Below are 569,428 nucleotides of genomic sequence, written 5' to 3'. Positions count from 1 at the left end.
GCTGAAGAATTGATGCTTTTGAACTGTGGTGTTGGAGAAGACTCTTGAGAGTCCCTTGGACTGCAAGGAGATCCAACCAGTCAGCTCTGAAGGAGATCAGCTCTGGGATTTTTTTGGAGGGAATGATGCTAAAGCTGAAACTCCAGTAATCTGGCCACCTCATGCGAAGAGTTGACTCATTGGAAAAGACCCTGATGCTGGGAGGGATTGGGGGCAGGAGGAGAAGGGGACGACAGAGGATGAGATGGCTGGATGGCATCACTGACTCGATGGACATGAATCTGGGTGAACTCCGGGAGTTGGTGATGGACAGGGAGGCCTGGCATGCTGTGATTCATGGGGTTGCAAAGAGTCGAACACGACTGAGCAACTGAAGTGAACTGAACTGAAGCAGCTCTTATATTTTTGTATCAAGTGTTCTGATTTTCAGAACACTAAAACCCGTTATGCTAAAACTTCTTTACTGCTCTGCTTTCTTTGTATTTCCTTTTCAGTTGCTAATTTTTTAAGCTTCATTATTGTTTGTTTCCTTGTGACAGGCTTATACTAGGTATTAAGTAATAAATGGTATGGATTTTCTTTTCTCTATTCTGTTTTGCTTTTATTTTGGTTATGCTGGGTCTTTGATGTGGTAGGTGAGCTTCTCTGCTTGTGGTGCTCAGGTCTCCTGCATTGCAGGCAGATGCTTTACCATCTGAGCCACCAGGGAAGCCCTTTAGTTAATTGGCTGTGCTGGGTCTTCACTGTGGCCAGCGGGCTTCCCTACTTGTGGTGCGCAGGCTTAGTTTTCCTGCAGCCTGTGGAATCTTAGTTCCCCAACCACAAATGGAACCTGCACCCCCTGCATTGGAAGGCAAATTCTTAACCACCAGGGGAGCCCTTGAATTTTCTTCACTGAATCAATGTCTATTCTACATATCGTTAGTGTATCCGTTGTTAGTATTTTTAAAGTACTGTGCAATATTGTTTATTTTAAGATTCTAAAACATTATTTAGTAGAGTTCTGACATTTCCAAGCAGTTGTTTTCTTTGCTTTACACTTTGTTTTTAATTATCCTGAAGTGGAATTATAGGAAATGATCTTCATTATGCTGTTTAACTTTTTTCAAGTTGAGGATCTTTTATAGTCCAACATGGTGAATTTTTATTAATGTTATATGTGCTCAGTCATGTCTGACTCTTTGCAGCCCCATGGACTGTAGCCCACCAGACTCCTCTGCCCATGGGATTCTCCAGGCAAGAATCCTGGAGTGTGGTGTCATTTCTTAATCCAGAGGATCTTCCTGACCCTTGATCAAACCCTACTTGATCAAAGCATCTTCCACTTTGGCAGGTGGATACTTTACCACTAGTGCCACCTCAGATGCCCCGTCTTACATGGTCATCTGTTATTAGCATTTGTTCGAGATTTTTAATTACATCACTCTCCATTCTATGTCGACCAGTTTTAACTGCCTGAGGAGTCAGCAGAACATGATGTATGAATCTCCAGAGTTGGCATAGGATGGCTGTCTCCTCCTTCCATTCATTCAAATGCTTATTCATGTATTTCTCTCACAAACATGCCCAGAGCTCTGGGCTCTTCATCCTGGTCAGGCCCTGCCCTGGGCACTGAACACACGGGCAGGTGAACACAGTTGTTAAAGGAAGGGTGTGACCCCACACTGGCAACGGGAGGAGGATCTTCCCAGGCTGAGAGTACAGCAGGCCCAGAGGGTTGGATGGACCTGCTGGGGCTGCAGAGGGAACAGTCTAAGTCAAGGAAAGGAAACGCCAGAGGTGGGGTGGAAGGCGTGTGCATTTTCTTTATTGCTGTGATGCTGCTCATCAGCCCTCTGTAGGCATGGTCCGAGCCAGTTACCTGTCCTAGGAGTGACACTGGGCAGAAACCAGCTCAGTTATCCCCACAGTGTGCAGTGGTCCAGCAGGCCATGGGAGCAGCTGTAGGGGCCTCTGCTTCAGGAGCCACCCTAGAGGAACCACATCCTGGCAGGGGGTTGTAATTGTAGCAACTGTGGCAAATGCTAAAGAGTTTTCTGGCAGAACCCACCAACAGTGAGACACACAGTCTTGCTGTACCTGGATGTCACTGGGAGATGATGGAGTGCGCCATGACAGCTCAGGTGTTCACAGCTCACTTCATTTTAGGCAGAATTTTCCAGGCGGTCAAAGATTGACTTTCTCTACACAGAGACAAGGAATCTGCCAGTAGCCCTTCAGCATGAGCGATTGTAGCAAAATGTTTGATGTTTCCCTTCTGTGAGGGAAGAGGATGTGAGTGCAGAAGTACCTTGGGACCTGGATACCTTTAACTCTACGATAAGGAACATCATATGCATTGTAGTAAAACACGGGCAGAGGGGGAAAATCCTCAATATTCAGACCGAGAACAGTTGATTCTGTTCCTGCAACTACAACAAAAGATCCAGCCTCTGGGAGATGGAACCAATAACATCATACAAAGTGGAAGAGGCTAAACCACAATTAAAACTACTGTTGGCAACTGGGTCAGAGTCACCACTGTGAGCTCTCGGGCCTGAGTGTAGAGTCCAGGCATGTCCCTGCAGGATGCTGACTCAGGATCAAAATCCTGACCACTTCCCTGGAGGAAGTGGATGTAAGTGATAACCTGGAGACAGAGGATGGAGAGGATGTTGCTCACCTGGAAGGATCCAGGTTGACACAGCAGGATGCTCCAAAGTCACATGTATATTCAGATATTCAAAATAGCAGGAATAATTCATCCTACACCCACACGGCTGAAAAAGAGATGAAAATGCCCACCTGACAGATCAACATGAAACTGTCCAGACTGAAATATCCTCAATCAAATGGGCTGATCAACATCCTACGGAGGGAGGAAATGAAGTGACTGAGCTTTGTCAACAGAAACAAGAAGAGCATCTCAGACTGACCTGTTGTAGAAGATGGTCTTTAGTGGCAACAAGTGGGGAGTTCTGAAGGAGATGACCTGATAAAGGGTGAGAATAATGAGCTAAGGGCCTATAGAAGGGCTTTCCTGGTGGCTCAGTGGTGAAGAATCCACCTGCCAATGCAGGAGACACTAGTTTGATCCCTGATCCAGGAAGATCCCACGTTCAGAGGAGCAACTAAGCCTGTGCACCACAACTGAGCCTGTTCTCTAGAGCCCGGGAGCAACAGCTACTGAGGCCACGTGCCCTAGAGCCTGTGCCCCACAACAAGAGAAGCCCCTACAATGAGAAGCCTGGGCACCAAAGCTAGAGAGTGGCCCCTGCTCACCACAACTAAAGAGAAGCCCGTTCAGCGGCAAAGACCCAGCACAGCCAAAATCAATAAATAATTTTTTTAAGACCTACGGAAAACAAATGTCTCAAAAAACAAAACAAAACAAAACGCTGGCAGGAACCATTTCTTCTTCACACAGAACTCTGTCTGTGGAACCAAAACCTCATGAGAATTTGAGAGGGAGCTGGATGAGACTTCATCATCTACAGAGAAGAGATTGAAGACATAAGACAAAGAAAAGCCCTGTGATGAAACTTGAACTTCTAGAAGTGGTTCCTCAGACGTCTGTTGAGCCCTAAGGAAATTTGGAAAGGACTACTTGCTTCCCAACCCCCGTGCAAGGGTGCTGCCTCCTTCTCCTCAGACCCCCGCCTCGCCATGTGCCAGGCTGACGTCGCCCGGGAGCTCCATTCCCCAACCCATGTTTCCTGTGAGTCTAGCAGGGAGCTCCTGGCAAGAGGATGTTCATGACCAGTCCAGGAAGCCTACATATACCCCTGTGAACCAGACCCCATCAAGGGGGCTTTGTCCACCTTTTTGTCCATCAAGTCCTGGCGTTTTTCCCTGGACAACTCCATTCTGAAATTTGAAGTGTATTACCTGTGGCTTCCATCATGACACTTGTCGTAAAAATCCTAATGTACCAGTAAAACTTCTGTGTCGGTGAGTTTCCTATTTTCCTCAAACTATTGTGGAACTATGTGTGTATTTATTTTTAAAATACGTAACTCATTTTCGGCAAGTGGTTTTGCTTTCTTTCATCTTGATATTAATGTTTCAGGATTGATTCAATATAAGATATTACATTGCATTATACATTACATTACTTCATACATCTAGAGACAACAAGCAGGAGATATCTCTTTGTTTAAACAGTACAGTTCAATCCACAAAGACATTCGAAATTTTAAAATAATGCTCTTCTCTGTTAATGTTTCTATCCACCAGTGTTACAAGAAAGAACTAAAAATTACTTTGTGGTCTCAGTGGATTACTGTTGAATCTTTAAATGGCTAGTGTGTGGTGATCAGGGAGGGAGGGCAACAGGGCTCCCTGTGGAGTGGAAGTCCAATAGGACTGGACCCTTCTGTGTCCAGTGCCCTTTGGCTGTGTGGCACTCTGGAAGATGCTGCACTGACTGTAGACATTCAGTGAAGAGGGAGGTAGCCTCAGGCGGTCACTCCTGGCCTATGCCCTAATCCTAGTGAGTCCTGGTGGCCACTGGGAGCCTCAGGCTCTTCATGGGAAAGATGGACTTATCCCAGTATAACTCCCTCTTCAAAACAGTGTCTTCAGACTTCACTTACTGCTTTCTAGATGACGCTAGTGGTAAAAACCTGCCTGCTCATGCAGGAGACAAGAGGCATGGGAAGATCCCCTGGAGGAGCACATGGCAACCCACTCCAGTATTCCAGCCTAGAGAGTCCCATGGACAGAGGAGCCTGGCAGGCTAAGGGTTGCACAGAGTCAGACATGACTAAAGCAACTTAGTACATGTGCACACACACACGCATATACTCTCTCACACACACACACACACTCTTTCACACACACAGTCTCACACACACACACTCTCACAATGATGTCCTGATGTCCTCAGTGGGATATTGCCCCCAGAGCTGGTCTGGGGGGCCTTGGTGCTGGTGGACGAGGTTTTGGAGGCAGCTCTGCCCAGCAGTGGGGGCTGACGCAGGCTCAGCTGTGTCCCCAGGGCTGGCATGTGGAAGGGTGTGTGCCGGAAGCCAGTGTGAGGAATCCCGCCCGTGACAAGGTCATGAGGAAGGAAGCTGACATACGCAAGGCGTGCTCAGACTTCAGGGGCCCCTCTGGAAATTCCTAAGCATGTACCCCAACAAAAATCTGCCGGTTTTTGTGCTCTGCTTTTCCACTCTTCTGACATTCTCTGGAAAAAGTCAATTCAGGGCTTTAGTCTTCTGCATTTGAAAGAGTGTTTCAATCCAAAAACCCCTCTGACGGCTTTCTAGCCTGCCTGCAGGACTCGTACAGCTGCCCGTGTGATTGTTTGAGGCCTCCTGACCGCAGGAGGCACAGGAAGCTTAGAACATCCTAGGAATGTAGGGGCTTCCCAGGAGTCAAAATCTTTAGAATAGGACTGATTAAAAGTTTCATTTGTTGAGTCAATGCTTGCTGCCAAATTTTCATATCCTTTGTTTTTAGATATAGTTGGTATATAGAAAAACAGGTAGTAGACCTGGTATTAGCAACATTAGATCTTTGAGTTAAGTACCTTCTTTGTTATAACCCACTGCACCTTTGTTCTATAGAGATGTAACTTTAATGCTTTAAGGAGATGCAGATTAAAGAAAAACACTTCAGGGGAAATGAAATTAACATTCATTAAGAAAGAGAGCCAAAAAGTGTTAACAAGCCTCTTGGCCAGAAGATAATGTAAATCACCTGAGACCTTTTGTATACAAAATGATATACAGAAAGAGTCTGGGATGCGAACGCTACATAATTTTGTGTTACCCATTGATCTCCATGTTTTATCAAAAGTATAAAAGGCCTTCTGAACAATAAAGGATTGGACCAGTTTCTCGGACTAGTCTCTCGGCCTGGTTTCATGGGAATCTGGCTCTCCCCGTGTCTCTCTCTCTCCTTTTCCCTCCCTCTGCTCTTTACTCTAATTTCAGGCTGAATTTCCACATGGGGCACGGAGGCCCGCCAAGTCTACTTACTTGCCCTGGCTGTTCAGACCTGCGCGAAAGGGAGCCTAAGGCGAGGCACCCTTAGATATTCAAGCGAGCGCCGGTGGCCCAACGTAGATGGTGCAAATTCCTTGTCTGGAATTTTATTGGTCTTCCGTGTAATCCAAGCTATTCAGCCCTCTTCCTCCACTTAATTCTCCTACTACACTGTTGTTTCTTAATCTAATCTTATATTAATAAATAAACAAGTCTTTTCACGCCAACACCGTCCACCTTTCGAATTCCCTGGATCCACTGGGGCTGGACCCCGGCAGGTGTGGAAGCAGAGAGCACAACCACAGGCTCGAGTGTTTAGGCAGAGTGTCTTGAGTCTCATGCTCAGGCTAGTCCCGCACTGCAAACAATAGCAGGCTGCACCGATCCTCAGTCTGGTCCAGAAGTGCAGACACTCAAGGCAGAGCAGCTGTCGGTGTCTTCAGGGGAGCTGTGTCACAGATCCTTGGTGTCAGCCAGGTCACGGGGCTGGAGAACTGCACACTATCCGACCACCACCAAGTCTCAAGTTCCCATCAGTACCTGAGTCCAACACTGGAAACTGCCTACATGATCCTGGGCAGCTTCCAACATGAGTAGAGCCTTTGAATAGGGATCAGCCTGCTGCCCAAATTTGTTCCCATTACTCGTGGGAACAGCAGTGGTGGTGCTGTTGAGCAAGAGGGGCCCTTTTATGTCCATTCAGTGATGCGATGGGAGAACTGCACTCTTTTGTAAAGGTGAACTAGCTAATCCATCTTACCTTCTCGTGGATAACAATGATTCAGGCTGGGCGGTTTTTTCATAAGAAAACAGTTTCAGAATGCATTTAGAGAGACACCTAGATCAAAGAGACCCTAGAAGGGAGTGCTTGAGAATATGGAACTCTTCATCTGAGGACAGGCCCCAGTATGCCTGGAGTATCAAACTTCACACACATGACACGGGATCAAATAGAAAAATCAAAAAAGTCACATTGGTCAGAGAAATTGATTTTATAATCAAAACTAACCCCACGAAGTTAGTTTTGAGTTCAGTTGGCTTCTTCATGAATTCTATCAAATTGAAGATGAAGGAAGAAAATTTCCTGATGTCTTGTGGAAACCGATTATTATCCTGGCACCAAACCCAGCAAAGACATCACTCAGAAATATAATCACACACCAATCACTGTCGTGCTCATGTTGTCTTAAATATATTGATTCAGCAACAAGCATAATGACCAAGAGGCGTTTATCAACAGGAATGCAAGTTCACCTTAAAAAATACAAAATTTAAGTTCACTTTTGTTAACTAAGTAAAAAAAGACAAAACAAAAAATTCATCTCAATAGGTTTGGGGAAATTTGGAAGAAAATAATTTCCCATTCATTATGGAAAAACCCTGCGGAAAAACTGGAATAGAGGGAAAGTTCCTCTGTTGATAAAGTACCTCAACAGAGTCTTTGAGTTAGCACTATCGCTGTGGGTGAAACATGGAAACATTTTGCCGCTCTATGAACAACAAGGCTTCTTATCTTCTCATCTCATTGCTTCTTATCTTCTTATCTTCTTATTGCTTCTTATCTCATTGCTTCTATTCAACATTAAGTAGTGCTGAGTGAGATATGAAGGGAAAAAAAATACAGAAAACAGACAAGAATACTGAAAATGAAGACATTAAAATGTCCATGTTCACCAAAGGGATGAATTTATATGTAGAAAATCTGAATTTTTTTGTAAAAAATACTTATGTTAAAATACATCTGGGATTTGTTTTAATCAGGTATGGTAATACACACAGACAGGCTTCCTTTCTTCATGAAGGAAGAAATTGTTGCTCACAGCTGAAACAAGGCAAGGGAAAGAATGGGCAAAAGCCTTTATCCTGGTTTTCATGGGAAGGAATGGGTGAGGCAGAATAGATAGGATTAGTAAATTTAAGATTAACTGTTTGAATAATTTCAGAAGGCTCCAGGGTATAGGTATACTGCCCCTGGTCACCTGGTACCTGATCCTGAGATAATCAGGGCAGAGGAACATTGCCTCCTAGTGAGTAAGAGCCTGATGCAGGGCAGGCAGAACTCTGGTATCACTCTTCTCCATAGCAGAAATTATGGGAACTGCTGCTGTGAAGTTGGCAAATTATGTTATTTCATGTATACAAATTTCAGGGAAGGGAAAAATTGTAGTTACAGAAATCAGAAAAGTATTTTCTTAGGACAATTATGGGCCTTGATTGACTGTATCGGACATAATGGGACATATGGGATAATGATAATATTCTGTATTTTGATCAGATGGTTGATACATAGGTGTTAGCACTGATCAAAACTCATCACATTGTATAGTTTTAATATATGTACAATTTCCCGTTGCTAAATTTCACCTCAGTAAAAAAAGAAATTATGTTTCTATATTTTTAAGCATAATTGACATACAACATATTAGTTTCCTGTGTATAATATAATGATTTAATATTTGTATATATTGCAGAATGCTCACCACAGTAAGTCTAGTTGACATCCATCTTTATATATAGTTACAGAATTTCTTTCCTCATGATGAAAACTTTTAAGACTTACTCTCAGCAGCTTTCAGATATGCAGTACAGTATTACTAAGTATAGTCAACATGCTGTACAATAAGTACATCTCCATGACATTTTTTTTTTAACTTGAAGTTTATACCATTTGACTCCTCACATTTTGCTCTCTCTAAACCCCCACCTCTGATAACCATCCATCTGTTCTCTGTATCTAGGGTCTTAGTTTTTGGGGGTTGTTGGGTTTTTTTTAATTCCACATGTAAATGACATTATATAGTATTTGTCTTTCTCTGACTTTTTTCACTTAGCATCATACCCTCAAGTTTCATCCGTATTGTTGCTAATGCCAAGATTTCAATCTTTATTATGGCCAAATAGTAATCCATTGCATGCATAGACTACATTTCTTTATCCAATCATCCTTCAATGGACACTTAGGTTTTTTCTGTATCTTGGCCGTTATAATTCATGCTGCAGCAAACATGGGCATGCATCTGTTTTTGCAAGTCAGTGAATTCATTTTCTGAAGATAAATACCCAGAAGTGTAATTGCTGGATTATGAGGTAGTTCTGTTTTTAAATTTTTGAGGAGCCTCCAAACTGTTTTCCTTAATGGCTGCACCAATTTACATTCCCACCAGTAATGCACCAGGGTTCCCTTTTCTCCACGTCCTCATCAGTGCCTGTTACTGTTGACTTTCTGATCATAGCCCTTCTAACAGGTGTGTGAAGTGATACCTCATGGTTTTGATTTGCATTTTCCTGATGATTAGTGATATAGAACATCTTTCCATGTGTCTGTTGGTCATCTGTATGTCTTCTTTGGCAAAATGTTTCTTCAGATCCCCTGCCCACTTTTAATTGCACTGTTTGGGTTTTTCCTATTGAGTTGTATGATAGCAACATACATATTTGCTATTTATATATTAAATTAAATATTAATATATATAATAATATAACATAAATTAAATATTTATATATTTTTAATATTAACCACTAGAAGGCAGAGGAACCAGAGATCAAATTGCCAACATCTGCTGGATCATCGAAAAAGCAAGAGTTCCAGAAAAAATATCTATTTCTTCCTTATTGACTATGCCAAAACCTTTGACTGTGTGGATCACAAGAAACTGTGGAAAATTTTTCAAGAGATGGGAATACCAGACCACCTGACCTGCCTCTTGAGAAATCTGTATGCAGGTCAGGAAGCAACAGTTAGAACTGGACATGGAACAACAGACTGGTTCCAAATAGGAAAAGGAGTACATCAAGGCTGTATATTGTCACCCTGCTTATTTAACTTATATGCAGAGTACATCATGAGAAATGCTGGGCTGGAAGAAGCACAAGCTGGAATCAAGATTGCCAGGAGAAATATCAACAACCTCAGATATGCAGATGACACCACCCTTATGGCAGAACATGAAGAGGAACTAAAAAGCCTCTTTGATGAAAGTGAAAGTGGAGAGTGAAAAAGTAGGCTTAAAGCTCAACATTCAGAAAACGAAGATCATGGCATCTTGTCCCATCACTTCATGGGAAATAAATGGGGAAACAGTGGAAACAGTGTCAGACTTTATTTTTGGGGGCTCCAAAATCACTGCAGATGGTGACTGCAGCCATGAAATTAAAAGACACTTACTCCTTGGAAGGAAAGTTATGACCAACCTAGTTCAGTTCAGTCGCTCAGTCATGCCCGACTCTTTGCAACTCCATGAATCACATCGCGCCAGGCCTCCCTGTCCATCACCATCTCCCAGAGTTCACCCAGACTCATGTCCATCAAGTCCGTGATGCCATCCAGCCACCTCATCCTGGGTCGTCCCCTTCTCCTCCTGCCCCCAATCTCTCCCAGCATCAGAGTCTTTTCCAATGAGTCAACTCTTCTCATGAGGTGTCCAAAGTACTGGAGCTTCAGCTTTAGCATCATTCCTTCCAAAGAAATCCCAGGGTTGAGCTCCTTCAGAATGGACTGGTTGGATCTCCTTGCAGTCCAAGGGACCCTCAAGAGTCTTCTCCAACACCGCAGTTCAAACGCATTAATTCTTCAGCGCTCAGCCTTCTTCACAGTCCAACTCTTACCTCCATACATGACCACAGGAAAAACCATAGGCTTGACTAGACGGACCTTAGTCGGCAAAGTAATGTCTCTGCTTTTGATTATATTATCTAGGTTGGTCATAACTTTTCATCCAAGGAGTAAGCGTCTTTTAATTTCATGCCTGCAGTCACCATCTGCAGTGATTTTGGAGCCCCCCAAAATAAAGTCTGACACTGTTTCTACTGTTTCCCCATCTATTTCCCATGAAGTGATGGGACTGGATGCCATGATCTTCATTTTCTGAATGCTGAGCTTTAAGCCAACATTTTCACTCTCTTCTTTCACTTTCATCAAGAAACTTTTTAGCTCCTCTTCACTTTCTGCCATAAGGGTGGTGTCATCTGCATATCTGAAGTTATTGATATTTCTCCCGGCAATCTTGATTCCAGCTTGTGTTTCTTCCAGTCCAGCGTTTCTCATGATGTACTCTGCATAGAAGTTAAATAAGCAGGGTGACAATATACAGCCTTGACATACTCCTTTTCCTATTTGGAACCAGTCTGTTGTTCCATGTCCAGTTCTAACTGTTGCTTCCTGACCTGCATACAGATTTCTCAAGAGGCAGGTCAGGTGGTCTGGTATTCCCATCTCTTTCAGAATTTTCCACAGTTTCTTGTGATCCACACAGTCAAAGGCTTTGGCATAGTCAATAAAGCAGAAATAGATGTTTTTCTGGAACTCTCTTGCTTTTATCATGATCCAGCAGATGTTGGCAATTTGATCTCTGGTTCCTCTGTCTTTTCTAAAACCAGCTTGAACATCAGGGAGTTCACATTCACATATAGCAGAAGCCTGGCTTGGAGAACTTTGAGCATTACTTTACTAGCATGTGAGATGAGTGCAATTGTGCGGTAGTTTGAGCATTCTTTGGCATTGCCTTTCTTTGGGATTGGAATGAAAACTGACCTTTTCCAGTCCTGTGGCCACTGCTGACTTTTCCAAACTTGCTGGCGTATTGAGTGCAGCACTTTCACAGCCTCATCTTTCAGGATTTGAAATAGCTCAACTGGAATTCCATCACCTCCACTAGCTTTGTTCATAGTGATGCTTTCTAAGGCCCACTTGACTTCACATTCCCAGATGTCTGGCTCTAGATTAGTGATCACATCATCATGATTATCTGGGTCATGAAGATCTTTTTTGTACAGTTCTTCTGTGTATTCTTGCCACCTCTTCTTAATATCTTCTGCTTCTGTTAAGTCCATACCATTTCTGTCCTTTATCGAGCCCATCTTTGCATGAAATGTTCCCTTGGTATCTCTAATTTTCTTGAAGAGATCTCTAGTCTTTCCCATTCTGTTCTTTTCTTCTATTTCTTTGCATTGATTGCTGAAGAAGGCTTTCTTATCGCTTCTTGCTATTCTTTGGAACTCTGCATTCAGATGCTTATATCTTTCCTTTGCTCCTTTGCTTTTCACTTCTCTTCTTTTCACAGCTATTTGTAAGGCCTCCCCAGACAGCCATTTTGCTTTTTTGCATTTCTTTTCCATGGGGATGGTCTTGATCCAACCTAGACAGCATATTCAAAAGCAGAGACGTTACTTTGCCAACAAAAGTCCATCTAGTCAAGGCTATGGTTTTTCCAGTGGTCATGTATGGATGTGAAATTTGGACTGTGAAGAAGGCTGAGCGCCGAAGAATTGATGCTTTTGAACTGTGGTGCTGGAGAAGACTCTTGAGAGTCCCTTGGACTGCAGGGAGATCCAACCAATCCATTCTGAAGGAGATCAGTCCCGGGTGTTCTTTGGAAGGAATGATGCTAAAGCTGAAACTCCGGTACTTTGGCCACCTCATGCGAAGAGTTGACTCATTGGAAAAGACTCTGATGCTGGGAGGGATTGGGGGCAGGAGGAGAAGGGGACGACCAAGGATGAGATGGCTGGATGGCATCACTGACTTGATGGATGTGAGTCTGGGTGAACTCCGTGAGTTGGTGATGGACAGGGAGGCCTGGCATGCTGTGATTCATGGGGTCACAAAGAGTTGGACACGACTGAGTGACTGAACTGAACTGAACTGAATATTAACCACTTACCAGATATATAATTTGCAGATATTTTCTCCCACTTAGTAGGCTGCCCTTTTGTTTTGTTGAGTCTGGCTTCTGCCCTCATCTTTGGGAAACTTGCTTTCCTCTGTGGCCCTAGTTTCCTTATCAATAAAATGAAACTGGGAGACTTCTTGCTCTCTAGGCTCCCTGAACAGAGGAACAGTGTGTAACAGAGCTCTGGTAGCAGTTTTGGTGCTCAGTATCCACTTGTTTGGGATTTAAAACACTTTTTTCCCTATCACTTTCAGTAAGAAACACATTGACATGACAAGAAAATGCACACACACACTACAGTATTATTGCCTGGAGAATTCCATGGACAAAGGAACCTGGAGGCTACAGTCCATGGGATTGAAAGACTGAGTGACAACACTGAGCGACTAACACACACACACACACACACACACACACACTCTCAACCATACATGAATTAAATTAATAGATAAAAAATGAATGAATAAGTGAATACATATGCACCCTACTTAATAAAAGTAGGTAAGTGCTATTTTAGTTTTGTGGTGGTATAGATATAGATATATAGGTGTATACACAAATCATTCCTAGACTATATGCATTAAAAAACTTACAAATATTTACAACTGGAGATTTAACAAAATTAATTGAATAAATTAATACACACACACACCCCTACACACACAGTGCTAGATAATGGATTGCTGTTTAATTAAGTCCTGTCTAACTCTTTTGCAGCCCTAAGGATTAAGTAAGGACTGTAACCCGCCAGGCTCCTCTCTGTCCATGGGATTTTCCAGGCAAGAATACTGGAGTGGATTGCCATTTCCTTCTCTAGGGGATCTTCCCAACCTAGAGATCAAACCCACATCTCTGGCATCTTTTGCATTGGTAAGCGGATTCTTTACCACTGCACCATTGGAAAAGACCAGGTAAATAGGTAAAAACAAGCTAATCATTCCTAGACAATATTTATCAAAAGCCTAGAAAATGTTCACACTTTCAGACCTATAGAAATGTATCCTAAGAAGCAAATCAGAGATTTACAAGCACCTATACAGGAAACATCCTTACATATCCAACATTTATCCAATAAGAAACAATTTCTTTAGAATAATAATGATCCATGTATACTGTAAAATAATTTAGTATGTACTCAATAATGTTCTTGGGAAATATTTACAGATATAAATTGTGTATCATATTCTTACCAGAGAAAGCAATTTACTAGGTTTTATATCAGAGAAGGCAATGGCACCCAACTCCAGTACTCTTGCCTGGAAAATCCCATGGACGGAGAAGCCTGGTGGGCTGCAGTCCATGGGGTCGCTAAGAGTCGGACATGACTGAGCGACTTCCCTTTCACTTTTCACTTTCATGCATTGGAGAAGGAAATGGCAACCCACTCCAGTATTCTTGCCTGGAGAATCCCAGGGATGGGGGAGCCTGGCAGACTGCCGTCTATGGGGTCGCACAGAATCGGACACGGCTGAAGCGACTTAGCAGCAGCAGCAGGTTTTATATACAAATTATCCTGAGACATAAATATGTGTACTTCTATGTTTTCCAAATTTTCTGAAATTGCTATTTTATAAAAAGAAAAATAGTAGATTTTGCTTTAAAATATGATTAAAAAACTTGGAAATTTCCCTTGCTGTTACAGATACAGGAGTTACCGAATTGTTGCTCTTTCTGTTTTTCAACTGGCAAAATAAAATAAATAAAATTGACATCTCACCCGGTAAAGTAGAAAAACGGAAGTATTTAGTATTAGAACTGAAGTCAGTTTTAATCTGGGAAATGATGCCACCTTGTGGTCTTTTTGCATACTGCAATGTCTAACCATTTTTAGTATTAATACAAATTTCAGGATTAAATTCTGAGATTGTCTTCCAGCTTGCACTTTGAGGGGTTCTCTTTCTATTTCATGGTACTTACTTGCAGCAAAGAAGAGTTTGTTTAGGAAATAAGATAAAATAAAAAACAAGTTTTAATTAACTCAGCACTACTATCAATAACAGGAAATCCTTGAGTTAACTGACTCCTAATTGAAGTTCCTTCTCAATTGAAACATGATAATACTAAGTCTGTGGCAGAATGTTTATATTCTTTGGAGGGAAAGGGTCACTAAGAAATAATTTTCCCGTTCATTGTCAAGTGAAAAAAAAAAAAAAGGGCTGAGGGACACTTTAGGAGCCGCACTGCCCAGTGGAGCTATTCAGGGGCTCTTCTCCATCAGGGAAGTCTTGTCCAAGCCTAGCCTAGGCCAAATGAGATCCTTCCAGGCACAGTAATCCCAGGCAGGGTTATAGACTGGGAGGGGGCAGTGGGTCCAGAGAGTCACCTGAGCTGGAGGCCTGAACACAGAGTTAACAGGTTATGCAAGTTTCATGGCAGTTTACTTTTATTTTTTATTGGAAAATAATTGCTTTACAGTGTTGTGTTAATTTCTGCTGTACAACAATATGAATCGCCATATATACATGTATCCCCTCCCTCTAAAGCCTCCCTCCCTTTCAACCTCCCTCCGCCAACCCCACACCTTTAGGTCATCACAGAGCACCGAACTTGGCTCCCTGTGCTGCGCAGCGGCTTACCGCTAGCTATCTGCTTTAACAATGGTAGTACGTATATGTCAGCGCTCTTCTCCCGACTCGTTCCACCCTCTCCTTCCTCTATAGGCATCTATTTTAAAGCAAGAAGAGCTAAGGACAGATTTACAGAGAACCAAGTAGACAAAAAACCCAGGAAGTAGTTGATAACAGTAGACCTCTGGCAGAAGATGGCACAACCTATATTATCTTTCCCTAAAATACATAAGAATAAAAGCAGCTGTTAGAGAATAGTTCTGCTGTTATTTGAAAAGCTTTATTTTATTTTATTAATTTTTTTTTTTTTGAGAAGCTTTCATTTTTAAAAGAAAAAAGGTATACTGGATTGACAGGGAGTTATCCCTAACAAATGGCCTTGAACAATTTATACTGAAAGGTTTAATGTAGGTAAAGTTCTTGAAACAGTGCGTGGTACTCGGTAGCACTATAGACACATAGTAGCTAACATTATTATTGCATTGCAGGTGGATGCTTTACCATCTGAGCCACCAGGGAAGCGCAGCATTATCATTAGATGTCACTATAGCATTTTTTTTTTTTTTTTTGGTCTACAAGCTGGCTTGTGACAAAAAATTTTTCTGAAGTAAGATAACAATTGCTGATTAAAACAAACAAACATCACCCTTTGGATGACCATCAGAGCACGTGATTCATATCTCCCTGACGAAGGGTATAAGTGTTTCACAGTTGGTTACAAACTCACTGTGGGCAAGTGGATCCCCCCTAGGCATGTGCTCCTTTTTTCTTCCTGTGGTCAATGCAGCCAGGATTCCGAGAAAGAAAGTCCACTTTTTCCTCCTCCAACAATCAGAACCAGGGGTGCCCATCCCGGGAGGCACAGATCCCTCTACAGAGGCAGACGTCACACGGGGAGGCGGAGCGATGGAGAGATGCCTAAAGTCCTGTGTCTCTTGTCCCTTCCCAGCAGTCCTCAGTCTGCCTTCACTCCTTTTCCTACACAGTCGCTCAGTCGGGAACCGTCTTGGCTGCAAAATGTTCAGTATGTATAAAAGTCATGTTGAAAAAAGCATACAGAGAACTTCCATTTTAAAGAAAACATGTATACGTTCACAAAAAAATATGTGGAAATGAATTGTCTCCCCCAATTTTTATCCAGGTGGTGAAATGATAAGTGATTTTTCTTTTCTTTCTTTTTTAAAAGGATCTGATATTTTGACACTGTCGACACAGAGCATGTATTAGCTTAGAAGGAAGCAGGAGAAAAGTTATTTGGAAAGAATGGTTTGATTTTTTAAAGACTGAAGAGTTTCTGCACATGTATTTACCAGTCTTAAATATTTTATTTGTCATCAGAAATCATCTTTATCAAGATTAAATATTGTAGTCATAATGCAAAGCAGAAAGCCCAGCTATGTGTTGAAAGGGCACGTATAAAGACACAGCGGGCATGAATCAGAGTGGGTCTAAGAAAAGGCTGATTTTCAGGTTCTTGAAATGCCTATCCTTTCGAAAATGGTCCCTTTAATATCTTGCCATTTGTGGACACTGGGGCCCTTCTGATATAGAGCTGAGTGTGGTCAGTTTTGATAAACACCAGCACCTGAGCAACCACACACTATCAAGATACAGGATAATTCCATTCCCCTGAAAATTTCCCTCACCCCCTTTCCAGGTAATGCCTATCCTCGGAAGAAACCACTGCTCTGATTCCTAGCTCTATCCATTAGTTTTAGCTCTTCTAGAACTTCATAGAAGTAGACATTTTTGAATGATGAAATTGACTTTTTGCAAACAATAAGCTTTAAAAGATTTTAAGATTATCTTTACAGACAATTGAAAACCCTTCATTTCAGAAATCTACCTAGTTTACTGTGAGATTAGCTTCATAATTCAAATATCATATATGTTTATAGACAATATCATATTATACCTCTTTAGGAGAAATAAATTGTCACTGGGAAGTCTGGGTGTGACTTGCGTCTGTTTCTCTTTAAGGAAACACTTCAAATAAGATCAATTTTAAATTAATATTACTGGAAATTGAGCATTTTCTTTAAGAAATAAAAAGTAAAAGAAAAGTAAGAATAAAAAATAATAATAAATACAACATACAAGAATGTCTTACAGGATTTAAGGGATTTTCTTAGGTCCAAAAACCCTCTCTGAAGTTTTACTTAAACTTCCTTCCATTTGCTCATTCTTCTGTTTATTCAGTAAATATGTATTGGAAAATTACTGCATATACCAAGGTCTGAACTAGGAATTAAGGAATTTTTTCAGAAAAAAAAAAAAAAAAAGGCCATCAGGACATTTCTCTAGTCAAGAATAAAATGCATACTCTCAGAGAGTTGTAAGAGACAAATAATGAGTGTCCCAAAAAAGGTAGAAGGATCTGTAGAAATCTCAAAGGGATAAAAATACCCTGCTGTGAGAATCAAAAAAAATTAATGGAAAAGCTGACATTTGAACTAAGCTTTGAAGACTGGGCAGAGCCAACTAAATATCACAAGGCTTCCAAAAACAATTTCAACTATCTCCGACTGGTCGTGCATTTGAGAGTATGAAACAATTCTCAATGGTAGTTTTCTTAAACACCTCAGCTGTCCCTGTTCCCACTCCTTTGCCATGTAACTTTACAGTGCCCCCCCCCACCCCCCGCCCCGTGATTCTGGGCTTGCCCCAGTGGTTTTCTTTGGCTGATGGGAAATTAGATGTGATGCAAGTAGAATGGGGGTAGTTAGGCAGAATTTATAGACACAGTCAACCTCCTCATTAAAGAATGGAGCAGCAAAGCCAGCCTTGAAAGCATTTGATGTAGTTGACCTCACATCAGCTCCAGGACAAAGCTGAGAGTAGAACTCTCAAAAATTAACCACTTACTAGGTCACAAAGGATATGTTAATCGAACACCAAAAGCAAAATTGTTATTCAGGCAACATCCACTGATCACAATGCAATGAAGTCAGAATTCATTTTTTTAAGTCTAACCAAAAAAATTTTTAAATCCACCCACCAGTTGACAGTACTGTTCAAAGTATTTTAAAATACTTTCTAAATAATTATATGTGTGAAAAGATTCTAAAACTAAAATCCCAACTATTTGCAAATGAATCTCAATAAATGCCCGATATTTATCAGTATATAAATTGTTTAGTTTTGCATGTAATCACTGGATTATAAGCAAGAAAAGAAATGAACTCCCTAACCAACTTCAGGGCTTCCCTGGTAGCTCAGATGGTGAAGAATCTGCCTGCATTGTAGGAGACCAGGTTCAATCCCTGTGTTGGGAAGATCCCCTGGAGACAGGAATGGCAACCCACTCCAGTATTCTTGCCTGGAGAATTCCATGAACAGAGGAGCCTAGCGGATATAGTCCATGGGGCTGCAAAGAGTCGGACACAACTGAGTGACTGACAACCAACTTCAACAATCAGAAAATAACAATGTCAAGATAAACCCAAAGAAATATGGTAGACAGAGCTAATGTGAATATCTACCCATCAAGTGTAATATAAACACATATACATACTGCATAAAATATTACAAAAATACTTTTATACAAACTCGAAGGAAAGATAGACAAACATGCAGGTTCCAGAATCCAAAAGATGAAGAGTGGAATACAGAATTGGCCCATAAGCCCAAGGACAGGGCAGAATTATAGCCTCAAAATGGGGCATTAAGTTTTGAAACAACTACATAAAACCTAGGTGTCTACAAGACTGCTTCATTCTATTAATAAAGGATTAAAAGAGGTCCATCCACCAATGTAGAGAAGTCAAGACATTCACTGTCAGTCCAGGGCCTTGGGCAGGGAGAAGGACCACAGATCTACATCATACAAGGGGTGAAGGCTATGTTTTCTTTTCCTTGTTGGTTATTTATTTTAAATATAGCAGTGTGTACAGCTACTTTTTTAATTTTTTATAAGCATATAGTTGATTTACAGTGTTGTTAATTTCTACAATACAGCAAAGTGATTCAGTTATATATATGTGTGTGTGTGTGTACATACATATATATATACATACTGTTCTTTTTATATACTTTTCCATTATGGTTTAATCATAGGATACTGAATATAGTTCTCTGTGCTATACAGTAGGACCCTGATGCTTTATCCATTCCATGCATATTAACTTCCATCTGCTCACCCCGACCTCCCAGTCTGTCCCTCTTCCAATCCCTTCCCCCTTGGCAACCACAAGTCTGTCCTCTATGTCCTTGAGTCTGTTTCACTGATAGATTCATTTGTCTTTTCTTTTTCAGCTGCACCACACAGCTTGCAGGACCTTTGTTCCCCAACCAGGGATTGAACCCATCTCCCCTGCAGTGGAAGTGCAGAGTTCTCACCACTGGACTGCCAGTGAATTCCCTGTGTCATATGTTAGATTTTTCTACATATAAGTGATATTATATGATATTTGTTTCTCTTTCTGATTTATTTCACTTAATATGATAATCTGTAGGTCCATCCACATCGCTACAAATGGCATTATGTCGTCCTTTTTCATGGCTGAGCAGTAGTCCATTGTCTGTGTACCACATCTTCTTCATCCATTCATCTGTTGATGGACTTTTAGGTTGTTTCCATGTCTTGGCTATTGTGAATAGTGCTGCTGTGAATGCAGAGATGTATATATCTTTTGGAGGGATGAGTTTTTTTCTGGGTATATCATGTCCAGGGTTGCTGGATGATATGCTAATTCTATTTTTAGTTTTCTGAGGAACCTCCATGCTGCTAAGTCGCTTCAGTCGTGTCTGACTCTGTGCGACCCCGTAGACGGCAGCTCACCAGGCTCCCCCATCCCTGGGATTCTCCAGGCAAGAACACTGGAGTGGGTTGCCATTTCCTTCTCCAGTGCATGAAGGTGAAAAGAGAAAGTGAAGTCGCTCAGTGGTGTCTGACTCTTAGCAACCCCATGGACTGCAGCCTACCAGGCTCCTCCGTCCATGGGATTTTCCAGGCAAGAGCCTGGTGGAGTGGGGTGCCATTGCCTTCTCTGGAGGAACCTCCATACTGTTTTCCAAAGTGGCTGCCCCAACTTATATTCCTACCAGTAGTGTAAGAGGGTTCCCTTTTCTCCATACCCTCTCCAGCATTCGTTATTTGTAGACTTTCTAATGATGGTCATTCTGACTGGTGTGAGGTGGTACCTCATTGTACTTTTGCATTTCTCCAATAATTGGCATCTTTTCATTTGAAAGGCTATGTTTTTGTACCACGTGTTTTGGGAAGACTGCCCCGGCTTCCGTGATTCACTAGAAAGAACAGAAAGGATACAGCATATCCAAGAGCTAAGATTTGTTATAGTGAAAATATGCTCTGCATTGAGAAGTTAAAAACTGATGGGATTTCCCCTTTCAAGTAAGATATAATAAGTTGCAGCAGCCCAGTGTTCCTGTTGCAATAACTAGAAAAAGCCAGATAAAGAACCTGTCGTTTGTTTTTTGTTTGTTTGTTTTAAGACACCAGAAAACAGTGGGTAAATGAGAACTACATGAATTTTAACTCCAGAGAAGTCTTGAACAGCATTGGCCATTGTTGTTTTAATTTCTGCAATACAGCAAAGTGATTTAGACTGGGAACATTTGCTAATTTGGGGTTGTGACAAGATTAAGCTTGGCCCACACAGAGAGATCTTACAATGGGAAAGAAGAAACCAGGAAGGCTTTCAGGAGCTGCTAAGATGGCCGTGACAGATTGGAAGCCTGACAAACCCCAAAGATGCAAAGGCAAAGGTTAGAGGGGGTCTAGAGGCCTGTAAAAGGCAGACTGAAATTTCCAAGTCTCATTTGTGTTTAGAAAACAAGGTCCCTCTGAAACAGGAGGTCTCCAGCAAACACACACGGTTGTGGTGGTTGTTGTTGTGCGGTCGCTAAGTCAGGTCCCATGCTTTGTGCCCCCATGGACTGCAGCGTGCCAGGCTTCTCTGTCCTTCACTATTTCCTGGAGTTTGCTTAAACTCATGTCCATTGAGACGATAATGTCCTTCAACCATCGCATCCTCTGTTGACCCCTTCTCCTCCTCTCAATCTTTCCTAGCACAGTCATTTCCAATGAATTGGCTCTTCACATCTGGTGGCCAAAGTACTGGAGCTTCAGCATCCATCCTTTCAATGAATATTCAGGGTTGACTTCCTTTGTGATTGACTGATTTGATCTCTTTGCTGTCCAAGGGACTCTCAGCATCACAATTTGAAAGCATCAATTTTTCAGTGCTCAGTCAGACACAACTGAGCAACTTCACTTTCACTTTTCACTTTCATGCACTGGAGAAGGAAATGGCAACCCACTCGTGTTCTTGCCTGGAGAATCCCAGGGACCGAGGAGCCTAGCGGGCTGCCGTCTATGGGGTCACACGGAGTCGGACACGACTGAAGTGACTTAGCAGCAGCAGCAGCAGCAGCAGCAGCAGCAGTCTTCTTTATGGTCCAACTCTCACATCCGTACACGACTACTGGAAACACCAGAGTTTTGACTATGTGGACCTTTGTCAGGAAAGTGATGTCTCTGCTTTTTAATGTCATGGCTTTTCTTCCAAGGAGCAAGCGTCTTTCGATTTCATGGCTGCAGTCACTATCCACAGTGATTATGGAGCCAAAGAAAATAAAATCTGTCACGGTTTCCACTTTTTCCCCATCTATTTCTATCGCAATAAATCTCCCTCTAAATTAAGGTTGAACTCTGCAATACATATTTTGACATAGTATGTTTTTAAAATTGTTATATTTATTCATTTCTTAATAATCTGCATACTGCTGCTGCTGCTAAGCTGCTTCAGTCGTGTCCGACTCTGTGCAACCCTAGAGACGGCAGGCCACCAGGCTCCGCCGTCCCTGGGATTCTCCAGGCAAGAACACTGGAGTGGGTTGCCATTTCCTTCTCCAATCTGCATACTAGCAAAGCATATTTTTTAAATTTCATTAAATCTTTTGTTATTAGCTTCTAACTTTATTTCATTATGGCCCAAAAACAGTCTTTATGCAACTGATCCTTTGTAATTTATCAAGGCTTTCCTTTTGGCCTTTTACATTTTGTCAATGTCCTATACAGACTTGGAGAGAAAATGTTTCCTCTAATAGATTTAGACAGGTTGCCTTATCCAGGGTGTACCTGGACAGAGCAGTGACTGAAATCCTGGTCTTCTCATTTCAAATCTGTTATTTTCTGATATACTAAACCCAAAAGACTGTTTTATCTTCCCTGCCCCCCAATTTCCATATCAATTGTCAAAATTAACAAGATCTACTCATTGTGGACTAAGAGAATTGCTCTCCTTAAACTTCTCTGTGGGTTCTGCAGTTCAGAAATGCAGAAGATGCTTCAGAATTGCAGCTACATATTCATAGTAGAAATGAAAGGAGTGTAACTTGGGCAGAAAGAGAATCCTTTTCTCCTTCAGAGAAACAATCAGATAGTGTCTTTCTCCAAGGAATGGAGATTTTGTTTTAGTATTTTGCAAGACATAATACTACAGCTGAAAGATTCTGACTATGGTTTGGATTTTGACTCTTCCACTTCAGCACCATGTCATTGGAAAAGACCCTGATGCTGGGAAAGATTGAGGGCAGGAGGAGAAGGGGACGACAGAGGATGAGATGGTTGGGTGGCATCATTGACTCGATGGACATGGGTTTGGGTGGACTCCAGGAGCTGGTGATGGACCAGGAGGCCTGGCATGCTGCAGTTCATGGGGTTGCAAACAGTCGGACATGACTGAGCGACTGAACTGAACTGAACTTTGGTATCATTATTGAAATTGTTATTAATAAAAATAAAATGTACTACTGATGGTGATAATGGAACCTGTCATTTATTGAACATTAACTAACAGACACTGCATGAAATGCATTATGTACACAGTATCCTTTGCCCATAACATCTTCTTTATCCATTCATCTGTTCATGGACATTTAGGTCTTGGCTATAGTAAATAGTCCTGAACATAGAGAGTGCATGTATCTTTTCAAGTTTTTTTTTTTTTTTTTTTTTTTCTGGAGAGGTACCCAGGAGTGGGATGGCAGGATCATATGGTAGCTCTATTTTTAATGTTTTTAGCTCTATTTTTAATGTTTTGGGGAACCTCCTTACCATCCTCTATTCTGTACCAATTCCCACCAAGTCTATAGGCGGGTTCCTTTATATCCACACTCTCTTCAGCATTTATTATTTGTAGACATTTGATGATTCTGACTGAAGGTGATACCTCATTGCAGTTTTGATTTGCATTTCTTTAATTGATGACGGTTAGTATTTTTTCATGTGCCTTTTGGCCATCTATATGTCTTCTTTGGAGAAATGGTCTATTTAGATCTTCTGCCCACTTTTTTGATTGGGTTGTTCATGTTTTTGATAAATCAACTGTACCTCAATAAAAATAATTTTTTTTAATGGCCTACATTTTGAACTACTGAATTAGGGTGATCCTCAGTGAGGTATAGCTTCCCTTGTGGCTCAGCTGCTAAAGAAATCTGCCTGCACTGCGGGAGATCTGGGTTCAGTCCCTGGGTTGGGAAGATCCCCTGGAGAAGGGAAAGGCTACCCACTCCAGTACTCTGGTCTGGAGAATTCCATAGACTATCACAAAGAGTCAGACACGACTGAGTGACTTTCACTTCGCTTCAGTGAGGTACTAAAGAGCCATGTCAGGGACTTCCAGGTGGTCCAGTGGTTAAGCTTGCATGCTTACACTGCAGTGGGCATAGGTTCTATTGCTGGTATGGGAACCAAGATCCCAGATGCTATGCAGCATGATTAAAAAAAAAAAAAAAGAACCATGTCAGAAATGTGGACTCTCCATTAGGCTGTTGCACAGCGTTGGGCCAGTCACCCTGTATCTTTTTGCATAGCAAAACTTGTATAACTTGAAGGATCTTCACCACTGTTCCTTCATATTTAAATAGATGTGATTCTTGGTTGGGTTTTTTTTTCTTCAGCACATTGAAATTTTTAGTCTTACTGTTAAAATAACACATCTGCTGTCTACCTGATCTTTGTTTCTTTGTGGGTGATCTGGTTTTGGAAGTCTCTTTGCCTTTGATGTTAATGAATCTGAGTAGTTTTTCTTATCTGTTCTGTTTGCTATGTTACTGTACTTAGTCTTCAGTCATGTCCAATTCTTTGCAACCCCCATGGACTATATAGCCCACCAGGCTCCTCTGTCCATAGGGATTATCCAGGTAAGAACACTGGAGTGGGCTGCCATGCCCTTCTCCAGGGAATCTTCCTAACCCAGGGATTGAACCCAGGTCTCGAACCCAGGTCTCCTGCATTGCAGGCAGATTCTTTACCAGCCGAGCTACCAGGGAAGCCCTCTATTCTGTTTAGCACTAAATAAGCCAGTTCAATATGAGGTTTTTCATTTTTATTTAATTATAGGAAACTAGAATTAAATATAAATGTATTTCTTTATCCAGTGTGTTCAGTGGATTCTTCTAACTTTATTCCTGCTGCATGTTTCTGACACGCTCTCTTATACAATCAAGAAACAGATTAAGTAACCAATCTTGAGATGATGAGAGGCTGAAGATTGGCAAGAGTGTGGCTCTTTGTGGGCTGGAAAACAGGGGCGATTAGGAACATTCTTAAGTGAAATGTAAGCCTGACAGCTGCAAGGAGTCAACCACTCACACATCTGAGTGAGGAATGTGACTGAACAAGTCCAAACAGTAACAAGTTGATCAATTATTAATTTTGATTCCCTCTGTCACTGCTGGTACATGTCTTCAGGTCCACTCAGAACGTGAAATTCCATTCTCTCCCACAAAAAGATTAAACCTGTCTTGTACCAAACAGTACCATATTCCAGTATCTCTCGTCATGCACCCTAGTACTGTATAAAGATAATTCGTTGGAAGATGGAAAAAAATAGGAACATAGCAGATAGAACCTTGGTGATGAGATAAATAGGGTAAAGTTAAAAAAGACTCCTGGACCCCACACTCTCAAATGAGTCTGTGCCTGGTTCCCCAGTACAGGTAGTTATGTCAGCAATCTCATTTGATGAAAATTAAGATGAGATTCATATCTTTCAGGTATCCAGAGAAATACTTAGTATTGGTAATGACAGCAGCAACTAAAATCCTTACTCAAAAATGCAGTAGCAAAGTTACAGAGTAAGAGGAAAGGTCAAGAAACCTGTGTAATTGCTCTTCTCACCAAAGGTTTTCATGGGTACTGAGAAATGTTAACATTTCCCAAACCTGATTAATTTGTATACCTGTCATAGATTTTGCTATGTAGAACTAGTCTATGGTGATGAAAACTAGAAGAGTGGTTATCTTGGGGTAGGGGAGGGCAAACAGCCTTCTGAAAAGAAACACTCCATCTTAATCTGGACGGTACCTACACAGTGGATACACCTAACTGAGCATATTTCTTTATTGAGATGTTATATCTCAATAAAAAGTAAAAATGAAACTTGGCATGCTTCTGTAATAACTGCTATTTTATATTTAAGTTAACTTTTTAAAGCTAAGAAATGAAATCTTCATCTGAGCATGTTAATTGTGTAGGTGTCGATGCCAAGTACTGAAAACAAAGAAGCAGGCATATATTAGTATTTTGTAAACATCCTGAAATACTGCAGAGAAGAGTGAAAGCTGACATGATCACCCCCACTATCAAAGACCTTCAGATGGTGACTTTTAAGCAAATATTGCAATGACAGAGGAATCTAAAATAGTTAACAGTTCAGTCGCTCAGTCGTGTCCAACTCTTTGTGACCCCATGAATTGCAGCACGCCAGGCCTCCCTGTCCATCATCAACTCCCTCACCCAAACTCATTTCCATTGAGTCGGTGATGCCATCCAGCCATCTCATCCTGTTGTCCCCTTCTCTTCCTGCCCCCAATCCCTCCCAGCATCAGGGTCTTTTCCAATGAGTCAACTCTTTGCATCAGGTGGCCAAAGTATTGGAGTTTCAGCTTCAGCATTAGTCCTTCCAATGAACACCCAGGACTGATCTCACAGGAAGAGATTAAAAAACAAAAAGACCCACAGATATGTCTTGGGGGCAGATCTGTAGATTGACCTTACTGAAGAAAAATTATGGACAAATTGATTTAGTCTCTATGGCTGCATCTCCCCATTGGAACGTGTGGACATAGCTCAGGAATTTGAGTTTTTCAATGTGTATTCACTTCAATCAGATCTAAACAAAGTGTCTAACAAGCACATTCCAGATCATATGAATCACCAACTACCATACCATCAAGTACAGATACCTGTAAGTATCAACACTTTCAAATTATATTGGGACCAAATAACACCTAGAAAGTCAGCATTTCTCTTGCATCTGGCTGTCATTTGCTTGGCATTGTTGTCAAACTCATGTCTCAGGTATGTACCACAGGACTAATTACAATGTGTGGTATTTTAAGCTTAGTTCGCCACTTCTAAGTCAAAAATAAAATTCAGAGAAAAAGTAAAAATTTGTTTTTATAATTCACTTTTAAAATTTATCTTTTAATCAAATCCACTTAGAATTAAAATCATTACCTAAACTAGGGATGTAAAATGTAATAGATAAGTTTCTCTAGATTTTGTTACCTCTTCTCTGAATGTAGCAGTTATAAACCAGTGATAACAGTGATTCCAAAGAAAGAAAGACCAAAAAGATATCTTCAACTTCACTCATAAATAGGATTCCTTGGGTTTGATTTTTGTAACCACAACTGACGGTAAAGTATTAATATATAGTAGGCTATTTGTGAAGATGTACGAATACAGCAAATAGAATCATAAAAACTTAAGTAGCATTGTTAAAAAGCTCAAAACCAAAACTAAGTTTTGAAATAGAGTATAGAATTTAAAGCTAGAAGCACTTATTTAATGTTTTAAATATAAATATTATTGCATTTCAGGCTTTTCATAATGTATTACTTCAAAGTCCTAAGACTAAACAAATCAATTGCTAAGACATTACTGAAAAATTCCATCAAACATGTTTGCCTGGAAATGTTCAAGTACCACTTTCACTATACCTCCCAGTACATTCAGGATCTGCCTCATAATACAGAATGACTCACTGAATAATAAAGCTAATCAACTGTTTTTCATGGCAGTTTGACCAAGTGATGGAAGACAAGTCCTGATTTGAGAATACCTTTTCATACAGATGAAGCAGGGAACATGTTTCAATATCATGGAATGAATACATCTGTTCCCCTTGCTTCCTAAACTAACATCTGGAAACTAAAGTAACAGTAAAATGATTAGTCATTAAAATCTCAAAATAGAGAACACAAGAGGTAACACAGGGTTTCAGAAGCTGAAAAAAACCAACATGAATGGTAATATTTTTAAGAGGCTGGATAACAAGTTCATTAAGTTCAGATTGGGATAGTTTATCAGGCAACCAAGTAAAAATGTGAAGTAGGCAGTTGGAAGCGAGTTCAGAAGATTCTGGCTGGAGATATAATCGGAGTCACCACTACAAAGCTGCCATTTAACACATGTGCTGTGCTTAGTCACTCAGTCGTGTCCAACTCTTTATGACCTCATGGCCTGTAGCCCACCAGGCTCCTGTATACGGTGATGCTCCAGGCAAGAATACTGGAGTGGGTTGCCATGTCCTGCTCCAGGGGATATTCTCAACCCAGGGATTGAAACCAGGTCTCCCACATTGCAGGCCCACCAGGGAAACCCATTTAATATATAGTTGGTATTTAAAGCAACAAGCCATCAAGGGAGTCCCAGGCTCTCTTGGGAGATTCTAATGAGTCAAATAAATAGCAAAGGAGACTGAGAAAGAGCCAGAGAAGTAGAAAGAACCAGACAAATGTGTCTGCTAAAAACTTGGAACTACAGAAACTGGTTAGTGGAAATTAAACATCTATATGAAATACTTCTGAAAGATCAAGTAAATGATCTTTGAGGTCAGACTCAAAAGACTCAGAGGTCACTGGAGACTTCAAAAATCTGAATGGAATGGATTCAGGAAAAAAAATGGAAGTGAAACAAGTCAACAGTGAATATACTTTTCTTTTTTTTTTTGAATATAGACTTTTCAAGGAGTTTGCTGTAAAACAAGAAATGGGGCGTTTCTGTTGGCTCTAGCTAGGGCAGACTACATCCATAAAAGGAAAGGATATATGGGCGCAAGTGCTGGGAGGTTTACAGATGCAACGGTGGCAACTTTTAGAAGTTCTTTTCTGATTGTTTTTATTTTCTGTGAAGACGAGCAAGACCAGAGGGAGGAAGTATCAGAAATACGAGGACAGAGATAAACTCAAATGAAATAATCATTTGAGACGAATGTAAGAGAATGGAGTAAGCAACCAAGGTTATGATGATAGTTCGTCAGAGACTGGTAAACATTTCCACTTTAAAAGAAAATCCACTCTGTTGTCTGTTCTTTACTTTGGCTGAATATTCTCTCAAAATAGTCTTTCTTCTGAGTCCTACCTAGCTTCCATTGCCCTAAAGCAAAGAGAATCTGATCTACATTGGAATATGCATGGCACTAAGAGTAACAACCTACACAGGAATGTGTGCTTCAGGCAGCATTCAGTATTTCTCTTCATCAGTTTCGTATACACATAGGGCCTAAATGATTCCCACCTTGGCCTCTATGCTCCTCTGTTATGGATCCTGTGTTACTTATATTCCTAAGTCTTATTTTAACCCCTTCCTGCTATAATTTTCAGGGTCTCTTCTCTCTTTTTCTGTTCCTGTTTTGCCTGGTACCCTGCCACTTCCAATTTCTAGAACCAATTTCTTTTGTCAAGAACCTGTAATTTCTGCCAAAGCCTTCTCTGCATTGACCCAGTGTCCAGTTGAAATCTTTATATATATGACATATGTGTAAAGTACTGATAAATCGAAATAGCAGTCAAGACTTTTGGCGTTATTTCACCTGAGCCATTATTTATCTGAAAAAATAATCTGATGAGATCATCTTATAACAAATATTTATTTGGCAAACCATTTTATAGAAATAGACCCTAAAAATCAAACTGTTTCTTATTTAAACAATGCACAGTATCATCCCAGTCTTTCCCCCATCCAAAGTCTACTCCATAACTGAAGTACCAAAAACCCATGACCTGTACTGCTAAAAAGGTGGGTGGGGGAAAAACATTAAACTTCCACAGGAAGACTGTATAAATCTGGCAGTGGTTAAGCACACATCAGCCTGTACCCAAGAGTACTACCGAACCTGAAAAATTAACTGAAAATCTAAATTTACTCTTAATATATGTATTTGCTCTTAATAAGGTTCAAAAATTATGCAATGGTACAGTTATATTATATAAACTGATATAATCAAAGTAGAGTGAAAAATGTGGATTTTAACACCAATACAGATCAGTAGATGTGAACAAGAACTTTTTGAAGACATTCTTTTAGCTCCAATTTAAAACAAACATTCAGAACTAGAATCTTCAGAATTTTCTAGTATCTTGAAAATCCCCATCTTCTCTTTAACTGGTCCTGAGGCATTCATTTGATCTAAGAGAAAAATAAATAAACAGGTATTCAAAAAAAAAAGTGTAAGAACTTAAAATCTCTTATTAAAACGAGAACTGGCCTCCAGGGAACAAACGGAAACACCAGTTTGCTAATCAAAATCACTTCTGCTGAATTTAAGATATACCTAGCAATAAACAACACCAATGTGAATTATATTCTCAGATATATATATATATATACATGTATTTTTTTAAAGCCCAATTATGGTTAGTTTAAAAGCAGGAACACAAAACACCATGAAAATATATCTTTATACTCCCATAGCTAATTTGTAATCTTTTATGTTTTTGTCAACATGATAGCTACTGAAATGAAATTACTTCTGGTTTTAATCTGCATTCTCGGATTTCCAGGGAGACTGAAGCATCTTTTTATGTTCAATGGTTGTTTCTTTCATTCCTGGTAATTGTTTGCTCTTAAGTTGTTCAGTTTTCTTGTTGATAGTTCTTTATGTATGATAACCATTTCCTGTTTGCTATGTACTGTAGATATTTGTGGTCTGTCATTTACCTGTTTATGGTATTGTTTTTGCAGAAGCCTTTAATAAAATCTATTAATCTGTTCATTTAGTTTGAGTTCTGTATCCTATCCTAAAACCCTACAGAAATTTCCCTATTTTTTAAGTTAAATGTTTTGCTTTTAAAGTTTTGATGACTTAATTTATCTAGAATTTATTCTTGAATGATGAGATTTACCATTGTTGATACAAACTGGCAACCATGTTTTACTGATTACATTTACAAACTGAAGGTTTGTTGCAACCCTATGTTGAGCAAGCATCGGAACCATTTTTTGCTCACTTCATGTCTGTCTTCAATTTTGGTTAATTCTCACAGTATTTTAAACCCTTCACCAAAAAGATTATACTTGCTGAAGGCTCAGATAATGGTTAGCATTTTTTAGCAAAAAGTATTTTTAAAGTATGTATATTGTTTTTTTTAGACAAAGTTATTTCACATTTACTTCACACAGACTACTTTACAGTGTAAACGTAACTTTTATAAGACTGAAAAAAACTTTTTAAAATGTGTGATTTGCTTATTTCCGTGCTCTGGGACCCAGCCTGCAGTATCTGCAAGGAATAATAGGAATTTCCCCTCTCTGGTTTGAAATGACACTTATCATTTATTGATTTTTCCATGGAAGTTTGGATGACTTTCTGGATTTGCCACATCAGCAGTAAATTTACCTTGTGTGCTAATTCAACAGCCTTAATTATGATGATTTTTAAATTGAATCTTAGTACCTGATTTATTCTGTTGTTCTTCAAAATTGTCTTGGCTCTTGGTCCTTTACCATTCCATATTAGTTTTAAGAACAGCCTGTCAAAGCTCTTTAAAAAGCCATAATATTATGGATTTTAACTAGAAGATTAATGTAAGGAATACAAGTTAATCGTATCCATAAAAACAGTTAAATTTGTTATGTATTCAGTCCTCTTATTGTCCTTGGATGTTTCATAGATTCTCTATAAAGGTCTTAAAGAAATTATTATATTTAATTCTAGGTATGTTAGTTTAGTAGCTGTTGTAAATATCTAATTTTCTAAATAATTACTGCTAATACACATACTATTAATTTATAGCAAACTTTTTGAATTCTAACTTTTAGATTCCCTCAGATTTTCTATGGAGATAATTACACCACCTGCAAAAGTAGTATAATGAAACCAATTATTCCTATTTTTATTATCTTACAGCATTAGTTAAGACTTTCTTGTACCTTGCATTATGTTTTATAATCTACAGTGGGAGTGACAGCTGTTAACACTCAACTGTTCTTGATTTTCATAGTAATTTACTAAATGAATGCATTTTTTCAGATTAAGAACATTTTCTTTGTCATATTTCAGAATTATGAGGTTGATTATGATGGCATGTCAAGTGGCTTTTCAGAATCTAGTTCTTTTTTATTCAGTTAATGTCAATTAATATTTTCAGATGTTACCCTATCCTTGTATGCCTTCTATGCTGCTGCTGTTTATTTGATAATATATTTAAGCTTTGGCCATAATGGTTTATCTTTATCTCATTTTTTCCTGTACTATATGAAAATTAAAATTCACATAAACATGCAAAGAACTCAGAACAGCTAAAACCAACTTGAAAATAAAGAACAAAACTGGAAGATTCACTCTTCACAATTTCAAAACTCACCATAAAACAATAATCAAGACAGTGTGGTACTGGCACAGGATTAACAAACAGATTAACAGGAATAGGAGAGAACTGAGAGTATAGAAAAAACCCTTCACATTTATGATCAACAAATTTCCAACAAAGGTGCCATGGCAATTCAAAAGGGAAATAATAATCTTCAATAAATTGGGCTGAGACAATTGGACAATGTGCAAAAAAATGAATTAAGACCCTTGCCTTATACCCTACACAAAAATTAACTCAAATATGAGACTATAAAACTCTTAAAACATCAGACTTCCTTAGTGATCCAGTGGTTAAGACTCCACGCTACCAGTGCAAGGGGGGTGGGTCAGTCCCCAGTCAGGAAACTAGATCCCACATGCCATGTGGTGTGGCCAAAAAATTTTTTTTAGTTAAAAAGAAGGAAAAAAAAAAATCACAACTTTACTAGGCAAAGATTAGACACAACATCAAAATTGCGAGTAATAACAACAAAAAGATAAATGTAACTTCATCAAAAATTTTCCTTCTGCTCTTTAAGAGACACAAAGGAAGTATAAAGATAAACTACAGACTGGGAGAAAATATTTGCAAAACATGTATCTGATAAAGGATTTGTGTCCAGAATATATAAAGAATTCTCTCAACTTGAAAATATCATGATGCTATACCCTGTGGTGTACTGGTGTTTAACAACAGACTCCCTATTCCCCAAAAAGGGCTGTAGTTTATCTTTTTCCTGTTTCTATGCCTGATCACCAATAGCAAGCTATTAATGTAACACTGCTGAACACAATTAGGAAAAGATACCATTATTTATTTCCACTGTGGAGATATAATATACATAAATAATCAAGAGCATAGATACTCATGTTACAGAATGAGTAGGAAAGGATGAGTTTAATATTTATTTGTATTCAAAATAACTTATGATCACCATTTGTAGGCATCGACTCATTATTCTTACAATTTATACATAAAAGAAGCAATTTATCTTGCAGCCCCAGGGACTGCAGCCCGCCAGGATCCCCCATAGGATTTTCCAGGCAAGATTACTAGAGTGGGTTGCTATTTCCTTCTCCAGGGGATCTTCCTGACCCAGGGATCAAACCCGGGTCTCCTGCACTACAGGCAGATTCTTTACCAACTGACTTACCAGGGAAGCCCTATCTTGCTTATATAGATTGTATCTCAGGGTAACCAGATAATTTATATGGGAAAGTTATAATAGACTAATTCCAGCTAATAAAGGAATGAAAGAATTAGAAAATCAGCATTTTAATGCTCAAAAAAATAATGGTTCTAAACCATAATAAATAAATGCAAAAAAAAATCAGGCTAAATAGAAGAACAGAATACTACATGAAGATCAGCCTGAATCAGCTGATTAATCTTAATCTTAGCTAACTAAAAATAAGAAACCCAGACCTGATGCATCTCTTTATATGATTTAAAATGAGAATAAAGCACTGGTATTCCTAAAATACGGAACTTGGATCTTATTAAGCCAGTAGAGCTATTTTCACAGCTATTTACCACTTCACAGAAAATAAGCAGATTGAGGAACAAGTCAAAGAACAATGAGAGGGAGAAGTTGGCCAATTCTGGAATGCAGAATTGCAGAATGTCGTTTCACTGGACAAATAACCCAGTTTCTCCAACAAATCGACAGCATGGAATAACAAAAGTGAGGAGGAAAGTGATAGAGAAGAAAAAAGATAGCAAGAACAATGGAATTTGGATCGTGATTCAAACTGTAAAAAGATTGGCACAAGTGGAGAAATTTGGATATGAACTGGGTATTAGCTGCTATTAAAATTTTAGGGCCAACTCTCTCAAATGTAAGAATGACATAGTGACGATATTTAAAAACATGTTCTTCTCAATAAAAGACGCCTAAAAGTGGCTATGGCATGAATTTAACATTCTGATCAAAGAAAATGGCAATGAAACAAAATTGGCCAAATGTTGTAAACTATTAGGGCAGAATGAGTTATACACAGGGGTATATTATACTTCTCTCTACTTATGTATATGTTTCAAAGTTTCCATAAAAATAGTAAGTAAAACCATAAGAGATACTTACCAAGAAGATCACTTCGATCTAACAGCAACTCCAGATCTTTATCACTAATGACTTTCTCTCTTGATCCTTTTACTTCCCTATAAGAAAACAAAATATTCAGGTCTATAGGATAAATCAAAACTATCAATTACATTTTTCGAAAGTAAAAACAACCTCACCTTTCATAATCTCTTGATTTTAATAATTCCATTAATTCCTTGGGGTCTAAAAAGTTCTTAGATTGATTTAATCCAGACTGACCACCTTTGAAATGATCTGAAAAAAAGTTACAAAAAATTAAAAACACTCAAAATTGCTTTTAAAACCAAAATATAATACATTACAAACCATCAGAATACCCTACATTAAATAAAAAGGACAGACAAACCCAGTGTTGGTAAAAAAAGAAAAGCAACTGCAGTTCTCATTCTTTGCAGGTGGGAGTAAAGTGGTATGTCCACTTGGGTAAAGTCTGGTAGTTTTCTATAGGTAAACCTATACCCACCCTAAGACAAAGCACAAATAAACACACATGTTCATTAATACTTGTAACAAGAGGACCTTATTCGTAAGAACTAAAATCTGTAAATCAAACATCAATCAACAAAAGAATGGATGAATTACTTTACAATTTAAAAAAATCACAAACTTCTGACTTAACAACAGAGATTAATCTCAAAATACGTCATATATAAGTAGCTTAGGCAAAAGAAGAATATGTATGTACAGATGAATCCAGGTGTGAAGTTAAAGGAAAAACTAACCCATGTGACAAAAACTGCAATAGTGACTGCCTTCTAGTAAGGAGCAAGAGTCTGGGAAATACTGGAAAGGGAAACTTTCTTAGAAAACAGAAATGTTACCTTGATATGGATGACAATTATTTGAGTATAACTTGTTAGAGACATCAAGCCATACACTTAGCTTGGAATTTTACTGTGTATGTATTACACCTCAATAAAATATTGCCAGCATTTAAAAAATTATTTTCAACTTGTTCTCAAGAATTAATCTCTAAAATTACTAAAAATGAAACTTGGGAAAATAAAACTATAAACTGTACCTAATTTAAAATCCCCTGGTAGCTCAGCTGGTAAAGAATCCGCCTGCAATGCAGGAGACCCCGGTTTGATTCCTGGGTTGGGAAGTTCCCCTAGAGAAGGGATAGACTACCCACCCCAGTATTCTTGAGTTTCCCTGGCGGCTCAGCTGGTAAAGAATTCACCTGTAATGAGGGAGACCTGTGTTTGATCCCTCGGTTGGGAAGGTCCCCTGGAGGAGGACATGGGAACCCATCCAGTATTCCTGCCTGGAGAACCCCCATGAACAGAGGAACCTAGCCTGTATGGTCCATGGGGTCACAAAAAATCAGACACAACTGAGTAACTAAGCACACAGCACACACAATTTAAACCAAATACAATAAACAAAATACAATTTATTTCATCATTCAAATCTCTAAAAGCAGCATAGGTGAAAAAACTTTAATCTGCACAAAATCTTACTTGGACCAAGCACCTTTTTCCTTCAACGGAAATTCTAACTACAATCTGAATGCTCCATCAAGTCAAATTAAAGATGTCTAAAACCTAATCCATTATTTCTCTCAAAATCAAATACACTGGAGAAAGTTTTTGTGAGTAGAAAAGCAGCATAAATTGTCAGTGATTTTCAACATTATTATGATTTCTCTATGCTTCAAAATGTACATAAGATGATTTTCAATTTTTTGTAAGGCAGCCAGCAAGTCATTTGCCCAAACAGAATTTTATATTGAATAAACAAAAGCAGGACTGCAAGGACTCTCAGGGAATAGAACATAAAATGCCAGTGCCTCACCCACATCACTTTCCCTATTTCTCAAAATCTTTTCTAGATAAAAAAATTGCTGTGTTTTTAATATTCTATTATTGAAACTATGAAAAGGGTAGGTATACTGGAATCAAATATTTTTTAAATAGTGGGGGCTCAGCAAAGTAAGTAATTTTATTGTAGCACTACTTTAATATACCTTTAATCTTTTTTTAAACTGGAGTATAGTCTCAGCGGTTAAAGCATCTGCCTCCAATGCGGGAGACCCAGGTTCAATCCCTGGGTCGGTAAGATCCCCTGGAGAAGGAAATGGTAACCCACTCCAGTATTCTTGCCTGGAGAATCACATGGACGGAGAAGCCTGGTAGACTCCAGTCCACAGGGTCGCAAAGAGTCGGACACGACTGAGTGACTTAGTTATCAATTATTAATTATAATAGTTGCTTTACAATGTTGTGTTAAGCTTTTGCTGTAGAGCAAGGTCAATCAGCTGTATATATACATAGGTCCCCTCTTTTTTGGATTTCCTTCCCATTTAGGGCACCACATAGCACTAAGTTAGATAGTCATTTCTCATTAGTTACCTAGATATATAATAGTGTATATATGTCAGTCCCAATCTTTTAATCCATCCCACCCTGTAAGATAGTTACAAAAAACCAGAATGAACTCTTTGGCCATCTCAATACCATATGATCCAGCAATTCTATTCCTGGGTATGTATCTGAAGAAAACAAAAATACTAATTTGAAAAGATACATGCATCCCAATGTTCATAGAAGGATTATTTATGATAGCCAAGTATGGAAGCAACCCAAGTGTTCAACTGATGAATGAATAAGGAAGAATACAAAATGGAATATTAGTTATCATAAAAAAAAAGAAATTCTGCCATTCGAAACATGGATGAACCTAGAGGGTATTACGATTAGTGAAAAAGGACAGAAAGACAAATGCTGCATGCTAAAACTTATATGTGGAATCCAAAAAATCAAACAAGAAAACAGACGCACAAATATGGAGAACCAGTGGTTAGTGGGGAGAAGGGAAGGGGCAGTCAAGTCATTATTTTTCAATAACTTTAAATGGAGTAAAATATATAAAAATTGTTAATTACTATGCTGTATACCTGAAACATATTAGAAATCAACTATACTTCAATAAAACTTCTTTTAAAGAGAATCAGTAACATCATGTCAAAGTGCCATGACAGACTTCAGACTTTAAGATAAGATACTTTAAAAGTACATACAGCTTCCAATTCCCCACTGCCTATTTAAATCCTGCACTGATTTCTCTTATAAAGAAAGTAACAACAACAAAACTCACAACACACAATAGACAACTGAAGCAAAAAAGTACGACAAAATATTATTTACTTTTGTGGATGATCAATTTTTCCAGTTTTCTTTTAGCAGCTGCTCTTTCCACAATTTTCTGATCAATAGTATTTGCTGTAACAAGACGATATACAACAACTGGCCTTGTCTGACCAATTCTATGACATCTATCCTGGGCCTGAAGATCAGACTGGGGGTTCTTTAAAAGTTAAAAAGAAAAACATTTAACAGTTTAAGGTTAAAATTAGTTAAACTCATACTATGTGGGCAGAGTCAACAAGGATGACCCAGCCAGAATCTTTTAAACAGTGCCTTAACTCAACTTGGGCTCCCCTTGTGGCTCAGACGGTAAAGCATCTGCCTACAATGCGGGAGACCCGGGTTCGATCCCTGGGTCAGGAAGTTCCCCTAGAGAAGGAAATGGCAACCCACTCCAGTATTCTTGCCTGGAAAATCCCATGGATGGAGGAGTCCGGTAGGCTACAGTCCATGAGGTCACAAAGAGTCAGACACAACTGAGCGACTTCACTTCTTCACTTTAACTGAATTTAGGCTTCTAAGCATTACTTCAGTGATAAAATACGTTTAAGTCTTTACAGACAGAACACTTGACAAAGCAATGATTCTCATCTTATAGTGGATATGTTTTCAAAATAAGTAAATGAAATTGCAAAATATACAATGAAAGATTAGAATGGAAATACAATCTGTCTATTGCTACACTTCCAACTTACCCAATCACTATCATAAATGATAACAGTATCTGCTGCAGTCAAATTAATGCCCAGGCCACCAGCTCGGGTACTCACTAAAAAGATAAACACATCTGGATCTGTGTTGAAGCTGTGTATCTAAAAGAAAAAGGGATGTAAACATAAGGAATTAAGAAAGAAACTGCTCCTTCCTGGAATGTGGATAAAAAACTGACTAGTAAGTAGCTATCTTATCACCATCTGTTTATCAGCAAAGGAGGGGGAAAGCAGTGGTGTGCCATGGGATATAAGCCAGCATTCTTCAAGCTGAGTATAGTTCTCAAGCATCTACAGGACTTCTGATGTGGGATAATTAAATACTGACAGCCCCTGAAGCGACTTAGCAGCAGCACAGCAGCAGAAGCCATGAAGCTGAAAAGGCCAATTTGGTGCAAAAGAGATAAAACTATCAGATTCATCTCCCATGAAACAAAATAATCATGCCTATTGCCCAGGTTGTGGCAATAAGCCAGAGGCCCTAGGATGTAAGTCTTTCTATTTTTATTTTTTGGTTGTGCCACAGGGCATGTGGGATCCCATTTGCTTAGCCAGAGACCCAACCTTGTGCTCTCTGCAGTGGAAGCACAGTCTTAACCACTGGACCACCAGGAAGTCCCTAGGTCTATTGAACATTACTTCAGCAATCAAGAAAGGAGTTACAAAGAATTAAGTATGTATGACATAAGCAGTCTTACATTTTTTTCTCTCTCTGAATATGACATGGATCCATCAAGCCTGCTAAAGTTGAAACTTCTAAAGTGACAGTAATCCATCAAAATGTCCAACATTCTTGTCATTTGTGAAAAAAGCAGCACCTAAAATTTAAATATACCTTAGTATCTATACTTACTAACAAAAAATAATTATATAGCCAAAAACCCAATCAAAAGTACCACACCTTGTGACCTCTGGTTTTTAGTTCTGGCAGCATTCGATCCAAAATTAAGAATTTGCCAGAATTTGTTACCAGCTCTTCATCAATCTTGAGCAAAGAAAGGAAAAAAAAAACAGAAAAAGTAGTCACAACAAGTAATAATCTGTTTTTGTCAAAATAAAAACCGTGTTTACAGGTTTAAGTTTTCAATGACAAATAATTACCTTTTAAACTAACTTTGTTATTTGACCTTTTTTATCAGGAGATAGTTCTCAAGGAAAGATATACTCCAGAATTTAAAATCAATGATTTCACAAGATACAAACTATAGTTTAAGTGAAATATCAATACCCTCCAGAGATTATCTTCTTCCTTGTTCAATGAAAAGCTTTAAAGCAGTCGTTCTTAATTGGGGCAAATTTGCCCTCCACCCTCAGGGTATACTGGGCAGTGCCTGAAATATACTTTAGGTTGACACAGCTGGGAAAGGGGAATTACTGTGCCATCTGGTGGCTAAAGGCTACGGATGCTGGACAACTGGCCTAGCCCACAAGACGGTATCTCCTTAACAAAGAATTATCTGGCCCCAAATATCAATATGCTAAGGATGAGGAACCTACTCTAAAATACGGTTATTTAGAGTTACTGAGAACGGATGTCACTTAATATATGCTGTCTTCCCATCAACCACCCAAGAGACCAATTTCATTCATTTAATCTGGGAGTCTGCAACTCAGCATCAACTTTTTGTTCTCTTCTGTGGCTATTTGTTGAAATTTAAGCAATGAGCCGTCAGACTGACTTTGACAAGCTGAATGCTAACTAAAGGAATACTGAAAAGGTGACAACAACCTCTAAAATAGACAGTAAGTAAAACATGGAGTAGAAGCCAACTGATTACTAAAAAAACTTGTATTTCTAATGTCACTCTAAATTTAGGAGGATTCTTAGCTATTTATATAAAACATATAAACAAAATGTTAGCTTACATATAGAAAACAACCTTTATCTGGGGGGAGAAGACTATCATCTCTACTTACTAAGAGGATTACAATCTTCATGACAAACAGCAAAGTATTTACTGCAAATAATAACAAAATGACACTTTTACATGACATAAAAAAGTCACAGAAATCAAAATAGTATATTATTAAATAGTATTTACCTTAAACTCTTGTGTAACTGGATCTATAGGGTACTCAATCAAATATGGATGGTTACAGCATTTTCGAAGTAGCATCATTATGTTCTGCAACTTCAGATTAACTTCAGATTCTATAGGGACACTTGTTTCCACAATAGTTCTGCCCAAAATGTATAATCCATGAATACAAGAAATTTTAAAAAAAAACAATACAGTTTAAAGAATACTTTTTAAAAATCTGTTTTTAAACTCACACCTTTCTCGGTCTACCTCTGGCTGTATCTGGCTGATCAGTTTTTCTAATTCATTAGGGAAATCATCTATTTTGCTGTAATCTACTGACTTTCTAGTTCGGCGTTTTGGTCGTCCAGTGGGACTCAGCTCAACTGTTTCTTTCTGTAATAGAACAAGTTAAAGAAATATGTTTAAAAAGCATACCCTTAAATTCTATATATACAAAGTAGGGCATAATATTTTTATGCACGAAGTGTTTTAAGATATTAAAAAAAAAGTCTGTGTTTCATCGAGTTTCATAATTTTCAAACGTGCAAAACCAAAGATCCATAAACTATAGCCAAATGTAAATGTTTTCCTGTAAGACTTCATTATTTTAACACTGATGCCCATATCTAGTTTCAGAGTTAATGCATTCATATCACAATGGAAAAAAATGATAGATAAAACTTCTGAATTTATATAAAGGAATTTAATAGGTTTGGGCTGAAATAAAACCCCGTGTATCATTACAGAGGGTATTTCTTTGGATTGGTATAATATAGCAATGAAATTCCTCCCAATAGACAACTAGTTTAATTTTCTAACAGCTAAAAAGCCAGAGAGTCCTTTGATTCCTTTAATTAAAATAAAAGTGGCCTAATGACTGTACAAAACAAAGATGCATAACCCTAAGTGCTTTAAAAAGAAACAAGCAGGTCCCTGGCAAACAGTCAAAAATCTGGATGTCTTAAAATTTAAGGGTCTCCTGATCTCCAGTTGTAAGATAATCACATTCCAATTCAACTTCTTATAATATGACGGGTGACTAAAAGAGATCTTTCTTCCAGATAGAGGATTTTATTTCAGTTTTTGGCTACCAACAATCTCCTGTAAAGGGATTATATATTTGAGGCGACTGGTCTAGTTGGCAAGCCTTAGTATACTGTGTGCTTGTTCAAATTTATTTTCAAGTTCATTCCCACACAGTATTTCAGATGACTATAAAGCAGTTATTGTAGAAACCAACACTTGAACTTTAGACAATTTTTGCTATTGGCCTGATGCCTTATACTCCAATTAGAAATTCACCCTCAACAAGTCATGAAAACAGGTAATGAGCCTTATTGTAAAAAGTCATGAAAATGCGATGAGCCTTATATTAAGACCATGAAATATAAGCCTTATATTAAGAACCATGAAAATTGTCATTTACAGGTTATTTCAAGTCCACACTACCTCACTGGATCCAAACATGTTTGCAATTGTACGGTTCACAATGGCTGTGTAAAAGATCTCTTGTTTCTTTGAAAGTGGTGCATAAACAACTACTTCTCGTTTAGGAGGAACTTCAAGGGCAACATCAGATTTTAGTCTTCTCAGTAAGAAAGGTGTTAAAATCTAAAATTTAAACATGAATAAATATATGTAAATATCAAACATTTCTGTATTTTCAAGGAATACTCTCCCAAATACCATTTTATCCTTTCTTCTTATATGAAACTATCGCATCTCAAAAAGTGATATAAAATATCTCCATGAAATTTTCTGGACCAGACCACCACATGATAAACTCACAGTGTTTATCTGTTACAGTTCACAACTTATTAATTTTACAAAAACTCTAGTATAACTTGAATATTTTAAAAAGCAAAAATAAGATGGTATCTATACTTCTTGAAGTTATAGGCCATATTTTGTAAAAGTGAGGTTTGAATTAGTAAAAAACCAAAACAACTGACCCAGTAGACTTGAAAAGTTTCCTTCTGTAACTTTTAAAACTTCAGACTTAAAATTATTCTTTTATCAGCTGTGATGACAAGAGATTTCCACATTTTAAAAACAAAAGAGAAGCAATAATTACACCATTATTAAACTGTTTAGGTGTTTAAAAGAAAACCTTTATATATCATTCACAGCCTTATCTTAAAATTTACATATAGAAAGTTCATTTTTAGGGCTCTGTACTTAAGTACTTCACAGGTATAGAGCCAAGAACAGGGAGACTTTAATTTAGCCAGAGTCAGAGAGACCATTACCAGTAGGTTAAGAAAAAAGTATCTGTAGGCAGCAGTTCAGAAACAAATACACCTACATGCAATTATCAGAAAAAAAAATTCGTGATTTGGGATATTATTCTTAGTTTTGATTTCTGTACTGTCTCACTTCAAAGTCAAAAAACTTGAAAGTCAAAAAAACTTTTTCAGAAAGATTTTGAATAAAATTGTCAAAGCACAACTGACAAGAAATTCAGGCCCACATAAGAAACTACGAGACTTTTGAAAGACTGTATTTGTTTAAAGACAGATAGGATAGATAGACTCTGTATGAAATGGCAGAATGGATCACACAGTTTGTAAGTAAATTATGCAACTATTATTGGCAAACACTGCATAAAAATCACTTATTTTTATTTTTGGCTGAAAAACAGTATGTAACCATTAGGGATAAAAGGAGTACACATGAAAACGACAGAAGTCTGAAAAAGCCCCTTAGCTCTGCTATCATACCATGAGACCTCTGGGGGAGGGGAAAGGACAGGAGAGAAAGTTAAATTGGGGTGCAGGAAGCTCATTTTTCAAAATCTACAACAGGCTGTATACGTAATTCCGAAGGTGTCTTTTTTATTCTGTGAGTCTACAGTAAGCAGAATAAGAAAATCAAAAAACCTGATGCAGCATATGCAATACATTCTGTTCTCTCTCTTTAGCAATAATATCTTCAGCAGTTTCAGAAAGACTAGTGATATCAAACCAAGATTCAAAGCTGTAAAAGAAAAAAGTTAACCTATCAATATTAATCAATTATATTAACACATTTTTACATTTTAAACTTTATATTAACCTGTATATTATGAAGCAGCATTTTTCCAAAGGGAACATTTTTTTCTGATTTATAAATATATTACCTTACAATAGTATAAACACCAAACAAACATTAAGGTACATTTTTCTCCCTCTTTCTTTAAAGGCAGACTTCATTTGGATATGTCTGGAATCCTGGAAGCTTGCCTACCCCATGTTCTCCTACAAATGGACCTTGAGACAGGTCCACCTCTATTGCGAAACATCCTCTTCCACCAAATATGCAGCTTCAGGAAGAATGCACATATCTCATGGGAGGAAAGGGACACTGGCCTCAATTGTCAAATCAACCCTAGCCATCAGTGGGATGACAGATGTCACAGCCACATCATCCTCAAATCCTAAGATGTACATTTTATGAAACATTTTAATAAAGTTATAGAAATAAAAACTGTCTCTGAAAATCAAGGGCATGACTCTCTTTCGGTAAAAATGTGACCCACTGTAATGTTTTAGGATTCAACATATATGTATGCCAATAATGATTTCTACTAATATCCTTAAGTTCTTCACAATGTAAAACAAAACAAAACCCTATTAACATGAACTATTAAATATAAGCATGTCTGCACTAATACTGTCAGTAAATACAATTAGGGAAAATGGTAATAACAGTAGTTAAACCAGATATTCCCAAAATTTCATCACCTGAGGCACATTTTATGAATACAGATTCCCAGCTCCTACCTCAGTGTTCTAACTAAGCAGAAATGCACAGGACCTGGAAATCTCTTTCAATAAATGTTCCCTAAGACAGCCTGGCCTTGGGCTAACATCCTGTTACCCAAGGAGGAACACATTCCCCAAAACATTAAAAGTTACTTTCCCATATAAAATTAATGTTCTTACTTCATTGATGACAAAGTATAAATCAATTACTTTGCCTATTTTTAATGTCTGATAAGATTATTTACTTTTCTATCCTGAGCATACTGATTTTCTGAAAACTATGTTTATATTTTGTTCTTTATGCTATGCTTCAAATACAGCTTCTAGAATAAAAAACATGAGGGTGAAACTGAGAGACCTTGGTTATATTTTTGAGTCTGGCATTAACTAGTTATATTTTTAGTAATTTGACACTTGGGTTTTCTTATGTGTGAGGGGATGTATTCAACCTCTCTACCCCTTGTTTGTAAGAATATAATGAGAAAAATCCATATGAAAGTGAAAGTTAAGACAATAAGGAATTTTATAAAAATATTTTAAGTCCAGTGGTTAAGATATTGGGAGCGTTCACTGCCATGGATGCAGGTTCAATCCCTGGTTGGGGTGTTAAGATCCCACAAATCATGAGCCATAGTCAAAAAAAATAAAAACTAAGCAGTATAAAAGTTTTCCTTTAATCAATACAATAAAAACTTTAAAATTAACTGTTTAATTTATCTCTTCTCATAATTTGTGTCAAAAGTAGAACTTACTAGGGGAGGGGATTTGGAGGAAGATGGTTAAAAAGTACAAACTTCTAGTTATAAAATAAATACTAGGGATATGATGTACAACATGACAACCATAGCTAATATGGCTTTATGATATACAGTAAAGTCGTTAAGAGAATAGATCTTAAGAGTTCTCATCACAAGGAGGAAAACTTTTTCTTTTTATTGTATCTATTTGAGATGATGGATGTTAATTAAACCTACTGTGGTAATCACTTCACAATATATGTAAATCAAACCATCAATTTATACAGTAATGTATATCAATTCTTTGTCAATAAAACTAGAAAAAAATAGAGAACATATATACTACAAAGAACTAGCCAAAAGCTATTATTAAAGTCCAGCTACCTAGAAGAAATAAATTAATCTAAGAACACAGATTTTGAGACTTTTAGAAAAACATAGGCAATAATTAAACAACTGGCTTACCTACCTTTTCAAGTCATCAAATACATCTGGCAGCAAAAAGTTTAGCAATGACCAAAGCTCTGATAAATTGTTCTGCAAAGGAGTACCAGTCAAAAGAAGTTTGTTATCCGCATTGAATCGTTTTAACTCCCTAATTAGGCGGCACTTCATGTTCTTAATTCTGTGTCCTTCATCTACTATTAAGTATTTCCAATAGCAATTCTAGAAAAGGAATTCAGGGGAAACATTTTATATGATGGTCTCACAATTTCTCCTAAAAGCAATTCTAAAAACAAAACCACTTTATTAGGAATGAATGTCCAATTTTATTGAATGGTATTTCTGTATCTATTGAGATAATCATGTTTTCCTCTGATCTACTAAGAGAGTAAGTTAGATTTTCTGAAACTGATATATACTTGTATTCCTAAAACAGCCCTCACTTGGTCTTGAACTAATAAAGTCCACCTGCTGTTATGTATTTAAGAATTCTCCATTCACATTTTTTAGGCAAAGTAGTCTGTAGTTTTCCTTTCTAATGCTTTGTCAAGTTTTAATTAGTGTTATCCTGGAGTCCTAAAAAAGGAACTGAAAGACTTTGTTAGTTCTATATGCTCTGAAACATTAATAGCATTAGAATTTTCATCATAGCCAAAAAAATAAAATTTAAAAAAAAAAGGAAAAGAGATAAAAATTATTTTAAATGGTGTGTGGCTACCAAGATTTAAGTGCCAAAGGCTTTAATTTTCCTTAGAGACTACCATCTTCATCTCCATCTTTTGGTTAATATAAACCTCTAGGTTCTAAAGGAATATACCCAATGCAATCTATTGTATCAAAAAAAAAAAATTAAACCAAGGCTACTGGAAGGTGATATCAATTTTCAGAAATGTGATTTATGGATTACAAAGACTCCAGTAAGACCATTCGTACCTGCAATGTACTTCGGTCTCTCATGGCTATCTCAAATGAAGTGATCACCACAGGATGGATCTGTAGTGTCCCTTTCCGTTCATGAATATGCTTTACCAATATTCGACGCTCTTGCTGGGTCCCATGATATAACATAGTAGGAATCTAAAAGATGTTATTAGATTGATTGTTAACAAACTTTAGAACAAAATATAAATAACAAAAATTTGGAAAATATGAAGTTAAACATTTCTGAGAGAAAAAACATAATTTAACTTTAGTTCTATCTTTCTATAATAATAGAGTCAATCAATTTTAATTGCTGGGCTTCAGTGGGAGGATAAAAAGGGCCACAAAATCAAATCAAGTGTAAGGTGAGAGAAATGGCAAAGTTATTTCTGGAATGTGTACTTCTCCTAAGGCAAGGATGTGGCTATAACACATATGGAAGGAAAACATAATAAGGATGAACAGAATTAAAAAATAAATACCAAGGTCTGTCTCAGGTGGGTCAAAGTACTCAATGCACTAAAAATCACCCAGGGATATTTCAGGCAAGATTTCTGAGATTACTAATACATAGTCTATATAAACTTACAGAAGGTATTGCTGATATTGAAAGATAAGTTAAATAAGATGTAGACACAGAAATCAACAAAATTATAGTAAGATCTATAACTTAATTCAGGCAACAAAATAATAAAATATTTGCAATGATAATATATTTAACAAAAGGAAGCATGTCTTACTTCTGGTGTAAATCTTTTGAATTCAGCCATCCAGTTAGGAAGTGTAGACAAAGGGCCACAGACGAGAAAAGGTCCAGGCACACCTCTCTGGATCATCAATGCAATTGTAGCAATGCACTGAACTGTCTTCCCCAATCCCATTTCATCTGCTAAAATACCGTTAATTCCGTTTTCCCAAAGCATCTGGACAAAAATAATATACACTCTATTTGAATGCTGATATAAACATCTATTGAATCAGCAGTTTATTTCTTCCTTTAATCCAACAGGGATAATTATGATGAGACTGACATATTCATATTTTAAGTTATAAGAACACTGTGTGAACTCAGTTTCCAAAGCCATAAAAATGTTGGTAGCCTTGAATAAGATAAATTTCCACTTTCAAAAACTTATTCTGGGTAAATAAATTAGAAAATAAGTATTTACACAGAAATACATGTCTTATATATAACAGTAAAACACAGAAGGAACAGCTCAAGTTGTGTTATATCATATTAATAGGTTATTATATAGAAATGAAGCAATATCTTGAATCAAAATTGAGGATGTATTACCCTAAGCCATTCCATGCCTTCCACTTGGTACCACCGCATCACTCCTCCTGTGAAGTGTTTTGGTTGCTGAAAGGGTACTGGCTGTCCATTACATTTCCGAACGGGGTCAAAAAAGAATTTCGTGTTTTGCCTAACCGTTTGAGATAATCTATCTTTAATTTTACTATTTGAATCTTTATTTTTCTGAAGATCTTCTACACACATATTAGAAGAGGAGCTCTCATCCTGTAAAGAAAAAAGTTCAGATAAAAGTTTAATACATAATTATGCTGCTACCCTCCATTAATCAGAAAATGTAACTACTATAATCAAAATTGCAGTTACATAATGAACTGTGCTGTTGTAGAAGACTCTTGAGAGTCCCTGGGACTGCAAGGAGATCCAACCAGTTCATCCTAAAGGACATCAGTCCTCGGTGTTCATTGGAAGGACTGATGCTAAAGCTGAAACTCCAATACTTTGGCCACCTCATGTGAAGAGTTGACTCATTGGAAAAGACCCTGATGCTAGGAAGGATTGGGGGCAGGAGGAGAAGGGGACGACCCAGGATGAGATGGCTGGATGGCATCACTGACTCAATGGACATGAGTTTGGGTGAACTCCGGGAACTGGTGATGGACAGGGAGGTGTAGCGTGCTGCGATTCATGGGGTCGCAAAGAGTCAGACACGACTAAGCTGAACTGAATCACTGTGAACATCATTTCACATGTTGAATAAAAATCTATAGTTAGTTTCGTTCAAGAATATAAAAATTATTTACTTTCTATAAGTAATTACCTTCACTACAGGGAAAGGGACAAAGTAAAAATAGTTTAAAACTGTATCAAACTTAAACAGCGCCAACTTATGACCAAAGGTAGACTTCATTGGTTAGCTAGGTCCAAACTCCATTATAAGAATATGAAAACAAGGATTAAGTCAGTTCAAATGAAGTCCTATAAATGATGCCAACAACTGAATATTCAACTGGAAATATAGGGAACTTGAGTTTCACCACTCCATACATAAAATTTGTGATGAAATGATATACCTAAACATCAAACCAAGAACCATAAAGCTTTCAGAAGAAAACAGAGAATAACCTTGTGATAAATTTTCACAAGGTTATCACAAACCTTGATAACCTTGTGATAGACAAATACTTCTTATACAAGACAAAAAAGTACTAACCATCAAAAGAAAAAAAAGTAATGATTTGGACTATTACAAAATTTAAAATTTTCTGCTTATTAAAAGATACCACTAAAAAAAGGTATCATTAAGAAATTGAGTAAGCAAGCCAGGAACAGAAAGAAAATACAGTATATATATATATCTGACAACAATCAGAACTCAGGTATCAACAAAAATACAAATAACCCAATAACTGGGCAACAGATATAAACAGAAACTTTACAAAAGAAAACACATTAACAGCCATTATAAACACAAAAATTAACTCTACATTAGTAATTAAAATACAAAATAAAACTACATGAAATTCACTCCACGGCTAAGGTTAAAAAGACTAATGACACGAAATGCTGGCAATGATATGAATTCAAACTTTTATACACTACTAATGGAGAGTCAGGAAGCAACAGTTAGAACTGGATATGGAACAACAGACTGGTTCCAAATAGGAAAAGGAGTATGTCAAGGCTGTATACTGTAGCCCTGATTATTTAACTTATATGCAGAGTACATCATGAGAAACGCTGGGCTGGAGGAAGCACAAGCTTGGAATCAAGACTGCTGGGAGAAATACCAATAACCCTCAGATATGCAGATGACACCACCCTTATGGCAGAAAGTGAAGAACTAAAGAGCCTTTTGATGAAAATGAAAGAGGAGAGTGAAAAAGTTGGCTTAAAGCTCAACATTCAGAAAACGAAGATCATGGCACCTGGTCCCATCACTTCATGGCAAATAGATGGGTAAGCAGTGGCTGACTTTTTTGGGGGGGCTTCAAAATCACTGCAGATGGTGACTGCAGCCATGAAATTAAAAGATGCTTACTCCTTGGAAGGAAACTTAAGACCAACCTAGACAGCATATTAAAAAGTAAAGACATTACTTTGCCAGCAAAGGTCCATCTAGTCAAAGCTATGGTTTTTCCAGTAGTCATGTACAGATGTTAGAGTTGGACCATAGAAAAACCCTGAGTGCCAAAGAATTGATGCTTTTGAACTGTGGTGTTGGAGAAGACTCTTGAGAGTCCCTTGAACTATAAGGAGATCCAACCAGTCCATCCTAAAGGAGATCAATCCTGAATATTTGTTGGAAGGACTGATGTTGAAGCTGAAACTCCAATACTTTGGCCACCTGATGCAAAGAGCTGACTCATTTGAAAAGACCCTGATGCTGGCAAAGATTGAGGGCAGGAGGTGAAGGGGATGACAGAGGACGAGATGGCTGGATGGCATCACCAACTCAATGGACATGGGTATGGTGAACTCCGGGAGTTGGTGATAGGCAGGGAGGCCTGGCGTGCTGTAGTTTCTGTGGTCGCAAGAGTCAGACACGACCGAGTGACTGAACTGAACTGAGTGAGAGTAAAATGGTGGGTTCACTTTCAGAAAAGAGCTCTACTTTCTTATAAAGTTGAACTTCATTTACCATATGATCCAGCAATTCCATTCCTAGGTATATATCAAAAAAATATGAAAACATGTCCACACAAAGATCTTTACAGAAGTTATTATAGCAGCCTCATTCAGAACAGTTACAAAGTGGAAACAACCCAAATGCTCATGAAGAGAATGGATAAAGACATTGTAATATTTGACAGAATACTAGTCAGCAATAAAAAACCTGATGGAGGAGCCTGGTAGGCTACAGCCCATGGGGTCGCGAAGAGTCAGACACAACTGAGCGACTACACTTTCACTTTTCACTTTCCTGCATTGGAGAAGGAAATGGCAACCCGCTCCAGTGTTCTTGCCTGGAGAATCCCAGGGATGGGGGAGCCTGGTGGGCTGCCGTCTATGGGGTTGCACAGAGTCGGACACGACTGAAGCGACTTAGCAGCAGCAGCAGCAGCAGCAGCAGTAACAAAACAACATCAATCATTATCAGCCACAGTATAGGGGTGGGCAAGACTGGCAAGGATACCAGAGATCCTTCTACCATAATGAAAGGGTGCTAAAATTTTCATTTGGATGATGGATACACAGATACATACACAGATATATACACTTAACAAAACTTATCAGAATGAACATAAGATCAGTATGTTATTTATTATATATTACAAAGTGTAGTCAATTCCACAAATTGTGATAGAAGATTAGATTGGACTTTATCTTTTAAAATACATCTAAGATTTATTTTTAAAAATGCTTAATTTTATTTACATTTAACATAGTTGGTTGTAACTGCATCATAAACCAAACCTTATACTGAAGAAAGAAAAAAATCCTGTAAGTGTAGAGCCGTGATAGTAAATACCAAGGTCACAAGGCATCTCTCTACATAAAATGAGGGTTTAGGGGTGGGGATAGAAACAAGCCTTCTCAAACAAAACCAAAGAAAATGTTGGAAGGCCAGAAACAAGACTGAAGTATCCTGAGGGACTTCCACAAGCTGTGGAATATATACATGTGGAATGTACATAGGCATATAGTTACAGTTACCTGCATCTTTGCCAAACTCTCAAAGACTCAAAAATTAATATTTACACATTAAAGAACATATAATAGATTATACTTAAAGTTGATAGACAAGAAATAAGCATGTTATAGGATAACTAGTGAGAAAAAATGTACACTGGTGATTAAGAGAAAAAAAACCTAATGATCAGGGACACAAATATGACCCCTAAATTTAATAAATCTCTCTTATAAATCTCTTACCTCATTCTCCTTTTTATTTTTCTTGGCCACAGACAAAATTTCCTAAAACAATGAGAAAACAGAAACAAAATAACAATGATTATGGTCCATTCATTTATTTATTCAACAAACATTTACTCTTGTTCTGATTTTATGCCAGGAAATGGGGATAAGGCTCGCAAAGTAACTAAAATACAGAGGAATCAAACATGAGACAAAATTAGGCCCATGGCATCTTATAAAATCCTGAATTCGTGAGCAGCACTTAAAAATTGGAATATTTACTCCCAAATTTTCCAGTTTGTTTTTTTTCTTAGTTGAAGTTTTTCTTAAGTCCAAATTCACACAGTCCTCTAGTAAAAAGGCAAACTACAACCCATGGACCAACTCTAGCCAGCAACCTGTTTTTATAAATGTCTAAAGTTTAATTAGAAAAAAAGCCAGGCTCATTGGTTTACAATTTGTCTGTGACTATTTTCTGGATACAACGGCAAAGTTCAGGGTGAGTTACTCACAAAACTATTCAAAGTCATAAAATGTTTATTATCTAGCCCTTGACAGAAAAAGTTTTCAAAACTCTGCTCTAGAGTCAAGTTGTGGTTACCACCATTACTCAAGGATTCACTTCCAAATGTATTAAAATCCCAACTCCAGGCCACTTTAGGCCTCTCTCTGGATCAGAGACCTGAATATGCAATCCTGAGCAAGAGGAAAAGACAAATACATTAAAAATAAAGAATGAAAGTGTTCTGATTTTGAAGTACCTACTAGATGCTAAGGGTATAGAGACAATGAAACTAGTGACTTAAGAGAACAATATATCAAATTTTCTGAAAAAATTATCAGGGCATAATAATTAAAGACAGAATTAAATTCTAGGATAGCATGTGCAGAGGCTAAAGTGGATAAAACAGTATGATACATTCAAGAAATTTTAAGCATATCTCAAATTTGAGAGACACAGGAGATTAAAAGGACACATAAGTGGCTGATAGCACACACATACACACGTGTATGTTTCGTGTGTATGTAAAGTATCTTATAAATATAGATATTCATATTCTAAGGCTAAAGAAATTTTATATAGAGAACAGATAGAAGAGTTGTCTTTTAAAATGGCTAGCTGAGACGAACCTTTTTGGAGAACAATTTGCAAATGAATCAAAACAATAGCAACTATGAAGTATTCTTGTTAGAAATTAAACTTCCTAAACTCCTAATGCCGCTTACCTCTAGAGCTTCATCCTATACCACTCTTCTGTTGATAAACTAGAGCCAAACATAATTTCTTTTGAAATGTTTTGAAATTTCCAGGAACTCTTCTGCCTCTGGACATTTGTTAAAGATTATCATCTCTTCCTATAACACATCCCCAGCATCTTCCCTATATCTTATTATTCCTATTAACCTGCCCCCACCACCTTTACATGACTTAATTTTTATCCCTCAAGTCTCAACTTCCTAGACGAAACCTTTATGAAACTCAGGCTTGAGTTAAGCGCCCCTCTATATGCTCAACAGCATTTTCCAATTATCCAATTATATTTGACTACTTCCTTCCAAATATTTCTCACTGGATAAATGCTAAGGCAAAGACAGTGATTACATTACTGAGTCTAAGTTCATACTGCTTGCTGCAAAACAGGCCAATAATTGAGAGAAGAGCTGTTGGGGCAAGGAATAACTTTATTCATAAGGCCAACGAACCAGGACGATGGTGGGCTCCTGCCCCAAAAGAACCATCTTGCCTGAGTTAGAATTCAGGCTCCTTTTATACTAAAAGAGGAGGGAGTGAAGTCAAACATTTCCTGGTTCACATCAATGTTGCTGTTTAGTAACTAAGTTGTGTCTGACTCTTTGGCAACCCCGTCAACTGTAGCCCGCCAGGCTCCTCTGTCCGTGGGACTTTTCCTGGCAAGAATACTGGAATGGGTTGCCATTTCCTTTTCCAGGGGGATCTTCCCAACCAAGATCGAACCTGCATCTTCTGCACTGGCAGGCGGATTCCTCACCACTGAGCCACAAGGGAAGCCCAGTTCACATTAATGGATGTGTTAATCTCATTAACAGTGTTTTCACTATTATTAATTAATAAGTGTTTTTCACTGCAGTCTCAGTGTGTTCCACAACAAATCAAGTGGGTCCTGTATATTATTTTTAAATGGGGCAAGAACGGAAAATAAAGTGTATATCCTGAAAGTAAAGACAAGTATTATGGGGCTTCCCTGTGGCTCAGTGGTAAAGAATCTGCCTGCCAATGCAGGAGACACAGGTTCAATCCCTGGTCCAGGAAGATGCCACATGCTGCAGAGCAATTGCCACGACTACTGAGTCTGTGCTCTAGAGCCTGGGAACTGCAACTACTGAAGCCTGCACACCTCAGAGCTGGTGTCCCACAAGAGAAGCCACTGCAATGAGAAGCCCACACACAGAAACCGGAGAAAAGCCTGCACGACAACAAACACCCAACACAGCCAAAATAAATAAATTAACTTTTTAAAAAAGATAAGTATTATGTTAAACTTTATGCTTTATGAAGATGTGAAGAGTTATAATTTCAGATAAAAGAAAAGTAGAGCAGATAATAAACTTAGAATTTTTGTTAATATTAAGAATGTGATATATTAAATGATGCTTAAGGGATATTTAGGGTTTGTTGTAATTAAAGATATTCTTTAATTAATTTTTATTTAATGAGGTACTAAGTGAGAAGGTGAAAACAGAAATGGCTTTAGAAATTAGTCTATGGTTTTTGCTCCCTAACAATCTTTCTTAAGATACAGTTTTGAGGTTGTAAGAAGTTATAATAATTTCTCACTAGGCCAAGCTCATGCTCCTTTAACAGACAGGAAGATGGTACCATCTTCTTCCCTAAAACACTTAAATGGCTGAAAAGATAGGTAAATATCAGTAATCAGTACACCTTTAAGTATAATAGTTATCAATATCACATAGGTTATACACAACATAAAATCTTATGTGTCCTTCCCCCTTTATTTTTACCTCTTTTGACATGACCTCTGAAATATTGTATGATTCATCTTCTCTTCCTCTCTTCTTTTTCATGACTATAAAAACAATACCATTTTAGTTTTTATAGTAATTAAAGCAAAAAATATAAACACATATTCTTCAAAACTTTAACAAAGAAATTTACCTGCATTCTCCTCACGTGCATCAATGGAATTTTTATCCTACAAAACAAGGATTTAGACTATTATTTTCCCAAAACTTCTATGGTATTACAAGTTTTAAGGCACCGATTAAGTAAACTTTCCTTGCAGTTGAACCAAATCCAGAACTCATCACTATTATGCTTACTAAAAGGTAACCTTTTTCTATATTTCCCTACTATAACTTGTTTGTAACTCTACTTTTTCCCAAAGCTCTACTTTTCTCCATTTTCTTCCATGTAAGACAAATTTCAAAATTAAACAGAGGCATTTTTATTTTGCAATTACCATGTACATCTCTTCTCTAACTATGTTTATGCTGAAGATACTCAATGGGTATGGTATGGAAGGAGTACTCATTTCAGTATAATTTGTAAGTTAAATACAACTGACAGTAGAGTATCAAAGAGAAAAACCAATGGAAAGGAGATAAAAGAAATGAAGAGACATTCAAAAAGTGTCTCAAAATGGGAGCTGGAAAAGAATAGGTAGAAAACTTGTATGAAAAATAAAAATGACAAAGAAGATAAATATAAAAATAAAGTAAAAAATTTAAAGGATTAAAAAGGAAAATACCAAGAGAATAGTAAATGGAATAGACAGAATATGATGGCTGACACCTTTAGAATAAAAGGGAAAAAAACCTAAAACCTGGTATAAAAAGTTAGCTGGGTGAAAGTAAAGACTTTTAAAGCAACAGGCTGAAGAATACAGTGTAAACAGTTGGTTAAGCCAGTAAAATTATAAGTACATTCTTCAAAAACCCAAAATAAGTCCCTGGAATTAGCAACTGAGTCAAGTAACCGTTTTCCACAATTGCTTTTGTTGTACAGTTACCTGCTATGTACCTTAACATCACTGCTAACTACACTAAGAATCAAGTAACTGGACTTAGATACCCTCCCTATTTTTCCTATTGGCATTTTGATATTTTCTAACAAAGGCAGTTTGGGGTAGAAATTAAGTGTGGAGTCTGAAATTAATCCTAGAATCAAATCCTAGCTTACTATTTATTAGCTATGTGATCTTCAAACTTAGTCAATTCTCATTCACAATAGCTGAGTTCTATAAAGTTACCATGAATACTGAATTAGTGAACACCGAATCAGTGCATCTAGAAGAAACCCAAGTTTAGGTTCCTGCAAGCACATCTTCATTAACTGATCAATAACCCTGTTTATGCATATAAACATACAGTACTGTTTAAAGACAGCTCATTTATAATATATGCTGATTAACACTGAACTCAAAGCCAAGAGCAATTTAACTCACACATGGAGGAAGCTTATCTAACAGATATATTTTCTCCATAAGGCACATTACAGTCTTCTTACATAAGAAACACTAGACAGCACTTCAGCACAATGTAGCTGACAGTCTTTTAAACAGCAAAATCACCAAAACCACAAAAATACAAAAATCATGACAATACATAGACACAAAAAGGAGACTTGTTTACACTGTGACAGCTTAAATAAGGTAGGTAGCTTTGACCTCAGCTGGGAATGTTACTTATAGAGAGACTCAAATTTTTTGCCATTCCCCACATGCGCATGTCTGTGAATGGCCACAAAAACATGGGCATTGATTTGGGGATAACAAATTATAGCAAGTAGGCTAACTGGAAAATATGTAAATCTATGAATAATGAGGATGGACTGTACTCTATCTCCTTGCATCAGCTTCTTTATACATAAAAGAAGGGTAATAGTATCTCTACCTAAAAGAGCTACTTTGAGAATTAAGACATGTAAAGTTTAGAACACCTGGCACATAGTAAGTACTCAACAGTTGTTACCCATATTATTTCTCTTTTCACTAGCACAAGTATTGTTTGTACAATTCCTATCAATATGGCATAAAAAGCCTCATGTTAAACAAAATTAAAGCATTCCTCCAAAAGATCACATCTGAAATTCAGGCTATCCCTAAACGGATGCTCTATCTGAAATGCTATTACCATTCATGCTATCTACTCCAGTTTTGGTTCCACTGCTACAGCTAGGTACAAGATACAAATTTAGATTATTGGTATGGTTCCAAGTTGACATAATGAGGTTCGAGGCATGAAGAAGAACAATCATTACAGGCTCCAAAAGAGCTGGCCACTTATAAAATGCCTTGAGGTATAAAATAGTTGTAGATTTTTCCTGAGATTATAAAGTGAAATTGTGCTGCAATGAAATACAGTCCACAAGATAAGAAACTAAAGGTCACAGTTTAGCTCTCCTTCCATATCTAAGATACTGAGAAACAGATTTTACACGTTTCTATGCAACCAACAAAGAAAGGCTATCAGATAAAGGTTTAAATTAAAAAGATAATCAAGAGTCAAAAAAATACAAGAGGATGTCTTCAATATCTAAGGTAATGTATATAAAATATTCAGGCTTACTATTTATTACCTTCGTAACTTTCAAAGATTCCTTTTTTCTCTCCAGTTTCTCTTTCTTCTTTTGCTCCTACAAGATAATTTTTTCTTAGTGTCAAATGCAAAGCATGAAACACAATAAAACTTAAACACAAATAACTTAAGCTCACAACGAAGAAACTGTACAAAAAGTAAAAAAAAACAAAAACTTGAGCTTCAAGCCTCTATGAAGTAATAGGGGACAGATTTCCTGCCTTAAGCAACTAAAATCCAGATAAAACATACCAATGGTTTTCAGCAACTTTTTATCATGCAGCAAAGAACAGTGAACACTGACAAAAGGGAAACAAACAAGGCGAATCTTCTACTAAGCTTACTGCCTAGAGGCAATGGCCAAGTGCAAATAATGGAGGGAGAACCCAAGGAGAGCTCAGCAGTCTGAGCTGAGAAGACAGAGGGCAAAACTCAGAGGAGCTGGCAAACCAGGGTCAAAGTACCAGAGGGGAGAAAGCAATATACAAAAGCAGCTCTGAAGATCTGCAGTGGCACGCTCAGGCTGAGTATTGATCAGTGTGTGAGTAGAGAAAATGAGGGCCAGAAAAAGAGCAACTAGAAAGCAGGCGGAACGATCTCTGTGCTCACAAGGGATCAGAAACAGTTCATATTCCTGTCAGCCAAAGCTGAAAGGCCTCTTAACACACAGAGCATCAAGAAAAACTTTCAGAAGACGGACTAAGTTATTCTTAGACTAGAAGCTGTTCCAAAGCCCCCTAACAAAGTTTTAAAAGCAGGACATAAAATGATTCAGATTATTTCCAAGAGGTGGTTAAGGGTATTTGCCTTAGGAGTCATTAAGCTTGGTATTTGTTTTTCTGTTTCATTTTATCATAGAGTTTTGAAAAGGGCTCCAACAAAGAAAAAAGAAAAGTTAGCAAATGTAGCAAAATCTTCCTTGATAATCATTAACTGTGAATGATGGGGACAAAAGGATTTATTGTAGTGTTGACATTAGCCCAAGTTTTAAAATCTTCATATATTATAGTAGACTTAGAAATAAATTATACAGTGTCTTAGATGATAAACGCAATGGGAAGAACAAAACAAGGTAAACGAGATGAGGGAAGAGGTGCCAGGTAACTTTATTTAAGGTTGTCAGGGCAGGTCTCGTTGGAAAATATTTAAGCCAAAGCTTGAAGATGATAATGAAGCCAGGCAGGAATCTATTGAGAAGAGGGTTCCAAGCAGGAAATACACCTGGAACAAGGTCTGAAAGGTAATGGGGTTGAGAGAGGCAACCAGACTGCTTGTGGTCTTCTGGCCATCATAAGGACTTGGGCTTTCTTAGAAACAGTGAAAGCATGAAAGCAGTGAAATATAATTAAAATACTGCATGGGGGTTGGGGGGTGGGGGAAGTACTAAAGAAAAACACATTCTTCATCCTGTAGAGAATCTTTTAAAACTGAAGGTAAATGAAGACTTTTTCAAACATAAAAGCTAAAAGAACCTGTTACCAACAGAAAATGAAGACAAACCTATAATTACAGAAAGCAGATCAGAAGACAGGAAATGAGGAAAGAGAGGAAGTGAGGGATGGCAAAGAATAAAAAAGGGGGCAGAATTCAGCCATAAAAAAAGAATCTAATCTTGCTATTTGTGACAATATGGATGGATCTGAGGGCCTTATACTAAGTAAAATTAAAGAGAAAGATAAATATTATATAATCTCACATGTGGAATCTTTAAAAAAAAAGCTCAGATACAGAGAACAGATTAGTGTTGGAAGGTCAAAAGTGGGTCAAAAGGTAGAAATTTCCAGTTAAAAAATAAACAAGTCATGGGGATGTACTACACAGCATGGTGACCACAGTGAATAATGTGTGTGCTGCGTGCTCGGTCGTGCCCGACTCTCTGTGACTCCATGGAATATAGCCCACCAGACAGACTCCCCTGTTCATGGAATTTTCCAGGCAAGAATATTGGAGTGGGCTGCCATTTCCTACCAGGGGATCTTCCCAACCCAGACGTAAACCTGCATCTCCTGCGTCTCTGCATTGGCAGGCAGATTCTCTACCAGTGTGCCACCATACTTATTGCATATTTTAAAGCTGCTAAGAGAGTCAATCTTAAAAGTGTGCATCATAAGGAAAAATATTTTTTTAACTAGGTATGGTGACATTAACTAGACTTACTATGGTGATCATTTTGAAATAAACAGTAATATTGAATCATTACACTGTACACCTGAAACTAAAATAATGCTCTATGTCAATTATATCTCATTAAAAAGGAGACAGAAAGAATTTTGGGGAATTAATCGTTATGTTCATTATCACGGTTGTGGTGGCTTCATGGGTATACATTTTAAATACGTACAGTTTTGTGTGTATCAATTACATTTCAATAAAGCATTAAAAAAAAGGACTGAGCAAAATAAAATACAAAATTTCTAGCATACAAAAAAAAATCACTGGACAGAATAAAAATCAGTCAAAAGGCAAATTAAAAAATCTTAGTATATTCATACAATGGAATGCTTCTTAGGAATAAAAATGATCTATTAAATAAATACATATAAGCGAATCTTAAAAATATGCTGAGCTTAAGAAGTGAGACACCAAAAGAATGTTTTTCCTATGATTCCATTTGTATAATATTCTAGAAAAATCAATACCAATTTATAATTACAGCAAACAAAAATCAGTGGTTGTCCAGGACCAGAAGGAGAGATCGCTGAGAGAACTTTTGTGGGTAATGGAAATGTTCTTTATCTTGACTGTACTGATGATTACACAGGTCAAAACTCACCTGTCAATTTTTAAATGTGTGCATTATATTTTACATAATTTATATCTCAATAAAGCTTTCTTTTAAAAAATCAAGCTGTTAACTATAATCAATCACACGTACATACCTCTAACTGCTGCTGTTCCATTTTAGTCAATAAAAATTTGGAGTAAATATTGCTTTTTTCAAGCAAATGTTGAAGTCTACGATATCGAATGTCCATGGACTCTCTATCCCAAGACATGCGAGCCTATTCAAAGAAAAAGTTTCCATAATTATTAAGTTTTCTGACATACATTGATCTTTCTGCATAATGTATAACAAAGATGACTGAACAACTGCACTTTAGGTTTAATACATTTCCTATAATAAAAATACTTTTATAATATTAAATTCACTTACTAAAAATGCCTATCTTCAAACAAAAAACTAGAATAACTAAAAAAAACATGATTCTGGGGTTCAACAGGCAATCTGGTAAAATATATTAATAGCTTGGCTACCAAAATATTGAAATTTCAGATACTGAAAACATGATTATTGGCATCTACAAAACTGAAGGCCCATTTTCAAAATATCTGAAATTACAATTAGAAAGCAAATATTTAATTCAAGTTGAAATTAAGTTTTTAAAAAAATAAATGATTTCAGAAAATATTTATATACCAGTTTTATTTGCAAGAGCACTGTTAGCAAAAGATAACCTCATTAGCTAGGGAGTAGAACATCTAGTTTTAGAATTTAAATACGATATTGTTAAAATACTTCAACAAGCTAAATCTACTGCTAATTTCTTATAAGGTTCTTTTCTCCTCAGTATTGTGTTACCCAAGATTTGCCCTTACCTTTTAGGTTCCTTTTACTCTCATACTCTTAGCTTTATCTTTGACCCCTATACAACTTCTATCTACAAAACTCTGCTTTTCATATTACTGTCACATACTATTTGTTCATTTATAAAAGTATGCAACATTCTAGTGGCTAAGGAGGATCTCTCAAGTCAAAATAAAAGTAAACAGAAGGCACAAGAGAGAAAAGAAAAGCAACAAATAAATAGTATAGTTCAATGGTCCACAAACTTTTTTTGGTAAAAGGGCAAATATTTAAATATTTGAGCATATGGTTTGTACTGCAAATACTTAAATCTGCCTTTGAACAGTTACAGACAATAAATACATAAACCAAAGTTGTGTTCCAATAAAACCTTATTTACATAAACAGGAAGAGGCCAAATCCAGTTTATAAGTGGCCAACTAAATACTGTAATCTAAACTCAAAAGCATTAAGTGGGCTGAAATCATGGGCAAACCTCACTAAATGAAATGAAATTACTTGACTTTTATAAAAATAACTATATTTAACTTTATTTTCATATTTTAGTTAAAATCCTTTGTGCTTAATTTATCTGCTCCTTTAAGTCTTATTCAGAATAAATTAGCATACACTTTAAAAGTAATTAAACCTTTAACATGCCATCATGGAACAATAATTTATAATATACTTAGACTATGCCAATGGTTAACCTTTAAACCCAGTCTTCCATATTTCAAAAATAATTTTGTAGTAAATCTTCTCATCTATCATTCCTCTTTCTTAATTTTGTTATCTGTCATACTAAAGTAAATCATGACTTCATCTGTGGAAAGTACTGAGTGCCTGGTGGTAAGTTTCTCTCGATGGGTAAAAGAGTATGCTAATGGATACCATGAGCATAAGTTCTTCACTGTCTATCCCATCGCCTCCCCAAGCCCAGAATTTTTTTTTTTCTTTTTGCAGAGGGGGTTCTATTTCAGTCTACACAATATGAGCTGTTTTCCTTTTACCTTTCCAAGAACCCTCACAACTCTTACCTTTCCCTGCCCCCCACTACACAGACATTAAGGCTACTCTAAAGACTTCTAGACTAACAATGACTTCTTTCAAAAGGAAATGCAGGTGTAAAGTCAAAGAAAATAACTGTAGCAAATGAATGTCAAAATCATTCTCCAGGCTCCTCACAAACCTTCCAATCTCCTAAACCAAAGCAAATGCTTCTCATTAAAAACTTAAGCTAGTTCTTCCTCTCTTAAGTACTTCTAAATATATGCCCATAAATACTGTATTCTCCTAAAAGGAATCATTACTTTTGTATGCTGAATTTTTTTTAGCTCCAAAGACCTATAAGAGACTTCTTGGAATTTTCTGGATAGTCACTGAGGCAAGAATAATTTATGTCAAGGACAAAAAGTAAAAAATTCTTTCAATACCTGTTAATAAAAAGACATGTAATAACAATGAACCACAGTCTTGCACCCTTGTACCAACGGGATTGAAAAGAGCTTTATTCATGGAAAATCTGAAAAATGAATTTTAAAATTGCTAGTTTAAGTTGTATGATGCATAACTGCTAAAGAAAAGCTAGTTGTACCATACCTATCCCTCAAGTGTTAACAATTCCAAAAAAATCTTAAAATGACAAAGTGTTCAAAAGCTTAAAAATTTCACTAAAAGGAGTAATTAACTCCCAGTTTAATCAGCAAATATTTATGGTTCTATAAATTTTGACAAATCTTTTTAAAACTGTTTTTTATTTTTTAAAAATTTTTGGCGGCACTGCAGCGCCTGTGGAAATTTAGTTCCCAATTTGGGATTGAACCCACACCCTCTACATTGAAAGTGTGAGTCTTAATCACTGGACCACCAGGTTAAGTCCCTATTAAAGCATTTTTGAAATGTATCCTTATTATACCTATCTTTCTTCGAATAGCATTTCCTTATCCAACAATCTTCATGGATTATAAAACTGAACTGCTGCTGTTACTGCTGCTAAGTCACTTCAGTCGTGCCCGACTCTGTGTGACCCCCATAGACGGCAGCCCACCAGGCTCCCCCGTCCCTGGGATTCTCCAGGCAAGGACACTGGAGTGGGTCGCCATTTCCTTCTCCAATGCATAAAAGTGAAAAGTGAAAGGGAAGTCGCTCAATCGTGTCCGACTCTTCGATACCCCATGGACAGCAGCCTACCAGGCTCCTCTGTCCATGGGATTTTCCAGGCAAGAGTACTCGAGTGGGGTGCCATCGCCTTCTCCATAAAACTGAACTACACTACTCAAAATTAAGGGTTTATCGTTCTTACCATCTCTGAAGTTGATTCTACTCTGGACTGTGCTCCAGGATTCATCCTTTACAATTCACCTTGTTACAATGGCCACAAAGTATATTTTATTTATATAGTCATATGTTATGTAATATATTATAAAATATTCTTTTACATTAGTTAGAAATTCAACATTTATTATCCTATTACCTGCCTACTATCTGCCAAGTGCAGAGTCTACCAAAAAAAAAAACCAATGTGATGTGCCCTCAAGAAACAAAGTGAGAAAGTAATGATAATACTGTGTAACAGAGTACTATGGGAATTCACAGAATGAGTAAAAGTGGTTTATGGTTGACCTCCCAATTCTATTAAAATTTATAAACTTATTACCTTAACCAATTATGGTCAACTACAGACGATCAGTAACAACGGAACTAGAATTTACTGGAGTGAAAGTATAGCAACATGGTTAAAAAGTGTGAATTCTGAAACCACAGGGCCTACATTACCATCTTTGCTCTGCCATTTACTAGCTGTGGGACCCCAGGCAACCTCTAGGTGCCTCAGTTTCCTCATCTAACACAGAATGAAAATAGAACCTACTTTATAGAATATTTTAATAAAATATACTAATAATTAAACTATTAAGTTTAATAATAGTAATAATAGTAATAATGAGTTAATAGTATCTACATGATAGAATGGTTGAGAATTCAATGAGTAAAATACATGTACAGCGTTTAGAACAGTAACTGACAGTAAATGATCATGAGGTGTTAACAAGGCTAACAAAAGAATCATTAGAAGTGATGTCGCTCAGTCGTGCCCAACTCTTTGCGACCCCGTGGACTGTAGTTTACAAGGCTCCTGGGTCCATGGAATTTTCCAGGCAAGAGTACTGGAGTGGGTTGCCATTTCCTTCTCCAGGGGATCTTCCCGACCCAGGGATCGAACCCAGGTCTCCCTCATTGCCGGCAGACGCTTTACCGTCTGAGCCACCCACTGACATAAAATAGGAGGGAATCAACTAATGTATTACTTGCCTTTGGAGTACATTACTCCCCAATTTAAGTAGTTTTATAATTACAGGGTTAATTAATTAATTAGTTAATTCAGTATTAACGTCCTTAGAGAGGACGCAGTCAAATTCGAGTTCATTAGTGTGTGACACGACCCCCAGTTGCCTCAGTTTCATCATATTTAACTGAAGATATTAAAAGCATCGATATAATCCTAATACTGGGAGGGCTAAATAAATTTTTACAAGAAATCACTTAGTAGGGAGCCATTAAGAGTTGGCAGGTAAGCAACGGGGTGGGACAGTACTGGAGTTAAATATATTTAAAAACTGAAGCTTTTCAAGAGGTTAAAAACTGCTTTTAGTAGTCTTCAAAATAAGAAAAGCTCAAGGGCAATGTCACTGAAAATGTACAATGGAAAAGAAAGTAAAAGCAAGTTGATAACCTAGGTGGAAAAAGAACACTGAAAAAATTCATTACCGATTTTGGAAGAATAATTATTATGGCTGAACAAGTAATTTGAAATGCTAACTTAAGAGAGATGAGGACACTTTCCAGAACAAGACTATAACTGATAGAAGCATCATTCCAAGCTCGTGCAAAGCTTTCCCAAAAGTAGCATCGGTAAAGGAAGCCCGTTTAAAAGTTGATTAAAAAAAAAAAAGACTAGTAAACTTATGCACACAAACCACACCCCCGAGGACGCATCAGGTTACTACTTAACAACGATGAACTTGATGCCTAAATTACCTTTTCTAGCATCTTCCGCTCTCTCTCTAGCCCAGCAGCCTCAAGCTGTTCTTCCTCCTCTAGCATGGCTGGGGTAATCACGGCAGTCTCCGGCTGTTCAACCACATCTGGAGCTAGGGGCCCTGGAAGGGAAGGCAGGGGGGGACAGGGCTTTTAAATTGCAGTTTTAAAAAAATGACCAATTACTCGACGTCCTTGTTAAACAACCCCTGTCGCCTTCCCAGATGCATCTGACGCAAAAGTTGAAGACCCGGGGGGACGCCAGCATCACCTCTCAGAGACCTCCTAGGTTTTCACTATGTCAACTAGTAGTAGCCCGGACCCCAGTTTACAACTGGGGATGTTCAGGAAAACGCAGGTCTCCCGTGTAAAACCTCCTGTACTATGCAAATACACGCAATTTCGGGGGTCCCCTACCCACTCTCCACAGAAAAGGGAAACCTCTTTTCCTCCTCAATCTCTGCCCGGGGTCGGCTCTCCCGGCAAAAGTTGGGCTGCAGTCTCCATGCCGCTCCCCCACCCCCGCCCCGGACGCCGCAGCCCGCATTGGGAGGCAAGTTCTCCTCACTCACCGCCGCTGTTCGCGGGGCGTTGCGCCGGCATGGCTGGACACACACTCCGGAACGGGGTGCTCTCCTCACAGTGCCCGCAACGCCGCACGCTAAATCCTCACTCGCCGATCCCCGGTCCCAGTCTCCCGGCCAAGCGCCCAGCCAGAGAAAAACGCGCGCTTCTCCTTCGCGGGAAAAGGCCGTCATCTCGCGATGCTTCGTGCTCCCCACCCCGCCCCCGAGTCCCAGAGGCGCGAGATTTGGCGGAGTTTGGTTTTCGTCAGAATCCACTTCGGCGACGGTAAGCGTTATATGGGGACCTCGGGCTTGGGGTGGATGGATTCTGCTGCAGAAGTCAGCCTTTAGCTCTGTGATGCTGGGCGAGTTTGCCTAGCGAATGGCCCTGTTTCCTTAAGTAACTAATCATAATGCGTCACTATGCAGGCTTAAGCAACACTCTGAACAGTTTGAAAGGCACCTTCACACACTGGCTGATGTGATTTAAACCCCGCCCGCGGAAGATCCTTTCGGTGGAAAGAGGTACCGAGTATCCAGCTGAAGATGTGAGAAATACATATTGCCAACTTTGGCCACTATCTGCAGTTAACATTTTGAATGAAAATTCCCCGAAGTGACCCGAAGAGGGCTCTTTTGTGGCTGGAATAGGAGAGATTGTATGGTGGTAGAGTTCTTTTTAAAACGTTCTTTCAGGATAAGGGAGATATTAATGCAGTGATAAACCTAGCGGAGTGGCCAGTAGAAAAGACATAACATTCAGGAATTCAGTAGAGGTTCAGTAATTAGAGAAAGTGCCTGAAGGGAGGAGCTGGGCTCTTCTGGCCCCTGGTTTTCACTTCAGTCTTCAGTCCCACACTTTCTTGCCTTTTAACAAGTTCTTGTGCCACCCCCGCCCCAGCCTCAGAATTTACGGTATACCTGCCATGTAACCCTCTGTTTCCTCCATTTCTGACTCCCACGCTATGCTGCTGCTGCTGCTGCTGCTGCTGCTGCTGCTGCTGCTGCTGCTGCTGCTGCTGCTGCTGCTGCTGCTGCTGCTGCTGAGCCGCTTCAGTCGTGTCCGACTCTGTGCGACCCCATAGACGGCAGACTCCCAACTGCTTTACTAATTGTAATTCTACAAAACTTAAGGGTCTACAATGCACTATAACCATCTTCAGCAACCTTTGTAACACTGAGATTAGCAGAGATTGTTTTTAATTCCTGCATTATAGGTGAGAAAACATGCTGACAGAGGATAAATTAACTTAGCCAGAAGCCTACAGTCATTTTGTGATCAAATAGTAGCCAAACCCAGGTCTTTTGAAAGCCAATTCAGATTGCATTAAGATAAATTATAACCTCCATTAATAATTACTCTTAAATCCTACCTCTTTCTAATCAAGGACAATAGCTATCAGTCAGTCTCACATTACTAAGATTTTTAACCTAAAATCAATTCCAGAATTTCTTTTCCTGACTTTTGAAACACTACTTTTTACAGGGTTTTCCCCTAATGTGCTGAGAATCCTTTCTTGTTCTCTCTTTTGAACTCAATTGTGGCCAACCTACCCAAAACTTTCCTTCATCTGTTACTCTTCCCTACTTTGTTCCTTGTAGTCTCTGCTCTGCAAGCTTCAATGATCAGCTCAAGGCCAATAACTTCCCTTCTAATTCCTCAGAGATCAAATGGGGACGATTTATCCAAATACAAATAGGATGGAATTCAAACAATTTCATCTGATTCTCAAAAGACAGAAATCTCATCTAATATCTGGTCCCACACTGTTTGCACTAGTATATCTCCTGACACATTTGTCACTGTGCTGCAAACTTCCAGATGTACAAGCTGGGTTTAGAAAAGGTAGAGGAAACAGAGATCAAATTGCCAGCATTCAGTGGATCATAGAGAAAGCAAGGGAATTCCAGAAAAACATCTTCTGCTTCATTGACTATGCTAAAGCCTTTGTGTGGATCACAAAACACTGTGGAAAATCCTTAAAGAGATGGAAATACCAGACCACCTTCAGTTCAGTTCAGTCGCTCAGTTGTGTCCGACTCTGCGACCCCATGAATCGCAGCACACCAGGCCTCCCTGTCGATCACCAACTCCCGGAGTTCACTCAGACTCGAGTCCATCGAGTCAGTGATGCCATCCAGCCATCTCATCCTCTGTCGTCCCCTTCTGCTCCTGCCCCCAATCCCTCCCAGCATCAGAGTCTTTTCCAATGAGTCAACTCTTCGCATGAGGTGGCCAAAGTACTGGAGTTTCAGCTTCAGCATCATTCCTTCCAAAGAAAACCCAGGGCTGATCTCCTTCAGAATGGACTGGTTGGATCTCCTTGCAGTCCAAGGGACTCTCAAGAGTCTTCTCAAACACCACAGTTCAAAAGCATCAATTCTTCGGCGCTCAGCCTTCTTCATAGTCCAACTCTCACATCCATACATGACCGCTGGGAAAACCATAGCCTTGATTAGATGGACCTTAGTCGGCAAAGTAATGTCTCTGCTTTTCAATATGCTATCTAGGTTGGTCATAACTTTTCTTCCAAGGAGTAAGCGTCTTCTAATTTCATGGCTGCAGTCACCATCTGCAGTGATTTTGGAGCCCGAAAAAAAAGTCTGACACTGTTTCTACTGTTTCCCCATCTATTTTCCATGAAGTGATGGGACCAGATGCCATGATCTTCATTTTCTTACCTGTCTCCTAAGAAACTTGCATGCAGGTCAAGAAGCAACAGTTAGAACCTTACATGGAACAATGGACTGGTTCAAAATTGGGAAAGGAGTACAACAAGGCTGTATATTGGCACACTGCTTATTTAACTTCTATGCAGAGTATATCATGCAAAATGCCCAGCTGGATGAATCACAAGCTGGAATTAAGATTGTTGGGAGAAATATCAACAACCTCAGGTGGTACCACTCTAATGGCAGAAAATGAAGAGGAACTAAAGAGCCTCTTGATGAAGGTGAAAGAGGAGAGTGAAAAATCAGGCTTAAAACTCAGCATTCAAAAAACTAAGATCATGGCATTCAGTCCCAACATTTCATGGGAAATAGATGGGGAAAAAGTGGAAGCAGTGACCGATTTTTTGGGGCTCCAAAATCACTGCAGACGGTGACTGCAGCCATGAAATTGTGTGGGTTTTCTATTTTATATGTAGTAGTGTTTATCTGTTAATCTCACTCCTCTTCCCCCTTTGGTAACCTTAAGTTTGCTTTCTATGTCTGATTCTGTTTTTTTTGTAAGTTCATTTGCATCACTTTTTAGATTCCACATAGAAGTGGTATCATGTATTTGTCTTCTGACCTACTTCACTTAGTAGGATAATCCTTCCATCTTCATGCTGTCAACTACAAATTGGCACTTTCCATGGGTGCTTGCCATCTACCTCTACAAAGGATGAAATCATGTGCTGCTGTAGCTGCTGACTTTCAACACCCATTGAAGGAGCTCAGAGTGGAGAACAGAAATGCACTCTGTACTCAGGGAAAAATTGGCAGGACAGGTCATCAGATAGATATTCTAAGAGCTGAGTTTACAAGCCCAATTCTCTTCATATCTAGAAAAAACATTAAAATCCTTCATGGTGATGACTGTTCCTTTTGAATAGGAAAGCCTTCATGAGATTGTAGAAAACTTCTGGAAAACCATGTGCTTGACTGCATATATTCTCTTCACCAAAAATCATATGTATACTGACCTTTCCCCTCCTGCCTCTTTGAAGCAGTTTCTCAGAGCTATCTGCTAAGGTGCTGTCTCGCAGGCTGCAGTCCTCATTTTGCCCCAAACAGAACTTAACTCACAATTCTCAAGTGGTGCATTTTTTTTAAGTCAACACTGCTAATAGCATTCATTCTTTTTCATAGCTGGTGTGTGTGTGTGTGCATGTGCATGCATAACACATTCTCTTTATCCATTCATCTTCATAGCTGGTGTGTGTGTGTGTGCATGCATAACACATTCTCTTTATCCATTCATCTGTTGATGGACACTTAGGTTGCTTCCATGTCTTGCCTAAACGGTGTTGCTATGAACACTGAAGTGCACATCTTTTCAAATTTGAGTTTTCATCATTTCTGAATATATGCCCAGGAGTGGGGTTGCTGGATCACATGGTAACTCTATTTTTAGTTTTTCAAGGGATCTCTATACTGTTCTCTGTAATGGCTATACTAGTTTACATTCTCACCAACAGTGTAAGAGGGTACCCTTTACCCATATCCTCTCCAGATTTATTATTTGTAGACTTTTTGATAATGGCCATTCATACCTCATTGCAGTTTTGATTTGCATTTCTAGCAAACAGTTTTTTTAAAGGGCAAGGCTTTCTTCTCTCTCTGAAGGGGCTAATTTCCCTGAAGTTAAAAAAAGAAAGCTTTTAATTGTTTAAAAACATGATATAATTTTCATCTTTGCATGTTGTGATAGCTTCCCTGATAGCTCAGTTGGTAAAGAATCCACCTGCAATGCAGGAGACCCCGGTTCAATTCCTCGGTTGGGAAGATCCACAGGAGAACGGATAGGCTACCCACTCCTGTATTCTGGGGCATCCCTGGTGGCTCAGCTGGTAAAGAATCTGCCTGCAATGCGAGAGACCTGGATTCGATCCCTGGGTTGGGGAGATCCCCTGGAGAAGGGAAAGGTACCCACTCCAGTATTCTGGCCTGGAGAATTCCATGGACTCTATAGTCCATGGGGACACAAAGAGTCGTATATGACTGGGCGACTTTCACATGCTGTGAAACAGTGAAGTCCAAATAAATGGTTTTACCACTGTGCCTGCATACATGTTCAGTAGGTTGTGTCTGACTTTGCTACCCTATGCACTGCAGCCTGCCAGGCTTCTCCAAGCAGGAATATTGAAGTGGGTTGCCATGCCCTCCTCCAGAGAATCTTCCTGACCCAGGGATCAAACCCACGTCTCCTGCGGCCCCTGCACCGCGGTGAATTCTTTTACAGCTGAGCCACCAGCACTGTAGGAAAGCAAAATTTGTCACCCCAAAATGTGTCTTTTTGGTGTGAAGGTTAAATTAGGCTAATTTATTTTTAAGAAACAGAAGACTCAGTAAGTTTTTCTTGTTACTGCCCCCTTATCTGCCAAAAAGAATTTTGATAGAGGGTCTATTCTGTAATAGAACTAAGAATATAGACTAGGTGAGGTGGGGAAAACTCTGCAGGGCCGAAAGAGATCAGAATCCACTCAGTATTCTGCAAGGCCCAGCAAACATGTTTACCAAACATTTGCTTTTCATCTCCATGTGAATTGCTTCCCCTTTGAAGTCTCAAACCATTCTCCTAACATCTTTGGTTTTCTGCTGAAGACAGTATTTAAGGTGAGGGTTTCAGTCATTTTGGTGAGTTAGTTTTCCTGGGTAGTGTCAGAGGGGAAGAAATTTTCCTCAATCCTTCTTAGTTCTTCAACAGAAAGCAAGAATATATATATAATTGAATTGAATCACTTTGTTGTACGCCAGAAACTAACACAACACTGTATATCAACTATACGTCAATTAAAGTATATGTATATACACACACACTGCTTATATGTGTGTGTGTGTGTGTGTGTGTGTGTGTATACTCAAATCAGTAACATTATATGAAGGTCATCACTGCAAAAGAAATCAGCAAAAACTATGTGTTCTGACTTTAGAAAGCTATGCTAGTTACTGGAGTCTTCCAGTAGCGTTTAAACAATACAGTGCAGACCAGGGCTAAAAGGACAATGAGTGAGAAATATTGATTAGACAGACAAAACATCATATTCAATTTCACATTATCTTGAGGTTTTTAGGAAAGTCATTTTTTTTTTAGTTTTATTTTTAATTGGAAGATGATTACTTTACAATATTGTGATGGGTTCTGCCATCATCAACATAAATCAGCCACAGGTATACATATGTCCCCTCCCTTTTAAACCTCCCTTCCACCTCTCTCCCAGGCAAATTATTTTTTAACTGAAAATATACTTTAGCCAAAAAACTGCCATACACTGACCATGTGTATAACGAGTAACTCTGTAATGCCTGTATAAGAGGTTTAAGGAAGATACAACTTTCTCACTACCAGTACTGTCAATCTCAAAAGCCAAAAGGCCCAGTCATCCTCAGGAAGAGAAATCTGGCAGAAGAGTTTATTCCCTTTTTATCTCCACATGTAGTTAAATATCCCCCAAATAATGAAGACTCATTTCAAGTAATTACTCTGCTTATAAGTTTTATTTACACAGTAATTGTTAATAGTGGATTTTAGTAAATTCCTTGTATTTACATTTTATATACACATTTATACTTGAAAGGTAAAGAAACTGTACAATAATAAAATGAGAAAAAGAAATACAGTAACGTAGGCCCAACTTAGGAAACAAATACACAAAAGTAAGATTAAATTTTGGCAGGTAGTACAACCTCAATGAGATTACTGCCAGGGGTTTCATTCCCTCTATCAGGGCCACTAATACCAAGGAAGTAGTTACCAGAGTTAATTTGTCATTCTAAAACCTATTAAGACCCTGAGTACTCCCTCAATATTTTATTACACTACTAGTTTCCACTAAGAAAGCTCCTACGACAGGAGTTAACTTCTGAGGGCTCCATTAGTGGTCCCTAGGCTAGAATGACCCATGGGGTAAAAATACATGGGTACTATCTGGTCCCATATTCCTAAAGAGGCAGTCACTACACTAACAAGGTTCCCAGACTTGTTAGTTTGAAGACTATATACCGCTAACAGAAATAGTGTGCTTAAGTGTTGTTTCAAACCAAAGTGCAACATAAAAGCACACTATAAGTCTAATTATTAACCAAATACCATGTTATATAGATACCAATAATAATAAAGTGATTTATTTTAAGCTCAAGAATCAAACATCATAATAAATTTAATGTCAGGTTACCAATAATTAATCATTCCTTTATCCACTATATCATCAAAGTTAAACTCATTAGAAAAAAATTAAATTTTATCTTTCTTTTACTCTCATTTCCATTGATTAGAAAATTATACACAGGGTTTTACAAGTTATGGACTTGGCTACATGTTGTTTCAAAATTCAAACTGGAATTAACAAATTTTGTTTCTACAGACAGTAAAAGAATTTTAACTAACAAAGTCTTGCCAAGTAGCATGCTATTTAAGAACTCTCAGAATTCATTACTTTTTACTCTTACCAGTGAAAAACCTCATTTATGTTTATGGACTTACTCCCTCCAAAAAGGCTTCAGTCCATTAAAGTGCAAAGGAATTTTCTTCTACCAGTTAGCTTTCTTAAATTACTAGATGAACAATTTCTTAGACTAGAAACAGAAAAGCTAAATTCCTCTGAGTGACAGAAATTCCTTGAGAAAAAGAAACAATTTCCTTTCATAAACAGACATGATACTGTGGAAAACACTTACATAAGTGCTAAACAATCTCCTACCAATATTTCCAGTTCCCATATAACCCAAATTTGCCCCGACCTGGGAGTGAATATAAACAACACCAGTGACATAAACACTTGACAATCAAAGTTGCTTATTATTGGTCTATAATATCTTCAAATGTTTGGAACTGGAGATAATATCTGTACTAAGGCGTTTACTTCAAATAGTATTTTAGAATTTAAAGCAGTATTTAGCCTGTTCTGACCTCCAAAGTGCCTTTATGCTAATAGTTAAAAAAAGAAAAGATGTAAAAATTTTGAACTATATCCAAAGCTATTAAAAAATTTATTGCATTAAACTATTCACTCCATATTATGGAGTATGAACTAGCCATTTCAATTTTCTCCTTTGTAAAATGGCTCTCCCTATAAAATACTTTTTAAATTAATACTGTCAATGGGTTACTCATTTACTTCAGCCTCATGGAATTCAAAATCAGTAGTTTTCCATGTCTTGATTCTTTTAGCTTTCTTCAGCATTTTCTACCATGCTTTTTTACATAGGAAACAAAAACTTTTATCAACAAACATTTGTTATATTGCAATTATTTTGTTAATTTTGAAGGTTAGCTTTTCAGAGCTGGACTATTATTCTTGTCTCCTTCTTTAATATCCTTCATCACAGATGCAAAGACCTGGAAATTATATAAAGTAAACATTAATGCTAAAAACAACAACCATGCAGATTAAAGAGATTTTAAAATCTATAGTTTATTAACATGAAAAAGCTTTAGCATACATAACTTTGCTCTCTGAAAGAGTGTCATTCTCAAATCCTCTTGTTTGTTTCAACCCAATTTTATGATATACAGTTAGATTCCAGTTTTCATCACTTGCCAATATTATAAAATTACTATTAGGTAACAAAACATTTCCTGGACCAATATTCGTTTTTTGGTGTTTTTTTTTTGCATTTTCCCAATATTTATTTTTTTAATTAATTTATTTAATTGGAGGCTAATTACTTTATAATATTGTAGTGGTTTTTGCCATACATTGACTGGACCAATATTCTTATATTTTCATTTTCATAAGCAATGAAAGTGTGAACTTATGCCTACTGTCCATCATTCATGAACCAAGTGTTAACACTATTTTTTATGTCATATAACTTTAGACTATCAATATATTTGCTTCCCTAACAAGATTAAGCATCTAGAAAGTCAGAATCATACATTACATTCTTTTTATTGCAAACCCTTAGTACACATTCAGGTATTTAATACAATTGTTGTCTATATGAACTACCAAGGTGCTTATATAATTACCCTGGCAAATACATGACTATTGTAGGCTGCACTTCACTAAACTCAAAATATTACTGGACTTACATAAAAAATAAAGCCATAGGTCTGGAGAGGTGAAAGAGAAGCAATATTTTTTTCAAAGTCAAAAATTATTTTTAAAGCTTTTTCTTAAACTTAAGCACTAACATTTGAGGAATACTTAACTTTTTTTTTAATTAAAAAAAAAAACTTTTAATACATCTGTTAGAAGTAGGAAAATGTCACTCTACCTGAGTCCATTTTTTGGTACTATTCTGCATCTGAATGGCTGCAATACAGCTGAACAGTTTTTCTGATGTGATATCTTCCGGCAGTTTAGTTAGAAACTGTGCTATGTGAATAAAGTCCATCTGTAGAAGAATATCTTCATATAATCGGAGGATTCCTAATCCAGTCCTAAATAAAAATTCCTCCCCATCTCTGCAAAATACATCCCATACTCGACAGGCCAGATCAAGTGGTAGTGATTTGCTATATAGTGTGAAGATCCTAAAATTAGGGGGGGAAAAGTCATTGAAATTTTTCATTCATTTATTCATTCACTCATTAAGCATCTCTATATAAAAAGAAGTGCTAAATTAGGGCTGAAAAGGCAAATAAGATATGGCTCCTTCCCTCAACTTGAGTAGTGGAAAATTAAGTAATAAATAACAGAAGTATGTGAATTTACAATCTTATGCAGTGATACAGCCTAATACAAACTACAATGGCAGAATAACCTCATGGTTAAGGGTATGGACTCTGAAACCAGCGTACTTGAGTCTGAATCTTAGATTTGCAATTTATTGATTATGTACCCTGAGTAAGATACTTAACCTTGCTGTGCCTCAGTCTGCTCATTAGTAAACAAAGATAATAAAATTACCTAAATGTAAAGTGTTTAGAATAGTGAATGGCACATAAGAAATGCTCTGTAAAAGTTACTTCTTATTACTGTATGAGGACAAGTACCTTATATTAACCTAAATACAAAACCATAAAGCCTGACTTCTCTCCTTTTTTTTTCTCTTCACAAACACCTACTGTTTTGTTTTCCGTTCACCAAACTTTACTTACTACTTCTTTTGGAACATGTGTACCCTCCAATAGAATCGCTAAAGGTTTTTCCCATCCTTTCTGATAATGTTTGATCATGTCTTTATTCAGTAGTACTCTGGAGTAGGACTGTGGTTGAGGAAGTAGGGAGAGAAGATGCTAGAGAACTTCTCTTGATGTTATCTTGGCAAAGAAGGTACACATTTTTTACACAGACTATCAGAGATACTGCTGATGAAACGTGAGCAAGGCAACTAAAGGCTCTCCCACCAAAAAATGAAATAAATCCTCATTAGCACTGCTACTTAACTTATTCCTCTTTTTTCTTGCACCATTGGTTCTGGGCTTTGTATGTTACAAGCTCAATGGAGTGAAACAAAAATCCATGTCTACTTCTTAAATTATAAACACATATTTAATTGCATAACAGAAAGCAGAGGGAATTCCCTGGCAGTCCAGTGGTTAGGAGTCTGGTTTCCACTGCAGAAGGTTTGGGTTCTACCCCTAGTCAGGGAACTAACATTCCAAAAGGTGTAAGGCCCAGCCAAAAGAAAAAAAAACGAAACCCTCCAGAAAACCTGAAGCATACTCTTGGTAGTACAGAGAATACTAACTCACTGTTCAAAATGTGAAAGGGTATTAGTAGTGCCGAGGCAGTTTCTAGTATACAGTACTCACTTGGTATTAATTTCATCCTGTTCCCTTTATCAGTTGTGATCCTGTTTTGCCTCATGTTCACAGTTCTTAAGACGGACAATTGAGCAGTTTTACCCACCTTCTCTACAGATTTAGTATTTGATCTTGGTCCTTCAGGTCCCGTAATATAAAACCCTTCTCCCCATGATCTTAGGTCCTACCCAAAGGAACTCTAATGTTCCTAATGGGAACAGGAGAATACACTGAAAAATAACTTAGTCTTTTTTTAAAAGTCTAAGTAGAAGAAACCTCAAACCACCATAAAGATAGTTGATCAATGCCATTGTCTATATTAAAACTTCTTATCACTTATATGAAACCCACTGATTTTTAATGATTAGGATTTAAGATTTAAATATTTCATATGTACTCTTAACAATCTATCTTAAGATCAACTGCTCTGTCTCTTGGGCAAAATTCACCCCCCTCTAAATAATCTACTGCTACTATTCAGCAGAGTCCTAGGCAAACCTTCCAAGTCAGGATAGAAGAGCTAGAATTGTAAAGTTAAAAAAAGGCATTAGCACCTAAATAAGGCATCAATATTTGGTCAGAAAACTGGATAAGGCCTTGGGAAAAAAAAAGCTCTCAGTAAAGAAAACCCATCATAACTATCATAAACCCTTGTATGTTAAGAATATTAAAGGAATAGCACCTAATTCTTTCTCAGAGCTTAGTATGTACCTGGCATTGAGTGAGATAATCCATGCAAAACACTCTCACTACAACTCAAGATAGAGATATTATTACTCCCATTTTATAGTTTGGAAATTGAAATACAAACAGGGATTCTGATTTCAACCCAGAGTTCACACTCTTAATCAAATGCCTCCCGACAAAAATGTGACGGTTTCTTTATACATAAGAGAAAAGTTTTTCTTATATGTATGATCCTGTGCATCAGATTTACTTTAGGCAAAAAGTTTTACTCTGTTTCCTTTTAATTACTATATTCTATAACTTACCAGTCTATCAAGTATATGTCTGGTGTAAGACTATAAGATTTGAAATGAAGAAATAGTTTGGAGAGATTTTCTTCAAAAAATACTTCAAACGTTGCAAAATATTTCAACATCTAAAGATAGAAATTTCAACAAAATTATTTAAGAGTATACTCAAGAAATTGAGAAATTAAATCCTTACTCATAAGTTAATAGAAAATCTTGCTTAGCACCTCTTTCTGAGTCTTTTCATCAAGCATTCATAAAACTGTAATTCAATGAAAGGCTTATTTTAGATCACCTTGGTCTTCTAATTACTGTATTTTACTCTGTAAGGGCAATCAGCCTATAGAAACTGACAAAGAAAAACACAATTCATTCTAAATGTCCATACCATGCTGTGATCCACACGAAAAAAGGCTAACTGGCATGGCTTATTCAGGAGATTTGCAAATGCAATGAAGGCATCTGCTTCTTCCAAGTTGAGAATGAGAACTGCTGCTATGAAGGACATCCCTTGGACCTTCAAAGGGAAGAGAAATTAATGCAGGAGATGCAAGACGCACAGGTTCAATCTCTGAGTCGGGAAGATACCCTGGAGTAGGAAATGGCAACTCACTCCAGAATGCCTGCCTGAAAAATTCCAGGGACAGAGGAGCCTGGCGGGCTATAGACCATGGGGTCACAAAGAGTCAGACATGACTGAGCAACTGAGCACATACAGTATTAAAATAAAAGTTTTATTTTAAAATGTCAATATTTAATAAGTGCTAAAAATTAAATCCTTTATGATGAAACTTACAATGAAAAAATTTAAATGAATGTCAACTTAAAAATATGAAGGGGTTATGTAATGTTTTTATGATTCTATTATAGAACACATGAGCAAAAGAGATTCTCTGCTTAAATTTTACTTTCTTCATAAGGACAGCTTTAATACTACAACCTACCCCATGACCAAACTTTACTTTCTCCCCAACCCATGTCATGCTTTTTCTATTACACTTATCACCTTTTAATATAACATGTCATTTACTTATTTGTTGTTGTTTATTGTCTGTCTCCGTCTAAATTATAAGAGACAAAAAGGAATCTTTATTTTGTTCACAGAGCTGAATAAAATGCCTAGAACAAAGCCTGGCATATAGCCATAAGCACACAGTAAATATTTGTTGAGTGAATGGATGAATAAACAAATGTAAAAATGAACATGCAACAAAATAGGGTAAGTTGTATCAGACAGCCACCGTATTGTGAAATCTCTAAAATTTTTCTATTTTAAGACAAAGGCAAGAAAATGAAGGTTTTATGATTTCCAGTAAAACATGACAAGTTGAACACACATTTTTCTTTGTCCCCTTCCCTTCCAAATCCAACTAAGATAGCAATAAATAAAAAGATAAGTATTAACCTAGAAGAACAAAAAAGAAAATGGAAAATAATAGAGACAGTAGATAAAAGATGTCAATAGTATTTTGGAAATGTTAACTATACAAGGAATATTGAGACTAAAATATGTGCTGAGGAGAAAGCCAGTCAGCAGCAAGCCAATTCAGCCACAAATTCTGGAAGGCTCAAGAACTGAAGTTATCAGGCACCTCTAAAACTGAAAGGAAGGACTAAAATTGGATTGGTTAAAAATTTGTAAAAGGAGCAAATCCCTTCCTCTACTCTGTATGTACAGGTACCTACCTTTTCCTCAACCCAGATGAACATAAGAGGTTTATCTCTAAAGAGACAGTCAGGAAAAGGAGAGTTAGGGAAAAGGGGAGAAGGCAACACAGGTTGGATAATAAATAAAAGTTTACAAACTGAATGGTCAAATCCCTAGCTGCTCTCCAAGAAAGCTGGCAATCAGTCTCACAAGCCTCTGGCAGGAAAGGGAAAATTCCTCTCAGAGTAAGCTGACAGGACCAAGAAAAAAACCACAGAGATACAGACATTTGAGAGCTAATACAACATAAGGTAGTATGAGATAAGACAGAGAGACTGTTTATATTCGAAAGACAGATTGAAACAAATACTTACATAACCAACATCTGGTCGGTAACATGTATATGCCCCTAATATACTATGTAAGACATCATGATATGGGCCACCCTTAGAGAAGAGAAAAATGAAATGTCAAACTCTACAAATAATTGTTTCTAAGTTAATTCTCAAAAAACACATTAACTATATTTCCTAAATGACTAGTTTTGGTCAGTATACCTAATCACTCTGCAAAGATATGTTCTAAAGTATGGATAAAAAATATTTAATTGTGGAAAACCAAAATAGTCAAATAAACTTACTTGATGGATGGATACAAACTATAGAGTTGTATGCAATTTTAAAGATATCTAAAGTTGGCACAATAAATTTATAATGAACACAGATTCTTTCATTTGATATAATACAATTTCAACAAAACAAAACCATGAAGATACAAAATTAAGTTTATTAATAATAACAAATTTTAATCTTAATGGTAAAACTTTCAATCTCACTTTGCCAATGTAGAGAATTCCATGAATAAAGACTTGTCATATATACATATAAAATGTAATCATTACTCTCCTCATAAAATGTAAGCAATTTCGTAATAATTTCTGCACCAAAAACAAACCTTCCTATTTCAATAATAATTCTGAAAAAAAATTAAGTTTTGGAGCAAATTTCCTTATAGTTTACCAATTTACTAGGCAAAAATGTTAAAATTCAGATATTTTACAGAATAGAAATTCACTTCAGGGAAGATTCATCAAGTACCTTTGTGTGCTATTCTAACTGCAACACATTCAATCAGTGGAATAAAATAACAGAAATGCCTTTACTATTTTCCTACTAGTTTTGCCTTTTTTATATAAAGGCCTCCAATTTTTATAGTCATGCTTTTAAAAAATAATAGCTATGCATTTAGAGAATTTGTTCCTTTGGATTAAAAAAAATAGTTGCTACAAGCTAGTTGAGATACCCTTACCTTCTGAAAGATGTAGAGCGATGGAAATGTACGGGATATGTCCAACTTAATTAATTCTAGACTGGCCTCTCGATCAGCAACAGATACACCTGCATTTGTCAGGTAGATACTTGTTATACCAAGTTCAGTCTCGTAAACACAGAATGATCACACACAGCATGAATGTTACTTAAGGAAAGTTAAAAGCTGAATAATCAATAATTTTAAAGAAACATCACAGCTTTCCTGGAACTTATAACCTTAAACCTGTATGCAGGTCAGGAAGCAACAGTTACAACTGGACATGGACCAACAGACTTGTTCCAGATAGGTAAAGGAGTACTTCAAGGCTGTATATTGTCACCCTACTGATTTAATATGCAGAGTACATCATGAGAAACACTGGGCTGGAAGAAGCACAAGCTGGAATCAAGACTGCCGGGAAAAATATCAATAACCTCAGATATGCAGATGACACCACCCTTATGGCAGAAAGTGAAGAAGAACTAAAGAGCCTCTTGATGAAAGTGAAAGAGGAGAGTGAAAAAGTTGGCTTAAAGCTCAACATTCAGAAAACAAAGATCATGGCATCCAGTCCCATCACTTCATGGGAAATAGATGGGGAAACAGGGGAAACAGTGTCAGACTTTATTTTTGGGGGCTCCAAAATCACTGCAGATGAAATTAAATTGCAGCCATGAAATTAAAAGACGCTTACTCCTTGGAAGGAAACTTATGACCAACCTAGACAGCATATTAAAAAGCAGAGACATTACTTTGCCAACAAAGGTCCGTCTAGTCAAGCCTATGGTTTTTTCCAGTGGTCATGTATGGATGTGAAAGTTGGACTGTGAAGAAAGCTGAGCACCAAAGAACTGATGCTTTTGAACTGTGTTGTTGGAGAAGACTCTTGAGAGTCCCTTGGACTGCAAGGAGATCCAACCAGTCCATCCTAAAGGAGATCAGTCCTGGGTGTTCATTGGAAGGACTGATGTTCAAGCTGAAACTCCAATAGTTTGGCCACCTGATGCGAAGAGCTGACTCATCTGAAAAGACCCTGATGCTGGGAGAGATTGAAGGCAGAAGGAGAAGGGGACGACAGAGGATGAGATGGTTGGATGGCATCACTGACTCAATGGACATGGGTTTGGGTGGACTCTGGGAAAGGTGATGGACAGGGAGGCCTGGCGTGCTGCGGTTCATGGGGTCACAGAGTCAGACATGACTGATCGACTGAACTGAACTGAATATAAAGAAAGAATCTATATGTTTATCACAAAGTTTTATGGTAAAAGATTTCTGTTTCTAGGTTTTATAAAATGTAGGGGAAAGACTACTCCTCCTGCAATAACAACTAGGAAAAAACAGATTTCGAATACCTTATGTTTTAAAAAAGGCATAAGAGGAAATTCCCTGGTGATCCAGTGGTTAGGATTCTGCCCTCTCATTGCTGAGGACCTGGGTTCTGTCCCTGTTCAAGGAACTAAAATCCCACAAGCCATGTGGTGTGGCCAGAAAAGAAAGGAAAAAAAAAGGCATAAGAGAATGGTGAGCACCGAGAGTTCTAAAGGGTTTAAATCTCAAAAAGACAGGAGCCTTGCCTTTCCTTTCCCAGGTAAGTGGATACCAGTGGCCACTTTATTCCTAGGGGCATCTGCCAAGTGTGGGAATGGGCTCAGGACTGAGCCTGCCGGAGACGAAGGTACTCTGCTTGAGGAAAGAATGCAGAAGAGCTTTTCATGGCCCAATGAGACTGATTTAGAGGAGCCTGAAAGTACATCTGGTTTTCCTCTGTGGGACTTTTGCTGGGTTCCAGTATAGTGCAGAAGGCCAGGCTGGAAAGACAATGAAATCCAAGGGCACATGGCCCTTGGGAGAATGTCTGATTAAAGCACCGAGCCTGTGGTTCCTTCCATCAACAAATTTGAAACCCAAGATGAACTAAGTCTGTCTAAAGCTGCAATCCTGCCCAACCTTGCTCAGTTACTGACTGAATTGAAGTGATAATCCAACAGTATAAGAGAGAAGAGCATGCTTCCTCTTCAGGGGAGGTCACAAGCAAGCTGTGAAGATCATCTATCTTTTAAGTAAGAGGTGGCCTAAAAATACTACACCCCATTACTTTTACTGTTGTGATTAAAAACTGGACTCTGGAGTCCAACAATCTGGGTTTACATCACAGCTTTGCTGTTCCAAGTTAACTATTCTGAGCCTCAGTTTCCTCTTATATCATTCAATATAATAACATCTATTTAAAGGGTTATTAACATTAAAGGAGATAATGTATGTAAAGAATTATTGCAGTTCCTGGCATATTGTAAAAAATCACACACATATCTCAGCACCTGGATTTTGAGAAATTTCTATTTACAACAACAAAAATAGCCCACCTTCTACATCATTCTCTGAACTTGTTTCACTGAAACTTTTCCACCGTTCCTTTGCTCTTGAGAGGAAGATTTCATAAAGTTCTGGGGAAAAACAAGAATAAAAATTCATAAATAATAAGGAAATTTATCCACATACTTCTATTTTTACTGAAAAATAAAGATAAAAATCTTACTATATCATCAGATTTCTCTTATGTGGTAGGTAACAAAAACATGGTAAACTGAAGTACTTGATTCTATCAAAACAATTCATTACACAACCAGAAAGGTAAAATACTGAAGAGTCGTGATCCAAATAGCTACAATATAGAATGAATGTTAACAGGCTGGAAAAGATGCTTCTGCTAAAGGAGTATCACTGTGGAATAGCAGAAACATGATTTTCTTAAAGTCAGTCACACCTAGATTCAAATTCCAGCTCTGCCACTTACTACCTGTGAGACTTCAAGAAAGGTACTTGATCACTCTGGAACTAGGCTGTCTTTGCGGGTAAACTGGAGGAAAGTAACACCTACTCATGGGGTTGTATGTGTGTGCTCCGACAATTCAGTTGTGTCTGACTCTTTCCGACCCCATGGACCACAGCCAGCGAGGCTCCTCTGTCCATGGGATTTTCCTGGCAAGACTACTACAGCGGGTTGCCATGCTCTCCTCCAGGGAATCTTCCCCACCCAGGGGTCAAATCTACATCTCCTGAGTCTCCTGCATTGCAGGTGGATTCTTTACCTGCTGAGCCATCCAGAAAGCCCATGATTAAATAAGGTAATTTACATTAAGCTCCTGACACCATATACATCCTTAACAAATACAAATGCTGGTTCTTGCTTTTCTTTTCTTAAAATTGTTTTTTCTATTATGATATTGCTGTGAAATGATATCTCTATTATTATATTATGATAAGGCTAACAAGCTATTCAAAGCTACCAAACTTCACAGATTTTGCCAAAGGCCTACATACAAAAATCTCAATCCCTACGTTTTTACTTCAACTGCCCAATCACTTTTTGAGACTATTACTCTGTGCTTTCATATACAAGATCTCATTAAAATTTCAAGAACAAAAGAAATTGAAAATTTTTTCATCTCTCAAATTTTAATTGTTTCTACTTGCTAACTAACCACCACAAATATGTTAAATTTTACATAAAAATAGTAAATTTCAATGCACAACAGCAGAAAGTATTTCTGGCCCAAATATCAAAATTTATATAATACTGCCCCAAATACCAAGAACATATTTTGCTTCAATTAATCTTTTTTTTTTTTAATGTATTTACTACTCATGGTTTGGAAAGAAGAAATTTTTTTTTCTTTTTTTAAAATATAAATGTATTTATTTTAATTGGAGGCTAATTACAATATTGTATTGGTCTTGCCATACATCGACATGAATCTGCCACGGGTGTGCATGAATTCCCTATCCTGAATACCCCTCCCACTTCCCTCCCCATCCCATCCCTCTGGGTCATCCCAGTGTACCAGCCCTGAGGTTCCTGTATCATGCATCGAACCTGGACTGGCAATTCGTTTCACATATGATAATATACGTTTCAATGCCATTCTCCCAAATCATCCCACCCTCGTCCTCTCCCACAGAGTCCAAAAGACTGTTCTATACATTTGTGTCTCTTTTGCTGTCTCACATACAGGGTTATCGTTACCATCTTTCTAAATTCCATATATATGCATTAGTATACTGTATTGGTGGGTTTTTTTTTTCTGACTTACTTCACTCGGTATAATAGGCTCCAGTTTCATCCACCTCATTAGAACTGATTCAAATGTATTCTTTTTAATGGCTGAGTAATACTCCACTGTGTATATGTACCACAGCTTTCTTATCCATTTGTCTGCTGATGGAACCTGGCTATTATAAACAGTGCTGCGATGAACACTGGGGTACACGTGTCTCTTTCAATTCTGGTTTCCTCGGTGTATATGCCCAGCAGTGGGATTTCTGGGTCATATGGCAGTTCTATTTCCAGTTTTTTAAGGAATCTCCACACCGTTCTCCATAGTGGCTATACTAGTTTGCATTCCCACCAACAGTGTAAGAGGGTTCCCTTTTCTCCACACCCTCTCCAGCATTTATTGCTTGTAGACTTTTGGATCGCAGCCATTTTGACTGGCGTGAAATGGTACCTCATTGTGGTTTGGATTTGCATTTCTCTGATAATAAGTGATGTTGAGCATCTTCTCATGTGTTTGTTAGCCACCTGTATGTCTTCTTTGGAGAAATGTCCGTTTAGTTCTCTGGCCTATTTTTTGATTTGGTCGTTTATTTTTCTGGAATTGAGCTGCAGGAGTTGCTTGTATATTTTTGAGATTAATTTTTTGTCCAGTTGCTTCATTTGCTATTATTTTCTCCCATTCTGAAGGCTGTCTTTTCACCCTGCTTATAGTTTCCTTTGTTGTGTGGAAGCTTTTAAATTTAATTAGGTCCCATTTGTTTATTTTTGCTTTTATTTCCAGTATTCTGGGAGGTGGGTCATAGAGGACCCTGCTGTGATTTATGTTGAAGAGTGTTTTGCCTATGTTCTCCTCTAGGAGTTTTATAGTTTCTGGTCTTACGTTTAGATCTTTAATCCATTTTGAGTTTATTTTTGTGTATGGTGTTAGAAAGTGTTCTAGTTTCATTTTTTTACAAGTGGTTGACCAGTTTTCCCAGCACCACTTGTTAAAGAGATTGTCTTTTCTCCATTGTATATTCTTACCTCCTTTGTCAAACATAAAGTGTCCATAGGTACATAGATTTATCTCTGGACTTTCTATTTTGTTCCATTCATCTATATTTCTGTCTTTGTGCCAGTACCATACTGTCTTGATGACTGTGGCTTTGTAGTAGAGCCTGAAGTCAGGCAGGTTGATTCCTCCAGTTCCATTCTTCTTTCTCAAGATTGCTTTGGCTATTCGAAGTTTTTTGTATTTCCATACAAATTGTGAAATTATTTGTTCTAGCTCTCTGAAAAATACCGTTGGTAGCTTGATAGGGATTGCATTGAATCTACAGATTGCTTTGGGTAGTATACTCATTTTCACTATATTGATTCTTCTGATCCATGAATACGGTATAGTTCTCCATCTATTAGTGTCCTCTTTGATTTCTTTCACCAGTGTTTTATAGTTTTCTATATATAGGTCTTTGGTTTCTTTAGGTAGATATATTCCTAAGCATTTTATTCTTTTTGTTGCAATAGTGAATGGAATTGTTTCCTTAATTTCTCTATTTTCTCATTATTAGTGTATAGGAATGCAAGAGATTTCTGTGTGTTGATTTTATATCCTGCAACTTTACTATATTCACTGATTAGCTCTAGTAATTTTCTGGTGGAGTCTTTAGGGTTTTCTATGTAGAGGATCATGGAATCTGCAAACAGTGAGAGTTTTACTTCTTCTTTTCCAATCTGGATTCCTTTTATTTCTTTTTCTGCTCTGATTTCTTTGGCCAAAACTTCCAAAACTATGTTGAATAGTAGTGGCGAGAGTGGGCACCCTGGTCTGGTATCCTGACTTTAGGGGAAATGCTTTCCATTTTTCATCATTGAGGATAATGTTTGCTGTGGGTTTGTCATATATAGCTTTTATTATGTTGAGGTATGTTCCTTCTATTTCTGCTTTCTGGAAGGTTTTCTTTTAAATCATAAATGGATGTTGAATTTTGTCAAAGGCTTTCTCTGCATCTATTGAGATAATCATATGGTTTTCATTTTTCAATTTGTTAATGTGGTGTATTACATTGATTTGCAGACATTGAAGAATCCTTGCATCCCTGGGATAAAGCCCACTTGGTCATGATGTATGATCTTTTAAATGTGTTGTTGGATTCTGTTTGCTAGAATTTTGTTAAGGATTTTTGCATCTATGTTGATTAGTGATATTGGCCTGTGTTTTCTTTTTTTGTGGCATCTTTGTCAGGTTTTGGTATTAGGGTGATGGTGGCCTCATAGAATGAGTTTGGAAGTTTACCTTCCTCTGCAGTTTTCTGGAAGAAGTTGAGTAGGATAGGTGTTAGTTCTTCTCGAAATTTTTGGTAGAATTCAGCTGTGAAGCCGTCTGGACCTGGGCTTTTGTTTGCTGGAAGATTTCTGATTACAGTTTAAATTTCCATGCTTGTGATGGGTCTGTTAAGATTTTCTATTTCTTCCTGGTTCAGTTTTGGAAAGTTGTACTTTTCTAAGAATGTGTCCATTTCTTCCAAGTTGTCCACTTTATTGGCATATAATTGCTGACAGTAGTCTCTTATGATCCTTTGCATTTCTGTGTTGTCTGTTGTGATCTCTCCGTTTTCATTTCTAATTTTACTGATTTTTCTCTCTTTGTTTCTTGATGAGTCTGGCTAATGGTTTGTCAATTTTATCTTTTTATTTATAGTTTTCTTTATCGTTTTCTCAGTAGTCATGTATGGATGTGAGAGTTAGACTAGAAAGAAAACTGAGTGCTGAAGAATTGATGCTTTTGAACTGTGGTGTTGGAGAAGACTCTTGAGAGTCCCTTGGAGTGCAAGGAGATCCAATCAGTCCATCCTAAAGGAAATCAGTCCTAAATATTCATTGGAAGGACTGATGCTGAAGTTGAAACTCCAATACTTTGGTCACCTGATGGGAAGAAATGACTCATTTGTAAAGACCCTGATCCTGGGAAAGATTGAAGGTGGGAGGAGAAGGGGACAACAGAGGATGAGATGGTTGGATGGCATCACCAACTCAAACGGACATGAGTTTAAATAAGTTCCAGGAGTTGGTGATGGACAGGGAAGCCTGATGTGCTGCAGTCCATGGGGTCGCAAATGGTCGGACACAACTGATTGAATGAACTGAACTGAACCTCATTCACTCCTGAATACATAACTGTTCAATTGAAAGAAGCTAAAATTACTTTGAAAATGAATGACCCAGTTACTTCACAAGCCTTATAAATTTTGAGCTTAAAAAAAACTTTTTGATTAGAGTATTGCAAAAGATTAATGCCAACTTAATATTTTAATGTCTAAGTTATATATACCTAATACTGTAAAGTTCTCAACAAAACTGCAAATAAAACTTGGCTACCAATACTTGATCACCTTACCTGTACACAAACTAATTCTTAAGACCTTAAACCAATACAATCCTTTTCTAAGCTTAATTTAATTCTCGATACTTCCCTTAAATTCTATTTTTTAATTGAAAAAAAATTCATTAAAATGACATGTTCATTATTTGTAAAAATCAATTTTATAAACCATATATGATCATGTTACTCAGTTGGCATCACTTTTTTTCTTTTTTTTTTTTTTTGCTATGTTTCCTTAGCCAGATTTATTTTAACACAATGGACTACATTTCTACAGTTATGATTCACTACTTGCCAAATTTTAAGAAATCAAATAAACACAATTCAGTTATGTATGGGTTTTTCAATATTTCCATAAAGGCAGAAGGGAGAAGCATGTAAATTAATTCGTTAAAGACAGATTTTGAAAAGCATATTTTACAATACATTATCTCATGAATTTATCAATTTCTCACGAGAAATTATGAAAAGCTTAACTGTTTAATTCCAGAGTTTACATATTTTCACAACTAATCAGTGCTTTTATTGTACAAAATATGTGTATTTTTTTGTAATCCTATTTACCAATCTACGCTATTATAGAATGATTTTATCCCATGCTATCATAAAGATGTTCTTCACTGTTTTTGGAAAAAAAAAAAAATGGGGGGCAGGGCATCACTTTTAAGACTGAAGATAGACATTTAGGTCTGTTATAAATTCTGCAAAACTCCTGAGAAGACTCTTAAAGGTCTTGGACTGTAAGGAGATTAAACCAATCAATTCTACAGAAAACCAACCCTGAATATTCATTGGAAGGACTGATGCTGAAGTTGAAGCTCCAATACTTTGGCCACCTGATGCGAAGAGCCAACTCACTGGAAAAGACCCTGATGCTGGGAAAGATTGAAGACAAAAGAAGGGAGTGGCAGAGGATGAGATGGTTACATAGTATACTGACTCAACGGACATGAATTTGAGCAACTCCAGAATAGTGGAGGGACAGAGGAGCCTGGTGTGCTACAGTCCATGAGGTGGCAAAGAATGAGACACGACTTCGAGACTAAACAACAACTATACATAATACTGACTGCTGTAATGAATATCCTTGTAGAAAAGCTTTTGTAATTATGTTTATTTACTTCAAGTGTTAGAACTAGAATAAATGGGTTAGAGGTTACATTTTTTGAAGCTTTTGGTAAATATTTCTAAATTATTTTCAGTCATACTCTCTGTGGGTAATATTCATTCATTTTACTCACTTTTGAGGAGTAAAAACAACAGCACCTTGATATTGTTTTGACACAAATGTCTCTGATTTAGCAATCACTAGGAAAATAGTTAAATAAATTATAGTACAGCCAAAATGTGGAATACAGTGCAGCTATAGTAAGTATAAATACACCTGTATGCACTGACATGGAGGGATGTTCAGATGGTTTGTGGAAAAAAAATAAAAGGAAGAAAACGAGAAAGCTTTAAAAGTATCATAAGTAGATGTACTCTTTTTTATGTGCATAGAAAGAAGATCTGGAAGAACATATACCAAATTGTTAACTAATACATAGTAGGATTAAGAGATGTTTGGGTGAAAGAGGGGGACAGACATGCAGTTTGTACTTTACTATTGAATTTTTTTCAATAATACATAAATAAAAAATTTTAAGTAACAATGTATTATTTATATTATTATACTAGAATCCCTAAAAGTCTTTTTGTGGTGCCTCTGTCTGGCATTATCATTATCATTCAGACCATTTTTAGTATTTTCAATTATTTTACTCTATGTGATACTATCCTTATTTTATCTAATTTTTAAAATTCATCAAAACTACACTACATTTTATTCCTATTTACATTTTACTCCTATGCTTCAAGGTTTTAAGAAACTTAAAAAAATAAAAACAATGAGAATCTTACTTCTGTTTTAAGTTTTTAAATAAAAACATTCAAAATGACTGGTTTGGGTAGAGAGACAAGAAAAGAAATTTTTATCCTTCCCATAATATTTATGTTTTTTGAATAAAGAAGAAACTTGTTCACAACTAGACTATTTTATTTTTCCTGGATATGAGAGTTGGACTGTAAAGAGAGCTGAGCGCCAAAGAATTGATGCTTTTGAACTGTGGTGTTGGAGAAGACTCTTGAGAGTCCCTTGGACTGCAAGGAGATCCAACCAGTCTATTCTAAAGGAGATTGCTCCTGGGTGTTCTTTGGAAGGAATGATGCTGAAGCTGAAACTCCAGTACTTTGGCCACCTCTTGCGAAGAGTCGACTCATTGGAAAAGAGTCTGATGCTGGGAGGGATTGGGGGCAGGAGAAGGGGACGACAGGATGAGATGGCTGGATGGCATCACTGACTCGATGGACATGAGTTTGAGTGAACTCCAGGAGTTGGTGATGGACAGGGAGGCCTGGAGTGGTGCAGTTCATGGGGTTGCAAAGAGTCGAGACACGACTGAGTGACTGAACTGAACTGAACTGATGCATATTCATCTACTGCTACCTAGACCCAGAAGTTTTTGAAGTTATTATCCACAGTTTAAGATATCTGAATGCCAAGATTATTACTGATGGTTGTAAACTAGAGGAAAACACACAAATTTTATATATATAATATGAAATACAGTAACATTAAATTGTATCAGGTTTTAGAGGGTGTGGGGAATGAAGTATGCTCTTAAAATGTAGTGCCTTTTTAAATAATGTGGGAGTAACTCAATATAGAATACAAACCAGGAGTGATATTTAGTTCATTTCCTACAGCTAGACTCCAAACTTTCCCACGAACACTAGGGGGCAATCCCTGCCACCACAATTCTCGAACTCTTCTCGTACTACGCCTAGAATTGAAGGGGAGAAAAAGGAGAAAGTTACTTTTTATATCAAAAATACTAGTTCCATGATGGTTTACCTAGTCTGTGGCCAAATGGCTGAATGATTTTTTAGAACATAGAGACTTAAGTATGTGATGCATTCTTTCCTTGGGTTCATGCATGTAGGCAAAAAATGCCTAAAAAATATACAGCAATTTAAAGGGAACTGTCTTCCATAATTGCCACTTACACTAAGGGTACAATGAGAGAATAAGAAATATAGGAAAATGATGAAAAAACATAATAAAAAGAATATAAAAATGCACTGTCAATTCAGTACCAAAAACAAAATCACGAAGTATTTACTATGGGTAAAGCTTTAGTCTTTGGGAGGCAGCATAATCTACTGAAAGAAATGTGGGCTTTAAAATCAGATAGACTTGAGTTCAAATCTGGTTAACCATTCATTAATTGTACAACCTTGGGCAAATCACTTAACCTCTCTGACTTTGAGAATCCCTATAAGATAAAAGGGAATAAAGGTTGTGAGAATCAAATGTGATTACTTGTGTAAAGAGCCTAATATAATATCTGTCATATTATGCCAATATTCAACACATTCCCAAAGCACATCCTATACTTGGCATTGCAGAAGTCATCTCCCACCAGTCTAGAGGAAAAATAATGAGTGTACAAAAATATTATCAAAAAATAAAAGGAAAAGTAATGCAAGAAGTGTATTAGTCTCAAAGTATAATAGGACATTACAGAAGGGAAAGATCATATATAACACATTATCTTGATTATGAGAAGCATATTAAAATCACTTTAATATTTACCATTTAATGCATATTACAATGAATGTGTATGTTTAATATTTTCTTTGCCAAAAATCCTGCTATTACATCAATAGTACATCTAGCAATATAGATAGTACGTTAGAATTAAGAAAATATGAACAGGAAATTAGAAATTTCATGGATCAACAAGTATTCAGATGCAATTCAAATGAAAGATAAAATTCTGATATGCATAGAGGGTGGTCAGTAAGGGAAGCAGGCATTAGAGATTGAGAGATTTACAAAAGTAAAGAACAGAGATAAGCATGAAAAATTTCAAACACTGGTTAACAGTATAATTTAGCCAAAATGTAAGATACATGCTAGAAGTTATATAAATATAAAATTGGAAACATGAGATCTTTGGAGACAGACTGAAATTCAGGAAAAGTCTGCTTACTTACATTACTTCCCAATTGGGTAGTATTTCATTGATCCAAATTACCATTGCACTTGCAATGCTTTCTTCCTGTTTAAACCGTTCTTTCATTATTTTTTTCCTTTTATGTGCTTCTTTAATTTCTGTTTTAAACAAGTAAAAATTATTTCAATATAAAACAGCCAGATCAAAATGCCCTTCTCTTTCTACCCAAGTCTACAAAAGAGACTTTCTCATAAAGAATATTCTGGTAAAAGGAAGGAAGAATGGAAATGAAGAAGGGAAGAAGGGGAAGAAAGGAAAAAGGAGAAAGAGGAAAGGAGAGAAAGAGGGAAAAAGAGAAAAAAATGAACTTGGTTAACATAATTTAAAAGTAACTTCTATTCTACAAAAATGGATGGAACAAAGCTCAGAAAAAATAATTTAAATAGGTTACTATATCACATAGTCTACTTATACTTAATCAATCAATGAAGTAAAATTTCTCCTGAATTAACTGTGTAAAAATAAACAACTGTGAGCAACTAACCAATACCATTTTTTTCATACAACGGGTTTATGAATTTCTTGACATAAAACCACATGACAGGGACTTCCCTGGTGGTCCAGTGGTTAAGACTCTGAGGTTCACTATGCACAAGGTGTGGGTTTGATCCCCAGTCGGGGAACTGAGATCTCACATGCCATGTGGCACAGAAAACAAAAACAAAAACCCACATGATATTGAAAGATGATATTGTCATGGCACTATTACAGTGACCTTTTCTTTTACTATGATGTTTCAGTTTACTAATTACCGGGAAATTTTAAAATCCTCCTAACACACACACATACACCTAACACCACTCTGACGATCAGGAGTCACAATTTTGGAATAAGAGATGCCCCCCAAATAGAGAAGTACATACACAGAGAATGAATGAATTTTAGAACCAGTGGAACCAGAGATTAGCTGGCTAAACTGTTTTCTAATTGTGTTTCACATATGAGTCACAAACCATCTTAAGAGGGCAAGTGAATAGCTCCACATTCTTTTATGTATTCAGATTTTAAGTGCTGACTGAAGGTCACGAAAAGCCCAGATGCAGTCAACTGCCCCCTCCTCTACCCTTCGTCCCCAACACACACAAACATTTCACAGATGAGGAAAATTAAGATTTATTTCGAGTATCACATCCAGGAAGCATAAAACAAGATTAAAGCTTTGACATTCTGACTTCACAATTCAATGTTACTTTTATCATATATTGTTAGGTTCACCTAATTTATCAATAATCACCTTAAATATTAATCAAATAGTAATGTCAATGTTAAGAGTCAATTAAAATTTGTTGGGTATGCTAGAAATATTTCAAATTGTATAGTAAAATAAACTTAACCAATGTTTACATAATTAGGCCTTCTAAAAAGATTGTGCCACAAAGCAAAAGTGTATATTATTATAATATTTGATTCACTAAGTCAAAGAAAAAAATATCAGTTGTTAATAAAGCTTATGCCAAAAAATATAGATAACTGTAATATTTTCTAAAAATGTACCCTGAACTAACAATACTTCAGTATTGCTAAGTCATCCTGATGTTTTATTTTTGGTTGGAAGAGAGACTGAATAAATTTGTGAATTTATACACATAAGAATATACACTTCTGTGCCTGTCAAAATGACACAACTGGGAAGTGAGAGAAACTTCATAAGTCATGAAATCAATTTTTACTTCCAAATCATATTCCCATAACCTATAGAAAGTTACTGCAAAATGTCAAAATTCTTAAAGTATAAAATATCAAAAGCCTAGTGAAAAAACAAATGAATCTCATGAATGGATTCATGAATAACATCTTCATTTATAAATTAAAGTACTAGTAGTCCTAGGTTTATGATGCAATTACAAGGTCTCTCATAGACAGTCTGTGGCCTTTCTCCTCATACTAGTTTTGTAAAAGTATTTAAAAAACTAAGATTCTTATATGACATTTTATTTCTCTTTAAGAACAAATTTAGTCAGCATCATCTTAAAGACAGACTTGGTCAATTTCACCATTTGCCATCCTGTTGAAATGAATTTAGTAGGAAATGAGTTTCCTACTACCATCAATAAATAAAATATATCACCAGGAGTTAAATTTTATACCTCGTTTTTTAGCCTCAGCCACCATCTCATCATATTCTTGTCGGTGACGTAAAGCCTCTTCCACAGATTTGGCAGGAAGATTTCTGAGGAAAAACAAAATTTAAGTCAATTTTTTAAAGACTAAGAAGTTTACTGACCTCCTTTCTTTTTATAGCCAGATACAAAAGAATTTCTAACTTAATTTTCACATTTCATACAATAAGAAAGTATAAGGTTGAAAAGAACTCTGCATTTTAGAAAAGAATCAAAATCCAGGTTGCTAGTATTTGTTATATATATCAAATATCATATATATTTGTTTATATGTCATATGAACATGTTTGATTTTAGCCAATAATTCTAGCTTATTTGTTAAACTCACTGTATAGTTTATTTTTTAGTCAACTTTTTGAGGTGTAATTTCACACAACAAAATGGACATACATATATTAAGAGTACTGTTTGATGAGTTTTGACAAATGTATATATCTGTGCAAAAAACGCATCAACCAAGATATAGAATGTTCCCATCAATCCAGTTAGTTTTTGACCCCTTTATGCTTAATACTTACCAAACTCCTACCTTAAGCAATCACATATCTGATTCTATCACTATAGATTAATTAGTCTCTAATAAAGAATTTTGTATAGATTCATTTGTGCCTGGCTTCTTTTGCTCAGCATAGTTTTGATATTCATCCACTTTGTCCTGTGTATTAGTAATGATTTCTTTTAATTGGTGAGTAATGTTCCATTTACCCATGTGGATGGACATTTTGACTGTTTGCAGTTAGGGGCTACTATGAATAAAAGCTGCTATAAATATTCAAGTGTGGCTATCTGCATTCATTTCTCTTGGTAAATAAGTAGGAGTTATTTATATGCTTTCTACTTTATTAGAGATTTAACATAACATTCTAAATAAAATTTTGATAATCAGTTACTTGCATATATTATATTTTCATTTATAAAATCAATGGCTTCACAGCGGCATGATTTAGATATATGACTATGCAAAATGAAATATATTTGAATATTACCACATATCCAAATATGTCATAATAATGTCCAGTTTTTAAAACCAGTTTTTTAAATGATTTTCAACAGGCTAGGTGGGAAAGGTATGTGACAGACTTTCAAATTATATATTCTACTTCTTGCCATCTCAGGTTAAGATTCCTTAGGTATGTTGTAGCAGGAAGGAGTAAGGGTTAGGATTTCTGCTTCAGGCCATAATGGAATAAGAGGGATCAGGTTTATCTTCTTGCCTTAATTAATTAGAAAAACAAATAAAATACATTAAACTACAGTTTAAGATGCTGGACCATAGGCAGCACAAGACCATGCTCCTTATGAAGAAGGAAACAAGGTAACCCTGCAGATGCCTGACCTTACTCCCTGGATTTCCAGGTCTCAGTGCTGGGAGGAAGTGCCAAAACAGGGCCCAACAGTCTTGCTGAGTGAGAAAACAAGTTTGAGATAGAATTTGAATAACTGTGTACCAGAGAGAAGGCAGCTGCAGAGGCTTTGGCTGAACAATGAACTATGTATGTGTGTGATTAAACTATAGTGGCCAGAGAAAGAAACACCAGAAAGAAACAGGTAGAACATTCCCAAAATCACACTGGACTGGGCCATCAAAGTAGAGAGATCTCCTAATAGGGTATTCAATAGAATCCTTAGGGCACTGCCTCAGTAGTAAGGATAAATTATAAATTAGCCCTACATTGACGGCTGTTCTGGAAGGTCTCTAATGATGATTAGATCAAAAGGATCAAAGCAATTCCATACCACCAAAACATATTTATTTAAAGGAATACAAAGAAGTCCAATACCCAACCATGTAAAAACACAGTATCTTGTATCCAATAAAAATTATTAGGGATGTAAAAAATCAGGAAAATAAAAGCCATAATGAGAAGAAAAATCAATCAGCAGAAATAGTGCAAAAATGTCAGATAACAAGATTAGAACCCAAGGACTATAAACCTGTTATACTCAAGAAGAAGAAAGGAACATGATAAGAGAAACCCAAGATCCAAATCCAATGTCTACAGATGAAAATTTCTAGAATGAGAAATTCAAAAGATAGGACTGACAGCAAATTATATACTACAGAAGAAAAAGTAAGTGAAATTTAAGATATAACAATATAAAACTGTGCAGAGAGAAGAAACCCCACCCCCTCAAAAAAAAAAAAAAGCAAACATAAATGAGCTATAGGACATGGAAAAATATCAAGTAACATGCTTAATGTACATCGTAGAAGAAAGGAGGGAGGACAGAACAAAAAGCTGTTGAAGAAATAAAGACTAAAATTTTACCAAAATCAACAGAAAACTATAAACGCAGAGATACATTAAGCTCAATGAACCCCAAACAGATAGAACATGAAGAAAACCACACCAAAGCATACCATAATCCAATTCATGAAAATCACACAGAACAAAGTCTTTTTTAAAAGCATTCAGAAGTAAACAAATTCACTGAAGGCTGAAAAAGTCAACATACTTGAAAGAAAGGAAAAAGCCTGATCCTTAAAGGATGAGGCAGGTGAGAAGTAGAAATAGGATAACTGCATTCCAAATGTGGGTAATAATGAGAAGACATGGCTTAAAAGAAAAGTTTAATTATAAAAGAATAAGGTGTAAAGAAATATTATCCCAAACACTGTTTAGAACAAAACTTTTTGCATTGTATTTTTATGAACTTCTCCTGGAAGGAAGTTACCATTCCTGGTTAAAAGCTTAATCTATTTTAGATGAATTTTTAAAAGTTTAAGAAAGGTCTGGGAATTTGGCTATTACCTACCCAGATGGTGGCTTAGAGGTTAAAGCGTCTCCCTGGAATACAGGAGACCCAGGTTCGATCCCTGGGTCGGGAATATCCCCTGGAGAAGGAAATGGCAACCCACTCCAGTACTCTTGGCTGAAGAATCCCATGGAGGGAGGAGCCTGGTAGGCTACAGTCCATGGGGTCACAAAGAGTTGGACACGACTGAGCAACTTCACTTTCACTTTACCCAGATGTCAGTCAGTCAAGAGTCTAAAGATCTTTAGTCAGTATTCTTTACCTAGCCAGGTATTCTTTCCTTGCTTATCTAAGCACTCTCTGAATTGGCCTTGTTCATTCACCTGGCAGCAAGACTGAAATATTAATAAAACTTTGACATGTTCTCATAACTAAAAACTTTTTTTTAATACTAATGAACAATGAATATAGACATATTTACCAAATCCTAGAAAAAAAAAGAGTACTGGGATCACAATTCTTTAGTATGAAGAAATGTAACAAGAATAAAAAAAATAATGTACTTGTGTTCAGCTTTTCTTCTCTCATAATATCTAAAAACATATTCAACCTCTACCTGTTTGGCTCCAGATCTTTTTATTACACTCATCAGGATAATGGGTGGAAAAAGCTGCAGACTAGGAATGTGACTTTAAATAAAGTTAGGAGTTTTTATACTGGAAGGAAAGAGAAATCTAGAAGAAGAAGAAAAAGTTTAGGTCCAGAGAGGCCAAGAAGGAAAAAAAGGAGTTAAGGACCAGGTAGTCTTGGTTTAGGGAAGATGTCCTTTGTCTGATAGCAGCTTTGTGGAAGGCTAACATGGGAAGGGCAAAAATGGAAATGGAAGAGTTCAAGATTTTTTCCTGGGTATTAAGGAGATATATATATTTTTTTTTTTTCTTTTTTCTTTTTGGTTGCACCATAGAGCATGTGGGATCTTAGCTTCTTGACCAGGGATCAAACCCACACCCTCTGCAGTGCAAGGGCAGTCTTAACTACTAGACCACTAAAGAAGTCTCAAAAATATACTCTTAATAACAGTAAACCAATTGGTTAATAGTAATTGCACAGCAAAAAAGACAAATATATCTTAAGTGCATATTAAATGTAAAGAAATGAAAACTGTTCTATCATGTGAAAGTAAGACAGAGGAGGGTGGGAGGGGGTGGGCAAAATAAGTGATGGGGATTACGAAGCACAAATCTTTGGAGAAGGAAATGGCAACCCACTCCAGTATTCTTGCCTGAAAAAGTCCATGGACAGAGAAGCCTGGAGGGCTATAGTCCATGGGGTTACATGACTCAGCACACATGCATGAGGGTGGAGGGAGATGGGTTGGTAGCAATAAACTGGTAGACCTTTAAAAAAAACAAAAACAGAAGTACAAATCTCTAATTAAATAATAAATAATTCACAGGGATATAAGATATAAGAAATATGTCAATAATACTGCAATAACTGTATCAGGATGGATGGATGGTTATTGTTATCCAGATCATTTCATAACAAATCATTATGCAGTACACCTGAAATATAACACTGTACATCAACTATATTTCAATTAAAAAAAGATAAGGCAGAGGAAGGCTGACACAGTAACAGATATATTCTGTTATATATATTTTATGTTTCATACACTGGCTCATAGAGACTTAAAGAAAATATGCATAAATCTTGGAGATCAACAATTCTTCCTTATTTATGTTAGGATTCATCCCTGGGATTAAAAAGAACTTTCTAAAACCAATTTCTTTAGTTTCTTGATATCTTTTAAGTGAAATACTAATAAGAAAAATTAAATTTAGGTTTAAAATACAGTGTGCCTGATGAGAAATACTTACGATGGTCGATCCTCAAGAATCAGGGCAGTGGTAGAAAGTGGCTCAAATTCAAAATTCTTTCGTCTTGAAGACTGAGGTGGTGGTTTACAGGCTCTCCCTGTCCGTGCTTCATATTCCTAGAGTAGATAAAAATATACTTATGCAGAGACTTTTCCAATTAAATCTGTATCATTTAAGATATTATGCTATAATAAGGAATACATACAATTCATACATTAATTTGGTAAAAATATCAGATAGGCAAAAAAGTCACTTTTTTGTCCTGAAGCAATCTAAACTATTAATTTATGTAATATATAAAGTATGAAAGTATGTTAAAAGAGGGGAAGGTACAAATGTACTAGATTAATTAGGCAAGGTTTAGGAAGATGTTCTTGTTTGCATTCTATGATACCAGTTTCCAGTTTCCAAGTCTATGATATCACATCCATTATTCAAAGTCCCGCTTTGAATAATCTACATCAGATAAGCCTACTTTCTAAACTTTCAGCCAGATCAATGATAAAAATATTGACACAAGAAACAGATAATACTGTTTTAATGCTCTGAAGATCTCAGCTGTGACACGGAACCTCATCATACTGGTTTTGGATTTCAACCTATTCTGAATCTAACTACTATAAATCTACCTACTTATTTTAAACTGAAATAATTCACCAACATATCTTATCCAGAAAAAGACCAAAGACTCAAATATTTCACTAAAATTTAAAAAACTGCTATGAATACTATGGTATTTTCTCATTCAACTGAATTGATAATTCTCTTAAAAGAAATGAAGTTGGTTTAACATGATATGTTTTTGTTGGACATATTTAAATTTCTACATTTGAGCATCTTTCCATAAATGTTCACAAGCTTCTGCTGAAATTTCTAGAAAGTTGCAGATCAATACCAAGATTGTGACTTATAATTTCCAGAATCCACATCATTCCCTTTCTAAAACAAAAAGAAATCAAGCTAGTATTTGATCATCTCCAGATAACAAATATATTTTTCACGTTATTCTCAATGATTATTCATGAGTACATCTTCAAGTTCACTGGCAGATAAAGACATTAACTCAAATGAAGAAAATTAAATGCACTTAAAGTGATCAAGCGTTTCTCTTATTAACTAGCTGTTTTCCTACCATGGCATATAATTCTTTTAAATTACTATTTTTTCTAACTCAAAGACTGATTCTCACTACTGAATCTGATGGTTGCAAAATACAAACGATAGTTCCATCCCTCTTAAAAATCTGATAATCTTGTTGAAGCTTCATCTTATTTGATATTACTTTAAAAAACAATTTATGATGTCAATCATTTTCTATAAGCTTCAAGCTTTACTTTTGGTTTCTGCCACTGTTTACAGTGGTTTGTACTATTCTTTTTTTTAACATTTTTTTTAATGTGCACTATTTTATTGAATTCATTACAACATTGTTTCTGTTTTATGTTTGGGTTTTTTGGCCACCAGGCACATGGTATCTTAACTCCCAGACCAGGGACTGAACCTGCACCCCCTGCCTTGTAAGGTGAAGTCTTAGCCACTGGACTGCCAGGGAAGTCCCTATACTATTCTTTTATAATTGTCTTTAGTTCTACTTCTCCTCTTCCTTCTACTAAATGTAAGCTTTTAGTCTGGCAGTTCCTTTGCATGACTGCATTGGATTTTTAGAGACTTATTTCTCAAATTATTTAGAAATTTGTATGTTCATTTTTACTAACTCCCATCTCAAAGAACTGTACAGCCTTTCAGTGTCAAAAACAGCAGAGTCACTCATTTTTTTGTTTTCAAAACTTTCTAATATCTAGTATATACATGTTATTATGATCAAAATTTCTTCAGTACAAACTCAAGTGTAATCCCCTTTTCTGCTAATATTTTTCTTATTAAAAACCATAGATGCTAAATACATATGAGGTTTGTTATCACTTACATGGCACTTTGTTTTCCTACAATGTGACCTGGACTCACTGCCAGACAGAATGCAATGAATACTACCCAATAAAGCATGTTCCACGCAAACAAATGCCAGTACACAGAGAGCAAAATAAAACTCCTAAGTCAACACATTTTTAACAACTAGCATTTACTGACACTGACAACGTACCACACAGTGTTTAAAACACTTAATATATTTAATTCTTGAAACAATCTTGTGAGACACCTAACTCATAGTAGAGGAAACTGAGGCACAAGTTGTTATTAGAAGACAGTCAATTAGCTATCTATAATAATTTAAAATGATGAAATAGATGATATCATTCATTTAGAGGCTAATAGGGAACTTTAAAATGGGAGGCTCAAGCTAACAATACCTCAGTCACCAATCCATCCACACATTATTTTAAAAGACCATCAGGCAGCATGCCTTTCCTGATGCCACGTGAAGTACATATCATCATTCTTGAAGTATTCTTGCCAAAAGAAAAATCAAACAAATATGATTTAGTCCCTAGAACTGCACTCTCCAATATGGTAGTCAAAAGACATAATAACCAAATAAGTCATATTATGGTCAAATATACATAGAAAAACATCAAGGAATTTGAACAATTAGGTTTCCCTCTGGAGGGTTGGACTAGAAGGGCACTTGCCTTACTTTACTCAGTGTTGTCTGACTTTTCTTACAAGAAACAAAGTAGCTTATTTATAAGACAAAAGTGAAAGTGAAGTAGCTCAGTCATGTTGGACTTTTCGCGACCCCATGGACTGTAGCCTACCAGGCTTCTCAGTCCATGGGATTTTCCAGGCAAGAGTACTGGAGTGGGTTGCCATTTCCTTCTCCAGGGGATCTTCCCGACCCAGGGATCAAACCCGGGTCTCCCACACTGTAGGCAGACGCTTTACCCTCTGAGCCACCAGGGAAGCCCATTTATAAGAGAGGCCATTTTATATAAAGTTACTGTGGATCACTGACAAAGATTTTACTTAAGAGCTGGGATCAGAACTAAGGCAAAATGATAGGCATTAATAAAATAGAAAGACTTGGAAAGAACAGGTGAGGGGGAATAAGCAAAAGTGTGGATTAGGGAAATATTAATCTCAATGAATATGAAAAAGGATGGGAAATAAAGTATAGACTAAATTATAGGGCCTTTCACTGGCAAAAATACTTGGAATTCATGCTGAGCAAAATGGAGAGCCACTAAAGAATGAACGAAAAGTGAAATCTTCATTAAAAATTAACTAAGTACATGTTTAACATACAAGGCAACACAAAAGCACGTTCACCAATATCATTTATGTATTCACCTTACAAATGAGCTTTATACAGAATTGTCACTCAAATATTTTTCACATGAGAAGAAGAAGGAATTCATATTCAAGTATTTCCTATCACAGATGTTTGGCATAAAAATGCCTTAAATTTCTAGAGGGTGATTTTTTTTTAAAAGCTTAAAACATGGTATCAATCCATCCTCATCTGAAAATAGGATAGATTTACACATCTTTAACGACTCAAATATTTGCCAAATAAAGATGCTCATCTAACATGATTAAAAGTACAAATTGTATCAGAAATAGTAAAATATCAAATATCAGTACTTTCAAAGTTAATCACAAAGTGATACATTCCTAAATACATTTAGGAAAATGCATCAGACCACAGGACTAATATTCCGTATATTTAGGTCTCTGTAACAACAACTCTCTATAACTTTGGTTTCTGTTTGACCAAGAGGCTCATAGCACCAGTCGGAGACTTCCCTTCTCCACCACTCTCTTAGCTATGCCTTCCTCCACGTGTGGGCTTCATCTTGAGGATGGCTTGTTGATCAGAGAAACGACTGTAGCAATGCCAACTGTCACATCCTCAGAGCACAACTTTCAAAGATCCTCTAACTATTCTTCTAATAATAACTTTCACAAAAGACAAACAAAGTACCCTTCCTGGAAGGTCCCAGTAAACACTTCATTCAACATGCAATCACAATGACCTGAGAAATAAGCTTATCAATGAGTTAAAGTTAATCAGGGCCTATTGCTGTAGCTGAGGAAAATCACATAATTCTTAAATCACTCAATTTGAGGACAAGAGAGAGAGATAATAGTGTTCAAGTTATTGATATGTAGTTGATATCCACAAGACACCATTTAAAAATACAACTGAATAGTACTTCATGGGGAGATTCCTGAAGCCATTTTCACTTTAAATCCATGTGTGTCATGTCATTAAAAATCCCCTGCATATTCCTTCCATAGAAGTTTAATAATGAACAAAAAATTGATAATTTTATAAGTCATAAAGAAATCTTACAATATTAAAAAACGACTGGAAATATCACAGTTCAAGGATATCAGTATATCATGCTAGCTATAGAACACTCACTGAAAATACCGCATCAATCTGCCTCATTTTCTAACAACAAAAGTTAATTTTTTTTTCTGCCACACTATGCAATTCACAGGATCTTAGTTCCCCAGGGACCAAGGATTGAACCAGCACCCCGAGCAGTGAAAACAGAGTCCTAACCACCAGACTGCCAGAGAATTCCCAAGGTCAGTTTTAACTGACTTATTCTGAGTTGTTGGAGCTACCTACCAAACGTTAAGATAAGAAGCATCTAGTTTTTCTCTTAACTTAGGGAATATATTTCTATGAAGTATTGCAACGAACCTTGTTTATTTTGTCAATTTAACTTATTTTTCATCTTTCACTCAACTATTGTTCTATGAAAGCTACTTAATTGGATAACTAGAATAGAAGATGAAAACAATGCTAGAGGCAGGCTGGCAATATCTGTAGGATAATTTATTCTAGCTATTGGTGGCTCAGATGGTAAAGCATCTGTCTGCAGTGTGGGAGACCTGGGTTTGATCTCTGGGTTGGGAATCCCCTGGAGAAGGAAAGGGCAGCTGACTCCAGTACTCTTGCCTGGAAAATCCATGGACGGAGGAACCTGGTAGGTTACAGTCCATGGGGTCTCAAAGAGTCAGACAATGACTGAGCAATTTCACTCACTTCTATTGTAAGAAAATTTGAGGCAAACAGGCAATTAATTCTAAGTCTGGTCAAAAGATGGTAAGCAACTGATATCATCTCCATGAGCACAGAGTAGAAAAAATTACTTATTATTCCAAGGCAAAGAAATACTAGATTCACATAAATGAAATAGATGTTTTTCCTCAAAATAATCTCTTAGAAAAGAGAAAGCATATTTGCTTAACATCTCTCATATTATGGGTACTTTCTCTATTAGTTTGAATGGCAAGGCACTATTTGGAGGAGGTGCGTCATCCTGAAATTATCTCAGTCAATACTGAATCTAGTTTGGAAGGTGATTTATTTTATTTATTTTTTGCTGTGGCATGTGGACCTTCTCTGACCAGGCATCAAATGCATGCCTACTACAGGAGAAGCATGGGGTCTTAAAGACCACAGGAAAATCTTAGAAGGTGATTTTTTGTTCAATTTTTTTGTTGTGGCTTTGTTTAATTGCAATAGGAAAGGAAGAAAATGGACATGAAGTAATGAAGGATTCCCAGTTCCTGGAGGTATAACCATTCAATTGCAAACACTCATGAAGAGTCTTTAAAACATTACTGTAAAAAGACTAGGTCATAGAGATCATAATTTTATACTTATAGAACAAATAAAAGAAAAAATATAATGCATCTGGAAGTTTGTGGCTTGAGACAAAATTTCTAGTAACAAGATAGTACACTTAAAAGGCACTGTACCTGCTACAAACTTGGAAAAAAGTGAAGATGCTCTGTTCTGGGGCTAAAGACCACAAAAATGCTCAATGATGCTAAATATATTGACATCAAAGATGTATGCAAACAGATCTGAATAAAGAGGTACCATTTCTTAATATACTATTATATATGCAAATTGAATATGTAATTAGAAACAAGTAAGTATTTTATTTTCATCTATTATACATTTCTAAAAGTTATATACACATCTTGGACAAAAAGAAATTCCTCAGAAAGATATGTAGATTCCCACTTGATGGGCAATGAAGGGGTAATTCATACTGTCTCTCTGTAAACAACCTCTGTGTTCCCAAAGGGGAAACAAACAAGGTGAGCCTATTGATCATCCTATTATTATGCATGCGGACAGTTCTGATACAACCCAGCAATCCCACTGCTGGGCATACACACCGAGGAAACCAGAATTGAAAGAGACACATGTACCCCAATGTTCATCACAGCACTGTTTACAATAGCCAGGACATGGAAGCAACCTAGATGTCCATCAACAGACGAATTGATAAGAAAGCTGCAGTACATATACTCAATGGAATATTACTCAGCTATTAAAAAGAATGCATTTGAATCAGTTCTAATGAGGTGGATGAAACTGGAGCCTATTATACCGAGTGAAGTCAGAAGGAAAAACACCAATACAGTATATTAACACACATAAATGGAATTTAGAAAGATGGTAACGATCCTATATGCAAGACAGCAAAAGAGACACAGATGTAAAGAACAGACTTTTGGACTCTGTGGGAGAAGGCAAGGGTGGGATGATTTGGGAGAATAGCATTGAAATATGTATATTATCATATGTGAAACAGATCGCCAGTCCAGGTTCGATGCATGAGACAGGATGCTCAAGGCTGGTGCACTGGGATGACCCTGAGGAATGGGATGGGGAGCGAGGTGGGAGAGGGTTCAGGATGTGGAATACATGTATATCCATGGCTGATTCATGTCAATGTATGACAAAAACCACTACAATACTGTAATTAGCCTCCAATTAAAATAATTAAAAAATAAAATAAAATGTTAATATCTATTAAAAAAATTATGCATGGGGGCAGTTCTGGACATGCAGTGCACAAGGGAGAACTGGAAGAACGTCCCAACTGTTAGCTGGAATGGTCAGGGGTGGTACGGGGCAGAATTTGTGGGCCAGAGCATCAGAAGAGGAGGCATTCTGATGAGAAAGAGCTCTAGGAATCTGCATAGAAGTCCTCTGGAGGTATTATTTAGCTGAATACCAAATGGATGTGTGGAGGGCAAACCATTATTAAGACTGGGCAGGAAAGAAAAAAAAAACCAACTTCTGGGGAAAGAACAATTACTATGGAGTGGCAAGTAAAACAGTTCCCACAGCTCACCAATGGCTGAGAAGTAATCACATTCCTACCAACCAGAGAGAAAAGTCATCACTGAATACACAGAATATTCAGAAGAGACCTGACTATTCAGACTCATCTGAAACTATGCAAGTCAGAAGACAATGGAAAAATCTTTAAATTGCTGAAAGAAAAAAAATAATTAAAAAACAGGAAACAAACTTGTTGACTTAGGATTCTACACACACAAACACATTTAAAAAATAAAAGCACAATAAGAATGTTTTCAGACAAACAAAACCTGAAAGAATCTGTTGTCAGTAGACCTGTTCTATATTTTAAAGGAGATTTTTCAGGCAGAGAGAAGGAATATATCACAAGAAAACACAAAGAAATAAAAGCACCAAAAATAGTAAATATGGAAAGACATTTCAGAAAAGATACAACTAAGAGACAAAAATATAAAAGTATATATTTTTTAAAAGGATATCTGACTAAATGCAAAAAAAATATCAGTGTATTGAGGGGGTTTACAGCACAAAATCAGAAGAGACAGAATGGCAGTATACTGTTGTAAAATTATTACATTGTACTCCAAGTGGTATGCTATTTGGAGATAGATTATGATACAGATATATATCATAACAGTGTCCCAGAGATGGTTTCATGAGGTCTGCAAAGTCAAAACTATAGTCCTAATAATGCTAATAGTTTGTCTTTGTCAATATGTTGACAATTTTGCTAAAGCAAAACAAGGAATAAAACTGTTAATCCCCTAGCACAATCAAAGCAATAACATGAAAAATGAAAGTGAAAGTCACTCAGTTGTGTCTGACTCTTTGCAACCCCAAGGACTACACACTCCATGAAATTCAACAGGCCAAAATACTGGAGTAGACAACCTTTCCCTTATCCAGAGTATCTTCCCAATCCAGGGATCAAACCCAGGTCTCCCACATTGCAGACAGATTCTTTACCAGCTGAGCAACCAGGGAAGCCCAAGAATACTGGAGTGGGTAGGCAATCCCTTCCCCAGTGGATCTTCCCAACCCAGGAATCGAACCTGGGTCTCCTGCATTGAAGGCAGATTCTTTACTATCTAAGCCAGAAAACATAACCCCAGTCCAGTCATGAGGAAATCATCAGACAAACCCAAATTGAGGATGTGATATAATAAGAAATATTTATTTGTCTGTGTCCCATTTCCTGCAACACAGCTCTTAAAACCTTTAAAATCTCTGACATGATGTGTCTTTATGTATGCTAATGAGATGACTGGTAGTTGAAGGTTCTTAGATATTCTCAGAGTGGAGGCTTGTCACCAGGGGTACCAACTATATACTTTCAGGATCGGAACTTTCAGCTCTACGCCTTGACCTCTGGAGAGAGAAGAGGTGCTGGAGACTGAATTAACCACTGATAAGGAATAGCAAGAAGAGATAAGAAAGCCTTCTTCAGCGATCAATGCAAAGAAATAGAGGAAAACAACAGAATGGGAAAGACTGAAGATCTCTTCAAGAAAATTACAGATACCAAGGGAACATTTCATGCAAAGATGGGCTCGATAAAGGACAGAAATGGTCTGGACCTAACAGAAGCAGAAGATATTAAGAAGAGATGGCAAGAATACACAGAAGAACCGTACAAAAAAGATCTTCATGACCCAGACAATCACGATGATGTGATCACTAATCTAGAGCCAGACATCTGGGAATGTGAAGTCAAGTGGGCCTTAGAAAGCATCACTATGAACAAAGCTAGTGGAGGTGATGGAATTCCAGTTGAGCTATTTCAAATACTAAAAGGTGATGCTGTGAAAGTGCTGCACTCAATATGCCAGCAAATTTGGAAAACTCAGCAGTGGCCACAGGACTGGAAAAGGTCAGTTTTCATTCCAATTCCAAAGAAAAGCAATGCCAAAGAATGCTCAAACTACCAAACAATTGCACTCATTTCACATGCTAGTAAAGTAATGCTCAAAATTCTCCAAGCCAGGCTTCAGCAATACGTGAACCGTGAACTCCCTGATGTTCAAGCTGGTTTTAGAAAAGGCAGAGGAACCAGAGATCAAATTGCCAACATCCGCTGGATCATGGAAAAAGCAAGAGAGTTCCAGAAAAACATCTATTTCTGCTTTATTGACTATGCCAAAGCCTTTGACTGTGTGGATCACAATAAACTGTGGAAAATTTTGAAAGAGATGGGAATACCACACCACCTAACCTGCCTCTTGAGAAATCTGTATGCAGGTCAGGAAGCAACAGTTAGAACTGGACATGGAACAACAGACCGGTTCCAAATAGGAAAAGGAGTATGTCAAGGTTGTATATTGTCACCCTGCTTATTTAACTTATATGCAGAGTACATCATGAGAAACGCTGGCCTGGAAGAAACACAAGCTGGAATGAAGACTGCTGGAAAAAATATCAATAACCTCAGATATGCAGATGATACCACCCTTATGGCAGAAAGTCAGAGGAACTCAAAAGCCTCTTGATGAAAGTGAAAGAGGAGAGCAAAAAAGTTGGCTTAAAGCTCAACATTCAGAAAACGAAGATCATGGCATCCAGTCCCATCACTTCATGGGAAATAGATGGGGAAACAGTAGAAACAGTGTCAGACTTTATTTTGGGGGGCTCCAAAATCACTGCAGATGGTGACTGCAGCCATGACATTAAAAGACGCTTACTCTTTGGAAGAAAAGTTATGCCCAACTTAGACAGTATATTCAAAAGCAGAGACATTACTTTGCCGACTAAGGTCCGTCTAGTCAAGGCTATGGTTTTTCCTGTGGTCATGTATGGATGTGAGAGTTGGACTGTGAAGAAGGCTGAGCGCGGAAGAATTGATGCTTTTGAACTGTGGTGTTGAAGAAGACTCTTGAGAGCCCCTTGGACTGCAAGGAGATCCAACCAGTCCATTCTGAAGGAGCTCAACCCTGGGATTTCTTTGGAAGGAATGATGCTAAAGCTGAAGCTCCAGTACTTTGGCCACCTCATGCGAAGAGTTGACTCATTGGAAAGACCCTGATGCTGGGAGGGATTGGGGGCAGGAGGAGAAGGGGATGACAGGATGAGATGGCTGGATGGCATCACGGACTCGATGGATGTGAGTCTGAGTGAACTCTGGGAGATGATGGACAGGGAGGCCTGGCATGCTGCGATTCATGGGGTCGCAAAGAGTAGGACACGACTGAGCAACTGAACTGAACTGAGGTGATGATTTAATCAATTGTGCCTATTTATTATAGTAAGGCCTTCATAAAAAATTCTACTTGAAGTAGTTCAGAGTACTTTTGGGTTGGTGAGCACTCTAAGGTGCTAAAAGGGTAATTAACCCACAGTGTGCTTGGAAGCTCTATGTTCCTTCCCTCATACCTTGCCCTATGTATCTCTTCCATCTGGCTGTTTATGTAATAAACTGGTAATCTAATAAATCAACAGTTTCCTGAGTTCTGTGAGTGGTTCCAGCAAAATTATCAGTCCCAAGAAGGGTGTCACAGGCATCTCCAATTTATGGCTGTTGATCAGAAGCACAAGAAGCCTGGGATTTCCCTGGCTTCCAACACAGGGGGTGCAGGTCTGATCCCTGGTCAGGGAACTAAGATCCCACATGCTGCACAGCATGAAAAACTAAAACAAACGTATATCTAACAAGTTAACAGTGGAGATAAAATGGAGTACTAAAAATACTGATTTAATCCAAAAGAGGGCAGGAAATGAGATAATAATTAACAAAGTACTAGAAGCCTCACTTGCATTAAGCACCTGAAATCAGAGGCAGTCTTGCAAGACTGAGATCTTAACCTGGGGGATCTGACAGTAACTCCAGATAAATAGTGTAAGAATTGAATCGAATTGTAGGACACCCAACAAAGTGACTTAGCAGAGGCAGCAACTGGGGTTGAAGAATTGGTCAATGTGAAAAAAAAAAAAACCCTACACAGCCTACACACTTGGTGTCAGAAGTATTGAGGACAGGAAAAAATTAGTAGTTTTTCTTTTAAGGACCATTTTGGAAAATATCTGACCAATATTCCTCCTTTGATTCCTTGTGTGTATCAAAAAGAATGCATGCATGCATACTAAGTCGCTTCAGTCATGTCCAACTCTGTGCGACCCCACAGACGGCAGCCCACCAGGTTCCTCTGTCCCTTGGATTCTCCAGGCAAGAATACTGGAGTGGGTTGCCATTTCCTTCTCCAATGCATGCATGCATGCTAAGTCACTTCAGTCATGTCCAACTCTTTGCTACCCCATGGACAGCAGCCCACCGGGCTCCTGCATCCACAGAATTCTCCAGGCAAGAGTACTGAGGTGGGTTGCCATTTCCTTCTCCATCAAAAAGAATACACACAGCTACATGAAAATGCTCTTTCCTTTACTATCTAGATATCAGTATAAGGCCATATTTTCTTTACATACTTAAACTAAAATAATAGACAAGCAGAAACTGAATGCTGGAGTAGAAATGATAATCCAATCTTTTTATAATATTAAGCCGGACATTAAGAGATGTGCACAAATGTAAAACAATGCTAGTCTTCCATCAGTTGGTTTTTTAAAAGTTTTTAAAATATGTATTATTTGTGTTAACATGTAATGACTTTATTATTGCTATTTTTAAGTGAATTAATAAATATTTCAACCTGTCAGTGTTAATTCTGGGTATAGCAGTAACTCATAGATAATTCCCATGAACAAAAACTCTTTGGAAAAAACAAAAAACTCTTTGAGATCCTTAATAGTCAAAATCCAAAGCAGCTGTAAATATAAAACATTTGAAAACTGCTGGCCAAGAGCAACAACTGAAAAACTAAAACAAACGTATATCTAATAAGTTAACAGTGGAGATAAAATGGAGTACTAAAAATACTGATTTAATCCAAAAGAGGGCAGGAAATGAGATTAAAATTAACAAAGACCAGATGGGACAATCTGAAAAGAAGTCACAAGATGGTAAATTTAAATTCAGTCATACCAATAAATGACAGTAAATGACACTCCATTTAAAAAGAAGAGGGTATTCAGACTGCCTACAAAGACCCAAATATATGCTATATACCAAAAAAAAAAAAAAAACCCACTTTAAATATGAAGATGGAAAAAAGCAAAGGAACAGAACAATTAACATGTAAACACTAATTGAAAGCAAGCTGTAGTGGATAAATTAGACAAAAACTTCATAATAAGAACCACTACCAGGGCAAAAAAGACATTATATTAATGGTAAAGAGGTCAACTCACCAAAAAGACATAAAAACAAAGCTTCAAAACACAAACAGAAGAAAAAAGAGGAAAAGGAGAAATAGTCAAGTAGATTATGGTGGATATTTCATTATTCCTCTCTCACTAATCCACAGAACAAAAAAATCAGGAAAATTATACAACACTTAAACAATACTATCATCTATGACCCAAATGACATTTATAAAATACTGACCTAACATCAGCAGAATACATACATTCTTTTCCAGTGCACAAGGAATATTCTCTAAAACATGCTACATCTGGGACATAAAACAACTTTCAAATATTGAAAAAGACTAAAATTGCATAATGTATATTGCATGAGCATAATGGAATAAAATTAGAAGTTATTTACAAAAACCTATCTGGGAAAATTCTAAAATATTTGAAAGTTAAAACAACACACTTCTAAATAATCATGAACAAAACATTTTCAGTTGAGTGAAAATGAAAATTCTGATACTTGTTAAACACAGTTAAAGCACAGTTGGGGGAAATGTACAGCTTAATACATATATTAAAAAGATAAAAGGTCTAGAATCAATGATCCACTTTAAAAAACTAGAAAAATCCAAAGCAAGAGGAAAGCAATAATACAGAGTAAAATAAATGAGATAGAAATAGAGAGAGAGGTAAAAATCAATGAAACAAAAGGGGTATATTTTTAAAAGGTCAATAAAACTGATAAACTTCTGGTAATATTGATCAATAAAAAAAGACACAAATTACTAATTTCAGGAATGTGTGAGAGATCATCTCTACGTTTATGACATAACAGGTAGATATTAAAAGGATAAGAGAATATTATTAACAATTTTATTCCAATAAATCCTAAAACAGAGATGAAACATACAAATCTCTTGAAAGATACAAGTTAACCAAAACTGACTCAAGAAAAAACAGCAAACAACATACATCATATCAATTAAAATTTAAATTTATAATTAAAAACTATTCAATAATACAGTAAGTCCCCTACACATGAACAACTTCTATTCTGAATGTGTTCGTAAGTCCAATTTATATGTCCAACAAAGTTAGCCTAGGTACCCAACTAACACAAACGGCTATATCTTACTGTACTGTAATAGGTTTATAATACTTTTCACACAAATAATACATAAAAACAAACAAATACAAAAAACACAACATTTTTAACCCTACAGTACAGTACCTTGAAAAGCACAGTATTACAGTACAGTAGTTGGCATACAGGGGCTGTCGCTGAGTGAACAGGCAAGAAGACTGAGGACAAACTGCAGTTTCACTCGTGCCTGATGCAGACAGAACACACTTTCACATTTTTGAAAGTGTGCAACTTAAAGGGTCACATGTAAGGTACTTACTGTAACAACAACAAAAATCCCAGTATACTTCGTTTATGTCAGTAATTCTCAGTTGGGGTTGACTCTGGCCCTAGGGTATGTCTGACAACATTAAGAGACATTTTTGGTTGCCACAACTGTGAGGGGATGCTGCTGGCGTCTCCTGGGCAGAAGCCAAAGACGCTGCTAATTCTTCACTGCACAGGGAGGGTCCCCAAGAACAAAAATGACAAGGCCTAAAATAGGCCTTGAGAAAACTTGCCTTAGATAATCTCACTGCCAAGTTCCACCAAACATTTAAGGAAGAAAAAATATTAATTCTACACAAATTCTTTTAGAATAGAGAGAGGGAAGAAACAGCTCTCCATTCATTCAATGATTCCCGCATTACCCCAATACCAAAATCAGACAAAAATAGTAAAAGAAAATTATAGACCAATATCTCAAATTAAAATAGAAGCAAAAATTCTTAACAAAATATTAGTATTTCAACTTTGTTTTTCTGCTCCAGCATGTAGAAGCTTAAAAGTTGCCTACCTATTCTAGTAAGTAAAAAGCTGAATAAATAAAAAAAATCAACAACTCTTCTTAAATTCCTCAGAGAAATGAGGTCACAGGGCAAACTGCTGCCACAGAATTAGAGAAATAGGTAGATAGATGTCGAGGATCACAATTTACCAGGGTAGAAACTCCTGAAGAAACCTCTGTGGGAACCAATGCCAGGGTAGGAAAACCTGAACTGTAACTGACAAATTGCTAGAGGCTCAATGCGGACATGTCTGAAAGCTAAGACTCCGAGAGATCCCAGCCCCACACACTTCAGCAAGTTTTACCTCCAGGAACTCTATCAGGTCCTCACAGTGAACATCAGAGAAAAAGACCCTTGTGCTTGTGGCAGTAGGAGGGGGAAAGGAGCTATTTTTAAATACATTAGAGCAATCTGTTCTTAACAAAGCTTGCTCTCAGGAAAAACTGTTTCACCAGAGCCTAACTTATTGCGGTCTTATCAGAGCCTAACCTATCTGGGGAAAGGAACATGTCCAACTCCAGCCCACCTCTCCCACCTAAGAGGGTAGAGGGACTGAGAAGCGCCTGTGCACTGGTGAAGTGCACAGTCTGAAGGCACAGGACCACCAAAAGACTGAGAACTAACCACAGGAGGATGCAACACTTTCCCTCCTCCCACACCTAACCACTACATCACTCGGGTCCATTTACTAAAGTTCCTTTTACTCAGCCCATCACATCCACTCTTCAACAAAAAATTATAAGACATACTAAAAAGCAAAAAACACAGTTCAAGGAGATTGAACACATCAGAACCACAGTCAATATGGTAACAATGTTGGACTTATAAACAAGGAATTTTTTAATACTATTAGTGTACTAAGAGCTTTAATGGGAAAAGTAGACAACATGTAAGAATTGATGAATAATGGAAGCAGAGAAATGGAAATTCTAAGTAAGAATGAAAAAGAAATGCTAAAAATTAAAAAAAAGAAAAAAACTAATTAAAAGAAAAACAGAGAACGCCTCTGATGGAGTAGAGGCAAACAGTTGGGGAAAGAAACCTTGAACTAGAGGATCCCTCATTGGAAACCTCCAAAACTGAAAAAGAGAACAAAGACCGAGAAGCAGAGAACAGAATATCCAAGTACTGTCGGACAACTACAAAAATGTAATATACGTGCAATGGAACTACCAAAAGAAGAGAGAGAAAATGGAACAGAAGCAACATTTGAAGGAACGATAACCAGGAATTTCTATAAATTAATGTCAACAGCAAACTACAGATCAGAAAGCTCAGAACCCAAAGTGGTATAGATGCCCAAATAACTACCCCTAGGCAAATCATACTTAACTTGCAGAAAGTGTGTTAGTGTGACAATCGCTCAGTCGCGTCTGACTCTATGTGAGCCCAGGGACTCCTCTGTCCATTGGATTTCCCAGACAAGAATACTGGAGTAGATGGCCAACTGCGGAAAATCAAAGATTTTAATAAATCTTGAAAGAAGCCAGAGGTGAAAAAACCTCGCTACACAAAAGCAAAGATAACAATTTACAGAGAAGTTCTGCACCCTATGAAATTAGCCTTCAAAAAAAAAGAAGAAAAAGACTTTCCCAAGCTAACAAAAGTTGAGAGAATTTGTTGCCAACAGATATCTGCCTTGCAAGAAATGTTGAGAGAAGCTCTTCAGAGAGAGGGAAAGGGACACCTCAGAAATTTTTATCTACATAAAAGAAACAGAAAGAAATACATGAAAGTAAAATAAAAATTCTATTTTTACTAGCCTTAACTGGTCCAACAGATAACAGCTTGCTCAAAATAATAATGATATATTCAGTTACATATGGTTGTGTGTATGTGTATGTGAGCATGCTCATATGTAAATGAAATGAATGACAGCAAACATACAAAGGATGGAAGGAAGCAGTTAGGAATATTTTGATGTTATGAAGTACTTGCAGCACTGTGAAGTGGTAAACATTATTTTTAAATGGGTTTATATTAGTTGTAAATGCATATTGCAAGCTCTAGGATAAAGGGAGGAAGGAAGGGAGAGAGGGAGAGAGAAAGCAGATACAAACTACAAATATCATAAATGAAAGAGGGGGATCACTACAGATTTGATGTATGTTAAAGAAAGCTGAGCGCCGAAGAATTGATGCTTTTGAACTGTGGTGTTGGAGAAGACTCTTGAGAGTCCCTTGGACTGCAAGGAGATCCAACCAGTCCACTCTAAAGGAGATCAGTCCTGGGTGTCCTTTGGAAGGAATGATGCTAAAGCTGAAACTCCAGTACTTTGGCCACCTCATGCGAAGAGCTGACTCACTGGAAAAGACTCTGATGCTGGGAGGGATTGGGAGCAGAAGAAGGGGACGACAGAGGATGAGATCACTGGATGGCATCACCGACTCAATGGACGTGAGTTTGAGTGAACTCCGGGAGTTGGTGATGGACAGGGAGGCCTGGCGTGCTGCAATTCATGGGGTCGCAAAGAGTCGGACACGACGGAGCGACTGAACTGAACTGAAAGAAATATTATGAACAATCATATGCCCCAAAATTTGATAACTTAGATGAAATGGATAAATTCCTTAAAGACATAATCTGTTAAAACTCACAGGAGAAAGAGATGACCTGAACAGTCCTGCTATCTATTTTAAAAATTCAATCAGCAATTATATCCTCAAAAAAGCTGTGAAAAATGAAAAGAAAAGTAAGGCAGAAAGGGAGGGAGTGAAGGAGGGAAAGAAGGACAAAGAGAACTGCATTGACAATCACTTTCCAAAAGAGACAGCTCCTGGCTCAGATGAGTTCATGGGCAGATTTTAAGAAACATTTAAGGAACAAATTATACCAATTCCCTATGATCTCTTCCAAAATATAGAAGCAAAGAGAATACTTACTAATTTAATCAATGAGGCCAGCATTACCCTAATATTAAAACAGGCAAAGACATTAAAAGAAAACCCTGATCAATATATCTCAGAAACACAGATGCAAACATCCTCAATGAAATATTAGCAAATCAAATCAAATAATGTATAAAAAGGATTATATGCCAAGATCAAGTAGGAAAAGTCAACTCATTCATAACAAAAATTCTCATTAAAGTAGGAATAAAACGGTCATTCCTTTCTTGATAAAGAACATTTACAAAACAACCCAAAGCTAATACTATATCTAATGGTGAGAAACTTGAAAGTTTTCCCACTAAGAACAAAGCAAGGGATGTCCCCTCCCACTACTTCTTGTCAACATTGTGAAAAGTCTTAGCTAATGCAACAAGACAAGGAAATACAAGGTATACTGATTGGAAAAGAAAACAATAAAACTGCTTTTGCTTGCAGATGCCATCTATATACAAAATCTGAAAGAACAGTTAAAAAAAAAAAAGTTTCTATGTAGAGGCAAAAGACCCAGAATACCAAACTCAGTATCGAAGAAGAAGAAAGTTGGAGGACAAACATTACCTGACTTCAGGACTTAATATGAAACTACAGTAATCAATATAATGCAGCATTGACAAAGGACTAGACAGTGGAACAGAACAGACAGTCGAAAACAATTCCACATACACACAGTCAACCAATCTTTGACAAAGCAGCAATAGACGGATTATAGACCTTAACATAAAACAAGAAACTATAAAACTACCAGAAGATAAGACAGGAGAAAACCGAGATTACTTTTGATATGGTGATGACTTTATTTAGATATAACACCAAAGGCATAATCCATGAAAAAAAATTGAGAAGCCGGACTTGATAAAAATTAAAAACCACTGCCCTGTGAAAGACACTGTCAAGAGAATGAGAAAACATAGACTGGGAGGAAATACTTGTAAAAGATACATCTGATGAAGGACTGCTATACGAAATACATAAAGAACTCTTAAAATTCTACTGAGTTCTGTTTTTATTATTATAAGAAAATGAACAATCCAATCAAAAATGATCAGAAAAGACACCTCACTAAAGAAGATATGCAGATGATAAGTAATATGTTCTATTCATATGTCAATTGTGAATTAAAATAACAATCAGATACTACTACATACCTATTAGAATGGTCAAAATTCAGAAAAATGATAACCACCAAATACTGGTGAGGATGTGGAACAAAAGAAATGCTCATTCACTGCTTGGTAGGAATGCAAAATGGTACAGTTACTTTGGAAGACAGCTTGGCTGTTTCTTATAAAACTAAAATACCATATGATTCAGCAACCAGGCTCCTTGGTATTTACCCTAAAGAAATGAAAACTTACACCCACAAAAATACTTAACACATAGATGTTTATAGCAACTTTATTCACTATTGCTAAAACTTGGAAGCAAACAAGATGTACTTCAAATTGCTTTCTACATATAATATTTCAAATATTACATCCAGCACCCAAGCAAAGGTAACAAAGCACACACAGAAATAAAATAGCATCCACTAACAAAAACTAGCAGAATCAATATTCAATATAAACAGACCTATAGAATTTCCAGACATTGAAATTATCAGACACAGGCTATGAAAAACTATACTTACTATGTTTAAGGAGATAAAGGCCAAGCTTGAAATTTCAGCAGGGAACTGTAAACTGCAAAAAGTGATATAGCAGATTTGAAAAAGAAACAACTAGAAACATAAGAATTGAAAAACACAAAATTGACATTAAGAACTCAAAGTATGGGGTTGAGGAAACTGTATTTTTAACTCATTCCCTAGGTAATCCACTGTGTTTGAGAACAAGAATCATAGACTACTACAACAAATCTCAAAGTCCTTTGCAATCTCACTCTTTGCTAGTTTCTATAAAGCCTCCAGAATTTTTCTAACATATGAATTTGATGTCTCAGCACTGAAAGTATTTTGGTTAAGACCAACTTTCTAACCTGTGGCTAATGACCTTCACCTCTTCCCTGCTCAGTCGCTCAGTGTTGTCCAACTCTTTGCAACCACATGGACTGTAGCACACCAGGCTTCTCTTTTCATAGGATTTTCCAGGCAAGAATACTGGAGTGGGTTGCCATTTCCTTCTCCAGGGGATCTTCCCCACCCAGGGATTGAACCTGGGTCTCCTGCACTGAAGGCAGATTCTTTCTGACCTAATACTGAGTGCATTCCTGCTTGCTCATTCAGTTTTCTCTATCTGGAATGGCTTTCCCCATCTTGTCTACCTAGTGAACTCCTACGAGTACATTTCAGAACACAAACTGCATGTAATCCTGAGTAGAATTAATCACTCTTTCATCTCTACTCCCATACTTTGTTCACAACTACAGCACTCACTATACTATATGAGAACCATATATGAATCTTTCCCCTCCTTCCCACAGTTATACTAGAATAACAGAAAAGCTAGGACTCATATTAATAATCTATTTCTCAAGAACCTAAACCATGCCTATTTCATCGTACAGTCAATGTCTGTTGAATAAATTACACATTCTTTAAAATGAAAGCCGGACAAACTTAGAGAAGAATCTAGGATCAATTAAAGAATTTTGTCCTTCAAATTCTACCAGAGAAAAGGTTTAGAGCTTGCTAATATGAAGTCACACAGTAAGCTGGTCACAGAATGGTATCCTACAACATTTTGATGTCTTAGGCTCTATATCTAAAGGACTCACCAGAAGAAGAATGTACCAGGAGAGGGATATGAGAAAAGATAAGTCTAGGGTTCAAAGGGAGGGTGGCAGGAGTCTTTGACCACCTTCTTAAAGTAAAATATGAGGTCTGGGGAAAAGGAAGAATAAAATAGGAGCTTCTCATTTTTAGACAATGGGAAAGCCAAAATAAGCTTGATGCATATACACTGACTTGACTTTTGAGTTTCAGCATACAGTGAGAACACTACTCCTAAAGGGGTTAGTGTTAAATCTGTGTCAGTAAGTAAACCCTCATGATTCTATCTTATGGCAGCCATTTATAGACAGCCAGAATAATGTTTCAGAAATGGAAGAAACTCCCCATGTGGACATCTCTATCACCTTAAGAACATGTCTACCCAAGATAAAGACAATTTTACACAATTTGATCCAAAAGCCAGGGAAATCATCATGCTTGTAGTAGAGGGGATAGCCAATTAGGATACCTTTAGTGGTTGATTCTAGGATCTGTGAATTAGAAGAAATAAAATGCATCCCATAACTCAAGTTTAACTGAAACCTAGGGCAAAGCATTTCATCATCCTCTGGCATACAGCAGTGTCTTAACAAACTTCATTTTGGTAAAGCTATTAACACAATTTTGTTTGTTTAGTGTAATCTGAAGCCTAACATAATTATAAGTCTGACATCATGACAGAAGGAATATAACTTCTACTTTGATGCTTGAATTATATGTTTGGAATCAAATAACAAGTAAGAGTATTTTCAAATTGCAACTCTTCCAAGTCTCTGTCTTTAACAATAAAAAAAAAAAAAAAAAAAAACACCTGAAATTCTGCCCTGTTCAATTTATGAGAACTTATTATTATTATTCTTTTCATTTCTTTAACTAATTTAACCCTCTTTCTTAAGGTTCAAACTTCTCCCCTCTCCCAGGAGCACAGGCCCAGAGCTGGTACAAAGTCCTCTCTCAATCTTCAGGCCACAGAAATCAACATTTATGAAATCAGAACTTATTGATACATAGGAGAGACACAGCAATTTATCATTAACTATAAATAAGGAACACGTGTGTGGCTAGAAAGGTAATTATTCACTTCCTTTTCAAGGTGACAATACATTAGGTAAATAAAGATGAAGGAACATGCAAGTGTGTAACACTTTTAAGGACTTATCAAAAACAAATTCTGTACACAGTTCAGACCCTTCACAATTTAGCAACAATGAAGCAGTTCATTTATTGCAGTGCTCACTCAAATTTTATACTGAAGGTATCTATATTTAAGCATAACTAAAATCAACAAACTTTTCAAGTATCCTAACTACATAAACCAATAATGTTAGTAACCAGAAAACTATGCTCTACCCTTACAAAGTGTAACATAATTAGTGCTCACAAAGTATGTGTATTCTAGTCCTTTCCACAACGCTACTTACTGTTCCTAAAGTCAAAGGCTTAATTGAGGAGAGTGACCTATTCTCCTTTATTTTTTCTTCTATTTTTTGGTCCCGCTGCACGGCATGTGGGATCTTAGTTCCCCGACCAGGGGACAAACATGCGCTACTTGCAATGGAAGTGAGGCGTCTTAACCACTGGACTGCTAGGTAAGTCCATGACCTATTCTATTTTAGACAATTTGAAATGCTCAGATTAAGAAACGGAGTCTTAAAACTTTTTTCCTTGCCTGTCAAAAGATAGTGTTTTAAAGTGATTCAAACACTCAACTAAAACACCACTCAGAAAAAGACATGAGTGATGAAAAACATGAAGCATCATCTAAGTACTATAATCTCACCTATCCATAATGAAAAAGACGCCAATACAAAAATAGTGCCAAGCAAAAAGTTACTTTCTACTGAAAGACTGAGTTTGACATAGACTATATTCGATCTAGTATGCAATCATGTTACAATTACACATAACATGGCACATTTGAAATAATTCTCACTTGCAGTTTGGGGGTCATAAGACAAACTCTGTAGCTGTATTCCAACTTCAGCCTATTAATTTAGAAAAACCAAAAACTTAGGTCAATTGAACTACAATATAACTGAAATACTATTTATAATTAATAGATGCGATTTTTAACATGGCTCACCAACTGGTTCAGATGGCCACAAGCAGGAATTTCACACCTGCAAGAGAACACATGTGATAATCCTCATAAAATAATATTACGAATATTCGTATGATTTGGGGACTGACTGTCAAGTTAAATGCCAAACCTGAGTCAGTCTGATTTTGCTATAATCCTAAAATGATTTTTATACTTCTTTATTATTAACGTGGAAGGTCCTAAAATTGATCAAACCTTTAATAACTTTAAAAAATATTTAACCTACAAGTATCCTTCACTTTTGAACTTCATGTATCTCTGAAAAACTATAGATACAAAACACTTAAAAGAAGGCAAAAAGTTTTATATACCATAACATTTTGTTCTTAGGGAAAAAAAATATAATATAAAAATATATACACATGAAAATAACTATGTTTTCTACACAAAAATTGCATTTTAAAAGGCTTAAAACTGTGAAGGGAAAAGTAAAATGAGATATACCTTCCTATAATGTTTTATATTTTATAGAGAATATAATCATGTGCCATTTGTGCAATTAACAATTAATAGATAAAAAGGTTGTAATTCAAAGTAGTTTAGTTAAGTTTATAATCTTATAAGTGTCTTTCCATTAGAAAAAAATTCTAGTCCCCAAACATATACTCATCCTTAAGAATACGGCAACGCCTTTCTGGATATCTGCTTAATGAAATAATTATCCTATAAAATACTACTACCACTCTAATATTCTAACAAGTTTTACAGTTTTGCCCTTCCTGAAGCAAGTGATGCATCTTAAGAAAGATCAGAGGAATCTATTTTTTCCTTAGTACTTCTAGCACTGCCTCACTTTTTCAGGCAGTTTTACAGTGGAATACTAGCTACCGTCATTTTCTACAGCCGTAACAGCTTAAAACCTTATCCTAAAACATGACAGATGTGTCTGAACACTCTTCATGGTTTTACTCTTACATTATTTTAAATTCTGATTCTAAACACAAAACACATTTTACATGTGAACATAGTCAAAGATCTCAAATGTAGTTTTATGCTGATAATGTTTTACAGAGTTTAGAAATTAGGACTGTAAAACAAACTGTTTTCAAGTGGGAACAGAAAGTTGTAGCTTTATCATTACTAATAAAAGAAAATTATGCCTACTTTTAAAATGACAATTGCAGGAAAGAGAATAACAAAATGAGACAAATGGGGGATGGGGTATAGGACACAAACTGTAGTAAAAGAGAAAGCAGAAACATATTTCATCACATGGTGAAACAGACACATTTTAGAGGGTGGAAAACAGTCAGAGGAACAATGACTTTGCTGTCCATCATGGCTCCCAGAAAACAAACAGAAGCATGAACAAGGCACCAAAATACACACCAGTCCCTACACACACCAGAACACTCAAAAATTAAAAGCAGCAGCTGGGAGAAATCAACATGTAACCAATAATCAATATGTAACCGTGTAATCAATAAACGGCCAGAAAGGGACTGTAGAAGATGCATTTCAATTCCACTCTTTCTTCCCATATAAAAATAAGACTTGTTCTTTTCCTGACCACTCATCAAATTTTCAAACAACTTATGTATAAAAAGGAAAGAAAACGTGAGGCCTTGGCACTCCAAAATGAAAACAGCAGATTAAAGGCAATGGCACATCAGTAAACAGATAATTATCCACTAGTAATTAGAGACCTACAGTAAGAAAATATCACAGAATGTTAGTTTACATAAAGATATTAAAATACTATATGCACATGCATATTTCAGGTAAACTACCATAAAGTCAAGAATACAAACCTTCAATAGCAAGACCACTGTTTTTGCCTCTAGAGGGCGAACTTGGTCTTCTGAAAAACTCTAGACAAGAGAGGTTACTTTTAGACTTTACAAAAAAAAAAAAGAGTTAAAATTTAAGATGTCCAGAAAGCAAAGATTCCCAAACTTTATTGGATTAACAGCAAACTTAGTGCCTCAGTAGTTATTATTGGCACCCCTTAAACCAACAGAAATACCCAATTATTGTTTAATGAGTAGTTATGTCCCAGTACTTAGTAGCCATTTGAAAAAAATACACATAAATTAAAAGAAAGCTTTATTGCATTCTTAAATAACCACAATTAATCACTAATTGGGGCATGTGTGCCTTTTGTGCAGCGTACAATTTCACAAATCTTGAAATAAGACTGGACACCATCACCTTCATTTCCTGTTCCACACTGATTTTTGCAGAGTATCTGATTTTTACCACAGCAAACTCAGAGAAACCAGATTCACAAAGACACAATGTCACAGAAAGTAATATATTTCCATTTTATGTTAAAACTGTGTACTACCTCAAGCTATCAGGCAGCACCGTATCCAACAAATGGTGGAAGAGTATTACTGAGTTTGCCATGGTTCCCATCAGCATTAGCTGCTGTAGCACATGGGGTGACCTCGGCACACAGCTTTGGAATCATAGCACTTTAGTGTTAAGTCTGAGCAGCATATAAACTAGTCAATATTTTAATTACTTGAAAATGAAATTAACTATAACAAATGCTATTAAAGATATAAAAATTATGTTATTTACTTGAGAAATCAGTTTTTCTTTTCAGCAATAAAAAGAACACTATTAAATCCTTAAAGGAAAATATTTTTCCAATTTAGATGACGATTATTGTTTTCATGGTGATTATTTTTATAAATGCTGGATGTGCTAAATTTGATAAACTACAATTGGAAGGAGATAAATAAGAAATTTATCATTTTATCTCCTTCTGAGGAGTAACTTCTCTGAACTTAAAAATGCCACAAACTGATAAAAGAGTCTCACTGTTGTCCAGTCTCACTGATCTCCTATTACTGAGAAGCACAAGCTAAGAAGTCAAGTAAGACATGAAATTCTTAAGAACTCAAGAATATGGGTATTAAGAGAGGTAACAGAAGAACTGGCTCCTAAATTACTAGAAACAGAATATATACCCACCCACCTCACAAAGTCCTTGGTAGAAAACCAGAAAATGACCAAGGAAATTTTCAACCTCAAAATCTACTCAGTTTTCACTTTATACTGCTTCATCGTTCACAACTACCCATCATATATAAAATCTGTGCCATTGCAAATGCTACCATGTTCAATTAGAAGTCACAGTATGTGGTGAGAATGGTTTACTGAGAAAATTTTTTAAAAGAAAGAAAAAAGAAGATACTATCCAAGGAATAACTAGGAAAGAAAATCAGTGTTCTGCTACTATAAATAATTTTTACAACCATAAACTATAATTGAAAATATATGTCATGCTTTAAAAAAAACTTAAATTTACTACAAATATCTATAGTCACAAAATTTTGTATGTTAAAAAAAATGAATGAAAGTAGAATATGGTTGATAATCTAGAAGAGAATATTTGGAAAGCAAGACAAACCACATGGCTATATTAGTACTTACCTGCTGAATGATTTTGGAAGTTTTCTGAAGATTCTCTCTGGGAGGGACTTTACCAAATAATTTCCAGCCAGGAGCACTATGTACAACTGATTTGAGTTCTTTTGTCCTTTTTGGGAAAAGGTTTCTGAAATACAGAAAAGTTACATGAATTGTGCTTCTGGTAACCAGGGAACTACTTGAAAAATGGCAGATGTAAACAAAATGTAAATATTTGCTTTGAACTAGCTACAAAGTGTACTAGAATTGACTATATATGTATTATACTTGACAGGAAAAGCCAAAAATCTGAGAACAAAAAAGTTACAGAGAACTTGTATAAAACAGGTAAAGGATTAAGCCATACAATTTTTGTGGGAAAATACTACTTAATTATTCTCTGTAACAACTTGTTAGTGCTTGAAATAAACGAGTATCTATTGAGCCTATTCCCATAATATATGTATATTCAAACTGTTTTTCCTAGGCACAAGAAAAGCTCACTGTAAAAGGGCCAACATATAACCTAGTAAGAAAGTTATTTCTCATTGACAGTCTAAACAAAAATCTGCATAAGGAACAAGGATTTTACCTATAGTCACCATGCCCTTACCAACCAAATTAAGTATATATTGTACATGTAAGCAGGAATGATATTCAAAATATGTATACATCAATATGGCATGCCAGGGTACCACAGACTAATCAGAAAGGTACAGTGAATCCAACTGAATATAAACACTTCATATAAGCTGTGATATAAATATTCACTAAGAAAATTTAAAATGTTTATATACAAACAGTCACAAAGTATTTGAAAGCTCAAATAGCTTGGTCTATCTATACTCAAAATACATTAAAAGTACATTATTAAAAATACTTAAAAGTACATTATTGTGATAAGAATGGGATAAATTTTTAATGCATAATGTTAAGGCTATTTTTCAAGTTTAGAAAGATATCAATGGACTCCTACAAAATATGGGTTAATCAATACTAAAGAAATACTCTCATTTTCCTGGGTGTGCAGTGGAAGTGAATTGATAATTTTTGATGACAATTTACACTAATTTCTACTTAGGATACTCTAGAAGTTTCATCTGAGACCATATATAGTTACTCAGTTTTCTATTTCATAAAATATCTAAGTTTTCAATAATGATTACATGAAGGTATATGGTATATTTACAATAAAGTTTCATGCCTCAAAGGATGGCCTATTAATTTAAATACTATTTTATACCTTGTGTGCTGCTCATCAATTTATTGCCTCGTAGCTCCATTATGAACCCTGCAGTATATGCTCTGTGACAACACGGAATTCCTTTGAGCATTTCTCCTTTTAAAATGAACATTTCTCCTTTTAAAATAAACTTTCTCAGTAGAGAGCACTGAAGGGACACTGCAGGAGAAAGGGGCTTTGGTCTCCTCTGGTTTCCAGCTGAAGCAGAGTGGGTCAGTGGTTTGGTGTGAGGATATCCAGTAGAATTCTGCTCAGTCATGTGCCCAAGTCCGTCAGCAAACTTGCAGCCTCAGCAACTCAACTGGCAGATGGCTTTCCTGTAGTCCTCTTAACATGTAAACTGGCACCCCAAAGGCTTCCTGCCAGCACTGATGCACTAATTCTCTCTGTAAGCCCCACACAGCTCACTTGTACTCCCCAGAAAGTTCTCACCAAGCTATGCTCCCCCTACAAGCCTCCATGTGGCCTGCCTATACACCTTCCAACCAAGGTTTCCCATCCAACATGTTAAACACAGGGAAAGGACCTTTGACACCAAGGTTTATACAAAGAATTCTTGCATGAGACATCAAAAGCATGATCTATAAAAGAAAAACTGATGAACCAAGCTTAAATTGAAACACTTGCACTTCAAAAGATATCACTGATACAAAATGAAGAAGTAGAAGGATCTAAAAGTCAGTCCCTCCACCAAAGTAAAACTTGAGCCAGAAAGAGCAATTGGAATCAATCATTTCAGACCTACAGAACCTTTTCAGAAATTTATAACCAGCAAGGGAGTGCATGAAAGGAGAGGCTGCTGATCTTCCCTAAGTGAAGAGCATGGGTGAACCAACTACCATCAACTGTTCCTGAGCCCCTCCCTCCTATAGCCGTGGAGATAGCAGCCTGCTGGCTCCAGGAGGAATAGTTTCTAGAACAGGCAGCAGCAGCAGCTTCCATTGGTGGTATCTATCAGAACATTAAAAAAGGGTACTTTTTTTGACGCAGATATTTAAGGAAATCTTAGTCAGGCCACCAGCTAACTGCAGGAAATAACAGAACAGAAACTTGTGACCACACACAAAAAGGATTACACACTTTGCAAAAACAGTTTGGAAATAACACAGATGGCTCTAGTCTTCAATGAACAAAAATCTGCAGTCATTGAGAACTGAGAAAACAGATTTACACAGATTCAACATAATAATACTCAGAGTGTCCAGGTCTCAACAAGAAAAGAATTATAATACATATAAAGACACAGCAAAGTATAGACCAATCACAGGAGAAAGAATTTGGCAAAAACAATTCCTAAGGAAGTTGAGACAATGAGATTACTAGTCAAACATGTTACATTAACTGTCATAAATATACCCAATGAGCTAACCAAAACTATGAACAAAGAATTAAAGGAAATCAAGCAGGGAACAAAGTGAGAATATCATTAGAGACAATTATATATAGGAACCAAACAAATTCTGGAACTGAAAAGTAGAATAAAATTAAAAATTCATTAAAATAGTTCAACATCAGATTACAGCAAGCAGAAGGAAATATCAGCATGTAACATGACGATAAGACAATTGAACTTATTCAGTCTCAAGAGCACAAAGAAAAAAGAATGAATAAAAATGAGCAGAGCCTGATAAATTTGTACAACACTATGGTGTATAATAGCATATGTGCTATAAGAGTTCCAGAAGCAGAAGAGGAAAAAAAGGGGGGGTGGCAGAAACAATTTTTGAAGAATGGCTAAAAATTTTTCAAATATGATGGAAGACACAAACCTACACATCCAAGAAGCTCAACAAACTCCAAACAAAATAAATTCAAGGAGATATACAAGAAGATACATTATAGTCAAACTGTCAAAAGACAAAGAGAGAATTTTGCAAGCATCAAGAGAGAAGCAACTATCACAAACAATCTTTCTTCAATAAGATCAACACCTGATTTCTCATATGACATCTTGTGGGCCAAAAGTGTCAGGCTGACATAATTTAAAGTTCTGGGGGAAAAAAAAAAACTATCAGCTGAGAATTCTATATGCAGCAAAAATCTATCCAACAATAAAGGATAAATGAAGCTATTTCTAGACAAACAAGTTAAGTATGCTCATTCCTAACAGATCTGCCCTACAAGAAGTATCAAGAATTTTTCAGAATGAAGTGAAAAGTAGCTCAAAACCATGAGAAAACACTGGTAAAATTATTTACACAGGTAAATGTCAAAGTCAGTATTATTGTACTCTTCTATTTATAACTCCACATTTTTCCTATGTGATTTAAAAGGTAAATGCATAAAGTAATATTTACAAATTTATGTTACTGGGCATACAACATACAAACATGTAATCTCTGGCAGTAACAATATGAATGAGGAGGTACAGGGATGTATACAGTTAGCACAGTATTAGTGCACTAATGGAACTGGTTTATATGCTAATGAAATTAATTTGGTATAATTCAAACCAGGTTGCTTTAAGTTTATGATGTCAATTGTAATCCCCAAAGTTACCACTAGAAAATAACTTTAAAATATACATAAGAGAATCAAAATGGTACACTAAAAATTCAACTAAATACAAAAAGTGGTAAGGAGGAACTGAGGAACAAAAAAATATATAAGACATACAGAAAATAAACAGCTAAATGACAGAAATCCTTACTCATCAACAATGAATTTAAATATAAGTTGATTAAGTGAAAGTGAAGTCACTCAGTCGTGTCTGACTCTTTGCAATCAGTGGACTGTAGCCCACCAAGCTCCTCCATCCATGGGATTCTCCAGGCAAGAATACTGGAGTGTGTTGCCATTTCCTTCTCCAGGGAAGTTGATTAAACTCTTTTATTAAAAGGAGAGTGACTGGCAGACTGGATTAAAAACACTGTATGTTGTCTACCTGGGTGGCACAGTGGTGAAGAACCTGCCTGCCAATGCAGGAGACAGAAGAGACGAGGGTTTGATCCCTGGGTTGGGAAGATCCGCAGGAGGAGGGCATGGCATGGCAACCCACTCCAGTATTCTTTTTTTTTTTTTTTTTTTTTTTTTTGAGTATTCCATGGACAGAGAAGCCTGGTAGGCTACAGTTCATTCAGTCACAGACAGTCAGACACAACTGAAGTGACTTAACAGCAGGCACATGCTGTCTATAAAATATTCACTTTAGATAAAAAGATACAAAGAGGTTAAAAGTAAAAAGATGGAAAATTTTATTGAAAGCAAATAGTAATCAAAGAGAACAGCAGTGATTATATTATTGTCACATAAAATAGATGTTAAGTCAAAAAGGTTACAAGAAGCAGAAGAGAACATCATGTGTTGTGGAAAAACGTTTAATCCAGCAAGAAGATATAACTACTATAAACATTTTTGTTGTTGTTAAGTAGCTAAGTTGTGCCCAACCCTTTGGCGACCCCACAGACTGTAACCCACCAGGCTCCTCTGTCCATGAGATTTCCCAGGCAAGAATTGAGTGGATTGCCATTTCCTTCTCTAGGGGATCTTCACAGGAATTAAACCCGCATCTCTTGCATTAGCAGGTGGATTCTTTTACCACTGAGTCACCAGGGCAGCCCAATTATAAACATACACACACCTAACAACAGAAGAAAAATACATGAAGAAAAATTGACAATACTGAAGGAATAGGCAGTTCTACAATAACTGGATCCAAAATCACTGCAGATGGTGACTGCAGCCATGACATTAAAAGACGCTTACTCCTTGGAAGAAAAGTTATGACCAACCTAGAGAGCATACTGAAAAGCAGAGACATTACTTTGCCAACAAAGGTCAAGGCTATGGTTTTTCCAGTCATAGTCATAGTCAAGGCTATGGTTTTTCCAGTGGTCATGTACGGATGTGAGAGTTGGACTGTGAAGAAAGCTGAGTGCCGAAGAATTGATGCGTCTGAACTGTGGTGTTGGAGAAGACTCTTGAGAGTCCCTTGGACTGCAAGGAGATCCAACCAGTCCATTCTACAGGAGATCAACCCTGGGATTTCTTTGGAAGGAATGATGCTGAAGCTGAAACTCCAGTACTTTGGCCACCTCATGCGAAGAGTTGACTCATTGGAAAAGACTCTGATGCTGGGAGGGACTGGGGGCAGGAGGAGAAGGGGACGACAGAGGATGAGATGGCTGGATGGCATCACTGACTTGATGGACATGAGTCTGAGTGAACTGCAGGAGTTGGTGATGGACAGGGAGGCCTGGCGTGCTGCGATTCATGAGGTCACAAAGAGTAGGACACGACTGAGCGACTGAACTGAAATGAACTGAACTGAACAATAACTGGAGACTTCAGTACCACAGTTTTAATAAAAAAAAAAAAATCAGACAGGTCAAAAAGGAAATCGAAGACTTAAACATTAAGTAAGTTAGATCTGCCTCTTGAGAAACCTATATGCAGGTCAGGAAGCAACAGTTAGAACTAGACATGGAACAACAGACTGGTTCCAAATAGGAAAAGGAGTACGTCAAGGCTGTATATTGTCACCCTGCTTATTTAACTTGTATGCAGAGTACATCATGAGAAACGCTGGGCTGGAAGAAGCACAGCTGGAATCAAGATTGAGAAATATCAATAACCTCAGATATGCAGATGACACCACCTTTATGACAGAAAGTGAAGAGGAACTAAAAAGCCTCTTGATGAAAGTAAAAGAGACGAGTGAAAAAGTTGGCTTAAAGCTCAACATTCAGAAAACTAAGATCATGGCATCTGGTCCCATCACTTCATGGCAAATAGAAGAGGAAACAGTGTAAAGTGTCAGACTTTATTTTTTGGGGCTCCAAAATTACTGCAGATGGTGACTGCAGCCATGACATTAAAAGACGCTTACTCCTTGGAAGAAAAGTTATGACCAACCTAGACAGCATATTGAAAAGCAGAGACATTAGTTTGCCAACAAAGGTCTGTCTAGTCAAGGCTATGGTTTTTCCAGTGGTCATGTACGGATGTGAGAGTTGGACTGTGAAGAAGGCTGAGTGCCGAAGAATTGATGCTTTTGAACTGTGGTGTTGGAGAAGACTCTTGAGAGTCCCTTGGACTGCAAGGAGATCCAACCAGTCCATTCTGAAGATCAGCCCTGGGATTTCTTTAGAGGGAATGATGCTGAAGCTGAAACTCCAGTATTCTGGCCACCTCATGCGAAGAGTTGACTCATTGGAAAAGACTGATGCTGAGAGCGATTGGGGGCAAGAGGTGAAGAGGACGACAGAGGATGAGACGGCTGGATGGCACCACTGACTCGATGGAAGTGAGTCTGAGTGAACTCCGGGAGTTGGTGATGGACAGAGAGGCCTGGCGTGCTGTGATTCATGGAGTTGCAAAGAGTCGGACACGACTGAGCGACTGAACTGAACTGAACTGAAGTTAGACCTAACAGGCATATACGGAGCATCCCACTCAACAACGGTAAGATACACATTCTTAAGGGTACATGAACTATTTTCCAGAATGAACAATATGTTAATGCATAAATGCTTTAATAAGTTTTAAAAGATTAGAAACACACAAAGTATCTTTTCCAACCAGAATAAAATGAAGTTATAAATCAGTAACAGCAAGAGGAACTTCTCTACTGTTACAGTGGTTAAGAATCCATCTTGCAACGCAGGGGACACAGGTTCAGTCCCCGGTTGGGAAACTAAGATCCCGCATGCCATGGAGCAGCTGATCCTGAGCACCACACACCTGAGCCCTCGTGCCCCAGAGCCACTGTGCCACAGCTAGAGCCTGTGCACCCCAGTGAGAGATCCCACACGGCGCAACGGAGACCCTGTGTGCCACAGTGAGACCCAGCGCCCACCAAATAAATATATAAACAAGTGTGTCAAGGAAATAGATATATAGATAAAACAACAGGAAGAAAAGTGGATAATTCACAAATATAGGGAAACTAAACAACACAGTCTTAAATAACCAATAAGTGAATAAATTAGTCAAGAAATTATAAATTAGAAAACACCTAAGATGAACTGAAACAGATATACAGCATATCAAAACTTATGGTATACAGCAAAGGCAATGCTAAGAGGAAAGTTTATAGTTGTAAACACCTATATTTAAAAAGAACCATACCTCATATCAATAATATAACTGCACACCTGAAAAAAAAACTAGAAAAAAAAGAGCAAACGAAACCCAAAGCTACCAGAAGGAAGGAAATAATAAAGATTAGAGTGGATAAAATGAAAAAGAGAATTGAAAAACAATAGAAAAAAATTTTAAGCAAGTTCTGTGGAAAGATCAACAAAGTTGACAATTTCCTAGCTAGACTAAGAAAAAGGAGAAGATTAAAATTACGAAAAGCAGAAATGAAAGGGGGATATTACTACCAATAAGGGGTATAGATGAATACTATGAACAATGGTTCACAAACAAATCAACTAACTTAAATGAAATGGAAAAATTCCTAGAAATACACACACTACCAAAACGGGCTCAAGAAACAGAAAATCTGTTGAGGCAATTGACTCAATAGTCAAAAATCTAACAAAGAAGAGCTGAACAAGAGATGACTTCACTGGTGAAAAATCTAACAAATATTTAAAGAAGAATACCAATCTTTCTCAAATTCTTCTAAAAAAGTGAAGAGGCCCGGAGTTACTCAGTTTTCCTAGGTCTTTCAGACGGTTTACCCTCTGAGCCACCAGGGAAGCCCTTCCCATGTATACATATTATTAAATTTTTGCTTGATTTTCTGGAATCTAAAACTAGAATAATATTTTATATTGGACTGGCAAAAACTAAGAAATATGATGGTATCAAATGTAGAAGGAAAGGAACACTGTGAGGAATTTATGTTGGTGCAATCACATTTGTTCCAGTTACATACACTACACTACCGTTAGTGTAGTATAAAAGTAGAAGGCATTGTACTTCTAGCTACATACTCCAGAGAATGCTATGGACATGTGCACTAGAAGACATATAAAGAGCATTCAAGGCAACACGTTCAAGAGAGCAAAAATCTTTCAACAATTCAAAGATCCACTGACAGAAGAACAGAAAACTTGTTATGCTAATTAGTAAACGGAATATTATTCCACCATGAGAATGAGCCAAAGATACATTGATCAACATGGATGAATCTTAAAAACAATGTTGAGTTTAAAAAGAAAGGCAAGGGGTGGGGCAAGATGCAGAGTTCACACAGTGTATCATTTTTATAAAGCTCAAAAATGATAAAAATAATTTAAAAATGGGGCAAAAATAATTCCTTAAAACATCAAGGAAATTCAGGATAGTTGCTACCTCTTAGGGGTGAGCAGGATAAAAAGACACTCACAAGGTAGGATATTTTCAATAGTAGTGTTGGTAATGTTCTATTTCTGAGATTGGACAAAGGGTTTACCAATGTATACCAGGCATAATTCACATATCTGTTACATATGCATTTTTTTTGTATGTGTCAAAAAAAAACCTAGTTTTTATTAAGCTATATAAACCTAATGTACCAACTGGAACTCCCTTGTAACTAGAGAGCACTAACTAAACCAATTAAAAGATTTCAAATTCTTTATCACTAAGGAGCTATAAAGTTCGCCTTTGCCTGTAGCTTTAGGCGTCCACTTTTGTCACAAGCTTAGACATACTTCTTGGGGCCAAAGTTGATAAACATTTTGGACTGTAAGCATTCCTCTTAGAGTCAATTTACATCCATATATAAATGTGTCTTCATCACATTGAGGTAGTTATTTAGTCAGAAGCCTTCACACTAACAATTAGCTCTTGCAGGTATGGGGATGGGGGAGGAGGGAGGCAGGGCGGGGGGTGGGGCAGGTGCGGGGAGGGTGGAATCTACAATGAACAAGCAGTTTTGTTTGTTTTTCACAGCTATTGATACCATCAACTCCAATCACTGACAAGAACGAAATCTTTAACTACAACTTTAACAGTTTCAGATCTAAAAATCTATAAATTGCTTTTCTCCTCACAACAATGCACGAACAAGGTAGTACCTGTAAAGTGAAAAAAATAGCTTTTCATTCTCTAGAATTGCAGGGTTACATATATAATTAATTAAAGCACCATAAAGTAAAAGAACATAACCATTATTTTTTCAAACTCAGTAAAGCATAGCGTCAAAGAATGTCACCTGGCTGAGAATACAGACAGAGCAAAAGAATGAGAAGGCCACATTGCATGGTAAGATGCAATTATACCAGAGAACAGTGATAATGACAGATCAGAAAACTCATGCGCAGAGTTTTACAAGGAGTTTTTGGGAGTGGTTGTCTCTATAACCTTTACCTACAATTAGATACTGTAATTACAACCAAACACATTCTCATGTGAAATATATATCAACACTGTACATTAGATCTCTGTAAGTTACCGAACAGAACCCTTTACAAATAACAGACAAAATGCCAAATATACACAAAGTTTTGAATAAATATTGTTAGAAATTATTCTGAATCATTAAAAAATGTTATGCATGTATATATATTATATGTTTATGTGAAAAAAACAACAGTTGGTCTTTCAATGGATATAATTTCGGAAGAATCTTCCTATTACTGGCAGGTACACAAAGGGTAAAAAAAGCAAACAACAAATAGATAACTCTGACAATAAAAAGTCTGCTTATAATATGTATTATAGTACAATATTATAATAAGACCAGAATGAAGTTTAAATTCTCATTAAATCATAAAAACAAACCAAAGTCAAATATCTTATATTTACATATCCTGTAAAATTTGGTTACTCTGAGATTGTCATAAAATAAATATGAGCCCACAGGTATCCAACTGCAAAGAAAGACATCAGATAATGTTTCACAATAATTTCTATGCCACTAACAAGTTTTGGATTGGGTTTTCAGGTTATCCCTTGCCATGAAAAAACTATTAACGTAGCTAAATGGCATACATCTTCAATGAAAAATAATTTTAAAATATTGTTACAAATATATAGAATGATATTAAAATGACATTACAGACTAAATGGGCTTCTACTTGCTAGCCTAGGAAGAAAAATACCAGTTTATCAAATCTTAAGGGGAAAACACAATGAAAAGTTACAAAAATAGACTACAAAATGTCCCATACTCTGTTGTTCTTCTCATACGCATTCCTTTGCCCCCCACCTGCCCCAATCCACCATCAGGAGACCGAGAAAGTGGAGGTCCCAGTGCACATAAACATGTGGGCATAAGTTCCTCCTCACTAGCTTTTCAAACCAAAGACAAACTGTCTTTGTCTGTCTTTTCCCCTCGCCATTTTCCCATCTCCCAAGACAAAGTTCTTAACTTTAAAGCAATACTAAAGGTTTCTTAGCAGAACAAAACTGCTAAATGTGTTCAAGCACCCATAGTTAAAAAGGGACAATTCGTTCATTCTGAATTGGAGGTAAAGCCTGATTGTATGAAAGCTATTTACACATCGGTGTTGGCAAACAGAAGTCATTCATTTTGACTGCTTCATGTTTCAGGAGAGTGGCAGGGCAGAGGGACATTCCTTGCATCTCTTTTCTCCCTTAATACATCTCCAACTGAGGAGATAAAATTTTGCTGACAGACAGCAAATTTGCTGTTACCAAACAGCAGAGAAGATACTGTTTGCTCTACTTTTCTAATATGCAGGCTATTTTCTCTGCACCCCTCTACCCCCATCTCTACAGGAAAGGCCTGCTGTGCTAGCCTTTCACAGTCACTGAACCGACTCAGTTCAATTCAGTCGTTCAGTTGTATCCGACTCTGCAACCCCATGAATCGCAGGACGCCAGGCCTCCCTGTCCATCACCAACTCCCGGAGTTCACCCAAACTCATGTCCATCGAGTCGGTGATGCCATCCAGCCATCTCATCCTCTGTCGCCCCTTCTTCTCCTGCCCCCAATCCCTCCCAGCATCAGGGTCTTTTATAATGAGTCAACTCTTCGCATGAGGTGGCCAAAGTATTGGCGTTTCAGCTTTAGCGTCAGTCCCTCCAATGAACACCCAGGACTGATCTCCTTTAGAATGGACTGGTTGGATCTCCGTGCAGTCCAAAGGACTCTCAAGAGTCTTCTCCAACACCACAGTTCAAAAGCATCAATTCTTTGGCGCTCAGCTTTCTTCACAGTCCAACTCTCACAATCCATACATGACCACTGGAAAAACCATAGCCTTGACTAGACGGACCTTTGTTGGCAAATTAATGTCTCTGCTTTTCAATATGCTCTCTAGGTTGGTCATCGCTTTCCTTCCAAGGAGTAAGCATCTTTTAATTTGATGGCTGCAATCACCATCTGCAGTGATTTTGGAGCCCCAAAAAATAAACTCTGCCACTGTTTCCACTGTTTCCCCTTCTATTTGCCATGAAGTGATGGGACCAGATACCATGATCTTAGTTTTCTGAATGTTGAGCTTTAAGCCAACTTTTTTGCTCTCCTCTTTCACTTTCATCAAGAGTCTCTTTAGTTCCTCTCACTTTCTGCCATAAGGGTGGTGGCATCTGCATATCTGAGGTTATTGATATTTCTCCCAGCAATCTTGATTCCAGCTTGTGCTTCTTCCAGCCCAGCGTTTCTCATGATGTACTCTGCATAGAAGTTAAATAAGCAGGGTTACAATATACAGCCTTGACGTACTCCTTTTCCTATTTGGAACCAGTCTGTTGTTCCATGTCCAGTTCTACCTGCTGCTTCCTGACCTGCACATAGGTTTCTCAAAAGGCAGGTCAGGTGGCCTGGTATTCCCATCTCTTTCAGGATTTTCCACAGTTTATTGTGATCCATACAGTCAAAGGCTTTGGCATAGTCAATAAAGCAGAAATAGATCTTTTTCTGGAACTCTCTTGCTTTTTCCATGATCCAGCGGATGTTGGCAATTTGATCTCTGGCTCCTCTGCCTTTCCTAAACCAGCTTGAACATCTGGAAGTTCACGGTTCACGTATTGCTGAAGCCTGGCTTGGAGAATTTTGAGCATTACTTTACTAGCATGTGAGATGAGTGCAATTGTGCGGTAGTTTGAGCACTCTTTGGCATTGCCTTTCTTTGGGATTGGAATGAAAACTGACCTTTTCCAGTCCTGTGGCCACTGCTGAGTTTTCCAAATTTGCTGGCATATTGACTGCAGCACTTTTACAGCACCATCTTTCAGGATTTGAAATAGCTCAAGTGGAATTCCATCACCTCCACTAGCTTTGTTCATAGTGATGCTTTCTAAGGCCCACCTGACTTCACATTCCAGGATGTCTGGCTCTGGGTGAGTGATCACACCATCGTGATTATCTTGGTCTTGAAGATCCTTTTTCTACAGTTCTTCCGTGTATTCTTGCCACCTCTTCTTAATATCTTCTGCTTCTGTTAGGTCCATATCATTTCTGTCCTTTACCAAGCCCATCTTTGCATGAAATGTTCCCTTGGTATCTCTAATTTTCTTGAAGAGATCTCTAGTCTTTCCCATTCTGTTGTTTTCCTATATTTCTTTGCATTGATTGCTGAGGAAGGCTTTCTTATCTCTTCTTGCTATTCTTTGGAACTCTGCATTCAGATGCTTTTATCTTTCCTCTTCTCCTTTGCTTTTCACTTCCCTTCTTTTCACAGCTATTTGTAAGGCCTCCTCAGACAGCCATTTTGCTTTTTGCATTTCTTTTTCTTGGGGATGGTCTTGATCCCTGTCTCCTGTACAATGTCATGAACCTCTGTCCATAGTTCATCAGGCACTCTATCTATCAGATCTAGACCCTTAAATCTATTTCTCACTTCCACTGTATAATCATAAGGGATTTGATTTAGGTCATACCTGAATGGTCTAGTAGTTTTCCCTACTTTCTTCAATATAAGTCTGAATTTTGCAATAAGGAATTCATGATCTGAGCCACAGTCAGCTTCTGGTCTTATTTTTCCTGACCATATAGAGCTTCTCCATCTTTGGCTAGCTGAATACATTTAGAGTTAGGAGGTACAAAGGCGTATCTTTCAACCCAGATATTATGAGTATTAAAGCTGATGTTGTGAGGTCCTATTTGTCTGTGTCCATGTCTTTCTCTCTTCTAGTAACAAACCCAGATGGGCTGATAAACAGCTGTCTTTACAGGTTGGCTATCTTATTGCTTCAGATACACTGGAAACATTAAAACGATGTTTCCTAGTTTGGGCTTTTTTGTGTTTGCTTTTCATTCTATGACACATTTTGTCAGTGTATATAGCAAACAAGGAATGGCAGTAGTAATTCATCTTTCCATTAAAATCACTCTCCACTCCCATCAACACTATGTTCACGTACACAACAATCTACACACCAGAGATACAAACACACCATCTTCTATTCTCTGCACTACTTATATCCACTCTTCATAACAAAAAGAAACTGAGAAAATCTGTAGAAACAGTAAAGAAACAGCACCAACTGAAGAAATACCAGATCAATGTTTCTATATCGCTGAAAATGTAAAGAAAAAGAAAAGAGACACACCACCACCAACAACAAAATAACAGATGTGGGGATAAGAAGAGGAATAAAATTTTAAAAGGCCAAGTTTTTTCTTTTAAGTGGTTTTTATAATAAAGGTTGATAAATGGCTCTTATTTGTTAATACCTGCTTCACATATCTGTTTCATTTTTCTAAGATTTCTTCACTTCTTTTACCACACTAAAAGAGTTAAAGATGATATGAAAGAGATCATTTGCCTACTACTCCTTATTAAAGGATATAGCTAACCAAAAAGGGCCACAACTTGTTCATACCATGTAAGTTCTCTGCTCATGATTTCTAAAGTAGAATCTGGATCTACTTGGGTCTTTAAGAATTGGCAAACCCACTTATATATCTGAGCAAAAACCATATAAATTCCATATTTTCTCAGACTATGGAATCCGACAGTTACAGGAAAACTGTGACTACATAATCCTGAACCTTCTTACCACCAAAAATATCATCAGCTCTAGTAAAACAACACTGTTTTTGCCTACTATGACTTTTTAAAACTTTTTAGATTCATTAAATAAATTCTAACCATCATTTAAATGTAGTTGTACATTAAAAAGGGGCTAGAATACTTTTCAAAACAGGAAAAAATTCAACTTTAATCAAGAGAGAAAGATCAGTTAAAAAACTGAAAATCATGACCTGATCTTCAAATTCTGTCTCAGCAGAAGTTGGACTTCTGAACACACAGCAACTTCCTGGACTTTGTACTTAAGTTTCCCTAAAGTATAATAGAAGGCCAAAAAGAAAACATTATCTAGTGAGCATGGAATGCTACAGTTGACTACATAATTAATTTAAAGACGTATAAGTACTGTCTCTTTAAAACACAGTTCTTTGGCTACCCTTGAGTATTTTGGATTAAAGATCTGGCATGAAGATTACTTACATTCTTTCCAAACCTCAATCATTTTTCACTTGAAAAAGACTTTCAGCTGACTAGATGCAAAAAAAAAAGGTTTTTTGTGTTTTGTGGGGTTTTTTTTTTGCAAAATAACTTAGGCTTTTTTGAATTCCAAGAATTTTCTTTTTCAGCCCGTTCCTGGATCTTGTCTTGGTCATTATTACAAATCCTAAAAATCAAAAAATAATAGAGAATTTTACTTAATACACACTGTTTAACTAATCTAAATATTGTCACAGATCAGGACTATCAGAAAAGTACAGAATTAAGTATCATTTATTCTTTGTAAAAGAAACAAAAACAGAATTTCAATGCTGAAAGTAAAGGTTGTAATTTTTTTTTTAACGTATTTCAGAGCTGTTAGGGACCTCAGCCAGAAACCAGGTCAAAGGTTCTTGATCAAGAATCAGTGCACCTACATGAACAGACTAGAGGAGGTCTATGAGCCTCCTCAAACTGTACGTACAATTTAAAGTAAATGATGTATTCATAAACATTTTTCTTGGGCAGCTATCTATAGCTTTCATCAAATGTTCCAAGTATTCAATGTGTCACCCTACCACCCCAAAAAAGGTTCATGAGCCACTTCCCAAGGTCACATAAATAGAGCCAGGTCTCTCACACAATTCCTCTTTTTTCTAATCACACTCATCTTGTTCACATCCTCCATAGAACAATCACAACATAAGAGCTTCCAACTATGCCTATTCGCTTTCATCCTACACATTGCCAAAATGCTTCCTGATACTCATTTAAGCAATACAAACACATAAATTATTTTCTTCTTTCTCTTGTTTTCATGTCAGCAAGTCATCTTATGGTATGTGTTATTTCTTTTAGTAAATAAGTTTCAGGCAATATCTTACTGATGGAAATAATTTTATTCTTTTACTTCCCTGAGAGCTCAGTTGGTAAACAATCCTCCTGCAATGCAGGAGACCCCATTTAGATTCCTTGGTTGGGAAGATCCCCTGGAAAAGGGATAGGCTACCCACTCCAGTATTCTGGCCTGGAGAATTCCATGGACTGTATAGCCCATGGGGTCGCAAAGAGTCGAACACGGCTGAGCAGCTTTCACTTTGCAGGGAGAAAACACAATTGAATACAACTAAGGGAGGGGAAAAGAATTATAAAAATATCCTTGTTTTTGTGCTACATACTAATTACATCATGTATCAAAGTTAGAAATTGTTGCGTTAAGCCTAGTTTAGTACCTAAGACATTCAGAGAAAAAACAGAAACCACTAGGAGAAAAGAGGAAGGATACAGGAAAGAACTTTTAGGAGAAGAACATGAGCAGTAACAAGGAACATTAGTAAAATATGAGCAAAAACATTTCAGTCATCAGGAGGTAAGATATCTTTTAACCTCGAAGAGAAATTGGGGGGTACTTCCCTGGTGGTCCACTGGTTAGGATTCAGCACTCTCACTGTCAGGGCCCTGGATTCAATCTCTGCTGGAAGAATAAAATCCCACAAGTCACGCAGCTTAGCCAAAGGAAAAAAAGAGAAAGTTGGGAGAGAAAGGCAAGATAAAGACTGATAATGATGAATAAAACTAACCACATGTGAATACTTATCCATTAATGTCTCTTACATAAATAAAACTAGGCTAGTGTTGTTTACCATGAAAGTAAAATATCTTTTCATGTACTAATATTTAATCTTCATGATCAATACACAGCTATGGTGATTACAGTACAACTGTGAACTGAGTAAATATCACTGAGCTGAGTACACTTTGAATGGATGAGTTGTATGGCATGTGAATTATATCTCAATTAAACTATTATATTTTCAAAAAAAAAAAATCAAAAGTGACAACAGGTAAAAAGAAAAGACCAAGTAGGATGTATTCCAAGAATGCAACACTCATTCAGTAGTCAATAGTCAATCAATGTAATTCACCACCTTAACAATCTAAGAAGAAAAAACATGATCCATATCAATTTATGCATTTGAAAATATCCTGAATCTAGTCTTGATTTTAAAAAATAAACATAAAACTATGAATAAAACGGAAGTTACCTAGCATGGTTAAGAGCATCTGTAAAAATAACCTATAGCTAACATCAAACTCCTCATCATGGATCACAGGCTTGTCTTGGAGAAGGGGCTTTATAACGCAATGAAGCTATAAGCCATATCATGCAGGGCGACCCAAAATGGACAGGTCACAGAGGAGAGTTCTGACAAAACATGGTCCATTGGAGAAGGATACGGCAAACCACTCCAGTATTCTTGCTCTAAGAACCCTATGAGCAGTATGAAAAGGCAAAAAGATATGACACCAGAAGATGAGCCCCCAGGTTGGAAGGTGTCCAATATGATACTGTGGAAGAGCAGAGGGCAATTACTAACAGCTCCAGAAAGAATCAACCTGCTGAGCCAAAGTGGAAACAACGCTCAGCTGTGGATGTGTTTGGTGATAAAAGTAAAGGCTGATGATGTAAAGAACTATATTGTATAGGAACCTGGAATGTCAGGTCCATGAATCAAGATAAATAAGACATGGTCAATCTGGAGATAGCAAGAGTAAACATCTACATCTTGGGAATCAGTGAATTATAATGAACAGGAATGGGCAAATTTAATTCAGATGACCATTATATCTACTGCTGTGGGCAAGAATCCCTTAGAAGAAACGGTGTAGCCTCACAGTTAACAAAACAGTCCAAAATGCAGTACTTGGGTACAATCTCAAAAATGACAAAATGATCTCGGTTCATTTCCAAGGTAAACCATTCAACATCACAATAATCCAAGTCTATGTCCTAATTTCTGATGCCGAAGAAACTGAAGTCGACCAGTTCTATGAAGACCTACAAGACTTTCTAGAACTAACACCAAAAAAGACATACTTTTCATCACAGGGGACTGAAATGCAAAAGTAGGAAGTCAAGAGATACCTAGAGTAACAGACAAGTTTGGCCTTGGAGTACAAAATAAAGCAGGGCACAGGCTAATAGAGTTTTGTCAAGAAAACACATTGGTCCAAGGAAACATCCTTTCCCAACAACACAAGAGATGACTCTACAGATGGGTGGGCATCACCAAATGGTCAATACCAAAATCAGACTGATTATATTCTTTGCAGCTGAAGATGGAAAAGCTCTATATAGTCAGCAAAAACAAGACCTGGAACTGACTGTGGCTCAGATCATCAGCTCCTTATAGTAAAATTCAGGCTTAAATTGAAAAAAGTAGGGAAAACCACTAGGCGATTCGGGTATGACCTAAATCAAATTCCTTATGATTATACAGTGGAGGTAATAAATAGATTTAAGGGATGATATCTGATAGACAGTGTCTGAAGAACTGTGGGTGGAGGTTCCCAACACTGTACTGGAGGCAGTGACCAAAACCATCTCAGAAAAAAAAAAAAGAAATACAAGATGGTAAACCTTTTGGTTTACCTCCTCCTGGTCTGAGGAGGCTTTACAAATAGCCGAGGAAAGAAGAGAAGTGAAAGACAAGGGAGAAAGGGAAAGATATACCCAACTGAATGCAGGGTTCCAGAGAATAGCCAGGAGATATAAGAAGGCCTTCTTCAATGAACAATGCAAAGATGTAGAGGAAAACAACAGAATGGGAAAGATTAGGGATCTATTCAAGAAAACTGGAGATAGCACGGGAACATTTCATGCAAGAACAGACACAATAAAGGACAGATACAGTAAGGACCTAACAGAGGCAGAAGAGATTAAGGAGAGGTGGCAGAAATACACAGAAGAACTATACGAAAAAGGTCTTAGTGATCAGGGTAACCAGAATGGTGTGGTCACTCACCTGGAGCCAGACATCCTGGAATGTGAAGTCAAGTACTTTGGAAGCATTGCTACGAACAAAGCTAGCGGAGCTGATGCAATTCCAGTTGAACTATTTAGAATCCTAAAAGATGATGCTGTTAAAAGTGCTTCACTCAATGTCAGCAAATTTGGAAAACTCAGCAGTGGCCACAGATTGGAACAGGTCAGTTTTCATTCCAGATCCAAAGAAGGGCAATGCCAAAGAATGTTCAAACCACCACAGAATTGCACTCATTTCACATGCTAGTAAAGTTATTCTCAAAATCCTTCAGACTAGGCTTTAGTGGTATCTGAACTGAGAACTTTCAGATGTACAAGCTGGATTTAGAAAAGGCAGAGGAACCAGAGATCAAATTGCCAACATTCACTGGATCACAGAAAGCAAGAGAATTCCAGAAAAACATCTATTTCTGCTTCACTGACTACAAGAAAACCTTGACTGTGGATCATAACAAACTGGAAAATTTTTGAAGAGATGGGAATAACAAATCACCCTACGTGTCTCCTGAGAAACCTGTATGCAGGTCAAGAAGCAACAGTTAGAACCAGACACAGAACAACTGACAGGTTTGAAATTGGGAAAGGTGTATGAAAAGGCTATACCCTGCTTATTTAACTTATATGCAGAGTACATCATGCAAAATGACAGGCTGGATGAATCACCAGCTGGAATCAAGATTGCCAGGAGAAACATCAACAACCTCATATATGCAGATGATACCACTCTAATGACAGAAAGTGAAGAGGAACTAAAGAGCCTCTTGAGGGTGAAGCAAGAGAGTGGAGAGCTGGCCTGAAACTCAACATTAAAAAACTAAGATCATGGCATCTCGTCCCATCACTCATGGCAAATAGATGGGGAAAAAGTAGAATCAGTGACAGATTTTATGTTCTTGGGCTCCAAAATCACTGCAGATGGTGATTGCAGACATGAGATTAAAAGAAGTTTGCTTCTTATAAGGAAAACTATGACAAACCTATACAATGTATTAAAAAGCAAAGACATCACTTTGCTGACAAAGGTCTGTATAGTCAAAGCAATGATTTTTACATAGTCATGTACAGATGTGAGAGTTGGACAATTAAAGAAGGCTGAGTGCCCCAGAACTGATGCTTTCCAACTGTGGTGCTAGAGAAGACTTTTGAGAGTTCCTTGGACTGCAAGGAGATGAAACCATCAATCCTAATGGAAATCAACCCTAAATACTCATTGGAAGGATTGACACTGACAGAAGATCCAATACTCTGGGCACGGGATGGCAAGAGCCAACTCGTTGGAAAAGACCCTGATGCTAGGAAAGACTGAAGGCAAAAGGAGAAGAGGATGGCAGAGGACGAGATGGCTGGCATCACCAACTCAGGGGGCATGTGCTGTGCCGTGCTTGGTCTCTCCAGTCATGTCCAACTCTTTGCACTCTATGCACTGCCAGGCTCCTCTGTCCATGGGATTCTCCAGGGAAGAATACTAGAGTGGGTTGCTATGCCCTCCTCCAAGGAATCTTGCCAACTCAGGGATTGAACCCACAACTCCAGCATGTCCTGTGTTGCAGGCAGATGAATTTGAGCAAACTCAGGGAGAAAGTGAAGGACAGGGAACCCTAGCAGGCTGCAGTCCATGGGGTTGCAGAGTTAGACATGACATAGCAACTGAACAACAACATCATCCTTCAATGTAAAAGACCAAATGTTCTGGAGACTGGTAACAAGGTAAGCTTATCTACTCCCATGACTCCCCTCAAAAAAAATGTAAAATCCTCACCAGGACACTAAGGCAAGAAAATAAGTGTCCCAGAAAAGCTTCTAGAGCTAATAAGTTTACCAGGATTATAGGATAGAAAGCAAACGAAAATTAATCATATTTCTATATAATATAGCAGTGAATATTTAGGAACTGAAATGTTAAAAATATATAATCTATAATAGTTCAAGTCCATGAGGTTGTAAAGAATGGGACACGACTGAGCAACTGAACTGAACTGATAATAGCTCAAAAATATTAAATATTTGACAAAAATCTAAGAAAAGATAGTGGAGGTGATGGAATTCTAGCTGAGCTATTTCAAGTCCTAAAAGATGATGCTGTTGAAGTGCTTCACTCAATATGCCAGCAAATTTGAGAAACTTAGCAGTGGCCACAGGGCTGGAAAAGGTCAGTTTTCATTACAATCCCAAAGAAAGGCAATGCTAAAGCATATTCAAACTACTACACAATTGTACTCATCTCACACGCTAGCAAAGTAATGCTCAAAATTCTCCAAGCCAAGCTTCAACAGTACGTGAACTGAGGACTTCCAGATGTTCAAGCTGGATTTAGAAAAGGCAGAGGAACCAGAGATCAAATTGTCAACATCTGTTAGATCATCGAAAAAGCAAGACAGTTCCAGAAAAACATCTACTTCTGCTTTATTGACTACACCAAAGCCTTAGACTATGTGATCACAAAAAACTGTTGAAAATTCTTAAAGAGATGGGAACACCAGACCACCTGACCTGCCTCCTGAGAAATCTGTATGCAGATCAAGAAGCAGCAGTTAGAACTGGACATGGAACAATGGACTAGTTTCAAATTGGGAAAGGAGTGTGTCAAGGCGGTATATTGTCACTCTGCTTAGTTAACTGATAAGCAGAGTACATCATGCAAAATGCCAGATTGGATGAAGCACAAGCTGGAATTAAGACTGCCGGGAAACATATCAATAACCTCAGATTTGCAGATGACTCCACTCTTACGGCAGAAAGTGAAGAGAAACTGAAGAGCCTCTTGATGAAAGTGAAAGAGGAGAGTGAAAAAGCTGGTTTAAAACTCAACACTGAAAAAACTAAGATCATGGCATCTGGTCCCATCACTTCATGGCAAATAGATGGGGAAAAATGGAAACAGTGGCTGACTTTATTTTGGGGGGCTCCAAAATCACTGCAGATGGTGACTCCAGCCATGAAATTAAAAGACGCTTGCTTCTTCGAAGAAAAGTTATGACCAACCTAGATAGCAGAGACATTACTTTACCAACAAAGGTCCGTCTAGTCAAAGCTATGGCTTTTCCAGTAGTCATGTGTGGATGTGAGAGTTGAACCTTAAAGAAAGCTGAGCACTGAAGAAGTGATGCTTTTGAACTGTGGTGTTGGAGAAGACTCTTGAGAGTCCCGTGGACTGCAAGGAGATCAAATCAGTCAATCTTAAAGGAAATCAGTCCTGAATATTCATTGGAAGGACTGATGCTGAAGCTCCAATACTGTGGCCACCTGATATGAAGAACTGACCCTGATGCTGGGAAAGATTGAAGGCAGGAGGAAAAGGAAACAATAAAGGAAGAGATGGTTGGATGGCATCAGCGACTTGTTGGACATGAGTTTGAGTAAGCTCTGAGAGTTAGTGATGGACAGGAAAGCCTGGCATGCTGCAGTACCATGGGGTCACAAAGGGTTGGACACGACTGAGTGACTGAACTGAAGAAAACATAAGCAGAATGTGTATGCTGAAAGCTACAAAACTCTGATTAAAAAGTTCATAAAACCAAAATTATAAACAAAGAAATATACTGTGTTCTAGGAATGGAAAATTCAACATAGTAAAGATGTTAATTCTCCCCACATTAATTAACAAAGATTATCTGTAAATATAGAAAAACTGATTCTAAAATTGATGTGGAAAGGCAAAGGAAGCAGAACAGGCAAAATGATTTTGAAAATTTAATTAGTTGTCACTTTCTGCATTAGAATGTGAGCTTTATGGATGTTGCCACCTCATTAGACTGTGAGTTCCATGCCGACCATTGTACCCTAATGCTGTGCTCGCACACATAAATCAGTCTGCTAACTGAAGGCTGCAGATAAAAAAATAACTGCTATCCTCAAATTAGCTGTCTTATCCATTCACAGTTGCTACAACAACAACAACAAAAACAAAGACTTGGTGGGTTATAAACAAAAGACACTTCCTCCCTCCAGTTATGGAGGCTGGGGAAACTTAAGATCAAGGCACTGGCAGATTCAGTGTCTGATGAGAGTCGGCTTCATGGTTCACAGACCGCAGTCTTTTCACTGTGTCCTCACAAGCCAGAGGCACAAGAGAGCTCTCCGGGCCTCTTTCGTAAGGGCACTAATCCCATTCATGAGGGCTCCATACTCATGATCTAGAAAGTCAAAGTGAAGTCGCTCAGTCGTGTCCGACTCTTTGCGACCCCACGGACTGTAGCCTGTCAGGCTCCTCCGTCCATGGGATTTTCCAAGCAAGAGTGCTGGAGTGGATTGCCACTTCCTTCTCCAGGGGACCTTCCCGACCCAGGAATCGAACCCGAGTCTCCCGCCTTGCAGGCAGAAGCTTTACCATGGGAGCCATCAGGGAAGCCCACTCATGATCTAACCATGCGCCAAAGGCCCCACCAGCAAACAATATCACAATGGGCATTAGGCTTCAACATACGAATTTTAGAAGGCACACATTCAGTCTATAACACTAGTCTAACGGAGGAGTCCAGTCTGGGGAGCTATTACTTCTATGAAACTTTCTCCCCATGAGCCATTTCTTCTATAAATCAGTCCCTCCTTATTTTACTTTCTATCTTATATAATAATCTGAATGCTACTTTTAAACTCTAAATGCATTGAGAAGTAGACTTGTGCTATTTCCACAATAACCTGCACATAAGGTATTTAAACACTCAGGAAATTTTCATTTTTAAAACTAACACAGAACAAAAATTGACTGACTTTCTTTTGGCATACAGTTCTACAAGTTTTACCACATGTAAAGATTCGTTCGCCAGGTGGCTTCGTGGTAAAGAATCCACCTGCCAGTGCAGGAGATCCAGGTTTGATTCCTGGCTGGGGAAGATCCCCTGAAGAAAATAGCAATGAGTGGGTTGTCTGGGAAGTCTCGCGGACAGAGGAGTTTGGTGGGCTACAGTTCATGAGGTCACAGAGAGTCAGTCAAAACTGCTCAGTAGCGACTGAGCGCACACACACGTAGGTTTGCGTCACTACCACCTCAGCAGAGGTTGACAAACATTTGCATCCTCCCCAAAAAACTCAATCATGTCACCTCTTTGTAGCCACCCCTCCCAGTCCCTGTAAAGCACTGACATGAGCACAAAGATGGCCTTAAAAGACAGATTCAGTGCTAGAGGACTAGTACTGCTTCCCGCATCTCACGCTCCCCGGCACCATCAACGTCATGAGCAGCTCAGTTCACGCTGGCAATGTGACCGCCACTGGCTCTACCAGGAAGGCTTTATTCTACTGCTCCTTCTCCTGCTATGCAGTCTGCACTCGATATGTCTGCTAAATTAACGACGGAGGATTCAGACAAACAGACCTTAAAGGGAGAGAATAACATATTAATTCACTGTGGCTAGAATAAACTTCAAAGTACAAGCAGAAAAGAATAGAGAATTTCATTTATTGCCCCAAATCCTCAACCCTCTCTACTGTCTATGAAAAAGTTTTAATTTTTTTTAACCGAGCATTAAAGACTCTTTACAAACTTGGACTCAAATTATTTTTCCAGTATTATTTCCTACTGCCCTTTTTACAACTAGGAGAAATATATGTGACTTTAGAATACCTGCAACCTACTCCCACTTCTTTGACAGTATCTTTGTCCCAACTCTGACTGAAGCAGTAGCCCAAAATGGCTATATTTGTGTTTCATGGTCTTGCCCCTCCGTCAGCACTGATTAAGTTGGACTGCTGATAAAACATGGATAAATTCATATGCAAGCTGAGATATCCAGGATTTTTAAATAAAAGACTTAGAAATTGAGTCAAATGACAATAAATGCTTGAACTGATAAATGAGGTACAGTTGAAACAGCTTCTGCAGGTAAAAACCATGCACTCAACAACCAAGAGGCAGAAAAGAGAAGAGAAAAGCCAAGCATCCTGTGGAGAACAAAAACCACTATTCCAGGTACCTTATAGCCCAAGTATATTTTATTTTCTATCTTCAGAATATGCACAAGATTCCTATTACAAGCCTACAATAAACTCTCCTGCATTTAAGTAGCTTAAGTTGGCTTATATTCCTTAAAACTAAATAACTCTAACTGTACTTTTTTCACACATGCTCCAATTTCTTGCCTCTGTACTGTGGACAGCTACATAAACAGCTTACCTTTTACAGTACAAAATAAGTTGGTTACACATACTTAGAACTGTAATATATCAAATTTAAAACATTTCTACTTTTGCACATCAAATGAAACTATCAAGAAAGGATAAAGGCAAACCATATAACAGGAGAAAATATGTAATTTGTTTTGCTAATTAGAAAAGTGAAAGAAAATATTTACCTCACAAGTAGAAAAGTATAAAGGATACTTCAAAACCAGCAACAGCATAAAGGCAATACTTATAAAGTTCAGTATTTCTTTTACATTATAACAGTGTCAGTTACAGATGCTGTATTATGGATTTTACCAAACACCCTGTTAACAGAAGTCGTAGGCTTCACCAAAATTAAACTGATACAGCTCCAACCATCCAAAGATGACCAAATTCAAGGGTGGCAAACCGCCAAGTCACTGAATTTATTTAACCCTTCAGAAGAGTACCGGAGGGGAGTGGAAGAAGAGTACCAGAGGTAAAATCATTTATCCTTGTTTATATAAATCTCAACCATTTACATCTTATTATGTGTCTCACTATTTGCCTGGGGATGAATCTATTATATCTAGAATATTAGAATAATTACTATAGTTAATATGTAACTGAACTCGCTTAGTTGGCTTCCTAATGTATTTCAACTATAACTCTCCTCCACGTTCAGTTCTTCAGTCTTATCTTACATGGGCCCAACTGATTTCTCTCCTACAGAAACATCTCCCAGAGAAAGAAATCAAACATACTTTGAGAAATGATACTATTACTCCCAGAGTAACTATTCCAAAAGTTCCAATCATTTAACTATTGAGCTCTGGTACTTTTAAAAAAGTTATTAATCCAATAAATCTTTGTGTTCATATATACATGGCTCTATGTCTCTTTACAAAGACAAAAAAGACATGTTTCATATCTGCAGGGAGTTTTCATTTTAGTGGAAGAGAAACATACACCTACAAGTAATGATGAAAGTCTTAATACTTTGTCTTTACCTCATTCAATCCTCAAAAACAGGTGATGGGTACATGTCCACCATCCATTTTTATGAAGCAATATACAGACCTTGTGCATTGGATATAAAGACATGATTTTACTACTTTATTCTCACAGGATTTCCTCTGAAATTGTTTCCCTTCTGTTCCACAACAATTACAAACTACTAGGTATAAAATAAATAAGGTACAAGGATGTCATGTATAGTACAGGGAATATAGCTAATACTTTACAATAATTTTATTTTTTTAATTTATTTTTAATTATTTTTTATTTGGCTACAGCAGGTCTTGGTTGTGGCATGCAGAATCCAGCTCCCTGACCAGGGATTGAATCTGGGCCCACTGCATTGGGAGCATGGCGTCTTAGCCACTAGACCACCAGGGACATCCCTGTAATAACTTTAAATGGAGTATAACCTATAAAATATCAGATCACTAGATTATATACCTGTAATTAGCATAATATTGTAAATCAACTGTAGTTGAATTTAGAGGGGAAAAAACTGGCCTAATAACTATCCTGGCTCTTTGCCCCTCCTCATCAAATTCCTTATAAAACATGGCAGACATAATTTTTCACATGACTCTCCAATTTCATATCATCCCACTTCCCTCAAAACAAAAATCAAAGTGTACCTTCATTAAAGCTTCACAAAATGGCTACTGTGTAGGCACGTGTGTGTGTTAGTTGCTCAGTTGCGTCCCAACTCTTTGCAACCCCAGGCTGCCAGGCTTCTCTGTCTATGGGATTCTCCAGGCAACAATACTAGAGTGGATTGCCATTTCTTCCTCCAGGGCATGTTCTGGACCCAGGGATCAAACCTGGGTCTCTCACATTCCAGGCAGATTCTTTACCATCTGAGCCACCAGGGAAGCCCAAGGGAAGCATGTATCACTGAATTTGTTAGCTAACTCTTCTGATAGAAGAGGTGGGCTTCCCTGGTGGCTCAGAGGATAAAGCTCTGCCTCCCATGCAGGAGACCTGGGTTCGATCCCTGGGTTGGGAAGATCCCCTGGAGAAGGAAATGGTAACCCACTCCAGTATTCTTGCCTGGAGAATCCCATGGACGGAGGAGCCTGGTAAGCTACAGTCCACGGGGTCGTAAAGAGTCGGACACAACTGAGTGACTTCACCTTCACCTTCTTCTGATAGAGAGTGAATTTACATCAATGACTTGGATATCACACTTTAATAAAGAGACTGACAAGTATAGATAAACTACCACAAATGTATCCAAGCCCCAGTGTCTCAAGTCCCAAATCATCTGCTACACTGCTACCAGAGTCACTGTTCTAAAACAGTCTTAAGCAGGTTGCCCTAGTTTTGAAAACCCATCAAAGGTCTGGTATGCTGCCACCCCTCATGGAATCAATTAAAACTGTGTAGTTCGGTCACACAAACTCATTGATAATTTAGCCCCAACCTTTCTGTCTCCATTGTTGACACTTTACCTCACTTGCCCAAAGGTGTTGTTCTATTGTTGCTATTGTTTAGTTCCTAAGTCACATCTGACTCTTTTGTGACCATGTGGAGTGTAGCCTGCCAGGCTCCTCTGTCCACGAAATTGGATTTCCCAGGCAAGAATACTGGAGTGGGTTGCCATTTCCTTCTCCAAGGGAACATCACAACCCACGGACTGAACCTGCATCTCCTGCACTGGCAGGCGGAGTTTTTATTAACACTGAGCCACCAAAGTAGCCCTGGGTCCTAAAGTGAGGTCATACTAATAAGTCTCTACAGTTCCAAAAGTGCTATGCTATTTCATGTATAATTCTGCATATGCTGTTGTGTGCCTGTACTGGCTTCAGCCTCATTCCAATCCAAACCCTCCTCATTAGTAAAAACAAAACAAAACAGAAAAATTATGCGTTCATGTGTCATCTACTGTGAAAAGTTCCCTAACGTCTCATAACCAAAGTTAATCACTCCTTCTTCAGTGCCACTGATGCACCCTTGTATTTTCTTTTATAACACTACTCAAGTTTGTATTGTAAGTACTGATTTATATGATTCTCTCATCTTAAGTTTGTTAATAGAATATTTTTTCTCTTATTTCCGTAGTACGTCATATATATAATAGGGCTCAATAGCATTTGCTGAATGAATAAACGGTAAGAAAATCTCAAGCTAATTCACAAGAATTGTATATGCTTAGCTAGGAGGGTCAAAAACAGATTCAGTAGCAATCTTTAAATTTCTGAACAGCAATTATGTAAAAGAACTCACTTGTTCTTTGTGGCTCTAAAGGGTAAATGAGGACCAGGAACATTACAAAGAGATACACTGTGCTTTGACATAAAGAACCTTCTAACAATTAATACCCTCAATGGGCTGCATTGAGGAAATAGAGTTGCTTGTTAGTGAAAGAATTCAAGCAGAGGCCAAACCACATCTATCAGGTGCCTAAACTCTCCCACCATAGAGAGGCGGACACTTAGCTCTGGGGGGTTGTTTAGTTGACACTTGGCTCCTCTGACCTAGAAGCACTTTCTGAATTGAACCTGTCTTCCAGCAGTATAACTGAAATATCTCTCCTGACCAAGGCAATTGTCTTTTATTCCACTTGATGTTATGACATTTCCATCAAAATCAAAAGATTTTGGTGGTCTCACACAATAGCAAAACAATCTTATCTCTTCATTACAACATGTAGCTAGCTATTATTTTAATCAAGAACATTTTATAGTGGTTAGCTACTAATTTTTTTTTCTTCATGCAATATAATTCTCACTTATGTTAATAGTATAACCTATTTTGAAAGGTAATCACTGTCCCAGTATGGTATTCTTGTGCTTCTGGAAGTCTATCACAAAGATGGACATCACTCTCTGGTTATACATTCAATTACTGTGCTGGTTACCTCATATCATTTTTATCAAAAGCTATATTTTTTAGTCTTTAGATAACAAATTTTGTGTATTCAACACCCAATTATGAATTACAACAAATCTTTTGTTTTCCAAACAACACCCAAGCTCTTTAACTCTTGATAAAGTTAAAAAGTCAGTTCAACATGGGTGAGGTAAGGAGTGTAAAGAGCTATGTAACCAAAAAAGCAACTCAAATTTTCACTCTTCACAACACAGAAACTTAGTCAATTAAGACTTTTAATGATTTAAAACTTCAATAACTTACTTCAAAACTTAAATTTATACACAATATATCTTCCTGATAATGAATAACTTTCTTATGGGTAACAGATTAAAATTGTTTGCGAATTTTACCATGGTCCTTGTAGGAGAAACTTACCTTTTAGCAGTGGAGCTCAAGAATACATTGTGTAAAACTGTATATTGCATTTATCTTATACTTTGATATATGTAATTTTTAATATATGAATCTGTCATACTAACAACCTAAACTTTTAAAATCTAAATTAAACCTTATATATAAGGTTTTCAAAAAGGCAGAGGAACCAGAGATTAAATTGCCAACATCTGTTGGATCATTGAAAAAGCAAGAAAGTTTCAAAAAAAATCTATTTCTGCTTTATTGACTATGCCAAAGCCTTTGACTGTGTGCATCACAATAAACTGTGGAAAATTCTGAGAGAGATGGGAATACCAGACCACCTGACCTGCCTCCTGAGAAACCTGTATGCAGGTCAGGAAGCAACAGTTAGAACTGGACATGGAACAACAGACTGGTTCCAAATAGGAAAAGGAGTCCGTCAAGGCTGTATATTGTCACCCCTGCTTATTTAACTTATATGCAGAGTACATCATGAGAAACCCTGGGCTGGAAGAAGCACAAGCTGGAATCAAGATTGCCGGGAGAAATATCAATAACCTCAGATATGCAGATGCAACCACCCTTATGGCAGAAAGTGAGAGGAACTAAACAGCCTCTTGACGAAACTGAAAGAGGGGAGTGAAAAAGTTGGCTTAAAGCTCAACATTCAGAAAACTAAGATCACGGCATCTGGTCCCAACACTTCATGGCAAATAGAAGGGGAAACAGTGGAAACAGTGGCAGACTTTATTTTGTGGGGCTCCAAAATCACTGTAGATGGTGATTGCAGCCATGAAATTAAAAGATGCTAAAATAAATAAATAAATCAATAAAATAAAAGACGCTTACTCCTTGGAAGAAAAGTTATGACCAACCTAGATAGCATATTGAAAAGCAGAGACATTACTTTACCAACAAAGGTCTGCCTAGTCAAGGCTATGCTTTTTCCAGTAGTCATGTATGGATGTGAGAGTTGGACTAGAAAGAAAGCTGAACGCCAAAGAATTAGTGCTTTTGAACTGTGGTGTTGGAGAAGACTCTTGAGAGTCCCTTGGACTACAAGGAGATCCAACCAGTCCATCCTAAATGAAATCATTCCTGAATATTCATTGGAAGGACTGATGCTGAAGCTGAAACGCCAACACTTTGGCCACCTCATGCAAAGAGCTTACTCATTTGAAAAGACCCTGATGCTGGGAAAGATGGAAGACGGGAGGAGAAGGGGACGACAGAGGATGAGAAGGTTGGATGGCATCACTGACTCAATGGATATGAGTTTGAGTGAACTCCAGGAGTTGGTGATGGACTGGGAGATCTGGCGTGCTGCAGTCCATGGGGTTGCAAAGAGTTGGACACGACTGAGCGACTGAACTGAACTGAACTGAACTGATAAAATCTGTCATTAAAAAATATTTCTTTTGCAAGACATAACCTGTTAAGAAGCCATGAAGGTTCTTAGTTGTTCAGTTGTGTCTGACTGTGACCCTATGGATTGTAACCCACCAGGCTCCTCTGTTGATGGAATTTTAGGCAAGAACACTGGAGTGAATTGCATTTTCCTCTGGTGGCCAATGCAGGGTCTGAACCTGCATTTCCTGTGGCTCCTGCATCGGCAGGTGGATTCCTTACCACTGAGCCACCTGGGAAGCCCCAGGATGGGGATATTAGGGAAGTTAAGAGGAAGAGGCACAGCAACTATCTTTAAGAAGTTGTCAGAAGCATCCAGGGGCATTGATATAAGCAGAATAGAAAAATAAATATGTAAATAACCTGTGGTAATACTCTGAAGCCCACAGACCAAAGAACAGAGCTAACTTCCAGCTAATACTTATTCTCTTCAGCAACTTTTTCTGCACAAACCTCTTCAAATTCATTCTCTAACAGTTTCTCTTGTCTCTAATGAAACCCCCACACCTTCCCAATGTTGTCTCCTTTCTTACTACCTGAAGTGGAATGTGTAGAAACAAAGGATTTATCTTTAGCGTATTCTGTACTCCCTGTGCTGTTTTTAGAAAGGAGGTAAATGAGTATTTTATGTTTTTCTAACAACAACAACAAAAACCAATACAGTGTTGTGGTCTTTGAAGAACTTTTTCCTGGGACAGCAAAAGAAAAGCATTTTGCCTGCTTGACTAGAAAATGACTACAAACAGTCTAGATGAAAACCACATTTGGAAACTCAAATTATGTAGTTGTATATTACAGTATTGGGGAAAATATGAGAACACAGCACAGAATTTGATTTCAAAACTATCATGTTCATTTCCAAACTTAAAATGTTTTCATCTGTGTGAGGTTAGAGAGACGGAAGTACTTTTTTTAACCAAGAAATGAAACCCAAAACAAATTTAAATTAAAAAGAAACTGAAAAGCAAATTCAAAGGTAAATTAAAAATTAAACACATTACCAAGTTAACTCTTAAACTAGCCCTAAGTAGGAATGTAGCTTGTGGCTTGATTTCCTAGGTAAACTTCTCTTAATCGCAGGAAAGAGCCTGCTGAAAAGCCAGACAGTCACATGGGTTTCCCTCTCTTTCTTGTTTTGGCTACAGAAATAAGAAGTGCAAGAAAGGCTGAAGCAGCAAATTCTGGAGGGGAATAAGCCACGTGCAATATGCAGAATTTTTTCTTAAAGGCATGGAAAAGAATTACAACTACTCAGCAGAAGGAAAGGAAATTAATGCCCTTTTTGATAAACTATAAATAAGAAGTAAAGTTCTGACTCCATGTTAAAGAGACCTGATTAAAGTTTTTGAGTTAAAGTGTTTCATAGAACATTTAAGTATGGCTATCTAAAACCACACAAAATGAAAGTAAAAGAACTTTCCCACTAATAAAAAGGAAAACAGGATTTTAATTATGCAGAGATAGCTTCTCAATCTAGTGAAAGTTAGTAAAATACTTCTATATTTGTACTTATATCTGTTCTCTCCTATATCTCTATTTATACTCATCAATTACATAATACCTCAATATGACCCAATTTTAAGTCAATAAAGCAATCTAAGCTTTAAAGGTATGTTGTACTTTCTTTTAGTTACTACCTAGAGAGCTCTGCCTATCAATAATTTCAGCTGACACCTGAACAACTCGAGGACTAGGGGGACCTAACATAGTCAAAAATCCCAGTATAATCTCACAGTCCACCCTTCTTATCTGTAGTTCAGTTCAGTTTAGTCGCTCAGTCATGTCGGACTCTTTGCGGCCCCATGGACTGCAGCACGCCAGGCTTCCCTGTCTATCACCAACTCCCGAAGCTTGCTTAAACGCACGTCCATCAAGTCAGTGATGCCATCCAACCATCTCATCCTCTGTCATCCCCTTCTCCTCTGCACCCAGGAATTCAATCAACAGAGGATGGTGTAGGACTGTAGTATTTATTATTGAAAAAAATCCACATGTAAGTGGACCTGGGTAGTTCAAACTCCTGTTTGAAAACAGTCAACTGTATTTCACGAATTACAATGTGGTAACCACTTTCATCACAATCACTTGAAAAATTCTGTTAAACATTTGGATTCCTACTGGACCCCACCCAAGATCTACAGAATCAAAAAGAGTGCTCAAGGAATTTGCATTCTTCACATCCCACCCCATCCCCCACCACAGGTAGTTTTAAACACTGCTGCTGCTGCTACTGTTAAGTCACTTCAGTTGCGTCCAACTCTGTGACCCTATAGACAACAGCCCACCAGACCTCTCTGTCCATGGGATTCTCCAGGCAAGAATACTGGCGTGGATTGCCATGCCTCCTCTAGGGGATCTTCCTGATCAAGGGATCAAACCTGGGTATCTGATGTCTCCTGCACTGGCAGGCAGGTTCTTTACCACTGGAGACACCTGGAAAGCCCAGTTTAATAACTAGTGTAGTAGGGTCTAAGTAACAAGCAGTCAGAACTCCCTGGGTATAACTTTTAATGTAGTCAATAGGGTTCCTAGGAATAGGAATAAGCCACCTCAAAAAGGTTTGGCTTTCCCTTTCTGAATAATACATTTGGAGATGGGTAACAAATGTATCACTTCAAAATCTGCCAATGTTTCCACATTTCCCCATAACTTTCCTACCACAACATACTAAGTATAAAATATATGAATAAGCCAAGTTAAATGGCTCATGAATTTAAACTTAAAAAGTGTCTTTCCCTGTCTATATAAGGTCCTTAAAACAACAAAAGATACAAATATTTTAATCTTTCTCAAAATTCTCTCCTTCAGTTCCTTCTCAGACTTGCTTTTTAGCCAAAGCTTCGAGACTTCTAGAAATGCTGTATCATTACACCAGAGCCCATTTTAACACCCATCCAATCCCAAATACAAACTGTTTTAAAATCTACTACACATGGAGATTCCTTCAAAAACTGGAAATAGAACTGCCATATGACCCAGCAATCCCACTGCTGGGCATACACACCGAAGAAACCAGAATTGAAAGAGACACGTGTACCCCAATGTTCATCACAGCACTGTTTATAATAGCCAGGACATGGAAGCAACCTAGATGTCCATCAGCAGACAAATGGATAAGAAAGCTGAGGTACATATACACAATGGGAATATTATTCAGCCATTAAAAAGAATACATTTAAATCAGTTCTAATGAGGTGGATGAAACTGGAGCCTATTATACAGAGTGAAGTAAGCCAGAAAGAAAAACACCAATATAGTATACTAACGCATATATATGGAATTGAGAAAGATGGTAACAATAACCCTACATGTGAGACAGAAAAAAGAGACACAGATGTACAGAATAGTCTTTTGGACTCTGTGGGAGAAGGCGAGGGTGGGAAGATCTCAGAGAACAGCACTGAAACATGTATATTATCTATCATATATGAAACAGATCGCCAGTCCAGGTTCGATGCATGAGACAGAGTGCTCAGGGCTGGTGCACGGGGATGACCCAGAGGGATGGGATGGGGAGGGAGGTGGGAAAGGGGTTCAGGATGGGGAACACATGTAAACCCATGGCTGATTCATATCAATGTATGGCAAAAACCACTACGATATTGTAAAGTAATTAGCCTCCAACTAAAATAAATTAATTAAAAAAATAAAATCCACTACACAAATTGTACAATGCTTCTTTAGTGAGTACACAAAAAATTCATCCCGGGCTCTCCCTTTTTTTAAACCAGTGATTTCAGTGGGAAAGGGATTGTGGCATTCTCCTGTAGTCTGAATAATAAGATGTGGGTCATCACTATACATCACATAATAAATACAAGGCATTTTCCATATTATCTCATTTAACGCTCATGACAATCCCATGAGATAGCTATCGTTATGACCCACATTTTACAGATGAGTTGTCTAAGGTCCAGAGAGGTCAAGTTACCTATCTGTAAGTACACAGCTAGTAAGCTAATTTTCATTCCAATCCCAAAGAAGGCCAGTGCCAAAGATGTTCAGACTATCATACAATTGAGCTCATTTTACATGCTAGCACGGTTATGCTCAAAGGTCTTCAAGCTAGGTTTCAGCAGTACGTGAACAACTTTCAAATATAAAAACTCTGTTTAGAAGAGGCAGGAACCAGAGATCAAACTACCAACATGGAGAAAGCAAGGGAATTCAGAAAAACATTTAGTTGTTTCATTGACTACAAGAAAACCTTTGCCTGTGTGGATCACAACAAACTGTGGAAAATTCTTAAAGAGATGAGAATACCAGATCACCTTACCTGTCTCCTGAGAAACTGGTATGTGGGTCAAGAAGAAACAGTTACAACCAGATGCAGAACAACTCACTGGTTCAAAATTGAGAAAGGAGTATGACAAGGCTGTATATTTTCACCCAGCTTACTTAACTTACATGCAGAGTACATCATACAAAATGCCGGGCTGAATAAATCACCAGCTGGAATCACGATTGCCAGAAGAAATATCAACAACTTCATAAATGCAGATGATACCACTCTAATGGCAGAAAGTGAAGAGGAAATAAAGAGCCTCTGGATAAAGGTGAAATAGGATAGTGAAAAACCTGGCTTGAAACTCGACATTAAAAAAACAGATCATGGCATCTGGTCCCATCACTTCCTGGCAAACATTTGGGGAAAAAGTTGAATCAGTGACAGATTTTATGTTCTTGGGCTCCAAAAATCACTGCAGATGGTGACTACAGCCATGAAATTAAAAAACACTTGTTTCTTATAAGGAAAACTATGACAAACCTATACAGTATATTAAAAAGCAAAGACATCACTTTGCTGACAAAGGTCTGTATAGTCAAAGCAATGGTGTTTCCAGCAGTCATGTACAGATGTGAGAGTTGGACCATAAAGAAGGCTGAGTGCCCAAGAATTGATACTTTTGAACTGCGGTGCTAGAGAAGACTCCCGAGAGTTCCTTGGACTGCAAGGAGATCAAACCAGTCAATCCTAAAGGAAATCAACCATAAATACTCATTGGAAGGACTGCTGCTGAAGCTGAAGCTCTAATAGTTTGGCCACCTGATGGGAAGCGCCAACTCGTTGGAAAAGACCCTGATGCTAGGAAAGACTGAAGGCAAAAGGAGAAGAGGGAGGCAGAGGGTGAGATGGTTAGACAGCACCACTGACTCAACGGGCATGTGCTGTGCCTGTGCTCAGTCACTTCAGTCATGTCAGACTCTGCGACCCCATGGACTGTAGCCTGCCAGGCTCCTCTGTCCACGGGATTCTCCAGGCAAGAACACTGGAGTAGGCTGTCATGAGACGGTTAGATAGCATCATCGAATAAATGGACATGAATTTGAACAAACTCTGGGAGATGGTGGAGGACAAAGGAGCCTGGTGTGCTGCAATGCATGGGGTCACAAAGAGTCGGACAAAATGTAGTGACTATAAAACAACAACAAGCTAATTCAAACCCAAGCAGCCTAACTCCACAATCAGCATCTTTAAGCAGTACACTATAACCATCCAGGGCTTCTCTTGTGGCTCAGCTGGTAAAGAAACCATCTGCCATGCGGGAGACCTAAGTTCAATCTCCAGGTTGGGAAGATCCCTTGGAGAAGGGAAAGGTTACCCTCTCCAGTATTCTGGCCTGGAGAATTCCATGGACTGTATAGTCCATCGGGTCGCAAAGAGTCAGACACGACTGAGCAACTTTCGCTTTACTTTACTTCACTTCTATATCCATCCTATTGCTTAAAAGATTCCACCTGCCAAGGGCAAGTCCCCTGAATCCACCTAAAGGTTGTGGATTATGAAGCATCTAATTTTTTTAATGTGCTTTTAGGTTAATTTGCAGTATAACAAGGCTAGGGACTATTGTACTAAGCTATCAGTTCCCCAAAGTGGCACACTGACAAACTTTGAGAAAAAAATCATGGTCTGGAAGTTAAAGTATCAAACTCCAATTCACTGATTAATTAGAATTTACTTATTATCTTACTCTCTCTCTTTCCTACCCCAAAGAAATCATAAAGAAAAAAAAATCTAGAATTGATAAAGAAAAAAAAAAAGAGCTGATGGTCTGTTTATGAGACTGCTTATGAGACACTAAACAAAGATCACTGACATTTAGACTGATGTTTAGCATGATTACTCTCAGGCAGAGTTAGGCCTTTATCAAAAAAATGTTCAAGGTAGAATTTAGAGTTGAAGGGGTATTTCTATCCCTGGCAACTTTTTCATTTTACAGATGAAATAACATGCTGTTTTTTAAAAAGCATTCTCTTTAATTCAATTCAATTCACATTTGTAGTATTTAGCCAACAAATAGTTGAGGTTTACACAGTGAGTGCAAGTGAATCACACAACATGACAGTGTATTCGAGCTGAAAGGTACTCTGAATCGCTAAATTTCATAGAGGAGGAAAGTGAAGTGAAGAAACTTAGTGATATGCCCAAGATCACATAAACTGTTTAATGATACAAGAAAAGAAACTACCCAGGACAAAAGTCAAGTTTCTTATTTCTCAATATAATAGGATTTTCACTACATCAAAAGCTATGTTTTCATTCATAAACTTCTTATAATTCACAGAAATCAATGTATTAGCTTCAAACCCCAGGAATCATACCTATGCCTAGTTCTGATTTTTTTTTAAATTAACTCTCTGTCTCTGGGCAAATAGCTATAAAATAAAAATAAACCTTACCTTTCTTAGGTCACAGGAATAATTCAGGATTCAAAAAAATTATAAAGGAAAGACATATTAAAATAATTTTGTAAAAATATCAAATTATGTAAAATTAAAATATACTTGACATTTTTTTCCAGAGGCAAATGGGTACTGGTTGTCAAATCCAAATAATCTGAACTGAAAAGCTTTAAAAAACATTGCTTTAGATCACTTAAACTCATTACCATGTCTAGTTCATTTCCAATACTAAATTAATACCATCTTACTAAGTGATGGCTAGCAAATAGAAGCTAACCTTGATTTTCCAGAGTATTAAAGAATGAATAAAGTGATTCATAAAATTCCTTCTATTTTAAACAGCTCTGATTTTACAGTAAAACACAATAGTTTCCCAAATAAAAGTCTTACAGCCAACAATAAAGGTGTGGTGCATGCGTGCTCAGTTGTGCCCGACTCTCTGTGACCACACGGACTGTAGGCAGTCAGGCTCCTCTGTCCATGGAATCTTCCAAGCAAGAATACTGGAGCGGGTTGCTACTTCCTTCTCCAGTGGATCTTCCCAACCCAGGGATTGAACCCGAGTCTCCTGTGTCTCCTGCACTGGCAGGCAGATTCTTTACCACTGAACCACCTGGGAAGGCTCTTTTAGTCAATAATTCTATGCCAAACAAAACGTGAAGTTTAACTGTAATAATGTACAAATGATGGATTCTTAGTTGTGACAAATGTACCACAGTTATGTAATGATGTCAACAGGAGAACTAGACGAGGGATATACCAGAACTTTCTATAATATCTTTGCAACTTTCCTATAAACATAAACCTATTCTTAAAAAAGTATCTTAAAAAATAAAAAGTAAATCTCAAAAAATAAAATAAAATAAAAAGTAAATCTCTGTCTTACCATGGAAGCCTGGATTCTTAACCAATGGACCACCAGGGAAGTCCCAATTCCAAGTTAATATTAGAGTCTGCTTTGTTAACTGGGGCTTAGTGTTAAAATGTTAGTTTAGTTTAGCACTTCGAAATAATGTTTGAGTGATTAAAATTAACTAAGTCCCACAAAAATTAGTTTCCCAATACTTTCTACTGAATTTATATTCAGATGATTACATCTCTAACTATGAACTCCTTGAATCACTGTTGGATTTCTAATGGTTTGGTATAGATAACTAGTGTTTTGCAGTTGGTTGCTTTTTTTAAGAAATTATTGGATCTGAGCAGGGGAAAGGGCTAGACATAAGAAAAGGAAACAAAGACTCTTCAGCCATTAGCTCCCCAATCTAATATTATAATGGGTAGCTTCACAACACTCTAAAATCTTAAAAGACTTATTTTTATTCTAGAACAACTAATTATACATTCTTTTCAGTTTTTCTAAAATTTTACACATTTTAATTATATTAATATAAAAGTAATGTCCAATGAAATTTCCTTAGTGGCACACTGATGAATATTTTTATAGTATTGTAATAACAAAAAATTAATGTTTAGAGCAAGGTATTTCTTAACTCTCCTTTTAGATAATCATACCACACCTGTAATAAAGAACTGTTTGCTTTGGGGAGCTATAAAAATCTTTTAAAACTTATCAGAGGTTTGATATTTTACCTTTTCTTAACTGAAACGTTAAAGAAGGGATTTTTTTGTTTGTTTGTTTTTGAGAAAGTGGTCCTGAAACAGTGGCTTTTATTTTAGTTGACTGGGAAGAATATACACTGTGGGACAAATAAGGGAGCCCTATCTGACGAAGGTCAGTGATGGCTCAGTCAGGTGAATAATGATTTATTTCATCAACTAGTGTACAGCACGGAGAAGGCAATGGCACCCCACTCCAGTACTCTCGCCTGGAAAATCCCATGGACGGAGGAGCCCTGGTAGGCTGCAGTCCATGGGGTCGCTAAGAGTCGGACACGACTGAGCGACTTCACTTTTACTTTTCACTTTCATGCACTGGAGAAGGAAATGGCAACCCACTCCAGTGTTCTTGCCTGGAGAATCCCAGAGACGGCGGAGCTTGGTGGGCTGCTGTCTATGGGGTCGCACAGAGTCAGACACGACTAATGTGACTTAGCAGCAGCAGCAGCAGTGTACATCAACTAAATTTTGAGTAGTAGTGAAAATATGGTTGATTTTGTTGTTTCTGAGAATCTTAAATTAAGAAAAATTATAACAAATTTTTAAAATTCTCAATGTCATAACAAAAAGAATATATATTCTCAACAATTTTCATAGTGGGGAGATTGGAGACTGCTTATATATGAAAGTGAAAGTCGCTCAGTCGTGTCTGACTCTGCAACCCCATGGTCTATATAGTCCATGGAATTCTCCAGGCCAGAATACTGGAGTAGGTAGCCTTTCCCTTCTCCAGCGGATCTTCCCAGGTCAGGGATAGAACCCAGGTCTCCCACATTGCAGGCGGGTTCTTTACCAGCTGAGCCACAAGGGACGCCCAACATGTGAAAAGAAACCACTAAATGAGCCTACCATTGCTAGTCTTCCCTATCTAGCTACCCATAATAAAAAGAGAGCCACAAAAATTATTTTGTGCAATGTTCAGGAAGTTTCAGAGTTGGTAACTACAGGGTAAGCTACATGAATCTCTATGTTCCAGAACCTATAAAATCAATCTATAAAGATGTATATAAATTCCAGAATCTATAAAGTTTATCTTTCAGATAGAAGGAAAAAAATCTTTAGTATTTTTTCCCTACCTTAGTCATGCCCTTTTAAGTTACTAAATTCTTGTGATTTATCATGCAGATTAAAAATATATATATATTAACACTATCAGGAGACACAGATACATACTTGTATGCTTCTAAACAACAGTGACTTTGCCAGTGCAATCAGAACAAAAGTATTCGAGTATTAATACTCAAAAGTATTAAATGGCTTTTAAAATACAACTATTAAGAGCATACACAAAAAACAAACAAAAAGGAGTGTATAACTTAAAAAACAAACCAGTCTAGTTTGAAAACAAGACTTGGATTAGCTTAAAGGACCCATAAAAATGGTTTAAAGTTACTTCACTTTCAGAACAGAATAATAAACATACCCTTGAGAAACAAAGGCTAGCCTACAAACACCAGAGATTTGTCTTTCAGCTTTCACCTTCTCACTGCTAAGTTGGTAAGAGTGGCAGCAGTGGTATGCACCTCGCACTTCAAAGCTGTGAGAGACAGGAGAAGGCCGACGACCGCAGGGAATGGCACTTCTGCTGCTGCTGCTGCTAAGTTGCTTCAGTCATGGCCAGTTCTGTGGGACCCCATAGATGGCAGCCCACCAGGCTCCCCATCCCTGGGATTCTCCAGGCAAGACTACTGGAGTGGGTTGCCATTTCCTTCTCTAATGCATGCTGCTGCTGCTGCTGCTGCTAAGTCACTTCAGTCTTGTCTGACTCCGTGCGACCCCATGGATAGCAGCCCACCAGGCTTCCCTGTCCACAGGATTCTCCAGGCAAGAATACTGGAGTGGGTTGCCATTTCCTTCTCCTGAATGTTGCTTCTAGGGCTCCCGTAATCAAGTCACTATAAACACAGATGCCCAAGTGCCGCTGAAGCAAGCTCCCAACAGTCTGAAATAGAACTCACTTCATCTAGAAGGGAGGGGAAGCAGGAAAGATAATGAGAACTGTTTTGGACCAAATTCTTTTTTCTCCTACATGATTTCTACCCTACTCAGTGAGGCTTCTGTAAATGATGTGCCTTGATTGAACAAATTTTTGTAATAACAGATAAACAGAGCCATAAAATGGTCCACTCTCTTTACTTGTAAAAGGTTAAAACAAATATGAAACTAGTCTTTTAAAGTATTTCTTCTTATAGATTTTTTGATCCAGTTAAGAGAAAGAGAGGAAATGGAAAGAAGGGAAAGATTTAGATAATCAGGTGGGAAAAAAAAGAGTCACAGGTAAACAGAAGTTATGATTGAATTCCTGGAATCAAAATCAGGAACCCTGGTTTCTAACCTGGCTCTGCCATTAGCTGACAACTGTTTATGGGAAGAAAAACACTCCTAGGTTGTAGGGAGAAGAGAAATTTCTGATTATTCTTTTTGGGAAATAGAAGATTTGTTCAAAATTACACTACCTAGAGAACAGTAAAAGAGGGAGAGTCCATGAAAGTTGTCACTTCAACACAATCTGAATGGGATTCTTCTTATAACAGTAGATATTTTAGACTCAGAAATGAAGGTCATAGTTTTTGCCTTGAAGGTGTTCAGCATCTAGTTAAGGTTTTGACTAAAACGCTAACAGAAAAATAGTCCTAATGTCTGATTCTGTCCTTTTCCAAGAATGTTATATGAAGGAAGCAATGATGCTTAGAATCATGACATCCATCTCAAAAATGAAGCTTAGAGAAATTAACTTCAGGGGACTTAAGTTTACTGACTTTACACTCAGTGCTCTGATACACATGAAAAGTATATCATACGAACATCAACTAAGCCATATGAATGTCAACTAGCTATGCTCTCCAAAGCCCTGTTCAAGTCTAAAACTGTCTGATACCTGACATCAAAACATGACCAATAAATACCCACAAGTTCCACACAAAATAAGGAAATACCTACAGACTTCACACACCTTAAGAGCTTTAAAAATATTGCCATTACTAGCTTTAAGTATGTCTCTTTGCACAGATCTTTGCATAATTTGAGGCACAAATGCACATTTCACTACTATATATGTTGTCCTATGAGTAAAACAGGGCTTCTCTGGTAGCTCAGCTGGTAAACACTCTGCCTGCAATGCAGGAGACCTGGGTTTGATTCCTGCATTGGGAAGATCCCCTGGAGGAGGGCACTGGCAACCCAATCCAGTATTCTTGCCTGGAGAATCCCCATGGACAAAGGAGCCTGGTGGGCTACAGTCTGTGGTCACAAAGAGTTGGACACCACTGAGCAACTAAGCAAGCACACACATGACTGAAACATAATTAGGATTTCCCCAATCTTGATTTAAACAACAGTTAATGTTGTAGAAAAGGGAATAAGAAACACTAATTTCAATCAGAAAACTGTGTGAGTCTACAAATATGCACACTAATTGTATAATCCTCTCAAATCTGAGACTCATTACTTGTTTCTTTATTTCTGTTTTTTGTCATGATCCCTGAAAAGGGAACAAAAACACAGAAGAAAGGAGAAAGAACTTTGAAAGGGAGGGTTTTCCAAGAGGGAATATTTTCCTATTTGTCTAGAGACTTTAAAAAAAAAAAAAAAAAGCGTGTCAAAATCTGACTCACAGGAAACTGCTTTGTTACTAAGGTGCATTAAGATGAGTATTTTCTAACGATATATTTATCCCTATCAACGTCCCACTGAGAAACCTGCAATGTCCAGCACCACAATTTAACTTCAAGACTAGCAGGTCAAATCACATATACGACACCACAAAAAATTAACAGAAGTTGCCGGAAAAAAGTATAGGTCTATCTAGCAAAAGTGAGGAAAAGGGATTTTTCTAGATAAAGCGCCACAGTAATTTGGTTTTAAAGGCTGGATCAAATTTTAAACACTAAACTGACGGTATTTTAATAAAGGCCACTGAAACAGGCTGTTAAACGCTATGAAACTCAACCACCTCTAATTTCAATAATTCCCAAACTACTTGAATGGGTTTAGACTTCACGCAGAGACAGCTCTGAAAATGACTTCCCTTTCTCTTTCACAACCGCGCCTGTACACACACACCCGGCACCGCCACCCGCCCCTAAATCCTAACAGTATAGTACACACGGACGAAGAAGGCTATTTCTCCGGTAGAGGCAAAACTGTAGATATGGCACTAGCACGCTGGCCTAAATTCACAGAAACCAGATGTGAATGGCAGGTACAGCGTCCAGCGCAGGGAAACGCCAAGATTGGCTCCCCGCGCTCACAACTTCTCCGATCCAGACGCACAACACAATGCAGACCTAGTTCCTGCCCCCTCCTGTGACAAATCACAGCTCAGTCCTAACGCCAGCGAGAGCCACGCTGAGGCTGCCCTCACGTAGCTCTCCGGCCGCTCCCGGCCCCAAGCCCGCTCCGATCCCCGGCGTAGCCTGCGCTGTACCTGGCGAAGAAGTCGGCGAAGCCGCCGCTCCGTCGAGCCCGAGCCGAGGTCCCGGCAGGGCCCTGCTCCGCGGCCGGCAAGGACACCGGCGCTCCCGCCGGCGGCAGGTGGTCGCGGGCGCTTTGGCAGCGGCTCACCTCGAACGTATTCCGAGAGTTCAAGCGAACGTCGGAGAAGCCGACGCGCGGCTCGGCGCCGGCGCCCCCACTAGTCCTCTCCGCCGAGGTGATGGGCGACGCGCCCTCCTCGGAACCCCCGGCTCCGGCTCCCAGCCGCTCCAAGTCCTCGCTGCCGCTGCCGTCACTGGCCGAACTGTCCCTCGCGCCGCTGCCCGCGCCCTCGGGCTCCTCGGCGTCCGCCGCCTCCAGGCAGCAGCTCCGCAGTGGGTGCTCGAGCGGCGCGGCCCAGTCAGACAGGATGCCCGCGCCGTCCGCGCCCTCGTCGCCAGGCCCGTCCGGACGGAGGCGGCGGTGGCGCGGCTCCCGGCTGCCGGCGCGGGCCAGGTCGCGACAGTCCTGGCCCAGCAGAAAGCCCGAGTCCCCGTTGGTCATGCCTCCGTGTCGCGCCGAGCCAGCGTCCGCCGCCTCCGCGTCGCGGTGCTTGGAGCCGGCGTCCGGCTGGCAGGCGTCCGAGCGCCGGGCTGCCGAGGGCGGCGGAGCACAGGAGTGGCCGGCGGGGAGCGGACAGTAGCACAGCCCGGGCTCCAGCTGTCCCCCGGCCGCCGCGAGGTAACGCCGAAGGAGCTGCTGAGGCGGCGGCGTCTCCTCCTCCTCCTCCTCCTCCTCCTCTTCTTCGGGAGGCTCCACGGCGCCGACACCTCCGCCAAAGCCTCCTGTGGCCCGAATCATTTTCCCGTCCAGGCCCGCGGAATCGGGCGCCGGCAAAGGGAGCAACTTGGGGTTTCTTGCCGAGCAGCCTCCGGCATCCTCCGGACCCACCATCTGGGGCCGGGTGAGCGCCGCCGGAGGAGGCAACGGAAGCTCCCCAGCGCAGGCTTGGCCAGGGAAGAGCCCTGAGTGCTGGGGCCGCGGCGGCCACCGCCGCAACGTTCCCAGACCCACCCCTCCCTCCCGAGAATTCGGGCAGTTGCAGGAGGGCGGGCACGCGCCTGGGCTCGCGCACGCGCAAAAGCCAGACCGGTCAAGCTCCGACCTGGAGATTCCGCGAACCATAGAGACGGTAGCTAGAGAGACCCGCTCCGTGACACAGCGACTGGCAATCTGGGATCAGCCCTCTGGACAGTGGAGGCGGGTTGGCCCACTCCGAAGAGGACGGCCATTAGGGAAGCACGGGTATGGGTCCCTTAGCAAAAATTCACTTGATATACTTATATCGGGTTTCCCTGGTGGCTCAGATGGTAAAGAATCCTCCTGCCAATACAGAAGACCTGGGTTCCATCCCTGAGTCAGGAAGATTCTCTGGAGAAGGAAATGGCAATCCTCTCCAGTATTCTTGCCTGGAGAATTCCATGGACAGAGGAAACGGTCAGGCTACAGTCCATGGAGTCGCAAAGAGTTGGACACCAATGAGCGACTAACACAATTTATGGGAATAGAATACAGGATTTAGATGTAAGTCCCTCCACCTCTAGTTTATATCCACTATTCCATTGCCAGTTATTCAGGGCTGGTCTCATCTCAAGTGAACACGCTTCCTTCTCCACTTCATCTTTCCCAATATTACCAAAGTTATGTTTCCCATCTAGGACAACGTTTCATCACATCACTCTTAAAGATTTCCATTATCACTTGAGGAGATAGAAGTAGTGTCAGGCAGAGAGGGATGTTGAAGTAATCCCAGCACCCCATGAAAATGGATTAAAATGGGGTGATAATCAATGAATGGAAATGAAGTGTATTTAAGGTAGAAATCCCAAGATGTGGTAACTGTTCAGATAGAAGGACGGAAGCGGGAGTGTTACCTAACATCAACCAAGTCTGTGTGCCCGACACATAGGCCAAAACAATGCTAAAACACTGGAGTTTGGAACAGAGAAAGGTTTATTACAGGACCATGCAAGGAGATGGGTGGCTCATACCTTAACCCCAAAGTTACTGAAAGCTTTCATCAAAGCGGGGGGTGGGGGGGGTGGTTATGGCTAGTTGCAACTTCTTGGTGTCAGAGCCTTTGTTCTTAAAGTCAGGTCATGGTAGGTAACAATGTTCCTGTAAACCTCTACCAAACGAATGTTATTCTTTGTCGTGAGAAGAAAGGGCAAGGTCCCAAGGTACAACTTTTACCTTCCAAAGTCCAAGTCCTGGCTAACAGGAAGCAGAGCTCAGCTGGCGGTTCCCTCAGGGTCAGGTTCCCCAGACCCTGACCCAACTGTCATCACTGAGGGAGCCAGGCACCCAACTCATCTGGCCCTCAGGCTTCTCAGGCCACCGAAAGCGGGAAACCACATCCCACATACTGTGACCCAGGCAGACCACTGCTACTATTAGGTCCCAGAGACAAGGTTCGGGGAGAGGTTCACCACTGCCTCAAGGCCTGGACCAAGGCTAGTGGAGGGCCTTGATGAGGGCTCTGAAGTCCTACAAAACATAGCCCCAAGCCTGTTCTCTTGGTGCCCAAGCTCTCTCACTGACCAAAGGCCAGATGAACTGGAGGGCCCCAGACAAAAGGCCAGGATCTACCTTTTACCTCACTCTTCACCTGAGGACCACCATGCCATTGTTGGCTGAATCCCTTCACTAACTGTCCCTTCTTAATAGTTGGTTGCTTGTGGGTGGGGCCCACTGCTGAGCTGTCCAATGTCTGAGCAGGGTCATCGGGGTTGCTCATTGACAATTGGTTGCCAGTGGGTGGGGGACCTCTGACGCACCGACCAATGGCTGAGCAGGACCCATTTCCTGGTAACAGGGTGCAGAGTAAGGGCACACAGCAATTCAGTTCAGTTCAGTTCAGTCGCTCAGTCGTGTCCAACTCTTGGCAACCCCATGAACTGCAGCAGGCCAGGCCTCCATGTCCATCACCAACTCCCGGAGTCCACCCAAACCCATGTCCATTGAGTGAGTCGGTGATGCCATCCAACCATCTCATCCTCTGTCATCCCCTTCTCCTCTTGCCCTCAATCTTTCCCAGCATCACGGTCTTTTCCAATAAGTCAGCTCTTCGCATCAGGTGGCCAAAGTATTGGAGTTTCAGCTTCAACATCAGTCCTTCCAATGAACACCCAGGACTGATCTCCTTTAGGATGGACTGGTTGACTCTCCTTGCAGTCCAAGGGACTCTCAAGAGTCTTCTCCAACACCACAGTTCAAAAGCATCAATTCTTCAGTGCTCAGCTTTTTTTATAGTCCAACTCTCACATCCATACATGACCACTGGAATAACCATAGCCTTGACTAGATGGGCCTTTGTTGACAAAGTAATATCTCTGCTCTTTAATATGCTGTCTAGGTTGGTCATAACTTTTCTTCCAAGGAGTAAGCGTCTTTTAATTTCATGGCTGCAATCACCATCTGCAGCAATCTTGGAGCCCAGAAAAATAAAGTCAGCCACTGTTTCCACTGTTTCCCCATCTATTTGCCATGAAGTGATGGGACCGGATGCCATGATCTTAGTTTTCTGAATTTTGAGCTTTAAGCCAACTTTTTCGCTCTCCTCTATCATCAAGAGGCTCTTTAGTTCTTCTTCACTTTCTACCATAAGGGTGGTGTCATCTGCATATCTGAGGCTGCTGTGCAAAAAATGAGCTCACTGCACTCTGTTACAGGAGGAACCAGCCAATTACTACAAAACTCTTGAGAATGAAGCTGATGTGGTTTGAAAAAATAGATGTGGATTGGAAATAACTTGATTAATAGGGGAAATATAGCTGGGAAAGTAAAGTATCCAGCATTTAGAGTTCTAAAACTTTGGTTAGGGCTTCAGTTTAAAGAGGCAGATTGAAGAGGCATTGCATAATACAACTAAGTGAGTCACCGGTAACACCTGGGAAGAAAGACTAAAGATGAGGGTGGGGCAGAGACTCAAAGGTGTCGTTATTTAAGGATGGACAAAGAAATCATATTGCAAGGAACTAAAGAGGCACTGCTGCTGCTGCTGCTGCTAAGTCGCTTCAGTCGTGTCCGACTCTGTGCAACCCCAGAGACGGCAGCCCACCAGGCTCCCCCATCCCTGGGATTCTCCAGGCAAGAACACTGGAGTGGGTTGCCATTTCCTTCTCCAAAGCATGAAAGTGAAAAGTGAAAAGTGAAGTCGCTCAGTCGTGTCCGACTCTTTGCGACCCCGTGGACTGCAGCCTACCAGGCTCCTCTGTCCATGAGATTTTCCAGGCAAGAGTACTGGAGCGGGTTGCCATTGCCTTCTCCAAAAGAGAGGCACTAGTTGTGGATAAAAGAAAGCGGCAAATATAGACCACTCATTCTAGAAGTATGTCAATGAAAGGATAGCAGCAGGAGAACGGAGAGTTAGAGGAAGCAGCATTGTCAAGCCTTTAAAAAATATATATCTATATATAACCTATATATAAGTAATAAAATGCATAAATAAAATGGACATCCATGTGCCTAGCATCCAGTTTAAGAAACATCATGTCTTTTATAATGAGCATTTCTCAAGGTCCTAACTAAAGTGCCAAGGGCATAGTTGGCAATACATCTTTTTTTTCCTTTGTTGGCTGAGAGTCCAAATCTTAGTGCAGGATCTTAGTTCCTTGACCAGGGATTGAATCCTTGTCCCCTGCAGTGGAATCATGGGAGTCTTAACCACTGGACTACAAGGGAAGTCCCTAGCAATACACTTATTATCAAGATTTTTCAGAAGAAGAAATGACCTCCAAGATACAGGTGGAAAAGTTATTACAGGAAGACAGAAAATATTTGTAATTCATATATCTGATAAAGGCCAGTATCCAGAATATATGAAGAACTGAACTACAAGAAGAAAACTCAATTTACAAATAGTTAAGGAGTTGAACAGGTATTTCTCTGAAAGAAGATATGCTAATAGCTGTTAATAAGCATATAAAATGATGCTCAACATAATCTCTGCTGCTGCTGCTAAATCACTTCAGTCATGTCTGACTGTGCAACCCCAGAGACGGCAGCCCACCAGGCTCCCCCATCCCTGGGATTCTCCAGGCAAGAACTCTGGAGTGGGTTGCCATTTCCTTCTCTAATGCATGAAAGTGAAAAGTGAAAGTGGAGTCGCTCAGTCGTGTCCGACTCCTAGCGACCCCACGGACTGCAGCCTACCAGGCCTCTCCATCCATGGGATTTTCCAGACAAGAGTACTGGAGTCGGGTGCCATTGCCTCCTCCGAACATATCTCTAGAGATATGCAAATCAAAACCTCAAAGATAGCATTTACACCCACTGTGCTGTGCTGTGCTGTGCTGAGTCACTCAGTCATGTCCAACTCTGTGACTCCATGGATTTTAGCCTGCCAGGCTCCTCTGTACATTGGGATTCTCCAGGCAAGAATACTGGAATGGGTTGCCATGCTTCTTCCAGGGGATCTTCCTGACCCAAGGATCAAACCCAAGTCTCTTATGTCTCCTGCATTGGCAGACAGGTTCTATACCACTAAGCAATTCTACTCCTAGGTATATACCCCAAAGAATTGAAAACAGATGTTCAAACAAAAACTTGTAGGTGAATGTTTAGAGCTGCACTATTCATGAAAACCAAAAGACTGAAGCAACCCAAATGTCCATGAGTAGAGGAGTTGGTAAACAGAATGTGACATATACACACAGCCATAAAAAGGAATTAAGTATTGATAATACTACAAAGTAGATGAATATCAAAAAAATATTAAGCTAAGTGAAAGAAGCCTGACACAAAAGATTACATGTTGTGTAATTCCATTTATATGAACTGTCCAGAACAGGTAAATTCATAAAGAAAGCAGATTGGTGATTGTCCATGGCTGGGGCAGGGGAAAAATAGGGCAGGAATGTCACAGTAAAGAGTTTTCTTTTGGGGGTGATGAACATGTTGTGGAACCAGATACAGGTGGTGGTTGCACGACATTGTGAATGTACTAAATGCCACTGAATTGCACATTTGAAAATGGCTTTATTTTATGTGAATTTCACCTCAATAAAAAAGTTAATGTAGGAGATATCTATACATAAGTATAGCTGTACAGTAAAATGGTAAAGATGAGGGTAGGTAAGAGAATTTCATTTCAATCTTTTCTCTTTTCATCTTTTTTCCTCTCTTGCTAGAGAATTTATCTCTGCAATTTTCTTCCTGCTGTCAAACCTCCATAACTTGTTATTTTTTTCTAGCAACCACTCTACTTCTCCCTCTATGAATATCATACTATTTTGAAAATCAAGTTTCTCCAAGTTGTTAATTTAGCTCATTTCCTTCCTTCCCCATGGTCAATAGAAGAAGGTTTTATGAACCATAATAGCCCATACAACCCTTCTGTTTTCTCAGTGCAGACTTCAAAATTGACACACGTTTATATTTTGTAACTTTGTCTACAATAACAGTACTGCATAATTAATAATGTTAGTGATTCTTGTTAGTGATTAGTGGTTATACTTCCCACTTTCAACAATAAAATTTTCTGTCTTATCTGATAAGTAATACCATAGCCTATGTTACAAAGAAAAACAAAGTCTACTTTCAAGGTGCAGCATATCCTTTTTGTGGTCATTAAGTGTTTGACATAGAACTTTTGACACCACTTACTACATTACTACCACTCTAGGCATAAATAATATATCCTGGAACATTCCTATAAATCTGGTGAAATCATTATGATGAGAAAGGATATTATGAATCTCTGCCATAAAATATTACCCTAGTTAAAATATGAAGCTCCAATACTTTGGTCACCTGATGCGAACAGCCAACTCATTGGAAAAGACCCTGATTATGGGAAAGATGGAAGGCAGAAGGGGAAGAGGGCGACAGAGGAAGAGATGGCTGGATGGTATCACTGATGCAGTTGATGTGAACTTGGGCAAACTCCAAGAGATGATGAGGGCCAGGGAGGCCTGGCATGCTGTAGTCCATGGGGTTGCAAAGAACTGGACATGACTGGGTGACTAAACATCATGAAAACAAAATATGAAAAACTACTGATATACTTGGATTCTTATATTTCTAGGAAAATGTGACTTTCACAGAAATTTTCAAAGTATATAATTAGTTATATTCTATGTGTGACCCAGTCTTCATTATTGAAGGGTGAAGTATGGAACCATTTTTATTATTATTTTGCTACAATTGTACTCAAGGAGAGTACAAAGGCCTCCAAAAAAGGCCTCAAAACTCCTTGTATCTTTCTTTAATCATCAATTTTTTCTTGTTATACTGAATTTCTAAACAGCATTCAAACAGGTTTATCTTCTATCATGTTAAATCACCACCATCACCACACCTATCAATTAAGTGATGTTTCTCACTTAGCTGCACATTGCTGCTGCTGCTGCTAAGTCGCTTCAGTCGTGTCCAACTCTGTGCGACCCCATAGACGGCAGCCCACCAGGCTCCCCCGTCCCTGGGATTCTCCAGGTAAGAACATTGGAGTGGGTTGCCATTTCCTTCTCCAATCCATGAAAGCGAAAAGTGAACATGAAGTCACTCAGTCGTGTCCGACTCTTAGCGACCCCATGGACTGCAGCCCACCAGGCTTTAGCAGCAACATTTAGGGATTTTTTTTTTCTTAAACCCTGATAACTGGACCACACCCAAGAAGAATTAAGTCAGTATCTCTGAAGGTGGAGCCCTTACACTGGTTTCAAAAGCCACTTGAGTGAATCTACCTCCAAGGCTGAGGAATACTGCCTTAGTAGCTACAACCTTATCACTCTGCTTCCCTAAGCTAGAGCTTCTTTAAAAGGATATTCACACATTGTGCACCTCTAGAGGTGATACCCTGAGAAGGATACAATGTGTCCGAGGATGTACAACCTCAGTCTAATCACACAATACCATCAGATGAACTCAAAATGAGGAAAATTCTCTTTTAAAAAGTGTCACGGTGATGGTGGGGATGGGGGGTACTCTAGTCTTCAAAAATTAAAAAAAAAAAAGGCAAAATCATAAAAGGCAAAGAAAAGCTATGAACATGTTTGAGATTAAAGAATATTAAAACAATATGACAGTTACATGTAATACCTGCCCCTAAATTGGACTTTGTATTAGGTAGAGGAAAAGAAAATATTCTATGAAAGACTGTATTAAATCAGCCAACACAACTATCTTAAGCATAGTGGATTAAATAAAGGTGTCAATATAAAAATTTTGATATTTATAATTAACAATTGTTATATTCTATAAGAAAAAAATTTCTATTCTTAGGAAACATACTCTGGAGTATTTAGGATAAAAGGCCATGATATATGTAATTTACCCTCAAATGACTTAAAAAAATATGCATGCACACAGAACAAGGGATAAAGCAAATAGGATAAAATGTTAAAGAAGCAAAGCAAAGAGGGATACACAAGGTCCTATTGCATAGCACAGGTACCTGTGTTCAAGGCCCTGCAACAAACTAAACCAGAAAAGAATATGTGTCTGTGTGTGTATGAATCACTTTTCTATATAGTAGAAATTAACAAGATATTGTAAACCATACTTCAAAAAAATTTTTTTAAATGTTACACTAGGCAAATCTGGGAATATGAGTATTTCTTGCATTATTTTTTATGTTTGTAACTTTTTGTAAGTTTATTTCCAAAGAATAACATTTTAAAGATGTCTCTAGTCTCTATTTTCTCACTCCTCTCTGCCCCCCAATTTACTCCATTCTAGCTTGTGTCTACTCTCATTAATGACTTCCCTGTCCCTAATTTAAGAGAGAAATTCCAGTCTCCATCTTGCTTAATCTCTCAACAGCATTCATTCTGTTGATCACCCCTCCATTTTGAAACACTCATTCATCTGACTTTCAAACTTGAAACACTTTTGCTCCTCTGTTTTCATTACTCCATTGTTGCCATACTCTCTCCATTTCCCCCCTACCTCTATGGCTACTACTTCTTAATTTCCTCAAGGCAAGAAAAACTTCCCTCTTAACTGAAATTTCCTAAAGGAATAGTTCTGAACTCTCTTTTCTTCTTATTCAACCCTCTTTAACCCAGGTAGTCTCAGTATTTAGATGATCATCTATCAACTGAAGACTCTAGAATTCGTATCAGCAGCTCCAACATTATCATCCGAATGCCTTCTTGATATTTATATATAGATAATTTTAGTCATGTATGGATATGTGAGTTGGACCATAACGGTGGCTGAACACTGAAGAATTGATGCTTTTGAATTGTTTTGATAGAGAAGACTCCTGAGAGTCCCATGGACTGCAAGGAGATCAAACCATCCATCCTAAAGGAAATCAACCCTGAATATTCACTGGAAGGACTGATGCTGAAACTCCAATACTTTGGCCACCTGATGTAAAGAGATGACACATTGGAAAAGACTGTGATGCTGGGAAAGATTGAGGGCAGGAGAAGACGGCAGAGGAAGAGATGGTTAGATAGCATCACCAACTCAATGGACATGAATTTGAGCAAACTTTGAGAGATAGTGAAGGACAGAGAAGACTGGCAGGTTGCAGTCCACGGGGTTGCAAAGAGTCAGACACGACTTAGTGACTGAACAACAATAACAGACATAATAAATATGATTAAATGAGCCTCTCCTAGTTTTCTTCCAGCATTCTCCATCTTAATGCATACCACCACCATCCACTCAGTTTCTCCAGATCCTATATGCCAACTGTATACCCAGTATCTCTGCTTGGTGGTCTTAAAGTCACCTCCATCCCAGTACCTTCAAGTCTAAACTCATAATTGCCTTCTCCAAATCTGCTCCTATTATAATATTCCATATCTCACCAAATGACAATATTTTAGTTGCTCACACCTAAAACCCAAGAGTCATTTTCTTTCTATACCACCCTCTTTCTTATCCAATTAGCCAAGTGTAGTGGGTTGAATTTATCTCTGGAAAAGATATGTCCAAGTCCTAACTCCAAGGACTTATGAATGTGACTTTATTAGAAAAGAGTCTTTGCAGATATAATTAAGATAGCTTCCCCAAAATGAGATAATCCTGGATTAGACATACTCCCTTCCTCACAGAGCTAATAAGTAGCTGTGATGGGTTTCCTTATGAAAGAAAAAAGAGAAGGGCTTGCTTTTGCAGCACATATACTAAAAATGGAATGATACAGAGAAGATTAGCATGGTCCCTGTGCAAGGATGACCCACAAATTCACGAAGTATTCCTATCTGGAGGGGGATAAATTAACAGTTCAGGATTAACATATACACACTACTATATATAATACAGATAACCACAAGACCTACTGTATAGCACAGGAAACTCTACTCAATAGGTGTAATAACCTATATGGGAAAAGAATCTGAAAAAGAAAGAATATGTATAAACACACACACATATATATATGTATGTATGTATATCTCAATCACTTAGCTATATATCTGAGAATACAACATTGTTAATCACCTATATGCCAATATAAAATAAAAGTTAAATTAAAAAATTCAAATAGTAATGAGTGGCAAAAAAAGAGGAGAAGGCACATGGAGACTCTGGGAAGAAGACCATGTGAAGATGGAGGCAGAGATTTGAATGACGCATCTATTGGCCAAAGGAACACAAAGGATTGCTGGCAACACCATCAATTAGGAGAGAGGCATGAAGTGCATTCTCTCTCAGAGCCTTCAGAAGAGACCAACTCTGCCAACATAATTTTTTTAATTTTATTTATTTATTATTATTTTACTGTTCTGGGTCTTTGTTGCTGCCCGTGGGCTTTCTCTAGTTGCGGCTAGTAGGGGCTAGTCTCTAGTTGCAGTGCACAAGCGTCTCATTGCAGTGGCTTCTCCTGTTGCAGAACACAGGCTTTAGGGCATGCAGGCTACAGTAGCTGTAGAGCGTGGGCTCAGCAGTTGTAGTTCCCGGTTCTAAAGCATCAGCTCAATAGTTGTGGCACGTGGGCTTAGTTGCTCTGCACCATGTGGGATCTTCCCTGGACCCGGGATCAAAACCCGTGTTTCCTGCATTGGCAGGCAGGTGGATTCTTCACCCCCGCCACCAGCATCTTGATTTCAGACTTCTGGTCTCCAGGATTGTGAGAGAGTAAATTCCTGTTGTTCTGAAGCACTAAATCTGTGGTAATTCGTTATCACAGCCTTAGGAGGCTAATATACCTAGTCTGGGCTTCCCAGGTAGCTAGGTGGTAAAAGAATCCGCCTGCCAATGCAGGAGCCAAGGGTTCGGTCCCTGGGTTGGGAAGGTCCCCTGAAGGAGGGAGTGGCAAACCACTCCAGTGTTCTTGCCTGGAAAATACCATGGACAGAGGACCCTGGCGGGCTACAGTCCATGGGGTCACAAAACAGTTGGACAACACTGAGCAGCTACAACAACAATACCAAGTAGTCACTAAGGTCTGTTTGTTTTACCCTCCTGAATATATATATTTTTTATTATATAATACAATGTTATTAACTGTAGTTCACCATGTTTTATATTAGATCCTCTGAAACTAGATAGCTGAAATCCGTACAGACTTTCAGCTATAAGATGGATAAGGTCTAAGGATCTAATGGAAGTATCCTCTAAATGTACTCACTTCACAGTATCTACCCACCCAGGTTAAGTCACCACCATCTCTTCCCTGGGTGACAGAAGTAACCTCCAACCAGTTTCTCCACATTCACTTGGGGCCACATTCAAACATTTCCCCGTGCTGCAACCAAAGCACTTTCTAATAAACCCGTATCTGATCACTGCCTTGCTCTTTTAGTCACCTTCATATTAACCTTTCAGCTGTTTAAAACTTTTTCCTTAGGTTTCATTTTTCTATTGTCTCCATTTTCTTCCTCCTACATTCTGGCTGTTTCTTCAAAGTACTCTTCTAAGTTCCTCTTCCTTGAATCATCCTCAATTTCCACAAATGCTTTAAATTCCGTGCATGCCTGGTAAAGCCTTAGCTAGGAAGAGAAGGTGACTAGGACTAAGGTTACGGATTATAGTTAGGATACAAGCATTGAGAAGATGTGTATTGCAGATTAACCACAAGGGTGAGACACTCTTGTGGGAAATGAATGATAGTAAGATCACAAAGCAACTGCTGTTTGGTAAACCACAGCAGGACAGCCACAAACCAGAGAGATAAGATGCTCTAGAAATGCATACTGATCCTTTGGGGAAGCAAACTGATGCCACATATCAAGAGGTACCGCAATCCTACTCCTGGGAATGTGTCATAAGGAAATAATTCAAAATAATAAAATAAAAGCTACACAAAAAGGCCTGTAACAAAATGTTTAATAGTTAAAAGTGAGAAATCACTTAAATTTAAACTGTATTAATATAGAAAGTGTACAAAAAACTAGATTACACAGTTGATTAAAATGATAAAATATAGAAATATGGGGACATTTTGCAAAACAATATTAGATAAAAGGTAGAGAAACATAACTGTATATCATAATTATGATGATGTATAAAATCAGCATCTCCAGTTTGATAAAGATCAAAAAGGATAGATATGAAAAGAGAATGATGGAGAGTTTTTTTTGGATTTTTATACTTTTCCTTTTCATGATATTTTATTTTTAAAATATTTCTATTTATTTGTGCACTTATTTATTGCCTGTGCTGCATCTTCAGTGTTGTGGGGCTTTTCTCTGGTTGTGGTGAGCAGGGGCTGCTCTCTAGTAGCAGTGTCCTGGCTTCTCATTGTGGTGCCTTCTCTTGTTGTGGCACAGAGACTCTAGGGTACACGGACTTCACTAGTTGCGGCGTATGGGCTCAGTAGTTGTGGTGCACAGGATTAGTAGCTCCTCGGCATGTGGGACCTTCCTAGACCAGGGATCATGTCTCCTGCACTGGCAGGCAGACTCTTTACTACTGAACCACCAGGGAAGCCCCTTTATGATATTTTAAAATGGATTAAATAGCAATTCTTTAAAAGAATAGTCTGAAATGCATTTCCAAACGCATATCATAACTATGAACTGTGAAGAAGCAAATAAGAAAGTCCCTTGGACTGCAAGGAGATCCAACCAGTCCATCCTAAAGGAAATCAGTCCTGAATATTCACTGGAAGGACTGATGCTGAAGCTGAAACTCCAATACTTTGGCCACATGATGCAAAGAACTGACTCATTGGAAAAGACCCTGATGCTGGGAAAGATTGAAGGCAGGAGGAGAAAGGGACAACAGAGGATGAGATGGTTGGATGGCATCACTGACGCAATGGACATGAGTTTGAGTAGGCTCCGGGGGTTGGTGATGGACAGGGAGGCCTGGTGTGCTGCAGTCCATGGGGTTGCCAAGAGTCGGACACAACTGAGCGACTCAACTGAACTAAGAAACAGACCTTATTTAAATTGTTCAGCTTGTCCTGCTAATGTGACTGATCTGGTGCAGGACAGTTTCTGTATCTCTTTGTCTTTCATGACCTCTGGGTTATCTGTCCAGTTGCACAGGGTCCTGCCCTACACATCTGATTTAATGCTCTGTCATCGTTGTCTTGAAATTCTTCATCACTTTTAAGGAAATTTTGAAATTTTCACATTTTAATTTGATCAGGGCTCTGTAAATTAAGTAGTTGATTCTGAATGACCTTGACAGTTTTGAAAAAGATTGGCTGGCTGTTTTATAAGATCCCTCAGTTTAGGTTTGGCTTAATTGTTTCTTCATAATTCAATCCAGGTTATGAATTTTTGGTAAGAATACCACTGAAATGATGTTGTGTCCTCATGCCTAGTAGCAGGAGGTGCAGAATGCTAGTTTATTCCCCAAGTTTTCTGCACTGTCAACCCACTGTTGTGTCCTTTGATACACATTTTCAAATTGCTTTGTGAAAAGGTTGTACAATTTTACATTTCCTACCAGCAGTGTGTGAAAGTGCCCATCATCCTAAACCCTCACCAAGCTAGATCCTATCTCTTAAAAAAAAAAAACTTTCCAACTTTACAAGAGGACTTCCTTTAATTATTTCAAACTATTATACTTTCCTTTGAAAAGTACTGCTAATGAAGGTGGACCTACCTCCTTCTCCATCCCAGCCCATCCCACAACCATATTACTTAAGTCATTTACATTTCTTCTTTTGAGATTAAGTAAAAAATTTATTTGGTCCAACCTGCTTCTAGTCCACCTCAGTGATGAGATAATCCTAAGAAATATTTGTGAGTTGAAAGGGCACCATGAAAAAGTATACAAATTATAGGCCATCTCATGTGGTTTTAAATGTTTAACAAAATGGACAACAGAAACCTCTTTTAGGAGATGGTAATTATCTTTAGTATACAACTGTGCACTGTAAATTCCTGCAGGGGCTGTGATAAACTGGCTCTGGATTTAGGCCACTGGGGAGAGAAGAGAACCCCTGTGGCTTGCTCACAATGAATGCGTGAAGGATAAACAGAATACAGGAGGAAAAAAAAATTGAAGAGAAGATTCTAGGGTGCTCTGTTGGAGGGCAGTGGGGATGATGTAACCACATAACAGAAAAACTGTGATAGATGAGTTATTCTGGTGATCCAGCTGGCATGACTTAGTCAAATCAAGTACATGCATAACCTGTGACCCAGCAATTCCTCTCCTGATTATATCCTTCAAAGGAAATTTCTCACAGGTCCTTAAGAGGAATACTAGAGGATGCTCATTAAAGTGTGCATTAAGGCGTGTTGTTGTTGTTCTTGTGTGAGGTGGAAAAGAATTTGAGACAATCCTGAATTGATATAAATATGTAATAAACAAGATGAAGAACTATGGAACAATTAGCAGCAACAGATCAGATATACACAGTGAGGTTAGGATACACAGATATATACAGAATAACCATATTAAAACCACTGCCAAGTGAAAAAAAGAAATGAGAATAATAAAACAAAATCATTTACATAGATGAATAATACATGCATACAAAACAAATATGCCTTTTCTCAAGAACATCAAATAAATTTTAAAAATCTATATAAACAACAGCTGAATATGGAAGAGAGAGAAAGGAATTGCTAAAAAGGGGTAAAACTGAGTATACTGATAAATAAGAATGTAACAGAGTCTCTGCATGGATGAATAATGCTAATGTGTCAAGAACTGAGGAAGCTGTTAACTCTGCATTCAAGGAAGAAGAAAGAAACAAGGGGAGGAAGTAAGGAAAGGATGGAAGTTAAGAAAGAAAAAGCAAGAGAGCAGCAAAGTGATGGGCAATCAGCTTCTGTTCCCTTTGATCACAGGGCTTTGCACGTTGTTCCACTTGCTAAAAATTCTGAGACAATGATGACCATCACCACTGCCCCCGCCACCACACACACCTACACAGTTAACTCCTCTTTCCTTTAGATCTCAGCTCAGTCATCAGTTCTTTAAAGCCTCGTATGACCTCTCTGATGAGGCCATTGTCCCTTATCATAATAGGTCTTAACACCATATTCTCTCTTTTTCGCCACTAATTACACCAAACGTTTTAGAATTAGAAAACTTTACATCTATCTGGTTAGTGTGTTTGAATAGTATCTGCTTCCAATCAGTAGACCAAAGCCCTACAAGCGCAGGGATGGTATCATTCTCGTTCTCATGACCGGACACTGGCTGATAGTTAAGTGGCTAGTTAATATTTGTTACATGGGTGAATTAATAAAAGGATAAATTAATGAACTGACCATAAAGATTGGAAAAGAGAACCAAAGTGCAAGAGCTATGAAAAGAGCCTCATAGAAGGTCTTGAAATTATTTGCCAGAAAGGAGGAGGGACTTTTTCTTAAGTTTACCACAGCTTTTGCAGCCAGGTGCTGTATACCATCTCACTCACTAGTAGGCACTGTCATCCTCAAGCTTTTTTCCATATACCGCTCGGGATGTGACAATTGAGAGAAACTGGAAGAGGGGAATATTCACCAAGAATGCTGAATAGAAGGGAAAGGAAAAAAGAACTGGAGAGAAAACAAGGGTTTAGCAGAATGCAAGTGGATACTGACTAAGCTAAAAAGGAGACAGCTACCAACCCACTCCAGTATTCTTGCCTGGGAAATCCCATGGATAGGGGAGTCTGGTGGGCTACAGTTCAGGGGGTCACACAGAGTTGGACACAACTTAGCGACTAAACAACCACCACCAAAACAGTACTTTTTTTTTTTTTTAAACAGTACTTTTGACCTAAAGTGATTGATCTACTGAAAACAGTTCACCTTTGGGATGGTGAGTAAGAATAGGCTGAACTAATATTATGCCATGCAATCCTGAGATTTAAAAACAAGAGGCATGTCTCATACTCAAGCGTCTTTAGGGACCAATAAGGCTGATGGATAACAGACAACAGGAAGTACTGGGGCTGGTGGGGGAACTAGAGACTAAATATTGAGTGAGTGTATGGTCCACTCAGAGGTATTTAAAAAATCAATGACAAGTATTACACACACACAATTTTCACCAAACAAAACTATTCCTCTGGCAGAATCTGGCCATGAGCCTCAAGTCTGTGCCCCTATGACTGTTCTAAATCCCAAAGAGCTGACCGTGTCAAATAAATAAGTAACAAAACACCCAGAATAATCAAAGTCTACAACAAGCAAGGGGGGGGGGGGTACATAAACTTATACCTAGGATTCACCTCAATTCATCAGTTAAATATAATCCAAAAAACGGTAAATATTTATTGTTTATAAATACAGAGTAATGACCCAAGTGTCTCAGGTTAAAAGATGGAATTAGTTAAGACTCCTGTACTCTGGTGTTAGTTCTCAGTTCAGGACCTACAAAGTTTAATGAATGGGCAGTCGCACAGGTTACAAAATAATCTTTCTTAACTTCTCAGTAGAAAATCAGTCTCTCATGCTGTCCATGATTTAAATCTCACCTACACATCCATTCAACTTTAAACCTATCATAGTCATGTAACGTCCCGTATTCTAAAATCGTCTCGTCTATCTATATAAAATTCTGATTTCTTTAGCCTTGGGTAATAGGAAAATAATCTGTGTTTGAAATCCAGTGCCTACTCATGTCCCAGTAAAGATGCTCAATAAATGTTCACTGAATCCAAAATTGATGTTTTTAAAATATGTCCACAAATTTTCTGATATTTTCTCTTCAAAAAAGTATACTCTAATTCCCCTATCATTGGGAGTGGTCTGAAATAAAGTGACTCATTTTTAACAAACTGAATAGTGGGAGTGATGACTTCCATGACTAAGATCTTTAAGAGGCATTAGAGTTTTCCCCTTGCTCTCTCTTGGATAACTTCCTCTGGGGAAAGCCAGCTGCTGTATCATGAAGACACTCAAGCAGCCCTATGGAGAAGTTCATGTAGTGAGAAACTGAAGCTTCCTGCCAAAAGCCAGTAAGGAATGATACGTCCTGCCAAGAGCCATATGAGTGAGCCATCTTAAAAGTTAATCCTTCCGGGGGAGATTTAAGAGGGAGAGGACACATGTAAACTTATGGCTGATTCGCATTGTTGTATGGCAGAAGCCAGCATAATATTGTAAAGCCATTATCCTCTGATTAAAAAGAAATTTTAAAAAAGAAAAAAAAAGTTAATCCTTGAGCCTCAGTAAAGTCTTCGGATGACTGTAGCCTTGACCAACAGTTAAGACTGCAACTTTTAGAAGCAGAACCATCCTGCTAAACCACTCCTAATCTCCAGATGCACAGAGACTATGTGAAATAATAAATGTTTATTATTGCTTTAAGTTGACAGCTTTTAAGAGTAATTTGTTAAGCAGAAATGGATAACTCCTATGCTTACTGAAATTATCATGATGTTATGGTATATGTGCATCTGATGTTTAAAACCTAGCTGTTCTGGCATCTCTTTGACTTACCTTCTACTCTTCCTCCACTTCCCATCTTTGCCACCTCCAGAAGCCACTCATTCCCATAATTTCTGGATATTAAAAAGTCCTTTTGCTCCTAATGAGCCCAAGAGAGGGATTCCTTAGGGACAGACTTTATCTTCTTTCAGGTGTGACAGATGTTGGAGGAGACATTTTGGATCATCAAGATCCCTCATCAATTTATTCACAAATATCTTATTTCACTTATGCATCCATTTATTCACGTGAGAGGATTTTAATTATTAGCAACACAGACTTCCCTGGTGGTTCAGCGGCCAAGACTCCATGCTTTCAATGTAGGGGGCCTGAGTTTGATCCCTGGTCAGGGAACTAGATCCCAATATGTCACAACTAAGAGTTTGATTGTCACAACCAATCAACTAAAGATCCCACATGCTGCAATGAAGATAGAAGCTGCCACCTGCTGCAACTAAGACTGGGTATGTAGAATGTATGTGTGCGCTCAGCCGTGTCCTACTCTTCACGACACCATGGACTGTAGCCCACCAGGATCTTCTGTCCACGGAATTTTCTAGGCAAGAATACTAGAGTGGGTTGCCATTTCCTTCTCGAGGGGATCTTCCTGACCCAGGAATAGAATGCAGGTCTCTTGAGTCTCAGGCACTGGCAGGCAGATTCTTTACCAGTAGTACCACCTGGGAAGCCCACAAGACTGGGTACAGCCAAATAAATAAATAAACAATTAAAAAAATAATAATCAGCAGTATCAGCTTATAAAATGAAGGGAAGCAATCAGAAGCATAAATGCCACCTAAGCAGCTTTTAGGACTAGATGAGGATAAGCTCATAAACGGAAGTATTTCCAAACTTGTAACCAGAGGAAGGACTTGGCCTTTGGTGAAAGATGAAGTAGAGAATATTAGAATAAGCTGGAGCACATTGTGATATACAAGGTACCTAAGATGTTTCATTTTATGGTCTCTTCCCTGTGCAGGGTACTTACCAGCAGCTTTAGAATGGAGGCAGAGACAATGTGTCCTTGTTTTATAGAACACTCTTTCACAGACAGCTCCTAGCAGAGTCTGGTACAGAGAGAGAGTGAGCAACTATGGCTGCCAAAGGGATTATCAGAAACTGGACTTGACTTTGTGTGTGGAATCTACTCCCCCTTCCCCAAAGATTCTGGAAAGCAATGAATAAACAAGAGTGGCTCTGAACAGACAACGCAAGTAAAGAAAGGGGAAATGTCAGGTCTTAGAAATTAAATTTATCAACAAAACCTCAAATGGAAAAGATTATCACAACCCTAGGAAAATCCCTCTTTGTTTCCTGATCTGTAATATTGCAGATGAGGGGGAAAAAAAAGAAAAAGCTTAAGGTATTTGATCTCTTTTGCTGAAAACCATTCCCACTGGTAGAACTGGCATCTTATTACATTTCCTGTGTGGTAAAACAAAGACTTGACAACACTATAATATCTAATCCTCAGATTTATTAACTTTGAAATGGACACAATATCATAAGATTACTGAGGAAAAATAATTATATTTAGGGAAATAAAAATGCTTATGCTTAGGAAATAAAAATGCTTATTAAGTGATAATTCTCTTAGGTTAGGGGTCCCCAGATTTGACACTGAGTCAAGGTGTTGTGAGTTGAAGTATGTGCCTTACGAAAGATGTTATAATTCTTATCCCCAGTATGTAGAAATGTGACTTTATTTGGGCATAGGATCTTTACAGATGTTACCAAGTTGTGATAATGTCATGAAACTGGGTCCTTGATCCAATATAACTAGTGTTCTTATATGAGGGGAAGATGGCCACGTGAAGACACAGGGACGGGGGAGAATGCTATGTAAAGATGGAGGCAGAGAAAGGAGAGACGCATTTACAATCCAGAGAATGCCATGAGTTGCCAGCCACCACCAGAAGCTAGGAGAGAAGCATGAGACAGACTTCTCCTCAGAGCCCTGAAGAGGAACCAACTGAACCAACACCTTTACTGTATTTCCAACTTATGGCCTCCAGAACTGTGAGAGAATAAATTTTTTTGTTTTAAGCCACACAGTTTATGGTACTTTGTTATAGCAACTCCAGGAAACTAATATAGGATTTGAGAGTATGTGGTTTATCTTGAAGGAGAGACCTGGAACCTCCGATGGAAGAATAAGCAAGCAAGACTGAGAAGAGAAAGTCAGTAACAGAACAGGCTGATGGGTGGGTAACCCTGCAGGTAGGGCTCAACGCTTCTGCAGACTCCTGGAGACAACAGAAGGTGCCTCAGAGTTGTTCTGCTTCTGAGAAGTGGGGACCTCGGTGTACGTATGGGTATAAATATCGATCTATTAGTCTTCTGTGGTCACTGTGACAATCACCACACATTTGGGAGCTGAAAACAATGAAAACCTATTCTCTCACAGGTCTAGAGGCCAGAAGTCCGAAATCAGTGTCCTTGGAATCATGCAGTCAGCAGGGCCATCCTGTCTCCGGAGGCTCCACGGGAGCGTCTGCTCCTTGCCTCTTCCTGCTGCTGGTGGCTGCTGGCCCTCCTTGACTTGTGGTTACATTGCTGCACTCTCCACTTCTGTGCCCACAAAGTCTCCTCCTCTCCCATCTGCGTGAAACCTCCCTCTGCCTAGCTCCCCTAAGAACACATGTGATTGCGTTTAGGGCCTAGCTGGACAGTCCAGAATCATCTCCCTTTCTCAAGATCCTTAATCATACCTTTGGCTCCAAAACATAAAATTCACCAGTTTCAGAACCTGATATCTTCAGAGGATATTCTTCAGCCTACCACACGTGGCATATGTATTTATCCTTCAGCTTTCAACTGTCATTGAAGACTGCTCTCAGGGTCCTTGGTGCTTCTTGACTGCCCTGTAGGGGTTGAGAAAAACTCCTCAGCTTAAAAGTTGCATGTATTGAATGGAAAGTGCTGAGAGCATGTCAATGGGATGACAGTATCTGCTACACTATTATTTTTTGTTATTTAGATTTTTGGGTTAACAATTTTAAATTAAATAATCATTAGTTATAATTATTATTATTAGCTATTTTAGCCTAATTTCCTGATGACCCACAATATAAATTATTTGCTCTGTGTGACCTTGCTTCAAAAAAAAATTTTTTAAGAAGAGTAAACAATGTTTTTAACGATAAAAATAATCTTCAGTACAGTTAAGTTTTATATACCACATATGTACACAGGCACATTCAGCCCATATAGAATCTATTAAGTGGAGTCATAAAGAAACATCTCTCGAGAGGCAGACATTTTACTTTACCTGCTGTACACAGGGAGTCCAATCATTATCTTTTCATATAGGTGTTACCGACATAAGGTTTAGGAATCTCTTTGCATTAGGTAGATGGATGAGATCACACCAGAAAAGCAAGCAGAACAAAAAGAGAAGTAGAAAGGTGGGTCAGGAGTGGGACCCTGAGAGTAACCTACATTGAAGAGGCAGGAGGACGAAGGAATGAAGGCAGGAGGAGAAGCTGGTAAAGAGGCTGTTAAGGGAGCCAAGAGAGTCAAAATTCTAATGTGAGAAAGGAAAATTGCAGCAGAGAGATCTAGTGAGGTTAAAAAAAAAAAATGCTGTAATTCAGTGCACACTTAAAAAAATTCACATTACTTGAAGGTTCTTGGTGATCTTATTGAGAGCAGTTACAGTGGAATATTATAGGCAGGATCTCAAAAGGGTTCACAGGAACCTCTGGATACCATCCCTGTGAAGTTAGTATGGGGTAGCCCAGTGACCCCTCTTAGTCCAGGTATTCAGGAAAGCTATGGAAAATCCAAGAGGATCTAGCCCAAACTGATCCCAATCTTAGTGTGGATTGAGTGAATGGGAAATGACACGAAGCTGGCGACGACGTAACTGAGAAACCAGATTACATTAGTAGGAATCACGTAAACTTCCATTTGTCAAGTTTGTGTTTAAATGAAAGATTGCTCAAAATCAAGATGGGAAAGATTAGCTTGGCAACAAGTGCTTAAAAATGATCCAAAGAGTTTTAGTTGATTATAAACTTAAAATGGGCCAAGAGTATGACCTAATTCTTAAAAAAGCTAGCACAGGCTTGGGCTGTGATAATAGAGAAAATGAAGTGGAGATACCAAGAGAAATATAGTTTTTTTCTTTTTCTTTCGAAGTAAAGACAACCAGAGACTGAGGAAAATAAAACCGCAATTAAAATGAGAAGTCATTAGGGAAAAAAATGAAGGATGGAAGATATTTGCATATATTAATCAGCCAAGGGGAAAAATGTGCTAGGGAGGGAAATAGAGAGCAGGGATAGTTAGTGATACATGGAATGTGATGAAGCTGGGAGAAGTTCGTTTCAAACGGCAATGGAGATGCCTCATCCTTGGAGAGACTGGACAAGAAAGAGGCTGAAAGGATGGGAGTGACCACAGATAAATTATTATGTTTGAGGAATTCAGACTCTTGGGAAGAGGACAGGCTAATGTTTTCAATCTGTTTGATGAAGTAATACTCCAGTGGGACAGGTTCTGCCATCTCTGAGAATGTGTGTAAAGGAGAGCAGTGGGGAAATTGAGGAAGTTGGAAGAGAGGGAAAGAAGAGTTCTGGATAGAATGGGATTCTTGGTCTCTAAAGTGAGATCCAGAAACTGAAAGGTTTCTTGTCAGTCTCTATAAGACCAGCACCTACAAGGGAGCTCAGATTCTTTGGAGGTTCTATTGGCCTTTCCTCTCTAGCTCAGGACTGCTAGGCCAGACTGTCAGGATCTTCTCAGAATCACAGACTTTAAAAACAAAAACAAGGAAAAAAAACTAAAGCAGAATTCTTAAATTTATTCATAAAAAAAAAATCTTTAAAGACAATCATTTTGAAAAACGTAGTTATTCTTGCAATGCATAAATCTTCCTGTTAGAACTAATGACTTTGGAGGAATTACTAAGGAGACAGTAGAATTTACAGAAAAGCTATAGCTATAAAAAACTGAAATGCAGATGAATCTCACTGATATAACTGTTTATCAAGCAGTGGTTAAATTAAGGCAAAAAGGGTTTCAAAATAAAACATTAAGAATCATAGACTTTTGAGTGTTGGAACTCGTGAGAAATCTTCAGCCATACCACAAACTCGCCCAGAGAAGCTGTCAAGGGGCAGATATTTCACAAATGAAATAAGCTCTTCTCTGTCCCACAAAAATCAGTATTTATAAAAAAAAAAAAAAGAGTACACGAGCTATATCTTATAACAAGCTAAACATGAGGAGGGGTACAAAATACAGGATGATTGAAAAGCTCAGATCCTCTCGTTCTGAGAAGAAAAGCCCGATTTCCTGAAGAACTGCAAGGAAACAGGGCAGGAGTCAAAGATTCAGAGACCCTGGAGAGAGACCGCTGATTACCCACCTTTGGTGATTCACAGTGCCGTGCGCTGCCATGCGCATACAAGCCGGGGCGCCGTCGGCCTAGGGCCGCGAGAGGGCGCACGACAGCCCCTGTCTACGGAAATCCCGCCCCTATTTCCGGCGGCGGAGGATGGGGAGGGACTAGTGGCAGTTTCCGGCTGGTTCAGTGTTGCTGATTTCGCACGTGTGTCTGCGGGTTCGGGATTCCTGGATTACTGCTGTCACTGGTGAATTTGTCCAGCCGGGGTACCCTGCACACTTAAGGATGAAGGCCGTAAGTGTCCTCAGAAGCCTGGTCCCCGCGGCTTAGGACCCTTTTGGATCACAGAGTAGCTGCCGTTGTATGGGGGGCGGCGGCAGTGGCCTAGATCAGGGGCTCCCTGGGCTCTCTCCTTGGAGAAGGCGACGGCGCCCCACTCCAGTCCTCGTGCCTGGAGAATCCCAGGGACGGGGGAGCCTGGTGGGCTGCAGTCCATGGGGTCGCTGAGAGTCGGGCACGACTGAGCGACCTCACTTTCCCTTTTCACTTTCACGCATTGGAGAAGGAAATGGCAACCCACTCCAGTGTTCTTGCCTGGAGAGTCCCAGGGACGGGGGAGCCTGGTGGGCTGCCGTCTTTGGGGTCGCACAGAGTCGGACACGACTGAAGTGACTTAGCAGCAGCAGCAGCAGCAGGGCTCCCTCCTGGCTCTCCGCGCTGTCAGCTTCCTCTCCCTTAGACCTGGCTCCTTCTTTTTCACCCACTGTGCACGCTTGGCTTCAGCGGGCCGCAATGGCACTAGCACGAAGTCTTGAGTTCATAAGGTGTCAGACTTGAAGAGTTCTTCAAGACCATCTTTTGAACCCGTTATTTTACAGACGAGAAACGGTCCTGCTTTCAATAAGTTTATGAGTCTTGGGACCTAAGTCTTTTTGTTTTTTTCTTCCTAAAGGTAAGGATATAGAAAAGCAAATTGTAATCCACATGCGAGTTCAGTTTTGTTTTCCTTACTTTTAAGGGTCTTTGTCTTGATCTCTGTAGCTTCATCAGTAATATAACAGCAGTCGCTACATCTAGGCTGTTGGCGGTCATGTTAGAGCACTTTGTAAACAGTTAAGCGATATGTAAATATCACTTGTTATTGCTAAAGACAGCCAACATTTTAATCTTAGTATGCCAAACTACAAGTGTTAAGCTAGCCTTGAATAACCATTTACCAGTAACTCAGTGGTTTTTCACATGTTTTTGAGTCTTAGACCCTTTTGAACCGCTGTGATTTCTGCCCACTGTGAGAACCTCCCGTTGAACAACTGATCTGGCACTGTTCTGTAGGATTAATGCCATAGTATGGTTTTAACTCTTATCCGCAAGACCCGTGACTGTGAGACATTAAAATTGTGGAATTGGCCTAATGAAATAATCAATTCTTTTTAACCTGATTTGAAAAATAAAGTCATTTATTTTTCTGGGTATTCAGTGCCCCTTCTGTTGTTCTTTTCTAGAGAAGAAATAAAAAACAGGTTCCAAGCTTTCGGAAGTTGTTGAAAACTAGTAAAGTCAAACTTGAAAACAAGCTAAAAAACAAACAGTTTAAACAACAAAGCACTCTCAAGAAGTACCGCAAAGAGCAGAGGAAACTAAGGCAAGCTGTAAAAGATGCTGTGTCTAAGAAACCCGTTCCGTTGGAGGACCCAAAGGAGAAACGACCAGGTAACTGAAAACATTCCTGTGTTCCAGTTTCTATTGATTTGTTCTAAAATATTCTTCATGCAATAACTTTGCCTTTTAGTCTTCACTCCTAGGGAAGGATCATAGTCCTGTATGTTTCAGTCACTATGAGAGAACATTTTAATGCAGTATTCATGGTGAAAGAGACCCAGCTTCTGCTTTTAGTTTGTTTAGAAAGCAGATCTGAAGATATTCAGTGCCTATTTGGGAAACAAACTAAGAAAAACCACAAAAAACTTTTGGGCATTCCAATGCTACCTACCGCTTTCCCATTTCACTGGCAGTTAGCTAAGGAAAGAGTATTGCTTTTCTCTAATGCATTCTTCACAGTGTTGCCAAGTATCACTTAGTTTTCTAAACTTCTGGCTTTCTTTTCACTTGGAATGAAATTGAGCTGTAATTGTCAAGGTTATTCTTTTGTCACCCTGTTCAAAAACTCCCAAGTACTCAAAACAGTTAAGGAATATGATCATTCTGAGTCAGACCCATTTGGCTACAGCAGAACTTGTACTTTCAGGGTATTAATATTTGACTATATCTGACTTTTCTTTCTTCCTGTGCACATCTCATTCTCTTACCCTGACCTGTTTAATTTGATCCGTTGGCAGCCATGCTATTGTGATGTATAAAAGGGCATGGGACTGGAAGTCAGGATACCTGAGCTTTTCTCATGATTTTGTTTCTTACTAGTGGTGTGGCCTTCGTCTGTCACTTAATCTTCAGGTACTTCACTTATTTAAAAAAAAACAAAAAAACAGGCCTTGCTTGAGTTAGATATGTTTAAAGATCTATCTAAATTTCAGAAGAATTTAAAAAGCATGATATGTTAGGTATTATATTTTAAAAATAAAAGCAAAAAATGTCTTTCTTCTTACATGTTGAGCATCTAAATTAAGTCTCTTAGGGAGTTGGGTATAGGTATAATGTTCAAGTGAAAGACCTGGGTTAGAGAGAATAGTTTTGCAAATTATTAGTATATAGATGCTAATCAAAGCCTTTGACTTGAGTAAAATCACCATGGAGACTGTGTAACATGAAAATAAGAGAACCCAGAAAATAATTTTAAGGAATGCCAGCATTTAAGATGTGAGTAGAAAAACCTGTAATGTGGTTTGAGGTGGATCCAGAGAATTAGGAAGAAGACTTAAATTGTATATATCTTAGAAACTGAAAGAAACATGTTTCAAGAAAGAAGGAAACTTTTTATGTTCTAACATGAAATAGTCTATAAAATGAATTTTAATTTGAAAAAGCAAGATGAAAAGTCATGTATATTGGAGCTTCCACCCTCTTGAAATTATAGGTTATCACCACTTGTAAGATGGGCTTACACCAGCTGAGTAAAAAGGAGAAAAATATGTATGTACACATAAACTCATATGTGAACTATCACAGTAAGAATTAAAAGAAAAAAGAAATAGACTTTCCTTTGACCCAGAGATCTCACTGCTAGGAATGTATCCTATGATTATTTGAAAATATTTTCTAAGAGTATATATGCCCAAGCATGTTCATTGCAACACTGTTAATTTATGGCAATTATTATGGCATATATGGCATATTTGGCAGTATGGCAATTATGGTTAATTATGGCAAAAATATGGAAACTATAAGGGGCTTCCTTTATAGCTCAGTTGGTAAAGAATCCGCCTGCAATACAGGAGACCCTGGTTCAATTCCTGGGTCGGAAAGATGTGCTGGAGAAGGGATAGGCTACCCACTCCAGTATTCTTGGGCTTCCCTTGTGGCTCAGCTCGTAAAGAATCCACCTGCAGTGTGGGAGACCTGGATTCGATCCCTGGGTTGGGAAGATTCCCTGGAGAAGGGAAAGACTACCCACTCCAGTGATCTGGCCTAAATAATTCCATGGCCTGTAGAGTCCATGGGGTCCCAAAGAGTTGGACACGACTGAGCAACTTTCACTAATTATGGCCAAAAAAAAATTATTTTGAAAATAATCAAAATGTTCATCAGCAGGGAATTGTTAAATGGTATAAAGGTATACAATATCATACAGTTGTTGAGACTGAGGTAGAGCCATATTCTAGCTATATGATCTACAAGAACTGTGCAGCAGGTGACACAGTTATCATTGCTTCCTGCTTCAAAATTTTTTTAAGCTGCTGCACATTTTTCTCTTACATGTAAATTTAACCAATTTAGGATGTATTTTAAATTCTTAGGCTTGGCGTAAGTGACCTGTTGTTTAGAATGCTCTTGGCATTCAGATTTAAGGGGTCAGAGATGCTAGCATTTTGCCTCATCCATGACAACCAAGTACAGCAAAGAATTGTCCTGCCCAACATGTCAGTAGTGCTCACTGGGCTAAGGTGGTTGAAAAACATAAGCTTTTCCTATCGTAGACACAAAAACACAGGATTCTATGTCTCCAATACTAATTCCTGATTTTTTTGTTGTTGTTGTTTTTTGGAATAGGTAAAAGGGTTGAGAGGGAAGAAGAGGAAGAGGAGGAAGCCCTTCCTTTAGATATGATGGATGAAGATGACTTACAGTTAATGAAAGATTTAGGACAAAGAGCATCTTTTCTAACGAGAGACATTTCTTCCAGGTAATACTTCATTTAGATTACAGTCATTCGCATCCTTTCCAGGTTAAAAACTTGGTTCTGAATTTTACTCAGGTGGTTAGTGCAAGATGCTGCTCATCTGTGAACGCTGGAGTCTGTAAACTGTAAACCCTATTCTGTAAACCTTATTCTGTTTATTTCGTAAATAAAATTAGCTCATGAAAAAAAGCTAATTTTACTTAGTATATATCTTTGTTTCATTTGAGTCTGAATAGTGAAGTATGCTATTCTCTGTTGGAGGCAAAACAGCCCTGAGATCCTCATGGCCATGTTACCCATCTCAGTCACTGTTACCCTGTCATGCTTAGTTGCTCAGTTGTGTCCAACTCTCTGTGACCCCATAGACCACAGCCTGCCAAGCTCCTCTGTCCATAGAATTTTCCAGGCAAGATTACTGGAATAGGTTGCCATTTCCTGTTCCATGTTATCATATCAGGTAGGTATTATTCTATTTCACAGAAAGGAAACTGTTTTCCCATAGTCACAAATAATGGATCTGAAATTTAAACTTAGGTGAAGTCCAAAGTCTATGCTATGTTCTGAAGGTTTTGGGGAAAGTAAAACATTTGGCACGATGTCCACGTTGGCTCTGTGGAATATTCTTCACCAAAAAAAAGTCTGTAACTTCACCTTTATTTTGCCGCTAAAGGGAAAACTAAATGTAAGCCATAGTTTTATGGCTTTATATGATTCATTTTATTATACAAATACCTCTTATGTTACTGATCTAATTGCTAATATCTTTATGCCTATTAAAGATTTGGTTAGTGATTTATTTTTATGTACTTTTAAAATGATAAGTCTCTTAAGTTCTTTTTTAAAAATATTGAATTTTTTTCCTGCAGTGAGCCTGTTCACGTCAAGAAACGGAAGCATGAGAGTGTTATAGATAAATATGAAAAAATACCAAGAACTCTGCAAACTGCGCCTGAGAAGGAACTGATTCACTTACTTCCTATCAAAGATAAAAGTGGTATAATCCCACAGACCAGAGAGAAACCAGGTGAATCTGATCAGCCTGTGTATTAGGTTAAAATTTTGGTCCCTTACTAATATCACGTTCAAAATTTTCTCATTCAAAATTTATTTTATTTTGACTACTCATATCTATGAAACAGGATAGCTACAGTTAGTCATAGAGCAAAGTTGACAATTCTGGCCGGAAATACAAATGATTATCTCATAGTACAATTATGCCCATTGTACTGTGAGTACAGCTGAAGCTGCAAGGTTAAGATGATTGTTTTTGGAGTATTTAATTTTTTTGTTCCTAAAATTAGAAACATACTAGTCATCCTTTTTTAGCCTTTTTTTTTCCCATGTATTTTTGTGAAATAAAACACAAAAGTCGGGGAATCAAAGATGTGAAGTTATGTGGTTTATCAAAAAAATCCGCCCATAAAGCTACCATCTGGGCAAGAAATACTGCCAGCACTCAGAAACATCCCTTCTGCTCTCCTTAATCACTAATTGTTCCCTCCTAACAAAAGTAACTATTTTCCTGAGTTTTATGGTAATCACTTTCCTGATTTTCCTTGTGGTTTTACAACTTATGTATGTTACCACATTTTTAATATGCATATTTTCCATATAGTTATTGACAGTAACCAAGACGAAGAGGATCAAGAAGAGATGGAACCTGAGGAAGGTAATGATATGCATCTTTCTAGTTACTAAATTGTTAATTGAGAATTACCTTTTTTTTTTTTTACACTTAATTGTGAATTAGTTTTAGATACAAGCTGGAATGTGCATTTTGGAGTACTGGCCACTTCAAGGTCATTTTGAACATTTTCCCACACTTTGAAAATCTCACCTTGTGTAATTTGATTGTTTGTTGCCCTTCCTATGGAAAATTTTATTTATTGTTTGAAACTATATTGGTTTGGAATTTGTGATAAAACAAGCTTCGTAAATTTTGCTTTGTCTTAGCAAACCTTATTAGTGTAAATGAGATTACGGGGCAACTATTTTAACTGTTTTGGGTCATCCTTCATAGGTTTATAACAGATTATGCTTGTGTGTTTGTTAAATCTAGTTCCATGTAAATTTCTTAAGGTAGATGTATTTTGCATAGAGTTGAAAACAGAGGAGCATGTTTTGTACTTTTTAAAAACTAAATCAGATTGTTCTTTCTCTTAATTTGTATGAATTATTGTGGGATTATTAGCACAGTGGGCTTCCCTTATAGCTCAGTGGCAAGGAATCCCTACCAATACAGGAATCCTAAGTTTGATCCCTGGGTCAGAAAAATCCTCTGGAGAAAGGAATGGCTACCTGTTCCATATTCTTGCCTGAGAAAGCCCACAGACAGAGGAGCCTGGTGGACTACAGGCCATGGGGTTAAAAACAGTTGGATGGACATGACTTAGTGACTAAACAGCAACAGTTAGCATAGTACTTAAGAATAAGAACTCTTAATCAGACTACCTGGATTTAAATCCCATTTCTGCCAGATATTTGAAGTTAGGCAAGTTACTTTCTCTTTGCCTCAGTTTATCTACAAAATGAGGCTAATGATAGTGTTTGCCTCATGTGATTGATGAGAGATTTATATGTATTAATAGTAATCTTGGCCCATGGCAAGGACTTGGTAAAAGTTAGCTATCATTATGGTTGTTTTTTACTACAAGAAAAGTATTTTAATCATTAAGATTCTTGGATACTTGTAAATAAAGAAATGTTTAAGAGGTGAAACCTAATCTATTTCAGAGACAATTGAGAAGCCCATTAAGGAGCTGACATTAGAAGAACATTTAATTGAGAGGAAGAAGAAGCTACAGGAGAGGAAAATGCATATTGCAGCTTTGGCATCTGCCATATTATCAGACCCAGAAAGTAATGTGAGTATAACTAATTTCCTTAGGCTGTTCACATTATGTGGTGTAATAGTCTGATCTTTTAAGAGTCTCTTCTTAGCTGTAAGCACACACAGAAAGGAAAGACATTAACAAAATGGTAGTAACTGAATTAAAATAAGAGAGTACATAGAACCTTAGCCTAATCCAAATCTGAACTTTGTTTCTTCTATGATCTTAGAAAAGTTGTTTGAACGTTCTGAGTCTTATTTTTTCATCTCTAAATGAAGATATTGGACTATACTTGATTGATGTATGTGACAGTATATTTCAGAAAGTATTTTTAGGGAAGTAGGACACACATGTTTTAAGAAAACTCAGTGCCATTTGTGGCAACATGGATGGATCTAGAGATTAGCAGACTGAGTAAACGAAGTCAGAGAAAGACAAATATCATACGATACCACTTACGTGTGGAATCTCAATAAATGATACAGTTATAGAAAACAGATTTACAGTTACCAAAGGGGAAAGGGGTGGGGGAGGGATAAATTAGGAATTTGGGATTCAGATATAGATGATTATAATCTCTATATAATATACATCAGTAACAAAGACCTACTGTACAGCAGAGGGAACTATATTCATTATTTTGTAATAACCTATAATGGAAAAGAATCTGAAAAAGAATACATATATATTTGTATGTGTATAACTGAATCACTTTCTGTACACCTGAAACATTGTAAATCAACTATATTTCAATTTTAAAAAAGTAGCATCATTAAAAAAAGAAAATCAATAAAAAAGAATTTCTAAAAATAGATTAATAAATGTAAACTTCTTAAAGTCTATTTTTTCTAACTGCTTTTTTAACAAAAATTTGATGAATTTACAACTTTAGTGATTTATGTGTTGTTAATGTGAGCAGTGTCTGCAGTTGTGCGTGGCTGGACTAGACTGTGAGCCATTGTGGAATTCCACTTATTGTGCCAGATGTGTGGTGGGTTTCTTTTGTTCATAATTATCTTGCCATTTCTCTAGCCTTATATGTTGTTTCCTTAACAGATTAAAAAATTGAAAGAATTACGTTCTATGCTGATGGAGCAGGATCCTGATGTGGCTGTTACTGTTCGAAAGCTGGTGATAGTTTCTTTGATGGAGTTATTTAAAGACATTACTCCTTCATATAAAATACGACCCCTAACAGAGGCAGAAAAATCCACCAAGGTAATGCTGGATATAACTACTACACAAGATAAGCTGAAAACTTTGCTTCGCTAGAGACAGGAAAAGGGCTTCCTTGATAGCTCAGTAGTAAAGAATCTGCCCACAATGCGGGAGATGTGGGTTCAATCCCTGGGTCGAGAAGATCCCCTGGAGGAGAAAATGGCAACTCCCTCCAGTATTCTTGCTGGAAAACCCCATGGACAGAGAAGCCTGGCAGGCTGCAGTCTATAGGATCACAAAGAGTCAGACATGACTTTAACAACTGAGCATGCAGAGGTGGGAGAAATAGTCGGGGGTACTCATATTTTGTGCTAATTTAAAAATGGATTTTAATATTTTGATTTAAGAAAATGATCTTTTTGGTCTCTTTAGATCCGCAAAGAAACCCAGAAATTAAGAGAATTTGAAGAAGGCCTGGTTAGCCAATACAAATTTTATTTGGAAAATCTGGAGCAAATGATTAAAGGTATATTAAAAGTATCCTAAGAGTGTGTAGCACACTGAGCTCTTATGAGGAAGGTGAATTCTGTATTCTGTCCTGTGTGTTGAGTCAGTATAGTGTATGATGAGGAACAGAATCTATAGTCAGACTTCCTGAGTTCAAGTTCTGGTTCACCTCTTAATACCTGTGATAGGCAAAGGACTTAACCTCTCTGTGCTGTGGTTTTTCTGTCTATAAAATGGGAATAGGAATAGTTACAGTACTATTCTTTAATAGTATGTTGATGCTTTTCTTTAATAGGAGCAATCCAATCTCATCGAATTGTTGTGAGAAGTGAATTAATTTATAGGTATAAAGTGGGAGTATAGTGCCTGTACTAGACACTGTGCATTATCAGCTGTCAGTACTAGGATTGTCATTGCTGCAGTCCTGTACCTAGTAAATAGTTGTGTGTTTCTTGAGTTTATGAATGGTTGGAATTTATTCTACTGTTTCTTATTTGGAAGGAATAGTCAGGGGAGAAAGATAATGTGATTGGATGTAATGAGTGCCTTGAAGATGGACTTAATATTTGCTTTCTCTTCGTTCAGAGGAGAAAGGGCATAGGAATCATTCTGACATGAATGGGGAAGAGATTTCTTGCCAAGGCAAGGAGCTTTCATCTGACTCATTTGGGCTCCTTTACTCAGTGCTGAGTATAAGCATCATCCAGCTGCCATCTCAGCTGCAACAGAGCTGAATCTGTTGGCCCAGTAAGGACATGGAATGGGGTGCGTGGCGTGGATATTGCTTCTGTGCTCTGTCATCCCAGCTGGAACCGACATACTAGCATTTATTTATCTGTCATAATGTCTTCAAGATTATTCCCTGTTGCAGCGTGTGTCAATATTTTCCTCCCTGTTAAGGCTGAATAATATCCAACTGTATGTACACACTACATTTTGTTTATCCATTCATCCATCCATTATGAAGTCTTGTCAGTTTTAAGTAAATAGAAAATATTGTTCTTAATTATGGTGAATGCAGTCTGTTTGAGGAAAAATCACATTTATGAGAAGCAAGTTCAAAACAAAGGTACTTGGGGAATTCCCTGGTGGTCCAGTGGTTAAGAATCTATGCTTCCCCTGCTGCAGGCACGGGTTCGATTCCTGGTAGGGGAACTAAGTTGCTGTATGCTTTGCGGCACAACCGAAAAACTAATTAATTAAAATTTTAAAAGTCACTGTCTTTCTCATCTGGCTGTGTATGATGAAGAGGGAGGTGTGGAACCTACTTTAGAAAAAAAAATTGGCATATTTTCGTATATTCAAGTATCTTATATTCAAGATACTCTGTTACAGTACATTACAGAGTATGATGGAGAAGGCAATGGCACCCCACTCCAGTCCTCTTGCCTGGAAAATCCCATGGATGGAGGAGCCTGGTGGGCTTCAGTCCACGGGGTCGCTAAAGTCGGACTCGACTGAGCGACTTCACTTTCACTTTTCCCTTTCATGCATTGGAGAAGGAAGTGGCAGCCCACTCCAGTGTTCTTGCCTGGAGAATCCCAGGGACGGGGGAGCCTGGTGGGCTGCCATCTAATGGGGTCACACAGAGTCAGACACAACTGAAGCGACTTAGCAGCAGCAGCACAGAGTATGTGTGTAGATATTTCTAGAAAAATGGTGCTGTGAATCATCAGTTATTCTGAAGAAGTTAAACCTCTTCTGGACCTCTTGGTTAAAGTTACCACAATGAACATTAGCACTAAGCCCAGGGAAATGATGTAAGATCCAAGATTCTTATAATTGTGGGGAGAGTCAGAAGATGAATGATGGTAGGTAAATATTAGTGATAACATTTGTACTTGTGTCTTAAGTGTAGACAACTCTTATTTAAGAATTCAGATGGTATGTTGATTTTTCATATGATTGCCTGTTAGTGTAAAAGAAACTAATTAATTGAAATTTTAACCAGTGAGTAAAATAACTCCAGTTATCTTTTGTTAGACTGGAAGCAAAGGAAGCTGAAGAAAAGTAATGTGGTTTCCTTAAAGGCCTACAAAGGACTGGCAGAGGTGGCTGTGAAGAGCCTGTGTGAGCTGTTGGTGGCCCTGCCTCATTTCAACTTTCACAACAACATCATTGTATTGATTGTCCCTCTCATGAATGACATGTCAAAATTGGTGGGTTGCTTTTGCTTTTCCTTAACAGAAAATCTAAGAGCATGTGATTATTTTTTTCCTCTCTCTCAAAATTCTTTTGGAGCTCTTATTTATTGCTAAAATGGAGTCCACTAAATACTGTCTCTTCAAGAAAATTGTTTGAAAATAAGTTTGTTGCAGCGATTCTGAGTAGCAGCTAGTTTTACCCTCCGGGGAACATCAGGCTTGTGTCTGTACACATTTGGTTGTCACGACTGTGGTGGTGGGAGGAGGGTGTTGTTGCCGCTGGATCTGGTGGATAAAGGCCAGAGAGGCTTCTAAACAACATATAGGACGGGCCCCCACAACAAAGAATCACCTGGCCCAAAATGTCAGTACTGCTGCAGTTGAGAAACACTGGTTTAGTGTAACATTTTATTTTTCAGATATCTGAAATGTGTTGTGAAGCAGTAAAGAAACTATTTAAGCAAGATAAATTAGGCCAAGCTTCCCTGGGTGTAATTAAAGTGATATCTGGTTATGTGAAGGGCAGAAATTACGAAGTTAGGCCAGAGGTAAGCTTTTCTTTTCTCACCTCGCATTGTGTTTGTTTTTAAAGTAGAAAGTTAATTTTCAGTTGTTATGAAGCATTTATTTTTTGTAGAAGTGTATAAACTATGAAATGAAAGTACTCCCCCAAAGTAACCACTCGTAACAATTTGGCGTGTATCCTTCTATCATAGACATTTATGTATACAGATAGAGACATGCTGTTTCTATTTTAAAGTAAAAAGATGGGTTTATACAATGGAAACTATTCTGGAGTTTTTATGGATTGTGGATTTATGTAAAGGGCTATCCCATTCTTTTGAACATCTGCCTTAGTATTCCGTTATGTGAATATGTAATTCCCCACTTGAGGGACGGCTGAGTTGTTTCTAGATTTTTGCTATTACAGTCAGCATAGAAAAAAAACATCTTGGCCATGTTATTTTTTCACACTTGTGTGAATACTCTGTGAGTTAAATTTCTTAAGTGTCGATACTGTGTCCAACAGTATATACATTTAAATATTTGAGAGAGAAAATCAAATTGTCCTCCAAAAACATTTGAACACTTGTGTTCCCACCAGTGATGAGTGTCATTTCCCTACAACCTACCCCATGTTGAGTATTTTCACTCTTTAATCTTTGTTAGTCTGGTGGGTAAAAAATTGTATATTAATAGATTGTTTATTTTGTTTACACATTTTTCTTAGTAAGGTTTTGCTTCCTTTCATACATTTATTAGTCATTTGAATGTTTTACCTGTTTGTATTGTTTGCCAGATTTTTTCCTCAGGTATTTTTCTTAATGATATGTTAGTAATTTTTAAAATACTCATTTATTTCAATAAAAGCTATGCACTAGGCACTATTCTAGGTCCCAGGGATAAAGTAGTGAACAAAAGAAATGAAAGGTCTGTGTTTGTTGAGCTTACATTACATAGTAAGCATATTAAATCTTTGCTATATAAATTGCAAATATTTGCTGCTGTCTTTTAATCTTGTATTGTGGTCTTTTTGCTTCATAGAAGTTTTGCATTTTAATTATTTTATGGAATTGATTTTTTTTTGTATTCAAGAATATGAAGTATCTTACCTTTATGTTCTTAAGTGAAGTTTTATGGTTTTCTTCCTTTGGGCCTTAGATATCTTTGTTAATTTAATTTTTTACTGTTTTTTAACTTTGAAGTCTTCCTTTGTCATCAAACCCTTTTCATCCTCCAAAGCTGATCATTTTTGCTGAACTGCTAAAATTACAAATATTGGGCTTAAATATTACTCAGAATCTTAGAGTAAGTAGATAATAGGGCTTGAACATAAAACTGGATGTGAGGAAACACTTTTATTTTATCGATGCTAGAATGTAAACTGCTTTCTTTACTTTCTTGGTATTTGTTTGTTTTGTATATTTATAGTTTTTACAGTGATTTTTTTTTTAAGGTGTATGACATGATGATTTAATGTATGTATACATTGTGAAATGATTACCACAGTCAGGTTAACACATCCATTACCTCTCATAATTACCTGTTTTTCTGTGGTGAGACTATTTAAGGTCTATCCTCTTAGCAAATTTCAAGTGTATGATGGAATATTATTAACGGTAGTCACCATGCTGTACATTTGATACCCAGAACTTATATACCTCATAACTGACCAGTTTCCTTATTTCCTCCACCCCCTGGCAACCACCATTCTATTCTCTGATTCTGTGTGTACCACTTCTTGAGATCATACAGTATTGGTCTTCCTGTGTCTGGCTGATTTCTCTTGGCATAATGTCCGCCAGGCTCATCCACTTTATCAGAGTTTGCCTTATTCATTCATCTGTCCAGCAGACATGCAGATTGTCTCCATATCTTGTCTTTTGTGAACAGTGCTGCAGTGAACATGGGTGTGCAGGTATCTCTTTGAGATACTGATTTCATTTCTTTTGGATATATACCCGGAAGAGGGATTGCTGGATCCTGTGATAACGGTAGTTTTCAATCTCTTGAGGAGACTCCATACTGTCCCATCATGGCTGTATCGGTTTACGTTCCCACCGACAGTGCACAAGGGTTTCCTTTTCTTCCTAACTGCACTGAGTGCATGCTTGAGTGCTTAGTTGCTCAGTCATGTCTGACTTCTTTGCAACCCTATGGACTGTATCTTGCCAGGGTCCCCTGTCCATGGGATTCTCCGGGCAAGAATACTGGAGTGGGTTGCCACTGCTTTCTCCAGGGGAATCTTCCCAACCCAGGAATCAAACCCGGATCTCCTGCATTGCAGGTGGACTCTTTACCGGCTGAGCCACCATAGCCTTTCTGACAGATGTGAGGTGGTATCTCACTGCCGTGTTTATTTTCATTTCTATGATGATTATGCTGTTGAGCATCTTTTCATTTGTCTGTTGGTCATTTGTTGTTCACCTTCTCTGTATGAAGACATACATAAATCATATGTGTTTAGGTTCTTTGTTCTTTTTTAAGTCAGGTTATTTTTTTTTTTCCTATGAGTTGTTTGAGTTCCTTAGTATTTTGAATACTTACCATATACATGGTTTGCAAATATTTTCCCCCATTCTGCAGGTTGCCATTGGATCTTGTCAGTGGTCTCCTTTGCATGTGAAAGGTTTTCAGTTTCATATAGTCTCAGTTGTTCGCTTTGCTTTGTTGCCTGTGCTTTTGGTGTTATATCTAAAAAATTAATGCTCAGACCAGTGTCAAGGAGCCTTGCCCCTGCGTTTTCTTTTATAGGGGTTTTATGGTTTGGGGTCTTACATTTCAGTCTTTAATACATTTTGAATTAATGTTTATGACTGGTAGGATAAGGGACCAGTCTCAGTTCTGTGTATGGATATCCAGTTTTCCCAACACCAATTTTTGTAGACTGTCCTTTTCCTGTTGTGCATTCTTGGTTCCTTTACCAAAGATTAGTAAGGGACCATGTGCTGCTTTCTTTGATTTGGAGTTATTTATTTGGGGAGGGGCCTTCCCTGGTGGCTCAGCAGGTAAAGAATCCACTTGCAGTGCAGGAGACACTGGTTCGATCCCTGGGTTGGGAAGATACCCTGGAGATATTTTATGAGCACACAGAATACCTACAAAATACTAAAATCTTCTGATACCTAGAATGACTTCAGGTGCAGTATTTATGCTTTTCATTCTTCCTGGCTTCCATTCCACACTTTAAATGAAATTCTCAGCTTTCTTCAAAATGTACATATAAGAACTTCAAAATAATACAGACCTGTAGTTCTTCAACCACCACCCCCCGCCCCGCCCCGCGCCCAGCACACACACACAGACTGCTGCTGTAACTGTGGTCAGCAGAGTGGCTTCTTCCCCAGAAAGTGTAGGATTTTAAGCCCCTTTGTCTTTGTATTTGGATGACGGCTGTAGCACACAGTACATCAATTTCTGGATTAGTTTCTAATTTGTTTTTTTTAATGGCTTAAGGCAGTAGTACTCATGGTCCCTGGACCAGCATCAGCTGGGCCCCTATGACAGACCTGCTGAATCAGAGACTTCGGAGATGGGGTCTAGCTGTTTGTGTTTTAACAAGCCCTCTGTGTGAGTGTGATATTTGGAAAACCACTGGCTTAAAAAAAATTGTTTTAAAATGAATAACACTAGTCTTCATATTATTTTTTTATTGGGGGAAAAAGATTAGAACTGTTAACTGCAGAATTGAATCTGATTTGGGAAATGAGAGCTGGTTTAGAGATATCTAAAACATCCTCTGCCCCCATGCTGGTCCAGCCTTCCCGGGCCTGTCTGCTCTTGCAGTCCTGTCTACCAGGGCCACATTGTGTGTATTACGTGTATTTAGACAATGCTAGTGTCCAAGCATAGACAAAAATTACTGAATATGTTTAACAAAAAGATAATAGAACTTTGTGTAAAATGTGATAAAAGATGTTGCAAAGTTCTTTTGTTTTTTGGATCTTTTTTTTTTTTAGCTTAAAGCAAGGAAATAACATTGTTTAATGCTTATTCTGTTTAAAGTATTGAGAGCAATATAAATATTAAGCTGTGTATTTGTGTTTTTTCAATAACAGATGTTAAAAACATTCTTGTGCCTAAGAATCAAAGAAATAGAAGTGAAAAAAGATACAGAGGATATCAATAAACCGAAAAAGTTCATGACTTTCAAGGAAAAGAGAAAAACTCTATCAAGAATGCAGAGAAAGGTTTGATTGATTTCCTTTTTGGTTTTAATTGATTTTAGAGTAAAATCAATTAGGCACAGGTAAAAATCATAGTTAAATCATACATATAAATATATTTAGAGGATTTTATTTTCCCCAGTTATTGCAAAGAAATGTTTTATGAAATCAACTGTAATTGACAATTTATTAGCAAAGAGAGCAACAGGTGAAAAGGTTTTCTTGCCATGTTGTCTATTATCCTTTGGCTTTTTCTTGCCATGTTGGCTTTTAAGATCGTCTTAGATTTGTTGTGATAACACAGATCCCTTCCTTAAAAGAAAGGGTGTATTCATGTGAAGTTGGCAACAAAATAGGTTTTAATTGAATCTTGTTTCTCTGTTGCTTTTTATTGAAACCCAGATTGAAATTCCAGACTTTTATTTATTTGCTATGGGACTTTATAAACTTTCTTTTTTTTTTTTTTTTAGTGTTTTGAGAAATAGAGCTAATAATAGGTCTGCCTTGCAGGGGTCACTGTTCAGTTTAAATAGAATAATATAGGAAAACCACTTAACGGCGTGTACAGCACTGGGTGTACTATATAAACGTTGGTTACCACCACCACCAGCATCATCATGATCTCTTCTCAAAACGTTTCTAAACAGTTTATTAGGTTATCCAAATGGGTTATTAAGAACAAAATAAAAAGTCATTTCCAGGAATATTCATCTTTGAATGGGTCTAATAACTTTTGGAGAGTGAAAAAGTTGGCTTAAAGCTCAACATTCAGAAAACAAAGATCTGGCATCTGGTCCCATCACTTCATGGGAAATAGATGGGGGAACAGTAGAAACAGTGTCAGACTTTATTTTTTGGGCTCCAAAATCACTGCAGATGGTGACTGCAGCCATGACATTAAAAGACGCTTACTCCTGGGAAGAAAAGTTATGACCAACCTAGACAGCATATTCAAAAGCAGAGACATTACTTTGCCAACTAAGGTCCGTCTAGTCAAGGCTATGGTTTTTCCTGTGGTCATGTATGGAGGTAAGAGTTGGACTGTGAAGAAGCCTGAGGGCTGAAGAATTGATGCTTTTGAACTGTGGTGTTGGAGAAGACTCTTGAGAGTCCCTTGGACTGCAAGGAGATCCAACCAGTCCATTCTGAAGGAGATCAGCCCTGGGATTTCTTTGGAAGGACTGATGTTGAAGCTGAAACTCCAGTACTTTGGCCACCTCATGCAAAGAGTTGACTCATTGGAAAAGACTCTGATGCTGGGAGGGATTGGGGACAGGAGGAGAAGGGGACGACAAAGGATGAGATGGCTGGATGGCATCATGGACTCGATGGACGTGAGTCTGAGTGAACTCCAGGAGATGGTGATGGACAGGGAGGCCTGGCGTGGTTCAATTCATGGGGTCACAAAGAGTAGGACACGACTGAGCGACTGAACTGAACTGAATAACTTTTGAAAACAAGACAGAAATATCAGAGGGAGGGGACACATGTATACCTACGGCTGATTCTTGTTGACGTTTGACAGAAAACAGCAAAATTCTTTAAAGCAATTATACCTTAGTTAAAAAATAAATTTTGTAAAAAGACAGAAATATCAAAATAGACTTAGTGATTGTTAACAAATGAAGGTTAATATTTAAATTATTTATACTACACTCTCCTAATGTAGGTGGGACATGCCTGTTAGGAATAGCATGTATGTGGCTACCATGGGGAATCAGAGATTCTTAGCAGATCTTTAACAACTTCACTTGAGTCAGTCCCCTTTGTCTCAGGCAATGTAGCAACCACTGTTTGCTGCTCTTACAGCAGGAGGGAGTGGGAAAAGATTGGTTTTTTGTTGAATTTCTATATATTTAGTATCTAGTTTTATGCGTTGTATGTAAATAAGTTTGGGAAGTATTGTTGATGACTGGTTTCCACGTTTACGTGATTTCACAATAAGAATTCTTTCTGGGCTGAGCACGTCTTTTTTTCTTTTTGAAAGAATTTAAGTTACAGAGAGTAACATTAGAATTTAAGTTACAGAGAGTAGTATAACATATCCCATGTATTTACAGTTCTGAAGAGCAAGTATTAATACACTTCAGGTTTTTTTTTTTTTTCTTGAAAAGAAAGAAAACACTGGTGATGGAGTTGGAGTCTCTTTGTTCCTCTCTCCAATCCCATTCTTCTGCCTTCCTCCTCGGAGGCAGCCACTGTCATACATTTGGTTTGGTATATGTTTCTTATCCATGTTTTTCTGTTTTTGCTTGTATTTGTATCTGTAGACAATCTATGGTATTGTATGTGTTTCATAATACTGATATATAATGCATCTCTGAAGCTAGCTTCTTCACTCAGTGGTACATCTTTTTTTAAAAAATCTACTTTCAGTGGAAGAAAGCAGAAGAAAAACTAGAGAGAGAACTCCGGGAGGCAGAAGCTTCAGAGAGTACTGAGAAAAAACTTAAACTGGTAGGTGATTTCACACATTCTCTTATGCTTTTAAAAAGGTTTTAAAAAGGTTTTGTTAAATGATCTTAACTAGAGACGTTGTTTCAACTTACAGTTATATGACTTTGGTTTACTTCATGGGGCTTATGTGTATGATATGCAGGAAATGTTAATCTGATTGATGATGGTAGTTTTAGGAAATAACAGGATGTGTATCTTCATTCTGTTTGGTTGAAACTCTTAAGGTTGAATAGCGAGGAGGGATGGGAAAAGACAGAAAAGACTGGGCATTCAAAAGTGATAGTTTCGGTAACTTGGGAGAAAGTATACTAGGTTACGCTGAAGTCCATTTGTCTGTTCTCAGCACACGGAGACTCTGAACATCGTGTTTGTGACCTACTTCAGAATACTGAAGAAGGCCCAGAGGTCACCTCTCTTGCCAGCAGTTTTGGAAGGTCTTGCCAAGTAAGGGCTGTGTAGGTTGAAATCTTTTAAATTCTTTCTAAATAAATAAGACCAAAATACTCATGAATTTTAAACAGGCTCACTAATGATAACCTCGTGTCCTTCTCAGTTCTCGTTCCTTTTTTATTTGTTACTAGCCTGTCCTTGAAACTATTCGTAACACTACACATTTTTTGGTTTTCTCATCTCAAACCTTTAATTTTTTTAATCTCCTTCACTAACTCTTTCCTCCTGCTTACTCAGTTCTCACTGTCGCTAAGATTTATCCCTTAATTCTGGTTTCCTTCTGCTCTGTAGTCAGTTTTTAGTCTTGTATCATCTGTTCCTCTCAAGATAGGTCTTTTTGTATTTTTCTGTGAGCCCTGATGAACCTGTTGGGGGATGTGAGCCAGAGTTATGGTTGTCATAATGCTGCTTCTGCTGCTAAGTCGCTTCAGTCGTGTCTGACTCTATGCGACCCGATAGACGGCAGCCCACCAGTCTCCCCCGTCCCTGGGATTCTCCAAGCAAGAGTGCTGGGGTGGGCTGCCATCGCCTTCTCCACGTCATAATAGTTTTCTACAATTATTTGAGATATTGTCCCATAGAACAGTGCTATCTAATAGAAATATAGTGTGAACTATATATGTAATTTAATTTTAACCACATTGAAAAGGAAAAAGAAACAGTGAAATCATTTAAGTATATTTTACTGAATTTATTTTATCTAAATATTATTTTGACATGTAGTCAGTGTTAAACATTAATGAGATATTTGGCATTCCTTTTTTCATAATGTATCTTCAAAAAGTGGTATATATTTTACATTATAGCATATCATCTCAGTTTGGACTAGCCGCATTTCAAATGCCTGATGGCCAGTGGCCACCATTGTTTGGCAGCCCAGCTTTAGAGATAGGACTAATGTCTGAAAGATAGAGAAAAGGCAGATTCTGTTCAATATAGAAGAAATTATTTCCTGATGACTAGAGCTGTTTGGTGATGAAATGCTTTGCCTCATAAGATAGTGTGGTTCTTGTCATTGAAAGAGAGGTTAGTGAGAGATTCAAAGAGAAGGTATTATTACATTAGGGAGGACCTGTTTGTTTTTTCAGTGACCAATTTCTTTTTTTAAACAAATTCTTAATAATACTCTATTAATACAAATTCAAATAATGCACTTAAAAATTAAAAGATCATAAGTTCCCTTCTTTCCTTTATCAGTATGTAAATCTGCCTACCTGCCTTCTTTCGTATAGATTGAATCTTTTACACAAATGTATACTGTTCTGTAACTTTTCTTTTTTTGATAAACAGTTATTCTGGGTATCCTTCCTTGTTAGTATATTCAGACCCACTTTTAGGTTCATGATACTCCATTTTATGGATATATAATACTTTATTTGATCAGTCCCCCGTGCTACACTGGAAATAGCTTCAATGTACTTGTGTCCATTGAAGTTCAGAGAATATGTTCATTTAAAAATTTGATAATTCTTGCTGTATTACTTCTCCAAAAGGTTGTACCAATGCACAGGGAATCTGTGCCCTCTAAGGTCTTTCCTTCTAAGATTTACTTAGTGTCAAAGGCTCTTACACTAATACTGAAGAGATATCCTGACTTGAACTACTTCAGTGCCTAACATTTTATAGTGTTCAGAGTGCGCTGACAGTAGCTCACATGATTCTTTAACTCTGTTGAGTGATCTCAGTTATTTCTAGAAATAAAAGGCCAGAATTTAGGATTATGTAGGTAATTAATTGAAGAGCCTGAGCTGGACACTAGGTCCAACATTTATTTTAAGCTTTCCTAGGGTTCATTTTCTTATTAATAGCAAAATGTTTCCCTTCTTCCTTCTTCCTGCCCCATTTTCCTAGAAGCTATAACTGATGACTCCTTTGTTACTTAGAACATCGCTTGGGCACCTAGTCAGCTTGTCTCAGAGAAGTCGTTTGCTCTTAGCAACTTCTTTCTCTGAGCAGGAGTATTTTTGAAATATATTTAATTTGTTAAGTGCCTCATATACTCCTGCTGAGTATAGTGTCTAGTTGTGGATGAATTGTCCAAGAGGCCAGTATGAATTAATGAAAAATATAATCACTGTCATCTCTAGCATAGGTAACATTTTGAAACAAGTAATATTAAAAACACGGTTTTCAAGTCAAGTTTAATTTTTAAGCTCTTTATATCTATGTTTACATTACCTTTTAACCAAATTTTGTTTAATTCTAGGTTTGCTCACCTTATCAATGTGGAATTTTTTGATGATTTATTAGTAGTTCTACATTCTCTCATTGAGTCTGGTGTAAGTAACTCTACTAATGAATTACTTTTTAAGATATAAATTGTAGTTATTCTTACTATCCTTTTTTTGTCTTTGTCTTTTGAAGGACTTAAGCTATCAAGAAAGTCTTCACTGTGTCCAGACTGCTTTTCATATTCTTTCTGGGCAAGGTAAGATAGTTTCTTGACCAAGTTTTGTTTGTCTTGGCCTGTGGAGGCTATAACATACCTAATTGATGTTTGTTGTTATTTCAAAGGTGATGTTCTAAATATTGATCCAATGAAATTCTATACTCATCTTTACAAAACACTGTTCAAGTTACATGCAGGTATGTATGTTTAAGATAATGTGTCTTTAATAAATCTTTATCTTTTAAAAATATGTTATGACTGCAGTTCTAGTCAATGAGAATTGAGAAATAGGAGCTGGTACATAAAATGCTGGCCTGCCAGTGCCATACATCTGTATTTCAGAAAACTTTTGGAATTGACTGGAGATGAATTCCAACTCAGAGCAATACATGGGCAGGGTAGCACTGCTTCATCAATTAGGGAAATGATGTGGGACAGGTACGACAGGTTCATCTGAGATTTTTCAAGTTCAGTGAAGTTGCAGAATGAAAAAGGGTTGAGACCAGCCCTGAAGGGTCTTATCTGCTGTTTTAGGTGCTACGAATGAAGGTGTTGAGACCGTCCTCCAGTGTCTTGATGTCATGCTGACTAAACGCAGAAAGCAAGTTTCTCAACAGCGGGCCCTTGCCTTCATCAAGCGCCTTTGTACCCTTGCTCTTCACGTGCTTCCAAATTCGAGCATTGGCATTTTAGCAACCAACAGAATATTAATGCATGTAAGTAGGGTGCAAACAAATAGAGTCTAGTTCTTGCTATGTAACAACGGTATTTTGTTTGATGTATGTCTTTTCCCCCATTTACATTATTACTTTAATTATAAAAGTAATTCATATTTGTGAAAAGATTAGGTAATAAAAGAAGTACATAAAATTATGAAAGGAATATATTCCACCCCTACTGACACTCCAGAAATAACCATTTTTACTAGGTGGTGCGTATCTATCCAGAAGACTTTTAAAAATTCATATATAAATGTGTACGCTAAATGCACACAAGTGGTAATCACTCGGTCATGTCCAACTCTTTGCGACCCCACAGACTGTAGCCCACCAGGCTCCTCTCCATGGGATTCTCCAGGCAAGAATACTGGAGTGGATTGCCATTCCCTTCTCCAGAGGATCTTCCCAACACAGGGACTGAACCCTGGTCTCCTGCATTGCAGGCAGATTCTTTACCATTTGAGCTACAGGGAAGTCCTAAACACACACAAACAGAATTTTTTTTTTTTAATGGAGAGGGTATTATAATATACATTTCTGTTCTACAACTTTTCTTTTTAACACTTACTGGTGGCAAACACATTTTTGTGTCAGTAAAAATACAGCTACTTTGTCTTGTTAATGCCTGCTGGTTTAACATGGTTCTTACTGTGTGAAAGCACTGTTACAATGCTTTGCAAAAATTAATTCACTTAATCTTCATAGCAACTCTGAAGTAGCTACTATTTCTCTCATTTATAGATAGGAAAAACTGAGGTCCAGAGAAATTAAGAAACTTGCCTAAAGTGACACTACTAGTAAGTTGCAGAGTTGAAATTTAAAATTTAAGTAATCTGGCTTTTATACTTTGCATTTTTCTTTTGATGGATGTAAGTTGTTTGTTTCTTTGCTATTATAAATGATGCTATAGTGAATATTCTTATATGTGTATCTAATGTAATTATTTGTATAAAAAGGATTCCTAAAAGTGGGGTTGCTGAGTGAAAGAATATCTGTTTTCTTTTCAAGATGAAATGAATTATTTTCAAAGCAAGCTAAGAAAATATTCTTTTGCAATTTTTGTTCTGTCATGGAGCAAACTTAAATTGCAGAAATTAAAACTAGGTATAAAGTACATGTACTTTAATCTCTTATGTAACTATAGAACCAAATTGTGTTTAAATGGAAATAAAAGTACAGAATCCAATAGCATCCTTAAAATTAATAATATTGTTTTAATTAGTCCTTCTTTTTATGACATTTTTGCAGACTTTCCCTAAAACAGACCTGTTGCTTGACAATGAATCTCAGGGAAGTGGGGTTTTCCTTCCTGAGCTGGATGAACCCGAGTACTGCAATGCTCAGAACACCGCTCTTTGGGAATTGCATGCACTGCGGGTAAGAGGGCCCCCCCACCCCAGCCCTTTCCTTTTTGTGAAAAATATTTTTCAGTTTTTTCCCAAGTAGCTATAATTGCCAGAGAACTTAATGTATTTTGTTTTGGGACTACCTTTCGTACAATTCCTGTCTTGATATTCCACATCTCACTTTGCTCTTGCTATTAAAGTGCTGAGATACATTTTCTAAGGAAGCAGAAAGTGGTGACAGTATTGTAGGGTGAGATTTCCTGAAATCTTTCCCTGACACTATTCAAAATAGAAGATTCATTATCAGGCATATTTGTACTGGGTCCTATCCAGGGAGACTTTGGAAGCCTGCCAGTTTCAAGAGGGTTTCACCTATGTTGTGACCCTGTCGTGTGAACAGTAGCATTCAAGTGGAAATACATTTCAGGAAACCTGTTGTAAACTAACTGTTTTTACTCTGAAAGAGAAATTGCCTTTTGATTTTCCTTTTCATACTGTAAAAGCAAGACTAAGCTACATCACTTGGTAGCTTGGTCATCAGACTTGTATTGGAATCTTGTGAGCAAAGATACTGTTCTTTCTGTGGGTAGGTGGTTCTAATGAATTAGATATGCATTTGTGGTTTTTAGAAAAACTGGTGTTTATTCAACTGTGGCTTGTGTCTTATACTGACCCATGCAAAATGTGGTTGTCCTCTTTCCCCTTCAGCGACATTACCATCCCATAGTGCAGAAATTTGCCGTTCACCTCATCGCCGGAGCCCCTTCAGAAGGCTCGGAAGCGCTCAAACCAGAATTGAGCCGAAGGTAGTATTTAGTGTCGCCTTATAGAACTGCAGATTTCAGCTGATAGCTGTTTTGACTATGAGAAATCTGTTTTTTACAAAGTAATAGATTTCAGAATGGAAAGTGGTCAGTTGGTCATCTGGATTTGGTCCACTTCATATTCTTGAGTTATTCCAAGGAGAAAACATTGCTAACTGAGATTTGGTTTGTTTTGAATAATTACTTTTTTTTTTAGTTATAAAAAGTTTCACACATGCAGGTAAGTAGAAAGAATAGTGAATCCCCAGGTGTTTATTATTTAGGTTCAACATGTACTAAGATGATGCCATGTTTGCTTTATGCGAAGATCCCTGAGTCTAACCAGACTCCCTTTTTTCCCCCTCTGAATGGTTCTGCTAGGACCAGAAAGGGAGAAGCGAGGAAGCAGAGAGAAGTGCTTTGAACCCGGCCACCTAGAAGGCAGCAGTTTCTCTTGTTAGCCCTGACAACTATCCTTTTGTGTCCCCTGACCAGTCAGAATCTGGACTGGCACTTATAGTGTTCATCTTTCTCTTCCAGATGGGGAAAGGGGTCCTCCTAAAAGAAGTTTCTTTACCCACAGCTTTTTATTCTGAAAAATTTCAAAAACTACAAAGAAGTTGAAACAGCAGTAATTATTTTCCCCCCCCCAACCCCCACACAAGATCAATTAGGAAATACTTCATTCTATAGAAAAGAAGACAGCTTTGTGATAGTCCCACCCTCAGAATTAGTACTGTGCTATACATTTTCCCCTTCCAGGACAGCCCCACTAGTTTCTTTAATCAGAGACCGCAGACAGGTGGCCTGAAAACAAGATTTTCTGGCCTCTTCAGTGTTTGGACAAAAGTCTGATTAGTTGCTATATTATAAAATTTGGGGGGATTCACCTAAAAATCACATTTCCAGCCTCTCTTGAAATACTGGGAGAGATGATAAAACAGATCTGTATCTTTACATCATAATAGTCCGCTACCCACCTCTCTTAATGAGGTGTAAACTGTAATTTCCTATAAACCCTTTTCCTTCTGGGTAGGATAGAGTTAACCTTTGCCCTTCTTCAGTCTTAGATCATTAAGGATTCATTTACATCCAAGGGTATAGACATTTATTCTGTCCTGATTGGCCTCTCCTGGCTTCCAGTCCAAGCAAACTGAAGAATTATGCTGTTGGAAATCCGTGGAAGATAACTCCATGCCTTGTGTTCTCATGACTAACTTAACACTTAGTTGCATATCTTTCACATAACTGATTGAGTTGGGATTTGATCACATTAAACTTGAGGTCTTTTGCTCAGCCTTCTTTTTGTTCAGGCTTATATTTATCAGTGTATACCAGAACTATCTGAGGTGGATTTAGTTGGATAATGAAGTTATAATATGGGGATTTAGGACTTATTTTATATGTGTGTTTTGCTGGTTTTCAAAGAAAACAAAAACGCTAATTAGAAAAGATATATGCATCCTTAAGTTCATCACAGCATTATTTACAATAGCCAAGAAATGGAAGCAACCTAAATGCCCATCAATAAATGAATAAAGCTGAAACTCTAATACTTTGGCCACCTCATGCGAAGAGTTGACTCATTGGAAAATACTCTGATGCTGGGAGGGATTGGGGGCAGGAGGAGAAGGGGACAACAGAGGATGAGATGGCTGGATGGCATCACCGACTCGATGGACATGAGTTTGGGTGAACTCCAGGAGTTGGTTATGGACAGGGAGGCCTGGCGTGCTGCAATTCATGGGTTCGCAAAGAGTCGGACATGACTGAGTGACTGAACTGAACTGAAATGAATAAAGAAAGTGAGGTATATATGACTAGAATATTACTCAGCCATGAAAAAAAGGTATTAAAGCTTGCCCTTTGCAACAACATGGATGGGCATAGAAGGTATTATGCTAGGTGAAATAAGTCAGAGAAGGACAAATACTGTATGATTTCACTCTCAAATGAACCAACAAAACAGAAACAGTCATGGATACAGAGAACAATGAGGTGGTGCCAGAAAGGAGGGGGTTAGGAGGAGAGAAGTAGGTGAGGGAGATTAAGAAGTATACATTGAGTACAAACTGTTTTCTCTGGGTAAGATCTAATTCTTTGGGTACAATCTAACTTTTCAAGTTATACAGATAGATTGGTGCCTTTACATTTCTTATGTTTGTTGTTGTAGATCTGCTGCAGAACTTTTTGAGGCTTATAGCATGGCAGCAATGACCTTCAATCCTCCTGTTGAATCTTCAAACTCCAAAAGGAAGGTATGTGATAGTTTTCATAATTTTTTCAAAAGATGAAATAAAAACTAAATGTCTCTTAGTAACTGATTTCAACTTGCTAAATTGTTTTCTAGGTGGATTTTTTTTTTTTCATGTTTAGGAGTTGATGGTAGGGTGAATTTCTGGGATTAGATCCCCGTGGAGATAGGAGACTGTTCATTCTGTGTAGACTAGCTGACATGTCCAAGACCTGACGCAGCCCCTGTCATTGTTACGTTTCATGTGCTGCTTTGATGTCAGCTGTTGCCACTTTTAGCTTAGCTCATGGCTTGTCTTTTGCTTACAGCATAAGCAGACTTTTAACTCATACTTCTAATATTTTTTCAGGATAAAGTTTTACAAGGGGATTCATTTTTGAATGAAGAGTTAAATCAACTGATCAAAAGACATTGCAGTCAAGTTGCTACTCAGTTGCCTCTGGATTTCACCAAATGTTTGGAAAAATCACTACGGTAGTAGAAGAATGAGGAGTCAGTGAACTTCACGCATATTTGTGTGTTTGTGCAGGTGTACATAAAGATATATTGTTAATCTTGAGGAGAAGGAATTGTCTTCTGCCTGGCACAGGGTTCTGCCCCAATCCTAAAAATACACACAGGAAAATCAAGACTATGAGATTGCTTTTTACCAGTCAGTTACTCTTTATAACCAAATAAATCTATTTTTATTGCACCACCATGATGGAAGTGAGAAACATTTCTAAATATGAGTGTATATATATTTATGAAAATTTTTGAGAAAAGGAAAAACAGCTTGCAATTGGATACCAGGTTCTTTGGCTCTTACTGGACAATAAACTTCAAGAAGTAACCTAGTTTGATATATGGGAAGAAGAATGGGTGCTCATCATGGTTGCTTTCATGGACAGTTTGAGTGTGATTCCAGTCTCTCTCAAGTCCTTCATATTTTCTGACATGTTCTGGAGGCTGAAAGGGGAAAAATCCCTTCCAGGTGGAAAAAAACAAGGCTGAGACGTTACCATTCTGTCTTAAGGATAAAAGGTATCCAGTGAGGGTCTTTTGGGCTTCCCAGGTGGCACGAGTGGTACAGAACCCACCTGCCCGTGCAAGAGACGTAAGAGATGCGGTTTTGATCCCTGGGTCGGAAGATCCCCTGGAGGAGGCCTTGGCAACCCGCTCCAGTATTCTTGCCTGAAGAATCCCGTGGACCGAGGCGGTAGGAGGGCTACATGGGATTGCAATCCCATGGGATTGCGAAGAGCTGGACACTCCTTAAGTGGCTTAGCGTGCATGCAGCACGAGGGGCTTTTATTTTATTCTCCCCGCCCCTTTTTTTTAAATGGATGAAATGCCTATTCTTAGGAATATAAATAAAAAGTATTTTATGTGACTGTTGCCATATTCTAGGAATGGCCTATGAAATAAGTGTTTTAATTACCAGTTTATAAATATTCTTTACTATGAATAGTTGAATAAAAAAGCTTCCTTTTTCTCTTCTTTTGAGAATTTTCAAAAAAATGCATAGCAGTCCAACTAGTTTCTAAAATCAGTTTTAGGCTTGATTATTTAATGGTGAAAAACGTATGATTCAACATATAAACATTTGCCCCTAACCCACTTTTTAGATACTAAAAGCCAGAAATGTTATGAATATTTGTTTAGATGACCAAGGGGTCTTTCCTCATTGGAACACAAGTGATCAGTACATGTCACAAATCATTTATTTTTCCAAACATACATAAATATATTTATATTTCACTTTGGCAGCAGAAACTATACTTTACATGAAAAATCAATTTTAAAATAGAGGTTCATCAACTCTTCCACAGTTGCACTATGCTGTTAACCTTGTTACATATACAGAAAATCACAGTGGGACCATAAAATTATACATCTTATATTTGAATATCCTGTATGAATTGCTGCTGCTAAGTCACTTCAGTTGTGTCCGACTCTGTGCAACCCCATAGACGGCAGCCCACCAGGCTCCCCTGTCCCTGGGATTCTCCAGGCAGGAACACTGGAGTGGGTTGCCATTTCCTTCTCCAATGCGTGAAAGTAAAATGTGAAAGTGAAGTCGCTCAGTCCTGTCCAACTCTTAGCGACCCCATGGACTGCAGCCTACCAGGCTCCTCCGTCCATGGGATTTTCCAGGCAAGAGTACTGGAGTGGGGTGCCATTGAATTGAGGATGAAACATACTTGTGCACTTAACTTCTATAGTCTTGTACTGATGGGTTTCATCTTCAGAGCTAAATATTATAGTCATTAATGATAACACACACACACATACGGCCCGAGGCTATTATAAACTAGTCTTAATATCTGTTTAGATAAATATTGAACACCTACTATGTGCTTAGCACTGTGCTAGGCACTTCAAAGTGAACTGGGGTAACAACAGATATATATAGCCTCAGTCTTCCATGCCCTTGTATGCCCAGTCAAATCATTTTTGTTTGAATGAGGCATTACCCAGTTGAGTTGTCAGAGTGAGCTGTTTAGAAGTTCCGAGACCTGTATCATCTGAAATAGGGAAGGTTTCAGAGGCCTGCTTGATGGCAGACTTCAGCATAGCACGTTTTGGATCTAAGAGATGTATATAAACAGCTTGGTAATCTTGGAGATTCAGTATCTCAAAAACATTCAGGAATTCCTGTCAAAAATCCTTAGCCTTCAGGCAAGGACTGTACTTAGGAAGTTGATAGGTAGCAATGGCACAGAACATTTAAGTTGTTAACAATGTACTGTATCGTGGAAATGTTGACTGAGGGGTGGGCTTGATGTAAGAGGCAGTCTCCTTTTCCAGTAACTTTTTGGAGGGCCCAGGGATTCCCCTGTTGCTGCTGATGTGAGAGAAACAGCTGGAGGGGTTCAAGGCTGCCATCTAGAGATTTCTTTCGCCATCTAGGCTGCCTTTCATTGTGCCAAGTTTAAGATCAGACAGCACCAGGAAAATCCTCCTTAGTGGCATGGGAGCAGAGTTGTGGAGTTTTCTGTTTTAGTTAATTCCGTTTTACCAGACCAGTACACAAGGTCTGATTACTTTTCAGAATTAAGCAAGGCCTCTGGGTGTCTGGCAGAGGAGAGGTCTACAGAGAGATTGGAACGGGAGAGAACAGAGGAAAGGAAAGATGTAGTTTTTAAGAAAAGTACATACGGAGCCACTGGGGAGGCCAACTGTCATTAATGAGCCTCCATTGTCTCCAGAGCCATCAAGATGGGAGACCTTTGTTGAAAAGTAAATTTGACTTTTGACTCGCTTCTGTTGAGTCTGGACTCCATATTTCCCCCCAGCTGGAGAATTTTACTTGCTAAGGATGATATGAAAGGAGGTGTTCCTTCAAGAGGGCACTTTCTGCCCAAATAATGTTACTTCCTACAAGTTTATCCTCAGACTTATTCTCAACTCCTTTGCACCCTCACGTGATCTTACATTAGTTGTCAAAACAGTAGATTTGAGATGAGGTGATAGAGAGGAAGTTACTGTTTCTTCTGGCATCCCACATCACGTTGGGTTCCCAGTCTAAATTGTTTCCTGCCAGCTCCCGTGATCTTACAAGTTGGAATTACCCAACAGAGGGACAGAATTCATGCTCCTTTCTTTCTGTTTTCAGTGAAGCATCTTAAAATATTTTTCCTCAAAATCTTGTAATAAACCCAGCTTACATATTTAGATTCTTTCCCATATCAATTTACTGATGAAAGTTTGCTACCCAGGTTTTTAGTGGTCTGAGAAGTGTGAAGTGGTAATGGGTATAAGCCTGGGTGGCTATTTTAGATGCATTCTAAACAGTAGGACAGTTTCTTTCATTTGGTTTACTAATACAGCTGTATAATTCAGAGAAACTGTAAATCAAAATTTCTTACTTTTGGCAAACACCAGGTTGTGCTGGTTAGTTGTAATAACAGAGTAAACCCTCTACCTTTTTGAGCAGTGTGTCCCTCCTAAAATCCCTAGGACTCAAATACCATAGAGTATGTCCTTTTACCTCACCACAGGATGAACAATCAACATGGGTTGCAACATAGGCAGAAGGCTGGGTTCACTCACTTCCTAAAACCAGTTTCAAGGTAAGTTCCAGATTTTATGCTAAGGACCATGGGGTGGGGTGGAGGCTTAGAGTCAAGGCCAGTTGATAAAACCTAGTGAGACCAGCCTTGCTTTCCATCTCACTCCTCTGCACGGTTTCATTTTGACTCTAGCCAGTTAGACTAGTAACTCGATTTTAATGACACAGTAAACCCAACCAGAGGCTTCTCTGGTGGCTCTCTTCTCTTGACTGACGGAGCCAGTCAAGAATCCGCCTCCAATGCGGGAGACCTGGGTTTGATCCCTGGGTTGGGAAGCTCTCCTGGAGCAGGATATAGCAACCCACTCCAGTATTCTTGCCTGGAGAATCCCCATGGAGAGAGGAGACTGGTGGGCTGCAGTCCATGGAGTTGTAAAGAGTCGGACATGACTGAGCAACTAAGCACAGCAAAGCCCAAACAGATGGCAAAAATGCCCATGAGTTGAGACAAGTTTGATTACGGTTTCTAGAAGTTTTTTTTAAAGTGAAGGGAGCATTGTGCATTTGTCGTAGACTGATTATTTGATTTAAAAAGAAACCTGTAGTACTGTACAAACAGCATCAACTTGAAATAGCCTGAATGCTGCTGATAAGCAAACAGTGATTCTTATAGCAATAAGGCTTTTACTTAGAACTTCCAATAACATGAAAGCTGTGTTGTGTGTTTTTGATACTTCTTAAAGTACACAAAGAAGGGGGAATTATTTTATTCATTTTTTTTATGGTGAAAATGTCTCAAAGCAAAGATTAGAGATTTTAATATGTTTTATAATTTGAAGAAAAACATCAAATTTGAAGGTCATTAGAAAGATAAAATTTGGATTTTACTTTAGAGGAACACATTTCATGTGAAAAGTCACAATTTGCTTCATGCCAAGAACAAGACGAATCCTTTACACTTACATGATAGTCTTACACAGCAAAGTTTTAAAAATAATTTACATTAAATGGCAAGTTACATGAAATTCTGGCCTATTTCAGGTATTCAGGGTATACATTTTCTTTTAAGGAGATTTGTTTTCAAATAGTGAAATAGAACCACTAATGCTTCTAATCTGCAAGCAATATCAAGAAAGCTATGTATAATAAATACATAGGTACAGTGTCAGTACAAACCTCGTAAAATAAATAAACACCAACTCAGTCTACTTTTGCGTTAGAAACATGGTTAAGTTTCTTACTAAGATGCCACAACTCAGTAGATACGTTATTCTAAATTCATTTTGTAGAAACCAAAAGTCTGTGAATATAAGCAATAAACATAAAAAACCCAACATCATTCTATATGTAAAAAGAAACACTATAGAGGAGTTCACAACGGTACACAATATAGAGAGTAAGGTGCGTTACTTTTTAATGAGTCCTAGAGGACATATTCACACTTGCAATGCCCCAAAGCTTCCAATTCTTATCCATAATAGGTATGACTAAACTAGCCTGCTTGATTTCTTACCTCTGTGCATCTTGTTCCCAGTTTTCTAAGTCAGGTCAGCAAACTGTGGCCCTTGAACCAAATCCAGCCTGCCACCTGCTTTCGTGTGGCTGTTGAACTAAGAATAGTTAACATTTTAAAATGATTTTTCAAAAAATCCGAAGAGGAATATTTATGCCATGGGAAAATGACATACCATTCCAATTCCACTGTCTTTAAATAGTTTTCTTGGATCACAGCCACGTTCAATCATGTATGTATCGTCTATGGCTGCTTCTGCATTAAGCTGAGCCATTGCTACAGAGATCGTTTGGCCCATAAGAACGAAGATATTTACTGACTAGCCCTTTACAAAAGTTTGCTGACTCCTGTTCTAAGTCAATTATTGCAAGCTTAGCGGTGGTTTTTCCAACTGTTGACGTGTGAAATGGCAGTCTGCTGGGCTTCTTTGCTTCATTCAGCAGGAAGCCAGTTGATAGCAAGCCCCGTACCATTTTGCTTGATCTCAGCGTAGACCTTGTAGCAAGAGTTCAGAAATCATACGTTTCCAGTTTCGTTTATGAAAATAAGGGAATTATATTTGTCTCCATTATGTTCCTTCTTGATTTTAACTTGCCAAAAGATCTTCACCTGTAAAGTTGTATACATAGGCTTATTAGTATTAATATCTTCAAAGTGAGGCAGCCAGAACAATTCACAGTGTAGCAAGGTTTAGGGATGTTCAACGAACAGAAACCCACAGCTCTGGTGGCTGGGATTGAGGCAGAGAATATTTCCTATAAACTCATAGTGTTAGAACGTGATGTTCCTGGGAGGTGGAACATTAGGCTATTTCTGCCCTGGAACACCACATTCTTTAGAAAGTTTTTTAACCACAATTAAACTGTTCAGCTTTTTTTTTTTTTTCCTTCTTTTTTTAAAAGGTGGACTTCTTTCAACTGGTTAAATATATTACTTAAGGTAAATAATTACTTGTTTAGAAATTCTTAGATTATTATTAGGGGGTAACTTGAAAGTTTAGAGGTGAATATTACAGAACAAATAACATGAAATATGTTGCTCATAAAGCAATAACAATACTAAACTTGTTTTCTTATGAGCATATACAGAAAGGCCCTTCTTTTTTCACAAATGTTCTTTCTTGGAGACACTATTTGTAAAGTTAATAATATGGGACGTATATTACCATATATACGTCTATGCACCAATGGCTATTATTCTTTCAATAACTGTTAAAGAGAACCTTCCCCAAATTTAGGGAAAGAGGTCAACTGACTGATTATGAATTTCTGCTTATGATAGGAAAATTGAATCCAAAGGCAATCATCTAAATCACCACCACCTTCCCTATTCTCATAAAATATAAGCAACTAGTAATGCTCATTAGAGCAAGCACATTATTTTGAAGTCAGATTTCTAATGGAGTTGTATTATGTACTTATTAATCTTCTGGCACAGGCAGGGCTCTTTCTCTGCCAAGTGTAATTTCACTCTATCATTAACGGAGGTTATAACAAAGAGGTGGGAGGTGTGCATAACATTTTCACATGTATAATTTATTCGATGCTAAGTTCTTGATATGGAGAACAATATTTGAAATTCTGATCATTCTCTTTACTGTGTGCTCATAGACCCACTACCATGATGAGTAATTTTCCAAAAGCTGGAGAGGCTCAACATGGTGCTTAGTCCTAAAGCTCACTTAGTTCTTGGAGAAGAAGGCACTGTCTCAGTGACACTGTCACTGAGAAGGAAAGCAAGTTGAGTCTGGAACTTTAAAAATAAGATACCAGGAAATTCTCTTGTGGTCCAGTGGTTAGGACTTTGCACTTTCACTGCCGAGGACCCAGGTTCAATTCCTGGTCAGGGAACTAAGAGGAAGGAAGGTGGTAATAAAGATAACTACAAAAAAGAAGGGTAGGGTGCGGAATGCCAGAAGTACCACAACAGAAAATGGGTGCTGAGCCTTCTCAGAGTCTGGAACAGCCCAGGGTTTCACTGTTCTGTGCAGATTCAGTATTATCTGATGCTGAATGATGTGGACTGCTGCCACGGTGCTGAGGTTTCTTTCTGGTGAGTCTTTGCATCCAGAACCTAAACAGCCCTGACGGGATAGGGGGTGTGCAGAAGCTCTGGAGGAGGTGGTTTCCAGGGTTTCGCTATGTCTGTTTTGAAAGAGCTTTCTTTGTAAGTGTATCTGGGGCACCAGTTGTTTTAGGAGGTTGCTTCTTAAACATCGGCTCAATATGGGCTCTTGTAAGTCAGATTTGGCCCCATCAAGAGGTATCAGTAAATTCTTTTAATTGTGAGCTATAATTTTATATAAGAAATACCTGATTGTGATGCAGACAGATGCCGCTGTGTAATATAAGCAACAATGCCTTCACCATGCTGTTGGTCTCTCAAGGATTTTAAATCTTAGAACTCTATGATGGAACAGGTGAAAAGAGGGCTTTAATAATCCCTTGAGTTCTTTATTCAGGATTTGAAATATATCAACTGGAATTCCATCACCTCCACTAGCTTTGTTCGTAGTGATGCTTCCTAAGGCCCACTTGACTTCACATTCCAGGATGTCTGGCTCTAGGTGAGTGATCACACCATCGTGATTATCTGGGTCATGAAGATCTTTTTTGTACAGTTCTTCTGTGTATTCTTGCCACCTCTTAATATCTTCTGCTTCTGTTAGGTCCCTACCATTTCTGTCTTTTATTGAGCCCATCTTTGCATGAAATGTTCCCTTGGTATAATTTTCTTGAAGAGATCTCGTCTTTCCCATTCTATTGTGTTCCTCTATTTCTTTGCGTTGATCGCTGAGGATGGCTTTCTTATCTCTTCTTGCTATTCTTTGGAACTCTGCATTCAAATGGGTATATCTTTCCTTTTCTCCTTTGCTTTTCACTTCTCTTCTTTTCACAGCTATTTGTAAGGCCTCCTCAGACAGCCATTTTGCTTTTATGCATTTCTTTTTCTTGGGGATGGTCTTGATTCCTGTCTGCTGTACAATGTCACATACCTCCATCCATAGTTCATCAGGCACTCTGTCTGTCAGATCTAGTCCCTTAAATCTATTTCTCACTTCCTCCGTATACTCATAAGGGATTTGATTTAGGTCATACCTGAATGGTCTAGTGGTTTTCTCCACTTTCTTTAATTTCAGCCTGAATCTGGCAGTAAGGAGTTCATGATCCAAGCCACAGTCAGCTCCTGGTCTTGGTTTTGCTGACTGTATAGAGCTTCTTCATCTTTGGCTACAAAGAATATAATCAATCTGATTGTGATGTCAACCATCTGGTGATGTCCATGTGTAAGTCTTCTCGTGTTGTTGGAAGAGGGTGTTTGCTGTGACCAGCGCGTTCTCTTCGCAGAGCTCTATTAGTCTTTGCCCTGCTTCATTCTGTACTCCAAGGCCAAATTTGCCTGTTACTCCAAGTGTTTCTTGATTTCCTACTTTTGCATTCCAGTCCCCTATAATGAAAAGGACATCTTTTTTGGGTGTTAGTTCTAGAAGGTCTTAAAGGTCTTCATAGAACTGTTCAACTTCAGCTTCTTCAGCGTTACTGGTCAGAGCATACACTTGGATTACCGTGATATTGAATATGCCAGCAAATTTGGAAAACTCAGCAGTTTTATTCCAGTCCCAAAGAAAGGCAATGCCAAAGAATGCTCAAACTACCACACAGTTGCATTCATCTCACACAGTAATAAAGTAATGCTTAAAATTCTCCAAGCCAGGCTTCAGCAACATGTGAACCGTGAACTTCCAGATGTTCAAGCTGGTTTTAGAAAAGGCAGAGGAACCAGAGATCAAATTGCCAACATCTGCTGGATCATGGAAAAAGCAAGAGAATTCCAGCAAAACATCTATTTCTGCTTTATTGACTATGCCAAAGCCTTTGACTGTGTGGATCACAATAAACTGGAAAATTCTGAAAGAGCCACCTGACCACCTGACCTGCCTCTTGAGAAACCTGTATGCAGGTCAGGAAGCAACAGTTAGAACTGGACATGAACAACAGACTGGTTCCAAATAGGAAAAGGAGTACATCAAGGCTGTATATTGTCACCCTGCTTATTTAACTTATATGCAGAGTACATCATGAGAAATGCAGGGCTGGAATAAGCACAAGCTGGAATCAAGATTGCCGGGAGAAATATCAATAACCTCAGATATGCAGATGACACCACCCTTATGGCAGAAAGTGAAGAGGAACTAAAAAGCCTCTTGATGAAAGTGAAAGAGGAGAGTGAAAAAGTTGGCTTAAAGCTCAACATTCAGAAAATGAAGATCATGGCATCCAGTCCCATCACTTCATGGCAAATAGATGGGAAAACAGTGGAAACAGTGGCTGACTTTATTTTTTGGGGGCTCCAAAATTGCTGTAGATGGTGACTGCAGCCATGAAATTAAAAGATGCTTACTCCTTGGAAGGAAAGTTATGACCAGCCTAGACAGCATATTGAAAAGCAGAGACATTACTTTGCCGACTAAGGTCCATCTAGTCAAGGCTATGGTTTTTCCAGTGGTCATGTATGGATGTGAGAGTTGAGACAGAAAGCTGAGCACTGAAGAATTGATGCTTTTGAACTGTGTTGTTGGAGAAGACTCTTGAGTGTCCCTTGGACTGCAAGGAGATCCAACCAGTCCATCCTAAAGGAGATCAGTCCTGGGTGTTCATTGGAAGGACTGATGTTGAAGCTGAAACTCCAGTACTTTGTCCACCTCATGCAAAGAGCTGACTCATTTGAAAAGACTGTGATGCTGGGGAAGTTTGAGGGCAGGAGAAGGGGACGACAGAGGATGAGATGGCTGGATGGCATCACCGACTCAATGGATATGGGTTTGGGTGAACTCCGGGAATTGGTGATGGACAGGGAGGCCTGGTGTGCTGCGGTTCATGGGGTCGTAAAGAGTCGGACACGACTGAGTGTCTGAACTGAACTGAGCTAAGTTCATTAAGAAGCTAAGTGAAAGAAGAGATCTATGTTTGGTTTCCTCACGTGCCTTTTTTAAAAAATTCAGATTCCATTTAAATAGTTTAAAACAATGAAATTTACTCTGTATGTGAATACCAAGCAGTGAGCTGGCAACCAAAGGCATGATTACTTCAGGCTGTTATGTCATTTTGCTTTCTTTTTAGTCATCACAACTTGCGTGCCAGATTTTAATGTTTTCATTGAGTCAGAAGAAATGGAGGTTGTTCAGGCTAAATCAGAGCTAAATTAGAAGAACAGCAAACTAAAAATCCAAAGAATGAAAACAGAATGACCCACAGCAGTCCTTTGAGAATGTTCATGTGAATTACCAGTAATTAAGACAGTTCTATGTCTGATGAAATAAAGCTACCGCAGTTTGGGCAAGTTTGTTGTCCTCTTGTCGCCTTTGGTTATCTACAAAATAAGGAGATCTGAAATCATCAGTGCTGGAGTCGTGTGTATCTTCAAAGCCCCCTTTCTCTAGGGTACCATCCCTACCTGCCTCAGGAACATCCTCCTCCAGGAAAAGACAAAAGAGAGTGTACAAACTTATGTCTTAGTATAGGTGACGCTGCAGTGACTCAGGATACCTGGGTAAACCGTGCTGTCTTGCTCACTGTCGGTAGTCTATGGTGTCACTGGAAGGCAAGCCACCCACAGGTTTCTCTTCCTTGTTTTGGACGTTTTCTGAGGCTAAAACCTGAGAAGGTGATGTGGGCCCTCGGGGCTGTTTAGTCTTGGTGAGTTTCTTGAGTTCGCTTGCAAAAGAGATGCCTTTTTTTTTATCTTCTCGAGATGCCTGTGGAAAATGAGAACTTTCCCTTAGTATTAGGTTAAAGAGACTGTATCAGAGAGAGCCCTTTGTTGTTCTCTATCTAGTAGGTAGAGCTTTCTCAAAAGGGGAACCCCCCACCCCCCAGCCACCTCAGGACTGCTTACACCCAGAGGGAAGACATTTCTTTCCACACAGTAAAAACAGCCAAACAACATTCTTTCCACTAGTGTCCTTGACTCGGGAACTTCCTTCTGGCTTTCACTAGCTCCTGAATTTGATTATACTGTAGTTATGAAAATCAAATAGAGCAAAATAACCTTGAACTTTACCTGCACCTGTTCCTTTAGCTTAAGGATGAATTTTCCTGCACCTTTCCACTTGCTTTGAGCTTGAAACACACACTCCTGATCCAAAAGGACGCGCTGGGAGGCCTTTGGGGTGGAAGATTTCCTGTTGGCGGTGTCTTTCACCACCTCTTCCAAAAGCACATAGTCACTCGGGTTGGGGTTGCTCAGGATGCTATAGGAATATTTGGCTTTGCATAAGGTCTGAAAGGTAAGTTATGATCAACAGAATAAAAACACAGGATCTCCAACACTTGCTTCCCTGTAAATGAGACTTTAAGGTGGAAAAATGTCACAGACTTTTAGACAGGGCTGGGGGGTCCTTTTCAGATCATGTCATCCCACTTCTCATTTTACATTTTCACAGTTGTAGCTTATACAAACTTGTCGACATTGCCTCATTGAGCTTCACAACACCCATCCATGATTTAGATGTTACAACCCCCATTTTTCAGACAAGGAAGCGTAAGCTTAAGAGGTCAGGCATATTACAGAGGATGGACAGCTTAGTAACAGAAAAAGGACTTGAGCCAGATTTTCTGCATCCACCAAAGTTCATAGACCTGAAAGTGACCCAGACAGTGAGGAACAGAATCTTGACCCTCCAGAGCCTCTCTGGCGCACGACACTGCCTCTTCATATCAGAGTATTGGATGTTGAAAGCATTTTAAGACTTACCTGGTCTCACTTCTCTTTTTTCTTGAGACTTATCTTTCATTTATGCAGTTATTCACTCATCAAACATTTACTATGTCCCAGGTACTGTATATAGTTTGGGGAGTTCAAAGTCTATTAAAGAGACTAATATTAACCAAATTATTTCTGCAATCAGTATAGCAAATAGCACTTAAATAGTGCCTACCATGTTAGGTGTTATACTAGGCAAATGTCCATTATATGTATTTACCTAATGTTCACAACAGCTATTAAGAAAGTGCTGGTACGCTAGCTTCATGTTTTCCTGTGTGGTAGCTTGGCACATGGCATTGCGCTGGAGCCCACTGGAATCTGATGTGTGAGGAATGTGCAAGATAGAAACTGGCAAATGCTACAAATTGGGGTCTTTTTTTTTTTTTTAATTTTTAAGAGAGCCAATTTACCAGGACACCCATGTAACTTAAGCACAGATGGTTAAATGACTTGCCCAAGCTCTCCGAGCTAGTAAGATGTAGGGCCAGGGTTTACATCTGGAGCAACCTGATCTAGAGTCTGTGCTGTAAGCCATTATGCTAACTTCTCAAGCAAGTGTTTAATAAACCACTACAGGGCTTGGAATGAAGGCAGCAGAGTTCTCTGGAGCCATATACACAGAAGGGGGCAGAGAAGACCAGAGAACAGGAGAGGGTCAGAGAGTCCTCCTACATGTTGTCGAAGGATCCCAGAGAGACGGTCACTAGGTGATGGACGATGACACTCCCGCTCTGCAGAACCACCTCCTGGCTCCGCTGTCAGGGCTTCCCAGAGAGCCTGACTCACAGCATATACTGGGCAAGTATCATTGAAGGACCGGATACTTGCCAGCCTTACCAGGCACATGGTGCCTGGTCATGTCCCCTTTGTTCCAGAACCTTATTCCCAGAGGGAGCTGACTAGGGGAGGGCGGGGAGGCCTTCACCTGCTGAATGACGTCCTGCGCAGTGCTGACACGCGGTGCTTTGATGACCGTGCGTGGTTGCTCTGGGGAAACGTCGTGCACCTGGACAAAGAAGCTGTCCTCCTCTGAGCTCAGGAGCATCTCCTTGTCATCTTGTGCAATGCTCTTCTCTTCCGGGTTCTATATTAAGAAAAGACAAGTCAAGTAACTGATAATGTAGAAAAAGGAAAAATCTAGTAAAAATTTGAGCTGGATCTTGGTAAAGTGGAAACAACTTTTTAGCTTGATATCCCATACACTAATTACTAATTCACAAACTATCCTAGAAGGATATACATGTCATCTTAGAAGAGAAAAGTACTGTAAGTTTCTGCTAATGTTGACACACTGATAAGGTCTGGTCCCGAACAAGCCAGCAGATCTGCTCATGTTTGCTGTGGATTTTGAGTCCACAAATCAGCTAGAGATAAATTTGTAAAAAGACAATATGCTATTTTTCCAATTACTAAAATTCAAATGGGCTTCCTTGGTGGTGCTCATGGTAAAGAACCCGCCTGCCAATGCAGGAGACACAAGAGATGCTGGTTCATCCCTGGGTCGAGAAGATCCCCTGGAGGAGGGCATGGCAACCCACTCCAGTATTCTTGCCTGGAGGATCCCTTGGACAGAGGGTCGTGTAAAGTTATCTTCCACAAGGGAGCAGCAGGGAGATGATGGGGAGGTGAGGCAAGGAAACAGTAGGTAATCCCATCTCAGGCTGGGGGGATTTGGCAGGAAAGTCCTCCAGTCCCCAGCATGCTTGTAGCTTAATCTCAGATCATCGCACAGAAACGATGCTAACTAACCAGAAGAATACAAGAATCAGTGTCATTGTCCTGGAAATTCCAGCCAGCCCCAGGAACCTGAATTGTCCCTATTGATATTAAGGTCAAAATGGGTAACTACCACCAGGTGGCGCCAAACTGTAGCCAGGACCAAAACGGACTGGCTCCGGGGGCTTCTCACCAATCAGCTGCACAGCCTCGCCCCAATCATTTCATTGTTCTTACAGTTGTGATCCCTAAGATTTACATACAGCTGACGTGTTTGGATTCCACTCATCAAACTATGCGTGAGGGGGAGAGAACTATCTTCTATTTTTATTACATAAAATGAGACCGTAGTACATATACTGTTTTACAACTCATTTTTTCTCTACTTAAAAGGCTGTGATCAGGGACTTCTTCCCTGGTGGTCCAATGGTTGAGACTTACCAACACAGCAAGTACCGGTTTGATCCCTGGTCAGGGAGCTAAGATCCTACATACCTCAGGGTCAAAAGCCCAAAACATAAAACAGAAGCACTATTGTAACAAATTCAATAAAGACTTTTAAAATGGTCCATATCAGAAATATCTTTTAAAAAAAGATTGTGATTATCATTTCATGTCAGCTTCTAAAGATTTTCCATAGTATGTCATTGCATTGATTACAATATATTTAACCAATTGGAGAGTGGGGTTGGGTGGTAATTCACATAACATAATTTATAATCCTGAAAGCCAGGATGTAGGTAAGCAAGACAGAAAAGTTCTAAGTTGCCGTATAAAATATCACAATGACCATGCACTACAAATGTTTCTAACAGCACTCCTTAGAGCCTTGCTAAGTCGCTTCAGTCGTGTCCGACTCTGTGAGACCCCATAGACGGCAGCCCACCAGGCTCCCCATCCCTGGGATTCTCCAGGCAAGAACACTGGAGTGGGTTGCCATTTCCTTCTCCAATGCATGAAAGGGAAAAGTGAAAGTGAAGTCGCTCAGTCATGTCCGACTCTTAGCGACCCCATGGACTGCAGCCCACCAGGCTCCTCTGTCCACGGGATTTTCCAGACAGGTTTACTGGAGTGGGGTGCCATTGCCTTCTCCACCTTAGGGCCTTACTCAGAGCTTATTGATTTTTAAGCTGTTTTCAGTCACATTAGAAGCCACAGATTATGACCATAACAATAACCCTCATTTACATATTCCTTTATAGTTTACTAAGCATTTTTCTACATTTTGTCTACATGTTTGACTTGAGTCTCATAATTTTTTGAGCCAAGCAGGGAAGTTTCTATCGTGTGTGCATGCTAAGTTGCTTCAGTCATGTCCGACTCTTTGTGACCCTATATACTGTAGCCCACCAGGCTCCTCTGTTCATGGGATTCCCCAGGCAAAAATACTGGAGTGAGTTGCCATGCCCTCCTCCAGGGGATCTTCTCGACTTAGGGACCTAATCTGGGTCTCCACCGACTTCTGCACTGTAGACTTCTGCATTGATCCTTTACCGCTGAGCCACTGGGGAAGCCCAGTTTCTATCATAGATTTTGCAAATATGGACATAGAGGTTTACAGAATTCAGATGATACTTTGAAGGTCATCTATCTAATTTTTCAGAGCCAGGTTTGTCTCATTTCAAATCCAGAGGTGTCAGAGGAGAGCATATTGACCATAGGAAGATGCCTAACAGCTTGAGAGCCCAGGAAACAAGAAAATTATACAAAGCAGACAGGCAGGATCAGAAGTCAAAGACAGCAGCTTGGGGACTTTTAACATACGGACAAACTGCTTACATAGCTTCCTAGTTTCACAGAGTAGACTAAGTGGAAATACTTATAGCCCAAATCTATCAATTATACCAGCCTCTGCTTCCATTCAGTAAGTGCTGAATTCATTTAGTCAATCAGTAAATTCGTATTGTGTGTCACTGTGCAGCTGGTAAGCCTAGATACATGAAATATGATTTGTTATCTTTTGAGACATATTTCAGTCATTTCAAAACTTTCCTCTCAACAAGGCATATAAAAGGAGACCTCCTTGGTATATTATACTCATCAGAAAATGCTTGTTAGCCTTCCGCTCTACTATAGCCTTCTCTTTCCAAAATGCTTCTGTTCCACCAGCCTTTATTAAGCATTTATTCCTGACATCTCTACTGCTTATTGTCATATATGTTTTAATTGCATACAGGCAGCCCTGGCCTGCCAGTCCTTCCAACCCTGTGATGAAGACCCATCGTGACACTCAGCAGTCCGCCCATTGCTGCTCACTGCCTCCCGTGGTGCTGGGCATGGAGGACCCATGAGCACTGACTCACCTCCAGCCTGGGCAGCATGGGGTGGTGGAAAGAATACTGGCCAGGAAACCATAAGACTTCAGTTCTTTCCACTTCTCACCCTGTCATAATCTAACCTCTCTGAACCTGCTTCCTTTGTGTAGAATGGTTTGCATTATATCATAAGATGATTCAAAATATTGGGTGCTTGAGAGCGTTAAACACTGTAATCATGATGCAATAAATATTAACTTTAATATGAGTTTAAAAATTCACTGAAATTGTCACTTCTAGGAAACTTTTTGGGTTTTTTTGGCTAGGCCATGTGGCAGGCAGGATCTTATTAATAGTTCCTGGACCAGGGATCGAATCAGTGCCCCCTGCATTTGGAGCATGGTGTTTTAACCACTGGACTTCCAGGGAAGTCCCTAGCACACTCTTTTACATGTGACAATTAGAAATAGGAAAAAAAAATTAGAGAGAAATAAAAGATGGCTTCAAAAGCCGAGGTAAGCCCTCTGATATTTTCTTCTACAGCTTTTATGATTAGAATTGCTTCTCCACCATCTTAGTACTTTGTACCTGTCTGATGAGGAGAAGACGCTAGGGAGATAATTACATTTCTTGGCTTACAGGAAGTGTCCTTTTATGATCTAAGACAAGGTTAGGAGGGAACACAGAGGCTCTGGTTCCTAGAGAAGCTGGAGGGCAGTGAGGCTGCAGGCCATGCTCATAGTTACGTAGAGAGTGAAAAATAGCACACGATGCTGAAATGGGCTCTTTATCATCTCTGTGTTCTAGCAAGCATGGACCAGCAATGGGCATTTTATGAGTCCATCTCCTTTTCATGCCCCCAAGAGGCAGATCATGTGCCTAGAACAGGGCCTGGCACAATTAGGTGCTCAATAAATATCTGTTTAATCAGATTGTTGAACTGCGTCAACTGCTTTATTGTTGATTTATCATAAGGCATTATTATCTATGTAATGACCTTATATGTCATTTTAAAAAATGGCAGTCAATTAGTGGGCTGATATAAGTCTATTAAGTGAGCGACTTCACTTTCACTTTTCACTTTCACGCATTGGAGAAGGAAACGGCAACCCACTCCAGTGTTCTTGCCTGGAGAATCCCAGGGATGGGGGAGCCTGGTGGGCTTCTGTCTATGGGGTCGCACAGAGTCGGACATGACTGAAGCAACTTAGCAGCAGCAGCATAAGTCTATTAAAAGAAAAGTGCTCCATCAGCAAACCCCATTAGGAGTCCCCCAGTCTGGAGTCAACAGACAGTACTGTTTCCATTATCAGAATGATCATGGGAATATTAGGGACCATAATATAATCTGCAACAAATTCAGACCAAAGCTGAGAGGTTATTCTTACCTTGTGTAATCTTATGGAATATTTTCAAAGAAATGCTGTTGTTTCATGAATTAACAAAAAAACCTTTTATTAGCTAAAACTTGAACAGGCACTAACGGGAGGGCAACCAACCCCCAAATGCAAAATGCCTACAGACCTTCCATTACACAGTAGTGACTCTTACAGCAAGGTCTTCACACACCCAGGTAAAACACTGGACACTACACTGATGACATGCTTAAGGAATTCTTTGAGTTCTTTCTCCCTTTGTTTCCTAACGGATGATTTTTAAACCAAATTTCTATAACTTAACCTTCTGAATATGTGCAGAAGAATAAAATCAATTCTCCACATTTACTTAAGACTATAAAGCAAGTTGCAGTGACAAGAAGTTCTGAATTTGAGGGAGGCGGCCAGTGGTGAGGTAGTGAGTTACATACGAGCTGTTACTGTGTAGGCTGTCCCAGGACACACTTACTTCCTGCTGGGTTTTTAAGACAATCCTGCCAACATATCCCTCTTCTGGAAACCAGCTGCTTAAAATCTGCATGATCTCTTCTTCTGGACCAATGGCTCTCTGGAATGGTTGTTTCCTACATTCATTCTTCTCTTTAGATATGAAATATTTTTCCTCCATTAAAAAATAGTCTGTGGCAATAGGTTTGGTATCTTGATCCATAACGAGAATCTAAAGAAAGAGCAAAGGCCAGTTTAGGCACACTTCTGAAGAGTAGCAAAAACTTCAAACCCAAACAAGTCTACTCTCTCAGGGTTCAGATAAGTTTGATTTGCAAGTTATAAATGAAACCTACCCTGCAGTGTTGCATAACTCTTTCTGGAAGATCTTAGAATTCTCTTACGTCCAAAAAGAATTGTTTATGTTCATTCTGGGCAATGAAACAATTTATTCATAATTGCCAGCCAGCAAAACTGTTTTTCCCACTGATGGAATAAGAGCTCTTAATGAATTAAAAACTTTAGGTTTTTCAATCTATGAACTTAGCTCTTTGTAATCTTGCAACACAAGACCAAAGGCAAAGAACCCAGTCCAGCTTTTACCAAGATAATCTCCCATTCTCATGTTAGAAATACTCAATCATCTTCTAATCTCATCTGATCTAAGTTCCTGGGAATTCCCCTTTCAATAAAGTCTTGACAGTGTGCCTAGAGGCCTGTTTTCTCTATTGGCTACTGACCCTGACAGTTGAAATGGTTGAGACCAGGCTGGGGAGCCAAACAGACTTGGGTATGAGGCCTGTGTTTAGTACTTACTGGCTATGAGATGCTGGCCAAGATATCTGACCCCATGGACACTCAGTGTCCTCATCTATACAGTGGAAACAGTAAGAGTAGCAATTTTGTTTCTTAATTTTGTTTCCTTTTATGACTGAGGCACTGACTGTAAAATGTAACCCAGGTGCATCAGATAACTTAGAGCCTGCCAGGCTCCTCTCTCTGTGCATTCCCCAGGCAAGAATACTGGAGTGGGTTTATTCTCCAGGGGATCTTCCTGACCCAGGGATCAAATCCAGGTCTCCTGCATTACAGGCGGATTCTTTACTGCCTGAGCCACCAGGGAAGCCCTGGTAAACACTAGACATTATGATAGCTACTCTTACTGACGTATTCTTTCACATGGTTTTCTATTATCCAGGTTACTGGCAAAAGCAGAACTTGGAGTGGCCAGAGAAGGCTGCCAACTTCTGGCATGGAGCAAGCAAACATCCTTCTTCTCAGGCATCCACTCGACCATGCGAGCATGCAGTGACCAGAATCAGCACTTGGTGATTGATTGGTCTCACTCAGAGAAGCGGAAGGACCTGGGGATGGGGTGGGGGTGGGATAGAAGATTCTCAGGAAGACTCTGCTCCCTTCACCCCAGACCTTGGTCTCAGGTTGATGCTGGACTGTGGATTTTGTGGGGCAAGGCAGCTACCACTTCAGCAACAATTAAGGGCATGAAGCTTCCAGGAGTAGGTCAGTTGACACTGTCACCTCCATGAGATGGCCAGCATCACTCCCTCTCCAGTCCTGCTCCACAGCCCTGGGATTACTCATGTGGACAGTAATGTGCTGCTTTTTGTGGGTGGTCCATGGAAATGCTTCCTTACTTTTCGTCATTATATTTTACACCGTCTCCAAAACCCCAAGAGTGCTTTGTGAGAGTAGACACCAAAGTTCAAAAACAAAACAGCCCAAACCTCTTGGTAGTCTCTGTTTTATAATCTATGAAATTTGAGACTTTGAGCTGCTTTCTCTGATGCCGAGTCAGCTGTAAAATGTTGGACAAGATGTTAACCTCGAGATGCCTCTCAAAGAACCGTTTCTTAACTATAGACTCTGAGCTTACTTGTTGGAGAAGCTGCTTTGCCTTAGTGCCTCCGTTTATAGAGAAGACAGTAAAAGGCTCTGGGCCTGGGACGCCATGCACTGTGACTCTGTGACTCTGCAAGCATTTTCTTTCTTCTGTATTAAACATCTGTCAAGGAAGATCATAAAGTTTCTCATTCATTTTCATTCTCATGTTTCTAGGCTACATCAATACAGAAGTGCTAGTTCTTAGAAGTACATGCAGGGACACATAAATGCAAAATAAGGCCAACCTTTTATAACCAGATGCACCTTTTTGTGGTTTTAGGCAATGGTGCATGTTCCTTAACAGTCTAGTAGGAATATTTAGCAGCATACCACCAAAAGAGCAATTTATTTTAAATAACAGTGTTTCTTTCCATCATATTTAGGGGACTGATATTGTCTGAAATGTATGTCAGTCCTTACTTATGAAGTGACATTCAACAGTGTCTACTGAGTTCCATCTCTCTTCGGGGCACTGGGCTAGAATTTCGATGGTAAAATGATAACTAAAATAGTCTGGCCTCTGGGAGCTTGCTGTCCAGGCACACAAATAATTGTAATATAAAAAGTACTTTTGTTAGGAAGAGTTGGGGAGCTGTGTAACTCTCAAGTCTTTGAGCAGTTTGTATACTGAGATAGATTCATTCATAAAATACAAAATAATGTATGGAAGGCTGACAATGAAACAGACATTATGCCTGGCTCTGGGGTTTTGTAGAGAAATAAGACATCCCTGGCTTCAAGGTGGGGGGCTTCTAGAATAGAATAGCTAGAAGAATAAGTGGACAACCCAGAATGGGACACTACCGTCTAATTCTTGCTCTCAGGTACCAGGCAGACTGTCCCTGCTTCCCAGGCAGGGAGGGTCACAGGCAGGCACCAGGCAGAGGCAACACCCCTCTCTCCTGGCCAACATGCTATACTCAACCTCCAACAATTTTTGAAGGGAGAATGAGGAACACCTAAGAAAACAAGGTGAGGGACAGAGAGAGAGAAGAAACCATTGTGGTGAGGGAGAGAGAGGCAGAGGAGAGAGCAGGGCTGCTCAGAGGTGATGGCGGCAGCAGTGACGTCGGTGCCCCCGTAAGCACAGAAGGCAGCTTTTCAAAGGTTGTTAGGACTACACTGAAGTATAAGATGGGTGCAACCAGACTTCTCTGCTGGTCTAGAAGTTAAGAATCCACCTGCCAATGCAGGGGACACAGTATCGGTCCCTGGTCCGGGAACTAAGACCACGCATACGGCAGAGCAACTAAGCCTGAGCACCGCCACTGCTGAAGCCAGTACGCTAGAGCCTTTGCTCCCCAACAGGAGAAGCCGCTGCAGTGAGAGGCCCAGGCACTGCAACGAAGAGTAGCCTAGCTTGCTGCAACTTGAGAAAGCCCGTGTGCAGCAACAGAGACCCACTGCAGCCGCACCCCCACCAAAATAAACTTCCAAAGATCGGCGTGGCTGTGAGCAGACTACTAAACATGCAAAGGGGCAATGGAAGGACACCCTTCAATTTTTCAAGAGCGAGCACAGTGGAATCAACCAGTTAATCAAAGCAGAATTCCTTGTCGCGGTAAACAACCCTGCATTACTGGGGTGAGCATTGGTCCAACGGTTCTCAAACTTTTAACCAATGGACCTTACCATCAGTTCTCAAATTTTACCAACGGACCTTAACCAATGGGGAACTAGTTAAAACCTAGCTTCTGCAATGGTGGGCCTTTTTGCAGTGCTCCTCTCCCATTCCCAAGGGTGCAGGTGCTGAGTCTCCTCAGGTGCCAGGGTACTGCTGCACTTGCAGAATTACCTGTCGCCAGCAGTGCCTGGCTGTTCACCCAGTCCTGCTCGCCTGTGACATCTGCCTCTGCACTACTGACGAAGCAAAGGATTTTCCTGGTCTAACCTGAACCTTCTAGAAGTATCAAGATGCTTCCTAGCAGGCTTTGTGTAATTAGCCTTTTCCCTGTGTTGTTATTTTTGGCTCACTTCCCTGGCAAGCAGTATGGTGCTAGATGACGAACTTGGGTTTATAGCTATGTGACCTCAGGTGTACTCAGCACTCCCCTTCCTTTGTAACATGGAGATGATACTAATAGCTATGTCAGCAAGTTAGTGAGGATCAAGTGAGTCAGTATATGTGTAAAGTGCTTAGAATGTGTCAGGTATCAGCCATTGTTTTAATTATATCCATAGCCACCTAATCTATGATCCGAATGGACCACATTCCTGGACCACAAGAAAGCCTGCCTCTGGTGTAGCAATTCCCACAAATATGCTGAGAGAAATATAACTTAATTACCAGAGAGGCCGGCACAGTATTACCAGAGGAATTTTCTTCCATTCTCCTGCTGTTTATGAATAAACTAGAGATTTCCAAGACTTCATTGTGGAGATTTCGCAGCTGAAGATGTCGATATCCTGGAACAATGCAGAATTGGGAAAAGCTTGTTAGCCATGCATTGCAGAGCTCTGCAGAGATCTCCCAGGGAGGTCAGTAAATGACAGGGAGAAATAAGATCTTCAGATGGGCAGGGGTGACAACACGCAGGTGACCAACAGATGCCTTTTCTCCCAGAGCGCTGCCCCTGGGGACCGTTTGGGGCCACTTAGTGGTTGTAGTTACCTTGCCAAGTGCTGTTTTTAAACTTAGACTCAAAATGAAAATTTTAAACTTAAACACCGTATAGTAGGAAAATCTGATCATTCTTGTATCAAGTCCTCTAGAGTCACTGTTCTGCAAATATTTCCTCTTAGAACAGCTTTAGTGATAATAAAGTATTCCAACAATAGAGAGTTGGTTAAAGGAGTTACAGTGTGAGTGTTTGTACAAGTATAAAATAAAATAATATGCAACTCTATAAAGTAACAAAGATGTATATCTATTTACCTGATAAGTTGTTCACTACATATATTAGTGAAAATCAGTAAGTTGCAAAACATTAAGGTTAGTAGGAAGCTTACTTGTTAATATTTATACACATGGGCAGAGAAATAAAGCCTGTAAAATATCTACACCAAAAGTAACTATCTTGAAGAAATAGAAAGATAGATAATTTTTTAAAAAATTGTTCTGCTGCACATCATCATATTTCTATAATCACTGTTAGGAACTGAATGGTGTCCTCCTAAAATGTGTGTGTTGAAGCTCTAAGTCCCAGTACCTCAGAAGGTGACTGTGTCTGGAGATAGGGTTTAAAGAGGTGATGTTGGGTCATGAGGGTGGGGCCTAATCCAACATGACCAACGGTCCTTATAAGAAGAGGGAATTGGAAGACAGACACGGAGAGACACCAGATGCTGTGCACAGCGACCAAGGGACAGCCCTGTGATGATACAGTGAGATGGTGACCCTCTGCAAGCCAAGGAGAGAGGCCTCAGTAGAAAGCAAACTTGTGGAAACCTTGATCGTGGGCTTCTAGCCTCCAAAGCTGACAAAATAAACCTCTGTTATCAGAGAAGGCAATGGCAACCCACTCCAGTACTCTTGTCTGGAAAATCCCATGGATGGAGGAGCCTGGTAGGCTGCAGTCCATGGGGTCGCTAGGAGTCAGACACGACTGAGTGACTTCACTTTTCACTTTCTTCACTTTTCACTTTCATGCATTGGAGAAGGAAATGGCAACTCACTCCAGTGTTCTTGCCTGGAGAATCCCAGGGACGGGGGAACCTGGTGGGCTGCCGTCTATGGGGTCGCGCAGAGTCGGACACGACTGAAGTGACTTAGCAGTAGCAGTATGTAAGATACCCAGTCTGTGGTATTTTGTTACACAGCCTGAACTGACTAACACAGTCAGTGTTACGACATAACACAGTGAGTATGACCATGTGCTACTCACACAATGGAGAAAAGAAATAGGAAGAAAACAACTAAAGAGCAGGGGACTGTGACATGCTGGTGGAGCTCAGAGGCTGGCAAAATGTGCAGGAGGAAGCATGTACTGGGAACTTGATACTCAGATGAGATCAGCAGGGGCATCCCCAGAGCTTGTTAGAGAGGCATAATCTCAAGCCCCAGACCCACTGTATCAGGATCTGCATTTCATCACCAATAGCCCAGGTGACTTGATTGCACATCAGTTTTGAGATGCAGTGCACGGACATTCTGGACAGGTGTGACAAGCTGACGTTTCCCCAAGGGCCGTGGCAAAGCCAACAGACAGCAAGACAACAGCTCTAATCTTTGCTCAGGATTCTTCACCTTCCCTGCTCTGCACCCAAACCCACCCTTGGCTTCCCACAATGGCCTCCCACCAGGCCTCGACTCCAACCTCAGCCTACTGAAGCCACCAGCACAACCCAACCCTCCCTGCTCTTGGTTTCCTCTCCTTACAACAGTTCCAGCTTTAAACATACCAGGGGTGCGGCGGGAGCTATTGGGGAGGGCTATATGGGAATAAGAACACAAGGACCACTGCTCCTGAAACAGGCAGAGGTGGCAGAGGCCACATTTCATAAGAGATGTTGTTAATAACCTTGGAGTTTAGAATAACGTAAAAGAAAAATGCCTTTTGAGGTATGCTCAGTGTTCAAATTTGCATTATCTTCTTTTGCCTCTTATTTTACCTTTTTAATATGAAAATTTCAAACATACACAAAAGTAGAGAGAGGCGTGTAATGGACTCCAGGCACCCATCACTCAGCTACAATGATCACGAACTTTTGACAGTGATTCTACCTCGCTTTAGAGCCTTCAGGGAGATGATTCTCTGAGCAGTGACCACCGAGCTGTTGTTCTCCACGACAGCAAAACGAAGAAATACGAGATCTTCGAAGTGAACCCGGAAAAGGAACTGTTCGTTCCACATGGGGTTCAGAGTATTGCGGTGGATGGGTTTCGTGCGGAAGTGGCAGCTGTCCAGGGCCATGCCCAGCACGTCGACTTCGATACATGGGCTCCCTGTGCTGTTACTCGGGCACACGTTCTGCCCAGAGACAACCTGAGGGGAAGAAAGCATCAAAGTCACTGGGGTTGCAAAAGAAACAGATGTCACCACTGAGCCTCACTGCTTCCCTCTGCAGAGAAAGACAAAGAACCTTCTGGAATGGATCAAGTAAATGATTAATAAGGCTGTTAGAAAAAAGAGCGAGAGACTGGAATCATGGGAAATTGCATGACTGGAATCATGAGAAAGTCTATTTTGTCAACAGCATTCACGTAACTATAACTTTTCAACTGTCAATATACTGAAACATCTTCAAAAAGCCACACAATTAAGATGAAATTGTTTGTCAAGAAGTTGAGGAAAAAAAGACCTTAAATGTGAAGCCACAAATGTGTTACTAAAATTCTCTTCAAAGTGTTTTAGGTGTATCTTTTATAACTCTGAAATGTTTTTGTTAAATAGTTAAGTTCTGGGTCAAGTCACAAGGAAGGCTGTTAGAAATTCATAGCCTTCTCTCAGCATGAAGCTATACTCAAGTCTAGCAGAAATGGTCACACAGAAAAGCAGCTACTGCTCTCCTGCCTTAGGGAAAGAGGAAATGCAGGTTGGTGGTAGGATAATCTGTGAGTTGGGATTTCCCGGGGGTGTGAGGTGTGGTGAGCAGACACTGCTTGGCATTCCTCCTTGGGGGGGAAACAGACGAGATCTAAAAATGGACCGAAGGATAACTTCATCACTCCCTGTCTTTTCTAGCACCCATTCAGTTTTTTGGTTGTGTCCTCAGCTAAGAGGGAGTGGGAGAAGCTGGAAATAAAATTGAGTAATGAGCTACCAGGACTTTGATGTTACAGGCAGTCTGTGTAGTTCTGACAATTAGTTAATTAGACAATAAAAGGAATAAGGAAAGGCCAGGAATGACTGTAAGGAGGGAAGATGTTTAATTGATTTGTATGTCGATGCCTGTTTTACTTTTTATAAGAGCCTATTAGAGTTTAAGATGACTTGTGTTAACAAGGACCTCAGCTTTTATGGGGTGCACTGAGAGTTATGATTCTGAGGACCCTGGAAGACAGAATTACCATCCCAGCGTGGAGGTGGAAGTGGGGGAGCGGGATCATCACTCTACCTTCTGGGCTCTGGCAAGTATAATACCTGCTGACTGTGCATCTAAACCCCAGCTGCTGCCTTCTGAGAAGTCAAGAAATTCTTCTGGGAACTAAATCTGCACCAACAAAATTGTGATATGAGAGTTTTGCCATGCTTTGAAATCAAAAGCAGTTCATATTCAGTAGGGCTTAAACACCTTCTTATATTCTCTTGGGACCACAGGGGCCAGACTTACAGTTAAAGAATAGATGGCAGGCTCCATGTTGTCCAGGTCTCTTTCCAAAGGGGAGAACTTCTGATACATGGAACAGTTCTTGTCCCACAGAACCGGGGGTTTCAGAACATAACCGCAGCCACCATTGGCCTCAAACATGGAGGCATTTAAATGTAAAGAGAGATCTGTAAAATAGCATCACTTGTTATTTGGTCGCTTAAGTGTCATCTTACAAACAGACTTAACCGATTTTCTCTAAACTTAAACAGGAAGAAGAGAGAACTATCCACGCACTCCATAGATTGAGTGCCTCCTATGTGTCAGCTCATGTTGGGCACCAGAGATACAATGGGGACCAAGACACAAGATACCCACAGTCTTCGTGGAGCTCACTGTCTATGAGATATGCTTCATTTCCTGCTTCAACCCAGGAGCCGTTCAAAAAAACTCCTGCCACTTAAAACTCCTTTTGCAAATTAAAATTTGCAACATCCTTTCAAAAACTAATCTTTGAAATACTTCATTTTATACTGAATTTTAGAAAGGCATCATGGCATTTTCTTATCCCCAAACACCAAAGCATGCAGACAATCGTACGACTAATTCTTGCCTTTTCAAACGTTAAGATAAAATCTTAAGAATCCAAGAAAGACCAGAAAAAGAGCCAAAGAAACATATCTTTTCCTTGAAATCTCAATTTCAACTCATAAATTACAGTATTTCTACCTCTATTTTTAAATTGTAGTTAAGTATGAAAAAACAATTATTATCACATGTGATTCACATTATGTCCACAATCCCCTCAATAATACACTCTGGGAACCCTCACAACAGCTTCCAGTCTTCTGTTGCCAGATTTCCTTTGGCAGAGTTGTCTGATGAATGGCTGGATCCCTGCAAGGTTTGGGGCTCGTACACACCCAAACGCTCATCTGATGGCACAAGTTTGCAGAAAAGCTGCATTCCAAGTGAGCAAGAAGTTTATGAGATACACCTGACAAGTGTCCCGTCTGGCAGATTCCTTCCATGCGCAGAATGAACTCTGCTACCTGGACCAACATCAAGGAAAAGTGTGGCAAGTAAGCCCTGCAGAGTGATGAGAAGTTGGCCTCTCTCCTTGTTGTGTGAGTAAAAAAATTTCCCCATAAGTGGGGTTGGCCAGGATTATTTGCAGGCATTTCTGGGGTCAGATGTCTTACACACACACATCAAAGCTCCTTGAGCCTCTGTTTCCCTTATCAATAAAATTAGTGCACTGGATGCTACCAGCCCCAATGTGCCTGATTCACTGGGGACCACTGTCTTGCCTGCAATGGGAGAAAACTCTCTTCCCAGGCTATCCTGTGACAGAGGAGCACAGACGTGGGTGGGGATAGGTCAAATGATCAAGCCCCGTTCTAAGAACTTGTGTGTACTAGCGCCTCCCGATAACCCATGAGGTAGATTCTTTTCATATTTCTCATTTTTATAGATGAAGAAGCTGAGGCATGATAAGTGAAAAAGTCCAAGGCATCTAGCTAGTAAGAAGTGAATGATAAGGTTCGGACCCAGGCAGCCTGACTCACAGTTCCCTAATCTTAAGAAATGGGCCATATAATGTGCATCTCGCAAGGGTGTCATAAAGATAAGTGGGATCATGTGCAAAAATCCCTACCCCAGCCTCTGGCACATAGAAGGTGCTCAATAAACAGTAGGTACTGAATCATGATTACGCTGTCCACACTCATTTAGATTTGAAGTCTGATTTCATCGGCACTGTGTCTATCTTTGTAGCTCTGCAAAACTTCAAAGCACTTTTTCCTAACTGAAATCTCACTTGGTGATTTGGTATGTAAAACAGATCCACATGGAGCTGCTCAGTTAGAATAAAGATGGGGCTTAAATCTAGCCCTCCTACTGCCCCCTAGGGTGATCCCCAAACTTCAACTAGGGCTATAGTTTTAAAACCTCTGTTTTAACCAAGAATGAACGTGCACAGATGTATGTAACTCCATCAACCCTCTTAGTCAATGCATGGGATAGCACATTAAGCATATCCTTTACCTTTGTGTCCTTCTAGTCATTAAAAACCCTGTGTGAAGTTGACACATTCTCATAATCATTACGCTATATTTGGGGGCTGGAAAAGTCATCAGAAAGTGTGTGACGATCATTCAGGAAAGCACAATAAATATTAATAGAAGTTTTTCTTTTGACTTGGGGCTGCATTTCTACATACTTGTAGGTCCTGGGACATGAGGGAAGAGTCATTCTGACCGAAATGGAAAGAACTTTGAGGGGCTGTTGCCTATAATAACCAGGGTCTGCATATCAGGATCAGGTCAGTTTCCAAACTTAACAGCTGGTTTTGTTGAGTGTAGACCTGGGATACTCCTGGTTTCAGATCACTGCAGACCTTCTTAGAGTTGATGGAGCCATTAGAAATCTTGGGAAGAAGTGACCCTAAGTCCATGGACATGCCTTTGGGGCACCAGGTCCCCTGAAATTCAGGAAGCTTAAGGCAAATGACCCGTGGAACATATTTGGATTATTACAACGAGTATGGGGAAGGGGTTGTTTGTTATTTGGTTGGGATATTTCATGGAAAATCAAGCATTCCCTAACCCAGGAATTTTTTTTTTTCAAAAATTAAAAAATAGTGATTCCAATGTTGACTCTTATCTGTCTGTTCGGACTTGAAATTCACCTGGCAATACCTAGAAGGGATCTGGACCAAAAATCAAGAATGATAGGTTCTGCTGAGGCTCATAAAGACAGTGTTAGCTCAGCACAACATGCATTTATTGAGCACCTACTGTGTGCAAGGGATTGAACTAGGCTCTACCCCCAGTGTGTGAGACGACCATTTTTACAGATGAACTGAAACTGCATATAGTGTGAGTTTTGTCCAGCGTGGAAGAGGCTTCATCATTACTGGCTGCACTGAATCAAGAGAGGATCTATGGCAGCACTCCCTCCTGGGTTGGAGGATGACACAGAGAAACTTGGGGATCAATTACATGACACAGCCACCTGCATCCCCTGAGTGAGACAGCTGGAACATGCACCCCAGCTTGATTTGGGGAAGAGGCTGAGCCTCCAGGGATGAGTGGAGGCCAAGCTGTAGCCTCTGTGCGTGCTTCCAGACCACAAGGAGGCCTGAGGAGGGCCCCATTCCCGTGGCCCCTTCAGCTGTGGCTCCCTCTGCCATCAGTGGAGACAGTGTGTCTGCACCAGCCTCAGCACTTCAGGAGGAAGGACACGTCCCAAACCAAGTGCATTTCCATTTCCTTGAGAAAACCGTTTAGCTAGTTATTTCAGTTCACTGAAAATATTTCTGTATCATCTCAACCAAGGGCGCCAGTGGACACAAGGCTACAGACAGGGCCAGAGATATAAACCCACAAGCCACTTGGGACAGACTGAAAAGAAATTTTTACAGCTTTGAAAATATTTCACTATTATTTCCACTTGCAAGTCCAAATCATACTGTTTTCATAACTTATCAAAAATACTTAATGAGAGCTAATGTTTGTGGAATGCTGTCTGCACTCCAGGCACTATGCTAAGTATGGTATTTCACCTGCATTATCTTATTCAGCTTCAACTAAAAGGAGCAAATATAACAAGGGCAAGAAAATATGACTGATGTCTCTAACCAGGGTTGGCCACAATTGGGCTCTGGTGGCGCCACTGCCAGGTGGCTGGCTGATCCCAGAGCTATAGCTGTGGTCTGACCTTGGCTGCAGACAGGGTTACACCGTGGTGGATGGGTCAGCACTGTTGGTTAGGATCTGATTCAGTGCACGTGAGAGGAAGCTGCAGGCTGCTTGACTGTTCAAAGGGAAGAATCTGATTTTTGCAAGAGCTTCGAGGAAACGTTCCTCATCTGCTCTTTCTTCATCTGCTGTTGCTCCCCACCTCCCCCCACATCTAAGTGGAACCACAGCGCTTTATCCTCTAAGCTCTGAGAGTCCTTGAACTTATAAGTCATTCTGTGACCCTGAGTAACTTAACTGCTCTTTGTCTTGGTTTGCTTATCTGAGAAATAGGGATTATAAAGGTTCCTACTTCTTAGGGTTGTTTCAGAGATTAAATGAGATAACAAGGGTCAAGAAGGAGCACGGGATGCGGCTGTTTAGTCTTTCCCTTTGCGACGTCATGGACTATAGCCCACCAGGTTCCTTGGTCTAGGCAAGAACACTGGAGTGGGTTGCCATTCCCTTCTCCAGGGTATCTTCCCGACCCAGGGATCAAACCTGGGTCTCCCACACTGCACGCAGATTCTTTACCACCTGAGCCACCAAGGAAGCCCAGAGCGCAGGGAGTGGCACGCAGTTAAAGGTGGCTTGTACTCTGGAGTTTCCGGCCTCATCCGTTATCCCCAGCGAGCATCTCATGGACAGAGAAGTACAAACACTGCTTTCTCTGTCCATATAACTCACAGACTTGTGTCCTTTGCATTAGCTGCTCGCTGAGCGCTGACCATTCATCTCCATTTCAATCTCAAAGCGATGAGAAGAAGCTAAAATGGTATTAACTTGCAAAGTGTTTGGAAAGACCCTACTTTTTAACTGCAAGAAGAAGAAATGAGCAAGACAGTTACTGCTGCTGCTACTAAGTCGCTTCAGTCGTGTCCGACTCTGTGTGACCCCATAGATGGCAGCCCACCAGGCTCCCCCGTCCCTGGGATTCTCCAGGCAAGAACACTGGAGTGGGTTGCCATTTCCTTCTCCAATGCATGAAAGGGAAAAGTGAAAGTGAAGTCGCTCAGTCGTGTCTGACTCTTTGCGACCCCATGGACTGCCACCTACCAGGCTCCTCCGTCCATGGGATTTTCCAGGAAAGAGTACTGGAGTGGGTGGCCATTGCCTTCTCCAAGACAGTTACTAAAGAGTGTTAAGAAATCTCTACCCCAACAGGTCTTTAAAAACAAATTGGACACAGCTCTATTGATAGCAGTCCTAGTTTTAAAAAGTGCTTTAACAACCTGGATGTCCATCTGCAGATGGGTGGATAAGGAAGTTGTGATACATATACACAATGGAATATTATTTAATGTTAATTAAAAAGGAATGCATTTGAGTCCGTTCTAATGAGGTGGATGATTCTGGAGCCTATTATACAGAATGAAGCAAGTCAGAAAGAGAAAGACAAATACTGCATATTAATGCATATATATGGAATTTAGAAAGATGGTACTGACTATCCTACCTGCAGGACATCAAAGGAGACACAGACGTGAAGAACAGACTTTTGGACTCAGTGGGAGAAGGAGAGGGTGGGATGCTTTGAGAGAATAGCATTGGAACATGTCCTTTACCAGATATCAAATAGATGACCAGTGCAAGCTTGATGCATGAAGCAGGGCACCCTGGAGGGATGGTGTGGGGAGGGAGATGGGAGGGGGGTTCAGGATGGGGGTGGGGAACATGTATACCTGTGGCCGATTTATGTTGATTCATGGCAAAACCCATCACAGTATTGTAATTATTCTCCAATTAAGGCAGAGGCTTTTGCATGAAGCTTTCCTAGCAACTCAGACGGTAAAAGCGTCTGCTTACAACTGAGAGACCCAGGTTTGTTCCCTGGCTCAGGAAGATCCCCTGGAGAAGGAAATGGCAACCCACTCCTGTATTCTTGCCTGGAAAATCCCATGGACGGAGGAGCTGATAGGCTATAGTCCATGGGGTCACAAAGAGTCGGACATGACTGAGCGACTTAACGTTCTTTCTTTCCAATTAAAATAAATAAATTAACAAATAATAATAATAATAAATTAAAAGTGCTTTAAAAATGGAGCAGGGCTCCTTGAGGGATTTTCCCCCTATCGCCTTAACTCTGAAAAGTCAAGAGCACAATTCCGTGTCTGATTCTCTTCTCTTTCCTGTCTTCTGTACTTTTACCCTCACATAGGCCCTCGCTGGCACTCTTGCCCCCTTGAAAACAAGTGTTTTGTTGAGATGTAAGATGCAAAGGAGAAGGGGAGAGGCGCTCTGGGAGCAGCAGGCCCATTACCATCTGTCTGGTAGTTGAGTGCCACGAGCTGTATCCCATGGAGCCAGAACAGGAGGGGGTTGGGGTTGGAGGAGTCTATGCGGGTGGCAGCCGGGTACGTCCTCAGCAGCTGGCAGGCGGTGTGCTGGATCAGTTTCTGAGAATACCTGCGACATAGACGTTTGGCGGCATTTTCATTCAGTGAGGAGATATGGTAGCATTTGGGAGTTCTAATGATAGCGCTCAGGGACGTGGTTGGGTTGACGGAGAAAGCGGAGTCCTCCCAGGCCTGTCGCATTCCTTCACAGGAACCTAAACGCCCCCCCAAAGATTAGCCTCAGATTAGTGCAGAACACTTGAGATATTTTACAAAGAGAAACCTGAACAACATCGCAGGCTACAATCACAGCACATGACCCACCGGCGTGCACCTTGAGTGTTACCTGTGAGTTAGTCCACCACCTTGAGACTAAACGACAGCTGTTAAGGGTGTGCCTTCCCACCTGCGAGGTGGAATGCTACCCATTCACGAGTCAATAGATAATAAAGCCAGCTAGATCTTCCCCCCAAAAGGGATAGCTATAGAGTTTGAAAATAAGTGTAACACCAATTTAAATTAAAAGCCCTAAAGTTCTTTGCCTCAGTACCTCATCTGTCCTGTGGATATATCTGCACAGATATAAAACAATACATATACAAGGTATTCACTCTAGCAGTATTTTCTTTACAGTACACACACACACACACACACACACACACACACACACACACAAAGCAACAAAAATCCAGGAAGCAACCCAGAAGTTCTACCAGTGAGAAATGGTTAAATAAATGACAATATATCCACACAACAGAATACCATAGGGACATTAAGGAGGATAAGGTAGATTATATGTACAGAAAGCTATGCAGAAAGCTATAGTGCATATAAAAGTTATACATGTCCAGTTATATCCCATTTGGATTATCTTAAAAAGAATCTTATTTTTCTTGAACTAAACAATAAACTTAATAGCAGTTACCTCTGGGGAGTAGAACTGGGATGTTGCGAGTGGAAAGAAACTTTAATAGTACTCTATAGTTTGAGTTTTTTAAGTATGAGAATTTATGACTTTGACAATAAAAAGTAATTAAATATAAACTGGATATATCTTCTGGAATTATAATGGGGAAGATTGCAGTTCCAAGAACCATGAGAAGGTTCCAAGGTGGCTCCAATTTTTACTTTTGAGGCAAACACTCTTAGACCATCTTCAGTGAAAGACTATTTTTTAGGAAGTTAAGAGAATAATTTTATAATAAAAAAAATATTTACACCACAATTATATAATAAGAATAATCATGAATATTAAAAAAAAAAAAGGTTAAAAATTTCCAGGGAAGTGCTTAGTGAAATCTCAGAATCCTCCAGCATGCAAAATCAGGCAAAGATATTGTCAGAAGGTGACTTTACTTTTTCCAGATGTTTTGTTAAATGGTGCTGTCTCCCCGGGGCTCATTCTGCCCGGATTGTTGCCAAAAATGGACTTCCTGCTTTTCCTTTCTTTTCCTCTGCTAGAGCCAGATGCATTTAGAGTTGACAGGCCTGTTCCCATAAAATGAAAATAAATAAGCCAAAAACTACAAGCAAGGGAACTCAACATTTTCCATCCCTGCTAATGTTTATTTTGAAGTCCTACTACTCCCTGCTAACTCAGTACAGAAGATCTACTAGCCTTTTTAGCACGATTAATAATAGCATTGCAAGTAATGACAGTGAAGTTTTTCTCTCTGAAGGCAAATGGGACAAGACCTACAGGATTATTACAAGATGACCACAAAATCACACCCATACTTATTTGGTTATGTGACAGAAAGATTTTGAAAAACTGCAAGAAAAAAATCTTTTAGAGCCTAAAAGATTAGACTCCAGAACCTAATTAGCACAGTTTGGAGAGATGAAAGAATGGCCAAAGGCCTAACTGTCATATAATTGTGTGCTAAGTCACTTCAGTCCTGTTCAACTCTCTGCAACCCCATGGACTCTGGCCCGCCAGGAACCTCTGTCCATGGGATTCTTCAGGCAAAAATACTGGAGTGGGTTGTCATATCCTCCTCCAGGGGATCTTCCCGACCCAGGGATCAAACCCACAGTCCCTAAAGTCTCTTGCCCATTCACAGGCAGGTTCTTTACCACTAGTACCACCTGGGAAGCCCATATCATAACTGTCCAGGATCAATTCCTGCCCACAGGAACCTTGATTTAACATCTACCTTCTTGGTTCCTCAGCTGCCTTATCTGCAAAATGGGTGCAGTGATAGGAACTCTTTCATGGGGTTAATCTGAGGATTAAATGGGAAACAGATTATGCTGATAACTATGTTTCAGGGCTTCTCTTCCTCACTGCTGGTCTAGCCACTCTTTGGATCCTTCCTGTCTGGCCAGTGTGAGGGCACATTGGGAACTTCACAGGTATTTGCTGAATGAGGAAACAAATTCACACCAAGCAAACCTGGCTCCTGGGCAGGATGTAAAGGCAACAGTGAAACCAGAGTCGCCTTCAGCCTGGTCCCGCTCTCTACAATTGTACCATTAGCAAGTAATTCCTTTACCTGAAGCAGCATTCAGGAAGGCCGCTTTAAGATGAAAATAAACCTTCGAAGAATATCATGTGAGAAGACAGGATTAAGTAGTGCTTAATAAGAGTGTGGGCTTCCCAGGTGGCTCAGTGGTAAAGATTCTGTCTGCCAATGCAGGAGACCCAGAAGCGGGTTCGATACCTGGATTGGGAAGATCCCCTGGAGGAAGAAATGGCAAACCACTCCAATATTCCTGCCTGGAAAATTCCATGGACAGAGAAGTTTGGTGGGCTACAGTCCATAGGGCTGCAAAAAGTCGGACACAACTGAGCTCAATGAGAGTGTAGACTCTGGAATTTAAGCCCTGTTCCCTGTGGAGCGACCGCACACAAATTACTCAACCTCTCTCACCACTTCTTCCTCATCTCTGAGAGAGTCCTGGTTAGGATCACATGAGATAATGTATATCTGCATACTTAGCAGGGTGTGCTATTCAGAGAAAATGTTCAGTGCATAGTAGCTGTGGGGCTTCTACATGTTTTTTTGTTCCTCTGAAGTATCTGAAACTGCAAAGATGCACAGTCTTGAACTAGTGAATTCTTATGCTTTATCTTAAAACGTTTTTGTGAATTTTGCCCTCTACACAATGATGTAACAATGGATTTTCTCCCGAGTAAAACCGATAAAGTGTTGGAGTGAGGGGCTGCATTCATTCTGGGGTTTTTGCACACACCCTGGCACATGTTGACATCCCCCAGGGGTACATGGCCCCGCTCTGAGGAGCCTGGGTGTTCTCTGGGGTGGGGTGAGCAAGCAAGAAAACAAAAGCTGAGTGATCAAGAAAAGGGAAGGAATCTGGAGAGGCCCAGAGAAGTTATCGAAAGAGCAATGGGACCCTTAGCGGACCCAGTTGGTCTGTTCACCAATGACAATGACAACAACCATTTGCAGAGAGCCAATTATTTTCTGGATAGTGTGCTATTCACACTGTGCGCCTTATTGCTAATTTATACAACAACCTTGCAAGTTAGAACTGTTTATATAACAACCTTGCAAGTTATGCCTCTTTCACCAGTAGGGAACCCAAAGTGCAGAGAAGTTATAGCACTGCCCCGGGTCACTGAGGAGTGGAGCCCTGTCAGTGAAACAGGTCTGTGATCTGGGGAAGGACACACCCATGGTCTTCATGGTACCTCCCTACTCTGAAGAAGTTTTTGCATGGTGGCTCCTTGGGAAGGGACTTGGGATGGTGGAAGATGAGATGCATTGAAATTGATGATGTAGCAAATTAAATCAACAGAGCAAAATTAACACTTTAAAAAATTATTATATTCATAATTTTTAAAGTTGTGTCTCAAAGAAATGGACACTGTAGGGTATTTTCCTCCTGAATTATCCAAACAAATCATAATGACAATAAATATTTAGAAGCTATTATGACAATGATTCTGGCAATGCAATTTAGTCATTATGAGAAAGGAAATAAATTTGGGGAAAAAAATGTGAGAAACTTCAACTACTAAAAAAATGGTTAAAAAAAGGGGGGGTTAGAATATAGTATACTTATAAAGGATGTGTGCTATTTAAACACTTTAAAAAACAGCACATTTGGAATTTTTGTTTGTTTGTTTCAAAAAACATACTTCATATGTCCTCTTTTATTACATAAATATCAGTTTAACCTTTTACTGCACTTGAAATTTTAAAAACAAGTCAAACAACCCCATGCTTTGCCTGTGCCTCAAGTCAGAAACTGTACCAAATGACCTTGGACCCTTCCATGATCCTCTATCAGCAGAGAAATGTAATCTCTCATGGTGACTTCAAGTATCTCTGGGAACTTGTGCTCTTTGTTTACTCAGTGCTTGAGAGGAAAAGACAAAGCCAGAGGAACGTTTTGGGTGCAGTGGCAGCTGAATTTACAAAGAACAAGAGATGCAGTGAGTATGATTCATAGATGGAGTGGTCTTCACATTTGTTCCTATGACGAGGGACATGCATGCAGGCCATGAGGCTCATTGACAGTGAAAGAATTTTATCCCATGATAAGAACAATTTCACTAACTGCAGATATGGTCGCACGGTACTCAGGAGATAGAAAGTCGGGACCTGTGAAACCAAACCCACGTGGCCGGGTTCTTTCGTTTCTCTGAAATCTGCTGTTGTTTAGTCTCTAAGTCGTGCCCGACTCTTTTGCAACCCCATGAATATGTAGCCCGCCAGGCTCCTCTGTCCATGGGATTTCCCAGGCAAGATTACTGGAGTGGGTTGCCATGGTTGGCTACTTAGTCACTCTTATCCTCCTCAACAGAATTTGCTAGCAGATAGGCAGTAGCGGCTGCCAAAAGTTTAAAAACAGTTTACAAGAGAAAATCTAAAATTGAGAAAGTTCTATGATTTTTTTCCTCCTCTGATATGTGAAGAGACCACTGGTTATCTAATTTTTTAATAGCCTAAGACCTCTGTCCCATTCGCAGGGCACAGTATGAGAACTGGGGTTTAAGATAAAGCCTCTGGAAGCAGGATCTGCATCCAGACCACCTTTAAAAAAAAATGAGGGTTGGGGTTTTAACTTCCCTCTCTAGGTCAAGTTCATCCAAGCTGCTTACTAACATTTAGATGGGTGCCCCAATGCCAGCTGCTTTCCTGTCCTCAGAAATCTTGTACAAGGGAATCTTTCTTCTTAATAAGAGAAGATGAATTTTTCTGACTTCCAGATGTTTATGGATTTCCTGTTTGCCCTCTGCCTTCTGCTGCTCCATTTGGATAAGCTCACTGACAGCACGCCCTAACAAGACACGAGGGCAGCTCTGGGGTTAAAAGCAGGACTTTGGAGGCAGACGAGCTTCAGAATCAGAATTCTATCCTTTATTAACTGAAATGCACATTTTTGGGGCAATGGTTTATCAGCTTAAGTTCACTTGTACTTCTAAAAATGGCCAATGGGGGAAACCTCCCCTGAAACTTCGTCCTTGATCTTTGCAGTTTGGGTGGAGACCCACCACCTAGCTTAGGGATGGGCCCATGACATAAGCCCTAGACCAGGGGTCCCCAATCCCCAGGACATGGACTAGCAGTGGTTAGTAACTTGTTAGGAACAGGGCCCCATAGAAGGAGGTGAGTGGCAGGTGAGTGAGTGAGCAAAGCTTCATCCGTATTTACAGCCCTTTCCCATTCCAACTCCTATCAGGTCAGCAGCGGTATAATAAATGTAATGTTCTTGAATTATCATGAAGCCTTCCTCTCTGTGCTCCTCTCTCATCCCTTCCCCCCATGCTGTCTATGGAAAAACTGTCTTCCAGGAAACCAGCTCCTATTGCCAAAAAAGATTGGGAACCACTGCCCTAGACTGTCAGAGCATTGCATGTCCTTGATCACAGTGACTGGCTCAGGGATGGGCGAAGATTCAATGAAAAACAAAACTGCTGCTGAAAGTTCTGAAAGAGACTCATACTGAAGCTGAATCTAGAAGCATGTGGCTGGCCTGCTGCAGCTGCCTTGCCACCGTGAAGGAAAAAGGGCCAACACAGTGGTGACCCAGTGAGAGTCAACGGGGTGACCCTATGGGGAAAGAGGAAAGCCCTGGATCAAGGTGTATCTGAAACTTGTTTATCTCTTCATTTTTCAACACACAAGTCAATACATTTCTTCTTTGCTTATGCCAATTTCTGCCACTTTCAAAGAAAAGAGTCTTAACTGATACACTCTGAAACCTTGGGCCAATTATTTCATCTCTCTCAGATTGTTTTATGTAAAAATAGGGATAAATCTGCCTACTCACAGAATTATTATGAAGTCATTTAAGATGATGTATGTAAAATATTTAATACAAATCTTGGTACTTAAAATTAGGTGCTTAATAAATTTTAGCTATTAGTTGTTATGAATATTATGATTATTAATAACTTATGAAGAGAAATGATATGGTCTGAAAAATGATAATATTATGGAATTATCCATATCAGCATCAAAGCAAATAATAATAATAATAAATATTTAGAAGGTACTGTAACAGTGATTTCTGTAACACAGTTTAGTTATTTTGAGACCATTTGCAATACCTGATTAAACAGCATATTTGTTGTATCTTTTGATATCTTTAAATGCTATAAATGATACTGTCTACTCTTACCTGGGAATTTTACTGCTTGGCAATAGATGACAAGGTCAGAAAGCTCTGGTGCAATCTGTCTGCTTTCCTTTTTATTCTGAGGAAGATAAAATTCTTCTCCGAGTTCCATGTCATAAACCTATCAAGGGAACAATGATACTGGTTTACAGGGAAGGTACTGATCAGATCACTTACCTCTGAATCCCCAAAGCTCTTTGTTCCTCTCCTTTGTCATCAGTGTGTTTCACTTACTCTGTCTTATCCGTATACACATGTGTTTCACTTACTCTGTCTTATCCATATACACATTCTAACACCTTCCCTAGAGAAAAGCTTTCTGAGAGCAATGGCTGAGTCTAACATTCTTCATCTTCCCGAAGGGCACATAGTTCAGGGTCTTAAATGTAGAACATTTAATGCATATTTGTTGAACAAATAGATGATGGAGTATGTATCTTCTGTGGCTCAAATTTTTGGCATATTTTGTCATTTTGTTCTCCAACAATGTCAGTGCAACTATCGATTTGCTCAGAGTCTAACACTGCGAGGCACTTGAGGACTGGGTCCAGGTATCTCATTTATTTTTCCATTCTTCATGTCCTCCCTCTGCTAACACTTCCCAGTCAGCCCTGTTCATCTTCTTGGTCATCCCAAACAACTTTAAAACTTCTGGCAATTCACTAAAGATACCAGGTTGTCCTCCTGCTCTGAATGCCCTGTTTTCATCTGCTTCTCAAGTTCATCTTCCAGATGATCTGATAACAATGTGTAATCACTGCTCTTTGTAATTATTTCCAAGCACTGTTGACATGTTTACTTCCATTGCTAAATCACCTCCTGCACTACCTTAGTGCCTACCACACGCCACACCTCCAGTAGGTACTGGCTGGATGAATAAATGACTTTCTATAAATGACAGAAGGGGGAATTTCTGTCATATCATATCATCACTGTATGGGCTTTGGCATTCAAGGGAAAGTGAGGGGCAAGGTGAAGGGAAGGGATAGGGAGGGAGTGAAATCCTGTCTGAAACTGGCAAGAATAACATGTCCAAGTGCAACTGAACAGAAACCACGCACTTACCTTTCCTTTGTTGCAAGCAGAGTTATCTGCTTTCTTGATCCTCTTGGGGATTTCTTCATTATACTCAAACTGAAGTTTGTCATTACATGACTTATTTTCAGGTCTGTCTTCTAGAATGTTGTCTGAAAATGAGTTGGCAGGCTTTAGTGAATAAGCACTGAAGCTTCACTTAAGGTTGTGTCTATACATCATTCCAAGAATATCCAGGTACTTGTGCTTATCTGTAAGACTGAGGTGCTGACTACATGTTACCAAAATAATGGCTTAAATTTTAAAATTTTGTTAAATGATATATTCATCTTTGATTGAATGGACTAACTTACCAGGAGTTTTGGTACCATATAGACATAATCTAAATGAGAAAATTCATTTTCATACAGACAATTAGAACTGTGCACAGATTATGGAAGATACCCTGTCAAGAAGCTCTCAGCACACAAGTTTGGGAAAGGTTGAGTGGTTGAATCACTTCTTGATGGTATAGACATGATTTAATCACTCTTACTTAAAAATAAAGCCATTATTTTCTTTTACCTCTAGAAATGTCAAAACCAGAGGGGAAAAAGGCATTGTTATTTGCCATGCAGTTTCCACAAATATACTTAATTGGGAAGTAAAGTTTTCGTAATTGTCTATCAATTTATGAAGGGAAAATCTTAAGGTGAGGAATCAAGATAGATTTAAACATTTCCAAAGTATGACAGATAATCTTATACTTTGCTCTTGCTTTGGTATTTCTATTCAAAATTACTTTAAAGGTTTTAGGAAAATAAACATGATTATGTTCTTTTTAAAATGACAAACAAGAAAGCTCATTTCTCACCCACAATTTACTATCTCATCAGACCACAAATGCTTAGACCAAAATATCCTTCTACCAAATCAGGGCCATGCAGGCTGCCAAGAAATAAATGAGATCAATCAGTTAATGACATTTTTATTCTTATAAGTGTCACATGCGAATCGGACCTAAACAATAAGAAACAGAATGCCGACATTCATGCAGTTAAAATGCCAGGTTCAAATGGCTTTACCTTCCTGACTGTTAGGAGCGGGAGAAGCAGTAAGGACGTCTGCTACAGAAAAACAGAATCAGAAAGGGGATAACAGTAAGGAAATTAAGGCCAAAAGCCAGATAAAATTAAATTAAGGTATGAAGTAAAGCATCAATAACAACAGCTTAAATTACAAGATAAATGAAATAAGAACTCTTCCACTGATTTAATAGTTTGACTATTAAGGGATGCAAAGACTAGCAAGAGAAGAAGTGCAAACATTGTTGACATTAATCATGCTGCCACATTCACACCACATATTTTCAGTTACTGATGGTCCTAACAGTCTGCAAAACACTTCATGTTGAATGGTTAGAAATTGATTAATGTTAGAATCACACAATCATTAGACTTCATATATATGAAGTCACAGAATGTCTATATAAAGTTGTAAATTCAAATCTGTAGTGCATGTTCAACGCTAGTTAAGATGTACAGCAAGGTTGGGGAAAAATTAATTGATGTCGCTTTAATAAAATTTAATTGAATAAATATTCATTAAGAACTTACTGGCCAAAAGGCAGAGTAGTACTTCCTGAAATAAATGAGCCTCATTTGCAACTTCCTTTAGATTTTCTGGAAGTAATTTTCAGATAGTTCCCAGGAACTGTCACAGTTTTATAGCCAAAAAAAGGTTTTAGAGAAATTTGCTCATTTTATATATGTGAAAACTGAGGACTAGAGCTGTCACCAGAGATAAACTGGGCTACCTAGGTGAATTTTCAGCCTGACTTGCTTTCAATGGATTCAGAAAAGTGAAAGTGAAGGTGTTAGCCAACCAGTTGAGTCTGACTCTTTGTGACACTATAGACTATAGCCCGGCAGGCTCCTAAGTCCATGGAATTCTCCAGGCAAGAATACTGGAGTGGGTTACCATTTTCTTCTTCAGAGGATCTTCCCACAGCTTTTGAGAAATAGGATATAAGAAATGATCTTGACTCCTTCCTGTTATCACCCTTTTTCAGTCTCCCAATTAGAGAATATGCCCTTTGTGTTAACTGACAGGATTTCAGGTCAGTTTTTAGTTGATGGTATGAAGCAGTCAGGGCTTCCCACGTAGCTCAGCTGGTAAAGAATCTGCCTGCAATGCAGGAGACACCAGTTCAACTCCTGGGTCAGGAAGTTCCCCTGGAGAAGGGAAAGGCTACCCACTCCAATATTCTCGGGCTTCACTGGTGGTTCAGACGGTAAAGAATCCACCCAAAGACCTGGGTTCGATCCCTGGGCTAGGAAGATCCCCTGGAGGAGGGCATGGTAACCCACTCTAGTATTCTTGCCTGGAGAATCACCATGGACAGAGGAGCCTGGCTGGCTACAGTTCTTGGGATCACAAAGAGCCAAACACGACTGAGTGGCTGAGCACATGAAGCAATCAACTACTACTAAGGACAATTATTCAATGGACAGAGACTAGGATTATATTTGGGGGTGGAAACAGATTAGACTGCAGCTGCTGACCATGATGGAGGCTCACGGAAACATGACTAGACAATCATGCTGCATGAGAAGCGGATATCTGGAGGAGGCTTGGCTGTCGTTTTTTAAGATTTTTTTTGATGTAGGCCATTTTCAAAGTCTTTAGTAAATTTGATACAGCACTGCCTCCGTTCCATGTCTTGGCTTTTCGGCCATGAGGCATGTGGGATCCCAGCTTCCTGACCAGGGATGGAACCTGCAAGCCCTGCAATGAAGACCAAGTTCCAGCTCCTGGACTTCCATGGACATCCCTTGGCTGCAGTCTTAATGCAAGTGGTAAATGGTTGCTGGTCTGGGTATATCTACACTTTAACAAAACAATGAGAAGTAGTATAGTCTACATTTAAATGTTTAAGTAAACAGGAACTTCGGCATTTTTTTTCTATGACTACATATTTGTCTTTCAGATGTTGCCAAAATTAAAACAATCTATCAGCAGCAGTGGTACCTGAGGAAGCATTTTGTAATCTCTAGCAGAGATACGAATTTAGTCCAGATGAAATACACCTGAAACCTAATTCTCTTGTAAGAAGAGCCCTTCACCTGGAAAACAGGGGTAGGTAATATCATTCCTGTGACTTTTTTGTAGTGTACCATTCATTAGTCTTCACTCGTGTTGTTTTATCTTTTTGGTGGGGCCAGAAGGAAATGTCTGGTTGGCTTAATAATGTGAGAACCAGGGTAGAAGGGCAGGTGCAGAAGGGGAATGATGCTTCATTTTTTTCCATGCTCTTGCAAAATAAGAGTGAAAGCAGTGAAGAGACGCATGGGAACTCGATGCTGCCCCCTGCAGGTGATTCAGGAGTTGGAAAAGATTTAACCACCATCTTCAAAAATCCCATGGGACAGAGGAGCCTGATAGACTACAGTCCCTGGGGTTGCAAAGAGTCGGACACGACTGGGCGACTTCACTTTCTTTCTAAGAATGTGGTCTCTCTGCTGTAATTCTACCTCCTTCTCTGGAAACCAATTTAGGAACAACTCCCGTGCTGCTTTCCACATCCTCTTCTTTCCTTTAGTAATGGCTCTGGTAGCTGACGGCTTCCCTGCTGGCTCAGAGGTTAAAGCGTCTGCCTCTAATGCGGAAGACCTGGGTTCGATCCTTGGGTCGGGAAGATCCCTTGGAGAAGGAAATGGCAACCCCACTCCAGGATTCTTGCCTGGAGAATCCCATGGACGGAGGAGCCTGGTGGGCTACAGCCCATGGGGTTGCAAAGAGTCGGACACGACTGAGCCATTTCACTTCACTTCACTTCACTGGTGGCTGATAGAATCCCTTTCTTTGCTTGGTCCTCCTTGCTAAGTGACAGGATTCCAGAAACCCTTAGATAATATTACAACAATCTGTATTGTTTGTCTATGGAGTGCCAGACTTATTTTGGAAAAAAAAAAAAAAAAGACATCAAAAAACCTGGTAGAAAAACCATCTAAGTGTGCTTCCCTGCGTACAGCATCGTGTTGGCTCTCTTACCATCAGAGAGGGATTCGTAATCATAATCGTATTCATCCTCTTCGTCTTCCTCTTCCTCATTATTAGCAGGTGGGGAGTTGGCATTGCTACCATTATAAGCCTGAGCTTGCATGGATGCTAGCTGATGAGCCTGTAAGATATCAATAATTAAAGACTGCAGATACCCAGATACTAAAACTTTCATTAATGGTTTTCAAAAGGACTACCCAATGCTTACCATAGTTCTAAAAAGTGGCTTAACCTATTTTGATTATCTGGGGGGAAAAAAACCCAAAACTCTACATTCACTTAAAATACAACATCGACACTTAGGCAAATGTTAACATCTTTGCAGGAGGAATCCAGGAACTTTTAGCAAACTATCACAAGGAATTGGAATCCAAGTCCCCGAGGACTACTTCCCTCCTTCCCAGGAGAAACCTGGGTGCTTCAGAGAACCATCAATCCTGAATGATGGGGAAGTAAGTCAGCCCACCCATTTTGAAAAAGAAAATCTCTGCTAAAAAACTGTTCCCCGCTTCTTAAAATACTATCTAAAGCGTTTTGACATTGAGAGAAATGTTAGAATTCCTATGGATGGGAAAAAAGAATGTTGATTTAAATAAAATTCCTTGAACAATATAAAGTTTTTTCAACAAATAAAGTTTTATCAACTTTTAAAAAAAGTTTTTATCTGAACCATCAGTCAGATTCACAAAATAGGCTTAGAAGTTTCTGGAAAGTTGATGTGTGCTATCAGGAAGGTCATGTGCCTCTACATTTGAGTAGAATTACTGTGAGGAAATAACACAGGACACAAGAATAAATAAAAATCTGGGGGCCAAGCATAAGGAAATAGTCCAAAATACAGGCAAAGTTATTTGCATGAATTAAAAACAGGAAACAATCTAAAAGTCCAACAATAGAGGAACTAAGTCATGCAAGTATATACATATATATACTTGTAAGTATAAGCATATACATCTATGTGAGTATATACATATATATATCTATGCAAATATATGTAATTCTATATCCTGTTTAATAACTATGCATTAATACCTTTATGTCTCTATATAGTGATTATAATTATATAAAATGTCATGCATAAAAGGCTAAATTTTAACTGTTAATACATCAGGCACAGATCCCTTGGGCAGTCTGGTAGATAAGATCCCTTCTCAGAATATTTTAAATGCATAGAATAAAATATATAAGATTACAAAGGAAAAAAGGAATGTTGACTATAGTTATCGAATGTTAAAAAGACAAATCAGTGCTATAGGAAAATATGCTTCTTTATTAACACAGTGAAAAATATATAATGGTAGGTCATGTAATGCTTGTGAAACAGTGATGAGCATAAATCATTCTTGGAGATAATGGCAGCAACTCATATAATATGAAAAACCTGTGATTTCTATTGCTGACAAGACATACTTTGTCAACTTTATTCTGGTGTGTTTCTTATATTTATAATCAGAGGAAAGGCTAAATTTTAGCTACAAGTTAGTGAAAATTAAGATGTAATTTTTGTTTTTTTCAGGAATTCTCTGGAGGCCCAAGTGATTAGGTCTCTGTGCTTCCACTGCAAGGAGTATGGGTTCGATCCCTGGTTGGGGAACTATTAATAAGATCCTGCAAGCTGCGTGGTGTGGCCAAAAAAGAAAAAAATGAATTTTTCATCTAACTTCATGGGCCTCCTGAATTCTATCCATAGATACTGTTAAGGTTAAGAATCCCTGTGATATAGGTTGTGTTTGGCTTCAGAATTAAGTGTATTTTACAATAATTCTTCCTTAAGCTTCCTGAAATGTGATTATATTGTATTTATAATAAAATATATACATAAGGAAGATAGGATTTAGGCTATGCCAATATCCAGATAAATCTTTTACAATGCAGTCCACCCCAGATAACTGAACATGGCCTAAGCTCAAAATTTTTATGGAACACTAGCTCCATGGGTGTTAACAGCTGTTATATAAAAAAATGACAATTACAGTAACCACACAACACAATAGAAGTTTAAAAACAACATCTTACAGAAACTAAAACACATTCCTACTACAGAGTTTCTCAGAGCCTTCATTAAATATGCTAAAGGGCATCACGGTTCTTCAAAGCTCTCCAGTGCAGCATTTCCCACGCTTATTTAACTGGGAATTTTTTTTTTTTTTTCCAGAGTGTCTCATAGGATTAGCGTTCTTTCAAACTTTGGGAAATATGCTCCAGGCACAAGTGACCCACAGAAGCAAGTCTATCTGTCCTGGATAAGCAAATAGCCTCCAAACAGTAAACACACAGGGTGGAGCCAAGTATCATGAATGGCAATGCCAAGAGCTGGGAAGCGCCCCCCCCCCCCCCCCCCCCGGGCAGAAAGTTGGGAGAACCAGGAAGGGAAGAGCTGCCATTCAAAGTTTCATCACCAGGTATCAGAAAGTGGAGTGTCAAAGTCCCATCAACTTGCAGGTACTTCCCCCAGTGCAGGAAGTATGGGATGGGTGGCCCAATGACAGTCAAGAGCTGACTTCCTTATTCTTTGCAATATCCTACTTATTTTAGGACAGAAGAACAGGATCTCAGCCCCTGATAAAAGCAATTCAGATATAGGTCAGAGGGTCAGAGGTAGGGATCAGGTGAAGAGACTGGCTCAGACTGGCTCAGATGGGCCCAGGCAGGAGCCATGTCTCCCTGGCTTTGTTCCTCCAGCCCCTGGCACAGCACCTGGCACCGAGAGTGAATTGTCTGAGTCTAGCAGGTTGGAGTTCAGAAGACCAAGGGTTCAGAAATCCGGCTGTGAGTCAGCCTGTCCTTGCTGAGGGTGAGTTCTTTGAACAGAAAGGACTCAGACGCTCTACGTTAGGGATGGTTCTAAGCACACTGGAGCTCTAGGCATGCATTACTCAGCCCCATGTGAACCCAGATCACCAGGTCTGGACCCACAACCTGTCAGGCAACTGAAAGGCCTTGACAATATGACTGTCAACATATTAGTCACTCAGTCATGTCCAACTTTTTGCAACCCTGTGGACTGTAGCTTGCCAGGCTCCTCTATCCATGGAATTCTCCAGGCAAGAATACTGGAAAGGGTAGCCATTCCCTTCTCCATGGCATCTTCCCAACCCAGGGATTGAATCTGCGTCTCCTGCATTGCAGGCAGGTTCTTTTCCATCTGAGCCACCAGGGAACTCCCTGGAAAATGACGGGGGCCTGGAACTGTGCTTAAAACACTGATAATGGGATTACATTGTCCCATTTTTTCCAAAAGGAGGAAGAGGTAAGTTGTGGAAGTCAAATGGTAGGAAATGTCAAGGTGATACCTGACAAAGAATCAGAATGGATTATCTGGTTGTGAGAACACAGAAAATAAAGAGGCGACCAGAAAGAAGTAGAATGAGTTTACTAAGAACGACTCTCCCACACAGGAGCCTGCTTAGACCTTCCGGGTAAGGTAACTCACTTTGTGGGAAATAACAGATTAGCAGCATTTTCCAACTTTCAGGTTGGTAAAAATTATTTTTAAGTAAACAGATCACCAGGACTTCCTTATGGCAATTCTGATTTCGTTAGGCAGATCTGGGACCCAAGATGCTGTGTCTTTGAAAGTGCCCTAGTGATTCTTTCTTTCTTTATTTGACTGCACTAGGTCTTAGCTGCAGCACACAGCATCTTTAGCTGTGGCATATGGGATCTAGTTCCCTAACCAGAGATTGAACTACTCAGTCCTCCTGAATTGGGAGTGCAGAGTCTTAGCAACTAGACCACCAGGGCGGTCCCTGCCCCAGTGGTTCTTATCAATGTATCCTGACTTCTGGACTGCCTTTGACAAGGTCTTTCCTAAAGACTTGAATCAGAATCCTGCCTCTGCCACTGTGAGCTGGGAGGCTTGGAGAAAGACTCATAGACGGCTAGACCTTAATTTCTATTCTATAAAGAAAGAGGTTGAACCAGATTCTGCAGAAATGTGGGTTTCAGAGAACAGAGAACCAGACAGGAGGGACAATCACCTAAACTCCAGGGATGTCCTGCAAGAAGGGCCAGAGGGCTCTCCACTGGGCCGTCTGGCTCAAGGGCAATCTGGGCGAAGGCACAGTTTGAAAAACTGCTAATAAATACATTGGATGACTAATGTAAAAACCCACGGGGAACCTTATATGGTGTAATAACATACTCAAACCAAGAAGAGAAAATTTAATAGTGATAAATGTGAGGCTCCTGCTATGCGGAAGGTTAACATTAATTGTAAACCTGGAAATATGGGGAGACTAGACATAAGTTTAGTCCTGTGAAAACAACTGAACTGTTTGTTTTCCACAAACTCAACATGGGCCTGGTAGGTGTTAAAGAATTTAAATAGCGAGAACAGTCTGAGGTTGTATTAACTGAGGTTTAAAGTTCAGATTAAGAGAGGTGATGCTTACACTGTTCATGAGTTGACAGACCCTGAGCATGGACTTAGTTCTGGAAATCATTTTTAAGATGGACAAATTCAAGCATATCCACAAATGTAAGAATATCAAAATGTCTTAATGGAAGAGTCATATCCTGTGAGGCACTGTTGACACAACAGGAACATTTAGCTTGGAGAAGAGAAAAGCTGGTGAGAAGACACACGCTGGCTTTCAAGATGTGCAATTAGTCTGCGCAGCTGCAGAGGAAAGTTGTGCCAAAGAGTAGGAGGAACAGGAAGGAAGATTCGGGCTCCACATACAGAAGACTTTTGTAACAACACAATCTATTCATTAGTGGAATGGACACTGTGTACGTCACTGCAAAGAACAGGAAAGGCAGCAGCTACAAGAACATCCAACGATGTCTTGAAGACCATAGAGCAGAGGGCAGCGGCATCTGCTTGGCACTGAGATGTGGGCTGTAGTTTCTGGATAAAGAAAGCAGAGTGGAGGAACAGTACTGCCAAAGAAAAAGTGCCTTTTATGTTGGGGAGTCGGTTTCTGCTGCAGAATTTGAGGAGGGCCAGGCATAAGCATATACATGCTAACATTTTAGTCAAATGGCTTCAAAATAAAGCCCATCTGCATAGGTCTCATGGCTTCTGGAACCCAAGTAAATGCAGCAGCTTTGGGGAGTGCAGATCTGGACAAAGGCAGACCTAGTGGAGGTCTCAAACTGGTACCACTTAGCGCTGACCTCACCTCCAGACCAGACTTGTTTGGCTGATGCAGCGTTTTAAGGATTTTTAATTAGGGTTGCTCATTCATGAAGCCATGTGCACTCCCTTGCCCTCCTCACCACTTCCCTACTGTTATATATCCAGCTGGCTCTTGTGTTTATGTTTCCTGGTTGGCCCCTGAAGGTGGCTGCTTTTGCAACTCTTGGCCCAGAGCTGTGCATGCTGGTCAAACTGGGCAATGTGGACCTCCAGGGTACATGAAGACTTCTAGGAACACGCAGGTTTGGATCTTTAAAAGAACCCAATCTCCAGACTCAAGACTTTTCAACATGTTTGGGCACTCTTTTAAAAACAGGCTTGCCTGAGAACAAGCTTGTGGTTGGCTAATTTTCCCTTCCCACCTTCTCTTCATGATTGTTCTTCTCACTTCACAAAAAACAAGCAGAACTCTCACTGATCAAGCAACAATCTTACAGTGATATAGGAGATGAGGTGAAAAACCATTCCAGGCAGTAAAAAGAACATTTGAGGATGCAGAGCTCCTGAGAGAGTCTTAAGAAATGAAAGAAGGGGGCATCTTATTTCATCCAGGCAGGAAACACATTCAAGGTTGTATGTCTTGTCTATCATCTATCTGTATCTATCTCTCTATCTATCATCTCTCTATCTACCCTTATTCCCTTCCTTTCCTCTGTCTGTCTATCCGTCTACCTTGGAATTAAAATTCAGAAGTGAGATGTGCATCAGAGGGATGCTAATATAATGTTTATGTGAATAAAAAAATAAAGCCAGGCCTTCTTTGATCAAATGTAAGTCTGACTGGGCTGATTTATTTGACAAGTATGGTTTTTGTATGTTACATTTGTATATAATTTATGTTATCTATTATATATTTATACAAAATAAATACTATTCTCCTCCTGTTGGGGGCTGAGGTTTATGCAGCAACTCTTGGCTGTGGTAAGTTTCAAAAGTGGTGTTTCAGGGCCAACAGTGCCCTCCTAAATAGGGCAAATAGTTTTGGCAGCTGTCATTCTGTGCAATGAGTAAGTGCAACCTGGCATATGGACTCACTGGTCCTGGACCTGAACCTTTTCACACATCCTTGGGCAGAGGGCCCTGCTATACAGGCAAGCTGGGCTCTGAGCATAGATGTCATGAATGAGGCAGATACAGAAGTGCCTTGGGGTCCGCATACCACAGTGATACACTGTGCCAGCTTCCACAGGGCTAGGACCACAGAGCTGCTGCTACTTGGGGTCTACTACTGACCTCAGGGGTTACAACCCCATGTTCAAGTGCTCCACAGGGGCAGGGACTCTTTCTAAAGGGGACTCCAGTGACCACTGAGGGGTTGAGAATTGTGAAGCCCAGGTCCAGAGATAAAGGTCACACATTATTCTGCCCAAAATAAATTAAATAATGAGGTGCATTCTATATCAATTTTTCAAAATAAAGTTTTAGGTGAGTGGGAAGAGTATTTATCAGTCTATTAAAACAAAAGCCAAAATTCAAATATATCATTCAAGAAAAGGGAATCTCCAAAAACTGGTTACCTGGCTGAAAGTTAGAATGACATCAATTTCCTTGTTCTGGGCACGCAGCATCCCTGTAACCTCTTTAACAAGAGCGTACCTTTTGCTTTAAGATATCCACCGGTGTCTGATGGGCTTTTAATTTCTTATTTTTGAGAAGCACTTTCCTTCTGAGTTGGTCAGGCGAGGGGAGCATTGGATCATCTGAGAAATCACTCTCAAATAAGAATTTAGCCACCAGTTTTTCTCCAAACACAGTCTGAAACAATAAAGGAAAACACATCATTAGTGACTTTTGTCTATACTTGAATCACTTGGCTAGATATTTCAGCCCAATGGCATTCTTCTAAAAATCCCAGGAACAGGAGCTAGGAAAGAAGTTGTATCCGTGTGTCCCCACCCTCTGCATAGCTTCTTAGTGGAAAGAAGGGAGGTAGTTAGAAACCACGGAGAGGGTTTGAGGCCACTCTCCAGAGGGCAGCTCTAACTGTTTAGGAAAATACTCTGGGGTATGATGTACAAAAGAAGAAAAAGAGATTCAGTCAGAGGATGTGGTTTGTAGAATATGGACTGTTCCAGAAGTGGGCACAGGATACAAACCTTGAAGAAGGTGGGAAGTTGGGACAAAATGAAAACTAACAGGGAGAATTTGTCACCATTAGGTATAAAGAACCACAGACGCCATTCTCACAAAGGTTTCCTGAGCGCTGGTCTCCAAAGGGACATTTGTGTCCCCCAAGGAGGTGGGTGTAGGGGAAGGTGCAGGATGACCCCCTGGGGTGAGGGTAGAAAATACGGCAGTTTCTATTTCTAGTTGTCTTTTTTTTTTAATGAAAACAAAACAAAAATGGAAGATTATTAGTGCTTAATGTACAGACTGAAAATGGGACCTTCAGTCTATGTCGGGGCTGTTCATAAAGGTGCCTGCAGGACTGGGAGGGCTCTCCACTGACGCAGAGGGACCAAAGGTGTGTCCCTCCCATCTTTGTTTGGTACCAGCTTATTGAGATGATCACAGTTTGGGTGCCATGGTGACCACTGTGGTTAATTTCGCAAAAAGATTTTTCCTTAAAATATTTTGTAACTAGATGAAAAGTGATTATGAAAATCCTTTACAACATACAGAAGCTCACACTTTATATAAAGAAAATGCACTTAGTCAAAGAAAGTGGAGTCGCTCAGTCGTGTCTGACTCTTTGCGATCCCGTAGCCGGCCAGGCTCCGTCCATGGAATTTTCCAGGCAAGGATACTAGAGTGGGTTGTCATTTCCTTCTCCAGGGGGTATTCCTGACCGAGGGATCGAACTTGGGTCTGCAGGCAGACTCTACCGTGTGAGCCACCAGTGAAGCCCACTTAGTCAAAGGAGCATGCTAAGTTATGCAATTTTCTTAAAAAAAAAAAAGTATCCTAAAATTTCTGACTTTTTCTGTGCTATACTTTGCTACCAAATGATGACAATTATAAAATCACTGTTAGTCTGTTCCTATACAATAAGTGTAACGTTTTAACACTGATTGGGAAAGCAGTTGCTTTTGAGATAAAATTTGTGTTCTGGAAAGAGTAAAGACAGCTGTCTAAAGATATTTCTTTTGTGATGTGATTTTGTTGTAGGAAACAATGTATTTTAACATAAACACTCATGTATGAACAGTCAAAAAACTTGGAAACAGATTTTCTAATGGTTACAAAATCCTCTAAATGAAGGATTTTAGTGGAGTTTGAACTTATCTGTTAAAAATATAAAAGTGAAAGTGTTAGTTGCTCAGTTGTGTCTGACTTTTTGCAACCCCATGGACTGTAGCCTGCCAGACTCCTCTGTCCATGGACTTCTCCAGGAAAGAATACTGGAGTGGGTCACAATTCCCTTCTCCAGGGGATCTTCCTGACCCAGGGATTGAACTCTCATCTCCTGCATTGCAGGTAGATTCTTTACTATCTGAGCCACCAGGGAAGTCCCCAAATATAAAAATACATAAAGGCAAGACCTTTACATACAAATTCTCTAGCCAAATTCCAACAAGAACCTTTGCCTCATTAACGGAATTGAGAAAGGAGTACCGTGATTTAACAAGTGCAGTTAATGACAAACCTTTTCCATCTGCATACAGGTATCTTTGTAAGGCATCTTTATCAGCTACTATAACACAAGCTGGAATCAAGATTGCCAGGAGAAATATCAATAACCTCAGATATGCAGATGACACCACCCTTATGGCAGAAAGTGAAGAGGAACTAAAAAGCCTCTTGATGAAAGTGAAAGTGGAGAGTGAAAAAGTTGGCTTAAAGCTCAACATTCAGAAAATGAAGATCATGGCATCCAGTCCCATCACTTCATGGGAAATAGACGGGGAAAGAGTGGAAACAGTGTCAACAGTGTCAGACTTTATTTTTCTGGGCTCCAAAATCACTGCAGATGGTGATTGCAGCCATGAAATCAAAAGACCCCTACTCCTTGGAAGAAAAGTTATGACCAACCTAGATAGCATATTCAAAAGCAGAGACATTACTTTGCTGACTAAGGTCCGTGTAGTCAAGGCTATGGTTTTTCCTGTGGTCATGTATGGATGTGAGAGTTGGACTGTGAAAAAGGCTGAGGGCCGAAGAATTTCTGCTTTTGAACTGTGGTGTTGGAGAAGACTATTGAGAGTCCCTTGGACTGCAAGGAGATCCAACCAGTCCATTCTGAAGGAGACTAGTCCTGGGATTTCTTTGGAAGGAATGATGCTAAAGCTGAACCTCCAGTACTTTGGCCACCTCATGCGAAGAGTTGACTCATTGGAAAAGACTGATGCTGGGAGGGATTGGGGACAGGAGCAGAAGGGGACGACAGAGGATGAGATGGCTGGATGGCATCACTGACTCGATGGATGTGAGTCTGAGTGAACTCTGGGAGTTGGTGATGGACAGGGAGGCCTGGCGTGCTGTGATTCATGGGGTCGCAAAGAGTCAGACACTACTGAGTGACTGAACTGAACTAAACTGAATAGCTATTAAAGATAAATACTGAAATAATAAACTAAACTTAAAACCAGACATGCAAGTCAGCAATCATAAAAGTTTCAAAAATAATGAGGTGTATTCAATCACATTGTTCCCACTAAAAATTTAGATAATAAATAGTCCTAATTTTTTTATGATAGCAAAAGGTTTTTGTATCATTAATAAATAATAGCATTAAAATTCTATTCTTTACTTTCATCCTTTCTGTTACCCTCTTTTATATTTTATTTTTTCATGTTTTAATTAATATATGAAATATTTTAATAAGTAGGATATGTATATAATTTATGAATAAGTCAATATACACAATAGGAATACATGGCATATTTTACTGATAGAGGTATGCAATCAAAAAAGTTTAGAGGGTTTCTCTGATGGCTCAGTGGTAAAGAATCCACCTGCAATGTAGATGTGAGTTTTCTTCCTGCGTTGGGAAGACCCCACATGCCTCAGAGAAACAAAGCCCATGTGCCACAATTATTGAGTCACACTCTAGAGCCCGGGAGCCAAAATTATTGAGCCCACAGACCTAATCTACTGATGCCCTTGCAGCCTAGAACCTGTGCTCAGCAAAAAGTAAAGCCACCACAATGAGAAGCCCGCACACTGCAATTGGAGAGTAGACCCCACTTGCTGACTGGAGGAAACCTGGCACACAAAATAAATAAATAGCATTATTTTTAAAAAGTTTCAGTTCATTCAGTTCAGTTCAGTTGCTCAGTCGTGTCTGACTCTTTGCGACCCCATGAATCGCAGCATGCCAGGCCTCCCTGTCCATCACCAACTCCTGGAGTTCATTCAAACTCACGTCCATCGAGTCAGTGATGCCATCCAGCCATCTCATCCTCTGTCGTCCCCTTCTCCTCCTGCCCCCAGTCCCTCCCAGCATCAGAGTCTTTTCCAATGAGTCAACTCTTCGCATGAGGTGGCCAAAGTACTGGAGTTTCAGCTTTAGCATCATTCCTTCCAAAGAACACCCAGGATTGATCGCCTTTAGAATGGACTAGTCGGATCTCCTTGCAGTCCAAGGGACTCTCAATAGTCTTCTCCAACACCACAGTTCAAAAGCAGAAATTCTTTGGCGCTCAGCTTTCTTCACAGTCCAACTCTCACATCCATACATGATTACTGGAAAAACCATAGCCTTGACTAGATGGACCTTTGTTGGCAAAGTAATGTCTCTGCTTTTCAATATGCTATCTAGGTTGGTCATAACTTTCCTTCTAAGGAGTAAGTGTCTTTTCATTTCATGGCTGCAAATCACCATCTGCAGTGATTTTGGAGCCCAGAAAAATAAAGTCTGACACTGTTTCCACTATTTCCCCATCTATTTGCCATGAAGTGATGGGACCAGATGCCATGATCTTCATTTTCTGAATGTTGAGCTTTAAGCCAACCCTTTCACTCTCCTCTTTCACTTTCATCAAGAGGCTTTTGAGTTCCTCCTCACTGTCTGCCATTAGAGACCATCATTCTAAATGATGGCAAAGAAAAGGCAATACAAAAGGCTAATTCGTTTTGTTGGCATTAGTTTTGTATTTGGGAACATTTTCTTCTCTCCATGCCCCTCCCTGCCACTGACAGCCATATTCCCATAAATGCCTCTACCAGTGGAGGAAGGAGGGGAGAGTTTACTTTAAATCTGTTTGCATTATAGTTTTTTTGCATAAGGAAGAGCTGGGTGCTAACAGCAATTGTTGTGGCCAGTCTAACCTCTTTGCCAACATGGATTTCTGTATCTGAAGTTAGGCCACAAGAAGATTTGACTTCTTTGCCCTTAAATATTTTCAGCTTTTTTATATATAACTGACAGGGGACATCCTGTGATTCCAAAAGTGTTGGAGAGTTGGTCTTCTTTTACCTCTGAAGGCTTTCTAGAAATTGCCAGAAGAGCACAGAAGAATGCTTCAGTCACTAGCTGAAAAGATGAACCACTCAAGAGAGAGCCCCAAGCTCACCGGGGCATCCCCATTTCTCAGGTCTGAGGGATCTAACTATACATGTTTTACAGCTGAGGTCCAGCTGTGGTGTGGTGGCTCAACAATAGTCAAACAAGACAAAGACCAAGCCACCATCCTGTCAGTTAGCTGATACCTTACCTTGAAAATTTCTGCCATTTTTCGTTGCTGAGGCAATGAACAGTGGTTCTCAATCGATATGATGATGGGCAGGTCAGAGTTGATGAAGGCACTGCGATCGATGGCTTCAACCACTTCCTGTGAGGGCCAAAAAGTCTCATCAGAGCTCAGATATCTGCCCAGGGTGTCAGGAAGCAAGGTACTAATAGCCACAGAAAGCATCTAACTTGGTGTATGCAGAAGACTCTGGCCAAAGTGGTTTCTATCTTTTTAAATATATTTTCAAGTTAAGCAATACAATAGGTTATTTTCTATAAAGACATTAAACTATTCATATTAACTATTGTTCACATACTATGAGGAACAGTTATCAGTATTGTCAATTTAACAAATCAATATATATATATATTGAGTATATTATAGGTAAGATACATTGTTTTAGTTACAGTATCAAAAATAATGATCCATAAGATACTTTCCTGCTTTCAAGGAGTTTACAATAAAATCTACTTGGGGCAATAAGACATCTATCACCTATATTTATGTACGTACATAAACACAGTTATCAATGCCTCCTTTCCTCAGCATAAGGCACAAAAAGTTTAAAGATGGCTGAATAGGAAAATGAGTTGAAGAGAAAATATATTTTAGCCATTATCTTCACATATAAGACAAAAATAGTAATATTCCTTCTCAGTCCAGTTACAGTTCAGAAAAAAAAAATGATGCCATAGCCAAAGACCCTCTGATTGAGGTTTATAATTGCACAATGAACAAATAAACTACCTAGAAACTGACATCATAATACAATGAGACCAGTCTTCCTGGGTGACCAATCCCCCGAGGTGGAATCAGTTCTCATTACTTTATAATGTTATTTCATCCTCTCCAGACACACGGTGTTGGCCTTTGTCAGCAGAACACCAGGAAAAATGATCTTTAATTCTTATAGCAAGAGAACAACTCCTGCCTTTATATATCATTTTATGATACAAAAATTGCAATAACATTATTACATGATAACTAATTTAAGGTAATGGCTACTAAACTTTGGTTGAATGGAAATCTAAGGAGAGTTTTAGATCAACTCCCAGAAAAACGAACATGTGCACATCTACCCACAATTTGGAGAAGTCTTAAGCCCCAGGATAAGAACCCCCAGCCTAAGGTATAACTTGGAAGAGTCACTTATTTAAATGATGAATGAAGATAATGACTCTCTGTGATCTGATCTAAAGAAAGTTATGAAGCATTACCTTGAAGGGGATCTTGGTTGTCAGGGTGTGTCCGTGATAAATGATGGGCATTCCATCATCTCCGTCCCAGCAGTCCAACTCTACACTCCTACAGCCTTGCAGGAGGACCTGTGGGATCAATGAGTGAATCCACCCCAGATGAGCAAATGGAGATAAAGCCTCAAATTAAACCCAGCACAGGCTTCCACATATCAGTGTTCACGCTCCAGGCTAAAACAGAAGGGCCTAAGATTGAAAAGAAACATTGCATGTTGGCCAAAGGCCACGATTTATCACAGGTGGGGAAGGGATAGAACAGATTAAGGTGGAAAGAGTGCTGGCCAGAGCTGAATACTAGTGGAAGGTAAAATTTGATAGCAATAGCATGATTGTTTTCCCATCAACTTTGGTCCTTCAAGGGACCTACATATGGTATATCCTGAAATGAAAAAGCCAGGCTAGAGCTCTACCTGGGCAGACGTCAGAGGAGGTGACACGGGTACTGATGAGGAAATGAGGACCCTGATTCTTTAATGAACTGAAATATTTATATGAATCTAATCAGGATAAAAGTTCCTCTGGGTGTGGTGCTAAGTTGCTTCAGTTGTGTCCGACCCTTTGGGACCCTATGGACTGTTGCCTTCCAGGTTTCTCTGTCTATAGGGATTCTCCAGGCAAGAATGCTGGAGTGGGTTGCCAAGCACTCCTCCAGGGGGTGATCTTCCTGACCCAGGGACTGTACCTGAGTCTCATGTCTCCTGTATTGGCAGACAGGTTCCTTATCACTAGTGCCACCTGGGAAGCCCAAAGCTCCTCTATTTAGGCCCCAAACGAATACCTTTGCTGTGAACATGTAGCATGTGAGAAGGGTAGAAGCAAGGAGTTATCAGGAATTTGTTTGCTGTCTAATCCTAGAACAGCATCCACAGCAGAAACAGTAAATAAATCCATAAACTCCCCTTTTCCACACCCATAGCAGTCATCAGTAATCAATCATAACACACTTGCCCCCAAAGCTCAGATGCATCATCTCATGACCTCCTCAGCAAAGAACTCCAGGAAAGACTACCAATGAATTAGATGAGATGATACCTATTTGCTTTCCTGGATCTAAAGCTGGAAGCAGAGGCCCTGACCCATGTCTTTAGGTGGCATCTCTGTAATGTTAGCTTGGATCAACTTCATCTTCCATAGACTCTATGTGGGGACCATCTTAAAGATGATGATATTCAAAAGGGTCAACCAAGCTAAGAGGTGTATGTATCTGTGAACAAGCCAACTCTCTGATTTAAGAATCTACATACCTATTTCCATGTAACAGCAATCCAGTAACTGGGGGCTAGCGGCCACTACAGTTGCTACAACACAACTTAGACAGTTGAATCCCCCTTAATGCTTTTATAGGAGATACTTGCTAGATTCTTCCCACTGCACACCATAGAGAACCCAGTTTTTCTAGATGACCTCTCATCCCACAGGGAACTGATTCTGTGGTAAAGAATCCCAAGGTCCTCAGCATTTTTCAGCATTAGAGTATCTAGCAGTGGGTTGCTTTGGGCTGAAACTGTTGTGTAACATGACAGCTGGGACATGAGGCTGGCTGTAGTGAGCCACACTGGGAAGAACGTTCACTGACCGGGAGCAGACCAGATGGGTTTTCAGCATGAAAAGATTAAAGGTCTGTATTAAAGTCCACATAACATTAAAGTTTCCACATACCACTAGAATAGGAGAACCAGGGCTGAAAATTCCAGATGAGAACAGGGCTTTCTCTCACTTCTCAAAGACCCCATAAGTAATGAATGTTAGGAGGTAATTGGAGGAGTTGAGGGACAGCAGACTGGTAAGAAATGAAATAAAAGGGAGCCTCACATGTAAGGTTTAATCATATCTGTGAATCTATTTTAGGAGTTTCTGTGCTTTATTCAAAGGCTTGGGGTATAATGTTAAGGAGTTTAAAAAGAAAATGTCCCTGAAAAAAAAATTAAAAAAGAAAACCTCCCTGATGTCAAATAGGTAAGTGTAGTAGGTATTAAAGCTAGGACACCAATCCCTGCTTATTTTCCTGGAATAAACACACACACACACACACACACACATGTTTCATTTCTTTCCTGTCGAACAATAGGTTTGAAACTTCTTTTAACCTTGGAATTCTCAGTGCAAACAGAGGGCCAGTATAGAAAGCACATAAACGAGCAAATCTTCAGCTGCAGTGGGCGCAGGGCATGGGACCCTCTAATGTCAGCTCTTCTGTGTCAGCAGCGGAGGTCCCTTGACAGACACTTATTTTGAAAATCGTGACTCTAAGAACATGCCTTCATTTCATAATAAAATCACCTTAAATTTTAGAGTTTAAAAGACATACTCCATACCCAATAAGCTTTGGGACAGAAGTTTAACTCATGCTTTGAGAAATATCTAGAGTAATCTGAAGAATAAAGGAAGCTCAAGTATGCTGGGTTTATGTATACAATACAGTTATAATTTTTACACTTGGACCCCTTCCCCCAACACACAGACATGGACACACACACACACATACACACACACAGGACCTAGCTAGATCCTCCCACAATTAACTCATCTTGTGGGAGTTCAGAAAACAGGCGGCATAGACAAAGGTGTTGCAGAAAATACAACAGAAGCAACAGTCATACAGATAATTGAGAGCTGGATGTTTAGGTGAAAAGGATGTGCTTTTTCTAGTCCAGAGACCCTCCTGAGTTTTTGAAAACATTCCCATCAATTTAAGTGTTTAAGGATGGTGCCTACACTTTGTAGATTTTTTTTTTTTTTTGGTAATAAGTTGGTTGTCATAATGATGGATTAATTTTCTAACAAATTGCAAAACAAAACAAACAATATTCTGGGAATAACTTCATAGACAGTTGCATTTTCTACTATGCTTTCCCACTACAATATATTGATTTATTTAGCATCTAGGCAAGCAGTTAGATAGTTTTCTCATGGGAACATCTAATTTTAGTTGGGGGTAGGTCAGACTAACCAAGATCTAAAAGCTATGAGTCTCAAACTACTACTTATTTATTTATTTATTTTTGCCTAGAATAAAGGTTAAGTATAGATGGGCGGCGGGAAGAACGGGAAGAAAAAAAGAACAGAAAACAGCTGTATATATCGGCAGTTTCCCACACATCATGTGTCCTCACATTTCGCAATTAACAGCATATAAGCTCATCAAAGGAGGCTGGGGCCAACTTTCTGTGACAGGGGGTTATATAAATAAGATGAATGAAAACCACATTCCCAGTGAAATTCTCGGTACCTGGCTGTAGAGTTCTACTGAGGATTCTCCTTTGAGCTGATGGCCCGTGAGGTAGGTATTGTGTGAAGATTCAATGTAATAGTAGGAGAGGGGCAGCTGCATTTCTTTAACGTTCTCCTGTGACTCATCATTTTTCGAGGCAAAATTATCTTTATCCATCAGAAACCTAGGGGAAATAATTTTCTCAGACTTGTATAGGAAAACTATATACTCTCTTTTCTGAAGTATAGTTGACTTAAAATATATTAGTTTCAGGTATGCATGCTAAATTGCTTCAGTCGTGTCCATCTCTGTGCGACCCCATGGACGGTAGCCTGCCAGGCTTGTCTGTCCACAGGATTCTCCAGGCAAGAATACTAGAGTGGGTTGCTATGCCCTCCTCCAGGGGATATTCCCGATCCAGGGATTGAACCCGCATCTCTTACATCTCCTGCACTGGTAGGCGGATTCTCTACCACTAGCATCACCTGGGAAGCCCAGTTTCAGGCATACAGCATAGTGATTCAGTATTTTTATAGCTTATACTCCATAAAGCTATTATAAAACAGTGGCTATATTTCCTGTGCTGTACATTAATCCTTGTATTTATCATATGTATCTTTTAGTCCCCTTTTCCTATCTTTTAAAAAAAATTATTTTATTTTTTGACTGCACCACATGGCAAAACTAAGGTTCCCCCACCAGGGGTTGAACCTGTGCCCCCTGCATTGGAAATGTGGTCTCAATCCCTGGACCACTGGGGAAGTCCCCCTTCCCCGATCTTGTCCCTCTCCCAAGCCCCCTCTCCACTAGTAACAGCTAGTTTGTTCTCTGTATCTGAGTGTATTTGAAAAATGTACATGCTTAAATGATGGCAAAAATATTTTAAAAGTTACCTTGCAAATCCTTCAAATGACATTAGGCCTTGATGACACATACTAACGCTAGGCTCGAACTTCTGCAAGGGATACAAAAGGAGTGTTATTTAGGTAAAGGAAACTAAAGGGGAAAAAACCACCACATCATTTTTTAAAACTGTTCTGTTTTCATCAGGAAATATCTAAACCAAATATTTGGACTAATTTAGTTATGGAGTGGTAAAATGTAGTTTTTCAGTCCAAAAGAAAACATTTATTATGTGTGAGTTTATTATAGGAAGCATATTTATTTAAGAGGAAAAAAAGAGAGAGGGAGAAAAGAATAAAGCTGATTTATATGGAAACAAACAGTATCAGTTTATCCAGGTGAAGATGGGGATCAGAACAGCAGCTACTACAGAGCTGGTGGGAGGTGAAATGTGAAGATCCATTCAGGACAGTGTTCTCTCTCCATCATATCTTAGTGCATACTCAGTCATGTGATCATAATCTTATATTTTTAGCATCGCCAGTGATCAAGTCCAGTTGATGGCCAGCTAATCCACTGATTCCTAATCAATTGACAAGGGAGGCTAAAAGCCTAGATTAGTTCTGTTGCATGTCGTGCAGCCACAGTGAACCATCTGGCCCCCTCTCTTCTCTCATCCCCTAGAGGAAGCCATGACCACTTCCTCTGGGTTACAGTGACAGCTCCCTTCCCAGTTTCTCTGGCCTTCACTCCTTCCCTAGCACAGTTTATACTCCAGTGGGGCCAGAGTGACCTCTTAGAAACTTAAATCATCTTCTTCCCCTGCTCAAAAATTTCCAGTAGCATCCCATCTCACATGGACTCCTTACCATGGCCTAAGATGCCTGGATGGTTTGGCCCCTGCCCACCTGTCTGAAATCAAGTCTGCTACAATCCCTCTGGCTTTTGTTATTCCTCACAAACTCCAAGCTGGCTTCTGCTTGCTACTCTCTGTCTGGAAAGCTCTCTCCTTAGACCCTCAAAAGGCTTAATCATTCAGGGCTCAGCTCAAGTGTCACCTCCCTCGAGTGGCCTTGGCTTACTCCTCTCAGCCCTCCATTCCCTTACTGTGCTCAGTGTTTTTTCAGAGCCCATGATTACCTGAAATTACATGATATCTTTATTCATTTATAGTTAGCCTCACCCACTAGAATGTAAACTGCGATGAGGGTCAGAACTTGATCCTCTCAACTGCTATATTTCCAGGCCCAGAGTAGAAGCTGATGAACATTTGTTAGACAATCAAAATAGCTGATGACCTAACTACCAATGCCATTGCATGTGCTGGAACAACAAACAACAATCACGTACTGATTCCTTATGGTAGCCACAGGGTAAAAGAAGACTTGTTGTTTAGTCACGAAGCTGTAGCTGACTATTGCAATGCCATGGAGTGCAGCCCACCAGGCTCTTCTATCTGTGGGATTTCCCAGGCAAGAAAACTGGAGTGGGTTACCATTTCCTTCTCCAGAGCATCTTCCCGAATCAGGGATCAAATCTGAGTCTCCTGCACTGGCAGGCGGATTCTTTACCGCTGAGCCACTAGGGAAGCGCCAATGGACAGAGGCGCCTGGTGGGCTACATAGTCCATGGGATGGAAAAAGAGTCAGACACGACTTAGCAACTAAACAACGACAGCAAAAGAAAAAGGTTTAAGACCTATGTTAACTGTATGTTAAATAAGAACACTTACATTTTTGTTTTTGTTTTTTTAAATAACCTTCTATTTCTCTCCCAGACTTTAAAGGCATTGGAAGGAAGTATAAAAAGAGTAAACGTTCAGCAGAAAATAATAAGAATAGTTAGAAGCTTTACACGTGTGCTTGCACACAAAAGAGATACAAACCTGGATAATGCTGAGGATTTCATCATAAGTATAGTGTTCTCCTTGGCAATTCACTAGGAAGTCATTGAGCTGGAGGATGCCAACTCCAAATACACCCAGAGATGCGCTCTCCACCCCGGTGCCATTTGTCACAATACTTGCAGCAGCAATGGCGTCAGATATCTGCCTCTGGTTATCGGACAGTTGCTGCTTACTCTTAATGAATAATCCCAAATCTGAGACATTTCTGGTCAGCAAATCTGAAACAGAACCACCAACAGAACATGGACAGGCTAGCCAGAATCTTTCATAAAGCCCATTCTGGAGATAATGGTGTTGTGGAAATATTAAGCTGTAGTAACTCTTCACTAATCTGTCTAAACAAGCCATCAAGCTCAGTGCTTCTTCCTGGCTTCACATAGTTGAAGGAATAAAAAAAAAATGAATGAGTGAATAAATAAAAGAAATGAAGAGAGCTAGGTCAATGATCCTAAAAGCGCATAAACTTCAGTATCAGATGCAAACTAATGTAAATTCGGTTGGGGACTTTAGGCTGAATTCAGACTTTGGTTTTTGAGAATAACCACTTCTATGACTAAGCATGCATGGAAGATGTACCCTTAAGATTACAGTTTTTCTGCACTTTGAAAGTGTAACTGTAAAAAAAAAAAATGTAACTGTAAACATTTGTGTGCAGGTGCTGTGTGAACATATGTTTTCAATTCATTTGGGTAAATACCAAGGAGTACAGTTGCTGGATTATATGGTAAGAGTACATTCTATTTTGTAAGAAACAGCCAAATTCTCTTCTGAGCTGGCTGTACTGTTTTACACTCCCATGAGGCGATGGCACCCCACTCCAGTACTCTTGCCTGGAAAATCCCATGGGCGGAGTGGCCTGGTAGGCTGCAGTCCATGGGGTCGCAAAGAGTCGGACATGACTGAGCGACTTCACTTTTACTTTTCACTTTCATGCATTGGAGAAGGAAATAGCAACCCACTCTGGTGTTTTTGCCTGGAGAATCCCAGGGACGGGGGAGCCTGGTGGGCTGCCGTCTATGGGGTTGCACAGAGTCGGACACGACTGAAGCGACCTAGAAGGAGCAGCAGCAATGCCCTAGTTGCTCCACATTTGCACCCACTTTGGTATGGGTGGTCATTTTCATTCTAACCACCATGGAGAACAGTGTGTCAGTTTCTTGCAGAGCTAAATATAGGCTCACCATAGGATCCAGCAACTCCAGTCCTAGGTGTTTAGTGAGTTGAAAACATGTCCACAAAAAAAACCTGCATACCAAATATTTATAACAGCTTTCTACATAATTGCTAAAACTTAGAAGCAACCAAGATGTCTTTCAATAGGTGAATGGGCAAGCATACACATAACAAAATATTACTCAGCAATATAAAGAAATGAGCTGTTAAACCATGAGAAGACATCAAGAAACCTTAAACACATATTGCCCAGTGGAAGGATCTAGTCTGAAAAGGCTACATACATACTGTATGATCCCAATTATATGACATCCTGGGAAAAGCAAAGCTATGGAGACAGGAAAGAGATCAGTATTTGCCAGGGGTTCAGAGGAGAGTTGGAGAATGACAAGACAGAGCACAGTGGGTCTTTAGGACAGTGGAACTATTCTGTATACTATTGTAATGGCAAAAACATGTCATTATACTTCTGTGAAAACCCATAGATAATACAGACAGTGAACATTAATGTAAATTATGGACTTCAAATATATCAGTATTGGCTCAACTGTAACAAATATACCACACTAATGCAAAAAATTACTAAGGGGGGAACTGTATGTATGGAGGCAGAGCATACAGAAACTCTCTGTACCCTCTGCTCATTTTTCTGTTAACTGTCCTAAAAAATAGTCTGTTATTTTTTTGAAAACTACAACTACTTGACAAATCTACAGTTATGTACATTTATAACTAAGGTTGAAAAAGGTTGGTATTCTTAGCTTAAGGACAATATGTTTTTAAATAATTTAAAAAGTAAATGCAGGAAAGAGGACTATGTTCATTTTGTTTTTTGCTTTTTAGAAAGGTTTATGGTTTCCAGCAAAAACAGAAGAGAAAAATACTAGGCCTAAAATACATGGGTGGTGATGGTAATGGTGGTGGCAGTGAATGGGATCAAGGAATAGAGATTCTGGTTTACGCATTAGGAAAAATGTCCTGAATGTTCAGGCAGGAGTACTTTGCTGAGGTCAGGGAAGACCCTCCTGTCAAAGGGCAGACAGCTCCCAGTGCTGGGTGAAGCACCCACCCACCTGGAGGCAGGGAGGAAACTGGCAGTTCCCAACTGGGACGCGCCACAAACTTCGTGGACATTTGGAAATAAGAGGGAAAGGAGTTTTAGTTGTCAGAATGACTGGAAGGCTCTACTGTTTAAATATATTCTAGGTTCTATGGACAGACCCATACAAGGATGAATTTCCTAGTCCAAAATGCTAATAATACCATCCCCATGACACTCCCATTAGAGAAATGATTCTCTAAGCATTTCACCATGCTCCTGGGGGTAGTGTGCCACGTGGGACAGGCTGAAGGTTTGCATGACTGGGTCTCTAACTATTTTTAGGTAGAAAGGTCTCAAAAGGAAATATTCAATTGCCACACAAACCTAGGTCAGGCTGAAGACCGCTGATATTTTCGTCAATGGTCAGGTTGGTATAGAGGGGGGCTGCCTCAGAGCCAGCTCGGTCACAGGGTACGGCGTAGATGTCAAAGAGGTCCTTCAGGTCCTTGCGGCTCCTCACACTGGGCACAGGATGGAGAACACCTCGTCTTTAGCTTTGTTTTAACAAGGGAAGGGTAAGAGGAGGAAAGGCTGAGAAGAAAGCCGGCCGTACCTGAATGATTTGAACAGCTCAACAAATTCCACAAAACTCATGCTGCTGTCTGAAACCATGAAGCTCTGAAAGCCCTGCATCCCTCCTTTGATCTTCCCTGGCCAGCAGCTGCTGCTGTTCCAAGCACTGCAACAAAGACATGGCCTTGATGGGCAGAACTGGGACTGGTTCTGTCACTCTGCCCTAAGAGACGTTCTCAGATTAGCAACATGAACAGAAAGATGGACAGCAGTCACTGAAGTTTAGGCTCTTTTCTTTCTAAGCATTGCTTTGATTATTACACCTTTTCATTTCTCTCCAAATTCATCTATATTGCATCAGAGGAAATAAAACATTATATATTGAAACCACTTCATGTTTACAGCCTATTTAATAAGGGCACAAAGCTGAGTTAATATTCCTCTACAAATCAAAACAGGTCTTTGAAATCACAGGTCAATGAGAGGAAAAAAAAAACCCCCATAAATTCAGTGGTTTTGAAGAAAAGTCATTTTAAAAAAGAGTCTCACGTTGTACATTTGTAACTTATGGAAAATTATTCATGTGCTTTCATATATTTTAAATCATAGAAACACATTTAAGAAGAAAATCTTGAATGTATCAATGTCTTCCCTTTCTCCTTTCTTAACCAGTTTTTAGATGAAAACAAGGGTTTTTAATGCTAATGGAAAATGTGAGTCACAAAAATATTAAGGGTGGAAAGAAGCCAACTCTTGCCTAGAATTATATTTGCACCTGCCAAGGCTGTATCTATTTAATATAAAAATATCAGTCATCTGGGTCAAAAATTCAGTCTAGCTCTTTCACAATATTTTTTTATTTCCTATGCTGGTTCCTTGAAAGGAGAGTATGAGAAATGTTTTGGCTGGTTTTTGGTCAAACCAATTAGTAGGATCTTTCTTTTTTTTTTCATTTTTGTTTTTGTCCTTAATTTTTCATTTTTAAAATATTTCAAATATATAAGAAAATAGAATATAGTAATGAATAGCTAGCTTGTCCTTGATCCTTTCAACAGTGTTTATTTATGGAAAATTATTTTGTGCTGACATCTGAAGGTCACCTCCATTAATGGAAGAGTATTACAAATGGATAGATTTATGGTATTATACTTTGTAGGCCTGGGTTGTTGATTCCCCAGTACGGTGTGGGAAACAGAGGGTAGAGCTTGAAGAAGAGGACAAAGGTCTGATAACAAAGCAGTTTTTCATTTGAATTTAAACATGTATGTTTCATGCCTGCCTTCCTCTGGTCCCCTGACCAGCCACTGTCTGTAGGCACCCGACTCCCTCTAACTTTAGGAACCTCTATTCTGCTCGGTTCCTTCCTGGGGCTCAGTCTTGCTCTCTTCTTGAAGAGTATTCAGGCTGACTTCTCTTGTCCCGCCTTGTCTTCTCTTATTGGCCCCCTTGTCCTCCTATGGCGGGGTCCTCTGATTTTGCATCTGGCACGGTAGTCTCTCTACTTTTACCTCTTTGAAAACATTTTCCTCGTTTACTTTGTCTTCCCTTTTCCTGCTTATGAGTGATTGAAATAAAGGGAAAGGCCACTTAACCGTAGTTATGTGGCTGTTTTATTTTCCCAGGATACTGTTTAGGCTGAAATATAAGGCAAAGAATTCTGATCCTTTGTAGCTGGAATTTTGTTACAAACCTACAAACCTTGCAAAAGTGGTAAAAAGAATTTTCAGGTACCTGTGACCCAGTTAAGCCAAATGCAGAAATGGCATTCATTATTCACACCGTGAAAGGATGCTTCCCTTTAAAAAAGGATTTACTGTAGGGTTTTTATCTATAGCAAGCTTCCAAGAGAGAGAGAAAGAGAGAGGTACAGAGAGACACCCAGAGAGACAGATGGAGACAGAGAGACAAGGAAAGAGAAAAAGAGACATGGAGAGGAGAGAAATGTGGGGAGGAAGAGAAGGAGAAAAGAAGGGGGGTGATGCATGTGTGTTAAGTGTGTGTGTATAAAAGTGTTTCTAAACCAGTACCTGTACAGACCCATTTCCTCCTCCTACTTCTCTGACGAAGTATAGAATTTTTTTTTTTTTTTTAAATCATGGTTCTGTCTGGAATCTCAATGTTTCTTAAACTTTAGTGTGGGGTTGAGGGAGATGGTATGGCATTCTGATTCCTCTGAAAGACTTTCATTTTAATATATTTTTTTAAGAGGGTGGCTGTTTCAAATCTTTAATTGGCATGGACCTTAAAAAATTATTTACAATAATATCAGCCTTAGAATTATATCTAAACCTCTCCAACTGGCTGTAAGACATTCATTTCTCCAGACATGTACATCTTATACATGAGAAGAGTGTTAAATATATTTCACTCATTAGCAAAGGATCAAGTTGCTTACATTAAAACATTTATTCTTCATTTAGAGCAGTGCTATCCAATAGAACTTCCTGCAATGATAGAAATGTTCTTTATCTGCACTGTTTAGTACATACAGTAGCACCAGCCAGTGGTAGCTATGTAACACTTTTAATGTGCCTGGTATGACTGAGGAACTGAATTTGAAATTTTATTTTAATTAAATTTGAATTAAAATTAAATTTTCTTGTGGCTGCTGTGCTGTGCTAAGTCATGTCTGACTCTTTGTGATCCTATGGACTGCAGCCTGCCAGGCTCCTCTGTCCATGGGATTCTCCAGGCAAGAATACTGGAGTGGGTTGCTGTACCCTCCTCCAAGGGATCTTCTTGACCCAGGGATCCTGTGGCTCCCACAATGTAGGCAGATGCTTTATTGCTGCATCACAGGGGAAGTCCTTTCCTGTGGCTAGTGGCTGCTAGGTCAGACAGTACAGATTCAGAGACTGACAGCTCATGTTTTGTTACTATTACTGGCCTTTGAAGGACTGGTTTGTCAAAAAAATTAGAAGCCATTATAGTAATGTGAGGGGCTTCCCTGGTGGCTCAGATGGTAAAGAATCTGCCAGCAAAGCAGAAGACCTGGGTTCAATCCCTGGGTTGGGAGACCCCCTGAAGAAGGAAATGGCTACCCACTCCAGTATTCTTGCCTGGAGAATTCCATGGACAGAGGAGCCTGACGGGCTACAGTCTATGGGGTCACAAAGTTGTGTGTATAGTAGCAATGTGAGGAAGTAGGAAAATGCAGTCAAGAAAATTAATAGCTTTTAAAATTTGGAGGTTTTCAGTTTTAAAGTGATTGTTAGAGACCATCTTTCGACAGAGCGCTGGAAGAGGATGCCCTCCTACACAACCTGCATGGTGTAAAGGGTCCTTCTTTTTATCATGTTAAGGCCCCACCTGGTTGGGCTCTTGTTGGAAGCAGGCAGCACAGGGGATGACACTGGCCTGATGGGAGATGACGCCCCGGCAGCCAAGGTAGGGGGCCCAGTCGTGGTCAAGGAGTGGGCTCTTCTGGAAGGGAGAGGGTTGGGAGGGCTCATGATGGCATTTGCCTCTGTGAGAGTGGAAGACAGAAGAGAGACAATGACTCTGATTATACTTTCCCCCAGAAATCAGATAGAAAAGATGTTTCTGAATGTCTGAGGACGTCAATCTATACAGGCAATTACTGTATAAGAAGCATTAAAATATTTTGATGAGTCTCAATCCTGGCTACACATCAGAATCATCTGGGGAACTTAGTGCATGGATATCCTGGACTCACACAGAGTCTGAATCGGTTGGGCTGGGGTGTGGCTAGAGCATGCAGAGAGTCTTTAAAAAGCTCTAATATCCAGCCAGGAGGTAAGAATCACTGGTCTAATCCAGTGATTTGATTGTATCTTTCAAATCTAATATTCCTTGTCAATAAAGGCAAGTTAACTAGTTAGTATTTTCTTCTAAGTACAACTAACGTTTCCAAACTTGTGTTTGCAGAAATACCTCTTGGGTTCCATCATCCAGTTAAAAACAAAGGTAAGCATATTTAATAAGATAAGAGTTTAGTTAAGAAGGCCTGTGATACTTAAATCTCAATTTAAGACCAAATGCATGTTTTCCCATTTAAAAAACCCTCAGATGTGAAGATACTGCTTTACCTGATTCTTCTTGTTCGTTGACATCCTGAGGATCAGAACCACTCCGGCTCCGACTCTCTTTGTGTGTTTTGGCCTTGCGGGTGGCCATCTCGTCATCCGTCACCTCTCCACTCTCACCCTGGAAACAGAAAACTCACCATGCTTATCTTTCCCATCACTGCTTAGCTCAGGTAGGTCCCTATGTTTTCACTGATCCACCATCAGTACCACCTCCCCCTGGTGAAACCAGTAAAGACCTATATGAAGGCTGACCAAGTGTTCCCTTGTTCTGTTTATCCCATGTGTTCTTCATGATAATGCAGTACTCCTTGGGGTTGAAAGGGTGACAAGAGAAGGCACCAGGTCCCTGGAGTCTGTGCAGAGACAGAATTATGAAGCAGATAAAGTTCAACCTAGGCATCAACAGCCTCCCAAGTGCAAAGAGTGGAACTTCTCCCAGTTAACCATGAAGAAAATGTATTACACTATAGTGATAATATAAACAATGTAATATATAATATAGAGCAATATATATATTATATATACATATATCATGCTAAAAAACAAAACACAAAATTTACCATCTTAACCATTTTTAATGCTTCCCTTGTGGCTCAGATGGTAAAGAAGCTGCCTGCAATGTGGGAGACCTGGGTTCCATCCCTCGGTCGGGAAGATCCCCTGGAGAAGGAACTGGCAACCCACTCCAGTATTCTTGCCTGGAGAATCCCATGGACAGAAGAGTCTGGCAGGCTACAGTCCATGGGGTTGCAAAGAGTCAGATACAACTGAGCAACTAACACACACATGACAATTTTTAAGTCTACCATAGAGAAAGTGGTGCTAACTATTTGTATCTTGTTGTGCAAGACATTTCTAGAACTTTTTCACTTTTGCAAAACTGATACTCTATACTCATTAAACAACTCCCCCTTTCCCCTTCACCTTAGTCCCTGGCAACCACCATTCTATTTTCTGTTTCTAAGAGTTGGACCACTCTAGTATCTCATACCTGTAACTGGAATCATGCAGTATTTGTCCTTTTGTGACTGACTTATTTCACTTAGGATAATGTCCTCAAGGTCATCCATGTTGCAGCACATGACAGGATTTCCCTCTTTGTATCCCCATTGTATGTACATGTTACTTCCCTGGTGGCTCAGACGGTTAAGCGTCCGTCTACAATGTGGGAGACCCGGGTTCGATCCCTGGGTCAGGAAGATCCCCTGGAGAAGGAAATGGCAATCCACTCCAGTACTATTGCCTGGAAAATCCCATGGACAGAGGAGCCTGGTAGGCTACGGCCCATGGGGTCGCAAAGAGTTGGACACGACTGAGTGACTTTACCTTTACATTTTCTTTATCCTTCATTGGTGGATGGACACTTGCTTCTCTTGTTAATATATTTTAAATTGAGTTCTAGCCTTCTGACCCTCCAAGACCTTCCTAATATGATCCTTGCTCCTTACTGTCCTTTCTTTGCCCACCACAGAGCCCATGCTCCAACCTGAAGCCTGAACCCAGGGCTCCCTGTGCCAGAGAGACATTCCCCTGCACTGTCTGCCTGGTGAATCCTATATGTCCTTTAAGACCCACCTCTCGCCTTCTCTGTGGAGCCATCCCTGCCTGACTCCCAGTCTTCTATTTCCCTTCTCTCTACTCCCACAGCACTTTGCAGACAGCGTGACAGTGACTCTTACTTAGATCTCACTGTGTTAGCATCTCTGTGTCCCTCTATGGACCCTGACTTTTTGCTGGTGGTGACTCAGTTCCTTGTACTGGGTTTGGCATCCAGTGGGCACTTGGTGAGCTCTTGTGTTTTATTTGTTTTACATCTCACCCTGTCCCCAATGCAAATGACCTAAAATAGTTTATGGTTATGTAGATTATACAGTGGTCCCAGATGAATGGGTTGGATGCTTAATAAACAAGTAACACTCTACCCTCATAAGGATTTTCTTCTTTTTCTTAGTGTTGCTTATGCTCAAGGTGTTGGGCTTCTCAGCGCTCTTTGCTGATGTCCCAGGGCTGGGGTTTCGAGTACTCCATCGTCTGCCACCAAACAGCTCTACAGCTTGAGCCAAAGTTGGGCCTTCATATCGTCCATCCTCCTGTAAAACAGACACATTCTGAACCCATAAGGGAACAATGAGTAAAGGGGAGTAAATGTATCAAAGGCTTTCAGGAAATTCCCAGAAGCAGAGGAGCACAGGCTGTCACCAAAGAAGAATGATCTGGCCACCCAAGTGGCTCTGTTTCCTAACTGTCCGGACTCTCTGTTGGGGATTTCATCAAGTCCTCTGTGGTCCTGGTCACATCCAGCTCAGTTCCAGTGTTGTGCTTTATCATATTCTGCTGAGTTCCAGTGCTGTGCTTTAATACAGCCACGTTCAATTGGGATTAACAAAAAAATTTCCCTTTCCACTTCCAGAAGTTATATTTCAGCATTATCACTGCAGGCAAATTCATTAAGATGTACTTTGTAAATCTGGGCTTTGAAGGACTTGGAGGGTGTATATGTGTGTATGACTCTATTGAAGTAAAATCAAGTTCTATTTGTTATTTCATCACTCTAGACATATTTTCACCTAGCTTGATGCTTGGGACAGTGACTTAAAGTCAGAGTAGGCGGAGTACATGAAATTCATTTTGAAGGGCTTTGGGGGCACCTCAAGTAGTTGAGCTGCCATTTTCCTCAGTGACTGGTATCCAAGGACAGAGAGCCCAGGGGACTCAGAACACCATGTATATTACGATGCCTTGAGCAGGGAAAACATCCTCAGTGGGCACATGATGGTTTACAATAGCTGCTTCTTGTAAGGCAGCTCTATGTAACATGCACTGACTATCAGAAGGGATTGAGTAATTAAACAGTGTTCAACAATTCTCCTTATAATTCAGGAAAGGTAATAAAACTGCGAAAAGTCACATATGAATTAAAGACAATATTGATATTTCGCAAGTTGTAGAAAAAGCACCTTTTAAATCTATTTCTATTTACTATCTTTACTTTCTACAAGCTTTTAAGGTTAGTCCTCCTTTGCAAATGCAAAGAAGTGCTTATAAATAGATTTTGGCTTTATTGTAGATAATATGCAAATAATAAAGCGACTTTGTGTGCGAGCGTGTGTGCATGTGTGTGTGTGTTTGCTCCTTCATGTCTGTGCTTGTTTCTAATATTCAATGACTATCTGATTTGATGACTTGAGTTGTGACCTCCTACTTCCTGAATCCCATTTACGGACCCCAGGATGCTTAGTGAATTGGATACTTGGTGATCTTTTGAATGATATGTGATGAAACATTTTGCTGACTTTCTGTCCTGAATATCTGTGATTTATGCCTGTCTGTGGATCATTTTTCTTTTCTTTAACCATACCAAATTTTACTTTATCTCTTGTCCCTGGATATAGTCTTGGGTCTATCAGTCAATGAGGAACATCCTCCCTTGACCAATGGTTGGTATAGGACCCAAATAAGCCAGTCAAACTCACCAACCCTGACATGTACACACTACTATATTGAAAATGAATAATAATCAACAAGGTCCTAAAGTACAGCTCAGTGTTATGAGGCAGCCTGAATGGGAGGGGAGTTTGGGAGAGGATGGATACATGCATATGTATGGCTGAGTCCCTTCGCTATCCACCTGAAACTGTCACAACACTGCTTGCTAATTGGCTATATCCCAATACAAAATAAAAAGTTAAAAAATCCTCCACCCCTGGAAAATGAATCTTGAATGGAGTGATACAAAGAATGAAAATGGCTGGAGATGACTCTACCTGGTGCAGGCCTGCTGGAGAGGGTTCCTGCTAACAAGTCACCAAACTGACCACAAAGTGACACAATTTCACAAACTGATTCTTCACTACCTTATTGCATAATATACTCTGATTATGAAAAAATCCTGTAAAATTTTATCTATGGGTTTTAACTAATACATCTTTAAACATTAAACCTAATGCTTAAACAGAGTAGACCACTTCATTAAAATTTAAAGCTCTTCTCTGCAAAAGACATGGTCAAGAAAGTTAGAAGACAAGCCACAGGCTGGGAGAAAATATTTGAGAAGAAACATCTGACAAAGGTCTGTTATGCAAAATGTACAAAAGAATTTTAAAACTCAACAATAAGAAAACAAACAACTCAATCAAAAAATAGGTCAAAGAATTTGACAGACACCTCACCAAAGTATATATACAGGTGGCAAATAAGCATATGAAAAGATGTCCCGCATCATATGTCATCAGAGAAACGTGAAGTAAGACAACGAGATACAACTGCACACCTATTAGAATGGCTAATTGAGAACACTGACAACACCAAATGCGGGTGAGGATGCAGAGCAATAGGAACTCTCATTTGTTGCTGGTGGGAATGAAAAATGGTACAGCCACTTTAGAAGGCAGTTTCTTACAAAACTAAACACACTTTTCCTGTATGATTCAGCAATCACACTCCTTGATATTTACCCAATTAAGTTGGAAACTTGTGTCTATACCAAAACCTGAACATGGATATTTATACTTGCTTCATTCATAATTGCCAAAACTTGGAAGCAACCCAGAAATCCTTTAGTAGGTGAATGAATGAATCAACTGCGGTTCACTAAGACAATGAAATTTCATTCAGTAACAAGAAATGAACTATTGAGCCGCAAGCAGACATGCGGAAAAACTTAAATGCATATTACTAAGTGAAAGAAACCAATCTGACAAAGGCTACGCATTCTATGATTTCAACTATAAAACAGCTGGAAAAGGCAAAACTATGGAGACAATAAAAAGATCAGTGGTTGCAGGGGACTAAAAGAGGGTGGGATGGAGTGGGAGCAAGATGAACAGGCAGAGCACACAGGATATTTGGGGCAGTGAAAATGCTCCATATGGCATTGCAGTGATGGCTATATGTCAATATACTATATCTGTACAAGCCCATAGAGTGTACAGCACCAAGAATGAACTCTAAAGCAAACTATGGACTTTGGGAAATTGCGACATGTTAACATAGGTTTATCCTTTGTGAAACGATGTCTAGTCAAGGCTATAGTTTTTCCAGTGGTCATGTATGGATGTACGAGTTGGACTGTGAAGAAAGCTGAGTGCCAAAGAATTGATGCTTTTGAACTGTGGTGTTGGAGAAGACTCTTGAGAGTCCCTTGGACTGCAAGGAGATCCAACCAGTCCATTCTAAAGGAGATCAGCCCTGGGATTTCTTTGGAAGGAATTATGCTGAAGCTGAAACTCCAATACTTTGGCCACCTGATGTGAAGAACTGACTCCTTGGAAAAGACCCTGATGCTGGGAAAGATTGAAGGTGGGAGCAGAAAGGGATGACAGAAGATGAGATGGTTGGATGGCATCACTGACTCAATGGACATGAGTTTGAGTAAACTCCGGGAGTTGGTGATGGTGCAGTCCATGGGGTCGCAAAGAGTCGGACATGACCGAGTGACTGAACTGAACTGAACTGATCCTTTGTAAAAAACGTACCATTCTTGTTAATCATGTTGATAATGGGGGAGCTATGTATGTGTGGGGACAAGAGGTTTACGGGAAATCTCTGTACTTTCCTTTCAATTTTATAATAAACCTAAAAATGCTCTAAAAAATAAAATCTTTAATAAAATTTAATAGACCCATTACCATGTACATATAAAAGAATCAGCTTCTACTGCTTGGGTTTTTCTAAATTCAGAACATCTTAACATGGGCCAAGCTTTATTATTAATGGAAATATTTTAGGCCTGTAAAAGGCAGGATGCCTTTGTTTAATCTTTAAAGGAGACCTTCTGGGAACTAAAATGTACTTTGAATCTTCCTTTTGTTTTATACAAAACAATAAACTTGCTTGGGATGGATGAAAGATGTACCTTCTATTTTAAATTTGGGCTATAGCAAGTGAAGGTACATTCTCAGTTTTAGAAAACGGTTCATGTGAACCGTTCATGAGAATTAGGAAATTGATTCCTTAAAAAATATGCATGTACTTTTGGGACTTCCCTGGTGGTCAAGTGGTTAAGACTCCACACTCCTTTTGCGGAGGGTGTGGGTTCAGGCCCTGGTCAGGGAACTAGATACCACATGCTGTAACTAAGAGTTTGCATGCCACAACGAAAAGATCCTGCATCCCAAGACTAAGGATCCAGCACGCAGCAACAAAGATCTAAGATCCTGAGTGCCACAATCAAGACCCAGGGAGCTAAATAAATACAGATATATATTTTTAAATTCATGTACTTTTAACTTGGCATATCTTTGCATATCATACCTTAAAGACTCTTAAAACAATCTAACTCTTCAAATAGACGCCCCACTTTTTCCTTGGAGATAGCTAGGATCTGTTTCTGCTGTATACAAAGAAGTTTACTGATAATCCTGTGTATAACCTCCTTGGCTTCCCAGAGATCTTTCCAAATATATGAGTTCTCAAGCTCTGCCCATAACTTTGAGCCAAAGCTCATGATACCGACCTTTCTTCCACATCCGGTATCAATTAAAAATTGATTAAATTAAATTAAAAATTTCTTGTATTCCTAGGCTTTGTTACAAATATCACTATTGGGAATTCCCTGGTGGTCTAGGGGTTAAGAATCTGTCTTTCAAGGCAGAGGACTCAGGTTCAAGCCCTGGTCAGGGAACTAAGATCCCACATGCCTTGGGGGACCTAAGGCCATGCCACAGCTACTGAGCTCACAGGCTCTAGAGCTCGTGCTTGGAAACAAAAGAAGCCCATGTACTGCAACAAAGACTCAGAGCAGAGTCCCCCCAAAACCAAACAAACAAAAGCAAAAGTCACTATTTTTTCTTGTCTTTTGCTTTATCTCTTGCTACTATTTCCATTAACTTAGTTTATATTCACCAGCACTAAAATACTTGTATTTGAAAGTAACAGTACAAACATTCATCACACAAGAGGACTTGGATGTTAGGAATATTATTTTCTATATAAGCTCTTCCTAAATTGGGGATAAAGAAATATTCTTACACGGCTGTTAGTGGAAGTTTGGAAGAAGTCAAGACCTTCCATACGTTTCGTTAGTTTATAGATATGTTTAAAATTTTCTTTTGTACTTTGGGACTTCTCAGAGCTTTAAATGTGTTAAGCTGTATTATAAACCACCAAGGGGGCATTTAGAATGATGCCTATTTGACTTTTTGTTCTCCAAGTGCCAAATTAGCATCTTTTTAATATTCCCTGATACAGTTTGGGAACTGGTCTATATGATGGAAAAATGAGTAGTCCGTTGACTTTCTTATTTCACTTAAAATAAGAAAATAAGTAGTCTGTTGACTTTCTTATTTCACTTAAAATAAGAAAGAAATCTTGAGTGTCTAAGACTGTTGTCTGTCTTAGGCAGCTTGTGTAGTACATTGTTTTGAGGATGAATGCCATCTGTTTTCAGAATTGCCTGAGGTATATGGAGCCTTTTTGCCCTTACAGTGTGACAGCTTGGTTCCTCACACGGGTGGAAGGATGGGGGTGGAGAGAAAAGGAGGGATAGAGCTGTGGTTACAACTGTGTAAGACCAAGTCAACTCCAAGTCACTTCCTCTGTCTCGGCTCCAGCAGCACCTCTTCTCATCCACTGTGGTCTCACCCGGTGCCTCCTTCAGCATAAACTGAAGGTTGCCAGGGTAAATGAGAAACTCTGTGCTGTGTGTTAGTTGCTCAGTCGTATCCGACTCTGCGACCCCATGGACTGTAGTCCCCCAGGCTCCTCTACTGGAGCGGGTAGCCGTGCCCTTCTCCAGTGGATCTTCCTGACCCAGGGATCAAACTCGGGTCTCCTGCGTTGCAGCCTGATTCTTTACCATCTGAGCCACAGTACAGTACTGTGAACTTAGTAATGAGAAACTAAGTCAACTTTACATGTTAATTCAGTTACTTTGTAAGATTGGGAAGGAAACTAATGGAGCAAATAAACCACACAGGTTTGTGACAGTGACTGTAATTGAGCCCAAAGACTTTGGTTCATGACCAGACTGAATGCATTTTCATGATTGTAGAAGGAATGACTGTAATTGAAAACCAATATTCATAATAGCTCCCAGAGACCTTCCTTCCAAGCAGCCGGAACCACTGAGAGCTCCCTGTGGAGTAGACAGGAAGCAAGCATTTTGGTTTCCATTTTATTTCAAAAACATTTATTTATTTGGCTGTGCCAGGTCTTAGTTGCATCATGTGGGATCTTTAGTTGTGGAATGTGGGATCTAGTTCCCTGACCAGGGATAGAACCTGGGCCTCCTGTATTGGGAGCAAGGCATCTTAGCCCCTGGACCACCAGAGAGGTCCCTTGGTTTCCATTTTAGATGAGTTAACTAAAACTGGCTTTGTGCAGTGCAGCATAATCATGTTCACAGGCCTATGTGCTTATTAATTAATCGAGTTCTTCAGGATATGATCTCTACTCATTAAGAACTGTATGGATGTGGGGAAAGGGGAAAGAAGGGGTTTACATATGTGACTCTACTAACATTCCAGAGCAAAAAATGTTTTAATTTGTCAGAAACATGTTAGAACTATGAAAAGTACATGAAAATCAATCCTTTGAGTAATTTAAGTCACAGTGGTATTTGTTCTGTGACACTAGAAAAGTTAATTTCTCCCCCATAAGATAGAAAAGGGCTTCCCTTGTGGCTCAGCTGGTAAAGAATCTGCCTGCAATGTGGGAGACCTAGGTTCGATCCCTGGGCTGGGAAGATCCCCTGGAGAAGGGAAAGGCTACCCAATCCAGTATTCTAGCCTAGAGAATTCCATGGACTGTGTAGTCCATGGGGTCTCAAAGAGTCAGACACAACTGAGCTACTTTCACTCACACAAGACACAAAAACATAGCAAAGAAAAACTGAATACTCTGTACAACTCATTTGACAATCCCACCAACAGTGTCACCTGGTAGTGGGGTTTATGACTTAATTTCCAAGCAATCTCTGCCCTCCTTCCTCCATAAGCAGGTGGCTCTAGTTACACCTGTGTCTCTCCTCACCACCTCATCTAATCCAGTCCTGGTGGACCTTTGGCTGGAGTGTCAAAGTACCTGATGTGTGTGTGTGTTCAGTTGCTCAGTTATATCTGACTTTTTGTGACCCCATGGATTGCACAGCATGCCAGGTTTCTCTGTCCATGACAGGCAAATATTGGAGTGGGTTGCCATTTCCTTCTCTGGGGATCTTCCCAACCCAAGGATCCTGATAGTTTAGGGTTAACAAAAAACTCACTCAGTTTAAGCTGCCTCCTAAGGGCTGTTGCCACTACGAATGAGGTTTGGAAGAACTCTAGTTATGACTATCTCATTTGGGAACATTTCTTTTAAACTTACAAGTTCAACAGTTCGGCAGCAATACACAGTAAATTAAATAACTCCCTGAGAGTCACAGAGCACATTAGAAGATGAAATAGGATTTCAGTTTCCAAAGTGAAGATTTCTAACACATCAGCTAGTCCCTAATAAGTATAAAAGCATTCAGATTACAATGCTTCCATTTTCACGTAAAGTGAAAATGCTTATATTAACTTGTTTCTTTCCAGATGTGAGAAGTCACTATTTTCATACAGAATAATAATAGGACCTACTTTGAGCCAGACACTATGCTTTATATGTATGAATTTACATTATGGCTTTGCACATATTAACTCAGTTAAGCCTCACAGTCATCCTTTGGACAATATGAATAATATCATAATTTTTCTCACTTTATAGATAAGAAACTAAGGCACAGAGAGGTTAAGTAAAAGCTGTTCAACATCACTCAGGCAGAAAGTTGACCGAGCTGGGAAAATGAACCTTGGTGGTCTAGTTGTCCAGTGTGCTTTTACAAGATAAATCTGGAGAATCATACTACGGAGGAGACAGGGAAGGCTGCAGCCCTTTCCCCTTACCTGGTAGAGGCTGACGTACTGTTTCCGCAGCCACTGCTGTCTTTGGTCAGGGAACTTCCTCATCTTCCTCACCGCTCTAGTGAGCTCCAACAATCCACTGAAGAGCATCTTAGCTGTGTGCTTTGGTGCCACAAAGTGCAATAATCTATTGTCCGTGGTCTGCAGCCCGTAGAGCAGTGTCACGCCAGTCTCTGAGAGAGACATGTTACTCAGTTTGTTCTGAACACACACAGTGTGTATATCAATGTTAGGGTGTCCCATGTACACAGCCTTTGCTGAAAACAGATCCAGGATCCCCTCCACCAGGCCACTTAATCCAGCATTGCCCAGTAACGGGAATTTGCCAGGCTCAGACGTGTTACTGAGCACACCAAGTTTTGCTTTAGCACTGGCTGAGGAAGCAGTGGTGGGTTTCATCCAGGTCAAGGTGCTATTGTCAGGCTGAAGCTGGAGGAAGCAGCGGGCAGAAAGGTGCGTGTCCTGATCATAGTGGATGACTGTGGCCCCCTGCAACAGGAACTGGTGCACATCAGCTTGGATGGACAGCACGTACCATGGGATGAGCTCTATCCCATGGTCAAAGGCTTTCTGTGGCTCTTCTGATCCATGAGAGTCCCATTCTTTGGGCTGCTCAAAGATGTCATTTTCGGAATCCAACAAATCTCCAATTATAAACCTGATAGAAAGAGTTACAAGTTTGATCTGTCTTATAACCAGAAGTAAGGACAACAAAAATCTTTCACTGACGCTGGACATCATTTTTAATATCATTATAAATTCAAATTAGCATAGAAAATATAACATGTTAAAGGTCATAGAGTGATTTTATATAGTGGTATTCTAAAACCTTATATTTAACAACATGTCTAACCATAGGCTTTGAGGCCCCATGGACTGTAGCCTGCCAGGCTCCTCTGTCCATGGAATTTTCCAAGCAAGTGTACTGGAGCGGGTTGAATAAAGGAACTACGATATTATTATATTTTTAATATAAATAACAGTCTTCATTATTTATTAGTCTTTCCTCTTGTGTTAAATACATACATTTTTGCAATTAATATGACCTACTTGCAAAGTAAGTTTTATTATTCTTTAAAATTTTTTTTAATTGGAGGATAATTGTTTTATAATATTGTGTTGACTCTTGCGATATATCAACATGAATCAGCCCTAAGTATACATATTTTTTTAATCTATGGAGGAACTGAGGTTCAGAAGGGGTGAGTAACTGGCTCTAGGTTACCCAGCTCAGAAGAGACCTACCCAAGGCAGGAATTTGGTCTGCCTGACTCTCTTTCTTCTATTTGGCTACTTTGGTAGGAATGTGCCTCAGGTAGACTCATTCTCTTCAAAGCATGAGGAACTGTTACTAAGAGCAAGGCTTTTCACCGCTTGATCCACAGACATCACTAGCAAAGGGGTGAGTAAAATTGAGGAATTGGTCCATACATCCCTGGGAAGGGATGTTCCCATCACCTCGAGACACTTGGGCAGCTGACAGCCTCTTGGCGAGGTCTGAGAAGCGGCCTTGGGCTTCTCGGACTCTCAGTCTAGATCCTGGTCCCTGAGCAAGATCCCACTCCTGCTTTCAAACAGCAAAATGTTCTTCTTCCTTGCCTCACATAAACAGGTATTCTTAAGAAAGAAAAAAAATCCACAAGAGATCTTACAAATCTGATGATCAGAAGATCCTTTTCAAATAATCCTCACTGGAAACCACCCAAATGTCCAGCAACAATCAAATATACAAATAAAATTTGATGTATTCATATAACACCTGCCTGCACAGCCACGAAAGTAAGCATGCAATGGTTAACCACCTGCAGCAACACGGACAAATCTTAAGCAAGACATACAGGCATACATACTGTGTGATTACCTTAATGTAAATTTCAAAAAAGGAAAAATTACACTACATTGTTTAGAGAGGCATAAAGTGGTAAACTTATAAAGAAAAACAGAATGTATTATCACAAAATTCACAGCAGTGAATTTTTCTCTAGGGTGAAAGGTGGTGACATAACTGAGACAAGAAAAAGGGGGGTTATAGGTACTGATAATGGGTGGTAGCTACACATGTACTCACTTGAAACTATTAAAAAACATTAGTTAAAAATTTTTTCAGAATATTTTTATATTAGGAGAGAAATTGCAAAGATAGCATACCCCGTATCCAGTTTTTCCTATTATATTAACATCTTACATTAGGGTGGTGTATTTGACACAATTCATGAACCAATACCACAAAACACGACTATTTATTAAAGCCCATACTTTGTTTAGTATTAGTCTTATACTTTGTTTAGTATTTGTATTAGCCTTTGTGGCACGATTGGTGGAGTTATCGCCTTTGCCTATTAACCGGAAGATTGGTGGTTCAAGCCCATCCAAGGATGCCCTTCTCTGTGTACCTTTGGGCTTCCCTGGTGGCTCAGACAGTAAAGAATCCACCTATAATGCGGGAGATCTGAGTCAGAACCCTGGGTTGGGAATATCCCTTGGAGGAGGGCATGGCAATCCACTCCAGTATTCTTGCCTGTAGAATCCCCAAGGACAGAGGAGCCTGGTGGGCTGCAGTTCCTGGGGTTGCGAAGAGTCAGACATGACTGAGTGACTTAGCACAGCACAGGACACACTTTGTTTAGATTTCTTTAGTTTTTTACCCATTTCCCTTTTCTGTTGCAGGATTCCATCCAGGGGCCCATATTACATTTAACCTTCATATTTCTTTATGTCATCATTTCTCAGACTTTTCTCGATTTTATGATCTTGACAGTTGAACAGTGGTCAGGCATTTTGTAGAATGACCAACAATTCAAATTTGCCTGATAATTTTCTTCTAATTATTCTGGTGCTCTGGGTTCTGGGGAGGAAGACCACAGAGGCAAAGAGCCATTCTTGTCACATCATATCCAGGGAACATAGTAGCAACAGGACTTATGCTGTTGATGCTGACCTGGCTGAGGGAGTGCTAGTCCGTGTCCACATAAAGTTACTTAAAAAAAACAACAACCTCCTTATACATTGTCCCCTTTGGAAGGAAGTCATTGTGTGTAGCCCACACATAAGGAAAGGTGAGTCTGCTCTGCCTTCAAAGGTCAGAGCATCCACACAAGTTATTTGGAATTCTGCATGAGAAATTTGTCTCTTCTCCCCCATGTGTTTGCTTAGTTGTCACTTACATACATGGACTTGTGAATATTTATGTAATATTTTGGGTTATAATCAAAGCTTCCCTGGTAGTTCAGACAGTAAAGAATCTACCTTCAATGCAGGAGACATGGGTTTGAGCCCTGAGTTGGGAAGATTCCCTGGAGAAAGGAACGGCTACCCACGCCAGTATTCTTGCCTGGAGAATTCCATGGACAGGCGACACAGTCCATGGGGTTGCAGAGTCGGATACAACTGAGCGATTTTCACTTACTTACTTGGGTTATAATCTAATACTATTTTATTTTGCTACTCAAATTGCTCCAGCTTTGGCCAACAGAATATAACTTTCTGTTGGCTCTTGTGTATCTTTGATATAACTTCATTATTTAGTTGTGTGTGTGTGTGTGTGTGTGTTTTTTCTCAGCACTTATTTACTTTTTCTGGCACAAGATACTCCAGGCTCATCTTGTATGCTTCCTGCCCCAGTCTTAGAAGCAGTCATCTCTTCAAGGAGCTTTGCTTTCTTTCACTGAAGACTCATTAGAAATCAAGATCTGAGTTCTAGGTGCAAATCCATTCTTTTTAATGCACTTTTCTTAATGCGCAATTGCAACCCACTCCAGTACTCTTTGCCTGGAAAATCCCATGGACGGAGGAGCCTGGTAGGCTGCAGTCCATGGGGTCGCTAAGAGTCGGGCACGACTGAGCGACTTCACTTCACTTTCACTTCTTAAATGTTACATCTCACCATAAAAAGTGAAGAAAGAATGAGAAAGGAAGAAAATCTTTTGTGTTTAAATTACCACAATCCCTCTGAAATTTCTCTCAGTAACAATGGGAAGCCAATACTAAGGTTCTCCTACATAATATTTCTGTCCTTTCTATACATATATTTAGCAAGATGGTTAGGGGCACAGCCTCTCGTCACTTTGGGTTTAATGTTAGACTCTACTTCCTCTTCACTGTGTGATCTAGTCATATCACTCAGCCTCTCTGAGCCTCACTTTACTCATCTGCTAATGGCAAAAAGACAATACCCACTTTCAGAGAGTAATGGAGAAGCTCAAATAAGCATACCGATAAGTGACTCAGCACAGACTCTGGCTCAGTAAAGCACATGACTATAATTAAACATAAAAAAGATCAAGGTCTTATCCTGCCGCTTCTCCTTCCCACTTCCTTTTCTCCAGGCTAAATCAGTCCAGCTGTTCCTCTAGAGGGGGCTTTCCTCAGGGCTGCATCCAAGTTCTTTAATCTTTTTATTTCCTTTCTCTGGGACCATTTCCACATTCTCCCTGTCATACTGCTAGCTGATTTTTTTTTTTTTTTCCCCTAAGAGCAAGAAGGATTCAATTGGAGAGTATCAATACCCATGAAATGTAACATATGTTAATTTGGACATAGAACTTCTGATTTTAATTTAGCAAGAGAAATCGTGTTTTCCATATTCCATTTAATTTGAGTTCTGAGCTAAAGCAAGTATTTTCCAGTGAAAAACTATGGGCATTATGAAAAGTCGTGTCTGGAAAAGAAAAATTATGAGGCTTTTCTGCAGCCTGTTTCAACTGCTCAGCTATGATGTAAGGTGGGAGAGAATGGACACTATCTTTCTTAGCACCAGTTCTATTTTAGACACAAAAGAACTAATGTTAGGTGTTAATAATTCCTCTAAAAGGCAGTCTTCTAGGAACTAATACCCAGGATAAAATTGGCAGTTGTAATAAAATAAGATCCCTTTAAGAAGGAAACTAGTAGCTTTGTCTCTTACATCATATAGTGAATTTTATGCACTTCTGTGCCTGATTCTCTCAGGAGACAAGTTTCTGTGGGTTTACAAGAAGGAATTAGGTGGGACTTAAAGAGTTACTCAGGAACCAAGTGGCATCAAAGATGTGGTACTGGCAAAAAAAAATTACCTAGTCAAATTTAGGTCATATGCCTTAAGGAGAGGACCAAGAAGTGAAAAGAGAAGGAAAGTTTATATTCAACCCCTGCCAAGAGGTTCTGAAGCATCCTTCAGTGAGAAACTATAAATTGACAGGTAGACACCTTTCTAATGTTCCATGATGAAAATCTGTTTAAAAATAAAGCTCATTTAAAAAATATTTACTTTTAAAATATTTATTTACTTGGCTGCACTGGGTCTTAGTTGGGGACATGGGACCTTTGACCTTCATCGCGGCATGAGGGCTCTTTCAGGTGCGGCATTCGAACTTCTAGATGCAGCATGTGGACCAGGGATCGAACCTGGGCCCCCTGAACTGGGAGCGTGTAGTCTTAGCCACTGGACCACCAGGGAAATGCCTGAAGATCTTACATTAGGGGAAAAGTGGGCTACTTATCAGGCTTCCCAGGTGGCACTAGTGGTAAATAACTCATCTGTCAATGGAGGAGAGACATCAGAGACTCAGGAAGATCCCCTGGAGGAGGGCATGGTAACCCACTCCAGTATTCTTGTCTGGGGAAGCCCATGGACAGAGGAATCTGGTGGGCTATAATCCACAGGGTTGCAAAGAGTCCGACATGACTGAAGCAATTTGGCACTAATTTTCTTCATAACATTTTGTTACTCCTGCAAAGTTAAAAGGATTACATAAACATGACTCATCAAGTGATAAGCCTAAATTTAATTTTGTAAGACAGGAAAAGGTGCACCTTTTCCAAAGGACTTGCTATAGATGTACCCTGTAATAAAATTGAGAGTTTAAACTTTGCTTCTGGCAAATTCTTGCTTTTAATTAACTTAGCACTTTCCTCAGCCATAGACAGCTTCTAAATTATAGCTGCATAATGCAAGGACTTTAAAGCCAGCCTGCCTGAGGTTAAATTCTGGCCCTGCTAAATGTGAGATCTTGAATGAAATAGAATTGCTGGGAGGATTAACTAATTTAAATGTAAAGTATTTAAAACAGTGTTCGTGTAAAAGTAGGCTCTTGACAAATAATAGCATGTCAAATATTAGTAATATTATCATGGCCCAGTTTGTGTGCGCAAAGTCAATATCCTAAAACACAGCCACCCAAACAAATGCTGCTTCTTTGTAAAAATGGTGCCCAAGTTTCATGCTGGGACTCACGTGATAAACAAGCTTAGGCTGAATGTGCATGCATGCTCAGTTGCTCCATTCTGTCTCTTTCTGAATCCACAGACTATAGCCCGCCAGGCTCCTCTGTCTATGAAATTAATCTGGCGAGAATACTAGAGTGAGTTGCCATTTCTTCCTCCAGGGGATCTTCCAACCCAGGGATCAAACCCCAGTCTCCTGTATTGGCAGGCAGATTCTTTACCACTGAGCCACCTGGGAAGCCCTTGAATGTTGTGCAGATGGTGGGAAAATGGCTTTCTTTGTTATGGTAATAGAAGCAGGACTGGGTCTTGTGTACTGGCCAAGCAGATAGGAAACGAGAGAAAGAGAAAGGGTCCTGGGTATCCCTAGTCCCAGAAACCCCTAACAGAGCCAGCCTCGGGGTGGGAGGAGATCGTGTTAAGGTCTTGGTTGGGCGGAGGCAGTCAGCTGTCCCTCAGGGATGTTGTGAGGTTGGTGTTTATAACGCTGTACCATCCTTCATGGAGAATAAGTGACTGGTTCCCTATCATTTTATTATTTCATTTGTGCACATAAGTGTGCATGTGTATGTGTGGCAAGTCCTGGTATCTATGATCTTTTCTCAGATACTCTACTTCCTTATGCTTAGCTTTTTAAAAAACTTTTTATTTTGTATCAGAGTATAGCTAATTACCAATGTTGTGATAGTTTCAGGTGAACAGCAAAGGAACTCACGCTTAGCTTTCTTATTTCTATCCTTGTGGGATCATCTTTCAGGGAAGTGTCTGAGGTTGTTGGGATGGGAGAGCAGTGAATACTCTGCATTCACCCATAAAGAAGGGCAGGGTGACTGAAAGCTGCTTCTCAAATGGTTACTGTTGCCACAGGTGCCCATACCTTAGTTCAGTTCAGTTCAGTTCAGTCGCTCAGTTGTGTTCGACTCTTTGCGACCCCATGAATCGCAGCACGCCAGGCCTCCCTGTCCATCATCAACTCCCGGAACTCACTCAGACTCACGTCCATCGAGTCAGTGATGCCATCCAGCCATCTCATCCTCTGTCGTCCCCTTCTTCTCCTGCCCCCAATCCCTCCCAGCATCAGAATCTTTTCCAATGAGTCAATTCTTCGCATGAGGTGGCCAAAGTACTGGAGTTTCAGCTTTAGCATCATTCCTTCCAAAGAAGTCCCAGGGCTGATCTCCTTCAGAATGGACTGGTTGGATCTCCTTGCAGTCCAAGGGACTCTCAAGAGTCTTCTCCAACACCACAGTTCAAAAGCATCAATTCTTCGGCGCTCATTCTTCTTCACAGTACAACTCTCACATCCATACATGAGCACTGGAAAAACCATAGCCTTGACTAGATGGACCTTAGTCGGCAAAGTAATGTCTCTGCTTTTGAATATGCTGTCTAGGTTGGTCATAACTTTTCTTCCAAGGAGTAGGCGTCTTTTAATTTCCTGGCTGCAGTCACCATCTGCAGTGATTTTGGAGCCCCCCAAAATAAAGTCTGACACTGTTTCCACTGTTTCCCCATCTATTTGCCATGAAGGGATGGGACCAGATGCCATGATCTTCGTATTCTGAATGTTGAGCTAAGGTCTCTGCTATTTGTGATGGTAGGCATTAATTACAATAGCCACCATTTATATGCCTTTATAATGCAAAATCCCTTATTTTACATGTATCCTCTCACATAATCTTTACAACAATCTTATAAATAAAGCATTATAATCATTCCCATTTTATAGATTACAAAATTGAGGCTTGGTAGGCTTCCCAGGTCGCTCAGAAGGTAAAGAATCTGCCTGCAATGCAGAAGTCCTGGGTTTGATCATTGGGTTGGGAAGATCCCCTGGAGGAGGGCATGGCAACCCACTCCAATATTCTTGCCTGGAGAATCCCATGGATAGAGGACCCTAGTGGGCTACAGCCCATGGGGTCGCAAAGAATCAGACACGACTGACAGACTAAGCACAGCCCAACAGCAAGATTAAGTCACCTACCCGGTGACACAAATAGTATGTGATGGGGGCAACATTCAGTCCCAGACAATGTGACTGCAAGCTTTGAGTTCTGAATCATCCCAAACAGCCTCCCTTCTAAGGTTCTGCCTGAACTTGTTATCTGCTTATATCCAACTTTTCCAAATGGAATAATCCTTTTAAAGCAGTATTTTAGAGAGGGTGGACAATATTGATAATAAGAACTTGTGGCTCCTATATCACCCAACACTCTTTTCTATACACCAAAATAGTCTTAATTTCCATTTTCCTACAATAGTGCCATATGCTACTCTTATGCCTTCATGACTTACACTCACACAAGCAAAACTTATTTATTCTTCATACTGGTGAATTTGAAAAGTCATTATTAATGAGCTTTATAGGTCATATGAAATGTAACTGGACCACTTTTAGAATTTCAGTTCAGTTCAGTGGCTCAGTCATGTCTGACTCTTTGCGACCCCATGAATTGAACCACGCCAGGCCTCCCTGTCCATCACCAACTCCTGGAGTTCACCCGAAGTCACGTCCATCGAGTCGGTGATGCCATCCAGCCATCTCACCCTCTGTCGTCCCCTTCTCCTCCTGCCCCCAATCCCTCCCAGCATCAGAGTCTTTTCCAATGAGTCAACTCTTCACATGAGGTGGCCAAAGTACTGGAGTTTCAGCTTCAGCATCATTCCTTCCAAAGAAATCCCAGGGCTGATCTCCTTTAGAATGGACTGGTTGGATCTCCTTGCAGTCCAAGGGACTCTCAAGAGTCTTCTCCAACAACACAGTTCAAAAACATCAATTCTTCGGCACTCAGCTTTCTTCACAGTCCAACTCTCACATCCATACATGAGCACAGGAAAAACCATAGCCTTGACTAGATGGACCTTTGTTGACAAAGTAATGTCTCTGCTTTTGAATATGCTCTCTAGGTTGGTCATAACTTTCCTTCCAAGGAGTAAGCGTCTTTTAATTTCATGGCTGCAATCACCATCTGCAGTGATTTTGGAGCCCCCCAAAAATAAAGTCTGACACTGTTTCCACTGTTTCCCCATCTATTTCCCATGAAGTGATGGGACCAGATGCCATGTTTAGATGCTCCTAATCTATAGGAACTAGAAATAAAAAGAAGTTGAGGGTTCCACAGTGACAAGAAATGCCTTCAACACTGCAGGAGGAAAGATCCTGCCCTGCAGTTGATCACGTGGTCAGGCTCATAACCCAGCTCTGCTAGGCACCACTTAGGGAAGCGACTTCACCTCTCCAGGTACCACTTTCTCAACTGTACACGGAGATGATAAGTTGATGCCCTTAAGATCTCACTGACATTTTGAGATTATTTCAACCCTGTTCCTTTCCTGCTGAGGTCTTGAATTTTTTATGAATTATTTCTGGGGTTTCTGTCAATGTTTTGAGTAGGTGTTCTGGCAGGAGTAGCTGAGATGTTTGAGAAGAATTATTAGAGCACCCTACAGGTTGGGTGAACCAAATGACCATGAGATCATCCCTTCTTTCTCTGATGTAATTTTCACAGGGTTGGTGGCTGCCATAGGAAAGGGGCTGGAGGTTACTGTTTACAGAATCTTTATTTCAGCCAAATCAACAACAAAGCACAGTTCCCTTGGGTTTTGAGATCTGGAAATCCCTTTTTCACACACTGCCTTGTACTGGATATTTTAATGCAGGACTCTGGATCAGAAATGGATTCCCAAGTCCTGGCAGATGGTCCCAGGAACAGTGCTTGCTGATCCGGTTTCAGTGAATTCTCTTAAACACCCCCACCCTCATCTCTTAAACACCCCAACCTCATCAGTAGTTCTTTTCAAAATAGCCATCATGTAGGGTAAGGAAGTTTACCAGTACAGAGGTACAAAAATTTCAATGTCAGGATTTCAACCTGACTTCTTGGGTTTTTGTAAAAGAAGAATTTGCAGTTTTGTGCTTCTTTTCCCCTCCAAGAGTGCTTACAAGCGGCATCTAGAAAATGGGAAGTAGAAAAGCAGTGATCTTAGAATGTAGATGATAAAATGATTAGGGAGGGGACAAAGGAACAAGCAGAGAATTGAAAATAATGATTTCAAAAGAGGTGATGGTATGAGGTATGAAATTTGAAGGAAATCCAGTCAAAAGGAAAAAGATGGTAAAGAAAAACTCAGAGGCCTGGTCTCTGAGTTTCAACCAAAAGTGAAGTGAAGTGAAGTGAAAGTCATGTCCACGACTCTTTGCGACCCCATGGACTATACAGTCCATGGAATTCTCTAGGTCAGAATACTGGAGTGGGTAGCTGTTCCCTTCTCCAAGGGATCTTTCCAACCCAGGGATTGAACCCAGGTTTCCTGCACTGCAGGCAGATTCTTTACCAGCTGAGTCATAAGCATTCCTGAAAGTATTTTGAGAACACCTATAAGTAACATATACATCTACACACACACACACACAGCCCCAAGTGAAGGTTGTTATATAAAAAAAAATCATATGAAATTTTATCTATTCAGAGATGATATATCCTTTATTGGAGGATTTAAGGAAGGAATTTCAGCCAGATCTCAGTATGAGGAACAGGTATGCTTCTCCCAAACATCTGTTTGATTTTTCTTACAAAGACTGTGACTCCTGATTCCCTTTTTTATGGTCACTATCTCAGAACAAAATTTAGTCACTGTAAAGACTATATAGTATACGTTTCTGTATGCTTTATTTTTTCCTATCCTGCTTTCCTTTTCCCTTCATACCTTCGATTATTTACATTTATTCTTATAAGCATCTACAAAATATTTTGTGGGAGGATGTAGATATATACTCAGGTACCTGTGTATAGAGACAGGTAGACAGAGGTAGATGGAGATTAAGGAGTTAAGGGCTATGAGAGGCCTCTGTGCTTATGTGTAGATGGTCCTCTCTCTATTTATATATGGTGGCACCAACATCACAAAAATTAGTGAGAAACTTTCAAATAATCTTTGACTTGAGACCAACTTAAAAAGAACAATCGGTAGAAACTACTTGTGAAATTTGAGCTTTAAGGATGTGACACCGTGGTAAGGGCAATATTGGTTCATTTTGAGCACCTGGATCCCCTATGGGGGAATGAGCTAGGAGATGAGGTTTGGAAAAAAGCTCAAAGACTTTGGAAAAACCGGGAATATAGGTTCATCTCTTTAATAACAATGCTTGGGATTCAGGCACAAGGTGTTCATTTCTGTGCTCACAACTGATTCTGAGGATCCAGCACTACAATTCCAAAGGAATTATTTTCCAGAAACACTGTCTCTTCCCGATGTAGGCTCATACACACACAGTCATCCAGGAAAGACTTTGCAAAACAAACAGCGATGTCTGACAAGGACTGGGAGACAACTGCCAGGTATGACTCGTGAGTATGCCACACAAATAGAACCTTTTGTGGCCAAGATGTCAAAGCCAGCAGATGTTCTGCTTTGGGCTCATGCTCAAGGATTCTTCCAGGTGGACCAGACTCTGCTTTGAGTTGGGCTTGACCATGAGTAAATGGCCTTGAAGAGATGCAATGCCTACCCTAAGACCATTGATTTCTGAACTTCTCATTTGGTCTTGGGTTAAGCAAGCATGTCATGGGTAGACTGCAATGCTTGTCAATAAACAGCAATCAAAACAGCCAAGCAATCACAACGCTGCAGATGCCACCTGAAAGTGAGATCCTGGAAGCACTGCAGCGCTTGTCAGTCATTGATGAGCTGCCTTAGAATCATCAGAAGCTGGGGGAGCTGCAACAGTGCTGATTTCCGGGTATGACTGACTCCAGGCCTGCTGCTGCTGCTGCTGCTGCTGCTAAGTCGCTTCAGTCGTGTCCGACTCTGTGCAACCCCATAGACGGCAGCCCACCAGGCTCCCCCGTCCCTGGGATTCTCCAGGCAAGAACACTGGAGTGGGTCGCCATTTCCTTCAACGCATGAAAGTGAATAGTGAACGTGAAGTCACTCAGTCGTGTCTGACTCTTCTTGACCCCATAGACTGCAGTCTACCAGGCTCCTCCGTCCATGGAATTTTCCAGGCAAGAGTACTGGAGTGGGTTGTCATTGCCTTCTCTGCCGCTAAATCAGTATATTTGATTTAAAAAATGTTAATATTTGCCCCATGCCTTACCCAGTAACTAATAAACCCTTTTTTAAAAATTAGTTTTTTAATTGAAGTATTGGGGCTTCCCAGGTGACACAGTGGTAAAATTAGCCTGCCAGGGCAAGAAATACAGGAGATGCCAATTCAATCCCTGGGTCGGGAAGATCCCCTGCAGGAGGAAATGCAGCCCACTCCAGCATTCCTGCCTGGAAAATTCCGTAGACAGAGGAGCCTGGCGGGCTATAGTCCATGGGGTTGCAAAGAGTCAGACACAAGTGAGCAACTAACATACATACACAAACACATCAAAGTATAGTTGATTTATAATGTATACCCTGGATACTATTGGAGAAGGGAATGGCAACCCACCCCAGTATTCTTGCCTGGGAAATTCCATGGACAGTGGAGCCTGGTGGGCCACAGTCTGAAAGTGAAAGTGAAGTCAGTCAGTCGTGTCCGATTCTCTGCGACCCCATGGACTGTAGCCTACCAGGCTCCTCTGTCCATGGCATTTTCCAGGCAAAAGTACCGGAGTAGGTTGCCATTTCCTTCTCCAGGGGATCTTCCTGACCCAGGGATCGAATCCGGGTCTGCTGCATTGCAGGCAGACGCTTTAGCATCTGAGCCACCAGGGAAGCCGCTCTGCAAAGAACTGCACACGACTGAGCAACTAACACATACATGGATGCTATTTACAACCTGAAACCAAACTGGAGTAGGAAAAAGAAGAGATGAGAATCCCAATTTTTAAATCCCATGTAAAACATCCCATGTAAAACATCCCATGTAAAACTTACTGCCATCGGGCTTTATCCTTCAGGGAATTTTTCCCGGAGCTGCTCCCTTCACTGGAGCTGTCCTCCTCCTCTGTCTCCAGACTTCGACTGCAGCTCCTGATGATCTGAAAGATGCTGTTGACGGTGGACTCCTTCTCTGAATTCTTTAAACCATTCTGTCCCACTCGTTGTAAGAAATTATCTTGTCCACTATAATCGGCTACAAACTACAGAGAAATATATTGAGGATTCGTTATCGCAGCTTCACATACTACATCTAAATAACCTACTTGGCTAGAGAAACGAAATCATAACAGTCATAAATAATGGCATTTGTGCCTATTTTATTGGGGGGAAAACCAACCTCCAGGAAACACATTTTTTCCTTTCACCACATGAAATACCAGACTTACTCTTGTTTCCACTAAGACAACTTCAGTCCCTCTAGGAATCAACACTCCACTTCGAGTTTATAACACAAAAAGCAATATTATTTCAAGGTTCCCTAGGGATAAGATTAGCCACTTTACAGAGGAAGGACAGAGTTATTTTATTCCTATAGTGAGAACTGAGAAAAACCATGACAGAAATCTATTATTCTATGGAACCAGATAAAATTACTGGGGCCCAAGGAAATGATCAAGGAAGGGGGACATTTTGCTTTATTTCCCATATATCTTAACAGTAACACAGAGGCTTCTTGATGATTTATAAGCTCTTATTGTCTATATTTGTAACCAGGGAAGAATCTCCCATCAGAGGTCAGAGGGATGGCTAGGCCATGAGATATGGAGTTCCCTACTTCTGAGATGTGAGGCAGCCAGTGCGGGGACAGCTTGGGGGGCTTGCTTTAAGCTTTCTGCTTAATTTCTTGCACTTTTTTTTGTTGTTGTTATTGAGTCGCTAAGTCATGTCTGACTCTTTCTGACTCGTGGGCTGTAGCCTGCCAGGCTCCTCTGTTCATGGGATTTTTTCAGGCAATAACATTGGAGTGAGTAGCTACTTCCTCCTCCAGGAGATCTTCCCAACCCAGGGATTGAACTTGTGTCTCCTGCACTGCGGGCAGAATCTTTACCGCTGAAATACTGGGGAAGTCTCTTCTTGCACTTCATGCCCTCTCTCACAAGCCAGGGAGACAGAAGCCAGTAATGCTGCCAGCACCTGTCAGGGGCTCTAAGTCTTCCTGATACCAGGTAATTCTTTTGCTCCCAGGGGACCTGGAAGAGGCTGCAGTTTTAGGAGAGTCTTCCCACTGTCACTAAGAAGGGGTATGAATGAGGGTGAGAAAGAGAGAGAGAGAAGGAGAGAGGGGGAGAGTGTGTGTGTAAGGTCAACAGTGGGTGCTGGCATCATGGTGAGAATGACTTTAGATTCCGGGCATGGGACTCCTCAAATTTCTCTATAAAGTCTCCCACCTTTCAATTCCTTCTTTCATTTCTAAACACCGTATAGAAAGGTGTCTGTATATTCTGTTTCTCAGTGTCTCTTCTCTGCACTGCCCAACACTCTGAGTCTAAGCTCATGTGGTCCTTCCCATGCTGGGGGTTGGGAATGAGCAGCAATGGGCTGGGGACAGCATGATCAGGAGCCCAGAGCGCATCCTTAGAGGACACACCAGATTCCCAGAGTGGAGGAAAAAATGGCAGCACTGACTTCCCCTCAGTCTTTCTTCCACTGACCCCAAAAAGTTACTGCTCTCATCTGACTTCTTATATCCCCTTCACCCATTTGCACCAAACAAGAGAGGAAAATCCCATGAACTTTAAGAAAAAACACCCAGGAAAACAACACCGTTTGTACATTGCCCCATTAAAGCTAACTTAATATAAAGCCCCAACAGTGCTAGTAGGCCTCTTTTCTTTGGAATGTTCAAGACCTAGTGAAAGTGAAACTGTCAGCTGCTCAGTAATGTCCGACTCTTTGTGACCTTATGGGCTGTAGCCTGCCAGGCTCCTCTGTTCATGGAATTCTCCAGACAACAATACTGGAGTGGGTTGCCATTCCCTTCTCTAGGGGATCTTCCCGATCTAGGAATCGAACCCAGGTCTCCTGCATTGCAGGCAGATTCTTTACCGTCTGAGCCACCAGGGAAGCCCCCAAGGATTTAAGTGTTACTCAACACAACTGTGACAATGGATAACCCTGGGCTCAGAGATGTCTCTCTTCTGGCTTCAGTGTGTGACAAGCCAGGAGGCAACAGTGACTCTTCAGATCATGAGAGTTTTGAAAGGTCTCACCTCCAGAGTCTCTTCCTGCGAATTGTACCTCGGGCAAAGCTTCATGAGGCCAGAGGCTCCGTCCAGCACCTCACAGAGCTCCTTCAGAAACACCCCACAGAAGGGAACCACCTTGCAGCCAGGGATGTGCAGCGCTCGGGTCACCACCTTCCTGTACTCGCAGGAAGACTCGTGCTGGGCCATGGCGTCCTTCAGGCTCCTCATGGTCTCCAGGTCAGACTGGTCCATAAACTGCCACATTTTTAAAACTTTTCTTGACCTATGGCAAGTCAGGGACATTGTTTTTAGGCCAAAGTGGAAATAATACCGTTTATAGTAAACAGCTTAAATTCTGTATGAAATTCATTTCTGTTTATGTTTTCTTTCTGTTTTAATATTTACTTAGGATTCACATTGCCACCTACTTCCGCAAGTGATGTGAATATTACTTTAATAAATTGAAACACGAAATTAAACAGAGATATATACAAAAACACATGTGGGGGGAGCTAAATTCGGAAGGTGGGCACTGAACTTAAGTTTGAGTTTTTCTGGTTTCCCAAAAGGGAAACCTGATGGGTAATATGGTTTTTACAAATATTTATGGAGGATCACTCACAGAAAATGTGTTCCATCCACTCCTCTTGATCTTTTAAACATAACTGGATGAGGCTAGTCCTGCAGTGATGCCCAGAAAGCCTGTTTGGGCCTCTTCTATTGAACTGCTTCAACTGACATTAAGTCACTGGCCTGTCTTGAGGGACCTTATCTTAAAGTATTATTTGCAGAACAGGATGTTAAATGAGAGTCTTCCTATGTTTAAATTGCTGCTAAGAACAACAGCTGACATTGAACCCCACCTTCTGAAGTGAGACAGCGTGTTGTCACCAGGAGACTCAAAGTGTTCTCCCTGCAGAGGTTTCCCACCCTGCATCAGCAGAGAGCTGGGTCTGAGCAGCTAAGCGGAGACTTCTTTGCAGAGGGTTGTCAGGACATGGTAAGTGAGAAGGAGGAGACCTCCTCAAGTTCAGGGGCTTCAGGGAACTTCATGGAGAGGCTTGCCCATGTTCTGGCAGCTTGTTGATCATGTGGACTGCCTGGTGTGTGACTTCCTGGGAAAGTTTAAACACAAGAGGCTGCCTGGGGCCGCGGGATGGCTATGTGAGGGGGAAGGATCTGGTGGGAGTGCTTTGCGTCTGTAGAGCCTGGGTGGGCAAAGTGCTGGGGCTTTCTGTGAGTCTGGAATGGACCCTGAGAGGCAGCAGGGCTTGAGTTATCCTGAAAGGCTTCCCTCCAAATAAGGGGCCCTAGTGGAAAGAGTCTGTAAGGGTAGGACTTCCAGAACTAAATGCTGTGGGGGAGGACTGAGTAGTCGGCTGGGGGTGTACCACCCCTTTCCAGGTGATGGTACGGGGGGTTGCTTCCGGACAGAAACTGGGGGGAGTTAGGGCAGGTAAGTAGGAAGTGACCCTGAAAAGACCCCACATGGCTCTCTGTGGGGTCGCCAAGGCCAGATCACAGCGGCCCCAGTCAAGTTAGACTGGCTCCCTTTACCTCTCCTCCCTTCTTCTCTCCTATCCTGCCCATGTTTTCTGCAGGAACCCTGAGCTGGAGACAGAGGGAGAGAAAAGATAAATTATATCTTCCCACCCTACTACAGCTTTTTTTCTTTTTTACTGCAGCTTTCTGAGACTGGTAGGGCTGTGAAATTGGGGAAAGGGTGAAGCTCTTCTTCCTTTTTTTTTCTTCCCAGGTGGCGCTAGTGGTAAAGAACCAACCTGCCTGCCAGTGCAGGAGACATCAGAGACACAGGTTTGATCCCTGGGTTGGCAAGATCCCCTGGAGGAGGGCATGACAATCCACTCCAGTATTCTTGCCTGGAGAATCTCATGGACAGAGGAGCCTGGCGGGATACAGTCCATGGGGTCACAAAGAGTCAGACACGACTGAAGCGACTTAGCAGCAGCAGGAGTGTGGCATACAGGATCTCAGTTTCCTGACCAGGGATTGAACCCATGTCCCATGCAGTGGAAGTGTGGAGTGTTAATCACTGGACCATCAGGGAAGTCCCTTTACTTCTTTTTTTGAATTTTTAAATGAAAACTTGAAGCTCTGATTTATATCAGACTGGATTAAAAAATCATTGCTGCTGCTGCTGCTGCTGCTAAGTCACTTCAGTCGTGTCCGACTCTGTGTGACCCCATAGAAGGCAGCCCACCAGGCTTCCTCGTCCCTGGGATTCTCCAGGCAAGAACACTGGAGTGGGTTGCCATTTCCTTCTCCAATGCATGAAGGTGAAAAGTGAAAGTGAAGTCGCTTAGTCGTGTCTGACTCTAGCGACCGCATGGACTGCAGCCCACCAGGCTCCTCTGTCCATGGGATTTTCCAGGCAAGAGTACTGGAGTGGGGTCCCATTGCCTTCTCCGAAAAAATCATTAGGTAATATCTAAGACATCCAAAAGATATCAAGAAGTACAACACAACAAACACTCATGCATCGACCTCTCAGTTTAAAAAAATACAGCATTCATAATATGGCTGAGGCCCCAGAAGACTCCTCTGTGAACACACCCGCCTCCCTTCCTCACCACAAGGGACCATGACTGCAACTTTATTGCGTTCCTTCCCTGACAATTCCTCATACTTTCTCAACTTGGGCAGATATTGCTAAGCAGTTTGTACAATTGTTGTGCATTTTAAACTTTATACAAACGATGTCACACTGTAGGCAACCTGCCTACAATTCTGGGGTTCACTAGCGCTCAAGGGCATAGGTGAAGGAGATGACTTATTAACTACACAAGTGACGGGGAAAGATACAGGGGGCCCAAGGTACATTCCAGAGTTCGGGGGAAGAAGAGCCAATCAGCAGGTTTGAAAGACAGTGAGGTCAGAAAAATAAAACTGTCTCCTGATTTCACCCCACTGGGTTCAACTTGTCCTACAACCAGTTCCTTATAAGGTGGTGAGAATCCATTTGGGGTCAAGGGATGGAGGTTTAAATAAATGAAGTGAACACATGAATGAGACTTGGTTCTCATTATCTGATCATCATTTTTTTCCTGAGTCATGATATGTGGGTGGGGCAGGAGACAAACCTTTGTAAAGAGCCATGGGTTTTTGTTAGACTGAGAACTGACACTTTTAAAAAAGAAACTTTATTTCTTTTCATGATTAAAAAGGTATGCCCATTGTAGGCAATCTCGACAATACCAAAAATATAGAAAATCCACTCACAGCTCTTCCAACCACAGACAACAGTAGGTATATTTCCTTCCAGTACTTATCCTATTTGTGTCTGTCTGGTCTAAATATTTTATACCTTTTGTTGTATAAATATTGCTGAGGTTATTAAGTATGGACAGCTTTGTTCCCAGGTAGTTTTATATATTGTATGTTACTTGATGTCCTATGATATTAAAATTATTATAAACATTGTTTTTGGTGATTAAATAATACTCCAGTGTGTGGATGCATCATGTTATTTCCTTCATTTTTCTATTATTGTTCATTGGGTTATTTTATTTTATTATTTTAAAACCAAGGTGTCATTGACATTTGGGTTATTTTATATTGCCATTAACATTGAGTAAATATTGCTGCATGTAAATCTTTGTACTTCTGCTCATTTCCTGTAAACAGCTGAGAATTTAGTTTGAGAAAGCAAAATGTACAAAGGTGACAGAAAAGCAGTCACTTCACAATAAGGTTGTGCCCCCTTCTCCTCTAATTGTTTTAAAAATAAAAAAATTCAGTTATCTTGATGCAGTTCAATTACTTGTAATCTAAATACTTTCAGACTTGAAAGTGCACATGTGAGCTCTTCTTCCACAATCATTCCATCGTAAGGACATCTAGTAACTTACCTCCTGTATCTACTGTTCTGGCTGACGAACTATTAAACCTGGTAGTTTTACCCATCTATTTGTAAAGACTAATTCAGCCTTAAGCCAAATACAGGAGTGTAAAACTAGGTAGCAGTGGGATTGGGGTAGCCAGGAATCAGTGGTAAGCTTTAGCTGCTTTGACATTACTTCGCATCTAAGCAAGAATTACCTGGCTCTATAGACTTCCCTCTCGGCTGCGCTCTGCATGTCAAAGTAAAAAGTCGGCTTAAAGCTCAACATTCAGAAAACGAAGATCATGGCATCCGGTCCCATCACTTCATGGCAAATAGATGGGGAAACAGTAGAAACAGTGTCAGACTTTATTTTTGGGGGCTCCAAAATCACTGCAGATGGTGACTGCAGCCAGGAAATTAAAAGACACTTACTCCTTAGAAGAAAAGTTATGACCAACCTAGACAGCATATTCAAAAGCAGAGATATTACTTTGCCAACAAAGGTCTGCCTAGTCAAGGCTACGGTTTTTCCAGTGGTCATGTATGGATGTGAAACTTGGACGGTGAAGAAACCTGAGTGCCAAAGAATTGATGTTTTTGAACTGTGTTGTTGGAGAAGACTCTTGAGAGTCCCTTGGACTGCAAGGAGATCCAACCAGTCCATTCTAAAGGAGATCAGCCCTGGGATTTCTTTGGAAGGAATGATGCTGAAGCTGAAACTCCAGTACTTTGGCCACCTCATGCGAAGAGTTGACTCATTGGAAAAGACTCTGATGCTGGGAGGGATTGGGGGCAGGAGGAGAAGGGGACAACAGAGGATGAGATGGCTGGATGGCATCACTGACTCGATGGATGTGAGTCTGAGTGAACTCTGGGAGTTGGTGATGGACAGGGAGGCCTGGTGTGCTGCGATTCATGGGGTCGCAAAGAATCGGACATGACTGAGAGACTGAACTGAACTGAACTGATAGACTTCCCTGGTGGCTCAGCTGGTAAAGAATCCACCTGCAATGCAGGATACCTGGGTTCAATCCCTGCATTGGGAAGATCTCCTGGAGAAGGGAAAGGCTACCCACTCCAGTATTTTGGCCTGGAGAATTCCATGGACTATAGCTCATGGGGTTGCAAAGAGTCAGACATGATTGAGCAACTTTCACTTTCACATGGACTTCTTGGATTTTGAATTCAAACTAAGTTGGGTCTAAAAGTCACATTTCCCCAAGGCCTCCACTGGGCATTATGAGGCTATTCTTTGTATCAAGAGACTCTCTAATACATGGTACGTGGCAGCCAACCTCCAAGATGGCCTCCAAAGATCCACACTTCCTGCTGCGGTGTGGTCCCCACCCACAGTGAGCCAGTGCTGGTCCTACATGATCAGTATAATATGGCAGAAGTGGACAGTGTGTGACTCCTGAGGCCAGGACGTAAAAAGTGCCGCAGCTTCTGCCTTGCTCTTTCCATTCATTGATTGACTCTTGGCAGCACTGGTTGCTGTGTGCAGGCTTTCTCTAGCTGTGGTGAGCGGGGGCTACTCCCTAGCTGTGTTGTGCAGGCTTCTTATTGCAGTGGTTTGCCTTGTTGCAGAGCACAGGCTCTAGGCAATGGGTTTTAGTAACTGGGCTCCAGGGCTCAGTAGTTGCGGTGCATGGGCTCCAGAGTGCAAGGGTTCAACAGGTGTGGTGCACAGGCTCAGCTGCCCGCTGGCATGTAGGATCTCAGTTCCCAGATCAAGGATCAAACCCATGTCCCCTGCCTTGGCAGTCAGGCTCTTAACCCCTGGACCACCAGGGAAGTCCCTGCCTTGTTCTTTTGGATTGTTCACTTTGGAGGGAGCCAGCTGCCATGCTGTGAGGATGGTAACATCCAGAAGAGAGGAAGCAAGGTCCCCAGACAATAGTCAGCACCAGTTTGCCAGTCAACCACAACCATTGTATGTGTGTGCTTAGTTGCTCAGTCGTGTCTGACTCTTTGCAACCCTAGCCCACAAGGGGGTCTGTAGCCCCCCAAGTTCTTCCATCCATGGGATTTTCCCAGCAAGAATACTGGAGTGGGTTGTCACCTCCTCTTTCGAGGGATCGTCCACGCCCAGGGATCTCTTGCATCTCCTGCACTGCAGGTGGGTTCTTTACCACTGAGCCACCAGGGAAGCCCAAGCATCATTAAAACAGAACTATTTTATCATAGTATGATCTCTATTTTTTTTTTTAAAGAAAAATAATGCAGGGACTTCCCTGGTGGTCCAGCAGTTAAGAATCTGCCTTCCAATGCAGAGGATGTGGGTTTGATCCCTGCTTGGGCAACTAAGATCCCACATGCTGTGGGGCAACTAAGCCTGCATGTTGCAACTAGAGAGAAGCTGGCACGCCACAATGAAAGATCCTGCATGCTACAACTAAGATCTTGTGCAGCCAAATAAATAAATATTAAAAAAGAAAAGTAGCACAGATTCTTTGTAGAAAATTTATCACAAACAGAACCGAATCATCTGCATATAGCCTTTTCTTCACCCAGTACTTTCCTATTTTTCCTTCTTTTGAGCCATGCTTAGTGCATTTGTATGACCATTTTAAATGCCAATGACATGATCATGTGAGTTTATTCTTAGTTGAGAAAGTTCAAAAGGACAAAAAAATTTCCAACGAAAAATTTTCCTCTCCACCCCCAATCCTGAACCCCTATGTCAGGCCTGGAGAATCAAAGAAAAACCTTGAAATGTTATGAAGCAAGATCTATTTATAGATCTTCATTGGGAAGACGAATCTTAGACAACAACAGCAGCAATGACAAGTTCTCTTTTTGAGCCTTACTATATGCCAGACACACATACTCAACACTTTACATTGTCTCATTAAATCCTATGCAAAGAGATAGGTGCTTTTTATTATTGCCCCCATTTGCAGGTGAAGAAACTGAAGTTTAATGAGGTCGAGTAACTAGATCACACAGCTGTTCCACAGGGGAGCCAGGATTTGATTCCCTGTTATTCTAATTCCACCATTCATCCTCTTCTTCCTCATACCACCCTACCACCCACAAGAGTGAGGGGCAGCTATTTCATGCAAGATAACTGATGCTTAAAGGGAATACAGCTGGAGGCTTTAATGATAGAATGCTGATCTTATTATTAGCTAGATGGAGAAGGTGTAAGAGGAAGGTATCATAGAAGTTAAGGGCTCAGGCTCTGAAATCAAGGTGGCCTGCATTCACATCCTGGCCACACCAGGTGACCTTGGGTGAGTGACTAAATTTTTTCTTTCTTAGTTAGACGTTTCTTCTTTCATCTGGTGTGGAAATAATAATAGTATCTACCTCAAAAAATTGTTCTGACAATCGAAAGTTTTAATGCACGGAACATGCTTAGTCCAGTGCTTGACATGTAGTCAATGTTCAATAAAAATGACAGCTAACATTATTCAGTGCTTATTATCAACATAAGCCACTGTTATTGGTGACGGCAGTCAGTCATTGGCAGCTTACAGTGCTGGGTAATTTGTAAGGTAGATCCAGGAAGAGATAGGTAACAGTGGGGCACACATGGCAGGAAGGGGAAAGGGGGGTCAGTGATGGTGTTGACGGAGTTAAGCAATCAGACACTCAGCCTGCCCAAGAGCCTGGGATCAGGGCAGACACAGCGGAGTAGGATCATGCCTGCTTAATTCTGCAGCACCTCTGAGGAACAGGAATTGTGACACTAACAGAAGTTAATATATTTCCCCCAAATAGTCAGTACCAATTGCCTAGTTTGGGTAAATATGATTACCCGGACAATTAATTCAGTGCCATTCAGCTGTTAAGAAGAAACCCCAGACAACCATATTCCACTGCCCATACCTGAGGCCGGCCAAGAACTCCATGACGGCGTTGTAGTTGCCCATGTTCCAGCAGCATTTGGCCACATGAACCAAGTATGAGAAGACTTCCCGCTTCTCCTCCATGGAGCCCGCTGCGAGGATCAGCCACGTCACCCAGGAGCTCACCTGTAGAATGCAGAGAGGGGCGTCCACTGAAACCAGGCCAGGGAAGCTTGACACATACTTTCTCATGAGAAAAATGTTGTTGTTGTTTTTAAGTCACTTTAGTATTAGGAAATGGAGGACCCTGCCAAGAGACTGAACTGAAGCTCTAGCTCCATCAGTGCTTTTGCAATGGGATTAACCTCTCTGTTAATCTTCACCTTTAAAATGAAGCTGAAAGGTAATTCATATAATCCCTTTTCATCTATAAAATTCCATGAGACCATAGGAAAACAAAGCCTAAAGGTAATGATGATTTAAATGTATTTGACTGATGGAGCAAGAATAAATGCAATCAGTGCACTTCGCACATGAACAAAAGTCCACTTGTCAAAGAGAACAATGCATAATATTAAATGAAAAAACACAAAAACTTTTTGAACTATCTTACACAAATGCATTATCTATTATGCTCCTCCAATGACTAAATACTAGAACCAACATAGCACTTACGTTACTGTTCATACACTTCATATATGTTAACTCATGTATCTCTCACAACAATCCTCAGAGTCAGGAGCCATAATTATGCTCATTTTATAGATGAGGAAACTGAAGGACAGAGGGCCTAAGAGACTTGCTCAAAGTTCCCAACCAATAGGTGGCAAAGCCTGAAACTGAACTGAGGTGTGTGCCCCTGGTGGCTCAGAGGTGAAGAATCCATCTTAGCCAAGCAGGAGATGCAGTAGATGCAGGTTACGGGAAGATCCCCTGAGGAAACGGCAACCCATTCCAGTATTCTTGCCTGAAAAATCACACCAAGAGAGGAGCCTGGCAGGCTACAGTCTATGGGGTAGCAAAGGGTTGAACACAACTGAGCACACACACACGAACAATATGTGTCCCCAAGGTGTCACTATTAACTACTCACTAAACACCTAATGTAGATACTGTTCTCCTCTAGGCTTAAATTTAGTCTAATGTGATTTGCCTTTCTACTGCACAGACTGGAGAATTAGTTCAGTTCAGTTCAGTAGCTCTGTCCGAGTCTTTGCGACCCTATGGACTGCAGCACGCCAGGCTTCCCTGTCCATCACCAACTCCCAGAGCTTAAACACACTCATGTCCATCCAATTGGTGATGCCATCCAACAATTTCATCCTCTGTCGTCCCTTTCTCCTCCCACCTTCAATCTTTCCCAGCATCAGAATCTTTTCCAATGAGTCAGTTCTTCATATCAGGTGGCCAAAGTATTGGAGTTTCAGCTTCAGCATAAGTCCTTCCAATGAATATTCAGGAATGATTTCATTTAGGATTAACTGGTTTGATCTCCTTGAAGTCCAAGAGACTCTCAAGAGTCTTCTTCAGCAACACAGTTCAAAAGCATCAATTCTTCTGTGCTCAGCTTTCTTTATAGTCCAACTCTCATATCCATACATGACTACTGGAAAAACCATAGCTTTGACTAGACGGACCTTTGTCGGCAAAGTAGTCTCTGCCTTTTAATATGCTGTCTAGGTTGGTCATAGCGTTTCTTCCAAGGAGCAAGTGTCTTTTAATTTCATGGCTGTAGTCACCATCTGCAGTGATTTTGGAGCCCAAGAAAATAAAGTCTGTCACTGTTTCCATTGTTTCCCCATCTATTTGCCATGCAGTGATAGGACCAGATGCCATGATCTTAGTTTTCTAAATGTTGAGCTTTAAACCAACTTTTTCACGAGAGCCTCTTTCACTTTCATCAAGAGGCTCTTTAGTTCTTCTTCACTTTCTGCCATAAGGGTGGTGTCATCTGAATAGCTTATGAATATTTCTCCCAGCAATCTTGATTCCACCTTGTGCTTCATCCAGCCCAGCATTTCATATGATGTACTCTGCATATAAGTTAAATAAGCAGGGTGACAATATACAGCCTTGATGTACTCCTTTCCTGATTTGGAACCAGTCTGTTGTTCCATGTCCAGTTCTAACTGTTGCTTCTTCACCTGCATACAGATTTCTCAGGAGGCAGGTAAGGTGGTCTGGTATTCCCATCTCTTTAAGAATTTTCCAGTTTGTTGTGATCCAAACAGTCAAATGCTTTGGTGTAATCAATAAAGCAGAAGTAGATGTTTTTCTGGAACTCTCCTGCTTTATCAATGATCCAGCGGATATTGGCAATTTGATCTCTGGTTCCTCTGCCTTTTCTAAATCCAGCTTGAACATCTAGAATTTCATGGTTCACAGACTGTTGAAGCCTGGCTTGGAGAATCTGGGGTATTATTTTGCTATTGTGTGAGATGACTGCAATTGTGCAGTAGTTCAAACACTCTGTGGCATTGCCTTTCTTTGGGATTGGAATGAAAACGTACCTTTTCTAGTCCTGTGGCCACTGTTGAGTTTTCCAAATTTGCTGGCATATTGAGTGCAGCACTTTCACAGCATCACCTTTTAGGATTTGAAATAGCTCAACTGGAATTCCATCACCTCCACTAGCTTTGTTTGTAGTGATGCTTCCTAAGGTCCACTTGACTTTGCACTCCAAGAGGTCTGGCTCTAGGTGAGTGATCACACCGTTGTGGTTATCTGGGTCATGAAGATCTTTTTTGTATAGTTCTTCTGTGTATTTGTGCCACCTTTTCTTAATATCTTCTGCTTCTGTTAGGTCCATACCATTTCTGTCCTTTATCAAGCCCATCTTTGCATGAAATGTTCCCTTAGGTATCTCTAATTTTCTTGAAGAGATCTCTAGTCTTTCCCATTCTATTCTTTTCCTCTATTTCTTTGCATTGATCACTGAGGTAGGCTTTCTTATCTCTCCTTGCTGTTCTTGGGAACTCTGCATTCAAATAGGTATATCTTTCCTTTTCTCCTTTGCCTCTAGCTTCTCTTCTTTTCTCAGCTATTTGTAAGGCCTCCCCATACAACCACCTTGCCTTTTTGCATTTCTTTTTCTTGGGGATGATCTTGATATCTGCATCCTGTACAATGTCACAAACTTCTGTCCATAGTTTTTCAGGCACTCTGTCTATCAGATATAATCTCTTGAATATATTTGTCACTTCTCCTGTATAATCATAAGGGATTTGATTTAGGTCATACCTGAATGGTCTTGTGGTTTTCCCTACTTTCTTCAATTTAAGTCTGAATTTGGCAATAAGGAGTTCATGATCTGAGCCACAGTCAACTCCTGGTCTTGTTTTTGCTGACTGTATAGAGCTTCTCCATCTTTGGCTTCAAAGAATATAATCAACCTGATTTCCGTGTTGACCATCTGGTGATGTCCATGTGCAGAGTCTTCTCTTGTGTTGTTGGAAGAAGGTATTTGCTATGACCAGTGCAACTGGAGTAGAATACTTAATAATAATCTACTGTTAAAGTCCCCCGTCTATGGTATGCAGCTTCAAAATCCTTTGCTTAATCTCTAAGATTATTTTGCTGCTACCTATACTTGGGTGCTCTGACACTAATGTTCACTTAAGTTATTTTCTCCATCCTGGTTAAGGTCTCGGCTGATAAGTTCTATTGTTAGTAGATCAAAGCCTTGGTCTTAACCTTGATCCCCCACCCCCACCCCTGCCATGGCCCACTAGTTTTACTTGGTTCAGCAACAATGCCAAAACCTGGGGAGCAACTTGTTTCTCTGGCTTGAGTGAGAGTGAAGCCTGAACAGAGAAGGTTACAGGGGGAGAAGTTCAAGGTCTAAGGAACTCTTCTCTGCCTCCTTTCCTCCAAATAAAATGAGAGGAATGAGTGGCATTTAGTGCTGGCAGCAACCACAGAGGGCAGCCCAAGCTCTTTCTTCCAGGTCAAGAATCCAAGGCTCGTGGGAGAAATTGACTTGCTAACGTCACAATTCTTTTGGATGTCAAAACTAGGACTCCGAGGCTGGTGCTCTTTCCTCTAATGAAGGGAAGCTAGTTTTAGTAAATTTGGTGCTGGCAGGTCCTTCTAAGCACTCAATAAGAGATGCACACTTGAAGATAGAGATGGAATCAAAGGAGAAGTTACCAAGAAGAGTATCAAAACATAATTTAAAAAATGAAAACAGCAAAACAGAAGAGATCAGTGCTAACCACACCTTTCCTTTCCCTACACAGAAACAAATAGGAAACAGCAACAGAGATTTTCCATGCTAGCACAGGGTTATAATCTGGTACCAGTCAGGAGCACTGCAGTAATAATCTGTATCTTCTTTTCTAAAATTGGCTGAAGCAAAAAGTGATGGGCCACCTGCTAGCCCTGAGCCCAGCCCCAGCCCAATAGGCTCTCAGCAGCCACCACCACTCTCCACCTGTTCGGATTTAGCTGAGCTCTCGTGAGACATCAGGGAACAGATCTGGAATCAGACCCCTAGGATGAGCCAGAGTCCAGACCATCCTGCAAAGAATTAAGAGCCTCTTGGGAAAGAGATAACCTTTCGTTTGGTCTCCTGGGACTCCTCTGGGAGCACAAGAGACCTCTGGGATTTTCAGAGCCAACCCCTCCCCTGCAGCTGTGAGCAATCCCTGGCTCGCTGCTTCTCAGCCTTGTCCCTTTATCTACTTACCCAGTTACCAATCACTTTTGCGGAACTCTGGCTCTCTAGACCAAGACATTATATCGCCAGTGGAGACTGTTGTTAAAGTCTTCAATCAATTCTTCTGTTGGTGTGATCAGCTTTTGATAAGCCCTGTCCACCTGATGTGAAGAGCTGACTCAAAGACCCTGGTGCTGGGAAAGACTGCAGCCAGGAGGAGAAGGCGGTGACAGAGGATGAGATGGTTGGATGACATCATCAACTCAAGGGATATGAATCTGCACAAACTCCAGGAGATAGTGAAGGTCAGGGAACCCTGGCGTGATGCAGACCATGACTGAGTGACTGAACAGCAACGACAGCGACCCTGCCACAAGAGGTCGTCAGAAAACACTCAGAATCACAACATCGTTGACTCTTTGAGCCAGACATTCAAATCCATCTCCTTAAAATAAAGATGAAACACTCAAAAATTTAAAGTTGTTCTTCAAAGACACCCAATGCAGTACTTCTTGAGGCCTCTGGCTGTATTTTCCTATGGCTTTAGCTCCTTTCCTGTTGAAATGGATGGAAAATCAGTGTTTCTGCAAAGTCACTGTTCTTTCAGGCTATTTTGGTACCACACAGTGACTTCTCAGTGCTGTGACCTGAAAGGGTTAACACATCTTCCCCTGGAGAGACCTGTTTCACAGACACTGACCATCAGTGGGGTTTGTGCCTCAGTCCTGACCACACATCCAGATTTATTTCCTATCAGTCAAATTATTTTCCATATACTTTCCCACAATGCTAGGAAAAAAATAGTGATACCATATTTCACATGGAAACCTAATTTAAACCAACTGTTCCATCTCCAAGTGTGAGTCCCTAGGGCTTGGTTATTGAGATTACGTAAGCACTGCTATCATAAACACATGCACACACACATACACACACAAATACATAATATCTGCCTACAGACTTCGGGAACAATTCTTACTGTGGCCTAATGTATTAATAATTTCACAAGCATTAAGTAACAAGAGTGCCGCCACTAATTCTAAAAAACGCAAATTCTAAAATGACGCAAAAAGAAAACAAGGATTCAGTGATGACTGTAAAATGTAGACCACAGCATAAACATGGCAATATTTACTAAGTGGATGAAGGAATGTGTTGCCGATCCATAAAGACTTTCAGGAAACCGCACAGAAAAACACACAAAAAATCGCATGTGTACAGGACTACGACTCAAACACAGGAACAGTCCTAGAGCAGAAAGGTGTCATATGCGGCAGAGTATTCTGCCTCACTGCAATGGTCAGCACGGCACAGAGAGAGAATCTGGGCCCTAGCCCCGTTCCTTCAGTGTCCCTCCCAGAGGCTCTGTGCTTACCCTGACAATCCTGACCCCTTTCTACATAGCTACAGCTCCTCCATAACCGTTTTCTTTTCCTTCCTTCTCAGGCCTTTCTCAGTACTCTGAGGCCCTCAGACTGAACAACTTGCTCTCTCTCCCCACATCAAACACCTTACTGGCATCATATAAGCTCAGTTTGAGAGGAATGTTCTTGCTCCATTCAACGTGACCTTTCCCTGGTCCACCACGCCTTGCCTATGTCCTTTGTAAAGCTGAGTCCTTACCCTGGCCCTGGAGGCCCCAGTCTGTTCTTCAGTCTCACCTCGGCTCTCCCCACACCCCTGCTCTTGGGGAGGCGAACCAGGCTTTTTTCATCTCAGGGAGCATGTACTGGTTGTTCCTTCTATGGGAAGGTACCCCGTTCCCATCCCTCCACCTCTGCTTTAGCTAACATTGACTCATCCTTTAGGCAGAACCATGCTTAGGCCTGTAGCCAGGCACCGTGCCCTTGCTCCAGGCTATAGAGGCCCAGGTTGGCCCTCATTCAGCTGTGTCCCCCTTCCCTCCAATAGAATAAGAAGCCTGTGGGCAAGAGGGAACATGTCAGCCCACCACCAGATCACTCACCTCTGTAGACCAGTATTCCCAATCCCCTGTTCAAGCACCCCACTTCTAGAATGGCAAGGGCCTGATATCTGGATCAGACCTCCTGAGGGTCAGTCACAACAATAGGCCTGAGGGCTGGCCAAGGGCGGGTAGTATATGGACAGAGTTTACCCTTGGGCCCGAGGTGTCTACATGATACAGGCTTATGAGCCAGGATGGAAGGCATAGGTGGGCAGGCCACAGGCTGGGGTCTGGCGCCTTTCTTTGTACTTCATCCTGACTCCCCTAAAGTCAGGAGCAGGGCTGTGTTCAGGAATCTGATGAAAGCCTCACTACCTTGGGGAGGCTCGCCCTGACTTCCCACGTGGGCAGGGTCTACACACTCTGTGCTAGGTGGTGCCCCAGACCCCTTGCGCTGTCAGCACTGTGTTCCCTGAAAGGCTGACTTGGGGGCTGCTGTGCTCACCAGCAGCACAGCCTACTCCAGAGGCTCGAGGGGAGTCACGTGTGAATGCGTGTGACCTTCCTGGGAAGGCCATTCTGACGGCTCACCTAGCACCTCACGCACAGCCTCCTCTGGCTTCTCTTTCACTGGATGTTGGACCTTGAGTCCAATGTCACGTCTGCACTTGGATTCTCACAGCGGCACACGTTTGCCTCTGGCTTATTTTTGTTATATTTGTGTGCCTGACTCTTTCACATGGATCTCTTCTGTCTCCCCTCACACCCCCACCCAGACCTCCAGGGCAGAGACCATCTTTCCCACATCCCCAGTGTGGGGATGTTCGGTGCCCCTGACCAGCAGGCAGGCCACTCGGAGTCCCACGAGGCCGTGGGCAGAGAGGATTCTCAGCCTTCACATGGTCAGAGATTATATTTGGGAAAAGGCCTGAACACTTCCTACTGCTGTTCCCAGGTCCAGAAAAGGGGGACCGATGACTTCCTGCCAAAAAGTTTTTTTGAATATCCTGAGCAGAAGTTTTTGTAGAAAGATGATCCTTTGTAATGGGTATCTGGTCACCTTCACTGCAAAGTCCAGGCTTAAATGGTAGTCTAAAGAAGGCCATGAAGTCTGTCTAGAAGAGCTCCTCTGAAGTGGATTGTGTGCGGTACATATCTTTATCCACCCTCTACAGAGCTTTCTTAGAACAACCCTTGAACTAGGGCAATTGGCATGCACATGCAGGTAACACACACACACACACACACACACACACACACACACACACACACACATCTCTACCTAGGCAGCACTCCTCACAACATGGCACGTCTGCATCAGAATCTTTAGGATGTTTATTCAAATACAGATTACAAGGCCCCCTCAGACCTAGAAACAGGACTCTCTAGATCTGCAGACCAGGAATCTGCATTCTCAAATGCACTTAAGTGGAGAGCTTTCCCTGGGATTCAGTGTCCCTTTCTGGGCCCCTGAGCCTCGAGTCAGGAAGCATCACTTCTGTAGTACCTGTCCAGTACTCTAAGTCACCACCTCTGTGACTGCACCTGGAGCTCTGACCCATTTGGGACTCAGAGCTCGGAGCTGGCAGGAGATGGCATGGCACAGTGGTGAGGAGCATGGGCCTCGGAGTGGACCTGTCTTCAGCTCCCAGTCCCGCGGTTACTCTGTGCAGGTCCTCGAGGCAAGCGATCTACCCTCTTGGAGATTCCATTTCTTTTCCAGTAAAAGGGGAATAATATTTACCCCACAAAATTGTCATCAGGATGAACCTGGAGACTATATCTAAGACCTCATCGTGGTGCTCAGTGTGTAGTTAAGGGCTCAACAGAAGTGGAATACTGCAGCCACCTGCCGCTTCTACAACCACTATTGGTACCGCTATCTGAGTTCCAGGAAGCAGAGCACAGAAATCCAGGGAGAGGAGTCTCTAAGTCTCAGTTCCTAACTCCATGGAAGGAAGGAACCCAAGGCTGGATCAGGAAGAACCTGTAGTAGCCTTAAGAAGGGTTTGTCCCCCAAGTGCAAGCCTGTCCTAAAAGGATAGTTCACCTATTTCCTGTTCTCTGAAGGCTTCTCTGACTCCTCATTAGGAATAAAATATCATTTTTCCTATTTAAATTGACCAATTCACATACACGTGTAGATTTATCTATGTGATTAATAGGTGTATTGATAGCATCCTCCCTGAGGATGTGAAGTGAGTGCAGAAGAAACTCCTGTCCTGCCTGGCGTGGTTTCACCATAACTTTGTCTAGGAGAGACTCGGAAAAATGGAGACACTTGAAGGTGGCTTCTGGAGAAGCCCTAAACACGTTCTGGATTATACCCCCCCGTCTTCCCCTCAAACTGCAGCACAACTGTCTGCAGAACAAACTCTCCACCTCTTTTTTTCAGCCCTCAGTCCTGGTGCCATCTGATCTAAATGTACATCTCCAGCATTAACTCTGACTGTTTCCCGCTACTCATCCGTCTGACATCCCAATCCTACTCCACTTCATACCATTTCCTATTCTCAGCCTATTCCTCCTATCTCTATGGTGTGGCTCAGTCTGCTCCGTGCGCTGTGAACACGTGCTTGTTTCCCTTTGTCTGTCCAACATTTCTTAGCTGAACCGCCTTTTCTCCACCTCAATCTATGCAGATTACATGAAGCTGCACCCATACTCCCCACCTTTAGGCCTGGCCTCAGTGATTTGTTCAAAGATGGGTATAGAACCCAGGTCAGGCCAACCAGAAGTCTCCTTGAGTCTTCTGCTGAAACTGTTAGGAAAAAAGACATGATCTTTTCATCAGAATCATAAACTTCAAAGATATGAGCCTGGAGCTATCAACAGCCACCTTTGCCACAATATCAGGAAAGCCTGCCTGAGAATGAAGCCAGCACAAATGAAAGATGAAAATAGATTCCTGAGACTATTGGTCAGATTCCTAGATCCAGCCATACTTGAAGCCCTGAGAATATTTCATTTAATAAATGAACAAATTCCCTTACTTTGTTTGAGCAGGTTGCTGTTGCTATTAACTTGTAACTGGAAAGAAAAATTCTTAACTCTCTTTATCAGATGACCCTCATTCTTCCAACAAACATTTACTGAGTATTTACCACACAGTGCACCACGTAGGATAAATATGGTATCTCCCGTGGAGAGCTTGGAGCCTCATGGGGGGAAATAAGATAAACAAGGAATTAAATAATAGTGTGGTTGATATCATGACTAGGTAAGTACAAGGCCAACTTTACCCATTTATATGCTACCATCTTTGCGAGTCCAAAAGGAAGTCCAGTCTTTTTACCATTTCTTGGTCCCAGTCAAACCCCCAAAGCACTTTGTTTATACCTCTATACAGTGCTTTTTCTTCCCAAGCAGTTACTGTATGCCTGTGAACTTGCCAGGAACATGCTAGGCATGGGGGCAGGAGAGGTTGAATCAAGTATGAAAAAAGCAAGTTAGCATGTTCTGCACTGCAATGAAGTCAACTGTATATATGTCCACCTTCTCTAAATAGTCAGCTCCTTAAAAACAGGCACCATATCACTCAGCTGTCTTTCTATTGTTTGCAGAATGTCTTCCCTGTAGTTTGCAAAAGATAACTGTTTATTCTCAAATTCTTCAACTAAAAATTCCCTATATACTCAAAAATTAGATTCTAAATCACTAGAATTATTTACCATTTTTAAACCACACTTTTCATTAATCTTCCATTTAACCAAAAGCTTGTATCATAAGCTTGTATTACATGTGACTATTCCCAGGATGTTAACTCTAGAAACTTTGACAAGTCCGCAATTTCCCACAACATACTTAAACTGCCTTTTTGTATAAAGCGTTCAGTTATTATAAGTTTTTAAAATGCTTTGCTGTTCCATTCCTTGTGTATTACATTACTTTTAAAATTTAAGTATAATTGACATATATTAGTTTCAGGTGTACAACATAATGATTCAATATTTGTATCTATTATGAAACAATCACCAGAATAAGTCCAGTTAGCATCCATTACCATACATACACAATTTTTTTCTTGTAATGACGACTTTTAAGATCTCTTAGAAACTTTAAAAAATGCAATACGGTGTTATTAATGATAGCATGTTGACTACCATTATATACATATATATATATATATATGTATGTATGGATGGATGGATGGATGGATGGATGTGAAGTTGCTCAGTCATGTCCGACTCTTTGCGACCCCATGGACTGTAGTCCGCCAGGCTCCCCCATCCATGGGGTTCTCCAGGCAAGAGTACTCGAGTGGATTGCCATTTCCTTCTCCAGGGGATCTTCCCTACCCAGGGATCAAACCTGGGTCTTCTGCATCATAGGCAGATGCTTTACCCTCTGAGCCACCAGGGAAGCCTTGGTAACGGTAAGCGCGGGTGGCTGCGACTGGCACATTTAGCACGGCGGAGAGGAGCTACCTCATGTCTGAGGTCAGGGGCAGAAGCCGGGAGGACCCCATGCCCGAGGGGCACCCCACATCTGAGGTCAGGGGCAGGGGCCGAGAGTGCCAGGCTGTGAAGGCGCAGGAATGGCTGAGAGGAGATACCCCAGTCAGAGGTCAGGGGCGGCGGCAGGGAGGAGCTACCCCACGCCCGAGGCCAGGGGCGGCAGCCAGGAGGAGCAACCCCATATCCAAGGAGTAGTGGCTGCGCGGGGGCAGGAGGGCCTAGAGGAGCTATTCCACGTTCAAGGTCAGGAGGGGCGGCAGTGAGGAGATACCCCTCGTCCAAGGTAAGGAGCAGTGGCTGTGCTTTGCTGGAGCAGCCGTGAAGAGATACCCCAGGCCCAAGGTAAGAGAAACCCAAGTTAAGATGGTAGGTGTTGCAAGAGGCATCAGAGGGCAGACACACTGAAACCATACTCACAGAAAACTAGTCAATTTAATCACACTAGGACCACAGCCTTGTCTAACTCAATGAAACTAAGCCATGCCCGTGAGGCCACCCAAGACAGGCGGGTCATGGTGGAGAGGTCTGACAGAATGTGGTCCACTGGAGAAGGGAATGGCAAACCACTTCAGTTTTCTTGCCCTGAGAACCCCATGAACAGTATGAAAAGGCAAAATGAGAGGATACTGAAAGAGGAACTCCCCAGGTCAGTAGGTGCCCAATATGCTACTAGGGATCTGTGGAGAAATAACTCCAGAAAGAATGAAGGGATGGAGCCAAAGCAAAAACAATACCCAGTTGTGTATGTGTCTGGTGATAGAAGCAAGGTCTGATGCTGTAAAGAGCAATATTGCATAGGAACCTAGAATGTCAGGTCCGTGAATCAAGGCAAATTGGAAGTGGTCAAACAAGAGATGGCAAGAGTGAACGCTGACATTCTAGGAATCAGTGAACTAAAATGGACTGGAATGGGTGAATTTAACTCAGATGACCATTATATCTGCTACCACGGGCAGGAATCCCTCAGAAGAAATGGAGTAGCCATCAAAAGAGTCCAAAATGCAGTACTTGGATGCAAGCTCAAAAACTACAGAATGATCTCTGTTCGTCTCCAAGGCAAACCATTCAATATCACAGTTATCCAAGTCTATGCCCCAACCAGTAACACTGAAGAAGCTGAAGCTGAATGGTTCTATGAAGACCTACAAGACCTTTTAGAACTAACACCCCAAAAAAGATGTCCTTTACATTATAGGGGACTGGAATGCAAAAGTAGGAAGTCAAGAAACACCTGGAGTAACAGGCAAATTTGGCCTTGGAATACAGAATGAAGCAGGGCAAAGACAGAGTTTTGCCAAGAAAATGTACTGGTCATAGCAAACACCCTCTTCCAGCAACACAAGAGAAGACTCTACACGTGGACATCACCAGATGGTCAACACCAAAATCAGATTGATTATATTCTTTGCAGCCAAAGATGGAGAAGCTCTATACAGTCAACAAAAACAAGACCAGGAGCTGACTGTGGCTCAGATCATGAAATCCTTATTGCCAAATTCAGACTTAAATTGAAGAAAGTAGGGAAAACCACTAGAGCATTCAGCTATGACCTAAATCAAATCCCTTATGATTATACAGTGGAAGTGAGAAATAGATTTAAGGGCCTAGATCTGATAGATAGAGTGCCTGATGAACTATGGACGGAGGTTCATGACATTGTACAGGACACAGGGATCAAGACCATCCCCATGGAAAAGAAATGCAAAAAAGCAAAATGGCTGTCTGGGGAGGCCTTACAAACAGCTGTGAAAAGAAGAGAAGCGAAAAGCAAAGGAGTAAAGGAAAGATATACCCATTTGAATGCAGAGTTCCAAAGAATAGCAAGAAGAGATAAGAAAGCCTTCCTCAGCGATCAATGCAAAGAAATAGAGGAAGACAATAGAATGGGAAAGACTAGCTATCTCTTCAAGAAAATTAGAGATACCAAGGGAACATTTCATGCAAAGATGGACTCGATGAAGGACAGAAATGGTATGGACCTAACAGAAGCAGAAGATCTTAAGAAGAGGTGGCAAGAATACACGGAAGAACTGTACAAAAAAGATCTTCACAACCCAGATAATCACAACGGTGTGATCACGCACCTAGAGCCAGACATCCTGCAATGTGAAGTCAAGTGGGCCTTAGAAAGCATCACTACAAACAAAGCTAGTGGAGGTGATGGAATTCCAGTTGAGCTATTTCAAATCCTAAAAGGTGATGCTGTGAAAGTGCTGCACTCAATATGCCAGCGAATTTGGAAAACTCAGCAGCGGCCACAGGACTGGAAAAGGACAGTTTTCATTCCAATTCCAAAGAAAGGCAATGCCAAAGAATGCTCAAACTACCACACAATTTCCCTCATCTCACATGCTAGTAAAGTAATGCTCAAAATTCTCCAAGCCAGGCTTCAGCAATACGTGAACCATGAACTTCCTGATGTTCAGGCTGGTTTTAGAAAAGGCAGAGGAACCAGAGATCAAATTGCCAACATCTGCTGGATCATACTAAAAGCAAGAGAGTTCCAGAAAAACATCTATTTCTGCTTTATTGACTATGCCAAAGCCTTTGATTGTGTGGATCACAATAAACTGTGGAAAATTCTGATAGAGATGGGAATACCAGAGCACCTGACCTGCCTCTTGAGAAACCTGTATGCAGGTCAGGAAGCAACAGTTAGAACTGGACATGGAACAACAGACTGGTTCCAAATAGGAAAAGGAGTACATCAAGGCTGTATATTGTCAGCCTGCTTATTTAACTTATATGCAGAGTACATCATGAGAAACGCTGGGCTGGAAGAAGCACAAGCTGGAATCAAGATTGCCAGGAGAAATATCAATAACCTCAGATATACAGATGACACCACCCTTATGGCAGAAAGTGAAGAGAAACTAAAAAGCCTCTTGATGAAAGTGAAAGAGGAGAGTGAAAAAGTTGGCTTAAAGCTCAACATTCAGAAAACGAAGATCATGGCATCTGGTCCCATCACTTCATGGCAAATAGATGGGGAAACAGTGGAAACAATGTCATCCCTCATTTCTTTGGGCTCCAAAATCACTGCAGATGGTGATTGCAGCCATGAAATTAAAGGACACTTACTTCTTGGAAGGAAAGTTATGACCAACCTAGATAGCATATTCAAAAGCAGAGACATTACTTTGTCAACAAAGGTCTGTCTAGTCAAGGCTATGGTTTTTCCTGTGGTCGTGTATGGATGTGAGAGTTGGACTGTGAAGAAGGCTGAGCGCCGAAGAATTGATGCTTTAGAACTCTGGTGTTGGAGAATACTCTTGAGAGTCCCTTGGACTGCAAGGAGATCCAACCAGTCCATTCTGAAGGAGATCAGCCCTGGGATTTCTTTGGAAGGAATGATGCTAAAGCTGAAACTCCAGTACTTTGGCCACCTCATGCGAAGAGTTGACTCATTGGAAAAGACTCTGATGCTGGGAGGGATTGGGGGCAGGAGGAGAAGGGGACGACAGAGGATGAAATGGCTGGATGGCATTACTGACTTGATGGACATGAGTCTGAGTGAACTCCAAGAGTTGGTGATGGACAGGGAGGCCTGGCGTGGTGCAATTCATGGGGTCGCAAAGAGTTGGACGCGACTGAGCGACTAAACTGAACTGAACTGAAATATATATATATATAATGTCTTTGTGACTTCATTATTTTATAACTGTAAATTTGTACATTTTGACCCCTTCACTCATTCCCCTCCCACCCTTCACTGGCCTCTGGCAACCAGCAAACTGTTCTCTGCATCTATGAGCTTTGTGTTTTGTGTGTGTGTGTGTGTGTGTGTGATTTAAATACCACATATAAGTGAAACCACAAGGCAGTTCTCTTCCTCTGATTTATTTCACTTAGCAAACACCATCGAGGTCCATTCACATTCTCCACAAATGACAAGATTTCATTCCTTTGTATGGATATTTGCTATTTTAACATCAACCGTTGGACATACTTTGATTTAAAGATGCAAATGCCATTTCTATTTAAATGGTCTACAGAGAATTATAATGGCTGTGCAGGCTGTGTTACCCTCTTCTCTCTTACCACAGCTAAATGGATCATTCATTCTGAAACCAGTTTTTAAAAACTATTCAAGAATAAGCCTCATTTTATGCATATTCTCTCCTTTTGTAAAAGTATTATCCTTGTCCTGGAACAGGGTCTTTTTAATTTCATCCCATTTTAATAATGGGATTAACACTCACCACTAGGGACTTCCCTGGTGGTCCAGTGGTTAAGAATCCACCTTCCAATGCAGAGGATGAGGGTTTGATACCTAGTCGGGGAACTAATATCCCACACATCGTGGAGCAACTAAGCCTGTGTCTGCAACTACTGAAGCCCACTCGCTCCGCAGCCTACAGGCCACAACTAGAGAGTCTGTGTGCCACAATGAAAGATCCCACGTAACAGGGATACGTGCATCCCTGCATGTGCAACTAAGGCCCAGTGCAGCCAAATAAATCAATTAATTAAAAAAAAAACCATGGCTAGCAGTTTGCATAAAACATCTTGACATGAGTTGTCAGCTCCACGTTATTCTGATCCTATTGCAGGATCACTTATGAATCAATTTCTTTTCCTCTTTGCATGATTTTAATAATACTTACAGTAGCAATAGCTTCAAAGTATTGGTTGTGTGCTATGAGAGGGACACTGCTTATTCCATTTAATCCCCTCAGCCCTACACAGCTGGTACTAACAGTGCTCCCATTTTACAGATGGGGAAACTGAGGTTCAAAGTGGCTGAGCTAGCCTGTCCAAGGTGACACAACCTGTAAACTAGGAACAAGACAAATCAAAAGCCTGTGCTTTTAAACTATGTGCTTTATTCTTTTCCATTTTCTCTTGAGCATTAGACTAAAGAGGGCCAACTTTTACTCCTGACGAGGGCCCTGATCTACTGAGCGAAGAAATGCCTTTACACAGGCTATGCGAAGCTCCGCTCCAGATCTGAGCAGCTGAGTCTCATGTCCTGTAGAAATAGGATGTTGGCGTCCTGATAGGTCACAGAGAATGTGGTGCAGTGGCTTGCCAGCTGTCCCCCAGTGTTCCTGCTCTGTCACCTGTGTAAAGTTGAATTTGAGTCTGGAAGTGGAGGGAGAGTGTGAGAGAAGCCCTGCGAGAGGTTTCATCCCTGAGCTCAGTCCTGGGGGCAGCGAGCTGTCCCAGGCAGAGGTCTGAGAAAGTGTCAGGAGATGCCCTAAGAAACCTCTTCCTGAGCTGCTGCCAACAGGAGTGGCCCCATTCTGCGGTGCTCTGAGTGGTGGACAGGAAACGGCCTCCCTGGTTACCAAAGTCCCCAAGTGGGAAACTCACTGGCCACAGGCCGCAGTGCTTGGAGAAGGGAGAGAGAAGGTTGTCTTCTAGGGCTACTGAGCAGGGCCAGAGGTTCTGAGACCTGCTGTGAATCACTCTGGACCCCAGGGCAGGTGGATTCCTGTCACAGGAAAGGAAGAATGAGCCCCACAAGTCACTGTTTCACCCCTAGGACCCAACAGCAAATGTTTGCTGACTGCAGGGTGGATGGTAAGCTGGTAACAGGAGATCAACAGTTAAACTGATACCAGTGATCAAGCAGGAAGGAGAAATTGTAAGGGAATAAAATCATTTGCATGTGTTTGCCTATGTCCCTCTAAAGACAAATCTGTGTGAAGAAACAAAGGATATTAGCACCCACCAAGATCCATTACATCCTCCCTGCTGGGCCCTGGTAGGTATAATAGATCATTAAGAGGAAGGTAATGGAATCTGCTGTCTGTGCTGTACATGTGCATAGGGGTGAGCTTCTGTGAATGAAACTTGCTAAGGAATAAATCTGATGAAAACCAGAATTCTGTCATGTTAGCTTCCCTGTTTTAATGGGAGGTGGCAGAGAGAAGGGAGAACACAGGATTTGGAGCCAAAGAAATGTAGGTTCACATCTTGGCACTACTTTTCACTATTTCTGTGACCTTGAACAAGTTTCTGACCTTCCCTGAGATTCAATTTTTCACCCATAAAATGTCCTGCCATAAGAGGGGTGTGTGGTAACTAACAGACGATAAATATGTGTAAAGGGCTGTAGTGGTTGGAGCAGAGTACATACTCAATAAATGTCAAGCAATGCCGATAATGAAAAAAATAAAAGCAGCTCCTTCTTCAAAGATGTTTCTTTGTGGAAACCACGCTGGCCTTTTAATCACAGTGCCAGCCTCTCTGTTCTGTTTAGCAGAGAGAGACTTCCCACGGATCAAACCCTCAGAAGGAATGATCCTTTGCTTCTTTTAAAGAGGCCAAAAAGGAGAGATACAGGGAAGGCAGAAAAGGAGTGAGAAAAAAATTGAGACCGAAAAAAGAAGAACAGAGCAACAAGAGTCTAAGGACAGTCGGCAGGGATGGATGGGCCATAGGAGATGAGGAGGAAGGGTGTGGTGAGGGTTGTCTGAGGAAGTGGGGACACGTGGATATGCTTTGGTGGGAGGGGAAGTGTTTAGAAAGCACCAGTGAGTCACAGCTAGGTTCTACAAGGGCAGCCGCCTTGAGGGCCCTGGCTCCTTTGTCCAGGAAACACTAGGTGCCCTGGTCAGTAGTGACACCTGATCCAGAGAGGGGCTCAACAGCAGCATGGGACGCTGTTCAATACCTTTCTCACTTTGTGAGAAGGAGGTCATCTTTTCCAGGGAAAGAATACATCCCAATTCCAAATAAAACCCAACAGAGCTGTACATGTAAGGCAGGAATTCTAGGATGCCAGCACAAAATAAAAGTACTTGGTGTGTTTTTCCAACCACTTAATCTATGAAAACAAACAATGACTGTTCTGTGATGAGGTCATGTCACTGGGTGAATGGTAACAACCCAGGTGGCACAAAGCTAAGAACTTGAGCCTGACAGCTGAGTGCGTGGAAATTCACTTCAGGAAGCAAACCACTGCCCTGGGGCCTGGCTGCAGCACTTCCACATTGTACCTGAACTTTGCCCTGTGTGCCAAATTCATGTCTGCCTACCCCTATGCAGCTTTAGAGTTTGAAATCTTGACAGGCAGACTCTGTGCCAATGTTGAGCTGTTCTGCATACAGTAGGTGCTTAGTAAATATTTCAATAACTGTAGTTTTCTTTCCACTTGGAAGACCCAGGGAGAGACAGCTCAGCTGGGTTCTGTGGTAAGGGGTCCCAGCCCATGTTCTGGGGACATGTTCTATCAGATATTAGCTATTTTGTGAAGAAAGTGTCTGGGGCCATTCAGGCTTGGGAGATGCTGGGAATAATTAAGATTTCTTCACTGACAGGATTTCTTAAATATGCTAACATGCATGGTAAATCTCTAAGGGGCTAATATTCAGAGTTTCCCAAATTCTTTATGGGTATTAAGTCACTTCAGTCATGTCTGACTCTTTGCGACTCCATGGATTGTAGCTTACCAGGCTCCTCTGTCCATGGGATTCTCCAGGCAAGAATACTGGAGTGGATTGCTATGCCCTCCTCCAGAGGATCTTCCTGACTCAGGAATCGACTCAGGAATCGAGCCTGAGTCTCCTGTATTGGCAGGCAGATTCTTTACCACTAACAGCACCTGGGAAGCCTGAACTTCTTTATACCATGTCATTTTACCCTAAAGGAATCCTGGAATATTGGCATTGGATCTCTTTGAGCTCCTACAGCCTGGAGCCCTAGTAGTCTCATCTGCACTGGCCATTCTGAAGACTTTGGCCTGGCATCTGCTAAACCTTAGAATACGCCCTTCCACCTCTAGAAGCTGCAAGGTGTGAGTGGACTTCAGGGGGTAGAAATAGGCAGAAATGGCAGCCTGTGGTTTTGTGACAGGTGTCAAAAATTCAGAATCAATATATTGTTGTAGGAATTCTAAAACCAATACACAAATAAGATTTTTTTCTTATAATCTATAATGAGGAGATTAAGGCATTCAGGCAATTATAATTTCATAGGCAAGGCAGTCAGAGGAAAGAGCTGAGCAGACCAGCTTTTAGCTGTGGTTCCACTGTACAATATGACAACTACATCAAAGGACCTTAGAGGTCATTTAGATCACTTTCTGTATTTCATAGATGAAGAAACCCAAGAGAACCAGAGAAGTCAGGTGACTTAGCCAAGGTTATCCAGCTGGTCAGTGATAGTGCTGGGGCTAGACCTCAGGTCTCTGACCTCAGGACATCCTACAGTCACAATCTGCTGGGTTTCCGCTATCTCTGAGAAGAGGATCTGATGCACTGCCCCCTCCCTCTCGCACTCCCTCCACCCATGGGTCTGCAGAGGCAGGCTTCCCCAGGTGAAGGAGCAGCACGTGCCAGCAAGGAGCTAACCTGGTCTGATGGAGCGAGGAGGAGGGGAACTGGAGGAAGTAGCTCAGGGAACCTAAGAGACGGCGGCAGCCGGTCCTAGCTGGCAAAACCCAAGGAACAAAAGCAAGAAGAGTCAGGACAATGAGAAGCTTTCAGTGGGCAGCCACCTGCCCACAGAGATTTGGGGCAGGATTCTAGAAGGGAGGCTGGAAGGAAGATAAGGAGAAATTACATTTTGTAGAGTTGCTACTTGTCTTCAGTGATGGCAGGAGAGATCGGAGGAAGAGTCAAGTCTCCTCTGAAAAAACAAACAAGCAAACAACAGAAAGACCTAGGAAAGGGACTTCCCTGGGGTACAGTGGTTAAGACTCCGTGGTTCCAATGCAGGGGGCACAAGTTCAATCCCTGGACAGGGACGTAGGATCCCACATGCCTGGTGGTGTGGCCAAAAAAAAGAAAGAAGCTTTTTCTGGTTCTGGGAGGAGGGAGGCAGGTGGGAAGAAGCCTTCCGGGAAGATCCTGCCGGGATGTCTGTTTTGGGAAGGGAGACAATGGCTGCTTACCAGTGTTGGTGTGGAGGATTATGGGTTGGGGACCCCAGTGAATAGTGCATGGGCATAAACCCAAGGATAGGAGCTGCAGAAATTCAAAACTTGGAGAGACTGGAGGGAGCTTCAGGCCAGCAGAAGAGGGGATTTACTTTGGAGACTGGGGCCGTGCCACGTGGCTGCAGGACTTCAGATTTTTGTGATTTTGTGTGGACTAAAGTTCTGCTTGTTTTCCTCAGGAGAGTCAGTTAAAGAAGTTTGGGCAGATGTTGACAGTTTCTGAAGGCGTGTTGACAGTTTTTATAAAAGTAACTGACCTGTTTGGGGTCTGATAATCTAAGGGTTCCCTGAAGCCAGGGCAGAAGGCAGTGGGGGACCAAACACCAGCTTTGCTTCTTCTGCGGGGGAGGTGAGCTTTCACTTCAGAGGGGTTAAAGACATGCTTCATATCTGGCTCAAGAAATCTCTTTAGAGAAATATTGACTTCGAAAGTGCCTTGGGTACAGATGACAGAGACTGGAAAATAAAACACGCTGCTTAAGTATTAGAAAGTGGCACATCTTATGCCAAAACTAGATGAAACGAGACAAAAGCCCAAACCAACCCAAAACAAACCAAGACCATGCTTCTGGGGTGCTGACTGGACAAATACTCTTTCCTTGATGCAGTGGAGCGGGCGTAGGAAGTGCTCAAAGTCAGAAGGGCTAGGTCCACGTCTCAGCTCTGACATTTACTAACTGGGATACTGGGCCAACTACTTACTCTCCTCTGTTCCTTCAGTTTAAAGCAGGCATGTCAGCAACACCTACCTAACAGAATGGTAGGGTTAAATGGAATAAGGTGAGAGTGCTTATAAGTACAGTAGAAAGGTTAGCCAATTTTACTAATATTAATGGGCACATACCAATGATTTCCAGGTATGGCATTTGGTTTCGTGAGGCACCTTCATTTACTGTGGCATTTCACTTAACTTAGAAATTAAAATATTTAAGTAATGTCTTTAAAAAGTTTATTTACTTATTTATTTGCTGGCTGAGCTGGGTCTTCGTTGCCGCGCGGGCTTTGCACTAGTTGAATGGGGGCTACTCTCCAGCTGTGGTGTGGGGGCTTCCCGTGGTGGTGGCTTCTCCTATTGCAGAGCAGAGCCTCAGTGGCTGTGGTGCACTGGCTTAGTTGCTCTGCAGCTTGTGGGATCTTCCTGGATCAGGGGTTGAACACACATCTCCTGCATTGGCAGGTGGATTCTTTACCACTGAACCAGTAAGGAAGACCTAATTAATATCTTATTATGTATCTCTCAGACCTGGGTTTGATCCCTGGGTTGGGAGGATTCCGTGGAGAAGGAAATGGCAACCCACTCCAGTACTCTTGCCTGGAAAACCCCATGGGCAGAGGAGCCTGGTAGGCTGCAGTCCATGGGGTCGCTAAGAGTCGGACACGACTGAGCGACTTTATAATTTCAATTTATGTATCTCTCACTGATCCCTCACTGGCCTCTGCCCCATGAGCTATTTATGTCCACAGGTAAACTGACAGATGTTAATAAGAGAGCAAAAGCAAATTTTGCTATGAGTGGATGAGAGTTCAGTGTATAATATAAAACTAAGAATATCTGAAATCATTTTCATATAAGATTGACTAAATGATTTCTATTTTCTCTTAGTTTTCTAAGACACAGTCAAAACCTCAGATGGTTTAGTCAAATATTTTTTCTGAAACAAAGTTGGTATGCATAATTTTTTTTCCTTTTAACTGTAAATGAATAGACTACAGCTTTCTATCAAATCTGTTCAACACCTGCAGCATATAAACCCAGGCCCAGATTTCCCAAAAATGTTGGACATGTTTTAGTATTTTAATGATAAAACCCAGATGTCTTGTTTTACATGCCCTGGAAGAAAAGAAACATACAACCTTACAAAGAACACTTACCATTTAAAATCTGATTAAACTCTATGCCAAACAAGGACTGGAAAGAGTATGATGTTTGTACAAACAATCTTTTAAAAAGTATTTTTCAAATCCACTTAAATGTACTGGAAAACTCCTGAAATGTGAGCCAGCAATATTTATTTACATTCCATCCCTGCGTTGGAATATTAGTTTGGGGTCATGTCTTTGTGCTTAGAGTAGGAATCAAGGTGATGATTAGTTTGATTCTCCAATCTATTTCCAGGTTTGTATGGAATGAACCCCACTTTGGTCACATATAGAAGACAATACCATTTAGAGCCTGGAGGCTTAGTATCAGAACCACCTGTGAGAACTGGCCATTTAGTGTCTAATTCTATAGATCTGGGGACGGGGTAGGGAGGAATCTGTCCGATTAAATTAAATAACTGTTAATCACTTCAGTCATGTCGGACTCTTTGCGACCCCGTGGACTGTAGCCCACCAGGCTCCTCTGTCCATGGAATTCTCCAGGCAAGAACACTAGAGTGGGTTGCCATTCCCTCCTCCAGGGGATCTTCCCAGCCCAGGGATCAAACCCAGGTCTCCTGCATTGTAGGTGGACTCTTTACCATCTGAGCCAGCAGAGGAGTCCTATTAAAAAGTCTTTCTAGATGATACTGATTAAGCCTAGGAACTGCTGAGCTAAGGCTCTGGCTGTCTCAAACTGCAGTATGCACGGGAGTTTTGGGGGATTTTGCTAAAATGTAGGTTCTGATTCAGTAGGTCCGGGTTGAGGTTGGGGTTGGGTGGGGAGATTCTACATTTTGTTCTCAGGTCTCATCAGTCTTTTTCCATCAGGAATGATTTCTCCATATCTCTCTGTCTTTCATGTCCTGTACAGTTTCAAAGACTGCAGGCTTTCATTCTGTAGGACAGCCCTTTGCCTAGGTCTGTGGGATACTTCCTCATGACTGGACTCCAGTTTCACTGTTTCAGCAGGAATGCCCCAGAATGAAACTGGGTTCGTCTCAGTGCATCACAACAGAGGGTACAGGATGACACCACTTGGTCATATAGATCTGGACCATGTGGCCAGATCCCTGCACCACAACGTCACCATTCATCCTCTATAACTGATCAGTGTTTATGTGGAGGTCATTCAGTGAACACACTGAAATCTTGCTCCTCATCAACCCTCTGTCCACCTGCCTTCAACAGATGACTACCACCTGGATCAACCACCCACCCCTATGAGAGTTGCCAAATGAAGATTTATATTTCCACTATTCCTTCTATTTTTATTAGTTGCATTCCTTGCTAAGGATGAGCCTTCCTTTCTTTGTACATGAGTGTATTCAGTCACTCAGTTGTGTCCAGCTCTTTGAGACCCTGTGGACTGTAGCCTGCCAGGCTCCTTGGTCCATGGCATTTTCCAGGCAAGAATACTGGAGTGGATTGCCATTTCCTCCTTCAGGGATCTTCCTGACACAGGGATCGAACCTGCATCTCCTGCACTGGCAGGCAGATTCTTTACCACTGTGCCACCTGGGAAGCCCCCCATTTATTTATTTATTCATTAGCTTAAATCAGCAAAGACTAATAGATTGCTAAACTTCCTACTACACTGGAATCCATGACTATCATAATGAAGCTCAAATTGTTGCAAAAGCTCAAATTCTGGATCTTCTTGACATACACCATTATCATTTGCTCATTCCCTTCCATTCTAGCATAACAAGATGTTTCAGACTTCTCTTTAATTTTTCCTGCTCCACCCACAGAATCAGCCATTTCTCCAAGAAACCCTTGGTTTCCTTTAAGTGGAGGGTGATATTTAGAATCTGGTATTTGCGTGCTCCGTGAGCTCACACTACTGGAATGTCATTTCTTCTAGGTCCCTTAGTTACACAGCGCTAGAAAATACACACACAGACACACCCTTTAACTACTCCCATATTTATCTCTATACCTATATATATTTATAAACATAAGTTCATAATGAAATCTACATTTCCATTTTAATACCTTAAGTTTCTTTCTTCTTTCCAAGTTTGCATCTTTTTCAACAGTGATGAATGTGGCTTTCATATATTTTTCCTTAATATATTTAGTACTTATCTATTCAATTGATTGGGTTATTTGCTTAAAGTAACCGGTGTACCAACCATCCAGGCCTTCTCTTCCAACCACCTCCTAAGTGCCCCATCACTACCCTACATTCTCTGACATGCAACTGATGTACCTGTGTGGCTCCCACACCCCTCACTTCAATGAGGCAGATGTGCTCCTGACTGTTCATGCTGGGAAAGAAAGAGAAGGCTATTCATTCTTTGTAAATGAATCAATAGTGTCTTGTGTTTGAGCTACAATGGTGAGTAAATTCATAACTGTGAAAGTAAATTTGACTTTTTTTGTTAAAACACTCTCTAATAAAAAGTAAATACTAAGATAATTTAAGGGAACTTCCCAGATAGTGCTAGTGGTTAAGAACCCACCTGTCAAGTGAAGGAGAAATAAGAGACATGGTTTCAATCCCTGGGTCGGGAAGATCCTCTGGCAAAGGAAATGGCAACCCACTCCAGCAGTCTCACCTGGAAAATCCCACTGACAGAGGAGCCTGGCAGGCTATAGTCTGTAGGGTCGCAAAGAGTTGGACACGACTTAAGTGACTTAGCATGCAAGATAATTTAAACACTGTGTGTGTGTGGGTGGGGGGCAACTGAACTTTAAAGCTGTAAAGAACTTCAAAAGTCACTTAGTCAAATGGTTTTAACTGGAGTCCCCAGGATTTTATGCTGATCCCTAGGACACAACATTGAAAGCAAAGCTGCTCTGATGAAGACAGGCCAGATGAGAGTAGTCTCTCTTCAAGGAATATTCCCTAGAGCTCCTCAGAACATCATTTCAACACCACCAGTCTCATCCAACCTCTCCAAGTCCAAACAAGGAGAAGGCAAGCTTAATTGACCACTTTGCTATTTGCTAACAACCCAGCCACATAGATTCGACCATTGTCCAATGTTGATACATGTCCAGGAACTACCTATGGGGCCAAGCCATGTATCTCAACATTCCTTTCAGGATTTCAGGATTCTTACATTCTTCTCGATCTTACATTCCTTCTGGATACTTGCTGAAGGAATATCAGAAGATTGTACTGCATAGGATTTGTCCATTGATGGCACAAATTCCAGCTGATCATAAAAGAAAGAACGGCCTAGATCCCTAACTCTTAACTTATCCCCAAATTATTTCAATATGGCATTGAGGTGAATAGGATATACCTGCTTCCACTCCCCACAACTGTAAATATAAACAGGCATCCACATGATGACCAAAATAAGAGAGAAACACCTATCTTCCAGTGGTAGAAGGGCAAAGAGTACTCAGTGGAACAACAGAGAGCAATGAAAATGAATCAACCATAGCCACACATCTCAACATGGATGAATTTCAAATACAAAATTGAGTAAAAGGACAAGTCAGGAAAGAATACACACAATTTGGTCAAAACTTTCTATCAGTTTCCCATATCCTTCTGGATAAAATTAAAATGTTTTACAAAACTCTATACCATCAAGCCATTTGACCTCACCTCTTACGGCTCTAACCCATCCTTCACAGCCACACTGGCCTCCTTACTGTGCTTTGAGTGTGTCAGGAATGTGAACCCACCCCCACCCCCCATCTCTACAGGGTCTTTGCACTTACTATTCCCTCGCCTGAACAGCTTCCTTCAGAAGTCCAGAGCAATCACTTTCTCCCCCACTTCCTGTCTTTACTCAAATATTAGCCTCTCAGTGAGGTCTTCCCTCACCTCCCTACTTAAGGTTGCTATAGTCACTCTTGGGACTTCCCTGGTGGTCCAGTGGCTAAGTTTCTGTGCTTGCAACACAGGGGCCCTGGGTTTGATCCCTGGTCAGGGAAATAGATCTCACATGCCACAGTTAAAGACCTTGCATGCTGCAATGAAGATCAAAGATCCTGCACGCCCCAACTAAGACCCTGAGCAGCCAAAGAAATAAAGTTAGATAAATATTTAAAAAGCCACTTCTCCCCAACACTCCTCAACCCTCTCCCCTGCCTTATTTTCTCTCTAGCACTTATCACGCTATATGCTCTGCTTATCATCTGTCTCCACCTAACTAGAATGGAATTTCCATCAGTAGATATTTTTGTCATTTTTTTTTTCCCACTGCAGGATCTCCAGAGCCTAGAACAGTGCCTGGCATGTCATAGGCACTCAACCAATATTTCTGCATGAATGAATGATGAACAAATGAATGCTCTTCCAAGCGTGGCCTCAAGAAGCAAACAAAAATGCTAGCTGTCTGACAACAGGAGGAAGAGCTCATTTCCAACTCCGCCGGATGCAAAGAGTCGCTTTTGGCAGCCTGCCTCTGACATATAATTATGGTTGACAAATGAATCCATTTAGTGATCCATTTAGGCATCTGAGGGTGAGGAGAGTGCATTTTGGAGCTGTCCACCCCGGAAAGGGCGTTAGGATGCTGCCTCACTCACAACAAAGTGTTTTTAAAGAGCTGAAGTACACTTGTTTCCTGGTCAAGGTGGCCAGCAGAAGACACTGCCCTCAGGCTCTTGCTGGCCGGTCTTCTCCTCTGTGTTCCATGTATTTAGTCATTCAATAAGTACTTGTCCTGTCTAAGTGACAGGACAGACAGCACTAGGGCTTCAGCTGCATAACCTTCTTCTTTTAGTTAAGCAGACTTTATCAAATTTATTTGCATGCAACTGCACTTTTTTTCATTCTCTCTTTCTCCATCCTCTCAACCTCCACCCCGCCCTCCCACCACTCACAAGGTCCTTAGTTTCAACTTCATTATTTTAGGCAATACGTGTTTGTTGTAAAAGGAAAATCCAACAACAAAGCTTTCCATGCAGTAGAAAATGAAATCCCCTCCCTCATTATGGGTCATTCTAATAATAACATTTATCAGCCCTTTCTTCAGGTAGACAGGTGAGATTCCTGGGGGAATAGAAAGGTGATGAAAGGGGAGAGAACTTCCACAAACTTGACTTTTATATACAAAGGAACTTGCCAGGAATCTCAGCTTTCAACTGTCTGTTCCATATCATGCTTGTCAAAAGCTTGGCTGAGGTGACTGGTATTTGCAAAAGACATCCTAAGGGTCATACCAGGCACTCATTCCTGAGATTTTGTGAGCTTTATCCCTGTGCCAAGTGACTCTCAGTGAGCAATACACCTGGACTAGATTATCTCAGCTCTCTACATGCAGATCTTTAGAGAGCTATGGTTTTAAATCATGTCCTTTTACTGAGGGTCAATATAAAATATGACCGGACAGAGATGGTTTCTGCAAATGTTTTTGTCCCCCAAACAGTTCTTAGAGACTATCCACCTTCCGTAGGACACAGAAAAAATTCCTCTCTTAACTTAGCTTGGATTTTCAGACAATCTGGTATGCTGCTGCTTCTTTGCCTTCCTCCTCTCATTCATCTTCTCTCTCCTCTCTCTAAACTTTCTTTTTCAGATAACAAGACTAATACTGTGTTATCATCTCTCTCTTTTTGCTTAGGCTACCAGGAAGCTTGGACTAACTTTTGAATCAATGGTATTAGTTTCCCTTGGCCTAAGTGTTCTTTCTTGCTCTGTTTTATCGTTTCTTGGCATGAGTCCAGTCTTTTTACTCCACCATTTCTAAAAACCTTCTTGAATTTTCTCTCTCTCTTTTCTTTTTTTTTGCAAGAAGAAGGGGATGTAAAAAATTTAATAGAGTCCAATGCTGACCTTTTATAATTTACAAGGAAGGAAAATAGGGCTCAGAGAGGTTGCTTTTGCTGAGTCACAAAAAGCTAGTTAGCAGAAGCTTTCAGATTAAAACCAGAGGGTCCCCACTCTCTCACTGCCCTATATATTATTTCAAATTAAAGACTGTATTTCTTCTGTCTTCAGATATTGTGAATATTCACTCTGATATAATAATGGGGATATGGAAAAAATATATTTAGGAAACAAGGTATTTCTGAGTATGACATTTTTGTTGTGGACTGTGGGGTCACGAAAAAGAGGGAAACTATGAGCTTAATGCAAGCTGAAGAACTCCATATTTTGAAGTTTGAAATATGGTAGTTTATGTGCCCAAAGCAAGTATGTGACAGTGAAAGTCAGTCGCTCAGTTGTGTCTGACTCTTTGTGACCCCAAGTACTATACAGTCCATGGAAATCTCCAGGCCAGAATACTGGAGTGAGTAGCCTTTCCCTTCTCCAGGGGATCTTCCCAACCTAGGGATCAAACCCAGGTCTCCCACATTGCAGGTGGATTCTTTAACCAGCTGAGCCACAAGGGAAGCCCAAGAATACTGGAATGGGTAGCCTATCCCTTCTCCAGGAGATCTTCCCAACCCAGGAATTGAACTGGGGTCTCCTGCATTGCAGGCAGATTCTTTACCAACTGAGCTATGAGGGAAGCCCCAAATTGATTGTACTTAAAATAACTTCCCCCCCTAAAACATCAATATGAAGTAAACACTCTTATTTTTACTTTAAGGTTTCCTTGTGTGGGCTTCCCAGGTAGCTCACTAGTAAAGAATACATCTGCAATGCAGGAGATGCCAGTTCGATCCCTGGGTTGGGGAGATCCCCTGGAGGAGGGCATGACAACCCACTTCAGTATTCTTGCCTAGAGAATTCCATGGACGGAGGAGCCTGGTGGGCTACAGTCCATGGGATCACAAAGAGTTGGACACAACGGAAGCAACTGAGCCTGCACGTGTGGGAAAATAGGATAAGTATAAAGATGGACCTAGGAGTGCCGAGTTGTCAGGGCAGGCTGACAGGTGTCCCCAAGTGCCATAGAGGAGGGGGTTACAGCTAGGGGAAGCAGAGAGCATGGCAGAGCCCAGATCTGACTGCAGTGCCACAACGGGGAGGGGTTTTAGGGGCACACACACTGTTTTGGAATCCCAGTTCTCCCAGGTACCAGCTGCATGAACTCTGAAATGTGTTCTAAGTTTTTCGTACTTTGGTGTGCTCATCTGTAAAACAGGACTGTGCAGGGGACTTAATAAGTCCCCCTGGATGAACCCCACAGTGTAGACTTAAGTGCTCCACTAATCATAGCTATCACCACTTCTAAGTCAGGTTAGAGAAACCACAGTATCCAGTCAGTAACTAAGTTACTTAAACAACTAGGCAAAAATCATAAAGAAAAACCTTCAGTACACAGAAGGTGCTGAAGAGGTGCTGGGTATGCTTAACTGAGATCATACTTTCCTCTCATAGCTGCAAAGATTTTTCAGACTAAAACTGTGATGAGCCAGACTTACATTAGGATAAATTGAACCAATAAATAAACTTCGTATCTAGGTAACTGCCTAACTCTGTTGGACTTATATATCTTGCAGCCAAAGGGCCAAGGCTTCCTCACATTGTGATCAAGTCATAAATGACCAGCTGAGCACAGAACGGGCCTAAGTGCCCCCTGAAGAGTGATGATAGGCCAAGACTATAGTCCTGACGTCGGAGCCCACGGAGAAAAGGCCCTCAAAAACTGAGTGACTGGCAGCCCTGAGTCCTGGGAGGTGAGATTGGGAGTGTCAGTTCCTGTGGGGCCTGGTCATGAAGTTCTTGGCTCAGTTTCATCACAGACAGTGAATTGGATCTGAACGTGAGACATCTTGCCAGAAACTTTCTGTAACAGGAAGCTCACTAGAAAGCAATGGAAGGTTAAACTGCTACATGTCCTTTAAAGGCATCACTATTATCTCAGGGAAGGGGGTCAGGGTACTGTGGCCAGGAATAATTAATCTGATAAAAGGAATATGGAAATTTCCTCTTGGCATAAGAGATCTTGATTGATTGACCTAGACGGTCCAGATGTTTGGATATGGACGCATACCGGCCATGCCACGGTCACATTATAAAACACTGGGCTCTATACTATCTGTAAATCGATCTTGCTCTTGTTTGTTAACTTGAAAAGCAAAACAAAATAATATTTTACAGGGATGTCCCTGGTGGTCCAGTGGTTAAGACTTTGTGCTTCTACTGCAGAGAGTGTGGGTATAATTCCTGCATGCCATATGGTGTGGCAAAAAAAAATAACAAAAATTATACATAAAAATTTTTTTTTTAAGTTTTAGAGGACAAACAGAAACAAAGCCAGACAAGCTGAATTTTGTTTTTAACTTGGCAGAAAAAGTAGCCTATGATTTTGTATGTGATAGTATAAATAAGTATCTTCTGGGTTTTATTTACTTATTTATCTTTTTACCAAATATTTCTCCATATTTAAATTTTAGAACAAAACTGCCCTCCACCCCAAATATCTACAGTCATCCTCTTCTTTGGGTTTCTAAGTGAACAACAACAAAAAAATTAAAAATTTTTCATTTGACGCTTATATAATTCATGTCACATAACCTTAAAAATTATCTTGTTTAAGATTTCATCAAGATTAAAACTGAAATCCATCAGAGAATATTTTTCAGTGGGGCAAAATGTCCTATATAGACTTACATATACAAATGAAATTTTAGCTCTATTCTTATTTTGTGAGAAGTTTTTTAAAAGTAAATTTAATTTTATAATATTTTTAGACTTATAGAAAAACAGCAAGAGTAATACAGAGAATTCTCACAAACCCAATTTCCCCTTTTTTTAACATCTTACGTTAGTATGGTACATTTGTCACAATAAAACAATATTGATATATTATTATTAACTAAATTCTATAATTTATTCATTTTCCCTCAGTTTTTATTTAATGTCCTTATTCTAAAAAGTTACTCATTTTTTCCTCCCTTTCCATATGGTCCTCTTTGGAAGTAAGTCACTAGGTGAAGCTCACTCTGAAGCAGTAGGGAGTCATGCTCTACCTCTTAGAGGGCAGTTTCTAGAATGAGTTCTTTTGAATTCTTTTGCATAGGATATATGCCTATGTTTCTTATTTATTGACTCAATCATTTACTTATATCAGTACAGATCCATGAAGACTTACACTTTAGGCCAGGTGGAGAGCTCAGCTACTCTGAGATATTGTTGCCTTGATAGCCATTCTGTATGGCCAAGTGTTAAACTGACATTAGCCCCTTCCTCCTGGCTGCAGAGTCACAAGCAAATACAGGTTTCGGATAAGGACTCCCTCAAAGACTCTTTGGATGGACACTTTTCCCCAGCGCTCTGCTTGAGGCCTTGTGCATCTTAGAGAAGACCTCCGTGGAGCTTATTAAAACCCTGCTCTTTTTGTTTTGAATTGACCAATTTGGCTTTATCCCAGAAATCCCAAAGCATTCCACTCGTGGATCCTCATAAAGGCACATACGCCAGGTCCTGCCTTTCTCACTACCTGCACACGCCTTGACTTCTCCATGTGGCCCCTCTAAGTGTGCTTGCTAGGTACAAGGACACCAAATAGTCTTTGTAGAACAGTGGCTCACCATCTGACACCAGAGATTCCACTTAACAAATACTCATTATAAAAAGCCGTGACAGGCTACATACTCTAAAATGGTGTTTCCCTGCTATCTGAAAGTAGAGTGTTCCTATGAAACATTCTGTAAACCAAATTGGTGCAGTAGAGAGAAGTGATTACCTTAGGGCACACCTTGCTACCACAAGATAAACTGGTAGAAAGCACAGATGTCCACAGACACAACTCAGAGCTACGGCACTGAGGCGTTTAGTGTAGCTCTCAGGGAAGGAGAGTGGGGCTGCCACTCTTACATGGTGCCTCTGTCACTGCTCACTGTAAAACATGTGCTTAATGCTATTTTTTCTTGCCTTTTTTTTTTTTTTTTTGTAAAAATGGAAATCCTTTTTGGATTCCTTTTGGTTAGCAAAAACAGGTACTAGTGCAGATCTTTTGTAAAACTGAAATGCAGTAAAGTGAACTTCTGAAACAGCCAGAGGTACCTGTAGTACTTTATTTTGTTGCTCTAATTGCTCCAGCTTTCGCCACGGGGAGCTCTTTCAGTTGGCTCCTGTGCCTCTTTAACATACCATCACTGTGGATTTTGGGCCTCTTACTTATATCCTAGCCCTACCAGATGCTCCAGATTCATCTTGTATATTTCCTGCCCTAGAGAAGGCAATGGCACCCCACTCCACTACTCTTGCCTGGAAAATCCCATGGATGGAGGAGCCTGGTAGGCTGCAGTCCGTGGGGTCGCTGAGGGTTAGACACGACTGAGTGACTTCCCTTTCCCTTTTCACTTTCATGCTTTGGAGAAGGAAATGGCAACCCACTCCAATGTTCTTGCCTGGAGAATCCCAGGGACAGGGGAGCCTGGTGGGCTGCCGTCTGTGGGGTCGCACAGAGTCGGACACGACTGAAGTGACTTAGCAGCAGCAGCAGCAGCAGTCCTAGAATCAGACATTTATCCAAGGAGCCCTGGTTCCTTTTACTGAAGAATGGAATTAGAAACCAAGGGCTGGAAAGAAGGTGTGCCCATTGCTACTGTGGTGTCAGCTGCTTCTAGGCCCTCAGAAGTCAGAGCAAGGAAATACAAGTGTGTATATTGACCTGTGAATTCATACATACCTACCAATATTTTTACATGTAACCACTTGTACATTATGCTAATCATTACTTCATACCAATGTCAATGAGAAAATATTTGCCAGTTCGTTTCTCACACACTTCTGTTTTTAACTCAAAAGTAAACCTCAAAGTTGAAAAGAGTAAGTTAATGCTATATTTAAAATGGATAACCAACAACGACCTACTGTATAGCGCACAGAACTCTGCTCAGTGTTATGTACGAATGTATGATACATACAACCAATGTATGGCAATCTGGATGGGAGGGGGTTTGGGGGAGAATGGATACATGTAAATATGTTTGAAGGAGTCCCTTGCTGTTCACCTGAAACTATCATAACATTGTTTATCAGCTATACCCCCATACAAAATAAAAAGCTTTCCAGAAAAAAAAAAGAACAAAAACAACAACCAAAGGGTAAGCTAAAATTATTACTTTTATGTTCCGTTTTCTTCCCCACCCCTTCCACCCCACCCTGATGGGGCATATGAGACAGCCAGTCCTCTTATCTGCCACAGTCGTATGAATGCCTTACCCTGGGGACACTGCCTGGTTAGGCCTGCCGTTATTTCTCCCACAGCACGTCATACTGCCTGTTCTGCGGATTCCACTCCTGCTGACTTCCATCATAGAGGGTCATGTTTCTTTACAAAACTGACTCACAGTTGATGATTTACATCTTGACCATTTATCTGCTTCTGTGAAAAGTTCAAAATCTGAAGCCAAAACAAACTTCAGAATGCATCTAAGGCAAAACCTCTTGTTGCTTTAGACTTGCTGTAACTCACTCTGTCTGCCAAGATGTAGGGGAAAAAAACAAAACATTTAGTTCATGTGGGAAACAAGTTTTGCATATAAGTGGGTATCGGTATGTTCATTATCATCAGACACGGGAGCACGTCTTACTTGGGTGTGGCACTTAACAGGTTATAAAAAACTTCTGCTTAAGCGGTTTCATTTTTACTTCTATATAACAATCCTGAGTTCCATTTACAGATTTAAAAAACTGAGGTCTGTGACAGTAAGTGCTGGTGAGGACACGGAGCAACTGAATGGTCACACTGGGAATGGCAAATGATACAGACACAGACAATGGCAAATGATACAGACACCTGGCACAATACTTTGCAAAATAGGTTTACCCAAGGGAAATTAAAACCTATCTTCACCTATTTGAGAATGTTTAGTGGTTTAATTCATAATTGCAAAAAAAGTGAAAATGATCCAAATGTCCTTCAGTTGATGAATGAATTAAAAAAAACCATGACAGACGTATATACAGTGAATACTATTCAGAACAAAGTACTGACATGCACAATAACAATAATGAATTTCCAATGCACTATGCTTAATGAAAAAAAGCCAACCTCAAAAGACTGTAAGATTCTATTTACATGACATTCTGGATAAGGCAAAAGGATAAAGAGAGAAATCAGATAATTAATTCCCACAGGTCTGAAGATGGGGAGGAGACTGACCACAAAGGGAACTTTGGAAATGAGGGAAATATTTGTTTGTGGTGGTCATTACAGAACTCTACACATTTGTCAAAAATACAAATTGTACACCAAAAAAGGTGAACTCTACGGTGTGTAAATTATACTTCAATTCAAAAAAGAGAAGCGGATCATTACGGGGAGGGAGGTGGGAGGGGGGTTCAGGATTGGGAACACGTGTACATCCGTGGCGAATTCATGTTGATGTATGGCAAAACCAATACAATATTGTAAAGTAATAAATAATTAAAAAAAAGAAAAGTGATAGTGGAGGGACTTCCCTGGTGGTCCAAGTGGCTAAGACTCCACACTCCCAATGCAGGGAGCCTGGGTTCAATCCTTGGTCAGGGAACTAGACCCCACAGGTGCAACTAAGAGTTCACAGGGCATAACAAACACTTCACATGCTGCAACTAAAGACCCCACATGCCCGACTGAAGATCCTGAGTGTGGCAACTAAGACCCGGTGCAGTCAAATAACTAAATAATTTTTTTTAAGTAAGAGGTTTAACTCTTCCTTGAAAGGGGAGGGGGCTGATGGTGGAAAGGAAAGTTTAAATAAGCTAAGTTACACACTGAGCAACTTGTTTATAGTTACCAAGCAGAACCAGGAATTGAACCCAGAGTTTTTCTATTGAGAATGGATGCTTGTCTAGAAAACAACCGATTTTCTGTCTTTCCTGCTTATAGACATAATCCCCAGTTAGAGTGAGAGTCATAAGTGCTGATCCCTTTCTTCTTGTCCACACCTGGAAGCAGAGCTCACTTTCCCTGCCAAGGATACATATTCCTACTTAAGGATTTAGACTGACAATAGCCAATCTATAAAGGATGAGACTGTATCTTAGCGAAGCGTTTTATTAAGATTTACACATGAATGTGCATAGCAGCATTGTCAGAAGCGTTGTAAGGATTTGAATGAAAATTTCTCCAAAGAAGATATGAAAACATAAGCACATGAAAAGATACTCAACATCATTAGCCATTTAGGGAAATGAAATCAAAACCATAATGAGCTACCATATCACTTCTGCTAGGATGGCTATAGTAAAAAAGCCATATAATATATATATATGATATATAATAGGATAGACTATAAAAGATTTTGACAAGGATGTAGAGAAGTTAGAATCCTCTTATTTTGCTGGTGGGAACGTAGAATGGAACAGGCATTTTGGAACACAGTTTGACAGTTTCTCAAAATGTTAAAAATTGAGTTAATATATAACCCAGTGATTTCACCTCTAGGTATATAAATACTCAAGAGAATTCAAAACATATATCCTCATACAAATGTATACATGAATGTTCACAGCAGCCTTATTTGTAATAACCAAAAAGTGGAACAACCTAAACGTCCATCAACTGATGAACAGATAAACAACATGAGCTATAGCTACACAATGGGATATTATTCAACAATAAAAAAGTGAAGCACTGATATGTACTATAATTCAACGTGAATGAACCTTGAAAACATTGTTTAGTCGCTAAATCGTGTCTGACTCTTTCTTGACCCCATGGACTGTAGCCAACCAGATTCCTCTGTCCATAGGATTTCCCAGGCAAGAATATTGGATTGGGTTGCCATTTCCTTCTTCAGGGGATCTTCCTGACCCAGGGATTAAACCTGGGTCCTGCACTGCAGACAGATTCTTTCCCACTGAGCTACCAGGGAAGCCCCCATTGAAACCATTATGCTAAGTGAAAGAAGTCACACACAAAATACCGCACATTGTATGATTCCATTTGTGTGAAATGCCCCGAATATGCAAACTCATACAGACAAAGAGGAGATAGATGAGTGGTTTCCAGGAACTAGGGTTAGAGAGGAATAGGGAGTGATTGCCAGTGGGTAGGGGGTTTCTTCTGTGGGCAAGGAGCATGTTCTAAAATTGATTGTGGTGGAACTTCTGTGGTGGTCCTGTGGCTAAAACTCTGCACTCCCAATGCAGGGGACCCAGGTTCAATCCCTAGTCGGAGAACTAGATCCCACATGCCGCAACTAAGAGTTTGTATGACACAATTAAAGATCCCAAATGCTGCAACTAAGACCTGGCACCGCCAAATAAATAAATAAAATATCAAAATAAAATAAAATAAGATCGATTGTGGTGTTATCTGTACAACTCTTCTGAATATACTAAAAAGTCACTGAAGTATATAATTTAAATCTTTGTTTTATGGCATATAAACTGTATCTCAATAAAGCTGTTACAAAATGACAAATACTAAGTATAATAAACAAGAAAAGAAGTGCTGCCAGCAGCAGAGAAAACACGCCAGAGCTGGGCAAGCCCCCCTTATTATGTTTGAGGGGGGCCCTTTCTCCCTCAGTTTCTCCCATGGAAGACAGGCTATTGATCCTCCTGTCTCATCCAAAGAAGATTCAGCTGGGGGTGTAGCTGTTTCTCCTGTGGGCTCTGCCCAACTGTAATAACCAGGCTGAGGGTGGATCGGATAAGAGGTCATTACCTCAAAGAAATGAAGAGCACTGCATGCTAAGACATACAGCATGCAGCAGGCACAGAGCCCTTGCTGTCACCGCACCCCGTAGAAACCAAGCCACTGAGCACAGGGCCATGGCTGTTGACTGGCAGACTCAGTTCCTGCCCCTTCTTCTTTCCCTGAAAATAGGGGTGTAGCAAGTGTGTAGCACATACTGGGTAGTGTGGATTCGGGATTACATTCAATCCATCTTACGTATTAAGCATCAGAGGACTATAACAATAGATGGCATTTATTGAGCCTAAAGGAAACCAGTCCTGAATAATCACTGGAAGGACCGATGCTGAAGCTGAAGCTCCAGTACTTTAGCCACCTGATGCGAAGAGCTGACATTGGAAAAGATCCTGATCCTGGGAAAGGTGGAAGGCAGGAGAAGTGGGCGACAGAGGATGAGATGGTTGGATGGCATCATCGACTCAAAGGACATGAGTTTGAGCACACTCCAGGAGACGGTGAAGGATAGGGAAGCCTGCCGTGTTTCAGTCCATGGAGTTGCAAAGCGTTGTACACAACTCAGTGACTGAACAAAAAAAACTGATCATAACAGAATGATGGGGGCATCAAATGGTCCCATCTAGAGGGTATTTGTTGGAGAAGGCAATGGCACCCCACTCCAATACTCTTGCCTGGAAAATCCCATGGATGGAGGAGCCTGGTGGGCTACAGTCTATGGGGTCGCTAAGAGTCGGACACGACTGAGCGACTTCACTTCATTTGCACTTTCACTTACAGAGGGTATTTGACAGAGGGGAAAAGAGAAGCTTAGTAATGGAGATCACATAAACAGTGCAGCTAGGATTCAAACTTGGGGAGATCAGACTCCAGAGCTCAAATTCTAAGGGGTGCTAGAGATCGCCTGTTCTCAACCTTTGTCTTACAGGGCAGAAACTAATGTCCAAGGGTTAAAGGAGTTGCTCAGCATCATGTGACTGGCTAGTGGCAAAAGGAAGAATCTAGACTCATCATCTTGTTAAAAGCGCCCTTGGCCTTTTTTTTCAGATTCATGGTACAGAGATGGCAGAAATTTCCTGAAGTCAGGATCTCACAGCCATAGTCCAGAGTCATGTAACTTAAGTCCAAACAGATGAGTGTGTATTGTTTTCTTTAGGATTTCTAAGAAAGAAGTTTTTAAAAGCTTCAAGAAGTTATACAGCTGACAGAATGCCTTTCTGTGCATGTGATTTTTTCTCACTAGTCTCATCTTCCCAGGAGAAAGGGAATCACTGGTGTGGCGCTACTCTCCTCAAAGATGTACAGTTATGTCACCTCCTCTTCCAAAAAACAGAAAAGAAAGAAAGTAAGCTTCCGATTCTTAGGAATACTTCTTTGTCATCTCATTGTGTCCTTTTACACAGGGACTTCTTTCCTGCTAAGAGGAGGACTTGGATCTCTAGGGTTTCAACATTGAGTCCCCAAATCATAAACTCCCAGGGCTGGTATTATGGAGAACAGTGTGGAGATTCCTTAAAAAACTGGAAATTGAACTGCCTTATGACCCAGCAATCCCACTGCTGGGCATACACACCGAGGAAACCAGAATTGAAAGAGACACGTGTATCCCAATGTTCACTGTAGCACTGTTTATAATAGCCAGGACATGGAAACAACCTAGATGCCCATCAGCAGATGAATGGATAAGAAAGCTGTGGTACATATACACAATGGAGTATTACTCAGCCATTGAAAAGAATACATTTGAATCAGTTCTAATGAGGTGGATGAAACTGGAGCCTATTATACAGAGTGAAGTAAGCCAGAAAGAAGAGCACCAATACAGTATACTAACGCATATATATGGAATTTAGAAAGATGGTAACGATAACCCTGTATGCGAGACAGCAAAAGAGTCACAGATGTATAGAACAGTCTTTTGGACTCTGTGGGAGAGGGAGAGGGTGGGGTGATCAGGGAGAATGGCATTGAAACACGTATAATATCACATAAGAAATGAATCGCCAGTCCAGGTTTGATGCAGGATACAAGATGCTTGGGGTTGGTGCACTGGGATGACCCAAAGGGATGGTATGGGGAGGGAGGTGGGAGGCGGGTTCAGGATGGGGAACAAGTGTACAGCCTGACAGATTCATGTTGATATATGGCAAAACCAATACAATATTGTAAAGTAATTAGCCTCCAATTAAAATAAATAAATGTAAATTAAAAATAAATAAATAAATAAACTCCCAGGGTTGGAAGAGGTCATGCAGAATCTGGGCCATCCTACCACCTGTCAAGGGTGAAGGCACTCTTGTTGCCCAGTTGGGGCAGGGCAGGTAGGGGATAGGAGAACACGTGATATTTTTAAATGTATATTTTGCACTTTATTAAATGCTTTTACTCGTGCTATCAATTATATTTTAAAATTTCAAATCACATTAAATGTAGATATGAATGGTTTTTAATTCTGAATACAGAGCATGAGTTAAAAGTGTTATAACACTATGCCTTAAATGCAGTTTCTCTATTCTATGAATCCAGACAGTAGAACCACTCCTAATATCAGTATCTCTATCTGTCACTTTTGCAGTCATTCAAAGAGCCTGCATAGGTGTGTTGAACTGTTCGAAATGGGGACCTCCATTTTCGTAAACCTCCTGATAGCTTGTAAATAGAAATCTTATATATTATAGTATTGGAGACATTTTTCTTATCCATTCTAAAAGTAGTGGTTGAAAGTTACTAGTTTTCCTAGAATCATTATCTTCAGCATTGCATGTGGGTGTGCTAAGTCACTTCAGCTGTGTCCAATTCTTTGCGATCCCATGGATGGTAGCCCGCCAGGCTCTCCTCTGTCCAAGGGATTCTCCAGGCAAGAATACTGGAATGGGTTGCCATGCCCTCCTCCAGGAGATCTTCCTTGGTTAATATTTATTGAGTTCTTGAATTGAGGTAGATCACCGTGGCGAATACATTACCCCCAGACAGTCTCATAATTCTTGCAACAAGCCTACATGTTACATGGGTGTTATTAGTATCATTTCATGGATGACGAGACTGGGGTATAGAGTGGTTAGAAACTTGCCTGGGGTCCCACAGCCACTCAGTGTTGGAACTGGGATTTAAATTCAAGCCCCAGGGCCAGCATTCTCCTCCAGAGCTGCTGTTTGGGGCACTAGGTGAATGCTGCCCTCTGGAACTTTGTAGGGTCCCTGCCTCTCCCAACAGAGCACAACAGTGAATCCTTGAGGCTGATTCTTATGAAAGGTGCATGAGGGATTACTCAGGGAAAAAACTGGACAGGTCCGTTGGACAGATGCTTGAATGCAGCTAAAAGGCCTGAATGCTACTTGGTCAGTGATAAGAAGCTATGAGAGAAGGACGAGCAGAGAGCTAGCTTCTGTTATTGCCACAGGGACAGGGAATAAACGCAACAATCAAATGAATCACTGTTGAGTCTTGTTAAATACTCTGTCACTTAATTCTCCTGGGAAAGGATGGCAAAACTATTAGCCAAAGTAGGATGTTTGGTTCTGTGTGGATTTTTATCAGCAGAATATCTGATTCCTTCACTGGCAGAGATAATAGGTACTTTTCAGTACTGAAGGGCCTTCCAGGTGACGCAGTGGTAAAGAATCCACCTGCCAGTGCAGGAGACACAAGAGACGTGGGTTCGATCCCCAGGTCAGGAAGATTCCACTGGAGTAGGTAATGTCAACTCACTCCAGTATTCTTGCCTGGGAAATCCCATGGACAGAGGAGCCTAGTAGGCTACAGTCCATGAGGTCGCAGAGTTGGACATGACTGAACACACACACATACAGTATTGGATTACATAATAGGTATCCTGCCCTGATTGAAATAACAGCAGTAACTAAGCTTGGCTTGAAATTCTAGAATATCATAATACTTCAAAACAATGTGAAGTAAACTTTTTTTTTGCGATAGTCATGAGATGTTAAAAAGGAAATCACACAGTAAAAATCAGTAAAAACTTTGCTTTTTAATAAAGACAGTTTTGTACCACACTTTCGGTGGACATAGCATGTTTATCTCACCCTCTGGTTGGGGATCAGGCTTTTGAGAGTCCAGCAGGGAAGCCTGTCTTGTGTTTATGTGGCTGTAGAGAAAATTAGTTTCAACTCACTTGCAGAAGTGGATTTCAGAGGAAGGGATTTGACAGAGTTGTTAAACCCAGTGGAGGCAGAAGAGGAAAGCTGGGCTGATTATGTATCTGAGTGCTGTCATCTTGAAATTCATTTTGGCCCCCAGAGTATAAATACACTTCAGTATTTTTGTTAGGATTGCCAGAAAATCAGCAAGTGTTCACTTTCTTTGGCCAACAAAAGCATGACTCTCTGTGCAAAAATTTTCTGCACATTTATAAACAAGAACATTTAGAAAATCCCCTCTTGCTGAGAGATATTACAACAGATATATTTAACTGTGCCGTAAAATAAAGCAGATATTAAGAACACTGTTAAGTTCATCAAGCACAGGAAAAGGTTTTATGTCTCTCTTCTGACACAAATTTATACATGTCTCCCTATCGCCAGAAAAATACCTTCCCTGTACTGTGTTGGTCTGATGAGCGTCATCCAGGCTCTCACCTTTGTGTTCTGACTTCCTTCTCAAACAAGTATTCCTGCCCTATCACCTACATTTTCTCACCACGGCACCCTGGTTTTCCATCCCTGCAGGTTACTGTACCAGTGGTCTCCAAGTGACCCAGGACCTCCTACCCAAATCTAAGGCAAAAACTTTTCTCCCTCACAGAATCTCCCAGTTGGAACAAAAAAGGCAATTGGATGATCTCAAACTTTTTGGCAAACTTTTTCTCTGAAAGACCAGATTATAAATATTTTAGACTTTGTGAGCCATTCAATCTTTGTTGCAACTGGCTTTGCAGCGAGAAAGCAACCGTGGACAATATGCAAACCAATAAGCCTGGCTGTGTTCTGGTGCAATTTCTTGTATGGACACTGATATTTGAACTTCATATCATTTTCAGCGATCACAAAATATTACTCTTCTTTTTTAAAAAATCATTTAATAATGCAAAAATTATTCATATTTCACAGGCGATACAAAAACAAGTGGTGGCATAGATCTGGCCCACAGGCCATAGCTTGATCTTGGACAACCTCCCAATCCAAACCATCAGTTTCTTCCCAGTTTTGCAGAGAGCCAGCCAGGCCCTTTGTGAAATTTCTCCAGTTGTAGAAAGCTCACTACCTCCAAAGGCAGTCTGTTCCAAGGCCAAGATAAAATGATGGGCTCTGGTTTTGCCTGACCCTAACCCTACAGTCACAAAGAATAACTCAGTTTCATTTTCATGGTTACCTTTCAAATACTGAAATGTACCTATCTTGCCCACATCAGAAGTCTCCCATTTTGTCAAAACAGTCCAAGTTTCTTCAGCTGTTGCTCATTGCCATTCATTTAACCTACCTTGGGACTGTTCAGCCTTAACTGACCTGCAGCCCTCATCCTGGTGGGAGGAGAGGAGGAAGGCTAGAACATACATCAACTATCATGCAATTTAAATATTTCACGTGGGTACTTTCTGTTCCTTACTATTTTTTGTCCTTGGTTGTTTCAAGAGCAGTGTGTTCGCTGAAACTAGAGAAAAACCAAGTATATAAAGTTGGAGGTGAGATACGTTTGGGAAATGCTGATGAACTAACTGTAAGTGTCTTTATTGATGGACTTCTCAGGTCTTCAATACACTAATGTGCATTGGGAATATCAATACACAATGGAGAAGCTGCAAAGATGTTTCTGGAAGGTACTGAACCATGAATCTTTTATCTTATTTTCTCCTCCAGAGCAGGCTGAAAAACCAGGATTCTGCAGCACAATTTTTAGGAAAAGCTACTCTCGGAATGTCTATCAAAATGCTAGGCTTGCAGTAGGAGTGAAAGGCAGCAATGATGAGGGGAAGAGCTCTGAGCGTGGACACAGAAGAACAGACTGGATACCCAGAACCAAAATCAGAGTGGTCCTGTAAGGGTGAAACGAGATAACTCATGTGATGAGCTCTGTGTCAGTATAAAACAGAGTATAAATGTGTCACTCTATGATTTGGGGTTTTAAGGATACCTTAGAATTTTCCCCCCAAGACTGGCTGTAGGTTTTTCCAGTTAAAGATTAACAACAAAAAATCATCTTATAAAACAATATGGAACTTTTAAGACAGTATTAGATAGAACTATAAATGTGTGTGTTGGTCAGTTGTGTCTGGCTCTTTGTGACCCCATGGACTGTAGCCCACCAGGCTCCTCTGTCCATGGAATTCTCCAGGCAAGAATACTGGAGTGGGTTGCCATTCTCTTCTCCAGATCTTCCCAAACCAGGGACTGAATCCGGGTCTCCAGATTCTTTACCATCTAAGCCACTAGGAACGCCCAGAACTATAAAAAATTTTGCAGTTTTTTAAATCTTTTATAAGAAGATTAAAAAAATAAACAATTACAATTTTATTTATTTATTTGGTGGCACTGGGTCTGAGTTGCAACATGTGGGATCCAGTTCCCTGACCAGGGATCAAATCTGGGCTACATACGTTGGAAGCATGGAGTCTTAACCACTGGACTACCAGAGAAGTTCCATAAACATACAGGTTTTTATTTCCTCCACTTCCAGGGAGTAGATTTTACGTTTATATATTCAACTGATCCAAATAAACCACAAACATATGGTGATTTTACTTTTCATTGAAGAGAATAGCATTTTACAAATTACAGAATGACTCATAACAAAAAGATAAGGCAACTTTAATTATGAATTAAACTAAACATTGAAAAAACTAAGATTATGGCATCCAGTCCCATCACATCATGGCAAATAGATGGGGAAACAATGGAAACAGTGAGAAACTTATTTTGGGGGGCTCCAAAATCACTGCAGATGGTGACTGCAGCCATGAAATTAAAAGATGCTTGCTCTTGAAAGAAAAGCTATGACAAACCTAGTCAGCATATTAAAAAGCAGAGACATAAGTTTGCTGACAAAAAGTCTGTATAATCAAAGCTATGGTTTTTCCAGTGGTCATGTGTGGATGTGAGAGTTGGACCATAAAAAAAGCTGAGTGCCAAAAAATGGATGCTTCTGAACTGTGGTGCTGGAGAAAACTCTTGAGAGTCCTTGGACTCCAAGATCAACCCAGTCAATCTTAAAGGAAATCAACCCTGAATATTCATTGGAAGAACTGATGCTGAAGCTAAAGCTCCAATACTTTGGACACCTGATGTGAAGAACTGACTAATTAGAAAAGACCCTGATGCTGGGAAAGACTGAAGATGGGAGGAGAAGGGGATGACAGAGGATGAGATGGTTGGATGGCATCACTGACTCGATGAACATGAGTTTGAGCAAGCTCTGGGAGTTGGTGATTGACAGGGAAGCCTGGCGTGCTGCAGTCCATGGGGTCTCAAAGAATTGAACACTACTGAGTGACTGAGCTGAATTGAACTGAAGTTCATATTAAATCCTTGCATCATGGTAGCTGTAGGTACCTAGGGGAGGGGCAGGAGGGAGAGAGAATAGAAGAGATGGATGTGGTGGTTGGAAAGGCCAGCAACCTTCTTGGCTGCATTTTTTGTCCAGGGCTTGTCCTTCATGTTTTCTACCCTAATGATTTCTATACAATTTTAGTGTCTATACAGCTTTTAAAGTAGGAGGTGTAATGATAAAGGAATGAAACTTGCATTTGTGTGAGGCTTATGAAACCTGAATCACAAGATTAGGGTCTCACCGTGTAAATTCATGTGGCTCAGACCCACGTGCCAGAGCAGGAGGGACCAAGACCTTACCTTCCACAGAATCTGCCCTGCTTTGACCTGGATTTGAAGCCTCACTTCCTTCCCTGCTCTCAAAGAATCTGTAGCCATGCAGCTTAGAGAGGCTAAGGCATTAAGCCAAAACCCACCTTCTCCTTTATATGACAGACCCACTTACTTTTCCTATGTGGCAGAGTTTCTTAAAACATGTTTTATGATAGGTACCAGGCCTACAGCTGTGCAATACTCAAGTAAGTTTAAGAAATATTGCCTTCTAAGAGGGTTCCAATGTACATGAGCACAATAAATGACCTGAGAAGTCCTGCAATGCATGGCATATGCGTACGCCACATGAATGCATACTGACTTCCTATGCAACTCACTTTAGGAGATGCTGCTCTAGCCTGACTTGGTTACCCCTCAAATCCCTCAAACAAACCAGCATTTTCTGGCCTCATTTCTTTTTTTAAGAAAAAATTTATTTGTGTACTTTTGGCTGTCTGGGTCTCTGTTGCTCTGTGGGCTTGTTTCTGTTGCGGTAAGCAGGGGCTACTCTTTGTTAGAGTGTGTGGGCTTCTCATTGTGGTGCCTTTTCTTGTTGGGGAGCACAGGCTCTAGGGTGTGCCAGCTTAGTAACTGTGGCAGCTCAGTTGTTGTAGCACATGAGCTCAGCAGTTGCAGCACATGGGCTCAGCAGCTGTAGCTCCCAGGCTCCAGGGCACAGGCTCAGTAGTTGCGATGTGTGGGCTTAGCTGCTCTGTAGCATGTGGGGTCTTCCCAGACCGGGGACTGAACCTGTGTCTCCTGCACTGGCAGGCAGATTCTTTACCACTGAGCCACCAGGGAAGCCCTGCCCTCATTTCTTTATTCATGGTATTTCCTGGGGCAAGTATTTATTGTGTAGTTAGATGCATAGCGCTACATGTCTAGCAATAAAACAAAGAGTTTGGGCTCTGGGGTCATGAAAGCATGAATTTCATCTTAGTTTAGTCACTTTCTAGCTGTGTGATACTGGAAAAATTATGTAGCCTTTCTGAATCTGTTTTCTTATTTGTAATATAAAGCAGTGATTCCCATCTTTCAGAGTTGTGTGAACTAAAAGTGATTAGGTATGTAAAGTGTTTGGCGTGGTGCCCAGTGCAAGGCACAGAATTAACAGTGGTTACATTATTAATTTCTCTGTAATCATCATTATTTAAATAAATGGAATAACAATTAGACATCCTCCAACAGCTATTTGTCAAATTAACCAAATTTTTTCTTTCCTTTTTAGAGGATAATTTGACTTGCATATCAAGCATGTTTACTGGTTTTAAGAAATCATTTCACAGAGTATCTCAAGCTACACCCAGAGACAAAATGAGGAACATCTGTCAGATGACTGCATTATGGAAATTTACATCTAGCTTAAGATCACCACATGAAGAGGGGATATGTGGTGTAAGGCAACCTGATGAGCAGTCTAACGATGTGCCAAAAGGCTTCCTATTGATTCTTATTTGGTTTGACATGTTTACCAACAATTTGCATTGAAAAACATGAGACATGTGTATCAAGCCTGAATATAAAAAATATATATATCATAGCTAATACATAACTTAATCAATATTCAAAAAAATTTTGACAGGTTTTAATAACCCAAAAGAGAACACTTAGTAGATTTAAATATCAAATACTATCTCCACATAAGAAAACAACAAACAGGGACTTCCTGGAGATCCCATGGCTAAGACTCCATGCTCCCAATCCAGGGGGCCTGGTCATGGACCTAGATCCTACAAGCCAAAACTAAAGATCCCACATGTTACAGCTAAGACCCAGCACAGCTAAATAAATAAATATTTTCAAAAAAGGAAACAACAAACAAAACAACCTATGCACAGAGAAAATTTGAGCATGGTCTCTTTGTACGCTACAAGTCTAGGGGTTTTAGCTGAACATCAGTGGGCTAATAATTAGATGGAAAAAGTAAAGAGCAGGAGAATGACCCAGCTGCAAGAAAGAAGAGTCTCACTATTCAAAACAGATTAGGGAGCCTCATCTCTTAAGAGGGATGTTGAAAAATAATACAAGTTTGGGCAGTGTGAGGAATGCCCAATCTCGAGAGAACCAAACCAAAGGAAGGGAATTTCTATTAGCCCCCTGGGAAGAACAGGTAGAATTTATGAGGATGCAGATTTCAGTTTAAGCAAAAGTTTTAAAACAAATTGAGTTCCATCAACATAACAGGTTCATTAAAATGGAATGAACTCTGTCTTTGAAAGTTTTTAGCAAAAGCTGGGTAAGACTATGCAAGGGAGAGAGTTCTACAGTTGGTGGAGATAGGAGAACATACCATAATCTCTGAAACTTTATCAGTGATAAATTTTATACTTGTTTCTGGTAAAAGCCTCCCCAACCTCTGAGGCTCTGAAGCCCTTGGCCATGCTCGAGAGAGATGTGCCTGTGACTCTTTTCCACTCTCATAGTCCTATGTCTCTCACATGGCAGGAATCCCCCTAGTTACTATTTATTGAGTACCTATCCTGTACTGGGAGATCTTATGCATATTAGCTTGCTTAAATGTCCCAATAATCATGTGAATTTGATAAAATTAACCCATTTCACAGGTGGGAAATATGAAGCTGATTATCAAGTAATGTGATCACTTACTTGTCTAGAGTCCCACAGTGAGTAAGGGCAGAACCTGGACTCAAAACCAGACTTTGAAACAGAATCATACTCTTTCCACTATCTATGGCACCTCTCCAACCACTCTCTCCTGTGACAGGTGATGCTTTGCACTGCCTTTTCCTAAATATGTGTATTTACTTAATATGTCATATCTTATGTGTCTAGAACTTGACTGTAAATTCCTTGAACAAAGGGACATGTCTTGCTTATTATGTCCAACAGCATCTCTTTCAAGAAACAAGTGCTAATACCAATTAGCATTATTCATTTATTAACTATACATGAAAGCTATAAAGAAAGCTGAGCATGGAAGAATTGATGCTTTTGAACTGTGGTGTTGGAGAAAACTCCTGAGACTCCCTTGGACTGCAAGGAGATCCAACCAGTCAATCCTAAAGGAAATCAGTCCTGAATATTCATTGGAAAGACTGATGCTGAAGCTGAAACTCCAGTACTTTGGCCACCTGATGCAAAGAACTGACTCATTGGAAAAGACCCTGATGCTGGGAAAGACTGAAGGCGGGAGGAGAAGGGGACAACAGAGGATGAGATGGTTGGATGGCATCACCGACTCAATGGGCATGAGCTTGAGCAAGCTCTGGGAGTTGGTGACGGACAGAGAAGCCTGGTGCGCTACAGCCCATGGGGTCGCAAAGAGTCAGACATGACTGAGCGACTAAACTGAACTGATTTATTAAATATTTATTAAGCATCTAGTACTTAAACTCAACATTCAGAGAAAACTAAGATCATGGCATCTGGTCCTATCACTTCATGGCAAATAGATGGAAACAATGGAAACAGTGACAGACTGTCCATTTTCGGGGGCTCCAAAATCACTGCAGAGGGTGACTGCAGCTATGAAATTAAGACGCTTGCTCCTTTCCTTGGAAGAAAAGCTATGATCAACCTGCTTCTGCTGCTGCTAAGTCACTTCAGTCGTGTCCAACTCTGTGCGACCCCATAGATGGCACCCCACCAGGCTCCCCCATCCCTGGGATTCTCCAGGCAAGAACACCGGAGTGGGTTGCCATTTCCTTCTCCAATGCATGAAAATGAAAAGTGAAAGTGAAGTCACTCAATCGTGTCCGACTAGACAGCATATTAAAAAGCAGACATTACTTTACCAACAAAGGTCTGTATAGTCAAAGCTATGGTTTTTCTGGTAGTCATGTGTGGATGTGAGAGTTGGACTATAAAGAAAGTTGAGCTCCGAAGAATTGATGCTTTTGAGCTGTGGTGTTAGGGAAGATTCTTGAGAGTCCCTTGAACTGCAAGGAGATGCAACCAGTCCATTCTAAAGGAAATCAGTCCTGAATATTCATTGGAAGGACTGATGCTGAAGCTAAAACTCCAAAATTTTGGCCACCTGATGCGAAGAACCGACTCATTGGAAAAGACTCTGATGCTGGGAAAGATGGAAGGTAGGAGGAGAAGGGGACGACTGAGGATGAGATGGTTGGATGGCATCACCGACACGATGGACATGAGTTTGAGTAGGCTCCGGGAGTTGGTGATGGACACGGGGTCGCAAAGGGTCAGACAGGACTGAGCAACTGAACTGAACTGAACTGAACTGAAATGGCACTTGGCGAAGAACCAGACCTAGAGCAATGAACAGGGTAAGCAGGTTTCTGACGAAAAAGTAAACAAGTCAATGGCTTCCCTGAGTTTCGAACTGAGACATGATCAAGAAAAAGCAGACACCAGCAGTGGGGGAGACAGTCTTTGGCAGAGGGAACAACAAGTACAAAGGCTGCGTGGGAAAAACAAGTTCAGCGTCTTCAGGAGCAGAATGAAGTCCAGTGTGGTTGCAACAGAGCCAGGTACAAAGATGGTTGGAGAAGCTGACGGGGCAAAATCAAGCAGGGTCTTGCCATTTTGGATTTCATTCCAAACGCAAAGGGAAGACCTAGTGGAATTTTTAGGAAGTGGCTCAATAGTAAAGAATCTGCCTGCAATGCAGGAGAGACAGTTTCAATCGCTGGGTCGGGAAGATCCCCTGAAGAAGGAAATAGCAATCCACTCCAGAATTCTTGCCCAGGAAATCCCATGGGCAGAGGAGCCTGGTGGGCTATAGTCCATGAAGCTGCAAAGATTTGGACATGACTTAGCAATTAAACAACAGCAGTGATCTAATGCACTTTATAAAAGATCACGCTGGCCACTGGGTGGTGAAAAGGATTATAGGCTGTGCAAGCGTCAGAGTAGTACTGGAGGTGAGTTCAATGGTGACTGGCTCCAACTGGCAGGTTATGGTGACTGGCAGGGTTATGCTAAAGTGAAAAGAGGGAAAGTGTTAGTCGCTCAGTCGTGTCTAACTTTTTGTGACTCTGTGGACTGTGACCCACCAGCCTCATCTGTCCGTGGACTCTCCAGATAAGAATATTGGCGTGGGTAGCCATTCCCTTTTCCAGGCGATCTTCCCAACCAAGGGATCGAACCCATGTCTCCCACACTGCAGGAAGATTCTTGACTATTTGAGCCACCAGGGAAGCTCCTAGGGGAAATGCTAAGGAGTGGTCCAATTCCAGGTGTATTTGTAAGTAGAGCAAATGTGACTTGCTGATGGTTTGGATGTTGGCAGCCTGGGTGGAGAGAGTAAATCAAGAGTGACTCCTAGCTTGTTAGATTGAGCACCCAGGTAGCTGCTGAAATGAGAGGAAGGAGATAAATGGGGAAAATACTATGTGGTATGTGAAGAGGGTAGAGAGAAGGCAGTCGTTCTATTCTGGTCATATTTGAGATGCCTTTTAGACAGTAGAATGTAAGCTCTGTGCATGGCGGGGCTCTGTCTTGGTTCTTGGCTATATCCTCAGCACACAAAACAGTGCCTAGAATATAAGATGTACCTTGCTAAAAATCTGTTGAATGATAAAAGCCAAGGCGGGGCATCAAGAAGGCAACTGGATTTATGAATGTTTAAATCTCTCTGGCGAATGTAGATTCCTGGCAAAGCATAAATTTTCCGCCTTGGCTCCTACATGTGCAGTAAAGAGAGAGTGGTTTTTCAGAGAGTTGAATTAAACATCCTAACAGGGTCAGTTAAGGCAGTCCTGGAGAGAGACTCAAAATCCCAGTCTCTTTCCCACAGTGCTCAGTGTCATTCAGTGACACGCCTGATGGCAAAGAATATGGGGTCTTGAGAAGCTGCTGGAGTGTTTCTCTGAGCCATGTTAACTGTTTCCAGTTAAAAATAAATACGTCTCATGTATGCCAAAATCATATTTGTCTGTTTGCTAATTTCCACTGGACGCATTCTTATTTTTATCAGTCCAGGGACTGAAGTAGTAACTTGATGCTTACTTTCAACAGAATAAAACAGGCCTCCAATGAATCTATGGCTTTGGCAGTTCTCTTTCTAGAATGGCTAAATACTAAAGGCATGATGTGAGCCTTAAGCAGGGTAAATTAGAATAAAAATATCCTGTCGTGGTAATAAAATAGTTTGAATATTGAAGATTTCAAAACCAAGTCCTCCAGGACCAAACAATTAAAAAAAATACAGAAAGAAACAAGGAAGGAAAGAGCAAATAGGCAAACAAGCAAGCCATCACACTTAATATTTATTGTTCATTTATCTATTTAGACAATTTTCAACTATTACACTATCTTCAAAGACTGGAATCATTTCCCCCCTATTTGTTTTGGGATACAGCTTTATTCTTCTCTTTGAAACACCTGTGCTCCTGAAGGTCTAGAGTTGTGATTCTCAACCATTGGTGGCATCAGTAATATATAGTGGAGCTTTTTAAAAATACAGATCCCCAGGCCCACCATGGATTCATACAGCCAGAATCTCCTGTGGACTAGCTCCAGGCATGTGTGTATTTAAAAAATATTCAGATGTCCATTGCTTTCATTCTGCTGATCAGCAAAAGCCACTGTTAAAGGAAATCATGTTTGATGTTTAAAGCATGAACTCGGGTGTGGAGGGGCTGATTCACAAGATACTGAGCAGGTCCTCTCCAAAGCCTTCTCCTGCTGCCCCAAATCAGAGCACAACTAGAGAACAGTCCCCCCCCACCAAAAAAAAATCCACAAAATAACTGTACTCCCAGCCTTTCAAGTAGTACAGGTGCAACCAAAGATTTTGAATTTCAAAAGCCATCCCTGTTGGGAGTATAAGTTTCATGCAAAATTGAAATACAGAAAAAGAGGAGGGAAAAAGATTTGCAGGTATGGTGTGGTCAAGGAAGGAGGATAAAGAAACAAAGGGAAAAAAATTTTTTTTTGGCTGCACCGCGCAGCATGTGGAATCAAACCTCACCCCCTGCATTGGGAGCCTGGAATCTTAACCACTGGATGAGGCAAGTCCCTAAAGCAAAATTTTCATTTTATTCTCTTTTTGGCAGCCTACATTCTCAAGTACCAGTACCTAAGGAGATTTCAAAGCCAAAAAGGAAACTTTAAAAGCCAAAGACCTTAAATCCCATTTCTGCCTGGTACTGGGAAATGACAGTTTATTCTATTACTCTTCTAGGACAATGTTCTCAGACATCTTGCGATACCACTGTCCTACCCATTTCCAGCTCCACAGTCTGCCAGTTCAAAGGAGACGCCACATTTTCAATATCATGGAACCAACAAGAAGGTCAACAGTATTACACACGTTGAAATAATAAAGAATATTTGAATACTGTTGGCAAAGCAAATGGTTTAATTCAGAATAAAAGAGCAAGGTGAGGAAAAAGGGCTCTTATGGCTTCTGATTCAATGGCACCAAGTTAATGAATCAAGAATATTGGCTTCTTTAGTCAGACCACCTGAGTTCAAACACTAACTCTGAAACCATGGGTCATTTACTTAGCCTCTCTGTGCTTCCATTTTATCACCTGTTACGTGAGGAGATAATAATAATAAGTGGGATCTATTATCGTTAGTTATTGGGAAAATGCAGCTATTTTAGTTTTGTTTGTAACTGACATTGAACCCAGGACTGTGTCTTGGGTCCGCACTAAGTGCTTTACCCACATCATCTCTCTGACTTATATCAACCATGTCAAGTAGGTACTATTAATATCCCCATCGAAAGATGAGGGATTAGGTACTTGGCTTGAGGTTCCACAGTGGGAAATGATGGATTAGAACCCAGGCACTGTAGATAGGGAAACCTAGGATACTTTGGAAGACCACTATAAGCCAATGATTCCTCAAGAAAGCTATCAAAACTCCCCAAAGCAGGCTTGCTTCTATAAAGGCATAAATAAATGCACGAGATATACTCCAGGCCATTAGGTGAAAGAAAAATGTTACCACCCATGTCTACTGGTTTGAGTAAGTGCTATGATAATCCTAGTTTGACCTCATAGGGTCAGACTCTCTCCTGCCCGATATAGGAAGGAGCCAGAAATCTAAGCCTGATATCTACTTAAAGAAGGTGTCTTTCCCCCCTCCCTGACTTTCCTTTGGTTATAAAATGGCAGCCTATTTAATCCTTGGGGTAGAGCCCCCATGCCTTCCTGCTTGCATCTCTCACAAGTGTCCTATACTCATAAATCAGTTGGACATGATCGAAGCGACTTAACATGCACATATTTCTTTAGTCCAGAAACTTCTGAACTAAAGTTTCTGTTCCCTGGGGAATGTGGCATGAAATTTCCAGGGAAATGAATACCATTTCTGCTCTCAGAGGTATGCCTCTAGGGAGAAGTGCTTTCCCAAGGAAAACTCTAGTTTTCCAAAGAGAGCTGAAATTTCCGTTACCCTGAGAGAGCTTTATTACTTACCTCATGAGTTTTCCAATATGAGGGAAAATAGTTTGTACAGCAGTCCTGAGCAGAGGATTTGTTTGGCTTTCTGAATGAAAGAGTATGAGTTGTGGGGGACAGGAAGCTTTGATAGGAAACTTTCCTAACAAGGCTGAATATACAAATTCAAAACAAATATTTTTTTTCTAAAATATTTCAAGTGAAGGAACAATTTGGTCATTGTTTTTGGTTTAGTCACTAAGACATGTTCAACTCTTTGCAACCCCATGGACTGTACCTCTCCAGACCCTCTGTCCATGGAATTACTCAAGCAAGAATACGGGAGTGGTTGCCATTTCCTCCTCCAGTGGACCTTCCTGACCCAAGCCAGGGATCGAGTCCTGGTCTCATGCATTACGGGTGGTCTCGTGCATTGCAGGCAAATTCTTTACCAGCTGAACCACAGGGAAGTTTCCATTGATCATGATGATATGTTATGCTTTTTTCTTACTATGCTAAAATGGTCTTTCCTGGGCTATGAACAGAGAGACTGGGATGTTGGAATTTGTCAAAGTGATCATGATCCCTTAAAGATTATATTCTTTGCAGCTGAAGATGGAAAAGCTCTATACAGTCAGCAAAAACAAGACCAGGAGCTGACTGTGGCTCAGATCATAAACTCCTTATTGTCAAACTCAGACTTAAATTCAAGAAAGTAGGGAAAACCACTAGGCCATTCAGGTACGACCTAAATCAAATCTCTTACAATTATACAGTGGAAGTGACAAATAGATTCAAGGGATTAGATCTGATAGACAGAGTTCTTGAAGAACTATGGATGGATGTTCCTAACATTATACAAGACGGGGTGATCAAAGCCATCTCCAAGAAAAAAAATGCAAAAAGGCAAAATGGTTGTTTGAGGAGGCCTTACAAATAGCTGAGAAATGGGGAGAAATGAAAGACAAAGGATGAAAGGAAAGATATACCTGCCGCGAGCCAGCGTGAGGAATCCCACCTGTGACAAGGTCATGTGGCAGAGATCTGATGCGCAAGGCGAGTTAGATCTCGGGGTGTCCCCCTGGTATTTACTGAGCATGTACCCCCAAAACCAAAAATCTGCTGGCCTTTGTACTCTGCTTTTCCACTCTTCTGACACACTCTGGAAAAAGTCAACTCAGGGCTTTAGTCTTCTGCATTTGAAAGGGATGTTTCAGTTAAACCCCCTCTGATAACTCTCTAGCTTGCCTAACAGGTTCCCCCGGAACCTCTTACAGCTTGTGAATTGCTTGCAGCTCCCCAACCACGAGAGGCACAAAGCTTAAAGCATCTTAAAGATACAGAGCCTTTTCTAAAGAGCTAAAAATCATATTGGTGACGGGTTTTCACGTTGACTCAATGATTGCCACCAGGCCTCCATATTCTTTATCTTTTAGGCACCTGGGAGGATGTTAATCAATGGAAATGGGATATGGAAAAGATATATAGTAGTTTTGATGTTAGCAACACTAGACTTTTGAGTTAATTACTTTTCTTTTGTTATAAATCACTGTACTCCTTTTACTTGTTATAAATTGCTGTATCTTGCTATGTAAGAATGTAACTTTATTTAGTACTCTCTGAGAGTGGCACCAGACTTTGAGAAGAACAACACATATAAGTCTTCTAGTTGACAAACCCTTATCAAAAAAAAGGCTGTAAAATGTTAATTGGCCCTTTCGACCGGAAGATGATGTAAATCACCTAAGACTTGTGTATACAACTAGGTATGCAGAGAGAAAAGCCTGGTTTTGATAAGAGCCTGGGCTGCTAACGCTGCATAATTTTGTATTACCCATTGATCTCTATGTACAATGAAGAAGGTATAAAAGGCCTTTCTAGACAATAGAGGCCGGGCAAGTCATTGGAAGGACTGGTCTCCCCCGTGTCTTCTCTTTACTCTAATTTCTGGCTGAATTCCCATCTGGGGCGTGGAGGCTCGCCATGTCTACTTACTCGTCCCAACTTCTAAGATCCGTAAGAGAGAGAGCCCAAGGCGGGGCACTCTCCGATATTCAAATGGACGCTGGTGGCCTAACGTAGATGGTGCAAGCTCCTTGTCTGGAACTTTATTGGCTTTCCACGTAAACCAAGTTATTCAGCCTCTTTTCTCCACTTCATTTTCCTACTACACTATTTCTTCCTAATCTAATCTTATATTAATAAATAAATAAGTTTTTTCCCTCGCCAACGCTGTCCCCGCTTTGAATTCCCTGGATCCACTGGGGCTGGACCCCAGCATATACCCATTTGAATGCAGCGTTCCAAAGAATAGCAAGGAGAGATAAGAAAGGCTTCCTCAGTGATCAATGCAAAGAAATAGAGGAAAACAATGGAATGGGAAAGATTAGAATCCCTTTAAGAAAATTAGATACCAAAGGAATATTTCATGCAAAAATGGGCTCAATAAAGGACAGAAATGGTATGGACCTAACAGAAGCACAAGATATTGAGAAGAGGTGGCAAGAATACATAGAAGAACTATACAAAAAAAGACCTTCATGACCCAGATAACGACAATGGTGTGATCACTCACCTAGAGCCAGACCTTCTGGAGTGCAAAGTCAAGTGGGCCTTAGGAAGCATCACTACAAACAAAGCAAGTGGAGGTAATGGAATTCCAGCTGAGCTATTTCAAATCCTTAAAGATGATGCTGTGAAAGTGCTGCACTCAACACGCCAACTAATTTGGCAAACTCAGCAGTGGTCGCAGAACTGGAAAAGTCAGTTTTCTTTCCAGTCCCAAAGAAAGGCAATGCCAAAGAATATTCAAACTACCGCACAACTGCACTCATCTCACATACTAGCAAAGTAATGCTCAAAATACTCCAAATGAGGCTCCAACAGTATATGAAGCAAGAATTCCAGATGTTCAAGCTGGATTAAATGCCAACATCTGTTGGATCATTGAAAAAGCAAGAGAATTCCAGAAAAACATCTACTTCTACTTCATTGGCTACACTAAATCCTTTGACTGTGTGAATCACAACGAACTGTAGAAAATTCTTAGAGACAGGAATAACAGACCACCTTACCTGCCTCCTGAGAAACCTGTATGCAGGTCAAGGAGCAACAATTAGAACCAGATATGGAACAACAGACTGGTTCAAAATTGGGAAAGGAGTACATCAAGGCTGAATATTGTCACCCTGCTTATTTAACTTATATGCAGAGTACATCATATGAAATGCTGGGCTGGATGAAGCACAAGCTGGAATCAAGATTGATGGGAGAAATTTCAATAACCTCAGATATGCAAATAATGCAACCCTTATGGCAGAAAGCAAAGAGCCTCTTTAAGGTGAAAGAGGAGAGTGTAAAAGCTGGCTTAAAACTCAACATTCAAAAATGAAGATCATGGCATCTGGTCCCATCAGTTCATGGCAAATAGATGGGGAAACAGTGGAAACAGTGACAGACTTTATTTTCTTGGGCTCCAAAATCACTGCAGATGGTGACTGCAGCCATGACATTAAAAGACACTTGTTCCTTGGAAGAAAAGCTATGACCGACCTAGAGAACATATTAAAAAGCAGACTCATTACTTTCCTGACAAAAGTCCATATAGTCAAAGCTACAGTTTTTCTTGTAGTCATGTATGGATATGAGAGTTGGACCACAAAGAAGGCTGAACATTGAAGAATTAATGCCTTTAAACTGTAGTGTTGGAGAAGACTCTTGAGAGTCCCTTGAACTACAAGGAGATCAAACCAGTCAATCCTAAAGGAAACCAACCCTGACTATTCACTGGAAGGTCTGATGCTGAAGCTGAAACTCCAATCTTTTGGCCACATGATGGAAAAAGCCAAGTCATTGGAAAAGATCCTGATGCTGGGAGAGATTGAAGGCAGGAGGTGAAGGAGATGACAGAGGACAAGATGGATGTATGGCATCACTGACTCAATGGACACGAGTTTGAGCAAACTCCAGGAGATGGTGAATGACAGGGAAGCATGGCATGCTGCAGTCCATGGGGTTGCAAAGAGTCAGACATGACCAAGCAACGGAACAGCAAGGAGATTCTGGCTGAAAGAACTCAGGCCCAAACAGTCTTTCTCTGGTCAGATGGCTTATTTATTCTTATGATCTTTCATAGAGAGTTAAGCTGCACCTCGGCACTCTTTATAGAGGGGGTGCCCTTTACACTGTTGAACTGACATCTGGTGAAAATAGATGGAAGGGACAGGCAGCACCTGAGTGTCACTCTGGGCTGCCTACATTTGTGTGTCTAGAGAAGCAGGTTGATGATGGCTTAGGCTGACCAAACACCGGAGGGTGAGGGAAGGTCACCTAGGGTAAAGAGCCAGGGAGAATCTCTCCTGAGCCTCCTGGGGTCTCAGTTTAACTGAGGGCTCAGTCTTGGGCTCGCCACCTGCCACCTGCCCTTGGATCAGAGAGGAGCTCTGAGAATGATCTTGCTAAGACCTACTCGAAAAGAAAAACTGCTCTCTTAGGGCATGGGATGATGAATTCTGACCCCAAAGGCCATCGGTGGGTGGACAACCAGACAAAAGCAGGCCATACTGAGGAGGCATAAGGTTTAAGAACTAGTGACTCATATACCGCTTCCCCAAACCATGTTCCATCACAGCCCTTCGAAAGAAAAGGGCATGAACTCAAAGCAAGTAAGGATGTTCATCCATCTGTATTTGCCATTCATCTCTTCTTAAAGGCACGTGATAAAGTAGGTCATCTCTTTGGGAAAATTATCTACCAAAAAATGCCTCTCTGTCTCCTTCTCAAAGAGATAAATGGCTCTGGAATTAATTCGAAGAGAAACTAAAAACAGTAAGATCAAAAAGAATGAGGACTAGAAGTAGAGGCGGGAGAAAGGAAGAAAGTGGAGAAAAGAAAAATATGATTTGAGCCTGCCAGAGCAAGGGACATTGAGGGTGGCCAGGAAGTGAGCCTGCTGAGCCTGAGACGAAGGAGAGAGAACACTGGCTTCTCGGAGCTTCAGAACAAGAATATGACTACAGAGAGGCGTCTGGGTCAAAAGGGTTCAGCAAGCCCTGCCTTCCAAACCAAGGGGAGCAGGACTGAGCCCACCCCTAGGGCCCCCTGGTGGTTCAGATGATAAAGAATCTGCCTGCAATGCAGGGTTTGATCCCTGGGTCGAGAAGATCCTCTAGAGAAGGAAATGGCAACCCACTCTAGTATTCTTGCCTGGAAAATCCCACGGACGGAGGAGGCTGGTGGGCTACAGTACATGGGGTCACAAAAAGTTGGACATGACTAAAATTAGAGATACCAAGGGAACATTTCATGCAAAGATGGGCTCGATAAAGGACAGAAATGATACGGACCTAACTGAAGCAGAAGATATTAAGAAGAGGTGGCAAGAATACACAGAAGAACTGTACAAAAAAGATCTTCACGACCCAGATAATCACGATGGTGTGATCACTCACCTAGAGCCAGACATCCTGGAATGTGAAGTCAAGTGGGCCTTAGAAAGCATCACTACGAACAAAGCTAGTGGAGGTGATGGAATTCCAGTTGAGCTATTTCAAATCCTAAAAGATGATGCTGTGAAAGTGCTGCACTCAATATGCCAGCAAATTTGGAAAACTCAGCAATGGCCACAGGACTGGAAAAGGTCAGTTTTCATTCCAATCCCAAAGAAAGGCAATGCAAAAGAATGCTCAAACTACCACACTCATCTCACACGCTAGTAAAGTAATGCTCAAAATTCTCCAAGCCAGGCTTCAGCAATATGTGAACTGTGAAATTCCAGATGTTCAAGCTGGTTTTAGAAAAGGCAGAGGAACCAGAGATCAAATTGCCAACATCCACTGGATCATGGAAAAAGCAAGAGAGTTCCAGAAAAACATCTATTTCTGCTTTATTGACTATGCCAAAGCCTTTGACTGTGTGGATCACAATAAACTCAGATATGCAGATGACACCACCCTTATGGCAGACAGTGAAGAGGAACTAAAAAGTCTCTTGATGAAAGTGAAAGTGGAGAGTGAAAAAGTTAGTTTAAAGCTCAACATTCAGAAAATGAAGATCATGGCATCTGGTCCCATCACTTCATGGGAAACAGATGGGGAAACAGTGTCAGACTTTATTTTGTGGGGCTCCAAAATCGCTGCAGATGGTGACTGCAGCCATGAAGTTAAAAGACGCTTACTCTTGGGAAGAAAAGTTATGACCAACCTAGGTGGCATATTGAAAAGCAGAGACATTACTTTGCCAACAAAGGTCTGTCTAGTCAAGGCTGTGGTTTTTCCAGTGGTCATGTATGGATGTGAGAGTTGGACTGTGAAGAAAGCTAAGCCCGAAGAATTGATGCTTTTGAACTGTGGTGTGGGAGAAGACTCTTGAGAGTCCCTTGGATTGCAAGGAGATCCAACCAGTCCATTCTAAACGAGTTCAGTCCTGGGTGTTCTTTGGAAGGACTGATGCTGAAGCTGAAACTCCAATACTTTGGCCACCTCATGCGAAGAGTTGACTCATTGGAAAAGACTTTGATGCTGGGAGTCCCCTCCTGCTGGGGACAGGAGGAGAAGGAGATGACAGAGGATGAGATGGCTGGATGGCATCACTGATTCGATGGATGTGAGTCTGAGTGAACTCCGGGAGTTGGTGATGGACAGGGAGGCCTGGCATGCTGCGATTCATGGGGTCGCAAAGAGTCGGACACGACTGAGCGACTGAATTCAACTGAACTGAGGGACTAACACTTTTTACTTTTCACTAGGACCCCCTTGACTACCATTGGCTTGGGGGCTGGCCTCTTGTGCCTGCTTCTGCTTACTTACAAGGATAAAGAAAAGTCACTGGCAAGTATTAGTTTTGACATCGGGCCGGAGAAGGGGAAATGGGGAGAAATTTTGCTTCCAAGCCACAGTCTAAATTGATTTTAAATGATTTATCTCCTGGCCTTCCTTAACGTAAGCCAAACCCGTTTCAGTTATTTCATGACTGTACTTGGAGTTGCAGTTTCACCATATTTTCCTAAGAATTGGTTATGCAACACTGCCTGAAAGGCATCAGGGATAGTCTTCCCTTTCCCCAACATTACAGTTAAGTCCTTATGTAAAGAGTTGTTAGGATTTGGGAAACTTCTAGCTCATGATCACATTCTCCTGACAATTAGGAGCAAGCTGCCTCAGACCATGAGGCTTTCCTGCTCATGACAAGAACTGGTCATATTGTATTCTTGCCCAGAATGGCCTCCTCCCCTTTCCTGAGATGGTCCCCCTCTATCCCAACCACCCCTCAAGGCCTGGCCACAAACACCAGCGTGAAGCAGAGTCTGATCGCCCACCTGGATACTTCAGCTCCCACCATCTGTGTCACTCACACTGCACATAATTTCTGCCTTTTTTGGTATAGATTTGTGCCCCTGCCTGACTACAGTCTAAGACTGGTAGCTTCTGGCAGCCACAGACTGTTACTCACTTTCCTTGGTGCTTTTCCACTATGGTCTCCTGCTTCTGAGAAGCGCAGAAAACACGTCAACTGAAAGACTGAATGCGGGAACAGATGCATTTGCCTTTCTCCTAAGTGACTAGCAATGAAGCGAGTATTCTCTCTCTTGTCTTTGAGATTCTCCCATGTTCAAGAAAAATATATCTTACTTCCATTGAGGAAATTGCACTTATTTTGTATATCCAATTCTGAAAGAACCAAAGCATGGGATAATAATGTTGTAAATTTTCATCACACATTGTTGTTCAGTCACTAAGTTGCATCTGACTCTCTGAGATCCCACCGACTGCAGCCCACCAGGCTTCCTTGTCCTTTACTAACTCCTGGAGTTTGCTCAAATTTATGTCCATTGAGTCGGTGATGCTAATTTCTTAAAAGAGATGTTTGACACACAGTTTAAAAAGAGAAGGTTACAGGATAGTAGGTGCTCAATAAATAAATCCTGAGTGAGTGAATGAATGAATGAATGGTAATAGGAAATTGGATAAAAATAGAAATGGTAGGAGAAGTACAAAAATAGTAGACGCACAAGAAGTTAAAGGAGACCTTGGGCTAATTAAACTCCAAGTCAGAAATGCTTATTTACTACAAACTTTAACTTGGTAATTCAACAAGTAGAGAAGCAAGGCAATTGGTTGAGAAGAAAACATACTTTAAAGACAGACATCTGGATCCTGACATCACTCAGCCACTGTGTGACCTTGGACAAGTGACTCAACCTCTCTGAGCTTCACTATTTTTTTAAAAAAATCTTTTAATTTTGAAGTAATTTTAGATTTTTAGGAAAGTTACAAAAATACAGAGAGTTCCTGTACATAGTTCACCCAACTTCTTCCAGTGTTAGCATCTTTCATAACCATAGTCCCATTATCACAACAAGGAAGTTAACATTGATACATTCATACAAATTAAACTAGACACAATATTAGAATTTCACCAGTTTCCCATCAATATCCTTCTTCTAGTCCAGGATGTAATAGGACCCCAAACTACATTTAGTTGAGCACAAAATTTCTGGTCTCCTCTAGTTTTTGACAGTTACCGTTCATGACCCTGACACGTTTAAAGAGTAGAATGTCCTTCATTTTGGGATTGTCTGATTTTTTTTCTCATGTTTTGGTTCAAAGCCCAGGCTCTGAGACCTGACTCTGTGGGTTTCAATGTTGCTGTTGCTACCTGCCACCTATGAGACCTTTTGAAAAGAATTCCATCTCCTCGTGTCTGTTTCCCCTTTGGCAAAATGGGGTTAATGACAAGAATCTGTCTCCCAAGGTTGGTTGTGAGGAACAAATAAGTGGCACATGTTAAATAATTAGCATGACAGTGCTGGGTGACTACTAGCAATTCCTGTGAATCACGGATCTCCCTTTGAGGAATGATGCTCAGGGCATCTCTGGAACACAGAACTCTTTGGGCTCAGCCTCTAACTCTCTCTTCATCCACTGGGCCTCACTGTCATGATACAACCATCACCAGGGTCATGACTGACAGGCTATGGAGGCTGCAAGGTGAGCTGCTATGGTTGGACAGTGTTTAAGTAACAAACGTTGATTGATCCTTTGCCAATCAGAGATATATGAGACCTAGGATATTCTCTTAGCATTTAGGTAGTTTACTAAATGACGAGGAAACTACTGTGTTTGTGGAATTCAACCAACCAACAACCACCAAACACACAGACTGAAATTCTGTGTTTTAATATTCAAGACAAGGAAATGAAGTCTAAAAGAAATAAAATATAGACCAGAAAGCTCTGGGTATGGGGTTAGGCTATGGAGTGAAAGTATTCTTTAAGTCCAAGAGTGCAGCATCCCCTGACCCTAGCACTTCATAGAGACCTGCCTCTCTAGCCTGTCCTTCATCCTTGGTCCAAGGTCACAGGGTGTCCATCATTGGCTGTTTTGCTCCCAGCAAGCTCCTAGACCTCTTATAATACCTCCCTTCTAGATGTTCCCAGACTCTGGTCACACCTGTCCTTTTTAGAGGTTGCTTCTGGCAAGGCCTTGGAGGCTTTGGAGGGACTTTCTGGGGCTGAGAAATTGATGGTATACAGAGGCCAGGAATGAGGCAATTCATTGTCCTTCAAGACAATGTTCCTCCCAGATCTCCTGACCCAGGTGTATTAGTGTTTAATTTCTGTGGGGAGAGAACTGACAATAGAAGATGGAATGGGCTAGAAGGACCCCATGGGGAAGGAATCATGTCATCAAACTCCAAATTAAGACATCTAGAATTACAAGCACCAGGAGGAGATTATTTGAAAATGAGCCCAGGAAGAACATTTTGGCAAAGGCATACAGAAAATGAGGGGTTCTGGTTGTCCAAAGGGTGAAAGCTTGTAGAACATGGTTACACTATGGGATCAATTAGGTTGAAGGGTGGAGTGGAGTGAAAGGGAGGATGACAGTGTGTCTATCTCATTACCTGGAAAGAAAACAGTCATCATGGAAGTGTCAAGACAGACAGGTAGATGAGATAGCAGTAACAAACAAACCTAAAAGGAGAAATGCCTAGTGGTCACTTACTAGCAGTTAGACAAAGACAAATATCATACGACATTGTTTATGTGTGGAATATAAAAAAATGGTACAAGTGAACTTATTCACAAAACAGAAGTAGTCACAGCTGCAGAAAACAAACTTACGGTTACCAGGGGGAGAGTGGGGGAGGGACAAATTGGGTGATTGGGATGGACATACACACACTACTATATATAAAATAGATAATTAATAAGGACCTATTGCATAGCACAGGGGACTGACTCTACTTAATATTCTGTAATGTCCTATAAGGGAAAAGAATCTAAAAAGACATACGTATGTGAATAGCTTATTCACTTTGCTGTACAGCAAAAACTGATACATTATAATCAATTATATTTCAATTAAAAATTAACTAAAAATGTAAACAATCACTTACTAGTGATTCAATCACAACACATCTGAGAGTGGCTTCTTACCTCATTAAATCTCATCACAAGATCTTCGAGAGCATTGTGCTCTCCGTTCTGGGAGGTAAGAATGGATGCTGAGATGGATGCTTTGAGGCAGGGCAGGGACCTCTGGCGTTCTGTTGTGCCCAAGCCCCGGGTCAAGAAGAAAAGATAGTCAACTGGCAAGACCCTTCGGTAAATATTTTGCTCCTGCTCCATCAGGATGCTGGCGACTTCCTCTGGGAACTGGATCAGAGGCTTCAGATCAATCAGTTCCTTGCTGATCCCAGCTGAACTTGAAGGAAGGGCACTGGAATTGGCCATCGAGGTGCCTGGTTGGCGTTCTGAAATAAAGCAACAGAAGCCACGGTTACGCAGTGATTGGTAACCCCTACCACAGACATTTGGGCTTCCCAGGTGGGGAAGAACGCTAAAGAGCCAGGAGATGTAAGAGACTCGGGTTTGATCCCTGGTATGGGAAGGTGCTCTGGAGGACAGCATGGCAACCCACTCTAGTATCCTTGCCTGGAGAATCCCATGGACAGAGGAGCCTGGTTGGCAACAGTCCTTAGGGTCGCAGAGAGTCGGACACGACTGAAATGATCTGGCATGCATGCATGCGCAGCCATTCAGAATCTTACAGCCTTCTCCCCAGATGTACATCGACAGATGAAGGGATAAAGCAGCTGTGGTACATATATACACAAAGGAATAATACTCACTCATCAAAGGAACAAATTTGAGTCAGTTGAACTGAGGTGGATGAATCTAGAGCTTGTTATACAGAGTGAAGTAGATCAGATAGAGAAAAACAAATAATGTATATTAACACATACATATGAAATCTAGAAAAACGGTACTGATGAATCTATTTGCAGGGCCAAAAGAGACACAGATGTAGAGAACAGGCTTGTGGACACAGTGGCAGACGGTGAGGAGAGGGTGAGACAAACTGAGAGGGCACTGAAACTTACACATTACCATATGTAAGACAGATAGCTAATGGGAAGTGGCTATGTAACACGGAAGCTCAACCCGGTGCTCTGTGACAACCTAGCGGGGTGGGTTGGGGCGGGGGGGGGTGGCGGGAGGTTCAAGAAGGAAGGGATGTTTGTATACTTATGGCTGATTCACGTCATTGTATGGCAGAAACCAACAGAGCATTGTAAAGCAATTATCTTCTAATTAAAAATAAAGTTTAAAAAATCTTATAGGTTTATCAACTCAAGTTTCTGCTTGGTGAATAGTTCTATACTATCTCTCCTGTTACGGAGACCTTCCTGATATCTGTCTTGCCCCCCTCCCACTCTTTGGTTTTCCATTTTCAGAAGCAGAAGTGATCTAGCACACCATTCCCTAACCAGTTCACTGTGACACTCTGCAGAGTATTAGTGAAGGAGAACGTACTATTTGCTTCCTCACCCTCCAGGGCTAACCGCCAGTCTGAAAGGGAATGAGGGTGGGCACAGGCAAAGCAACTGAAATGGAAGAGGAAAGAAGGCTGTAGGGGGAGGAGGCCTTACACATACAGGGATGTGCACCCTGTGTGCGAACACACCAGAGAACTAGGGACCCTCTGCACACCAGATTTCAGAACTTCACGGTCTACCCTGCCAATATCCCACCCTCAAAGATGCCAGTTCCACTGAGATTTATCTGGGGGTGTGCAGGAACAGAGAGCTTCCCTGATGTCTCAGACAGTAAAGAATCTTCCAGCCATGCAAGAAACCTGGGTTTGATCCCTGGGTTGTAAAGATTTCCTGGAGAAGGAAAGGGTAACCGACTCTAGTATTCTTGCCTGGAGAATCCCATAGACAGAGGAGCCTGGAGGGTTATAGTCCATAGGGTTGCGAAGAGTCAGATATAACTGAGCAACAAACACTTTACTTTCCTTACAGGGACAGAACCACCTATACAAGTAAGGAAGAAATAGGTAAAAAGGAGATGTATCTAAATAAATAAAGTAAATTTTATTCTCCACTTCACAACTGATAATAAGAAGGTGGTGGCAGGAAGAAAGGTAGCAAGTGTGTTAGACAGAAGTCCCAAAGGCATTCATTCATAGACTCAAAATTATTCCCTTAGCACACGTTCACTTTGCCACAGTGGATATCTCCACCTTCCATCTCTTCCTTTCCACTGACTCTTCTTTGCCTAGAGATATATTAGTTACCTTTATCCTTAAACCCAAACTAGTAAAATACCCCTTCTCCCTTAAACTCCAACTAGCCTTACCCTGCATTATCTACCTTCTCTAAAAGGTAGTCTACTTTCCCTGATTCCTTCCTCTACGAGTATGGCGACTATATCGTCTGATTCAAAAATCAGGCCATGCATGATTCTGCTCAAATTAATAAATCAATAAGGATGTGGATGGAACACAAAAGCAGAAACCAGGTCTGTCTTAGATGACAGTGTTGACGCGGAATACCAAATTATATCTGGTTCTCTCTAAGCTCATATTTGAAAACAATTCAAATGAGGCAGGTACTCAGTCAAGCCTACAAGACCTCATTCTCCAGCTTGCTGAGAAAGTGTCCAGATTTCCCCCAGACTGAGCCAGAATATGCCCTGAATGATGATGGAGGCAGATTTCAGTATTTGATGCTGATAATTTATGTACAGTGGAACTAGCCATATATAGTAAATCTTCCCAGAAGTAACCAGGTTTAAGACATTTCAAAGTATAGCATTCTGTGAAGGAAATAAAAGTAATGCCCTAATCTTATGAAATAGCTGCTTATTTAACTTACATGCAGAGTACATCATGTGAAAAAAACTACAGGCTGGAATCAAGATTGCCAGGAGAATATCAATAACCTCAGATATCCAGATGATATGACCCTAAAGGGAGAAAGCAAAGAAGAACTAAGAGCCTCTTGATGAAGGTGAACGAGGAGAGTGAAAAAGCTGGCTTAAAACTCAGTATTCAAAAAATCAAGATCATGGCATCCAGTCCTGTCACTTCATGGCAAATGCAAGGGGAAAAAGTGGAAACAGTGACAGACTTTATTTTCTTGGTCTCCAAAATCACTGCGGATGGGGACTGCAGCCGTGAAATTAAAAGACGCTTGCTCTTCTGAAGGAAAGCTATGACAAATCTAGACAGCATGTTAAAGATCAGAGACATTACTTTGCCGACAAAGGCCCATCTAGTCAAAGCTATGGTTTTTCCAGTAGTCATGTAAGGATGTGAGAGGTGGACCATAAGGAAGGCTGAGCACTGAAGAATAGATGCTTTTGAATTGTGGTGCTGGAGAAGACTCTCTTGAGAGTCCCTTCGACAACAAGGAGATCTAACCAGTCAGTCCTAAAGGAAATCAACCCTGAATATTCACTGGAAAGACTGATGCTGAAGCAGAAGCTCCAATAGTTTGGCCGCCTGATGCAAAGAGCTGACCCACTGAAGAAGACCCTCATGCTGGGGAAAACTGAGGGCAAGAGGAGAAGTGACAGAGGATGAGATGGTTGGATTAATTCAGGAGATAGGTAATATTATTATGTGATACTCATATAAGGTAACATAAGTGGTCAGCTGGGAAGTTGGGATTTGAATTAGGGTCTTTTTGACCTCAGAGTTCGTGTTCTTCATCACTCAGCATATGATCTTATGTAGCAACAGAATAGCACATTGGCATTATGGATTTTAAATGCATCGCAAGTGATTTCTGTTAGCATAAGTCAGCTTTCTGTGCTTGCTTACTTGCAGTGGTCTGATGAGATGAGCTCTTCAAACTCCAAAGGTAAGGATTTGACTCTAAAGAGCTGACAGTTCCGTTCTTTGGTCAGCCTGGAGCCATCATGTCAATCACAACATTACATTAGAATGTAGCAAACAGTAATGAAAAAATGCCCTCTCCTTTCCTTCTTACAAATTCATATGAAAGTCCCCGTGCTTGAAACCAAAATTTTTGAAAGTGTATTACACTGAATTTATGCAAAACATGGTTCCTTTGTTAATAATTTAGAGACATACTGGGTTAAACAAAGTTAAACAAGCTTTCTTTTTTCTATTTTAACTGCAGGACTTCTCAGAGCCTTTAATCATTCCCATTAGGGGAAAAACTATCATAGCACACAGTAGCTATCCTCAATTTTGCTACCTATCTCTATATCATTTACATGGGAAATATAGTTTCCTCAAAACTTTTGTCACCTGGGGAAAATAGGGCCTTGGGTACTTGTGAGGTTAGTGGTTCCAAAGAAGCGTGGTCTGCCATATTGCCAAAGACAATATATAAAGGTCTATGTAAAGATCCAAGGGTAAAGGAGAACATTGCTTATTTAGGAAACTGCAAGTCATTGCCCAAGACTGTAGCATATATTAACAGAGATGGAGCATCTGTACAGAAAAGGAAGGAAGCTTTATTTTCTGGAAGGCACTACAGAACAGGTGTGGCTCATGAAGGCACAATGGGGGTGGTAGGAGGATCCAAACATATACATGAAGAAATGTACACCTTAAACTTTTGGGTCTCTGGGTGGACCTATGCAATCACCTGACCTTGAAGGAAGAGAATCTGGGCCAGGTCTTCCGCTGAGGGATCCTGTGGTAAGAGACATCCACTTAACCCTTGGTTCCTTCCTTCCTATGACCAGAAAGCCCTGATCTTGCTGATAAACTTGTACTCCCAGGGACTGTCTACTATTTCATTGAACTTTTTTCTAATGTAATTTTACAGTATTAAAAAGATATATCAAAATGGTATCTGAAAAATTCAGCCAGAGAACACAATTCTAATCTTCTCATGGGCACAAACTGGTTTGGTATTTGAGCAGTTTTTTCCAAATATTGCAGTATTGTTTTTGAAAAATTAGTTCAAATTGCAATTAGGGAAGAGCGAAGAAAAAACTTTTATTATATCTACTCTATCCATTTTTCTTTGATCTGAATTCATTTTGTAGGCAGTCCTTTATTTTTTTAACTGAAGCCCTGGATTCATCAACCTCACACTTAGTAGTCTTTGAGTGATGTGATTCTAATCATATAAAATAAGACAGGAGAGGAAGGATGTTGATTTCTTTCTTCTATTTAAGATTCAAAGTTGACTTGCAGACACTGAATCTCAGGCAGAGTTGAAAACTGTTTTTCAACAGGGAAGTAGTAGACTTAGATTGAGAAAGCTCAGCTAGTTGGTGATACTTCCTCATCATCTGTTATTGGTTTTTAGAGTAACAATCAATCTTGCAACAACTGTGTCCAGTCCTCAATACTGCATGATTTTGTGAGTTCACAAATCAACGAAGCATATTATTTCTAAGCCATACTTTTTTTTAAAAGGGGGAAAAACCAATATGCATAGATTGAGAATTAAACCATAGTCAGATAAAATATAAGCGATGGAAGAGCCTCATTGAAGAAGAAAATATGACAGAATTCCTATTAGTAAAAAATAACTTCTGTGCTCACTCTGACTTCCAAAGAGATATGAGCCCACCATGAAAGTATAAAAAATTAGAGAAGTATAAAGAAGAAAATTAAAACAATCAATAATCCTATACTCACAGAAAATCTCTGCTAATACTTTTGTTGTAGCATTTCATATTTTTTCTAAAAATGTACAAAGCATTTACAAAATTAGGATTGGAACACATGCTTTTTTTTTTTTTGAAGCAAACAAACAAACAAAAAACCCAACTTATTCTACAGTGCACATTTCCCCAACTTTAAAACTAGTTTTCTAATATTTGACCTTAGTGGCTCTTTAGTAGTCAATGTTATGTTTACCATTTATGTCATTATAAATAACACTGTGATAGAGTTTTTAAATATATCATTATATGTGCTTATTATATTTTCCAATAACATTGAAACAGAGAAAAATTTCCCACCCACACTGGGAAATTTCCAGGGAGCAGTAATTTCTTTTCACAGCACACATTAGTCAAATGTTTTAGCCATATTTCTCATTGATCACCTATTGTTTCTGATTTTTTGGGTAAACAAAATTAATTGAGCCAAAATTCATATGGTAAACTATAATAAGATGCCATGCTTACACAGGAAAGTGGCATTACTGGCTCAAAGTTAACAAGAGGGAAACTCTAGAGTGCCAATGACAATCTAATGCCCTTGTTCCCAGCAGGCCATTCCTGATGGCCAACCCAGTAGATGTGAATATTTCTAGAGCAGAGCCCAAGCAGGTCACCTGAACACCAGAGTCTGATCTGGCTGAGCAACTTAAACCTATACTATTTACCCTTAAGGGATTCTGTGCTTCTGTTTTATAATGATAATCATCAACAATAATACTAAACAAATTATAATATCATTAAATAATGTATAATAATCACTACTTACAGTATGCTAAGAATTGCTGTAAGTGCCCTAAAGAGGTCTCACTCAGTCCTCACAAGCACTTTATGCCATAGCACCATATGCTATTACTTTTTTAAAGCTTATTTCTTAAAATTATTTATTTATTTGGGAGTACCAGCTTTTATCTGAGGCATGTGGGATCTAGTTTCCTGACCAGAGATTAAACCCAGGTCCCCTGCATTGGGAGCACAGAGTCTTAGTCACTAGAAAACCAGGAAAGTTTTATTATTATTATACTCACTTTATATTATTATATACTCATTTTATTATTATACTCATTTTATTTATACCCTTTCCTATTATTATACTCATTTTAGCATACGGGCACAGAAGTTACAGAACTTATTCAGTATCATCCTGAGATTAGTGATAGCCATGCCACATCAGTCTAACACCCAAGTCCAGGCTCCCCAAATCACCACCCTCTCCGGCTTGAAGGATTTATTCCTCTTAGTGTCTCTAGACGACTGGTTTCCTAGTGGTAGGTAAATGAGGTGGGACTCAGACCAAATGATCGAGCTGGAAGGACCTCATTCAGGGACAGCTAGGGCAAATTTCCCACACCTTCCACTTCAGGAAACAGTGCCTCTAAGAGACCAAGCTTCCTGTACAAGGTCACGGAGCTGAATATCGGCAAAGTTGGCCTCCGACTCCCAGTCGGGTATTCCCTCTCTACTCCACTGTCTCCCCTACTTAGTTTGGGTAGAATCTCAGGTGTTGTACACTCTTGGGGGGAATCTCCCCCAGAGGAAGAAAACAAGGTAATGGGGAGTATAATCCGGGGGTTACGAGTGGCGTTCTAGCAGTCACACAGGAGTGGGGCTGCAGCCCAGCTCAGGCACTGACTTGCTGACTGACCTTGGGTAAGTTCTCTACAGCCGTGTCACCATGATGATGGGGAAATTAAAATGAGAAAATGCATGCAAAAACGTTTAGCACGTATTCAGCTCTCAGCAGTTAGCTGTTTTTTTTTTTTTTTTTTTTTAATTGTCGTGAATTTATCTTTTGAAAGAGGAAGGAATCTTGGGGCCTTTTATCTTGGAAGTCAGATGGAGAGACTTAGTCATATATCAAACCATTTCAGGGTATGGAAACTTTTGCTTTGTTTTTATAACCTGCAACTTGTACCCTCTGGTATGGTGCCCATCATAATCGAGCATTTTTTTAAAAAAGATCCTCATTTATTCATAGGAAAATATCCATCACATTTTGCCATACATTTTAATAATAGATTCCCCACTTTAAAAAAAGTTATCCCCTCCCCACCCCAAATTTGCTGTTCTTAATTTGGCAGCTGTCCCCTCTATGAACAGTCACATCCCTTCTAGCTTGGCATCGTCAGCAAACCTCATTGAAAAGTCAGAATAGTCTCAGAGTTAAATCCTTTCATGCTAAAATACTGCTGAGTTATTTACGTCCAGTCTTTTTTTTTTTTAACTGAGATATAATTCACATACCATAAAACTCATTTTTGAAAGTATACAATTCAGCAGTTTTTCAGTATGTTCATGGAGTTGAACTGTTGTCATAGTTACTTTTAGAACATTTTTTATCACTGCTACTTCCTCTAAGGCTCAGCAAGTAAAAAATCCACCTGCAGTGCAGAAGACACAGGAGACGTGGGTTCGATCCCACATCAGGAAGATCCCCTGGAGGAGGAAATTGCAGTCCACGCTAGTACTCTCACCTGGACAATCAATCCCATGGACACAGGATCCTGGCAGGCTATCTAGTCCATGGGGTCACAAAGAGTCAGACACGACTGAGCAATAATACTAGAATATATGCACTCACATTATCAGTCATTCCCCCTGGCCAACTCTTATCAGCCCCCAACAACCACTACTCTTTCTGTCTCTATGGATTTGTATATTTTCTAAAACTGAATCATACAGTATGTGGCCTTTTGTGTATGGCTTCTTTCAGTTATAATCTTTTCAAGGTAAATCAATGTTATAGCATGGATCGGTACTTCATTTCTTATTTTGGCTAAATAAGATTCCACTTATGTATATACCAAATTTTGTCTATCCATTCATCAGGTAATGAACATTTGTGTTGTTTCCACCTTCTGATGATCATGAATAATGCTCTTACAAATATTTGTGTAAAATCTTTTGTGTGAGTAAATACCTAGGAATGGGATTGATGGATCATATTGAAGGAGGAAACAGACAGAGCAGGCTCCATCTTGAAAGCAGGACTCCATCTTGGGCCGGACTGTGGACTTTGAGCTATTTATGGAAATGACATACCAGCTGGAAAACCAGACCCACCCCACCCCCCAACCCCCGGAAGGAAGAGCCCCAGAGCTCCTATCTAGACTCTCCATCACCTAAAAGAATACACTAATTATCTGTGTAACCAAATAGAATCATAAATTCTATTATGCTTATTGGGGTATGACCACAGGCCTATTGATAATTGTCCACTGTTAACTACCTAGGCTTAAGGCATACGAATCACGGGTTAACTTTGATTGTATCTTTCTTTTCCTTTGTTCAGACTACTTTCAGAGAATTTGGGGAGGTAGGTTTGAACATGTATATGTAGGGTATATAAGGTTTTCACAAAAACTAGTTGGGGTCCTTGGCTAAGAGAAGACTCTGCCTTGGGCCTGCCGATGTAATAAACTGCACTCCACTATCTGCATCATTCTTCTGAGTGAGTTTGTTTCCTGAAATGCATGACTGCAACAATATGATGACTCTGTGTTTAGTAGTTATTGAGGAATGCTCAAACTGTTTTCCTCAGGGACTGCACCGATGTACATTCCCTCAGCAATGCACAGGGCTCCAATTTCTCCACATCCAGGTCAACATTTGTTTTCCTTAAATCTTTTTTTAAATTATAGGCATCCTATTGAGTGTGAAGTGGTATCTTCTGGTTTTGATTTGCATAATCCTAGTCACTAATGATGTTGAGCATGTTTTCATGTGCTTACTGTCCATTTGTATACTTCTTTTGAGAAATATTGACTAAAGTCCTTTGCCCAACTTTGAATTGGGTTGTTTTGTTGTTGTTGTTGAGTTTTATATATATTCTGGATGTTAATCTCTTATCATATATGTTATTTGCAAATATTTTATCCCATTCTATGTGCTACCTTTTAGCTTTACTGATAGTGTTCTTTGACAAATATTTTTTTTTTAATGGAAATATCATTGCTTTACAACATTTTGTTAGTTTCAGATGAACAGCAAAGTGATTCAGTTACACATATATGTATTTCAGATTATCTTCAATAATAAGTTATTATAAGACACTGGATATCACAAAATTTTTAATTTTGATAAAGTCTTATTTTCCATGTTTCTTCTGTTACTGTGATTGTGGTGTCATATCCAAAATTCATTGCCATATACAATGTCATGATGCTTCCCCCTATGTTTCATAGCTTTCAGTTCAGTTCAGTAGCTCAGTCATGTCTGACTCTTTGCAACCCCATGAATCACAGCACGCCAGGCCTCCCTGTCCATCACCAACTCCCAGAGTTCACTCAGACTCATGTCCTTCAAGTCAGTGATGCCATCCAGCCATCTCATCCTCTGTCATCCCCTTTTCCTCTTGCCCCCAATCCCTCCCAGCCTCAGAGTCTTTTCCAGTGAGTCAACTCTTCGCATGAGGTGGCCAAAGTACTGGAGTTTCAGCTTCAGCATCATTCCCTCCAAAGAAATCCCAAGGCTGATCTCCTTCAGGATGGACTGGTTGGACCTCCTTGCAGTCCAAGGGACTCTCAAGAGTCTTCTCCAACACCACAGTTCAAAAGCATCAATTCTTCAGCGCTCAGCCTTCTTCACAGTCCAACTCTCACATCCATACATGACCACAGGAAAAACCATAGCCTTGACTAGACAGACCTTAGTCAGCAAAGTAATGTCTCTGCTTTTGAATATGCTATCTAGGTTGGTCATAACTTTTCTTCCAAGGAGGAAGGTCTTATATTTAGTTCTTCGATTTGTTTTAGGTTAACTGGACATGGAACAACAGACTGGTTCCAAATAGGAAAAGGAGTACGTCAAGGCTGTATATTGTCACCCTGCTTATTTAACTTATATGCAGAGTACATCATGAGAAACGCTGGGCTGGAAGAAGCACAAGCTGGAATCAAGATTGCCAGGAGAAATATCTATAACCTCAGATATGCTGATAACACCACCCTTATGGCAGAAAGTGAAGAGAAACTAAAAAGCCTCTTGATGAAAGTGAAAGAGGAGAGTGAAAAAGTTGGCTTAAAGCTCAACATTCAGAAAATGAAGATCATGGCATCTGGTCCCATCACTTCATTCAAAATAGATGGAGAAACAGTGGAAACAGTGTCAGACTTTACTTTTCTGGGCTCCAAAATCACTACAGATGGTGATTGCAGCCATGAAATTAAAAGACACTTACTCCTTGCAAGAAAAGTTATGACCAACCTAGACAGCATATTGAAAAGCAGAGACATTACTTTGCCAACAAAGGTCCGTCTAGTCAAGGCTATGGTTTTTCCTGTCATCATGTATGGATGTGAGAGTTGGACTGTGAAGAAAGCTGAGCGCCAAAGAATTGATGCTTTTGAACTGTGGTGTTGGAGAAGACTCTTGAGAGTCCCTTGGACTGCAAGGAGATCCAACCAGTCCATTCTAAAGGAAATCAGTCCTGGGTGTTCTTAGGAAGGAATGATGCTAAAGCTGAAACTCCAGTACTTTGACCACCTCATGCGAAGAGTTGACTCATTGGAAAAGACTCTGATGCTGGGAGGGATTGGGGGCAGGAGGAAAGGGGGACGACAGAGGATGAGATGGCTGGATGGCATCACTGACTCGATGGACGTGAGTTTGAGTGAACTCCGGGAGATGGTGATGGACAGAGAGGCCTGGCGTGCTGCAATTCATGGGGTCGCAAAGAGTTGGACACAACTGAGCGACTGAACTGAACTGAATTTTTGTATATAGTGTAAGGCAAGGGTCCAAATTCATTTTTTGTACATGTGTATCCAATTTTCCTAGCATCATTTGTGGAAAACCTTTCCCCACTGAATGATCTTTGTTGAAAATTATTTGATCATACATGCAAGGGTCTACTTCTGGGATCTCCATTCCATACTTCTGGTCTATATGTCTGTCTTTATGCCAGTATGATGATTACTGTAGCTTTGTAGTAAATTTAGAAATTGGACCTGTGAGTCTTCCAACTTTTTCACTTTTAATTTTTATTTTAAAAAGTTAATTTGGCTATTTTGGGACCCTGAAAGTCCATGTGAATTTTAGAATCAGCTTGTTAATTCCCCCAAAACAGCAGGTGGAATTTGGACTGCACTGAATCAGTAGATTACTTTGGGGAGTATGACCAGCTTAACAATATTAGTTTTAAATTCATGACCACAGGAGGTCTTTCCACTTATTGAAGTCTTTTAAAATTCCTTCATAATGCTTTGTAGTTTTGAGTGCACAATTCTTGGATTTCTTCTGTTAAGTTTATTCCTAAGTATTTTATTATTTTTGATGCTGCTATAAATGAAACAGTTTTTGTAACTTCACAATCAAATTGTTCATGGCCAGTGTAAGAAATATGACTGAGCTTCTGTCTTGCAAGCCTGCTGGATTCACTTATTAGTTCTAACAGGAGTTTAGTGGATTCCTTAGGATTTTCTATATATGAGATCAGGTTATCTGATAACAGAGACAGTTTTACTTCTTTATTTCCAGTTGGAACACCTTTTGTTTCTTTTTCTTACCTAATTTCCCTAGCAAGACCCTCCAATAAATGCGAAACAGAAGCAGTGAGAAGAGATATCTTTGTCTGGTTCCTGCTCTTGGGTGAAAAATTCTCAGTCTTCCACTATAACAGATTATATTAGCTGTGGGTTTTTCATAGATGCACTTTATCAGGTTAGAGAAGCTCCCTTCTATTCCTATTTTGTTAAATGTTTTTATTGTAAAAGGGTATTGGATTTTGTCAAATGATTTTTCTGCATCTTTTGAGATGATCATGTGGTTGTTATCCATTATTCTATTAATATGGTGCATTACTTTAATTTTCATATGTTTAACTGCATATTTATTTTATATTAATGTATTGCAAATCTAAGTACAGCCTAACCAAGAAAAGCCTTGTATGAGACCAGCAGACATTTATTGTTTATTTGCAGTTCTGACCTTAACTTGGACCTGTACATTGGACAAGAACAGATGGCAAACTGGGACGTGACTGTAACCATGACTTCAAACCACAAACACTCTGATATTTTAAAAATTATGTTTGTTTTAAAGAAAGGAAATATATATTTGAAAAATGCATGTTGAAAATTGTTGTTTGTTATTATAATCACATATTCAACCCATGATGATATGAGTATCCATTAAAATAGCTCTATGACTTAAAAGAAAACTGGTGGATGTTATTTCTGATTTAAAACATATTAGTTCAGAACTGACCTATACCAGACTTTGCGTAGCTCGAAGTCACTTAATAAGAAAAACATATGTCAACCTGGAATTTATTTATTTATTTTTGCCCATAAAAGGCAGTATTAATTGTACTGACAGCATTAGTTGCTAACATTTTATTTAAGTATCTCCTTTAGTCCTACCAATGACTCTGGTCCAAGTATGATTAAGTGTTAGTCAATCAGTCGTGTCCAACTCTTTGCGACCCCCATGGACAGTAGCCCACCAGGCTCCTCTGTCCATGGAATTCTCCAGGCAAAAATACTGGAGTGAGTTGCCATTCCCTTCTCCAGGCGATCTTCCTGACCCAGGATCAAACCTGGTCGCCTGCATTGCAGGCAGATACTTTGCTGTCTGAGCCACCAGGGAAGCCCCCAAATATGATTAAATATTTCATTTTACAGCTGGGAAAACGCCAAAGGTTAAGTAACTTGCCTAAATACTCACAGGTAGTAAGCAGTGATGCCAGGAATTTGACTCAGACTCATTTGACTTCAAAGTTCATTCTCTTCCCCATTCTCTTGTACTCTGGGTACCACAGTTAAAGTTATGCACAAATTCAAAACTGTTCATTTCCCCCTTTCAACTAAAATGGGACCAAAACCTGAAGGCATAAGCATTCACAGTGTGTCACTTGTTGACCAAATGTTATTTCAACTCAAATCCTCAGTAAGTACTTACCACATGAATTCAGCCTATGGGATATACCTTATCTAGTAGAGGACACGACTGTATAGAAACTATTTTGTATTTAATTATGCAATATTATTTGAGTAGAAGATCTTTACTGATAAAGTCAAAGCCACCTTTAAGAGGGGGAAAAATAGCCATGCCAAAGTGGCTAGTGATAGATTGGAGGAAATTATGATTTGGTGCATTAAAATTGCCACACAAATGTCATGGAGTGGGAGCCTGGTAATCTACACGTCTAAGCCTAACACTGTGGACCTTCCCTGAGTCCGGCCTCAGGACACTACACGATCTTGGCTTTCCTCTTTACTCTCCAGAAATGACACTGGTTTCTGAGTCTTCCTGCAGCTCCTGAGCCTGAACTCTACAGTCTCAGTTCTCTTACCTCTCTCTTTCCTAGAAATGTTCATCTCAAGCTGCAACCATCATAGCTAAGCAGATGACTTTGTAAATGTGTAATTCCAGTTCTGACCTCCCACTGAGCTCCAGTCCTGATGCTTCTATTTGGAGGGTCTACTTGAACAACCAGCATCTTAGAGGCAAGTTATACAAGTTGAACTTCTAGTTAGGGTGTCACCTTCACTTCCTCAGGTACAAATTCTTGGGGACATATGTTACTCCTCCACCTCCTGGGCTGAGTTTGCATCTACTAGTTATTTCCAGAATTAGTCGCTTCCATCCCATTTTCATTGCTTTCTCTCAATCCACCTGCATGGATGTCTGCATCAACCTCTTGACTGTCTTCCACTATGAGACGTTGAGAAGAATCTTCACAAGACTTTTCTTAGGCCAAAGTCTAGGGGGTTAGCAAGGCCATTTGATTCTGTGACATGATGTCCATGATGGCAGTGGGACGTGGGAGAAGGGAGCCAGTTCAATAAAATGTGTAAAGAAAACACATACAGGTTTCAAGATGTCTAAGAGGGACCTCACGCTTTCTTCCTGAGGCCAGCTCCTCTTTGATCTGGTATAGAACAGTCATAAGACCTGGAATAACAGCTGTCATCCTCTCTCGGAGCAGCAGAGACTAGAGAAGTGCTGGTGCCCATTCCTGGACATGAATACATGCCCAGCCTCTGGTATCCGTGATCCTGAGCCAGACTGCTGCCAGCTATGACTGTGCAATCCAGGGCTTCATGCTTGGGTACTTTGGGTAGCTTCATTCTCACGTCTCCCACCAGAGGCCTATGATAAGGAGGTGGTAAAGAAGGAGCCCTGGGCTGCACATGCAATTCGGGAGAGTGAACAGGTGCCTGGGCTCTGAAATGGGATGGAACCAAGTTCAAATCCTGCTCAGCCACCCTTTAGTTGCTTAACCCTGTAACTAATCTCTTTGAGTGGAACAGACCATCTGCTCAGCTTCCTGTGAACTCCCAGCTGGAAGGCATACAAACCACCACTAAAGAGACAAAAAGATGGGGAAAATCTGTTTCCTTCAACTTCTTAGAAGTGAAATCTCATCTGTGGTTGGGATAAACACTGGCACACCTCTGAAGTTAGATGGGGGTGGGATCATCATGAGGCTCTCGAAGTGCCCTTTAAAACAGAGACACCCACTTAGCCTAATGACAGAGGTTTGAGTTTGTGGACTGGGGCAGGCAAGTTGGGGGCCAGAAGGGAATAGCTCAGGACAATAGAGGGTGAAGCCACCAGCTCTCCTTCCCTTTCTCAAGCTCTTCTTAAGTAGGAGCACCAATTTATGGTCCTTCAGTCTCAGTTTTCTTATCTTTGAAATGAGAATCATGAGCCTACCTTACAAGGTTGCTTTGGAAATCACATGAGATGTACATAAAACACTCAGCATAGTGGTTGGGCCATTCACAGAAGATCTGAATATTTCCACATAAACTCTGGGGAGCTGGTCATATGCCCTAGGAGTGTGTTATTATTTACTTGTTTATAAGCACATGAGAGCTGGCAAAGGGAGGGAACAGATCATTAATACACATAAGACATGTGACTTTTCATTCTGTTGAAGGACCAATTACTCACTGGTCTGTTATTTCTTTCAGGGTGACTTCCTTTTATCTATAGTTACAGATATAAATATAAATAATACAAGCAGATTCTATTTACTAACAGCTGGGGGGATCATATCTAATTACTCTATAAGCTCTTCAACTGAAGGGACCCAACTGGCTGACTCTCGCTCTGTCTAAAGGAAGAATCCTCTCTGGCTACTCTGAGTCTTACAGTTGTTGACCGCCAATCCTGGGCACCAAAGAGAATGCTCAAACAATCTTTGTCAATGAAAAAGACCTGGGATCTTTCCAAGGAGAACTTGAAATCGAATGAGACGAAGGGAATGAAGATAGAGGGCAAAGGAGAAAAGATTTTTGTACAATTATTGAGTAGTATAGCTAGGACTGAACTCGGGATTTTTACCTAGGAATTGTATTGATAAAATAATGCAGATTCCATTCATTAGGTCCCAGGTGGGGTCTAAGATTTCTGCTGTTTCTGGGACCATACTTAGAGTTGCAAGAGGGTTGACGTTGCTGAAGCACTTAGAATAGTTTATGGTATGTAGTTTCTGATTCAATAAATGATAGTTATTATTGTTTCTATTACTCGCACTGGCTGAGTTGCATGTAGCTCTTAGACACTGGGCAAGTGCATTTGGGTTTAGAAGTCCATTTTCCATGGACTTGATTGGCTCAGACCAGTGCCTCAGGAATCAAAGATGAATTCAAATGGGCTGGTGAACTGACCATAACAAACTTTGAAGATGCCTTCAGAACCAAGGATTAGAGCTCAAGGAAAAATGGAACAAACATACAGGAGAATATTTTTTTTTTAAAAAAAAGCTGCCTCCTATGTGTGGCAGCAACCAAAGGGTGCTGTAGCAGGACAGGGTTCTTGTTCTGTGTGCAGCAGGCGGGCTTCCTGCTCTAAGACCAGGCACAGACTAGAGTGGAAACTCTTGGACATCAGAGGAGTGCGGCCTCCTTAGGCAAAAGTGGGTGACACAGAAGCCATGAGATACAGAAAGGTCCCTTGAAGAGGCTTCCAGAGGTAATCTTGCTACTCAACATGAGGGTCTTGGCCATAAGCAAGTACATCATTTAGGAATCCCTGAAAAATTCAAAATTTCAGTCCTTCCCCAGACTTAGTAAATCCAAATTTACTAGGTCTACAAATCCTAACAAATTCAAATTTGTTGGAATTTGCATTTCAACAAAGTCCCCAGGAGACTCATATGCATATTACTAATTGACAAGCACTGCTTTGATGGAGTTTCTTTACAAGCGCAGTGGCCACAGGAAAAGAAGCATCCAGATATAGCAGAGAATAAGCCCACTGGTTTCACAAACCCACGGGCAGGACCTCAACTATAGTCGTTACTTATCATCACAATTATTTACAGCACTAATAGCAGCAGTTTACATGTGTATAATGGCTTAGAGTAAAAAAATTGAATGCCTCTACATTCCTTTGATTTATAGACTAAGCCTATTATTTCCACTTTGTGGGTACAGAAAACCAAGGCTCAGAGAGATTGAATAATCAAATACGCTGCTAAGTCGCTTCAGTCGTGTCTGACTCTGTGCGACCCCGTGGACTTGCAGCCTACCAGGCTCCTCCGTCCATGGGATTTTCCAAGCAAGAGTACTGGAGTGGGTTGCCATTGCCTCCCCCTAATCAAATATGAGGTCCCCCTAAAATGACTCTTTGAAACTATACCTCAAAAATTTATCTTCAACACAGAAGCCTAAATTAAAGCTAAATTAAAGCTTTACTCTACTACAGGTCCCTTTATAAGTACGTGGTTTCTCATTAACTTGTACTAAATTGATCAGTAGAAAAGATCAATATTTTGATCTTCAAATATTAAGATCTTAATACAATATTAAAAACAATATTTTTTAAAGCAATGCAGGCTATTTGCTTTTAAGTCCAAAGTAATAAAGGTACAGAAATGATTTTTTTTTCTTAAGAAAAATCACAAGAATTCAGGTCCAAGTTAAGCACTAAGCAGTCACCTTTGGGCACTGTAAATTGATACAAAGGTGTTCTGGGTAGCCCTGGTCCTTTTTCAGCTCTGTTTCCAGAGTTTGTAGTACTGTTGTTTGGACCTCCTATAGCTTATGTCGCTATCTCCCAACTCCTGGCAGAGTGCCTGCAGAGAGAAGAGGTTAGTAAGTGTCACTGAATGAACAGATGGAGAGACTGATAAACACAAGGGAATGTGACACAGTCCAGGGCCAAAGGAATCTAAGACCTGGGCTCCCTGCTCCCCCTACTGCGGAGCGATCAGAAGGTTCTGGAAGGGATGTGGCATCCACGTCAGCAAGCAAACTCTTCCTCAAATAGCTAGTGTAATTTCTCTAAGTCCAGACATTCAGACAGCAGCAGGGAAGAGAAGAAGAACAGGAAGCCCTTCCAATGGAATCCATTGGCAAGACTGATTTGTGCGACCTGTTTTGGATAAATGGGGTAGTAAGTCTGTGCTTTCCTGAACACGTCTGTTATCATGCACCTGTATGTCCATCCATCTCTAGACATTTCCCTCCCTTTCCCTTCTTCTATCTCTTTTACCTCCCTCATTTCCTTCTATCCTTTTTCTGTTTTTCTTCTAAGAGAAAGAGTTTGCACAAAAAATTCCAATTTTCTCATGTCCGAGGCAGAAAAAGAGAAAAAGAAATTTATATGTGCATATCCACCTGAATTATTAATAGCCAGGAAGAGGAGAGAGAATTTCCAGGCAGGTGAGTTGCTGTTGGTGGCTGATGTGGCCTGGAGTTGTGAGAAGGGTGGGTGTGAACGGGAGAAAAGAGCTCTGAGGTCAAGAGCTGTGAAAAGCTCTGTTTCCTGAGGTTTGCACTGACCCCCAGAGTCCACCTGCGGCTCCAGGCAGCCTCCAGACGAGGGCACACCCTCCATGCTCTCTCACTTCTGCCGAACCTGACCCCTTGCTAGACCCAAACCTGAACCCCTTCTAAGAGCCGTTCTGATCTAAGCCTCTGTTCTTACTATTTCTGGAATGTCTTCTTTGCTCTACATACATCTTTCCCTGTTGTTTGTTTTGGACAGTATGCTTTATAATCACTAAGTTCATTGATTTTACCCCACTATAATTCTGTGAGGCAAGTATCTACATTGTTCCCATTACTTTTAATCACTAATCTTTGTTTCTAATGTGTCATGGTATGGTGTAACCACATATTCAACGTCAGTCTTTCTATCAGCTAAATCACTGACTCCTGGAGATGAAGAGCATGCTTTCTTTTCACCGTTTTCCCTGTCTAGGACAAAGCCATGGCTAGCACTCAGCAAACGTTTTCGCAGTGTGATACATTTCGTTTCCTAGAGGTGGACTAGAGACAGGGTAAGAGCTCGGGTCTAGGGTGTGCTGTGCTGCGCCGCGCTTAGTCGCTCAGTCATGTCCGACTCTTTGCAGCCCCATGCACTGTAGCCCCTCAGGCTCCTCTGTCCAAGGGGATTCTCTAGGCAAGAATACTGGAGTGAGTGGCCATGCCCTCCTCCAGGGGATCTTTCCAACCCAAGGACTGAACCCAGATCTCCCACGTTGCAGGCAGATTCTTTATCATCTGAGCCACCAGGGAAGCCCCAAGTCTAGGCTGAGGTTAGTTCAAATCAGGCTTCTGCGACCTGTGGATTCATGACCGTCTAGGGCTTGGTCCTCAGCTGCTCTGAGTCTTGATTTCCTACCTCTATATACATCTCCATCTTTTACTAGACTGTGAACATCAGGGAGACAGGAGCAGTGTTAATTCTTCAATCTACCCCCTTTCACTGTCTCCAAACAGCATCTGAGTGTCCAGCCATTAGGCATCGAGTTGACTATTCAGTGAATGAATGAATGTTCATAATTCTCTATACATCTGCTTCCCCATTAAAAAAAAATGGAATTAAAAGGAAAACATGCCACTTAGCTGTTATGGGGAGAGAGACACAATTACACTATGTTATGCAAACAGAAAACTAAACAATGAGACAGGAAAGAGTGACAAAGGATATTGAAAATAGAAATCAAGGTTGGGAACTTCCCAAGACCCTGTCTATGGAAAATGTGAATGCTCTCTGGAACTTTCCCAACCCAGTCCCTGAATATGTAACACACTTCCAGAAGATCTTACTCGGACTTTAACATCCCATTAGCAGAAAAAAACGGGGAGTACTGTATAGGTTTTAGGTTCAGAACACAGTCTATTTCTGGGTTTGCAACTGAGGTGCTGAGACGCTTCAAAAAAGGGCAAAGACTGAAGAGCACGCAGTTAAATTAGACTGGAGTGAAGCAGTGAAATAGGACATTAACCCACTTGAAGACCCTTGAGGCCTCCAGCCTTTCCCCTTGGATAACTTTGAAAGGCATCCAGTGAGTTCCAGTTTGGGCAGGGGTTTGTTTATTCTGCTTGGTTCAAGTCAGGGCTACAGATCCCTAATGGTTTTCATGTCCCTAAAGGTTTTCCACATTTGGGCAAGATCTATGCTTTATGGAAGCCCAACGAGGCACTGCTCCCAGCCCCTCGGGCTGAGCAGTCTGCGTCAAGACCAGTCAATAGCCCAAACTCCGAGAGAAGTTTAGCAGCATATATCCCTTGGCACAAGTGTGGGGATTTTCACAATGCTGCTGTGTCATAGTAAAAATGCCTCCATTCTTAATCAACTGTAACTTTTATTACCTTTTCATTTTTCTCCCTGTGATGCTAAATTTTCAAGACCAATCTTTTCTCCTGTAAGCACTGCCCTGGGCCAACATAAACTACATGTGTTCACACTGGCTTCTGGCCCTTTATTTTGAGCACAGTATTCCTGATCTGGGAATATCCATGCAGGTTTGTGATTACGACTCTCCCTCCTTCCGAGGGTGTCCTACCTCCAGACTCTTGACCTTTGTTGGCATTTCCTTCCTAAAATTCAACCTGCTTTAAGAGCCTGCGATGGCTCTCTAATGCTTTAGGTCCAAATTTTTCCCTTGTTTTCTCCAAATTGTGACCACATCTACCAACTTAGCCTTATGCCTCCTTGTATTCCCCCCATGAGATCTCGACTGAGAATCACTTCCTCATTCTCACCCTTTACTTTATCTCACATATTTTTCTTGCCTGAGACCCCTTGCTTGAATGAGACCTCTCTCCCCCATTTCCAAGCAGAAACAGGTTCACAGAAGACATCCCTGCTTCCAGCCCAGCCTCCTAAACCCAAGAACTGAAATTCTCCCTGGCATACCACCCAGGGCACCCAAAAGAAGATGTCTGCAGGGCCAGGCAGGTGAGAAAATGAGACCCGAGCTGGGAGGGAGACAACCCAGCGGTGGGGTTGGGGTGGGTAGGGAGGGTGGGCTGAGCTGGTGCATCTTGCTTGGAGGCGGGTGTATGGATTAGGGCCAGGAGAGAATGGGGGCCCAGGGGAGAATGGGGGCCCAGGGGTGCCAAAAAAGATAGAACTCTACAGTCTAGCTCAAAATTTCTCTAATTTAAAAAAATACTGAAGCTGTCAAGGAAAAAGCCACATGGCCTGGATTTGGCCCGCCAGGGAGTTTTTGCTTCCTTGGTTAAAGCAAGACACTGCTATGACTCAGTACTGAGTGAGTCTGGCCTGGAGTGGAGGAGTGTTAACAGTCCCCCTGGGCCTGCGGGGCGGGTAGTGGGGGTGGGGGGGTATCATCAATCTTCCTTTCTAGTCCACACCACAAACCTTTCTTCTAAACTTCTTGGAATACACTTCCCAGGAAGTAGAGAGAGCTGGGTTACTAGGTTATTTGTCCTTTGCCTGCCTCTTCAGAACAACCACAGAGTACTAAGGCTCATCTGAGCTGCAGCTTTCTTTCAGAGTACCCTTTATTCTCTGATTCAATATCCTCGGTGGTTTTAAATGCTAACATTTTTATCTGGGTATAAAGAGGGCTAGAGTCATCTCAAGCTGATTTTTGTCTGAATCATCCTTTTGAAAGAGAAATCCTATTGTGTCCCTTCTTCTGTTTGAAACTTGGTTTTCCATGGCTCCCAAGGATACAGACAGGGGCCCTTAACTAGAGTCTGTCCTTTCTGGCAGCTTGCTTTACTTTTCTGTGGCTTAGCTTCTTCTTATGTAAAAATATGAGTTTTAAATTAGATTAAGAAAAACAAAAAAAAACTTGTCAGAGTGTCCAGCTCACCGTGAGCACCCAATACCTGCTAGCCTTTGTCATTCTGAGTTCTCCAGACTTTCTTGAGAGGGAACCCTCCAGATCTCAACTGTCCACTCAAACTTCAAGCCTGCCATATTCCTGGCTGTCATGGGGCCTTGGTAAATGATTACTTCTGTCTGGAACATTCTTCTTGCTCCCCTTCCCTTAGATAACTAAGGAGAGCCTTTAGCCTTACATGGAAGCCTTCTCTACTTGAGTCAAATCTCCTTTTAGAGGGTCACATACTCATGGCCCTTCCCCTGGTAGCATGCACCATGGCCACAACTTGTCGTTTATTTGGTAATTACTTGACTCCCTTCTGGTCTTTAAGTTCCATGTGGGTGGGTACAATGTCTGTTCTATTCCTGGTAGCTGGCAGTAAAGGTATTTAATAATATTTGCAAGATAAATGAATTTCCACCACCAGCGGCCTGTCCTTGGCATGTGTTGGGGTATGATGACCGCTGAGAGAGGGCATTCCCCCAAATACAGAGAGGGAATATAGACCCCTCTCTCAGTGTGAGGGCTGTGGAATGGAGGTGCCTTCATCTCTTTGCTCAGGAAAGAGACTTCAGACCCTTCAAAGCAGGGCTAATGCAGAGATTGGGGTCACTCCTTTTCCCCTTTTCTCTTTTCTCAACAACAGCGTAGGTCCACTTTGCAGAGATAAGGCCCTCAAGTGCCCTTGTCAACTGGCTCAGGGGTACGAGACAGAAACAGACCAGAGAGAAGTCATTCCATCGCTGTCTGCCTCAATATGGGCCAGGGCAGGACTCTCTCACTCAGAGGCCAAGGAAGATCAAAGGCTTAAATATTCCTCGTATGGCTCTCAGACAGTCTGACTTCTGCCCTGTACCTCCAGTCACAGATTGAGCAGGATGGGGACCAGCCCAAGCGAGTTTTGTAAATGATGCTTGAAAAATAGTCATTGCTGGTAAGTTAACTCTGGATGGTGATGCTCACGGGTTCGAACCAGATGGCTTCAAATTTCTTTCCTGGTTTTAGTATGGGGAATTGTATGTTATCTTGAGTTGTATGTATGTATTCATTTACTTATTTTTTCACTCAACAAAATATTTTCTGAGACATCCTCTCCCATTTGGTTGATTCTGTGCTATGACTATTCAGTCGTAGATGGGAAGATCCTTCCACCCACCCCTACAGGTTCCCATAATAAAGAATGCTGCAGATGTCTTAGCAGTCCTGGGAGGAGGACAGGGCAAGGAGGCAGCAGGTACACAGAGAAGAGATCAGTTTTGTAGTCTGGATGGACTTGCAATCAAATTGGGGGTTCTATGTTATATTTATGTATGTACACATTCACACGCGTGTATGTTCACACGCACACAAGGTCAGTACAGGGTGAAATGTGAGTCGGAGTTAAAACTGTAGGATTTCCTGCTGGTTAAGAACTTGGGCTGGGGATCAGAGAGACTTGGAGACCAAACGCAGGCTTTGCTCCTTTAAGCCTAGCTAAAGGTTTTAGTTCTAGACTTGGTAGTCCATAAGCTCAGATCCTGTGCATTGCCAGAGTTTCTGAAAGTTTTATACTGTCAGTTTCCCTCCATGTTTCCAGATCATCCACAAAAATTTCTGCTTGAAATGGATTTTAGACCAGTCTGCTTACTAATGCACAAGTTGAGTGATTCTGGGTGTGAATCGGGGTAAAATACCCATGACTGTTAGCAACGGTGTTTCTGGTGAATGTAAAATTCACAAGGAGAACCTCAGAGGGGCGGAAGCAACCATTTGTTCAGGCCATCATAGAATCATTTGTTATTACAATGAAATAGAGAGTAAAAAAGGCTTAAAATGCCTGATATGTACATATTTCCAGCTGGCAAAACATTTTATACTTTCCAGAAGATGGCAAAATCTTCTGTTAGAGTTTAGTCCATTGAAAACCAAACATTCTTAAAATGTCCACTTACAACTTTAACTGTACCAGTAATTTCTTGGTTTTAAGACTCAATTCCGACAGAAGTTTAAATAATGACTCAGACTGTCCTGAGATCTTCTCTTTTTTCCTCTTAAATATTTGCTACTAACCCACATGTTATTATAAACAAATTATAAGTATATTCCACTATGTTCTATAAATGTTCCCATGGACAAGAATTTTCCTAGCTCATTTAAGTGAGGTTTTTGTCCTTTAAAAAGGTAAACAATTTAAAAACACTCAAAAGGATTAGTTACATATATTGAAACATTTAATTTTATTGTAAAGAGTAACGCATCTTCACAAAAATGTACAAACTCTAACTTGAACACTAAATTTTATACCAATCTTAGTAGACATGGTGCCCAATCCCAGGAATAAATGCTTAGTGTCTTTTCTACTCTGGAGGGAACAGAGATGATACCAGCAAAAAAAAACGGAACTAAAACAACAGAAGCATCATAATAGAGGCGAGAGCTTGTTTTCCTTAGTTACATAAGGTGTTCACATTTCTCCAGGCTCTTAAGTGATTTTAGAAACCTCAGACTTCACTCAAGTTGGTACAGGGACCCTCTGAGCCCCTATATTCTGTTTTTATCTCAACTATAACATTTATTACCATCTGAAAATTGCAGGGATGTTTGTCCATCTCCTGCACTATCAGGTCACTTTCTTGAAAGTTAAGACTTTGTCTTATTCACTGTTTTATCCTCAGGGCCTAGCACAGTGCTTGTCGCATAGAAGATGCTCAACAACTGTTTGTTAAATGAATTCATGAGTGATCTGATGCATGAATCCTAAGGAAAACCTTACAAAGGGGCAGACTCCAGCCTCTAGATACCTCCTTTCAAGTGTCCTGTAAGGATGTGAGGGCGATCTGGTTGTGACATCTGTCACCCCACTGATCGCCAGGGTTGATTCGGCTGATCTGGCTGGCCAGGCGGGTGTCCCCTTCCTCCCTCACCACTCCACGTGTGTCCCTCCCAAAGCTGCACACTCGGTCAAAGAGGACGACCATCCCCAATAGAGGAGGACCGGTCTTCAGTCAAGGGTATATGAGTAGCTGCGCTCCCCTGCTAGAACTTCCAAACAAGCTGTCAAGTGTCCTGTAAGATACTACGTTTCTGAGTCCAGAGCCAGGGAAACCTGGAGGTTTGTGTGCATCTAAGACTGAGTTAAGAGCAGAGCACCTGAATTAGGAAGAGTGGAAGGCTGGCATTTCAAGCAGCTGGTAAGGGTGGCAGCAATCGTCTCTACCCTTGTCATCCTCAGCGTCACATCATCAACCTAACATTTACTGAACAGAGATGCCAGGTACCTTGCTCAGTTCTTTATACACATTATCTCATTTAGTCCTCAGAACACCTCTGTGAAGTTGTCACTTTTATTCCTGATTTACGGTGGCAGGCACTAAAGCCTAGAAAGTAAAGTCACCTATTCAAGATGGCATAGTGTTGAAATCGAGACTCAAACCCAAGATAGAATGACATTCCCAGTCAATTTCTTTTAACCATGAAGCAATTAATAGGACAAAGAGAGCTCCAGTAATACTTTTCTTATTCATTCTAAGCCCTTCTCCTCACTTACTTTAACAAAGCCTCTGTCCCCCTTCTCATCTGAATGTGAGCCCCAAATGGCTGCAGAAAACAGTATCATTGGAAACAAGGGGCTTGAATCCATCAGTTTGCACACAGGCTCCAAATGCCTCTTTTTAACCACTAGTTACGTAGTATGGACAAGGACATCAACATTCAAACAGTATAAATGCGTAGGGGGTGACAAATAAAAGGCCTCTCTTGGAGGCAACCATTTTTGCATGATTCTGTGCCTATTCTTTGACAGTTATCTTTTAACTGTAAAAAAGATTTTGGAGATTTCCCTGATGGTCCAGTGCTTAAGAATCTACCTGCCAATGCAGGGGATATGGGTTCCACACCTGGTCTGAGAACTAAGGTTCCACATGCCTCAGGGCAACTAAGACTCATGCAGTCTAACTACTGAAGCCCAAATGCCCCAGAGTCCGTGCTCCACAACAAAAGAAATCACCGCAATGAGAAGCCCGAGCATGTGCTGCAACTATAATAGTTCCACAAGTAGAGAAACCCGCATGCAGCAACAAAGACCCAACCCAGCCAAAAATAAATAAATAATAAAGTACAATTTAAGGATGGAAAGAAAAGATTTGCATCTCATTAAAAAATATATATATTCCCTTCCCTTTCAAGAATAGTGTATTTAATCACCTCGATGGAAGATGAGAAATTTGGCCCATTCTCCCCATCACTGCAAATTACATCTTTTTAGTTTTATTTTTCTGTTGATAACTGTATTGTTTCAGCTTTAAATACTATTCTTCCTGTGCTTTCTTTTTTTAAAATTTATTTTAAATTGATTTAAATACTATTCTTAATCATCTCTCTTTATATTTCAATTTAAATGTATTTCTTAACTCCCCCAACGTTATCCAACTGCTCTTTCTCCTTCTCTAAACGTTCCTTTTCCAAGATCAATGCAATGATTTCTTATTCCAGGTTGTTTGGGGGGAACATTTACTTACTGACATTGAAAAGTCATATTTTAAGACTTCTTGATTTAAAATAGTTATATGAGTTCAGTGTTATACGCAATAAGCAAGCTTTGGAGGAAAGGATTGGAATTGCTTGTTTTTTTGGATACAAAGTTTCAAATAACTATCTTGCAAATGGTTTTCTGAAACATGGCCCACTCTGAGTTTCTGGAACTAGGACTTGGTATTTTTATGCTCAGTTCAAATATGGGATGAGATGGTTGGACGGCATTACTGACTCAAAGGACATGAGTTTAAGCAAGTTCCGGGAGTTGGTGATGGACAGGGAAGCCTGGCATGCTGCAGTCCATGGCATCGCAGAATCGGAACACGACTGAGCGACTGAACTGAACTGAACAAGTACGGAAAGTCCAAGTGACTGACTGGGGTTGCTGTCCTCACCAGTCATCTTTCTGAATTTAGTGTTAGGATTCAACCAACCCTTAACTTCTTGATTTCTTGATGCAATGGGAAGGATAGCATATGATCCAACAATTCCATTAACTTTTACCAACATTGGAAGGATGTACTCCTAATGGTAACAACAGGGGGCAATTGTGTGCACTGTACAAAGGTCTGTACCCAAGTGGAAGAGAGATCTGAGTCTACATGCTGTGCACTAAATGACGTCTGTGGCGACGAGGCTTCATCACTCTGGAGAGAGTGAAGCGGGGGCCTTTTTGCAATTTTTACGGATTACAGTGGGCCAGCAGTAACCGACACTGCCTTAGCAATGCTGTTGTTCATTTGCTCAGTTCTGTCCGACTCTTTTCGACCCTGTGGACTGCAGCACGCCAGGCCTCTCTGTCCCTCCCCATCTCCCCGAGTTTACCCAAGTTCCTGTCCATTGCATCAGTGATGCCGTCCAGCCATCTCATCCTCAGACACCTTCTTCTCCTTCTGCCCTCAATCCTTCCCAGTATCAGGGACTTTTCCAATGAGTCAGCTGTGTGCCTCAGATGACCAAAATACTGAAGTTTCAGCTACAGCATCAGCCCTTCCAATGAGTACTCAGGGTTGATTTCCCTTAAGATTGAGCGGCTTGGTCTCCTTGCTGTCCGAGGGACTCTCAGGAGCCTTAGCAATGCCTCGTCCTAAATGCCTCCAGTTCTCACTACTCTTTCCTTGCATCCACTTTCTACACCAGGCATTCTCACCGGAAGTATCAGAGATTCAAGCTCTTCCCCTCCCCCTTTGGCCATGCTTTTTTTTTCCCCCATTGGTCATGCCTTGTAGCTTACAGTATCTTAGTTCCTCAACCAGAGATTGAGCCTGGGCCCTGGGCAGTGAAATCATGGGGTCCTAACCACTGAACTGCCAGGGAATTCCTGATCAGAGACTCTTGATTTGGTAGGTTTGGGATGAAGCCAAGGAAAGCTATTTTGTGGACACTCAGGCTGGGCGATTCTGATGCAGGTGGGCTAAAGATGATGCTTTGAGCAGCCCCACTCCACACTGCAACCAGATGGATCTTTCTTTTCTTTTCTTCTAAAGGATCTGATCACATCACATCCTTCCTTAGAACTCTTCTGTGTCTCTCCTACTTACAAGGTAGAATCCAAGCTCTTTATCATGAATTACAGCCCCCTGGAGATCTATTTTCTTGCCCCATACCTTCCTATTTACTTCCTGTGCACCTCAAACTTTGGCCATAACAGCATAGTAGACCAGCAGTCCCTGAACACATCATGCCTTGTCCTGTCTCAAGTCTTTACATCTGGATGCTCTGTTTCCTCTGCCAGTTACCATTGGCTCCTCTATCTGTCCCTGATGCTTGCAGGGGAGTTTCCTTCATCAGTCAACACCCCAGGTCTCTATTCCAACCCACCAGATCCCTCTCTTCACAAAGCCCAGCTAGGATCCACTACAGAAAGAAAAGGAGATCGTGTTTTTATGGGGTAGCAAGTGAGGAGTAAATGGGCTGATACAGTTAAGGGGGCTCTGGACCCCCAGAGGCAAGAGGTGTCTGAGGAAGAAGGGAGAAGAGTTCAGAGAGGGAGCAAGGAAGGCCCTGGTGATAGCTCTGTAACCATTCCAGGACTTTGTGCTGATAGAACCTTCTGAGACACTGAAAATAACTTTTGTACCAGCTTGGAAACTTACTCAATGTATCTGCATTTTCATTTGGTATGAGCCTGATATGTTCGTGCAGCCCACAGTGAAAATTAGTCCTTTCTTTGGTTCTAAAATTATCTCATTCAATTAAATGTGATAAAGAGCAATGATCACATGTTCCTTGATTCTGTGAACACATCTGCCCCTGGAATCCATGAAAGTTTATGGACTGTCTGTTCTGTGCCTGGTCCTGTGTCAGGCAAGATGCTCATGGGAGAGGAGGATGAATATTAGAGACTGAGACCAGAAAAATCCATAATCAATTAACACAAAGCAGAAATGGACAGTGCCATCAGAGAGCTGCAAACATGTCTGCATCATAGCTGTGACCACAGGCCCTGGAGAAGCTTGATCTGAGTTGGCTACACACACTGACTAGTTGTATGACCTTAGGCAAGTCATTTAACCTCTGTGAGCTTTAGTCTCCTAGCACTAATAATTTCTTCCTTACAGGATCTCCAAAAAAGGACTGTCGTAGTTTCCTAGCGCTGCCCTAACAAAATACCACCACTGGATGGTTTAAAACAACAGAACTTTGTTTTCAGTTCTAGAGGCTAGAGGTCCAAAAGCAAGGTGCTGGCAGGGCCACGCTCCCTCTTATACTCTGGTAAGAATTTTCTCCTGTCTCTTTCCAGTGGCTGCTGCTGGCTGGCAGTCCTTGGCATTCCTTGGTTTGCATGCATCACTCTGATCTCTGCCTCTCGTCTCACATGGTGTTCATCCCAACATGGTCTGTCTGCCTGTTTCTTCTTTTGATAAGGAAAACCATTCACTGGGTTTAGGGCCCATTCTAACAGAAAACAACCTCATCTTAATGCAATTACATCTGCAAAGATATTACTGCCAAATAAAGTCCCATCATAGGATCTGGGCTTTGAACTTCAACGTATCTCTTTCAAGGGACACAAGTCAACCCAAAAGGACTACATGAAATAATGCAGATGAAGGACTTGGTGCATTGGCTGAACCACAATAAGGACTCAACAGGCTGCCTGAGTTCAAGCACAGACTTTATCACAGACTACCCGTGCACTCTTAAGCAAGTTTCTTCATATCTCTGGGCCTCAGTTTCCTCATTAGTAAATAGTACCTCTCTCATTGGATCATTGAATGGTTTTCAATGAAGTCAAACATGTGAAGCATTCAGAGTAATACCTGGCACCCAGCAAGAACTAAAAAAATAATATTCACAACTATTACTATGATTCTAATTCCAACCCTTCCCTATGCCCAACTTTCTCTTTACAGATGGGAGAGTTTACAACTTCAGATATAACAGTAATAAGGATGTCAGCTTGGAAAAGTTTTCTTAAAAAGTTAGTTCCTCTGCTTGACCCTCCTCCTCCCCCAAAATACACTTGACTGTTTTGACTCAAGAAGCATCATATATCTGGTAATATTTGAGGCTGATGACTTTGTGCTGCCCTGGAGCCTTGGAGATGTTCCCCCTTGTTATAAGCAGGGGTATGGAGTCACACTCATCAGAAATACTGCGCAGGTTTAGGTCACATCTAGACGTCAAGTCACACTCCTGGATCATGCCTGGCCACATGTATCCCAAGGCAGACGGCTTTCATCCTGCACCCACCAAGCTTCCTGACCCCACCTTCAACTGACTAGCCTTGAACTTTGTGAATCTTTTTAGGGTGGCGGTAAGGGCTACTTCAGTAAACTGGACTCCTATTATTACATTTTCAATGAAGTGAGAAATATTATCTTACAAGTTGAAGGCTTCCAGATGTGATCTTTCCATTCTTCACTGAGGTGACACCGCCCTAGACAATAGTGGGCACCGAATAAATACTTCTCAGTTGATTAACTGGTATCAAAACATACCCCAAGTTGCATTAAAGCATACTTTAACATCAAGAAAATAATTTCAAGGTCACAAAACTAGTAAGTCAGATTTAAATACACTTAAATCTTGGAATTAGAACCATGGAGACATCTTCTCTTGCCTGGTAGGCATGTAAAGCGTAATTGTTTTGATTATGAGGAAGTCAACCAAGACAGCCTTCATAAACTAAATTATTTATGAGGTACAATCACATAGTTCAAATGTGTGTGTGTATATTCCTATTAGGTCTTCCTATTTTTATACGCAAAGGTATTCACTTTAGAAAAAGACACAAATAGAATATACTTATTGCAGTAAAAGAAAATAAGTTGAAAATTATTAGACCTTTCTATCAGAAACAGAATATTCCCCATTTTCAAATAAGAATATTACATCTGCAGGGCACTTTTTCTTTTCATGTGAAAGTGAAAGCGTAAGTCATTCAGTCACGTCCAACTCTGTGACCCCATGGACTGTAGCCCGTCAGGCTCCTCTGTCCATGGAATTCTCCAAGCAAGAATACTGGAGTGGGTTACCATGCCCTCCTCCAGGGGACCTTCCCGACCCAGGGATGGAACCCAGGTCTCCCGCATGCAGATTTTTTTATAGTCTAATCTATGATGAATAACTTTATTTATTAATAACTATTCTCTACATACGCACACCCAAACTGGTTAAAAAATGAGCATTTCCTACTACATAATTTAAATATGGGTGACTATGCTTTGTCCAAGTTATATGTAAATATTTAATCTTTTGATTTACAAACTTAGGAACAAGCTGATACAAAATGTACACTTGAAAACAGCCACATTATATTGAAAAATCCTCTTTCTTATCACTATTTTTTTATTTTACTTTTGCTATTTCAGTGCTTTGAAGTGAAGTGAAATGAAGTCACTCAGTTGTGTCCAACTCTTTGCGACCCCATGGACTGTAGCCCACCAGGCTCCGCAGTCCCTGGAATTTTCCAGACAAGAGTACTGGAGTGGGTTGCCATTTCCTTCTCCCATTACTATCAATTACCTCATTCCTTTCTCTCCCTTTTGACCTAATCTTGCTTTTATAATTTTTAGTGGGGAGTACATTGGAAAAAAGAAAAGTAGGCAATGGATTTAGAAAACGTCTTTCTGATTATTGAAGTCAAGAACTCTTTTGGCTGCCACTGCTCTACAGAGTTGGTCCTGGGATTCTAGCAAGGTTAATGGGGAGGAGGAAAAGGGGAATTAGATGGGAAGCGGAAAGATCTTGACTGTATTCAACTAGTGGAAGTCCCTGACAGGATGGAGTAAGTTCTCCATTTTGAGACAGTATGCTGCTGCTGCTGCTGCTGCTGCTGCTACTAAGTCGCTTCAGTCGTGTCTGACTCTGTGCGACCCCATAGACGGCAGCCCACCAGGCTCCTCTGTCCCTGGGATTCTCCAGGCAAGAACACTGAAGTGGGTTGCCATTTCCTTCACCAATGCATGAAAGTGAAAGTGAAAGTGAAGTCGCTCAGTCATGTCCTACTCTTAGTGACCCCAAGGACCGCAGCCCACCAGGCTCCTCGGTCCATGGGATTTTCCAGGCAACAGTACTGGAGTGGGGTGCCATTGCCTTCTCCTTGAGACAGTATATCCTTGCTGATTGATGCGTCATATCAGAAAATGCTTCTCATTATTTGGCAAACTTTCCATTGAGGAGACGGACCATCCTCACTGGTCCTGAAGGCAGAAAACCAGGAATGAACTGACTATCGGCTGATTTTTTAGAGCTACTCATAACCACTGGAGGGGTGCAAACTGATGAAGCTGTTGGAGAGTTAGCAGAATCTTGTAGACTGTGGTAATGCTGCAGAGCTGGCCAGTCAACCCTGACATTATCAAGTCCTGACTTAGGAATGCCCTGTGAGTAATGAAGAAACTGGTTGGACATTTTCTCTTCCTATTCTTACCTACTACAGGCAGCTCCAACCCTCATTTTGTAATCATGACCACTTCCAGGAGACAAGTTGACTTGGGGCATCTGTAGGTCACCTGGAAAGCTGTCTTCACATTTCTTTTTCACAAACTTGGTTCTTTCTAACATCTTAATGGGCCTGGCACTAGAGACCTGCACCATGTGTTCCTCCTGTTTAAATCCTTTTATTTGTGAGTGTGTGTGAATTTGTGTAAAAACATACATAACAAAATTTAGCATCTTCACCATTTTTAATGCAGCTGAGTTGTATTGAGTAAATTCATATTGTTACACAATTATCACCATGATCCATCCTCAGAATTCTTCATCTTGCAAAATGAAACTCTGTACCCATTAACAGTAACTCTGCATCCAAACCCTCCCTCCACCAGCCCCTACAACCACAGTTCTACTCTCCGTCTGGATGCTTTGGACTATTCTAAGCACCCCCACACGAAAGGAATCATATAGCATTTGTTTTTCGTCCTCCTTTTTTTCCCCCCTACCTTTTCTAACTTGATTTAATCCACTTTCAATGTGATCTCTCTCATGGAGAAGGTCATTCTTTTTGACCCTCTTCCTTACCTTTTCCCTCTGGGAAAAAATTACAAACTCTGTCCTGTCTCCCTCTTCCCCTTCATTCCATGTATAAGCCTCTCATTAAAAGAAAAGAAAGTTACTGGGATAATAATTTTCTGAATCTTTCACATTAGGTATGAGTTTCAAAATATAATTAACCATAATAACAGAACTATAGATGCCAACATCTAAAATCTCTGAAATGGCCCAAAGTTCTTTACAAAATCTCCATGCAAGTTTTACTTTAACTCTACTCATCTTAATTAAAATGGTTTCCCCTCAACAACAAATGCCTTTTAACTCATTTGTATTGCTTTTTTCCTGGAGGCTGATGCTCAGTATTCTAATAATTGTGTTTTTCTTTCCATTCCATGGGAAGTGTGTAGATTTCAACTGTGTTGTGGGTTAAGGAGGTTTTTGAGGACTAAAGTCTGGAACCAAATCACCATGTTTAATACTGCTTCTCCAGGAAAGCGTCCTGCGTTCCACACAGCTCCTAAGAAATGAACTCTGGAAAATGAGTCGTTTATAACCTGGAGACTGAGTGTGTCACACACTTCCCATAGATTTTCATTAGTGACACAGAGCTGAAGTGTGCTCGATGCCACAGAACACACAGTGAACAATAAAGCAAGCAGGCAAACATGGCAGAGCAGCCAAGTATGTCGTCCAGACCCCTGCTGGAGTAGGAGGCCGATAGAGCTCAAGACCCAGCTACTCAATATGCTGAACCTATAGGCTCTCTAAACACTCCATGATTTTTGAACGGCCATGTATGGTTGTTTAAGATGTATTACATTCCACTGCATGTTGAAGAACCATATATTTCACTACAGCACATACAGATTTTGAAAACCCCATGGGAGAAAGCACTGAAGTTGAAAAAGATGTCCAAGAGAGCAAGGTAGAGATACAGAAATTAGCTTGGAGCTGAAGCCAACCTGCTAACTATATTATTCAGCAGAAACTACTTACAGACAGATATCAGACACCATTAAAGAGCTGCAAAACAGAAAGTTAAAAGAAACTCCCAACTCTTGCATAAAACCCAATTCAATGATAACTCATTAGCTGATGATCCAACAAGTCCCAGAGATGGGAATGCTGATCTCAGAGTTCTGATCTGAACAGGAACGTGCAAAGAGCAATGGAGATCAACTTACTTACTATCAGGGCAACAGACACCTTAACTAATGGCCTCCTTTTTTCTCCCCAAAGGACTGTGTAAGACTGGAGGCAGCCTGCCTGGGAACCAAAACACAACATTTGGGGAGCCTGGAGATATGTCCTTTTTCAATTAACAGAGAAGAAACAAAGTGGCTTTTATTGACTTTGTTCCTTTGCAGCCAAACCATTTGTCACATGGACCATTAACTCTACTTCCAAACGCTTTGAACTCTTAGAGTCACTTCCACATTATTTGGCTTTTAACTCTGTGCAGTCTGTTCTTTGAATACTCGGTGCATACAAATCTGGCTGCCTCACTAGGATGATAAAAACTTAAAGGCAAGAAAACTGACTTGTATGTTATTAGGATCTCCCATAAGCCCTACACACTGCTTGGCACAGGGCAGGTATCTGATATAAAAGCCTGATTAACACACAGGATAAGCTCCTTACATAGAGTCGCAAGCATTGAAGCTCTGCCAACTCTATATGTCAATTTCAACTCGAATTCCCAGGAAGATCACTGATGCAGAATGCAAGCTTGGCAGTTACCAGGAGCCACATCAGAATAGAGAAATCTTGAATCCTGTGGGTAGGGGAAACCCTTACTCCCTAGCGACTACAAGTTCCATGGGTGGAAAAGTGAAAGTGAAAGTCACTCAGTTGTATCCGACTTTTTGCGACCCCATGGACTATACACGCCACGGAATTCTCCAGGCCAGAACACTGGAGTGGGTAGCCTTTCTTTCCTCCGGGGGGTCTTTTCCATGGGGGTAAGGGCTATGTTTTGTCCCCAACCCAGAACGCAGGGGCTCAAAAAATGTATGCTGAATGAATGAAACATATATGAATCTGAGTTTCTCCTCTTTAGTCTCTGGGATTAGTGGTCCCCACCTTGTGTTTTTCTTCTTTCATCATTTATAACCGATCCACAACAGTTAAGGTGACACCAGAAAACAAATCAGCATGGCATCCACATGGTACACAGACAGGTGTGGACCTCCTCTAGGGTCTTCCCAAGGGGTGCTGGGGTGGGGCAGGGTAGGGGAGGTTGAGGGTCAAGGAGGAAGACCACTGGTGTGATAATCACAGGTCTGGGGCTTGCTGTGGAGGGACGAGAGGGGCTCTCCTTGCGAAAAGTGGCAGGATGTCAGAGAGGGTTCTTGGCAGCCCCTGAACAGTGGAACGCTGCTCTGCATGGTCCCTGTCTGGCTGGCAGCTTCCTGCCAGGGAAGGATGCCAAGTGGGTGGTGACAGCTGTGCAGTGCACAAATCTCCATTGGTGCGCGGCCATTTCTGACCTGCCTGTCTGCCACTTGTTGGTAGTAGCTGGGAAGTTCTGATGCAGAGACCCCATACTCCACTAGTTTTCATTTCTTAGCAGGATTTCTGACTATCTTAGTCTTTTAAGATGGGAGTCGTTGGAAGATGGCCTTTAGTTTCTCCGGTCAACATGAACCTATTAATTCTGTGTAGGCAAGAGGACTCTATTCCACTCGGTTTTGAGTGAAACAGTTGGTTTTCACTGTGACCACATGACTACACTTTTTCACGAGCTTTTTCATTTTTATTTTTTTACAGTAATTGACATCTGTCATATACCACCACTAGGAGAAATCATCTATTAGAATAACTTAAAAAAATTAAACACAGCCTTTTAGTCATTTACTTCTTTTTAAAAAGAAACTTCAAAATCTTAACGTTCATTATTTGGAATGCTTACACTTTAAGGGATTTTGGTAAAGGACTATCATTTTATATTCTTTTAAAGCAGCTACCTTTTCTGAAAGTTGTTGATAAGAGGACTCAATTTTCCATGAGGAGATGCATAAATGTTAACTCAGACTCTTTTCTGCATTGAACGATAAAGAGTTAAAAGTGAAATGTCAGACAGTACCTTTCAGCATCATTCGTCCTGTGGATCCTCCAAAAGAATTGAGGAGGCTGCTTCTTGCTCCTAAAGATGTGGTGGCTTCCAGGAGAGAGCCGGTGATGTACTGAGATATGGAAGTCCTTTGCAGGGTGGCACGATACTCACACACTGTGTCTCGGACACATTGCTTTAAGTACGGACTGACACTGATCCTTTCATGGGCTGTCTCGGAGGCTGGGAGCTTGGCGAAAAAATGGAGAAGAGATCTAATTGTCTCTTCCGTGGCTTCTCCCCTTCTCACTGCACTGTAGATCTGTGAATAGCACAAAGTACAGGAAGTATTAATCTAGTTTCTTAGAAAAGCAAATTAACTTGTTGACAAAATGCCAAGATGACTTATTAAGAAAGAAGTCTCAGTCGCTCTAAGCGCAAACACTCGTGAACACTGGGCTCATACATTAACCTGAACATTCTACAGACACCATTTATTTGGGAAAGCTATGTGCAGTTATGAAATAGGTCGTTCAAACAACCCTGCTATCAAACAGAGCACTTACGACTTGTACCGACCAAAAATACATTCAGCTCAAATTTCTCCTCCCCTTTATCAGAGCAAAGCTCGTCTACAGTGGGACAAGGGCATACCTTTCCTATTTGTCGTTCTGGACTCTCTTGAGTGACTCCCCCAGATCTGTCTATCTCCAAGGAACCCTGCAGACTCACATTCATGAGGAATCCTCCTTTCATGCTCAGAATGAAGTAAGGGTGAGTGGGTTAAGGGGCAGGAGAACTTCTATATTCCCTTTTTGGTTATAAGCTTTCAATCCATCAGCTTGGATCAAAGTCTTTGAATCCTTTTTCCCCTCTTCCTCCCTGACCTCCACATCCAGTGAAATGACAGATCCTGTCCACTTCTCCTTCCTTCCTTTCTTCCTTCTGCCTCTGCCACTATCCTGATTTCCTCTTTCCTTCATCATCTGAATTCACCAAGGATTATTTCAAAGATATTGGATTATTACAACATTTTCCCAGCCATAATTCCAATCCACTTCAGTGCAATTGTTCAACATGCATTCATGTAGCTCTGCTCTGTGCAAGGCACTGCATTGAAAGATGTAAAGTGTTTACGAAGAGTAACAGACACCCCTTGCACTGTAGGACTTCATAATCTAACTTAGAAAGTGAGACCTGAAAGTTATGAGGTTTGACATTGTATCTGGGAGGTATGGGGTTTTGTCAAGGTCTCTGGGAAGCCGGAGCCTTCTTGGCAGTGTATAAATGCCAGAGAAGAAAGATAGCACAGGGTGAATTAACCTAGCTTTCTGATGGTGGAATAAACGTTTACTATATTGTGTTGTCTCCATCATGCTACCTTGAGCACCATGCCTTGGTTGACAATTGATGCATTAAATTAAAAAATTGTTCTTCTGTGTTTATATACCAGGTATGTGTTAGGCCTTGGTAAATACAACAGCTTCTCCTCTCTGAGAGTTCACAGTCTAATAAGGAGGGTGAACAGATAAAAAGTTCAGGGTAGGGTGACAGTGGAGGTCATCTCCTCTGGTGACAGCGATGAGTGGCAAGGGAAGGGAAGAACCTTGCATGCCCTTCAGACTCTGCAGGCACCCTTGTGATGCTGCACACTCCAAAGCTCACCTTAACTAGCACGCCGGGGTACTCAAAAGGACCCCTATGGAGCTAGTCTGTGGTGACACCCCGACTAGATTCCTACTCTGCCTTCCTCTGCTTTCTGGTATAGACTTTCCATTTGAAGACAGGGTGTGGAATCTTTAATTCTGTTGTTAAATTCCTAGTGGCCACAGAGATGGTGTGCTGGGACAGAAGGAACCCAGGCTTTGGGGTCAGGTTTGTGGGGTTGCACACCCAGCTCTGCCTTGACCAGTCAGAGAGGATACTAATGCCCATTCTTAGAGATGTTCTGGGATTCCCCCGACAATACATACAAAGTGCTCAGTCTGGTGTCTAGAAACGGTGCCCATTAGCACCAAGCAAGAAGAGAATGGACCCTGCTCTAAACAATCATCAGGTGATTGTATAACAACAGAGCACAGTCTGTGAAATTCACAGTGATGGAGTTATACCCTTGCTCTTCCGTGCTGGATAATGTCATCCTAACCTTATTTGGGTGTATTGTGAGGACAAATGGGGGTAGAGAGTTGCAGAGCTCAGGACCTGCTTTTCTTCTCCCAGCTCCAAATCACACAGGCAATCTCTAACACACTAAGTCTCAAAGAGTCCATCAGAAGTAAACACTCTGGATGTTCAGAGAAGAGAACCCACTGTGAGACTTAAGAGGTAAAGATAAAGAAAGAAGCCTGGCTCTAACTGGGGCAGCTGAGGGAGGCAAGTCACATGGCAAGTAAGGGTGAAGAGGCTGGAAAACATTGTGTCCTGGGGACAGTGAGGAGAGCAGGTATTAAGAGCAGAGAGTGTAGGGAAATCACTGGGGAATTGAAAAGGTCAGTTGGCTTGACAAAGGAGAGCCTTGAAAGTCAAGAAAAGAGGTTTAATCTATCAGAGATGGGTAGCCCTTCACTGTTTTTGGTCTATTTGTTTGTTTTCAGCGGAGGAAAGCTGCTAAAAAGGCCCCGTGGCTCAGTGCTAAAGAACCTGCCTGCAGCGCAGATGCAGGTTCAATCCCTGGGTTGAGAAGATCCCCTGGAGCGGAGTATGGCAACCCACTCCAGTATTCTTGTCAGGGACATCTCATGGACAGAGGAGCCTGGCAGGCTACAGTCCATGGGGTCGCAAAGAGTTGAATATGACCGAGAAACTTCACTTTCTTTCACTTTGCCACTGGCAGGCACATAGTGAATCCCTCCTAGATTATCCAATGGCTAGTCCACTTGCCATCACAGACACGCGAGAGAGCCCAGCAAAGATCAGCTCATCCAAACTAGGAGAACCGTCCAGACAATTCACAGGAACACAAGCTATATAAATGACTGCTGTATAAACCATGAAGCATTGGGAATGCCTTGGCACAGGGCAAAAGTCAACTTACACAATGACGATGTGGTAGGTGCAATGATAAGTATTTCCTTGCATGATATCTGAATCCACACACTAGCCCTATGAGGTTGACTCATTTTGCAGATGGGGACAGCGAGCCTAGTGAGGCAGAGTGAGACAATTAACTTCACACAGCTGGTAAGCGACTGAGCCAAGACTGAAGCTGGGTTTGTCCAGCTCTGTGGTTCCACTTTATCCATTGCACTAAGCACGGTCACACCCAGAACCCAAACAACAGCATTCAAGAAAATGTTGTTATTTGGCAAGAGTGTTAAGTGATGTTAACATTGCAGTTGTTATAGTTTTTATTCATGATAATTCCTTTCATGGTCACCCTAAAGTACTTTGGAAAACAGTCAAGTTACGACTAATGAACGAGCAAATATGTTTCCTTTTTATGGAGATTTGTAGTTTAAATTACAAGGTGAAAAAATATATAAACTTTATCTCACTTGATTAATGTGGTAATAGAAGGTGCTAAAACTTAGACAGACTAATGCCCTATATGGGTCAATATCTTTTTTGATATAAAAGCAGCATCTTACAACAGGGCATCCAATCTTGGTAAAAAGATATGTGTCCATCCATTTATCCAACAATTGATTTTTATTTATTGAAAACATACATTGCGCCAAGCCCAGTGGCTTTGGGGATCCAGCAGAAAGCAAAAAGAACTTTATTTTACTGGAGGAAGGCAGACAATAAACAAGTAAATCAAATAAGTTAGCTAAAAATTGTAGGCTATTATAAATAATCAAGATACATTTCAGATATGGACTCTACAGCACTTGCTAAAGTCACTGGGAATGAAGGAAGGAGTCAAAATTTTTATAGTTGGCCATTGTGGAGTTCTTAGAACTTTTAAGATATAAAGCATTTGTCTTTATATGTATATTTGCATAACATAAATATAAATTAATATAAATATTATAAATCGACTATACTTCAATAAAAAAGATTTATATAAAGAACTATAGATCAATGTTGCCAAAAGGGCCCTTCATAGCACCTATGTTTACCCACCACTGTGAAGTGTGAGTGGGTCCCCTCCATGGAATTACACTACTTCCACTATGGTGGGGCTGCGTTTGAGAAGCATGACCTCAATATTATGAAGTTATTTGCATAAAAGCAAGCAGTCCTTAGATAATACTTAAGGAGACATTTGAAGTTCCTTGTGACTCAAGAAACCAACGCTGGGACATGGAGTTCAGATCCAAACCCAAATAAAACAAACATTCAAGGCTGGGTAATTCAGACAGAGATGAAATCAGACTTAAGAGCACTGAAAGACATAAAGCAGCCAGGTACATCGGGTCCATAGCACTCACCCAGGAGGAAAGCTCCTTCTTCTGTACAGCCAGAAAGGACTTTGTCTTATCTTGACTTCTACTTGGGTCAAAGAGAGTGCTTGACAAGGGGAGTCAATTTTGTACTTGCTCTGTTCCAAAAGCTTTCTTTCTAGGGTCAGAGCTCTGGAAAATCACAATGTTCTAAGATCTGATAGCATATCTCATGAAATCTTTCAACAAGAAGAAGGCTTTTTACTTAGGTGTCCATTGACCCTTAACAGTAGTATTTGTGGGCTTCCCTGTGGTTCAGACAGTAAAGAATCTGCCTGCCAATGCAGGAGACCTGGGTTCAGTACCTGGGTCAGGAAGATCCCCTGGAGAAGGGAATGATTACCCACTGCAGTATTCTTACACTGGAAATCCCATGGACAGAGGAGCCTGGCAGGCTACAGTCCATGGGATCTCAAAGAGTTGGACATGACTAAGTGATGAGCACACACACACACACACAATAATGCTTGTAATCACCACAACATCTAATGAATATTTAAAATGAAGTAGGCACTGAGCACTGAAACACGATTTCATCGAAACTCCAGAACAGCTCTAGAAAGAGGTCCTACTATTACCATCACATAAAAATAAGGCACTAATGCGCATACACCTGACTCAGCATCAGGACTCTGCATCTGTAAGCCAGTACTGCTAGCCACCAAACCAAACAGTTAGAGAATCCTATACTGCTGTTGTCAAAGAAACCTTTTTTTAGAGAGGGGTAGATAGCTAGTGGGAAGCTCCTGTATGGCACAGGGACCTCAGCTTGGTGCTCTGTGATAACCTAGAGGGGTGGGATGGGATCGGTGGGAGGGAGAATCAAGAGAGAGGGCATATATGTATACATATAGCTAACTCATGTTGTTGTACAGCAGAAACTAACACAAATGGTAAAATAACTATATTCTAATTTAAAAAAAAGGTAGAAAGAAAGGTAGAGTGGATGCAAAGTACTGATAAATTTACCAACAGCTGAATTCGCAACAACAATGCTACTGACCATTAGACAGTGGAGTCATACTTTCAAAATCTGAAAAGAGAACCTAGATTACTATGGGTATTGCAGTAGCGATCCTGCCACCTCTCTTTATAGTCTGTTTCCTCCCTCTAGAATGCAACTTCAAGAGGATTTTATTTCCGTTTTCACTCCTCTATCACCAGGGTCTGGAAGTTTTGGCATTACAGCTTCTCAATAAATAGCTCTTGATTGAATTAATGAAGGTCTTTTATATCTTCACCAAGAAATCGGCTAGAATCCTTTAGTTTTTTGGTCATGACCTTACTGGATTCATCTAAACCACAGGTGGCATTGTATTGTCACCTGTATGTGCTGAACATCAGATACAGAAGTCACATCAAATAGCACCAAATCTTTACAAAGCATTCAGAAAAGCTGCAACCAGATGAGGCTCTAATTGTGAGGCTCCCCAGGTGGCTCAGTGGTAAAGAATCTGCCTGCCAGTGAAGGAGACACAGAAGACATGGGTTCAATCCCTGGGTTGGGAAGATCATTTGGAGGAGGAAATGGCAACTCACTCCAGTGTTCTTGCCTGGAAAATTCCATGGATTAGATGGAATTCCATGGATTAAATTCCTGGTGGGCTACAGTCCATGGAGTTACAAAGAGTCGGACACAACTGTGTGACTGAGCACGCACGAGCACGCATACAAATGTGATCTTTTCTGAGAATCACCAATAGTTTAACATTATCCCATTATCATTTGCTGATTTTCCTAAGAGTTGAGAATGCTTAATCAGATCTAGTCTCCATGCTGAGTTTTCATGAAAAGGATGATTTGAAAGAATCATGGGTGTTTTTCTTTCTGGCTTACTTCACTCTGTATAATCGGCTCCAGTTTCATCCACCTCATTAGAACTGATTCAAATGTATTCTTTTCAATGGCTGAGTAATACTCCATTGTGTATATGTACCACAGCTTTCTTATCCATTCATCTGCTAATGTTCATCTAGGTTGCTTCCATGTCCTGGCTATTATAAACAGTGCTGCGATGAACATTGGGGTACACATGTCTCTTTCAATTCTAGTTTCCTCGGTGTGTATGCCCAGCAGTGCAGTATACTAACACATATATATGGAATTTAGAAAGATGGTAACGATAACCCTGTATGCGAGACAGCAAAAGAGACACAGATGTACAGAACAGACTTTTTGACCCTGTGGGAGAGGGAGAGGGCAGGATGATTTGGGAGAATGGCATTGAAACATGTATAATATCATACAAGACACGAATTGCCAGTCTAGGTTCGATGCAGGATACAGGATGCTTGGGGCTGGTGCACTGGGATAACCCAGAGGGATGGTATGGGGAGGGAGGTGGGAGGGGGGTTCAGGAGTGGGAACTGATGTACACCCATGGAGGATTTATGTTGATGTATGGCAAAACCAATACAGAACTGTAAAGTAAAAAAAAAATTTTTTTTTAAATAAAAATAAAAAAATAAAAGGATCATGGGGCTTAGAGAAAACAGATACGGATTCAATATGGACTTTCTGGATTCAGCAAATACTGAGCTGCAGTTACAGAGACTATGGTACATGCATGAGGACAATGACACACACAAAAAAGGACAAACTCTGTCATGTGATCAAAACCCACCCCCTACCACAGTTTTCTATATCTAACATGAAGGGGTCAACTAACATTATCCCTACATCCCTCTAGTGTTACTGTTTGACGACCAATACGTCTCAGCTTTCTTAAATGGAGGACAGAGGATATTGATTAACCTCAATTTTAATGATAATTTTGATCATGATACTTTTTAATTTTTTTGAGCATAATTGATTTACAATGTTACCTTACTTTCTGCTGTACAGCAAAGTGAATCATATATCCATATACACACATACACTTTTTGTAGATTCTGTTCCCACATAGGTCATTACAAAGTATTAAGTAGGGTTCCCTGTGCTCCACAGTAGGTTCTTATTATCTGTTTTATATATAGTAGTATGTATATGTCAATCCCCATCTCCCAGTTGATCTCTCCCCACCTTCCCCCTTGGTAACCATGTTTGTTATCTGCGTCTGTGAGTCTGTTTTGGAAATAGGTTCATTTGCACCATTTTTCCTAGATTCCACATACAAGTGATATCATATGATACTGGTCTCTCTCTGACTTACTTCACTCAGCATGCCAGTCTCTAGGCTCATCCACGTCACTGCAGATGGCATCATTTCATTCTCTTTTTGGATCATCATTATTCTTGAATACAGTCTATTGTCAGTATCTCACTTATCAGCGTTCTCCTTCAACATCATCTGTCATTTCTCACTAGTGACTATATATCCACTTCTAACAGCACCCTTAAACTCCCCAAAATGTGATACTTAAAGTAGCCTGAGCTGGAAAAACAAATAACCACGGTTATCTGAACTGTGTAAACTGAGAGTTAATAGGCTGGGGAACAATGCAGGAGCCTTCCTCAAGGAATCAAGTGTGAGAGTTGTGGTTTGGAAAGCCCTTTTACTGGTCTCATGTGCCCCTTTCCTAAATTCTGGAATCCAGAAGCAGTGTTCTAGAAGGCTGAGATGCTGGAAGCTTGATTTCTGATGGATGTGTGTGTCTACACAAAATGCAATGACATAAAAACCGCCAAGTTTCCTGAAGAGTCAACAGAAACAGTGAGGCTGTTATGGGCTGGAGAGTGGTAGCTGAGGCAGCCTGGAGGCCAGAGTGGTAAGGATGGGGAGAAGGAATTTGGTAGCAAGCCCGTTGCTTCCTTTGCTCTTCATTCTACATTCCATTCAAGTGCCTGTGCAGAGAATTCCATTCTACTGAGAATATTCAGACCATGCACGAGACACTGACCAAACAGAGCTCCACAGAGCCAAAAATAAAGACTTTGCTAAGGCCAGGCCAATTAACCAGAGCTATGCCACCCGCTTCTGTAGGAAGTCAAAACTTTATGACTGCAGGAAACGTCTAAGGAGTGTGAGGCGATGTCCCCAGGACACTTGATAATCTGGGAAGGTAAAGGCTGGGAATGAATGCCCTTCCACATATCTTCCTCCAATTCACATTTTACACTTGTGTTCAGATTTTGCCTCCTCCATGCAGCTTTCCTCCAGCTTCAGCAAGAACTAAGCATCATTTTTTTGAGTTCCAGCTTCCCCCATAGAAAACTCTATAGTGGCACTTTCTGTAGACTGGGGAAGTCGCTGTTTACTCCCCCTCCAGGCTCTGAGCTCCCCAGGTGGGGACGGCAGTCATGTTTTGTTCCACATTTTGTCCCCAGCAGGAAGCACACTGCCTAGCTCCTTGCAGGCAGTGAAGAGAGGGGGTAGGGGTGAAAGCACTGAAATCCTTACAGCAGGTGCTCAAAGTGTGGTCCCCAGAACAACAGCCGCAGCACCTGGGAACTTGTTAGAAATACATATTCTTGGGCCCCACTACCTCAGACCTACTAAACCCAAAACTCTGGGGTTGGGGCCCAGAAACCTGCTTTGTAACAAGCCTTCTGGGTGATCTTGATTCCTGCTAAAGTTTGAGAACCTGATATTTTATGAGATCACATTACCTTTCATTTCTGACTGCATTTCTCATGTTATCCGTCCCATAAACATGCACATCCATGCCATCTGCCTTCTAGAATGGGAGCTCCTGAGGGCAGGGGGGAGGTGCTCATGTCTCTCTATTTCCCCAAAGCCCCTACCTCAGAGTCCAGCACAGGGCCAACCCGATAAATGCTATTTTCATGAAGAAGCATCTCTTGCAGAAATTCCATGCAGCTATTCATGTACCAGGCCTTTCTGAAACGATGCTTCTAGCTTAATATTTCCCAGGATGAATCATGTCTGAGATACTAATTCTACTGGGAATTACCATACAAATGAATCATATTTGTAATGAGAAAACCTGGCTGCCAAGGAAGCCTCTTGAAAAAAAAAATCAAATCAGTACAAATGGATTATGTTGGGAGGCTTGTGATGTCAGGCTGCGAATTAGGTCGACAGAAGGGATTTAAAGGCCTGAACTACCAGGCTCCCTGCAGCTCCAAGGAGCAGCGGGTCAGTTAATGAATCACATGGGGACAAAGACCCTGCAAGACAAAAACAAACTTTCACAAATCCTCTAGATTGTGTTGCCCTGGCTCAGAGGCTTGGGGCAGCGTTCTTGCTCAGATATGCACATGGGAAGCTATGAGGGAAAGAAAGTTCCTGAAGTCCTGTGGGGGGCTGCTGTGTCCACAACAGGTAGATGAGACCAAGATCAATCTGTAGGGCTAGGTTGTTTGCTTCCTGAGCCCCAACTGGATCCCTACTCACCAAGCTTCTAACTTCCCTTCCTCTGCCCAGCTCAAAATGATCAGTTCAGTTCAATTCAGTTCAGTCTCTCAGTTGTGTCTGACTCTTTATGACCCCATGGACTGCAGCACGCCAGGCGTCCCTGTCCATCACCAACTCCCAACATCGAACTCATGTCCATTGAGTCGGTGATGCCATCCAACCATCTCATCCTCTGTTGTCCCCTTCTCCTCCTGCTTTCAATCTTTCCCAGCATCAGGGTCTTTTCCAATGAGTTGGTTCTTCGCATCAGGTGGTCAAAGTATTGGAGTTTCAGCATCAGTCCTTCCAATGAATATTCAGGACTGATTTCCTTTAGGATGGACTGCTTGGATCTCCTTGCAGTCCAAGGGACTCTCAAGGGTCTTTTCCAACACCACAGTTCAAAACCATCAGTTCTTCGGCGCTCAGCTTTCTTTATAGTCCAACTCTCACATCCATACATGACTACTGAAAAAACCATAGCTTTGACTAGACAGACCTTTGTTGGAAAAGTGAGGTCTCTGCTTTTTAATATGCTGTCTAGGTTGGTCATAACTTTCCTTCCAAGAGCAAGTGTCTTTTAATTTCATGGCGTCAGTCATCATCTGCAGTGATTTTGGAATCCCCCAAAATAAAGTCAGCCACTGTTTCCACTGTTTCCCCACCTATTCGCCATGAAGTGATGGGACCAGATGCCACGATCTTCGTTTTCTGAATGTTGAGTTTTAAGCCAACTTTTTCACTCTCCTCTTTCACTTTCATGAAGAGGCTCTTTAGTTCTTCTTCACTTTCTGTCATAAGGGTGGTGTCATCTGCATATCTGAGGTTATTGATATTTCTCCCGGCAATCTTGATTCCAGTGCGTGCTTCATCCAGCCCAGCATTTCTCATGATGCACTCTGCATATAAGTTAAATAAGCGGGGTGACACAGCCTTGACATACTCCTTTCCCAATTTGCAACCAGCCTGTTGTTCCATGTCCAGTTCTAACTGTTGCTTCTTGACCCGCATACAGATTTCTCAGGAGGCAGGTCAGGTGGTCTGGTATTCCCATCTCTTTAAGAATTTCCCACAGTTTGTTATGATCAAAAGCATCAGTGGAAACATCTATCCTGATGGCCCCAAGAGGCCCCTTTCTGCCTGGGTCATTGCTTCTGGACCAACCAACACTACCTTTCCTCCTTCTATTCTTTGCCTGAAGACTGCCTGAGGCTGACCTCCTGGAACACACTGCTCTGACCACCAAGGGTGGGACGGAGAGCAGATGCCTTAGGGTGGAGAGAAAGAGCCTGGTCTTTGCATCCTGTGATCCTGCTGGACTTCTAGTGCTACCACCTACTAGCAGCGGGAAGTAACTTGTGTTTCTTTTATGGAGGTTATCACAGGGTTGTTATAAACCAGGATTAAATGAGATAAGACAGCTATGGGTTCTCCAACTACATAGCCCTGGAGGATCCAAGTGTTCACTATAGCATCCATACCTGAATCTCTAGAGCTCTAAGGCCACGCCTGCTTGCTTGCAAGACCAGAAACAACTTCGCACCCCGCATACCTATCACCCCTCCCCCTCCTAGTTATTCACTGGTGCTCCCAAGGTGGTGGAACCTCTTCTAAGCTCAGGAGTAAGTTTGCCCAGCCTCCTCAATGTGAACTCATGTGGAGATGTCTGAGTGTTTTCTGGTCCACAGCTCCATGAACAATCAGACTCTGAGCTCAGTTATGGGCAAGTGCACCTGCGACGCTATAAATGCAAAGTCTTCTTGCAGTGCCTGGTTACATAGGTGGCATTCAATAAGTAGGAACTTCTTAATAGTCCTCCTGGTTAACATGGGAGTTACAGCATGAGTCCTCTCTCCCCCCAGGCTCCTTCCTTCCTCTCACTCCTCTGCTCTCTTCTTTCTCTCTAGGTTTTTCCTGGAAGTGTCTTCTCCAGCTTCCTCTGGGTCCCCACAGTTTCTTCACTCCACAGGTTTTTATTCCGTCCCAAGTTCATGCCCCCTGTTGTGCTTTTTTATGCTTTATTTCTTATTGTTTTTCCTATTAACTCGTATCCCATTTTTCCTTGCTCTGTCTTCCCATCCTCCTCACTTGCTCTCCTTTTCTCATCTCTCTCCCTCACTCTCATTTCTTTTCACTCCCCTTTGATCCGGATCCTTTGAGCTTCAATTCCATGGGCAAAGGAAGAAGGCGGGAATAAGGGAGCAGTACCTACTGGTATGATCTGCCAACCGAGACCCTCCTCTAGTTGTGAGCGGCCACTTGTTCATCATTATTGAATGCATGTGTTTCTACTACCAGAGACTGCAGTGCTTTAATTCCTGAAAGTCTCTTCTGTGATGGGAGCCAAGTGAATGGTCAGTGGAGAGAAGCTAGGGACATTCCTCCCCCACATTGCCAAGGAACAGAACTCAGTGATTGAGCCAACACTGGACCCACCCTCAGCAACAGGACCCAATGTAAGCTGGCTTTGACTATCTGAGCTGGTTGCAGGCACGATGACACTGACTTCAGAGCCTCATGCTACCAAGTAGACTTGAGAGCTGTTTATAACAAGCTGTATAGACTCTCAGGTTTCATCTGAGGGTAGAATCAGGCTTAACAGCCAGTTAGGGAGCATACTTCAGGTAGAGCAAGTGGACTAGGCAGCAGTGGGTGGATAGAGACCACCAAGTCTCTAGGAGCTGGAGCCACCAAGAGCCCAGTCAGGTCAGAAGGCAGCCTGGGGAGGGGCTCTGCAACAATCAGGCCTCAGGCAGGGGCACTCACCCAGGGGAATCCTCTGAGAAGCCTGGACTGGCAGGCAGGGCAGACACAAAGTCTCTGGCTGCACTTAAATTTCTGAAGGAAAAGGTATTTATGCCTATGAATAACTTCCTTATTTGGACACCAATCATTCATTTGCTCAACAAATATTTACTGGCTGCCTACTTTGTGCCAAAGAGCATTCCAGAAACTAGAGACAAAATGATGAATAAAACTGTTTTTATTCTCAAGAAAACTTTCCAAGCATCAGGGGAAGTAGGCCAGAATGTAGGCAATTCTCTGATGGCAGGCAATTCTGCAATAGTGTGAATACAATGTGCTCCAGGTACACAGAGGAAGGTCTTAAAAGACCATAGAAGGCTTCTCCTAGAAAGTGACATCTACACATAACCTAAAGACAGAGAGCTAGCCAGGCAAAGAGGAGGCAAAGAAGAGGGATGAAAATGTTTTAGACAGAAGGAGTACCATGTGCAAAGTGGCTCCCTATTGGAGCTAAGAGAATGGGCAACGAATCTGGGGAGATGAGCAGGGTCCTTCTGAGTCTTTACAAGTGGATGCTATTTGAGCCCAGAACTGTTTCCTCTCACAAATATTTTCCAAGCTAACTACCATGGAACTGTCTTCAACAGGAAAAAAAAAACAAAAAACAAAACAAAACTGTTTACACCTAGAGGGTTATATCTCCTGTGCCTGAGGACACCTATCACCTCTTCAAGGTGTCATGCTAAACACTAGGGATACAACATCAAACAAGACCCAATCTCATCTTAACTCACCAAGGGGATGGAGACGATCACTTCTAAGATTTCTTAAATGTGCTAGTTTCCTTGTTATTAACAGAAACCAAAGGGAAGGAATGAAGTGCCCAACATACCTGCTAACCTGGACTAAGAGAGACCATGGACTCCATTCATCCCCACAGTGTAACACTGACAGAGGCACCCCACGGGACAGGCTGCAGGTTAAGACTTTTCCTGTCTAGTAGGAGGTGTGGAGCCAGATAGAAATGGGAAGGCGCTGAAGGAAACGTGACCTTCCTCTGTACCTTTGGAAGACAGCAGAGGAAAGAAAAGCCTCTGAAAAGGTTCCAAAATATTAAGAATTACAGAAAAATAAACAGGTGAATGTATTAGAATTGTACTCCAGTTCACGGAGAAGAGTAAGAATACTCTGTCTCATCCCCAGATAGAGAATTTCTGCCCTGTTAGAGTGGCTGTCAGCTACATGTGTGTCTGAGCACATATGTTCAGGGATAGGATTACGCAGAGAAACTGAAGGTCAAAGACATTTCAGAGGGCTCAAGGGTGTGGGAAAGTCAGCATCTCCCACCTCCCTTATGACTATCCTGTAGTGGTTATCCTGAGCGGCATTCCAAAGAACTCCATGGATATCATTAAAAACAAAACAAAACAAACCTAAAGTTGATCAAAACCGAGGGTGACAGTCATATTAAAGAAAAAAAAGTTTCTAATTTACATTCCAAAAATAAGGCATTTTAGCCCTTACATTGTGTCATTTAAAAAGCCTGTTCTGTTGTCTACTGAGCTTAAGGTTTTCCTTGGCTATCAAAACAAAGAGGTCTTTTGTTGACAGAAACAGGTGACAGTGTTTTGGTAAAAAGATGATATACAGAATAATGTTATGAAGCTCTACTGTGCAAAAAGTAGACTTAAGAGCTTTCTCTGTCTCCAGAGTCTCTGAGCTTCTTGCAACAATCTAAAATACTCTTGTCCTTCACTGTGAGAGAGCCCTAAACAACTGGATGGAGTGTGATTCTCTAAGACTTTGTAAAGGACACCATGCAGATGTGACCATACCTAACCAAAGACAATGTCAGCAACAGTGTAAATACTAGCCATAGCTGTAACCAACCCCCCTGGGATCAACTGTGGGGTGTCCCAAGAGTCTCTCTCCTTTGTACCCTCCATGATTACAATGATTTAGGGTACGCTGTATTGCATACAGTTGAAATTCATGTACTATTCCTTGAGTTGATTGGCTCTTGGCTGAAACTGGCTCTTGTATTGACTGGACAGTACCAGTATGTCAAGGCAGGGGCAAATAAAGATGATGCGGCCAGCGTTAGCATGAGTCCATGGCCAGGTATGCTGAAGGAGGGTGAGGACACTGAGGGTTACTTCCAGGGGAGCGTGTAGGAGCTGCTGGAATGTGAATTGAAATACGTGAATGTAGTGCTGAGTGGAGGAAGGGGCCTTTGTGGGATCGCACTCCATGTAAATCCTAGACATTTCTGAAGCTTCTTCAGATTATCAGTGGGTCGGTGCTTTTCAGAAGCAAATGAGGCTTCAGCTGGAGGGTTCTATGATCCACGGCCACCTTTCGTTCCTTGAGAGGCTCATTCCCTGTGTTCCTCTCTCAAAATCTTGTGCCCTCACTATAAGAACCCCAGCCATGTTCAGCCATCCACCTTATGTGTGTGAAAGACAGAGGGAGTTCTATCTGTTGTGTTCATGATGGAAGGAGAAGGACCACATATGGGGACCTGGCACCAGGCCACAGTGAGAAGCAGACCACAGAGGATCCTCTCAACACCTACTTGTGCAGGTTCCAGCAGTGACCAGGATGTGCCAGGCACTGGGGACGAAGAGGGAACAGGCTCTAGAGAGTCAGGGTATGCGGATGATATCAGAAACTCTTTCTTTTCTTTCAATGCCCTCCGTCCAAATCATTCCTTCTCCATGTCAGCTCTTCCCCTTGCAGCCGTCGAGAAACTAAGGTGATCTCTTTTATGAGGTGGAGTATGTTCAGCACGGCTGCCCCTGGCCAGGTTAACTCTGGTTTCCATCCATCCCCTCCAGCAGGTTCTGGCATCTGCTCTCTCACATTTTGCCCTGCACATGTTCCTAAGAATTCTTAAGCAAGACTTGGCAACCTTTTCTTACCAAAGCCATGGATCCTTTCCCCACATCCAAAATCAATCAAAGACCAAGTTAAATCAAAGGGCAAGTTAAAAAGAAATCACAGTATTTTCAGACACAAGACAGAGAAATAAGAAAAGTCAAGAGTGGTATGTAGAACATAGATAGCAAATGATCACACAGTGAACAGTTAGGAAATCCAAAAAAGAGGGGGATATGTGCATATCTATGGCTGAGTCACTCTACTATACAGCAGAAACTAGCACAATATTATAAAGCAACTATACTCTAAGAAAAATTAAAAAATAAATTGGGGTGTCTGTAGGTAGAGTAGGAATTTGGTAAGGAGAGAATCATGAAGAAAATTTTGAAGCTGAAGATGCAGAGAGGAAGGCAGGGGCAGGAAAAGAAGCAAGGATGGTGTGTCTGAGATGAGCATGTTCCAAGGTTCGCCCTGGTTTTGGATCTCAGAACAATTATCACTCTTTGTCACTCCTCTGTGAAGTGCTTACTGATTAATCAATGACTCACCTTTGTTTCATCGAGTGTCTCTTACATGATCAGGGATAGCTGCGAAAGCAGGGCAGGTAATAGAGAAAGTTAATTAACAGGATGAGACAGGAGATAATAAGTGAGAAGAGAGAGGCTCAAGAACTTGGGAACAGGCTGATTTCACTGGGATCTGGGTGGCCACCACGTGCCTAGAATCATGTGAGGGCAAAAAATTAGAGCACACCAGAATTACAGAATTAACCTACTGTAAGGTCTGAGGATGAAGAAATAAGGGAAGAGCTGCACTGCGATCACCTTGATTATCTGAGGTGATGTGGAGATTACCATACTAGTGGCTTGGTATAAAAACCCAAGCATGACTGAAGTCAGACCAGGGAGAGATCACGAAAACACATTCACAAAGGAACTAAGTCCCAAGATGGACAGAGCTGAGCTAGGACAGCAGAAAGGAATGTGTTCTTGGGCCCAAAAAGCTGCTGGCTCTGAAGCGTGGATCTGGGTTGAGGAACAGACTGTCAGCCTGAGAGGCTGAATGTCCATCCCTCCTCTGCTGCTGTGGGCCACGTCACCGCTGGTCCCCGTGCATCCCAGAGGGAAGGGAGACAAAGGCTGGGAAACCCAACTTGCTACCATCTTGTGGAGAGTGAGGCGGTCAGTTGAAAACAGACTCTTCTTTCCCTTTGGAGAGTTTGCCTCTTAGTCCAGGAGACTTGATGCTAAACATCCTGAACATTCTGGGCCTGAGGAGTTCCCCTGGGCTGAGACTTTGCTATCACAGCAAAGAATCTATGCTCTAAAGTCAGGTCCTATGGAAGCTTTCAGTTCCCCCAGATCACTATGACTTCCATTTTGGTGGCTGCTCCCCAGTGGCCATCGGGGGCCAGGTGGGCTGCTGGATCCTGTGGTGTGCCCATCACACACCTGGAGTCATGCAAGGAACAAGGTGATGTGCCAGACAACACGCTCATAGCTGCTTGTAAGTAGATGCAGAGAAACACCCATTCAGATACACACACACCTGTGCACCAAGAAGACTCCGCAGGGCCTTGCTTTGATCTGATGGTCTTCCATGGTGATGCCTTAGCATGGTCACGAGAGCTCCTCAATAACCTCTCTCCATCCATCCTTCTAGCATCATTTTCCATTATCACCCTACCCAAACCCACTGCTCCTGCCAAAATGAGCTGCTTATTCTCCATCCCCCTTAGCACACCACAGCCTTTGGCCCTACTGTCACGCGATACCTCTAGGTTCACATTCCTATTAGAAACCTACCCATTCCTTAAGGCAGTATTAATGCTGCTTCTTAGAAATAATTGTATGACCTTGGGACAGTTACCTTCTCTACACCCAAGTTTCACTGAAGTAAACTGGGGATATTGGGTGGTGATTAATCATATATGTAAAGCACAAAGAACACTGTCTGGGACTCAGTGAGTTCTGGTCTTTTTTAATCCACTGGATGTCCCAGGACATCTGCACGGCTTCTGGCCCATCTTCCCCTGTACACTCAGATGCTACCTGGAATATAGGTGAGAGCTAAATGCCTCCAAGCAGGCTCTGCATCATTTTGCTCCCTTATTGCCCCCATTTTAAGCTCTTTCAAATATGAAAGGAGTGGGTGGACAGCAAAGTTTCTTCTCTGCTGTTCCTAATTCACTTAGTGTGAAGTCCTCTTAGTGAAGCATAGTTGTGGCTTTTTAATTTTTTCAACAGCAGTTTTATTGAGATTCATCCATTTGAAATATACCACAAATGAATTTTGGTATAGTCACAGAGTTGTGGAAACATCATGGTAAGTTGCTTCAGTCGTGTCCGAGTCTTTGTGACTCGGAGCCCACCAGGCTCCACTATTCATGGGATTCTCCAGGCAAGAATACTGGAGTGGGTTGCCATTTCCTTCTCCAAGGGATCTTCCCGACTCAGGCATCGAACCCTGGTTTCTTTCGTCTCCTGCATTGGCAGGTGGGTTCTTTACCACTAGTGCCATCTGGGAAGCTCAGTACTACTTTCTAATTTTAGAACATTTTCATTACTGCAAAGAGAAACCCCACTTCCATGAGCAGTCACTTCTCACTTCTTCTCTAACCTCTCCAGGCCTAGGTAACCACTAACATAGCTTCTATCTCTACAGATTTGCCTATTCTGGACATTTTATATCATCACCTGGTTTCTGTTTTTAATCTTCACTCTTTACTGATTTTTTTGCCTTTGTGGCATGTGGGATCTTAGTTCCCTGGACCAGTGATCGAACCCATGCCCCTGCAGTGGAAGTGCAGAGTTTTAACCACTGGACTGCCAGTGAAGTCCCCTTCCTGCTTTTTAAAGGGCCCAAACTCTTCTTTCACTAATCATTAATCTATTTCCTCAAAATACCCAGCCATAGGACCAGGCCCACGCTAGGCATCCAATAAATGCTCTGTTGAATGAAAACCAAAAGCTGAATGAAAATCAAAACAGGTTTGATGTAAACATATTTCCCTCCACCCCGCCCCCCCCCACCAGTTTCTTTTTGGACCTTGTTGGTCCAAAGCAAGCTGGGGAAATAAATTAGGAGCAGTGGTGGTGTGTTTTTGTTTTTCTAAGGCATAGAAAAGCTTTGCTGAGTCTCCTTAACGTGAAATTCTAGTGCTGCTGCTGCTGCTGCTAAGTCGCTTCAGTCGTGTCTGACTCTGTGCGACCCCATAGATGGCAGCCCACCAGGCTCCCCCGTCCCTGGGATTCTCCAGGCAGGAACACTGGCGTGGGTTGCCATTTCCTTCTCCAATGCATGAAAGTGAAAAGTGAAAGTGAAGTCACTCAGTCATGTCCGACTCTTGGTGACCCCATGGACTGCAGCCCACCAGGCTCCTCCGTCCATGGGATTTTCCAGGCAAGAGCACTGGAGTGGGTGCCATCGCTTTCTCTGAAATTCTAGTGCAGCGGTTCTCAAACCGGGCTGTGGCTTTGTGTCACCTGAGAAACAAGGAGGCAGGAGCCCTGCCCATCTCCACCCCACCCCACAGGTTCTTACTTATCAGGCTACTGTGGGGCACATCAGCATCTTTTACATGTTCCCCGATTTTAAATATGATTCTATGAACAGCCAAGGTTGAGAACTCTCATTCCAACGGAAACAATCACTCTAAGCAAGAATAATTGGTTGAATTCCAGCCATGCCCAGAATGATACACAATCCAAGTTTTCAACCCTGTCTTCAGGGAAATAAATCTAAATTTTAAAGAAAGCAATAAAAACCAGAATATTCATTTCACTAAAATTTTCTTTATAGCCAACGTTACTATTAGACTGAACTATATGAAATTGATGATTGTTTTGAGCTACAAAATGAAAATTTCATACTATTCAAACTAATCAAATGCATTTATTTCATGACATAGAAGATACATACAGTACTCAATCCTAACTGTTGACTTTCAAATCCATCTGTGCTTCATAAACTTTTAAAAAAGAGCATTTCAGGCTTTATTAAATATATATTTCTAGTAGTAGAGGGTGGAAAATAAATCCAAATAAAGCCATTATGGAAAAGAAAAGCACAATAACTCACAAACAGATAAAATAAACACCAACTTTATAGAAAACCTTCACTTTTTGTCATGCATTATTTCTGGAAAGCATGTTATAAAGCAGATTGTCATAAGCAAGTTATTTTCCCATAGGAAATGTCTTATGATTAGGGATTGTGTTCCAGACAGGACATCATATAAATCAGAGATATGATCCATAACAAGCCACAAAAACAAAGTTGCAACAACTATAAACATTTATAAACTTCTAAAATAATAAATCTTTTATTTAAGCACCATAAAATACCACAATTGTATTTCGCCTATTCATTATTATACTGTTATTGTGAAAGGTAATTTAGCATTACCCATCAAAATACAGAAAGTGCATATTCTTTGATCTGCTTCTAGTGATCCTTCCTATAGAAAACCTGGCCTTCTCTTTTCTCCACTTACAGCACCAAGTAAAAAGGTCCCAGTCTAACACAGACAGCCAAAAGGCACATGAGAAGATGTTCAATATCACTAATTATTAAGTTCAGTCACTCAGTTGTGTCCGACTCTTTGCGACCCCATGAATCACAGCACGCCAGGACTCCCTGTCCATCACCAACTCCCGGAGTTCACTCAGACTCATGCCCATCGAGTCAGTGATGCCATCCAGCCATCTCACCCTCTGTTGTCCCCTTCTCCTTCTGCCCCCAATCCCTCCCAGCATCAGAGTCTTTTCCAGTGAGTCAACTCTTCGCATGAGGTGGCCAAAGTACTACAGTTTCAGCTTTAGCATCATTCTTTCCAAAGAACACCCAGGACTGATCTCCTTTAGAATGGACTGGTTGGATCTCCTTGCAGTCCAAGGGACTCTTAAGAGTCTTCTGAAATACCACAGTTCAAAAGCATCAATGAAAGAAAGCTCAGCTTTCTTCACAGAGAAATGCAAATCAAAACTACAATCAGATATCACCTCACACCAGTCAGAAAGGCCATCATTGAAAAATCTACAAACAATAAATGCTGGAGAGAGTATAGGGAAAAGGAAACCCTCCTACACTGTTCGTGGGAATGTAAACTGGTACAGCCACTGTGGAGAACGGTATGGAGGACGGTTCCTTAAAAAACTAAAAATAGAGCTACTATCTCATCTAGCAATTCCACTCCTGGGTATACATCTGGAGAAAAACATGGTTCAAAAGGATACATGTTCATTGCAGCAACAGTTACAGTAGCCAAGACATGGAAGCAACCTCAATTTCCATTAACAGATGAATGGAGAAAGAAGATGTGGTCCATATATACAATGGAATATTACTCAGCCATCAAAAAGAATGAAATAATACCATCTGCAGCAACATGGATGGGTCTAGTGATTACTATACTAAGTGAAGCAAATCAGACAAAGAAAGACAAGTACCACATGGTATCACTTACATGTGGAATCTAAAAGAAAGGATTCAAATGAACTTATTTACAAAACAAAAACAGCCGCACACACTTAGAGAAGGAACTTAAGGTTACCAGGGGGAAGATGTGGGACGGAGAGATCAGGAGTTTAGGAGCGTCACGTACACACTAGGATGTTTACAATAGGTAACCAACAAGGACCTACTGTATAACACAGGGAACTCTGCTCAATATTCTGTAACAAACTAAACAAAAAAAGAATGTGAAAAAGAATAGACACATGTATATGTATAATTGAATCACTCCGCTATACACTTAAAACTAACACAACATTGTTTTGCTTTTGTTTGGGGGGGGTTTTCTAGAATTTTTTAAAAGTTTATTTATTCTAATCAGAGGATAATTACTTTATCATGCTGGGATGGTTTTTGCCATACATCAACATGAATTGGCCACACAGGTATACCTGTGTCCCCCCTCCCCATCTTGAACCCCCCTCCCGCCTCCCTCCCTACCCCATCCCTCCAAGCCGTCACAGAGCACTGGCTTCGCATGCCCTGCTTCATACATCAAACTCGCACTGGTCATCTATTTCACACATGGTAATGTACACATTTTCATGCTATTCTCTCAAATCATCCCACTCTCTCCTCCCACTAAGTCCAAAAGTCTGTTCTTTATGTCTGTAATACAACATTGTTAATCAACTATGCTCTAATATAATTTTTTTTTAATATGAAAAGAAAGGGGGGGAGAAAAAAGGCTCTCAGTCTGTAACCAACCCTGAACAATCTCATTTCTGACTCACCACTGCCCTCAGTGTTCTCGCCCGGTCCTCCTCCTTATCTGAGGCTGTGCTCCTTCTAATGTACTTGAGAGCACTGTGCTGCCCTAGTTATGAGAACTATCCTGCTCCAAGTCAAGGGAAATTTAAGGAGCTTTAGCTCTTCGGTGCAATGGCACCCTACTCCAGTACTCTTGCCTGGAAAATCCCATGGGCAGAGGAGCCTGGTAGGCTGCAGTCCATGGGGTTGCTAAGAGTCAGACACGACTGAGCAACTTCACTTTCACTTTTCACTTTCACGCATTGGAGAAGGAAATGGCAACCCACTCCAGTGTTCTTGCCTGGAGAATCCCAGGGACGGGGGAGCCTGGTGGGCTGCCGTCTATGGGGTCGCACAGTCGGACACAACTGAAGCGACAGCAGCAGCAGCAGCTCCTCGGTGCAGCGTCCACAGTCTCCAGTCCAGTGCATCTGCTTTCACTCCTAGCTGGGAAGTCAATCTTCTACCTCCTTCCTGTGACCTGAGCTGCAGGAATCTTAGTCCTTCCAAGTCTGCTCAGACTCTATCCTCATTCCATTTCTTCCTGCAAGGGGCTGAGGTCGTCTCCTAGAATCCTACCCTGTAACTAGAAGAAATCTTGCTACTTATTGCGACAAAGGAGTATTTCATGAATGAAAGAATCCCTAGGTTTTCCATCATTGTGCACAACTGAATGGACACTGCTTCGTCTTGGTAGGTCTCCCTGATGCAGATGGCCCTTGGACTGCTGGACACTATGTCCTCCTTGTTGAAAACTGTATGCTGTGGGGCCAGCTCAGCCTGTGTAGCTTTGCCCAGCAGCTGCCTCCCTTTCCAAGGGTCTCCAGGAGCCCCTTCTCTCTCTGCCCCCTCTTCCTGACCGTACTGACCTAATGCTTTACAAGTTTCCGACATAACTCTCTTACCCAAACCCTCCAGATCAATCTCCAGACATTCTCTTTCTTGCCCCTCATCCCTCTGGTCTCTCTTTTCCAGCATAGGAGGTGGGAATTTGGGGAGTATCAGTACACAGTTATAGAACAGTAGTTCTCAGTTATTTTGCCCCTAGGGGACATTTGGGAAAATGTGGAGACATTTTTTGGTTGTCACAACTGAGGCATGCTATTGGCATCTAATGGGGAGAGGCCACTGATGTTGCTACATGGGAGACACAGGGCAGCTCCTGCCACAAAGAATTTTCCAACCCCAAACTGGCTGAAGTTGAGAAATACTGGTCTAGAAAAATCAAAGACGCCTTCGCAGCACTACAAACACAAGATTACCAACAAAGAAGGATAATGCTTCTGTTTTCAGTTTTAAAAAACTTCCCCCAATTATAAAAATTCATGCTGAATATAGAAAAATTAGAATAAAGTAAAAGATTGCATGTGATACCACATCACTACATATTTTTGCCTAATTGTGACTGTATTAAATACAATCTATTTTTCTTCTTTGTCTTCGTAACAATCAAACTGCTCTCTGTAATACTAAAAGACATCACTTTCATTGTACAACTCTTCCCAAGAACAAACCACAGTGTAGTGCAATCTTCTCTTATTAGTGTAAATTTCAGTTGTTTCCTGTTTTCCACTACTATAAAAGTGGTTGTGATACACATATTTACGCATAAAACTTTCTCTACATGGGTGGTTACTTCCTGGATGTATTTTAGAAAGGGTCTATACTCCTTCCATAGTTTTTGCAATGCAAACAGGATTTGTCAAAGGAGTCTATCCAAAACATCGAAAGTCGTGTGAAAAGTTCTCCTAGATCCTGGCTCTATGCTGGTTTGAAAATACTCCAAACCTGCAACCAAAAGTGTCTCCATTTGAGGAACTTCAAACGAGTAGCAAAAAAAAAAAAGGCTCCATCCCATTACTCTGAATAGAGCACTGCAGTGGATCATAAGGACAAGAACGGAAGGTCTTGTGATTTTTGGCACAAAGAGACATAATATGCTCTTAAGATGGCAAGATCTACTGGTTACAGAGGCAAAATGATTTTACTTAGAAAGTCTGTCTTACAAGCGTAAGACTTTTCTATTTATTAAAGCAGTTTACGTACTTTATTTTTATTTATTTTTTGACTGTACTTTCTCTTTGTCTCAGGTATTCAGGCCTTTGGGAATGCAAAATTTTGACAAACATCTTTACAGCTGTTGTTGGGATAAATCCGGAACATTCTGGAACAAGAATAGATCAAAGATAAAACGTTTCTTTTTCCATAAAGACCCAGTTTTCCTCAGTTTTAACAGCTGATTAGAATATGGCTAGAGCTTCCCTGGTGGCTCAGTTGGTAAAGAATTTGCCTGCAATGCAGGAGCCCTGGGTTCAATCCCTGGGTCGGGAAGCTCCCCTGGAGAAGGAAATGGCAACCCATTCCAGTATTCTTGCCTGGGAAATCCTAGGGACAGCAGAGTCTGGTGGGCTACAGTCCATGGGGTTGCAAGAGTCGGAAATGACTTCGTGCCGAAACCACCACCACTACTACAGAGAAGCAGAACTGAACTCTCACTCTCTTCCTGCTCCCAGACGCAAAGGAAAATTTACAGGTCTATCTTAATAGGAAGCAAAGCAGTATGTCTTGATGTGTAAACTCAACGACGGCAGGGAACAGTATGACGCTGGCAACCGGGGGACCTGTGTTTCTACTTCTGTATGCCACTAGCCAGCCCCTGGCTCTGTCATTGACATTTGAAGGGCTCAGCTTCAAAAAAAGGAAACCTATCAAATATGAAACCGTTTATGTGAAGTGTTTTGGAGATACAGTGTACTTCTCTAAATGCAATAACAGCACCAAGAGAGTTGTTATTGTGTTTTCCTGTGAATTGTCCTTTATGATGTCAACTCAAATACAGACAAGGAGAGAAGAGTCAGTATTGATCAGGTGAGCTGTGGGACTGGAAAGAAGCAGGAAGGTGTCCAGGGGGAGAATCAGTGGTTCAGAATCAGGCCTCATGGCAGGAATCAAAGTCTCCTCCAAGTCACAGGTCTATCACAGGATGTTAGCAATGATGATGGGAGGTGTAAAAATAACACACATCAGCAGCAACTCTGACCACTGACACCCCCATTTCAGGGTTTACCTCACTGTAGGCACTCTGCTAAGTGCTTTACTTGCCATATTTCAATCAATCCTCATAACCAGCCAACAGGAACACATGAGAAACATACATGAAACAGGCTTAGAGAGAGGTTCAGAAAAAAATAAAACCTTACAGCTGCAAAATGGCCAAGCAGAGATTTCAACCCTTGTCTTCTGACTCAGAGCTCAAGGGAAAGACCAGGCAAGAGTAGGACTTAAACCAGGAACTGGGGAACAGCACAGGGGAGGCATGAACCTATGAGTCAGGCTGAGGCCAAGGCCTCCCTGACTCCTCCTCCTGGGCAAACGGCAGGTTTGCAGTTTGTAGTCCGGGAGGCGCGCTACAACAGCAGCTGAGCTCACACCCTGCCTGGGGCGGAGTCCGGTGGGGACTGGGAGGGCTTACGAATAGACTGGGTTTGTTCCTCCAGTAACAGGGAACAGCTCCTACTGCTGCGTGGGCCCTCTCTTTCTTCCCCTCCCATGACTGGGGTCAGGAATGGACTACAAGGCCAGCAGGCCCTGGCCTCTTCTATGGAGAGAAGCAACGGCGGAGCCTTGATCCACAGGTAAGATCTGCTATGATGGGTTAGCCCCACAGCTCATCTCCAGTGAAATCAAATGCAATGACTTACGACTTCTTTTTTGTAACAAAAAATATTTTCAAGTGAAATCTCATGGAGAAGCAGAGAGTTTATAAGAGATGAGAAGTAGAGCAATTCTGGTTTAAAGTGAGATGAAGAAAGTCCAGAATGCCCTCCTTCTACCCACCACTAACCTAAACACTTTCATGAACACTAGAGCCAAAAGCATGTTTGGACTCCTTAACATCAAGGAATGGTATGGACCCCCAAAACTCTAATTTTCTTTAGAAAGCCAGTAGCAATCCATTACTATGTCATTTCCTAAAAACCTTTAAAAAACAAATCTATTTTTCCATTGGCACCACACTTGTGGCTACAGAGTCCACCACTTACTTGCCACTTTGAGAAGTACCTTTGTCTTGTCCTAGACTCGTTCTGTTCTAGCTCCAAGGGCTATCTTTGCTTCTTCCTAGTAGTTATGCTAGGAAGCCTATTATGACTTCAGTAACTGTTCACATCCTCCTCTTTTTCTTTCCAGACAGAACATTCCTAAGCTGTTTAGTCTATTCTCACTGGAGGATTAAATTCAATAATGTATTGAAAGCACCAAGCAAGGGGGGGTGGCACAAAGGAAGGGTCCAGCAAGCATCATGCCTTTATCCCTCCTTTTTCATCCCCTTCATCAGTTAAAAGACTTTTCTCCAGTCTTGCCTTCCACTGTAACCCTCTGTTTCTTTCTTAATCATAAACATGGACGTGTTCTAAATAATGTTGGGTGAGATGACAATGACATCTTTAGCTACACAGCCAAACACTGATACTGCAAGGTTGGGAAGATCAACTCCAACCAGCACCACATGACTCATCCTCACAGTCAGGAACACAGAGTTCACTCTTCTCTATGTAATCTCCAAGTTCCCTAGTAGGAAAATTGTAACCAATAAATCAAGGCCTGAATGAGGATCTCTATTTTGTTGTTGCATAACCAAGCAGGGTAGAGGGGTTGGGGGGAGACAGAAAGAGAGACAGAGAGAGACAGAGTTCACACAGGTAAGAAGAGAAGGGTCAGGGAGGGTTTGATTATAGCCAAACAGTGTAGGAAGACAAAATAACTTTTCTACAGAAAGAGAGGCATAAAGATCAGAGAACAGGAGTTCTCAGGATGGGAACTGTTAGGAAGGGAGCTAGTGCTCACTTCCTGAACTTGTACATGGAAGTAAGGAAAATCACAAAAACTCCAAGACACCATTAGCAGGAGGATAAATTGGCACAAAATTTCCAGAGGGCCACTTGTCAATATCCATCATAGTTTTAAGTGTATATACCCTAAGATCCAGCAACCACGTTTTTAGGAATCTAAACTGATAGAGATATTAACATCGTACAGATGAAAGCACAGTGATGTTCATTGCAGCTCTGTTTCTTTTTTTAAGGAAGTGTTCATGTTCATCATCAATGACTGATAAAATAAATTATGGTATATCTATACAATGGAATAGTAGGTAACAGTGAAAAACAGTAAGGTAGCAATATGTGTAGTAAGAAGAAAAAAAATCTCAAAAATAAAATAAATGAAAAAGACAAGTTGCAATACGTATAGTATCAACCATTTTAGTTTTAACAATATAACTATTCATTTAAACATAAGATAGCTATCTAAAAGGATACATGTGGATTATCTCAATTTTTTGGAGAAAAGGACAATTGTCACTTTCTACTTTTGATATTTCTAGATTGTTGGAATTTGTAATTAAAAGTAAACTAAACAGGGGACTTCCCTGGTGGGTCACAGATTAGAACTTCGCCTTCCAGTGCAAGGGGGTGTGGGTTCGATCCCTGGTCAGGGAGCTAGGATCCCACAGGCCTTGTGGTCAAAAAACCAAAACAGAAGAGAGACAGTGTAATATTGTAACAAATTCAGTAGAAGACTTTAAAAATGGCCCACATTAAAAAATTCTTTTAAAAAATAGAATAAACAGGAGAGCTAACTATAGCACAGTGCTTACGTGCGCGGGCTCTGAAGCCATGCTACCCACGTTCGAATCCCAGCTGTGCCTCATCCTAGAAGCAACAGGCAATTTAACCTGTGACTCATTCTCCTCATCTGTACAATGTCATTAATAATAGTATACTCACATTATAGAGTTTTTGTGCCAATTAAATGAGTTAGTAGATATAGAGAGGTTAGAAAAGGCCTGACACTTATGAACACTCCATAAATCGTTAGCCTAAAAGAATATCTTCTATGTTGCCATTTTAAATTACCAGAGGATAGAAGGGGGAAGGTGGGAAAAGATGAATGCCAGGTGATAAAAGGCCTCAAACACTAGGCTAAGGAGTAAGAATTCATTTATTCAGTAGGAAATGAGGTCATTTATTCATTAAACAAATATTTACTATGTGCCTTTTACGTGCCAGATTTTGTTCCAGATGGTCGGGGCGCATCAGTGAATGAAGCGGACAACAGTATTTTAGAAAAGGTCTGATGGAATCAAGACTGGCCTTTGGGGTATGATAGTTACATGTCTTAAAAATGTTTTATGTGTTTTGAGAGGAGGTGATCAGGAACACCAGGGCTGTCAGTGAGGAGGCCAATGCAGTGATCAGGCAATGAGGGCCTGATACACAAAAGCGATGACCCCAGGTCTGAAACCTGGAAGAGGTGTCTAAGGGCTGAGGGGACAGACAGCCAATCCCTTGTGTTGGCAAGGGGGTGAGGCTGGCACTGCCAGGCAGGGAGCAGTGGCCAGAAAACCTCTGGAGACCAGCTTTTTAGAGTTTATCTCAGCTTCGGCCAATTCTGTTGGCCTGCAGTCAGGTGAGCTGGTTCCAGCCTCATGTTTACCACCATTGACTGGAGGGGCCCTGGAGAACCAAACTTCTGTGGGTCTCTGAATCCGAATATAAATGAGGGTCACCCCTGATGATCTCCAGGTCCCCTGTCGACTCTAACATGCTACAGTTTTCATGTCATTCCAAAGAGGCAAATGAATAGGACTTCCTTTCCTATTACCAGTGTATTATATACCAGTCACAAGAGAAACCATTAAAACACCGGATTCAGATGTGCAGGATAATGTATGAGAAGACTGTTTACATTTTTATTCTTTTTGAGAAATTGCATATTGAATTTAAAGCCAAATGTATGTATCAAGGTCTGAAAACGGGTTACTCGAATAATTTCTTTCCATGCATGCAGCTGTTCTAAAGTATAAACCATACTCGTCCAGTAAAACCATCATCTGTTCTATAAAGAATATAAGCATTCATCTGGACTTTAGAGTAAGAGGTCAAATGCACAAAGGGTGAGATGTAGTTGAGTCCACCATGCCAGATGCAGACAAGGGCTGAAGGCCAATTATAAACCATAATATCTGAATTTGGGGGTATTTTAGAAGATCAAAAGAAATGAGTTATTAAATATAGGAGTAGCCACACAGAAGCCGTGAAAAGCTCACGCTTCCCTCGTTCATTCATTCAACAGATTGCTCTCACAAAATAAATCACCAAAATAAACAGACTCTGACTCATTTCCCAGTGCTTGTTGGAGTTTAGTTCTTTTTCCCTCCAGGGTCACGGAATGCGTGAACTTCAGGCTTACTCTCTGTGTGAGAAAAGTCCTGCATGAGGATAATTGACTTGATGTTAGAAGAAAATGTAATTTTCAACTATCCACGAGTAACCGGTACTGAAGCCAGGCTGCCCGAGCTTTGAGCTCAGCTCCACCAATTCCCCACCTAAGTGATTTCAGGTAAACCAGGGGTCCCCAGCCTCTGGGATCTAATGTCTGATGATTGAGGTGGAGCTGACATAATAATGATAGCAATAAAGTGCACAATAAATGTAATGCGCTTGAATCATTCCCAAACCATCCTCCCCTCCCCAGTCCATGGAAAAATTGTCTTCCGTGAAACAGGTCCCTGGTGGGGAACAGCTGAACAACTACTAGGCTCTGTCCTGCCTCAGTTCCCCCCTCACAGGGTTGTGATGAGGATGTTACTATTGCTACATTGTTTGGAACAGCACCTGTTGTACAGTAAGCACTATGTACGTGTTTATAAAATAAATCTTCATTGCTGGAGACAACACTAGGCAGCTGAGAGCACACTGATTCTCTTAAAGGCTACTTCCTCTCTGCTTACACTACTCACTCATAAAAGTACCACGGAAAGCCATACATTAGACAAGACAAGGCTCAGCTGTTCTTCATTTTATTTAGGAAGGGCTGGGAGGAATTCACATTGAAAAACCTCCTGCCTAGACTGCTGAAATCAAAATGACACATCCCTTTAAAAAAGAGATATGAGTTTGTTGCAGAGATGAAATTAGAATGCCTTGGCATAGTGCCCGTCAGCTTCAGAGTCTGTCATTTCAGCCAAATGTTTGCTTGAGCTATTTGAACCTATTTATTCTTAGCTGTTCTGGTGTGTAAGTGACTGTGTGAGTCATGTGTACATGTGTGTACACACACACACAATAGGGGGAAGGGTAAGATCTCAGGTGAGACAAGATGCTTCAACGCTTGAGTCTGGGTCATTCCAGCTCCAACACTTCCAGCTGTTAACCTACAATGAAATGTCTTGAGCTTCCATTACTGAAACTGAACAACGGTCTTGAAAACCTGGTCTTTGGGATGCTGTTTTCTAGACCATTATTTAAAGTGGTTGGGATAATTCGTCTTCATAAGGACTGTCCCCATGCATGCCAGCCGGAGGACTGCTGCCACTCACTGGCTGAGACACGACCTCAGGGCATCTGGTAGCATAAGTAATTAAGAGCAAACCTTGGATTCAGGCCCCAGTACAAGCCCCAACTTTGCCACTTCTTATCTTGTGACCTTGAAAAAAATATCTGAACCTCTCAAAGCCTGTTTACCTATCTATAAAATGGCGATAATAATAATAGCAGTATCTATCTTATCACTTGCTCATGAGGCATAAGTGAGAATCCTCGGGAAGCACTCAGCATGGTGCCTGGCAGCCAGTGCTCTTTAAACAGCAGATTTCACAGAATAGCTGTTCTTGTCCCAAATGCCCCAGGGAGATCTCAGGTGGGTTCATCTTTGGGTTGTGATGGGCAGTTTATTAGCTGGTTTTTATATTTGCTTTTAAAATCTCCAGTGAGAATTCTTTAAATATGTGCTATCTACCTCCTCCACTGTTTTTCTTCTTTGCACCTTTTTTTCTTTTTTGTACCTTTTTTTTTTTTTCAAAAACAAACTAGTTATTTTAATGTCTGAGAGGTGGTCTATTGCTCATCAGAAGAGGTTCCAGGGCTTTTTGTAGAAAGGACTTCATGTCAGGATGCTTTTTTCAAGGAGCTGCTTCCTGTTCTCTCTCCCCCGGGACAGCCCCTGAAAAGAGCGAGGTTTCAAGTACCCTCCCCCACTGAGGTGGCAGGATGGGGGCCCTGGGAGCTCAGCCCAAGGCAATGCGGCAGAGAGCAGTCAAGGGAGCCTGTGGGTGAGTTCTGGCTTTGGTCCTTCCAATAACTAGCTGTGTGACCTTGGACAGGTCACTTAAACTCTCCAGGTTATATTGTCTTCATCTGTGACATGAGAGAGCTGCTGCTGCTGCTGCTAAGTCACTTCAATCGTGTCCGACTCTGTGCGACCCCAGAGAGGACAGCCCACCAGGCTCCGCCGTCCCTGGGATTCTCCAGGCAAGAACACTGGAGTGGGTTGAGCTAGCAATGGACCAAAAAAAGAGAAGGAATACAATTCTCCCAGGAGGATAAATAGTATAAACATTGTACTCTTCAATGATTATCAAAGAAATGCAAATTATAGGAATGCAAAGACATCATTTTTTTAAATTATTAAAACAAAATCTAAAGACAACCTTGCTTATTAGTATTTCTTTCCTGGGAACATGGCACATTGGTACAACTGATTGGGACTGGAAAAAATTCATATTGTGTCTCATAGAAGAGAAGGAGGAAAATGTATGTGAATCCTCATGTCTGCAAATCACTAGTTTTGAGGTTCAACCTCCTTGAGGTTCCATTGCCTCACTGGAGGAAAAATGGATAAAATGGGGATGATAAAGATAATGCCTATTTGCTGGGTTGTTGTGAGGCTTAAACTATGTTGATAACGAACTTAGCTTAATGTTTGGCCCATTACAGCTGCTGCTGTTGTTCTGAAGATGAAGTTGAAGAAATGACGATGAGGACGCCTGACTCCGCCTGGCTCATATTGTGATGCTGGTGTAGAAGAAACCTATTCTCCTCTTCTTCCCTGTCAGAATGTGACTTCTCAGCAGGCAGGGCAGATAAATGCTCAGCTGCTTGGCCCACTTGTCTGGTTTCCTCAGGGATTCTGGCCCGTGCCCTCAGAGGTCCCCAGGCAACTCCAAGTACACACCCCCACAAACACATCCTACCACACACACACACCACTACATGTCAGATGCTGGTCCTGCCCAGCTCAGCTGGCATTCAGTTCCACAAAGCCTCTGGTCTCAAAGGCCCTACCTGTTTAGCATCTAATGCCCGCTCTGCGCCCCACAACTTCCAGGCAGACATGGGTGGCCCCTCCTGGGAGCTCAGGCTCTCTGATGCAGGTCTGTGGCCCCTGTCACATCTCTGTGCCAGCCCATGGCCACCGTATTTACCAAGAAACTCACCCCACCTGGTGGACGGGTCGAGGAGGGGCTCAGTCCCTTTTCTCAAATGCCCACTTGTTTCTGAGGAGCATTTTTCTCTCCTTCCTCAGATTTCTACTGTGATTCATCTCTTGCTTTTTGGTAATTCAAGTTCAGGATTGACTTGAAATTGCTACAGTGCCTTTATCTACTCAATATCAAAGATGCTTCTTCTCAAATGGTTCCTTGAATTCTTTCTCAATAGCAGGTTATGTTTCTGTTCCCATTCTGCAACCTAATAAGGACTGAAATCTGTTTTCAGTAGTTGCTTGATTTTTTTTTTTTTCTCAGCTTTAAAAATAATTTCAGAGAGCCTCAGAACTGAGGCACTGACAGGAACTCAGGGGTCCTGACTTCATTCATGAAAGCACTGAGGGCCCCGAGACCCCCTCTGTGGGGGTCACACTGTCACTCAGGAGAGAGGAAGCAGACCACAGCCTCCGAAGAAGAGCTCCTTCTACCTCCTAGCCTGTCACAGGCCACCTCTCCTTGGTAAACGAGGCCTGGGCCTGCACTTCTCTCTGGAAAGACAGGAGGAGCCTGGCCACTCAGCGGAAACAGCTCCTTCCAGGCGTCCCAAGTCTATCACCTGCTCATGCCTCTCTCTTACTTCCAGGTTTTTGTAAATGCTATTTCCTCTTCCTGGTAACTCTGGCCAAGTCATGTTCATTCTCGAGGTGCTTCCTTCAGGAAGCCCACCTGAACCTCCAGATGAGGAACCCTCCCACATGCAGTGTCCCCACCAGTGCCCTGGACACCCCCCTCTAAGCTAACTGCTGTGCACCAGTCTTGAAACCGATCATTACCTTGCCTGGAGGTGTGCCTGCAGCATGAGGGCCGAGCAGACGTGATTAACTTACACCAACATGTTAGAGACCTTTACAACATCCCACCAGCAGAGACCAAGGCGCTGAGCACTGGAAGTGGGAAAGAGTCCCCAGGGCAGTCTAAAGCCCAAGGAAAAGTGACTTGACAATTTTAGACCAAATGACCCTACTCTCAGTTCTTCCAGATACCGAGAATAAACTTCTTACTCAAGCGAGGAGAACAAAGTAACCAGGCCCAGATGAATTTGGCTCAGAAAGGTGAACTGACTTGTTCACGGTCACACAAGAGATTTGTCGCTGTTCTGGCTAGAAACCTCAGCATCACCTTTACCTCTTTCCCTCTTTTCCTCCCTAAACCAGGCAGCCAGTGATACTTTGGAACATGACTCAGACAGGCACCCTTCTTCTCCACTCTAACTGCTTTACCCCTGGCTTTAGACACCTCACACTTGGATTGTTGCAGCAACCTCCTGGCAGGCCTCCTTTCTCTGACCCTTCTCCCTTCTGTGCAAACAGCTGAATTTTCTAAAATTCTAGGCTGCCAAGCTTGATGCTCACAGAAACGGCATTTTGAAACTCATCTGTTACACACTTGTCTACTATGTTAGCGGACATAGCCCTCTCAGGAGTTCTTATGGCTGAGCTCCATCTTATTGCCTCAAACAGCTCCCTGAATGCCTTCTCCAGCTGTTTCAGAATAAGTCTGGTTATAGGAAGCCTGGAAGCTCCATCAGGCAGGGGCTTGTTGGTCCACCACTTAGCCCAGTGCTTGGCACACAGTTATGAGTGCTCAGTAAATACTGGTTGAATGAATGGACTCATTAATGAACAAATACAGTGAGAAACATCACTGATGTCACTTTTCCCTCCATATATGCAGTACTCGCCTCAGCAGAGGTCCTCATCTTGTCAATACAGTATCCCCCAGGATTTCCCTGGTGGTCCAGTGGTTACAACCTTATGCTTTCACCCAGGGGGCATGGGTTTGATCCCTGGTCTAGGTACTAAGATCTCACATGCCACATGGCATGACAAAAAATTAAAAAAAAAAACCAACAAATGGCATAAATTCATTTATATATATTTAAATACTATATGTATTCCCCAAGTCCATGATAACTAACCCTTCAAGAATCTTTGTTGGGAGACTTTATTTGCATATCTAAATAAAAAGTATTCTAGGGTTTCCCTTTTCCCACATACACAGTGTAAACAGGCTTTGAGAAGTCGAATAGTCTGAGCTTTACCTCTGCCTACATGTAAATTTTATCTGGTCACCAGTGCTTCTGATCTTCATCATCTCTCCAAGGGGCAGGTAGCTGGGTAATCAGTGGGATCCTGTCAGGTGTAATCTTCTCAGTACCTTCTTATATAGGAGCCATAATGCTTTGTGCCTGACAGGCTGTGTTAGCTGAGTGTTCAGAGAGAGTCCTCTTTATTATATATTGCAGCTGTCTGCCTGACAGGGAAACCAGACTTGCTTATATGAAGTTCTTCTCTGAACTCACCTCCTGATGGGGGTTTCTTTCATTCCCGTGTCCAATACTCACACATTAAGTTCCTATTATTAATATGAGTCAACTCCATGGTAATTTGTCCCTCCTGGGGCCGACACAGTACCTTTGGACGGTAGTAGATTAGGCAACTTTTCAGCCTGCCTTTACAGACATTATGTTATTTCAAACCCAGGGCAACCAGTAGAGACAACCAGCTAGGGTTTATGACTGGAACAGCATTTTGCAAATGAGTCAGCTGGATAAGCAGGACAATGAAGGCCAAACAGCAAGTGAAAGACAGAGGTACTTAGAATATAGGTCTCCTTAATTCTGGTCCTGGCCTCTGGAGCATCATTCCGTGCTGCCCACGGGAGCAATAGCCAAGACACCCGGGAGAGTGAGGAAAGCTAGCATTTCTGGCTGAAGCAATGAAGTGATGGTCTGCATAAGGATGAATCGGAATCACAGGAAGCCCCTGAGGACAGTTCAAGATGACAGCCTCACTTTTAGACCTGGAGATCCCTCAAGTTCCAGATCTGCCTCGCAGCCCAAGGAGATCCTGATCAGCCTGTCTTAATGGCACGCGAGCTGGGCCACAGCATGGCCCACGGCCTAGGTGGTTTCCCCAAGATATGGAAATAAAAGGAACGTGGGCTTGGAATCTAACAGGTGGGTTGAAATCCTACCTGTTCCTCATAGTAGCTGTGTGAAATCAGGCCTGTGACTCATCTGCAAAATGTAGATGACATCACCCACTAAGTAGGGTTCTCTGAGAGGATCAGAAGGAATATCCTATATGAAAGCAGTTAGTATGGTGCCATGCCTGATTGCTTCCCTTTCCCCCACTTCAAGTGCCTATTGCTCCTCTCTGAGACAGCCCTGAGGCTGTGGCACACAACAAGTGCTCAACGTTACTTGCTGTTATCAAGGAATGGAAAGGCCCACAAGGTATAGAGACAATTAAGGAGCCCATGGTAGAGGCAGGCTGTAGAGCGAATGGACCCAAAGGAAAGACACAAGAGTACATCTTCCTCGAAGATGCGTGAACCCTTGGGGAAACCCAGCAGGTGACTCACAGCCCTTTCATGGCAGAAATCAAAACCAATCTCTCTAGGAAAGAATCAGTTACAGATAGGGTAGAAGGAAGAGGGGGGCATTTAAAAGGTTTAAAAATATTCTTTGTTAAAACAGCTGATGAAACAATCTATAGTTATTAACAACTGGAAACAATTTCTAAGTTAGCCATTGGATAAGTTTTCAGCTAACAAGTTTTGAATCTTGCTCTAATTGGATTAGATTTAGCTAATCAAAAACAGATATTAGAAGGACTTCTCTGGTGGTCCAGGGGCTAAGACTCTGGGTTCCCAATGTAGGGGGCCTGGGTTCGACCCCTGGTCAGGGATCCCACATGCCGCAAATATAACCCGGCACAGCCAAATACATTTTTAAAAAACACATTAGAGCTGAAATTAGAATTCTACAGACAATTCAGCAGGAAGGGGACTGGATACCCACTTCTTCCCTTGCACTTGTGACCATTAAGCTAAGTATCTTTAAACTAACAGCACTCCTTACCTGGGGGCGGCTGCATGCATGTAAGCACAGCATCCAAAAGGCATTAACCTGCTGATGGACCTGGTGTGTGAAATGCTACCTCTTGGGCAATGATAAAAGCACTAAAAGGAGTGTCTACTACCCACGAGTAACCACCTAACTGGCCTAGGACCTCCTCCCTCTGTTATTCACTGGAAGGACTGATGCTGAGGCTGAAGCTCCAATGCTTTTGCCCCCTGATGTGAAGAGCCAACTCACTGGAAAAGACCCTGATGCTGGGAAAAATTGAGGGTAGGAGGAGAAGGGGGCGACAGAGGATGAAATGGTTAAATGGCATCACTGACTCAATGGACACGAGATTGAGCAAGCTCCGGGAGATGGTGAAGGACAGGGAAGCCTAGTGTGCTGCAGTCCATGGGGTCACAAAGAGTCGGTTGCGAAGAGTTGGACGTGACTTACGACCAAACAACAGCCACCGCCACCCATGAGTAACTAAGCTGGCTTAGGACTTCTTCCCTCTGGATGCCAGACTTGGCTTTTCCCTCAGCCTGCAGCTCTTCCCTTCCTGACCCTACTTCTCCAAACCTTCACCTGAGGGCTACTCACCCTGCCAAGTCTCCTGATATGACTTCCTCCAGGAAACCTCCCTCCCCGCCAGGTCTGGGCGAAGGGGACTGAGCAGGAGCTCCTGAGATCACTGTTCTTCCTTATCCTACATTACTGCAGAGATCCTCAGCAGGGATGGTTCCACCTCCCAGAGGACATGTGGCAGTATCTGCAAACCATTCTGGTTAAGACCGTGCATGTGACTGAATGCTTCTGCCATCTAATGCTGCTAAGCATCCTGCAATGCACAGGACTGTCCTCCCAACAAAGAACTGTCCAGCCCCAAGTGTCACCTGTGCCAAGGTTGAGAGACCCTGCTCTGCTTTAGTGTGACTGTTTACTTGATAATCTTTCTCACAGTGGTTGTCTCATTCAAATCCTCAGTACAATGCCTGACACATCGTACTCAAAAACGACCCGTTAGATGACTGTACGACTTTCCACCTCAGCTTCCATCTCTTGTTTACTGCTGCTTGCTTTGACCCTGATCAACTCCCTGTACGGGCCTCACCTAGTACAACTTCTAACCTAGTACAACTTCTGACTATGTTTTGACTCTGGCCAGGCCCCTCCCTGCACCAGGCCCATTTTACTTCTGCTCTATACACTAGAGAGGGTTCCCAGGTGGTGCTAGTGGTAAAGAACTTGCCTACCAAAGCAGGAGATGCAAGAGACGTAGGTTTGATCCCTGGGTCAGGAAAATCCCCTGGAGTAGGAAATGGCAACCCATTTCAGTATTCTTGCCTGGAGAATCCCATGGACAGAGGAGCCTAGCAGGCTACAGTCCACAGGGTTGCAGAGTCGGACACGACAGAAGCAGGGCATCCGGACCTCTCAGCGAGCACAGCTAGACAAAGTCAAGACTGCGAGAAAGGGGAGAAGGCCTGAGCCAGCTGGGCGCAAGGCCAGACCACCAGGCAAATCGGGCCCCTGGACTGTGCAGTTAGGGGCTCAAAAGCTGATTAGTTTCCAAATCCTGTGAATGCCTTCTATTTAATTAATGGACAGTGAGCGTCCATTTCCGAGGGTGCAGGAATCTTCTCCCCCTTACATGAAGCAGAACTGTATGATGAATACTTTCTCGAAACCCTGAGTCACTGCCCATTTGTTTCTTTCTGCTTTAGCTACTGAGTTCACATGAATAATTATAAGCTTATTTTACATGATCGTAAGGGGCTGGGTAATTCTGGCAATTTCAAGAATGAAACATTCACAAATCTTTCAGGACTGTGACATCAGGGTTTGGGAATTCAAAAATCGCTGCTGTCTTTATCTTCTTATTTATCATATTTCATATTTTACTTATATCTATGATAATTAATTTTCAAATGAAGTAGTAAAGCCGGGCATCTTTTCCAGACAACAAAGGCTTAGGGAATTGCTGGGTTTTTGAAGCTAAAGATTAGTTGCTTTAACCATCAGCCCCATAATTTCACCTTTGAATTCCTTTAGAACTCTTGGATGAATGCCGAGTTGTCTCGGTTATTTATCCACATCCAGTTTGTCAACTGGTCTAGAACATTCTGTGCATCCACCACTACTTGATCTAGTACCTCTGCTTCTAAAGATGATTTAAGAGTGTTATTCAGTTTGATATATTTTTTCTGAAAAGATCAAGGCAAATAATTTATTATGCCTGCTGGCTCTCTTTCACACATCCGAAGGAGTTTTCCGGTAATCTACAAAGGTTCTACCGGTTCTCTGGCTGGCTCTTTCACTCCAGTTACTTTAAAAGGCCTTCTTATTTTTGCTTTAATGTCTGTTTCTTACGGATGCCCCTTAAATTATACATGGATCTTCTTCATGGGCTTCCCAGGTGGATTTCTCTGTTCTTTCAACTAACTTCCTATTTTTCCTGAAGATATCTATTTCTTAGGGATATGTCTTGCCTTGAGCAATCCTCTTTGAGCTGCATCTGTAAATAGAGATTATATGGGATTTCAAAGAGTCGGACATGACTGAACAACTAACACTAGGGTTATTGGGGGGCGGGGGCAGTTTCCCAGATGGTGCTGGTGGTAAAGAACTCACCTGCCAATGCAGGAGACATAAGAGACACAGGTTCGATCCCTGGGTCAGAAAGATTCCCTGGAGAAGGAAGTGGCAACCTACTCCAGTATTCTTGCCTAGAGAATCCCATGGATAGATAGAGGAGCCTGGCGGGCTGCAGTCCATAGTGTCACAGAGAGACACGACCGAAGCGACCTAGCATACACAAGGAGGGCTATGAGTCAAATGCAGGAAGGTACGTGGAGAGTTTTGCCTGATGCCTGGCACACAATAAGTGTTTAGCAAATGTTCATTCTTATTCTTAGTCAAAGGTAAGAAAAGGAAGCTAGTTCTTCTCAACCCAACCTACTAAATGGTTTTATGAATCTTGTCATACTTTATGCTTCCCCATAGGTGTTAGCAATGTTTTTTAAAAATTAGTTGGCAAGATTCTTGAGGTTTATGATATTTTTTCATAATCACTATTCACATTTTTCTCATTTCTCCTTTTACATGTACATTATCTTGGTTTTCTATCCTTGCACCAGACCCTTAATCTTAAACTTATTAGGATCATTGAATCACAGTGTTCACACACAGATGCTTCCTGCACCTTCTACGGTGCTTGTCTTCCTTTTCTTCTGTAAAATCATTAGTAAAGGAAATGATCATTTGTCCTAATTCATCCCAGAGAGGTATTTTGCCAATCTACAAGCAAGTAAACACCCTCATTATTACTAATTGGCCCAATTTTTTTTAGCTCGGCCAGTCCTACTCCAGCCTCCAGCTCAATCTCATTATCCTTGTCAGGTGGCCCATAACTCCTTTCTATTGCCATATTTTCATTAACTGTTGGCTATTTCTACCCACTAGGCATTTCCTGATGGCATTTTTATGCTAAGGCTCCTTGGATTTCTCCACTGCTCTGAAAATCTGTTTCATGACCCTAGTTTCCTACCCTTCTTTGCCAGATGTCTCATGAGAGCCTTTGGTTTCTAAGAAATTCAACAGCCCTGCATTCTGCTCTTATTAGGACCCTCAAAATCCACCTGTTTCATGGATGGTCTGTACTACAGCTGTCTGTCTATCTGTCTATTTATCTATCTATCTATGATTATGGCTCAGCAATGATTGTAAAAGTTTCTAATCTTCAGCTTCCTTCTCAGCTTCCCAAATTAGACTTTAGAACCTGGCTGTGGTATGCTTTCAAGTTATGGTGCTGGCACCAAAAAGGAGAGTTTGGCATGTAACTCACAGGGCACGCACAGAACAGCTTCCAGCAAACTGATTTCCTATCTCTGTTTCATCATTTTCACCAGATGGTCTTCAATCGATTTGTGCCAGGGGACCATGACTCCATTTGCCAACCATTGCTAAATAGTTCTGGAATGCCCCAAGGCTTCCCTGTGTCCTGCACCTGCCTAAGCCTGCAGTGGTTGCCACAGTTCTTTCTTCATGGGTGTGATCTGCAGACCCCACTGGATCCCTAAGCTAGACTGACCCCAATGGAGAAAGCATTGAACAGACATAGTTTCTGGTAAAACCCCTATCCTCTCCAGCACACACACACACACACACACACACACACACACACCTGACGCTTCTCTGTACATCTTCATGTTGCAGGTGAGCATATGGAAGTTATTCGTATTCGATGTCTCAGCACTTTGAATTCAGCTGGCACCCAGTGGCCAAGCAAGTCAGGGTGTGAAATGAACATGAAATAAAACACAGTAGGTATTTTACCTTTTTGTTCTTCTTGTAGCAATAGCTCCTTTGAGAAATGGCAGAAGTGGGCACAAAAAACAACTGCTTATATTTTATTATCTGACCATATAACACTGTCTATGGGGGGTGGGTCCCCATGTATGGGAAAGCTCTTTATCAATGTACCATGCTGGACTGTTAGAGTTGTATCACCTTGAAATGCAAACTCCTTGAGGGCAAGAACTATATTTCCCCCAGGGTATCTCCTGGTCCTCCTAAACTATGACCTGCACCAAGAAACCATCTAAGCCAACTGAACATGAACTGGAAGGGCTCCATCTGTATACCCAATTACCACTAAGCACCTACATGTCATAGTCTTCCCTTTCTCCCCTTCTCCATCCCCATCCTGGGTTACTCACATCCTTCCCCAAGAATCTCTACATTATCTAAAGCCTCAAAAAGGCAGGGACTGTCTGTCCAGCCCACTGCTGTATCTCAGAGCCTAGAAGTGTGTGCCACAAAAGGTCCCCAGTAAAATGGCTTGAGCCAATACATCAATGAGAACAAACCTGTTTATAACCCAGGCTGGTGTCATGGGCAACACTCTGCCCAACACCAAAGTGTGACCTGGATTCTTTTGTGTCAAGCAGGGCCACCTGCAGCACATGCCAGAGGACAGGCAGATGTGGCAATACTCGTAGGGAAGCAGAGATGAGTGGGGGCAGAGATGGGTCATTTTTCAAAGATATGTGTGTGTGTGTGTGTGTGTGTGTGTGTAATTACAGTAAATGTTTTCAAAATCACAACCAATAAAAAGAGATTTTTGGTGGAGGCTGCTGTGCTCACTTTAACTGATGATTGTTGTATGCTGTAATCGAGCCTGGAACTCACAGCAGCCCACCCATAAAGCAATGCCCTTCACACAATACAGCCATTCACACAGACTATCTGCCACTATCACTAACCTTCTCTCTACCCCAGTGCTGATTACAGGTATGTGATTTTATCTGCCACCATGGTTCTCTCCCAAAGGGACAGTGTGGCTATTCATTGCAACTGCAACCATTCTGAAAACTAGAAAATAGAAAGTGAAAAATGGACACAGAAGAAGAAGACCTTCACTTGTAGCCAGCACACATCAAAGTGTTGTCTTGGCAGGTGGCAACATCCCCTGGGAAACTGCTAGAAATGCACATTTAGGGGCCCAACTCCAGTCTCCTAGATCCAGCATCTCTGGGGTGGAGCCCAGGAAGCCGTGTTTTATCCGGCAGCAACACTGCAGGTGTTTTGAGAAACAAGGCTTGAAAGCACTGTTGGCTGATTTAAAGAATTCTCGACATTGTCTAGAGGAGGAATGGGAGTCTGGGGTCCACGGAGGAGACTTTTTATTATTTTTTTGGTATTGCTTACATTTTTTCATGAGAATGTCTTACTATTTCAATAAAAATTTAAAAAAACACACCCAAATAAATGGAACCTTTATCAACAGCACACCAGGATGGAAAGGACAATTCATGGCAACCTCCTAGGAAGTTCCTAGTAATTATTCCCCAACTGTTTACCTGGACAATTTCCCCTCTATTCTACATGACAGATAAGAAGGAAGAAGGTAGAATGATGATAAAGTAATACACTGACAAAATTATATTTTGTTTCTCGACAAAAATATAACAAAATATATTTTGTTTAATATTTCTAAAACTATAAGAGGACTAAAGTTATCCCTTAAGAAGATAGCAATATGACCATAAGTCAAGTCAGGACAACATCAGGGTTAACCATTTCCAACTATACAGCATGATTTTTTATTAACTCAATTATGAAAAGTATTTGTAACAATAGCATGCCTAGATTCTCTAATAACCAGAAGAGAATGAACACAAAACAATTAAAGAGTTTGCGTGTTTAATCCTTGGCATGATTCTTTTTTTCCTAAAGATTACAGCTGCTCTCACACCTTCTCAATTGAGCCATCAACCTGCTTTATTATTAGCCATCCCACTAAGAGAAACACAGTCGATGCAGTGTTTGGTTAAAGCAATACAAAATGCTAGATATTCTCCTGCCAGTCTGTCTCCCAAAGGAAGAAACAGGGACTGCGTGAACTAAAAGGGCTCCTCAAGCAAAAATGGCAGAAACAGTTGTATATAGAGACCTCCCTGCTATAGGGTCAGAGTCCTCCACATTGAACAAAAACATTTTATTTTCAATAAATCATAGAGCCCAAGAGTTCCTATCAGCAATATTTTGTAACAACGCACGTGGAAAAATAATTTGAAAAAGAGTGTATATAAGTGAATCACTTTACTGTACACCTGAAATGAACACAACATTATAAATCAACTATACTGCAATAAAAAATAAATAAATAATTTTAAAAAACAGTTCCTGTGTCTATCTTTCTGCCACAACAAGCACCAGGCATTCACTCCTACGAAGACGCCCACACTCTCACGGTAAAGAGGAGTGTCAAATGCCCCCTATTCTCACTTTGACAACTCTACACTACTTTGGACGCAAGAAAAGTGAGCATGTGTCAGGAAATTGACATGATTTCTCATGTTATTTTCATCCATCCACAAAGGGTGTAGAAAGCATAAAAACTTAATTGAAAACTTGAGTCCCAATAATACTCATAAAACATCATATGCTCTTGAAAGGGGTTGTAGAAATTCAGAGATAGAGTTATGTGGGCCATTTCAAGAGTAGTCTTCATAGCTTGAATTCCTTAAACACAGTACTTTGCAATGAAGTTAGCCAAATACAGAGAAACAAAACAGTTTTCAAGTTTTATTCTGGGTTATTTTTAACCCCAGATTTTTTTTTTTTTTTTTTTTTAAAGAAAAGGAACAGAATTTGGAATTGAATTGGTGCTGAGCAGGAAACTACTCTTTCGGTTATTTCTTGAACTAATCTTATCAAAGGTCCAACATGTTCTCAATGTTGGTGAATAAATAGCTTAACCACACAGATAAACTATGGACACTGACACGGAAAAACATTTTCAATAAGGTATATTTAAAGCATTAAAAAACATGTAGCTCATTTCAACCAGGGATGCTATCAAACATGACTGAACTGAACTCTTAAGTATACTTTAAAATTAGTTATACTAAGCCTATTCCTTACCACAATCGTATTCACAAAAGCCAAAAGATTAAAAAGAAAATCAAATCTGCAAAAGGAAGATCAACTTATTCAAAAGCTAGCACTCTGAAGACTATCCTGAATCAGAAATTTTCATTAAACTAGATGTTGATACAGACATTAACACACCACAGGCCATTATAAAAGGAAGGAAAACAAATATCTAATACACTCCCAGGATTCCTTTCAAAATCTTGTAGATTATAATGCACAGCGATCATCTTAAAGCTATGTCTTCAAAGGAAGAGAAATTTGCATCTCTAACTGTTCAGTATTTTGGGTTAAAACATTTTAGAAACGTCTTTAACTAGGGAAGAAACTTCCCTGATCCTCTTTGTGAAATGTCTCAGAGGAATTGTGTTTTGGCTAACACTGCACATCGGTGTGAGAAAAGGAACAGTCCCCAGATTTCATGCATTAAGAATGTCAGGGGACTTCCTGGACAACAGGAGCCCTTACCTGGTCTTCTTTAAGGCTTCAGCATCCATATCCATCCTTTAATAAGGTAAAACTGGACAGTGCAGAGAGAGGGAAGAACCAAGCAAGCCTCAAGGCAGACTGAGAGCGTGCAAAGCCCCAGCTGACAGCCTGCTTCCCTCTCCTGAGGCTCTCTGCCTACGAGGCTGCACAGAAACCAAGCCCGGTGCCAAATCTTAATCCTTTTGCAGAATCTCACATGGAGCTGCCTCACCTCTTCCATTCCCGCAAAGCTTCTTCCTGCTGCACTTCCTTCTGAAACCATTAATCATTGCAACGATCCACCGAGTGAAGCCCAATCTCAAACTGTACAAAAAATCCTGTTACATGCGGGGTGATGAATGTTTACATTAGCCGAAATGAAATGATGTAATATCTAGAATCAAGGGAGGGCCCCCATCCAGAGTCAGGGCATTGTAAGAACTGCTATGAAATACGATTTTTCTAAATGGGGAAAAAAAAATTACCCTGGGGTTTTATGAATCTAGTCTCTGTAAATTTAGGATTATTTGGATTGTTCTGGTCTTACTGAGTATGATCATGCTTTCCAAACAGAAATTCAGAACTTTTCAATTACTTAAAGCTTTAGTTGAAAAAAAAAAAAAAAGGAGCAGACAGAATCCAGTGCATTTGTGTGCAAAGAACCTGGTATCAAGGTGGCAACAGTGGAAGGCATCAACCCAGGGATGCGGAAGCCTGCCATGCTGCTGGAGACCAGAGCCTCTCACAAGTGCAAATGCCTTCAAAGGAAAGGCATCGCCCAAGAAAAGTACTGTTTATTTAAGCCAGAAGTCCATTGTTTTTCCATAATTTTTTTAAAATTATTTTTTTGGCCACAGTGTGCACCACGTGGGCTCTTAGTTCCTCGGCCAGGAATTGAACCTGAGCCTCTTGCGTTGGAAGCTAACCACTGGACCTCCAGGGAAGTCTCATGACTTTTGATGAATAAGAAAGCCCAGGGCTTCCCAACACTATTCCTGATAGACAACTGCTATTGGTTACTTGGGCATCTGATGGTCTTCCCTGATCAGGCTGGGATGGGAAGGTTTGAGAGGCACAATGCTGGATGGAAAGGGGAAAGGGGAGGGGAAGTGGCTTGTCAATAGAGCCCACTTGTGAGAGAGCCCAGGTAAGGTTTCAAGACCGATCAGAGATTGGCTTGTGACTGGTGGGGATGCCAGAGGTAGACTGTTTCATTTCGGATGTGTTTAACCGATCATAATGTGAAAATTTAAAAGTAATTATCATGTGCCACACACTGTGCTAAGCATATTACATGCAAACCTCATTGAACCCTCACAACAACACTATGTGGCAGATATTATTACCATTCCTATTCTGTAGATGAAGAAGCTGAAGCTCAAACCTGGTACCTAAGTGATGGCACCAGGTCTGTCTGGTGTGCTCCTTGACCACCAGCCCGCTGCTCCTGCCGGCTTCACCAGCTACACAACCACACCATCTCAAGCATGCTCTGTGCTCTGTGAAGTGACAAAGTGTTACTATACAAAAGCATGGGAAGCATGTGTTTGCAGTTCCCCAAAGGCATAAGCCAAATCCTTGGCTGCTGCCGCCCAAGAATGCCAGGCCCCAGAGCTCCTAGCCTGCTTGCCAGACCCTTGGAAGGAAGGTGGAAAACCTCCAAATGTAGCGGTAAGAATCAAGTGTCACATAAAAGCATCTCTGGCCTGATCCAGTTCTGCCATGAACCAGTGTGACCTCAGTCAACCCACTTCCCTTTCTGAGCTCTGAAAAGTGAGGAGCTTGGACTTAGTTGGGTTCTAGCAACTACATTTCAGCATGAAGTCTCTATGATATATGATTTTAAAGGATGGGAGTGCTAGGTGAGATATTATTTTTTTAAAAATCAGAATTTATGCATCCAAATGAGAATTCACTCCAACACAACAATGACACAGCAACAATAATAATAGTAAAAGAACCACTCTCATTGATTGAATTAGCGTGCTACACAAGAGGCATTATGCTTAGAGCGTTACATGAACATTCTCACTTGTCCTGATATAAGCCCCTAGAAGGCAGTATCATTATCTCCATTCCACAGCTGCAGAAATAGAGGGTCAGAGGGAATGAATTTGTGTAGGGCCAGCCACACTGCTGGTAAAGGGGACAAGTAGGGATTGGAATCAGGCCTGATAGATCCCAGAGCCTATATATTCCATGTACACTACACTGCCCTTTGATCCAACAACACTCTTTATCACTTGCAGCAATTCTGGAACACTTTTTTGGAAACTTCCGTCAGAACTCGTATGATGCATTTTAATAAATAAACATTTTTGAACATGCTGGACACTGCAGAGGTTATAGACATATGGTCCTGTCCTCCAAAGGCTCCCAGCCTGATGGGGGAAATAGAGGCAGAAGAAGGTTTTTCCACCGCAAGGGTGACTGGGCTAAGTATTACAACTGAGGCACAGGACCACAGGAGTTTGGGGCAAGTGAGATGTTATTTCAAAATTACCCAGATTACTGCTAATATGTTCAGTGGTGGTAAATATCCACCCTTAGAGGGCGGATGCAATTTTGGCTCATAGGCAAGTCAATCAGAGCCAAGTCTGGGGAATAAGTGGGTCATCAAGCTGGGTAATACCATTTTTGGTCACAAGCTAGGTGTGGCTATAAAATAGTGAGATGGATTTTCCTGTGTGGCCTCAACTAGCTCGGAAGGCAGTTCCTAAAGGGGAGTTCCAAAAAAGTTTTGAGCAATGATACCATCTCCAGATTAAAGGCAGAGCTGCCCAAAGCGGTTCCAGAAGACAAGGCTTCCGGAGCAGAGGACGTGACCACAGCAGAGGCATGGCCTGCAGAATCGCTTGATCCCCACCAGCAGCCCAGAAGAGCTTGCCTGTGCAGTGTCCCGGCATCTGACAGAGCACTTGGTACAGGGGGAGGCGCAACCAAGTTTGTTGACTGACTCAATGAGAGACACATTTGAATGTACAAAGTCTGGATTATTTATTTCTAAAAACTGTCTTATTATTTGGTCACACTTAGACATCCACATACTGACTGTGGACACATTCCCAAACTGAGCTCAATGGCCAAACTAAGACTGTTCTCACCTAGTCTGTCTACCATGCCAGGTCCTGGATGGTGAGCCTGGCTCTGACTGTGGTGATTTAGTCACTCATCTCTTGCAACCGCATGGACCGTATTCCTCCAGGCTCCTGTGTCCATGGGATTCTCCAGGCAAGAATACGGGAGTGGGGTTGCCATTTCCTACTCCAGGGGATCTTCCCAACCCAGGGATCAAACCCCAGCTGCCGGATTTGCAGGCAGATTCTTTACCAGCTGAGTCACCAAGGAAGCCCCAGTTTCCCACCCTGCCGCTGCCCATAGCCTTCCCTGCATTCAGTGTGAAGAGGAGTGAGAAGCAGGCACCAAAGCAGCCACGCTGCGGGACCTGCTCAGGGCCTGTGGCCACATGGCCTGACTGAGTGCCCCCTCTGGAAGTCTGGCAGCGCCGGGGAAGGCATCCACCACCCCGTTAGGGGAGGCAGTGGACCTCTGTGTCCAACAGCCATGCTGGCCTCCTACCAGACCTAAGTCTGGGGGAAACTGGAACGCCCAAGGAACCGTTCCCCGACCACAGCCCAACTCCATACACACTCCAAAAAGTGGGTTGGCATCTCTGAGGCCCCATGGAGTTCATCAAATAAACAAGACAAATTGGAGTTTGGAATAGACCTCAGGGAAGTTGGAAATGAGAGAGGTTTCCCCAGTCTTCAATTCTCCCATTCTGTTATCTGTAACTGGCTTACTAATTATCCACATAAACAAGCCAAGGCCTCTAGGCCACTGGAACTCGCAGGGCCAGAGGGATTCTTTGGGCCTAATGTGACCCCTTGGCCTGACTATCCATCACTAGTGAAGGAAAGGGATGGCAAGACCTCGCCTGGATAGCTAATCTTTCAGTGGCTCACTTTTTTCATCTTTTTTCTTTCCTATTACGCGTCAGTTGCTGTCGTTGTTTCCAACTTGCTGGGAGTGGGGAAGGAGGCAGCTGATGGACGCAGCTGGAGCTGGGGAAAGTCGTCAGGTACTTCTAAAGCATCTATTTCCTGTGTCACCCTACACTCATGTTTTATGCCCTGTTTGATGCCACAAAAGGATTTGGTGTGTTTTTTAAAGTAAATAAAATTAAACAACTCAGTTCTAAGACGGATTCAGAGGCCTGAGTTGTCTGAGGGAAGCCGCTGTTGCTAACCACTGCCTTTAACTCTGAGCATCTCGGCAAACCAAACAATAAGGGAAACACGCTGAGGGGGTATCGCGGATGTCATCCAATCAGAAAAAAATGTAAGAGTTTGAGCCGAGAGACGACCTTTTTTCTGGCTCCAAATTTCCAGAGGAATTTACAAGCGGGGATATAGGGCACTGGGTAACAAAAGGACAATGCCTTCCCCGGAACTGAGTGAACGACACAAAGACATCTTTCCAAGGGCCCCAACTTATAAGGGCCCACCATAAAAGCTGAGGGCTCCCACTAAATTGTAGTTCCACAGAGGCGTTTGTGGTTTCACAGAATGTCAGCACTGGAAGGGCCTGCAGTCCAGCCCCCTGCTTTTATCATAGGAAGAGCAGCTGAGGCGCTCGAGGGACAGCTGGCTGAGAACACAGCCTCAAGCTCCCAGTCCACGGCTTCTTCCCGACCTCGAACTCTCGCCCTCCCCTTCATTTCTTCCACCAACGAGAAGAAGTCTCCCTGGGTCCCTTTCCCTGTGGGAAATGGCAAAGCTGCAGCAGCCTCCTTCACACTGTGGGAATCCCTTTTCTTTCAGTTTGGTTAAAAATAAATTTGAAAATGTTTAAATTTTCAAAGTCCGGGCTGGCCAGTTTCCAGGTGGCCTTAGGAGTCTGCAGTCCAGAGCTGTTCTCGGCTCTAACGGCAGGCTGGATCTGCTGGTTGCTAAGATGCACTCGTCACACCGAAGTCCTCTTAAAAGGCTGTGTGTTTTCGCAGCTACCATTCTTAAAAGCTTTCTAAGTGCCCCACGGTGTGCTAAGTGCCCTAAGTGACAGCCTTACTCTCAGCAACACCATGTGGAAGGTTCTACTGTTGAAACAGAACATGAACTGATCATGTTGACTACAGCCCAAGGTCTTATCTATAAACTCTGTTACTTTTCCAGGACGAGAATCTCTGTGAGGCAGGAACAAAGTTTGGCAATCATGTTTATGTCCAGGCCTCTGTTTGAGCAATGAAATTTCTTTTTTCTTTTATTTTTAATTTTTTATTGGAGTATAATTACTTTACAATGTGCAATGAAATTTCTGAGCCCCAAACTTGGCAAACGTCATATAAACTGTAGTTGGTATCCTAAAATTCCAAGAGACTCTCCGGAAAGACGGTCTTAAAATCAGGACAGTTCTTTAATTGTAGCATCCTGAGGACAACAGCAAAACAAGATCCCCAGGGTGCATCCACAGGCTATACCTGAAATGGACATTCACTTCCAGCCAACCACAGGAAACTGGTGTTTGCTATCACTGAGTGAGAAATAAGGGGGGCAATATGGCAGGGTGGCTAGGGGCACAGGTTATGGGATGGTTACCAGGACTGTCACATGCTTTTGTGTGACCCAGGCAAGTGGCCTAACCTCTCTAGATCTTCGTTTCCCCTCCTATAACAGGAGACATGACAGTGGAGTCTCCTTTATAGAGTCATGGGCATTACATGAGATAATGTCAAGAAAGTTGTTTACAAAAGTGCCAGGTACACATTATGGGCTCAGTGATAATTACTAATGACAGAAGACATGTGTTTTAAGACATACATACATATATATATATATATATATATACATGCATACATATATATACACACATACATACATATATATACACACATACATACATATATATATACACACATACATATATATATATACACATATACACACAGATTACTAATTGAAATTAGTAATATGAATGTCCTCAATATAAATTAGATGCTAAACATTTGAGGCAGTTTCCCACTTTCTTTGTACATCCTGATTTCATTTTACCTGATACAAACTTTTCCAATTTACAAAACAATTATGGTACCATATATGTATTATGAGTTCATCTATGTTCTTAGTGGGCTTCCCTGATGGCTTGGTGGTAAAGAATCTGCCTGCCAATTCAGGAGACATGGGTTCGATCCCTGGGTTGGGAAGATCCCCTGGAGGAGGGAATGGCAACAGACTCCAGTATTCTTGCCTAGGAAATCCCATGGACAGAGGAGGTTGGCAGGCTACAGTCCATGGGGTCACAAAAAGTCAGACATGACTCAGCAATTAAATGATATCAAAGTTCTTACCAGCATCTTTTATTGACAATATATCACATTTACTTTCAGATCTTGAACAAGAAGTAAACTCCAGTTCTCTGCTATTCCTTCTTACTAGGAGCTTGGATGCAAAAAGTAATCATTAAAAATCACCAAAAGTATGTTCGGCTCACCTATTCCTCTTAAAAATTTAAATTATAGTCTCTGATCAAATCAAATCATCAGAAAGCTACATACCTAAAATATAAATATTTTTACTTCTCATAAAATTGCTTTTTATAAATTTTCTCCAACATTTTGCCCTTGGCTTTTCAATGATTTTCTGCAGTTTTCAGTGTCTAAGTCTTGCACCTCTTTTGTTAAATTTATTCCTAAGTATTTTATTCTTTTGGATGATACTGTAAGTGGAATTGTTCTTAATTTCTCTTTAAGAACATCAAGTTCTTCTTAACTTCATTTTGGAATTGTTCATTGCTAGTGTAAAGAAATACAACTGATTTTTGAATTGAGCTATTTGCTTTTATTGATATTACAAATAATATTCCAGTTTTCATTCCAATCCCAAAGAAAGGCAATGCCAAAGAATGCTCAAACTACCACCCGATTGCACTCATCTCACACACTCGCAAAGTAATGCTGAAAAATTCTCCAAGCCAGGCTTCAACAGTACATGAACCATGAACTTCCAGATGTTCAAGCTGGATTTAGAAAAGGCAGAGGAACCAGAGATCAAATTGCCAACATCCACTGTCAAAAAAGCAAGAGAGTTCCAGAAAAACATCTATTTCTGCTTTATTGACTATGCCAAAGCCTTTGACTGTATGGATCACAACAAACTGTGGAAAATTCTTAAAGTGACGGGAATATCAGACCACCCAACCTGCCTCCTAAGAAATATGTATGCAGGTTAAGAAGCAATATTTAGAAGTGGACATGGAACAACAGACTGGTTCCAAATTGAGAACGGAGTATGTCAAGGCTGTATATTGTCACCCTGCTTATTTAACTTATATGCAGAGTACATCATGCAAAATGCTGGACTGGATGAAGCACAAGCTGGAATCAAGACTGCTAGGAGAAAAATCAATAACCTCAGATATGCAGATGACACCACCCTTATGGCAGAAAGCAAAGAAGAACTAAAGAGCCTCTTGATGAAAGTGAAAGAGGAGAATGAAAAAGTTGGCTTAAAACTCAACATTCAGAAAACTAAGATCATGGCATCTGGTCCCATCACTTCATGGCAAATAGATGGGGAAACAATGGAAACACTGAGAGAGTTTATTTTCTTGGGCTCCAAAATCACTGCCGATGGTGACTGCATCCATGAAATTAAAAGACACTTGCTCCTTGGAAGAATAGCTATGACCAACCTAGACAGCATATTAAAAAGCAGAGACATTATTTTGCCCACAAAGGTCTGTCTAGTCAAAGCTATGTTTCTTCCAGTAGTTATGTATGAATGTTAGAGTTGGACCATAAGGAAGGCTGAGTGCCAAAGAATTGATGCTTTTGAACTGTGGTGTTGGAGAAGACTCTTGGAGTCCCTTGGACTGCAAGGAGATCCAACCAGTCCATCCTAAAGGAAATCAGTCCTGAATATTCACTGGAAGGACTGATGCTGAAGCTGAAACTCTAATACTTTGGCCACCTGATGCGAAGAGCTGACTCATTGGAAAAGACCCTGATGCTGGGAAAGATCGAAGGCTGGAGGAGAACGGGATGACAGAGGATGAGATGGTTGTATGGCATCACTGATTCAATGGACATGAGTTTGAGTAAACTCTGGGAGTTGTTGATGGACAAGGAGGCCTCGCATGCTGCAGTCCATGGGGTCACAAAGAGTTAGACACGACTGAGCGACTGAACTGAACTGAACAAATAATATTCACTCAATGAAGAAATATTTTATGAGCACCTACTATATAACAGGCAGGGTCTGGACTCTGTTATGTAATGTAGAGTAAAATAAATATAGTCCCTGCGCCATTAGGGCTCAGGGTCAAGTATGGGAACCAGGTCCAAGTGAGGCGCACTTTCTCATTACCAAGAAGATGCTGGTAAGCACTGCTCACAACACCACACAGGGCCCCTATATGAAGGTCATGACCGAAGCTCCTCTCTCTCTGAATTAGGAAAAACTGTGTATCCCTTTAGCAATGATTCTATTTTGATCCCATGCCCCCTGTGAATTGTGTAGCTGGATAGGTTTTCTTTATTTCAGTTGCTAGGAAGCTTTGGGCTGTGTTGTGGCCACACTCCAGCAAATAACACTAAGGCTAGAATTCATTTTTATTTTTCTGTATCTATCTTCTCTTGGCTCTGATTTCCTTATCTTTTAATTTTACCTTGTTTTGGGTAGATCTTTCTAAGTTGCCTCAGATCTTTCATGGATGGAAGCTAGGAAGGAAGGGAGGAAGGAAAGGAGAAAGGAAGGGAGGAAGGAAACTTGAGTTACTTGACAATATTCCTGAAAATGTTAACTTACCATGTAGATCTACTTCTCATTTCTGAAGTTCCACCAAGATGTGATTTTATTACCTGAGTGAATGTTTATACCATCTGGAATAAGAACTGTTTCATACATATATGGTTCTTTAATATGCTTTTGGCAGGTCTAAACTAAACAAAGTCTATTGGTTTTGTTCAGACACTCGAGAAGTGCTTTTCTGGCATCACTTCAATAAAATGTTCTTTCCTCATTGGACATAGAGGTTCAGGGCAAGAGCAGGGAAGGTAGAAGGGACTATCTTTTTCCTAAGTCATTTGCGAGCAAAAGGTAATATAAGTAGTTCAACTTTGTAGTTGCTCAAACCTAGGTCTCAACTCTGACTCTATTATTTACTTACTAGCTGTGTGATTCTGGAAAGGTTACTTGTCCACTCCAATTCCTTCATCTACACAGATGAGATAACGCCTACATTAATGACTACTTGTATAGTCAAATTAAATGACATTTAGCATAGGGCTAATGACACATCCCTTTAATAATGGACTAGAAGTACTAGGCAGTGTAATGAGACAAGAAAAGAAAATAAGAAGAATAAAAATGGCAAAGGAAGAAATGTGCCATTATAAGAGACACTATTTTAGGAAAGATTCCCCAGTGTTCTCCTTACTTGCTACAAGTAATAAATCTTCCCTTCTCCCCACTCCCAGAAGAAGTATACCCAACTGCATGTGAAGGCTTGTTAAAAATAAATAAATTACATTTCTATCTAATTACAACAGTAAAATCCAGATGAAAGCTCCAATTGTGAGAAGCAAAGCATTAAAAACATTTTGAGGAGAATGCCTTTACAATTACAGAGTAGAAAATGGCTTCTTAATTTTAAAAAAGTAGAAAACATACAGGAAATGTTAGTTGAATCATATTAAAATCTAAAGTTTCTATAAAATGCATGATAATGTAAACAGAGATAAAAGACAAGTTATGGGCTAGAAGAAGGTAAGTGTAACATTTATAATAATTGGCAAAGGAATAATCTAACTACCCAAGAAAACTTACAAACCAACAGGCAAAAGATAAAACAACCAAACAGATAAATGGAAGAAACTACAAACTGTTCTTAGATGCAGCTAGTAAATAGGAAAAATGTCCAACCTTACCCACAATCGGAAATATTAATGAACACAAGAGTAAGATCATAGTTACCATTCCTAAGGCTAGCCAGAATGTCAAGTTGTCCCCACTCCGGCACTCTTGCCTGGAAAATCCCATGGACAGAGGAGCCTGGTGGGCTGCAGTCCACGAGGTCGCTAAGAGTTAGACACGACTGAGCAACTTCACTTTTCAGTTTCGTGCATTGGAGAAGGAAATGGCAACCCACTCCAGTATTCTTGCCTGGAGAATCCCAGGGATGGGGGAACCTGGTGGGCTGCCATCTATGGGGTCGCACAGAGTCGGACACGACTGAAGTGACTTAGCAGCAGCAGCAGCAGTAAATACGAAAAATGTTCAACCTCACCCATAATCAGGGAAATATTAATGAACACAAGAGTAAGATCATATTTACCATTCATAAGGCTAGCCAAAATGTCAAGTTGTCTATCCTAGTTCACTTACAGATTTTCAGATGACTGGACTGACAACTGTGCAGTGTTGCCTCTGAGGAAGGAGGAGAGGGTGGGGAATGGGGTCTGTAATGGTCTCTGTAACATTTTGCTTCTTTTAAAAAACATGGAGGCAAACACTACAAATGCTGACATTTGCAACACTGGGCAATGGGCACATGGCCTTTTGCCATCAGCCTCTCTGTGCTTTTCTGTGTGCTTGAAATGTAAATCAACACAAGCAAATAAACCATATCTAAGACAACCTTATTGATATTAAGAAGGAACAACAGAAAATAAAAGCATCTATTTAAATCAGTTTTTGACAGGGCTGGCTGGGCCCAGAGTGGGAACCAGGATGCCCTGCAGAGGCCCAGTGTGAAGGCCTGTAGATTAGCACAGTGAAAAGGCAGATGAGTGATGTGAAAAAAGATGTACATTTTAGGAAAAACACTGGTCCAGAAATAAAGTTTAAAAGCAGAGGAGCTATTTCTCTTGAAATCCAGAATAAGTACGGCCCTCGTTTGTCCACTCCCTGCACAAATACTTATTGCACTGAAATATGTGGTCTCTGGCCCAATACCATGTCCAGTGGTAGAGACAGATTTCTGAAATAAACCAATGGCTGATATGGGTAGGGGAACGGGTGTGTTTTGGGGAAGGCTTCCCTGAGGATATGAACTGAAATCAACCACCGGGTCCCAAGATGCAGTAGGTAGAAGAGCATGCCCCAGGCAGAGGGCCCAGCATGTGCAAAGGGCCTGAGGCAGAAAGGAGCCCAGGCCTGTGAGATATTAGTATATAATCTACAGAAACCTCCATGAAAGGTTCTGTGCTTGTGAGGAAGGGCACTGCCGTCATGGTCAAGAGGAATGTACCTACGTCTTCCTCAAAGTCCAAGGAACCACAAAGAATTCACCCAGGGTGAAAGACCATGCATAAAAAGCTAAAGACATTTAAAAGCAACAATAAAAACTGTGCAGGTCAGATTATTCCCTTTCATTGAAGTAAAATCAATGATAAACTTGAAACTTTAATAAAACAGGAGATTGAGCTAAAGAGGACACAGTGGGAAAAAAAAAAAAAAACATTAAGAAATGGGAATCTGCTGAGGAGTGGGAAGGCTCCTTGCATTCTAAGTTTTGGAGGAACTCTCAGAGCCAGGAGGTAGCAAAGTGGATTATGTCAATGGCAGCTAAAAAAACTAACCTAGGAGCATCCTTCTTGGACACCACTTCAGCCTAGGCTGGTCACACACAAAAAATTTAGGCATCAGAAATTCCAGTTGGCTTGGGGCACGAATTTCTCCAAAGGGTTCTTGGCCTGGCTCTGCTGTAGCAAACAGAAGATAATATTTTTTACACCTGCAATTTTCATAATGGAAACTGACATCTTTTTGGGATTACACCAAGAGAAATAAATATAACTGAAAGCTTTCCCCTAATATTATATCAAATACAGGCTCCAGGGAGGACATTAACATTTTCTCATTTCAAACAACGCTCAGCGCTAGAGTTCATTGGTGGGAGAGCGTGTGACCTCAGATTTGTTCCAATGACTTTCTCTTAACATTGTGATGAAAATATTCACTTGACTTGAGCAACATTTGCCTATTTGCCCTCAAATCCAAGTGCAGCCTCTTGAGAGAAAAAGCAACTTGCGACTTTTTCTCAAAAAAATTTTAATGACCACTGATGTAAAACTATTAAAACTCTGTCCTCATGAGGGAAAGTGAACTGGAATAACAATGGCGAAGGATATATAGCACATTGCCCTGCAAGCTTGGGTTCTGCTTCTCCCCAGATAAGTTACTTTACCCAAGATCTCAACTCCTGAAACCTGTTCCCTTAAGTGCGTGTTAGGTCGCTCAGTCATGTCCGACTCTGCAACCCCACAGGCTGTAGCCCACCAGGCTACTCTGTTCATGGGATTCTCCTTTAAGTATAAAGGAAGCTAAAAAGCCCACCTCTTTGTGGTACTATTGTAAAAGTCCGACTTGGTAATGTTGATTAGTCATGAAGCACAGTAAGCATTCAACTGTTGCTAATATTTTTTATGAGATTCATAACTATCAAGGCAACAAGCACTCCTCAGGGTCTTGCTTGATGTTTTCTGATAAGTTAATTTGCATGGAAAACCATGAGACACTGGCAAGAATTATAAACTGAACACATATAGCTTTTCTTTATAGAACCAAAATCACTTTTGGGGGGGCCAGTTTAGATGCAGAATACAAAATCATCAGTCACTGCTGTCTGCTTGTGGCAACACAAGAATATTATAGGAACTAAATGTGGTGCATCACTGCAGCATCAAAGAGGTAAGAGAGCATTGAGACTCAATTTTTTTCAGATTAAAAAAACCAATGATGTCTTATAATAACCTATAATGGAAGACACTGTAAAAAAAGTATATATATACACACATATATATATACACATATATATACATATATGTATACACTTGATGGGCTTCCCTGGTGGCAACAGTGTTAAAGAACCCACCTGCCAATGCAGGAGACATCAGAGATGCGGGTTTGAGTCCTGGGTTGGAAAGATACCCTGGAGGAGGGTATGGCAACACACTCCAGTGTTTGCTATATACTTGAAACTAATACAACATTATAAATCAACTATATTTCAGTAAAAAATTTTTTAAATTTAAATAAAAATTTTAAAAAATGAAAGAGGTACTTATGCCATATATTATGTAACATCCCCAGCAGAGACTAAGGCAGTATTCCATGATTACAAATTGTCTAAATACAGTATACAGAATAAAGACTGTAACTAGCCCTCATGCCAGTTCATATTAGGTTTTGCCATCAAATGAACTTGCTATGTAATTAAAACAAAATACTTTCAGTCTGTAGGTCTTTTACTTTTAAAATAAAGTCCCTATATTCAGACATTTTACTTCTTTGTCCTTATCTGATAGAAATAAAATCTCACAGTGCATAAATATGTAAAACAATGACTATTGCAACATTGCTTTTAATAGCAAAGGGTTAGACACAGCTTTAAATGATTTCTAGTAGGTATGGAAGCAACCTAAGTGTCCTTCAACAGATGAATGGATAGAGATGTGTCATATATACAATGGAATACCACGCAGCCATAAAGATGAAAGAAATCTTGCTTCATTTGCAGCCATATGGATGGAACCTGGAGAATATTATGCTTAGTGAAATAAGTCAGAGAAAGACAAAAACTGTATGTTACCACTTTTATGTGGAATCTAAAAAAATAAAACAAACTACTGAATGTGACAGAAAAGAAACGGACTCACAGAGAACAAACTAGTGGCTGCCAGTGGAAAGAGAGAAGTGGGGAGAGGCAAGGTAGGGGCAGGGGAATATGAGGTACAAACTACTATGTATAAAATACATGAGCTACAAAGATTTATTATACAACACAGGGAATACAGCCAATATTTTATAACTGTAAATGGAGTATAACTTTTAAAAATTGTGAACCACTATGTTGTCCCCTTGAAACTTATATAATGTCGTTGTATATCAACTCTACCTCAAAAAAACAAAGACTGCTAGTAGGAAGATGGATTAATACAAGACAGAACTCAAGACTGTGAATACTATGTACCCATTATAAAGAATGAGGTTCTCTGGAAAAGGGTTTCTCAACCTCAGCACTACTGTAGTGGGGGCTTGTCCTGTGCACTGGAGATGTCTAGCAGCTTCCCTGTCCTCTACCCATTAGATGCCAGTAGCACCACTATCCACCCCAGTTCTGACAACCAAAGATGCTTCCAGTCATTGCCAGGTGTCTGCTGGGGGGCAAAATTGGCCCCAGGGAAGAACCGTTCTAGAGACAGTCACATATGCTGCTGCTGCTGCTGCTAAGTCGCTTCAGTCGTGTCCGACTCTGTGCGGCCCCATAGACGGCAGCCCGCCAGGCTCCCCCGTCCCTGGGATTCTCCAGGCAAGAACACTGGAGTGGGTTGCCATTTCCTTCTCCAATGCGGGCAACCCCAAAACATCAATACGTGGCAAGAGCAAGATGCAGTTTAACACATGTTACGTGATCCCCCTTTTATTTAAATGGAGATACATGTATCTGTTGGTGAATGCAGGTGAAGGTGGGGAGGGCAAGGGAGACTTTCCTCACCTACTTTATCCACTATGGACTGCTTTAATTTGGATAAATTTTGATTTCAGAAATGTAGTTCTGGAAAAAAATACCATCATACACAATTTCACAGTAAGTACAAAGGTTTTAAAACTGGAGATAAAAGTCTTAGAAAAGGACACGTAGTCGGGAAAGGAAAAAAAAAAAAACACCCACTCAAAGTGGGTGTCCAGCAAGGTTCACAGGAGAGCCAGGGTTGCCAGCACCTCCTTCGAGCACCTTGGCCTTGTAAGAGGATAAAACCATTATCTGACCATCAGACTGGAAATATTCCAGTCCGACTGCAGAAGAGCAATCTTCTAACTGCATGCTTCCAACTTCTCCTGAGGGCCTTTTTGGGTTGTTGTTCTTTTGAGGCAGAAATGAAAGGAATCCTGCTAGGACTCAGCTGAAAGATTCAGTTCTATTTCCACCTACTGGTAGGAAAAAAGACAACAATGCACAATTCAGAAAAGGCAGCGCCACTCTCAAACCATTCACACTGCCCCCTTCCAGCCCTAATAAAGACCTTTATCCTCCGAACTCCTACTGCAATGCAAGTCTTACAGCTCTTAGAAATCACCTAACAGTCATATAAGCTTAACTGGATGCAAAAGATCAAGTTATTGATTAAATCAACCACTGTGCAGCTTTATAGCATCTCTCTTTACTCTGGACTGAGAGCTCTCTCAAGAAAATACTTAACATTATTTTCATTACCTTTTTACTGAACACACACTCTAATAAGAATATCTCTGACCCCTTCTATCTATTTGGCTCTTTTATCAGGCTCTCCAGAGCTCCCATAGAGGCAGCTTAGCACAGAGGCTTCCCAAGTGGTTCAGTGATAAAGAACATGCTTGCCAATGCAGGAGATGTGAGTTTAATCCCTGGGTTAGGAAGATCCCCTGGAGAAGGAAATGGCAACCCACTCTAGTAGTTTTGCCTGGAGAATTCCATGGACAGAGGAGTGTGGTGGGCTACAGTCCATGGGGTTCAAAGAACTGGACATGACTGAGGACGCGTGCACGCAGGGCAGAGGTAAAAGGACAAGCCCTGTGGTCGTGGTGGTTTAATCGCTAAATCATGTCCGACACTCGCAACCCCATGGACTATAGCTCCACGGGGGCTCCCCGTGGGAGGACAGGGGAGGCCAGGCTCCCCTGTCCGTGGGATTCTCCAGGCAAGAATAATGGAGTAAGTTGCCATTTCCTTCTCCATCTATGGTCATAGAGATTGGGATTTGAGTCACAGATTCTTTCATTTACTTGCGGTCAACCAGTCATTTAACCTGTTTAAGCTGCTGTTTCCTTTCCTGTGAAGCAGGAATCCTAATGTTATCATCTCATAGGGCCCTCATCTTAGATTAAAGGAGCTCATGTATTCAACACACTACCTGACTCACAGGAAATAAGTGTTAGTTATTTTTTATGACACAAGAATTCCACTGACTTCCACCCATTTCCTATCTGCAAAACTGAGGCAAAGAATGATAAGAAGAAGGGAACGTTGAATAGCGGGACACATTCTGGATACTACTCCCTCGCCCGGGTCATGGTGCAGGCCTCCCTTGAAGCCCTGCTTTTCCCGTTTCACTCGGGAAGAGGATACCATCTGTTGTCCTAACACAAATGCCCGCGAATTCATCTCATGACGTGTAAGTTTCCAGCCACAGGATCCAAACACATCCCCTTCACTCAAAGGAAGATAGACTCTGCCTGGAACAGTCAGACAGACTCAGGCAATGCTTTCACCCCATGGAACTTTTAATGTAAAAAATAGAATGTTACCCCCTTAGTTAGTAAAAACAACAACAACTCAGTCCTCCAAGATAAATGACTCCTGAAATCCACAGTCATGGATTTGTCACCTAATTTTACACCAATTTTGCTTTCTCAGGTAAATCAGCATGAATGTTAATACATTCAAATGAAATTTCTACTAGACTTTTTGTTTAGCTTTCTGGCCATGCTGCTTGGTATGAGCGATCTTAGTTCCCTGACCAGGGAATGAACCTGTGCCCCCTGCAGTGAAAGCCTGGAGTCTTAACCACTGGACCACCAGGGAAGTCCCTAGCCTGCTATTTTTAAGTGATGAGTTGCTGTAAACAAGACTGGAGGACGCATCCGGGGCTTACACTGTGCTGAGTGATGGGGAGAGGAAGGTGAGGCACAAGACTTCCCTCAAAGAGCTCCAGGTCCAGCTGGAGCCACGGACATGTCCCCAGCTCTTCCGCTAATGGTGCCAAAACAAAGCGCCCCAGAGCAGGAAGAGGGAGACTGACTGATCGGGGACGCAGAGGTTCAGGAAAGATCTCACAGGAAAGATGATTCTTGAGCCACTTCATGAAAGATAAGAATTTAGCATCAGGAGAAGGGGAAGGAAGGGAATGCAGGGAGGCCCGGGCCCTTGGAATCCTACTGTCCTTCTGGAAAACAATAGGTGTAGATCCTGTATTGTCTAGGCGTGCATGCATGCAAAGTCCCTTCAGTCGTGTCCAACTCTTTGCAACCCCCATGGACTGTAGCCCTGCAGGCTCCTCTGTCCATGGGATTCTCCAGGCAAGAATACTGGAGTGGGTTGCTATGCCCTTCTCCAGGGGATCTTCCTGACCTAGGGATGGAAGCCACACCTGTTATGTCTTCTGCATCAGCAGACCGGTTCTTTACCACCAGCATCAAATGGGAAGCCCTTGTTTATTTGATAAGAGAGGAGTAGAACTTATTCATGGTCTTCCCTCAGCTGGTAAAGAATCCGCCTGCAATGTGGGAGACCCCAATTTGATTCCTGGGTTGGGAAGATGCACTGGGGAAGGGATAGGCTACCCCCACCGCCCCCCCACCACACCAAGTATTCTTGGGCTTCCCTTGTGGCTCAGATGGTAAAGAACCCACCTGCACTGCAGGAGACCTGAGTTCGATCCCTGGGTTGGGAAGATCCCCTGAAGGAGGGCAGGGCAACCCACTCCAGTATTCTTGCCTGGAGAATCCCCATGGACAGAGTAGACTAACGGGCTACAGTTCATGGGGTCACAAAGAGTCAGACACAACTGAGTGACTAAGCAGTGGCAGCAGTGCAAGCAGAACTTATTCATACAGATGTCCCACCTGGTGTTAGAAACGTTATTCTTAAACAATCGGTACCATGCTCTGGAAAACGGATCAATGCAAAACTGAAATCTACACATCCCTTATGGTGTAACTCCAGGTGAACCTCCCATGAAGCTATTCCTGATGATTTTCAGGCCTCATAAGTTCCACAGGACTTTAGACATATCAGTTACAAATTTTTAAGTGAGTTATTAGAAATTCAGAACATGTTCACCCATAGAAAACGTTGTTGATTAGCACCCTAAGCCACTCTATAAAAATAAGTAATGACAAGGGAAAATGTGTTTATCAGAATGTTCATTTAAGAGCAAACTAGGGTATGGAGGCCGTCTAACTGCAACATCTGTCTTCCATTGATCACCAGGGTTAATTCGGCTGATCTGGCTGGATAAGTGGGTGTCCCCTTCCTCCCTCACTGCTCCATGTATGTCACTCCTGAAGTCATGTGCTTTGTTGAAGCACATGAGAAGGAGGACCATTCTTCAGTCAAGGGTATACAAGTAGCAGCATTCCCCCCCTAGAATCTCCAAATAAGCTCTCAGTGTCCATTTCTAGGACAACATAGCGTAGCCAAGGTCCCAAGACTCCAGATGCAGGCAAATGAGGCACTGCCTGTGGCAGTCTGTCTTTCTCTAAATAAATAACTGTGATGAGCTGCTTGAGATGAGTAGTAGGGGGAGAAAGGGGAGAGTTTACACACCAAGAAAATGCCCAAAGTTTGGAGTGGGAAGTTGGCTGTGGAAGGATGAAGATAGCAGCCAGAGAGCTGGGTGCTCCTGGGTGGGGAGGGAAACAAAAAGAATTCCTGGTCCTGCCTGGCAAAAGAACCTTTGCAGCAGAGGTGCTTGGGGAGGGGTCTGAGTCTGCTGAGGTGAAGATGCAGCCTGCTTCTGCATGGAGAGGTCAGAGAAAGGACCACCAGATGGCATCTGGGGACATCCACTTAACCCACATTGTGACATACAAAAATGAGAACAGAAAACTCTTACTGTAGTTCTAGTAATTAAACATAATAATAATAACTCTACAAACATCACCAGTGATGCTTGAGAGAGTGATTTATTTGTAGGGGAATAAAAAAATAAAGGAAAACATTTTGAGTAGTTTCCAAGCTTTGGTCTGTGCTCATCACCAGCTCAAATACGTACCGGAGGCAAGCAAACAAATGACATGGGTAACACGGGCCAAATTGTAGAAACAGGACAGTTAAAATGTAGGGACAATGGGCCTCACCTAAGAACATTCAAATTAAAATTTAAATCCAAATAATAATGATAATAACAGCCAAATAATAAAGAAGTACAAGCTTACCAGGTGGCTCAGTGATAAAGAATGCGCCTGCCAATGCAGGAGATGTGGGTTTGATCCTTGGGTGGGAAGATCCCCTGGAGAAGGAAATGGCAACCCACTCCAGCATTCTTGCCAGGGAAATCCCATGGACAGAGAGGAGTCTGGTGGGCTACAGTCCATGGGGCAGTAAAGAGTTGGACACAATTCAGTGACTGAGAATACAAACACACACTGCATTTCAGCCTCAGTAACTTCTCTCATGCCCATTTAACAGATCAAAAAGCTGAAGAAGAGACAGTCAGCCATGCGTCCAAGGTAAGAAGGTGGTAGAGCTGGGAGCCGAATCCAGGCAGAACGATTCCCACCACCCTAAATAGTACCCTGGAGCACAGCTCTCTTAATCAACCACCATCCAGGTATTCCTTAGCTCCTCAATGGAATGAAGTGGATGAAAGAGAAAGAGAGATAAAAGAGGGACCAGAAATAGAAGGATAAGAGTTAATATCAAGGAGAGAGGAAACACAACAATTGGAGTGATAACCAACAGAAAGGAAGGGGAGTAATGAGGGAGCAAAGAAAGAAGTAGAATTTCTGCGATAAACAGACAAAGGGTTTTCAAGACAGAGAAGGAGGCTTAGAAGAAGTCTCAGGGCCCAGCCCTGTCTTTGGGGTCCTGTAGCTCTAGAACTCTCAGTTGCACACCCCACTTCCCATCAGCTGAGCTTTAGAGGTAGGGCTTCCTTTTCTATTGATTTCTTGAAATAAAAAGGACTTAATCATCATTTGGGTGACAGACTCCTGAACCAAAGAGGCAGCTCTGTGAGCCCTGTTGTCTCTGTATGCACCACGGGAAGGGCAGGTGAGGTTGCAGTGGAAGTGGTGGACGAGGAAGAATAGTATAATAGGTGCCTTTGCCCAGAGGAGGAAGAAAGAAGTCAGGCACCAGGATCAAAAAGAAAGCCTCCAGCTCTGGGACTCTGTGTGGGACACGCCCAAACAGAATGGCCTTGCCCTTAAGAAAAAGGTGTTATTTTCACAGAATTCACAGCAAGTCCAAAAATGGGTCTTGAATCCCGGCTCCAGCACTTACTAGCTACCTTATCCTGAGCTGCATAAGTTCAGTTCAGTTCAGTCACTCAGCCATGTCTGAGAGTTTGCAATCCCATGGACTGTAGCATGCCAGGCGTCCCTGTCCATCACCAACTTCCGGAGCTTACTCAAACTTATGTCCATCGAGTCGGTGATGCCATCCAACAACGATCTCATCCTCTGTCGTCCCCTTCTCCTCCAGCTTTCAATCTTTCCCAGCATCAGGGTCTTTTCCAATGAGTCAGCTCTTCGCATCAGGTGGCCAAAGTATTGGAGTTTCAGCTTCAGTATCAGTCCTTCCAATGAATATTCAGGACTGATTTCTTTTAGGATGGACTGCTTCGATCTCCTTGCTGTCCAAGGGACTCTCAAGAGTCTTCTCCAACACCACAGTTTAAAAGCATCAATTCTTCAGCACTTAGCCTTCTTTATGGTCCAACTCTAACATTCATACATAACTACTGGAAAAAACATAGCTTTGACTAGACAGACCTTTGTGGGCAAAATAATGTCTCTGCTTTTTAATATGCTGTCTAGGTTGGTCATAGCTATTCTTCCAAGGAGCAAGCGTCTTTTAATTTCATGGATGCAGTCACCATCGGCAGTGACTTTGGAGCCCAAGAAAATAAACTCTCTCAGTGTTTCCATTGTTTCCCCAACTATTTGCCATAAAGTGATGGGATTGGATGCCATGATCTTAGTTTTCTGAATGTTGAGTTTTAAGCCAACTTTTTCATTCTCCTCTTTCACTTTCATCAAGAGGCTCTTTAGTTCTTCTTTGCTTTCTGCCATAAGGGTGGTGTCATCTGCATATCTGAGGTTATTGGTATTTCTCCCGGCAATCTTGATTGCAGCTTGTGCTTCATCCAGTCCAGCATTTCTCATGATGTACTGTGCATATAAGTTAAATAAGCAGGGTGACAATATACAGCCTTGATGTACTCCTTTCCCAATATAGACCAGTCTGTTGTTCTATGCCCAGTTCTAACTTTTGCTTCTTGACCTGCATATATAATTCTCAGGAGGGAGGTAAGGTGGTCTGGTATTATCTGTTTAAGAATTCCACAGCTTGTTGTGATCCACGCAGTCAAAGGTTTATGTATAGTCAATAAAGCAGAAGTAGATGTTTTCCTGGAACTCTCTTGCTTTTTTGATGATCCAACAGATGTTGGCAACTTGATCTCTGGTTCCTCTGCCTTTTCTAAATCCAGCTTGAACAGCTGGAAGTTCATGGTTCATGTACTGTTGAAGCCTGGCTTAGAGAATTTTGAGCATTACTTTGCTAGCATGTGAGATGAGTGCAATTGTGCGGTAGTTTGAGCATTCTTTGGCATTGCTTTCTCTGGGATTGAATGAAAACTGACTTTTCCAGTCCTGTGGTGACTGCTGAGTTTTCCAAATTTGCTAGTATACTGAGTGCAGCACTTTCACAGCATCATCTTTTAGGATTTGAAATAGCTCATCTGGAATTGTACCACATCCACTAGCTTTGTTCATAGTGATGTTTCCTAAGGCCCACCTGACTTTGCATTCCAGGATGTCTGGTTCTAGGCAAGTGATCATACCATCGTGGTTGTCTGAGTCATGAAGATCTTTTTTGTGCAGTTCTTCTGTGTATTCTTGCCACCTCTTCTTTATATCTTCTGCTTCTGTTAGATCCATACTGTTTCTGTCCTTTGTTGTGCCCATCTTTGCATGAAATGTTCCCCTGGTATCTCTAATTTTCTTGAAGAGATCTCTAGTCTTTCCTATTCTATCATTTTCCTCTATTTCTTTGCTTTGCTCACTGAGGAAGGCTTTCTTATCTCACCTTGATATTCTTTGGAATTCTACATTCAGATGGGTATATCTTTTCCTTCCTCTTGAGCTGCATAGCCTTTCTAAACTTTACTCTGTTCATCTCTGAAATGGGGAAGTAATATCTCCTGTTAGATTTGCTGGCAAGATTAAGTGTGCAGTTCAGTTCAATCACTCAGCCATGTCCGACTACTCAGCCATGTCCGACTCTTTGTGACCCCATGAGCTGCAGCACACCAGGCCTCCCTGTCCATCACCAACTCCCAGAGCTTACTCAAACTCATGTCCATTGAGTCGGTGATGCCATCCAACCATCTCATCCTCTGTCATCCCCTTCTCCTCCTGCCTTCAATCTTTCCCAGCATCAGGGTCTTTTCCAATAAGTCAGTTCTTTGCATCAGGTGGCCAAAGTATTGGAGTTTCAGCTTCAACATCAGTCCTTCCAATGAATATTCAGGACTGATTTCCTTTAGGTTGGACTGGTTGGATCTCCTTGCAGTACAGAGGACTCTCAAGAGTCTTTTCCAACACCACAGTTCAAAAGCATCAATTCTTCGGTGCTCAACTTTCTTTATAGTCCAACTCTCATATCCATACATGACTACTGGAAAAACCATAGCCTTGACTAGATGGACATTTGTTGGCAAAGTAATGTCTCTGCTTTTTTAAGTGTGTGGATGGGAGTGAAATACTTAGCACCCTGTGTGAAATGTACAAGGTCATATCAGAGGAAAGGATTAAGAAAGGTCAGTACAATCAAGGAAGGCTTTATGGAGAAAGAAGGACCTAGATATGGCCATTTGAATGCAGAATTCCAAAGAATAGCAAGGAGAGATAAGAAAGCCTTCCTAAGTGAACAATGCAAATAAATAGAGGAAAATAATAGAATGGGAAAGACTGAGATCTCATCAAGAAAATTAGATACCAGGGGAACATTTCATGTAAAGATGGATGCAATGAAGGACAGAAACAAACAGTATAGACCCTCCAGAAGCAGAAGACATTTGGAAGAGATGGCAAGAATACACAGAAGAACTATACAAAAAATGATCTTAATGACCTGGATAACCAGTGTGATCACTTACCTAGAGCCAGACATCATGGAGTGTGAAGTCAAGCGGGCCTTAGGAAGCATCAGTACAAACAAAGCTAGTGGAGGTGATGGAATTCCAGCTGAGCTATTCAAATCCTAAAAGATGATGCTGTTAAAGTGCTGCACTCAGTATGCCAGCAAATTTGGAAAACTCAGCAGTGGCCACAGGACTGGAAAACATCACTGTTCTTCCAATTCCAAAGAAGGGCAATGTCAAAGAATGTTCAAACTACTGCACAATTGCACTTATTTCACACGCTAACAAGGTAATGGTAAAAATTCTCCAAGCTAGCCTTCAATAGTACATGGACCAAGAACTTTCAAATGTACAAGATGGACTTAGAAAAGGCAGAGGAACCAGAGATCAAATTGCCAACATCTGCTAGATCACAGAAAAAGCGAGAGAATTCCAGAAAACCATCAACTTCTGCTTCACTGACTATACTAAAGACTTTATGTGGATCACAATAAACTGTGGGAAATTCTTAAAGAGATGGGAATATCAGACCTCCTTACTTGCCTCCTGAGAAATCTGTATGCAGGTGAAGAAGCAACAGTTCGAACCGGACATGGAACAACAGACTAGTTCCAAACTGGGAAAGGAGTACATCAAGGCTGTATGTTGTCACCCTGCTTATTTAACTTATATGCAGAGTACATCATGCAAAATGCTCACTTGAATGAAGCACAACCTGGAATCAAGATTGCCAGGAGAGATATCAATAACCTCAGATATGCAGATGACACCACCCTTATGGCAGAAAATGAAGTGGAACTAAAGAGCCTCTTGATGAAGGTGTAAGAGGACAGTGAAAAAGTTGGCTTGAAACTCAACATTCAGAAATGAAGATCATGGCTTCCCATCCCATCACTTCATGGCAAATAGATGGGGAAACAATGGAAACACTGAGGGAGTTTATTTTCTTGGGTTAAAAATCACTGTGGAGAATGACTACATCCAAGAAATTAAAAGATGCTTGCTCCTTGGAAGAATAGCTATGACCAACCTAGACAGCATGTTAAAAAGCAGAGACATGACTTTGCTGAATAAGATCTATATAGTCAAAGCTATGGTTTTACCAGTAGTCATTTACGAATGTGAGAGTTGGACCATAAAGAAGGCTGAGTGTTGAAGAATTGATGCTTTTGAACTGTGGTGTTGGAGAAGACTCTTGAGAGTCCCTTGGACTGCAAGGAGATCAAACTAGTCAATCCTAAAGGAAATCAGTCCTGAATATTCATTGGAAGGACTGATGTTGAAGCTGAAACTCCAGTACTTTGGCCACCTTATGCGAAGAGCTGACTCATTGGAAAAGACCCTGATGCTGGGAAAAATTGAAGGCTGGAGAAGAGGATGACAGAAGATAAGATGGTTGGATGGTATCACCGACTCGATGGACATGAATTTGAGTAAACTCCGGGAGTTGGTGATGGACAGGGAACCCTGGCATGTTGTAGTCCAGGGGATCACAAAGAGTTGGACATGACTGAGCAACTGAGCAACAACAAAATAGTGGGTACAATTTAAAGAGAAAAGAGAATTGAGAGTGGGGTGGGACGGAGGATGATGGGAATTGAGGAGGCAGTGCTGAAGGCATAGATGCAGCAATGAGCCCACATGTTCTATCTGTGAGGACTAGGGTGGAAATTTTCCCAGTAAAGAGGCTGGCAGGAATAGTAAGGAAAAATGTTTAATGTGGAGGGGCTTTGGATTGTGGAAAAGCCTGGAAGTTTTGCTCAAAAGAAGCATATCTCCACGCCAAGGAACAATCTTGGAATGTTAAAATATCTTGGAAGCAACTGATTCAGGAATTGAGCAACTAGAACTGAGCTGGATAAAGAGGAGGGAGATTAGGGGCAGACTGAGAGGAGAATGAAACAGCTGGCACTGGGAGATCAATGCTCCTGCTGAAGTGTAGGATGCTCTCTTCTTTTAGGATGAAGCATTAACAGAGCATGTGGGTTCAGAGAGGAGTATCAGACATTTAGGCATCCCTTACACTGATGTTCTTAACATATCTGCTCAACATGTATTCATTGCAACAAGAGCAAAAACCGATTCTCTTTTCATAAGTAAATGTATACCTAATTCTCTGTTTTAAAAAGAGAATGTTATTACACTGATTCATGGCATGCATTTTTTTCCTAAGCTACACATATTAACTGTTCAAAATTTAGGTAAGTCGCTATCATGCTGTGCATTACTCAATACAGGTCTGGGTGATGGTACCTGCAGATGACAGCTGACTAGCTGGATTGAGACTGATGCTTGTGGCTGCAGGTACAGCCTGCACACTCGTTCACTGCTTGAAGAGTGGCCAGCACTGGTGGGGATGCTTCAAAACAGGTTTTACTTGATGGAAGGTGATCTCCTGCTTCCCAGGTCATTTTAGGAGTTGACTGTTGAAAGCTAAATTAACTGACACATTATTCTCAATATTTCCTGCCAATATTTTAGTACCCCTTATAGAACTGGAGCCTCTAGAGAGCTACCCTGTGGACACGGCTTGGGTCAAATCCCACCCAACTCCTTGGAAGATATATTTCTTAAATCACAGCCAATCTTTGTCTGTTTACTTAAGTCATGGCTTCAAGAAAAGACAGGACTGGTCAGATGCCTGTCCTGTTTCTAGACTTATAGGTCTTAAATTTCAGCTCTTTGGATACTATGTTGAATTCTGACCTAGAACTTTCTCCTTGTTCCATTTCCCCATCTCTGCCCCCCTAGTTCTAGTTCATTATTCCTGAATAGAGTTTCTGCTTTAGGTCTTAATCTTAAATGACATTCAGTCTCCAATGAGTTATCTGAGTTACGCCTGGTAGCTTGCCAAGTTTCTGTTTGGAAACAGTTGTATAGCATTTAAGTTTTGAACTTCTCTTGAAAGCAACCTGATATAAGGAAGACAGGGGTATGGGTTCTGTAGTCAGGCAGATCTGAGTTGAAATTATAGCACAGGCTATTACAGTGTAGTAGTCTCAACTGTGAAGAGGGGATATTTGCAAAAGATTGCTTTCCTCCCTTCCTCATTCATTTTTTTCATTCATCAAATATCTCCATTTTGCCAAGCTCTGTGCTATGCAATGGGGCAAGGCAAGGGGTTAGTGAGGAAGTGATCAGTAAAACACCATCTTACCCTTGGTGACTTTGTGGTTTGACAGAGAAAGACAGACATATAAATACATTAATGCAGTCAAGTGGTAATACATAGAGTCATGAGGCTCTATGACAAAGCCGTTAAGCAGTTAGAGACAGACTGCCTAGCTTCAAATCCTGCTCAACCAATTATTAGCTGGATTCTGTGTGCTTAATCGCTCAATTGTGTCTGATTTTTTGCAACCCCATGGACTGTAGCCCACCAGGCTCCTCTATCCATGGGATTCTCCAGACAAGAATATTGAAGTGGGATGCCATGCCCTCCTCCAGTGGATCTTCCCAACCCAGGGATCAAACCCATGTCTCCCACGTTGCAGGTGGATTCTTTGCCACCTGAACGACCAGGGCAGCCCACTGTCTAGTGCAATTTAACTTAACCACTCTATGCCTCAGTTTATTCACCTGTAAAATGGGGATAATATATTTGTCATGAGGATTTAATTAGTAAACACATGCAAACGTCTTAGTGTCTGGCACAGGGTAAGCACTCCATCCGTGTTACCTATTATTACAATGATGGGAGCACAAAAGAAGGAGTAGCCAATTCTACTTGGTGAGGAAGCTAAAGAAAGGCTTCACAGAAATAGCATTACTCGAGTTTAGTTTCGCAGAAAGTGTGGCAAATGTTCAGTGGACAGAACAGAGTGAGCATTTCAGGCAAAGGAGGTTACATGAGCAAAGGAAAAACCTGGGGCTTCCTGGAGCCCATGCCATCTACAGACTCTGTAAGAAGGATAGAAGCAGGAGGCAGGAGCCTCATGGGGAGAGGACATTACATGTCACAGCCACCCTGAGGCTTCAGCCCTTATCCTATAGGTAGGTAACTATGGCTTGCATGCCCCCACCTCTCCATTACCTCCCCAAATCCCACTATCCTCCCTTCTCCACCATGCTCCCTACCTTGAAGGCTGCCCAATATAAACTGCACCCCCAGCTCCACTTCCCTCATCCAATGGAGAGCACAAGCACGAATTCAGAGGGAAGGAAGGAGAAAGGGTTTATTTTCATTTGTTCTGTCTCTGTCCCAGGTTGGATGCATCTTTCCACTAATTACAGCTCAGATCAGGCAGTCCTCTGTTTCTAGGCAGGGAACCGCTCCTTCGCCTTACCCTTTTAGAGCTCCTGTTGCTGGCCCTGGGGCACTGCAGTGGCCCTCATGTCTGTCTCACCTCCGGAACACCTTTGTGAACATCACTTATGTTAAATTCTTTTTAAATTACCCATTTTGAATGTGCTTTGTGCATCCTGCTTTGACCCCAACTTATTAGAAAACTCTCAAGGGGCTTTTAACAGGGAATGATGTGATCAGATTTGCATTTCTGAGAGGTATTTCTAGATTTTGGGTGAAAAATGCTTTGGGGGCAGCAATAATAAAGGCAGAGTTTTTAAAAGTATTTTTCAAACCAGGAAAACTTGTTTTAAATTTAGGTTCCTGGACACTATCTCCTGATTCAGGAGACCTGGGGTAGGGTCTCCAAATCTATTTCTTTAAATAATGACTCTATGTGAATATGACAGAACCTCACAGTTGTCCAGCAACACTGACTAGTATGTTGGGCAGGATCCAGTAGAGATCCAGAGGAGAGGGGAGGACAGCAGATGGAACAAGGTCTGGACCCGGAGGACCTGGGGAGATGGGGAGAGGAACTCAGAAGCAAAGGCAGGGGATTTGTTTTGAGAAGGCCAAAGAATACCTTTCCATCTGAGGGCAAACAAAGTGCGCATGAAAAGGAAATTAACAGAATTCTCACCCTGTACCTCCAATTTCTCATGGAAGTTAGAGGAAGAGTCATCCTGAGACGGGAAGGACAGGCAGAAGTATGAGGAGCTAGGGTGACGCAGATTTAGAATAGCCCCTGTGGACCACGGAGGAGACAGTGATGACTAGCAACGCTTTAGGACTGCTTGGTGGAGCTGAGACAGAGGAGCGTGTCTGTGTGTCATCCAAGGGATGAGTTTTGTCATTTTTCTCCAACAGTCCTAGGCCATATCTAGAAATGGAGAAGGCAGTAGTTGGATTGATCCTAGCTGGGAGGGTTGCAGAGCAGGTGTAGTGGAAAGATAAGGGGCCCAGGATGTTGAAGTCACACACAAGCAAGGGAGTCTCAGCACTAAAACATGAGGGGCGTGTCCAACAGATGCTGTCCTTGGTCCTGAAGTCATATTGCACATGAGGCCATTGTCTTCACTCTGTGAAGCTGGGGGTGGGTTGGTACATGTTCCCCTGCTTCTCCACAACACCTTGCCATACTAGACTCATGGTGTCAATGGATTTGGTTCCAAGCCCCATAATGCTGTGAACGGTGTGAATACAGGGCCCACTGTCTGAGTAGTAACATGTGTTGATGATTCAGTTCCAATATTTAAAGAAATTAATTCAACCAACATTTATTGAAAATGTTATACGTGCCAGACATCATGTTGGATATAAGAATACAACGGTAAAAAAATGCAGAGAGAGTTTATTCCCAAGTCAAATCTTTTATTTGTTTTTCTTAAAGATCACCTGAGGGGCCCATTTCTCGCTTCTCTTTTCTCTTTAATTCCTTTTCACCTTTCAGCAGATACAGAGTGCTTTCTGTAAAATGACCCCCCCGCCCAAGTTCACTCTCTCCCCAGATAGATCTTTGATTTCTGTTCTTCTCCCTCTTTTCCCTGGTGTCCATTAGCTTGCTGATGAACTTAGCTTCTCTTTCAGCCAGACAGTACACTATCTCTTTAGGAAGAGAGAGCGAATAGAATACTGAAAAAAACTAGCACAGAGTTATCCTTTGCAGGCTAGAGGAGCAGAGTGCTGCAAACATCAATACACTAATTTTTGTGCTATACCAGTTTCAAGAAAATCCTCCCCAAGCAGAGAGGGAGGCCACATCACTATCAGCTGATCATGGAAATTTCCCCCAAATAATTTGAAGCTGATCATCTCTGGAACTGTTCCAAGGCCCCTCTGTCCTCTAATAGACAAGGGCTCTATTCCCTCCCAATGGTACAGGTTGAGCCTAACTTCCCTGGCAGGGTGACAATTTCTAATTAATTTTGAAAATCTTTAACTAAAGGTCTTCTTTGATTTTCCAGGGCTTGAACTAAATACTGGGAACACAGAAGTAATTAAGGACAACTGCTGTCCTTGGAGACTTCATAATTTCATGGTGAATGTGATGTAATAAGTTCTAGGCCTGGAACCTGACCAAAGCACAGAGAGAATGAGGCATACAGAGGGGAATTCTGTTTTCACTGTGTTGACTCAGAGCTGGTGGTGGGAATCCAAAGGTTGTGTCTCTTATCTAAGAAGAAATAAAGGTAGCAACAGCCTGAGGTTTTACATGTAGGGAGTAATGCCAAGAAGCTGGACATGAGTCTGGGTTAGGACTGGAAAACAAACAGGGTGTAAGTTTCCCCAGATAGCAGGTGTCAGAGGCTAGTCTTGGCTCCTGAGCCAGTAGGTCAAGGGCAGGTAAAGGAATATATAACATCACCCATCTGGGACAGTCTAAGAGTCTGGGACCGGATTACTGGATAGTCAAAACAAAAACAACCAGATCTCAATGTCCAGGGCAGACAAGAGTCCAGAGCAGGGAGAGGCAGAGTTTCAGTGAGCAGCTGGGGTGGGAAATATAAACACGGAGAGGGACAGAGACGAGCTAGCAGAAGACCTAAGAACAGACAGCTCCCCTAAGGACTGCTGAGTCAGAACCAGAAGTCAGGACTAAACACGGATGTTAGATGCTCTTGGAAGCAGAACAAAGAAAGAAAAAAGTCTCTGGCTCATACTCCAAGAAAGCTGTTGCAGAACAAAACACCGAAAAATCGAACTCTGATCCCAGTTATTGGTCAGGGCTCCCCCAAGAAAAGTCAAGAAGCAGCAGCAAAAAGGCTGGGTTCCTCTGCTTCCTACAGCACACAGCCTCTAAACTTCTCAACTCTCAACAAGCACAGCCATGTAATGAGCAATTAATATGACCCAAAATCTGTGCTCAGCACTTTCACTCCATTGGCTTATTTAATTTTTATCACATCTCACGTGGTAAATATTAGCATCCTCTTTTTTTCAGATGAGAGAATGGAAGCTCAGAGAGGTTTAGTCAAGTTTCCCCAAATCACCCAGCTGGGTGATGAAACCAGTATTTGAACCATAGCTTGGCCTGATTGCAAGGCTCATTCTCTTCATCATCCAGTTAGCCTCCCTTACCGATGATCTGCTCCAGGTCTCATCACTGTGATCTCACTGGGTTGGAAACAAAGCAAAAAGAGTTTTTATAGGGATAAAAACAATGTGCAGAAGCATGCTGGGCAAGGAAGCACTGGTACAGAGTTGACAGCTATGATGTTAAGGAATATCAAGGGTTATCACAATGGATACTGAAGTCCCCAGATCTTACCTTTGCCCACCTCTCACAATCTTCAGCTCCTTCCCACCCTGGCTCCTGCACTTCTGGTCTTCTTTTGGACTCTTCAAAGTATGTTGTGCCTCTTCCCTTCACGCCTCTGCACACTTGACTCCGTCTGCCTGGAACACTCTGTCCTACTGCTCCCAGACACCTTGACCTAACCGGTCACCGTTCCTCCTCCTAGCACAGCTGCTGCTAAGTTGCTTCAGTCGTGTCCGACTCTGTGCGACCCCAGAGACGGCAGCCCACCAGACTCCCCCGTCCCTGGGATTCTCCAGGCAAGAACACTGGAGTGGGTTGCCATTTCCTTCTCCAATGCATGGAACCTTAATTCCTTACAAAAGCCCTCACTGACCACCTCATTCCCCGCTCAGTTAGCCCCGACAGAACCCCACGTTTTTCCTTCACACACATCTCACAACTCTAATTAATTTAATTAAGCAATATATATTTCTCTTACTAAATGAGATGTCTCCAGAAGAGAACACCAGTGGCGAACCACCCTTGGCATCTTTATAAATATCTGTTGAGTGAATGGATGGCATCACTGACTTGATAGACATGAGTTTGGGTGAACTCTGGGAATTGGTGATGGACAGGGAGGCCTGGTGTGCTGCAATTCATGGGGTTGCAAAGAGTCGGACATGACTGAGCAACTGAACTGAGTGACGGAACTGAATTGATTGAGTGAATGAATAAACAATGATTAAAAATGGGGTCCAGGTAGGCAAAAAATGTGAAGGTTGATAATTTTGATAATACTCCTGAGAAAGATTTATTCATTGATTCTGTTCACTCAACAGATATTAGAAGGCCTATTATGTGCCAGGGTCTATTCTAGATGTTCAGTCAGGGATTACAGAAAGGGAATGTGGCAATACTATAGCAAGGACCTCAGACAGGTGACAAGAACATCCTGTGAGAGTCAGGGAGAAGGTGGCAGTTCATTGTCTACTCCCAGGACAGGGCAATGGGAAAGCCAAATCCACTCCTTCCCCACAAATAAGGCGAGGCTTTCATTTGTGAAGAGAGCAGGGTACGTCTTCATTAAGAACGAAATTGCTGGGCTTCCTTGGTGGGCCAGTAGTTAAGAATCTGCTTTGCCGTGCAGGGGCCACTGGTTTGATGCCTGGTCCAGGAAGATCGCACACGCAGCAGGGCAAATAAGTCCATGCGCCACAACTACTGAAGCCTATGCACCCGAGAGCTCGTGCTCCACAACAAGGGAGGCCACGCAATGAGAAGCCGTGTATCACAACTAGAGAGCAGCCCCTGCTCTGCACAACTAGAGAAAGGCAGGGCACTGCAACGAAGACCCAGCACAGTCAAAGGAAAAAGAAAACCGCTATAAAGGAAAGGACAGGAGGGAGTGTGCAAAATACATTCTGGGGACTGGTATAAACGCAGCAGGAGGGGAGGGGGCATAAGTGGTGGGTGTGAAACCAGGGATGAGAAAGCCATGGGAGGGGCTGCCAGTGGGTGACCTAAGTAGATGAAAGGAAGTGAGCACATCAGGGAAGAAGGATACTTAGGAAATCAGCTCATAGAATCACATGTTTTTATGAGGTTCAGAAGGGCAGAGTCAAGAGTCCCATGATGATTCATGTACTTTCCTAGAACCTGATGTATTGCCAAGATTGGCTATAGAACACCGTGGGCTTGGAAAATCAGAAAGACAACAATTGACCATGCTGTTCAGGGGCCAACATAAAAAATCTGGGAAGGATATTCCAGCAATGGAAGGTGGAGATAAGCCCTCAGAGCTATCATCCTCAGAGTTTCCAGTTTTCTGCTTGAGGGCTCATAATGTTGTCTCTGAAATCTGAACACAGGAAAAATCAAGAAAGCAATAACCAACATGTATTGAGGGTTTATGCCAAGAACTGTATTAATCATAAAGTGCTTTGTAAATTTAATTGTCACATCAGTCATACAGACGGTAAAGCGTCTGCCTACAATGTGGGAGACCCGTCTTCGATCCCTGGGTCAGGAAGATCCCCTGGAGAAGGAAACGGCAACCCACTCCAGTACTCTTGCCGGGAAAATTCCATGGACTGAGGAGCCTGGTAGGCTACAGTCCATGGAGTTGCAAACAGTCAGACACGACTGAGCGACTTCACTTTCACTTTTCAGTCATAGAAAATAGATACAATCATTTAGCAAAAATCAAGATTCTGACAAGTTATTAACTTGCCTAAGGTCAGCTCCCAAGTAGGAACACAAAATTCAAGCCATGTGAGTTCAGAGCCCACACTCTTAACCACCAAACTATCAAGACAGTAAGGGCTAACCCATATCTGGTGCTCATTCTATATAACATGTCCTGTTCTTAGCATTATATACTTATCAGTTCTTTTCCTTGTTACAACTCCAAGGTAGCTACTACTATTCTGACATTGTAAATGTGAGGAAGCTGAGGGACAAACAGGCCAAGGAACTTTCCTGAAGGCACACAGCTGTGAAGAGGTGGAGCCTGGATTGAACCTCAGGCGGTCAGGCTCAAGAGTCTGCTCTCCACCACTATGCTGTCTCCTCACATGAGTGGTCCCTCCAAATGGCATCATTGGAGGCCCGAGAGAACAAAAACTAGCCTTTGCACTTGAGCTTCATTGTGCTACAGTTTAGAAACCGTCAGTTAAACTTCCACCCTCTTGTCTGAAAAATAGAAAATCAGGGGCATCGTTTCTTGATAATGAAAGTAAAAAGGAAATTTCTCTTTGCCTAATGGCAAAGAAATCCAGCTACTGTTTTGTGTGATTTTCATTCGTCCTGGATATCTTCATTAAGGGCCTGGTCTTTAGTACACTTCAATCTCGGTCCACAGACATGTGCTGTTGGTTTGGTCTTTTCCACCTACATGGACTTGAAGAGAATTACCATTTAGAGATCACCTGCTTAAGCTAATCTTCTGATCTCCAATGAAGAGCTTCATTTGTACTACAACTACAACCTGTTATAATCTTCCTACACAACTGGTTTCTCCAGCTTGACTCAGTTAGAAACACATTTTGTGGAAAGTTTGCTCAGATCAGAAAAAAAGCAAAACAGATTTTGCCTGAAGCTCGTCACGCTGAGCATCCAGTGCCCTATCCCACAGCTTGCACTTCACTGAATGTGGGAGGCACCTTCTTTGCCATTTTCTTAGTCTCACAACTGAGGAACCTAGAAAGGTTTCATAAAAGTTGAAAGGGGGCAGAAAAAATATCTAAGTCGAATAAGTGCCTCAGTTCATGCTAACATTAATGCATCACAGCTGCAAAAAATATTTCCTACTTTGCAATCAGAGAGTCCAGGAGTTCAATATAAATGCACTAATCCTTGTAATTTTCTTGTAAGGCCAGCCACAGAGTACTCATTTCTGCAAGGCACAGGGAAGTAAAGTCTTGCCAAGCTCACAAAACTAAGAAACAGACATTTAAAGCAAGCTAATCTTATTCCCCATTTTCTCCTTGATGTTTATATGCCTTTATTCTTTTCTGTATGTATAATTAAATTTCCTGACCAGTTCTATCTGTAGACCTCACATATTTCCATTGCTAATAAAAGTAATAGTAATAATGATGAGAATAATAATTATAATGGTAGGCCCTATTTCTTGGGTACTTTTAATAGGTGCCAGGCACCATCCTAAGCCTTTATACGTATCAATTCACTGGAATCTCACAACCACAATAGGAAATAAGTAGTATGAATATCTCCATTTTACAGTTGAGAAAGTTGAAGCTTAGAGAGGAAAAGGAATTTGTCCAAAACTCAGCATAAAGTAAGCCTTCATTTCAAAGCCACACTGCCTCTCACACCACCAGAGCCCTGACCTACATACCACATGGCATTAAAATCATGAATCTTAAAGAAGTGCCTATATGGATATTGTTTCTAACTGCTTTTTTTTTTTTAATTTTAAAAAGGCAAACAAAAAATGCAAATAGCCCTTCCACTGTAACCTGATGTAATTTATCAGTGTGCCAAGTTTAATCAAACCCAGGCAATTCTTCAAAAGCCACAATGAAAATAAACAAACAAAAAAATCTATCAGGAAAAGGAAGGGAATGCTGAATGCTTGAATTGAAACAGGGACCACTCATTACATTCATGAAAACATAGAAATAAAATAAAGCTCGAAAAGCAGTTTATATGTCCAATGTGTTAAAGCATTGAATTAAATTCACCTTCAAACTAGGTAGAAGGTGTGTAAAATGGAGTACAAGGTACCTTCCCAGCGCAATAGTACATGAGTAAATAAGATCAGCAAGGAACACAAATATTACTGATACTCAAAGCAACAGAGTTCCTTTCTCTCACTTCCACGTCCCAGTGTGCTCGCCTGCCCCGTTCACCGGCCAGCTGCATCTCCAAATCTCAACTATCTAGCGAAGATCATCTTACCTCTGCATCACTACTTCGGCACACATTCCCTATCGTCATCAATGGCACCACTTCCTCTTCTGTGATCTCTGCCCTGGAGTGACTGCCAGTTCCTCCTCCTCCCTCATCAGTCAGGCCTCAATGAGTCACCACATTCCAACAACCCTTCCTCTACGTTGCTTTACACATCAACCTGGCACAGCCCCACCTTCGCCCGCCAAGTTGCCTCCAAAGCCTTAGTCTTGGTCTTTGCAGACACTGTCCCTTCTATCTGTCTTAGCATCATAGCCCAAGCAATTTGGCTAAACCATACCTTTCAGAGTGTTATTTCTGTACTAGGGAACTACTGAGGGCTGCCTATTGGCCCCACATCATTTAAGGCCCTCAGTGCCTTCCTTTACACACATCTAATCTTCCTGCTTTCCACCATGACTGTGTCTGTCCAGCCAGATTTCTTTTCTTCCTTTCCCTTTCAAATTGTCACCACTCTGTGGGTCTGATATAAGGAAGTGTGCACCTGAATTTGTCACTTAGCCATTAGATCAGCACAAGCTCTATTATGAATGTATACTTGTTCATGCTATGTTGTTGTTGTTCAGTGGCTAAGTAGTGTCTGACTCTTTGTGACTCCATGGACTGCAGCATGCCAGGCTTCCCTGTCCTTCACTATCTCCTGGAGTTTGCTCAAACTCATGTCCATTGAGTTGGTGATACCATCCAACCATCTCATTCTCTGTTGTCCCCTTCTCCTCTTGCCCTCAATTTTTCCCAGCTTCAGGGTCTTTTCCAATGAGTCAGTTCTTTGCATCAGGTGGCCAAAGTATTGGAGTTTCAGCATCAACATCAGTCCTTCCAGTGAACACCCAGGACTGATCTCCTTTAGGATGGACTGGTTGGATCTCCTTGCAGTCCAAGGGACTCTCAAGAGTCTTCTTCAGCACCATAATTCACAGTTCACACTATGGGACTATTCAAAAATGCATGAGGAAAGATTCCCATGATCCAATTGTGTCTCAGAGGTCCAGCAGATGACTTTAATTTTTTTTGTGTGTTTTGTTCTGGTGTGGTTTGTTATTATTTTATTTTTGGCAAAGCTGTGTTTATGAAACACTCTTCTTTATACTTTCATAATAAAGTAAATGATAGAATCCCGTAACATTGGAACTGAGAATTTAAAGTGTAATTCATCTCCCATCCTCATTTTACCAAGAAGAATTAACACCCAGACAGGTTAGGTGATTTGTTCTAGATCCCCAAAACTTACCCTTTCAGGCTCCTGGTCATCACCCAAGTTTTAGATGGCCTACTCAGCTCTGCTTAGCCTGACTAATGGAGACAGGAGACACAGGAAGCAGCCCTGCTATAGTGTACTCATTCCTTAGCCAAGGAAAACATGATCTAGCAATTTAAACAAATCCTTTACTGATTTTCCAGGAGAGCACAAAGGGAGGAGTAAACATACAGAAAGTAAGGGTTCCCAAACTTGGTTATCACAAAATGCTTGGCTCAAAAGAATACTTTGCAAGACTGGAGTTCTGTGAACACACTTGTGAAAAAGGCTGTTTCTGATTCCAAAGACAGGCCCAGTCCTGAAAAGGAAGAGCACTGAGAGACTGCTCTGAGCTTCCTCCAAATTTACATACCAATAACAATAATATCAGCTAATATGTATATAGACTTGACAATTTAAAAAAGCATTTTAACAAACAAAAGAAGCATTAACTCTCCATTTTAAAAAGTCTCTGTTAATTGGAGGGGGTCTCCCTGTTACACCAATTTAACTACAGCTAGGTTTTTGTTCCTGAAAGATGGCCAAGTAACTAACAAATTATAAAATATTCTAATTAGAAGGGTCTTAAAGTTAATCTCATCCACTGATCTCAAACTTCATATCTGCAGAACATGGGTATGCAACTACTAAAAGTGAGTAACTTCCTAATTCAAAGAAAATGAAAGAAATATAATGAATAAAAAATGTGAGAAAGAAATGAATTTTACCTACATCCAGTGAGCTTTGGAGAAGACCTTGAGTCCCGGACAAGGCAGGGGGCCCTGGTGGACAACTTGATGTTGAAATGTGAAAATGTGAGCTGAGAATACAATCCAACCACACAAGACTTCTATTCTATAGAAACTGAGATGATAAGTTCATGGTGTTTAAAAGCACCACATTTGTGATAATTTGCTGTGTAGCCAGAGAAAACTAACAGTGTTTTGCTAGGTCCTCATTAGAGAAATGGGCAAAGGACACGACAAGTGCCATGCACACTATTTGGTGGAAGTCTAGATTGTTAATCCTTCTTAGAGGAACACGTTACACTAAGTGTTAAGGGTCTTAAATATGTCTATTCCCATTGACTCAGTCACTCCACCTCTAGGAATTTACTCTAGAAGAAATAGAGATGCATACAATGTCACTGTATAATTATTTATAATAATAACAACAACAAAAGAGCCATTATTAGGAAAATGGTTGACTTAGTTATTGTGCAAACCACATGATGGAGTGTAGATCAGCTACTAAAAATAACTTTTTCAAAGAAAATGTAGTCACTTATGCAAATGACTGTGATATAATGCTAGATGAAAAAGCACCCTGGGAGCTTGACCAAGATGGCAGAGTAGGAAGACCCTGAGCTCACCTCCTCTCAAGGGCACACCAAAATTACAGCTGCTCACAGAACAGCTTTTGATTAGGAAGACCAGAATCTATCAGAAAATCTCCTCCACAATTAAAGTATAAAGAAGGGACCACAATGAGACAGGTAGGAAGCGCAGAGTGGCAGTATAGTCAAGACTCATACCCCTAATTGGGTGACCCACAAATGAGAGGATAAGTACAACTGGAGAGGATCTCTGCAAGGGGTAAATGATCTGAACCCCACATAGGTTCTGCAGCCCTAGGGTCCTGCACAAGGAATATGACCTCAAGGACATTTGGCTTTGAAGGCCAGTGAGGCTTACTTTTGGGAGACCCAGAAAGCAGTGGGAAATAGAGATTCCACTCTTAAAGGGCTCACACAAAGTCTCACATGCTCTGAATACAAAACCAAGACTCACAAAAATGCTCCTACAAGCAATTCATTTCAGATCTAAAGACATACACAGACGGAAAGTGCAGAACTGGAAGAAATAATTCTAAAATTCGTATAGAAACACAAAAGATCCTGAATAGTCAAAGCAATCTTGAGAAGAACAGAGCTGGAGGTATCATACTCTATGACTTCAGACTATGCTACAAAGTGATAGTCATGAAAACAGTATAGTACTGGCACAAAAAAACAGACATAGAGATCAAGGAAAAGAACAGAGAGCCCAGGGGACGTCCCTGGTGGCTCAGTGGTTTAGATTTCACCTTCCAATGCAAGGGGTGTGCATTTAATCCCTGGTCAGGGAGCTAAGATGTCTTACTGCCAAAATAAAACCCGAAACATAAAACAGAAGCAGTGCTGTAAACAAATTCAATTTAAAAAAAAAGGAAAAAGAATAGACATCCCAGAAGTAAAAGCCATGTACTTATGGTCAATTAACCTACAAGAAAGAAGGCAAGAATATACAATGGAGAAATTGTATATTGTATATACAATTGTATATTTAGTGTGTATTACTAAATCTTTAGTAATTGGTGCTGGGAAAACTGAACAACTATATGTAAAAGAATGAAATTAGAACACTCTCTCATACCATATACAAAAATAAATAAATAAATAAACACAGAATGAATTAGAGACCTAAATGTAAGAACATAACCATAAAACTCCTAGAAGAAAACATAGGCAGAACACTCTGACATAAATCATAGCAAGATATTTTTGGACTCGTCTCCTAAGGCAAAGGAAACAAAAGCAAAAATAAACAAATGAGACCAAATTAATCTTAAAAGCTTTTGCAAAACAAAGGGAATCACTGACAAAATGAAAAGACAACCCACTGAATGGGGTGAAAATATTTTCAAATGATATGACTGATAAGGGCTTTCTATCCAAAATATACAAATAGCTCATACAACTCAGTATCAACCAAACAACCTGATTAAAAAATGAGCAGAAAACCTGAATAAACATTTCTCCAAAGAAGACATACAGATGGCCAACAGCCACATCAATAGATGCTCAACATGGCTAATCATGAGAGAAATGCAAATCAAAACCATAATGAGATATTGCCTAATACCTGTCAGAATGGCTATCATCAAAAGGCTACAAATAACAAATTTTGACAAGGATATGGAGAAAAGGGAAACTTTGTAGACCATTGGTAGGAATGTAAATTGGTACAGCCACTGTGGAAAACAGTATTGGAGGGTCCTCAAAAAACTAAAAATACACTTGTCATATGATCCAGCAATTTACTTCCGAGTATATATCCAGAGCAAAGGAAAACACTAATTCAAAAAGACATGTGTACCCCAATATTCATAGCAGGAGAGGGAAGCAAGGAAGGATAAGATGGGGGTAGAGGATTGAGAGGTACAAACTACTATGTATAAAATAAAAAAGCTTTAAGGATACATTGTACATCACAGGGAATATAGCCAATATATTATAATAGCTTTAAGTGAGTGTAATCTATAAAAATTTTGAATCACTATGTTGTATACCTGAAAGTAATATTTTAAATCAACTACATCTTAATAAAAAATAATAAAAATAAAGAGGATGTGAACTAGAATACTACCTTTGAAGCAGAAAAGAGTAAAAGATATTAGAGAGTAAGAATCTAAATGGTTTAGTAAGTAAAATCTGATGTGAGAAATGCATTTATCATTTCCCTCTTCCTCTCTTTCAAAAAGAAAAAAGCAACTTGTAAAACAGTATAAAATGGTGCTGTCATTCTGGAAAATAGTTTGAAGATATCTCAAAATTTTAAACGTAGAATTATCATATGACCCAAGGGAATGTGGCTCAGATGATAGAGAAACTGCCTGCAATGCAGGAGACCCAGGTTCGGTCCCTGGGTTGGGAAGATCCCCTGGAGAAGGCAACAGCTACCCACTCCAGTATCTTGCCTGGAGAATTCCATGGACAGAGGAGTCTGGAGGGGTCCTCCACGGGATTGCAAACAGCTGGACATGACTAAGCGATTAACATTTTCAAGGAAACTGAAAATATATTCACAAATAAAACCAGTATACTTATTCACACCAGCATTATTCATAGCTGCAAAAAGTAGAAACAATCTAAATGTCTATTAACTACTGAATGGATAAGTGAAAAGTGGAATATCCATACAAAAGAATTTTATTCAGCCAAAAAATAAATGAACTATGAATATGTGCTACTCATGGACAAACCTTGAACACATAATGCTCAGTGAAAAAGTCAGTTACAAAAGTCCACATATTTTGATTCCATTTATATAGGATATTCAGGATAAGCAGAGACACAAAGCAGTTCAGTAGTTTCCAAGGTCTGGAGGAGTAACTGCTAACAGGTACGAGAGTTTCTCTTTGGAGTGATGAACATATTTTAAAATTGATTATAGTGATAGCTGAACAACTTTGTGAATATACTAAAAACCACTGAATTATACATTTAAAAAGGAATTTTTATGTTTTTAATTTTATGGTTAGGTAAATTATACCTTTAAAAAAGACTAAGAAATAAAACACTGTATATGATTCAAAATTTGTGAAAAAACATATATGCATAGAATAAAGATTGAAAGGAAATTTAGTGGCCATTCTTTGGTGGTTCAATTACAAAAACTTTTATTTTTCTCTTTTTTGTATTCTCAACTTTTTAGAACAAATATTCAAGTCTGAAAAATCAGTTACTTTAAACAATTTTTATACTATTTACCAGTCTATACCAGAATCTAAAATAAGAAGGTATTTAATTTAGTATATAATTGATATTCCTACTTATTTAATATTTCACAAAATATAATTTATGGCTTTTGAAAAGCAAATCATAAATTCTGGGTGATCTTCCAACCACATTTAAAAACCACTAATCTAGTCTGCCTTCTAATCTCTTTTTTTTCAACCCTCTCTTTTTAATGTTGATAAAATCCAAGAGTAAGTAGTATAAATTTAAGCATATGGTACTGCTTTTCAAAATGAAAGGAATAAAAAAAATAAAAGGAACAGGAAATATCTTTAGCTTTCAGAAAATTCATATCTACTGAGGTTGCAAAGAGTTTGCTTATATATATATATATATATATATATATATATATATATATATATAGATGTATAATCTTTCTGTACAGATATCCAAAGACTAGCTAAGCTACAGAAATCTGCTGGTGCAGAGTACCGAGATGGGCAATGTCTCAGGATGGGTTGAAAGGTCCTCTGATAATCAAACTGGTCTGTGGCCACAACAGTGATACAACCAGTCAAATTCACATGAAATCATACAATGCCTTGAATGGTTATTTAATTCTGTGTGCACATCCTGCCTTCTCAAATGATAGGAGAATCTCTGAGCAGGAATCACAGAGAATCCCCATGGAGTCTAACAGGGCTAGCTCAAGGTAAGAGATGCTGTAAAACAGCTTGAAGAGAAAGACCATGAATTTGTCACGCACTGCATGAGGCACTGAGGAGAGATCCATGAACTGCCTCATTACTCCTCACAATAACTCTACGAGGTATGCATTGCTGGCAGCCTCAGAACGGGACACTGAAACTCAGCGAGGTTATACAAATTGCCCAGGTTACAACAAGAAAGAGGCAGAGCTGAGATTTGAACCCAGGAAATACAACTCAAAAGGAAGACAAAAAAACAAAACCCAATATATATTTACTATGATTTAGGCAACGTTCTGTGTTTTATTAATTTATGCATGTGATTATTAGCTTATTTGTAATGCATCATTAACTTAATCCTCAGAACAGTCCTATAATAGAGGATCAACTATTATCCTCATTATTATACTGCCTTCTTTCATAATAAAATGAATCATATTCCCGTTTCGGATCACAGCTCTCAAATTTCAGCTCTTCAAAAATGACTCCATAATCTACACAGGCTTGCCCTCGCCTTTTCTGACAGACCAGGGCATTTTAGTTTCACATATAATTTGAGTGGTCGTTTAATTTTTGTCTGTTTGCCCCAGTAGACTAAAAGCACTAGAAGGGAATGCTATTAATGGCTCGGGTAATTCTGCATACTTAAAGAGAGAAACCCTGAACTCTCAGGAGCTTCACAGAGTAGTTTATTTCCTGCTCACACAGTCAGCTGCAGATGCTCAGCAGGAAGATTTCCAAGTGGTGACTTAGGAACCAGGTTCCTTGCATCCTACCCTCCATCTCTCCCGGCACCTCCTAGACCTCATGGTTTACCTCACTTCTGTCCACATTCCACTGGCCAAAAACACAGGCACACGGACATATCAGACTGCAAGGGAGTCTGGGAACATGGTCTAGCTGTGAGCTGAAGAGGAAGGGAAATAGTTTTAGCAACAGCTAACCAACCTCCTGCACAGAACAGACCACCACATTTGCACCTTTTCATCTTTTGATACTCTGAGAGATTGTGCAGAAATGGGGAATGACTCTCCCCTTCCACATGATCTCTTGTTTCACCTAGTGGGGTGTCTTTAATTTCTACAACAGAGAAAAAGCCCCACCAGACTGTAAACTCAAGGATAGAAACTCGGTCTGTTTCGTTTTGTTCATCATAGTAAGCCTACAGCTAACAAACGTGTTAAGGGTCTGTAAAAAAAAAATGATTAAGCCTTGAAGAAATAATTTATTGACTAAAACATGAAAGAGAAGCCTACAATATAAAGATTAATAAGTGAAATTTCCTCAAACGTCAGCATCCTGTTGATTAGTTAACTGTAAGTTCACTCTACATGATCATGTAGAAATTTAAAACAGCTAACTTCACAGGAACCAAGCTATTCATTATTTTAAAAACTTAAAATCATAAAAATCTCTTTAAAAACATAAAGCAAAAGCTATACCAAAAAAATGGTTTATATGGTATAGGGAAGGGCTTTGAAAATACAAGTGCATCATGAATTGAGTGGAAATCATCATCAAACAGCCCTCCTGTACATCACGGGGCACACATAAGGTATGTAGTCATCATTATTAAACACTGTTACGCTATGTCTTAGAATGACAACGGGGACATTTTGGAGTCTTTAACTGAGATCTCATATAAACAGAGGTCTGAGAGGAAGAAGAAAATTGAGAGTTTAGTGACGATGAGCTGGAGTACAGATGATCATGGAAGTCGCTCAGTCATGTCCAGTTCTTTTCAACCGCACGGAATCTAGGCTACTCTGTCCATGGGGATTCTCCAGGCAAGAATACTGGAGTGGGAGTAAAGATAACAAAAAGGAACAACTGCGGAGTTGGATTAAACACTGGCCTCTCTTTCTCCAAACTTCCTGGAGTCCACCTGCTCAGCAGGCAGGATCTGTCACCTCTTCATTTACAAACTGTGCAGAGAATTTGTATTTTTTCTGGTTGCTCAGGATTGATTTTATCCTAGGCTGAAAAGATCAGCAAGGCCAACTTCATTCACACGGTAAGACTTTCTTAACTACCTCCTGAGAAACAAAGAGTTGCATTTTTTCCCTTGATTTGATCATTTGTACTGACACTTTCACTGCCAGTTTCTTCAACCCAGATTCTGACAATTTACAAATCTGAATCTCACATTCTGACCATTTACTTTTTGTAACTTAAAATACTTACTAGGGAGAAAAAGAAAGAAACTAATGTGGCCACTCTGTAAAACAAACTAACTTCTGTTTTCCAGATCTGTTCAACTCTTCACCTTCATTCAGAGGTTGGATGGCTGGCTCCTACCATGGTGACTAGGACCTTGGCAGCCCCAGTTCCTACTTGGAATGCCAAATCCCTATCCCCGGCCTCCATTCAACAACCAGAGGGATATTTCTAACACACAGCCCTCACTTTGGAGAAAGCTGGAACCCAGCCCTCTGCCTATAACTTCCCAGCGCAATCCAACAAGCGCTTCTTGAGGCCCTGCTGTAGGCAAGCCACCTTGGCAGATGCAAAGGCTACTATATAAGAGCAAGTCAGGGGGTGTACAATCTAGTGGGGGGCACGGCCTCTACACAACTACCATTTAGCAGAGTAAAACCATCATGCACACTAAATAAGGTACTATAATAAGATATTATAAGACACTGAAGTGTACAATATTTGCTCAGATGTGGAGAGTGCAGTCCTCTGACAGAACTTCCCATTTCATTATTCATAGTAGTCATAGAGATCATAATCACAACAGCAGCAGCTCCAATTTATTGGAACGACTGCCATGTGCTATGTTTAGTGCTTTTTCAGATATCCAATCTTCGTGACTCTCTGCATTAGGTGTGATTTTCATTATTCTCATTTTACAGGTGAGAAAAGTGGAGACTTAAGAAACATCAAGAAAATTGCTGACGGCTCCACTCTGAGTTAACGGTGGAGCCGGGACTTCTTCCAGAGTCCAGCTCTTAACTGCTCACTCTGCTGCCTGTATAACACATTCCACTATTATGAAAACTCAAAGAAATGAAGATCCTTCCAGAACTTTTCCCTTCGGAAAGCACTCCTCGGGACAGTACACTTTAGGTTCACCAGGAGGATTCAAAAGCATGCCCACGGCAATTAATCAGCAACGGCAAACGGCTTATTGCAGTCCAGACTTTTTCAATTTGCTAGCACCAAATAAACGTTTAGTCATGCAGCTGAAGAATAATAAAATAAAAATGAAACCTTGGGGAAATAATATAAATCACACCTTCAAACTATATTTTTCTAGCCTTCCAGAGTCAGGGCTCTTTATATTTAAAGGCGACTCCTGATTAAGTCGGATCAAGACTTGATGCTCACTACCTCAACGCCCAAAGCAATCATTAATTTTTCATTCCAAGTAGGAAAAGACATTTTGGACTTTCTTTGTTCTTTTTTTTTAATTAAAAGAAGGAGGGAGGAAAAAATGAGTCTTCTGCCCTTGTGCTGAAGGAAATAAAATACAATATGTTTAAGTTGCAATGCGGAATCTAGATGTGCTTTTACCAAGATAATTTCAATCTTCTCCAAACACATCTGTAAAAGATATTACCCACAAAAATACTCCACAGCAAATTTAGAGTCTGGTAATACAAAGTAAGAGATTTATCTACTGCTAGGGCCCCTCTCAATCCCCCAAACCTCTCCTTTCAATGTGTCCTTCACTCTCTAAGAAGGAGGAGACAGCAGAGAGACATCTATCTTTTCTCAAGTGTTTGTTCATTATCTCTTCATGATTTGGTATTATGGGACAAGGAAGAAGTAAAAAAATACCTGTCCAAGTGCTCCTTTAAAGGTTATTACTAATATTTCTTGTCAGATACAGCTGAATTGAACTTTGAAGACTTTGCTTTTGGTTTATCACAAATGTTTTCCATTTGGGACTTCTCTCCCCAGTCTATGTTCAATCAATCATTCATCAAGGGATTTCCCTGGTGATCCAGTGGATAAGACTCCGAGTTCCCAATGCAGGGAGCCTGGGTTCGATCCCTTGGTCAGGGAATGAGATCTCACATGCCACAACTAAGATCGAGTATGCCCCAACTAAGATCAAGTATGCCCCAGCTAAGACCTGATGCAGCCAAATAAACAAAGATTTTTTAAAAAAATCATTCGTCAAATAAACAGATACAGAGAACTTATTTTAGGCAAAGCATTTTTCTAGGTATAAAGGGTTACAAAGTTTAATAAGAAAGCCATGGCCTCCAGAAGCTTGAAACCTATTAGAATTCATAAGAAAAGATCTGGTACCAGAATCAGGATACTGTTAACTTGGGGTTGAGATAAGGCTGGGGGGAGATTAGGCAAGGAAGAATCAATCACTTGTAAATTTTTATACACCATATTTTCTTTCAAGGAATGTGCCTTGCTTTTGTATTATTATTATTATTTTTTAATTTAAAGACTAGTAAAGGAGATAATGGCTTCCTAGATGGCTCAGTGGTAAAGAATCTGCCTGCCAACCAGGAGACTCAAGTTTGTTCCTGGGGTCAGGAAGATCCCCTGGAGAAGGAAATGGCAATCCACTCCAGGATTCTTGCCTGGGAAATCCCCTGGACAGACGAGCCTGGCAGGCCACACACAGTCCATGGGGTTGCAAAGAGTCAGACACGACCTAGCAACTAAACCTTTACCACCAAGGGAGATAATATATAAAAATACAAAGACATCCAATAAGTGAGTCAAATAACCAAAAACCTACCCATAGGTCTATAGATGGGTTTGCTTGTCACCATTCACTTTTAATCATGCTGACAAGAATAAAATGGAGCAAGATCTATAGAGTCTTCCCAGGACAGATCCACCCTACCTGTGTCCTCTGCCTGCCTTTGTCTGTAGCAAACTTCAGTCAAAGGATAAATTTAATCAGGGAAGTGAGAAAATGCAAAAGCAAAGGAAAGCAAACAAAACTAAATAATAATAGTCTAGTCACTAACCAAAGTCAAGGACCTTTATAAATTCTTCCTCAAAAGCTATGGATAATATTCGGAGCCATATCCTTTGAGCTGCCTTGTAGATATTGAAACCCCCACCAGATGGAAGAAGTTAATTATAATATGATGACAAGACTAGCCACAACCTAAGCTGCCACACGGAGAAGGCAATGGCACCCCACTCCAGTACTCTTGCATGGAAAATCCCATGGATGGAGGATCCTGGTAGACTGCAGTCCATGGGGTCACAAAGAGTCGGACATGACTGAGCGACTTCACTTTAATTTTTCACTTTCATGCATTGGAGAAGGAAATGGCAACCCACTCCAGTGTTCTTGCCTGGAGAATCCCAGGGACGGGGGAGCCTAGTGGGCTGCCTTCTGTGGAGTCGCACAGAGTCGGCCACGGCTAAAGCGACTTAGCAGCAGCAGCAGCAAGAAAGGTTCACACTGAGATGGAATGTACTTAACAAGGCTTTATAAAATGGCCAGAATCTTAAGTAGTGAAGGAGGACGTGACATGAAGAGGGAAACAGTTCAGGCAAAGGCTAGAGGCAGATAGGAAACAGAACAGTACTATTCGTACTAGCTTCAAACAAAGAATGGGTAGAATGGGTGAAAAGTGGTATATTCTTGAAATGGAAAAGAATATGTACTAACTTGCAGTGAAAATGCACGAACTACAACTATATGGAACAGCATGAATAAATCTTACAGTTAAAATGTTAGGTAAAAGAAGACCTACAAAATAGTACCTATTATGAGTTCATTTACATAAACTTAAAAAGTAGGTCAAATGAATCTATGGTGTCAGAAGATAGGATTGATGACCTTGGAAGGAGGCAGAAAGAGACTAGAAGAGGATACAAGGAAGGTTTCTGGGGTTGCTAATGGTCTCTTTGTTGATTTCAGTGCTGGTTACATCACTGCATTCACTCTGTGAAATATAATGAGTTGTACACTTTGTATTCAGTTCGGTTCAGTTGCTCAGTCATGTCCGACTCTTTGCCACCCTATGGACTGCAGCACACCAGGCCCATCACCAACTCCCAGAGCTTGCTCAAACTCATGTCCATCGAGTCAGTGATGCCATCCAATCATCTTATCCTCTGTTGTCCCCTTCTCCTCCTGCCTTCAATCTTTCCCAGCATCAGGGTATTTTCCAATGAGTCAGCTCTTCTCATCAAGTGACCAAAGTATTCGAGTTTCAGCTTCAGCATCAGTCCTTCCAATGAATATTCAGGACTGATTTCCTTTAGGATGGACTGCTTGGATCTCCTTGCAGTCCAAGGGACTCTCAAGAGTCTTCTCCAACACCACAATTCAAAAGCATCAGTTCTTCGGAGCTCAGCTTTCTTTATGGTCCAACTCTCACATCCATACACGACTACTGGAAAAACCATACCTTTGACTAGACGGACCTTTATCAGCAAAGTAATGTCTCTGCTTTTTAATATGCTGTCTAGGTTTTTCAAGCTTTTCTTCCAAGGAGCAAGTGTCTTTTAATTTCATGGATGCAGCCACCATCTGCAGTGATTTTGGAGCCCAAGAAAATAAACTCTCTGTTTCCATTGTTTCCCCATCTATTTGCCATGTAGTGATGAGACTAGATGCCATGATCATAGTTTTTGAATGTTGAGTTTTAAGCCAGCTCTTTCACTCTCCTCTTTCACTTTCATCAAGAGGCTCTTCAGTTCTTCTTTGCTTTCTGCCATAAGGGTGGTGTCATCTGCATATCTGAGGTTATTGATATCTCTCCCGGCAATCTTGATTCCAGTTTGTGCTTCATCCAGCCAGGCATTTCACATGATGCAGTCTGCATATAAGTTAAATAAGCAGGGTGACAATATATAGCCTTGATGTACTACTTTCCCAATTTGGAACCAGTCCATTGTTCCATGTCCTGTTCTAACTGTTGCTTCTTGACCTGCATACAGATTTCTCAGGAGGCAGGTCAGGTGGTCTGGTATTCCCAACTCTAAGAATTTTCCGCAGTTTGTTGTGATCCACATAGTCAAAAGCTTTGGTGCACTCAATAAAGCCGAAGTTCTTCTGGAATTCCCTTGCTTTTTCTATGATCCAGCGGATGTTGGCAATTTAATTTCTGGTTCCTCTGTCTTTTCTAAATCCATCTTGAACATCTGGAAGTTCAGGGTTCGCATACTGTTGAAGCCTGGCTTGGAGAATTGTGAGCATTCCTTTGCTAGCGTGTGAGATGAGTGCAATTGTGTGGTAGTTTGAGCATTCTTTAGCATTGACTTTCTTTGGGATTGGAATGAAAACTGACCTTTTCCAGTCATGTGGACACTGCTGAGTTTTCCAAATTTGCTGGCATATTGAGTGCAGCACTTCCACAGCATCATCTTTCAGGATTTGGAATTCCATCACCTCCACTAGCTTTGTTCGTAGTGATGCTTCCTAAGGCCCACTTGACTTCACATTCCAGGATGTCTGGCTCTAGGTAAGTAATTACACCATCATGATTATCTGGGTCATGAAGATCTTCTTTGTACAGTTCTTCTTTATATTCTTGCCACTTCTTAATATCTTCTGCTTCTGTTAGGTTCATACCATCTCTGTCCTTTATTGTGCCCATCTTTGCAAAAAATGTTCCCTTAGGTATCACTAATTTTCTTGAAGAGACCTCTAGTCTTTCCCATTCTATTGTTTTGCACTATTTCTTTGATCACTTAGGAGGACTCTCTTATCTCTCCTTGCTATTCTTTGGAACTCTGGACTCAAATGTGTATACCTTTCCCTTTTCTTCTTTGCCTTTCACTTCTCTTCTTTTCTCAGCTATTTGTAAGGCCTCCTCAGACAATCATTTTGCCTTTTTGCATATCTTTTTCTTGGGGATGGTTTTGGTCACCACCTCCTGTACAATGTCACAAACCTCCACATAGTTCTTCAGGCACTCTGTCTATCAGATCTAATCTCTTGAATCTCTTTGTCACTTCCATTTTATAATCATAAAGGATTTGATTTAACTCATACCTAAATGGTCTAGTGGTTTTCCCTACTTTCTTCAATTTAAGTCTGAGTTTAGCAATAAGGAGTTCATGATCTAAGCCACAGTCAGCGCCCTCTCCTGTTTTTGCTGACTATATAAAGGCTTCTCTATCTTTGGTTACAAGGGATATAATCAATTTGATTTCGGTATTGACCATTTAGTGAAGTCCATGTGTAGAGTCTTCTCTTGTGTTGTTGGAAGAGGATGTTTGTTATGACCAGTGCATTCTCTTGACAAGACTCAGTTAGCCTTTGCCCTGCTTCATTTTGTACTCTAAGGACAAATTTGCCAGTTACTCCAGATATCTCCTGACTTCCTAGTTTTACATTCCAGTCCCCTATGACGAAAAGGATATCTATTTTTGGTGTTAGTTCTAGAAGGTCTTGTAGGCCATCATAGAACCGTCCAACTTCAGCTTCTTTGGCATTATGGGTTGGGGCATAGGCTTGGATTACTATGATATTGAATGGTTTGCCTTGGAAACAAACAGATATCATTCTGCCGTTTTTGAGACTGCATCCAAGTACTGCATTTTGGACTCTTTTGTTGACTATGAGGGCTACTCCATTTCTTCTAAGGGATTCTTGCCCACAGTAGTAGATGTAATGGTCATCTGAATTAAATTTGCCCACTCCAGTCCATTGTAGTCCACTGATTCCTAAAATGTCGATGTTCACTCTTGTCATCTCCTGTTTGACTATGTCCAATTTGCCTTGATTCATGGACCTAACATTCCAGGTTCCTATGCAATGCTGTTCTTATAGCATCGGACTTTACTTCCATCACCAGCCACAGCCACAACTGGATGTTGTTTTCACTTTGGCTCTGTCTCTTCATACTTTCTGGAGTTATTGCTTCACTCTTCTCTAGTAGCATATTGGGCACTTACTGACCTGGGGAGTTCATCTTTCAATGTCATTTTTTTTTTTTTTTTTTTGCCTTTTCATACTGTTCATGGATTCTCAAGGCAAGAATACTGAAGTGGTTTCCGATTACCTTCTCCAGTGGACCACGTTTTGTCAAAACTCTCCACCATGACCCGTCTGTCTTGGGTGACACTGCACGACATAGCTCATAGTTTCCTTGAGTCAGACAAAGCTGTGATCCATGGGATCAGTTTGGTTAGTTTTCTGTGACTGTGGTTTTCATTCTGTCTGCCCTCTGATGGATAAAGATAAGAGGCTTGTGGAAGCTTCCTGATGGGAGGGACTGGCTGTGGGGAAATCTGGGTTTTGTTCACTTGTTTTGTATGGTTTGTATATTTCTCTGTAGGTATGTTATACTTTAATAATAATAATAACAATAATAAAGAGCAAAGAACTAAGAATAGTAAGGACATTTCTGAAAAGAAGTTGTTATGATTTCCTAATATTACTGGCACAGTGATGTATGAATTATATTGAGGGCTCAAAGAAGAGCAAGGAATATGCGGGATTTTGATATATGACAGGGGTGGCATGTCAGATTAGAGCTGGAAAATGGATATCTACATGGATATAGATTAAAATGGGATCCCTGTCTCACACCATATACAAAATCAAAGATTTAAAAGAGTTAGGGAATTAAATGTCAACAATAAAACTTCATAACTCCTAGTAGAAAATACAAGTGTATCTTTTAGACTGTGAGTAGTAAAAATTTTTCTTTAAAAAAGTACTGACTACAAAATAAAACTTCACTAAATTTTACTATGAAAATTAAAAAAGAATTTTATTTTCCAAAGGAAATGTTACAAAAAAGAGAAGACAATTTAAAATAGAGGGAAAGTATTAATAACACACACAAACAAAAAGGGATAATATCAGGAATATATATAAAATAAAACCCTCCTATAAATCAATCAGGAGCACAAGCAACTCAATAGAAAATGGGCAAAAGATCTGAGGTATTTCATAGAAAAAAGAAACACGATGACAATATGAAGATACAGTTAGTATCACTAGTGATCAGAAAAATGCAAAATTAGCCATAAAGAAATACTTATAAACTTGCTTGATTGGCAAAAAAAAACCAAGTTGAAAAACATCAAGTATTAGAAAGGATATAGATCCAGAGAATTTTTTACACTTCATTAGGGTGGGCATGAAGTCAAAACTGGTATAGCCACTTCCAAAAACAGCCACTATTTCCCAAATTGAATATTCACATACTCTTTGCTCCAGCAATTCTGCTCCTACGTATACAGTTGACCACTGAACAACAAGGCGGTTAGGGGCACCACACAGTACCCCACCAGCCCTGTGCTGAAAAATCTGTGTGTAACTTCAAAAGTTTCTCCATATCCCAGGGGATCACCCTGCCTCCTCACATCAACAGATGTTATCAACAACTCTTTGCAAAGTATAGATGGTAATTTTCACAATTGATGCCTTGACAATAAAACAGGAAAATTCTTTTTCTAACGACAGAAATTATATCACTTTAAGTTTTATGCGAAATAATTTCTTTGGTGGAAAAAATGGGTAAGGCAAAATGGCAAATGGCCTCTAAAATCAACATTTTATTTGGAATAAGTCACACGGACTCCTGCAAGTGAGAAAGGTGGTCAGTCTTCTTATGATGGATATTTTGCTTTCTCACTGCAGGAAGATGAGCAATCCCAAACCTGACAGGACTGAGTAGATACCCCACCTCCTCCAGGAAGCCTTCTTAGGCTACACAAATTTTCTTCCCACTCTTATGGCAGACACTATATCCCACAACTTAGACTTATTCTGTCAAGGAACCTAGGAAAACATATTTATAGGGAGATAACATAGAATTTTGGTGAAAAATTGAGGTTTGAGAAACAACAATGATAGTGCCAGGTACTATTTTGATGCTTTAAAAGTAAGAATATTTTTGTTAACATATGTTAACATTTAACAGCTAACCACCTATTAATCTTTACAATCCAAAGAAATAGGTCAAATTATCACCCCACTTTAGAGATGAGGAAACAGAGGCACAAAGAGCTTAAGTAACTTTCATTAGGTAACAAAGCTAGTAAATGTAGAGTCAGAATTTTAACCCAGGTATTCTAGCTCCTGAGCTCACTTAACCACTCCAGAGCCTTAAGCCTTCAATAATTTAACTATCATGATTATCAGTTCAGTCCTATGCCTATGGGTCAGGAATAGTATCTGGCAACTGGCACGGCGGGGAGAGCTGGCTTGAGAGACCTGAAATCAATGTCTGACCAGACCTGGGCAAAGCCCCTGTCTTCCTTTAAGCCTCAGTTTCCTTCTCTATAAAATGACGGGTTGGACTTGATGGTCTCCATGGCCCTTCCAGTGCTAATGTTTTATGAGCCTGGGATTCCTGGCTGGATTCCTTGCAGCTCAGGCCATACAGGCTCTTCCTGGGCCAGGTCTGGCCCCTCCTGCTGGGCTCAGTGTCTCACATTTGGCTCTACTTCCCATAAATAAGAGAAAAAGAACAAGGGAAAATATCCTCCTGAGAGACTGGGAGGGATCCCACGGCTGCTCTGGATGCTTTGAAGAACTTACAGTCATTAACCAGAAAGAGCTACCTGCCAAGTGAAGGATGGAAAGAAACATGGACTAAGGGGAGAAATGAACTCACAAAACTTGGCTACATACAAACTTAAAGGGCATCTCTGAGTATTTAAAGAACTGACAATGTTACAGCAGCAAGATGAGCCAGCTTCTTAAAGAACTGAAGATAGGATAAGCCTGCAAATTGGAATAGATCAGCGAACACAGGAGAAATGTGATAAACTATGCACCAACTAAGGTTGTTTACAATCTGGGAAAATGATAGAATAAATAAAAGCTAGAATGGGCTTGTCAGTCTGAACTATCCCACCATGAACTAGCCTAGGGCAGGTGCTATACCAGGAATCCATACACCCCAGGAACCTTCAAGATATTAGGTTCAGAATCAGCCAACTAACAGAGCACCTACTGTGTGACAGGCTGTTTCACATATTTTTATCCCGTTTTAGAGATGAAGAGACAGAGATTCTGTTTCTAGTTCTGTGTCTTCCATCATTAGCTATGTGAACCTGGTCAAATAACTTCACAAGCCCAGGGCCTTGATTAATTTACCCATAAAACAAGAAGCTGAATAAAGTTATAGAAGATGAGCCTTCCAGCTCAAGAATTCAGTAGTTCATAAAGTTACCAAATACTTATTTTATATTCGCCTAGAAAATCATTCACACTGGACCAATTTGTTTATATTTCCAACCACTAGGATTTAATAGACGCTACTGTGCTGAGCACATAATATATGGATCTAAGAGGAAAAACAATTGTAGCTTTGGATTTCAGTAGCTCTTCTGATTCCCTTCCATATGGTATTACCCAGGATCATCACTTACAGTTAACAGTGTCGTGTCCTGTACAAGAGCACCTGGCCAAGATGGGTGAAGGAAATGGGGCCAAATTTCAACCTGCCCTCTGGCATGAGGTTGGTGTTCCTGAGGCTGGACCCAAACCAAAGGTGCATTACGGGATCGTGGGTCCCTCTGAACTATTATCGATGCTGAAGGGGAAGCCAGATACTAAAGCTATGGCCAAGTTTGCATTCAAGTTGCTTCATACGTAGGGCTTGTCATTTTACCTTTGCTCAAAACATTTCCAGACACCTCCTTTCCCATCCAATCTGCTTATAAGACCCTAAACAAAACCAATCTTAGGTCAGGGAAGACAAGATGGTGAAAAAGTAGGTGGATGTAGAGTACATCTCTCTCCACGGATGCATCAGGAAAACATCTTCAGATGCAGATGTCACAGAACACCAGGTCACAGCTGGCAGGAGTCGCTGACCACCAGAAAGGAATATACAGATCCATGCAAAACTTGGTAGGATGAAGGAAGGAAGAGAAAAAGAGGAGAATGAGCGGGACTGGACCTGTACCTGGGGGTGGGGAAACTGAAGCAGGGGCAAGATGCCCACATCAGCGAAAGTGTTTGGGACAGAGGGGAAGCATTTGACACTGTCAGAGAGTGAAGCAGCTGATCTGTGACACTCTGAATGGAGTGAGAACCACACAATCCATGCCGCAGCCCTACATACCCAAGACAGGGACTCAAGTCCCCTGAAACATTCAGTGGCTGGGAGCATAGGGATTGGAAAGCAGGGTGAGGACTGCTGTTGACATGCCCAAGGGGACATAAGGGAGGAGATCCTGGCAGGGAATGCCTTTGGAGGAAAGCCAGGAAGCCACGGAGGCAGGGCCATACTGCTGAGTCACACGCAGAGGGTGGAGCCACACTGAAGCCTCTCTTTCCCCACACACCAGCACTGGCAGCTGACCAACAGAGAAAGAACACAGAGAGGCTGGCCATTTGAATGACTGATGTGCCGAGCATTAGAGCAGGATGCCAGCCAGGGGGACCCTTTGAGCGCCTGCTGTCATAGGCTAGAAAAAGATTCTAATAGTGCCACAGCTCCTGCACCCGCGGTCGCCAGCATCCCTGAGCATCTGAAACTGCCAGGATCACTGCAATCCAAGCAGCTGTGCCACCTCCAGGCCTGGTCCTCACTAGGGCAGACCCAAGTCCTCCGGGGCAGCCTCAGGAGCAAACTCCTGTAGATAACCCACAAGCAGAAGTGGGGATAAAACCACAATTGAACTCCACAGGCAATGTGGCTAAGAGAATCGAAAACTTTTCCACCAGCTGTACAAACTGCAGATTAAATCCACATGATCAACTAGGTAGACTCTGTTCTATGGAATAGATAAAAGGACAACGAGTGTTCCCACAAAAGAAAGTGCCCCAGCAATGGCAGCAAGGAGGCAAGGACACTGGAGGACAGGACACGCAGGAGTAGGGTCCAACTAGAGTGTGAGCTGTCCCAAAAGCAGGGCCAGAAACTCGCTCGCCCCGTATTGGAAGGTCTCCTGGAGAGGCAGAGGTGGGCTATGAATCACAGAGGGGAAACGGACGCTGACAGCTGAGACCCAAGAAAAACATTTACTGTTCTTCTTACATTTTGATTCATTCTATAGTTGGTTCTGGATTTCTTTTCTTCTCTTTTTTTTTTCATTGTTGCTGTAGTTGCTATTATTATTAACTCTAAGCTTCTACCTCTACACTGGCTTTTTTTGTGGTTCTGTGGGGGGTTTTTTTCCCTTAAAAAAATTTTTTTTTGTTTTTTTGGTCGTTTTTCCTATGGTTCTTCTGCTGTCATTATTCTTTAATATAAGTAAATCTCTTTTATATACTTCTATTTAATATGCTTTTCTATTTTTTTCCTTTTCTTCCTTTTGTTTCTTTATTTCATCATGTTTATTAGTTTGCTTTGTTTTCTTTGGTTTATTCCAAAGTTGGCACTCTGCTTTGGTCTTATTTTCTGATTTGTGTTTTAGCTAGCTTTGTTTTTAATTGGTCAATATAATTTTTGGTTTCCTTGGTTCACTCCGTCACTCCCTTGTACTTTGTTTTCTTTGGACTGCTTTTGGTTTTGTGTGTGTGTATGTATGGTCCTTTGTTTTAGTATTTGTCTGATTTTACATTTACTATTTGGGATTCATTTTTTGTTCCTTATTTCACATTTTGTTTTTGTGTGTTTGTTTTAATCCCTTTTAATGCCATAACATATGGCTTGTAGGGTCTCTGGAGAGAGACTGGGCCTGAGCCTCTGAGGTGGGAGTGCTGAGTCCAGGACACTGCCAAAGAACTCCTGACCTCAGGGCATATTAGTTAGTGAGGACTCCCACGAAGGCCTCCACCTATATACAAGACCCAGCATCACCCAACTGCTGGCAGCACCCAGTGAAGGATGCCTCACCCAAAGAACAAGCAAGACAAAAACATAAACCCAAACATCAGCAGACAGGCTTCCCATAGACACCCCGAACACACCACCTCACATAGACCTGCCCATCAGAGAGGAATAAACTCACCTCCTCCCACTAGAGTGCAAACACCAGTTCCTCCCAACGCAAAGCCTACACAAACTACTGGACCAACCTCACACACGAGGGCAGAGACCAGAAAGGAGAACCATGACCCTACAGCCTGGAGAAAAGAGATCTCAAGTACAGTAAGTTAGAAAAATTGAAAAGACAGAGAAATATTGTGCAAATGAAGGAACAAGGCAAAAACTCACAAGCCCAAACAAATGAAGAAGAAATAGGCAAACTATATGAAAAAGAATTCAGAGAAATGATAGTAAAGATGGTCCAAAATAACAGCAAAGATCTCGAAAACAGAATGGAGAAGATGCAAAAATTAACACATTTAACAAGGATCAATGACTCAGATGGTAAAAAATCTGTCTGCAATGTAGGAGACCCAGGTTCAATTCCAGGTAGGGAAGATCTTCCCGGCTTGGGAAGACCCCTGGAGGAGGTAATGGCAACCCACTCCAGTATTCTTGCCTAGAGAATTCCATCAACAGACCAGCCTGGCAGGCTACAGTTCATGGGGTCACAAGGAGTCAGACACAACTGAGTGACTAATACTTTCACTTCACTTTCAGAAGAAATAAAGAATAAACAAACAGAGATGAGAGATAAACAAAACAAATACTGAAATTAAAAATACTCTAGAATGAATCAATAGCTAAATAATTGAGGCCAAAGAACGGGCCTAAGTGAGCTGGAAGAGAGCTTAGTCAAAATAACTGCTGAAGAGCAGAATAAAGAAAAAAAGTAAAATAAAGAAAAAAAGTATGAAAAGAATTGAAGATAGTCTCAGAGACCGCTGGGACAGTATTAAATGCACCAACATTCAAATCATAAGGGGCCCATAAGATGAGAAAAAGAAAGGGTCTTGAGAAAATTTCTAAAGAGATTATAGTCAAAAACTTCCCTAACATGGGAAAGGAAATAGTCAATCAAGTCTAAGAAGTGCAGAGACACCTATACAGGATAAACCCAAAGAGAAACACACTGAGACATGTACTAATCATGCTAACAAAGACTGAACACAAAGAAAAAATAGTAAAATCAGCAAGGGAAAGCAATAACTAACATACAAGGGAAACACCATACAATTTAACATCTGATCTTTCAGCAGAAACTCTGCAGGCCAGAAGGGAATGGCAGGACATGTTTACAGTACTAAAAGGGAAAATCCTACAAACCAGATTACGCTACCCAGCAAGGATCTCATTCAAAATTGATGGGGAAATAAAAATCTTTACAGCCAAGCAAAAGTTAAGAGAATTTAGCAACACCAAATCAGTTCTACAAAAAATGTTAAGAGGACTTCTCTAGGCGGGAAACAGAAGAGAACGAAAAGGCTTACAAAAACAAGCCTAATACAATTAAGAAAATGCCAACAGGAACATATATATCAATAATTACTTTAAATATAAACGAATTAAATGTTCCAACCAAAAGATACAGACTAGCTGAAAGGAGACAAAAACAAGACCCATATATATCCTGTCTACAGTGGACCTACTTTAGACCTAGAGACACATACAGACTGAAAGTGAGAGGATGGAAAAAGATATTCCATGCAAATGGAAATCAAAAGAAAGCCAGAGTAGCAATTTTCATATCAGACAAAATAGACCTCAAAATAAAGAATATTATAATATATAAGGAAGGACACTGCATAACGATCAAGTGATAAATCCAAGAAGACATAACAATTATAAATATTTGTGCACCCAACATAGGAGCACCTCAATCAGAAGGCAAACACTAACGGACATAAAAGGAGAAACTGACAGTAACACAGTAACAGTAGAGGACTTTAACACTCCACTTACAGCAACGGACAGATCATCAAAACAGAAAATTAACAAGGAAACACAAGACTTACGTGACACATTAGACCAGATGGACCTAACTCATATCTTCAGGACATTCCATCCAAATGAAGAAGAATACACTTTCTTCTCAAGTGCACATGAAACATTCTCCAGGATAGACCATATCTTGGGTCATAAATCAAGCTTCAGTAAATTTAAGAAAATCGAAATTGTATCAAGTCTCTTTTCTGACCACAACACTATGAAACTAGATATCAATTACAGAAAAAAAAAGCTGCAAAAAACACAAACATATGGAGATTAAACAATAAACAATACATCTCTAACCAACAGGTTACTGAAGAAATAAACGGGGAAATCAAAAAACTCCTAGAAATAAATGATAATGAAAACATGATGACTCAAAACATATGGGATTCAGAGAAGCAGTTCAAAGAGCGAAGTTTATAACAATACAATCCTACTTCAAAAAACAAGAAAAACATCAAATAGACTACTTAACTTTATATCTAAAACAACTGCAAAAAGAAGGGAAAAAAAGGCCCAAAGTTAGTAGAAGGAAACAAATCATTAAGATCAGAGCAGAAATATATGAAAAAAGAAATGAAGGAGATGATAATAAAGATTAGTAAAACTAAAAGCTAGTTCTTCAGACTTTTGGACTCTGTGGGAGAGGGAGAGGGTGGGATGATTTGGGAGAATGGCATTGAAACATGTATACTATCATGTAAGAAATGAATCGCTTGTCTAGGTTCGATACAGAATACAGGATGCTTGGGGCTGGTGCACTGGGATGACCCAGAGTGATGATATGGGGAGGGTGGTGGGAGGGGGGTTCAGGGTTGGGAACTCATGTACACCTGTGGTGGATTCATGTCAATGTATGGCAAAACCAATACAGTATTGTAAAGTAAAAACAAAAAAAGCTAGTTCTTTGAGAAGATAAACAAAACTGATAAGCCATTAGCCATATATTCATCATGAAAAAAAGGGAGAAGGCTCAAATCAACAAAATCAGAAATGAAAAAGGATAGGTTAGAACAGACAATGCAGAAATACAAAAGATCATAAGAGCCTATTATGAACAACTATATGCTAATAAGGTGGACAACCTGGAAGACACAGACAAATTCTTAGAAAAGTTCAACCTTCCAAGACTGAAAGAGGAAGAACTAGAATTTATGAACAAGCCAATCACAAGCACTGAAATCAAAAATGACTAAAATCTCCCCCCCCAAAAAAGCAATGACCAGATGGCCTCACAGGTAAATTCTATCAAACATTTAGAGAAAAGCTAATGCCTATCCTTCTCAAACTCTTCCAAAAAATTGCAGAAGGAACACTTTCAAGCTTTTTCTATGAAGCCACCATCACCCTGGTACCAAAACCAGGTAAAAACATCACACAAAAAAAGAAAATTGCAAGCCAACACCACTGATGAACACAGATGCAAAAATCCTCAACAAAATTTTAGCAAACAGAATCCAACAACACATTAAGGGGATCACACACCATTATCAAATTGCTTAATCCCAGGGATGCAAGGATTCTTCAATATATGCAAATCAATCAATGTGTTACACCATATTAACAAACTAAAAGACAAAAATCATTTGAAAATCTCAATAGATGCAGAAAAACTTTTGACAAAATTCAGCACCAATTTATGATAAAAACTTCAGAAAGTGGGCATGAAAGGAACCTACCTCAACCTAATAAGGGCCATATATGATAAACCCACAGTTAACATTATTCTCAATGGTGAAAAACTGAAAGCATTTCCTCTAAGATCAGGAACGAGGCAAGGGTGCCCATTTTTGCCACAATCATTCAACATAGTTTTGGAAGTTCTAGCCATGGCAATCAAAGAAGAAAAAGAATAAAAGGAATCCAGATTGGAAAAGAAGAAGTAAAACTCACACTGTTTGCAGATGACATGACAGTATATATAGAAAAACCTAAAGATACTATCAGAAAATTACTAGAGCTAACCACTGAATTTAGTAAAGTTATAGGACACAAAATCAATACACAGAAATCACTTGAATTCTTAGACATGAACAATGAAAAACCAGAAAGAAAAATTAAGGAATCAATCCCATTTACCATTGCAACAAGAAGAATAAAATATCTAGGAATAAACCTACATAAGGAGACAAAAGAGTTGTATACAGAAAACTATAAGACACTGATGAAAGAAAGCAAGGATGACATAAACAGATGAAAAGATATACCATGTTCCTGGATTGGAAGAATTGATATTATGAAAATCACTGTACTACCAAAAGCAATCTACAGATTCAGTGCAATCCCTATCAAATTATGGAACTAGAACAAAAAAATTTTTATAGAAACACAAAGACCCTGAATAGTCAAAGCAATCTTGAGAAAGAAGAATTGATCTAGAAGAATCAACCTGCCCACTTCAGACTATACTACAAAGCTACACTCATCAAGACAGTTTGGTACTGGCACAAAAACAGAAATATAGACCAATGGAACAAGACAGAAAGCCCAGAGATAATCCCATGCACCTATGGGCACCTTATCTTTGACATAGGAGACAAGAATATACAATGGAAAAAAGATAGTCTCTTCAATAAGCAGTGCTGGGAAAACTGGACAGCTACATGTAAAAGAGAGAAATTAGAACACTTTCTAACACCATAAACAAAGATAAACTCAAAATGGACTAAAGACCTAAATGTAAGACCAGAAAATATAAAACCCCTGGAGGAAAAGATAGGCAGAACACTCTTTGACATAAATCACAGTAACATCCTTTGTACGTGCATGCATGCTAAGTTGCTTCAGTTGTGTTCAACTCTGCAACCCTATGGACTATAGCCCATCAGGTTCCTCTGTCCATGGGATTCTCCAGGCAAGAATACTGGAGTGGGCTGCCATTCCCTCCTCCAAGGGATCTTCCCAACCCAGGGATTGAACCCACATCACTTACGTCTCCTGCATTGGCAGGCAGGTTCTTTACCACTAGCACTACCTGGGAAGCCTAAGATCCTCTATGACCCACCTTCTAGAGTAATGAAAATAAAAACAAAAATAAATAAGTGGGACCTAATTAAACTTAAAAGCTTTTGCACAGCAAAGGAAACTATAAACAAAGTGAAAAAATAATAGCAAATGAAACAACTGACAAAGAATTAATCTTCAAAATATACAAGCAGCTCATGCAACTCAATACCAAAAAAACAAACAACCCAATCAAAAAGTAGGTAGAAGAACTAAACAGACATTTCTCCAAAGAAGACATACAGATGGCTAAAAACACATGAAAAAATGCCCAACATCGCTCATTATTCAGTTCAGTTCAGTTTAGTTGCTCAGTCGTGTCCAACTCTTTGCGACCCCATGAATCGCAGCACGCCAGGCCTCCCTGTCCGTCACCAACTCCCAGAGTTCACTCAGACTCCTGTCCATCGAGTCCGTGATGCATCCAGCCATCTCATCCTCGGTCGTCCCCTTCTCCCGCCCTCAATCCCTCCCAGCATCAGAGTCTTTTCCAGTGAGTCAACTCTTCGCATGAGGTGGCCAAAGTACTGGAGTTTCAGCTTCAGCATCATTCCTTCCAAAGAAATCCCAGGGCTGATCTCCTTCAGAATGGACTGGTTGGATCTCCTTGCAGTCCAAGGGACTCTCAAGAGTCTTCTCCCACACCACAGTTCAAAAGCATCAATTCTTCGGCACTCAGCCTTCTTCACAGTCCACCTCTCACATCCATACATGACCACAGGAAAAACCATAGCCTTGACTAGACGGACCTTAGTCGGCAAAGTAATGTCTCTGCTTTTGAATATGCTATCTAGGTTGGTCATAACTCATTATTCTAGAAATGCAAATCAAAACTACAGTGAGTATCACCTTGCACTGGTCAGAATGGCCATCATCAAAGAAATTCTACAAACAATTAATTCTGGAGAGGGTATGGAGAAAAGGGAACCCTCTTGCACTGTTGGTGGGAATGTAAATTGATACAGCCACTGTAGAGAACAGTATGGAGATTCCTTAAAAAAAAACACTAGACATAAAACTACCATATGACCAAACAATCCCACAACTGAGCATTCATCCTGAGGAAACCATAATTGAAAAGACACACATACCCCAATGTTCATTGCAGCACTAGTTACAACAGCTAGGATGTGGGAGCAACCAAGAAGTTCATCAAAAGATGAATGGGTAAAGAAACTGCGGTACATATATACAATGGAATATTACTCAGCCATAAGAAAGAATGCATTTGAGTCAGTTCTAATTAGGTGGGTGAACCTAGAGCCTATTATACAGAGTGAAGTAAGTCAGAAAGAGAAAAACTAATATCATATATTAATGCATATAAATGGAATCTAGAAAAGATGATACTGATGAACCTATCTGCAGGTCTGTGGAGACACAGACATAGAGAACAGACTAGACGGTGCAGTGGAGGAAAGAGAGGGTAGGGTGAATTGAGAGAGTAGCACGGAAGCATACATTTACCTTACGTACTAATAAAACAGATAGCCAGTGGGAATTTGCTATATGATGAAGCAAGCTCAAACTGGTGCTCTGTGACAATCTAGATGGGTAGGACAGGGTGGGAGGTAGGAAGTAGGTTCAAGAGAAAGGGGACAGAGGTATGCCTATGGCTGATTCATGTTCATCTACAGCAGAAACCAAGACAATATTGTAAAGTAAGTACCCTTCAATCAAAAATGAATAAATGAATATAAAAAAACCTAGCCTTCATAGTTATACATCAATATGACCTAAACCATTAACATTAGCCAGGATGTTAATATGGACTGTTTTGAAAATCTCAATCCAAGCTCAAAGGGTTAAGAAATCTTGCATAATGGCAGCATGAATGGAAAGCAGAGAGAGCTTTCAAGGTGACTCCTCAGAAAGGGACAATCCTTATTTAGCTGAGCATGTCCTGGGGTTTACAATAAACCTATTTAATTACCTTCACAATTTCAAAGCATGATAACTACCAAATACTTGCCAAAATATAAAAAAATAAAAACTTTAAGAAAAATACTTGCTGGATCCCATTCTAGGCTTTTAATGGTTATCTTTACATGTAGACAATTCTTTACCATCATTACCTAGTCGTTCATTTTGAAGCTCCTGATTTTTCTAGCAGCATGTTAGATTTGCACTAGGTCACTCATAATGTTTTTCTTTTAAACTGTGATCCATAACTACCAAGGCCAATAATTCTGGATTTCCTGGGTCAGTCTCAATTTCAAATAGTCTGTCCCTTTCTCCTCTCAATAAAAAGTTCTCAGTTTTTTATTTGGAAAATATGGTTGCCACAATAGTGGCATTACCTTCACAAAATATCAGTCATGCCAGTCACACCATCATCATGGTGCCCATGTTTGGTTTGTGGCCATCAAAACAGCTGGCTGGTCCATTCGAGGCCTGAGACCATTTTCTTGCCCTCATTAAAGAGAAAAATAATGCATTTGCTACCAAACATGTTTTGGATTCACCGATTTAGAACTCAAATTAACTTTCCCCCTTGTTGTAGAAGAAAGATTTTTAAGGATAAGAAATTACTCTTTGATGGAAGGGTACACGATCTGGAAAAACTGAAGCCATGGGGCTTTCCCACTGCCAAACTCCCACATGCTGGCTCTCAGACACATCCACACTCACTATTAAAGTGTCACCATTTATAATTCAGTGCTAAATCTCTCTGAAGCTAGGCTACTCAGCATGGTCTACTGAAAACACTGACTCCTTATTCTATCAAAACATAGGGGTAAGACCAACTAGGTGCTGGCGATAAAAGTTAACTAGTCTCAAGCTGAAGACAAGGTTATTAAAACTAGGCGGGCACACTAAAGAAAAACTAAAGGGTCAGATTTCAGTAAGCAGGTACCCCTCAATGTTCGATGTTTCTGAAGGGATACAGCCGACCCTAGTTTCATTATGCTGCCTCTGAAGTAGTAGCTTTTGAGTTCCTTTTCCCCCCAAGTACCTCACTCTGCATCCTCAGAGCACCGACTGAGAAAAGTTATAATTTCAGGGAGATTTTATAACATTGGCCAAACACTTGAATACAACACCAGCTCATTTTTTTTTCCCCTACAGCCTCAAAACCTTGTGAAATAGGCGAAAACTTCACTTTATAAAGGTGTGACTGCAGAAAGAAATGTTACTGAGTAATGTTTTTCATACTCAGGTCACTCGGTCAGAATCTTTAAGGGATGAGAGAAAACTTGAAATTAATATGGAAAAATACTGAATTATGTCCCCCCTAGTTTGGGTTATTTCAGGGTGATCATGAATAAGCTATAGATTGTGAGTCAGATGTGTGCAGTTTGCTTTGGACTTTGTTCTTGCTTACTTACTTATAAAACTTTTAAAATGTCCTTCTAAATTACAGCAATTGAGTAAAAAATTCAAACCTTCGGGCTTGGTTTCTTCCCCCTTGCAGGCTGAGTCATAAAAAATAAATCCTAGCCATTTCAATAGCCAACACGCCCCTCACATTAAGAACTGGTATTGTTCCCCCACGTCTCCCATTTCATCCAAAGGTCACACCCAGCTCACATTTGAAGAAACAGCTCAAGGCTGCATCCAGCTCAACATTTGCACATTTAATAAGAGAGCAGAACTTCTGCCAAGTTACCGGGGTGAGTTACATCAGAATCTTCCAGGGAAACTTCTGAGAAGCCATTATAAGTGTGGGCTTTGGAGGTAGTCAGACCCAGGGTTCAAATCCTGACACTGTGTGAACTTGGTCTCACTACTTACCATGAGCGTGAAATGAGAATGTTCATACTATCAGCCTCTTACACAGTTACTGTGAGGGTGAAAGGGAGTGAAAAGAGCAAAGACTTCTGGGAAGCCCAGGGCCCAGTACTCTGTGAGAACCTAGGAAGGGCTCGCTGATGTGCTGATCCATGCAGCTCAGTGATGAAGGAGCATCTCTCCCAAGTTTCTCTCCAAATCAGACCTCCAGGGGGCACTGCTGGAGGAGGGAGAATATTCACTCACCCCAAAATCCAGGGTTGGGACTTAAATCAGGAAGTCACAGACTGCTGGGGCTTTTAGAGTTAAGAGGAAACAGTCATTAAGTTAATACATGCAAATTACATACACAGTGGCTGACACAGAGCATGTCATGAGTACACATCGGCCCTCACTTTCCTTTATATCCAAAGGAACTAAAATCCCAGGTCCTAAAGTGACTTGCTGAAAGTCACACAACCAGTTAACAGTAGAGCTGGAATTGGTACTTAGGTCTTTTCTTGGGGGTGGGGAGGTGCCTCCTCAGGTCTGTTATTGACATTGGCATGCTGTCCTCTTTACCACCAACCTCATCCCTGACCACAACTGAGAAACAGAAGCCAGATCCCCTCTGGTCCATGACAGAAATCTGCCTGTATGGACTGGGGGTTCTGAAGGGCAGACACAGAGCTCCTGGATTATGAGAGGAGGGGACTCTTTCCTCCTTGGATCCCTGTGGATCACAGTACACCAGGTGCTCCCTTATAAACTCAAAATGTTTGAAAACTTTCCCAAGTTTTTTTTTTTTTTTTTTTTTTTTTTTCAGCCAGGAGAAATGGGGGACTAGGAACAAGGAAGTCCAAACACGTCCCTTCTTTGTCTGTTACGGCCAAGTCTGTGGAAGTGACAAGCATGTATCTCTGGGTACACAGGACTAAAAAAGATCCTTTTGAATATCAGTGGAAAATTCTGATTCTGTCCTAGGTATTGAACAAAGGAACTGGTTCCAAGCTCTGAGGGTCAGGGGAAGGACAGCTAACAAGTTGCGCTGGGTTTGGGAAAGGAGAGAAGACATCAAAAGTGGGTGGAAACTGCCTTTATTCATTTCTAATTCAGGGAATCATTCAAGAAATATGTATTGAGTACTGACTGTCAGAAAAATGCTAGACTGGGATCTGTGGTAGGGGGAGGAGACTGGTAGTAAAGACCATGGAGAGAATGTGAAATCCAGGAAGGAAGGATGGGTAGGAATTAGCCAGGTAGCAAGGGGTGTTCTAAGCCAGTGGAGGACAAATTTGCTGTAGAGGACCAGATAATGAATATTTCAGTCTCTGCAGGCAATACAGTCTGGATTGCAGCTATTCAACTCTGCTGATCCAGGCAGGCACAAATTAGTTATAAACAATGCATAAAGCAATGGGTGTGGCTGTGTTCCAACAACTTTCATTAGTGAAGAGTGAAATTTGAATTTCTTATAACTTTCACATGTTATAAAATACTATCCTTCTTGTGATTTTTTTTTTGAACCCTTCAAAGATAAGGAGCCATTCTTAGCTTATATTTTAAAGAATGTCTGTATTAAGGTATATGGGGATTTACTCAAGGCCATTCTGGACCTAGGAAGATAAGATGCATTTCCAAGGCATACATGTAGTTTCTGAGGTGACGCAGTGGTAAAGAATCTGCCTGCCAATGCAGGAGACTCAAAGAGACGGGTTTGATCCCTGGATTGGGAGTATCCCCTGGAATAGGAAATAGCAACCCACTCCAGTATTCTTGCTTGGAGAATCCCACGAACAGAGAAGCCTAGCAGAGCCCAGGAAATGGGGTTGCAAAGAGTCAGACACAACTGAGCATGCACGCATTCCCATGCAACCACAGATACCCCTAGACTCTCATACCCAGGGCTGGAACTAGGGTGAGATATGTAAGCTACCCAGGGCTCAAATTTTAAGACAAAGTTTAAGAATTAGACATAATTCACTAATAAGTACAGGGCTGGCACTTGCAAGACCCTGTCCCTTTAATTTTATACCCTAGGCATCTGCTTTTCTCAGCCCAGGCCTGGCCCTGCTGCACCTGTGCATGAAGGAGCACATTACTATGAACTGGTGACCTCCTCCTCAATCATCACTGCCTTAAATGCCTTCCTTGTGATGCACCAGTCTGCAGGTGACAATCAGGATCCCAGGCACAGTTCCAGGGAACAGAACTTGGATAATTTGAAAATTTTACATCCATGATAAAAAGCTTAGGCAGGGGCAGAAAAGCAGGGAGAAACCATGAAGATTGGGGTCTGGAAAGAACCGTGGGGAGAAGGAAGACAGAAAGTTTTACTTGCAAGTCATTGCCAGTGTGGTAGTGTGAGCCAAAGAATGAGATCAATATCCAAAAGAAAGGTTTAACAAGCTTCTCTGTGCATGAAAATTGCAAGCCTTCTTGGCTACTCTCCTGCCTCTCATTCATCATATCTATACCTCTTTCAAGATATAAATTGCAAATCATACATCTGATAATAGACTTACTGTTTAGTCGCTCAGTCGTGTCTGACTCTGTGACACCAGGGACTGCAGCATGCCAGGCTTCCCTGTCCTTCACTGTCTCCCAGAGCTTGCTCAAACTCATGTCCATCGAGTTCCAACCATCTTGTCCTCTAATGTACCCTTCTTCTCCTGCCTTCAATCTTTCCCAGCATCAGGGTCTTTTCTAAAGAGTCAGTTCTGCAAATAGAACTACCTTATGACCCAGCAATCCCACTGCTGGGCATACACACCGAGGAAACCAGAATTGAAAGAGACACATGTACCCCAATGTTCATCGCAGCACTGTTTATAATAGCCAGGACATGGAAACAACCTAGATGTCCATCAGCAGATGAATGGATAAGAAAGCTGTGGTACATATACACAATGGAGTATTACTCAGCTGTTAAAAAGGATACATTTGAATCAGTTCTGATGAGACGGATGAAACTGGAGCCAATTATACAGAGTGAAGTAAGCCAGAAAGAAAAACACCAATACAGTATACTAACACACATATATGAAATTTAGAAAGATGGCAATGACGACCTTGTATGCAAGACAGCAAAAAAGATACAGATGTGTATAACGGATTTTTGGACTCTGAGGGAGAGGGAGAGGGTGCGATGATTTGGGAGAATGGCATTGTAACATGTATACTATCATGTAAGAATAGAATCGCCAGTCTATGTCCGACGCAGGATACAGCATGCTTGGGGCTGGTACATGGTGATGACCCAGAAAGATGTTATGGGGAGGGAGGTGGGAGGGGGGTTCATGCTTGGGAACGCATATACACCCGTGCTGGATTCATATCAATGTATGGCAAAACCTATATAGTATTGTAAAGTAAAATAAAGTAAAAAATAATAATAACAATAAAAATTACTTTTTAGCTCTGTATACCAAAAAAAAAAAAAAAAAAAGAGTCAATTCTTTGCATCAGGTGGCCAAAGTATTAGAGCTTCAGCTTCAGCATCAGTCCTTCCAATGAATATTCAGGACTGATTTCCTGGATTTACTGGTTTGATCTCCTTGCAGTCCAAGGGACTCTCAAGAGTTTTCTCAGTTTAAAAGCATCAATTTTTGGCACTCAGCCTTCTTTACAGTCCAACTCTCACATCCATACATGACTACTGGAAAAATCATACCTTTGACTAGACAGACCTTTGTTGGCAAACTAATGTCTCTGCTTTTTAGTATGCTGTCTAGATTGGTCATAACTTTTCTTCCAAGGACCAGGCATCTTTTAATTTTGTGGCTGCAGTCACCATCTGCAGTGATTTTGGAGCCCAAGAAAATAAAGCCTCTCACTGCTTCCATTGTTTCCCCATCATTTGCCATGAAGTGATGGGAATGGATGCCACGATCTTTGTGTTTTGAATGCTGAGTTTTAAGTCAGCTTTTTCACTCTCCTCTTTCACTTTCATCAAGAGGCTCTTCAGTTCCTCTTCTCTCTCTGCCATAAGGGTGGTGTTATCTGCATATCTGAGGTTATGGATATTTCTTAGGGCAATCTTGATTCCAGCTTGTGCTTCATCCAGTCCATTATTTAGCATGATACACTCTGTATATAAGTTAAATAAGCAGGGTGACAACATACAGCCTTGCTATACTCCTTTCCCAATTTGGAAACAGTCTGTTGTTTCATGTACAGCTCTGTTACTTCTTGACCTGCATACAGATTTCTCAGGAGGCAAGTAAGGTGGTCTGGTATTTCCATCTCTTTAAGAATTTTCCACAGTTTGTTGTGATCCACACAGTCAAAGACTTTAGCATAGTCAATGAAGCAGATGTTTTTCTGGAATTTTCTTGCTTTTTCTATGATCCATCGGATGCTGGCAATTTAATCTCTGGTTCCTCTGCTTTTTCTAAATCCCACTTGAACATTTGGAAGTTCTCAGTTTACCAACTGTTGAAGTCTATCTTGGAGAATTTTTAGCATTAACTTTGCTAGCGTGTGAAATGAGTGCAATTGTGCAGTAGTTTGAGCATTCTTTGGCATTGCCTTTTTTTGGGATTGGAATGAAAACTGACCTTTTCCAGTCCTGTGGCCACTGCTGAGTTTTCCAAATTTGCTGGCATATTGAGTGCAGCACTTTCACAGCATCATCTTTTAGGATTTGATATAGCTCAACTGGAATTCCATCACCTCCACTAGCTTTGTTCGTAGTGATGCTTTCTAAGGCCCACTTAACTTCCCATTCCAGGATGTCTGGCTCTAGGTGAGTGATCACACAATTGTGGTTATCTGTGTCATGAAGATCTTTTATGTATAGTTCTTCTGTGTATTCTTGCCACCTCTTCTTAATATCTTCTGCTTCTGTTAGGTCCATACTGTTTCTGTCCTTTATTGTACCCCTCTTTGCATGAAATGTTTCCTTAGGTATCTCTAATTTTCTTGAAGAGATCTCTAGTCTTTCCCATTCTATTGTTTTCCTCTATTTCTTTGCATTGTTCACTTCAAAAGGCTTTCTCATCTCTCCACGTTACTCCTTGGAACTCTGCATTCAGATGGGTATATCTTTCCATTTCTCCTTTGCCATTTGCTTCTCTTCTTTTCTCAGCTATTTGTAAAGCTTCCTCAGGCAACCATATTACCTTCTTACATTTCTTTTTCTTGGGGATGGTTTTGGTCACTGCCTCCTGTATGTTATGAATCTCTGTCCACAGTTCTTCAGGTACTCTGTCTATCAGATCTAATCCCTTGAATCTATTTGTCATATCCACTGTATAACTGTAAAGGATTTAAGTCATACCCAAATGGCCTAGTGGTTTTCCCTACTTTCTAGATATAGACATATCTAGACTATATAAAGAACTCAATAATTTAAAAAACAAGTTGTAAATGGGCACAAGATTTGAACGGGCATGTCTTCAAAGATGTACACATGGTCGATAAGCACATGAAAAGATGTTCAGCAACATTAGTCATCAAGAGGACACACAGCGAAACTACAGTGAGATATCACTTCATACCCACCAGGATGGCCATGAGCAAAAAGATGAACACTAAGAAATGTTGGTCAGAATATGGAGGAATTAGAACTCTCACACATTGCTGGTGGGAATATAAAAAGCTACAGCTTCTTCAGAAAACAGTCCGGCAGATCCTCAAAACAGTTAAACACAATTATCACTTCAGTTCAGTTCAGTCCCTCAGTTGTGTCCGACTCTTTGCGACCCCATGAACTGCTGCATACCAGGCCTCCCTGTCCATCACCAACTCCCGGAGTTCACTCAGACTCACGTCCATCGAGTCGGTGATGCCATCCAGCCATCTCATCCTCTGTGGTCCCCTTTTCCTCCTGCCCCCAATCCCTCCCAGCATCAGAGTCTTTTCCAATGAGTCAACTCTTTGCATGAGGTGGCCAAAGTACTGGAGTTTCAGCTTTAGCATCATTCCTTCCAAAGAACACTCAGGACTGATCTCCTTTAAAATGGACTGGTTGGATCTCCTTGCAGTCCAAGGGACTCTCAAGAGTCTTCTCCAACAACACAGTTCAAAAGCATCAGTTTTTCAGTGCTGAGCTTTCTTCACAGTCCAACTCTCACATCCATACATGACTACTGGAAAAACCATAGCCTTGACTAGATGGACCTTAGTTGGCAAAGTAATGTCTCTGCTTTTGAATATGCTATCTAGGTTGGTCATAACTTTCCTTCCAAGGAGTAAGCGTCTTTTAATTCATTGGCTGCAGTCACCGTCTGCAGTATAGGAGCCAGCAATTCCACTCCTAGTATACACTCAAGAAAACATTGTCCACACAAAAACCTATACACAAAAGTCCACAGTAGCATTATTCATAATAGCCAAAGAATAAAATAAAACCAGTGTCCAACTGATGATAGATAAAGAAAATGTGATATATTTATAATATGGAATATTATTCAGCAGCAAAAGGTGACATATTAATACTACTAGTATATGATAAAATATAAATGAAACTTGAATCCTGAAAATATTACACAGAGTAAACAAAGCCAGCCACAAAAAACCACATACTATGTGAGTCCATTCATATGAAAGTCCAGAATAGGGAAATCTATACACATGGATCCCCTTCATGGATCACTGCCTTGTCATAGAGAAGGGGCTTGAGTAACTCAATGAAGCTATGAGCCATGCCATGCAGGGCCACCCAAGACGGACAAGTCATAGCAGAGAGTTCTGACAAAACGTGATCCACTGGAGGAGGGAATGGCAAACCACCAATATTCTTGCTGTAAGAACCTCATGAACTGTATAAAAGGCCAAAAAGATATGACACTGAAAGATGAGTCCCCCAGGTCTGAAGGTGTCCAATATGCTACTGGGGGAGAGTGGAGGAGAATTACCAATAGCCCCAGAACAAATGAAGCAGCTGGGCCAAAGCAGATACGATGCTCAGTTGTTGATATGCCTGATGATGAAAGTAAAACCCAATGCTACAAAGTATTGTATAGGAACCTGGAATGTTAGGTCCATTAATCAAGGTAAACTGGATGAGGTCAAGCAGGAGATGGCAAGAATAAACATCAACATCCTAGGAATCAGCAAACTAAAATGGACGGGAGTGGGAAAATTTAATTCAGTGATGATTATATCTGCTACTATGAGCAAGAATCCCATAGAAGAAACAGAGTAGCCCTCGTAATCAACAAGAGTGAAACACAGTACTTGAGGGCAACCTCAAAAATGACAGAATAATCCAGTTCATTTCCAAGGCAAGCCATTCAACATCACAGTAATCCAAGTCTATGCCCCTACCATGGATGCCGAAGAAGCTGAAGCTTATCAGTTCTATGAAGACCTAGAAGACCTCCCTGCACTAACACCTAAAAAAGATGTTCTATAAACTGTGGAAAATTCTGAAAGAGATGGGAATACCAGACCACCTAACCTGCCTCTTGAGAAATCTGTATGCAGGTCAGGAAGCAACAGTTAGAACTGGACATGGAACAACAGACTGGTTCCAAATAGGAAAAGCAGTACGTCAAGGCTGTATATTGTCACCCTGCTTATTTAACTTCTATGCAGAGTACATCATGAGAAATGCTGGACTGGAAGAAACACAAGCTGGAATCAAGATTGCCGGGAGAAATATCAATAACCTCAGAGATGCAGATGACACCACCCTCATGGCAGAAAGTGAAGAGGAGCTAAAAAGCCTCTTGATGAAAGTAAAAGAGGAGAGTGAAAAAGTTGGCTTAAAATTCAACATTCAGAAAACTAAGATCATGGCATCTGGTCCCATCACTTCATGGGAAATAAATGGGGAAAGAGTGGAAATAGTGTCAGACTTTATTTTGGGGGGCTCCAAAATCACTGCAGATGGTGACTGCAGCCATGAAATTAAAAGACGCTTACTCCTTGGAAGAAAAGTTATGACCAACCTAGATAGTATATTCAAAAGCAGAGACATTACTTTGCCAACTAAGGTCCGTCTAGTCAAGGCTATAGTTTTTCCTGTGGTCATGTATGGATGTGAGAGTTGGACTGTGAAGAAGGCTGAGGGCCAAAGTATTGATGCTTTTGAACTGTGGTGTTGGAGAAGACTCTTGAGAGTCCCTTGGACTGCAAGGAGATCCAACCAGTCCATTCTGAAGGAGATCAGCCCTGGGATTTCTTTGGAAGGAATGATGCTAAAGCTGAAACTCCAGTACTTTGGCCACCTCATGCAAAGAGTTGACTCATTGGAAAAGACTCTGATGCTGGGAGATATTGGGGGCAGGACAAGAAGGGGACGACAGAGGATGAGATGGCTGGATGGCATCACGGACTCAATGGACGTGAGTCTGAGTGAACTCCGGGAGTTGGTGATGAACAGGGAGGCCTGGTGTGCTGTGATTCATGGGGTCGCAAAGAGTTGGACACCACTGAGTGACTGAACTGAACTGATTCACCATCAGAGATTGGAATGCAACAGTAGGAAGTCAAGATATACCTGGAGTAACAGGCAAGTTTGGTCTTGGAGAACAAAATGAAGAAGGGCAAAGGCTAACTCAACTCTGCCAAGAGAATGCACTAGTCATAGCAAACACTGTCTTTCAACAACACAAGAGATGAATTTACACATGGACATCACCAAATGGTCAATACTGAAATCAAATTGATTACATTCTTTGTAGCTGAAGATGGAGAAGGTGTATACAGTCAGCAAAAACAAGACCCAGAGCTGACTGTGGCTCAGATTATCAGCTTCTCATAACAAAATTCAGGCTTAAATTAAAGAAAACAGGGAAAAGCATTAGGACAGCCAGGTATGACTTAAATCAAATCCCATATGAATTCACAGTAGAGGTAACACATAGATTCAAGGGACTAGGTCTAGATAACAGTGTGCCTGAGGAACTATGGACAGAGGTTCGTAATATTGTTCAGGAGGCAGTGAACAAAGCCATCCCAAAGAAAAAGAAAAGCAAGAAGGCAAAGTGGTTATCTGAGGAGGCTTTACGAATAGTGGAAGAGTGAAGAAAAGTGGAAAGCAAGGTAGAGAGGGAAAGGTACATCCGATTAAACGCAGAGTTTCAAAGAACAGCAAGAAGAGACAAGAAGGCCTTCTTCAATGAACAGTGTTTAATAATAGAAGAAAACAATAAAAGAGGAAAGACTAGAGATCTCTTTGGGAAAATTGGAAACATCAAGGGAGCATTGTCCCAAAATGGGCACAATAAAGGATTAAAATGGTAGATATCTAGTAGATGCCAAAGAGATCAAGAAGAGATGGAAAGAATACATGAAGAACTGTATAAAAAAGGTCTTAATGAACTGAATGAAGAAGGCAATGGCAACCCACTCCAGTACTCTTGCCTGGAAAATCCCATGGATGGAGGAGCCTGGTGTACTTCCGTCTATAGGGTCGCACAGAGTCGGACACAACTGAAGCAACTTAGCAGCAGCAACAGCAATGAACTCAATTACTACTATGGTGTGATTAGTCACCCAGAGCCAGACACTGTGGAATAAAGTCAAGTGGGCCTTAAGAAGCACTGCTGTTAATAAAGTTAGGGGATGCGATAAAATTCCAGTAGAACTATTTAAATCCCTAAAGGAGGATGCCATCAAGGTTTTATGTTCATTATGTCAGCAAATCTGGAAGATCCAGCAGTGGTCACAGGACTGGAAAAGGTTAATCCTCATCCCAATTCCCAAGAAGGGTAGTACCAAAGAATGTGCTAACCACTGGACAACTGCATTCATTTCCCATGCTAGTAAGGTCATGCTTAAAATCTTGCATGCTAGGCTTCAGCATTATGCAAACCAAGAACTTCCACGTGTCCAAGCTAGGTTTAGAAAAGGAAGAGGAACCAGATATCAAATTGCCAACATTCACTGGATTATAGAGGGAGCAAGGGAATTTCAGGAAAATATCTATCTCTGTTTCATCAATTACACTAAAGCCTTTGTGTAGATCACGACAAACTGTGGAAAGCTCTTAGCGAAATGGGAATACCAGACCATCTTATCTGTCTCTTGAGAAACCTGTATGCAGGCCCAAGAAGCAAGTTAGAACCCTGTGTAGAACTGATTGGTTCAAGATTGAGAAAGGAGTATGACAGGGCTGTCTGCTGTCACCCTACTTGTTTAACCTTTACACTGAGCACATCATGAGAAATGCCAGGCTGGACAAGCCGGAATAAAGATAGGTGGGAGAAACATCAACAACCTCAGATGTGCGGATGATACCACTCTAAAGGGAGAAAGAGAAGAGGAACTAAAGAGCCTCTTGATGAGTGTGAAGGAGGAGAGTGCAAGAGCTGGCTTAGGACTAAATATTTAAAAAAAAAAAAAACTAAGATCATGGTATCCAATTCCATTACTGCATAGCAAATAGAAGGGGAAAAGGTGAAAGTAGTGACAGATTATCTTTTCTTGGGCTCCAAAATCACTGCAGACAGTGACTGCAGCCATGAAATCAGAAGACGATTGCTTCTTGGCAGGAAAGCGATGACAAACCTAGACAGGATGTTGAAAAGCAGAGACATTACTCTGCCAACAAAGGTCAAGGCTATGGTCTTCCCAGTGGTCACATATGGTTATGAGAGCTTGACTATAAGGAAGGCAGAAGGCCAAAGAATTGATGCCTTGGAACTGTGGTGCTGGAGAAGACTCTTGAGAGTCCCTTGGACAGCAAGGAGATCAAACCAGTCAATCTTAAAGGAGATCAACCCTGAATATTCACTGGAAGGACTGATGCTGAAGCTGAAGCTCCAGTATTTTGGTCATGTGATGTGAACAGATGACTCACTGGAAAAGTCCCTGATGCTGGGAAAGATCAAGGGCAGAAGGAGAAGAGGGTGTCAGAGGATGAGATGGCTGGACAACATCACTGATGCAATGAACATGAACTTGGGCAAACTCCAGGAGATGGTGAGGGACAGGGAAGCCTGGTGTGCTACAGTTCATGGGGTCACAAAGAGCTACACACAACTGGGTGACTGAACAACAGCAACAACATGGACATGGAAAGTAGCTTAGTGGATCCTTAGAGCTAAGGGAGGGGTAGAGGGATGGAGAGAATGGAGGATGACAGCTAATGGGTACAGGGTTTCTTTATGAGGTGATAAAAAAGTTCTAAAATTGTGGAGATGTTTGCACACATTTGTAAATATACCCCAAACTGGATTATACACTGTAATCAGGTAAACTGTACCATATGAGAATTGCATCTCAATAAAACTATTTTGAAAAGAAAAAAAAAGTCAAGGCATTTCTTCTTCTCTCTAAGGAGATCTGCCATTGGGTTTCAAAGTATGGGCTCTCCTTAAAAATCATTGTGTCTTCGTGTTGCTGAAGGCAGAGGTGGTTTTCTGCTGAGTTCTTTCTGAGGGTTTGAGGGGTGATGACCTAAATGAGAGGGAAGGGGTTGGGGTGTGGATAACTAAGCTCTGTAACCCCATGTTTAAGCTGAGGCTCTGAATGTATCCAGGCCAGCTACAAGGACAAAAAACTACTGGATGGGGCCCTTTAGGGTCAGAAAATGACCCCAGTACCATTGTCTGAGAACAGCTTTTCAGGCAGGGCTTTGCCTGAGCGCTGAGCTAGTTTAGTCATGGAGGGTCAGGGAATGGTCACAGTCCCCACCCCTCTGCCCCATTGCTAATGATGCTTCAATCCTTGCATGTTGAATCTGTATCGTTCCAGGAGGCCTGTAGCCCTGAGAGGCCTGTTGTATTTGAGTCAGCATCCAGGGAAGGGATGGGGGGAGAGGGCCACTTCATCACTCATGACAATAGGGAAGTCATTCTATAGGAAGCCTGAGTTTCTCCTGTGTAAAAATGCACGGCGTGGGTTAGATCCAGCCTCCCTCTAATGCTCTATCTTTCCCATGGATTCTGATTCTTTTTAGGCCTCATCTTAACCAGAGCCCATTTCCAGGGATGGTCCAGGCCTCTACAGCTGTTAATTCTTATTAAGCAGGACATCTGGGGAAAATGAAAAAAAAAGAAAATCCTAATCTGATTATGTTCCAAAGCTCGCATAAGAATAACAACGGCCATGAATACATTCATCTTAAACTAGGGTCCAGGGTCAGTGTTTGTCTTTTCCTTTTCTTTTTTGGGGGGCGGGAGAGGGGTCAAATCCTAGCCAAAGAGCTGGTTGAACTACAGTGATGTGAAAGTAACTTCATCTAAACTGTCCCAAAGCAGCTACTATGAGAGAGTTGTCCTACCATCGCAGCGCTGGCCTCTGACAGTCCGTCACATTTTCCACTGATGCACTAGACGTGACTAAACTGCACAGGGCCTGGCTGGGAGCTGGATTCCCTTTCACTCTGCTCAGCACGAAGGGGCCAGTATTGTCCTATACCCATGTTATGACCTCAACATAACCTTTAGTAATAGAAGAGGAGGTCTGGCATGTCCCCAAGCACAGCCTTTCAATTTAGCCTGTGCACCCTGTGAAATTCTAATTATTTCAAGATCCAAACTGTATCCAAGTTGCAGAGAGACCAAATCTCCAGACAGGAAAACAAGACATGTTGCTATTTCAACTGCCATCTATTACAACACTGGACAGCAGGCCTCAATGGATATTTGATCATCCATAACAGCTACAACTTAGAAGATGAATGTATTACCATTTGGTCCCTTTACACATAATAGAGAAAATAAAGAATCCAAGACATGTATACTGACAAAGATATTTATGTTAAACACTCAAATATTCTTCACTGCCTCTTAAGTTTAATTTTCTCTGGAGAGTAAAATAAAATATGAAGAAGAAAGACACATTTTAGAAGGAAAAAAAGCAGGATAGGAACTAGCAATGTAGAAGCTGGTTTTTAATTTAGTTTTAGAGTCTGATTTCTAAATAATAAAACTTCATTTTTTTCTATTTTGCTGTACATATTCTTGCACAGTAAGTCCTCTTGCGGATCAAGGCGGGGGAATAAATGAAGCAATGAAACAGGACCTGGCGGGTTGTCTGACCTGCCACCCTAGCCCTCTCTATGTTCTATCATTCAGTGCATGCAGAGAGTTACATGAGTGATTCCAGCAGAGGAAGGAACTTCTTGTACTTCATATTCAGGATAACTTTAGGTACTTAAACTCCCCAAAATTTGGGCACAGAGATTTTTTTTTAAGGAAAAGCACCCTTAATCAACTTTTAACCTGAAGACTTTAGTGACTTGCTAAAATATGTCATCTGCTCTCAATTTATTGAGAGCAGGCGAGGGGAGGTGTAACTGGATAAGGGGTAGGTTTTAATTTTTTAACAGGCAGAAGGAGGAGGAGGATACCATCATGGTTAGTCAGTCAGCAAGCATTAATCCTCACTAACATCTCCCATTCAAACCCATTCTTCTCTCCACAGCTGTGCAAACATAAACTAATTGGGTCATTTTGATGAAGGCATACAAGAAAAAAATTTTAATGTAGGCAAAGGTAGTAATTAGATAAATAACACATTCTCTAAATGCTTAGGAAGGGCTATGGAAAGCTACCACATCATAGATCAAGGAACATACATTCAAATGCACCACTGTAAACGCCCCCGTGTGAGAAGGCACCAAGCAGTAGAAGGAGGTGGGGACAGTTCAGCACAAGCAAGTGATAAATGATCCCAGGTGAGGAGAGTGCCCTGCTGGCACTGTGCTGAGGACTTCATGGTAGCATTTCATTTACCACCACCACCCCCCCCCCCCCCCAAGAATCATTAATTCCAGCTTACCTATAAGATATCTAGGGACAAGGAGATTAAACAACTTCTCCAAGGTCACAGGGCCAGCAGGTGATGAAGTCAAGGTCACAATTTCGATTCAGGCCAACTGACTCCAGAGACCATGTTTCTAAGCATGGTGTTGTCCTGTTTTCTTAATACTTGGAATCATGCTTATATTATGCAGAGTATAACAAAAAGACAGGGCCACTTCTTTCCCTTAGTAAACTTAGAATCTGATTGGAGAGCCAGTATGTAAAACAATCAAAGAACAGGAAAAAGAACACAACCTTAGGAGTCTGTAGCTTTTTTAGGTTGGAGAAAGCAATTTACAGAAAGGGGCTGTGATTTATTTATCCATGTGTTCTTAAACATTGCAAGGATAAGGATTTATTTAGTTTAGACCCTAAACTAAAAAAGGAAATGCAGAGACAATATCGTATTTTAGAAAATATTCATCCCAGCCATGTTTGAATGTTCAGAAAAGGCTCTGCCTTTCAGAAATCACCCTTATGAAATGACAGGAGGACAAGCAACAAGGTCCTACTGTATAGCACAGGGAACTATATTCAATATCTTAAAATGAACTACAATGGAAAAGAACATGAAAATAATATACAGTGATCACTTCACTGTGCACCAGAAATTAATACAACATTGTAAATTAACTCTAAAAAAAGAAAGACCAGGAGGACAACCAGTCTATCCCCCAGCTTCAGCTTAAGAGTTAATAAAAATGCCCACAGCCTCCTGGAAGCCCAGAGAGAGAGAAGGAGAGAGAAGTTCCTGAGGTTTACTCTGCAGGAGGTATGGCAGCCTCTCCCAGCCTCCAGAGACTAAGAAATAGGGAAGAAATGATTTGCATCATCTTTTTGGTTCTTTTCATTGGAAATTACCCATCCCAAGGCCTCCGGGATGGCCAGAAAGGGATAGGTTTGAGCTAGGGACCAGTGAACATTCTCAGAAGAAGTGGCAGGGCTCCAGAAACAGGAGGAATGAGTACAGGAATGCTAAAGAGTATTCTGAAACTGATACCCAATTCACGACTCTCATGCTTATATAAGTGTCTAGGGGACTCTGATAATGGTTTCAAGTAATCTACTTCCATTTACTTTGCTGTATTTAAATTTCTGTGTGTTCTTAATGTTCAATTTCAAGTGTACACGGATTTTAAAAGCAGTGCATTTTTTAGTGAGACATGCTGCCATCAGCAGCAGTTCCGTGGCAAGCACTGGACAAGTCACCACAGTGCTGGCAAGACACACATGCCTGGGACAAGCTATTTTCTTCTGTGGGGACGAAATTCCCCAGAATCACTGGGGAGCATGTGTGTAGTTGACACCACTTCCTGATTCCGGTTTCTTAAGGAACCAGGTGAAGATTCAAAACCAAATTCCCTGACACTTGCTGGGTTGAACTGCCCATCAAATGTATAGGCAGAAGGGCCTCCAGGCTGGCATTGTTCATGCAGGGCCCCAGGACAGCCCCGACACTCCTGGGAGCTGGAGCCAGGTCAAGGAGCTTGTTGTTGTTGTCCAGTCGCTAAGCCGTGTCCGACTCTGTTGCTACCCCATGCCCGCCAAGCTCCTCCATCCATGGGATTTCCTGGGCAAGAATACTGGAGTGGATTGCCATTTCCTTCTCTAGGGGATTTTCCTGACCCAAGGATTGAACCTGCATCTCCTGCATTGGCAGGCGAGTTCTTTACCACTGAACCACCAGGGAATTTACGGAAGAGCAAATATTCCCGAAATGTCCTGACCAAAACACAAAAATCTCAGTTTAAGCTCCTAGTCAGTGGTTCTCAACTCCATAGAATCCTAGAACCACCTGGAGAAAACTTGGAAAAAATACTGATGCTGAGGAGAATGAAAAAAGTTGGCTTAAAACTCAACTTTCAGAAAACTAAGATCATGGCATCTGATCCCATCAATTGATGGCAAATAGATGGGGAAACAATGGAAACAGTGACAGATTTTATTTGAGGGGCTCCAAAATCACTGCAGATGGTGATTGCAGGCATGAAATTAAAAGACGCTTGCTCTTGGAAGAAAAGTTATGACCAACCTAGACAGCATAGTAAAAAGCAGAGACATTACTTTGCCAACAAAGGTCTGTCTAGTCAAGGCTATGGTTTTTCCAGTAGTCATGTATGGATGTGAGAGATGGAATATAAAGAAAGCTGAGCACTGAAGAATTTATGCTTTTCAGCTGTGGTGTTGGAGAAGACTCTTGACAGTCCCTTGGACTACAAGGAGATCCAGCCAGTCCCTTCTAAAGGAAATCAGTCCTGAATATTCACTGGAAGGACTGAAGTTGAAGCTGAAACTCCAATACTTTGGCCACCTGATACAAAGAACTAACTCATTTCTCTCCTGCGGGAGAAGGGGATGACAGAGGACGAGAGTTTTGGATGGCATGACCAACTCAATGGACATGAGTTTGAGTAAACTTCGGGAGTTGGTGATGGACAGGGAAGCCTGGTGTGCTGAAGTTCTTCATTGCCTGAAGAACTATGGACAGAGGTTCATAACTCTGTACAGGTGGTGGTGACCACAAACATCCCAAAGAAAAAGAAATGTCAGGAGGCAAAATGGTTGTCTGAGGAGGCCTTACAAATGGCTGAGAAAAGAAGAGAAACGAAAGGCAAAGAAGAAAGGGAAAGATACACCCAGCTGAGTACAGAGTTCCACAGAGTAGCAAGGAGAGAAAAGAAAGTCTTCTTAAGCGAACTATGCAAAGAAATAGAGGAAAACAATACAATGGGAAAGACTAGAGATCTTTTCAAGAAAATTAGAGAAACCAAGGGGACATTTCATGCAAAGAGGGCCACAATAAAGGACAGAAATGGCAAGGACCTAACACAAGCAGAAGATACTAAGAAGAGGTGGCAAGAACACATGGAAGATCTGTATAAAAAAGGCCTTAGTGACCATGATGGTGTTGTCATTCACCTAGAGCTAGACCCCTTGGAATGTGAAGTCAAGTGGGCCTTAGGAAGCATTACTACAAACAAACCTAGTGGAGGTGATGGAATTCCAGCTGAGCTAGTTCAAATTCTAAAAGATGATGCTGTGAAAGTGCTGCACTCAATATGCCAGCAAATTTGGAAAACTCAGCAATTGCCACAGGACTGGAAAACGTCCATTTTCATTCCAATCCCAAAGAAGGGCAATGCCAAAGAATGTTCAAACTACCATACAACTGCGCTCACTTCACATGCTCACAAAGAAATTCTCAAAATCCTTCAAGGTAGGCTTCAACAGTACGTGAACTGAAAACTCCCAAATATACAAGCTGGATTTGAAAAAGGCAGAGGAACCAGAGATCAAATCGCCAACATCCATTGGATCATAGAAAAAGCAAGACAATTTCAGGAAATCATCTACTTCTGCTTCATTGACTATGCCAAAGCCTTTGACTGTGTGGTTCACAACAAACTGGAAAATTCTTAAAGAGATGTGTATACCAGACCACCTTGCCTGCCTCCTGAGAAAACTGTATGCAAGTCAAGAAGAAACAGAACTGGACATGGAACAACAGACTGGTTAAATTTCAGAAAGGAGTACGTCAAGGCTGTATACTGTCACCCTGCTTGTTTAACTTCTGTACAGAGTACATCAGGTGAAATGCCAGGCTGGATGAATCACAAGCTGGAAATCAAGATTGCCTGGAGAAATAGCAAAAACCTCAGGTATGCAGATGATACCACTCTAATGGCAGAAAGTGAAGAGGAAATAAAGAGCCTCTTGATGCAGGTAAATGAGGAGAGTGAAAAAGCTGGCTTAAAACTCAACATTCAAAAAACTAAGATCACGGCATCTGGTCCCATCACTTCATGGCAAATAACTGGGGAAAGAATGGAAACAGTGGGGGATTTTATTTTCCTGGGCTTCAAAATCACTGCGGACAGTGACTACAGCCATAACATTAAAAAACACTTGCCTCCTTGGAAGAAAAGCTATGACAAACCTAGACATTGTATTAAAAAACAGAGACATCACTTTGCCAACAAAGGTCATATAGTCAAAGCTATAATTTTGCCAGTAGTCATGTACGGATGTGAGAGTTGGAACATAAAGAAGGCTGAGCAGCAAAGAATTGATGCTTTTGAACTGTGGTGCTAGAGAAGACTCTTGAGAGTCCCGTGGACAGCAAGAAGATCAAACCAGTCAATGCTAAAGGAAATCATCCCTGAATATTCACTGAAAGGACTGATGCTGAGGATGAAGCTCCAATACTTTGCCCACCTGACGCGAAGAGCTGACTCATTGGAAAAGACCCTGATGCTGGAAGAGATTGAGGATAGGAGAAAAACGAGATGACAGAGGATGACATGGTTGGATGGCATCACTGACTCAATGGACATGAGTCTGAGCAAACTCTGGGAGGTAGTGAAGGACAGGGAAGCCTGGCGAGCTGCAGTCCATGGGGCTGCCAAGAGTCAGACACAATGACTGAACAGCAACAGCAAAGACTGTTAAAATCTGGGAAGGAAACACAGGTGTAAGTCTTCACGAATTAGGAAGTCATTTCTTACATATGACACTAAAAGCACAAGCAACCAAAGGGAAAAAAGTAGATAAATAGTTTACTTCATCAGAATTAAGATGTTCTGAGCATCAGTGCACGGTATCAAAAAGGCGAGAGCCCACCAACAGAATATATTTGCAAATCATGTATCTGGTAAGAATACATGAAGAAGCCTTGCAATGCAACAATAAATAGGCAAAAAAGTCCATTTTCTTTAATGGGGAAAGGATCTGAATTGATATTTCTCCAAAGATGATATATAAATGGCCAACAAGGAAATGGAAAACTTTTCAACATTGTTAGTTATTGAGCAAATGCAAATTGAAACCACAATGAACTACCAGGTCACACCCACTAAGATAGCTTTCATAAATGAAATGAATAGTAACAAGTGTTGGTGAGGATGTGGAGACATTGGAATTCTCGTGTATTACTGGTGAGAATATAAAATGGAGCAGTGGTTTTAGAAAACATTTTGTTCCTTCCCCAAGATGTTAAACATGCCATTACCATATGACCCAATAATCCCACTCCTAAGTATCTTACCAGGAGGAATGAAAACATACGTTCATTCTAAAACTTGTCCAGGAACATTCATAGCAGCATTATTCATAACAGCCCCAAAGTGGAAACAACCCATTGTCCTTTAGCTGATGAATGGATGAGTAAATCTGGTACATTCATATAGTAGAATATTATTCAGTCATAAAAAAGAATACAGCTCTGAAATATGTCATGACATGGATGAACCTGGAAAACATGATGCTAAGTGAAAGAAGCCAGTCACAAGAAGTCTTGTAGGAAATGTCCAGAATTGGCAATCCACAGGGACCAAAAGCAGGTTAGTGCTTGCCAGGGGAAGGGGAGGAAGAGAGAGTGCTCACTCATGGTTAAGGAGTTTCTTATTTATTTACTTATCTTTATTTGGGGCTGTGCTGGGTCTTCATTGCTGCTTGGGCTTTTTTCTAATCGCACTGAGCAGGGGCTACTCTGTAGCTGTGGGATGCAGGCCTGTCTTTGCAGTGGCCTCTCTTGTGCAACACAGACTCTAGGTGCGAGGGCCTCAGTAGTTGCGGTTCCTGGGCTCTAGGGCACAGGCTCAATAATTGTGGTGCACAGGCTTAGCTGCTCTTCAGTACGTGGGATCTTCCCAGATCAGGGATTGAACCCATGTCTCCTTCACTGGCGAACAGATTCTTTATGACTGAGCCATCAGGAAAGCAACAGGAGTTTCTTTTTGAGGTGTTAGAATTGTTTTGGAATTAGATAGTTGTAATAGGTGCACCATCTTGGGAATGTACGAAAAAGCACAGATTTGTATACTTTAAAATGATGTGTGCATTATTCCTCAATAGAAGATGGTTGGAAACTTGTGCTTTATATTTTTTTCATTTGTTATCTTCTTGAACATCTTTCTTGATCAGTATATATTGAATCCCCCTGTTGTTCTGCACAGCTCCATTTTTCCGTTTTGAATTCTCGTGGGCATGAATGCTAGTGATAAGATTATTTGGTTTTCACTGGGTCTATCATGGTCTTTACACATAGTGTTCACTGCCCAGAGAAATATCAATAACCTCATATATGCAGATGACACCACCCTTATGATAAAAAGCAAAGAGGAACTAAAAAGCCTCTTGAAGAAAGTGAAAGAGGAGAGTGAAAAAGCTGGCTTAAAACTCAGCTTTCAAAAAATGAAGATCATGGTATCTGGTCCCATCACTTCACGGCAAATAGATGGGGAAACAGTGGAAACAGTGGCTGACTTTATTTTCTTGGGCTCCAAAATCACTGCACATAGTGACTGCAGCCATGAAATTAAAAGACGCTTACTCCTTGGAAGGAAAGTTATGACCAAACTAGACAGCATATTAAACATCAGAGGCATTACTTTGTCAACAAAGGTCCGTCTAGTCAAAGCTATAGTTTCTCCAATAGTCATGTATGGATGTGAGAGTTGGACTATAAACAAAGCTGAGTGCTAAAGAATTGATGCTTTTGAACTGTGGTGTTGGAGAAGACTCTTGAGAGTCCCTTGGACTGCAAGGAGATCCAACCAGTCCATCCTAAAAGAAATCAGTCCTGAATATTCATTGGAATATTAATTGGATATTCAGCTAAAGCTGAAACTCCAACACTTTGGCCACCTGATGCAAAGAACTGACTCTTTAGAAAAGACCCTAATGCTGGGAAAGATTGAAGACAGGAGGAGAAGGGGACAACAGAGGATGAGATGGCTGGATGGCATTACTGACTCAATGGACATGAGTTTGAACAAGCCCCGGGAGTTGGTGATGGTCAGGGAAGCCTGGCATGCCGCAATCCATGGGGTCGCACAGAGTCAGACGCAGCTGAGCAACTGCACTGAACTGAATTGAAGGTATAGAATTTCCTTGAGATTCTGTTTTATTAATGATACAATGGGGTGAATAATCAGACCAAATCAGAAGGTAGTTGAGATGATTTCATGAAATGAAGTGTGTAAGTTATTCAGTCCAATGCCTGGCATATGTAAATTCACAATAAATATTAGTTCCCACAATTGGTGATGATGAAAATAAAAATACGCTAGTCATAGTTCAATAAAAGGATGTTCTTTTAGATTGGGTTTACTTTTAGGGCCAGGTTTTAAGGAATTGTGTAAAACTGGAATGCAAAAGTTGTGGAAACAGCTTCTCCACTAAGATCAGTAGAAGGAAGTTGGGCTACTTAGCCACAGAAGGGAAAAAAAAAAAAACAAGAGAATACATGGTACTGGCTTCTGATGCAAAGGTCAGGTCCAAGAGTGGGCAGCTACTTGTGTGCATTTCCAGAGCAGGAATCTTAAAGAAGGTGAACTATGGATAGAACTCAGAGAGTCCAAACAAACTTCAGTAACACTAGCAGTACCTGTGATTTTGTCACCAATAGAAATCACAGATATTGCCATATATTATAGTCATGGAAGAGACTCTAAAATAGTATTTATAATTAAGGTAACTAATTAATTAGTTTGTCTTGGTTTGTCCAAGACTGAGTGGCTTCCCAGAATATGGGACTTGTACTGCTAAAACTGGGAAAGGCCCAGGTAAACCATTCCCTACTAACATTCTTCACTGCCTTGAAGTTACTGTAGTTATCACATCATTAGCTGCCATTATTTAGTTTGTTAATAAAGAAGTACCCTGCTATATTACACTTTCAAAAATATATTGATATATGTCTATCCACATAATCTGTGTCCTTCATGATTCTTTGTATTTCATTTGATGCATTTAAAAGTGTTCTTCTCAACCCAAAGATTTCACCAAATAGCCAAAGAGGGCCATGGCATAAAAAGGGTTAAGAGGGAAGAAACAGGAAGCACTAGCTAGAGGAATTGAACAGAGAAAATGAGATTTAAGTTCTTTTAAGCCTTGCAACCTAAAAACAATGATGAACTCCATGGCAGAAGAGGACAGACCTATCTCTGAAGGATACCGCTGAATAATCAGTTGACAGAACCATTTTCCCACTCCCAGGAGTTTCTGTTTTATAAGCCCACATACAGTAATCAGGGACTCTCCCTAACTTCTCTGAGCACATATTTATGTGTATTTTGTGACTTATGTTGCTGTGGAATTAACTCAGTCTTGACAGTTATCAATTCCAGTATCTGTTAGGTCTACTAATCTCCAGTAATTACAAATGCTTCCCCTAAGAATCACTGGCCAGAACTGAATATTTCCCATGAATTAAGACAATGGAGATTTGGAGTTTTAAAAAATCAACTTTGAAAAATGGATTAAAAGAAACTTTAACTCTTACCGGATACCACTGGGCTTCTGACAGACCTTGGGAACCATCTTGCCTAACCACCACTGTTGACAGCCGTTCCATGACTCTCCCAGGAGGCAATAAGAGACCGTTTTTCTTCTGATCAATATAACTCAAAGCCTCCAGTCCAATGTGACCAGAAGGCAAAGTTCTCACAATTGCCCTTGTCCCAGTAAACACAGATTTCTTAACTTCCTTGTCATTTTTGCAAAATCTCCTCACTAACCACGCAGACCGCTCCTTTTTATTTTTGAACAAATCTTCTTCTACATCTTCACAATTATTGGGGAAGTCCTCAAAATGGCTCAGAATGGTCTTGGCAGGTGGACTGTCAGTAAAATCCTCCCTGCAAAAGCTGTCACTTGAACATACCACATCGGCCTTTGGGCAAGAGCCTTCAAAGCACAAGTATTTGTCATTCAAGGGGTCACAGTGATCACACTGCAGCTGCCTATTCTTATTGTCACAGTTACTTGTCAATTTCATCAGTTTGCAAGTATATGGCATGTAATTTTTCTCTTGTCCCTCACCAACAGCAGGTAGTACACAGTTTCCACAATCATCCAAAATCAAGTTATCTGATATGGGACAGAAACTGTCTGACATTCTTCTGTCAACTTCGTAACGCAAGTGAAATACTGCCATGTTGCTTGGGTGTGCCCTGCTTGTCTCTACGATGGCCGACTGAGTTCCTAATGGACTGATGCCCATGGGAGGTCTGTCTATTTCCAGTTGAATTCCAGGGAACACCTTTCCTTCCACTGAAGAAGGGATTCCAGTTTCCAAACACAGACCTTCCTCTGTGATAGAATTGCACATTTCATAAAACTGGCTCTGTGAAGGGCCATGCTGATGGTTTTTCAATATGCTGTTGCAGTTAATGTTAAGGTTTTTCACAGAATCTGGCATGCTTTTCTCCCAGCACTTTTCATTACTGTTCTCATCACTGGTTATTTTCTTCCTTGCTACTGAGAAAATTTGGGGCACATTGCTTCCAGAAGATTCCTCTGTAAGTTTGGTCAGTTGCGAGATGGTATGAGACGTCTCCCCACCCTGCCTGACAGGATGAGACTCTGGAACACTGATGTCTGAGACCTTATCATTACGTTCATCTACAGATGACTGAGCAGAGATCACTTTTCTCTGACTCACAGGTCTGAGAACAGAACCTGCCATTTCTTCAGAAGTCATCTTGACCAAGGTGCAGGGTTTCAGCTAGCACTGTTTCTCCTCTCTTGTGATCATGTCAAGATGTTAATAAAACTACTGGTTTTTAACATAATCGCAGGTGTATAAGCCCTCTGAGAAACAAAGTGACCAGTTCCTATCATTTAGGTATCAGTCAGTATATTAAGACCCAAATAAACTTTTCCAGTTATCACTTCCTACCATGTGCAGTATGTTTTTCTAGATCAAGGTATTAAGGAAATAGATCAACTTTCTTTCTTCGGTTCTTTGAAGCAATTCTTTCGAAGACTTTAATTCGGCATTGCATTCTGTAACTTCTGATCCATCACTGGCTTACGATGATTTAAAAATCCAGTTTGAATGTATCCTGTAAGAAAAAGAGATAATGTCAAACACTAAACAAAATTTTTTTTAATGACCTCATAATTATAAGCTACTGCAAAATATCAATCCATTTTGAGAAGATGTTTTGCAATCAGAAGTTGGTTTTCGGTATTAATTTTTTTTATTCAATATTTTGAACTTCTGTTTCCAGCCACTACAGAGTAACAGAGATCAGGTTTATCCTTCTTCCTTAAACAATTGAAAAAAGTCAGAAAAAATAATGAAATAATTGTTTTGAGATATTGAATAACAGGCAACATAGAATAGTAATTCCAAAAGAAGAATAAATAAGGTGAGTTCTATAAATGCCCCAGCTTATACCTTTTGAGTTTTTAGGCTACTGGGCAGGAGGAGGGACTCAGATGAAACCAAACAGTGTGGCTAATTTAAAGAGAAGAAGTTGAGACTTCAATAAAGCCAAGGAAATCAGAGAAGGAAGACACATAAAGTAGAGTGGAGAAAAGACAGGGACAAGGCAAGCCAGAATAGTTTATTAAAAAATAAACTTTTAAAATAAATGTGTGTGTATATGTATATGTGTATATATATCTGCTGCTGCTGCTGCTAAGTTACTTCGGTCATGTCCGACTCTGTGCAACCCCACAGACAGCAGTCCACCAGGCTCCTCTGTCCCTGGGATTCTCCAAGCAAGAATACTGGAGTGGGTAGCCACTGCCTTCTACAATGCATGCTTGCATGCTAAGTCGCTTCAGTCATGTCTGACTCCGTGCGAGACCATAGACAGCACCCCACCAAGCTCCTCTGTCCATGGGATTCTCCAAGCTAAAATACTGGAGTGGGTTGCCAGTTCCTTCTCATATATATATATACACACATACATACATATATATACATACATACATATATATACACATACACACACACTGCCAAATTAAAATTCTATACCCAACAAAAATATTTTTTGAAAGCAAAATGAAATAAAGACTTTTAGAAACACAAAAGCTGAAAGAATTCATCAGGAGTAAACTTACATATAAGAAACATAAAGGGGACTTTCCCGAAGGTCCAGTGATTAGGACTCCATCCTTCCACTGCAGGGGGCATAGGTTCAATCCCTGGTTGGGGAACTAAGAGCCCACAAGCCATGTAGTCAAAAAAAAACAAAGGCTCACTAAAATAAGACATGGTAAAGAAAGTCCTTTAGGTGGAAGAAATATGCTAGATAGAAATCTGGATCTACAAAAAGAAATAGAGTATGAAAAATGTTAAATATGTAGATAAATACAATTTTCCTTACATTTTAAATAACTAATTGAGAATGTGGTCCACTGGAGAAGGGAATGGCAAACCACTTCAGTTTTCTTGCCTTGAGAACCCCATGAACAGTATGAAAAGCCAAAATGATAGGATACTGAAAGGGGAACTCCCCAGGTCGGTAGGTGCCCAATATGCTACTGGAGATCAGTGGAGAAATAACTCCAGAAAGAATGAAGGGTTGGAGCCAAAGCAAAAACAATACCTAGTTGTGGATGTGACTGGTGATAGAAGCAAGGTCCAATGCTGTAAAGAGCGATGCTGGAATCAGCGAACTAATATGGACTGGAATGGGTGAATTTAACTCAGATGACCATTATATTTACTACTGAGGGCAGGAATCCCTTAGAAGAAATGGAGTAGCCATCATGGCCAACAAAAGAGTCTGAAATGCAGTACTTGGATGCAATCTCAAAAATGACAGAATGATCTCTGTTCGTTTCTAAGGCAATCCATTCAATATCACAATAATCCAAGTCTATGTCCCAACCAGTAATGCTGAAGAAGCCGAAGTTGAACGGTTTTATGAAGACCTATAAGACCTTTTAGAACTAACACCCAAAAAAGATGTCCTTTTCATTATAGGGGACTGGAATGCAAAAGTAGGAAGTCAAGAAACACCTGGAGTAACAGGCAAATTTGGCCTTGGAATACGGAATGAAGCAGGGCAAAGGCTAATAGAGTTTTGCCAAGAAAATGCACTGGTCATAGCAAACACCCTCTTCCAACAACACAAGAGAAGACTCTACACAGGGACATCACCAGATGGTCAACACTGAAATCAGACTGATTATATTCTTTGCAGCCAAAGATGGAGAAGCTCAATACAGTCAGCAAAAACAAGACCACGAGCTGACTGTGGCTCAGATCATGAACTCCTTATTGCCAAATTCAGACCTAAATTGAAGAAAGTGGGGAAAACCACTAGACCATTCAGGTATGACCTAAATCAAATCCCTTATGATTATACAGTGGAAGTGAGAAATAGATTTAAGGGACTAGATCTGATAGACAGAGAGCCTGATGAACTATGGAATGAGGTTTGTGACATTGTACAGGAGATAGGGATCAAGACCGTTCCCATGGAAAAGAAATGCAAAAAAGCAAAATGGCTGTCTGGGGAGGCCTTACAAATAGCTGTGAAAAGAAGAGAAGCGAAAAGCAAAGGAGAAAAGGAAAAATATAAGCATCTGAATGCAGAGTTCCAAAGAATAGCAAGGAGAGATAAGAAAGCCTTCTTCAGCGATCAATGCAAAGAAATAGAGGAAAACAACAGAATGGGAAAGACTAGAGATCTCGTCAAGAAAATTAGAGATACCAAGGGAACATTTCATGCAAAGATGGGCTCGATAAAGGACAGAAATGGTATGGACCTAACAGAAGCAGAAGATCTTAAGAAGAGGTGGCAAGAATACACAGAAGAACTGTACAAAAAAGAGCTTCATGACCCAGATAACCACGATGGTGTGATCACTCACCTAGAGCCAGACATCCTGGAATGTGAAGTCAAGTGGGCCTTAGAAAGCATCACTACGAACAAAGCTAGTGGAGGTGATGGCATTCCAGTTGAACTATTTCAAATCCTGAAAGATGATGCTGTGAAAGTGCTGCACTCAATATGCCAGCAAATTTGGAAAACTCAGCAGTGGCCACAGGACTGGAAAAGGTCAGTTTTCATTCCAATCCCAAAGAAAGGCAATGCCAAAGAATGCTCAAACTACTGCACAATTGCACTCATCTCACATGCTAGTAAAGTAATGCTCAAAATTCTCCAAGCCAGACTTCAGCAATACGTGAACTGTGAACTCCCTTATGTTCAAGCTGGTTTTAGAAAAGGCAGAGGAACCACAGACCACATTGCCAACATCCGCTGGATCATAGAAAAAGCAAGAGAGTTCCAGAAAAACATCTACTTCTGCTGTATTGACTATGCCAAAGCCTTTGACTGTGTGGATCACAATAAACTGTGGAAAATCCTGAAAGATGAGAATACCAGACCACCAGACCTGCCTCTTGAGAAACCTATATGCAGGTCAGGAAGCAATAGTTAGAACTGGACATGGAACAACAGACTGGTTCCAAATAGGAAAAGGAGTACATCAAGGCGGTATATTGTCACCCTGCTTATTTAACGTATATGCAGAGTACATCATGAGAAACGTTGGGCTGGAAGAAGCACAAGCTGGAATCAAGATTGCCGGGAGAAATATCAATAACCTCAGATATGCAGATGACACCACCCTTATGGCAGAAAGTGAAGAGGAACTAAAAAGCCTCTTGATGAAAGTGAAAGAGAAGAGTGAAAAAGTTGCCTTAAAGCTCAACATTCAGAAAACTAAGATCATGGCATCTGGTCCCATCACTTCATGGAAGATAGATGGAGAAACAGTGGATACAGTATCAGACTTTATTTTTTTGGACTCCAAAATCACTGCAGATGGTGATTGCAGCCATGAAATTAAAAGATGCTTACTCCTTAGAAGGAAAGTTATGACCAACCCAGACAGCATATTGAAAAGCAGAGACATTACTTTGCCAACAAAGGTCAGACTAGTCAAGGCTATGGTTTTTCCAGTGGTCATGTATGGACGTGAGAGTTGGACTGTGAAGAAGCTGAGTGCTGAAGAACTGATGCTTTTGAACTGTGGTGTTGGAGAAGACTCTTGAGTGTCCCTTGGACTGCAAGGAGATCCAACCAGTCCATCCTAAAGGAAATCAGTCGTGGGTGTTCATTGGAAGGACTGATGCTGAAGCTGAAACTCCAGTACTTTGGCCACCTCATGCAAAGAGTTGACTCATTGGAAGAGACTCTGATGTTGGGAGGGATTGGGGGCAGGAGGAGAAGGGGACGACAGAGGATGAGATGGCTGGATGGCATCACCAACTCGATGGACATGAGTTTGATTGAACTCCGGGAGTTGGTAATAGACAGGAAGGCCTGGCATGCTGCGATTCATGGGGTCGCAGAGAGTCGGACATGACTGCGCGACTGAACTGAACTGAACTGAATTGACCATTTAAAGCAAAAGTAATAATAATGACTATACAGTAACTAACAAATTTAGAAGTAGAATATATGACAATAACAACACAAAGTTCAAAAGAGAAGAAATTGAAATATATTAATATAAGGCTATTTTCTACATGAATTGGGGTGAAGTGAAGTAAAAGTCGTGTCCAACTCTTTGTGATCCCATGGACTATACAGTCCATGGAATTCTCTAGGCCAGAATACTGGAGTGGGTAGCCTTTCCCTTCTCCAGGGGATCTTCCCAACCCAGAGATTGAACCCAGGTCTCCCACATTGCAGGCAGATTCTTTACCAGCTGAGCCACAAGCTAAGCCCAAGAATACTAGACAGGGTAGCCTATCCCTTCTCCAGAGGATCCTCCTGACTCAGGTATCAAACCAGGGTCTCCTGCACTGCAGGAGGATTCTTTACCAACTGAGCTATCAGGGAAGCCCAGTAATATTACTTAAAGTCAGGTTGTCATAAGCTTAAGATGTAAACTATAAGCCCCAATGCAATCACTTTAACCAAAAATACAGAAAATAAGTAAAAACATTAGAATCTTAAAATTTTTTTTCAAGTAACTAGAAAAAAAAAGGCAGAAAAAAGGAAAAGGTGAACAAAGAACAGATGTGACAAATGGGAAACAAACGATAGATTTAAACATTTCAAAAAGCATCTTTGGGCAATTTCTCCAATTTTTCCCATAAAATATACACATTTTAACTCCCTCTTTCATTTGAATGAATTACTCAGTTGAATGTTTAGGCAACATAAACATTTTCTTTTTTTAAAAAATTATTTATTTATTTTTAATTTTTAGTTTTACTTTATTTTACTTTACAATACTGTATTGGTTTTGCCATACATTGACATGAATCCACCATGGGTGTACATGCGTTTCCAAACATTTTCAATTGTGAATGACATTATTTTAAAAAATAATAAGCCATTTTATTCTTCAGATTATTAAACCCTGCTACATGTTGGAGCTAGATAGCCAGGACCTGCTTGCAAGTCTGTTAAGAGAGAGGGAGAACTGAACAGATTTCAGTTCAATGCGGCAAGTGCAATTATAGAAGATATTCAAGGCTCTCTGGGCTGACAGAATGCATGCCCATCGCAAGTATATCGTTCTTCTATGGGTAAAGTTGTTCTTCCCAAGGCAACTTATGAGCATTCAGGCTCTGTTGGCAACACCAGATTCATTCTGTCCTTGCTGTTTGCCACACAGATGTCCCTCTTCTCCTTGCTTCTCTGTGCTTTTCCCTTCTCCTAATATATGCCCCCTCAAGCTAAACACAGTCACAAACTCTCACCTGCTCCCAGCACATACAAGTCTTCACAACAAACTTGAAGGATCAGAGGAGAGCCTATCAATCAGATACATCACAGGGAATAAACCAGTCCACTTAGAGAAGCAAAATTCTGGCTCAAAATGCTAAACCTTTCCATCTTTCATGTCTTCTTTCCAACTTTTTTTCTTTGGAAAATGCCCCCGTTATTTTTGTAGATTTATGCTCCATGTAAAACAATTCAAACAATGCAAAAAAACCACAATTTTTTGTTTCAGTTCAGCTCAGTCGCTCAGTTGTGTCCGACTCTTTGTGACCCCATGAATCACAGCAAGCCAGGCCTCCCTGTCCATCACCAACTCCTCAAGTTCACTCAGACTCACGTCCATCGAATCAGTGATACCATCCAGCCATCTCATCCTCTGTCGTCCCCTTCTCCTCTTGCCCCCAATCCCTCCCAGCATCAGAGTCTCTTCCAATGAATCAACTCTTCGCATGAGGTGGCCAAAGTACTGGAGTTTCAGCTTTAGCATCATTCCTTCCAAAGAAGTCCCAGGGTTGATCTCCTTCAGAATGGACTGTTGGATCTCCTTGCAGTCCAAGGGACTCTCAAGAGACTTCTCCAACAACACAGTTCAAAAGCATCAATTCTTCGGCGCTCAGCTTCTTCACAGTCCAACTCTCACATCCATACATGACTACTGGAAAAACCATAGCCTTGAATAGATGGACCTTAGTCAGCAAAGTAATGTCTCTGCTTTTGAATATGCTATCTAGGTTGCTCATAACTTTTCTTTCAAGGAGTAAGCATCTTTTAATTTCATGGCTGCAATCACCATCTGCAGTGATTTTGGAGTCCAAAAAAATAGTCTGACACTGTTTCCACTGTTTCCCCATCTATTTCCCATGAAGTGATGGGACTGGATGCCATGATCTTCGTTTTCTGAATGTTGAGCTTTAAGCCAACTTTTTCACTCTCCTCTTTTACTTTCATCAAGAGGCTTTTTAGTTCCTCTTCACTTAACACAAATTCTACCACCCAAAGATAACCATGATTAATACTATGAGGAACCTCATTCTAGAATGCATACATATCTCCCTATGCATCAACATAGAGAGATATAAGTATATAATTACATAAATACCAGATCACACTGTACATTCTGTTTTTTACTTGCTTTTTAAAATTCAAAACATGAACAACTTTTCATGCCAAGAACTATACTGAATACTTTAATTGCTTATGGCATCAGCTTAATTCTGATATCTTTGCTCCATTTTATAGAGTAATTTTTCAAGTCAAAGCCTTCAGACTGACAGTTCATTTGTCCTTTCTAATCCATGAGGAAGGTAATTCAAGGTAGATGCTGCTTAAGTCCCATTAAGCACTTTGCAATTCTTATCTCATGGAATTCTCACTCGTCTCTATATAAGATAGTGTGTGGTTTTAAAATATGTCCACAAATTCTATGATACTCCTTTCAAAAGGTGGAGCCTAATTCCCCTTTCCTCGAATGTGGGCCACACTTAGTGACTTCCTTCTAGCATAGGGAATGTGGTGGAAGTAACAGTGTATGTTCTGAAAACAGGTCATAAAAGTCACTAGAGTTTCTCCCTGGGGCTTCCTCTCTTGCTTTCTCTGGGGGAAATCAATTATTATCCTATAATGAGAGTTGCTGGTGGGAAGAACTATGGCCTCCTGCCAAAAGCTACTTGAGTGAGCCATCTTGGAAGGTGATCCTCCAGCCTCAGTCAAGGTTCCACATGACAGGAACCTCAGTCAACATCTCGACTGTCACCTAATGAGCAATCCTGAGCCAGAAGCACTCACCTGAGCCCCTTCAAATTCCTGATCCACAGAAACTGAGATAATAAATGTTTATTGTTATGAGGCACTCCGTTTGGGGGTAATTTGTTGCACAGCCATAAATAATATTCAGAAGTTGCATTATTATCCACGTTTGACAAACCCAAGCATAGAAAAGCTAAGGCACTTGCCAAAGACCACACAGCTGGAAATGGTGAAGTCAGGATTCAAATCTAAGAAGCCTGACTCTAGCACCTGTGCTCTTCACCATAGTTATGCTGCTTTCTAGTCTGAAACCCCATAGATTTGAATTTCTGATGTTCCCTGGCTGCAGAGATCAGTGGCTTCTGGAAGGATCCTCTTTTGTTTGCCTCTGGAAGGTTGAGGTTTCTGTTTTGCCTCCAGGTATAAGCGGAACTGAGAAACATCACAAGGAAATGACTCCCTGCAGCACTGACTTGGCTCCATCTCAGGGAATTCCTTTACTTGACAAATATTTATTTATTGAGGACAAAGTTAAATGAGGCAGGGATGTGCCCTTGATTTCCTTACAAGCTAATACATCATCAGTTCAGGCTCAGTGCAAAGAGGGTGATGATCTTGTTTAAGATGTAGAAAGAACATCTAAATCAGATGGTGGGCACAAGGTGGAGGTGACTGCAGAAAGTGTTTCCTGGAGAAGATGATGACTGAGCTGAGGTCTGAAAGACAATAAGGAGTTAGCTAGAAAAGAGGTGTGATGAACTTTTCTGAGAAGAGCAATTGTGGACTCTCCTACAAGCAGTAAGGCATTGGTGTCTGGCAATTCCAGCAAACATTTTAATTATTTTGTGGTTTGATTTCCTTTCCTGCAAAATTGGAATAAAATCACCTACTCCATAAAATTATGAAGTAAATGTTTTGAAAACCAAAAGTTCAGCACAAATGTTTGCTATTCTCTGCTTTACAAATGTCTTGATGAGAGAGGACAACCAAAGTATAGCAACTCTGCTGTATTTGTGAATGGTTTTGAATTACTTTTGCCAGATGCACACACTCAAGTTCCCCAGTCCAGTCAGATTTGAATTCTATTCTGTAACTGGGATTGACTCATTGTGTTTCAGCTACATGACCACAGCTGGTTATATGACCAATCTCAAATTGTACTTACCACGTCTATAACATTGAAATGAAACACACATATTGTAAATGTTAGCAGTGCCTGGTCCATCAGTAAATGTTAATTTTCTACCTGCCTCCTCTAAATTGTCTTTAAGGGAAGTTGGATTAGGTTATAGTTGGTATTAGACTGTTCAGTGATGAAAAGCTGAAGCACCACCAAAGGAAAATCAAAGTCTAACAGGTTTGAAGAAGAAAGGGACAGAAAAAGAATACTTATTTTCTTATTGTGGACAGATTTGTGTGATGATTGGAGAAGAGTCAGCCTGGGGGAGGTCAAACAATGTGTGGTAGAACAAGAGAAGATTTGTCAAAGAGCATTTCCAAGCTAGAAATGAGGGATAACATATCTAGGGAAATGATTGGCCAGCAAGTAATGCTATGGAGATGCAAGGGGTACTGAAAATCTTAACCAAAGTAATAAGACAAGAAAAAGAAATGAAATGTATAAGAAAAATCAGGAGTGACACAAAGAAAGTTTTCAGCTTCAAAGAAGGAGAATATCAGTCACAAATAAACTTATTTATAAGTTTCTATGGACTGAAGCCAGAGAAAGCAATGGCAACCCACTCCAATACTCTTGCCTGGAAAATCCCATGGACAGAGGAGCCTGGTAGGCTGCAGTCCATGGGGTCACAACGAGTTGGACATGACTGAGCAACTTCACTTTTATTTTTCACTTTCATGCATTGGAGAAGGAAATGGCAACCCACTCCAGTGTTCTTGCCTGGAGAATCCCAGGGATGGCGGATCCTGGTGGGCTGCCGTCTCTGGGGTCACACAGAGTCAGACACGACTGAAGCGACTTAGCAGCAGCAGCAACAGCAGCATGGACTGAAGCAACTTAGCAGCAGTAGTAGCAGCATAGGCTAAATCACAGGGCTGGCAAACCACAGCATGAAGCCAAAGTCTGACCTGCTATCTGTTTTTATAAATAATATTTTATAGAAACTGCCTTCCCCAGTGGTTCAATGATAAAGAATCCACCTGCCAACACAGGAGACACAGGAACGTGGGTTTGATCCCTGGGTCAGGAAGATCCCCTGGAGGAGGAAATGGCAACCCACTCCAATATTCTTGCCTGGGAAATCCCATGGACAGAGGAGCCTAGTGAGCTACAGTTCATGGGGTTGCATGGGTTGGACACAACTGAGAAGCTAAACAACAACAACAAATTTTATAGGCACATAGCCATAGCCATTCACTTATAAAATGTCCGGGGCTGCTTTCCCATTATGATGGTAGAGTTGAGAAACTGTGACAGAGAACATGTGACCTGAAAAGCCAGTTACCATCTAGCCCTTTACAGAAGAAGTTTGCCAAACCACATACTAAATAAATGAGCTAACAAAAATGCCTGCTTAGGGTCAGGAAACTAAACGTGAGGCTTATCAGCCACCTTCATATGTTTGACGAACTGAGTGGAGGAAATAGGCTTGTTCTATAGTTTCAAAGTGTAAGACTGAATTATTTGGGAAGCATGCTTTGACTTACTTTGATAAATAAGTTATGAAACTTTCAGAGTTATTCCATAAAAAGTAAGCTATCTTGGACAGTAGTCTCCTCCAGATTGTTGATAGAAGGATTTAAACAGGAAAGGTATAGTGTTCAGCACAGTAGGTATTCAATGTCTGTTGAACAAATAATACAGTGAATGAATGACTGTCTATAATGTTTAGCCATAGAAACAATGGCTAATACTTACATATTAGCTGAGAATGTATTATATGTCAGGCATGTTCTAAGCACATTGTATGTATTATCTCATTTCATCAATTTTTATCTCATAAAATTATCAGTAGGGTGGCAGAGACTGCTAATTGTCCCCCAGATCTGTTCCCATATCCCTCAGTAATATAAACTCTGAATTTCAGCCACGTACAAAGCCATCTCTTTATCAGCCTCCCTTAAAGCTACATGTAGCAATATGACTTAGTCAGTGCTAATTAGATATAAGCAGAATGGTTTGCTGCTTGTGGACAGTGTCCTTGAAGAGAGAGAGTATGCCCTTTTCTTTCTCCTCTTTCTCCTTTCTGCTGGCAAGGAAGGCATGATGGCTGGAGCTGGAGCAGCCGTATCAGACTGCAAGGTGAACATGAAACTAGGTGCTGTGCATAGCAAAGAAAAAGATAGAAGCCACTGTGCCTGTTCCTGGATTCGGGAGAGAGGAAAATAATACGCCATCTTCCTGAAGTCACCACTATTTTAGGGTTTCTGTCACTGGCATCCAGATATGTTGCTAACAAAGGTGAGTACTATTGTCACCTTCATTTTATGAATAAGGTTCAAAGTACTTGAATGACTTATCTATGAGAACAGACTAATGTAACAAGGAAGCTATATGGAAAATTCCTGAACTGGAGGGAAAGTTATATTCCCTAATTTCTGTGATGTTTCCAATTTTATGCTCTTAAGCCAGAAGGGGTGCTTTGTATCATAAAGAATAGTAAAATTAGAAAAATATGAAATACAAGCATACTGTCTTTTCTAACTGTAGGTGTTAGAAGGAGGTGGGACTTAACAGCAACAGCAAAAACTAATCTATCAGACAGCTTTCAATTGTTTATTAAATACCAATTATATTCTATAGAGTTAAGAAAGCAAGATGGCCAAGGACCAGGGGATCAGTGAAGTTCTGCTGGGGGAGGGGGGGTGGCGCGGTCCTAGGGTGGAACTTTACAAAGAGGTAGCAACCACTTTACCCATATTCACATAGGATTAGCAGTGTAAAGAAAGATAAGGAAAATACAATGCATAACCATGAATTCATTTGAAGCTTGTAGGAGAACATTTCAACTAAGCACAGAAAGTGAAAACTGCTCAGGAATTTCACCATCATGGAAAAGAAACACTGGGGTAACCATCAAAGTTGGTAACCAAATAATTCTATTTACTTCTTAACTTAAAGAAAGGATTTTATAGAGTCTTTTTGAGTATCATGTGTATGACAGACAAACAACTATGCCACATTGTTTACTTAGGCTTGCTCTTCTCCAAAGTCCACTCTGCAAAGAGATTAAAGAAAATATTATGTCTGCACAACCCTCTCCTCCCCTTCTTCCTACCACAGGCACATGGAGTGCACAGTTGCAGGTGTATGCACACAATCACACCCAAACTCTGCATGATATGAGTCAGTCTTCAGTGGAGTCTTTCTTCTCCACCGAATGTCTGCTGTTCCACCGCCCCATGACCTCCTTTCTCTGAACTATGATGACAGAAATTCCATAATTCACAAAGAAACAAAAATTCAAAAACACTCCCCAAAGGCACTGGTGTACCCATCTAGATCTTTCCCAAGACCCCAAAGACATAACCCTTTGTGACTTCTACTCTACTAGAAAAGTTTCAGAGTCTGATTCTAGATGTATGACTCAGAAACCCAAAGAGATCTTAATCTTTATACTCCATGTATATTAGACATCAGGAATCTACTGATAAGTAGATGAGAAAGTTACCCAAATAAGTAATTCTGAATGAATACACTGATAAGGCTGACAATACAGTAACATGCAAGATCATAAAAAAAGTTTGTCCATACAGGTTAATTTTCAATTATAAAACTCACAAGGAAAGGAAAACATCACTGAAAAACACATTCCCCAAACAGCTTGCAAATCACCCCTTCTGTCCTTGTTGCTGTCCCAGAGATATGGAGATATTAGACATAGTAGAATGTAACTTTAAGTCAAGAGTGGAGACAGATAGGATTATGGTACAGACACTCACAAGATGCATGCACAGAAAGATTCATGTTTTTGGTAAGATGATGAGAAGCGAGAAAAGCAGAGAGCAGAAGATGGCATTTAACCCTCTGTGATTTAGTCTCAGCTGATTTTTTTCTACCTTCATGTCTGACCAATACCCTCAAAGAAAAGATATCTTGTCACACTGGCCTTTTTGCCCTTTGTTGAATCAGCCTTGCACTTAATACCTCTTGGATTTCCCTTCCCACTGCCTTCTAACTTAAATAAGCCTCCATCACTCAGCTTACATAGCATTTCCTCTCTGTAGCCCTCACTGATGCTCACCTGTCAGTACTAACTGCTCTCATCTGTGTTTCCTGTGGTTCTTCCCACACTTTACCATCACGGAATATCATGGCACACAATATATAGAAGTTATTAATAATTTAGGACCTCCGTGTAGATGGAGAACTTCTGAAAAACAAAGACCTTGTATCTTCAATCTTGAAGAATCTTATAGACACACCAGGTATATGCCACATTCCTAACACAGATCTAGGCAAACATTTGGTCTCAATAGGTATCTGACTCTCTTTCCCTTCCATGGAAACTTGAGCCTAATCCTTGCCCATTAGGACCTGGATTACTTAAGAGCTTCCAGTCTCCCAAGTTCTAAGCTCTTCCAATCCATCCCATATAATTTTTAGAAGAATCTTCCCCAAACACTATTCTCATCCTTTCATCCACATCAATTGAGAAGGAATAGAGAGCTACCTTATTTAGCGTGGTAAACCCAAACCTTACCCCAATCTTCAAGAATATCATCAATCAGCAAGGACTTTATTTGGGATTGGTTTTAATCAATTTGGAGAAAAATAACATCCTAACCAGACTGAGGCGTCTAACCCATAAACATGGTGTAGCTAAATACTGCTAGTGCTTATCTCTGTCTCTTTCCACTTACATGTGAATACATGTAGGTATGTGTATATACACATCTCTCTGTAGACAGGATATATACATGGATATATGTAAAATCTTTTTTGCCACTTCATAACTATTTATTGAGATTTAAAACCTTTGCCTAAAACAATACCTGATATCCTCAGAGAAAATATTTAAGTTGAAATACCTCTGCGCTGGGGCTTCCCCGGTGGCTCTAATCAGCTTGCAAATCACCCCTTCTCTCCTTGTTGCTGTTCCAGAAAATGGAGATATTAGACATAATGGGCCCTGGATCATGTGTTATTTGTCAAATGAGAGTTCTCCAGGTACAACCTCTGCCTACAGGGAAGTCATTTATTACTACAGAGCCATAAGGGGAAAACCTAGATATGACCTATTATCGTAGAACACTGAATAGTACACTCTAGCCAGTTAAAAAGTAGGAGAATCACTCAATAGTGTGTACTAATTGTGCAATAGATAAAAAATGAAGACAGAGATGACAGAAATCGGTATGAATTCCAGTCATGAGTGAAGCTTTCCTAGAGAATGTCACAGTCTTTAAAAGAGGACTCTGTCCAGGGAAGTGAGGCCAGGGAGAAAGTGGAGGAGAGAGGGAGGAGTCTCATTTTGGAGAGAGATGGAAGGTCATGGGTTGGCTGGCACCTGGAGACTACTCCGCCTTCACTAAGGCTAACTGCAGCAAAAGCAGTAGAACCATCTTGGACCATTCATCCTGGAGTTGGAAAGTTCTCATACTAGGTCAAAGCAGCACATTTCTGGAAGCTGTGCAATGAAAAGAGAACAGTGGGAAGGACCCGGAGCCTCTTCCTTGAAGGTCTTGTTTTACCCAATCAATGCATCAAAAATATAATGGGCCTCCCCAAGCAGCCTACTGCCACCCTTTAGGTGGAGTACCTAGGGCTCATGTTACAAGCTATTTTTAATTAATTGATAGTTAGACAACATCAGTACCCCCATTCACTAAGTGTTTTTTCAAACTGGTATTCTACATGTCATTCCTCAATTAATGTAATTGCCTTTCCAAAGAATTAAAAATACATGTAATGAAAATGAACTCACTCTTGAGTAAGATAACCATAATAGAACCCCTCTACTACTCTAACACATTCTCACATTACAGGCTTTCAGTAAACCGATCCTGATTTAATCAAAATAAGATATGATTCAAGTCCTGCAAACTCTATTCCTCATGGCTGTGTTTCCTTCTCTCCCTCCATCCTGGGTCCCCCACACCTGATACCTAGTCTACATTTCATCATCACATTGAGTAAAACATTTTCCAGACTCAGTAACTCTCGAGTTTCATAGAGGTTCCCATGCAAAGCCCTAGCAGATAGAAAGCATTTTAAATCCACATATTTAGTGCATAAGATGACCATTTTCATTTTCACATTTGTATTATATTTAACACTAGCACTAATGAAGGTCTTCAGAGGTCCTCTGGTCAAAAGCTTCAAAATTATTCCTGTTCCTTATGAATGCTCATCAGTGACATCAAATTCTGGGTGGAGGCCCAAGCCAACAACTGACTCAAACAGTTGATATCATTCTAATGGCACTTGTTTTCAGTAAAGTCAAAAATGCAAATAGAAGATCTTGTTAAAACTCGAAGTTCACTTAAGTAATGTCTCGATTTACCACTGAGATGTCATCATCCAAAAGGGAAAAGCAATATTATTCATACTTTTCACCTGATTGAAAAAATGAAGTGAATAAGTTTTCAGGGTTCGGCTGCTTTTATTCTTTTTTAATTTGTTTAGTCTACAGGACAATACCCTGGCACACTTGTTATTTTTCAGGGCAGTCAATATAATCTAAATTACAGAGTTGTTTGCTGAGTCCACAGTCAGAAGAAAGCAGGGCAGCTCTGACCTGCGCCACCAGCTTCCAGCCATTCCTGAGCCTCTGACAGGTATTGGGGGTGGGGGGGAAGCAAGTATCCAGGGAGGCTGAGGGATGCGCAGGTAGAGGCAAGGAGCCATGACATGGCTAATCTCAGCATCTGGATGGTGTGGGCTCCTCGGCAGATCAACTGTGTCACATGACGCAGGTGGGAGTACATCTGCTAAGCTGCAGTTCACTTTTGCTATCATAATGTCATTATTTGAAATATCAGCTGTGATTTTTATGATGAATGCCAGGGATGAAAAAAACAAAGCAGGCTTCGGCAAGAATGTCATACCACATTCTATACTAACTGTTTAACAAACCACACGTTATATTTTTCTGGTTATAAAAGTAACACACACTAACTGTAGTAAATTTGGGAAAAGTCTGGTAAGTAGAAAGTAGGAAAGATAAGGTAAGATCATTGGGTAAGTCTCAAATTTTGTTATAACTTCTTTCCAGTTTTTTCCCCATGAATACAGATTTCTTAATAGAACTGAAATTATACTGTTTGTACCATTCTTCTCCTGCTTCTCTTGTTTAATATTATATTCTCTAAAAGAAACTTTGGAACATAATAAAATCTATATCAACTTTAGCAATCTCTATCCTAACATTCTAAATCTTATTTTAAAAAGAAGATCTAGAGAAATCACAGGCTGTCCACCACCCCCCACCCCCCCGCCCGAAATCATGTGTCATCTCATCTGTTTGATATACTTGTAAACACTGCCCTATGCTTTGAGTACAACAAATTCCAGATTGCTCAATCTTGCTTCCAAGGGCTGGTCAACCAAAGGGTATGTGCATGTGTGCTAAGTTACTTCAGTTGTGTCCAACTCTTTGTGACCCTATGGACTGTAGCCTGCCAGGCTCCTCTGCCCATGGATTCAACCAAAGGGTAGGATTCATTCATTCACTCATTTAACAAATTATTTTCTGAACACCTCCTGTGTGCCAAATCCTTTGGTAAGCCGAGTTAGATGGTCCATAAAACCGATGGGTCTAGTTGAAATTTATTAAAGGGATATTTGCTAGGTTTAAGTGACATTTTATGATATTAAACTAGGCCCAACAGAGCCAAGTTTGAGGGGCAGCTGATCAAAACTACCCTCTCCAGTTCATCAACCTGACATCCACCTGAGCCAGGGTGGTCTAACTCCTGTTCCTTGAACCTGCCTTTCACCTGCCTTTCTGGGTCTTTCTCATCACACCAAAGACCCCCTACCTTCCTTTCTGCAGAACCACATTCCATGCAGGAAGCTCTTTTGAACAGTGACTGTGAGCCTTATTCTCAAACTGTTGCCACACCAACTGTGCAGAACCATCCACTCTTTAGACAACCTTAACTGCCCCTGTTCCTGAGTGAGGTGGTGGTAAGTATCCATGGCAAGTGCCAGAGACTTGTTTCCTTTATTTCCCACAGCTACACACTGCATGCATCACTGCTAATCACCTAAACATTCCTCTCCTGAACTTCACATGAATCCAGCTCTGAAAGGATCTTTCAGGAAAAATATTCTACCCTCTCAGTTGCTGTAGGAGATGTAAATATAGGTATACGTATGCACACACATGCATACGTATACCTATATCTATACATGTATTTACATATATGTATTTTATATATTTTTTCTGTATATATATATATATATACACACACACACACATATACATACACACACACACATTTTTTTCCTGTCCTGACTGATGGCCTTGGTTGCTTTCCTGCAGTAAGAGAACAGCTAAAGGAAATGCTCCGGGGCTCCAGGGCCAGCTCCACTTTCGGACTCTCAGCACATCACCTGGCCTGTTCCTTCTCACCTTTCAGACTTCAGCTCGTATGTCATCTCCTCAAAAAGGCTTTACCTGCTCTAAGGCAGTCCCTTCACCCCTCCCACTCATCACTTTCTGTAATATTACCCGGCCTGATTGTCTTCTGAGCACGTCCTGTCACTGGAAATTCTATGCATTACTTATTTGTACACTAGTCACTTGTTGGCATAGCCTGACTAGAGCCAGAACTTCCTGACAGCTGGGAACATGCTGGTTTCATTCATTGTCGTGTTCCCAGCAAGGGAATGGGAACTCAATAAATCTATACAGAATAAATAAATGAATCACCTTCTGCTTCACTGCATATACCTGTTGCCTTCTACTTCCCAAGGTGATTCGTAGGAAAGATCAAATGAGACCAGGTATGCCAAGGTGCTTTGAAAGGAAAGACTCCACATATGATGTGGTTATCATGCATGGAAAGGCAGCTCATGAAGCCCTGAGCACCTCAAGGGGCCCCCTTCCTGACCCTGCACAGTATGTGCCCCTCCTCGTTTCTCCACTCCTCCTAGTCAGAGACTTGTCTGGAATCTAAAAATGCCACTCCACCTGGCAAACCATCAAAACAGAATGCAACCCAATAATTTATTATAAGGTGAGGCCTGTCAGTGAGCCTCAAATAAGATGATACTAGTGGGACTCAAATAACAAGATGCTACTTAGGAAGGAAGCGATCTGCCAGGAGGGCAAACGTAGAAGAAAAACTACAAGGATATTCCCTGCCCTAAACCAGTGGGGTTCAACGAGCATGAACTGAGTGCCTGCATATTCCAGGTCCTGGGCTCAGCCCTAGGGACAGAGAGGTAACGGAGACCATCACAGTGGAGTAGCAGACACAGATGCAAAATTGAAAACCCAAAGTCGATGAAGTGAATCTGGCATGAGGGCAGTCAGTGAAGGCTTTGTAGAGTGATTGACACCTAAACTGAACCTAAAGGACAGAGGAAAGAGGGCTGGGGACCAGTGGGCAGCCCAAGGTGAGGCACAGAATGGAAAGACCATGTGCTGTGTTCCGGGAGCTCCAGGTAGTGAACGCATCGGGTATTTACTGCTGGAGTATCTGGTGTGTCAGGGGACGAGCCAGAGCAGAGGGGCTGGGAGATGTACCCAGAGAGATGGGTGGGTGGTCACTCTCTCACAGGTAGCAGATCAGAGCCGTTTCAAACACAGGCCTGTGGAGGCCTTGTGGACATGAGTCCACTCACTGGGGAGATGAGCCCAGCTCCTGGACCTCAGAGGGCCGGACTTGCCTGGAAGCAGAAACAGGACAAATGCAAAAAGTCAACCAAACTTCACTGTGCTATAAGCAGGGAGGATATGAGTCGGGAGGAGCTAGGCTTGGGGAACTAGACAGACACCCCAAGGGAAAATTCTTCCCACACGTGCTGGAGGACATGGGCTGCCTGTGGAGTTGATTCGGGGCTGCTGTGGAGCCCAGCTCTCAGCCATCTCACCCTCGGATGGTGCAGCTTCCTAACTGCCTGGCAGAGCTTCACAGCGACTGAGTCAGTGCTGAACAGAGGGAAGAGGAGAAAGAAGAACCAATGTGATTTCCTGAGACTGAGCCAAAGTAGAATCTCCTGAGCCCTAAATGAAGGCAGCAGAAAGGAAGAGAAGGAAAAGGAGGGCCCTGGTATTTTGCACAAAATACCCAAGTCCCAAATTTGCTTACAATATAATATGATTCAGAGCACCAAAGGCAGGAAAACCAGAAAGAGAAAGAGAGGTGGATGGAGAGAGAGAGAGAGAGAGAGAGAGAGAGAGAGAATGATTGGGGTGGGACAAAGCAAGTACAGAAAAGGTTGCCCTTCCTTTCCCTTCTCAGCTGTCCTTACACTCAAGAAATTTCATATGTTCAAGAAAAAATGGGAGAGTCAGTTCTAGTGAGGTGGATGAATCTGGAGCCTGTTATACAGAGGGAAGTAAGTTAGAAAGAGAAAAACAAATATTGTATATTAATGTACATATATGGAATCTAGAAAAATGGGACCGAAGAAGCTATTTGCAGAGCAGGAACAGAGTCAGAGAGGGGAAGGAGACTGTGGATGAATTGAGACAGTAACATCAAAACATATACATTACCATCTGTAAAATAGATAGCTAGCGGGAAGTTGCTGTATAATACAAGGGAGCTCAACTCGGTGAGTGACAACCTAGACGGGTGGGAGGCCCAGCAAGGAGGGGACATATGTATACTTACGGCTGATTCACATTGTTGTATGGCAGAAACACAACTTTGTAAAGCAATTATCCTCCAACTAAAAAAAAAAAAAGAATAAAGGGAACAATATACCAATGTCTCACTGGGACATATGATATATTTTCAGGAGCTCCCAGTGAGAATTGAAAATTTTATGTATTCATTTTGATGGTATCTGTAAGAAGAAAAATGTTTTCAAAACCAACCCACCCCTGCCCAAATCAATCACTCCAACTTTGGCTTGGACATGGAGATCCAGAAGAAAGTCCCTATCTCATTAGCGTACATCCTCCTCTTCCCTTTCTCCCCACTACTTCCAGCTCCTCCAGCTTAAGGCAGAGAAAGGATCCTGGCAAGGTTAAATACAGCAGGTGGCTGAGCCTGACACAGAAATTCCCTGTCCTAAGGTTCGTAACATATTAGTAATTGATCCCTTGGTGAGGTAGGGAGAACTAGGGCACCAAGAAGTGGGGCAATAGATTACACCTCCATTGCCCATCCATGTCTCCATCTAAAACACAAAGAGTTCAGCCTCTCTCATCTCCTTCTGCAACACCACAACAAACAAGGTCTCCTTCCTTGAAGCCACCACAGTGTGCGGGAATCTCAAGAAGTAGCATTTTCTATTACTTGATTTTACTTTATCTTATTAAATACCTTTAGTATACCCCTTAATGTGTCTATATATCTTTTGCCTTCTTTTTAAGTGATTTATTGAATTGATTTGTCTTTCTTTTTAATTGAAGTAGAGTTAATTTCCAATGTTATATTAGTTTCAGGTGTACAAAATAGTGATTCCATATTTTTATAGATTATGCAGAATACAAAGTCATTACCAAAGGAAAAACAGAAGCAGCAGCATTTTCTGCCTGTCCTCTTCTTTATGTACTTCTCATTACCCCAATAGTCTGCCAACTCCTGGCTTACTATTACTGATGTATCCCAGTTTCTCCTGGGCAGCCTCCTACACAGTGTGTGTGTGTACGCCAAGTCACTTCAGTCATGTTCGACTCTTTGTGACCCCGTGGACTATAGCCCACCAGGCTTCTATGTCCATGTGATTCTCCAGGCAAGAATACTGGAGTGGGTTGCCATTTCCTCCTCCAGGGGATCTTCCCAACCCAAGGATCACACTGTGTCTTGCAGAATGAGCAGATGCAAAAGGTGGAGAGAAGGTATATTCCATCTACAAAAGAATGATTAAATAAAATATAGTACATTCATATCCAGGAGAACAGGTTTTTTGTTATTTTTATAACTGAGCTCTAGATACATTTACCTAGAAAGGACCCAGGGTATATTGTTTCATTTTCTTAAGATAAAAATAAATCAAAGAACAAAACATGTTAGGAGCGCCTTATATAAAACAAAACACACAAAGTATATCATTATGTGTATGTGTATGTATAACTGTATAAACGCATAGCAAAACGTTTGAACAGCACCCACCCAACTAGGAACAGTGATTACCTCTGAAAAAGAAAAAGCAGACTTAGAGAGGGGTTATAGGGGCTTCTACTTTATCTGCAATGTTCACATTCTTTACAACCAAGAACGTGTTTACATATTGTATAATGAAAAATAACTTTTTGAAAATCTGAAATTATTATATGAGATTTTTTTTCATCCTGTGAAAGTTTGCTTTAATGCATTAAAGAACTCCTGGAAGGCAGTAGAACTAGTTCCCACTTGGGCATGGGTTTGTTTATCCTGCTTATCTTTAGTTAGAGCCAACAACGCTAATGATTCTGAACAGCACTGGCCACTCCTTGGCCATCCCAACCCCTCCCACCCACGGCTTCAACTATCACCTCTAAGTGGATGACTCCCAAATGCCTCTTTCTAGACACAGCCGCTCCCACGAGCTACAGTCCTGACTTTCCAACTTCCTGTTGGATACAGCCAACACCCCAAGTACAAAACCAGACTCCTGCCCTCCCTTCTCTCCTTAACTCAATTCTTCTGCCTAACTTCCTCCTTCCTATTAACTGGCACCTCCTTCTTCCCAGGAATTCAGAAAGGAAACTTCCCAGTTATCACTAGCTCTCTTCATCCACACACCCACCTAGTTACTTGTCATATTCTGATGATTTTTCTAAAATTTTTTTCCCAGCTGTTGGCCACTGACAGCACCCCCTGGTCAGACCCTTTCCATTCATCATCTGGACTAGTGCAATCTCCTTCTAAATGGTCTCCTTATAAATCAGAGACTGAGACTGACACTTACACACTACTATATATAAAATAAATAACTAATAAGGACCTACTTGTAGCACAGGGAACTCTACCCAATATTCTGTCACGGTCTATATGGGAAAAGAATCTAAAAGGAGTGGATGTACGCATAACTGATTCACTTCACTTTATACCTAAAACTAACATAATATTGTAAGTCAATTATACTCCAACAAAAATTTTAAAATAAATAAGCGGTCTCCTTGTCCCTGACTACTTTGATCCATCTGCTAGATGCCCAACTTCCCATTTGGTGAAGGCCTAACATTCCAGACTGTTGAGGTCATTTTTAGCCTCTGTTCCATCACCTATTGTATTAGCTGTTTTGCCAACTTTGAGTCATCTGCGAATTTGGAAATAAGGTTTTTTGCCTTCATCCAACTCTGACAAAAATGTTAAACGAAGTTGAGCCAAAGAAAAGCCTCTGGCCTACAGATATCTTTCCCAGGGAACCCAGAACGTATCACTAGAGGAAAGACAGCAACCTAAAAAAAAAAATAGGCTCAGACACCTTTCATATACCATCTCATTTAAACCTTACAACAAATCCTGGTACTGAGTATTGTTATCTTAATTTTACAAGTTTAAAACTGAGGTTGAGAATGGCTAGGTACTTTTGTGAAAAGCTTACGACTGAAGCGACTTAGCAGCAGCAGCAGCATTAAGTGATAGAGTTTAGATTTTTACACAAATTTGGGTTGATTGCACAGATAGTCGTTTTTCTGCCACACAGTTAGAACTTTCCATGGATCCTCCCCTTCTAATAGATACAGCACACACCTCTTCACCTACTTTAAGGGATTTTCATATTCTAGCTTCAAACCTACCCTTGTAACAGTAAAGACTATACCATGTGTCCAACACATGGTATAATGTGTTATATGCTTTATTTATGCATAATTTATTTATTATGCATATAATAGTTTATATGCTTTATTTCCTTTAATCCATGTCAAACCTATGAGGTAGGCACCACACTTAAGTCCATTTTACTGACTCAGAAGCTGATGCATAGTGAGATTAAAAATAGCTTAATCTGTAAATTAAAAACTAACTCAATTAAAAAAAAAAAGATCTATTAAAGTTACCCAGCTAGTAAACAGCAAAGCTAGATTTGAAAGTAGGGTCTGCCTGACTAGAGAAATACTTAGGAGGTAGAATGGACAGGAAGTTCAGTTCACACCGTCAGTCTACATTTATGGAGCACTTTTGTCACAGGC

The 569,428-nt window shown here is 40.6% G+C and overlaps 4 protein-coding genes and 3 non-coding genes across 7 annotated transcripts; 3 read left to right on the top strand and 4 right to left on the bottom strand.

The window, feature by feature from the left end:
* Positions 1-29,555: 29,555 nt before the first annotated feature.
* On the bottom strand, positions 29,556-64,537 carry HELLS (helicase, lymphoid specific). The gene is made up of 22 exons (XM_052660907.1): positions 64,507-64,537; positions 63,935-64,056; positions 59,214-59,336; positions 56,336-56,392; positions 53,915-53,951; positions 53,761-53,825; positions 50,779-50,820; positions 46,945-47,169; positions 46,388-46,570; positions 45,660-45,803; positions 44,752-44,948; positions 42,682-42,778; positions 41,252-41,413; positions 40,056-40,195; positions 39,821-39,959; positions 38,680-38,763; positions 38,477-38,596; positions 37,764-37,880; positions 37,069-37,228; positions 34,057-34,153; positions 33,899-33,975; positions 29,556-29,650 (listed from the first exon to the last, which is right to left on the bottom strand). The coding sequence occupies exons 1-22, from the start codon at positions 64,535-64,537 to the stop codon at positions 29,556-29,558; spliced, it is 2,514 nt and encodes an 837-aa protein (XP_052516867.1).
* Positions 64,538-72,475: 7,938 nt separating this feature from the next.
* On the bottom strand, positions 72,476-165,963 carry TBC1D12 (TBC1 domain family member 12). Its single transcript, XM_052661024.1, has 14 exons — positions 165,023-165,963; positions 122,220-122,343; positions 120,587-120,646; positions 97,006-97,121; positions 92,396-92,478; positions 90,289-90,406; positions 88,966-89,072; positions 81,199-81,279; positions 78,830-78,918; positions 77,896-77,967; positions 76,262-76,390; positions 75,892-76,001; positions 73,426-73,684; positions 72,476-72,544 (listed from the first exon to the last, which is right to left on the bottom strand). Exons 1-14 carry the CDS (start codon positions 165,961-165,963, stop codon positions 72,476-72,478), a joined length of 2,358 nt encoding a protein of 785 aa, XP_052516984.1.
* Positions 165,964-175,131: 9,168 nt separating this feature from the next.
* Positions 175,132-175,234, top strand: LOC128068100 (U6 spliceosomal RNA). The gene has a single exon (XR_008201452.1). It is a non-coding gene; the product is annotated as a U6 spliceosomal RNA (small nuclear RNA).
* Positions 175,235-188,345: 13,111 nt separating this feature from the next.
* On the top strand, positions 188,346-214,856 carry NOC3L (NOC3 like DNA replication regulator). The gene is made up of 21 exons (XM_052660983.1): positions 188,346-188,442; positions 189,651-189,858; positions 192,313-192,445; positions 193,309-193,466; positions 194,058-194,111; positions 195,176-195,306; positions 196,330-196,491; positions 196,864-196,957; positions 198,922-199,097; positions 199,502-199,630; positions 203,642-203,773; positions 206,126-206,206; positions 206,550-206,650; positions 208,863-208,935; positions 209,021-209,084; positions 209,171-209,242; positions 209,580-209,761; positions 211,013-211,141; positions 211,819-211,916; positions 214,087-214,171; positions 214,517-214,856. Exons 1-21 carry the CDS (start codon positions 188,434-188,436, stop codon positions 214,643-214,645), a joined length of 2,400 nt encoding a protein of 799 aa, XP_052516943.1. The 5' UTR covers positions 188,346-188,433; the 3' UTR covers positions 214,646-214,856.
* Positions 214,857-219,538: 4,682 nt separating this feature from the next.
* On the bottom strand, positions 219,539-546,469 carry PLCE1 (phospholipase C epsilon 1). Its single transcript, XM_052660896.1, has 32 exons — positions 545,270-546,469; positions 415,032-415,320; positions 379,447-379,763; positions 316,697-316,842; positions 309,043-309,301; positions 306,827-307,032; positions 293,741-294,416; positions 285,800-285,967; positions 283,878-283,995; positions 283,138-283,294; positions 279,869-279,994; positions 279,640-279,776; positions 277,020-277,258; positions 275,185-275,246; positions 274,310-274,475; positions 271,042-271,149; positions 269,807-269,923; positions 264,807-264,965; positions 258,059-258,188; positions 254,057-254,178; positions 252,995-253,112; positions 247,757-247,888; positions 246,325-246,615; positions 240,349-240,512; positions 238,799-239,060; positions 236,423-236,541; positions 234,128-234,256; positions 232,256-232,465; positions 227,365-227,523; positions 225,735-225,953; positions 225,221-225,429; positions 219,539-220,283 (listed from the first exon to the last, which is right to left on the bottom strand). The coding sequence occupies exons 1-31, from the start codon at positions 546,467-546,469 to the stop codon at positions 225,244-225,246; spliced, it is 6,891 nt and encodes a 2,296-aa protein (XP_052516856.1). The 3' UTR covers positions 219,539-220,283; positions 225,221-225,243.
* TRNAE-UUC (transfer RNA glutamic acid (anticodon UUC)) lies at positions 221,452-221,524 on the top strand. The gene has a single exon. It is a non-coding gene; the product is annotated as a tRNA-Glu (tRNA).
* Positions 327,510-327,581, bottom strand: TRNAH-AUG (transfer RNA histidin (anticodon AUG)). Its single transcript has one exon. It is a non-coding gene; the product is annotated as a tRNA-His (tRNA).
* Positions 546,470-569,428: the final 22,959 nt, after the last annotated feature.

This window comes from Budorcas taxicolor, chromosome 23, assembly GCF_023091745.1.
Source record: "Budorcas taxicolor isolate Tak-1 chromosome 23, Takin1.1, whole genome shotgun sequence".
Taxonomy (NCBI): Eukaryota; Metazoa; Chordata; class Mammalia; order Artiodactyla; family Bovidae; genus Budorcas; species Budorcas taxicolor.
The sequence above is the reverse complement of the archived record's forward strand: the minus strand, read 5'-3'. Positions and strand labels throughout refer to the sequence as shown.

Excerpts from the sequence above, each read along its gene's own strand:
- HELLS (XM_052660907.1), bottom strand. The coding sequence starts at position 64,537 with ATGCCGGCGCAACGCCCCGCGAACAGCGGCG. Across the intron at positions 56,393-59,213 it reads TGGAACAGCAGCAGTTAGAG|GAGCAAAAGAAGAAAGAGAA; the intron begins GTATGTACGTGT and ends ATTATCTTGTAG. Across the intron at positions 38,764-39,820 it reads CAGTTACACAAGAGTTTAAG|ATTGATGAAGAGCTGGTAAC; the intron begins GTAAATACTATT and ends TCTTTGCTCAAG.
- TBC1D12 (XM_052661024.1), bottom strand. The coding sequence starts at position 165,963 with ATGGTGGGTCCGGAGGATGCCGGAGGCTGCTCGGCAAGAAACCCCAAG. Across the intron at positions 89,073-90,288 it reads CTACCCAATTGGGAAGTAAT|GCGTAGTACGAGAAGAGTTC; the intron begins GTAAGTAAGCAG and ends CTTCAATTCTAG. Across the intron at positions 76,002-76,261 it reads TTCGTGTGGATCACAGCATG|ATGTTGAAATATTTTGCAAC; the intron begins GTATGGACATTT and ends TTCTATCTTTAG.
- NOC3L (XM_052660983.1), top strand. Across the intron at positions 206,207-206,549 it reads CTGAGAAAAAACTTAAACTG|CACACGGAGACTCTGAACAT; the intron begins GTAGGTGATTTC and ends GTCTGTTCTCAG. Across the intron at positions 206,651-208,862 it reads GTTTTGGAAGGTCTTGCCAA|GTTTGCTCACCTTATCAATG; the intron begins GTAAGGGCTGTG and ends GTTTAATTCTAG.
- PLCE1 (XM_052660896.1), bottom strand. The coding sequence starts at position 546,469 with ATGACTTCTGAAGAAATGGCAGGTTCTGTTCTCAGACCTGTGAGTCAG. Across the intron at positions 240,513-246,324 it reads ACTCAACTACCAGACAGATG|ATCTCTCTTTACATTTAAAT; the intron begins GTAATGGGCCTG and ends GCTATTTTACAG. Across the intron at positions 234,257-236,422 it reads ATACTGTGCCGGCCTCTCTG|ATGTTTAATACAGAAGAAAG; the intron begins GTAATTAAGTTA and ends CTTCCTTGACAG.